We start from the raw sequence: 543,161 nt of genomic DNA, 5'->3' as shown, positions 1-543,161 counted from the left end.
TCCCAAGGAGCTGGGATCACACTTCTGCACTATCACGCCCACGCCCGGCTGTTTGTTTGCTTGTTTGTTTGTTTGTTTGTTTGTTTGTTTTGGTAGAGCCGAAGGGATGGGAGGGGGTGGGGAGGGGCGGGGGAGCTGATAATGGTCTCTCTATGTCGCCCAGGGTGATCTGGAACTCCTGGGCGCCCAGCCTCATGCCACTTTTTGACCCTGCCCTCCTTTTTATATCTTCCTCCCTCCTCATTCAAAATCCTCTTTCGGGCACTCCCATAACATCTTCCATTTCACTTTGATGACTCCTCCAGACCAGTCCCCTTCCTTTTCACACACCTATCACCAAGAAATATCTTGGGCCCCCAAGATCTTCACAAAAGAAGCCTTTTGTTTTGTTTCTCTCAGAAATCGAGAGACAAGGCATGTTTTGCTCCCAGTGCCTAGTCGGGGGAAAATATCTCTATATCTGTGGATAAATTGGACCTTCCTGGCACTTTTATAAAATTCCCTGTTTGCATAATTTCCATATCATTGTTCTTCCTTTTTCCACAAGGCAATTGTTCTGTCTTCCAATTCTGTTTTATGAAAATAAATCAAATTTAAAAGTTGTTGGAGCCCCCACCCACCGCCACAATGCTCTAAGCCTTCAGAGAGATGTGACTGCGGTCTGAGTCACATATGGTTACAACTTCTGTTCTCAGATTATAGATTAATGTACTCTTATTTTTCTTGTTCTGTGTGTACCAGAGAGAATTAAACGACATCAAGAACAAAAACCTACAGTCTTCTTAATTAATGACCCTCGTTATACATGAATTTCCCTTGTCTTGTCCTGCTTTGTTTGCTTAGACCAGATAACAGAAAACCCATGATTATTATGCCCTCTGCAAAAAATGTTAAATGCGCCCTTGCAAAAAAGAAACACTGCCTGTAACCAATCAAATGGCTGTAACTATGTGCCAACCTTGTATGAACAGTGTATAAATAATGAATAATGTTGTAATCCTGCTAAAAACTCCTCTGTCTCTGCCTATACGAATGAAACCTCAACTTTCCTACTTCGGAATGCTGACCCTATTCCTTTGGAGTTGGTTTTTCCATGTGGCTCATCCTCACAGTTTTGGCTTGAGTAAACTCTCTTTAAATTAGAGTCTTACCCTTTTGATTATTTCAGGCTGACGGTTTGTTTTCCCTTCTTCCTGAAACGTAATTCTGTGCATTATCTTGAGACTGGGTTAATTTTTGTTTTTCTGTTCATCTCCCTCTAGTGACTCCCAGAAACCTGATCTACCTAGCTCGATGTTTTCAGCTGCATAGAGGCCATCACTTCCATTGAAACAAAGTGAACTGAAACTTCCTCCATTCCTTCTCCCACTCCTCCTCCCCAGTCAGGCCAGCATTTTCCACATTCCAGCATTCTCTACATCCACCAAGGACACTAGCATTCCCCAGACTCTCAAGAGCACCACCTCGGAACGTTTTTGTTTATATTGTTTTGCTCTTTTCACTGTCCCTTAGTTTCAGTTAATTCCCTCTCCTGTTGATGGAAGGATGCCGACTTGTTTCTATCTCCCCTCACTCATGCCACTCACCATCCCTGCCTTTTTTCTGCCTGCATCACTTCTGCACCACCAAAATGATCCTGAACTCCTATCCTTCCTTCTGTGCCCTCCTCTTGTTCCTCTTGACAGTACCAGCCGCTTCTCCAGCTCTACTCTACCACCCCTGCCACATCACCTACCCCTACTCCTCTCCGGCACTCTGACTGGCATTTCCCCCAACACATCTGTCTCCGCACACACATATCGGAAAGCTCCCTTAACTCGCTTAAGCATGCGTCAATATTTCTGTCAAATTCTAGCTCAAAATTCAACTTCAGGAAGCTCTCTTCAGTTAGTTTCTCCTCATCATTCTGATCACTCCTTTTCGTTGTCTTAAATGTGGTCCTATATCGTTTTGTAAACGTTTATGGCAGTATCAATATATCAACACAGCATTATCTATACTGTTACTTCAACTAAACTGTGAATTACTTAAGTCACCAAGTTTTTAAAAAGTTAATAGATTTTACATCCAAGAGCAGTTTTAAGTTTACAGCAAAATTGGGTGGAAAGTACAGAGAGTTCCTACATTCTGCTCTCTGTCCCCACAGCCTCCCTCATCAAGGACATCCTGCACCAGTATGGTACATTTGTTACAACATTGATACACCATTATTAAACAAAGTCTGTAGTTTAAATCAAGATTCACTCTTGGTACTGTACATTCTATGAGTTTGAACAAATGCATCATAATCATGACATATATACACTATTGTAACACCATACAAAGTAGTTTCACTGCCCTAAAAGTCTTCTGTGGTCCACATGTTCATCCCTCTCACCTAACTCCTGGAAACCGCTGATGCTTTTACTGTCTACATTGTTTTGCCTTTTCCAGAATGTCATATAGTTGAAATCATACAGTATATGGGCATTTCAGATTGGCTTCTTTTACTTAGTAATATGCCTTTAAATTTAATTCCATGTCTTTTTATGTCTTGATAACATATCTTCTAAGGGCTGCTTAATATTCCATTGTCTGGATATAGCACAGTTTATCTATTCCCCTGTTAAAGGATATCTTTGTTGCTTCCAAGTTTTGGCAGTTATACATAAAGCTGCTATAAACATTAATGTGAAGGGTACTGTGTGGACATATGTTCAACTCATTTGGGTAAGTACCTAAGAGTGTGATTGCTTATTGTATGAGAAACATGTATTTGGTTTTGTAAGAAACCGCAAAAATTGTCTACCATAATGGCACTGGGTATTTTTAACTTTATTTTATAAAGTAAAAAACTGTTTTTTTTATGTAATGTATACAAGTGGCACATTTTGAAAAATACATAAAAGTATAAAGAATATCAGTCACCCACAGATAAACAGATTTTGGCATATATCCTTTTTCATTTTCGAATAATAAATTTCTAAAAGTAGAAATAGAATGCTTGATAAAATACAATGTCTTTTTAGAGTTCTTGATTTATAATGCCCAACTGTCCTCCAGAAAGCCATGACATTCTACAAGAATGTTCTTATCAGTATTAGATATTAATAAATAGTTTCCAATTTGATTTCTTATTAAGGAAGGAACATTTTCCATATGCATACTTGACCTTTTGCTTATTCTCGGTATCGTTTGTTTAGATCATTTTGAGGGGCAGGCCTTTCTAAAGTATTTCTCCTTAAACCCTGAATTGTCCAGTATGAATTATTCACGGAAATGAAAAAGTGTAGGGTTTGGGGGTGAGGTTGAGGGATGTTACCCATTATCCACTCAACGTTAACTAGTCTTACAGATTAGGAGATGGATTCAAATCTAAAAAGAACGTCATTAATTCACACCTTGTGAGTAAACAGAATCACATCTACTGCAGAATCACACCTGCTGCAGAATCACAGAGGACGCATAAAATGTTCTTTTGTTGCCTGAAAATATAATTCAAATTACTGCTTCACAGTCTTTGGATTAGGAGGATACATTAATAAAACCTTTTGTTGGCTGAGTAGACTGAAGTATGAAAACATACACAGAACCGAACCAGCGACCTTAAGGATGGCCGTAGTTGGAAATTCTTAGAGTCCTCCGCTCTACCAAGTGAGCTATCGGAAAGCGTCTGTGACATCCGTTAGCGTAGATTTTTGTGCATTGAGTAGCGGCTGGTAAGACTCCTGACTTCTTTGCATTTGGGCTCAGATTACTGTTCAAGAAGTTCCAGAGAGCCAGGTCTATAGTTAACCGAGTCCCGGGAGCAGCCTTGAGACAGTAGGAAGTGAGATCTGAGTCGGAGGTAGAGAGAATGGAAACAGAGCAGAAGCCACCGGCTTGGGGTGAATCTGCATAGCTTCTGAACTAGGCTGCCCTCAGAGTAATCTGCGAGCCAGTTTTCGCCCCAGGAGCGCAGGAAGGGACCACCAAGCAGGCTACAAGTGGAGAAGTGCGCAGGATTCCGGGGGTCATGGCTATCAGCAGATTAGATTAGATCTGTTCCCCACAAACACAGAGGTATGGACCAAGTGTAACATTTTTCTCCCAGAGACGTGAACAGTCTAGTTTCTTCCTGGCTTACTGCAGCGTACAAACACCTATTTTCCCAGTATCGTTCATAGGATCCCGACGCTGTACTTTTTCGTCTCAAATCCAGGATCTGGCTTTCATGGAAAGATCATAAAATGCTTCCTTTCTTCACTAGTTTGTTTCAGCGTTGAAAAGGCTAAAAAGCTCCTGCTCTTTTGCTTGGGAAAAGGGGGAAAAACATTCCTGCAGCCCAGGCCCCAGCGAGATTTGAACTCGCGACCCCTGGTTTACAAGACCAGTGCTCTAACCCCTGAGCTATGGAGCCGCCACGGAAAGCGCGCCCTTAACAATCAATCTATTATGCAGCTGAAATCCGAGGTAACTAGTGTTTAAGTCTAAATAAAGTTTAAGAAATAAATTAAAAGGAATTTTTGAAGGACGTGCCTCTTACGTATAAGAAAGAAACATTTTCTTGACCAGGCCCGGACTGGAATGCAAGTCACTGTAAGGGTAAAATGGGGAATAACAAAATTATTTAATAAAAAGTGATGATTATTTATTCCAACTTTTAAATTCTGGATTATTTGCTTCTTTGCAGACAGTTGAATTATTATCTTTTGAAAGTGGCTCTGTTTTTATTACAAAAATTAAAAGTATGTGTTTCGATAGACAAATGACTTACGTTCTTTAAAAGAGATGAGTTTTCAGCTTGCTTGCTCATCAAAAACGAACAAACAAACCATAAAAGACATTTAATATGTATCGTTATCTTAAAAACGCATGCTCCACGATACATGCTCCCCAGCTTCAGGCTTGACAAGTCCCAAGAGTCGAGCAACATCAGGGTCAGGGTGCGTTTCATTACAGAAGAGAATGCAGTAGTGATCAGAGACGTTCCCCCCAGCCCGCTTGGATTCTTAGTCCAACTCTTTTAGTCTGAGATTGGGGTTGTTTTTAAAAGGGAGGCGGCTGTCTTCAAGCACAGGACGTACCCCTCGGACTTTCAGAGTTTGGGGGTGGACACAGTGAGGGCGCGAAGGCTTCCAGATCTCCCCCAGCCTTTCAGCGGAGTCAGGCTTGGTCACAGATTCCTCTAAGTTACCTGAAGCAGAGGTGGCTAGAAGGGGTCCAGCCCTTTTCTTGGTCCTTTAACACTCCTCTTCCTAGCATCTCGGAGTCGGAAGGCAGCTCCTTCTCTTTGGGCCTCTAGGCTTTTCTAAGCGCCAACTTGAAGTCCAGAAAGAATAAAAGTGGCGTCGTCGCATGGGAAGGTTGGGGAGGAAGAGTTTCTCTTCTTTTCTCTCCTTTGGTGTCAGCCTGACCAGGAGGCTCAGTCATTCACTGGACAGCTCCCACTGGCCGGGAGCCAGCTTGGCGCAGGGCAAGCAATGTGATCAAGGTAGACACTGATGCGCCCTGGAGAGGTTAGAGCAAGAGCCCGGGAGCTTCGGTTCCCAAGCAGAAGAGGCTACAGAGTAAGGACAACCATCCCCCCCCCCCTCCACCACCACCTTTTGAGTGGTAGAGAAGTGGGCTTCTATAGAACAGAGTGTGGGCAGAGAGCAAATTTTCCCCGACGGTACCTCCTGGGCGCCCTTGAAAAACGCCTTAAATCTAAACCTATAATACATAGGTAATCAACTAAAGCTGAAAGGGAATGGCCAAAGCACCCACGTGGAGTGCTGGGTGCTGTAGGCGAGAGGTCTGAGGTAGTGGCTTTTAGAGCTCAACATCTTGGTAATGTTGGTTCGACCTTTTCCCCTGCCAGTCCCGCGGTGACCTTTATCTTTCGGTGAGTGAAATCGGTCGTTCGTGTTTTTCGTGGGTCTTCCAACCACAGGCCACCTGAGATGGTTCTAGTCCCTTTGAGTACTCAGACCCTTCCTGTGCATTGACCGACACAGCTCGGCCCGGATCCTGAAATGAACGTTTCTACCTTCGGAACGCTGAGGCTCGGATCCTTCTGAACCCGCACGTTGACTTTCCTGGAGTCTGGAGAAAATCACTAGATTCTAAAGGAATCAAAACTGTTCCAAGTGTTGTGCTACAACTAAAAGAATAAATGAACACTCTTAGAGAAAAAAATTTTTTCAGTTCTGGCTCGTTGGTCTAGTGGTATGATTCTCGCTTTGGGTGCGAGAGGTCCCGGGTTCAAATCCCGGACGAGCCCGTTTCCTTTCCATTTCATCTTTCTCTCTTTAAAGTCAGTAGTTAACAAATACTGCAATCGGCGCTACGGCTAGGTCACCTAGTCCTCTTCAACCTCGACCTGTGGGGGATGAGATTGTTGAGCAAATTGGGCGGCTACTTTTGCTGAAAGAATCAAAGACAACGAAGACGCTGCGAAGGGCCAAGGGCTTCATCACAGATCGGGGCTCCCTGACGGGCTCTGACAGGATCTTTTGTCAGGAGCAGAGTGTTCGGGCAGTTCTTACCCAGTATTTTGTGTGGAACAAACTAGTGCACTTTTCACTAGGTCACTTCGTATGGAAAAGATTGCTACCTGAAGGCGTGTTAGGGTCACAATGTCCCAATAGAACCCGCTTTCTGAGACCCTGACTGCGCGGTGATCCAGCCGCGGGATGGAGTCTAGCCCCTGCCCTGGCCTTGGCGCCTGCTCCGCAGCGCAGTGTTGCACTCTTGGTTGTTCTAGTGAGACTGCCTTTCCGACAGTTGCAAGCGCTGTTGCATCGTTCGAATGCGAAGTCGCAGCCCTGGGAACTTGAGGGCTTACAGGACACAGACATTCATTTTGATCAAGGAAGCGCAATTCGATTATTTCCAGGTGTTATTTTCGAAAACATAGTATAACATAGGAATAGTTGTTTTTTTCACTTCTGACAAGAATCCACCAGACCGATTAGTGCTCTTTGATGGCTCACCTGAAAAATCAACAGGTTCTACTGTTGGGTGTCTACCTATAATCCTTGAGTGTGGTTCGATTCCGGAGTGAAGAAGCTGTCCTCGAAATGAACTGCTGGGATGACCGGCGCTTCAAAGTTGCTTGTCTTTCTAAACTGCTTGTTTAGAAAGGACTCTTTAGGCCGGGAGCGGTGGCTCATGCCTGTAATCCCAGCACTTTGGGGAGGCCCAGGTGGGTGGATCACCTGAGGTCAGGAGTTCGAGACCAGCCTGACCAACTTGGTGAAACCCCATCTCTACTAAAAATACAAAATAGCCAAACGTGGTGGCGCACGCCTGTAATCCCAGTTACTCGGGAGGCTGAGGCAGAGATTGCAGTAAGCCAAGACTGTGCTATTGCGCTCCGGCCTGGGCAACAAGAGCAAAACTCCGTCTCGAAAAAGAAAGGAATCTTTAACAGGATTTCTGTCTAGCCCAATTATATTTGTCCTTTCTTAGGTTTCCCTTCGAAGAGTTATGTGTCCAGAGGAAAATAAAGGGTTTTGTGATGATTACAGGAAGGGAGGAGAGAAGGAAGAATCTGTCAACATGCCCTGACTTCCAGGTTGGTTGGCGGGTGGGAAAGGTGAGATGTCTAGCCTGGTACTTTGTCTTTGCTGAACGACTACCAGTGGATAGGCCCAACAGGAAGTTGGATATAGTGTCTGTGATACATCACATAAACAGAATTGAAAATAAAAATCATATGATTATCTCAATAGATGCAGAAGAAAGCATTTGACAAAATCCAGCATCTCTTTATGATCAAAACCATCAGCAAAATCAGCATAGAAGGGACATATCTCAAGGTAACAAAAGCCATCTATGACAAACCCGCAGCCAACAACATACTGAACAGGGAAAAGTTAAAAGCATTCCTCCTGGAACAAGGCAAGGATGCCATGCCCACTTTCACCATTTCTATTCAGCATAGTACTGGAAGTTCTAGCCAGAGCAATCAGACAAGAGAAAAAAATAAAGAGCATCCAAATTGGAAAAGAGGAAGTCAAACTGTCACTGTTCGCTGATGATATGATCGAATACCTAGAAAACCCTAAAGACTCATCCAAAAAGCTCCTGGATGTCATCAATTGAATTCAGGAAAGTTTCAGGATACAATACAACGTACACAGTCAGTAGCACTGCTATACAGCAACAACGACCAAGCTGAGAATCAAATGAAGAACTCAATCCCTTTTACAACAGCTTCAAAAATAAAAAATAAAATAGTTAGCAATATACTTAACCAAGGAAGTGAAAGATCTCTACAAGGAAAATTACAAAACACTGCTGAAAAAAATCATAGATGACAAAAACTAATGAAAACACATCCCATGCTCATGGATGGATAGAATCAATATTGTGAAAATGACCATACTGCCAAAAGCAATCTACAGATTCAATACAATTCCCATAAAAATACCATCGTCATTCTTCACAGAACTAGAAAAAAAAATCCTAAAATTCACATGAATCCAAAAAAAGAGCCTGCATAGCCCCCAAGCAAAGTTAAGTGTAAAGAACAAATCTGGAGGCATCACATTACCTGTCTTCAAACTATACTGCAAGGCTACAGTTACCAAAACAGCGTGGTACCAGTAAAACAAAACAAAACAAAACAAAACATGTAGACCAATGTAACAGAATAGAGAACCCAGAAAAAAAACCAACTACTTACAGTCAACTAATCTTTGACAAAGCATACAAAAACATAAAGTGGGGAAAGGACGCCCTATTCAACAAATGATGCTGGGATAATTGGCAAGCCATATGTAAAGGATTGATATTGGATTCTCATCTCTCACCTTATACAAAAATCAACTCAAGATGGATCAAAGACTTAGATCAAAGACCTGAAATCATAAAAATTCTAGAAGATAGCATCAGAAAAACTCTTCTAAACATTGACTTAGGCAAATAATTCATTACCAAGAACCCAAAAGCAAATGCAGCAAAAACAAAAATAAATGAGACCTAATTAAACTAAAAAGCTTCTGCATAGCAAAAGAAATAATCAGCAGAGTAAAAGACAACCCACAGAGTGAGAGAAAATATTCACGAACTATGCATCCAACACAGGATTCAAATATCCAGAATCTACAAGGAAATAAAACAAATCAGCAAGAAAAAAGCAAATAATCCCATGAAAAAGTGGGCAAAGGACATGAATAGACATTTCTCAAAAGGAGATATACAAGTGGCCAATAAACATGAAAAAATACTCAACATCACTAATTATCAGGGAAATGCAAATTAAAACCACAATGAGATACCACCTTGCTCCTGCAAGAATGGCCATAATTAAAAAATCAAAAAATAATAGATGTTGGGGTGGATGTGGTAAAAAAGCAACATTTTGTACACTGCTGGAGGGAATGTAAACTAGTACAACCACTATGGAAAACAATATGGGGATTCCTTAAAGAACTGAAAGTAGAACTACCATTCAATCCACCAATCCCACGACTGAGTATCTACCCAAAGGAATAGAAGGCATTATATGAAAAAGACACTTGCATACACATGTTTATTTACAGCAGCACAATTTGCAATTGCAAAAATATGGAAGCAACATAAATGTCCATCAACAAATGAGTGGATAAAGAAAATGTGCTATATTGGCCGGGCATGGTGACTCACGCCTGTAATTCCAGCACTTTGGGAGATGGAGGTGGGTGGATCACTTGAGGCCAGGAGTTTGAGACCAGCCTGGCCAACATGGTGAAACCCTGTCTCTACTAACCGGCTATGGTGGTGCATGCCTGTAATCCCAGCTACTCGGGAGGCTGAGGCAGGAGAATCATTTGAATCCAGGAGGCAGAGGTTACAGTGAGCCAAGAACGTGCCACTGCACTCCTGCCTGGGTGTCAGAGTGAGACTCCGGCTCAAAAAAACAAAAATAAAGTGGTACATATACACCATGGAATACTACTCAGCCATAAAAAGAAACAAAACAATGGCATTGGATGGAGTTGGAGACCATTACTGTAAGTGAAATAATTCAGGAATGGAAAACCAAATATTGTATGTTCTCACTTACAAGTGAGAGCTAAGCTATGAGGATGCAAAGGCATAAGGAGGAAATAATGGACTTTGGGAACTTGGGGAAATGGTGGGAGGGCACTAAAAGATAAAAGACTCCATATTGCCTACAGTATACACTGCTCGGGTGATGGGTGCACCAAAATCTCAGAAATCACCGCTAAAGAACTTCATGTAACCAAAAACCACCTGTTCCCCCAAAACAACTGAAATAAAATAAATAAATAACAAAGAACACATTGACTATTTCTAATAAGAGGACAAGATCAGTTGTGCCAAACTCTGCTGAGGTAAGTATAAAGAGTAACATATGCTTGCTGAATTTAGCATCATTGTCGTTATCAATGATGTCATTAAGAGCTTTATTTATTTATTTAATTTTTGAGACAAGGTCTCACCCTTTGGCCCAGACTGGAGTGCAGTGATGCGATCTTGGCTGACTGCAGCCTCGAAATCCCAGGCTCAAGCAATCCCCCTTGTTGGCTTCCCAGCGTGCTGGGATTGTAGGCATGAGCCACTGCACCTGGCCTTATTAAGAGTTTTATATGTAAAATGATGCAAACAGAAGCATTTTCTTCTTCTTCTAAATTAAGTATATTCTGTCTTAACTGTATGTTTAAAAACAAAATACAAATTTCATGTCAATGAAGGTAAGATCTTAGAAAGGAAAGCTTAGAAATAAATATCAGTAAACAGATTTTTATTTATTCTTTTATTTAATCACAAACTTTCATGGACACACAAGTTTGTATCACTGTTATATGCATGCACACATTCACATGCGCACTCAATCTACACATACCATCACACCAAAATTTCAGGCAAATGTATTTCATATAATAGTTTGAATAAAGACGCTTGTCATGGTACCTTTATAGAAATTCGAAGCTGGGCGCGGTGGCTCACGCTTGTAATCCCAGCACTTTGGGAAGGGTGAGGCGAGCAGATCACCTGAGGTCGGGAGTTCCAGACCAGCCTGACCAACAAGGATAAACCCCGTCTCTGCTAAAAATACAAAATTAGCCGGGTGTGGTGGCACGTGCCTATAATCCCAGCTACTCGGGAGGCTAAGGCAGGAGAATCGCTTGAACCCGGGAGGCAGAGGTTGCAGTGAGCTGAGATCACGCCATTGGTTTCCAGCCCGGGCAACAGAGCAAGACTCCATCTCAAAAACAGAAAAAAATTATATATTTATATATTCATATGTATTATGTCTACCCCAAAAGTCTATGAATTCCTTGATGGCAGGGGCCAATATTTGTACCTCTAACATACCAACTTACTTCCTAGAACACAGTATTCAACAAATTTTATTGAATTAAATTGAGCCCAAAGTTATTTTTCACAATGAAACACGTGTTGAAAATGGATGGTTTAACATGCTTTATTGCCATAATATGTGGCAATTACTTCAAGAAATGCTGTAAATTGTTGCATGAATTCCTTTCCTTGGCCAGTGGCTGGAATAGACTTCAGATTTTTATGTTTCATGAAACTAGGTAATTTTTAAGGCAATATTTCATCTCCTTTCTGGGCAACACTTCTAGATCACTCCAGAAGAGTTATTTTTACCTTCGAATCATTCTTTCCATTCCTTTAGTACTCAGAAATATTTTGGAATAAAATTATCTAGTGTGTTTGCATGCATTATGAATAGAACTAGATAAAAACATTTCTATTTTCCATGCCCACTGAAGCTTATGGCTAACTCTTTTGATGCTAATACATGCTTTGCCAGTTTTGCAGCACTGTTTTGAGTTTAGTATGCTGTCGATACCTTGGTATTTACATGTTTTGTACATTGTTCCTATGTACACAAACACACTCTAATGTAACAAATCCTGTTTAATGAATGATGACCTCTGTGACAATTTCTCTAACAAGAAAATGCACTGGGAAGAGTAAACCAAGTTTTATAAGATCTCCAATGTCCTTTTGTAAATCTCCTTATCATCCACATTCCCTTAAATTATTATCTGTCCCTTAGTTCTAAACTCTAAAGTTCAAGCTGCTTGAGGTTAGAAACAATTTATTCTTGTTCATCTTTGTATATATTCGTATATCACAGTGTTCAACAAAGATTCTTCACAGACCTTTGCTGAAGGAATGAATAAATAAATAAATAAATAAATAAATAAATAAATAAATATTTGTTTCCAAGATTTCCAAAGAGATTTCCATGAATAGGAATCCCTTTTCAAATGTCCAATAAACTAGACAAAATTTACTACAAAGTTTGGTTCTTGGTAGATACAACAATATTTGGCATTTGGCATTCTTTTTTTTTTTTTTTTTTTTAGATGGAGTTTTGCTTTTTCGCCCAGGCTGGAGTGAAGTGGCACGATCTTGGCTCGCTGCAAACCTCTGCCCCCTGGGTTCAGTGATTCTCCTGCCTCCTTATATAATGCCTCCTTATATAATGAAATTATATAAAATTACCCTTTTTGGTAGCTGGGATTATAGGCGCCCGCCACCACGCCCGGCTAATTTTTGTGTTTTTGTAGAGGCGGGGTTTCGCCATGTTGGCCAGACTGGTCTACGAGCTCCTGACCTCAGGTGATCCGCCTGTCTCGGCCTTCCAAAGCGCTAGGATTACAGGCATCAGCCACCGTGTCCACCCTATGTGGCATTCTTAACTCTTTAATACTAAAGCTCCTTATTTTACTAAAAACAAAAGAAGATTTCACACAACAGATACAAGAATGTAAAAAGATGAACAAATGAATGAAACATAATCCAATGACAAAACGAGTGGAGATGTCTTTATCAATGTACTAAAGTGCACACTAGAAGAACACAGTAAATGCTATTACTCATGAAATCCCTCACTGATCTGCTTTCCCAATGGCACCTGGAATTACTACAGAGAAGTAATTAAGTCCCTTTATTAAATTTGCTTCACCTCTTTTTCCTCTAGCAGTAAATGTAAATTTTTCTAACAAGCATGTTCAAAAATATACTGATAATCTATTTTTATTTCATTTTATATCTATAAGGAAGTTTTTCTTAAAATTCTTGACTTGCATAAACAGTTGGAAGGCTCTACTTAGACTCGCAATCAGTTTTTAGCTTTTGAGGAGAGTGCACGAATGGATTCAAATGTTGAATTAAAGCTACAGTCCCTCTTCTCAGACAAATGCATATATATTCAAGCACATAAAATTTAGATACCTATTGGGCATATAAATTTTCTGAAACCCATCCTTAGATTCCCTACATGACCATGGACCCATAGGTTAAGACTCACAGGTTGGAAGGTCTTAGGAAGTGGCGATGATATTGATCACGATATATCAATAATAATAATAAGTATTATTATTATTAGGTATGATCTAGGATCAAGAAATTTTGCCTGAAAGAGAAGAAGGTGGATTGATGACCTGAGAATTCATTAATAGTTCCAGAATTCAGTCTTTTGGTGATATCCATAATGAAGATGGAAAGGAGCATGATAATGAGAATGTTTGGATTTTAAAATATGATTTTTAAAAATGACAACAAGACCAGGTGTGGTGGCTCACACCTGTAATCCCAGCACTTCGGGAGGCTGAGGTGGGTGGATCACTTGAGGCCAGGAGTTTGAGACTAGCCTGGTCATCGAGTGAAACCCCATCTCTACTAAAAACACAAAAATTAGCCAGGTGTGGTGGTGGGCACATGTAATCCCAGCTACTCAGGAGGCTGAGGCAGGAGAATTGCTTGAACCCAGGAAGTGGAGGTTGCAGTGAGCTGAGATCGCGCCACTGCACTCCAGCCTGGGTGACAGAGTGAGACTTTCTCTCTCTCTCTCTCAAAAAAAAAAAAAAAAAGACTAGTTACTAGACTCTTCACTTTTACCTTACTGCTTTCTCACTGAGACATTTATCAAGTAAAAGATTCCCTAAAAAGCCTGCCACTACCTTCCTAAACATGTCCTTCAAAGCTTCCTTGACTTGCTCATTACGTAAGGCATAGATGAATGGATTCAGCAGTGGTGTCACAAATGTCGTTATTACTGTCACTGCCCAGTTAGTGTCCACAGAACCACTCTGCGATGGCCGCACATAGAGAAAAATGGCACTTCCATAGAAGAGGGTTACCACTATCAAGTGGGAGGTACAGGTAGAGAAGGCCTTCTGACGGCCTGAAGCAGAGAGGATGCTCAGGACAGCCAGCATAATGAGGCCGTAGGACACAGCAGTGATCAGCAAGGAAGATACAATGACGAGGGAGGCCAGGACAAAGTCAGTCTCCTCCAGCTTCTTGGTGTTCGTGCATGCCAGGCGGAGCAGTGGGCCACTGTCGCAGAAGAAGTGCTGCACCACAGCACCCTGCTTACAGAAAGGAAGCAAGGCCACAGCCACTGTGGGACCAAGCACAGGGACGAGTCCCCCCACCCAGCAGGCCAAGGCCACACGAAAGCACACAGCCCCACTCATGAGCAAGGGGTAGTGCAGAGGATGACAGATGGCCAGGTAGCGATCCGCAGACATGACAGCCAACAGTAAGAACTCGGAGGCCCCGAGAAAGAAGTAGAAATAGAATTGGGTGATACATGCAGCAAAGGAAATAGTGTGTTGCCTTGAGAGGAAATTGCTCAGCATCTTTGGAATGATGACAGAAGTGAGCAGTATCTCTAGGCAGGACAGGTTACCCAGAAAGAAGTACGTGGGGGTCTGTAGTCGAGTATCAGCCCTTACCACCCCCACAATCAACACATTGCCTGTCAGAATCAGGAGATAGACAAGAAGAAACACAGAAAATAATTCCACTCTTGCGCTGTTGAGATTTGGGAACCCTGCCAGGACGAACTCTGTTGGATCACTACTGTGGTTCCCATCAGGACTCATTGTCTTTTCCACCTGTCCAACAACAAAAACATGATCCTGGTAAGAGCAGGTCCTCTGCTTACAGTCCTGAAACTTACTTCATCATGATATGGGACTCATATCCCCAGTTTATCCAATTGCAGGTCCTGTTAAGATCTGAAGCACTTAAGGTCATCATCTGATTGATTTTAGCACTGGAGAAGATTTTCTCTAAAGGGTAACAAAACTTCGGTATGAAAATGCCAGGAGCCTCCATCTCCTCCATCTTCACATCTCCTGTTCTCAGATCTTAAATAATGACACCTCATTATTGTAATAACAATATCACTGAGCATCTGAGTTGGGCAAAAATATCTGAAAAAGGATTTTGTGAAGAATATGATTACCATTCAACCGGGATCAGAACTTGAGTCAGACTACCTAGTTTTAAATTCCTGCATCTCCACTTACTGGCTGAGTAGCCTTGGCAAGGTTACTTACCCTCTCTGTGCTCCTCAGTTGTGAAATGCTGTAAGGAGCAAATGATATAATAGTGCAAAGTATTTAAGAGTGTCTAGTACTTAACTTAAAAATTATGTGGCAGAGAAAGCCCCTGGCTATAAGTTAGGACACCAGAATCTAGGCTTGGCTTGCCGTTACTCTTGGAAGATTATCAATTTGTACTTTAACTGTCCAACTGTACAATGAGTCACAGGAATCTAGGCCATTAGTATAGCTAATGAAATTATATAAAATTACCCCTTTCCGGCAGGACGCAGTGGCTCATGCCTGTAATCCCAGCTTTTGGGAGACTGAGGCGGGCGGATCACTTGAGGCCAGGAGTTTGAGACAAGCCTGGCCAACATGGTGAAACCCCGTCAGATGTTTGTCAGAGCCAAAATTATGAATTTCTGACCGCAACTATTAATAAAAAATTATGTTCTTATTCTTTGATTCTTATTCTTTGCTTCAAGTCCTCCCAGTTCTGAGGACCACCACCAGTTAGAAAAATCAAGTCCATTATATCCAGAAAGCTTGTTTAAAAATGCCTCAGGTATCAGGAGAATCCTTACTCCCTTCTGACAGAGCAGGAGCACCATCGTCTTGGACAAACACTGCCACTTTGAGTTTCAGCTCCTTTTCCAGCCTCATGCATTTCAAAGAAATCACTTCTCTTCTAACTACAGGCAGCCAGAAAGAGCAGACAGTAAAACACAGATAAGACAGCTTGGGCACAGAGGGAGGTGAGGGGAAATTCTTTTGGGTAACCGCCAAACTTCACCATCATACAATGGGCCCCAGTAAAACGACGGGCCTTAATAAGCACCTTTCTTTCCCTTCAGGTGCACTAAGATAGGGAAGCTGAATGGGAGTATGCCTGCAGCTACAGAAAGATTATGGGAACAGACACAAAACTCTCCCTCCCAGATAAGCACAACAAAGAGACACAGAAGCAGTCCAAGCCTCTGATAAACTCTCCCACCCTGAATCCTTAAAAACTCCTAGTCTGTAAGAGAGTGTGCCTCTGACCTAGCTTGGCCAGAAGTTTCTCTCGGGTTTGTTTTCTCTCTCAAATAAACCTGTCTTGACTGGCAAGCCACCTTTCATGTTTCTTTCCTCTTTCTTTAATTCTTATACCTTTAGCCATGCAAAACATAAGAACTGATATTAAGACCCTTGGTTCTCTGTCAGCCCTATTGTTCTCTTTTGTTGTTGTTGAGATGGAGTCTCACTCTGTTGCCCAGGCTGGAATGCAGTGGCACAATCTTGGCTCACTGCAACCCCACCTCCTGAGTTCAAGCGATTTTCCTGCCTCAGCCTCCTAAGCAGCTGGGAGTACAGGCACATGCCACCACACCCAGGTAATTTTTGTATTTTTAGTAGAGACAGGGTTTTGCCATGGTGGCCTGGCTGGTCTTGAATTCCTGGCCTCAAGTGATCTGCCTCTCCTCGGCCTCCCAAAGTGCTAGGATTACTAGTGTTAGCCACCATCCCCAGCCAACCTTATTGTTCTCTAGCACACCCCGACAGTCTTTATTCTCAGCAAGCATTAGCCTCTTTACTTACAATTTCTCTCCTGTGGGTCCCGCAGGTCCAGACAGGAAAATATCTGGAGCTTTTTTCTAGGATAAAGCAGTTCTGTGATCTTTCTCCCTGAGGATTCATTCAGTCTCCCCTCCCTCCAGCTTCTATAGAAATTGCCTGTTGTCAGTAAAGTCATTCGACTTTTGCTTCATATTTATTATGTACCAGAGCAGTACATAATAAATGTACTGCTGCTGTACTTGGAGATTTAGAGATAGAAGACATTGTCACTACCCTCATGTAGCTCACTGCCCACTAAGAATGACAGAAAAATTAAGATGTGTGACAGGTAGAATGTTGCAGGGAAGTATAGGGTACCAAAGGGAAACAGAAAAGGAACCAAACTGAAACTCAGAGAGACAGGCAGTATTCTGGAGACAGGCAATGCCTGAAATAAGTACTAGAAAATGAGTATGCGTTTGATAGAGAGAAGGAGGCATCTTCAGTGGAAAAGAACAGTGTGTGAACGCAGTACCTTTGGGCTACAGCACAGAACGTAATGGGTGGAATATAAACAGATGAGACTGGTCACCCCAAAGGGGACTCCGTCTGGCACTCTGTTGCTCCCTGTGAAAATCCACCATTGAGCTGAACCTAAACTATATCTTAAGTGACAGGAAGATGAGTTACCAACTCTGAATATGGAAGGGATTCCTCCTACCTCCTCCTGAATGTCCTTGTTTCCACGAGGGTGGGGGCCACCCTGAAAAAAAATTTTTCCCCTTTTTATGATTCAAGGTCCTGTTCCATCTGAGAGTCCTTCCCACACCCTGTACCGTAAGGCTGACAATAGGCTCACATCCTTGGAGTTGGGGAGGATGGGCAAAGCACTTGGGAAAACAAGGAGAAATTGGATAATCTCCTTCTCCTGGGCTTTCCTCTCATGTTGTCATTCTGCCTTGTGAACAAGGGGGCTTTCTAATCCTGAGGAGGATGTGTCATGCTGCCTTTCTTATGGCCATGAGCAAGCCATCAGGACCCACCCTTCCCTCCCTGTAGAAAGAATGCCTTCCGCAATGTGACCACTGTCTTGGATTTCCATAGGCATAATTCAAGTGAAAGACAATTATCTCACAAGAAATGTTACTACAAAAACAACATGGGGCTAGAAGGCAACGGGTACATATGGAGGGGTTACACCATTTACCTCCTATTTTTGAAAAGACTTAGCCCACTTATGTAGTTCGTTTCATCTCTAGTTGTGGAAAAATGTTCCACTTAAAGCCATGTCTTCACTTTTTTTTGCTAATAGAACTTTTGTACAAAGCATCAGTTTTCTTCTTTTAGATCCCTACCTTCTCTGACTCCTGGTATTAGCCTGAGGGCAGGGAGGGAGAAGGCTGAAGTCTCCGGTTTCTAACTAATCTCTCTACTGAAGGGTGGGATCCTTCATGCATAACTTTAGTTTCCAATGGAGATATCTTCAGATGAGAACTAATCTGGGCATCAGAATTAATCTGGACATCAGGAGCCCAGCTAGCAGCAGTGCTTTTTGGAGAGAGGTTAACCACGTGGTGAGAAAGTAAGACCATAGAGAAAGAAAAAAAAAAAAATCCTAAAAGACCCAGGGGAGATTTGCCATTCAATGGAAATTTCCTAGACTCTGTTAAAAAAAAAAAAAAAAAAAAAAAAAAAAGCTTACCCTTTGTTCAAGAAAGGGTGATTGGGAATATTTCTGCATTTGTCTGTCAACTACATCAAACCAGGTCACTGCAAAAATTTAGGAGCGTTAACGATGAGAATGAAGAAGAGGATAGAGCTTGATCAACCATGGAAGGCTATGACCATCATCCACCCTTCTCCTGCATGACACCCAGGGGAGATGTTTACATCCCAAGTAACACAGACACTGTGTTTTCTCCCTGATGACTTAAAATGATATTGGGAATCCCTCCCCTGGCTTTGGGGTTAGGAAATGATGGGAGTCCCATGAGCTTGACAAGATAAGGGAAATTACCCAGTTTCATCTCTAGCTAATTCTACTGTTTCTCCCAGCCTTGCTGCTTATCTCCTAGTGGTAATATATATGTTCCACATACCCAAAGCATTATTCAGAATTCTGAGCCATTGATCACATTTTTTCCATTTGTGTCCATTCTATGGCCCTGACTAAAATCTTGACTGTTCCTACTCATGTCCTAAGACTCAGTTGAGTCTAGTGCACATCTGGTCTTCTGAGACAGCTTCCCCTACCCTCCATCCTTAGTCTTACCACCCTACTCACTCTCCCACCTGAGGTATGGCAGCTTCTGTTGATCTCAATCTTAATATTTAGTCCATTGTATTATAACGTTGCTTTTCTGTCTGTATCCCCTGCTAGACTTTAAATTCCTACGGCAGGAATATTTTCATCTCTGTATTTCTAGCACCAATCACAGTGCCTGGCACATACTAGGTGCTTGACAAATGGCATATGAACTAGACTGCTCTGAACCCCAGACTTGAGGAGCAGCTGCCCTTGTCAGATGAGCACCAATTAAGTTTTGAACTGAGAGGAGGAGTGCACAGGGCTCCTGGGAACTAGTTTAGCTAAATTACATCCTTTCTAGACATACTCCTTTCTAGAAAAAAGAAAATATCTAAAGAGAATGAAGCATGAGAAGTGTCATCACTAGATTCTAAAGGAGTGAGAGCAAAGACTGGGAGAAACTGGCTGAGCTAAGCCAAACAACAACAAACTAAACTAGAAACTGCAACTCCTGTTTGTTAAGCTGAGGGAAGGAGGGGTCTGAAAAAGAGACCCATGAAGTCTAAGAACTAGTAAAGCACATTTAAGCCACACTGTTTTTTTTTTTTTTTTTTTTTTTTGAGACAGAGTCTTGCCCTGTCACCCAGGCTGGAGTGCAGTGGTGCGATCTCAGTCCACCACAACCTTCACCTCCCGGGTTCAAGCAATTCTCCTGCCTCAGCCTCCTGAGAAGCTGGGACTACAGGCGCCTGCCATCACACCCAGCTAATTTTTGTATTTTTAGTAGAGACGGGTTTTCACCATGTTGGCCAGGCTGGTCTTGAACTCCTGATCTCAGGTGATCCACCCGCCTCAGCCTCCCAAAGCGCTGGGATTACAGGCATGAGCCACCACGCCCGGCCAAGCCACACATGTTTTTAAACCTTAATCAAATCTTAAGGACTAAGGAAACTGCAGAAATAGATGAGATCAAAGACAGACAATTTGTTTAAAACAAACACACACACAGGCTGGGCGCAGTGGCTCAGGCCTGTAATCCCAACACTTTGGGAGGCCAAGGCTGGTGGATCACCAGAGGCCAGGAGTTCGAGACCAGCCTGGCCAATATGGCGAAACCTCATCTCTACTAAAAATACAAAAATTAGCTGGGCCTGGTGGTGCCCACCTGTATTCCCAAGTACTAGGGAGACTGAGGTGGGAGGATGGCTTGAGCCTGGAAGGTGGAGGTTGCAGTGAGCCAAGATAACGGCACTACACTCCAGAGCAAGACTCCGTATCAAAAACAAAACAAAACAAAAAACGCTCTTTGCCCAGTTGACATTGGCTTTGGTATTTAGCTTATAATACTTTTTCTTTTTTTTTGATACAGTGTTTTTGCTCTGTTGCCGCCCAGGCTAGAGTCAGTGGAACGTTTTCGGCTCACTGCTACCTCCGTCTTCCGGGTTCAAGTGATTCTCCTGCCTCAACCTCCCGAGTTGCTGGGATTATAGGTGTCTGCCACCACGCCCAGCTAATTTTTGGAGTTTTAGTAGAGACAGGGTTTCACCATGTTGACCAGGCCGGTCTCAACTCCTGGCCTCAAGTGATCCGTCCGCCTCGGCCTCCCAAAGTGCTGGGATTACAGGCATCAACCACCGCAACCGGCCACTTATAATACTTTCAAACTAACTTGATCATAGGAATTTCCTAGTTTTTTTTTAATGAAAGTAAACCATGTTAGAAGAAAAAAATTGTATTTATTTTTAAAGCATACTCACATGGTTCAAAAATAAAAATGTATGAATTGAAAAGTTCTAGTCCCCCACATTCCTATTCACCCCATCCCCCTCGCCTAATTAACCATTTTCATTAGTTCATTGGCCTCCTTCCAGTGTTTTTTGTGTATAAACAAGGAAATAACAAAGTGTTTATTTATTTACTTGACACTTTCTTACACAGTTCTGCACCTTGTTTCTTCTTTTCCCCTGGAAAACTTTCCCTGTCAGAAAATAAAGAACAAAAGAAAAAATGTATAAACCAAGAAGACTACTAGAATGACACATCTATTGAATGAATGAGTTGCAACATTCTTGAATTACATGTCTGCTTTAATCATTGTTTGATATCTCTTTTGCTTCAATTTTCCTTACTAGTAAAAATCCTATTGTAATGGAAATTGTATCAAAAAATCTAATTGACACTTTGTAAATAAAAATGAGCTAAAGTAAAATGAAATGATATCTGGAATTTTCTTCAAAATAAAGTGAGGGCTATAGATAAAACTTTCTTGGCCATGAACTGGTAATTCATGGAGCTGTATGCCAGCTATAACTGTGATTCATTATACTATTCTCTCTATTTTTAATATGTTTGAAATGTTTCATAATAAAAAGCCTCAGAAATATGTAGTGAAAATCAAGCACCTATTTCAAGAAAACTCTAAATCTTTAGAATACGATTTTCCCAGTTAAAAATTAATAAAGGTGTGAAATACTTCCCTGAATATGGAAACTCTAGTTCCACAAAATTAACCAGCCAGCCACTGGAGAATGTCAAATACCATGTGGGCTACTCAGAGCCAGAAAATGTAAAACTATAATGAACTACCAACTCCAAGAGGAACTTAACTTTCTCAGCAACAACCTGCCTTCTGGTTCAAAAGGAGTGGAGGCAATATAGAAACACACATATACACAGAATCACAGTCTAGAATAAGTTTTTGTTTTGTTTTGTTTTGTTTTGTTTTGTTTTGTTTTGTTTTGTTTTTGAGGTTGAGTCTCCCTCTGTCACCCAAGCTGGAGTGCAGTGGCGCTATCTCGGCTCACTTCAGCCTCCGCCTCCCGGGTTCAAGCGATTCTCCTGCCTAAGCCTCGTGAGTAGCTGGGATTACAGGCATGAGCCACCACGACCGGCTAATTTTTGTATTTTTAGTAGAGAGGGGGTTTCGCCATGTTGGCCAGGCTGGTCTCAATCTCCTGACCTCAAGTGATCCACTGCCTCAGCCTCCCAAAATGCTGGTACTACAGACATGAGCTACCGTGCCAGGCCTATGGAGATTTGATTGAGTTAACAGATTTTAGAACCTATCTTTTTCATTATGACAAATTCTTTAATATAAAACTTAACCTTTTTTCCTTTTCCTCCTTTTTCTTTTTATTTTTTAACACATAGGAAAACAAGACAGGGTGCTATTACCAAGTCTCGTAGTAAGAGGATGTCTTTGTTCAGGCTGCTGTAACAAATTACCATAAATAGGTAAACAACAAACATTTGTTTCTCACCATTCTAGAGGCTGGAAATTTGATATCCCAGAGCCAGCATGATGGGGTTCTTGGTGGGGCTCTTTCTGGTTTATAGAGGGCAGTCTTCTTTCTGTGCCCTCACATGGAGGAAGAAGAGCTAGCTAGCTCTGTGGCCTCTTCTTATAAGGAGACTAATTTCGTTCATGAGGGCTCCAGCCTTACATGCTAATGATTTTCCAAAGGTCCCATTTCCAAATACCATCACATTGGGGTTAAATTCATTATATGAATTTAAGGGGACATGGCCATTCAGTCTGTTGCAAAGGAACTATTAGGAGGAAAAAAATAGCAAAGGGAATCGAATTTTTTTTGTTTTTTAGACGGAGTCTCACTCTGTCGCCCAGGCTGGAGTGCAGTGGCGCAATCTCGGCTCACTGCAAGCTCCGCCTCCCGGGTTCACGCCATTCTCCTGCCTCAGCCTCCCAAGTAGCTGGGACCACAGGCGACCGCCACCACACCCAGCTAATTTTTTAATTTTTTGTATTTTTAGTAGAGACGGGGTTTCACCGTGTTAGCCAGGATGGTCTCGATCTGCTGACCTTGTGATCCGCCCGCCTCGGCCTTCCAAAGTGCTGGGATTACAGGCGTGAGCCACCGCGCCCGGCGGGAATCGAGTTTTTAAAAAGAGAGAAACAAACACAAGTCTAAAATACAAACAGGAGAAATCTGCTCCACAGTCCTCAATCCATCTATTTGAATTGACATGCAAATATTACCAGTCCTTGAGTATAACCATAGTGTTAATGAGAAGGATAAAAATGAACAAATAGAATGAGTGACCTTAGAGGAAACAGATACTTAAATGATGGAAACAATCTTTACATTTCCAAATTTATATTAATAAAATAATGTAAATATGAACAAACCAGGAATAGATGTTATGAAAATGGAACTTCTAAGAACCAAAGAGTTCTTTAAATTAATAATGGTATCATCAAAATTAAAGTAATATATACACACATATCAATCATAGTCATGCCCTGCGTAACAATGTTTCCATCAATGACAAACTGCGTTTACATCAGTGGTCCCATAAGATTATAATGGAGTTGAAAAATTCCTATTGCCTAGTATTTACTATACCATATTTTTTGTTTATTTTAGAGTGCACTTTTTCTACTTATATATTTTTAAAATGTTAACTGTAAAATAGTCTCAGGCAGGTCCTTCAGGAGGTATTTCAGAAAGCATTGTTCTCATAGGAGATAACATTTCTATGCGTCTTATTGCCCCCAAAGACCTACCAGTGGTGGCCAGGCACGGTGGCTCACGCCTGTAATCCCAGAACTTTGGGTGGCCAAGGTGGGCAGATCACCTGAGGTCAGGAGTTCGAGACCAGCCTGACCAACATGGAGAAACCCCATCTCTAGTAAAAATACAAAATTAGCCTGGCTTGATGGCGCATGCCTGTAATCCCAGCTACTCGGGAGGCTGAGGCAGGAGAATCGCTTGAACTCGGGAGGCTGAAGCTGCAGTGAGCTGAGATCATGCCATTGCACTCCAGCCTGGGCAACAAGAGCAAAACTCGGTCTCAAAAAAAAAAAAAAAAAACCAAAACAAACAAACAAACAAACAAAAAACCTACCAGTGGGGCAAGATATGGAGGTGAAAGACAGTGATATAGTGATATTGACAATCTTGACCCTGTGAGGGTCTAGGCTAATGTGTGTGTCTTAGTTTTTTAACAAAAAAGCTTAAAAAGTAAAATAAAATTAAAAAATTTTAAATAAAAAAGTTTATAGAATAAGGACATAAAATATTTTTGTATAAATATACAGTGTGTTTTAAGCTAAGTGCTATTACAAAAGAGTAAAAAAACTTTAAAAATTAAAAAGTTTATAGAAAAAGTTATAATAAACTAAGGCTAATTTATTATTGAAGAAAAAAATTAAATAAACTTTTTTTTTTTGAGACGGAGTTTTGCTCGTTGCCCAGGCTGGAGTGCAACGGCATGATCTTGGCTCACCACAACCTCTGCCTCTGGGTTCAAGCGATTCTCCTGCCTCAGCCCCTCGAGTAGCTGGGATTACAGGCATGCACCACCACGCCTGACTAATTTTTGCGTTTTTAGTAGAGACAGGGTTTCTCCATGTTGGTCAGGCTGGTCTCCAACTCCTGACCTCAGCTGATCTGCCTGCCTTGACCTCCCAAAGTGCTGGGATTACAGGTGTAAGCCACTGCACCCGGCCCCATTTTTTATCTGTGGCTTTTCTATGTTTAGATACACACAAATACTTAACACTGTTTTACAATTGCCTATAATACTCAGTATAGTAACATGCTGTATGGGTTTATAGCCTAGAAGTAATAAGCTACACCATATAGACTAGCTGTGTAGTAGACTATACCACCTTAGTTTGTGTAAGTATACTCCACTATGTTTGCACATAATGAAAAAGCCTGATGATGCATTTCTTAAACCATATCCTTGTTGTTAAGTGACACATGACCGTATATAAGAGGCTTGGCTGAAGATAATCTTCTAGAATGTAGAACTAAGAGATGAAATATATGAGAGAAATATTAAGAGACATGGAAGTTAAATCCAGGATGCTCAACATATATCTAATAGGAACTTCAGAAAATAACAAAAATGGAGGAGATAAAATAAATAAAGAATAAATAAGTTGTCTGAACTAAAGAAAGACACTTCTGAAATTTGGGAGACCATGCAGTGAACAGTATTAAACATAAAAATACCCACAACTATATACACCTTGGTGATGTCTCCAAAGTCCAAGAATAAAGACAAAAGCTTAAGCGCTTCCTGAAATGTAAAAGAAAAAAAATTATCCATAAAATAAGAAAAATCAGTTTCATCATCAATGAAAACTCTGTGTAACAAGAACAATGTCAGTTATCTTCAGGAGTAAGAGGGAAAATGATTTTGAGCCTAGTATATTGGTTTTCTAGGGCTAACATCATAAAATACCACAGAAAGAGTAGCTTTAACAACAGGAATTCATTTTCTTACAGTTCTAGAGGTTTGAAGCCCAAGATCAAGCTACTGGTTTCTGAGACCTCTCTTTGGCTTGCAGATGGCTGCCTTCTCTCTCTGTCCTTACACAGTTCACCCTTTATTTGCATACATCTCTGGTGTCTCTCTGTGTCCAGATTTTTTTCTTCTTATAAGGGTATTAGTCGGATTGGATTATGGCACACCCTAACAGCCTCTCACTTAATCACTTTGTTAAAGGTGCTATCCTATAGTCACATTCTGGTGTATGGTGATTGGGGCTTTAGCATATTAAATTTTGTAAAGACACAGTTCAGCCCATAATACCTCCAATTCTGTTTTCAGCATAAATAGCAGTCAAAAGAGAGTTTACATTGAGGGCACTTGTTGGGGGGGTGTTCTAGAACTTATATCTTCATTAAGATCCATGGATGCATTCTAAAGGAATTACTCAAGGTTGAACTCCTGAAAATAAAAAATAAAATCACGAAACAGTGAGATGCAAAAAATTTGTGAGCAAGGAAAGAAATAGAACTTATATGTAAATGTAAATAATTGTTAAGACATTGTTTTAATATACATGAATTCAATTTTCTAACATTTTATTCAAATATTTCATCTAGTTTCATAAGAATATCAGTTATAGTGTCACCTAATGGCCATAAAAATCAATGACTTGGAGATAAAAATCCCAGATTATATAAAAAATTTGAAGATAGTAGAGAAAGCAATGACTTGAAGAATGAGAAGATTCCCAAGGCCACAGCATAGGCTGTGGGAAGCTGGGTAATCCGGAAAGGCCTTGCTAGGTTTCGCCTGGGAGAGTGTGGATGCTGGCTGGCAAAGCCTTTGACCAGGCAGAAATGCAGCCACGTAGTTTTGGTGCGTGCGTATGCAAAAGAATACGCCACCTCCTTCGAGCCGGAATCGAACCAGCGACCTAAGGATATCCACAAATGTTTCTACAGGCTACAGTCCTCCGCTCTACCAGCTGAGCTATCGAAGGGCGCACACTTTTGTGGTTGGGTCATTGATCTTTCAGCAAATGCAAGACTCCTTGCAACTCTAGTAGTCCAATAAGCTTTAAGTTGGTTGGAACTCGCCTTGGAGAGATAACCCTGCGCCGACCGCCACCGCGCTCCTTTTGCGGCGGAACAAAATCCTCTGGGTGTGGTTGACTGGCTTCACCCGGCATCGATAACAACGACCCAAGAGGGGCGAGCCGGGTAGGGGGCGTGGGGGTAGTGGTGGGAGTGTGCTCTCACTTCTATCTTCTTCTTCCTGTGCATCCCCCTTTCTACAGGTGAGGATGACAGACCTCAGTGGCAAAAAAAAAAAAAAAAAAAAAAGTGAGAGGGTGAGAGGCAGAGGGGTTGGCGAGGTGGATGCAGGGTGCGGGGGCCCGGTGAGGGAAGGGTTGCTGGAGGAGAAAGGAGGAGACCTGGAATGGACACTGGTAGAAGGCTTCCAACCCCAGCCGAGCCGCAGGGTCTGGTGGTGGCCGGTAATGAGGCCCTTCCCTAACACTCTGACCTCCCTACACCTTCCACTGCTCTCCCACCCCCTCATCCCCCACCCCCGTTCTTCCTCCCGATGCGCTTTCTGCCTTCTACCCACAGTATCCTAAGTTCACTTATTGGCCCGTTGAGGTGTACTGGGAAGTGAGGGAAAGAACAAATAGAATTAGGTGAGGAGACCCCTCCCAGGGATTGCAGAGGCACATGTGATACCCCTCCTCCCTCGGGGTCACCCTGGTGGTTGGCTTCCCTCCTCTGCAAACCGACCAGAAATATTTTGCCAGTTGCAACTTTTAGAAGTAGGACAAGGCTCTGTGGGCTCTGAAAAAGCAAAGGTGCAAGGACCAGCCTGAGCAACATGGCAAAACCTTATCTTTACAAAAATTACAAAAATTAGCTGGGTGTGGTAGCACAAGCCTGTAGTCCCAGCTACTTGGGAGGTTGAGGTGGGAGGATTGCTTGAGGCCAGGAGTTCAAGGCTACAGTGAGCTATGATTATGCCCCTGAATTCTAGCCTGGGTGACAGAAGAGACCCTGTCTAAAAAAAAAAAAAAAAAAAAAAAAAAAGGGGTGGGTGAAGTAGAAGACAGAAGTGTCAGTGTTGGACTGCTTACCCTGACCCCATGAGTTTGACAATGTTTCAGATCTTATCTGGTGTGTGCCACTATATCGGGGGACCTGCCCCGATAATCACGTAGGTTCTTTTCTATTTTCATAAGCGTCGACTGGCTTGAGAAATAAAAGGACAGAGTACAAAAGAGAGAAATTTTAAAGCTGGGCATCCGGGGGAGACATCACACATTGGTAGGATCCGTGATGCCCCACAAGCCACAAAAACCAGCAAGTTTTTATTAGGGAGTTTCAAAAGGGGAGGGAGATACGAATAGGTGTGGGTGACAGACATCAAGTACTTAACAGGGTAATAGAATATCACAAGGCAAGTGGAGACAGGGCGAGATCACAGGACCACAGGACCGAAGTGAAATTAAAATTGCTAATGAAGTTTTGGCACCATTGTCATTGATAACATCTTATCAGGAGACAGGGTTTTGAGATCAACCAGTCTGACCAAAGTTTATTAGGTGGGAATTTCCTCTTCCTAATAAGCCTGGGAGCGCTATGGGAGACTGCAGTTTATTTCACCTCTGCAATCTCGACCATAAGAGACAGGTATGTCCCGGGGGGGCCAGTTCAGAGACCTACGCCTAGGTGCACATTCTCTTTCTCAGGGACGTTCCATGCTGAGAAAAGGAATTAAACGATAATTCTCCCATTTGCTTTTGAAAGAAGAGAAATATGGCCCTGTTCCACCCGGCTCACTGGCGGTCAGAGTTTAAGGTTCTCTCTCTTATTCCCTGAACATTGCTGTTATCCTGTTCTTTTTTCAGGGTGCCCACATTTCATATTGCTCAAACACACATGCTGTACAATTTGTGCAGTTAATGCAATATTTACAGGGTCCTGAGGTGACATACATCCTCCTCAACTGACAGGATTAAGAGATTAAAGTAAAGAGAGGCATAGGAAAGCATAGGGGTATTGATTGTGGAAGTGATAAGTATCCATGAAATCTTTACAATTTATGTTTAGAGATTGCAGTAAAGACAGGCATAAGAAATTACAAAAGTGTTAATTTGGGGAACTAATAAATGTCCATAAAATCTTCACAATCCACATTCTTCTCTCATGGCTTCAGCTGGTCCCTCCGTTTGGGGTCCCTGACTTCCCACAACACCACTACCCCAAGACCACTGGGACACCCACCCCCCAGCTGAATACCTACTGGAGGTGCAGCAAGCCACATCCAAGGAACCTGGCCACCATTGAGTTTAAGTCCACTCCCTGTCTTATGGCAAGTGGGTCTGGATCTCTGAGGGCAAGGGTCAGATGCTCACAGAACCCAGCTACTCTGTCATGGCTCAGACAGGAAGAGTTGGTACCCAGGTTTCAACCTTGCTTGTGCTGGCCACCAAAGCCCATTCACTGGCTCACCTCTGATTTTCCCACCAAAACACTAAACAGAGGTTCCGAAGAACCTGGGGGTCTCTATATCCCATCATGAACTTATCCAATAAGGGACAAAGGTACTACATTTCGTCTGTGTTCGCTAGTCTCTGCCTTTGGTGTCATTGGAGGCAGGGATCTCTCTGTGGCTCCAAAGCCATAGAATCATCCTGGGCACTGGCAATGTCACAGCTTGGCCTCCTTCTGTTAGCAATGAGAAGCAGGAAAGGCTGACAAAGCCAGGGGAACATTGGGGGAAATAGGGAGGTGGAGGGAGATCAGGAGCTGCTTCCCAGGAGAGAAAGACATGTGTAGTCTTCAGTTTGAGACCTGCAATGAAACAGCTCTTGTGGCCACAGCAGGTAGTGGAGGCAGGTGTCCCAGTCCCCAGAGGGTTTCAGAGGGCCACGTTCCCATGGGTCATTTGGCTTGGAGTGCTCTCTGTGATAGGTTGCATGTGTGCATCAAATGTCTGGAGATTTTTTCTGAGATGGTGAGATGAGACCAAGGAACGCTTGTTGGCTTTCTTCTCTGCCCCATACCCACAGAACCCACTCCATCTCCCTGGAGGTGAAACCCCTGTTCGTTGGAGAAAACCTAAGTCCATTTCCTACTTCATTCTCTCTGATTAGGCCTCAGCACGTTTTCCTTTGGGGTGAGGGTAGAGTCCAACTGTGCCTCTAGTCCCAAAGCTCCAAACTGCTCAGACCCACCAGGCGGTGGCCTAAGGCAGCGAATTCGTGTGCCTCTGTATAATGACAGCTGTCACTGAAGCTTTACTTCTGCTCCCTGCCATGGACCCAACAGCCTCTAACTCTCCAGGATCACTGAAGCTCTTTTCGAGCCTGCACTTTTGTATCCCCTTCCATCTCCCTTACCCTCTCAAGTAGCAGGGCACTCAACACAGGTGTTTTTGCTGGCTTTGAACTGAATATTAGGTCCTTTCTTTTCCAGCAGGAGCCAAACTCGGCTGTAGCAGCATGAGAAGTTGTGAAGGCTCAGAAAAAGTGAGGCTTGAGGGATTTGGGAAAAGCTATGGGGATAGGGGATAGACTCACCTTGTCCTCAACCTAAAGGGCAACCTGACCTTGCTAATGGAAGTTCTTAGGGTTAGGAAATTCTCAGGGTGACAGCTGTCTCCCCACAGTAGACACAGCAAAGTGGGAATGAACATTTTCTTTATGCCTGTATAGGTCTATACATTTCCAGCCAAGGAGAATGAGAGGGGCAGGCTGAGGGCTTAGGGGAGAGAGAGAGGGAGGCAGAGACACAGAGACAAAGAGAAATATACAGAGACAGAGAAACGGTGAAAGAGAAAAAGAGAATGAGACAGAGACAAACATGAGACTGTCAGATCTCAATGCAGTGATAAAGAGCCTGAGATGGATGAGAGTGAGAGGGTGAGTTTTCACAGAAGATACCACGGTTATCGCCACTTTACACCCTTGTCAAGTAAGCTTGACGTTCTCCAGGGAACTTGACCTTCCAGGCTTTGCCCACCTGGTCAGGAGAGCTCTGTCAAAGGTGAGCACAGCGGTTTTGTCACAGCCAGCGGAGATGCTCAAGCTCGAGAGCAGTCTGTGAAGAAAAGCGAAGGAGCACAGGGTGGGGAAGTAGGGGGCAGCATGAATAGAGGGATTAGTGGGGTCACAAAGCAGAAGCAAGGCGTGGGAAGCTACGTGATCAGGAAAGACTTCGTGGGTGTTTTGCCCGGGAGAGTGTGGTTACTACTTGGAAGCTGCAGGGCTTTTAACCAAAAGCATCGGGCACTTCCTTCGAGCCGGAATCGAACCAGCGACCTAAGGATGTCCGCAAATGTCTATACAATCTACAGTCCTCCGCTCTACCAGCTGAGCTATCGAAGGGTGCATGCTATCAAAGCTGGGTCATTGGACTTTCTGCAAACAGAGGGAGCCACATCCCTGGAATGCTTGAGGTCCAATACGCGTTGGGTTGGTTGGGACCCACCTTGGAAGAGAACCCTGCGCCGCTTGACACCACGCCCCTTTCAGGGCGGAGCAAATCCTCTGGGCGAGGGTGCCTGGTGTCTCTCGGGCTCTGATAGCCACCATCCACGAGGAGGAGCTCTCATCTGTGACAGCCTTCCTCTCCCTGAGCATCCACCTTTCTACAGGTGAGGATGACAGCCCCCAGTGGCCTGAGAGAAAATGAGAAGGTGAGTCAGCGAGGGCACAGGGATTGGCGAGGTGGTTGGGTGGGTCTAGTCGGGGAGAGAACGCTGGAGGAGGAAAAGAGGAGAACCCTAATGGGCGCTGGATAGACAGCTGACAACTCCAGCCCAACCTCAGGGTCTGGTGCAGGTCTCTAATGGGCGCTTCCATAATAGTCTGGCCTCTCTACTCCCTCCCCTACCACACACACAGGGCCCTCCTCCCCAGGTGCCCCGCCCTTCTCCTCATAGTTGTCTATGCTCACATTTTGGTGCATTGAGGTGCACTGGGAAGTGAGATGAGGAAATCTCTCCCAGGCTTGCAGAGGCACATGTGAGATACCCTCTTCTGCAAACAGGCCGAGAATTCCAATCAGAAGCTGCCGATTTCTGAAGTAGGGCAAAGTTCTGTGGGTTTCCTTGAAAAACAAGAAGCCAGGTAGAGGACAGAAGTGTGAGCTTTGGACTCCTTATCCTGAACCCACATCTTTGCCAAAAGTTTCAGATCCCATCTGGTGTGTGCCCACCACTCCGAGACCACTGAGGCACCCTCTCTGCAGCAGAACACCTAGAGGAGGACAGGAAGCCACACCCACGGGACCTAGCCTCCATTGAGTTTATGTCCACTTCCTGTCTTATGGCAAGTGGGTGTGGATCTCCGAGAGTGAGGATCAGATCCTCACAGACCTCCTGCTACTCTCTGCCATGGCACAGCTGGGAAGAGTGGGCACCTGGGCTCACCTTCACTTGTGCCAGCCACCAAACCCATTTGTTGGCTCACCTCTGGTTTTTCCCCAAAGCACTGAGCAAAGGTTCCAAGGGCTCTGGTGACTCCACGCCCCATCAGGAATATATCCAATGAAGGCCTGAGGTGCTACCTTTGGTCCCTCTTTGTTAGCTGGTCTTTGCCTTTGGTGTCATTGGAGCTGGGGTCTCTCTGTGCCTCCAGAGCCATAGAAGCATCCCGGAGCACTGGTGGCACCAAAGAAGAAAGGTTGACACAGTCGGGGTGACGTGGGGGAGAATAGGCGGTGGCAGGATACCAGGAGCTGCTTTCCATTTGAAAAAGATATGTGCAGTAATATGTGCAGTATCCAGTTTGAGAGGCACAATTAAACAGTTCATGTGGACCCAGCAGGTAGTAGATGGGGCAAGCCAGTCCTAAGCAGGCTTCAGAAGGCCATGCTTTCCTGGGCCATTCAGTTTGGAGTACTCTCTGATAGGTTGCATCTTTACATCAAACATCTGGAAGCTTTTTCCAAGATTATGTGATGAGACCAAAGGATGCTCATTGGCTTTCTTCTCTGCCACATACCCACCAAACCCACTCCAGCTCCCCAGAGTTGAAGCTTCACTTGATTGATAAAGCCCAGTCCATTTCTGACTGGGCCTCAGCACATTTTTCTTGGGAGTAGGAGAACCCAACTATGCCTCTAGGTCCCAGAGCAAACGCTCCAAACTGCTTAGACCCACGAGGCAGTGGCCAGTCTAAGGAGGCAAATTCATGTGCCTCTGTATAAAGGCAGCTGTCACTCAAGCTTTACCTCTGCTCCCTGCCGTGGACCCAATAGCCCCTAACTCTCCAGGATCACTGAAGCTGTTTTGAAGTCTGCACTTCTTTGGTACTCCCTTTCCCTTTCCCTCACCCTCCCAAGTAGGCAGGGCACTTGGTGCAGGTGTTTTTGCAGACTTTGAACTGAGTATTAGATATCCTTACTTTTCCAGCAGTAGCCAAACTTGGCTGTAGCAACATAAAAACTTGTGAAGGCTCAGGAAAGATGAAGCTTGATGGGTCTGGAACAGGGGGATGGGTGGGCAGTTTGTAAATACAAGTGGAAAGGCGTAGGATGGTGGGGGCACGAATTGGGATTTGGCTGGGTCACAAGGCAAGGGGCACTGTTTTGCGCTGAAGACTACGAGGATTCGGGAAGAATGAATAGGCTCCCAGGCCTGTGATCAGGAAAGGCAGGATTTTGTTGGGTTTTCCTGGGGAAAGTGTAGTTATGACTGCAAGGCTGCAAGGTCTTTGACCAGGAACAGGTGCAGCCAGGCAGCATTGTGCGCAAAAGAGTCAGGCACTTCCTTCGAGCCAGAATCGAACCAGCGACCTAAGGATGTCCACAAACGTTTCCGCAGTCTACAGTCCTCCGCTCTACCAGCTGAGCTATCGAAGGATGCACACTGCTAAGGCTGGGTCACTGGACTTTCTGCAAATGGAGGAAGCCAAGTCCCTGGACCACCGGAGATCCAATACTCGTTGAGTTAATTGGAACCCGACTTGGAAGAGAACTCTGCGCCGGTCTCCACTGCGCCCCTTCCGGACAGAGCAAATCCTCTGGGCTGTTGGGGCGGGGCGGGGGGGGGGGGTGCCTGGCGTCTCTGGGGCGCTGATAGCCGCGATCCACGAGGAGGAGCTCTCACCTGTGGCCTTCCTCTCTCTCTGCATCGCTCTTTCTGCGTGTGAAGATGACAGTCCTTAGTGGCCAGAGGGAAAATGAGGTAAGACGGCGAGGGCAGAGGGGTTGGTGAGACTGATGGGTGGGTCCAGTGGAGGAGAGGACACTGGAGGAGGAAAAGGGGAGAACCAGCATGGGCGTGGTGTAAGCAGCTTCCAACCCCAGCCTAGCGTCAGGGTCTGATGGAAGACCATAAGGGGGCACTGCCCTAACAGCCTGTCCTCTACTTCCCACCACCTCAAACACACTCCTCTCGATGTGCGCGGCCCTTCCACCCACAGTGTCCTATGCTCACTTTTTGGAGTATTGAGGCATAATGGGAAGAGAGGGAGGAAATGCGGGAGGATAGGTGGAGGCCAGGTATGGTGGCTCGCACCGCAATCCCAACAATTTAGCGGGCCGAGGTGAAAGGGGCGTTTGAGCGCAGGAGTTCGAGATCAGCCTGGGCAACATAGGGAGAAGCCATCTCTACAGAAAAACTTTTTAAAAGTATCCGGGTGTGGTGGCCTGCACCTGTGGTCCTGGCCACTCAGCAGGCTGAGGTGGGAGGATCATCTGAGCCCGGGTGTTCGAGGCTACAGTAAGCTGTGATCTTGCCACTGCACTCCAGCCTGGGCGACAGAGACAATTAAAAAAAAAAAAAAAGATATGTGGGGAGAGAGTAGGGCCAGGGGCTCACAGATCACCATGTGATACCCATTACCTCTAACCCCAAAGGCCAGCATAAAAGCTTCGATCCAATCCTCTGCTACTGACAAAGAATCCTTTCCCAGAGGCTGCTGCTTTCTAAAGTAGGGGCCCCTGGAAAGAAAAGGGGGCTGATGGAGGACACCAGGTGAGCTTTGGACCCCTTACCTAGGCCCCAAATTGTTACAAAGGGTTCATATCCCATATGGTGTGTGTCCACTATCCCAAGACCACTCATCACCCACACAAACAGTGAGACAGGTACTGGTGGCACAGCAAGCTGAACCCAAAAGACCCACCCTTTATTGAGTTTATAGGGGAAAAGTCACGGTCAGGGATCACCCACACTTTTGCTGATGACCAAACACCACTCAATGGCCCACCTCTGTTTTTTCCCTCAAAGCACCAAGCCTAGGTTCCAAAAAACCTGGTACCGCCACATCTTATCAAGGACATATCCAGTATAGAACAAAGGTTCTACTTTGGTTTCTGTTTGCTGATCTCTGCAGCAATGTCATTCGAGGCTGGGATCTCTCTGGGGCTGCAGAGCTACAGAATGTTGCTGGGGCACTGGTGAGCCCACAGCTCTGCCCCTTTCCATCAGCAGTGGGAAGCAGGAAAGGCTGATACAACAGAGAAGAGGTAGGGAATAGGCCGTAGGGGGAGAACAGGAGCTGCTTTCTAGGAGGGGAAGACATGTGTAGTCTCTAGTTTGAGACGCAGAGTGAAAAAGTAGTTATGCCCATCGGGTAGGGGAGAGTGGTCACCGGGTTCCCAGAAGGCCTCTGAGAACCAAATTTCCATCACTGTTTTGCTTGCAGTGCTCTCTGTGATAATTTTCATCTGTATATCAAGTGTCTGAAGATTTTTTTTTTTTTCCCCCAGAGCATAGGATGGGACCAGGGGACACTCATTGTGGTTCCTCTCTGGCTCATACTTTGATGAACCCACTTCATCTTCCCAGAGGTGAAGCCCAGTTGGTGAAAGTCAAGCCCATTTCCTGCTTCATGCTCTCAGACTGTGCCAGCCATCTTCCTCTTGTAGAAGGTGCAACCTTCCAGCTGTGCCTGCAGAGCCACCACATAAAAGTGAGCATGCTGCTCAGATGCAACAAGCCAGTGGCCTAAGGAGGTGAACCTGTGTACCTCTGCAAGGTGGCAGCTGCCACCCAAGCTTCAATTCTGCTCCCTGCCATGGACCCAACAGCCCCCAACCCTCCCGGGTCACTGAAGTTCTTTCCAAGTCTGCCCTTTTATACTCTCTTTCCCTCTCTCACACCTTCACAACCAGTAAGACACTTGGTATAGGTGTTTTTGCAGACTTTGAACTGAGTGGAAGGTATCTTTCTTCTTCCAGCAGGAGGCCAAAGTTTACTGTAGCAACATTAAAAGGTGTGAAGGCTCAGGAAATGTGAGGCTTGGTGTATGTGGGAAGGGGGCACATTTTTGTTCTCAACCTGAAGGAAAATGTTATGGAGCCAGTGGAAGCCCTATTTATTAAGAAAATCTCAGGGCGGCAGCTCTCTCCCACAAATAGGCAAAACAAAACAGAAATGAACATTTTCTGTCTGTATACATCTATACATTACAAGCAAAAGATAATGAGAGAAATAGAGTCAGAGAAAAACAGAGAGAGAGAGAGAGAATGCTCAGATAGAAAAGCATTTGCTAGAGACCCGGAGAAGGAGATGAGAGAGAGAGAGCGTAGAGAGCATTTTTTTTTTTTTCCTGAGGATGTCACAGTTGTCTCTGACCATTTTCTCTTCCAGCAGGCTTGATCTTCTAGGAGTTGATGGTGGGCCCACTGGTTTAATAGATCGAGAGATCTATCAATGGTGAGCACACAATGTTGCTAGAGTCGGTGGCCCTCAGCACCCAGAGCAGTCTGTGGATAAAAGTGAAAGAGCTCTGGATGGTGGGGGTGCGAAGGGGGTTGGGGAGAGGGGCTGACTGGGTCACAAAGCAGAAGCAAGGGGCGCTTTGCGTTGAAGAGTACCTGTCCCTGGACTGTGGGAAGAATGAGTGGGCTTACGGGCGTGTTTCCTGGCCACAGCACAGGTGATCAGGAAAGGTTTCTCTGGCTTTTGACTGGGAGGGTGTGGGTGGGTACTAGTTGGAGGCTGCAGGGCGTTTGACCAGGCACCAGGTGGCATTGCATGCAAAAGTATCGGGCACTTCCTTCGAGCCGGAATCGAACCAGCGACCTAAGGATGTCCGCAAATGTCTGTACAATCTACAGTCCTCCGCTCTACCAGCTGAGCTATCGAAGGGTGCACGCTGCAAGAGCTGGGTCACTGGATTTTCCGCAAATGGAAGAAGCCAAGTCCTTGGAAGGCTGGAGTCAACACACTTAGAGTTGATTGGAACCCGCCTTAGAAGAGAACCTTGCGCTGGTTGCCACCGCGCACCTCTCAGGGTGGAGCAAATCCTCCGAGTGTGGTTTCCTCGCGTCCCAGGGCGCTGATAGCCACAATCCAGGACGGGAGGCTCTCGCCTGTGGCCTTCCTCCACCTGTGCATCTCCCTTTTTACAAGTGAGGATGACAGCCCTCAGCGAAAGAAAACAAGAGGGTGAGAGGGCTCGATCAGAGGGATGGGCGAGGTGGATGGGTGGATCCTGTGGGACAGGGGTTGCAGGAGGAGGAAAGAAGAACTCGGAAAGCTTCTGGGTGGGCGGTCGCTATCCGCAGACCAGCTTCAGGGTCTGCTAGAAGTCCTTAAGCAGCCCTTAAGCAGCCCTTTCCTAAAACTCTGGCCTTCCTACTCCCTTCCCGGCCAACACACACATGCCCCTTCTCCCGATGTGCCTCCGCCCTTTTCCCTACAGTGTCCTATGCTTGCTTTTTGGCGCATTCAAGTGTGCTAGAAGTGAGAGAGAGAGAACAAATGGGACTAGGTGAGAAGAACTCGCCCAGGGCTCGCAGATGCACTGTGATACCCTCCTTCCTCCCCAGCGCCCACCTGGGGCTTGGCTTCCCTCCTCTGCAAACTGACCAAGAACTCTTTTTTTTTTCTCCCCCAGAGGCTTCCTCTTTCTGAAGTAGGGCAAGTATATTAGTCCGTTTTCATGCTGCGGATAAAGACATACCCGAGACTGGGATGAAAAAGAGGTTTAATTGGACTCACAGTTCCACATGCCTAGGGGGGCCTCAGAATCATGGCTGGAGGTGAAAGGCACTTCTTCTTCTTCTTCTTCTTCTTCTTCTTCTTCTTCTTCTTCTTCTTCTTCTTCTTCTTCTTCTTCTTCTTCTTCTTCTTCTTCTTCTTCTTCTTCTTCTTCTTTTTTTTTTTTTGAGATGGAGTTTCACTCTTGTTGCCCAGGCTGGAGTGCAATGGCGCGATCTCAGCTCACCGCAACCTCCGCCTCCCAGGTTCAAGCGATTCTGCCGCCTCAGCCTCCGGAGTAGCTAGGATTACAGGTATGCGCCGCCACGCCCGGCTAATTTTGTATTTTTAGTAAAGACTTGGGGTTTCTCCATGTTGGCCAGGCTGATCTTGAACTCCTGACCTTAGGTGATCCACCCTCCTCGGCCTCCCAAAGTGCTTTGATTACAGGCGTGAGCCACCGCTCCTGTCCAAGGCACTTATTACATGGCAGAGGCAGGAGAAAATAAGAGAGAAGCAAAAGCGGAAACCCCTGGTAAACCCATCAGATCTTGTGAGACTTATTCACTATCCTGAGAATAGCACTGGAAAAACTGGCCCCCGTGATTCAATTATCTCCCCCTGGTCCCTCTCACAACACGTGGGAATTTTGGGAGATACAATTCAAGTTGAGATTTGGGTAGGGACACAGCCAAACCATATCATTCCGCCCCTGGCCTCTCTAAATCTCATGTCCTCACATTTGAAAACCAATTATGCCTTCCCAACAGTCCCCCAAAGTCTTAACTCATTTCAGCGTTAACCCAAAAGTCCACAGTCCAAAGTCTTATCTAAGACAAGGAAAGTCCCTTCTGCCTATGAGCCTGTAAAATCAAAAGCAAGCTCGTTACTTCCTAGACACAATGGGGGTACAGGTATTGGATAAATACAGCCATTCCAAATGGGAGAAATTTGCCAAAACGAAGGAGTTACAGAGCCCGTGCAAGTCCGAAATCCAGCGGGGCTGTCAAATTTTAAAGCTTCAAAATGATCTCCTTTGACTTCAGGTCTCACATCCAGGTCACACTGATGCAAGAGGTGGATTCCCATGGTCTTAGGCAGCTCCACCCCTGTGTCTTTGCAGGATACAGCCTCTCTCCGAGCTGCTTTCCTGGGCTGGCCTTGAGGGTCTGCAGCTTTTCCAGGTGCACGGTGCAAGCTGTCAGTGGATCTACCATTCTGGGGTCTGGAGGATAGTGGCCCTCTTCTCACAGCTCCACTAGGCAATGCCGCAGTAGGGACTCTGTGTGGGGGCTCTGACCACACATTTCCCTTTCACATTATCCTAGCAGAGGTTCTCCATGAGGGCCCCACCCCTGCAGCAAGCTTTTGCCTGGGCATCCAAGCGTTTCCATACATCTTCTGAAATCTAGGAGGAGGTTCCCAAACCTCAATTCTTGACTTCTGTGCACCCGCAGGCTCAACACCACGTAGAAGCTGCCAAGGCTTGGGGCTTCCACCCTGTGAAGCTACAGCCCAAGCTGTATGTTAGCCCCTTTCAACCACAGGGGGAGCAGCTGGGACACAGAGCACGGAGTTCCTATGCTGCATACAGCACTAGGACCCTGGGCCCAGCCCACGAAACCACTTTTTCCTCCTGGGCTTCTGGGCCTGTGATGGATGGGAGGGGCTGCCGTGGTGGTCTCTGACATGGCCTGGAGACATTTTCCCCATGGTCTTGGGGATTAACATTAGGCTCCTTGCTACTTGTGCAAATTTCTGCAGCCAGTTTGAATTTCTCACCAGAAAATGGGTTTGGGTTTTTCTTTTCTATCACATAGTCAGGCTGCAAATTTTCCAAACTTTTATGTTCTGCTTCCTATATAAAACTGAACGCCGCCGGGCGTGTTGGCTCACGCCTGTAATCCCAGCACTTTAGGAGGCCGAGGCGGGCGGATCACAAGGTCAGGAGATCAAGGCTAACATGGTGAAACCCTGTCTCTACTAAAAATACCAAAAAAAAATTAGCCGGGCGTGGTGGCGGTCGCCTGTAGTCCCAGCTACTCGGAAGGCTGAGACAGGAGAATGGTGTGAACCCAGGAGGCGGAACTTGCAGTGAGCCGATATCGCGCCACTGCACTCCAGCCTGGGCGACAGAGCAAGACTCCATCTCAAAAAAAAAAAAAAAAACAAAAACAAAACTGAATGCCTTTAACAGTACCCAAGTCACCTCTTGAATGCTTTGCTGCTTAGAAATTTCTTCTGCCAGATACCCTAAATCATCTTACTCAAGTTCAAAGTTCCACAAATCTTTAGGGCAGAGGCAAAATGCTGTTAATTTCTTTGCCAAAACATAACAAGAATAATCTTTGCTCCAGTTCCCAACAAGTTCCTTATCTCCATCTGAGACCACCTCAGCCTGCATTTTATTATCCATATCACTATCAGCATTTTGGGTAAAGTCATTCAACAAGTCTCTAAGAAGTTCCAAACCTTCCCACATTTCCGTGTCTTCTTCTGAACCCTCCAAACTGTTCCAATCTATGCCTGTTACCCAGTTCCAAAGTCACTTCCCCATTTTTGGGTATCTTTTCAGCAATGCCGCACTCTACTGGTACCAATTTACTGTATTAGTCCATTTTCACGCTGCTGATAAAGACATACCCCAGACTGGGATGAAAAAGAGGTTTAATTGGACTTACAATTCCACATGGCTGGGGAGGCCTCAGAATCATGGTGGGAGGCAAAAGGCACGTCTTACATGACAGTGGCAGGAGAAAATGAAAGAGAAGCAGAGCAGAAACCCCTGATAAACCCATCAGATCTCGTGAGACTTATTCACGAGAATAGCACAGGAAAGACTGGCCCCCATGATTCAATTACGTCCGCCTGGGTCCCTCCCACAACACGTTGGAATTTTGGGAGATACAATTCAAGTTGAGATTTGGGTGGGGACACAGCCAAACCATATCAGCAAGGTTCTGTGGGTTTCCTGGAAAAATAAAATAAAATAAAATAAAATAAACAAACAAAAAAATGGTGGTAGAGGACAGAGGTGTGAGTTTCTCCTGACACCACGTCTTTGGCAAAGGTTTCAGATCCCATCTGGTGTATGCCCACCACCCCAAGACCATGGAGACACCCACCCCCCAGCTGAACACCTAGTGGGGGTACAGCAAGCCACCCCAAGGGACCTAGCGTCCATTGAGTTTAAGTCCACTCCCTGTCTTATGCTAAGTGGGTCTGAATGGCCAAAGGTGAGAGTCAGATGCATGAACACCCCTTGCTACTCTGTCATGTCCCAGACTGGAAAAGTGGGCATCTGGGGTTCACCCTCGCTTGTGCTGGTCACCAAAGCCCACTACCTGGCCCCCTTCTGCTTTTGCCCTCAAAACACCAAACTGAGGTTTCAGAGGACCTGTGCCTCCATGTCCCATCAGGAACATATCTAATGAAGACCTAAGGTGCTACCTTTGGTCCCTGTTCACTGGTCTCTGTTTTTGGTGTCATTGGAGACTGGGGTCTCTCTGCAGCTCCACAGCCATACAATCGTCTCAGAGCACTGGTGAATCCACGTCTTGGCTCCTTTCCACTAGCAGTGAGAAGTGGGAAAGATTGACACAGCCGGGGGAACGTGAAGGGAATAGGCAGTGTTGGGGGAGATCATCTGCTGCTTTCCAGGAGAAGAAGACACATACAGTCTCAAGTTTGAGACCCACAGTGAAGCAGTTCTTGTGGCCATAGAGGGAAGGGGAGGGCAGGGACCCAGTCCTCAAAGGGCTTCAGAGGGCCATGCTCCCATGGACCACTGGGCTTAGAGTGCTCTCTGTGATAGGTTGCATCTGTACACCAAGTGTCTGATGCACATTTTTCTGAGATCTTGGGATGAGACCAAGGGACACTCATTGGCTTTCTTCTCTGCCCCATACCCACAAAACCCACTACATCTCCACAGATGTGAAGCTCCACTGGTTGGTGAAAGCCCAGTCCATTTTCTGCTCCATTCTCTCTGACTGGGCTTCAGCATATTTTTCTCAGAGGTAGGAGAGCCCAACTGTGCTGCTAGATCCTAGTGCAAAAGGTCCAAACTGCTCAGACCCACCAGGCAGTGGCCTTTCTAAGGAGGTGAATTTGTGTGCCGCTGTATGATGACAGATGTCACTCAAGTTTCACTTCTGTTTCCTGTCATAGACCAACAATCCCCAACTCTCCCAAGTCACTGAAGCTCTTTTCAAGCCTGCCATTTTGTACTTCCTTCCTGCTCTCGCAGCCTCCTAAGTGGCAGGTGTTTTTGACATCTTTGAACTAAGCTGTGAGTGTTAGGTATCCTTACTCTTCCAGCAGGAGCCAAGCCCAGCTGTAGCAAAATAAAAAGATGTGAAGACTCAGGAAAGGTGAGGCTTGAGGGATTTAGGACAGGGGTGAGTGGGTAGACACACCATGTCCTCATCCCATGGGGCAACCTGACCTTGCCAATGGAGGTTCTTTGCCTTAGAAAATTCTCAGGGTGGCTGCTGTCTCCCCAAGTAGACACAACATAGCAAGGATGAGCATTTTCTGTCTGTATGAGTCTATACATTTCCGGCAAAGGAGAATGAGAGAGACACAGAGTGCTAGGGAGAAGGGGCAGAGACAGACAGAGAGAAATAGATAGAGAGAGAAATTGTGAAAGAGAGAGAGAGAATGAGATAGAGACAGAGGTGAGGTAGTAATAGCCCAAGAAGGAAATGAAGGGGAGAGAGTGAGTTCACGGATGGTATCATGGTTGTCCTCGACCCTACACTGTTGTCCTGAATGCTTGATGGTCTCCTGGGAGCTTGGCCTTCCAGGGTTTGCCAACCTGGTCAGGAGAGCTTGGTCACAGATGAATCCAGCTGTGTTGCCAGATTCCCCAGCAGTGCTTAGGTCCAAAAGCACCCTGTGAATAAAAATGAAGCAGCCCTGAGATGGTAAGGGTTCGGATGGGGGATTGGCTGGGTCACAAATCAGAAGTAAGGGGCACTTTGCACTGAAGTGTACTGGCAACAGCAAAGGCATGGCAAGCTAGGTAATCTGAATAAGGCTTTGCTGGGTTTTGCCTGGGAGAGTGTGGCGACAGCAGGGCGTTTGACCAGGAAGAGGTGCAGCCAGGGAGCATTGGTGTGTGCACAAAAGACTCAGACACTTCCCTCAGGCAGGAATTGAACCAGCAACCTAAGGATGTCCACAGATGTGTACAGTCCTCCACTCTATCAGCTGATCTCTCAAAGAGTACACAAAGTTAGAGCTGGGTCACTGGACTTTCTGCAAATGGAGGACACCAAGTCCCTGGAATGCCAGAGGTCCAATATGTGTTGGGTTGGTTGGAACCTGCCTTGGAAGAGAACCCTGTGCTCTTGTTGCCCAGGCTGGAGTGCAATGGCACAATCTTGGCTCACTGCAACCTCCACCTCCCAGGTTCAAGCAATTCGCCTGCCTCAGCCTCCCGAGTAGCTGGGGTTACAGGCATGTGCCGCCATGCCTGGCTAATTTTGTATTTTTAGTAGAGACTTGGGGTTTCTCCATATTGGTCAGGCTGATCTCGAACTCCTGACCTCAGGTGATCTGCCTGCCTCGGCCTCCCAAAGTGCTGGGATTACAGGCGTGAGCTACTGTGCCCAGCCCGGAATAAAACAGTTTTACTTCTTCATTTAAACATGGATGGCTTCCATTTTTATTTTTTTGCATTACTGTTCAAGAATCTCCATACATTGCTGATGATAGTGATGGAAGCAGATGTCCTTGCTTGTCCTAATCTCACAGGGAAATCATTCAGTCTTTCATCATTAAGTGTATTGTTAGCTGAAAGTTTTTCGTAGGTGCCCTTTATCAGATTGAGAAAAGGCCCTTCTACTTCTAATTCGCTGAGTTTATATGAGAAGCGAATGTGTAGCGGGCATTGGTGGCTTATGTCTATAATCTCAGTGCTTTGGAAAGCCAAGATGAGAGGATCACTTTAGCCCAGGAGTGCAACACCAACGTGGGCAACAAAGTGAGAACCCGTCTTTATGAAAAATTTTAAAACATTGTCAGGGCGACAGGCGCAGTGGCTCACGCCTGTAATCCCAGCACTTTGGGAGGCCGAGGCGGGAGGATCACCTGAGGTCAGGAGTTCCAGACCAGCCTGGCCAACATGGTGAAACCCCATCTCTACTAAAAATACAAAAAAATTAGCCAGATGTGGTGGTGGGCGCCTGTAATCCCAGCTACTCGGGAGGCTGAGGCAGGAGAATCACTTGAATTTGGGAGGCGGAGGTTGCAGTGAGATCGCACCTCTGCACTCCAGCCTGGGCAACAAAGAGCGAAACTCCATCTCAAAAAAAAAAAGAAAAGAAAAGAAAGAAAAAGATATTATCAGGTCATGGTGGCACACACTGGTAGTCCCAGCTACTCAGGAGGCTGAGGCAGGAAGATCACTTGAGCCTAAGAAGTTGAGGCTGTAGTAAGCTATGGTTGTGCCACTGCCCTCCAGCTTGGGGGACAGAGGGAAACCCTCATCTCTAAAAATATAAGTAAGCAATAAATAAACGAATGTGAAATTTTGACAAATGTTTTGTCTACATCTTTTGATATAAACATGTTTTTCTTTTTAATATAATATAGTTTGTTAATATAATAAATTACATTGATTAATTTTGAATATCAAACCAAATTTGCTTTTCTGGGACAAATCCCTCTTGATTCTGATGTATCATTATTTTATATACTGTTGGATTCAACTCGCCGAAGTTATGTTAAACTTTTTGGCTTCCATGTTCTTAAGAGACACTGGCCTGTAGTTTTCTTTCTTTTGAAGTATCTTTGCTTTTAATATCAGAATACACTGTCCTCATGTAAAGAGTTGAGAATTATTATCTCCTCTCCAGTTTTGCTGCAAGAAGTTGTGTAGAATTGTCATTATTCCTGAAACATTTATTAAAATTCACCAGTGAAGTTATCTGAGCTTGGTAAATACATCCCAGAGCATAAAAACTGAAGCAACTGGAGCCCCAGTGAGGCTAGAACTCACACCTTTGTTACAGCCTGGCGCATTAACCCTTGACTTGCTGACCTTACTATTTTACTCTTCTAGGAGACATCTTCATTTTGTTGATCCACAACCAAGAAAACTAACAGAAGGAAAAAGGAATAGATATTTGTCTCTAGGCTCAAGCAATTGCAACCCTCCTCCCAAAGTCATCATGCAAGAAGACAAGGCCCCAGGCCAGACTAGGAATACAATCTGCATAAATGTTGTCTGGACAAAGCCCTTGCCCCCATCCCCCTCCTGATTTTTCCTGCATGGCACTTGTCAGAAAAAGGAAAATCTGAAAGAACAATGTTTAAAAGTGGCCCAAGATGGCTGCAGGTTGAGCATATAGGTAATAGAAACTAGACCTATGAACTAAAGCTGAACTCTAGCCTGAAAGGCTAAAGTTTGTCTTTTTTTGTCTTTTTTTTTTTTTTTTTTTTTTTGAGACAGAGTCTTGCTCTGTTGCCCAGGCTGGAGTGCAGTGGCATGATTTCGGCTCACTGCAACCTGATGCCTCCTAGGTTCAAGTGATCCTCCTGCCTCAGCCTCCCAAGTAGCTGGGACTATAGGCACACACCACCATGTCTGGCTACTTTTTGTATTTTTTTTTTTTTTAGCAGAGTCAGGGTTTTGCCATGTTGGGCAAGCTGGTCTCAAACTCCTGACCTCAGGTAACCACCTACGTCTGCTTCCCAAAGTTCTGGGATTACAGGCGCGAGCCACCACACCCAGCCATGTCAAATGTTTTCGCTGATGTCTACTGATTGTAACCTTGCCTAGCAGATGAAGCACAAAGGCAGTGTCAACTGAAAAGTGACATAACAGGCACTTGAACTTAAAGAAGTCATGGTTAGATTTATTCTCAGCCAAGTTTGAGGAGTTATGCCTGAGAACACAGACTTAGAATAGACCTACAATAGGTCCCAAAGTAGTTTACATGAGGCACAGTATACTTAAATTTTCTAACGGGGATGTGTGTGGCACAGGAGGGAGAAGTGGTTAATGAAACAATGGTTACATTCTTGTGATTCTGATGAGTGCTCAGTGATGCCATACATAAGGTAAATATACAGTTGAGTGAGTAGGGAGAAAGGTTAAGCATCTTAGAGTCTGGTGGAGGAAGGGTGACTAATTCCATTCTGTCTTTGTTCTACATCTGATAAACAGGTTCATGACCAGTCCCTGTCAGTGAAATATTTAACAAACTCCAGTTACACAGGCAAGAGATCAGCTTTAGTTTATAGGCCTGGGTTTTATTACCCATATGCCCAACTGCAGCCATTGTGGGCCCATGTTAACATTTTATTTGAATTTTCCTTTTTCTAACAGCAAGATAACATCAGTCATTCCCCTCCAAACCCTAAGATGCGTACATACTCCTTTACTTGTTACCCTATCCCTATATATGTTAACCACACATTTTGTTTGTCTGTGAATACCATCACTAAACATCAGTCAAAATTGTAAAAATGTCACCTTTGCTTCACTGCCCCCTTCTTTGATTTTTTTATTTAGAAAAAACATGTAAATACCGTGCCTCATGTAACCCACTCTGGGACACATTCTCAGTTTGCACTGTTTGTGTTCCAGACTACGGTTCTCAACTTGGTTTGGGACAAAATTAATTTTGATTTCTTTAAGTCCATAGTGCCTATTATTTTAACCTTTTGGCTTGACACACTGGGGAAACATGGGCCCACTGTGACTACTTTGTCTCTCCTGACCTGGAAAATTAGTATCAGCGCAGACTGCCTGAGACCTTCGCTAGACCCAGATTCCCCACCGCCGGCAATCTCCCCAGTTTCTCAGTAGAAGCTATGGGAAGAGTGCAGCTGGTGAAACCACCTTTACAAAAATTATAACAGTGAAAGAAGTCTGATGTAACCAACTCCATCTTTTTTTTTTTTTTTCCGAGACGGAGTCTTGCTCTGTTGCCCAGGCTGGAGTGCAGTGGCGCAACCTCGGCTCGCTGCAACCTCCGCCTCCCGGGTTCAAGCGATTCTCCTGCCTCAGCCTCCCGAGTATCTAGGATTACAGGCGTGCACCACTACGCCCGGCTAATTTTTGTATTTTTTAGTAGAGATGGGTGTTCACCATGTTGGCCAGGCTGGTCTCCCTATTGACCTCAAGTGATCTGCCCGCCTTGGCCTCCCAAAGTGCTGGGATTACAGGCGTGAGCCACCGCACCCGGCTACCAACTCGATCTTGCTTCTAACCTCCAAGCTTCCTTTGCTCATTTCTGGGCGTATGCCAAGCAAACCACGGGAAGAATTTAGTTTGTAGTTTAACTTTCAGACAAACATGACAACAGCCCCTTCATGAAGCAAACCCCCTCCTTGCTTGGGGGTCAGACCTCCTTTGTAAAAGCACAACTTAGCCCACAGTATTAGAAATTATGGCTCAGAAGTCATATAGCCAGAGGCCACAAGATCCTAATCTCCTCAATTGCTCCTATAGATAACATTATTATTGTAAAAATCTAAGATTGCTGTTCTAGGTATTTTTCAGACTCTGCATTCTGAATGGATCAGCTGGCGTCACCGAGATCGGTAAACTGGCCCCCTCTCGGGAACTGACTCAGTGAAAGAAGGCAAGCTCCGACTCCCTATGATTTTATCTCTGACCTAACTAATCAGCATTCCCCTGCCTGCCCAAATGTTGCGGGACTTTTCTTTAGTTCAGCTCAAGACAGGGTTCTTTGTCCCACGGCCACGAAAATTCAGGCTCGCAGACAATTGGAATGGTGAGTAAGACAGGGTTTTATTGGGTGAAAAAGGAAGAAAAGGGGGACTCTGCTAGGCCAGAGTCCCTGCTAGAGCACTTGCCGCCCAGGCTTTCAAATCCCAGGCTCCTCCCAGGAAGAGATGGGGCCAGGCTCCTCCTCGCTGCGAATGGCACTAACTTCCCGAGGTTCCACCCCAGTGCGCATTCGTCCCAGCGCGCAGGCTGGTCGGGGAGTCTGCGGGGACCCCCTTCCACCTGGCTGTCTCACAACTATCCTTGAAAAACCCTAGCCTCGACCGGGCGCGGTGGCTCACGCCTGCAATCCCAGCACTTTGGGAGGCAGAGGCAGGCGGATCACGAGGTCAGGAGTTCGAGACCATCCTGGCTAAAACAGTGAAACCCCGTCTCTACTAAAAATACAAAAAATGTGCCGGGCGTGGTGGCGGGGGTCTGTAGTCCCAGCTACTCGGGAGGCTGAGGCAGGAGAATGGCATGAGCCCGGGAGGCGGAGCTTGCAGTGAGCCGAGATCGCGCCACTGCACTCCAGCCTGGGTGACAGAGCGAGACTCCGTCTCGAAAAAAGAAAAACCCTAGCCTCTGAATTTTCGGGGAGGCTGATATGAGTAATAACAAAGCTCCAGTCTTCCATTCTTCCATTTAGTTGGCTCTGCATTTACTAAACTCTTCATTGCAATAACACTGTCTCAGTAAATCAGCTTTTCTGGGCAGAGGCAAGATGAACCCATTAGGCAATTATGCTGGTGCTGGGAGCAGCATCTCTCTCCCATCTTTTCTATAAGCTCTGTCACAAAGAAGCTAATACTTTTAGAATATGTACCTCAAGTTAGCCTCTGAGGGTTGAAAATGAATGATTTTTAAGCCAAACTAATTTTAAGCACCCACAACCGACTGAATGGACTCCTGGGATTAAAGGTGTGAGCCACCACGCCCAGCCTCACCTGGATAATTTTTTAAAAACATTTTTTGTAGAAATGGAGCTTTGCTATGTTGGCCAGGCTTGGCATAATTATTTTATAAATTGTATATACGTATGTATAATTGTGTGTACTAGTAATAGTGGAAATTGACATTTTAAAAAGCAATACGATTTACAACAGAGTAATTAAATATAAAATACTTAGGAATAAAATATGTCCAAGACTTGTACACTGAAAAAAAATGCTAAGAGAAATGAAAGGAAACCTAAATACATCAAGAGACATTTCATATTTGTGCATGAACAGACTCAACATTGTTAAGATATTAGTTATCTCTAAATTTATTTATAGATTTAATCTAATTACAATAAAAATCCCAACAGGGTTTTTTTTTTTTAAAGAAATTGACAGGCTAATTCCAAAATTCATATGCAAATTCAAAGACAGCATGCCCAAAACATCTTTGGAAAAAGCAAAGTTGGAAGACTCACTCTGCCCGACTTATTTATATTTTATTGTATTTATTATAAAACTGCTATAATTAAGACAGTGTCATACTGGCATTAAGAAATTTAAAACAATAGATCAATAGAGCAGGAGTACAGAGATAAAACCACATACATATTGTTAATTGACTGTTGCCAAAGCTTCAAGGGCAATTCAGTGGAGAAAGGTAGTTTTCTCAGCAAACTTTAGAAAAATCACAACAACAAATTTTTTTTTTTGAGACGGAGTCTCACTCTGTTGCCCAGGCTGAAGTGCAGTGGTGTAATCTTGGTTCACTGCAACTTCCCCCTCCTGGGTTCAAGCGATTCTCCTGCCTTAGCCTCCCAAGTAGCTGGGACTACAGTTGCGCGCCACCATGCCCGGCTAATTAAGAAAAGATTCTTGATCCTTACATTGCTCTACATATAAAAATGAACCTCAAGTAGATCATAGACCTACCAATAAAACCCACAATTTAAAATTTTTATAATAAAATCTTTGTCGACTTGTGTTGGGGAAAGTTTTCTTAGATACAACACTGAAAGTATGACTCACAAAAGAAAAACACAATTAAATGAACTTCATCAAAATTAAGAAACCTCTGCCTTGGTAAAGACACTGTAAAAGACAAGCTACACACTGGGAGATAGTCATCTCCAGAGATGGCTTGGCCTCCTAGGGGACTTTTGGCAGTGTCTAGAGACATTTTTGATGTCACAGCTGGGTAGCGAGGGCATATTACTACTGACATGTAGTGAGGAAAGCCCAGGGGTTCCGCTAAGCATCCTGCAATACGCAGGACAGCCCTCTACAGCAGGGATGACTACAGTAAAGAGCCACATGGATAAACTTATCACTTGCCTACTTAAGGCACCGGCCAATCAGATTCCATCACCACCTGCTAACATGAGCTGTCGCCTCCTTCCCAAAGCCTTGAGGTAGGGACAATGCCTGGATTCAAACTTGGATGTGATAGACCCCAAATCCTGCCCAGTGCTCCTCCTGGGTACCAAAGGTATCACATGGGGCAGGAAGGGCACTGCACTCAAAGGCTAGAAAGTAAGGTTGCTCCTTAAAGAGCTCAAATTCTGACTTCAAACTCATATTTGGACTCTTTGTGGTCTAGGTGGCAGCGAGGGTGGTCTTCTGTGGTTGGCTCAAGCCTGAGCATTGAATCTTCTGAAATATCACCTCCCTGAGCTGGTGACTAGTTGCCTCCCTTGGTGATTTGTGTCCTGCTTAACCCATCTTTTTTACTGTCCTAGTGACAGACCTAGAGGGACAGACACTGAAAGAAAAATGGTGGGTGAGGGAAGGGGTTGTAGCAGGAGATCACCAGTAGGTAAAGAAACCAGAGACAACATCCTGTAGGAAATGCAGGGTGTTCCCAGAGGCAGTCAGCAGCAGGGACGTAGGGATATTTTACATTCTGTGTGCAACTGCTCAGATTTCTTCTGGTTAACACTTAGGAGCAAATGAAACAAAGGCTCACTTCACTCCCTGCTCCCCTCTATTCTCTACCCTACCTTATCCTTCCCTTTCACAGAACACATACTGCACCTTCAAAATTATTTCAAGATTCCAGCTCAAATGTCATTTATTTGGCAAGGTCTTACCAGCTCCCTTTCAAACAGAAGTTGGGAGTACATCTCTTAGTGGTCTGGGTATTCAATTGAATTAAGAGCTCTCTGCAGGTAGGCTGTGAGTCATTCATTCAGCGGCTCCATTCCCCCAGCCCAGGGCTAGGCAGTGAGAAAAATCACATGTTGGGTTTGACATTAGGTCAATCCCCTAGTGAAGACACACTGAATAATTATTACTGATGTAGGAACAAAAGACCCTTGCAGCAGTGGGATTTAAACCCACGTCCCCAAAGAGACTGGAGCCTAAATTCAGTGCCTTAGACCATTCAACCACACTACCAAACTGCTAAGACTAATTGGCCGCACCACCAAACCATCTTGTCCTTTTCCAGCGATGTCTTCTGGAAAGGATGATATAACTAGAAAGAGCAGGTTCCTATTCCAGCCGTCACCGCTCTTTCATTTTGTGCTTTGGCATTCTCCCCCTTAAGCTTTCTCTGGAGTACTGTTTTCTCTGCTTCTCAGTCCGTGTGGTGGACTATGATTGATGTTATAGCTCCCACAACTGCCATTTCCTTTCTAGTATTGGCAGGCTAATTAATTTAGACCAATCCTTCTTGAAATAAAAATTATTAAAAATATTGCATAAGATTTTTACCAAATCTCAGCTGGGTGCAGTAGCTCACGCCTGTTATCCCAGCACGTCGGGAAGCCGACGCAGGAGGACTACTTGAGTCCATTTAAAGACTAGCCTGGGCGACATGGTGAAATCCCATCTCTAAACAGAAATAAATAAAATAAATAAATAGGTTTTTTTTTTTTTTGAGATGGAGTCTCGCTCTGTCGCCCAGGCTGGAGTGCAGTGGTGCAATCTCGGCTCACTGCAAGCTCCGCCTCCCGAGTTCACGCCATTCTCCTGTCTCAGCCTCCCGAGTAGCTGGGACTACACGCCCCCGCCACCAGGCCTGGCTAATTTTTTCTATTTTTTAGTAGAGACGGGGTTTCACCGTGTTAGCCAGGATCGTCTGGATCTTCGGACCTCGTGATCCGCCCGCCTCGGCCTCCCAAAGTGATAAATAAATACTTTTATCAAATCTCCTTAGAAGCATTAAAGTGCTGATATGGTAGTAAGCAACTAATAGGCCAGAAACTAAGGGAAAGGTGGAATTCAGAGAGTTAAGGTAAGTTATCTCTGCATTGACCTTTGTAGCCCTAAAGGCATTTGTGATAGGCCAGGCGCGGTGGCTCACTCCTGTAATCCCAGAACTTTGGGAGGTCCAGGCGGGTTGGATCACGTGAGGTCAGGAGTTTGAGACCAGCCTGGCCAACATGGTGAAACCCCGTCTCTACTAAAAATACAAAAATCAGCCGGGTGTAGTGGCACGCACTTGTAATCCCAGCTACTCGGGAGGCTGAGGCAGGAGAATTGCTTGAATCTGGGAGGTGGAGGCTGCAGTGAGCTGAGATTGCACCACTGCACTTCAGCCTGGGCAACAGAGCGAGACTGTATCTCAAAAAAAAAAAAAGTCATTTGTTAATTCCTGAAATGCTGGGCTATATAATTTTGGTAGCCTGTTTGGGTGGGAGAAACAAGAGGATGAGACATCAAGACACAGCACCCACCAGAGGTAGGAAGACTAGTAAGACGCCCTCCCAATATTAAGTTGTGACTCCAAAGAGCTATTCCCCTAAGGTAAGGGCAAACAAGAAGTACACCTATGTCTGTTCTCCTACTTCTAGTAATTGTTGTGGAGCTCAGCAGAAAAAAATTGAGCTTAGCAAAGGAAAATAGAAAGTGTGAGGAGTTTTTCTGAGAAGCTGGGACCACAGGTCAGCATTCTGATTTGCACCTTGGGTTTACGTATCTTGGAGATCCAGAGAATGCCTGGCCATTAACTTTGTTTAGGATCTTCTTGGGCTGATAGAGTGCCAAGTGCCTGGGAGAAAAAAAAGTCATATATATATTTTTAAAGGAAGATAACCTTCATCTTGTCCTCAAAAACTCACGGCATGTAATTTTGCAAAGACACTGAGCAGTACACATTCAAAGATGACCAAATTTTACAAGAAAACAAAACAACATGAATTGACAAAACAACGGCATAAAATTCAGATATTAGGATTATCAGTTATATATATTAAAACAACTGTAATTACTGTGCTTAAGGAAATAAGAGACAAGCTGGAAAATATCTGCAAAAAACAGGAAATAAAAAAATTGGGCCTAGTAGTTTTGAGAAACAATCAACTAGAACTTCTAGAATGGGAAATTACATTTTAACCAAAATAAATGACTTAATGGGCATATCTAACAGCTGATTAAACAGAGCTATAGAGAGAATTACTGATTAGTATTAAAGGTAAGAACATGTTATCCAGAAAGCAACATAGAAAAAAAGACCAAATATATATATATGTATATATATGTGTATATATGTATATATGTGTATATATGTGTATATATATGTATATGTATATGGAAGAGAGGTTAAAATAAATGGAAGACAAGGTAGGAAGCTCTAATAGATGTTTAATTTCAGTTCCAAAAAGAGAGAAAAAAATAGAGTAAAAACAATATAGGAGGCTGGCTGGTTTGAGTGCAGTGGTGTTTACAACTAATTGATCACAAGCAGTCACAGGTCTCTTTGTTCCTTCTCCACTCCCACTGCTTCACTTGACTAGCCTAAAAAAAATAAAAAATATATATAAAAGATATCGGAGAAGATAATGGCTACTATTAGTTAAAATGTATCTCCCCCAAATTTATATGTTGAAGCCCTAATCCCTAGTATCCCAGAATGTAACTGTATTTGGAGATAGGGCGTTTGAAGAGATGATTAAGTTAAAATGAGGCCACTAGGGTGGGCCCTAATCCAACCTGGTGTCCCTGTAAGGGGAGTAAATTTAGACACAAAGAGAGGCGCTAAGGGTGTGGACCCACAGAGGGACAGCTATGTGAGGCGGCAGCAAGAGGCCAGCCATCTCTAAGTGAAGGAGAGAGGCCTCAGAAGGAACAAAACCTGCCAACACCTTGGTCTTGGATTTTTGACCTCCAGGACTGTGAGAAAATGAATTTCAGTTGTTTAAGTCACCCAGTCTGTGGTATTTTATTATGGAAGCCCTAGCAAACTAACACAATGACTGAGAGTTTTCCAGAACTAAAGAAAAACAGCAGTATATGGATTTAAGAAAACCCATACCCAAAAACTTGACACTGACACCATATTTGGAAAAACATGGGTTTTCCTTATGGTATCCTGTACTCCTGTTTTATGTTTCTAAATGGAAAGCTTCCTGGGCGATGCATCTGATTGGTGGAGCCCAGGTCACATGCCCATTCTCAGCTGTAAGCTGGAAAAGCAAGTGTTCTAGGACAGACTTACTTATAATATGTGAAATATCCACATGTAAGGAGAATTTTTAAAAGATGTTGGACACACACTAACATAACATATGCCTATAACAGGGCTATTCAAAACTTATGTTCTAGTCTCGGCTGTTTTCTCTGTATTCTTTTCCTTCAAGAGTGCATAACTCATAGAGTCTCTAACTCAATGGATGACTTATGTAATTTGATTAATTCATTTATCAATTCATGAAACTCTAGACACGAGACTATTCTGGCTATCATGCAGTTCCCATGAACTGCTCCACCTTCACTTCATATTCAGCTTACCTAAATCCTAGCATCACCCCTCCGCCCTCTCCAGATACCCTGAAGAAGTAGGCTTCCTTTTTTCTGCAAGTGTTATCTTGCCTCTTCAAGACACCTTTGAGAGTCCCCTCTCTTTCGTCTTGATTTCACTTCATACCTAGGTTCAGCAGAATCGCCCTTCCCTGTAACGCTTTCGCTCATCCCTTCCTTTCCAGTCCCATAACGATTACCTTTTTGCAGCTTTATGTTTGAGCATCTGCACCATGGCCAGTCACTGGTGTTTCTGACTCTGGTTGCTCGTCCCTTCAATTAATTCCTCAAACTCATCAATGTTTGGTGAATTTCTATTTTCTTCTACTAATCTTCTCACCTGCTGCCCCAGCCAGTGTTCCCTTGAATGTCTCAGTCTTTCTCTCGGACTTAGCTCGTAATTTTATTCTACCAGGGACCACCCTGCTCCCATTTTTGTCTAAGTCTTAACCTCCCTTCATAGTGCAGCTCAGGCCAATGCCCTCTTGAAGACACCCCCGGATGGTTCACTTTGTAAATGTGTGGACCTTGGCATGGCCAATGCCCCTTCACACCTGGCACAGCTACTTTTCATTGTTTTCCTTCATGAAAACTAAAGTTCTTTTGTTCCACAAGACTGTGACAGTGACTTCAGGATAAAGATCATATCTGGATCCCTAATTCTTAGTGCAAAGCCTAGTACAGAACTGGAATGCAGTGTTTGTTGAATGAAGGAATGAATTAAACTGCAAATTAACTAATGCCTGCTCTGGCACTGAGACTCGCAGCTGTGAGAAAGGTCTCTGGAGGCAGACATTTGCTGGTACGAAGTCCTGAGTCAAGCAGGAAACAAAATGCGGATGTCAGTAGTTTCAAGTGAGACCTGTGGTGAGCTCCTTCCTCTGCCAGTTTTCCCTTCTTAATTTTCAGTCCGAAGTGAGGGAGTGGAGAATCTTTCTGTGTTAGACTGTGTCGCGTTGGGCAGATTTCTCCAATCTTAGGATAGTAGTGGTCCCTCTCACTGGCCTTCACTTTGTACCATCCCCAGCAAGAACACTGAGTCTGTAAACCGAATTCTAGTAGTTGGGAAATGGATTGAAAGGACATCCAGGTTTTACTTAGTTTCTATGCTCAGATGCTGGCAGAAGCCCTGCAAATCTTTTCCTTTTCTGTGAAAGGAAGACGTGGTTTCTGCGTGAGGCCCTATAGCTCAGGGGTTAGAGCACTGGTCTTGTAAACCAGGGGTCGCGAGTTCAAATCTCGCTGGGGCCTTAGAAACTACTTTCTTGATGCAGGTGTTTTTTGAAAAACTCCCCTCCTAGTCTTTCTGAACTAAGTCTCAGAAAATGTGGCAAATTATAGCTTCTTGCTCCTGTTCAGAGCTTCCAAACACCAGCTCAGCAGAACGTTTCCTTTAGGTTCCAGTAGTAATGCCGCTTTAGCTCCTGGAATGCGGCGGAATCCATTACACAGGCGGTGGAAATCACCGTCAGCCTCTGCCCACGCCCTGGCTTGCGGACTGGCGGCGAGAGCCCTGGTGACTGCCGGGCGGGAAATGCGGACAGCTAGGCGAGACAATAGCCCTTTAAGCTATTCTCAAGCCCCGGGTCTGGGCATATTTGGAGTAGAGATCAAGGTTCCACTTCTGAAACGGGAAGAGCCAGCAATGGCCGCTCCCGCCAGGCGTCCAGAAGAGAGATGCACGTTGTGAGGCAAGGTTTCATGTGCCAGTGGGGTTTTGGGAAATTAAGGGCCCGACTTTAGGGGCGAGACTTGGGTCACTAAATTTGATTTTAACGCAGAGAAATGTGGCCTTCCTTTTGAATGAGCTAAAAATATTATCTCCAAAAGCGAATTCACACAGAAACATTGGGTTTGCCCAAATGTCCTCTATTTCAGGGGTTCCCAACCCTTGGGCCGCGCACCTGTCCATGGCCTGTTAGGAACCCGGCTGTACAGCAGGAGGTGAACTCCGGGCTAGCTACCAGTACCGCCTGAGCTCCGCCTCCTGTGAGATCAGTGGTGGCATTAGAATCTCACAGGAGCGCGAACCCTATTGGGAACTGCGCATGCCAGAGATCTAAACTGCACTCCTTATGAGAATCTAAGTGATGCCTGATGATCTCAGGTGGAACAGTTTCATCCCGAAACCATCCCCCCAACTCTTCCCCCCGCCCCCGCGGTCCGTGGAAAAACTGTCTTCCACGAAACCGGTCCCTAGTGCCAAAAATGTTGGGGACCACTGCTCCATTCTACACCCTCTCCCTCCCGTGTCTGTGGACGTGTAAGCGGAAGAGCCGAGATTGGGAGGGAAGCGCAGGAAGTGAGGACACCAGGGAGCCCGGGCCTAAGCCTGGAGGCCCGCCCTCTCCGGCGTTCACAGTTGCGCAGTCAGAATTGTGTGCGTCCTACCGCCTCAGCCCCCAGTTCTCCGACGCCCAGGTGCAGGTCCCCAACCTACACACGAACACACGCATCCATGCTCGCGAGGCCCCTGGGTCCGCGCCCAGTGAGGCCAACAGCCCTCGGGCGCCCAGAGGATGTGCAGCCTCGGTATGCCCGAGTTTCAGGGGCGCCTGCTCTGCTTGGGAGCCCCTCAGTGAGGCAGGGGAATCCAGATTTAGAAAGGTTGTCCTCAGAACCTCGGACGCAGGACTGTCTTACAAGCTGGCTTTGTGACTCTGCAGTAATCACTTTCCGGATATAAAGAGATTTCTTTCTTTCCCGTCTCTGGTTAAGGATGTCTTGAATAAGGATTTTTAGGAGATTTGTTTCCGCGCTTCCTTCGATAGCTCAGCTGGTAGAGCGGAGGACTGTAGGACTTAATGTGTTGTCATCCTTAGGTCGCTGGTTCGATTGCGGCTCGAAGGAGAAGCTGCTGTTTTGGGGTTTACGGTTGCTCTTCGTTTGTGCAAAAAAATCTCTGTATCTTGACGTAATCAAATCTGTTTCTGTCTCTCACCCTTGTCCGAAGGAAACAGCTTAGCTGCGAGGTGGGCTGCGTTAATCGCGTCTTGAAAAGTTGGTTACCTTTCTGAAAGATAGTAGACCCGAATCGTCCAACCGTTGGGGGAAGGCACTGTTGTCTTACCGAAGTGTGTTATATTTTGGCTTCTACGTTAAGTCCAAAGGCCGGCAGATATATACGTATCGCGCGTCTGTCCTGGGGCTCAGTACCCTACAGCCTTGCAACCGAGCTCAGCTCTGGCCCTCGATTTCTATTTCAGCCCCCTCCAAGTTCCCTCCAGGCCCTAGCGGGCTTAAATCGCTCCCCGGGCTCAGTGAGACACAAGCATGTGACCTATAAAGTCTAAAAAGCTGCCTTCCTTCACCCCATCCTGCATCTGGATCGAGGAGAATAAGCCAGAGAATAAGCCACACTTGAAACTTGGTAAAGATGGAAGGAATAACTACATAAGGCCAAAGTGAAATGTCACAACAGAGGAAAAGAAACAAAACAAAAAACCTTCAGAACAGCAGGCGGAAAAGAGAAATTCAGAGTGATAGGAAGCATTAGTCCGCTACAGTGGCTCGTTGGTCTAGGGGTATGATTCTCGCTTTGGGTGCGAGAGGTCCCGGGTTCAAATCCCGGACGAGCCCACAGGGTTACTGTTTTTCCACCCCCTTTTGGCAACTACTGAAAAAAAGTCTCCGTTAAATTTGAAACACAAGCTGTCTCGCGATGGGCTGTCCTGCCAAAGAAAGCAGCACCGAATAAGTACGTGGCAGATGGTGCTGTCGACCAGTGTCAAGACCAAGCTTCATGGGTTCCTGGACGCTGAGCCAGGGGTAGTCTCTGAAGGGCCGCCTGGCAATTGGGAGCAGAAGCCAGTTTCCCGCCATCTGCTCTCCGTGGAAGCAGTGCTCTCGCGGCTGCTGCCCGTTGGGTTCCAGCTGAGGAAGGAGCGCGCATCCCAGGCTCGTTCTTTGCCTGGGCTGCCCCTGCGGCCCCTGGGGCGGGTGCTGCTGCGGCGCCAGCTCCAAGGGCGGATCCAGGCGGGAGGGGCCTCCTCGGAGAAGCGGGGCGCGGTCCCAACTACGCAGAGGCTCGCACGCCGACCCTCCACACCTCACTACGCCCCCATCTCCGTCCGTGTACACACACTCACACAAGGACGCCAGCCCCACCTAGATGCAAAGCAGGATTCAAAAGAACATCTTTGCGTTTTCTACCGGCTCCCCATCATCGTACTAGGGAGGAAGAAGCGGGTGAGAAACAAAACTTCTTTCCATTGTCCTGCCCGTTTCTGCGGACTTGTTCTGAGGCCGAGGTAGGTTCACACTCCTGCTCCTCCTCCTCCTCTCTGGTAGCTTCATAAGGGGCGTTTAGGCCGGGGAGTCCTTTCCTAGTAGAGGCAGCTTGGGACTCCTTGGGGAGGAGTTTGCGGGACGGGGCTGGAGAGGGAGGAATGGGGAGGGACGTGAAAGTCCAGTATTTGTATGAGTTAACGACTTTACATTCCCACTCAGGTTTTTACTTTGCGCAGCTGGGCAGAGATGCCAGCTTCTATTGATTAGTAGGCTTGGAGGGGGACCACAGAATCGCCGAACCTAAGGGAAGCCCTAGGGGGCCTGCACTTGCCCACAACTAAGAAAGCTTTGCTAGTTATTCAGGCTAATCACCAGATTTTTGAGGCAGGCCTTAGTTTTTTGCAAGCGTAACTAACATTTGGGGATCGGTGTTTTCTGTTTACTCTCCTCTGCCTCCTCACCCTTAACCCACCCTCAGCCAGTGTTGTGCAATTCTTAGAGACACTTGCCAACAGCCTCTTCTCTAAGCCTTCCTACTGGAAGGTTGGGATCCTCCGTTTTCTCGCTCTGAGACAGCACGTCAAATGCTAATAGCAGCACATGAGTAAAGGGCAACATCTTTATTAAAACAATTTCAGCACCACTCAGGGGGCAAGGGAAATCTCAAATGAGCCATAGACCCTCCCTCGTGACAGTAAGAATCTTATAATCAAGTCATAATGTAATCAATAGGAAACCCAAGGGACATAACTATCTGCAGCGCAGGACCACCTTCCCAGAAGCAGCCTCAGGTATTCAAGACTTACTTAACCACAGAGCCACTAACAAGTTTTGCAAGAGGATAGGTTTATTACATACGCTTCAATTCAAGCAATTCTTTTACTGATGACAAGCAGAGTAAAATAATTTTTGAATTTATGGTAATAGTCAATGTAGGTTTCCTTCGAACTGCAACTTTCAGTGGCCCCTTTAAAGTTAGCTCTGATTGTCTAGAAAGTACTAGTATGGAATATAAAAGTTGTGTGGGCCCGGCATGGTGGCTCATGCCTGTAATCCCAGCACTTTGGGAGGCCGAGGTGGGTGCATCACGAGATCAGGAGTTCGAGACCACCCTGGCCAAGATGGTGAAACCTCGTCTCTACTAAAAATACAAAAATTAGCCGGGAACGGTGGTGAGCACCTGTAATCCCAGTTACTCGGGAGGCTGAGACAGGAGAATCGCTTGAACCTGGGAGGCGGACGTTACAGTGAACAGAGATTGCGTCACTGCACTCTAGCCTGGGTGACAGAGCAAGACTCCGTCTCAAAAAAAAAAAAAAATTGTGTGGTGCATTGGAAAGCTTCTAGGCCCGCGAATGCCATGAGTTCCTTGGGCAATACGTGTCTCTTTCTCTGTTCCTCAGTTGCCTCTTCTTTAATATGAGCGGTGGACAGTCTCAGAGGCCCCTCCCACTCTTGTTCTATGACTCCATGGAGTGGTACGATGTTAGTAACAGGACATGAGGCACTCTGGTAATGTGGAGATGAACTATCGTTTGGCAGAGAGGATGGAAAAAATCATTCCAGGAAAAGAGGAATGGCTTTAGCTATTGTTGAAAACAGATAATCAGGTTATAAGCAGGCAAGAGTAAGAGGTTTGTCAAGTTATTGTTGGAAGCATTGGTCACTGTGACTCAAATTAAAGTAGCTGGATAAAAAAGTGGACCAATGAAGGTCAGTGAAACCTTTCTTTAGGAGTTTTTATTGAATCTGTATTTAAGCAGATTCTCTGTAATTCTCTGTAAACAGTTATTCCCGGAAGAATGCCATGAAATACTTGGGAAAGAGGGAACGGGAACAAAGAGTGAGTGGGCACAAAGCCCAGAGTTGGTTGAAAAGCAAATGTTTAATTTTTGTCTTTGTTTGGAAATACAGGCATGTCAGCAGGACTTTGTCCCCACTGTCCTTCAACCAGTAGTGTTGCCTCTTCCTGGAGACGTGGTTCTTCTTGCCACGTGTGCTTTTCGTTCTTTACCTGTTACTTCCGTTATTGAATAAGTTCATGCTTATAGACCTAAAGTGTTAGAATAATAAAGAAATTTAGAAATTATTTAGTCCATTCTTCCCATCATCTAATTTTATAATTAGTCCTAAGACAGAATGACACATATATACTCTGTATGAAGGAGGAAAGTGCTCTAACACTAGGGCCCTTGGAAACAGGACCCGTGCATCCCGTGTCTGTGTGCAGGGACATTATTGGCTTGAGGGAGAGAGAGAAAAAAATCTCCAGGAAAGGGGAATAACTTTCAAGTTAAAGCTGTCTGAACATTTAAAAAATATATGAGGTTTTTTGCAACTGGCAATTCCTTCATTTGTATTAAAATTACTGACAAAGATGTGATGTTCCTTAATCATAGAATATAATTCCTTGTTGTATTTTAAACACAAATGACTAAGTGCTTAGATGCATTCTAATGAAATAGTAATTTTTCCCCCAAACCCTACTTTTCATTTCAACAAAACTTCCTTGTGCCAAGTTTAAAAGAAAAACAAAAAACTGTCTTTTTGCATTGTGGGCAGATTGTGAATCCTCCAAAGGTTGTCCAGTGAAGGCCCAGAGGCAGAGAAGGGACCTAACTATATTCACAGGCTGCTGGTTGCCCCACCCCAGCACTACTGCAGAACTCTAAAATCAGAGGCTGCTCTGTTTGTGTGAGTCGGTGCTTGAATTGGTGCTTCAGGCCATGGGGCTGTGTGTGTGCAGGCGCATATGGGTTGTATGCTGTGGCAGGGTACCGCTTTTCGGGACTCACAGGTGGTGTTGCTTGAGCTAAGCCTGGAAAGACAGGTCAGTTTTCTCCTTGCTTATGGAGGGTTCAAAGTCTGACTCCACCATTCATCCGCTGTTTGTTCTTGGAGTTTCCTCATGAGCAGAGCATATTTACATAATGCCTACCTCACACAGTCCTGGTGTTGGTTCAATGTAGTCATGTATGTGAGAGCTTCACAAAATGAAAGATTGCACTGAATATTATAATTATTGTGATTTCAAGTGCATTTGTTTTACTAGCAGGCAGCCTGTCTTTTCTTGACACCTTCTCAAGTGCAGCCAGACTGAATACTTGGCAGGTAGGTGGGTGACAACAGAGGATTGAGGATTTTTAAAAAGATAACACTGTCCTAGATCCAACACCACTGTGGGCAAATGCTGGGGGTCTGTGAAACAGTTGGTACCCTGCTGCTGTCTGATATTGGAAACTATGAGATCTATAAGGTGATCCTGGTGACCTTTGGCCCACGGTTTTTACGCAAGCAATGGATCTACAGCCCTGCTTTGATGATGGAGATAAGCAATTTTGCAACTACATTACAAGGATCAGAAGATTGAATGTTCAGGGTTAGTCTCTTGTGGACAGGTAAAGATGGAAGAAGGAGAAACCCAGGAAACATGGCAAGCCTGCTTCTGGGGGTTAGAAACGGAGAAGTTGAGTGTAGGGGTAGGGGCAGTGTACTAATAGCTGTCACACAACCTTCTCTGGAAGTGCTTTCCTGGCTGTATGAAATCGATGGAATAACGTGCTTAGCATCCGTTCATGAAACCAAATGTTGTGATACGATAAATAGAATGTGATATGATAAATGATAAATAGTACAGTGGAAAAGCATCCTACTGGAAGACCATATCTTACTCTGTGACATCTTCCAAGGCAGTTCTTGGAGTTGGCCCAGGGAGATCAGAGATGCTATCTTATGGATCCAGACTATTATGTGTGAATAGGGAAACTTCAGTCCTGCCATGGACAAGAGTAAGCACCACAGACAGCAGAAAAAGGCAACTTTTGGACAGAAGGCCATGTTTCTCAAACTTTGTCTTCCAGAACAAATCTCTAATCCATTCAGGTGGGTTAATATCTAACCCAATCATGCCCAGCGAAAAGGTGAATGACCCTCCTCGTTTGTTCAAGAGCAGTGTCCTTGGTTTTCATGTCCCTGCCAGGACTGGGACACTATATATTAGGAACACTATATAATCAGAACCTGGAGAGGCCTCCAGGTTCACAAAACTGGAACCCATCTCCAGGAACAAACAGCTGGAACCCATCTCCCGTTGAAGGGAAACTGCCAGATTTTTGTAAGATTCTTCCTCCTGGGTAATCTATTGTTCAATTTGTTTTATATATTATTTCTAGCCATCCATCCATTTTAATGAAACCATTTTCCTCCCTTTAAAGCCTCCAGGCTCAAGCTCATGAATTAAAAAGAAAATGGATCAGATTCTAAAGTTTAAAATGAAAACAGGTGGCCGGGCGCGGTGGCTCACGCCTATAATCCCAGCACTTTGGGAGGCCGAGGCGGGCGGATCACGAGGTCAGGAGATCGAGACCATCCTGGCTAACACGGTGAAACCCCGTCTCTACTAAAAATGCAAAAAATTAGCCGGGCGTGGTGGCGGGCGCCTGTAGTCCCAGCTACTCGGGAGGCTGAGGCAGGAGAATGGCGTGAACCCGGGAGGTGGAGCTTGCAGTGAGCCGAGATCGCGCCACTGCACTCCAGCCTGGGCGACAAAGCAAGACTCCGTCTCAAAAAAAATAAAATAAAATGAAAACAGGTTTCTTTTGGGATGGCCTATATGTGGATAAAGAGAAATTAGTGAGACTGGGAGCAAGTGGAAGTTTAGGAGGGATTTCTAAATTGTGATAAAATCCCCAAAGGCCTGGGGGAGCCATTTGCTGAAGGCCATCGGGAGTCCTCCCCCGTCATCCACCCCTGTTACAGGCATTACACATGGCTTAACAAGGAAAGAAACAGAAAGTATGTTTTTAGCATTGTTTCCTTCTAACCTTCCCTGCTAATTTCTCTTCTTAGAAAAGTTTTGGATGCTCTTTCAAAACAAAGTGGAACACATCCCAAGATCAAAAGAAGGCTCACTGGCAGGTTGAAGGGAAGAAGGAAGGAAAAGCAATAAAGGGATGAATATGCCTTGGGTGTTAGGCTCTTACTTTGGGGGATTTTGCCCTGGGATATATAAAAGTGTGAAGCCACATTGATGAAAATGATAACTATAGTTACTCATCATAAACTGTCAAGTTAACTCCCTGGTGTGTAAAATTTGATGAATCTTTTGAATACTGAACATTGCCTGTGGGGAGAGGGAGAGAATATTAATTCTTGTGAATACTAACAGATTCATTTGATACAGAAGATAAAGTTACTCTAAAGAACAGTTGGGGCCAGGTGTGGTGGCTCCCACCTGTAATCCTCGCACTTTGGGAAGCCAAGGTAGGCGGATCACCTGAGGTCAAGAGTTCGAGACCAGCCTGGCCGACATGGCGAAACCCCGTCTCTACCAAATACACAAAATTAGCCAAGCGTGGTGGTGGCTGCCTGTAATCCCAGCTACTTGGGAGGCTGAGGCAGGAGAATTGCCTGAACCTGGGAGGTGGAGGTTGCAGTGAGCCAAGATAGCACCACTGCGATCTAGCCTGGGCGATAGAACAAGACTCTGTCTCAAAAAAAAAAAAGAAAAGAAAGAAAAGAAAAGAAAAAAAGGACAGAGAACAGCTGGGACTAATTCCACTGACAAAAAGCTGACAGACAGTTACGTGTTTGGGTACAGAAGGATATATCTATAGGACTTTTGCCACCAGATATAAGGCTTTGCACCCTTGGCTTAGGCGGATTCACTTTTACACTACAAATAATCTGTCTCTTACTGGTTTTCTCCCAATTCCATTTTACCTTGCTTTTTGAGGAATTTAGAGTTGAATATATTGAGAAAGTTTTGAGTGAGGGAGCAGATGTTAGATATTGGTGGGTTTGGTGTACACTTGCTGAGATTTGGTTCCTGGATGTCTTAGGGAATCAAGATTACAGGCCCCCAACTAAACTTATACAAAATTTGTCTCTGTAACTGAGGGTCACTGGACCTTTGCTATTGAAACTAGCAAAGCCTCTACTATGTTTAATGAGAATCATGAAACTTCAGATTTTTAGAGCTAGCAACTCTTTTATTTTCTTGATGAACAAACCTGGGCCTGGAGAGAAAAATGAAGTCAATTACTTAAAAAATATTAAGGGTTATAATAAGGCAAGCATGTTGATTCAAGGTGAATAATATGAGTTCTGTGGAATATACACCAGTAAGAAACACTAACAAGTAAATAGTTCATTGTTCATCCACGATCACGTGGGTAATGGCATGTTTGGAAATGGCACCCGTGAAACCTGACAACAGGTCGGTCTTTATTTTGTGATATCCTTATGGGTAGATTCTGAACTTTGTGGCTTTTACTTTGGCACTTATATCTAGTGAGGTGTCCTTGGTCTTACTATCTAATGCAGAGCGAGTTTGGACAGAGATTCTAAACAGGCTCACCAGCTCATACTCCCTTCTGTGAACAGCAATATCCCCACAAGTTATACAGCATTGGCACCTCCTGCAAGTACGGTATTTCCTAGAGAAGACATTAGTTAACATTCCTATCCACCACTGCCACCTGACGACTCTTTTAGGTACTAGCAGCTCTGGTTCCGTTTCCTGATTTCTGAATTCTGGGATTCTGGCACCAGGCAGAATGGCACCAGGCAGAAGGATGTTAACTATGTAAGGCAGACCTTTGACATTAGAAGTCAGTATTTGTTCATTACAGAGCAAGAGACTTAATTGATTACAAATCAATAAAACTTTAATAAGATTTTCCAAAAAACTAGAAACAGGAAACACACCCAGGAGACTGAAAAGCATGATGTAAATGTGAAGAACGTGGCAAGTGGGTGGCTTGGCAGCCCAGCAGCTATACTGGAGCAGCTGCATGAGTGAATACTTGTTACTCCTTTAGGGCTGGCTCTCCATTGTGCAATCATGTACCTCTTTCTTGATAAACTCCCAAGAACACACTTTCAGCATGGAATTTCAGACTTTTAGAGATAGCAACTCTCTCAAGTATGGACAAATGTCGGTGCGGACAAATTTGATGCACTGCTGAAGAATACCAAATAATATGCTAAGGAATTTTTTCATTCCACAATAATGGAGTAAATAGCAGCTGGAAATGTTTGCATTAAGTTCATAGATTATAATTTGTAATGGAATCAACACCAAATGCAAATTAGAAAGAGAGCCCACTTTGCTCACCCAGTCACGTCTTCCCATGTAACCATAGAACATTGGGGTCCTGTGTCTTTCTAGATCCACAGTCTTGCTCTCAGAACAGGCTAGCCACACCACAGGCCTAGTGCCAGGACCCATGGCCTTTTTTTAAGCTCAGACTCCCTTCTGTGAACAGCAATATCCCCACAACTTGTACAACATTGGTGCTTCCTGCAAGGGCTACAGAACTATTTGATACGAAGATGTTCATTGACTTACACACAAGAGAAGCACAAAATAAAAAATTAATAATTAATTTAATGTCTTTGAAAATGTACCATTTATTTTTACATTTGGGGTCATAAGAATTGTATTACACTTAAGAATGTAATACAATTTGAAGATCAGATTTTTCTCCCTTTGTGAGAATTTCTCAGTATGTGTGATGACTACCAAGAAATCATAGCCAGTCATAAATTCAGTGAGTTACTCATAAACGAACAAGAACCACCTACTTCTTGGGGACGTAGGTCTGCTTCCCTTCAACTCAGGATACAACTGCTTTCAACTGCTTTCTTCACATTAGCTGACTAATTAGCTAGAAGCCTGTCGTAAACAATTTTATGGTTGACTCCTTCCCTGGGCTCAGGGTTCCCTAAAACAGAGGTCCCCAAATCCCGGTCTGTGGCCTGTGCGCCTGAGCTCTGCCTCCTGCCAGATCAGCAGGCAGCATTAGATTCTCATAGGAGCTCGACGCCTATTGTGAACTGCGCATGTGCGGGATCCAGATTGTGCACTCTTTATGAGAATCTAACTAATGCTTGATGATCTATCTGAGCCAGAACAATTTCATCCTGAAACCATCCCCCACCCATCCATGGAAATACTGTCTTCCACAAAAATGATCCCTGGTGCCAAAAATGTTAGAGACCACTCCCCTAAAACTCTCTTCTTAGCTCTCACCTCCTGTATTACTATCTCATCTCAGTACATTGAAGCCCCCATCTTTTCCCCATGGATGCCTCATTTCCTATTAGGGAGGCTTTTTTTTTTTTTTTCCGAGACGGAGTCTCGCTCTGTCGCCTAGGCTGGAGTGCAGTGGCGCAATCTCGGCTCACTGCAAGCTCCGCCTCCCGGGTTCACGCCATTCTCCTGCCTCAGCCTCCCGCGTAGCTGGGACTACAGGCGCCCGCCACCACTCCTGGCTAATTTTTTGTATTTTTGGTAGAGACGGGGTTTCACCGTGTTAGCCAGGATGGTCTTGATCTCCTGACCTCGTGATCCGCCCGCCTTGGCCTCCCAAAGTGCTGGGATTACAGGCGTGAGCCACCGCGCCCGGCCGTCATTTGGTATGTCTTAATGTGCCTCAGGACCTAGCACAGTCCCTGGTACCCAGTAGAGACCTATGTAATGTTCGTTATTCAATTAATAAATATATGAATTAAAGAGTGAGAGTGGATTTTGTAATGTTACGACTGATAGAGAAATACTCAGTGATTCTAAGGGATGGGGAAGAACGGTTGGAGCTAGAGGTTGTGCTCAGGAAACTATTAAATAGACGTTCCGCAGGAAGGGATTGACGAAGTGTGAGGTTAATGAGGAAGGGAAAATAGAATATAAAATTTGGTGGTGGAAAAGATCTGATTCATGATGCCGTGTCAGAGAGCAAAGCTCCTGTCCTTTTAGCCTAATTTGGTGATGCTGTTCTTGCGTCTACCACACCTCCTTTTGCCCTCGGCAGGAGCCTGTGTTGGAAGAGATGGTGACGGGCCTGGGCGTTTTGTTGTTGGTCTTCGTGCTGGGTCTGGGTCTGACCCCACCGACCCTGGCTCAGGATAACTCCAGGTACACACACTTCCTGACCCAGCACTATGATGCCAAACCACAGGGCCGGGATGACAGATACTGTGAAAGCATCATGAGGAGACGGGGCCTGACCTCACCCTGCAAAGACATCAACACATTTATTCATGGCAACAAGCGCAGCATCAAGGCCATCTGTGAAAACAAGAATGGAAACCCTCACAGAGAAAACCTAAGAATAAGCAAGTCTTCTTTCCAGGTCACCACTTGCAAGCTACATGGAGGGTCCCCCTGGCCTCCATGCCAGTACCGAGCCACAGCGGGGTTCAGAAACGTTGTTGTTGCTTGTGAAAATGGCTTACCTGTCCACTTGGATCAGTCAATTTTCCGTCGTCCGTAACCAGCGGGCCACTGGTCAAGTGCTGGCTCTGCTGTCCTTGCCTTCCATTTCCCCTCTGCACCCAGAACAGTGGTGGCAACATTCATTGCCAAGGGCCCAAAGAAAGAGCTACCTGGACCTTTTGTTTTCTGTTTGACAACATGTTTAATAAATAAAAATGTCTTGATATCAGTAAGAATCAGTCTTCTCACTGATTCTGGGCGTATTTATCTTTCCCCCATTTTCTCTACTTGGTTGCTCCCTGAGAGGACTGCATAGGATAGAAATGCCTTTTTCTTTTCTTTTCGTTTTTTTTTTTTTTTTTTTTTTGAGATGGAGTCTCACTCTGTCGCCCAGGCTTAAGTGCAATGGCACAATCTCGGCTCACCGCAACCTCTGCCTCCTGGGTTCAAGTGATTCTCCTGCCTCAGCCTCCCAAATAGCTGAGATTACAGGCATGCACCACCACACCTGGCTAATTTTTGTGTTTTTAGTAGAGACAGGGTTTCACCGTTTTGGCCAGGTTGGTCTTGAACTCCTGACCTCGGGAGATCCGCCCACCTTGGCCTCCCAAAGTGCTGGGATTACAGGCATGAGCACTGAGCCGGGCCACTTTTTCCTTATCAGTCAGTTTTTACAAGTCATTAGGGAGGTAGACTTTACCTCTCTGTGAAGGAAAGTATGGTATGTTGATCTACAGAGAGAGATGGAAAAATTCCAGTGCTCATAGCTACTAAGCAGAATTTCCAAGATAGGCAAATTGTTTTTTCTGTCAAATAATAAGCTAATATTACTTCTACAAATATGAGACCTTGGAGAGAAGTTTCCAAGGACCAAGTACCAACATACCAACAGATTATTATAGTTTCTCTCACTCTTACACACACACACACACACACACATATACACATATGTAATCCAGCATGAATACCAAAATTCATTCAGGGTAGCCACCTTTTGTCTTAAGCGAGAGATAATTTTGATGTTTGAATGGAATGCTCCCAGGATATTCTCTTGTCATGGTTATTTTATATAAAATTCAAAAACCAATTACATTATTTCCTCTGTAATCTTTTACTTTATCAACTAATGTCTGGCAAGTGTGATGTTTTGGGGAAGTTATAGAAGATTCCGGCCAGGCGCTGTGGCTCACGCCTGTAATCCAGCACTTTGGGAAGCTGAGGCGGACAGATCACGAGGTCAAGGGATCAAGACCATCCTGGACAACATGGTGAAACCTTGTCTCTACTAAAAATGTGAAAATTAGCTGGGCGTGGTGGCACACACCCATAGTCCCAGCTACTCGGGAGGCTGAGGCAGGAGAATCGCTTGAACCCGGGAGGCGGAGGTTGCACTGAGCCGAGATCACGCCACTGCACTCCAGCCTGGGCGACAGAGCGAGACTCCATCTCAAAAAAAAAAAAAAAAGAAAGATCCCAGTTTATCCCAGTTTATCCCTTATTCTTCCTCAATTCTCAAGATTTGTTTTTAAGTTAACATAACTTAGGTTAACACACTCTTTGTAAAATACACTGTTCAATCTACAGACTCAGTGGTTAGCTTCCTGTTACCTAATTTCTGTTAACAGGTACTTGGATATTTTATTTAGAAAGTGGTTGCCAATAAATTAGTTATAAATCACCAGTTTCACTGCCTTGTGAACACATAATTATTGTGGTCTCAGTATTCCCTATGGTGGCTTCTCCTGCTCCTGGTATTGCCCTGAAATGGGCCAAAAGCCGTGGCTCCCCAATACTCAGGTTATAGAACATTGTCCAGGTACCACCTAGGAGAGCCCAGCCTCACTGAAAGTATTCACATTTAGGAATGGGTTTGAGAAGTAGGTAGCTGGTATGTGCTTAGCATAAGAATCTCTCTTCCTTGGGTTAGTCTATTTCAAAACTGAAAACACTGTCATTCCTTAAGAAAATAGGAAAAAGTATTCCAAACCTCTGTCACTAGAAAATTTGCCATATTACCAAATCTCAAAAACCTCTCAGGAAATGAGAAAGTCCCAGTTTCTGGTAAACTATTTGGGCCCTTTTCTCAAGTTCTCCAACCAGTGCTATTTCCTTGAGGTGAGGCAAAGTTACTCAAGATCATTGCTGCCACTCAAGGCCTTGATAGGGCAAGTGAAAGGCATGGACCATTATTATATTGATCACATCATAAGCTGTGAAAACCCACATCTTCTCCAAACATCTGCTTGGAGCATTATCATCGCATAGTTTGCTCTGGTGTTCAGGGAAATCGCTGTTTCATAGGAAATCACATGGCAGTGGGATGGGGGTGTTTCCTGACCTGCCGATGGTACTGGCAGCTGAGCAAGCATTCCTAGTCCTTTTTGGTCTGGGCCTCTTGTTCTATCACAACCACAAGCTGTTTAAAATAAAATGTCAAGTCACAGGCAGGTCATTTTATCCTGAGTGAATCAATTGAAGAATTGAAGTCCTGGTCAGCTGTGATTGCTGGCTTTGCAAGGAAAAAGAAGGAACACTCCGAAATGCTAAGTGCTTTGAAGAATAGTGACATGCAAGGAAGAAAATTCCATGCAATTTGGAGAAGAAAAATTTTTCTAGGAATCTAGTAGCTGAGATATTTTATAATTTAAAAACAGACTTCCAATATCTTGAGAATACAGTTAGCTCTACGAAATAAAGAGGAGTCAATAATATATGCAACTCTGTAGTCATTCATTATTTTATCCAGATTGACAGAAGCAGAGGAAACCAATAAAAATGGAAGTGGTAAAAAAAAAATGCAGTAATTGCCAACATTTACTGAGCATTTACCATGTGCTAGGTCTTGTTATAGGCACTTAGATTGATTTTCTTTTCATAACATCCCTAAGAGGTAGGTATTACATGCTCATTTTGCTTATGAGGAAATCTGCTGAGAGAGATTAAGTAATTTTCTCATGGTCACAGCCTCAGTCTTTTAGACCACAGTGTCAAAAGAAGTTCTTACTGTGAGTCAGGGTGGTGCAATGGAGAAAGCGTTTGGGGAAAATCCTGACCCAAAAGTGTGTGTTGGGATGATGTGGAGATCATTCAATTTTCTCTTGTAGCTACAGCTTTGAGATGCACCCATTGGTATCCACACTGGCCTGCTGTCCTCAAATATTTCTCTATGTCTTGTTTACTTGAGTAGTGTAGAAAAGCTGACGTCCTGGGTCTGCTCTCGCATGCATAGGTGAGGTTTTCTCTGTAGCTAGTTATCTTGCTAAACCATATTTTTGGTCACAAAGAATCAGGATGAGAGAAAGTAAATAAAACCATGGAAACTCGAGGTGCCACCGGAAAAGCCAACCAAAGTATATTGATCTGCTGAAGCTATAATCCAAGTACTAAGTATACCTTCAGAAGTTGTATGCATTGTTCTTGGGGCAAAAAGGAAATCAAACATCTGCCCTTCCTCCCACAACCTCTTTACTTCCCTCTCTTCCTAACACTGTATCTCACATCTACAGCTGCAGGCACACAGATATGACATACAGCTTGATATCTTTATGTGCAAAGGCAAAAGATGGCTATGGATATAGGAGGTGGCATTTAAAAGAGCAATATCCATGTTTGATACTGCTTTCATTATCAATAATGAAAAGGTAGCCTTTCAGCAGAACAAAGTAAGGTACAGGTCGTTTGGAAGCCATTTCAGTCATTCACACAGTGTGATCCACCATTACGAAGCAGAATTTGAAATCAAAAGACAATAGTACCCATATACATCAAACTAGGAGTTCAACTGGGGTCAGTCCTTGGACGGCACATACAGAGTTGGGCTGCCTGACTCTCAAAACATTGCCCTTGCTAATTTGCATTGCTCACTTCCTATTGAATCAGGGATGATTTTTCTTTGCTGTAGTGAATCAGCCCTGCTACACTGCAAGAATCAAGCCGATTCACAATTCACATCAATTCCAGGAGTGACGGCCAGATGGCAGCATCTGGCTAGTCAGTTGGTGAGTGAGTCCACCTCCAATCTTGATTAAACTCTGCTGCTGGGAAGTAGCAATTCTGAGCATAAATGTCTTTGATATCCTGAATATTTGGGGCGTGGGATGAGAGAGGCAGTAGAGGATAGTGGAAAGACCACAGGGTGTAGACTAAGATAGGCCTGGATTCCTTTCTTTAATCTGTCAACGAAAGCAATGAATGTTCTGAAACTACATGGCAATGCTTTTTTTGTTGCTGCTCTGGCTTTTTTTTAATGCTATAAAATATATGCTTATTTTTCACTGCCAAGAGGTGACAACACAATGATGCTGCAACCAGAGAAGACAGACAGCTACCAACAACTATTGACAAGACAGGAGGAACATCAAGAATAGATGCAAGACAAAGCAATGTATCTCCATGGCCTAGATTTTTTAAGTTATTCATAGAAACAGCAAGGAGAAGAAGACACAATCCAAGTTTTCTTTTGAGGATATTGTGCTGTTTAAATTTATTTTTTAAACATTTCTTAGCTTCTCTTATTAGTCAATTTCATAAGCCTGGGAAACACCTTTACTCTATCCATTTAATTGCATTTGTTCATTAGCTTACTCATTTCACTTATTAGTTCATTCAAACAGTAGCTATTATCAACTGTCTTCTAAGAACTGTATCTGGGTACTCTGGTTTTGCTTTTTTTAAAAAATAGAAGTAAAAGGATTTCCAAAAGGACCTGATTTTACATTAGAATTAGAATAATACATTTTAAATTAATGTATAACATATATTGTTCTAGAATTAGAATAGATTTTAAATCAAATTAGAATAATAGCCACATGACCAAAAAGAAAAGAAAAATAATAAAATTAATGACAAAGAAAAACAATAGTCATATGAGAGGAAAGGCAAAGCCTAAATATTCCTCTGTCCTCTTCCTCCACCTAGATTCCCAGATGTAAGGTATTAAAAGTAGTTTGTAAACTTTCTGTGACTTATCCTGAGTCTATCCAAACTGTCGGGAATTGGAGCCTCCCGGGAACCAAACACTCCCCAAAGATCATACACCTACGGAATTCCCCCAAGAGACACACAACTGCAGTTTCATGTAGGTTCACCTTTTCTCTCTTTTTATACTCTGTCCACACAAGCCTGGCAGCCATGCAGTCAGTCCCTGCCCTGTGTCATTGTACTGGCTACAGCAACTTCTCTCTGTAAATGAGAAAGGTCTTGCTTTCAGAAAAGATCATGTTTGCAAACTACTCACTCTTGAGGAAGCAAGGGTGGGAAAAGTAGCAGAGATGAGTGGGGAGATGGTGCATATAAGAAGGAGGAAAGAGGAGACTATGGAGTCCGGATGCCAGCTTGCTATTCTCAACACCTTTTTCCAGTGCCCAGTTCTTACCTTATTTCTCCTGCCCCTTGCTTTCTTTTCTAGGCACCTCTAAGATACTGATGGCTCTGCAGAGGACCCGTTCATTGCTTCTGCTTTTGCTGCTGACCTTGCTGGGGCTGGGGCTGGTCCAGCCCTCCTATGGCCAGGATGGCATGTACCAGCGATTCCTGCGGCAACACGTGCACCCTGAGGAGACAGGTGGCAGTGATCGCCACTGCAACTTGATGATGCAAAGACGGAAGATGACTTTGTATCACTGCAAGCGCTTCAACACCTTCATCCATGAAGATATCTGGAACATTCGTAGTATCTGCAGCACCACCAATATCCAATGCAAGAACGGCAAGATGAACTGCCATGAGGGTGTAGTGAAGGTCACAGATTGCAGGGACACAGGAAGTTCCAGGGCACCCAACTGCAGATATCGGGCCATGGCGAGCACTAGACGTGTTGTCATTGCCTGTGAGGGTAACCCACAGGTGCCTGTGCACTTTGACGGTTAGATGCCACCATGTAGGGATTATCGCGAGTGGTTGACCTTACAATTAACTCCTTAAATAGCAGTGAGTAATGCATTTGAGCTGTCCCAGGCTCTGTCTCCTCAGCTCATTTCTTACTCTTTTTCTCTATATTACTCATTCTATTAAATACATTGCACCAAAGAGAAATGGAGACATAAACCTATAATGAATGAGGCTGGGCTTTTCTGTAATAAGCTTCCTTTTATAATACTGGTCAGCTTAGCTCTCTCAGATCCTATCCTGTGGAATTTAGTTATTATGTGTATTTATGTAGTATTTCAAACATTTCAAAATGCTTTCATCTATGTTTATCACATTTTAATACCACAGCACTTATAATGATGTCACTACATATAGAAGCTCAAAGTTAAGGGATTTGCTGAAGACTATAAAGTTAATGGAAGAATTGAGACAAAAATCCAGTGTAGCTGGCCACTTATCCAGGGCTTTTTCTACTTCATCACAAGGAATGTTTTGAAAGTGTCTGCTTTTTTTATCCTTAAAATTCACCTGTCAGGGAGGCATTAAAAATTTGGAAATGTATGCCAGCAAAATGTGAGCTCTGTATTTTTTGGCATTCTTATGTTTGGGTTTAATAAGATTAAGAAAATGATACTGGGAATTTTCTTTTTCCTGAAACTTTGAATCACCCTAGTAAGTCAAAGTACTAAAAAATGTACTAGATCATTAAGACTTATGTGCTCTTACAGATTGAAAGATTTTTTATGTTTTCCTTGTAATAAAGGACTTAAACCGAAGGTACCTGAGAAGACTGTGCTATGGTATTATTTCTTTTTCTCCGATTTTTAAATTCTTCTCTAGTTTATAAACATGCATGCACCTTAATAACCTCATAAACTCTGGTCAAAGACTAATGCCTATCAGATCCATGACCACAACACAGAAGATTTGTCTCATTTACTCCAGAGAGAATGATTCCTCTCAAAGACAATTCTCACAGCTCTTCCTTCTCCCTTAGAATATTTAGAAGCAAATTAGGGAGCTGTCAGGCCTCTGAGCCCAAGCCTGCACGTATACATCCAGATGGCCTGAAGCAACTGAAGAACCACAAAAGAAGTGAAAATAGCCAGTTCCTGCTTTAACTGATGACATTCCACCACTGTGATTTGTTCCTGCCCCACCTTAACTGATCAATTAGCCTTGTGACATTCCTTCTCCTGGACAGTGAGACTCAGGAGCTCCCCACCAGAGCACCCTGTGACTCCCACCCCTGCCCGCAAGAGAATAACCCACTTTCACTGTAATTTTCCACTACCAACCCAAATCCTATAAAACTGCCCCACCCCTATCTCCCTTTGCTGACTCCTTTTTGGACTCAGTCTGCCTGCACCCAGGTGATTAAAAAGCTTTATTGCTCACACAAAGCCTGTTTGGTGGTCTCTTCACATGGACGCATGTGGCATTTAGTGCTGAAGACCCGGGACAGGGGGACTCCTTCAGGAGACTGGTCCCCTGTCCTTGCCCTCACTCCATGAGGAGATCCACCTACAACCTCAGGTCCTCAGACCAACCAGCCCAAGGAACATCTCACCCATTTCAAATTGGGTAAGCGGTCTTTTCACTGTCTTCTGCAGCCTCTCTTGCTACCCTTCAATCTCCCTGTCCTTCCGATTCCAGTTCTCTTTCCTCTCTAGTAGAGACAAAGGAGACACATTTTATCCATGGACCCAAAACTCCAACACCAGTCACAGACTCGGGAAGACAGTCTTCCCTTGGTGTCTGATCATCGTGGGGATGCCTGCCCTGATCATTCACCCACGTTCCATTGGTGTCTGATCACTGTGGGGACACCTGCCTTGGTCATTCACCCACATTCCCTTGATGGCAAGTCAATTGCAGGATGCCTGCTTTGGCTGATTGTCCACGTTATAGCCCAGGGCTGCTCACCACCCCCTTCGCTGGGTCTCTACCTTTCTCTTTAAACTTACTTCTTCACTATGGGCAACCTTCCACCCTGCATTCCCCCTTCTTCTCCCTTAGCCTGTGTTCTCAAGAACTTAAAACCTCTTCAACTCACACCTGACCTAAAACCTAAACACCTTATTTTGTTCTGCAATACCGTTTGGCCCCAATACAAACCCAACAATGGTTCCAAATGGCCAGAAAATGGCACTTTTGATTTCTCCATCTTACAAGATCTAGATGATTTTTGTCGAAAAATGGGGAAATAGTCTGAGGTGCCTGACATCCAGGCATTCTTTTACACATCAGTCCCTCCCTAGTCTCTGCTCCCAGTGTGACTTGTCCCAAATCTTTCTTCTTTCTCTCCTGTCTGTTTCTTCAGTCTCCACCCCAAGCTCTGAGTCCTTTGAATTCTCCTTTTCTACAGACCCATCTGACCTCTTCCCTCCTCCCCAGGCTGCTGCTCACCAGCCAGGCCAAGCCAGGTCCTGATTCTTTCTCAGCCTCCACTCCCCCACCCTATAATCCTTTTATCACCTCTCCTCCTCACACCCGGTCCGGCTTACAGTTTTATTCCATGACTAGCTCTCCCCAACCTGCCCAAAAATTTCCTCTTAAAGAGGTGGCTGGAGCTGAAGGTATAGTCAAGGTTAATGCTCCTTTTTCTTTATCCAACCTCTCTCAAATGAGTTAGCATTTAGGCTTTTTTTTTTTTATCATCAAATATAAAAACCCAGCCCAGTTCATGGCCCATTTGGCAACAACCCTTAGACACTTTACTGTCCTAGACCCAGAGAGGCCAGAAGGCTGTCTTATTCTCAATATGCATTTTATTAGTCAGTCCACTCCTGACATTAAAAAAGCTCCAAAAATTAGATTCTGGCCCTCAAACCCCACAACAGGACTTAATTAACCTCGCCTTCAAGGTGTACAATAATAGAGAAGAGGCAGCCAAGTGGCAACGTATTTCTGAGTTGCAGTTACTTGCCTCCACTGTGAGAGAAGCCCCAGCCACATCTCCAGCACACAAGAACTTCAAAATGCCTGAACTGCAGTGGCCAGGTGTTCCTCCAGGACCTCCTCCCCCAGGATCTTGCTTCAAGTGCTAGAAATCTGGCCACTGGGCCAAGGAATGCCTGCAGCCCGGGATTCCTCCTAAGCCATGTCCCATCTGTGCGGGACCCCACTGGAAACCGGACTTTCCAACTCACCCAGCAGCCACTCCCAGAGCCCCTGGAATTCTGGCCCAAGGCTCTCTGACTGACTCCTTCCCAGATCTTCTTGGCTTAGTGGCTGAAGACTGACGCTACTCAATTATCTCAGAAGCCTCCTGGACCATCACAGATGCTTTCGGTAACTCTTACAGTGGAGGGTAAGTCCATCCCCTTCTTGATCAATATGGAGGCCACCCACTCCACATTACCTTCTTTTCAAGGGCCTGTTTCTCTTGCCTCCATAACTGTTGTGCGTATTGATGGCCAGGCTTTTAAAACTCCCCAACTCTGGTGCCAACTTGGACAACATTTTTTATGCACTCCTTTTTAGTTATCCCCACCTGCCCACCTCCCTTATTAGGTTGAGACATTTTAACTAAATTATCTGCTTCCCTGACTATTCCTGGGCTGCAGTCACACCTCATTGCCACCATTTTCCCCAGTTCACATACTCCTCTTCTGTCTCCCTACCTTAATCCACAAGTATAGGATACCTATGCTCCCTCCTTGGTGACTGATCATGCACCCCTTACCATCCCTTCAAAACCTAATCACCCTTACCCTCTCATTGCCAGTATGCCATCCCACAACAGGCTTTGAGGGGACTAAAGCCTGTTATCACTTGCCTGTTACAGCATGGCCTTTTAAAGCCTACAAGCTCTCCTTACAATTCTCCCATTTTACTTGTCCAAAAACTGGACAAGTCTTACAGGTTAGTTCAGGATCTGTGCCTTATCAACCAAATTGTTTTGCCTATCCACTCTGTGGTGCCCAACTCGCACACCCTTTTGTCCTCAATAAATTCCTCCACAGCTCACTATTCTGTTCTTGATCTTTTTTTTTTAATTTATTTTATTTTTTTTATTTTTTATTGATCATTCTTGGGTGTTTCTCGCAGAGGGGGATTTGGCAGGGTTACAGGACAATAGTGGAGGGAAGGTCAGCAGATAAACAAGTGAACAAAGTTCTCTGGTTTTCCTAGGCAGAGGACCCTGCGGCCTTCCGCAGTGTTTGTGTCCCTGGGTACTTGAGATTAGGGAGTGGTGATGGCTCTTAACGAGCATGCTGCCTTCAAGCATCTGTTTAACAAAGCACATCTTGCACCGCCCTTAATCCATTCAACCCTGAGTGGATATAGCACATGTTTCAGAGAGCACAGGGTTGGGGGTAGGGTCACAGATCAACAGGATCCCAAGGCAGAAGAATTTTTTCTTAGTACAGAACTAAATGAAAAGTCTCCCATGTCTACCTCTTTCCACACAGACACGGCAACCATCCGATTTCTCAATCTTTTCCCCACCTTTCCCCCCTTTCCATTCCACAAAACCGCCATTGTCATCATGGCCCATTCTCAATGAGCTGTTGGGTACACCTCCCAGACGGGGTGGTGGCCGGGCAGAGGGGCTCCTCACTTCCCAGTAGGGGCGGCCGGGCAGAGGCGCCCCTCACCTCCGGGATGGGGCGGCTGGCCAGGTGGGGGGCTGAACCCCCACCTCCCTCCCGGACGGGGCGGCTGGCCGGGCTGAGGGGCTCCTCACTTCCCAGTAGGGGCGGCCGGGCAGAGGCGCCCCTCACCTCCCGGACGGGGTGGCTGGCCAGGCGGGGGGCTAACCCCCGACCTCCCTCCCGGATGGGGCGGCTGGCTGGGCGGGGGGCTGACCCCCCCACCTCCCTCCCGGACGGGGCGGCTGGCAGGGCGGGGGGGCTCCTCACTTCCCAGTAGGGGCGGCCAGGCAGAGGCGCCCCTCACCTCTCGGACCAGGTGGCCGGCCAGGCGGGGGGCTAACCCCCCCACCTCCCTCCTGGACGGGGCGGCTGGCCGGGCGGGGGGCTGACCCCCCCCACCTCCCTCCCGGATGGGGTGGCTGGCCAGGCGGGGGGCTGACCCCCCCACCTCCCTCCCGGATGGGGCGGCTGGCCGGGTGGGGGGCTGACCCCCCCACCTCCCTCCCGGACGAGGTGGCTGCCGGGCGGAGACGCTCATCACTTCCCAGACGGGGTGGCTGCTGGGCGGAGGGGCTCCTCACTTCTCGGGCGGGGTGGCTGCCGGGCGGAGGGGCTCCTCACTTCTCAGATGGGGCGGTTGCCAGACAGAGGGTCTCCTCACTTCTCAGACGGGGCGGCCGGGCAGAGACGCTCCTCACATCCTGGATGGGGCGGCAGGGCAGAGGTGCTCCCCACGTCTCAGACGATGGGCAGCCGGGCAGAGACGCTCCTCACTTCCCAGATGTGATGGCGGCCAGGAAGAGGCGCTCCTTGTTTCCTGAGACATCCATCGGTCATCTCCTTGAATATCTTCTGCTGCATGCAGAATAGCTGCTGGGTTTGAGTCTCCTTGGCTCATTCTACACTGAAGTAGAGGGTCCGTGCGGGCCCCAAGCGGCTGAGGCGTCGGCGGGTGGCGCGTCGGTTGCTCGCTCGGTCCCGTCGGTCCCGCTCCAGCGCGTCCCTCCTCTGGCCCCAGCACCAGCAGCAGCTCCTCTGTTCTTGATCTTAAAGATGCTTTTTTCACTATTCCCCTGCACCTCTCAAGGATATTGTGTATCCCCCTCCAAAGCTCAAATTTCTTCCTCATCTGTTACCTATCTTGGCATAATTCTTCATGAAAACACACATGCTCTCCTTGCTGATTGTGTCCAGCTGATCTCTCAAACCCCATTCCCCACCACCAAACAACAACTCCTTTCTTTCTTAGGCACTGTTGGATATTTCCGACTCTGGATACTAGGCTTTGCTATCCTAAGGAAACCACTTTACAAGCTCACAAAGGGCAACTTAACTGATCCCATAGACCCTAAGTCTTTTCCCCATTCTTCTTTTCACTCTCTCAATAAGGCCCTGGAGACCACTTCCACACTAGCACTCCCTGACTTGTCCCATTTTTTTTTCCTTACACACAGCTGAAATACAAGGCTGTCCTGCTAGAGTCCTCACACAGCGAAAAGAGCCAGGCACATTCCTCAGCCCCAGGCTCAAAACAAACAAGCCCAGTACAAACACATCCCATCCTCCCATCTCACCATGTATCGCCATATATCTCTCAAACTTCCTGAGCCCAGTACAAACACATCCCATCCTCCCATCTCACCACATATCGCCATATATCTCTCAAACTTCCTGAGCCCAGTACAAACACCACCAGGAAAGTCTCCGATAAGGAGACAGCCGTTCAAAGTTTTACCGAAAAAGCAGGAACCAAAAGAATTCCTTTGTTCCCCTGTAACTCTCAGGCTATAAAAAGCAAACACTCGCATTGTTCAAGGCCCTCTTGTATGCTGTAGAATAGAAGGACCAGGTTCGAACTTGTAGTAAAGATCCTTGCCGCTTGGCTTTGACTCTGGACTCTGGTGGTCTTCTTTGAAGAACTAACAGTCTAGGCATAACAACAGGAGCCAGGCCCGTGACCTGCTGCCTTTCTATCAAAACAACTGGACCTCCCAATTCTGGGGTGGCCCTCGTGTGTGCATGCAGCAGCAGCCACAGCTTTAATACTTCTGCAAGCCCTCAAAATTACAAGCTATGCTCCACTTACTCTCTACTGTTCCTGTAACTTTCAAAATCTATTCTCATCCTCACACTTGACATATATATTTTCTGCGCCCCAGCTCCTTCAACTGTACTCACTATTTGTTGAATCTCCCACAATCACCATTGTTCCTGGTCCAGACTTCAATCCAGCCTCTCATCTTATTCCTGATACTGCATCTGAGCCCCATGACTGTATCCCTCTAATCCACGTGGCATTCTCCCCTTTTCCCCATATTTCCCTCTTTCCTGTTCCCCACCCAGACCACACTTGGTTTATTGATGGTAGTTCTTCCAGGCCCAATCTCCAATCACCAGCAAAGGCAGGCTATGCTATAGTGTCTTCCACATCTATCATTGAGGCTACGGGCCTGCCCCCTTCTGCTACCTCTCAACAAGCTGAACTCATTGCCTTAACTCGAGCCCTCATACTTGCAAAGGAACTATGTGTCAATATCTATACCAATTCCAGGTATGCCTTCACATCCTTCACCACCGTGCTGTTATATGGGCAGAAAGAGGTTTCCTCACTACACAAGGGTCCTCCATCATTAATGCCTCCTTAACAAAAACTCTTCTTAAAGCTGCTTTACTTCCAAGAAAACTGAGGCCATTCACTGCAAAGGCCAACAAAGGGCATCAGATCCCATTGCTCAGGGCAATGCTTATGCTAATAAGGTAGCTAAACAAGCAGCTGGCGTTTCAACTTCTGTCCCTCATGGCCAGTTTTTCTCCTTCTCATCTTTTCACTTTACATTTCCAGTTTCTCCTTACACAAGGTCTCTTCTTCCCCTGTGGCTCCTCCACCTGCATGTGTCTACCTGTTAATGAGACAGGCACATGCACACTAGTTTTCCTTACCCCCAAAAATCAATTTGCAAATGGGACCCAATAGCTTCCTGTTCCCCTCATGACACCAATACTTCACTACTATTTTGTTTTGTTTTTCTTATTATTAATATAAGAAAACAGGATCATGCCCTTGACTTACTCACTGCTGAAAAAGGGTGACTCTGTATATTTTTAAATGAAGAGTGCTGTTTCTACCTAAATCACTCTGGCCTAGTATATGACAACATAAAAAAAACTCAAGGATAGAACCCAAAAACTCACCAACCAAGCAAATAATTATGCTGAACCCCCTTAGGCACTCTCTAATTGGATGTCCTGGGCCCTCCCAATTTTTAGTCCCTTAATACATGCTTTTCTCCTTCTCTTATTTAGACCTTGTGTCTTCCGTTCAGTTTCTCAATTCATACAAAACTGCATTCAGGCCATCATCAATCATTCTGTATGACAAATGCTCCTTCTAACAACCCCACAATATCACCCTTGATGCCCAAATCTTTCTCCAGTTTAATCTCTCCCACTATAGGTTCCCACACTGCCCCAATCCCGCTTGAAGCAGCCCTGAGAAACATTGCCCATTATCTCTCCATACCACCCCCCAAAATTTTTGCCGCTCCAACACCTCACCACTATTTTGTTTTGTTTTTCTTATTAATATAAGAAGACAAGAAATGTCAGACCTCTGAGCCCAAGCCTGCAGTATACATCCAGATGGCCTGAAGCAACTGAAGAACCACAAAAGAAGTGAAAATAGCCAGTTCCTGCCTTAACTGATGACATTCCACCATTGTGATTTGTTCCTGCCCCACCTTAACTGATCAATTAACCTTGTGACATTCCTCCTCCTAGACAATGAGTCTCAGAACCTCCTCACTGAGCACCTTGTAACCCCTTCCCCTGCCCGCAAGAGAATAACCCACTTTGACTGTAATTTTCCACTACATACCCAAATCTTATAAAACTGCCCCACCCCATCTCCCTTTGCTGACTCCTTTTTCGGACTCAGTCTGCCTGCACCCAGGTGACTAAAAAGCTTTATTGCTCACACAAAGCCTGTTTGGTGGTCTCTTCACACGGACGCACATGACAGGAGCAGAGATATATGAAGATGCTAGCTGCTTAAGAAGGGAAGTGTGAGTGTGTGTGTGTGTGTGTGTGTGTGTGTGCGCACATGTTTAAGGGCAAAACTGACAAAACTGAAAACATTTGAATTACAGCAGATATAGAAAGAAATCTTACCTGAACTTCTCTCACCTGACTAAAGCAGAGCCTCCCAGAAATGCCCCCACCATTATCTCCCTCCAGAGGGGTCCTCATGTAATGGTAATAGGTCTTTTGCCTGATGTGCACAGCATGTCAATATGCCAAGACACTGGGTTGCAGCAGAGAAAGAGGTTTAATTGCAGGGCTGCTGAACCAAAAGATGGAAGGAAACCTCAAATCCATTTCCTCAAAGAGTTTGAGGCTGGAGTTTTTAAGGATTTGGAGTAGGTGGAAATGAGAGATCACTAACTGGTTGAAGAATGCAGAGTGAAGTCATGGGACAGAGAGATGAAAAAACAGTATTCTCATGCTGATCAGTTCATCTGTTGGGCTCTTTAAAGTTGGTGGTGTCAGCTGTTCTGCCGGAATTCAGGATCTGCATAAACAATTCTTAAACAAAAGCCTTATGATTCTAATGTCAAAGATCTTATCTATGGGAACAATGAGAATGCAAATTGTCAGTAGCTAGTGTTCGTGATTTTTGGTTACAAGGAAGTGGGTCAAAGTGTAGCCTGATTAACACTTACTTATAATTATATTTTTGTCCAGGATTCTTGTTAACCATGTGAGGATGACTTCACCCAGACAGGAGATATTCCAAGAAAATTGTGTAAAACTTTATCCAAAGCTTCTATTTGTCTTTCCCAAAAGTCATTTGTTTTCCTATAGAAGCCATTTCTCCCTCCTTCTTTTCCCCTATGAGTTGATAACTAAACTTCTATCTCTAGCTCTTCATCAAGCCTCTTCATCTGAATGCTTCCACAAGTTATGAATACAACTTGTTTTCTTTCCCCCTGCTAACCTGTCTATAGTTAATTCACAGGCTCCCACCCACTGAACCAAAGTTGGTAGAGGGAAAGTTTTCCCTCCTAATAGCATGTCTGTGTATATTCAGAGTGAGAAAGAAGGATGAAAAGATAATTCGTCTTTGTCACCATCCAGGTAGTCATGGGAGTTGGGACCTGTGGTATAATAAAAAATAAATTTGAACTTAGTTCCTGGTTCCTGCCACAGAGCTTCTAAAATGCTTGGAATTTCCTGAGTGATAGTGTAACCAAACTAAGGGTCAGCTGATCACTGCTCACTGCTCAAAAGCAAGGCTTGCAAGACAAGAGCTGGTGCAGGAAAAGCAGGTTTATTCAAGAGCCAGCAACCTGAGGAGATGGTGGACTAGCGCCTCAAAGACTATTTCAAAATTTTAGGCTAGCTAAAGGGATTTTAAGAAGTAGGAGGCATGGAAACTATGAGCAGGAGTGGTGCAGGGTGCAGGTTTGCATGTCTTACTCTGATGGCTATCTTCAGTAACGGATCACCTGGAGGTCTGGCTGGCATCACCATGACTGCAACTAGCTTATGGATTAACCCCCCTCAGTGATTTTTCTGAGAATGTAGGATTCCACAATCTCAAATTCATGCCCGGTTTATTTCAAGATTAGCCCCTGGGTTTCTTAAGCAAGGATATGGCTAGATACTGAATAAAGCAAAGGATGAGGCTATTCATTTTTGAAGCAGGCTGATTATTCCAGTTACAAACTCCCCACTGCCAATTCCTGTTTCATTTCTATGGGAGATCAGGTGTCAATTTCTTTCTAGCTACTTCCTGCTGAATGGGGGCATCACTAGGGAGCTGAAGAATGGAATTTATTTACCTGGAGTTGGAAGTATTCATGCATTCCTTGACTTATGGAAGTGATTTTTTACAGCATCATTGACCTGGGAGTTAGGAGCCTTTCCAATTAAGGAAAATGCAATCTTGCAATATCACACATATGGTGCAACAAGAGTATAACCCATAGAGAATATACCTATTCCTATAATCATAGCTGGAACTACTAGCAGTTTTTTCCACCAAGTAGGTCCATATCCAAACCATGAAGATAATCACTGGTTTAGGGACATTGTGGGGTCAGACATAGCATTGATTTGTCTGTGCATGTCTTGAAGGGCTAAGGAGATGTTTCACAAATTATCTAGGATATACACAAAACATTTAGTTTCAATTACGGGTCAAGGTCCCTCCCAGCAGCTGTGAGTACATCAAGGGCCATGTGGTTTTGCAAGACTACTTTTCCCATCATAGTCATTTCAGAGGTTACTAATGAGATGCCCTTAAATGTGTCTTTCAGCACTTGCTATAATTTGTAAGTGCCTCAATATGCCAGATGATGCTTTCTAAGCCTGCATGGGGGAAAACAAGGGACAGGAGATGGTCGTATGAAGGGAAAACCGGCCTGGTCCATTGGTGTAACACATCTGGAAAGTGTGCAGGCTGCCTGGTGGTTTTTGTTAATCAGCCCCGGACCTACAGGGGTCCTAACGTGCACTGCCCTATCCATCCATCAGGTAGACATGGCCGAAGATTAGTTTCACATAACTACTGAGTTCCACTGGGGACCAGCTACCAAATTTTGGGTCTGTGTCCAATCAGTGGTAAACAGGTTTGTCTAATATAGCACTAAAGAATGTTCATATTGATGTAGAGGCATCCTATCCACAGTTTTAGTAACATTCGGCCAATGATTCTAAGAGTGATTCCTTTGTTCCCAACATGAAGTGGCAATTTGGGTTAAGTGACTAATAGTGGAGATCATCCAGAGGTAATCGTCCCAAATTTGATAAAAACTCACCTACCGTGTAATGGTTATTAGTAGCCAAAATCTTGGGGGCCATCTAGGAAAACTCCTTTAAGAGAGGGATTGCATACTCAGAGGCCCTTTGGATAGTCCGGTTATAATGAAGAGTTTTCCAGGATCTGGATTCTGAAGCGTTATATTAATGCCAGGCCATTTTTAAAAAATATTACCTTAAGTTACCAAGGTCCTGATTTTCCCATGAACAGTTTTTCATATACGTTTGTAAATGTATCTAATCAGTCCCCTGCAGGGGTGATACTCACTAAAGTAGGCCAGAAGTGCTAGAGATGGGTAGCAATCCACATACCCAGCAAGCATCTTAGTGTAGACTATCTGCATAATGTTATGCCCACTGTAGAAATAGACTAATTTTAGCAGATGTCAAAAAGGTTTACTCATTATGATAAAGAATAACAGAAATTTAATCCTATAGTACAAAAAGATTTTTCTTAAGCAGTAGCTTCAGTTCTCCAGTTGGCTCACAAGTCCAACCAGGTTGATTGTCTGCTGTGTCAGGTTGGGGAGGGGCGATTTTTACCGAAATGTGATGTGTGCATGGTTTGACTCCAGCCAGCTTAACAGATGAATGAGTAGTTAATAAAACATCATAATGACCTGTCCACTTTTTGGTTGGCTGTTGTTGGTCCAGTCCTTGTTTTTACCAAGATTTTAGCAGCACTTTATCCCTGGATGAAAAGGGTGAAGGGGCTTGTTTGTAAGACACAGAACTGGAAAGAACAAAAAGAACAAACTTGTGCAAGTTAGTGATTTATGTCTTAGTTGTTGTACATATTGTTTAATTCTTGATTAATTTATTAAGTCCAAGGGTGGGGTCCCTGGCCAAGAAGTTCAGAAGGGTCTCCCACACACAATTTCAAAAAGGCTTAATTTAAGCCCACTTCAGGGTGCTACCCCAATCCATAGCAGGGCAATAGGTAAAACCCTTTACCATTTTAAATCTGTTTCCCGATAGAGTTTTGCCAGGGTTTTTTTGTTTGTTTGTTTTGTTTTGTTTTTGTTTTTGTTTTTGTTTTTTAGCATGTGGATCATCTTTTCAGTCTTTCCAGTTGATTGTGGCCTCCAACAAGAGTGTCATTTCCATTTGATCTGTAATGCTTGGCTTATCCTTTGTGTGATCTCAGAAATTAAAGAAGGATTATTGTTGCTTGGTATGGAGTAAGGAAGTCCAAATTGAGGAATGATTTCTTTTAGCAGAGCCTTAGCTACTTCTGCAGGTTTCTCAGACTTGTTTGGATAGGCTTCAATCTCTTGCTCGGGTAAGCTTCAACCTTTCCAGAAAATGTGTCTACAAACACTAGTAGGCACTTATAATTCCCAATGTTTTGGGCATCTGGGTGAAATCAACCTGCCAGTCCTCGAATGGTCATATTCCTTTGTATTGTACCCTCCTCTGGGAAGAGTTGCATGCAGTTCTTGGATCATCTGGGGCACATAGATAACATGCTTTTATAATCTTTTGAATGATCTTTTGAAGATGTGGCCCTTTGAGATATGGCTACACCAGGTGAGCCAGTCCATCTCTGCCATAGTGTGTCCCCTCATGCAGGTCTTTCAGGACAGGGTATACCAGGGCCTCAGAGAGTAATATCCCATGAGTGTTAGCTTTCCATGAGGAACGAGGGTCTGTGTTGGTCAATGTCCACTCATGTGTGCATTCTTCATTTCATTCAGTGTAGTGGAGTTTAAATTCTGACAAGTCTAAATGGAGTATTAAGGTCCCAAGTAAATATGTTTCCTGAGTGGCCTGCTTTGCAGCTTTATCAGCCACTTGATTCCCTTTGGTTATTGGGGAGTCATCCTTTTGGTGGCCTTGGCAGTGCATAATAGCAACTTGAGTTGGCAGAACAACTGCCTCTAACAAAGCTAAACTTTCCAGCAGGTGTTTAATGTCTTTATTTCTTGAGGTTAAGAATCCCCTTTGTTTCTGAATGACCCCACGGGCATACACTACCAAGAAGGCATACTTGGAGTAGGTGTAAATGTTTACCCATTTCTCTTGAGACTTTTAAGGCCCTGATGAGAGCAATCCATTCAGCTTTTTGTGCTGAAGTACCAGCAGTGGGGACATAGGCTTCTACTACTTTGTCTAGGGTCACTGGAGCATACCTGGCCTGGCATTGTCCTCCTTCTGCAAAACTGCTTCAGTCAGTGTATAGCTCCCAGTCCGGAGTGGCCATCAGATGATCTGACAGATCTGGTCTGCTGGAATAGACTGCATCAAGAATTTCTAAACAATTACGCTCCAGTTCATAGTTGGACTCAGTGGCTGGGAGCAAGGTGGCAGGATTCAAGACTGTGGTGGTTTGCAGAAAACATTTCTGTTATCTAATAGGCTGGCTTGGTATTTGCCCATATGCCCCACTGTCATCCAGTAACCTCCCTTTTGTTACAATAAGGTTAACACTTGATAAGGCACAAATGCAGTAATGGGCTGTCCTAGGGTGAATTTTTTTGCTTCCTGTAACACGTAGCTGCCACGGCCTGAAGACAAGGTGGCCATCCTCTGGTAATCTGCTCCAGTTGTTTGGGAAAGTAGGCTATGGGTTGTGGGGAATTCCCACGTAGTTGAATTAGTATTTCCTGTCCTGTGCCCTGGTTTTCATGGATATAGAGTCTAAATAGCTTTCAAGAATTGGGCAGTCCTAATGCTGGAGCTGACACTAATTTTTTTTTTTGACGGTATCAAATGCCTGAAGGCATTCAGCCATCCAGTTTAGGGCTCCTGAATCTAATCCCTTTAGAGCCTTGTAGAGAGGTTTGACTATGAGTCCAAAATTAGGGATTCAGATTCAGCAGAAACCTGCCACACCTAAAACCCCCTACAGTGTCTTCCATTCCCAGGGGCCTTTATTGCTGCTATCACCTGTTTCTGGTTGGACATCAAGCTCTGCTTTCCTTGTTTTTAGTCAGAAGCCAAGATAGGTCACTTCTTGTTTACAAATCTGAGTTTTCTGAGGTGATACGCTATGTCCGTATTATATCAAATAATTTAAGATTAAGATAGTGTTACATAGGCACCTCTCATAGTCTTGGCTTGCGATTAACAAGTCATCCAAATATTTTAGCAGAACCCCATCATTTAGTTGAAAATCTCTGAAGCCCTTTGCCAATATTTTGCCAAAGATGGTGGGTGAGTTTTTAAAACCTTAAGAAAATACAGCCTAACAATATTGGAAGGTGTTTTTTGTTTCCAGGTCTTGCCACTCAAAGTTGAACAGCATCTGGTCCCTCTCTTCAATCAGGATGCAAAAAAAAAAAAAAAAAAAAAGTATCTTTTAAGTCTAATACCAAAAACTACCCATACTGCCCTGGTTTATCAGTTAGTAAGGTGTAAAGGATGGGCATAGTTGGGTGAATGTCTTGAACAATGTCATTAATGGTTCCCAAATCTTGTACAAATCAATATTCATTTGAGTGTGGGTTTTTAACAGTCAGGATAGGGGCATTGTATGGAGATCTGTAAGGACATATTTGTCCATTTTTTAGAAACTTCTGTAATATAGGTTGTATCCCCTCTAAAGCCTCTCTTTTTAGAGGGCACTGTGTTTGGGGAATACCTTAGCCCCTTCATTTATTTCTGTGCACACAAGCTGTGTATTTTCAGCACTACCTGTGGTCCCATCTGCTCTTATGACTACTTATTTGCTCACAGATTGCTGGCAGGAGGCATTCTTTTTCTTCCTCGGGGTGTGTGAGCAGCATCTGCAGCTGCAAAGCTTGCTCTGGCAGGACCTGCAGCTGAAGTTGTTGTTTTTCTGGAGAAAAAGTCACATGGCAATTTAGTTTACAAAGCAAATCTCACTCCAGCAAAGGAACTGGGTATTCCAGCATATAGAGGAAACTGTGTCTCAGCTCCAGGTCTCTGTGTCCGGCAGTCTCCAGATTCTCCAGGGTCTGGAGAAAGGCTGTTTGCTGCATCTTGCCAGCGACAACCATCACAGGCCCTGTTTTCCTAGTACTTTCAGTTTCTTTAGTGTTTCTGCCTGAATAAGTCACACCAGTATTGATTAAAAAGTCAATCAATTTGTTCCCCATTGTCAATCGTACCTGATGTTCCTGTGGGGAAATTACAACCTGCTCCAAAAGATTTGGGGGAACCCCTGGGCCTCCTTCACTATCTGAGCTACAGTCCTGCTTTACCATCAGCCGGTATGTTTTTTCTCTGTCACTGTGTCTTCCTTCTTCTGGTTTCCCTGTCTTTTCTTTAATTTGGGGCACTCAGATTTCCAGTGACCTTCCTTGCAGGGGGCAGACTGATCATTATCTAGAGTTTTGTTCTGGCCACCTCCCTGTGCCTGGTTTTTCCTTTTCAGATATACATTCTTTCCACTGATTCCACATATATCACGGCTTGCTTTAGCTTTTTGGCCTTCCTGGCATTATATACTCTGAAGGCAATGTCCGGCAGTTGGGAAAGGTTTATTCCAAATACTCCCTCCAGTTTCTGCAGTTTTCGTTTAGTATTGGACGAAAGTCACGTTTACCATTCTCATATTCTCAGGAGCTTCTGGATCATAGTCCATACACTTGTGGTAAACCTGGTAAATGCACTCCAGAAATTCACAGGCGTTCTCATCTGCCTTTGGGAGAACTGCCCTGGCTTTATTTAAGCTCTTTTACATTCCTCTCTTTAACCCTGCCAACACATGCTTTTTATAATGACTGGACAGGGCCATTCCTCCATTGTCGGGGTCCCAAGTAAAATCTGCAAGTGGAGCAGCCATTTCTATTCCTTCCCCATCCTGGGGAGAGGAGCTGACACCTTGGCCCCTCTGGGTCCTGGGCTACATTTGGTGATCCTGGGAGGGCTGGTGCCCCCAGTACCACATGGGAGGGGAAATTTAAGATATTTATGAGGCCCATATCATCAATATCCTCTTCCTTTTGGGTCTTACTATCTGGAAAGAGAAATCTCTTTTTCCCTTTTCTCTACATCATTCACATAGACCCCTCATGCGCTGAGTCTTTGTTATGTAATAAATGCTTAAACACATGGAATCTCATTTCATTTCCCAGATCTCAGGCAAAATAACGCCAACTGTAATAAGGTGTACTAATGTAAATCACTGTTCAGTAGCCACCATTTTTCAGATTCCAACACATACATAGGCCAAACAGTGTTACAATGAAAAAAAATCATTATCTTTTTTGTTATGAGTTCATAGCTATAAGCTTTCCAATAAGCCAATATACAGCCCAATGGCCACTTAGATGGAATGGAAGTCAAGTTGCCTATTCTCAGGGGAGAGATCAAAAGAACACAAACACACAGATCAACACAGAGTACTCTTGAACCAATTCCTGTAGAAGGAGACTGGGAAGTTAATAAATCTTAGACTAACTGATACTGCAAAAGACCTATGTCAGGTCCAAATGGCATAAAGCCCAAATGGCAGAGACAGAGGATTTCTAGCATGCAAACTGGTTTGATTTACCCAGTCTTGAATCCTGTCAACTTCCTCAACTATCATTTTCCTTATACTAATAAAGCATTGCAGGCAGCTGATGCCACAGAGGGGGAAGGAGGGAAAAGATGTTCTTGGCAGCTGCTGGGACAACCCTAGAATCCCAGCTGGGGGGTCAGCTAGCCACGAGCAGCTAATCCTCATGAGAAGTTGTTGCTCTGCCTGGTAGCATGAATGTGTAAGCCCTGGCATGATGCCACAGCCAATTGCTCCATCCATTGGAAACCAGGCACGCTAGACCAGTAGAGACATATAGCCCCACACTGGGTGATAAAAAATGTAACCAAACTGTTGGGAGTAAGTGCTCGGTACCGCAGAGTGAAAATAGCACTCAGGCAAAAATTTTCTCAGCAAAGCAATTTACTTCTATAGAAGGGTGCGTCTCTCAGATGGAGCAATGGTGAGAGCACACCAGACAAGGGAGGAGAAGGGCGTCTTATTCCTAATGCAGCTAGTCCCTACTGCTGTGTCTTTCCCCTATTGGCTAGGGTTGGATCACACAGTCTAAGCTAATTCCAGTTGGAAATTTTAAAGAGAGCGAGTCTATGAGCTGGAGTGGCGGGGTGAGTAGTTTCAGCAGGAAGGACAGTTACAGAACAGGTGAGTAAGGATGCCTAAGGACAGAACAGGTGATAGAGGCTAGGAGGGGGTTGTTTACTGAAACTAGAGGCAAGGGGGCATAAAGAACAAGGAAGTTAAACTTCAAAATGGAGAACAAAGAACAGGGAAGCTGAACATACTGACATATTGGTTCTTTGAAGAGGAACTCAGAATTCATTGTACTTAATGATTTTTTCTCCCTCTTGAATTTTTTTTTTTTTTTTTTTGAGATGGAGTCTTGCTTTGTCACCCAGGCTGGAGTGCAGTGGTGCAATCTAGGCTCACTGCAAGCTCTGCCTCCCGGGTTCACGCCATTCTCCTGCCTCAGTCTCCTGAGTAGCTGGGATTACAGGCGCCTGCCACCACGCCTGGCTAATTTTTTTGTATTTTTTAGTAGAGACAGGGTTTCACCATGTTAGCCAGGATGGTCTCAATCTCCTGACCTCATATTCTGCCTGCCTCGGCCTCCCAAAGTGCTGGGATTACAGGCATGAGCCACCGCACCCAGCCACCCTCTTGAATTTTAAACGAAGTTAGCAGGCTAAACTCTGAAGAGGAATTTACTGTATCCTACAATCCCCCCCTTTCAATTTTCATAGGCCTTCCTCTTCAAACCTCTTTAACATGTCTTGGCTTTGCGGCTTGACTTGATCCTCTAAAAGAAAAAAGCTTTTCTGAATAAGGTGGAGGAAAGTTAAGGGAGGTTTTAGTAGGTGCTGTTTCTTTGCACTGCCCCACGGATGCATGGTATGACACAATACCCAACAAGAATGAGTACACCTATTACAGCTGCAAGAGAAGTAAGAATTGAGGCTATGATCTTTTCCATCTACTGAACCTCCTTTCTAGCCATCCTGAGAAAGGGTTATTGACTCCAGAATTTTTAACTAATTCATTGGATAAAGCGGTAAGTCCTTGTAAGACCCTTGTTATGCTCCCAGTGGGGGCAGTGTTGTTTGGGATAAAGGTACAGCCCTGAGTTTTAATCATAACACCAACACTGCCTTTTTCAGCTAATATCATATCTGGGGCCATTCTGTTTTCCCAGGCCATCTGGCTAGTGGGCCCCAGTTGTTCTGCTATCCCTTTGACAGCATCCCTGGTGTAATTAATAAACCACTGCTAATTATAATAGATGTAATTTATCCAATCTATGTTTTTATTAATTGTCACCCACAAAATCCTGCAGCTATTTAATCCTGACTCAAATCCTGCAGCTATTTAATCTTGATCTTTAAATTTATCTGGTACTCCTCATGGGACTCCAATTGCATCTAAATAAATGTGGGAGTTGAAAGACCCATAAGGAGCTTCCCTTGTTTTATGATGTTGTATTTTTCCTATCTCTGGTTGATGAAATGCTAGGGTGAAAGGGATAGCCAATTAAACTAGAGCACAAGTGCTGCTCCAGTTACTTGGCAGAGAGTCCAGTAAAGGTCCACCACAATACCACCATACATATGCTCGGGGATGAACAAGGGCTGGCTGACTGGTAAGCTCTTGGAAAGTCTTAAGCTCACTGCATCCTTTTAGGTCTCCAAGGAATGCTAAGTTTCCTCCTTGTAGTGAGAGATACGAAGTGAACTTAGTATCAGGAGACAGAAGCTGGGTGGACCTTGGGGGCTGACTTCAGAATATAGCAGAGAGAGTATTGAACTTCAGGATATAGCAGAACTTCAGGTATTGAACTTCAGGTTATAGGTATTGAACTTCAGGATATAGCAGAGAGAGCTTGACACGACTTTTTACCCCAGGCTGTGTAATCCTGGAAAAAAGTAACCATACAGCCCATGCCTAGTAGACTAAAGGACTATCCTAATGGAAAGGGGACAATCTGGGCCTCTGGTCTGCCATGCGCACAAGCATAACAATTGCTTTTGTTTAAAGTGTGGATGGAATGTTTGATCCATTCCAACCAGGCATTAGCATCTTGATATTCTGTCTCAATTGCCAAAGTTTGTTTTAGGTCTTTAACTTCTATAATAACTAACTACCTTGGTCTTGTCATTAGATGGAGGAGAACAACAGTTTTGTTGTGAGAGCTTTTGAAAGAAGGCTTAAGGGAAGGTGTAGGCGGCAGAGGATCAATGAAGAGTATTTCAAAGGATCTGATAGGGTCTGTTTCTGAAACCTCATCCCCCACACCATAAAACCGGCTTAAAGAAGGGAACCGGCTTAGAGAAGGGGAAGAGCTTTGAGAGTTTGAGATAATAACCTGTACTGGATTGCACGGTTCAGCTGACAGCTAGGTGAAGCTGTTCCTTTAGTAAAATGAATATATGACTTTAGGAAATTACAACCACTGGTTGGGGCAGCTCATCCTTGCTCTCTAGTGGTCCACAGAATGTTGGACCAACTGCGGCATAAAAGCTCTATCTTGCGGGGCAAGACTCCCAGCTGATACTGGGGTCTTCATTGAAATCTCTCCAGACTAAATGATCCCCATTCACTAATGTCCAGTCTGAGGAGAGCCAGGAAGGACAGAGGTACTTTTCTGAAGTGGAGAGCTGTCTTTAACTTGACAAGTCTCCACAAGGTATAACAAGGCAAGCATCAAATGTAATAGTTTGAGGTGAAATTGACTTTGTTACATTAATAATGAGGTGGTCGGCAATAGAGTGAGGAAAGAAGGAGTAATGAGAGAGTTAAATTTTTCTTAGCTTGGCTCACGCCTGTAATCCCAGCACTTTGGGAGGTCGAGGCAGGTGGATCGTTTGAGGTCAGGAGTTCAAGACCAGCCTGGCCAACATGGTGAAACCCCGTCTCTACTAAAAGTACAAAAATTATACAGGTGTAGTGGTACATGCCTGTAATCTCAGCTACTCGAAAGGCTGAGGAGGGAGAATTGCTTGAACCCGGGAGGTGGAGGTTACAGTGAGTGAAGATTGCACCACTGCACTCCAGCCTGGGCAACAGAGCAAGACTCTGTCTCAAAAAAAAAAAAAATTTTCTTAGCTTTAGTTTGGTAGGGTTTTCCCCTGGGACTATGGCCCATGACTCTGGAGGGGGCGGCACTTTCTTGACTTCGGTGTGATAGATCCATCCCTTTTCTGCTGTCTGGACTGTGGTTTCAGCAGTTAGGAGCACTAGATAAGGTCCTTCCCAGGCCAGTTCGAGCTTTTCCTCCTTCTAGTTTTTGATGAGGACATGATCCCCAGGCTGATGTCGATGTACTGGGAACTCCAGGGATGGTGCCTGTGCTAAAAGACCTTTAGTTCTAAGGGAAGAGAAAGTGGAAGATAAACCAAGTATATAATGTCTGAGAAACTGATCTTTTGTTTCGAAGGTGGAAATGTCAGCAGTGGAGTGTAAATAGGGCAACCCATATAGCATCTCATATGGGGATAGGCCAACATCTTTTTGAGGGGTGGTTCAGATTCCTAGCAAGGCAATGGGAAGGCATTTAGTCCATGGCAACTGAGTCTCTAAGACTAATTTGGTTAAGTGACTCTTCAGGGTTTGATTTATTCTTTCTGCTCTTCCCGATGAAGGTGGGTGCCAAGGAGTATGGTATTCCCACATTATGTCTAGTGCTTGGGCTAATTTCTTAATGATATGTGCAGTGAAATGAGTTCCATTATTTGAATTAATATTTTCAATTTATTTGCCCAGATCCATTGGAGGAACCACTATCTATGACAGCTATAGTCTTATGAAATGTATTTCTGAAGTAATAAGACTTGAAAGCCAAAATTACTCCTTGATCCATGGGCTGCAGAACTGCAGAATGGATGTTGTGTGAGCAGGCATGGAAACTATGGAAATTAATATCTTTGAACATCTCCATCAGAGGCCTTAGGTAACCAGGTGCATTGCCAATCAGCAGTAGTATTTTGAAAGGAATCTTTTTTTTCTGAGCAGGTCTCAATAATGAGCTTAAAATATTCAGTAAACCATGATGTAAACAGATGTGCTGTCATTCAGGCTTTGTTGTTCCATTTATAGAGACAGGCAAAGTAGATTCAGCATAATTCCTAGGGGCCCTAGGATTTTCAAATGATACATGAGCACTGGCTTCAACCTGAAGTCTCCAGTGGCAGGTGCCCCCTGACAAGAGAGTTGGCCTGCCCTCTGAAGCTCTGAAGCCAGGCACTGACTCCTCCTCTCTAGCTATGGGAGTCCCAGATGGCACCTTCTTCCACTATAAAGCCGTCTCATCTACACTGAAAATCTGTTGTTTAGTGTGGCTACCTTCATCAATGATCTTATCTAGAGCTTCTGGAGAACTTGCTGCAGCTTCTCCTCAGCACCTGCTGCTTCATCCTGCACTTTTATGTTATGGAGATGGCTTCTTTCCTTAAACCTCGTGAACCAACCTGTGTTGGCTTACAACTTTTCTTCTGTAGCTTCCTCACCTCTCTCAGCTTTCAGAGAATCGAAGGGCCTGATCTGGATTTGACTTTGGCATAAAAGAATGTTGTGGCTGGTTTGGTCTATCCGAACCACTGAAATTTTCCCCATATCAACAACAATAAGGCTGTTCTGCTGTCTTATCACTTGTGTGTTCACTAGAGCAGAACTTTTAATCTCCTTCAAGAACTTTTCCTTTGCATTTGCAACTTGACTAACTGGCTCAACAGCCTTTGGCCTATCCTAGCTTTTGACACGCCTTCCTCACTAAGCTTAATCATTTCTAGATTTTTAAATTAAGAGACATGTGATTCTTCCTTTCACTTGAACACATAGAGGTCATTGTAGGGTTACTAAATGGCTCAGGGAATAGGGAGGCCTAAAGACAGGAAGATGGGGAAGCCGCCAGTCAGTGGAGCAGTCAGAACACACACATTTATCAATCAAGTTTGCCGTCTTCAGTTTGTGGCACCCCAAAATAATTACAATAGTAACATCAAAGATCACTGACCACAAATCACTGTCAGATATAGTCACGGAAAAAGTTTGAAACATTCTAACGATTACCAAAATGTGACACACGGAAGCACTAAATGCTGTTGAAAAAATGGCGCTGACAGATTTGCTCGATGCAGGGTTGCCGTAAGCCTTCAACTTGTAAAAAAACACAGTATCTGAGAAGTGCTATAAAGGGAAACACAACAAAACGAGGTTTGCCTGCACAACCAATGCCCAACTGTGTGTACCGCGTGAAGGAAAATGTTTCAAAGGTATCACAACTTTTTAGCCTGGAAATCTGAACAATATTTTGCTTTTTCACAGTAAGCATGTGGAACTTATATAACTAAAAAGTAAAGTTGTATTTGAATGCATGTGGGCTACAAGTGAAAAGGAACATGAAATAACAGTTTTATAAAGCGGAAAGATTCATGGGTCTAACTCTGTGTCATATTTAGATTTTCTAATAAATGGGTATAGGAACAGAAGGAGAGACAGAGTTAGGTAAAAGGTGTAGACTGTCGGCTTTGCTGCTTCGAGAACTTGGTGCTGATTAGAGGTGTGATTGCGTTCATGGTAGTAGGGATGAGTGTCACGAACTGCTGTGTGTTCTGCTGGTGAGCTTCACTGCAATACTGCACTAACCAGTGAGAGTAAGCCTGCAGCGCAGCCAGGGACTGAACACGTACATCAGTGAGGTCAGGTTTCAATACTGATGGCACATCAGTTTCAATGTTGCACAATTTTTTTTTTTTTTTTTGAGACGGAGTCTTGCTCTCTTGCCCAGGCTGGAGAGCAGTGGCACGTTCTCAGCTCACTGCAACCTCTCCCTCCCTGGTTGAAGTAATTCTCCTGCCTCAGCCTCCCGAATAGCTGGGACTACAGGCACGTGCCACCGCGCCTGGCTAATTTTTTGTATTTTTAGTAGAGACAGGGTTTCACCATGTTAGCCAGGATGGTCTCAGTCTCCTGACCTTGTGATCCACCCACCTCGGCCTCCCAAAGTGCTGGGATTACAGGCGTGAGCCACCACACCCGGCTCAGTGTTGTACAACTTTATCTGAGATCCGTACAGAGTGACTTTGACCAACCTCTCCACGACTGTGAGGGCATCATTGAACCATGCAGCAAACACATCCCTAATAAAGTACCCAGCCAGGTGGCCCATGGCCTGCAGCAGGGAGCTCAAGTCTCTCAGGGAGCAGTGCAGCCACCGGCAGTCATTCTCCGCCATGATGTTCAACCTATGTCCTGACCCTGAAGTAACTATAAATTGCTGTAATCCCAAATAAACTTCTAAATTGCCCTGAAGAACTGGGAACAGTGTGGACAAGGCGTGCGTGGGCAGGAGCTCCATCACTTTGGCCACCACCTCCAAGCTCTGCCATAAGTACCGCTGTCACTCCATCTGCTGATCGTCATCCAGAGTCTCGTCATCCAACTCCTCCGGCTGGCCTGGTTGTATCTGAACTGGATTTGATTCAACACCTCTGTGGGGAGGAGCACCAGGGCATCTTCGTACCTGTTGAGAACTGCTTCCTTGTCTCCAAGATGACTTTTAATTTTATTTGTCAGATAGTCCAAAAAGAGTGTCTAGTTATCCAAACAAGATAATTAACCTTCATGAGTAGGCTGATGAAATGTGTGCTTGAACAAAAGTGTCAAAAACTCCGCCACAGGGAACTGGGAGTAAGACTCGATTCTTCTTAGGTGAACACTCACAAAGAGCCAAAGAAAGTCAGTAAACTTCTCAATAAAGCTCTCATCGAGCTCTTCTAGCCTGCTCTTCACTGTGTGGGCATTGTTATCCTTGGTGATTTTCTGCAGGAGGTAGAAAGTCTGCTGGAACATAAGCAGTAAATACTCCTCGAATTCTATCGGCACACAGCTCTTGGAAATGAGTTCATTGATGCAGGACATGGCCAGGACCCCCAGCTGGCTCCGCTCCTGAACCGAGACACAGTTCTGGCTGCTGCCGTTAACTGACGCCATCTTTCTGGCACGGATGTCACAGCCAAATCATGCAAAGTGGAAGGTGGTGGTAAGGAGGGATGGGGTGATGCCGGCAGACAGAGGAATCCAACTGAACAGATGGGCCAGGCACTCCAAGGCCAGGGAACAGATATACTCACTCACCATATCAAGGATGGGAATTGGCTGATTCAACAGTTTGGCTGAACTAGGACTCTGCAACAGGTTACTCAGTAAGTCACCACTTTCTCCTGAGGTCGGGGAGGGTGGTGGAGTGGCAGCAGTAACACTGTGTTTGTCCCAGACAGTCTCCAAGATACCCGTCAGTAGTCCAAGCACTGTCTGCACCTGGTCCAGTAGCAGCTTCTGCAACTCCTCCTTCCAAGCCACACTGAGGTCCTCATGGGGACAAGCCAGCTCCTCTGAAATTGTCTTCAACATGATCGGCCCAAGGGGGGTTGTCACAGGGGATTGGTTCAACTGCAAAATGTTAGTAAAAAAGTCATGGTAGAACATGGGCCAATCCTGACGTCCAATATCAACAATAACTTTGCAGAGCTTGCTCTGGATAAAGTAAGGAAAGGTTTTATGGTGAGCCAAAAGGAGTTTGGGCAGTCAGCTGTGGATTTCCATCTCATCCTGAGATGGGACCCCAAGCCACATTTTATTGATCAGATTCTCAAAAACTGTTAAACTGTACATCATTACATAGCCATTCCTAGTGCTGGAGAGAAAGTACAGGAAGAATATCCAGGCTCCTATTTGCTGGGCAAAGTTATTAAGAAGCTCCTCTATCTCACGTTTTCTTTCATTGGTCGTACCATCGTGAAAAAGTTCTGTCATCAGCCTTTCCAATGCTCTGAGAGAGGCTTCTTCAGATGCCATGCTGGCCGGGGAGGGGGCGGCTCAGATGAGCTGGTTCTTGGGCTTTGGACACGTCCCACTCGCCCAGTTCAGGTCATGGTTCCGGCAGACTAGGGAAGTCCCCTACCCATGCAAAGATAACCCCTTCCCCCCCGGGCTCTGAGGGGATCCTCTAAAAAGGGCAGGGCTGCCTGGGTCGCCTCATCGGGGGCCCCTGAGACAAGTCATCTAGACCCACCGGCCCCTCCACAAGGAAACTGAAAAAGTAGGAAATGGGGCTCGATTGCTGGCGAGGAGGGCAGCAGCTCGGGACCCCCGCCCGGCCCGATCCCTGCGCGGGGGAGGCTGCGGGCGCAGGCGGGGGCTCCCCGGCCTCCGCGGGCAGAGGTGGCGGCGGGCTCGGCCCGGAGGCTGAAGGGGCGGAGGCTGACGGGGCCTTGGCTGCGCTGCCGGGGCAGCCGGCTCAGGGGAGAGGCCCAGGGGCCCGCGCTGTCCTCGCCGCCTCAGCACACACGGCTGCTGCCGCCGCCGCCCCCTAGAGCATCCCTGAGCGCGCCCGCCCTGGAGCCGCTCGCTCGTACCCCACGGCCGCCCCCGACCACAGCATTTTTAAATCTGCTACTGTAAACCACTGGTGGCTGTATGGGATCCTACTGATAATAGTATTAGGATTGGGAACAACAGAGTGTGTAGTTTGGAGTATCTGATTAATAGCTCTAAGGTCTTGCCCTAACCGGTATGAGCCATCTGCCTTTTTACAGGCAGTACTGGAGTGTTATAGGAAGACATGCAGGGTTCAGAAGCCCATCACAGAGAAGACCTTCAATCAGAGGTTTTAAATTTACCCTGGCTTTTGAAGGAATAGGATATTGCTTTCTCTTTACTACTTCCCCAGGGGTTTTTAATTTAACGTGAACCAGAGGAATCTGTAACTCTCAATTCCCGTCTTTTGACCATACCTCGGGATGAATGTGTTCTTTGTCTGTGGTGGTGAGCAAGTTTAGGGAGGGGAGGAATTTTCCATGATTGATCTGGAGACCTAAGCCTAATTTTAGCGTTAAATCTCTTTCTAATAGATTTGTCCCTGTTTCCAGAATTAACATAAATTTGATACTAGCTGATTGTTTTTTATATTTCACTTCTGTCTCCTCTAAGATTTTTTTTTCTCTCTACCTTTGAGTCTCCTGGCTTTACTCTTTCATACCCTTTATATTGCCTGGAGAGTGGGTTCTTTATAGGTTCTGGCCCCCTGGGTACTTTGTTGTATGGTGGACAGCAGAATTTTCGCCTTCTGCTTTTGTTTTTCTTCATCCCTTCTTACATATACTTTCTGGGTTTCTCTCAGAAGCTCTTCTATAGGTCTATCTTTCCAGTTCTCTGTCTTTTGTAATTTCTTGTTAATATCTGGCCAACTCTTAGTGACGAAATGAAGTTCTAAACATTCCCTGCCCAAGAGCGTCTTCTGATTCTAGGCCAGTGTATTTTCTCATTTGCTCTTTAAGCCTTTCTAAAAATTCTATTGGTCCTCATCTTTTCTCTGTTTTATATTAAAGGCCTTGGTAAGATTTTGGGCACAGGGCACTGATTCTCGAATTCCTTTTATTACCATCTCCCTAAGGTCTTTCATATTTCCTCAATGGGCTGTATTGTTATTATCCCATTAAGGATCCTGGGCTGGGAATTTTGTTCAGTCGCTGGGACATTCTGACCAGGAGGGTGTTCATGTTCCCAAATGGTCATGGCGGCCCTGTGTATCATGCTTATTTTTTCTCCTGAGAATAAGATGCCTAAGATAGACATTAACTCAGCCCAAGTATATAACTGTGGTCCTAAAACTGATCAGTTTGATCTGCCACTCCATAAGGGTCATCTAAGAGTGGTTTAAGCTCCTTTTTTAGGTTTAGGGAAGAGTCTGGGATGGCAGCTAGTTGGGGGACAAGAAGGTACTTTAGTCCAAATAAAACAGCACTATTTTATCATTTTCTTGTGTTGGGTCCTTCCATTACCCTTCCAATATTCTAACATTAGGCTTAGGGGACTACCACAGGGATATTGTCATGATCATGGTCTTTCCTATCTTTTGTCTTACTTGCTACATTTGCCATCCTGGAGAAAGTGTTTTTTCCTGAGTCTGCAGGGCTCAATCTCTCTTACTAGAGATTTCTTGCACCCTAGCGAGTCTGTGGGGCTTAATCTCTCCTACTAGAGCAGGTCGGTATAAACCCCACATGGGCAAGCCACCTTTAAGCTGTATGAGGTCAAGGCAGAACCAGATCTGGACTCTGCACTCGCTCTGCACTCAGCTGTGTATCTCGGCCACACACTTTCAACCTCCAGGATGTCCCCACCGCCAAGGAAATACTTCACCGCCCCTGCAGCATTTCTTACCTTGGTGTGTCCCAACCAAGAAATACTTCACCACCCCCATGGCTTTTTTTATCTTGGTCACCACCACCAAGGAAATACTTCACCACCCCCGCAGCTTTTCTTATCTTGGTCTGTGCACAGAGTTACCTGGTTGCCATGGTATTTATTTGTAGGCCTTTTCTTCCCACTTTGCTGAGGGTCCGAGTTTATTCTTCACGCTGGGTGGGTCTGGATTCCTTACCCCTGAGGCCGCCGCAGTGAGGCAGCGGGATGCCTCTCCTCACGAGAGGTGATCAGAGACTTTTCCCCAGAGGAGAATGGGATCCCGGGCGGGCCCCCAAATTTGTTGGAAGTAAATGCTCGGTGCTGCAGGGTGAAAATAGCACTCAGGCAAAAGTTTTCACAGCAAGCCAATTTACTTCTATAGAAGGGGGCATCTCGCAGATGGAGCAATGGTGAGAGCACACCGGACAAGGGAGGGGAAGAGGAAGGGGAAGGGGAAGGGGAACGGGAAGGGGAAGGGGAAGGGGGTCTTATTCCTAACCCCACACCTAGTCCCTACTGCTGTGTCTTTCCCCTATTGGCTAGGGTTGGACCTCACAGTCTAAGCTAATTCCGATTGGCTATTTTAAAGAGAGCGAGGGTACCAGCCGGAGTGGCGGGGTGATGAGTTTCAGAAGAAGGACAGTTACAGAACAGGTGACTAAGGATGCCTAAGGACAGAACAGGTGATAGAGGCTAGGAGGGGGTTGTTTACTGAAACTAGAGGCAAGGAGGTGTAAAGAACGAGGAAGTTAAACTTTAAGATGGAGAACAAATAACAGGGAAGCTGAACATACTGACATATTAGTTCTTTGAAGAGGAACACAGAGCTCATTGTACTTAACAATTTTTCTCCCTCTTGAATTTTAAAGGAAGTTAACAGGCTAAACTTTGAAAAGGAATTTACTGTATCCTACAAAACTCAGGTTCATCTGCTCACCACTTGAAAGCAAAACTCAAGAGACAAGGGTTGGTGGAAGGAAAAGCAGGTTTATTCAAGAGATGGCAACCTGAGGAGGTGGTGGACTAGTGCCTCAAAGACTATGTCAAATGTTTAGGGTAGCCAAAGGGATTTTAAAGGAAAAGGAGGCATGGAAACTATGAGCAGGAGTGGTGCAGGATGCAGGGCTGTGTGTCTCATTCTGATGACTATCTTCAGTAATGAACTACCTGGAGGTCTGGCTGGCATCACCACGACTGCAACCAGGTTATGGATTAACTACTCAGTGATTTTTCTGAGAAGGAGGACTCTACAATCTCAATTTCATACTTGGTTTATTTCAAGATTGCCCCCTGGATCTCTTAAGCAAGTATATGTTTAAATATTGAACAAAGCAAACGGTAAGGCTATTCATCTTTGAAGCAGGCTATTTTGGCTTAAGTAGGAGTGTCTTGTTTTTCATAATGAGCCCCTTTGATCATGCCTGAGATTATGCTAATGAGGTAACTTAGGCGGGGCCCCTACATGACCTCAGGATGGGGCTGGCAACAGAAAGACCAGGGATTAGAAGGTTGACACTTTCAGCCAACCCACTGACATTTAGAAAGGGGGCAGGGACTGGAGATCAAGCTCCATAAAAACTCTCGGACATACAATCTGAGGAGCTTCCAGATTGCTGAATACAAAGAGGTGTTGGGATGGTGGCGTGCCCGGAAGCCATAGAAGCTCCACACCTTTCCCCTCCTATACCCAGCCCTATGCACCTCTTCCATCTGGCTGTTTGTGAGTTGTGCTCATGATAATAAACTGATAAATGTAAATAAAGTAATTTGCTGAGTTCTATGAGCCATTGTAGCAAATTATCAAATCTAAGGAAGGAGTGGCTGGAACCTCCAATTTATAGCCAGTTGGTCAGAAGTAATGGAGGCCCAGACTTGCCAGTGGCATCTAAAGTAGGAGGCATCTTACAGGACTGAGCTCTTAACTTGTGAGATCTAATACTAGCTCCAAGTGGATAAAGTCAGAATTGGGTTAAATTTTAGGGCACCAAGCTGATGTTTAGAGAGTTGGAGAATTGCTTGGTGTGGAAAAACCGATGCATCTGGTGTCAGAGGCGTTGTGTGAGAATAGAGGAACAGAATGTGTTTTCCTAGAGTAATTAAAAGAAGTAATCCATGCTGGACACATTATTTCACTTGTGGTGGAATTTATTTTCTATTCTTGTCTCTATGCCCTCTGCCCATATTCTATTGACACATTTATCCCCCAATTGTGTCCCAGACACTATCACTTTTCCTTTTCAAAGTCACTCCTTTCACTCTTACTTTTAATTGTAACATAGCCAAGACTTGTACATAGTGTCCTGATTGAATCTGAAAAGGACATTTGAGCATTTTCACTGGGTTCTTCACGTTCTAGTATAAGGTGGCTAACTGATCAGATACATATGTGTTTAATACACCTGACCCAATCAGGTGAGCTTTGTTGTTCCCTATTGTTCTATCATGATCATTCTTGGTATTCTGTCAATATCTAACTTACAGAGAAGGTCTGTGGTCATGTCCTTTCCTTAAGTTCCTTGAAACCGTTTGGCCTCCTGAGAGCAAGGGTGAGAAACAGAGCAAGGGAGAGACATTGAGAATGAGAAGGAAAGAAAGAGAGAGAGAGAGAAAGACAGAGAGACAATATTAGAGCAGGCCTTGGGAGTTAGAGAATTATGAGGGTATAAGTGCATTTCTGCCTGAATGCAGCTTCACTGGTACATTAGAAATTCACCCAAAGCCTAACAAAAACAAACTAGTGTGTTGTCTTTTTTTCTTTGAAATATTTATATTCCATTTCTGGTTAAAATAGTTAAGACAGAGTTGAGTTATAATATCATTAATAGTAAAAGAAAACATTTAACACTGCTATCAAGATAATCACAATGGGGTTACTTAGGATAACGCTGAGCTGCAAAAACAGCTCAGTAGTTTAAAAGCAAAATATTTTATTTTCCTCTCACTTGAGAATTCCTCTCTAAGCAGTGCAAGTTATTTAGGAATTGGACTTCTTTCATTGTGTTACTCTGCCATCCCCTAGGAGAAGGGTGTTCACCTTTTCGGTGTCATGCACCCCTTCAGCATTCTGATGAAGCCAAACAGTTATTGAGAACAATAACAACTGAGAAAAAGAGAACAATAATACTTGTTCTCTGAAAAATATCATTAAATGCAAAAAATAAAATACATGGGATTTCAAAGGAAATCAAATATCAAATATTTAAAGTGTATGAGATAGTATAGTATTGTATGTGTTTATTAATGCATTAAGTACTAAGACCTAAATTTAGGTCTAATTACTACTATAATTTTGAGGCAGTGATCAATGTGAAATAATATTTTGAGATATTGGCAACAAATATAAATGGATATAAAAAGTCTATGATTTCTATTTTTTCTACATTCATTGGTAAAATAATTGCTAAATTTCAATATGGGTGAATGAAAAGATGTAATTTTCTGCCCTGCACCACGGCATGGATCCTATGAATTCTACCCATAGAGGCTTTCAAATCTCATGGATTACAGGTTAAAACACCCATAGACGTGTTCATCCTCTGCATAAAGAAACCTAAGTCACTATTATGGTTTTGTGAAACAGTAGTACACCTAATTTTAAGAATCAAATAGTGGTTAACAAAATAAAATACCGAGGAATTAATAGAAAGCAGTTCAAATCAAAAGCAATGTTTAAAGAACAAATATGATTAACAAGTAATTTGAAATTTATACTCAAAGAGGAATATCTCCTTAATAACTCAAATCGGCTGGGCGCGGTGGCTCACGCCTGTAATCCCAGCACTTTGGGAGGCCAAGGTGGGTGGATCACGAGGTCAGGAGATCGAGACCATCCTGGCTAACACAGTGAAACCCCGTCTCTACTAAAAATACAAAAAATTAGCCGGGCATGGTGGCGGGCACCTGTTGTCCCAGCTACTCCGGAGGCTGAGGCAGGAGAATGGTGTGAACCCGGGAGGCAGAGCTTGCAGTGAGCCGAGATCGCGCCACTGCACTCCAGCCTGGGCGACACAGCGAGACTCGTCTCAAAAATAAAAAATAAAAAATAAAAACCAAATAAAAAATAACTCAAATCAGAAGTCACTACCCAAGGAACTCCTGTTGTAGAAACTGGTAGACAGCTCTAGGAAGTAGACCCATTAAGCAGTTTCCAGAAATACTGGCTAACCTACCTTTCTGGGCTGCATTGGCAGTGGCTAATTTCTGCAAATATAATAGAATACTGTTCCCCTTAGCATAGTTTAGCTTACTTCCTAATTGGTTTTATATCCAAAAGGCTTTAGGACTTTGGGTTTAGCTCATAGGAGAGTTCATGGACGTATCCCCTGGAGTCCACAATAAATTTTTTTCCACATTGAAAGTAGAATATCTGGCCGGGTGCAGTGGCTCACTCCTGTAATCCCAACACTTTGGGAGTCTGAGGTGGGTGGATTGCTTGAGCTCAGGAGTTCGAGACAATACTGGGCAAAACCTCGTCTCTACAAAAAATTAAAAAATTAGCTGGGTATGACCGGTGCATGCTTGTGGTCCCAGCTACTTGGGAGGCTGAGGTGGGAGAATTGCTTGAGCCCAGGAGGTAGAGATTGCAGTGAGCTGAGATCATGCCACTGTACTGCACTCCAGCCTGGATGAGAGAGGGAGACCCTGGACCTTGTCTCAAAAAAAAAATTAAAAAATTAAAAAAAAAGGAAAGTGGGAAAGTGGAATATCACTTATTTGAGAAACACTAGATTAACTAGTTGACATGGCTGAGGTAGTATAACCATATAATGTTATCAGCAGTAGAGATCAGCATAATGCTATATTGCTTAAAACTACTTTCACATAGATCTCTTTCTTAGCTTGCTTCTTCACACATTGGCTCAGGTGGCTTCTGTCTCCTACCTCTCTCTACATTCATTGAGTCATTACTTGAATTTAAGTCTTCAATAAATAGTGCACACTTGTTGAAAAGAGCTCTGGATGTATGCACACATGACAAACAACTGATTTTCCCACAGAATTGCCTCTCAAGTCATCCAAATTCAGATGCCCAGGATTGTTCCCTTTTTGCTCTCCCGTGTGCCCCAAAGACTAGAGAATAGAAAGATGCACAGAACCTGCTCTAATACTATCCTCCTTCCATCCAGTCTATCAGCACATGATTCCCTCTTATTCAAGGATTGCTTGAGAGCTGCACTTTGAAGATAAGTTCTGGTTGTAAACATTCTGATGTTCCAACAAAGACGTGGTCCAGTGAGAAAATCAACCAAGATGGCTTGGCTAGGAGCAGCCCTTGGAGGTGTTAATAGAAAACATATGCAAGTATCTTACTTTATTCATAAATTGCACCTTTGGCTAGTTTTAATGAACCACTATTGGTCACATTTGCCAATTCTAGGGTAGTTGTTACAAAACATATGTTGAAAAATCTGGGCTGTGACGTGGAAAGGTGACCCCTTGGACGCTCACATGGGCAGGTGGTCTTGTCTGGTTTGAGCTCAGTTCAGGACTGAATCTTGAGTTCCTGAGAAACAACTTAGCCAGCACCCTGTGACCCACACTTCACAGTCAGACGTTATATATAGGAACATTGTGGAAACTATGGCTAGGCTACGTGACATTTTAATAGTAAGCACTACAGCATCAGCAAACAGCTAAGGGTCATAGTTATAAGCTGACTAGAAAAACTTCAGATACTGGCTACCTAATCATTCATAGCTATCAGGCTATTGGTTTCATTAGATATTCTTTCACTCTCAATGAAGGCCCTACAGTTCACAATGTTAAATGTGGTTTTCCTCAGTGAAGTTCCCATGTAATGTAGCCTAGTCATCCAGAGACTTCCCAGAAGCTTGTCAGAAATTAAATGCAGGAGCCAGGTCTCTTGTTGTCTCCTGTTAGTGCCAGATAACCCCTTTCCGGGGTCACCTAGGGTCTTTCAGTTCTTTTGTGCCCTGAAGTCAGTCTTTGATGTTTGTGGCCTTTGCTCAAAGCCGCTGTCTGAGTGAACCAAGTGTTCCAGATGACACTATACAAGAACAGGCTCACATAATAAGGCTGTTTCCCATCACCACCTCTGCTACCAATCAACTCAAGCGCTGAATCTCCCCCTGCCATTCCTTTCTCCACTGCTGCCGATTTCCTGGGCTCTGAGAAAAGGAGGAGGATGCAGACTCTGCTCTTCAGATCTACACATTGAACCCCACTATAACCAGTGACCTGAACTCAGAGTCTGAGTAGGGTAAGAACTGCTCTGCAGAGGACCCTCAGGGGATGACTAGGAGCACTGGCAGGAGGCTGATTGAACTTTTATTTTTATTTATTTGTTAGTATTAATTTTTTTCTTTTTTTAGGCAGAGTTTTGCTCTTGTTGCCCAGGCTGGAGTGCGGTGGCACAATCTTGGCTCACTGCAACCGCTGCCTCCCAGGTTCAAGCAATTCTCCTGCCTCACCCTCCCTAGTAGCTGGGATTACAGGCGCATGCCACCACGCCCAGGTAATTTTGTATTTTTAGTAGAGATGGGGTTTCACCATGTTGGTCAGGCTGGTCTCGAACTCTGACCTCAAGTGATCCACCCACCTTGGCCTCCCAAAGTGCTGGGATTACAGGCGTGAGCCACCACGCCCGGCCTAGTATTAATTTTTTGAGATGGAGTCTTGCTTTGTCACCCAGGCTTCAGTGCAGTGGCACTATCTTGGCTCACTACAACCTTCGCCTCCCGAGTTCAAGTGACTCTCCTGCCTCAGCCTCCTGCGTAGCTGGGGTTACAGGCATACGCCACCGTGCCAGGCTAATTTTTTTGTATTTTTAGTAGAGATGGGGTTTCGCTATGTTGGCCAAGCTGGTCTTGAACTCCTGACCTCAAGTGATCCACCTGCCTCGGCCTCCCAAAGTGCAGGGATTACAGGTGTGAGCCACTGCCCCTGGCCTGATTGAGCTTTTAGATAGCAAAGAATGGAGAAGGATCCAAATCATGGAAAACTAAGGCCTGAATTCCAGTCAGCCTCATTCCCACTGATACAAGCTTTTCCCTGCCCCTCCCTTCCTTCACCCCCAGTCACCTCAACCACAATGCATTAAAGCTGCTTGCATCCTACTCTCCTATCCTGTGTAGGTCTTTATCACCAGGACAGGGTTCCACAGATAGGAAGCGCCGACCCTTTTTTCTGTGTCTGAGGTGGGCATTTGACATCGTTAGAAGTGCTCTCGCATACGTGCATCTCATTAGACTCTCACAGGTCTGTAGGGAGCTGTTATTAGGCCCTACATCTGTGAGGACACCGATGCTCAGAGCTGTGAATCAGGTTAGAGGTTCAGTAGGGCCAGGAACACTCCTCATGGCAAATGAGGACAGAGAGCTGGTTTAAAGAGGTAACTTTTTCAAACAACCATACATCCTAGGCTGTGACCACAGTAGCTCCAGTGCGGACTTTTTTAGTCTTTTTGCCTAATTGATTACAGCTATATTTCTAAACTGGTGTCCTTTTACGATGGCATCGTCAATAAGCAGCTCTGACAAATGAAGATCACTTGTAATAGTGATAATTAGGGGAATGGCCCCTGAGAAGGAATATGGGTAGTTAGTAGTAATCATATGTTCCACCCAGGCTTTGGGGGAAGTGTTATAAGGAAGTCAAGATATTGGAGAAGCATCATTTTGCAGAGTCAGTATAATTGTAGCCTGGGCTGTGATTTCAGAGAATCAAAGTCTTCCTGCCTAAGAACCACCTGCCTAGTAGTCACTCATCTTCTACACTCGTCTAAAATGTGACAGCCCTGCTCTTCTTGCCTGCTGTCATCCACATAAGATGTAACTTTCTCCTCTTTGCTATCTGCCATGATTGTGAGACCTCCCCAGCCAGATGGAACCAAAGTGGAGTCTCTGGAGCCGCCCAGCAGCAGCCTCATTACTCAGAAGATGCTGACGAAGACCCAGACAGGAAGAAAGGAAGAAAAAGCATCCTGACTGGTACATTAGCAAAGGCACAGCCCTGGAGAGCAAGGAGAGGGGGAGGGCAGGCAACAGTGCCCATGGCATGCATCTGCAGCTTGTGAGCAATGCATGAAAACAGGAATCAAAAAACAGCATTGCCTCCAGCATCCATGTGTTTATGGCTCTCATGGGGGGCGTGATAGAGGAGGATGGATCAGCACTAGCTCTGCAGGCTGCCTAACCTGGAAGTCAGTCTCTGCCTTTAGATCTGCTCACTTCTTTTGGGAATGGAGATATCCACGTATCCCTTGTCCTACAACCTCAATTAATGTCTTTGCAACAGCCATCTGTTAAATTCAAGAAGGCCCTGGAACAACTTAATTGGAAAAGTTTCCCTCTTATCCCTTGAAAAACCATAGAAAAGTAATGTCACACAAATGTTCAACTTCTGATTTCTACAATTTCAGATACCAGAGTTTATCTGTTGCCATGACAACTAAGAGCTTTATAAATGTTTTCTAGGTTCTGCTTGCTATTTTCTGGAACTTATCTACATTTCAGCATTTGATTAATAATTTTGAGCTGACACTAGCAACATAATTGTGTCTGGATTGTGTATGTGTTGTGTGTTGGCGGGGGTGGGTATAATTGATGTCTTTGTTTTTCAATATGAGCAATTTTTAATAAACTTTAATATTTAATGTGCAAAAAAAGTTACAGCCCTTTCCACTTCGCAGACAAAAAGCTTAAAATGCCATTTTCTATTGCACGCATGACTTCCTGAGAGTTGATCTGATGAAAAGAAGCCAGCTGGAGGGTGATTGGGTGATTCTACCCAGTGCAGGTTGGGTGGATGACAGAGTAGACAGGAGATGTTTGAAATTCTCAAAATGAACTTCATCTATTTTTTTCCAACTTTGTGTTTGGCTCACATAAGATGAAGCATATTTTTAGTTCTTAGAAACTTTATTCTCTTATGAGAATTATCTTCTAATCAGGGAATCAAATAGTAAAATTGTGCTGAGTGCTTGCATTGGCAGGAAACAGAACTTTAAGGTAAAGGTCGGCTCTCTGGACATTGTCTACATGATGCTTTTCTTTCTTTTCCCTGTGGACACGCAGGTGTCCCTGGTGACTGAAATGGCATCCTCTCTGAAGATCTGGGGCAGTCCCTTGGCCCTGCTTTGCATTCTTTGCAGGCTACTTGTACACAGCAAGGACGTTTCCTGGAGAGAATTCATGACCCTGCACTATTTAGATCCAAGCCAAGATTTTGAAGAGTACAAATGTGATGTCCTCATGAGAGAAAAAGAAGCTCTGAAACACAAGAGCTCTCATATGTCCATCTATAGCTTATGGCGCAAAATGGAGTGTATATGCATTATTGAAATGGGAATGACCAATATAGATATGCCTATGTATGGGCCCAGGGTGCCCTCAAAGTACTCGAGTGTCAGTGGGAGAAGTACAACAATAGCTACACAGAGAGCTTCAACTACACTGAATTCCACTGTGGCAAGGATGGGTATGTTGATAGCATAGGAGACCTGAGGATGGTGGAGCCTATCAGCAAATAGAAGGTCTATGCACATCCTCAGGGATTGGTATTCAGTGCTTCCCAAGTGGTGGCCCCTGCCTCCATCAATAGCCCCTGACACTCCCCACTTGCACTTATGCATCCTTGTTTTCCAAAACTTAGAATTATGAAACGCATGATTTCTTGATACCATAACCTTGCCTGTGTTGTTTCTCTGCCTGGAATACACTTTTGTCTTCATTTACCTAATTTACTCCTACATGTTTGTCAAGATTCAGCTCGTAATGCATCCGATCTTTACTAACCAAGATTTTTCCTGATATTCACTCTAAACCTACCCAAGGTGGATGATCTTCCTTTCCCTAAATAAATTGTATTATCCCAATATGTGTGACATTCTACATATGATGTGTGTAAAGTAAATATCATGTAATTGGTATGGGTGTGTGAGATCTAGGATATGTTTGCCTGCGACTTATGCTGTGCAAGGAGTTTAGGGCATATTTTATGTGGCTGTGTCTGTGCATGGGATATGTTTGTGTATATCATGAGGATGTAAATGATTATAGGCTAAGCTGGAGACAAACTGTGATGTAGACACTGATTGTGTTGACAATTTGATATAATCAAAAAGGTCATAATCCAGTTTTAATGATTTTATTAAAGTGAAAAGATGGGAATGGCCACTCTGTGACACACAGACTCCAGAGAAAGTTAAGTTTTCGCTAATGTAGGAAAAAGACAAAGAAATTAAAAAGGATTACAATATTTTCTATGCCAGGCTGGTTCAAGAGTTACAACAAATTAATTAGTTACAGATTTGTCCCCAACCTCATGACTTGTTTTCATTTATTCATAGCTGTGCTTCATTTCTGTTCCAATTTTAAAAGAGTGTATTTAACATTCCATCTCAAGACAACGTGATAGCAATGAAGTCTTTACATCAAAAACAGAAGAGGGGAGTTCATCCATAATGAAGATCAGCCGTGGAGTGGAATGAGTCTTTCCTGGCCCACTTCAGTCATTTTACATTTCACACAACAATGCAGGGAAGAAAGTGTCTTAATCTCTAATCAGAGAAACCAAGGTACACCTACCTGCCTTGGTTACAGCTGCCTAGTATGTGACTCAGGCCCCATCATCACTTTTTTTTTTTTTTTTCTTTGAGACAGAGTCTCACTCTGTCACCCAGGCTGGAGTGCAGTGGCCAGATCTTGGCTACTGCATCCTCCACCTCCAGGTTTCAAGCGATTATCCTGCCACAGCTTCCCAAGTAGCTGGAATTACAGGAGCGTGTCACCATGCCCGGCTAATTTTTGTATTTTTAGTGAAGACTGGGTTTCACCATGTTGGCCAGGCTGGTCTCAGACTCCCGACCTCGGGTGATTTTCCCACCTCGGCCTCCCAAAGTGCTGGGATTACAGGCATGAGCCACCACGCTCCGCCCATCATCACATTTTAAGGTTCAAAATAATACAGAGTTCCAACAGCTTATATTTTGAATGAATTACTTTCACGGTGGTAACATGCTTAGTTCCACTCAGTTTCTTGGGTAAAGGCAGAGCTGACTGGGTATAAAACACGTGGCATGGTTCCTGGCTTATGGTAGTTGCTCAGTAAAAATTCTTTCCTTTCTCATATTACTCTTTGGTTTTCTACTTTAATTTTGACTTTGATAAACAAACATAACAAGTGCCCATCAACCATTTCTGTCCCTGACTCTGGAGATGGGGATTTCTTTTATTTTTTATTTATTTTTTTAAGACAGAGTCTCACTCTGTCACCCAGGCTGGAGTGCAGTGGCATGATTTCAGCTCACTGTAATCTCCTCCAGCTGGGTTCAAGTGATTCTCCTGCTTCAGCCTCTCTAGTAGCTGGGATTATAGGCGTGAGCACCATGCCTGGCTAATTTTTTGTATTTTTTAGTAGAGACAGGGTTTTGCCATGTTGCCGAGGCTGATCTCAAACTCCTGAGCTCAGGGAATCTGCTTGCCTTGGACTCCCAAAGTGCTAGGATTATAGGCGTGAGCCACCAGGCCTGGCCTAGAGATGCGGATTTCTTTCTTTTCTTTTCTTTTTTTTTTCCTTTTTTCTTTTTTTTTTTTTTTTTTTTGAGACAGAGTTTAGCCCTTGTTGCCCAGGCTGGAGTGCAATGGTGCAATCTCGGCTCACTGCAACCTCTGCCTCCTGGGTTCAAGCAATTCTCCTACCTTAGCCTCCGAGTAACTCAGGATTACAGGTGCACACCACCACGTCCCACTAATTTTTTTGTATTTTTAGTAGAGATGGGGTTTCGCCATGTTGGCCAGGCTGGTCTCAAACTCCTGACCTCAAGTGATAGTGATCTGCCCGCCTCGGCTTCCCAAAGTCCTGGGGTTACAGGTATGAGCCACCACACCCAGCCCAAAACTGGTAGAGGTGCCGGAGAGTGAACTGGGGACCTCGTACATGCCAAGGATTTCTAATGCAAAACTACAGTAGGCTGCCATCTGTTTGTAAGCTATACACACGCGGGATGAGAAAGAACACCTCCTCTATCAACCACACACTCACAGATATCTCTACTAGACTCAGTTCCTTAAGAAGGTTTCTAAGAAGTTCAATGCATGTTTGACGGGCTAAGGTATTACATTTCCTAAGGATGACACATCAAGTAGAAGATATTAGCACAAATGATTTTATCTGATAATAATCATGTTCGCTTGGCAGAAACATAGGGTGAAGGTTGGAGGACTTTAAAATACAATGGTCCTCAACAATGGACTTAAGACCTAAATTTTGTTCATGGAATGAATGAGAAAGGAAATAGGAGAAAGACACGTTGGGTTCACAGGCAAGTAGGAACTATGTGAAATTCTGCTTGCTAACTGTAGGAGAGAGATACAAAGTAAGAAATGCTTGCTTCATATAATTTTGCCCAGGTCCGTTATGGGGTGGAGAAGTGCTAAACATTAAAGTACCTTGTGTTCTTCAGCCTCCTGCAATGTTGAATGGCTCTGGCCTTGAAACAATTAGAGAAAAGACCAAAGTATCAACATTATTTATGAGGTGACTGCGCACTTTTTTAGAACTCTGGTCTCAATGAGGAGGAGTCAGTGTATCTACATTGTTCATCATGTTCCAAATGCAGTTCCTCAACTTTGCAATTTTTGAGTGCACGTGGGGAGGAACAGACACCTGGGGATGACAATCTCTACTAACCAAAGTCAGAAGAGATTATTATCAAACCAGTAGCAAGGCCAGGCGTGGTGGCTCACGCCTGTAATCCTAGCACTTTGGGAGGCCGAAGCAGGCGGATCACAAGGTCAAGAGATTGAGACCATGCTGGCCAACGTGGTGAAACCTCATCTCTACAAAAATACAAAAATTAGCCGGGCGTGGCGACATGTGTCTGTAGTCCCAGCTACTCGGGAAGCTGAGGCAGAATAATCGCTTGAACTTGGGAGGCAGAGACTGCAGTGAGCCGAGATTGCGCCATTGCACTCCAGCCTGGTGACAAAGTGAGACTCTATCTCAAAAAAACATAAAAAATAAATTAAAAAAAAAAAACAGTAGCTCCTCCTCAATGGTCAATTTACATATGGGGAAAAATACTAATTATTTTTCTCATTTGATAAATGCTTTTCAAAATATAGTGTAAGAGAGGAAAAAATGTTCCTTCTACCCTTTTAGGATCTTAGCTGGGGCCCCTATAAGAAAAGCCAGATTAACAAAAGAAAAACAAACAGAATGTGGTAACATGTGTATCTCATGTATACATGGGAGAAACTCAGAGAGTATCTCACAGAGGTGGCTGGAGTGCCATTTTCAGCTAAAGCAAAGGAAAATGCACGTGGGGTGCAAGTCATAGGGAGATGACCAGGAAATGTATAGTAAATGAGGGAAAGTTTGGTCATACAGATTTAAGTCAGTATCTTCTCCACTGAGAAGGGTCTCTTGTGATTTAGAGTCACCTTTCTCTATCCGGCACAGAGAAGGAGACATCCATAAGAATGGAGGTTTCCCTTATGAATGCACGTTACCCTTACAAAAGGCCAATGCATACTCTATTTTCAGAGCTTGTCTTGTGTATACTGTTTCTCAAAATAAGCAGTCCAAAATAATCTTTACGTTACAGAGCATACCTTGTGGTGGCATATTCTGATCTCCTATAGTAGATTCTCACAAATTTCTCATGTAAGTAGCTCTTTAAAAGTTGCTTTTACTAAAGGGTAAGCAGATGGTAATTCAAAACAGTATAGGAGGAAAGTGCATTTAAGGGCAATTAGTATATTAGGTTTGTATATCAGTGGAATGTGAAGCTGATACAGAAATGAATGAATATGCAGCTACCCAAATCAGGGATAAATATCAGAGCTTTATAAGCTCTAGGTTTCCTGATATACATCCCTTATTTGGATAGCTGCATATTAATTTCCTTAGGGACCTGTCTTCCTCTTTTGTGGACCTTATAGGTAAGGCTGTCCACTAAGGCTTGCAGTCCCTTCTACTAAGCCAAGCAATTGTCATGAGATCCCAGCTAGGCTAACTGAACCTTCTTTTGTAGGACATAAATATATGGCACCCTAAAATATGCCCCAGATACAAAGTCCTGTCAATTAGTATTTGTGTTGCTCTGCATCCTCACCAGCTTTGGTGATGTCAGTTTGTATTGCATTTCAGCCATTCTAATAGATGTGTAGTATTATCACATCTATTGTGTAATTTGCAGTTCTCTAATGATAATAATACACTGAAAGGATTAACAGCTCATCAAAGTAGGAAAAATTATAGTTACACATTAATCATTGCATGCTGGTCCACTTGGAGCAGCTTCCCTGCAGCTGTTAACTAACCAAGAGTCACATAGCATGCTGACCACCTGCTCCCCCATTGTTCCTATAGGTAGAAACTCACAAACAAGAATCGTGGGTCTTTTTTGCTCAAGAATTGCTTCAGGCATTTCAGATTCTGAACTCTAGTGGAAAGACTGACACCAACCAGTCTGAAGACCCCCACCATGCAACTGGCTCAGAAGAATGCACCTTTGGCATCTCCCTGTCCCAAGACTGCACTCCTCACTTCTCAAGAATCAAAAATCCCTACACTTCAGCCGCTGTCCAGACCCCTCACAAACCCTACCCTAAACCTCTTGGAGAGGTGGATTTGACTTTTCCTCCCATCTCCTTGTCTGACTGTCATAAAAATATTACACTATTTCTCTGCTGCTATCACCATTATCTCAGTATGTTGACTTGCTGGGCATAAGGCAAGGAATCTATTATGGTTAAAGTTTAGTGGATGGCTAGCCTGGAGGCTCCTCATGGGCATTTGTGCATGGTTCGATGCTCTCTTGCTGCTGTAGCAAACCTGGAGATTCACCAAAGTATCTGGAGTTTTTGCCAGCATGGCACTGCCAACTTTCAGCTCAGGATCACTTGCAGGGGAGAAATGGTTTCCAGAATGGGAAAACATCTCTGGTAAGTGTTCCAACATCCTCTTTTCCTTCTCCTGATCTGCTGGCCTTCTTAGAGGTCCTGTCACCTCTTTGGAGGTCCTGTTGTCCCTCCTTCACAAAGGGCCCTGCTCAAGGACATTTTTACCAATTGGAAGGAGCACATAGGGACGTACAGTGGAACTATTCCTGGGCTCTTTGGGTTTCAGTTCTGAAATCTGTTTTTTTGTTTTGTTTTGTTTGTTTGTTTGTTTTTAAACAGAGTCTCGCTCTGTCACTGAGGCTGGAATGAAGTGGTGCAATCTCGGCTCACTGCTGTTGGCTCTCCCTCCTTCACCTAGTGAAGGAGCTATGGCCAGGCCACCGGCACTTGACTAAGAGGCCAGGAATGACGAGATGTTTAAAGAAAGTGGAAAGAAATCCCTTACGGACAGTGTTTTGTGTTGCTTTGGCAATATAAGCTGATACAGAAAAATGTAAAGTTATAGTACAGGAGAATGTTACTAAGCCTCTACCTTTGGAATCATAGGAAAGGGACCTATCAAGGAATTAACAGAAAATAATTAAAATCAAAGGGATGATGGTACTTTGCTAGTTCAATTAAATGAGCTGTTGGCTCTCCCTCCTTCACCTGATGAAGGAGCTATGGCCAGGCCACCAGCACTTGACCAGGAGGCCAGGAATGACGAGATGCAGGAATGGCCTCCTCTTCTCACACCTGTCAGAGGACCTAATTTGGCCAGGGAACCACTTTAGCTCTAGCAGGACGATTTTCCCTTCAATAATTACCTACAGGAGGTGTTGACGCTGACATAGGGCAACCCATGGGGCTTATTTGGGTACACTCTCCATTCTCTATTTCTGATTTATTAAATTTGAGAAATAGTATTGCTACCTATCGAGATGATCCAAAGCCAATGGAAAATTTGTTCTCTTCTATATGATTTTCTTCTATATCCTATATCCCATAATCCTACCTGGACCAATGTTCAAACCTGAACTCTGAAAGGGCATGCCAAAGCAGATGAGCCTTAAGAAAGTTCAGGAAGTAAGGCATAAGCCCAATGAAAGCCCTTCAGGTTTTCTGGACTGCATTTTGAAGTGTTCAAGGAATACACTGATATTGGTCCGAAGGCCTCAGAAAATTTAAAGATGATAAACATGACATTTATTAGCCAGAGTGTCCCTGACATCCAGTGAAATTTGCAACAGGTTGAAGGGGCACTGGACATATCTTTGTCTCAAATGGTAGAAACAAGGGTGTTCACCGGCAGAGACCTGGTCTGAACCAAAGAGAACTATAAAACTTGTAGCAGCAGGCTACCTTGCTAGCAGCTGCTTAAGGAACCCACGGACCATGGCACAGACCCACCACAGGAGCCCCACGTAAGTTAGGACCCCCTGGGACCCAGGCTCCCTATAAGTAGGAACACTCTACTTACTGAACTCCATGTGCCAACTACAGACAGGAAGGCCATTGGAAAAAAGACTGACCAAACCACAAAGCGGCCAATAATGGGAAAATCAATTTCCAATTCACCAAATGCCTGAAATATCTCAGGGATCTGGGGCTGAGAACTTCTGTAATAAGGATCAAAAATGATGGGGCCTGAGGGCAGCCTCTGACCCAGCTAGTACCCTCCATATTTCCCACGTGGAGCCCTGGGTCATTATGATGCTGAGAAATCAACTTTTAGCCTTTCTAGTAGATACCAGTGCCACCTACTCAGTATGAAACACGCACTTGTTCAAATTGTCTTCTGAAACTATGAAAGTGAAGGCAGTTTTAGAGGAGACCCTAAAAGAACCATTCCTGCAACCCCTAGATTTCCAACTGTGACAGACCTGCCTAAAGCATCACTTCCTACGTATGCCTGAATACCTTATCGATTTCTTGGGACATCATCTCTTGACTGAACTGAATGCAAATATTACCTTTTCCCCAGGATGGGTGAATATTACAGTGTCCCCAGATCAAGCCTGTACCTTGCAAGCTGCATTGTTGCAGCAACTGGCTCAGAATTTCTCTCTCATCCCTGAAGAATTCCTACAAGAGGTGGGTACTGATTCCCATCCTGGGCAGATGGGAAACCAGAGAGTGCGAAGTCTGCAGTCCCAGGACCAGTCAAAGTATATGAGGGAACCACACTACTGAGTCTTAAACAATACCACCTGAGAGAAGAGGTATGAGGAAGTATTCAGTTTTTGTTGTCTGATTTCCTCCAGTCTTTGTACTCAACAGACCTTGCTGGTCCTCGTGTAAGAAATCTTATCTGGACTTCTCTTAACTGACTAAAGCAGAACATTGTGAAAATACAGCCACCTTTATCTCTCTCCAAGGGAATCCTCGTGTAACCACGATAGGTGTGTGGCCTGATGCCTACATTCGTCTTCTCATCTGTGTCTCAAGGAGTATGGGGCTAGGGTTTTGGGGTTTTTTTTAGTTTTTGTTATGTTTGTTTTGTTTTGTTTTGTTTTTGAGAGACAGGGTCTCACTCAGTCACCCAGGCTGGTGCTATCATAGCTCAGTCCAACCTTAAACTTCTAAGCTCAAGCAATCTTCCTGCCTCCGTTTCCCAAGTAGCTGAGGTTACAGGCACGTGCTACCACTACTGGCCTTAAAAATTTTTCTTTTTTTTTTTTTTTTGGTAGAGTCAGGTTATCACTATGTTGACCAGGCTGGTTTTCAACTCCTGGCCTCAAGTGATCCTCCCACCTCAGCCTCCTAAGTAGCTGGGACTACAGGCATGTGCCACCACACCCAACTAATTGTTTTAATTTTCTGTAGAGATAGAGTTTCTCCCTGTGTTGCCCAGGCTGGTCTCAAACTCGTGAGCTCCAGTGATCCTCCCACTTTGACCTTCTCAAGTGTCGGGATTACAGGTGTGAGCCACTATGCCCAGCCCCTACATTTCAATATGGGTGAGTGAAAATAGAGATGTAATTTTCTGCACTGCACTGCTGCATTGATCCTATGAATTCCATCCATGGAGCCCTTGGAAGTCCGTGGATCACAGATTAAGACACCTATAGACGTTGTCATCCCCTGAATGAGGAACCTAAGTCACTTTTATGGTTTTGTGAAACAGTAGTTCACAAACATTTAAGAATTGAATAGTGGCTAACAAAAGAAATATTGGCTTGGTGCGGTGGCTCGTGCCTTTAATCCCAGCACTTTGAGAGGCCAAGGCGGGTGGATCACCTGAGGTCAGGAGTTTGAGATCAGTCTGGCCAACATGGCAAAACCCTGTTTCTACTAGAAATACAAAAATTACCCGGATGTGTTGGTGCGCACCTGTACTCCCAGCTACGCAGAAGGCTGAGGCAAGAGAATCACTTGAACCCAGGAGGCAGAGGTTCCAGTGAGCTGAGATCATGCCTGGACGACAAGAGTGAAACTCCATTCCAAAAATAATAATAATAATAATAAAAGGACATATCAAGGAATTAACAGAAAATAATTAAAATCAAAGACAATAAAGGATGAACATAATTTTCAAGTGATTTAAAATTTATATTTAAAGGGTAATACCTCCTTAAAAACCGAAATCAAAAGTCACTGCCCAAGGAGCTTCTGTTGCACAAGCTGGTAGACAAACCTAGGAAGCAGACCCATTACGTGGTTTCCAGAAATACTGGTTGGGTTACCTTCCTGGGTTGCATTCATAGTGGCTAATTTCTGTAAACATAACAATATGCTTTTCCCCAGTTTAGATGGCCTCCTAATTGGGTTTATATCCAAAAAGCTTTAGGACTTTGGGCTTAGCTCATAGGAGAGTTCATGGATGTATGCTTGGAGTCCATGATATTTTTTTCCATATTAAAAGTGGAATATCAAGTATTTGAGAAACACTGGCTCATACATTGGCTCAGGTGGCTTCTCTCTCCCACCTCTCTACATTCATTGAGTCACTACTTGAATTTAAGTCTTCAATAGACAATGCACATTTGTTGGAAAGAGCTCTGGATGTGTGGGCACATGACAAAAAACTGATTTTCCCTCAGAATCGCCTCTCAAATCATCCAAATTCAGAGGCCCAGAATTGTTCCTGTTTTGCTCTCCCCTGTCCCCCGAAGACCTAGAGAGTAGAAGGATGCACAGAACCTGCTCTAAGACTATCTCCCGTCCATCCAGTCTATCAGCACATGATTTTCTATTACTCAAGGACTGCTTCACAGGAGTGGGGGTTCGAAGATAAGTTCTGGATATAAACTGAACCTTCTGTCATTCCAACAATAAGGTGGCCCAGTGAGAAAATCAACTAAGGTGGTTTGGCTAGGAGCAGCCTTTGGAAGTGTTGTTAGAAAAGATTTGCAAGAGTCTTACTTTATTCATAAATCGTAACTTTGACTAGTATTGATGAACCGGTATTGGTCACATTTGCCAATTTGTGGGGAGTTGGCATGGAAAATATGGTGGAAAATTCCGGCTGTGATGTTAAAAGTAACCATTGAACACTTGCACAAACTCAGTTGAAGAAGTTGTGGTCTTGTCAGTTTGAGCTGAGTTCAGGACTGAATCTTGAGGTCCTGAAAAACAACTTAGCCAGCACCTTGTGACCTATACTTCACAGTCAGATGTTACGTATAGTGGCATTGTAGAAACTATGGCTAGGCTATGTGACATTTTAATAGTAAGCAGTACAGTGTCACCAAACAGCTAAAGGTTATAATTAAAAAACTGAGTAGAGAAATTTCAGATACTGGCTACCTAATCACTCATAGCTATTTGGCCACTGTTTTCACTAGATATTCTTTCACCTCTCAATGAAGGTCTCACAATTCACAACATTAAAAGTGATTTTCTGGCCTGACCAAGTGGCTCATGCCTGTAATCCCAGCACTTTTAGAGGCTGATGTGTTGAGGCTTAGCTAGGCTCAGGAGTTCAAGACCAACCTGGCCAACATGGTGAAACCCTGTCTCTACAAAAATTAATACAAAAAACTAGCCAGGCATGGTGTTGCATGCCTATAGTCCCAGCTACTCAAGAGGCTGAGGTGGGAAGATTGCTTGAGCCTGGCAGGTTGAGATTGCAGGGAGCAGTGTTTGTGCAACTGCACTCCAGCTTGGGCGACAGAGCAAGACCCTGTCAAAAAAAAAAAAAAAAAAGGCAAAAGACCGGGCACGGTGACTCACACCTGTAATCCCAGCACTTTGGGAGGCTGAGGCAGGCAGACCATGAGGTCAGGAGATCAAGACCATCCTGGCTAACACGGTGAAACCCCGTCTCTACTAAAAATACAAAAAATTAGCTGGGCGTGGTGACAGGTGCCTATAGTCCCAGCTACTCAGGAGGCTGAGGCAAGAGAATGGGGTGAACCCGGGAGGCGGAGCTTGCAGTGAGCCGAGATTGTGCCACTGCACTCCAGCCTGGGCGACAGAGCGAGACTCCGTCTCAAAAAAAAAAGGTGGCTTTCCTCAGTGAAGTTCCCATGTAACATAGCATAACCCTCCAGGGACTTCCCCAGAAGTTTGTTAGAATTGAGAGCAGAGCTAAGTCTCTGGTTGTCTCCTGATAGCACCAGATAACCCCTTTCTGGGGTCACCTAGGGTCTTGCAATCATTTTGTGCCCAGGGCTCAGCCTTTGATGTCTGTAGCCTTTGCTCGAGGCTACTGTTTGAGTGAACCCAAGTGTTCCAGATGAAACGATACAGGAACAAGTTCACATAATAAGGCCATTCCCCATCACCACCTCCGCTACCAATCAGCTGGAGCCCTGCAGCTCCCCCTGCTATTCCTTTCTCCACTGCTGTAGATTTCCAGGGCTCTGAGAAAAGGAGGAGGACGCAGACTCTGCTCTTCAGATCCACACGCTGATCCCCACTACAATCAGTGACCTGAACTCAGAGTCCAAGTAGGGTAAGAAAGGCTCTGCTGAGGTTGCTCGGGGGACAGCCAGGAGCACTGGAAGGAGGCTGATTGAACTTTTAGATAGCAAACAATGGAGAAGGATCCAAATCATGGAAAACAAAGGCCTGAATTCTGGTCAGCCTCAGTCCCACTGATACAGGCTTTTCCCTGCCCCTCCCTTCCTTCACTGCCAGTCCTCCTAAGCACAATGCATTAAAGCTGCTTGCGTCCTACTCTTCTATCCTGTGTAGGCCTTTATCACCAGGACAGGGTTCCACAGATGAGGAACCCTGTGTCTGATGTGGGCATTTGACATCATTAGAAGTGCTCTCACATGCTTGCATCTCATTAGACTCTTGCAGGTCTGTAGGGAGCTGTGATTAGGCCTATCTGAGGAAACCGATACTCAGAGCTATGAATCACGCTAGAGGTTCAGTAGGGCCAGGAATACTCCTCATGGCAAATGAGGACAGATAGCTGGTAAAGAATAACTTTTTCAAACGACCATACATCTTATGCTGTGACCACAGTAGCTCTGCAGGGGACTGTTTTAGTTTTGGTGCCTGATTGATTACAGCAACAGTTCTAAACTGATGTCCTTTTATGATGGCATTGTCAATAAGCTCTTAAAAATGAAGATCATTTGTAATAGCAGTAATTAGGGAAATGGCCTCTGAGAATGGATGCCGACAGTTAATAATGATCACATGTTTCACCCAGACTTTGGGGAAAGTGTTATAAGGAAGTCAAGGTTGGAAAAACATCATTTTTCAGAGAAGTGCAATTGCAGCCTGGGCTGTGGTTTCCAGAATCAATGCCTTCTGCCTAGGAACCACCTCCCAAGTAGTTACTCATCTTCTACATGCCCTTAAAATGCAACAATCTTTTCCACTTTGCAGACAATATGCTTAAAATGTCATTTTTCTATTGGACACATGATCTCCTGAGAGCTTATTTGGTAAAAGAGAGCTCGATAGTGATTGGCTCCTCAAATTGGGTAGAAGACAGGGTAGACAGGAGATATTTGAAATTCTCAAAAGGTACTTTATCTATATTTTCCAAATTTGTGTTTGGCTCTCACAGGCTAAAGCATATTTTTAGTTCTTAGAAACTGTATTCTTTTTTTTTTTTTTTTTTTTTGAGACGGAGTTTTGCTTTTGTCACCCAGACTGGAGTGCAGAGGTGTGATGTCGGCTCACCGCAACCTCCGCCTCCCAGGTTCAAGCGATTCTCCTGCCTCAGCCTCTCGAGTAGCTGGGTCTACAGCCGCCACGTCCAGCTACTTTTTGTATTTTAGTAGAGATGGGGTTTCACCATGTTGGCCACGGTGTTTCTCGAACTCCTGACCTCAGGTGATACACCCACCTTGGCCTCCCAAACTGCTGGGATTACGGGTATAAGCCACTGTGCCCAGCCCAGAAACTGTATTCTTTAATGAGAATCATCATCTTCTAATATGGAACCAAATAGCAATATAGTGCCCAAGTACCTGCTTGGCAGGGAAAGGAATTTTAAGGTGGAGCTCAGCTCTCTGAGTATAGTCTGGATAATGCTTTTCTTTCTCTTCCCCATAGACACGCAGGTGGCCCTGGTGACTGAGATGACATCCTCTCTAAAGATTTGGGGCATACTCTTGGCCCTGCTTTGCATCCTTTGCAGGCTGTGTGTATACAGTAACAACATTTACTGGAGAGAATTCATAAAACTTCATTACTTAAGTCCAAGTCGAGAATTCAAAGAGTACAAATGTGATGTCCTCATGAGAGAAAAAGAGGCTCTGAAAGGCAAGAGCTTTCATATGTTCATCTATAGCTTATGGTTCAAAATTCAGCGTGCATGCATCAATGAGAAGGGGAGCGACTGATATAGAAATGCATATGTATGGGCCCCAGGTGCCCTCAAAGTACTCGAGTGTCACTGGGAGAAGTACAACAAAAGGTACACAGAGAGCAGAAGCTTCAGCTACATTGAATTCCATTGTGGCATAGATGGATATGTTGATAACATAGAAGACCTGAGGATTATAGAACCTATCAGCAACTAGAAAGTCTATGCACATCCTCAGATATTGGTAGAGTATTCAGTGCTTCCAAAGTGGTGGGCCCTGCCTCCATCAATAGCCCCTGCCACTCCCTGCTTACATTTATGTGTCAGTGTTTTCCAACTACTTAGAGTTTATGTACCTTGTGATTTCTTGATACCAAATCTTTGTGTGGTTTCTGTATCTGTAATACAATTTTGTCCTAATTTGCCTAATTTACACCCACATTTTTTCCAAGATTCAGCTCATATGGCATCTGTCCTCGACTAACCTAAGACTTTTCCTGATATTGACTCTTTTATACCTACCCAAGCTGAACGACTCTCCTTTTCTTAAATAAAATATATTATTCTAACGTATGTGATGCTTATATATGTTATGTGTGCAGAGTATGTATCGTGTGATTGGTATGGGTATCGGTGATCTAGGCTATTTTTGCCTATGGCTGTGCAAGGGGTTTAATGTGCACTTTATGTGTCTGTGTCTATGTATGTGATATGTTTATGTATATCATGTGGATATAAATGATTGTGTGCTAAACTGGAGACAAGTAGTGATGTAAGCACTCATCATGGTAGCAATTTGAAATAATCAAAAGGGTCAAAATCCAGTTTTAAAGAGTGGGCTGGGCACTGTGACTCATGCCCATAATTTCAGCACTTTGGGAGGCTGAAACAGATGGATCACCTGAGGTCAGGAGTTTGAGACCAGCCTGGCCAACATGGTAAGGCCCTGTCTGTACTAAAAGTACAAAAATTTGCCAGGCTTGGTGGCACATACCTGTAGTTCTAGCTATGGGAGGCTGAGGCAGGAGAATCTCCTGAACCTGGGAGGCAGAGGTTGCAGTGAGCCGAGATCACGCCACTGCACTCCAGCCTGGACGACAGAGCAAGACTCCGTCTCCATCTCAAAAAAAAAAAAAATAGTTTACTAAAGTGAAAGGCTGGGAATGGACATTCTGTGGCACACAGATTCCAGAGAAATGGGGTCAGTACTCCAAAGTTAAAAGTTAAGTTCTTCTTTATGTAGGAAAAAGAGAAAGAAGTGAGAAAGGATTACATTTTCTATACCAGACTGGTTCAAGAGTTACAACAAATTAATTGGTTACACTTTTGTCCCCTCACCATATGACTTGTTCTATTTATAGTTGTTTTTCAATTCTCTCCAACTCTAAAGAGTGTATTTAACTTTCCATCTTAAGACAGTGTGAAAGCCCGGAGGCCGAGATGGTTGGATCGCTTGAGCTCAGGAGTTTGAGACCAGCCTGGGCAACATGGCGAAACCCTGTCTCTACAAAAGAAAAACAAAAATTAGCCAGGCATGGTGGCATGTGCCTATAGTCCCAGCTACTGAGGAGGCTGAGGTGGGAGGATGGCTTGAGCCCAGAAGGCAGAGGTTGCAGTGAGCCGAGATTGTGCCACTGCACTCCAGCCTGGGTGACAAAGCCAGACCCTGTCGTGAAAACAAACAAACAAAAACAAAACAACAACAGCAAAACAAAAAGACAATGTGAAAGCGATGAAGTCTTTGCATGAGAAAGGGAAGAGGGGAGTTAATCCATAATGAACATCAGCAGTTGAGAGGGGATGAGTCTTCCCTGGACCCCTTCACAAATGCAGGTAAGAAACAGGCTTAATCTCTAATCAGAGAAGGCAAGATACACTTGTCTTAGTTACAGCTGCCTGGTACATGACTCAAGCACCGTAATCACTTTCCTTTAAGGTTCCAAATAATTTAGAGTTCCAACAACTTAGATTTGAAATTGTAGATTTTAACAGTGTGACACGCTTAGTTCCACTCAGATTTCTGGGTATAGGCAGAGCTGACTGGGTATAAAACACGTGGCATGGTTTCTCGCTTATAATAGGTACTCAGTGAAAATTGTTTCCTTTCCCATTCACCCACCGGTTTTGTACTTTAATTTTGATTATGATAAACAATCACTATAAGAACCCATCAATTATCTGCTGTCCCTGACTCTAGGGATGGGAATTTCTCATACAAAAATAGAGTAGGCTGTCATCTGTATAAAAGCTATACACATCCAGGATGAAAAAGAACACCTCCTCCATCAACCACACACTTACAGATGTCTCTATTAGACTTAATTCCTTAAGAATGTTTCTAAGAAGGTCAATGCACGTTAAACAGGCTAAGGCATTACATTTCCTAAGGATGACACATCAAGTAGAAGACATTAGCACAAATGATTTTATCTGATAATAAACATGTTTGCTTCATAGAAACATAGGGCTCTGGCCTTGAAACAATCAGGGAAAAGACCAAAGTATCAACATTATTCATGAGGTGACTGCACACTTTCCTAGAACTCTGGCCTCAATGAGTAGTCAGTGTATCTAGATTGGTCATCATGTACCAAAGGCAGTTCCTCAGTTTTGCAATTTTTGAGTGCACCTGGGGAGGAGCAGACACCTGGGGATGACAATCTCCACCAACCAAACTCAGAAGAGACTAGTATTAAACCAGTAGCTCTTCATCAATGATCAACTTACATATGGGGAAAAAATACTGTTTTTCTCATTTGATAAATGCTCTTCAAAATATAGTGTAGGAGAGGAAAAAAAATTTTCCTTCTACCCTTTTAGGATCTTAGCTGGGGCCCCATAAGAAAAGCCAGATTAACAAGAGAAAAACAAACAGAAATGTGGTAACATGTGTATCTCATGTATACATGAGAGAAAGAGAGTAACTCAAAGCGGTGGCTAGAACTTGGGCTTAAATGACATCTTCAGCTAAAGCTAAGGAAAATGCCCGTGGGGAGCAAGTCACGGGGAGATGACCAGGAAAAGTATAGTAAATGAGGGAAAGGTTTGTCATGTAGATTTGAGTCGAGTACCTTCTCCACTGAGAAGGGTCTCTTGTGATTTAGAGTCACCTTTCTCCTTCTGGCACAGAGAAGGAGACATCTGTAAGAATGGAGGTTTCCCTTATGAATGCACATTTTCCTTGCAAAAGGGTAAGTGTACTCTATTTTCAGAGCTTTCCTGTGTATCCTGTTTCTCAAAATAAGCAGTTCAAAATAATCTTTGTGCTACAGAGCATACTTTGTGGTGGCATATTCTGGTCTCCTAAAATAGGTTTTCACAAGTACCTCATGTAAGTAGCTCTTTAAAAGTTGCTTTTACTAAAAGGTTAGCAGATAGTGGTTCAAAACAGTACAAGAGGAAAGTGCATTTAAGGGCAATTAATATATTAGTTTTGTATATCAGCTGAATGTGTTATACAAAGTGATATACATTTAAAGGTAATTTGCATATTGGCTTTGTGTTGTTTCTCTGCCTTTCCCAGTATTTTATTTATTTATTTATTTATTTAGAGATGGAGTCTCCCTCTGTTGCTTAGGCTGGAGTGCAGTAGTGTGATCTCGGCTCACTGCAACCTCCGCCTCCCAGATTCGAGGGATTCTCCTGCCTCAGCCTCCCAAGTAGCTGGAATTACAGGTGTCTGCCACTATGCCTGGCTAATTTTTGTGTTTTTAGTAGAGACGGAGTTTCACCATATTGGTCAAGCTGGTCTCGAACTCCTGATCTCAAGTGATCCACCCGCCTCAGCCTCCCAATGTGCTGGGATTACAGGTGAGAGCCACCATGCCCAGCCAAGAATTTTGTAAGGTGTTTCAGATCTTGAATTTCAGTGTTGCAGCCGATGCCAACCAGTCTAAAGACCCCCACCAAGGAACTGGCTCAGCAAAAGATTACAGTTTCTTCATCCCCCTGTCCCCATGACTGCACCCCTCACTTCTTGATGAATCAAAAATCCCCACACTTCAGCCGGGTCCAAACCCCTTATAAACCCAACCCCTAAACCTCTGAGGGAGGCAAATTTGAGTTTTCTTCCCATCCCCTTGTTTGACTGCCCTAGGAATATTACACTATTTCTCTGCCTCTATTGCCATTATTTGGTATGTTGACTTGCTGGGCACCAGGCAATGAATCTATTGTGGTTACAATTTAGTGGAGAGTGTCAGGGATGATAAATTCCTCTTCAAAAGGTTTTAATTCTCTGTTCTTCTGGTTCTTTGTTTCTCTAGTTTCTATAGTTACCCATGCTGTAAACAACCCTTTCCGCACACTGACATGCCCTGACAAGCCTAGACATGCCTTGTGCCATAAGGGATAGCCTTTCCCTTCCTGCCTAGATAGCTGTGTTCAATTTCAAACATTAGCCAGTGGGGTCAGTTTAGACTGTGCGTTCCAACCCCAGCCAATGGAGAAAGGACACAGCAGTAAGAACCAATTGCATTAGGAATAAAAACCCCTGCCCTACCCTGCTCAGTGTGCTCTTGCAATCATAACTGGCACAAGCTGCATACTTCTGTAGAAGTAAATTTGCCTTGCTGAAAAAATTTCCATTTGAGTGGTATTCCTTTTGCAGCGCCAAATCTTGTTTCTAATTTCTAACAAGAGCTAGCCTGGAGGCTCCTCATGGGCATTTGTCTCTGGTTTAATGCCTTCTTGCCACTGTGGTGAACCTGGAGACCCACCGAAGTCTCTGGAATCTTTCTTGCCAGCATGGCACTGCCAACCTTCAGCTCAGGCTTGCTTGCAGGGGAGGAATGGTTTCTGGAAATGGAAGACATCTTTGCTGTGTGTTCCCAAGCACAAGCAACATCCCCATTTCCTTCTCCTGATCTGCTGGACTTCTTAGAGGTTTTGTCACCTCTTTGGAGGTCCCATTGACCCTCCTCCACATATACAAAGGGCCCTCCCTGCTCAAGGGCATCTTTCCCACTTGGAAGGAGCCCACAGGGCACTGTCCAGGGGAACTACTCCTGGGTCTCTTGGTCTCAGTTCTGAAATCTGATTTCTGACTTGTGAGGTCTCATTATCGTTCTTGTTTGTCCCATTTACCTGTGTGTCAGGGGGCATTCTAAAGGAATCACTAGCTGAAGCTCAGTAGGCCTGACTCAGGGAACCCATCCTCTCTGCCTCGCAGTTGCTTTTGGTGAGTGCTGACGGACCAACCAGCAGCAGTTTGGTGGCCTAGTTCAGGGTGGCCTTCTGCTCCCTCTTCATCACGAGTGACCATTCACTGCATTGCTGGCTAGAGGTCATCCCTCCCCACATGGAGTGGATCAAAGGCACTCAGATATTGAGTGGAGCAACTGGTGTTTGTGTCTTTTTTGTATGTTAATTGTAATTTTACCTTGGTTAATATGAAAAATGCTAATTTTGTTCTCCCAGGCAGCCTGTTATGCTGCATTTCACAAAATTGGGCATCCATTGCCTAAGAATCCATTAAAAGAAAAAAACATTTACTTTTGTAATACAACCTGGCCCCTTCACCCATCAGAATGTGGGGGAAAAGTGGCCAAAAATGGGTTCCTTAGTTATAATATCATCTGGCATCTAGACCTCTTTTGTAACAAGGAAGAAAAGTGGAAAGAAATCCCTTATGGACAGTGTTTTGTGTTGCTTTGGCAATATAAGCTGATACAGAAAAATGTAAAGTTATGGTACAGGAGACTGTTACTAAGCCTGTACTGTTGGAGTCATAGGAAAGGGATGATGATACTTTGCTAGATCAGTTAAATGAGCTGTCGGCGCTCCCTCCTTCACCTGGTGAAGGAGCTATGGCCAGGCCACTGGCACCGGAGTCATAGTCCCCACCAGGGACCAAGAGGCCACGAATGATGAGATACAGGAATGATTTCCCCTTCTCACACCTGTCAGAGGTTCCAATTTGGGCAGGGAGCCACTTCAGCTCCAGCAGGACAATTTTTCCTTCAACAATTTCCTAGAGGAGGCATTGAAGAGGACACAGGGCAACCCATGGGGCTCATTTGGGTACAATCTCTATTCTCTATTTCTGATCTGTTAAATTTGAAAAATAGTATTGTCGGCTGGGCACGGTGGCTCACGCCTTAATCCTAGCACTTTGGGAGGCCAAGGAGGGCGAATTTCCTGAGCTCAGGAATTTGAGACCAGCCTGGGCAACATGGTGAAACCCCATCTCTATTAAAATACAAAAAAAAAAAAAAATTAGCCGGGCATGGCGGCTTGTGCCTGTAGTCCTAGCTACTCAGGAGGCTGAGGCAGGAGAATTACTTGAACCCGGGAGGCAGAGGTTTCAGTGAGCCAAGATCGTGCCACTGCACTCCAGCCTGGCAACAGAGCGAGACTCCATCACAAAAGAAAAAAGAAAAAGAAAAAAAAAAAAAGAAAAATAGTATTGTCACCTGTTGAGATGGTCCAAAACCAATGGAAAATTTGTTCTTTTCTATATTTGTTTTCTTCTATATCCTATATCCCATAATCCTACCTAAGCCAATGTTCAAACCTTGTTAAACACACTTTTACTCTCTGAGGAGTGACAAATGGTCTTCAAAAAGCCAGAGACAAGTGTTTGCATGCTGACTCCCCCAGTAACCGGGTAAGGTCATCTTAGGTTGCAGTGCTCACAGCTGCCCCAGGTAAAATGTTAACACTGGGCATAGGCCCAAGCTCAAGCATTATTGTGATCACATTCTGGCTGGACTCTGTAAAGGAGTGCCAAAGCACAGGAGCCTTAACAAAGTTCAGGGAGTAAGGCATAAGCCCAGTGAAAGTCCCTCAAGTTTTCTGGAATACATTTTTGAAGCGTTCAGGGAATAAAAAGAAAAAAAGTTTATTTTTTCCCTATTTAGTCTTAATATATAGCCTTGAAACATACTTTAAGATTGTTTCCCTCCCTTTCCCACCATACACTCCCTTACACTATACACATTTATCTAATTGTAAGCTGGTATCTAATTATGTGCTTACTTAGAAGTTCCAGGGGCTAATTTTCAGGCAGAACTAGGCATGGAAACCCAGTTGCAAAATTCCAGATGCTACTTTAAGGCAGCTAGTCGACAACCTGGCCATTGTTAAGATGATGCCAGCTCATGCTCCAGGTGGACCACGACTCAATATAGCCACCAGAACAAGACACATAGACCTTGTACCCAGCACCACTCCCTGCATGCCACCCATTACAAGTTCCTTTTAGGGCCCCTCTCCCCAGTCTAAAGTTTGAAATGGTTCCTTTAAGGCATGAGCTTTGGCCATTCGCCAACCACCAGCTATGGAATAAGGTCATTTTCACTGCATCTTATCCTTCTTATCGGCTTTGCAAACAGCAAGCAGCCGAGCCTGAATTTGGTTACAAATTTGGTGGCCCATACGGGAAGCACTGTGTGTTTTGAGTGGTCTGAGCCAGTTGATCTGGTTTCCAACAAGCGAGGCAATTGGCTGCAGAAATGTGCCAGGGCTTAACCGTTCATGCTGTGAGATGGGACAAGAAACACTAACGAATACCAGCTGCTCATGGCTATCTGACTCCATCGCTGGGGCACTAGGAAATTTCCCTGAAGCTGCTGAGATACCTTTGTCTCGAGGAACCTCCCTTCTCTCCCTGTCACAGTGTCTGCTACCTACTAGCCTTCTCTGGTACAAGGAAAGTGACATCTGAAGAAGTCAATGGACTTCAGAACTAGCTAAGTCAACCAGAGTTCACCTGGATCCCCTCTGCCTCTTCTGTGATGCTACTTGGGATCTGTTCTATTTGGACCTAGCTGCTTGTGATGCCATTTGGGCGTGTACATCATCCGTGGCACCATGTGAGCTCTGTTCTGTTTGGACTTGGCTCTTCGTGGGGCCATCTGAGGTTGAGAAAAGTGTTCAGGATTTGTATGTAGCCCCTCTCAGTTGGGATCTATCTGGGAGTGCACTGTCTGAATCTGTGACTGTGTGAGTGTGTAGCATCTACATTGGGCCCATACCTATCTCTCTCTTTCTCTCTCTTTTTTCTTTTTTTTCCCAGAGTCTCACTCTGCTGCTCAGGCTGGAGTGCAGTGGTGTGATCTCGGCTCACTGCAACATCTGCCTCCCAGGTTCAAGCAATTCTTCTGCCTAAGCCTCCCAAGTAGCTGGGACTATAGGTGAGTGCCACCACATCAGGCTAATTTCTGTATTTTTAGTAGAGATGGGGTTTCACTATGTTGGCCAGGCTGGTCTCAAACTCCTGAACTCAGAAGGTCTGCCCACCTCTGCCTCCCAAAGTGCTGGGATTATAGATGTGAGCCCCCAGGCCCAGCCTTCTTTCTCTTTCTTTCTTTTCTCTCCAAGGTGACCTGCATAAGTTCCCGGTCAATCCAGGGACCTAGCCCTGGAGGGGGACAATCTCTACCACTTTGACTAAGTCATCTTTCTAGGACTCCAAAGTATATCTTACTGCTGTGCCAGACCTTGTGGGAGAAAAGAAGTGTGTGGACTCTTCTGCGGGTTATCTAAGTGGGCCTGTCACCTGCTTACAGTGCTCAATGCTGTCTGTGTGAAAACAAGGCTGAAAACACCTGGCGTAAGTCCTTAAGTAATCCCAACTCCAACCCTTGTTCCCCTTTTTGTCTCTGATTTGCCATCCCCCTTTGTTGCCATTCAGTCATCCTTTATCAGAGCACTGAGCACAGCAACAGCTGAACGTGGGACAAGGTTGATGTGGTAGCGGATATTATTGCCAGTCTCCCCCTGCCTGTCCAAGAAGTTCATTCTCTGATCTCTCTGACTGTTTTTGCTGTGTGGCAGGAATTGCACAATCGTGCCTATTGGAACTGTGAGTGGTTTTACTCACATTGGTTGTGTGAGGTCAGAAAGATCCATCCAACTTCTAGAAGTCTAGTTATGGGAGATGATGAGTACAGGAGCAGAAGAAACAAGGCGGCGAAAAGAAGGTGTCACCACTGTTTCAGCAGGGTCAAGTGGTACAGGTACAGGAACCAAGCCAGAATGGGCAACAAGGTCTCAATGCCCTCTAGAAGCCCCTGAGTCACATTCTCGCTAACTGGAGGGCTTATAGCTAGGAACTCATGACCAAGAGTAAGATGATCTATTATTACAATATTGTTTTTTGTTTTTTTGTTTGTTTCTTGAGACAGAGTCTCACTCTGTTGCCCAGGCTGAAGTTCAGTGGCACGATCTTGGCTCACTGCAACCTCTGTCTCCAGGGTTCAAGAGATTCTCCTGCCTCCGCCTCCCGAGTAGCTGGGATTACAGGCACGAGGCACCATGTCTGGCTAATTTTTTAATCTCTTTTAGTAGAGATGGGGGTTTCACCATGTTGGCCAGGCTGGTCTCAAACTCCTCACCTCAGGTGATCTGCCCACCTTGGCTTCCCAAAGTGCTGGGATTACAGGAGTGAGCCACCTCACCAGGCCTACAATACTGTTTAGACTTCTTACAGATTAGGTGATGAATTTGGCCTCTGAACAGGAGTACCCTGTACTGGACTTTAATTCAGTTAGAATTATTTTGTCAGAGATCTGGGAAATGGGAAGAAATGCCTTATTCCAAGTTCTCATATTATTGCAAAATCAGGATTCAGGATGGGGCAGGGGGCTTCTGCTGGCTGTACAAAGAGATGAGAAGAGGGTCTTTCATAAGCCAGATAGCCAGATGCAGGAACAAAGGGATAAAGATTTCTTTTAAATGCTTTAAACCCAGCTGTCCCAGCAGCTCCTGCCGCCATGGCTGCTGCACCACCTTCTCCACAGCTACTTGGCTGCCTCACCATCACCACATGATGCTCCAAATTTGGAGGAAGGGGCTACTGCCCCATCTCAATATGATGAGGGAGTTGGAATGGTCTGTCCCTCCAAGACCCAACAGGGCACTCTGTTTGGACAGGGCAATACTGTGACTGGAGCAGGGCAATTCCCACTTAGGCAGATGCCTATGGGTGGTTCACACATAGAAGTGCCATCTGTCAGACATTACTGGACTTACAGCCTATTTTCAACATCCAACTTGCTAAATTGGAAAAGCTCCAAACCACCTTATAGAGAAGACCCCCAGAAAATGACTAATCTCTTTGAATCCATCTTTGCTACCCACCAGCCCCACTGGGCAGATGTTTGGTCTTTTTTATTATGCTTCTGACCACAGATGAAAGAAGGCTAGTAATAGAGAAGGCAAATGAAGAGGCCCATCACCTCCATGAGACAAACAATATCTCCGATCCTGCAGGGGCAATTCCAGATACAAACCCTAACTGAGACCCCAATTGAGATGGGGACATGACCCATCTGGAACACTACCAAGCATGCATTCAGGTCAGAATCAGGAGGGGGCGCCAAACCAAAAGAGCTTCAATAAAGTTCAGACAGTCATTGAAAGGGCAAATAAGGACCGCTCTGAATTCTTAGAATGCATTTACCAAGCCTTCTGCAGATACACTGATATGAAACCAGAAGACCCTGAGAATTCGAGGTTGGTATATAAGACTTTCATTCAGCAGAGTGCCCCTGCTATAAAGAGAAAGCTAGAAAAGAAAAGAGGCTGCACTGGAATTACCCCTTCTCAGCTAGTTGACATTGCTTTCACAGTGTACAATGGCAAAGAAATACAAGTCAGGCACCATATATGTGGAATGAGCAGAGAAGGCTCCATGCCAGAAAAGTCAGGATAAGCCTTTGGGCCACAACCAATGCACCTATCATAAGGAAGAGGGCCACTGGAAGGTTAACTGCCCCAAAATGAAGGGAGCCAAGGGCCGCAAAAAAGGAGGAAAGCGCGAAGGAAAGGACCCACCAGCAGATGGTGGAACCAGGACTACAGCTCTGATAGAGAATGAGGAATTTCCTCACAGAAGCCCTGGGTGCAATTGACAGTGGGGAACAAACTAATCGATTTATTGGTCAAAAAGGGAGTGACCTACTCAGTTCCTAACACCCCAGAGGCAAAGAACACCAAAATGACTGTGCCTGTGACAGGGGTTGCAGGAGGAAGGCAGCAAAAGGCTTTCTTACAACCTTCAGAATGCAAACTGGAAAACCTGGAACTAAGGCACAGCCTTCTCTATATGCCAGAATGGCTGATTCTCCTGCTAGAACAAGACATACTATGCAAATTAAGTGCTCAAGTAACTTTTTCCCCAGAAAAACAGCAACTATACCTGCAGGTCCCACCAGAACAGACACTGTGACTATAGATGCTACTCACTCACCCTGAGATGAAAAAGGAAAAAGCTTTTTCCCCAGAAGTCTGCAAAAGAGTGAATATTGCATTTGGGCAGACAGGGTCTCAGGAAAAGCAAGAAACATGCAGCCAGTGCACATGGAGATAAAAGAGGGGCCTGGAGTGCCCTGGAAAAAAAAATCACCCATTAAAAAAGGAAGCCTCAGAAGAGATAAAATCTATCCTACAAAAATTTCTGGATAATGGACTGACCTGTCGTTATAAGTTCCTATATAACACTCCCATCCTGCCTGTAAGAAAGCCACATTCCAATGAATATCGATTTAAGACCTGAGCGCTATTAATGAAATAGTCCAGGATATTCATCCAATGGTACCTAACCCATATATTTTACTGCTATATCTGGAAACTACAGATGGTTTTCAGTGTTGGATCTAAAGGATGCATTTTTCTGCAACCCAACAATTGTTTACTTTTGAATGGCATGACCTAAAGACCAAAGTGACCTTCCTTGCTGGCCATAGTGGTTTATGCCTGTAATCCCAGCACTTCAGGAGGCTGAAGCACTAGGATTGCTTGAGCCCAGGAGTTCAAGACCTGTCTGGGCAACATAGTGAGGTCCTGTCTCTACAAATAATTAAAAAATTGGCCTTGGGCCAGGAGCAGTGGCTCATGCCTGTAATCTCAGCACTTTGGGAGGCCAAGGCAGGAAGATCACCTGAGGCTGGGAGTTCGAGACCAGCCTGACCAACATGGAGAAACCCCATCTCTACTAAAAATACAAAATTAGCTGGGCGTGGTGGTGCATGCCTGTAATCCCAGCTACTCGGGAGACTGAGGCAGGAGAATCACTTGAACCTGGGAGGCGGAGGTTGCAGTGAGCTGAGATAGTGCCATTGCATTCCAGCCTGGGCAACAAGAGTGAAACTCTCTCAAAACAACAACAAAAAATTTGCCTGGCATGGTGGAACATGCCTGTAGTCCCAACTACTTGGGAGGTTGAGATGGGAGGGTCATGTGAGCCCAGGAGTTTGAAGCTGCAGTGAGCCATGATCACACCACTGTACTCCAGCCTGGGTGACAGAGCAAGACCTTGTCTCAAAAAGCAAGAAGAACGACCAGGCACGGTGCCTCACACCTGTAATCCCAGCACTTTGGGAGGCCAAGACACGTAGATCAGTCAAGGTCAGGAGTTCAAGACCAGCCTGGCCAACATAGTGAAACCTGTCTCTACTAAAAATACAAAAAATTAGCTGGGAATGGTGGCGTGTGCCTGTAATCCCAGCTACTTGGGAGGCTGAGACAGGAGAATCGCTTGAACCCAGGAGGCGGAGGTTGCAGTGAGCTGAGATTGCGCCACTGCACTCCAGCATGGGTGAAAGAGTGAGACTCCATCTCAAAACAAAACTTGATGGAGTCCTGCTATACTATGTAGATGACTTACTTATAGATAGCCTCAAGCAGGAAAAATGTTTGTCTAACACCATCCTAGTTCTAAACCACCTGGCCCAGGGTGGATACAAAGTGTCTGTTTACAAATCTGTAAACAAAAAGTAAACTTATCTCAGATTCAGGTTAAAGAAAGGCAAGAGGAGCCATCAAAGCTCCTGAAAATAGGAGACAACTGCAAGGATTCTTAGGCATGGCTGGCTTCTGTTGGATTTGGAGTTCTAGTTTTGGACTGATGACTAAGCCCCTTCATGAAACCCTAAAGGGATTAGACTCTGAGCGCCTGCCTTGGACGGCCAAGTGCCAACACAGATTTAATATCATCAAGGAAAAACTAGTATCAGCCCCAGTGTTGGGATTGCCAGAATCCCAAAGGCCATTCAAACTCTACATTTATAAGAAACAAGGCATAGGTCAGTCTAGGTGTGCTAATCCAGAAGCTGAAGACAATACACTATTTTTCTAAACAATTGAATCAAATGACTAAGGGTGGACCCTTGCCTTCAAGCATTGGCAGTCACTTGTGAAGTCCTACAGAAAGCAGAAAAGTTTACCCTGGGACAGCAGGTCACTATCTTTGTGCCCCATCAGGTGTTGACTTTGCTAGAACAAAAGGGAGGTTACTGGCTCACTGTGGGGTGAATGGGGAAATACCAAGCCATCCTCTTGGATGACTCAAATATCACCTTGCAAACCTCCATGGCTCTAAACTCTTCCTCACTGCTCCCAGCTACTGAATCTGATTCCAGGCTAGAGTATGACATTTTAGAAATTGTTCATGCAGTCTATTCCAGCAGGCAGGACCTGTCAGACCAGCCATTGGATGCTCCAGATGGAGAACTGTAACCTAGGGGAGCAGTTTCATGGAAGATGGACAACACAGAGCTGGGTATGTCATGGTGACCACCAACAGGGTAATACAAGCCCATGCCCTTATCTCCACACAAAGGGTTGAGTTAATTGCTCTTACCAGAGCTTTAAACTGTCCCAGGGGAAGCAAGAAAACATTTACACTGATTCCATCTACGCTTTCATGAAAGGACATGCTCATGGAGCCATCTGGGAAGAAAGAGGCCTCTTGACATCAGGAGACAAGGACATTAAGCACCCAGTGGAAATTCTGGCCGTATTAGAAGCAGTTGCCTTGCCTGCCCACACCTCCGTTGTGCACTGCCCCGGACACAAGAAAGATAATTTGCAAACAACCGGTCAGGCGCAGGTGGCTCATGCCTGTAATCCCAGTATTTTGGAAGACCGAGGTGGGTGGATCACCTGAGGTCAGGAATTTGAGATGAGCCTGGCTAACATGGTGAAACCCCATCTCTATTAAAAAATACCAAAACAATTATCCAGGCATGGTGGCGGGTGCCTGTAATCCCAACTACTCAGGAGGCTGAGGCAGGAGAATCACTTGAACCTGGGAAGCAGAGGTTGCAGTGAGCCAAGATCGAACCATTGAACTCCAGCCTGGGTGACAAGAGCAAAACTCTATCTAAAAAAAAATTTGCAAACAACCAAAGGCCGTCAGGCAGCCAATAAGACTGCAAAACAGGCTGCTTGGGAAGCAAAAACATTGGAGGCCTTAATATCCCATTTGAACTTATCAGACTTCAAACCTCATTACACTGAACAACATAAAAAATGCACCAGGGCCTGGAGTTTGATAAAACAGATTCTAATTCTCTCTGGGAAACGAATGGTTACAGGATGATCTTACTCCCTGAGGCCTTAGTTTACCCAATTTTAAGCATCTGCACGAAGGGACACGCTATGGGAGAGAGGCTCTCGCTGACCTAGTGCATTACAAACGGTGGCTTCTCTTCAAAATAAAACAGACTGCTGGGTCTGTGGGAACTACTCCTTTCCTGCACTGCATGCTTGCCATGGTGCTTACAAGCCGCCAACCTGAGCAATTGGAGTCATTTATATACCTGGTATAGGAGTTCATACCATTCCCCTTCTATGATCATAGCACCTCCCACAGTGGGTTCCCCTCCTACAAGGAAACTCAGAGACACCTTATTTACCATTCTATTAATAGATTAACGGTACCCCCACCTTGGGATATGCTGTATGTGATGGCATGGGATGTCTGACCGCTGTACAAATACAAGTAATGGGTCAAGCACACCATAGCCCACCATATGGGATGGTTACATCCTCAACAATGTAGCCAATCTCTCCAGATAACTGATGGTATGTGGCTAGGATAGCAGAATAATGCCCATCTTCATACTGGGGCCCATCCCTCCACCTAGGGTTGGCTATGGGCCTGCAGCACTCATGGTTGCGTTACTTACTTTATAATGGAACCAGGGGATGCAACTGGGGGCACCCTTACCGGGACATATCCTATCCCATCTGGATCCTCTCCCTGCCAATTGGGAAAGCATAAAAGCCAGATATTGTCATCAGAAATGGACACCCTTGTGGTTTTACCCCCCAGGAGGCGGCCATAGATGTAAAATTACAAGTAGAGGCCGTAGCTAAGCATATGGCTGCTGCCTTTAATAACACTCACTCTGCCATCACTTTTCTCCCTGAAGAAACCTCACAGATTAGACAGCCTTAAAGAACTGTATGGCCTTAGATATCCTGCCTGCAGCCCAAGGTGGCACATGTGCATTAACTAAGACTGAGTCTTGTGTGTATGTGTGTGTGTGTGTGTGTGTGTGTGTGTGTGTGTGTGTGTATCAGATTATTCCCACAGTGTAACCCTAGCTATGAAGGCTTAAATAACAATATTTCCACCATAGATGCCTCATCCCAAGGCCTTGTGATGGCACGCTTTAGTCAACTCCCTAGTGCATGGAAGACTCATACATAGTTTAATTGGCATTCCACTCAGTGTCTTCTTCAGCTGCTATGGATTTTATTGCTGTTGTGCTGTCTGTATGGGGATGCAAGACAGACTTTCTCAGCAGCTCTTAGTTCCCCATACCAAAATGCTCCAGCAAGTTCCCACTGTCAATCTGGGAATTCAAGAATATTTCCAACTCCAGGTAAGCAGATTCCATCCCATTACCTCCTAATTATGCCTCTTTTCAGCAGGAAGTAGCCAGATCGACTGCATTGACCACTTCCCAGAGAAATGGATGGGATTTGACAGTGGGGAGCTGTAACCAAGTAACTGAACTTCAAAGATGCATTTTAGGCCCGGCACAGTGCTCAGGCCTGTAATCCTTGCACTTTGGGAGGCCTACGCAGGTGCATCACCTGAGGTCAACAGTTCAAGGCCCGCTTGACCAACATGTGAAACCTCATCTCTACTAAAAATACAAAAATTAGCCGGGCATGGTGGCAGGGCACCTGTAATCCCAGCTACTTGGGAGGCTGAGGCAGGAGAATCACTTGAATCCAGGAGGTGGAGGTTGTAGTGACCCAAGATCATGCCACTGCACTCCAACCTGGGCAACAGAGCAAAAACTCGCCCCCCCAAAAAAAAAAAAAAGAAAGAAAGAAAGAAAAAAATGCATTTTGAAACTTTTTTCTCTCTTTTTTTTAGTCTCAAGATATAACCTTGAAGCAAACTGCAGAAATTTTTTCCCCTCCTCAGTCTTAATACATAGCTTTGAAACATACTAAGAGTCTTTGTTCCCCCGCCATTTCCCACTGTACACTCCCTTACATCACATACATTTATCTGACTGTATGCTTGTATCTAAATACGTGCTTACTTAGAAGTTCTAGGGACTAATTTTGAGACAGATTACAGGCATGGAAACCCAGCTGCAAAATTCCAGAGATTACCTCGAAGCAGTTAGTCAACAACCCGGCCATTGTGGGGATGATGCCAGCCCATGCTCCAGGTGGACCAAGACGCAAGATAGCCACCAGAACGAGACGTGCAGACCTGCACCCAGCACCACTCCTTGCATGCCACCCACTGCAAGTTCCCTTTGTAAGCCCCTCTCCTCAGGCTAAAGTTTGAAATGGTTCCTTTAAGGCACAAGCTATGGCCACTTCCCCAGTGCTAGCTCTGGAATAAATCTTCTTTCTTTTCACTGCATCTTGTCCTTGTTATTGGTTTTGCAAGCAGCCAAGCCTGCATTTGGTTCCACTTTATTGTTTTAAAACTACTTTCAAATGCATTACTTCTAAAAATTCTCAAAATTACTCACTGATGTACTAGAATATATCATCAGATATGATGCCTTGAAAAGCTATAGAGCTCTTTCTTAGCTTGCTTCTTCGAACATTGGCTCAGGTAGCTTCTCTCTCCCACCTCTCTCTACATTCCTTGAGTCACTACTTGAATTTAAGTCTTCAATAGATAATGCGCACTTGTTGGAAAGAGCTCTGGATGTGTGGGCACATGACAAACGACTGATTTTCCCTCAGAGTCGCCTCTCAAGTCATCCAAATCCAGATGCCCAGAATTGTTTCCTTTATCTCTTCCCTATCATCAAAAGACCTAGAGAGTAGGAGGATGCATAGAACCTGCTCTGAGGCAATAAGACAGAGCAGGGATCTATCTTAGAGGCGAGCAGGGCACCCTCCCCAATCCAGCATGGAAATAAACGAAAATCTTCAATTTCTTAGCTAGCCTTGAAAAGAAAAAAGAGGAACTAGGTAAGCAAGAAGGTAATGCTAGCTTAAAACAATAGCCAGGGAAGTTAGAATCAGGGGATGTTTGGTTCCCTATAGAAACTAAAAATAGCATCTTAACATACATCCCTGAGTTCTTCAGAAACTCAGACCCCCAACAAACAGATCTGCTGGCACATAGACCTCAGATAAGGGGGAAACTGAGGACTAAACTCTCACCCCCGTTCATCTAAATTATTTCGAGTGGCCCGGAGAAAGTCACACCCATGATCCAAAGCTAACATTCTGTTCTGCTGGCCCCCATTCTTAAACAAACTTTCATCTCCTTAACCAATTGCAAATCAGATGATCTTTGAATCTACCTATGACCTGTGAGCCCCTGCTTCAATACCTCGCCTTATTCAGCCAAACTAATGTGTAATCTCCACATTTTAATTTACTATTTTGCCTGTAACTTTTGCTTTCCTGAAATTTATTCCCGCCTTTATTTAATTATTTATTTATTTTTTTGAGACGGAGTTTCGCTTTGTCGCCCAGGCTGGAGTGCAGTGGCACTATCTCGGCTCACTGGAAGCTCCACCCCCCAGGTTCACGCCATTCTCCTGCCTCAGCCTCCCGAGTAGCTGGGACTGCAGGCGCCTGCCACCATGCTCGGCTAATTTTTTGTATTTTTAGTAGAGACGGGGTTTCACCGTATTAGCTGGGATGGTCTCGATCTCCTGACCTCGTGATCCGCCTGCCTCGGCCTCCCAAAGTGCTGGGATTACAGGCGTCAGCCACCGAACCCGGCCTTTTCCCGCCTTTAAAAACCCTTACCTGAAGTCATCAGAGAGGTCAGGTCTTCAGTGTGAGCCACAAGGTTCTCCTTGCTTGCTGCTTTGCAAATAAACTCCCTCCTTTCTCCTGCCGCAGACCTTGGTGTGGATATTTGATCTTACTGTGCTGGACGATCAGACCCCAGTTCAGTTCCATAGGAACAATCTCTCCCGTGCCCCACAGAGTCTATCAGCACATGATTCCCTATTATTCAATGATTGCTTGACAGGAGCTGAAGTATGAAGAAAAGTTCTGGATATAAACGGAATATTCTGACATTCTAATAGCTAGGTGGTCCAGTGACAAACTCAACCAAGGTGGCTCAGGTAGGAGTGGCCTTGCAGATGTTGATAGAAAATACATTCAAGACCAGGTACAATGGCTCACGTCTGTAATCCCAGCACTTTGTGAGGCCGAAACGGGCGGATCACTTAAGGGCAGGAGTTCGAGACCAGCCTGGCCAACATGACGAAACCTCGCCTCTACCAAAAATACAAAAAACTACCAGGGTGTGGGGGTGCCCGCCTGTAGTCCCAGCTGCTTGGGAGGCTGAGGCAGGAGATTCACTTGAGCCTGGGAAATGGAGGTTGCAGTGAGCCAAGATTGCTCCACTGCACTCCAGCCTGGGTGACAGAGGGAGATTCTGTCTCCAAAGTAAATAAATAAATAGAAAAAGAAAATACATTCAAGTATCTTACATTATCCATAAGTGAAACCTTTGGTTACTGTTACTGAAACAATATTCGTTGCATATACCAATTTAGGGGGAGTTGGTATGAAACGTGGTGGAAATTCCAGATGTGATATGGAAAGGTCACCCATGGGATGCTCACACAAACTCAGTTTAAGGGCTGGTGGTCTTGACCAGCGTGAGCTGAGTTTAGGTCTGTGTCTTGAGTTCCTGTAAAACAACTAGGTCAACACCTTGTGACGCATACTTCAGAGTCAGATGTGATATGTAGGAACATTGTGGAAACTATGGCTAGGCTACCTGACATTTTACTAAGGCAGTAAGCACTACAGTGTTAGCAAAGGTTATTGTTAATGAGGACTAAACTCTGATTTTTTTATCTTGCCCAAATTGCTATCTAAGGGGTCTGGGGAGTCATGCCCTACAAATCATCAATTCTCATCAGATGAGTTTTATTTAACCCTGTATATCATGTTTTACTTTCCAACCTGACTCTGGCATAACATTACCAGACAAAAAAGAAAAGTATTTTGCCCCAAAACATGTTTCTTTGCCACATTTTGAAATTGCCCTGCAAAGCTGTTCTTTGTGGGGGAAAATTTGCATCTGTAAAGAATCTCTATTAACATAGCTAAATATTTTTCTTCCAGACCTTCCAATCCTAAAGATATTAATTAAGATCTGAAAGGGAAGCATTTGTCATCTATTGTCTCTAAGGGCAGCCACTATAAGACTTCAAAAGAATTGGTCTCTACCATCTTTATTTTAACCTGAATATTCCCTTTCTATCAATCCCAGGTCTTTAGACAAAACTAGTTGTCAACCAGAAAATGTTTAAATTCACTTATAGCCTGGAGGCCCCCCACTCCCCATCAGCTTTGAGTTGTCCCGCCTTGCTGGACCAAACCAATGTATTTCTTAAATGTATTTGATTGATGTTTCATGCCTCTCTAAAATGTATAAAACCAGCTGTGCTCCAGCCACCTTGGGCACATGTCCTCAGGACCTCCTGAGAGCTGTGTCATAGGCCATGGTCACTCATATTTGGCTCAGAATAAATCTTTTCAAATATCTTACAGAGTTTGACTCTTTTTTTTGAAATGGTGTTTTGCTCCTGTTGCCCAGGCTGGAGTGCAATGGCGTGATCTCAGCTCACTGCAACCTCTGCCTCCCAGGTTCAAGCGATTCACCTGCCTCGGCCTCCCAAGTAGCTGGGATTACAGGTGCCCACCACCACGCCCAGCTAATTTTTGTATTTTTAGTAGAGATGGGGTTTCACCACCTCGGCCAGGTAGGTCTTGAACTCCTGACCTCCGGTGATCCTCCTGCCTTGGCCTCCCAAAATGCTGGGATTACAGGCGTGAGCCACCACACCCAGCTGACTCTTTTCATCGACAATAACAAACTGCCTAGTAAAACTTCAGATACTGGCTACCTAATCATAACTATCTGGCCACCAGTTTCACTAGATACTCTTTCACCTCTCAATGAAAGTCCCACAGTTCACAACGTTATAAGTGGCTTTCTTCAGAGAAGTTTCTGTGTAACATAGCATAACCCTCCAGGGACTTCCCAGAACTTTGTCAGAAATTGAGTGCAGAAGCCAGGTCTCTCATTGTCTACTGATAGCACCAGATAACCCCTTTCTGGGGTCACCTCACTCTAGGGTCTTGCACTTCTTCTGTGCCCTGGAGTCAGCCTTTGATGTTTGTAGCCTTTGCTTAAGGCCACTGTCTGAATAAACTCAAGTGTTCCAGATGAGAAGATACAGGAACAAGTTCACATAATAAGGCTATTCCCCATCACCACCTCCACCACCAATCAGCTGGAGCCCTGCAGCTCCCCCTGCTATTCCTTTCTCCACTGCTGCAGATTTCCAGGGCTCTGAGGAAAGGAGGACTCAGACTCTGCTCTTCAGATCCACACACTGATCCCCACTACAACCAGTGACCTGAACTTGGAGTCTGAGTAGGGTAAGAAGGGCTCTGCTGAGGATGTTTGGGGGACAGCCAGGAGCACTGAAAGGAGGCTGATTGAACTTTTAGATAGCAAAAAATGGAGAAGGATCCAAATCATGGAAAACAAAGGTGTGAATTCTGGTCAGCCTCAGTCCCACTGATACAAGCTTTCCCTGCCCCTCCCTTCCTTCACCCCCAGTCTTCTCAAACACAATGCATTAAAACTGCTTACGTCCTGCTCTTCTATCCTCTGTAGGTCTTTATCATCAAGACAGGGTTCCACAGATAGGAAGTACTGACCCTTTGTTCTGTGTCTGATGTGGACATTTGACATCATTAGAAGTGCTCTCAAATACAAGCGTCTCATTAGACTCTTGCAGGTCTGTAGGGAGCTATTATTAAGTCCATCTGAGGACACCAGTGCTCAGAGTTGTGAGTCAGGTTAGAGATTCAGTAAGAGCGGGAACACTTCTCATGGTAAATGAGGACAGAGCACTAGTTTAAACGGTAGACTCTTTCAAAAAGATCCCCACACTCCATGCTATCACCACAGAAGCCACTGTGGGGGCTCTTTTAGTCTTGGTACTTGATTGATTACAGGAATATTTCAAATCTGGAATTCTGGTTGGGTGTAGTGGCTCATGCCTGAGAATCCCAGCACTTTGGGAAACCGAGGTGGGTAGATCACTTGAGGCCAGGATTTTGATACTAGCCTGGCCAACATGGCGAAACATTGTCTCTACTAAAAAAAATACAAAAATTAGCTGGGTGTGGTGGCGGGCACCTATAATCTCAGCTACGTGGGAGGCTGAGACAGAGAATCTATTGAACCCTGGAGGCGAAGGTTGCAGTGAGCCAAGACTGTGCCACTGCACTCCAGCCTGGGTGACACAGTGAGACTCTGTCTCAAAAATAAATAAACAAATGAAAACCTCAAAACTGGAGTTCTTTTATGATGACATTTTCAAGGGGCAGCTCTGACAAACGAAGATCATTTGTAATAGTGATAATTAGGGGAATGAACCCTGAGAGGGAATATGGGTAGTTAGTAATGAACATACGTTCCACTCAGGCTTTAGAGAAAGTGTTATAAGGAAGTCAAGATTGGAGAAGCATCATTAAGTAATTGGAGAAGCATGCAAGAAGTAATTGCAGGCTAGGCTGTCATTTCAGCAAATCGAAGCCTTCCTACCTAGGAACCACTTCCCAAGTAGTTACTCATCTTCTACATTTCCCTAAAATCTGACAACCCTTTCCACTTCAAGGACATAAACCTTAAAATATCATTCTCTTTTGGACACATGATCTCCTGAGAGTTGGTCTGGTGAAAAGGAGCCACCTGAAGGGTGATTGGCTCCTCAGGTTGGGTGTAAGACAGGGATGAGAGGAGATGGTTGGAATTCTCAAAATGAACTTCATCTATTTTTTCTAATTATGTGTTTCGCTTACACAGGCTGAAGCGTGTTTTTAGTTCTTAGAAACTCTATTCTCTAATGAGAATTATCATCTTCTCATCGGGGAACCAAATAGTAAAATTGCACCCAAGTGCCTGCCTGGTGGGGAAGGAATTTTAAGGTGGAGTTCAGCTCTCTGGGCATTGTCTGGATAATGCTTTTCTTTCTCTTCTCCGTGGACACGCAGGTGGCCCCGGTGACTGAGATGGCATCGTCTCTAAAGATCTGGGGCACACTCTTGGCCCTGCTTTGCATCCTATGCACACTGTTTGTACAGAGCAAAGAAGTTTCTTGGAGAGAATTCATGAAACAGCACTACTTAAGTCCAAGTCGAGAATTCAAAGAGTACAAATGTGATGTCCTCATGAGAGAAAATGAAGCTCTGAAAGACAAGAGCTCTCACATGTTTATCTATATCTCATGGTACAAAATCGAGCATATATGCTCTAGTGACAACTGGATGGATCGCTTCCGAAATGCATATGTATGGGTCCAGAATCCTCTCAAAGTACTCAAGTGTCACCAGGAGAATTCCAAAAATAGCTACACAGAGAGCAGGAGCTTCAACTACATTGAATTCCATTGTAGCATGGATGGGTATGTTGATAGCATAGAAGACCTAAAGATGGTAGAACCTATCAGCAACTAGAAAGTCTATGCACATCCTCAGGTATTGGTAGAGTATTCAGTGCTTTCTAAGTAGCAGCCCCTGCCTCCATCAATAGTCCTACCACTCCCCTCTTGCATTTATTTGTCAATGTTTTCCAAATACTTAGAGTTATGAATAGCATAATTTCTTGATACCATAACTTTGCCTGTGTTGTTTCTCTGCCTGGAATACACTTTTGTCTTCATTTACCTAATTTACTCTTATACTTTTGTCGACATTCAGCTCATATGGCTTCTGTTCTTGATCAACCCAAGACTCTCTTGATACATACCCAAGCTGAACAATCTTCCCTTCCCTAAATAAATTATATGACTCCAATGTGTGTGACATTCATATATGTTATGTGCACGGAGTGAGTATAGTGTGATTGATATGGGTGTGTGTGATCTAGACTATGCATGTGATTGATGCTGTGCAAGGGATTGAAGGTGTATTTTATGGGTGCATATCTAATGTATGTAATATGTTTGTGTATATGATGAGGGTATTAATGATTGTGTGCTTAGTTCAAGACAAGTTGTGATGTAGGCATTGATTGCAGCATCAATTTGAAATAATCAAAAGGGTCAGAATCCAGTTTTAAAGAGTTGATTCAAGCAAAAGGCAAGGAGTGGCCATTTGGTAACACACAGACTCCACAGAAATGGAGTCAGTGTTCCAAAGCTGAAAATTAAGTTCTTGCTTATGCAGGAAAAAGACAAAAGAATTTAACAGGATTACAACAATTTCTATAACAGCTGGTTTAAGAGTTACAACAAATTAATTAGTTACAGTTTGTCCCCCAAGTCTTCTTTCCTTTTCTTTATAGCTTGTTTTCATTTCCTTTCCAATTTAAAAGAGTGTATTTAACATTCCATCTTAATGTGATAGCGATGAAGTCTTTCTAAGAGGAGAGGGAAGTTACTCTATCATGAAGATCAACAGTGGAGAGGGAAGGAGTCTTCCCCTGTACCCTTCAGTAATTTACAACATTTCATCAAACAATGCAGCTAAGAAAGAAGGTTTAATCTATAAACATAGAAACCACGGTTATAGCTGCCTTGGTTACAGTGGTCTGGCATGTGACTGAGGCCCCCAAATCACATTTCTTTAAGGTTAAAAATAATTTAGAGTTCCAACAAATGGGTTGTTAGATTGCTTATTTTCACAGTGGTGACATGCTTTAGTTCCATTCAGATTTTGGGGCATTGGCAGAACTCACTGGGTGTAAAACATGTAGCATGGTTTCTTGCTCATAGTAGGTGCTCAGTGAAAATTGCTTCTTTTCTCAACTCATTATTTGGCTTAGTACTTTCATTTTGACTTTGATAAACAAACATAACAAGTGCTCATCAATCATTTGATCTCCCTAACTCTAGAGATGGGGATTTATAAAATAAAAATACATGCTGGGTATGTTGGCTCACATTTGTAATCCCAGCACTTTGAGAGGCCGAGGTGGGTGGTTAGGAGTTTGAGGTCAAGAGTTTACCATTTGAGATCAGGAATTTGGGACCAGCCTGACCAACATGGTGAAACCTTGTCTCTACTAAAAATACAAAAAATGAGCCGATTGTGGTGGCACATATCTGTAATCTCAGCTACTTGGGAGGTTGAGGCAAGAGAATCACTTGAACCCAGGAGGTGGAGGCTACAGTAAGTTGAGATCGTGCTGCTGCACTCCAGCCTGGGTGACAGAACCAGAGCATCTCAAAAAACAAAAACAAAAAAAACCAAAAAAAAATTACAGCAGGCTGTCATCTGTGAGGACTGAATTCTGACCTTTTTTTCTCTCTTGCCCAAATTCCTATCTAAGGGGCTTGGAGCATCACACCCTGAAAACCGTAAAATATTATTAGGTGGGTTTTATTTAACTCTGTACAATTCATGTCTTATACCCAGTCAGTTCTGCCAATACCCCAAAATCTGAGTGGAACTAAAGCATGTCACCACTGTGAAAATAAGTAATTTAATGTGGCTTACCTTCCAACCCAACTCTGCCATAACATCAAATGACAGATAAATAAATCAAAATATTTTATCCCAAAAATATTTTTTGCCTTATTTTGAAAAATGGCCCTGCAAAGCCATCTTCTGTGGGGAAGAGTTTCATCCGTAAGGAATCTCTATTAACATAACCAGATCTTTCCCCTTCTAGGCCCTCCCAATCCTGAAGAGATTAACTAAGAGTCTAGCACCTTTTAAAGGTCTGAATAGGGAACGTTTGCCATCTATTGTCCCTAAGGGTAGCCACCTATGAGACTTCATCTACATAATAAGAACCTTGTCTCCACAACCCTTTATTTTAACCCAGACATCCTTTATCTATTGAGTCTAGGTCTTTTCGATAATAACAACTATTTCAAACAATTGCCAATCAGAACATCTTTGAATTCAACTAATTCCTGTAAGCTGTTGCTTCCAGTTGTCCTGCCTTTCTGGACTGAACTAATGTATACATCACATGTATTGACTGATATATCTCCCTAAAAACTATACAACCAAACTGTAAACCAATCACCTTTGGCACATGTTCTCAGGTCCTCCTGAGACTGTGCCTTGGGGCCATGGTCACTCATATTTGGCTCATAGTAAACCTTTTAAAATATTTTATGGAGTTTGACTCTTTTTGTTGACATTTGTATGGAAGCTATACCTGCCTAGGATTAAAAAAAAAAAGGAACTCCTCTTTTATCAACCACAGACCTATAGATGTCCCTACTGGACTCAATTCATTAAGAATGTTTCTGCCAGGTGCGATGGCTCATGCCTGTAATCCCAGCACTTTGGGAGGACAAGGTGGGCAGATCACAAGGTCAGGAGTTCGAGACCATCCTAGCTAACATAGTAAAACCCATCTCTACTAAAAATACAAAAAATTAGCTGGGTGTGGTGGCAGGTGCCTGTAATCCCAGCTACTCAGGAGGCTTAGGCAGGAGACTCGCTTGAACCCGGAAGGCAGAGGTTGCAGTGAGTCGAGATCACGCCATTGCACTCCAGCCTGGGTGACAGTGCGAGACTCCGTCTCAGAAAAAAAAAAAAAAAAAAGAATGTTTCTAAGGGCCAGGTGAGGTGGCTCATGCCTGTAATTCCAGCACTTTGGGAGGTTGAGGCAGGCAGATCACTTGAGGTCAGGAGTTTGAGACCAGCCTGGCCAACATGGTGATACCCTGCCTCTACTAAAAATAAGAAAATTAAACAGGAGTGGTGGCCCATGCTTGTAATTCCAGCTACTTGGGAGGCTGAGGCATGAGAATCACTTGAACCAAGGAGGCAGAGGTTACAGTGAGCTGAGATCATGCCACTGCACTCCAGCCCTGGCAACAAAGTGAGACTCTATCTCAAAAAACAAGAAAAATGTTTCCAAGAAGATCAACGTATATTAGATGGACTAAAGCATTACATTTCCTAAGGACAACACCTCAAGTAGAATATATTAGCACAAATAATTTTATCTGGAAATAACCATTTTTACGTGGTAGAGACAGGACAGGGGTTGGAAGACTTTAAACTGCAATACTGCTCAAGAATGGAGCTTAAGACTTAAATTTTGTTGTAGGAAAGAGGAAATAAATGGGATAGAAAAGTGTTGGGAAGGCCAGGTGCGGTGGCTCATGCCTGTAATTCCAGCACTTTGGTAGGCTGAAGCAGGTGGATCATGAGGTCAGGAGATTGAGACCATCCTGGCCAACATGGTGAAACTCCATCTCTACTAACATACAAAGAAAAACATTAGCCAGGCATGGTGGCACGCACTTGTAGTCCCAGCTATTCAGGAGGCTGAGGCGGGGAATCGCTTGAACCCAGAGGTGGAGGTTGCATTGAGCTGAGATTGCGCCACTGCACTCCAGCCAGCCTCAAAAAAAAAAAAAAAAAAAAAAAAATTGGGTTCACAAGCAGGTTGAGAAATTCTGTTTGCTAATTGCAGGAGTGAGATGCAAAGTAAGAAATGTTTACTTCATACAATTTTCCCTAGAGCAGTACGGGCCAGGGAAAATGCTAAACGATAAAGTACCTTGTGCTCTTCAGACTCCTACAATGTGGAATGACTCTGGCCTTGAAACAATTAAAGAAAAACCAAAGTGTCAACATTATTTATTAAGTGACTGCACACTTTCCTATAACTGGTTATGAGTAGCCAGCGTATAAGGCAGTTCCTCAGCTTTGCAATTTTTGAGTGCACCTGGGGAGGAGCAGACACCTGGGGATGACAATCTCTACCAACCAAACTCAGAAGAGACTAGTATTAAACCAGTAGCTCTGCATGTAGGCTCAATATACGTATGAGAAGAAACAATACTGTTTGTTTTTCTCAGTTGACAAACGCTCTTCAAAACGTATGTAGGGAAGGAAAAAATTTTCCTTCTACCCCTTTGGTTCTTGGCTGGGGCCACCGAAACAAAAGTCAGATTAACAAGAGAAAAATAGAAGTTTAGTAACATGTGCATCTCATGCATACATGAGAGAAATTCAGAAAGCAACTCAAAGAGGTGGCTAGAACTTGGGCTTAAATGCCTTCCGCTAAAGCAAAGGAAGAAGCATGTCGGGGAGCAACTTACAGGGGGATGACCAGGAAAAGTATAGTAAACAAGGGAAAGCTTTCTCATGCAGATTTAAGTCAGTACCTTCTCCGCTGATAAGGGTTTCTTTTGATTTAGAGTCACCTTTCTCTTTCTGGTGAAGAAAGGGAGACATCCTTACAAATGAAGATTTCCCTTATAAACGCAAATGTCCCTTACAAAACAGCAACGTGCACTCTATTTTCAGAGCTTGTCTTGTGTATACTGCTTCTCAAAATAAGCAGTTCAAAATAATATTCATACTAAAGAAGCATATTTTGGGGTGGCATATTCTGGTCTCTTATAGTAGATTCTCACAAATACCTCATTTAAGTAACTCTTTAAAACTTGCTTTTATTAAAGGGTTAGCAGATGGTTGTTCAAAATAGTATAGGAGGAAAGTAGATTTAAGGGCAATTAGTAATAGCTTTGTGTTGTTTCTCTGGCTTTCCCGGTGGTCCACCCCTTATTTGAATAGCTGCATATTGACTCTCCTTAGGTATCTACCCTTCCTCTTTTGTGTGTAGTATTGGTGAGGCTGTCCACTAAGGTCTGCAGTCCCCTCTACTGAACCAAGCGATGGTTATGAGATCCAAGCTAGCCTAACTGAAGTCTCATAGGAAACAAGAATATGTCACCCCAAAATATGCCTCCAGGTTCAAAGTCCTGTCAATTAGCATTTTTGCTGCTCTGCATCCTTACCGGCTTTGATGATGTCAGTTTTCACTGCATTTTAGTCATTCATGTAGGTGTGTAGTATTATCCCATTGTTTTAATTTGCAATTTTCTAATGACAGATTGAAGGGATGCACAGCCCACCAATATGGCAAAACTGCCCTTGCAGAGTTATGGAGTGTTGCAAGCCAGGCTCTAGGTAGAATTGCACATTAATCATAGCATGCTGGTACACTTCAACCCACTTCCCTGTAGCTTCTAATTTCCCAAGTAGCATGCTGACCACCTACTCCCCGATTGTTCCTATAGGTAGAATCTCCGATACTAGAATCATGAAACCTTTTTGCTTAAGAATTGCTTAAGGTGTTTTTCTGATCCTGAATTCCAGTGCAACAGCTAATGCTAACCGGTCTAAAGACCCCTACCAAGGAACTGGCTTGGCACATGAACGCTGAGTTTCTTCATGTCCCTGTCCCATGACTTCACCTCTCACTTCTTGATGAATCGGAAATCCTCACAGTTTGGCCCTTGTCCAGACTCCTTAAAAACCCTATCCCCAAACCCAAAACCAAATTGTAGGTTACCTCCCATCTACTCATTTGGCTGCCCTATGAAAATTAAACTCTCTGTTTTTCAATCCCTGTTGTCTTACTATATCCATTTGTTGTGCATCAGGTAACAAATCTGTTATGATTATAGCGGCATGAAAATTATTTTAAACTGAAAATGTCTGAACAGACAGAAGCTGCAGAAAGAAACACTATTTAAACTTAACTGGAGCCTCTTGAAAATTCAGCTGCCATTGATCCCCTTCAAAGGTATTTTCCTGTTTGAAACGAGACAGCCCCTTAGCACTGGGATGTGTAAATTAGCTGCCATAAACCCCCATACAGGGAAACTTCCAGCCAGGAAGAAATCAATCTACCCATTTCTATTAGCATCAGAAAGCTTACTAGAACCTTCCATATTTTCCTTTTGAAGCCCCAACAAAAATCTTTTATTTTTTATTTTATTTTATTTTTGAGACAGACTTTCACTCTTGTTGCCCAGGCTGGAGTGCAGTGGCGCAACCTTGTCTCACTGCAACCTCCGCCTGCCAGGTTCAAGAGATTCTCCTGCCTCGGCCTCCCGAGTAGCTGGGATTACAGGTGCCCACCACCATGCCTGACTAAATTTTGTATTTTTAGTAGAGACGGGGTTTTACCATGTTGGCCAGGATGGTCTCAAACTCCTGACCTTGGGTGATCTGCCCACATTGGCCTCCCAAAGTGCTGGGATTACAGGCATGAGCCACCATGCCCGGCCAAATCTTTTTTTAAAAAATAGAGATGGGGGTCTTGCTATGCTGTTGGTTTCAAACTCCATGCCTCAAGTGATCCTCCTGCCTCAGTCTCCCAGAATGTTAGGATTACAGGAATGAGCCACTGCACTTGGCCAAAAACACTTTTTTTAAAGTTGGTATTTAACTTTACCTCTGGCTATTCAGCAAGTTACTCATTATGTAATACTCCTGTGTGCATGTGTAAATAAACTTTGAATTTTCTCCTGTTAATCTTTTTCTAATTCACAAGCTCCTTTACCACCACCTTTAAAACCTAAAATGATAGAGGAAAAGTTTTTCTCCAAACAATGTGATGCTGAACATCTTTTCGTTGCTCATCTGCCATCTGTATATCTTGTTTGGTGAAGTGTTGGGGTACAGAGAATCATACTACAAACTATGATGCATGGCATTCTGAGCACTTTTGAATTAAAGAAATTAAATTAAAGAATTAAATTTAACTAGAATTAAAGAATTAAAGAAACCAAAACTTCTTAGAAGCTGCCTCAGGACCAAAGATGTTCTAATCTTCTCTCATTCCTCCCCCAGCTCTCAAATGCAGAGAGGAGCTCTCTCTGGAAGTTCCCTTGTCTGGATAAGGAAAACTTCTTCCAAGAAATGCAATTGTCTTAAGACCCCCCTTTCTAAAAATCTCATCAGATAACCAGGAAATATTAGCCACCTGAAAAAAAGAAGAGACTAGAAGTCTCTTCACACCACACTCAGATAGACCTTTCATCTATTCTTCCAAGAGCAGCTCCAAAAGAGTACCTAAGAGACTTTATCTGTATAATAAGGCAACCTTTGTTCACAGTGCAGTTCCACCCTTCACCTTCCCATAACTCGTCACCCTTCCATTCAGCTTCCAAAGAGACTCATTTACAAACTATTGTCTGCTCTTTGGGGCCGGTTCCCTAAAAAATATTTAAAACTCCTCAAAATTGCCTACATTTTCCCCATGTTCCTCTCCCCTATGAAGAGAATACATGAATTTCAACTATTTAGTCTTTCTTTGAGTCTCATAATTTGTATGGTTCCCATGATTATGCACAGTAATAAATTTGTATGCCTTTTTCTCCTGTTAATCTGTCTATTGTCAGTTCATTTCAGAAGTTTTGAACCTTCAGAGGGAGAGGAAAAATTGTCTTTGCCCCATAACATTCAGATGTTTTGCCCATTTTTCAAGTAGGTTGTTGGTTTTCTTATGGTTGAGGTTTTTTGAGTTCTTTGTATATTTTGGATAATGTTCTTTTATCAGATATATCTTTTGCAAATATCTTCTCTCAGTCTCTGGCTTGTCTTTTTATGCTCTTAATAGTATCTGTTGCAGAGCAGAAGTTTTCAATTTTAATGAAGTTCCACTTATCAATATTTTTCTTTCATGGATTGTGCTTTTGGTATTATATCTAAAAAATCATTGCCAAACTCAAGGTTGCCTAGATTTTCTTCTATGTTATTTTCTAGAATTTTTATAGTTTTGTGTTTTGCATTAGGTCTATGGTCCATTTTGAATTAACATTTGTGCCAGGCGCAGTGGCTCACGCCTGTAATCCCAGCACTTTGGGAGGCCGAGGCGGGCAGATCACAAGGTCAGGGGATCGAGACCATCCTGGCTAACAAGGTGAAACCCAGTCTCTACTAAATGTACAAAAATTAGCCGGGCGTGGTGGCAGGCACCTGTAGTCCCAGCTACTCGGGAGGCTGAGGCAGGAGAATGGCATGAACCCAGGAGGCGGAGCTTGCAGTGAACTGAGATCGCGCCACTGCACTCCAGCCTGGGCGACAGAGCGAGACTCCGTCTCAAAAAAAACCAAAAACCAAAAAACAAACATTTGTGTGGCCAGGCATGATGGCTCACACCTGTAATCCCAGCACTTTGGGAGGCCGAGGTGGGCGGATCACCTGAGGTCAGGAGTTCAAGGCCAGCCTCACCAACATGGTGAAACCCTGTCTCTACTAAAAATACAAAATTAGCTGGGTGTAGTGGTGCGTGCCTGTAATCCCAACTACTCGGGAGGCTGAGGCAGGAGAATCACTTGAACCTGAGCGGCAGAGGTTGTGGTGAGCTAAGATCATGCCATTGCACTCCAGCCTGGGCAACAAAAGCGAAACTCCATCTCAAAAAAAAATTGCGAAAGATATAAAGTACAGGTCTATGAAAATGTATGAAGTCTAACCTATGAAAAGATTTATTTTTTGCATGTGTACATTCAGTTCTACTACCATTTGTTGAAGAGACTAACTTTTCTCAATTGAAAATTGATCCTTTGTCACAGATTAGTTCACTGTATTTGTGTGGGTCTACCTCTGGGCTTTCTACTTGGTTCCATTGACCTATTTGTCTATTTTTCACCAATAACACACTGTCTTAATTGCTGTAGCTTTATAGTAAGTTTTGAAGTTGGGTCACGTCAGTTTTCTGACTTTGTTCTTCTTTTTCTGCATTGTGTTGACTATTCTGAATCTATTTTTTTGTTTTGTTTTGAGACAGAGTCTCGCTCTGTCACCGAGGCTGGAGTGCAGTGGTGCGATCTTGGCTCACTGCAAGCTCCACCTCCCCGGTTCAAGCGATTCTCGTGCCTCAGCCTCCCAAGTAGCTGGTACTGTAGGCGCCCGCCACCAGGCCTGGCTAATTTTTTGTATTTTTAGTAGAAACGGGGTTTCACTGTGTTAGCCAGGATGGTCTTGATCTCTTGACCTCGTGATCAGCCTGCCTCGGCCTCCCAAAGTGCTGGGATTACAGGCGTGAGCCACCGTGCCCAACCTGAATCTTTTACCTTTATATAAACTTCAGAGTCAGTTTGTCACTATCCACAAAATAATGTGCTGGGATATTGATTGAGATTGTGCTGAATCTATAGATCAAGTTGAGAGGAAATGACATCTTAACATATTGAGTCTTCCTACTCATGTACATGGAATATCTGTGCTTCCTCAATTTCTTTCATTAGAGTTTTAAATTTTTCCTCATACCAATTTTTACATAATGTGTTAGATTTACACCTAAGTATTTCACTTTCTTTGGTGCAATAATAAATGGTATTGTGTTTTAAATTTCAAATTGCAATTGTTCATTGCTGGTATATAAGAAAGCAACTGACTTTTGTATGTTAACCTTGTATCCTGCAACCTTGCTATAAACAGACATTATGTTTATTCTGCAGACATTTAGAGCCATAAAAGCATGGGGCAAGAGTGTTGTACTATTATATCTTGTTCAAAAAAAGACTAATCTGGAAGTAATATGTAGAATGGATTGCAAGGAGAAAAAAACAAGACAAGGAGTCCACGTGGGAGGCTTTTATGTGAGCCCTCCATAAGACAATGAGTTTCTGAATAAGGGTGTTGCAGTACCAGTGAAAAGGTAAGAACAGATTCAAGAGGCAAATATCCTAAATTCGGCCTTCTTCTTCAGGCTTACAGGTCTTTTCATACACAGTTCTGTCTTTGGGAGGCGCTTAACACTCTCTTCACCTAACTTCTAATTATTCCTCAAAATTCAGTTCAGGTGTTGTGCCCTCCAACAACCCTTCCCCTCTACTATCTTCCCGTAGCCTCCTGCAGTGTCCTCCATCACACTGTAAGTGCTATTTATATTGATATAATCTACTTGTCTATATACTTACCTGCCTGTCTCTAATCTCTTTCATTAAATCATGAGCTCCTGGCAGATCACGAGGTCAGGAGATCGAGACCATCCTGGCTAACACAGTGAAACCCCGTCTCTACTAAAAATACAAAAAAATTAGCTGGGCGTGATGGCGGGCGCCTGTAGTCCCAGCTACTCGGGAGGCTGAGGCAGGAGAATGGCACGAACCCAGGAGGTGGAGCTTGCAGTGAGCAAAGATCGCACCACCGCACTCCAGCCTGGGCGACAGAGCAAGACTCCGTCTCAAAAAAAAAAAAAAAAAAAAAATTCATGAGCTGCTGAATTTGTGTAGCCCAGTACCTGGCCCAATAAGTATATGCATAAATGAATAATTTATTCACATCTGTCGTAGGAACTTACAACATTACCAAGTATGTGGCAGGCATTATATCATATTTATGTGACATATTTTCTCTTAAGAAACAGGAATCATAAAGCTTCAAAAAAAAAAAAAAAACCCTGAAGCCTCAGATGAGGCAGGAAGCACTCATTCCATATCAGGAAGTGATCAGTTCCTCAAAACTGTGAGTTTTCAGTCATGTTGTTTCTTTAAGTTGGTTTAGCCTTCCTGTATACATGTGATAATGATACTGTTTTAAAGAACAGGTGTGAAAGTCTAAGAGTTTAATCCAGACTCTGCACAAGAAGTTAATCTGCCAAACCCTAGGATTCTCCTTCTGAAAGCTCAGAATATTTCTTCCCCTTCCCTACACACACAGGGCTGGAAAGGTTAGAGAAGAAAGGCAGACAACAGCTTCTGAGCTTTGGACTAATCACAGCCTCTGTTCTCAGCAGGAGCCCCAACACTGAGACCAGGTAAGAAAGAAGGCCACAGGGCTGGAGCGAGTAGAGCAGTAAAGAAGGCTGGGAGGTAGTGGTCAGATAGAGGGTAAATATTTCAGGAGGGAAGAGGGAAGAAACTTTCTGATATGACAGCCATCAAATGCTTGAGTACTGGTGAAAGAAAATGGGATATGCCAATCAAAGGAGAGGTCATATTTCTGTTTCCTGGGCTTCAGGTTCTTTATAGAATTGTGAGACTATGTGAGAAAGAAGATGGTTTTTAAAAGGGAGCTGTAAAATCTTAAAAGGCAAAATAAAAATCTAAATAGTTATGATTAAAAATTTTGCTCTTATTGCTTCTCCTACTATAACTATCTTCTCTCTTTCTACACAGAAAAGATGGTGCTACGCTTTCCTCTTCTTTTACTGCTGCTGGTTCTATGGGGACCAGTGTGTCCACTTCATGCTTGGCCTAAGCGTCTCACCAAGGCTCACTGGTTTGAAATTCAGCATATACAGCCAAGTCCTCTCCAATGCAACAGGGCAATGATTGGCATCAACAATTATACCCAGCACTGTAAGCATCAAAATACCTTTCTGCATGACTCTTTCCAGAATGTGGCTGCTGTCTGTGATTTGCTCAGCATTGTCTGCAAAAATCGTCGGCACAACTGCCACCAGAGCTCAAAGCCTGTCAACATGACTGACTGCAGACTCACTTCAGGAAAGTATCCCCAGTGCCGCTATAGTGCTGCTGCCCAGTACAAATTCTTCATTGTTGCCTGTGACCCCCCTCAGAAGAGCGACCCCCCCTACAAGTTGGTTCCTGTACACTTAGATAGTATTCTCTAAGGCATCCACTGCATTTCCTTTCATTTGACATAGCTTCTGTTACAATTGCATCCACGTTTTCTTTTCTTTTGTTGATTTTCTTGTTCCTGTAGAAGAAAGAAGAAAGGTGTTGGGAGAATTCGAGTGCCTAGGATGCCAGACCAGAGTTGAGACAAAAAGAAATAAGATTATTTTCTGCTGTGTAGTTCTGTACTTTTCGAGAGAAGGGAATAGGGAAGACAGCAAAGAAAGATTCAGATTTCTAACCCTGCAACTTTTGCCAAGCTTTACTGCCCTGTGTTCACAGCAATAAAACCACTTCCTGCTGCATTCTAATGAGTGTGTGTTTGAGATCCGCTTTCAAAGCATTGTTTACCGGTACTCAAAGGAACACTGTTTTGACTTTAGGTCCCTAGAAAACTTTTGAGGCCTCCCTGGGGCCCCACTTCCTTGCCCACAAGAAAGGAGAGCGTTTGGGACTTTGGAGCATTTCTTCAAACTCTGCTCATGACTTTATATATTCCCCTGGAAACCATTGTCTATGCTTAATTGGAGGTAGTACTGATACCTCAAAGACAGTTGATGATAATTCACACATAGATTCTGTCACTGGCAACTGAAGGATCCTATGTCTTTTCTATTTGTTTCCGTTTTTAATCAGATAATGTTTTAAATATAAGGTGATAGTAGCAGTAATAGGGATAATAATCCATTGTAGTAACCTTAGGGTCAATCCTCCATTATTTATTGAAATGGATAAATAGAAAGCATAGATCAAGAAAAAAGCACTAGGCTTGTCGTGGTGGCTCACGCCTGTAATCCCAGCACTTTAGGAGGCTGAGGCAGGTGGATCGTCTGAGGTCAGGAGTTCAAGACCAGCCTGGCCAACATGGTGAAACGCTATCTCTACTAAAGATACAAAAAAAGTAGCTGGGCGTGGTGGCGGTGCCTGTAATCCCAGCTACTCGGGAGGCTGAGGCAGGAGAATCGCTTGAACCCAGGAGGTAGAAGTTGCAGTGAGCAAATATTGCATCACTGCACTCCAGCCTGGGCAACAGAGTGAGACTCCCATCTCAAAAACGAAAAAAGAAAAAGAGAAAAGCACCAGGAGACCGGATGCAGTGGCCCACACCTGTAATCCCAGCACTTTGGGAGGCCGAGGCAGGCAGACAACTTGAGGCCAAGAGTTTGAGACCAGCCTGGCCAATGTGGTGAAACCCCATCTCTACTAAAACTACAAAAAATTAGCCAGACATGATGGCAGGAGCCTGTAATCCCAGCTAATCAGGAGCCTGAGGCAAGAGAATCGCTTGAACCTGGGAGGCAGAGGCTGTAGTGAGCCGAGATTGCACCACTGCACTCCAGCCTGGGTGACAGAGCGAAACTCCCGTCTCAAAAAAAAAAAAAGGAAAGAAAGAAAGAGAAAAAAGCACTAGGAAACTAAAAACATTCTAGTCCTGTGTAAATACTGAAATACCACAGAAGTATTGGGGTTTTGGAACAGAACCTGAACTAAGCCATTTCACAGAAGGAACTTCAGTTTCCTTGTCAACCTCTAGAGTCATTGGGCTAGTGGGCCAGTGTAAATCCCAAGTGCTTTGTACAGTGATGAGTCTTCAAATAGCAGCCAAAGACAATGAAGTTTTTGAAAAGGCTACATATTGTAGTGTATTCATTACCTGTGCTGCAAATGATTCTTTCCAAGCCAGACTATTAGTTTAATAGATATGCTAACTCAGCTCACCTTCCTTTACGCTACACATTTATGTCATATCTTAGGAACAAAGAATGGAATATGAGGTTTCAGGAGCCTGGATTCCAGGCTGATGACTGATCAAGGGCCCTCCCATTGGGAAGAGATTAGCAGGTCAGGGCAATATGGCACCTAAGGTGGGTACCTTATAGAGGGAATCCTACAGTGGGACTTGAGTGCTCTAACTCAAAGCAGCTTTCAGTTGTATTCAGCTTTAAGCTGTGTTGCATTTACATTTTACTGTCTCAGAGTCTTCATGTAAAGTGTGGTGGAATGGCAGGGAGAATCTGTGCTCATGTTTGGTATGAACAAGTATACGAAAGTAGCAGCATCTGAAAGGAAAGGGGTTGAATGGATTTATATGAACATTACCTGGAAATTGCCAGAGATTCTTAAAGGTAATCTAGTAAAACCAAACAACTCAATTGCTCATGCTATTGTTATTTATATAGTAAAGGTATCTCATGGATTGAATACATCTGTGCTGCAAAAATTTTTCAACTGTCAGAAACATTAGGGAACATGAAATGTTACTTAAAATTAGTGAAATAAATTGTGAGGTCTAAAATACTGCAAATATTTTGTAACAAATGGTTAAAAACAAAAATATAATGAGTGCCATCTTTTGAAGAGATTTGCAGCAACAATATCTAATCTTCCCCACCCTCCCATGACAAACCTATCCCCAACAACAGTTAACAGTCACTTTTTGTTGCTGATCAAGGAAAAGGCAACAATGAGGGTAACTTTTCAACAATCTATTATGCCCAAACTTTTAGAAGGTATTATTAGTTCTAAACAAGTGGAATAGACTGGGATGGAATCTCTCATAGATTTATTTTCTTTTCTACATGCAGTTACGTATTGCAGAAGAAGTTCAATACATAATTGCTAAGAAGTTCACTTAGATATATTCCTAGAATATACAGAATGATCCCAAAGCAGGCAAAGCTTAGAAGTGAATTCAGCAGATGTTCCAGCAGCTCTCAACTCTGGCTTCATATTAGATTCACCTGGGAGCTTTTAGAAAAATACGAATGACTGGATCTACTAAATAAATTTTATGAACATTTAATGAATAATTAAATGAATATCTGGGGGTGAGACCTGGGCTCTAATGGATGTTTGTTAAAGATCCCCATGTAATTGTAATGGGCAGCAAATATTGGTAACAACTGTTGATGCAGGGGTAAGCAAACTACATCTGCAGACCTCTGGCCTGCCGCGCCTATTTTATACTGCCTGGAGTAGTGTGGTTTTTATTTATTTATTTTTTTTTGAGATGGAGTTTGGCTCTGCCGCCCAGGCTGGAGTGCAATGGCTGGATCTCGGCTCACTGCAACCTCCACCTCCTGGATTCAAGCGATTCTCCTGCCTCAGCCGCCTGAGTAGCTGGGATTACCCGCCACCACGCCCAGCTAATTTGTTTGTTTGTTTGTTTGTTTTTTGAGACGGAGTCTCGCTCGGTCGCCCAGGCTGGAGTGCAGTGGCGCGATCTCAGCTCACTGCAAGCTCCGCCTCCCGGGTTCACGCCATTCTCCTGCCTCAGACTCCCGAGTAGCCGGGACTACAGGCGCCTGCCACCACCCCCGGCTAATTTTTTGTATTTTTGGTAGAGACGGGGTTTCACCGTGGTCTTGATCTCCTGACCTCGTGATCCACCCGCCTCGGCCTCCCAAAGTGCTGGGATTACAGGTGTGAGCCACCATGCTTGGCCGATTTTTACTTTTTTAGGGGGAGAAGAAAAAGGAGGAGGAAGAGGAAGGGGGGAAGAACAGGAAGAAGGAAAGGGTAGAGACGGTGAGGGAGGGGAAGGAAGGGGAAGAAGAGGAAGAAGAAGGAGAGGAAGTGACACAGACCCTATGTGTTCCACAAAAGTAAAATATTTACTGTCTGGTCCTTTATAGAACAAAGTGTGTTGATTCCTGGTCTTCTAGACTATTCAATGGATCTTGTCCTTTGGCTGTGGCTGAGGCAGGTGGCTGGAATTCACTAGGAAGGACGACACCTGGCAGGCTGAGAATTTTGAACTGGGGCCTCAGGAAAGTAATGAATTTTTTTTTTTTTTTTTTTGAGACAGAGTCTCACTGTGTCGCCCAGGCTGGAGTGCAGTGGCGCGATCTCGGCTCACTGCAAGCTCCGCCTCCCAGGTTCACGCCATTCTCCTGCCTCAGCCTCGCGAGCAGCTGGGACTACAGGCGCCCGCCACCACGCCCGGCTAATTTTTTGTATTTTTAGTAGGGACGGGGTTTCACCATGTTAGCCAGGATGGTCTCTTATCTCCTGACCTCGTGATCCGCCCCCCTCGACCTCCCAAAGTGCTGGGATTACAGGCGTAAGCCACTGCGCCCGACCGTAATGAATTCTTAATATTCCTTTCTGTGCCTTGTTTCAGCCTTTTTCTGCAATGTACTCATTTCCTCTGCTTTTCTTTTTCACACAGTAAGTAGACAGTCATCCCTTTCCATCTTACTTTCTAATTTTCTCTGAAATATTATTTATTTTTGAAGGGATTCTGACTGATCACATAGATCAGACATGACCACTAGGACAGAATCACATTGCAAAAAATAGCTTCCAGGGGCCTTTCTTGTGGACCATGCAGAAGAGAGGGTTAGAGAGAACTGCCCTTAAGGCTGGCCAAATGGGGTCTCCGGCCTCGCCTGTTCCTCAGGCACCCCGTTGCATCTTGGAATACCCTTCTCAACATTTTCTAAGTCTCTCATCGGTGGCTGCAGTCAGCCCAGGCTGGTAGTGCCTGGCCTGAGAGCCGCATGGGATCCTATTCTCTTTCTCTCCTTTGGGGCTTTCTCCCACCCTCAACCCTTCCTTCCAGCACAGGAAGCCCTAAGGAGCTTCAGGACTCATGTCTGTAGTGTTGTCTTGGGGCCAGGACTGGTTCCAGGTGAGTTAGCCCCGGTTAGAGATGTCATAGTTCCCAGAGAAAATGGGCTAGATAGACAATTCAATACTTTAACCACACAGTGTGGAAACAGAAATTGAATAACAATGTACTCTTGAGGAATAGAGGAAAGTTTATTTTAAGACAGGAGGATGTGGGACCAGTAAAAACATTAAAGCACTTTTACAGCTGTACTTAGTGAGTTAGGTGGATATTTTAATTAATTCCATCTGAAAAGAAATTATACAATCTAAAACTGATTTTATTGATTCTTTTGATACTGTGAATATTTCTTCAAGTCATCTTTTTAATTTGTAAAGTTATTTTTTGAAAATGCCATTTTATCTAGACAGTGCTAATAAAAACAAGAAAGTGTTTGTCCACATTTGAGTCAAGATTGCAAAAAACCCCACAAAAACCCAGGTGTAGGGATGGCAATAGCAGAGCCAAAGAGCTTCGCAAGGAGGAGAAGCAGAAGCTCGTGGGGATGGGAAGTCTTTGGGGGCTCTTTATACTTGATGGATTTTGTCAAGTTTTTCCCTTGCTCTCTCTCATGAGTTCACTTCATTTTTAATGGGATTATTTACTTTTCAAAAATTAAACAATCCAGATAAATACAATGTACTAGTGGCATGCAAAAGAAATAAATATTAAGTGTTTCATTTGCTTAATATTTTAAAATAAATAAAATATAAAAACATTGGGGTCCATTTTATTCCTTTCTGATAATTCTTCTTAACTCTTCTCGGCTGGGTGCGGTGGCTCACGCCTGTAATCCCAGCACTTTGGGAGGCCGAGGCGGGCGGATCACGAGGTCAGGAGATAGAGACCATCCTGGCTAACACGGTGAAACCCCGTCTCTACTAAAAATACAAAAAATAAGCCAGGTGTGATGGCAGGCGCCTGTAGTCCCAGCTACTCGGGAGGCTGAGGCAGGAGAATGGCGTGAACCCGGGAGGCGGAGCTTGCAGTGAGCCGAGCTCACACCACTGCACTCCAGCCTGGGCGACAGAGCGAGACTCCGCCTCAAAAAAAAAAAAAAAAACAATAAAACAAAAAAAAAACTCTTCTCAGATGAAATCATACATCTGGGGTATATTCAGTCCTTTTTTTTTATACTCTTCAAGTATAATACATTCATAAGCAAAATATAGTGTTTCAGTGTGCAATTTTAATACATTTGTATAAATGCTATCATAAGGTACATATCATTCTGCAACTAGTTTTTTTCACCCAACAGTGTTTCCAAGACTCATCAATATTAAAATGTGTATTTGTTTTTCCTTTATTTTTATTGATTCATTATTTTCCCCTTTGTATTAGTATACCACCATTTATTTATCTGTCTTCTGGTGGATATTCAGGATGTTTCCAAATTTTCACTCTAACAAGCAATGTTGCAATGAATATCTTTGTACATTTCTCTGTGTGCACATGTGGTAAATTTTCACTAAGATATGCCCAGATGTGGAATTGCTAAGCCATATTCATGTCCAATTTTACCAAATATTGCCATATTTTCTTCAAACTAGTTGTGGCCAATTGTATTTTCCAAAATGTCCACACAGCCAGGCACAGTGGCTCACACCTGTAATTCCAGCACTTTGGGAGGCTGAGGTGGGCGGATCACTTGAGGTCAGGAGTTTGAGACCATGGCTAACATGGTGAAACCCCATCTCTACTAAAAATACAAAAATTTGCCGGGCATGTTGGCACACACCTGTAGTCCCTGCTACTTGGGAGGCTGAGGCAGGAGAATAGCTTGAACCTGGGCGGTGGAGGCTGCAGTGAGCCAAGATTGCACCACTGCACTCCAACCTGGGTGATAGAGCAAGATTCTGTCTCAAAAACAAAAACAAAATGTCCATGCCAACACATCCCATTCTACATGTTCTTTTTACATTGTAACATTGGCTCTCCTCTATCTAAAATAGGCTCTATGTTCCCTTTCCTTGAGTATGAGTTAGTCTTGAGAACTCACTTCTAGTGACTAGAATGCAGTGAAAGTGACACTGCCTGACCTTCAAGACTAGATCATCAAAGGTGCTACAGCTTCTGCTTTGGCTTACCCTCTCTGTCGTGGGACACTCACCCTTGGACCCAATCTCCACACTGTGAGAACATCTATGCTACCTGGATAGGCCTTCTATAGTTATTTCAGTCAACAGGCCTAGTTAAAGTTTCAGCCAGCGTCAACCACCCAACATGTGGGTGAGTGAACCCTCAAATGATTGCAGCTCCCAGCCTTTGAGTCTTCCAGTTGTGGTCCCAGTCATTGAAACAGAGTCAAGCTGCCACCGCTGTGATTTATCTGAATTTCTGACCCACTGGGAGCATAATAAATGATTGTTTTATGTTACCAAGTTTTGGATTAATTTGTTACACCGGTACAGCAACTGAAGCATTGATTGTACAATTTCATATTCAGAAACTATGGTATATGAGATTTTGTTTTTCTATATTCTATCTGTAGCAAAACACTACATGGTTATACTCCTACATTTTTGCCAATCTGATGGCTATGAAATAGCACAGTGTTTTTTTAAAAAGAAAAAAAATAGCCCACCATTATTCCATTATTGTTCTGTGGGAAAAAACAGCAACGACCACAGATGTTATCAGTGTCATTACATCCTCAGTCCCAAAAACAACAGCAACAGCAAATCCTCAGTTTCTAGCACAATGCCTGCCACTAGTAGGTTTTTAAGAAATATTTGCTGAATGTAGGAATTAGTAAGTGCCACTGTTTGCTCAACTCTATTCTAAGTGGTTTATGTAACTTGATTTCCTTAATCTACACATTAACTTTAATGAGCATACTTATCTTCATTTTGTAAATATTGAATAGTCTTCAGGAGATGAAGGCATTTAAATGAGGTCATATTTATAAGTGGCACTTATAATTGGCAGAGCTTGAATTCAGACACAAAGCCCTTTCCCTTTCTCTTTTACATTAAGGCCCAAAGAAGCTTACAAATTATATAACAATACTTTTTTAAAGAATTATATTTTATTCTACTTACTACTTTATTTTTGTCTTTCATCAAATATTTGCCCTTTATGGGTCACTCAGATTGCCACTACATAATTTATATTAGAGTTGTTCCTGAGCTAGTTGACAGCCCTCTCAAGAAACAAGCCATAACATACTTGGTTCTCTTCAATCAGTAGGATGTCTCAAGGCAGCCCAGTGTTTTTAAGACAGCTGTAGATTCTCTATATATCATTTAATCATTATTCATTTATTCAAAAATTTACTATGTGACCAGGCTGCATTGAGAGCTACTGATATAATGATGGACAAAGAGTCATGGTCTTTGTTTTCATGGAATTTGGGGTCTAGTAGGGGAAATAGATATTAACCCAATAATCACTCAATTTGAGTCAATTCTAGAAAGAAAGTGTATACAAAGTTATGAGACCATCAAGAAGGAATATGAGTAAGTTTAGAGGGTCTGGAATGACTTCCCTGAAGAAATAATGCCACTTGACTCTGAAGACAGGAGGGGGTAAGGAAGTGCTGGGTAGAGAAGGGTGGGTCCCTGGCTAGGGCTCCACCTCCGGGCCTGTGCCCACCCACCTAGGTGAGGACAGGCATTTCTGTTTTTGTGCCCAAATGTTGCATTTTCCAAGACCACCCTGGCCCACCATGTCCCCATCCTGTGCCTATAAAAATCTCGAGACCCTAGTGGGCACAGACAGAAGCGGCTGGATGTCGAGAGGATCACACCACTGGAAGAACACACGAGCTGCTAGATGTCGAGAGGAGCATGCTGGCAGGAGAACACACCGGCAGACACCAGCAGATGCTGGCATGCCATCCACCGGTGGAACAACGTGGACGCCGAGGGGAATTTGGTGCTGGGCAGCCTGACTCCACGGGAAAACCACCTTCCCACTCCTTCCCTCTTCTGGCTCCCCATTCATCTGCTGAGAGCTACCACCACTCAACAAAAAACCTTGCATCCATCCTCCAAGCCCACACGTGATCCAATTTTTCCAGTACACTAAGACAAGAACCCCAGGATACTGAAAGCCCTCTGTCCTTGCGATAAGGCAGAGGATCTAATTGAGCTCATTAACACAAGCCACCTGTGGATGGCTAAACTGAAAGAATGCACTGCAACACACGCACACTGGGGCCTCAAGAGCTGTAAACACTGAACCCTAGACACTGCTGTGGGGTCAGAGCCCCACGACCTGCCCGTCTGCATGCTCCTCCTAGGGTATGAGCAGCAGGGTACCAAAGAAGTGAGCCCTGGGAGGGGGATAAGGGAACTTTTCCCATTTCAATTTGATATGTGAAGAATCAATACCATTTCAAGGCAGTTATTATTATCAGTTCATAGGTGAAGAAACTGAGGTTCAGAATCTTCCCCAAATAACAAAATTAGTAAAGGGCCTACCTGAAATCAGATCTAGTTGAATTAAAAACTCAAACTTTTCCTTCATTTATAACAAAAAGTGCCAACAAAGAAAAATCTCTCACACAAATCTTAGAAGGGAAATATTCAGCAACATAACTGCCTATGGTCCCACTTACAGTTTTCACCACAAATGCGGAAATGTTCTTTTTTCTTCTCGTGGTCATGTTTTATAGCACTTAACAACAGTTGCAGTTGATAAGTTAAGCCAAGGTCTCAGGACAGGGTCTTGCTCAAGGTGTCGGAATCCCACTAATGCTGTGTTCCAGCTACTATTTTAATCAAAGGTGCGCTCCCTGAGAAAGTCCTGGAGGGTTTACTACCAAGGACAAAGGGAGGAGGGGGAGGGTTTGGGTGGTTTCTTTAAATTATTGTTATTAACTAGAGTCCTTACTTTATTCAGATTTCCTTAGTTTTTACCTAATGTCTTTTTTGTGTTCCAGAATTCTATTCAGGACACCACATTACATTTAATTGTGATGTTTCCTTAGGCTTCTTTGGCTATGACAGTTCCTCAAACTAAACTTTTTTTGATGACCGTGACAGCTTTGTGGAGAATTGGTGAGGTATTTTGCAAAACGTAACTGATGTATTTTTAACTTGACTTCTCTTTCAAACAGTGTCATTAATTATTAGGCCCAGGCATTCAAAATTTCTCCTGTTGGCAAAAGGAAGCAGTTGACTATTTTGTGGTGAAGATATGTAGTCAAAATAAACAAGAAAATCTCCTTGGAGGTGGGGTTTGAGGATTATTTAGTACAGGCTTTTTCTATGGAAGCGATAGCGCCCCTGAGAGGGCAAAAATTATTTTTTGGCCAGGCACAGTGACTCGTGCCTGTAATCACAACACTTTGGGAGGCCGAGGCGGGCAGATCATCTGAGGTCATGAGTTCAAGACCAGCCTGGCAAACATTGTGAAACCCCGTCTCTACTAAAAATACAAAAATGAGCCAAGTATGCTGGTGGGCACCTGTAATCCCAGCTACTCAGAAGGCTGAGATAGGAGAATTGCCTGAATCCAGGAGACGGAGGTTGCAGTGAGCGGAGATTGCATCACTGCACTCCAAGCTGGGCAACAGAGTGACATCTCTCTTAAAAAAAAAATTATTTCTTGAGGGGTAAAAAAATCATAGATATTACAATGGTTTGTCGTCCTTCAAAATCAACCCTACTCAACAAAACTCACTTCATAGTATTTAATTTCATAGGATGGGTGGAGTGGTTAGGAAGAAAAATATCTAAAAGGTCTCCTCCTATGTATTTGTCCCCTCCCCAGTTCATGTTGAAAGGTAATTGCCAGTGTAAAAGTATTAAGAGGTGGGATCTTTAAGAGGTGATTAGGCCATGAGGGCTCAGCCCTGAATAGATTAATGCTATTATTGCAGGAGTGGGTTCCTTACAAAAGGACAAGTTCAGCCCCCTTTTATCTCTCTCTTGCTCTCCCTTTGCCCTTCCATCATGTGATGATGCAGCAGGAAGGCCCTTGCTAGATGCTGGCACTTTGATATTGGACTTCCCAGCATCCAGAATTGTGAGTCAATAAAGTTCTGTTTATTATTAATTACTCAGTTTGTGGCGTCCTGTTTTTTTGGTTTTTTTTTTTTTTGAGACAGAGTTTCACTCTTGTTACCCAGGCTGGAGTGCAATGGCACAATCTCAGCTCACCGCAACCTCCACTTCCTGGGTTCAAGCGATTCTCCTGTCTCAGCCTCCCCAGTAGCTGGGATCACAGGCATGCACCACCTCGCCTGGCTAATTTTGTTTTTTAGTAGAGACAGGGTTTCTCCATGTTGGTCAGGCTGGTATCAAACTCCCAACCTCAGGTGATCTGCCCGCCTCAGCCTCCCAAAGTGCTGGGATTACAGGTGTGAGCCACTGCACCTGGCCAGCATCCTGTTATAGTAGCATGAACTAGACTAAGACAGCTCCTTAGGGGTCTGATAGGAAAACAAAGATTGAGTATAATGTTAACTGTAGGGTTTCTGTAGATGATGTCTTATTCAATTCAGGCTGCTGTAACAAAAATACCATAGACTGGGTGGTTTAGACAACAAACATTTATTTCTCAAAGTTCTGAAGGCTATGAAGTTCAAGATCAAGACATCAGCCAGTTTGGCTCCTGGTGAAGACCCACTCCCTGGTTTGCAGTGGGACACCTTGCTCTCTCCTCACATTTCAGAGGGGTAATGGTCTTCTCCCTCATGTCTCTTTTTATCAGGGCACTAATCTCATGATGAGAGCTCTATTCTTATGACCTAATTACTGCTCAAAGGCCCCATCTCCAAGTATTAACACATTGGGGGTCAGAGTTTACATATGTAAACTTTGGAATGATATAAACATTTAGCCCATAGCAAATACCCTAAAGGTTGAGAATTTCCCTTCCATTATTAGTGTGCTGACAGCTTTTATCAGAAATGAATGTGGGGTTTTGTCAAATGCTCTTTATGTGTCTGCTGAGAACATCAAATTTTTTTTTTTTAGTTTGTTAGTATGATGAATTATATTGATTGACATGAAAAATTACATCAACATTTGTTCCTGGAACAAACCCCACTTGGTAGTGATATATTATTCTTTTTATACATTGTTAGGTTCAAACTGCTAAAATTTTGTTTAGAGTTACATTTATGAGAACTATTGGTCTGTAGTTTTCTTCTAAATGTCTCTGGATAGTTTGTCTTGAATGACATCAGAGAATTAGTTGGAAAACTTTTTCTTCTGGAGTAGTTTGTATAGAATTAACATGGCTTTCTTAAGTGTTTAATAAACTTCACCAGTCAAGCATAAAGTTTTCTTTGTGGAAAGGTTTTTAACTGCAAATTTAATTGCTTAAATAGATCTATGGCTATTCAGGTTACCTATTTTTTAAGTGAGCTTTGGAAATTTGTGTCTCTTAATTGCTTTTCCATTTTATTGAAGTTTTTAAATTTATTGACATAAAGTTGTTCATCATAGTCTCCTATTATCTTTTTGCTATAATCTCTAAGGAAGTCATCTCTCATTTCTGATATTGGTTGTTTGTGACATCTTTCTTTTCTCCTCCTCAGCTTAATGAGAGTTTTAGCAATGTTGTCGATCTCAAAGAAACAGGATTTAGTTTTATTAAATTCCTCTATCATTTTTCTGTTTTTTATTTCATTGATTTCTGCCCTGACCTTTATTGATTTCTTTCTGCTTCCTTTGGGTTAAATTTTATCTTTTTCTATTTTCTTAAGGAGGATCCTAAGATCATAATTTGAGATTCTTCCACTTTTCTAATATAGGTATTTAGCGATACAACCTTTTAACCTAAGTAACAAACAGAGAGAGGGTCTTTAAAAGAAAAAGATATTTATTTGGGAATAAAGTATTGCAATGGGAATACATGTGCCATAGTAAACTATGTGCATATTCAGGGAGGTAAAGGAGGACAAAGGTTTTCAAAAGAAAAACGAACAGGATTACAAAATTGTTTTGAAATGATTATCCTTGGCTACAAAGATCACTAACAAGGATGACACCAATTTGAGGTTGGATAGGCAGTTGTTGAGTAAATATCCTTGCAGAAATATTTTTAGATGATGTTGCAATGGCCTTTATGCAAGATGGTGGTTTTTGAGGTCTTTTGTGATAGTTATCAGGCATACAAGCATAAGAATTCTCCCTTCTTAGCTTTCTCCAGCTCTATTTGTCAGGATTTTTGTTGTTGTTGCTGTTGTTTGTTTTTCTGAGATAGAGTCTCACTCTGTTACCCCGGCTGGAGTGCAGCTGTGCATTCTTGACTCACTGCAATCTCTGCCTCCTGGGTTTAAGTGATTCTTGTGCCTCAGCTTCCCAAGTGGCTGGGATTACAGCTGTGTGCCACCAAACCCAGCTAATTTTTTTTTTTTTTTTTTTTTAGTAGAGACGGGGTTTCACCATTTTGTCTAGGCTGGTCTGGAACTCCTGGCCTCAAGTGATCCGCCCACCTTGGCCACCCAAAGTGTTTAGATTACAGGCGTGAGCCACTGCACCCAGCCTTGTCAGGGTTTCTTTAACATTAGTGACTCTGTTTTGATTCTGACAACCTTCACAAAACTTTATCTTAATTGTTCTGTCTTCTCATCACCCAATTTTTCATATATTGTATATATTTTAATTTTTTTCTTTTGATTTCTTCTTTGACCCAAATGTTACTTAGAAAATGTTACGTTAGGCTGGGCGCAGTAATTCACACCTATAATCCCAGCATTTTGGGAGGCTAAGGCGAGTGGATCACCTGAGGTCAGGAGTTTGAGACCAGCCTGGCCAACTTGGTGAAACTCTGTCTCTACTAAAACTACAAAAATTACCTGGGCGTAGTGGTTTGTGCCTGTAGTCCCAGCTACTCAGGAGGCTGAGGCAAGAGAATCACTTGAATCCAGGAGGGAGGTTACAGTGAGCCAAGATCATGCCACTGCACCCCAGCCTGGGTGATAGAGCAACTCAAAAAAAAAAAAAAGAAAATATTATGTTACATTTCATGTATATATATGTATGTGTGTGTGTGTGTGTGTGTGTATATGTGTGTATATATATACAGGTATACACACATATACACACATACATATATATATGTAAACTTGACTGTAAAACAACCTCAGGCAGGCCCTTCAGGAGGTATTCCAGAAGAAGGCATTGTTGTAGGGGATGATAGCTCCATGTGTTATTGCCCTTGTAGATCTTCCAGTGGCACAAGATGTGGAGGTGAAAGACAGTGATACTGATGATTCTAACCCCATGTAGCCCTATGCTAATATGTGTGTTTGTGTCTTAGGTTTTTTTGTTGTTGTTGTTGTTGTTTGTTTTTTTGAGATGGAGTTTCACTCTTCTCTCCCAGGCTGGAGTGCAATGGCGTGATCTCAGCTCACTGCAACCTCTGCCTCCTGGGTTCAAGCAATTCTCCTGCCTCAGCTTCCCAAGTAACTGAGATTACAGGCATGCGCCACCACGCCCAGCTAATTTTTGTATTTTTAATAGAGACGGGGTTTCGCCATGTTGGTCAGGCTGGTCTCAAGCTCCTGACCTCAGGTGATCCGCCCGCCTCGGCCTCCCAAAGTGCTGGGATTACAGGTGTGAGCCACTGCACCCAGCCTGTGTCTTAGTTTTAACAAAAAAGTTAAAAATTTTTTTTAAATAGAAAAAAAAACAGATAAGCCTGAGGTGAGACCCTGTCTCTACAAAATATACAAAATTTAGCTGGCATGGTGACACGTGCCTGTAGTTCCAGCTATTCAGGAGGCTGAGGTGGGGAAGCAGAAGTTGCCGTGAGCCAAGATTGTGCCACTGTTCTCCAGCCTGGGCAAGAGAGCGAGACCCTGTCTCAAAAAAAAAAAAGAAGAAGAAAGCTGTAGAATAAGGATATAAAGAAAACATTTTTGTACAGCTGTATAATGTGTTTTAAGCTACGTGTTATTATAAAAGAGTCAAAACTCTTTTTATTTAAAAATGTATAAAGTTTAAAAGTTACAGTAAGCTAAGGTTAATTTATTATTGAAGAAAGAAAATTTTTTCATAAGTTCAGTGTGCCCTAATGATACGGTGTTTATAAAGTCTACAGTAGGGCACAGCAATGTCCTAGACCTGCACAATCACTCACCACTCACCCATTGCCTCACCCAGGGCAACTTCTAATTTTTTTTTTTTTTTTTTTTTTTTTTTGAGACCGAGTCTTGCTCTGTCACCCAGGCTGGAGTACAGTGGCACGATCTCGGCTCACTGCAACCTCTGCCTCCCAGGTTCAAGTGATTCTCCTGCCTCACCCTCCTGAGTAGCTGGGATTACAGGTGTGCACCACCACGCCCGACTAATTTTTGTATTTTTAGTAGAGACAGGGTTTCACCATGTTGGTCAGGCTGGTCTCTAACTCCTGACCTCATGATCTGCCCGCCTTGGCCTCCCAAAGTGCTGGGATTACAGGCGTGAGCCACTGCACCTGGCCGCAGCTTCTAATTCTATAAGCTCCACACATAAGTGTCTTACAGAGGTGTACCATTTTTTACCTTTTGTACCATATTTTCACTGTAACTTATCTATGTTTACATACACAAATATTTACCATTGTGTTACAATTGCCTGTAGTATTCAGTACAGTAAACTGCTGAACAGGTTTGTAACCTAGGAGCAATAGGTTATACCATATAGCCTAGATGTAGAGCAAGCTATACTGCCTAGTTTTAGGTAATATAGTCTGTAAGGTTCCCAACAATGATGAAGTCACTCAATGACACATTGTATCCCCATCATTCAGCAACACATGACTGTACTTGGTGTATACACTGGTTTTATACTCACTCTTTTGAGAGTCGGTTCTTGAAATCAAGTTTAGGCCTTTCTACCGTCTCTGCCTGATCTTCTGTGCTTTCTAGATCTCTGGTTATCCCCTCGCTTGGGATGATAGAATTCATACTCCTGTGAGTTCCAGTACTAATGTTCCTGGCCCCTCTTTCATCTGAGGCCCTCAAACAAACAAAGATCATATGTTGGCACCTTGAATTATAAATACAGAAAACTGTAGTGAGACATTGTCAATTCTGTCCCCAGTCTTGATTGGTTGCATGCAAGTGATAGAATAGGATGTATGATTCTTGATTCTAAGAGTAATAGCTTTTATTATGGACAGACATTGTCCTAAATATTTTTTATATGTGACCTCAACTAATGCTCAACAAATCTCTGAAGTTGATACCATGATTATCATGATTTTTTACATAGGGAACCTGATGTTAAAAAAGTTACGTTCCCTGCCTGCGGCCACACTACTCCCAAAAGGCACAGTGGAGTGTGAAACAGGTCTGTTTCACTCCAGAGCCAAGGCTCTGAAACACCATACCACGTGCCTCGGTGATAGTGGCTAACTTTCTGAGTGTCCACAGAATGCTGAACACTACGCTTTCTCTGAATGTCATCTTTACCACAGTACTTCTAATTAAGTGCTATGAATATTTCCATTTTACAGAAGTCCCACAGGCACTTGGAGTTGTTATCCTGTCTCAGGTTTTTAAAATCCAGGCTAGACCCATAAAAAATAAGACAATCTTTGTAACTACTGCACTCCCTCCAACCTCCATTCATTCACTCCTTCTTTCACAAATGCTAGAAAAATGTTCCTTTGACTTAAGAATGTGCATGTCTAGACATTCCCTGGATTTTAAAAGGGCAGATTTTTTTTGGTAGAATAGTATATCCGTCTCTCTATGTTCATTAATAGTGCATTGGGAATTTCTGAATTGAATCGTATTCCAAGAGTAACTGAGAACATGAACACTCATGAACCGAGAACATGAACTGAGAACATGAAAGCTCAGCTGATGGCAGGGGAGAAGTTGCAGAGGAAGCGTGAGGGCTGTTGCACACTCACTAGCTGGAGGTACACAACTGACCAAGCATGCACGAAGGCTGCCTCACTTCACATCTTGCCAAGGGCTTGCATGCCCCTACTTTTTCTTTTCCCCTTACAGCAGCCTCAGAAGGGAGGCAGGGCCAGTTCCCTAAGACCTGTTAACGGTTTCTAAAGTCCCTCCACTCCATCCAGCTGTCCCAGGAAGAAGTAGATGTTCATTTGTCCCCACAGACACTTCTGTTCACCCCACAGCCACCCCATCCCCACCACTGTGGCATCTAATTTAGACCAGCCCGCCATAAGGATGTGTCAGGGCAGCTACGGATGCAATCCAAGAGAAGTGGAAGAATTGGTTAGAGGGTGTATTCATTTCCTAGGGCTGCCATAACAAAATGGGCGGCTCAAACGATAGAAATGCATTTATTTATTTATTTTTTAAAATTTTGAGACCGGGTCTCATTGTTGCCCAGGCTGGAGTGCAGCCCCGACCCCCCAGGCTCAAGTGATCCTCCATCTCAGCCTCCCGAGTAGCTGGGACTATAGGTGTTTGCAACCTTGCCTGGCTAATTTTTTAATATTTTTTGTAGAGACGGGGGTCTCACTATGCTGCCCAGGCTGCTCTTGAACTCCTGAGCTCAAGCAATCCTCCTGCCTCAGCCTCCCAAAGTGCTGGGGTTACAGGCATGAGGCAGCATGCCCAGCCAGAAATTCATTTTCTCACTGGAGGCCAGAAGTTCAAGAACAAGGTATGGCAGGTTTGGTTTCTCCTGCTTCCTCCTTCCTTGTTCTGCAGTGAGCAGGTCTATGCCAATGTACCCCCAAGGGCTGAGGGAGATGAGAGGCCAAAGAAAGGGCTTGACTGAAGTAGGAAACTAAGAAAATAACAGAATAATAGCATACATAATAACAGTAAGAGAAATAACAATAGCTCATTTAATGAATTGCTGTATTAACCAAGGCTGAAAAGAATTTAAGTAGCCCCCCCTGAAGTTAGAGTTAGAAGAGAATATTAACTGTCTGTCCCAAGAAACGTTAACCATATCTATCCTCCACATATTTTGTAGGCTCTGTAAACTCCTGTTTCTTTCTTCCCTGCACAGCTGCAAGGTCACAAGACATAAGCATAAGCTGCAAACCAAGTTCTCACAGAGATATAAGACATGTTCCAAAAGTGTCACAGCAGCCTTTTGTTCTCGCTTCTGTAAGCCTGCTTCACTTAGTTCCTGCCTCAAAATGCTTAAAAGGGACTCATTTTCTTTGTTTTGGGCTCAGCCTTTTAGGACACAAGTCCACTGGGCCAGTGTACACCTTAAAATAAACACACCCTCCTGCACGCCATCTGGTCTCTCTGGTTCCTTAAATCCCACTTCATGACAAGTTCAGTTTCTCAGAAAGAAACATTTAATAGGGACTTACAAATAGAAGCCATGTCTCAGGCAGCCACAAGACAGTGGATCTCCGCACAGGCCCTGCAGAAAGTATTCTTTATATGGCAAGCTTCCCCACCCCCCACCCTGCGAGATGGAATCTTGCTCTGTCACTCAGGCTGGAATGCAGTGGCGCGATGTCGGCTCACTGCAACCTCTGCCTCCCAGGTTAAGTGTTGACAGATGCCAAAGGTAGTCTTTCAGTGGCTGTCAGGAAGAGTTGCCAAGAATGGAGTGGACTCACAGGCTAAGAACACTGGGAGCCTGTGAGAGCCCACCAGCAAGCTCTGGGAGAGAGCTACCTCTCCACAGCACTTAGTGAGGAGGGGAGCTTTCTTCCTGAGTTAGAGCAATGGCTTCCTGAGTTAGAACAATGGCTTGGAAGTCAGGAAACCTAGGGTGTAGTCCCGGCTGTGCCACTAACTAGCAACAAGCCATGTGCAAGTCACCGGAAAGGCAGGGGTCACATTTGGTCAGGGATGGCAAATGTGTGGCGCACACACCCTTCCCCCTCTCGTGCCTTCGATAGAGGCTGTTGTTCAACCACACCACTGTCCAGAATTTTTTTCTACAGCATTTTGGATAGGCACTTCCTTTTTTTTTTTTTTGAAACAGAGTTTCACTCTTATTGCCCAGGCTGGAGTGAAGTGGCACCATCTCAGCTCGCTGCAACCTCTGCCTCCCAGGTTCAAGTGATTCTCCTGCCTCAGCCTCCCTAGTAGCTGGATTACAGGCACCCGCCAACACACCCCACTACTTTTTGTATTTTTAGTAGAGAGGGGGTTTCACCATGCTGGCCAGGCTGGTCTTGAACTCCTGACCTCAGGTGATCCACCTGCCTCAACCTCCCAAAGTGCTGGAATTATAGGTGTGAGCCACCACGCCCGACCGGCACTTCCAATTAGAGTTGGTACACAAACTGAAATCTACTTGCTATCCCTCAATTCCGTGCTCTCCAAAGTCACTTCTAGCTCTAAAATGTAAGGTTCTGGCTTTCCAACTAAGAGGTGCCCATTTTTCTGATTTAGTAATAGCTCACTCAAAAAAAAAAAAGGAAAATGGAAATTTAGGATCATAATTTCATTGAGTCCTCTTCCCCACCCTGAGGCTAAGCAGGATCTTCCTGAGGTCACACTCGCCTTCCTTCTGTGCCAGAGAATGATTGTATTTGAGCTTCACCCCTCTGTCAGTTCACCCTGCATGGCAGTGTCCCAGGCTGTAGCTCCCTTTTGTCTAAAACAGCCCACACTTAACAGTTTTATGTTTGGCATCAAGGAATCTACAAGGAAAGGAATTTTCTCAAGCCACTAAAATCCAAGTCAGAAGGGAAGGCATTTAATTACTCCACTCACCGTTCTCCAAAGTGAATCAGATTTACAGTTCTTACCCCTTGCTGGAAGGCAATGTCAGAAACAGTACCTAGACAGAACCGCTTCAGAAATCAGGTGTTTGCAACTGCGTTTTATTGAAAGAAAGAGTGGAGGGGTTAACATGGGGCCCACCTCACAACCCACTCTTCACCCCCAAAATCACGCAGGGAAGGGACTCAGGAAAGGGAAGCATGTGTGTGTTGAATAGGAGCCCTAACTGCAGTTACTTCTTTCACAGCAGGGAAGGAAGAGGGAAGAGGCAGCTGTGGAGAGGATGAGGTTGAGGGAGGTGGGGTATCTCGCTGCTCTGACCTTAGGTGGAGTCCTCCACAGAAGCATCGAAGTGGACTGGCACATATGGGTTCCCTTCACAGGCCACAATGATGTGTCTCTCCTTCGGGCTGGTCCGGTATGCACAGTTGGGGTACCTGGAGCCGTTTGTCAGGCGGCAGTCTGTGATGTGCATGCTGGAGTTGCTCTTGTAGCAGTTGCCCTGCCCGTTCTTGCAGGTGACCTTTTCCTGGAAACAGACATTCTGGACATCTACCAGGGGCTCGTGCACAAAGGTGTTCACTGGTTTGCATCGCCCCTGTGTCATATTCCGGCGCCTCATCATTTGGTTACAGTAGGTGGAGTTGCTGCTGGGGGAACTGTCTGAGTCCATATGCTGCCGCTGGAATTTCTTGGCCCGGGATTCCTTGCCCAGGGAAGGCTGGACCCAGCCCAGCACCAGCAGTATCAGGACAAGCAGAGGGAGCAGGACAAGAGACTTCTCCAGAGCCATGGTGGCCTCACTTTCTCAGAAAAGCCTAACTGAGAAAAGGAGAGAGAAGGAAAAGAGCCCTCTTAGAAAAAGAACTCCAGCTCCCACCTGTGGCTTGCCTGGTTTACAGTTTCTGTTTCAGGTCAGCCAGAAAGACGTCCATCCCACTTCCTGAGGTTTTTCGTGTAATGAGACACTCACGTGTACCCTTTTCCACGAGCGTTTTATTCCCACTCTCCAAAGCGAGGTCTTCCTCCCCTCTAGGTGGTGACCTACAAAGTGACCTAAAATCCTGTCAGTTCCTATCTTTGAATACTGGAGTTTCTTTGATCCAAAATACGTTTGTACCCAGTGCTCAAATGGCTCATCGAAACATCAGTTTGAATAAATCATGAACCAAATTGTATCCCCGACATCCAGGACCATGGGTGACAGAGCCTTGTTGTCTTAGAGCATAAGGGAACTCAGGCCAGTGCCTGACACTGGCATCATAAAAGATTCTATTGTATTCCAAAGAGAAACGCTGGCCTCCCCCAACTTGGAGGCTCCTTCTTCTGCAGTCCCATGGATGCTCTGCAGCCTGCACGTTCCACCCTGACCCCTCTGCCCCCAGCTGATGTTTGCCTGGGCCACATTTTTTCTGCGCTAGCATCATCCAATCTTTCTCAGTGCTGTGGACTGGCCCTAGCTCCCTCCTCTCCAACCCTGAAGCAGAAGCAGCACCTGAGAACACCTCTTGGGCTGCTTACCTGGATCTGCAGCTTGGTGTCTGAGAGAGATGGAAGGCCAGTTTCTGCAATCACTCAGCTCCTGGGGTGTGGACCTTATACAGATTACAAAGGGGTTTGGCTTCCAAGAGGAAAAGGGTGGGAGGAGCATCTCGAGCTCAGTTCAAATAAAATCAAGGACGTGAGGAAGGAGTGGTGAATCACCCAGGCCGCCGTCTTTCCAGGGCTGCTGAAGAAAGAGCCAATCTTTGCCTACGTTAGTCTTTCTTCCTATGTGAACCACATCTGTCTGCTGATGCACAAGGAGCAGCAGAGAAAGCCACTACAGCACTGGTGCCCAAACCTGGCACACTAGGAACAAAGTCCTTGTTACTTCTTCGTGGGCGTTTTCACCAAGTCGACTTGGAGGTTAACAAAGGACGCAAAGGAGAGGTTCTAATGGGAGATATGGAATTCTGGCCAAAGCTATTCCAGGGCTCCTAGGGAGCAAAACCCAAGTCTCTTTCTAGGAGGGCATTCTCCCAACACTACCTCTCCCGGGGATGGGAGGCGGGGTCGGGGGGAATGGAGGCTGTCCTGCTGCCCCCAGCCGGAAGGCTTCCCAGATCTGGAGAACGGGGAGTAACTGAATAGGGAGGAGGAGGAGGCCTCTAGGGTGCGCTCACCCAGTTCTGGCCACTTCCCACCCACCCTCCACCCCTGCTCTGGGGGCATCGAGAGGATGGGGCTGTTCTTATCTACAGTAACCACTGACCCTGTAGGTCAAAATCGCATAGAGGAACTAAACTTAAATCCCAAATCTCAAATTCTTTTTGGGGAAAAAATACAAAGAATATCATATTTGTTAGCAGCAGAATGCCCTCCTAGAAAGAGACCTGTTTTTTTTTGCTGAGTAACAATTTGGATACCTCTAAGAATTATCAAAATATCCCTTCGTGCTCTGTATTCAGATTGTTTCAGCCTTTCTGTGTAAAAAGTGGCCATAGTGAAATTATCTGACCTACCTTGTGTGATTATAGGTCGTAAGATCCTCATTCCAGAGAGGGTCCTGCCCCCCACACCCAGAAAAAAGGACGAATGCTCAGAGAGGCCAGGAAGAATCTCGACAGGGAGGCCTTGCTGGGTTTCCACACTCAGTCTATTCTCATTAGATCACCCTGTTGTCCAGTCATATTTCTACACAGCTGTTCATACTTTGTTGATACCCAAGTGTAAGAATGCCCACTTTCCCCTGTATCTTTGGGTCCTCTGAAGGCTCCCGTGTCATGTAAAACTATGATCAAATCAATTTGTATGCGTTTTTTCCTATTAATCTGTCTTTTGTCAGTTGATTTCCAGCGAACCTTTGGAGGGTGAAAGGGGAATTTTTCCTTGGCCCCTGCAGTTTCCTTACTCCCCCAGCCCCCACCTATATTTTATTTTTCTGAGTCTTTAATAATAGTTTTATTCTCTTGAATAGTCAAGTTAGAATGTGTTCATTCATTCATTAAACTGTGGGATACAGACATAAATAAGGCACAGGACTCACCTGAAAGGCGCCTGGTGGGATGGTTTGGTTAGTCAGGTGGACCCCTCTAAGGCACTGGGCATGGCTGCACAAAAGTGGCCTCTACCCAGCAAGATGATTTGAGAACCACAGTTCAGATGTGAACAGATCTTCTGTAACTATAATAAGGCTCTTCAACAGCCCCTGGCCCTAGGAATCCTGAAACTACAGGAAGCCGTTTTGTCTATTTATGCATAGCAATCTAGACAAGCCCTTGGAGCTTTAATTGCACTTCATGGGGAACCATCAGAAGCCCTTACTGCAGCCTTATCCTTGACCCAGTTGCAAAGGCATAGCCCCACTTGTCTTAGGGCAGTAGATGCCATGGCAACATTTGCTGTTGCTTCTGCAGAACTTGTTCTAGGCTCCCTGCTTGACCTCCTGGTTTCTCACGCAGCACAGGCGTTACACCTGACTGAGAACTCACTGCACATTTCAGGCAGCCGATTAACCTCTTATAAGATTCTATCCCTCTCTCCCTCTCATAAATTACTACTCATCTCTGCAACACACTGAATTCTGCCACCCTCTGTCCCTACCAGAAGGGGAGCCTCTTGATTGTCTTACCTCAGTAGGAAACATTCTGCATGTCAGTCAGATTTATTAGCAACTCCTATTGAGAACCCGGACCTAATATGATTTATTGATGGATCATACCCCAGAATTGAAACTTGAAGTTAGTACACTGAGGAAAGAAAAATCAATTCTTCCTTTACCCTCCTAGAGGGCTGGGGGCCCTCTAAATTAAAATGACAAAAGACAGATTTAACAGGAGAAAAGGCATAAAAATGTAATTTAATATTAATATTCTACACGAATATGGAAGTCTTCATAAAAAAAGAAGTGAAGACTCAAAGAAGCAATTAAACCTGGGAGTTTATAGGCCATTTTGACAAAGAAAATTGTGCAGAAGTGACAAGACAGTGTTCCATGAAAGGGCCACATATGTGAAGTGGCCCCAAATGCTGAAGGAGCCTAGAAACTAAAGAAAGGCAGACAAATTCAGTTTGTCAGTAAAGGTTGTTTTATTCTACTGGGGAACTTATAGCCGGAAGTGTCGTCTTGGGCAGCAGCAAGACAGGTGAATCTCAGCACTGTTATTCCCCAGACCCAGAGCTTATATACCATAGGGAAAAGGGGTACGTGCTGTATAGAGACAATGAAAGGCAACTCTTCAGAACAGGCAAGAATGCTGTGTTTGTCATAGCCCATAATTTGCATGATAACGTTAAGGTTGTTTTGATCTAAAGGCAGGATTTCTAGTGAATACATGTTCCTACACTAGAGACAGTAAATAAAGTAGAAATCAGGAGGCATTCCCGGGACATGGTTAATCAGACATCAACATGGTAGACTAGCATTCAAGATAGAGTCACTTTTGTCTCTGCACATAGGAAAGGGATTTTGAGCTTCTGGGGAGGTTGCGACAAGCGGACTAGGAAATGTATAGTATATAAGGGTTGTTTAGTAAAGTTTGTTAAGCAAATTCAAGTTGGTTGTCTTCTCCATTGATAAGTCCTCCGTGATTAAGTCCTCCTCTTCCTGGCACAGGAAAGGGAGACATCCATACAAATGGGAATATAAATGGAAATTTCTCTTACAAAAGGGAAACTTGGCTAGGCATAGTGGCTCACTCCTGTAATCCCAGCCCTGTGGGAGGCCAAGGCAGGCAGATTGCTTGAGTTTAGGAGTTTGAGACCAGCCTGGGCAAAAAAACCCTTTTTCTACAAAGTATACAAAACTAGCCATGCATGGTGGCATGCTCCTGTAGTCTCAGCTACTCAGGGGGATGAGGTGGGAGAACACTGGAGATGGAGGTTGCAGTGAGTCGTGATTGTACCACTGTACTCCAGCCTGGGTGACAGAGAGAGACACTGTTTAAAAAAAAAAAAAAAAAGGACATTTATAGTTCTTTCACAGCAGGGAAGGAAGAGGGGAGAGGCAGCTGTGGAAATGATGAGCCCTGTTTTTTGAGTTTTTCCTGCATTTACTGTTTTTCAAAATAATCAACTCAAAATTATTGAGCTGGCATATTCTGGTTCCCTACATTATTAATAGGCTATGCTACCCCTATTTTAAACTCTTCTTAAGAAAAAGTCTACTACCTGCAGTAAAATCAGCCCAGATAGCAAAATGTATTGCATTTACTAGAATTTGTCACCTAAACAAAGACCACAGAGCAAACATATATACAGACTGCAGGTATGCTTTTGAAATAGCATATGATTTTGAGATGCTTTGAAAATAGGCATTAGAAGACCGGGCACGGTGGCTCGTACCTGTAATCCCAGCACTTTGGGAGGCTGAGGCGGGTGGATCACCTGAGGTTGGGAGTTCGAGACCAACCTGACGAGCATGGATAAACCCTGTCTCTATTAAACATACAAAATTAGCCGGGCATGGTGGCGCATGCCTGTAATCCCAGCCACTCAGGAAGGCTGAGGCAGGAGAATCGCTTGAACCCAGGAGGCAGAGGTTGCGGTGAGCCGAGATCGTGCCATTGTACTCCAGCCTGGGCAACAAGAGCAAAAACTCCATCTCAAAAAGAAAAGAAAAGAAAATAGGCATTAGAAATGGACAGCAAGTTAAGGAACTTTCAGATGCACCCCCACTTCCTAGAGAGGTGGCTATTATATAGGTAGAGGTCCACATAAAAAGAGACAATATGGAAACTAAAGGAAATTATCTAGCAGATCATTATGCCAAAGAAGCTACTTTAACCAAGCTTATGACTCTATACCTTTAAAGGATAAATCTCTGGGGGATTCAAAGAGGCCATTATAAAATATTGACATTTAGCCCCTGATTTTGAAAAAGAATGGAAAACATCTAGTTGTACTCTTCACTCAGATAATTCCTGGTGCTGCTTGGTGACACCAGATGATTTCAAGCAGATATTACTAAAGGAGTTCAAAACATACCACCCCAAAATATGCCATTCTGGCATATGGATTATTTTGAATTTTAAAAGCTCTTGAAAAACAGCAGATGCAAGAAGGGCACTCTGATCTTTCTAAAAGCAGGATATAATGCTTCCATGTAAAAGGGACCCTCCCTGGAGGAAGGAAGACATTCTTATTACCAGAGATGGGGGCAGCTGAGGTTGAGAGAAAACTACAAATAAACCTTGTTAAACTAGCCCTTATCTCCCTAGCCACTTCTCCACGATTAACAGCCCTAGCCCATATCCCTTTGACTTGTTTTCACAATTTACTGCTCTTTGTCTAACTTAGTATATAAGCATCCACTCAGACTGGTTCATTTCCAGAAGGCTTCCATGCCATGTAAAACTTACATTAAATAAATGTGTACGCTTTTCATTTTTTAATCTGCCTTCTGTTACAGAGCCCCGCCTTAGAACTTAAGACAAATAAGAAAGATATTTCCTCCCCTACATTATCTGGATTTCTCCATGAAACATCCATTATGGCATAGACAAATTGGTTACTATCTTAAGTAAACACTGGTAGGAAAACTTTGAAAAGACAACTGAGCTTACTTTTGGGTCATGTGTCACCTGTCAAAAATATAACTCTGGAAAAACTGTAAAGTTGGGACATGGCCAGAAACCAAAGCCTCTTTGGACACCTTTGGACTGTTACATGGAATAAAACCTTAGACAAGTGTACATTTTAGCTGAGTTTATTTGAGCAAAGAAAATCAGAACAAAACAGAGCAAACAAAGCAAAAACAAAACAAAAAAAAACAGTTCAAAAATCAGGCACGATTTGGAACTAGAGGAAATTCAGAGAACTCCAACCAATGACATAATCTGATAGCATTTATAGGAGACAAAAGAAGCATGGTACAGAGGCAGCTTCATTGGTTACAGCTTAATTGGTTAACTGGTTACAGAGTCTCCTGCAATTAGTTAAAGCTCAGCTGCAACATATTGTAAGCCTGTAAACAACTAAGCCTAACAGATCAAACAACACACCGTATCTGTTTGATCTGTTAGACTTAGTGCAGGAGCCCAGTCCAAATCAATGGCCTTGCTTAAATTTTATTTCACAAGACACTTCACCGGCTTTCACTCTCCCTGGGATTTGAATATGTTTTAGATATTGTATGTCTGTTTTCAGGATGAGTTGAAGAATTTCTTTGCCAAAAAGCTACAGCCCTTACAGCCGTGAACAAGCTGCTTGATTTTGTGTTTTCAATCTGGGGCATCCCACCTTTTATATCAAGTGACTGAGGAACACACTTTAAGGCGACCTTTATAAAAGAACTCTTACTCAAAAACTATACCATCCTTACCACCCACAAAAACGACCCATGGCATCCTTAAATTAAAATAAGCAACAATTTCAGAAACCCTTGAGCTCCCTTGACCAAGAGTATATCCACTATCCTTTACGGATATACAGGCCACTCTCTTGGAGACACATAGGTTATCCCCCTATGAGTTGATACCAGGAAGGTCCATGCATTTAGAGATTTCACCTCCAATACTAGAGTCTGTCCTACTCCATGCAGACATGACAAGATACTGCAAGGGACTCATGTATTGTACCTGGTCCTATCACCGACAGGTTAAGGTCCCCTTCCTACAAAATCTTCCTAAACAACCTCTCCATGATCCTCAACTAGTGGATTTGTCTACTGGAAGAAAAATCAGAGAATAACTGCTTTTGAACTTCATTCAAAAGGAAGAGACCTTATCAGATACTGTTAACAATAGATACAGCAGTGAAACTCCAAGGAGCCAACCTTTGGGTTCATGTTTCACAACTGAAGAAGAGATTCAAAATTCCACACAGTTGGAAGGCCACTTCGATTTTGTCTGCACCAGTGCCAACGCTTCTTGTGATACTTAGGTCAAGGACACAGGCAAGGTTAAAAAAAAAAGACTATATTGCTTCAAAAAAAAACCTATTAATATTTGGATCTCTAAGGTCCTCATGGCCTATGGGATTTGTTTTCTTGGCCTAGGTTAAGCAATTGGAGTTCCTGGTTCTAAAGCATCTCAGAGGGACTATCAATTGTTCTTATTTTTCTGATAGTGGTCATGATGCTAGTCTGTTCCGTTTTATCCAGAGTTTTAAATGCTTCTAGCAGCCACTCTGTCATCAGATGATTGCCATAATGATACAATAGAAAGATCAAGAAGATCTTACAATCCAGGTCACTATGAAGGTGACTGAACAATTTATGATTGGTGAAGATGTGAAATTCTAACTTTCTCTGAGTTGGTCAACTTCTCAGAAGTCAGAGAATGACCAAAAGGAGGGACTGAAAGACTGACCATACAAATGAACAATGGCCAGACCATATATAAAGATGGAACTCTGACCTGTAGTCTCCAGCAATAAGTATGAGAAGCCAACCCACTATATACAGCAAACAATCCAGGAAGCCAAACAACTCCTACAGCAATTAGCCCCAAACAGCTAGGACTTGATTACTCCTATTTTATTTTTTAATGTTTTCCTTGCTTGAAAGTCTCTCTTTATGGACTTGATTAATAACTGAAAAGTTCCCTAATATTTATTTCCGCTTCCCCAAATTAGGACCAATCAGAGAAAGCCAATATGCATCCCTAATCCAACACATAGGATGCCCTGCTTCCAGTAGCCCACTCACAGCTTCTGCATGCCGCAACCTGCAACCAGAGCATCCCTGAAGCCTTTCCTGTTTTCCATTGTGAAGATTCCCACTCTCCTGCCTGCTGTGAGTGTCTGCCAAATGCAAGTGATGGTGGTTACCTTCCATCTGTGGCCAACTCTGAATAAACAGCCTTTGCTTATTCTCATTTGGGTGGCTGTGTTCATTTCCACAAGCTCTTTAGAAGAATAAGGAAGTGGGTATGTACAGGGTAAGGACGTTTTTACAAGAAAAGCTCAGATAATCTGAAGGATGTCCTATCATTAGGCTGGCTCCCAAAGCTCAGCACAGCCCCCCAAATACACAGGTACGAGCACACACACACCCTGCATGCACATACATACAATATGCACACACACATACAATAGATGGTATTCCGGGATTCCTTTTGAACCCCAGAAAGTGAGAAGGCAAAGGAAAATTAGAACAGGAAAAGACGGAACAGTGGGGGCAGACAAAGGGAGCGGAGTGGTGTTTGAAAGTTGAAGGAAGTGAGGGGAAAGAATGGAAGAACCAGCTAAAGGAGACCCGAAGCCCGTGCTGTCCCACGCCTCTCACCCATTGCCTACAACCCAGATGCCCATGAAGATAAAGTAGGATAACAGCCAAGATGACATCCCTCAACTCATTCTCTTTATTTTTTATTTTTTTATTTTTTATTTTTGAGACAGCTGTTGCCCATCTCAGCTCACTGAAACTTCTGCCTCCCGGGTTCAAGCAATTCTCCTGCCTCAGCCTCCTGAGTAGCTGAGATTACAGGCACCTGCCACCATGCCTGGCTAATTTTTGTGGGGTTTTCTTTTTAGTAGAGATGGGGTTTCGCCATGTTGGCCAAGCTCGTCTTGAAGTCCCGACCTCAAGCGATCCGCCCGCCTCGGCCTCCCAAAGTGCTGGGATCACAGGTGTGAGCCATCACACCCAACCAACTCTTCCTCTTTTGTAGGAAGCTCATTTCTGGCCTGCAGAGTCCTCTTCCCTGAATCGTGTGCGCTTAGGCCACTTACTGGCTAATGCTGACCTATGATGGATCAAGGAGCAGAACTGGGCAAGAGGCTACAGTGGAAGTGGCAGAGTCAGAGACCTCCATCTTAAGTTCCCTCCGTCTGGGGACTCTTTCTCTCTTCTGTCTCTCAGTGGCCTCAGACATTAAAGAATTTGGGACAGATACATTTAAGAGTTCATTCTCAGCCATGTCTGAGGAAGTATGTCTGAGTCTGAGGGCGTTTGAAGGCATGTGAGGGGCAGGAATGCAGCTTCAGAAAAGCTGTGCTTCGTCTTCAGGTCTCAGCCTCTCCTTCCTGAGCTCCTTCCCTGTCTGGCTTCTTCCACACTTCTATAAAGAAACTGTCTGTCTGTCTTTTATTCTTAAGAATCCAGAATCATTTAGAACCCAGTCAGGGCCAGGCACGGTGGCTCACGCCTGTAATCCCAGCACTTTGGGAGGCTGAGGTGGGCAGATCATGAGGTCAGGAGTTCAAGACCAGCCTGGCCAACATGGTGAAACCCCCGTCTCTACCAAAAATACAAAAATTAGCCAGGCATAGTGGTGCATGCCTGTAATCCCAGCAACTCAGGAGGCTGAGGCAGGAGAATCCCTTGAACTGGGGAGGCAGAAGTTGCAGTGAGCCGAAATCACACCACTACACTCCAGCCTGGGCGACAGAGTGACACTGTCTCAAAAAAAAAAAAAAATGTAGCTCCTATTTAAAAGGACTTCACTCAGTGAGGGTGGATATAGCTGAATCATTTTCTTGGGGAGAGCATCTGCTGGCTCCCCAAAATCTCTTTGCAGAAACTTGTGATAAGCCTGAGTGTGAAGGAATGGTGTGAGGGGGAAACATCCAATTGCAGGAAGGTGAGAAACAAGGAGCTGGAGTCTGGTGGGCTCCAGAAGGTATGAGTGCAACTGGCCTACCTCATGTTCTTGGGAGCCTGAGTCTCCTCCTTAGAAAGTGACTCTGCAGTGAAGACATCAGATTTCTTAGTACTTTTCCCAAAATGCCAACTTCTCTGTCACTGAGCATGGCTGGGCTATCCAGGTCCCAAGTTTGAATTTTTGAAGGGAGGACAAACTTGAGAGTTCAAGGTGGTCTCCCCAGACCACAGTCATGTCAGGAAACCGCACCAGTGACTGCCTGCTGCCAGGCTTCGGTGAGGATATGAAGGGAAGTACATTTTTGCCCTTTTCACAGAGTGCCTGGAAATGAATCTCTGAAATCCTCCTAAAGCCAAAGGCAGCCCTAGATGGTTAGAGCTACACCACACCCAAGGGCTCAGGGCCCCAAGGAACCTCCTTAGAGACAGGCTGTGGGAAGGCCCACCCCTCCCATGTTCTCTCAGGAAACACATCTGCCCCCGTCCCAATCTGCACAGTTTTCCTGACTGGAGCAAAGGCCAATTTGAACTGCAGGAGCTTGGGAGATTTTATGATCCTATGGGCTAAAGAGTCTCTTAGGAGACAGTATAGCCCCTCAAGCCCCATCCAAAACTAAGCATTTACGGGCCTCAACTGAGAAACCCCCTCCCCAGTGAAACATTATGCAAGTTTTTCCTAATTTCTGTCTCCTGTCCACATTGCAACGTTTTGCCTCATGTGACAAACCAACTACTGAAGGGGAAAATGCAACCATGGCTGTGCTGGCTATCATTCGTGTGTTTATTCCCCTTTTATAAGACTCTCCACCTCTCTGTCCATTAGGCTCCCACCCCCACCCCCAATCCCACCCCCACCCCCACCCCACAGTATGAACTGGGAGAGAAAGAGGTTCTGACGCCTGAGCCCCTGGCCGAGGCCCAGCAGGCACAGGTTCTACTTCCCCAGACAGTGGCTCTGACTGGCCTGTGAGCACACCAGGTGCAGTCAACAGTCTGGTCTCCAGAACACACAGGGGGCCTCCACCTCCTCTGGTGCCACCATCCCAGCCTCCTGACACTATCAGTTTTCCTCACTCTCCATATGTCCCTTCCCATCCCACAGACCAGCCCTGGTCTTTTAAAATGGAAATCAAATGTTGCCAGGGTGTCTATAGAAAGATAGAGACTTCGTTATCTCTGGTTCCTGATTACAGAAGACCTGATTCCCTTTCAGCCTGGGTTGTTCAGTGGTCTCTTGACTTCATCCATTTTCTGAGAACTTTTCCTATCCCTGACTCAACCCAACACCACCATTCACCTCTAGAGCAGGCACCAGTGCCTCTCATCCGTTCCCGAAGGGACAGCCCACCTGCCCCAGCCCCTCTAAGAGCTTATTGCTGAGGTCGTCAAAGTATGAACTTTTGACCAGGACTCCCACGTGAAAGAAAATATGGACATTTACCTTTGAACTCAAGGAACAAAAAGACCCAAGCAATGGAAAGTAACTTCCACCCATTGGAGGAGACTGAGGGCCGGGGCAGACCAAGGTCAGACAGCACCTTGGCAGCAGAGGTGGAAAGCATCCTCGGTCCCTGGCTTCCCCACTCTGTGGCAGCATTCTCACTATACCATGCTGGCAAGTATGCTTCAGGTGGGGAGACTGCCTCCAGGATGTGCACTCAAAGGGCTGAACTTATGGTGAAACTGATCTCTTCTTTTAGGTCTGGATTTCCCCTAGAGTCCCCCCACATCTCTTCCTGCTGGGAATTGTGGTGGGAGAAAACAGATGGCTTTGCTGCTGACCCCTTCCGAGGAGTTGCAGGATTGGGGACTCCTACTGAGGTCTCATTAGGGGCCCTTCACTGGCGCAGCTGGAGTGTGGGTGAGCAGGTCAGGCCTCCCGCTCTTCAGTCCATGGGGGCATTTGTTGATTCCAATGCGACACTGGAGGAAGGGAAGCCTTCTTAGGGGGACGAGGCCTCTAGGAGGACACCTGCTCCAAGCAGTAGCCTCCCTGTCTTTGAAGAGGTCTCACACGCTGGCTTCATCAAGGAAGCAAGGTCTGGAGGAAAATCATTGCTTAGAAATGTTTCTGGCTGGGCGCAGTGGTGCATGCCTGTAATCCTAGCACTTTGGGAGGCCCAGGTGGGCAGATCACTTGAGGTCAGGAGTTAGAGACCAGCCTGGCCAACATGGCGAAACCCTGTCTCTACTAAAAATACCAAAATAAGCCGGGCGTGGGAGCACATGTCTGTAATCCCAGCCTCTAGGGAGGCCGAGGCAGGAGAATTGCTTGAACCCAGGGGGTGGAGGTTGCAGTGAGCTGAGATCATGCCACTGCACTCCAGCCTAGGTGACAGAGTGAGACTCTATCTCAAAAAAAAAAAAAAAAAAAAAAGAAAGCAATGTTTCCTATCACATCTTCCATCTCCTGCCTCCTCCTTCTGTTAATCTTGAGGACTGTCACAATGGCATGACAGCACCTCTTTTCCCATAGGAGGACATATTGCCAAGGGACAAAGCACATGGATGGGGGAGGCTATCAGGTCTATCAAGGTGAAGAGAGGCCAGTGTTATCTCATTTAGAGAACAAGACTCACATTTGCTTAAATGGAGCCTGTTATCTGTCACTAAATCAGTCTTCTGACCCATTGTCTGACCTGCTTCCCTCACTCCAATCCAATCTGGCTGAATTCCTGCCCACTGAACATGGTTCGTGTCACACAAGTCTGTGTGAAGGGAGTCCACCAACAGGCTTTATGTGAGCAACAAGGCTGTTTATTTCACCTGGGCGCAGGTGGGCTGGGTCTGAAAAAGGAGTAAGCAAAGGGTGATGGGATTATCATCAGTTCTTATAGGTTTTGGGATAGGCGGTAGAGTTAGGAGCGATGTTTTGCAGGCAGGGAGTGGATCTCACAAAGTACATTCTCAAGGATGGGGAGAATTACAAAGAAACTTCTTAAGGGTGGGGGAGATTACAAAGAACCTTCTTAAGGGTGGGGAGGTTACAAAGTACATTGATCAGTTAGGGTGGGGCAGAGACAAATCACAATGGTGGAATGTCATCAGTTAAGGCTATTTTCACTTCTTTTGTGGATCTTCAGTTGCTTCAGGCCACCTGGATGTATACCTGTAGGTCACGGGGGTATGATGGCTTAGCTTGGGCTCAGAGGCCTGACATTCCTGTCTTCTTCTATTAATAAGAAAAACAAAACAAAATAGTGCTGAAGTGTTGGGGCGGCAAAAATTTTGGGGGGTGGTATGGAGAGATAATGGGCGATGTTTCTCAGGGCTGTTTCGAGCGGAATTACGGGTGGTGTGGGAACCTACAGCGGGACAGATTTAACTGAAGAAAGATTTTGGGGTAAGGGGTGATATTGTGGGGTTGTTAGAAGGAGCATTTGTTGTATAGAATTATTGGTGATGGCCTGGATGTGGTTTTGTATGAATTGAGAAACCAAACAAAAGACACAAGGTCTGAATAAGAGAAGGAGAAAAACAGGTATTAAAGGACTAAGAATTGGGAGGACCCAGGACATCCAATTAGAGAGTGTCCAAGGAGATTCAGTGTAATTACTTGTTTGGTTGGTGAGTTTTTGGGCTCTATTTTTGACAGAGTCCTTTTTGCTAAGTTGGAGGCTGAGCTTGGCGAGGTGTGTTTTGAAAAGACCATTAGTCCGTTCTACGTTTCCTGAAGATTGAGGATGGTAAGAGTTATGAAGTTTCCACTGAATACCAAGAACCTGAGAAACTGCTTGGGTGATTTGACTAATAAAGGCTGGTCTGTTATCGGACTGTATAGAGGTGGGAAGGCCAAACTGAGGAATTATGTCTGACAGAAGGGAAGAAATGACTGCTGTGGCCTTCTCAGACCCTGTGGGAAAGGTCTCTACCCATCCAGTGAAAGTGTCTACCCAGACCAAGAGGTTTTCTAGTTTCCTGACTCGGGGCATGTGAGTAAAGTCAATTTGCCAGTCCTGGGCAGGGGCAAATCCCCGAGCTTGATGTGTAGGGAAGGGAGGGGGCCTGAACAATCCCTGAGGAGTAGTAGAATAGCAGATGGAACACTGAGAAGTTATTTCCTTGAGGATAGATTTCCACAATGGAAAGGAAATGAGAGGTTCTAAGAGGCGGGCTAGTGGCTTGTAACATACATGGTAGAGGTTATGAAACAACGATAGAATAGAATGGGCCTGTGAGGCTGGGAGGTATTGAGGGTAGGAGAGTATATGGGTTTGGCACCACGGGGTGGATAGGCAAGACAATTTGGTTGATAAGGTGCAAATCCTGAACTAACCTGTATAAAAGGCCATGCTGTAACAAGCAACTGATAACAGGCTTTAATCCTTTTAAAGCCTGCTGTGGGATGGGATACTGGTGTTGAGCAGGGTAAGGGTGATTAGGTTTTAATGGGATGACAAGGGGTGCATGATCAGTTGCCAAGGAGGGAGTAGAGGTATCCCATACTTGTGGATTAAGGTGGAGAGATACAAGGGGAAGGATGCGAAGGAGGCTTTGAACTGGGGAAAAGGGTGGCAGTGAGGTGTGGCTGTAGCCCAGGAATAGTCAGGGAAGCAGATAATTTAGTTAAAATGTCTCGACATAATAAGGGAGGTGGGCAGGTGGGGATAACTTAAAAGGAGTGCATAAAAGAATGTTGTCCAAGTTGGCACCAGAGTTGGGGAGTTTTAAGAGATTTAGCAGCCTGGCCATCAATACCCACAATGGCTATGGAGGCAAGTGAAACAGGACCTTGAAAAGAATACCTTCTTAAGGGTGGGGGAAATTACAAAGTACATCTATCAGTTAGGGTGGGGAAGAAACAAATCACAATGGTGGAATGTCATCAGTTAAGGCTATTTTCACTTCTTTTGTGGATCTTCAGTTGCTTCAGGCCATCTGGATGTATACGTGCAGGTCATGGGGCATATGATGGTTTAGCTTGGGCTTAGAGGCCTGACAGTTTTCACTTCTCCAGAACAGCTAATCTTTTTTTTTTTTTTTTTTTTTTTGAGAGAGAGAGAGAGAGAGCGAGACACAGAGAGATAGAGACAGAAAGACAGACAGATGCACACACACAGAGAAAGAGGTCCAAACAGAAGAAAGGACAGAGGAGAGCAGCTTCTTGCAAGAGAGAGAGAGAGAGACAGAGAAAGAGAGAGACAGAGAGAGAGATTGAGAGAGAGAGACAGAAACACACACACACACTCACAGAGGTCCAAACAGAAGAAAGGAGAGGAGAGCAGCTCCTTGCAGGAGAGAGAGAGAGAGAGAGAGAGAAAGAGACAGAGAGAGACAGACAGAGACAGGCAGAGAGATAGCCAGAAAGAGAGACAGAGAGAGACACACAGAGAGACAGAGAGAGAGAGAGAGAAGGAGAGAGAGACGAGAGAGAAAGATCCCCAAAAATGGAGAAAGGCCAATCTTTAATCTTTCTCTGCCATTCTGGTTCTGCCCCAAACTCAACTCTACTTCCTCTTCTTTCTTTTCCTTTTACCTATTTATATCTCTCATACAGAAGCTAAAAAGCAGACCTCAGCAGAGCTATGGTTGCTTTATGTGAGCAGAAGCGGTTATCCTACTTAGCACATACACATGTGAGGTAAAGTGTGGGTATCTGTGTTTCTGCACTAATGTGTGGGATTTGTTTTCTACAAGCCCCACACATAACCCAGCCCCCTCCACAAGCTGGGTCTTGATGCCTTTGCCAGTAGGTCACTTGGTGATTGAAGTCAAGTCTTGTGACCTCCCTGGCTCTTAGTATTATCCCCTAAAGAGTAAAGAACGACAATTTCTAAGATGGCTCCCAGTTAAAACATTGAGTTTTGTTTGTTTTTTGTTGTTGTTATTGTTTTTCTTTTGAGACAGAGTCTCACTCTGTCACCCAGGCTGAAGTGCAGTGCCACAATCTCAGCTTATTGCAACCTCTGCCTCCCAGGTTCAAGAGATTCTCCTGCCTCAGCCTCCCAAGTAACTGGGATTACAAGTGCCTGCCATCATGCCCGGCTAATTTTTGTATTTTTGGTAGAGACAGGGTTTCACCATGTTGGCCAGGATGGTTTTCAACTCCTGACCTCAGGTGATCTGCCTGTCTTGGCCTCCCAAAGTGCTGGGTGGGATTACAGGAGTAAGCCACCACGCCTGGCCCATCTGTTTTTTAATGTTATCTCCTTCTAAAGATCTTCCCTTCAATATCTCTAAGGAAGAAAGGTTGGATCTTAATAGGAAATCTAGTTTCTTAAGACTTTTACGCTTCTCACAGAGCCAGAGTGACTTTTGTGAGTGTATTCACCAACTGCCTTTGGTCTAACTGAAAAAACAAACCCCACACCTTAGTGCAGAAACACAGATACACAGAAAGAGACAAAGTTCTCACCTATACCCCTTCCCCCATCCTCCTAAATTCCTGTGAAAGACCAGCAAAAAAATGGATTTTTACCCCAACATGGATTTTGTGTATGTTCACACTAAATACAATTCACAAAGTTGTATCTTTCTATGAAGAAACTAAATGCCACAGTGTATTCACACTCATAGGAATTTAAAGCTTTTATTGTAAAGCTAAGGCAGCATGAAGAGTAAGTGCTGTAATTTAATGTATAAATTTATTCTATGTTGATTTCTATAGTAGGAAAAAGCAACTTTGGTCTGTCTGTGGTTCCATCATCAATTCACTGAGTTAAATAGAAAGCTTCAGGAATATAGTATTAACAGAGACCCCAAAATTACAGATAAATCTAGTAATGGAGCTTACAATACAGAATTAGAGGGTGCTAATTAATGAATTTTGGGAACAAGTCAACAGTCAATAAATATTCATTAGGAAGTTGCAGTATATATTTCTCTAAGTTACCAAGTGATCTAGATATGGAATATTGAAAAGGATAATTTTGTATCTTTTGTATCTTTTTTAATTCCTGCTAAATTAATAGAAATATACTACTTGTATTTTCATCACCTACAACAATATTATTAACATTTTAGGGTGTAATTCTCCACACTTTTGTCTACGTGTATGATTTTATAAAATATGAAGTACTGTAACACTGCTTCAGATTCTGCTTTTTCTCTTCAAATGCATCTGGGGTCCTAGTAATATGTAATTTCTTAACCTGGATAGTGGTGAACACAGATCTGTTTGCTTTGAGCTAACTTATTGAGCTATGTAATTATGTTTTTTCTGTGTGTATATTTCAATTTTTTTAAGTTTATTTAAAAACATATCCTAGGCTGGGCTTGGTGGCTCACGCCGGTAATCCCAACATTTTGGGAGACCGAAGCAAGTGGATTGCTGGAGCCCAGGAGTTCGAGACCAGCCTGGCCAATAGAGGGAGACCTCGTCCCTACTAAAAATTTAAAAAATTAGCTGGGCATGGTGGCTCACACCTGCGGTCCCAGCTACTCAAGACCTGCCTGCGCAGTATAGTGAGACCTTGTCTCTACTAAAAAAAAAAAAAAAAAAAAAAAAAAATTAAATTAGTGGTCCCAACTACTCAGGAGGCTGAGGTGGGAGGATGGCTGGAACCCAAAAGGGTGAAGCTGCAGTGAGCCATGATCAAACCACTGCATTCCAGCCTGGGCGAGAGAGTGAGACCTTGTCACACACATACAAAAAAAATTCCGTCCTATATATTCCAAGTCAACATATATCTATATTACTCTAAATGGCTCTATAGTATTTCATGTTATGGATATATCATAATTCATTAAACAAATTCTGTATTTGGGAACATTTATAAGATTTACAACTTGTTGCATGTACACTGCCTTCAATAAAAACTCTTCTACGTCTGCATTTATACTCTTGTGTCATAGGGCAGATTCTCTACAAAAATAAACACTGAGATTAAGATGTGCATTTAAGATGTTTACTGCAGGCCGGGCGCGGTGGCTCATGCCTGTAATCCCAGCACTTTGGGAGGCTGAGGCGGGCGAATCACCAGGTCAGGAGATGGAGACCATCCTGGCTAACACGGCGAAACCCCATCTCTACTAAAAATACAAAAAAATTAGCCAGGTATGGTGGCGGGCGCCTGTAGTCCCAGCTACTCAGGAGGCTGAGACAGGAGGGAGAATGGCGTGAACCCGAGAGGCAGAGCTTGCAGTGAGCCGAGATCGCTCCACTGCACTCCAGCCTGGACGACAGAGCGAGACTCCGTCTCAAAAAAAAAGAAAGTTTACTGCACAGCAATCTTGGGGCAATACCTGCAGAGGGAGTGAAGGAAGCATTATCGGGCAGAAGAGGTAGGATTTTGATGCAGTCACAACAAAGGCCTTGGCCAATCCCATAGGTATTCTAGCTTTCTTTAGAGCTAGATTGACCTTCAGAGTTCTTCTGAATTAAGGTAAAAGGACCAAGCCTTTATATCCCGTTACCATTTATTAGATGTTGACTGCCCTTGGGGAGGAGGCTTCACTTTTAGCAGGATGGTTCTCCGCCACTGTTACACTCTTGCCAATGCACCACAATGTAGTAGTCTCTCGCTGCCCAAGGCATCATCCTAAGTTCTTTGTCTCATGACCAAGAAAATTAAGGATCCTGGACACCAAGGGTGAGGTTGAAGTGAAAGTTTAATAAGCGAAAGAAGAAAGCTCTCCGCTGCAGAGAGAGGACCTGGAAGAGGACTGTTGTTTCTACAGTTGAATGCAAAGGCTTTTATAGGAAACCCATGAGGGCTGGGAGTCTCCTTTGCATAAGCGGTGAATGTATCGTAGCCCCACCGTGTCTTCCTAATGTGCGTGCAGGCCCCTTATTGCACGTGTGTCAGGGGACGGAATTTTCCATTGCAGGCATGTCTAAGCAAGTCAACTGGGTAGCCCTTCTTATGTTTGTGGGCGTGTCTTAGGCAAGCCCCTACGCAAATTCCCGTATCTGTGCCTGCAGGCTGTTGTTTTGTTTGAAAGGATTAAACCAAGGACCCACCCTAATTGCCTGCCTGACTGGGTTTTTTCTTTTCTCCTCTGTCAACACAAAGGGCTATTCCCAGAGAGAAAGAGACTCAGCTGAGAGCTAGCTGTTCATCACCATCACTAGTCAGTGGAGGGAATGAGTGCCGAGTTCCTGAAGTGGGGGAACTGGGGCATGCACCACTGCATCCACTACACCTTGCCCAATTACTGCCTTGGCATATATTCCTAGATGTGTTTAGAGAACATGGACTTTTGATAAGGCTTTAGATATTGTCAATTGCCTTCTATAAAGTGGTATTTCAGCGAGGTGGCTCACGCCTGTAATCCCAGCACTTTGAGAGGCCGAGGCGGGCAGATCACTAGGTCAGGAGTTTGAGACCAGCCTGGCCAATATGGCAAAACCCCGTCTCTACTAAAAATACAAAAATTAGCCAGGCATGGTGGCGGGAGCCTGTAATCCCAGGTACCAGCGAGGCTGAGGCTGGAGAATCGCTTGAAACAGGGAGGTGGAGGTTGCAGTGAGCCGAGATCGTGCTGTTGCACTCCAGCCTGGGCAACAAGAGCAAGACTCTGTCTCAAAAAAAAAAGGTATTTCACTTCTAATAGGAGAGCAAGAGACCATTTTTTCTTCTCTGTCAAACAATAGCATGCCCTTGCCTGCTCTTTTATCTGTGATTCCACGCATTTCACACTTTATTATACCATGTCTCACATTCAGTGGGAATTCTTTCTTCTCAGTCTCCTAAATTACACTGTTTTCAAGAACAGGAAGGGTGTTTTATTCATTCATATCTCCTGATCATGTGCCATGTATACAGTTGGTCTCCAATTAATACATGTTAAGTAAATTAATGTCTCATTGTAGAAGGCTAGGGAGTCACAGAAGATTAACTGACTAGAAACAAAGAAAATACTATACAAAAAATATTAGACATGGCGCAGAATCAAAAGGTGGTTGTGGAAGAAATGGAATGTGTTTTTCATGAAGGAGAAATGTAACTACCCAGTGGCTTCACCTTGCCCACAGCCTGGACAGAGCCAGTTTATCAAGACAGGGGAATTGCAATGGAGGAAAAGTAATTCACACAGAGCCGGCTGTGTGGGAGACCAGAGTTTTATTATTACTCAAATCAGTCTCCCCAAGCATTCAGGGAAGCAGAGTTTTTACGGACAACTTGGTGGGTGGGGGGAAGCCGGTGAGCCAGGAGTGCTGACTGGTCAGTTAGGAAACAAGATCATAGGGAACTGAAGCTGTCCTCTTGCACTGAGTCAGTTCCTGGGTGGGGGACACAATATCAGATGAGCCAGCTTATCAGTCTGGGTGGTGCCAGCTGATCCATCAAGTGCAGGGTCAGCAAAATATCTCAAGCACTGATCTTAGGAGGAGTTTAGGGAGGGTCAGAATCTTGTAGCCTCCAGCTGTATGACTCCTAAACCATAATTTCTAATATTGCGGCTAATGTTAGTCCTACAAAGTGAATCTAGTCCCCAGGCAAGAAGGAGGTCTGCTTTGGGTTGTTATTGACTTTGTTTTAAACTACAAACCATAAAGCAAGTTTCTCCCGAAGTTAGTTCAGCCTAACCCAGGAATGAACAAGGACAACTTAAAGCTTAAAAGCAAGATAGAGTTAGTTAGGTTAGATCTGTTTCACTGTCTCAGTCATAATTTTGCAAAGGTGGTTTCAGGAAGGTGTCATGATGTGTACAATATCATCTGAAAAAGAATAAATGAGAAGCCTAGCTCTCCAATAAAAAGGCAACAATTAATGACTGCTACTGTAGAAAGGTGAATTATCAAAAACAGAGAAGTGGTGTAATAAATATAGCTCAGGTAATATAAAGGTCAGGGAAAACAGTGTGTTTTTTCCCCAGCTCTGCTACTTATAACTTGATGAGACTTTTTGATAAATCTTTTTGGAAGCTCTTTAAACTACCAATGCCAGCCAGGTACAGTGGCTTATGTGTGTAATCCCGGCACTTTGGGAGGCCAAGGCGGGCAGAACACTTGAGGTCAGGAGTTTGAGAACAGCCTGGCCAATATGGTGAAAACCCTAGTTATAAATAAAGTTTTGGTGCCACAAAAGAAATAGCACTCGAATATAAAATTTTCTTTTTAATTCTCAGCAAGGCAATGTACTTCTATAGAAGAGTGCACCCTTACAGATGGAGCAATGATGAGCACACACTTGGACAAGGGAGGGAAAGGGGTTCTTATCCCTGACACATGTGGCCCCTGCTGCTGTGTCATTCCTCTACTGGCTAGGGTTAGAACGCACAGGCTAAACTAATTCCGACTGGCTAATTTAAAGAGAGTGACAGGGTGAGTGGTTTGGTGGGGAAAATGGTTATGGCAGAGGAAGTAATCGGAATGAGTCAGGGTGGAGCAGGTAATTGGAATGAGTCAGGGTGGAGCAGGTAATCGAAAAAGGTTGCTTTATGAGGAAGTTAAAAGTAGAAGGCAAAGAATTGAACATACTGACATACTGATTCTTTGAAGAGAAATTTAGAACTCATATCTAACAACCCCTCCTCTTATATTTCCTTACAGTTTTTTCTCTTCAAAGTTCTTTAACGTGTCTCAGCTTAGTTGTTTTGCTTGATTTTCCAAAAGAAGAAGCTTCTCTGGATAAGGTGGAGGATAGTTAAGGAGGTTTTAGTAAGTGCCATTTTTATGAGCCTCTGCACCAACCCATGGATGCATGGTGTGACACAGCACCTGACCAGAATAAGTACACCCATTACGGCTGTGAGGGAAGTAAGAATTGAGGCTATTATTCTTTTCCATTTACTGAACCACTTTTCTAGCCCTCCTATAAAGGGGTCATTTACCCCTGAGTTGTTGGCTAACTCATTGGACACAGCAGTCAGACCTTGCAATGCCTTTGTTGTACTTCCATCAGGGGCGGTGTTGTTTGGGATGAAGGTACAACATTGAGTTTTAATCATGATGCAAATTCCTCTTCTTTCTGCTAATATGTCTAAGGCTATCCTATTTTCCCAAGCCGTCTGGCTAGTAGCCTCTAATTGCTCAGCTATTCCTTTAACAGCAACTCTAGTGTAGTTAATAAATTGCTGTTGGTTGTAGTAGATGTAGTTTATCCAATCTACCTTTTTATTAATTGTCCCCCGCCAAAATATTGACTCAAATCCTGCAGCTCTTTGATTTCAGGTTTTAAATTGATCTGGTATTCCCCATGGGATTCCAATTGCATTTAAATAGATGTGAGTCAAAAGACCCGTAAGTGGCTTCTCTTGCTTTACAATGTCTTATTTTTCCTTGCTCCGATTGATGAAATGCCAGGGTGAAAGGGATAGCCAATTGTACTAAAGCACAAGTGCCACTCCAGTTATTTGGCAGAGCTTCCGGTAAAGGTCCACAATACCACCACACATCCGCTAGGGGATGAACAAAGGCTGACTGATTTGTAAGCTCTTGGAAAGTCTTAAACTCACTGCATCCCTTCAGGTCTCCAGGGAACGCTAAGTTTCCTCCCTGTCATGAGAGACACTAAGTGAACTTAGTGTTGGGAGATGGAACACTCCCAACATCCCCGGGGGGATGGCCCTTGGGGGCTGACCCACAGGGTGCCAGACTTCAGGATATAGCAGAGAGAGAGAGCACGGCATGACTTGTTACTCCAGGCTGTAGAATCCTGGAAAAGAGCTACCATGCAGCCCATGCCTGGTCAACTGGAGGACCACCCTAGTGGAAAGGGGACAATCTGGGCCTCTGGCCTGCCATGCATGCAAGCATAACAATTGCTTTTGTTTAACGTGCAGATGGAATATTTGATCCATTCCAACCAGGCATTTCCATCTTGGTATCCCGTCTTAATTGCCAGTTTGTTTTAAGTCTTTAACTTCTATGAAAGCTATCTTGGTCTTGTCATTAGATGGAGGAGGAGCAATTGTTCCATTGTGAAAGGGTTTGGAAGAAGGCTTAGAAGAAGTTGCAGGTGGTGGGGGATCAAAGAAACACATTGCAAAGAATCCAATAGGGTCTGTCCCTGAAACCTCAGCCCCCATACCATAAAACAGACTTAAAGAAGGGAGCTAGCTTAGAAAAGTGGAAGAACTTTGAGGGTTTGAGATAATAACCTGTATAGGATGGCACTGGTTTACCTGACAGTTGGGTGGCAGGGCTGTCCCTCTAGTAAAACGAATGTATGGTTTTAAGAAATTACAAAAACCGGTTGGGACAGTCTATCCTTGCTCTTTAGTGGTCCACAGAACGTTGGACCAACTACGGCATAAAAGCTCTAAATCAGGGGGCAAGACTCCTGGTTGACATTGGGGTCTTTATCAAAATCTCCCCAGATTAAATGGTCCCAATTCACTAATGCCCAGTCTGAGGAGAGTCAGGAGGGACAGAGGTACTTTTCTGAAGTAGAGAGCTGTCTTTGACTTGGCCAGTCCCCACAGGGTATAACAAGGCAAGCATCTAATGCAATAGCTTGAGGTGAAATTGACTTGGTTATGTTAATAACTAGATGGTCAGCAATAGAGTGAGGAAAGAAGAAAGAGTAATAGAATAGATGAAAGAGAGTTAAATTTTTCTTAGCTTTAGTTTGGTAGGGTTTTCCTCTGGGACTATGGCCCACGACTCTGGAGGGGGTGGTGCTTTCTTGACTCAGGTGTGGTGAGTCCATCCCCTTTCCACTGTATGAACAGCAGTCTCGGTGGTTAGCACAAGGTAGGGTCCTTCCCAGGCTGGCTCAAGTTTTCCTTCTTTCCACCCTTTGATGAGAACATGATCCTCAGGCTGGTGCTGGTTTACCGGAAATTCTAGGGGTGGTACCTGTGCTAAAAGACTTTTAGTTTTGAGGGCAAGGAAAGTGGAAGATAAACCAAGTATAAAATTTCTAAGAAATCGATCTTTTGTTTTAAATGTGGGGACATCAGCAGTGGACTTTAGAGTCCTTGGTGCCTTCTTACTGAGAAATTTCCTTTAGTACCTATTTTTATTAGTTTTTAGACCAAAGAAGCCAAATACCATTTTATATTTGACAATGCTTCCTGTATGATTTTTATACCACGTAAGCTAAATTTCACCTTTATATTAGTGTGTTATTAATGTTAAACTTAATTTTAATAAAATCTTGTAGACATATTTATCTAATTCTTAATGTCTGACCGTAATGTAAGATTTTTATAGACTCTTTTTAACCTTCTATAATTTTGGTTAAAGAGCAGGTTAGTGCTTTAAGAAAAATCTGCTGTGCTTTTATATTAATGTCCAGTTCACAGAAAAACTAGATTATACCCCTTTAATTTTAGCCAATATGCTTACACACAGAATTTCCTTTACAATTAATGTTTCAGAACTTGCTTAAACCTTTATAACCAGATTTTTTTTAACCTTTTAATATAGGTAAAAATCCACATACTTATGCCTCCTTATAATACTTTTACCAAAGGTATATATTACTTTCCTTACACACCTTGCACATAAACTGTTTCTTCAATAGTTTTACATTCAGGAGGCCTAATTACTTTTAAATTATACAACATTTCTTGCATAAATTCCCTTTTACAACATTTTTTTTCATGACTTTCACAGACAATTCTTCAACATGCCTCAACTTTTTGACTTGTTGCAAACATCCCTCTCTTTAAACAATCACTTAATTTATCTTAGGACAAGAATTTACCATATAACATTCCTTTTCATAAATTCTCCCCACCCCCTTTTTTTTTCTCAAAGATGATAACCATTCTTTTCCAAAGCGAACTTCCTTCATGTCTGTGGACTAGACTGTCTAAGGCCACAAGGTTAGAAGTTAGGATAATACATACACTGCTAACTTTTAGCAGACTTTATTTTATTGAAAACCTTCTAAGTTTGGGATTTCAAGTATTCTTTCTATTAATAAGACTTTGTTATGCCCAGACCATTAGTTCCCCAAAGAAGACCACCAGAGTCCAGAGTCAAAGCCAAGCGGCAAGGATCTTTACTACAAGTTCGAACCTGGTCCCTCCATTCCACAGCATACAAGAGGGCCCTGAACAATGCGAGTGTTTGCTTTTTATAGCCTGAGAGTTACAGGGGAACAAAGGAATTCTTTTGGTTCCCGCTTTTTCAGTAAAACTTTGAATGGCTGTCCCCTTATCAGAGACTTTCCTGGTGGTGTTTGTACTGGACTCAGGAAGTTTGAGAGATATATGGCGATATGTGGTGAGATGGGAAGATGGGATGTGTTTGTACTGGGCTTGTTTGTTTTGAGCCCGGGGCTGAGGAATGTGCCCGGCTCCTTTCATTCCCCCCTTTTGTTTTCAGGTATTTTTAGAGCCAATCTTGGGTCTTATAAGTCTGATTCTGCTTCAGCGTTTACAGGTTGGTATTGGGCTCTGAGGACCATGAGTTGTACAGTGTCAAACCTTTCTCTAATGAACCGCAAAATTCTGTTAACAACACAAGGTCCTACGGGAAGCAGAAATAGTAGACTCAGCAGGGGTCCAAGGAAGGGGGCTAACAGAGAAAACATAGATGAGTTCCACCATTGGTCTGCAGCTGAAGCAAACTGCCGTGTTCTTACTTCTGTGCTTAACTTGCGTAACTGTTGGACCCGGTCTTCCACAAGCCCTGATTCATTTATGTAGAAACAACAGTCTTCCTTTAGAAACATACACGTTCCCCCTTTTTCAGCAGTGAGTAGGTCTAAGGCCCTCCAGTTCTGCAAGGTTACCTGTGCTAGGGACGTAAGCTGCCGCTGGAGGGAGGCAAGGGACTCAGCTGACTCCTCCATAGCAACGGCAAATTGTTGGTACAGCTTGTTACTTTCTATGAGGGTGTGACCTAGGGCTCCCCCAGCCAGTCCAGCCGCCATGAAGGATGCAGTGAGGGAGATTCCTGCAATGAGGGGGAGAAATATGGCTCATGCAGGTCTCGGTCTAGGGTCTGGGTGAATAACAGCACTAGTCCAGTTACCGGTATACCCTAGGAACTCGCCGGCAGTAAGTAGAGTTAACCGGGGAACTAATGTGACAGGAAGACACAGTAGGTTGGTAACAGAGGGGCTTGATAGGTTTTTAGATAATGTTCCATTACACCAGAAGAATATACCTGACGGAGCCCTTAAGGTGATGTTAGGGGGTGTTGCAGTGATGTTGCAGAGGCTGGAATTACTCCCTGAGAAACAGTAGGGAAACTTTTCTTGACTGGGGTTTAGGTATAGTGGCACGTTAGGGATAGGGGCATATGAGAGGTTTCAGTGGTTGTTAGCTTGGGCAGAGGTGGAGGATCCCCATGGCAGGGGGACAGTGGTTAGTGGTGGACGCCCTAGAGTGGCACACAGAAAGCAGCCAGACAGGCTGTGAAGTCCTGTAAGGTTGGCAAGTTCTAATCCTTCTTGCAATAATTTTAACCAGGAAAAAGGATGTAAGTCTTGTGTCAGGCGGTTTTCTTGTCGCTGGATATTTCCATGGACCAGGGGCCGTACCTGCACTAGACCCCGCCACAGATAGAGGTGACTGCTAGGCCATGTGGAGGCGGAGGAGTAGTATACAGCCCCGTGTTGAGGCGTGGTCCAGCGGGAGTTCCAGGGGTCTCTAACTATCTATGTATATGAAAGGTCTCTATCTCGTCTGCGATGGAAGGGCCATCTGGGATCTATCTGTTCTTTTCCACCCCACCATTGGTATTTATGGATGTTACAATAGTTATAAGGGCAGCCGGCACTTTGGTGCCACCAATAGTGTTTACAATTGTATTCAGTCTGATCACACTCGAAGCATATTATTGGTGCCACTGGTTTGGCTACTGGGAAATCGGTAAAATTTAGTAAAATTGGGCTATTGCACTCTGAGGAGGGGCAATCTGCACTGGCCACTAATTTCCCGGGCTTATGAGGTTGCCCAGGGTGGGTTTGGTTTTCATAAAGCCAGAATCTCCAGACAAAGGGATTAGGAGCTGGCTTTATGTTTTCCCCAGCGGCCACTAGGGCGACTAATGTTAGAGTTAGACTACCTAACTGCATGTTTGCAGTGAGCTATGCTGCCGGCGCAGGGTGAGTTTTAAGGGGTTGTTCTTAGCTCTGTCCACAGTCCACGTGTCCGGTGCTTCAGCCGCCGCTGTGATTGGCCCCAGAAGGTCGGAGGTTGGGTCCACTGGCTTGACGTGGGTGTAGTGGATCCACGACGCAATGCCTTCTACCTTCAGGGCGGTGGGTGTGGTCAGGAGTACTTGGAGTGGTCCTTTCCACCTGGGCTCTAGGGTCTCTTGTCGGTGTCGCTTAACCAGGACCCAGTCTCCCGGCTGGTACGGATGGGGTGTCGGTGGTAGGGGACTGGTCTCATATAGCTCTTTCAGCTTGGGCCAGATTTCTTGGTGAATTTTCTGTAAGGCTTGTAAGGAAAATAAGAATTCAGAGACATTTTCTGTTTCAGACTTAAGCAGGTCATCTTTTAAGCTAGGAACCAGGGGTGGAGGTCTGCCATACATGATTTCATAAGGGGTAAGGCCCAGTTTGTAAGGGGTATTACGGGCCCGGAACAGAGCATAGGGGAGAAGGACCACCCAATTAGCACCAGTCTCTATAGTCAATTTAGTTAAGGTCTCTTTTAAGGTCCGATTCATCCTTTCTACCTGTCCTGAACTCTGGGGCCTGGAAGCGCAATGTAGTTTCCAATTTGCCCCAAGGATGGAAGCCAAGTCCTGACTTACCTTAGCGATGAAAGCGGGCCCATTATCTGACCCTATCTGGATGGGGAAGCCATACCTGGGAAGGATATCTTCCAGATTTTCTTTGCTACGACCTGAGCAGTTTCTCTTTTGGTTGGGAATGCTTCAGTCCACCCTGAAAAAGTATCTACAAAGACAAGTAAGTACCGGTACCCGTACTTTCCTGGCTGTATTTTGGTAAAATCTACTTCCCAGTAGATACCGGGCCTTGTTCCCCTGAGCCTTGTTCCTGCTGCAGCTTGAGATTGGGGGTATGCATTGTTAAGCTGGCAGACTTTGCAACTTGTCACGATACTGCTGGCCGTCTCAGCTATATGTCTGATTTTGAGCTTGGAGCGTCTGATCAGGTCTATCATCTGCCGGGCCCCCAGGTGGGTGGTTCGGTGGATGTGTTCTAACACCTGTTGTCCTAGTTTTTCTGGTAGGATGGTTTGGTCATTAGTATCAGTCCACCACCCATTCTGGATTTGTTTCAGGGGAAGTTTGTCAATCCACCAGAGATCTTGTTCTGAATATTCAGGGAAATATGGCAAGTCCCAGGGGCCCAGGTCAGGGAGCTGGAGTGCAAGGAGTTGGCTGGGAGCCTTCACCACATTCCTTGCAGTTTGGTCTGCCAGAAAGTTGCCTTGAGCAGTTGGAGTAGTTAGTTTCTGATGCCCTGGGCAATGTACAATGGCTAACTTTTCTGGCCTCCATAGGGCTGTTAGCAGGGCTAGGATCTCTTGAACAGGGTAGGAGAGTTTTTGAATCCCTGCGGCAGCCTGGTCCATGTCAGTTAGCCACTTATGCCCCTATCAGGGTCATTCCACTCGAAGGCGAAGAGCTTTTGGCTCTGAGGGGCTAAAAGCAAACTGAAGAAAGCATCTTTCAAGTCTAAAACAGTGTACCATTGATGTTTACGGTTTAAGGTACTTAGGAGGGTATACGGGTTAGGTACAGTTGGATGTATGTCCACAACCCTCTTGTTGATTTCTCTTAAGTCTTGTACAGGTCTGTATTCTCCACTATTAGGTTTTCGTACCGGCAACAATGGAGTATTCCAGGGTGAGTGACATGGGCGAAGGACCCCTTGGTCAAGGAGCCAGCGGATATGCGGGGCAATCCCTTTCTTGGCCTCTAGGGGCATCGGGTATTGGCGTACCCGCACGGGGTCTGTCCTAGGCTTTAGTTCAATAAATAAGACAGGACGGTGTTTTGCTAGACCTAAGTCCCCCGTCTCTGCCCACGCTTCTGGATATTGCTGGAGCCAGGTTGCTATGTCCTGGTCAGGGGCCGCTTTCTCCTGGTGGAGCCGGTACTCATCTTCTAGGTTTATAGTCAGGACGGACACGGGTCGATTGTGGGAGTTGGTCACTACGGGCCCCTCAGGGAGGAAATGGATCTGTGCTCCCATTTTAGTTAGCAGGTCTCTCCCCAATAGGGGACAGGGGCTCTCAGGGATGACCAGGAAAGAATGGGTTACATTCTTGGCTCCGAGGTATACTGTTCTTTGTGTTGTCTATGGGTATTTCTTAACTCCTGTGGCCCCTTGTACCCACGAGGATTTGGAGGATAATTTCCCATTAGTTTTAACTAAGACCGAGTTCTGTGCTCCCGTATCGACCAAGAACTGGACTGGGGACCCCTCTACTTGCAAAGTTACCCTAGGTTCGGGGAGGGGGTCCGAACCCCGTCTTCCCTAGTCTTCGTCTTGAGTGACTAGCACGGGTGTAGACCCAGGGGGTCCGGGTCCCTGTCCTCGTGGTTTCTTTTTGGGGCAGTCTCTTACCCAGTGGCCAGCCTCCTTACAATTGGCACATTGGTCCTTGCTCAGATTATCATTCCAGGGGGGCCGCCTAGGTTGGGTGTACTCTGGCTGTAGATGCTCTTTCTGTACCACTGCTGCCAGGACCTTGGTCATTTTTTCAGTGGCCTTAAATTGCTTTTCCTCTGGAGTATCTCTGTTATTGTAAACCCGCTGGGCTATCTGAAGGAGGTCCTGAATCCTCTTCCCCTCCAAGTCTTCTAATTTCTGGAGTTTTCTCTTAATATCTGGGGCTGCCTGATTTACGAAAGACATTACAACAGCTGCCTGACTTCCTGGAGCCTCTGGATCTATGGGGGTGTACTGTCTAAAAGCTTCCATTAATCTTTCTAAGTAGGCAGCTGGGCTCTCTGTCTTCCTTTGCAGAATAGAATATACTTTAGCCAAATTAGTGGGCTTGCGAGCAGCTGCCCGGAGACCTGCCATTAGAGTCTGGCGATAAAGGTGTAGCCGTCCCCTACTTTCTGCCGTGTTGTAGTCCTACGCCAGCCTGGTCAGAGGAAAGGTTGCGTTTATGAGGTCGGTGTTGGCAGTCGGTTGACTGTCGTCCCCCAGGACCAGCTTTCTAGCTTCTATCTGTATTCTCTTTCGCTCCTCCGTGGTGAACAAGATTCGGAGGAGCTGCTGACAATCATCCTAAGTGGGCTGGTGGGTGAACATGACACTATCCAGTAAAGCCAGTAAATCTTTGGGGTTGTCTGAAAACCAAGCACTCTGAGTCTTCCAGTTATACAGATCACTCGTGGAGAATGGCCAGTACTGGAGCCTGGGGATTCCTGTGTCATCTGGGGGTCCTATTTCCCGAAGGGGTAAAGCCACCGTGGAGTCAGGCGGCTGAGGGGGGCTAGTCCGCGAAGTGCGCCCTCGAGTCCGCCCTGCCGGCCTTTCAAAGTTACTTTCCTTTTCAGCGGGCCCGTGTGTGCTGGCCGCCTCCTGTCCGCCTGCTCCTTCCCGCAGCTCAGCCAGGGGGGCTGGGGCCTGGGGCCCGGAGGGGTACGGAGGGGGTTCTGTGAACAGTGGGTCCCCGCTGTCAGGTAGAACAGGATGGGGGGGGGCAGTTGGCTGCTTGGATTTTAGTGCTCGAGCAACCAGTGCCTTACAGGGTTCAGAGGCTAATTGGAAAGGGGACAGCCAAGGAGGCGGGTTCTCAACAAGGTCCTGCCATATGAGGATATATGGGATTTGATCTAAGTGGCCTGCACACCTAGGTAGGAAAATCTTGGACTTTACTCTAGTGATGACAGCAAGTCAGAAGGTCCTTTCGGGTGGCCACCTCACATCAAAGGCAGGCTATTCGGAGCGACACAGACTAGTTAGCTTTCCTTTCCTGATTTCTATACTAAGATCATGGCCTCTTGCTCTAACTTCTTTGAAATTACTCATAAGGAGAGATAGGGGAGTGCTCTGGGTATTACCTATCCTGTAATAATTTGTAGTCTCTTCTTATAAAGGAATGTGGGTTTGAATCCTTGTAAAGGAAATCTGATTTGACTTATTAATGATATCTAATCGCAGGGGCACTTTGGCAGCCTTGGTCAGAGTTAGCTGCCTAGATCGTAGTCATGCTGGGGCAGCCCAGATCAGCGACAGCCGCTGCCCGCCAAACTGGGGCAGTTCAGATCGCAAGCGCGCACCGGAAGCCCGGGTCAGAGTTAGCTGCCTGGGTCGCGGTCGCGCTGAGGCAGCCTAGATCACAGACAGCTGCTGCCCGCCAAACCGGGGCAGTTCAGATCGCAAGTGTGCACCGGAAGCCCGGGTCAGAGTTAGCTGCCTGGGTCACGGTCGCGCTGAGGCAGCCCAGATCAGAGACAGCTGCTGCCCGCCTAACCGGGGCAGTTCCGATCGCAAGCGCGCACCGGAAGCCCGGGTCAGAGTTAGCTGCCTGGGTCACGGTCACGCTGAGGAAGCCCAGATTAGAGGCAGCTGCTGCCCGCCTAACCGGGGCAGTTCAGAGCGCAAGCGCGCACCGGAAGCCCGGGTCACAGTTAGCTGCCTGGGTCGCGGTCGTGCTGAGGCAGCCCAGATTAGAGGCAGCTGCTGCCCGCCTAACCAGGGCAGTTCAGATCGCAATATAGATCAGATAAGAGCCAGGGGATGTCTCCCACCGGTCTCCGCTGGCCGTCCTATAGCGCGTCCGCCAGGACTGTGCCAGCTCCAGTTTCAGACCTCACGAGTCGCAGATTCAGATTCAGAACAGACACAGACAGACAAATGGAGACGAGCCAGCTCACCTATCAGTAGATCGATCCTAGCAGATCCATTGACCAGGGGTCTGGTGGGCTTGGGGAATCCCGGACGGGCCCCCAGATGTTATGCCCAGACCATTAGTTCCCCAAAGAAGACCACCAGAGTCCAGAGTCAAAGCCAAGCGGCAAGGATCTTTACTACAAGTTCGAACCTGGTCCCTCCATTCCACAGCATACAAGAGGGCCCTGAACAATGCGAGTGTTTGCTTTTTATAGCCTGAGAGTTACAGGGGAACAAAGGAATTCTTTTGGTTCCCGCTCTTTCAGTAAAACTTTGAACGGCTGTCCCCTTATCGGAGACTTTCCTGGTGGTGTTTGTACTGGGCTCAGGAAGTTTGAGAGATATATGGCGATATGTGGTGAGATGGGAAGATGGGATGTGTTTGTACTGGGCTTGTTTGTTTTGAGCCCGGGGCTGAGGAATGTGCCCGGCTCCTTTCAACTTCATTCAGTCCATATTAACTTTGAATTGTATAGATGGCGTCTTCCTGATTTGTAAGTACTTTAAGGCTTGGCTGAGTGCAAACAGCTTGCATGTTTGAGCAGACCAATTATTAGGCAATTTTCCTAACTCTGCTTCTAGAAGAATTTCCTTGTCACTTACTGAATACCCATTGTGTCTTTTTCCCTCAATCACCCGGGAGCAACCGTCTATGGTCCTGTCCTGAAGGGAGTTCCTCCTAGGTCTGGTCAGACCTTTGTATGGTAATTAAGATTTAGATCCCCTGTTAGGAAACCTGCTGGGTTAAGGGCATATTCAGTGGTTAATGTTAAGTCATCTTTTTCTACAGAATAGCCTCACACTTTAAGGTTCTTGAGTCAGTAAGCTACCTTTTTGCCTTTTTTTTTTTTTTTTTTTTGGACTTAGGATAGTTCTGACCTGATGAGGTTTGCTCACAATGAGGTTTCCTCTAAAAGTAATTTTTCTACTTTCTTCTGTTAGGAAAGCAGTTGCCACTACAGATTGAATGCATTTGGGCCATCCACAGGTTACTGGGTTAAGGATTTTTGATTAGGAAGGCTACGGGTTGTCAGTGGCCTTAGTGCTTTTGGGCTATGCCCTTGTTTACACTGACAACAAGGTGGTATTGGAGCGTTATAGGGTCACGGAGAAGACCTTCAATTATTAATTATAGGTTTTACATTTACCCTGGCTTTTAAAGAAATATAATACACTCTTTTCTCTTTACTACTTCTCTCTCTCTGTCTTTGACTCTGTCTCTTTCTCTTTGACTCCCTCTTTGTCTTTCTCTTTCTCTCTCTCTTTGACTCTCTGTCTCTTTCTCTCTGACCTCCTCTCCCCGTTTCTCTTTCCTCTTTGCTGGTCTTTCCCTGCCTCTGCAGCTGCTTATGCTGCTATTCTCCCCTCTCCTTCCCCTTCCCTTTCCCCTAGGGGAGGGACCAGCGGGAGTGGAACTACTCTTTCTTCCCCCGAGGGGAAAGGAAAGGGGAGTTCTGAATATTTTTCTTACTACCGGAGGTTTGTATGAGGTTCAACCCCCTGAAATTTGCAGAAGGCTCAACCCCTTAAACCAGGGATGTCTTGCCTTGCTGCTCTGGAAGGTGACCTGTTTCCTCCCTTTCCCCCTCTGAAGGTCCCTTGCACACTTCCCACTCATGTTGTCCTCTCTGGCTGCTCCCCAAAGGGAGAATTAGGCCCCTCTTAGTGTTGGCTTACTGGTATAAATCCCACAGCAGGATCTGCCCTAAGCCACAGGAGGCTTACAGAACCGCGGAGAGGACCCACTCACTCCATCCAGCAGTAGGACTTGTCACCATCCACACGAACGACACCGCAAGTAGGGTTGTTTGTGATCATTCATGCACACACACATTTAGCCCTCCAGAATTTGACCACCAAGGAAGTACTTTACTGGCTCCTGCAGCTTCTCCTTCCCTGGTCTACGCACAGTCATCACTGCAGTATGTGAGAATCCTTTAAGTCAGGTTGCTAGCCAGTTTCTTTCTGTGTTGCTGAGTGCGCCGGTTATTCCTCACACTGTGTGGGTCCCACACTGGGTGGGTGTTGATTTCTCACCTCTGAGGCCACCACATGGGAGGCGGGGCATGCCTTCTCATGAGCGAGAACCAGAGCCCGCCCCCCGGAGGGGAATGCAATCACTGGTGAAACCCCAAATTGTTAATAAAGTTTCGGTGCCGCAAAAGAAATAGCATTCGAATGTAAAATTTTCTTTTTAATTCTCAGCAAGGCAATTTCTACTTTCTACAGAAGGGTGCACCCTTACAGATGGAGCAATAGTCAGTGCACATTTGGACAAGGGAGGGGAAGGGGTTCTTGTCCCAGACACACGTGGCGCCTGCAGCTGTGTCATTCCCCTATTGGCTAGGGTTAGACGGCACAGGCTAAACTAATTCTGATTGACTAATTTAAAGAGAGTTGAAAGGAGCCGGGCACATTCCTCAGCCCCGGGCTCAAAACAAACAAGCCCAGTACAAACACATCCCATCCTCCCATCCCACCACATATCGCCATATATCTCTCAAACTTCCTGAGCCCAGTACAAACACCACCAGGAAAGTCTCCGATAAGGGGACAGCCGTTCAAAGTTTTACTGAAAGAGCGGGAGCCAAAAGAATTCCTTTGTTCCCCTGTAACTTTCAGGCTATAAAAAGCAAACACTCGCATTGTTCAGGGCCCTCTTGTATGCTGTGGAATGGAGGGACCAGGTTCGAACTTGTAGTAAAGATCCTTGCCGCTTGGCTTTGACTCTGGACTCTGGTGGTCTTCTTTGGGGAACTAACGGTCTGGGCATAACATCTGGGGGCTCATCCGGGATTCCCCAAGCCCACCAGACCCCTGGTCAATGGATCTGCTAGGATCGATCTACTGATAGGTGAGCTGGCTCGTCTCCGTTTGTCTGTCTGTGTCTGTTCTGAATCTGAATCTGTGACTCACGAGGTCTGAAACTGGAGCTGGCACAGTCCTGGCGGACGCGCTATAGGACGGCCAGCGGAGACCAGTGGGAGATGTCCCCTGGCTCTCATCGGAGCTAAATTGCAATCTGAACTGCCCCGGTTTGGCGGGCAGCAGCTGTCTCTGATCTGGGCTGCCCCAGCGTGATCGTGATCCAAGCAGCTAACTCTGACCCGGGCTGCCAAAGTGCGCCTGCGATTAGATATCATTAATAAGTCAGATCAGATTTCCTTTACAGGGATTCAAACCCACATTCCTTTACAGGAAGAGACTACAAATTATTACAGGATGGGTAATACCCAGAGCACTCCTCTATCTCTCCTTACGAGTACTTTCAAAGAAGTTAAAGCAAGGGGCCATGATCTTGGTATAGAAATCAGGAAAGGAAAGCTAATTACTCTGTGTCGCTCCGAATGGCCTTCCTTTGATGTGGGGTGGCCGCCCGAAAGGGACCTTCCGACTTGCTGTCATCACTAGGGTAAAGTCCAAGATTTTCCTACCTGGGCGTGCAGGCCACTTAGATCAAATCCCATATATCCTCATATGGCAGGACCTTGTTGAGAACCCGCCTCCTTGGCTGTCCCCTTTCCAATTAGCCTCTGAACCCTGTAAGGCACTGGTTGCTCGACCACTAAAATCCAAGCAGCCAACTGCCCCCCCCCCATCCTGTTCTACCTGACAGCGGGGACCCACTGTTCACAGAACCCCCTCCGTACCCCTCCGGGCCCCAGGCCCCAGCCCCCCTGGCTGAGCTGCGGGAGGGAGCAGGTGGACAGGAGGCGGCCGGCACACACGGGCCCGCTGAAAGAGAAAGTAACTTTGAAGGGCCGGCAGGGTGGACGCGAGGGCGCACTTCGCAGACTAGCCCCCCTCAGCCACCTGACTCCACAGTGGCTTTACTCCTTCGGGAAATAGGACCCCCAGATGACACAGGAATCCCCAGGCTCCAGTACTGGCCATTCTCCACCAGTGATCTGTATAACTGGAAGACTCAGAGTGCTCGGTTTTCAGACAACCCCAAAGATTTACTGGCTTTACTGGATAGTGTCATGTTCACCCGCCAGCCCACTTGGGATGATTGTCAGCAGCTCCTCCAAATCTTGTTCACCATGGAAGAGCGAGAGAGAATACAGATAGAAGCTAGAAAGCTGGTCCTGGGGGACGATGGTCAACCGACTGCCAACCCTGACCTCATAAACGCAACCTTTCCTCTGACCAGGCCGGCGTGGGACTACAACACGGCAGAAGGTAGGGGACGGCTACACCTTTATCGCCAGACTCTAATGGCAGGTCTCCGGGCAGCTGCTCGCAAGCCCACTAATTTGGCTAAAGTATATTCTATTCTGCAGGGGAAGACAGAGAGTCCAGCTACCTACTTAGAAAGATTAATGGAAGCTTTTAGACAGTACACCCCCATAGATCCAGAGGCTCCAGGAAGTCAGGCAGCTGTTGTAATGTCTTTCATAAATCAGGCAGCCCCAGATATTAAGAGAAAACTCCAGAAATTAGAAGACTTGGAGGGGAAGAGGATTCAGGACCTCCTTCAGATAGCCCAGCGGGTTTACAATAACAGAGATACTCCAGAGGAAAAGCAATTTAAGGCCACCGAAAAAATGACCAAGGTCCTGGCAGCAGTGGTACAGAAAGAGCATCTACAGCCAGAGTACACCCAACCTAGGCGGCCCCCCTGGAATGATAATCTGAGCAAGGACCAATGTGCCAATTGTAAGGAGGCTGGCCACTGGGTAAGAGACTGCCCCAAAAAGAAACCACGAGGACAGGGACCCGGACCCCCTAGGTCTACACCCGTACTAGTCAGAACTTAGGCCCCTGGCGGAGGCCAGTTGCCTACCTGTCAAAGAAGTTAGACCCAGTGGCTGCCAGGTGGCCCCCTTGTCTCCGAATGATTGCGGCCATGGCTCTGATGGTGCAAGATGCTGATAAACTTGTCATGGGGCAAGAATTGCGGGTCGTTACTCCACATGCCATCAAAGGTGTACTCAAACAGCCACCTAATCGATGGATGAGTAACGCCCGGCTCACCCACTACCAAGGACTACTACTAAATCCTCTCAGGATAATTTTCCTGCCCCCAGTGACCTTAAACCCTGCCTCGCTGCTGCCCAACCCGGACCTGGACGCCCCACTCCATGACTGCACCAAGATACTAGCTCAGGTGCACGGAGTTTGAGAAGACCTGCAGGACCGCCCACTTCTTGACGCCGACCTCATCTGGTTCACTGATGGGAGCAACTTCATGCATCAAGGCCAGAGGTACGCTGGAGCGGCAGTAACTTCAGAGACTGAGGTAATCTGGATGGAACCCCTGCCACCGGGGACATCGGCCCAGAAGGCCGAACTGATAGCGCTCACCCAAGCTCTTACCTTAGGGGCGGGGAAAAAGCTGACAGTATATACAGACAGCCGATATGCTTTTGCAATGGCGCATATACATGGGGCCATTTACAGGGAGCGAGGGTTACTGACGGCTGAAGGAAAAGAGATAAAAACAAGCAAGAGATCCTAGCCCTGCTAACAGCCCTATGGAGGCCAGAAAAATTAGCCATTGTACATTGCCCAGGGCATCAGAAACTAACTACTCCAACTGCTCAAGGCAACTTTCTGGTAGACCAAACTGCAAGGAATGTGGCGAAGGCTCCCAGCCAACTCCTTGCACTCCAGCTCCCTGACCCGGGCCCCCGGGACTTGCCACATTTCCCTGAATATTCAGAACAAGATCTCCAGTGGATTGACAAACTTCCCCTGAAACAAATCCAGAATGGGTGGTGGACTGATACTGATGACCAAACCATCCTACCAGAAAAATTAGGACAACAGGTGTTAGAACACATCCACCGAACCACCCACCTGGGGGCCCGGCGGATGATAGACCTGATCAGACGCTCCAAGCTCAAAATCAGACATATAGCTGAGACAGCCAGCAGTATCGTGACAAGTTGCAAAGTCTGCCAGCTTAACAATGCATACCCCCAATCTCAAGCTGCAACAGGAACAAGGCTCAGGGGAACAAGGCCCGGTATCTACTGGGAAGTAGATTTTACCGAAATAAAGCCAGGAAAGTACGGGTACTGGTACTTAAGAAACTTGTCTTTGTAGATACTTTTTCAGGGTGGACTGAAGCATTCCCAACCAAAAGAGAAACTGCTCAGGTCGTAGCAAAGAAAATCTGGAAGATATCCTTCCCAGGTATGGCTTCCCCATCCAGATAGGGTCAGATAATGGGCCCGCTTTCATCGCTAAGGTAAGTCAGGACTTGGCTTCCATCCTTGGGGCAAATTGGAAACTACATTGCGCTTCCAGGCCCCAGAGTTCAGGACAGGTAGAAAGGATGAATCGGACCTTAAAAGAGACCTTAACTAAATTGACTATAGAGACTGGCGCTAATTGGGTGGTCCTTCTCCCCTATGCTCTGTTCCGGGCCCGTAATACCCCTTACAAACTGGGCCTTACCCCTTATGAAATCATGTATGGCAGACCTCCACCCCTGGTTCCTAGCTTAAAAGATGACCTGCTTAAGTCTGAAACAGAAAATGTCTCTGAATTCTTATTTTCCTTACAAGCCTTACAGAAAATTCACCAAGAAATCTGGCCCAAGCTGAAAGAGCTATATGAGACCAGTCCCCTACCACCGACACCCCATCCGTACCAGCCGGGAGACTGGGTCCTGGTTAAGCGACACCGACAAGAGACCCTAGAGCCCAGGTGGAAAGGACCACTCCAAGTACTCCTGACCACACCCACCGCCCTGAAGGTAGAAGGCATTGCGTCGTGGATCCACTACACCCACGTCAAGCCAGTGGACCCAACCTCCGACCTTCTGGGGCCAATCACAGCGGCGGCTGAAGCACCGGACACGTGGACTGTGGACAGAGCTAAGAACAACCCCTTAAAACTCACCCTGCGCCGGCAGCATAGCTCACTGCAAACATGCAGTTAGGTAGTCTAACTCTAACATTAGTCGCCCTAGTGGCCGCTGGGGAAAACATAAAGCCAGCTCCTAATCCCTTTGTCTGGAGATTCTGGCTTTATGAAAACCAAACCCACCCTGGGCAACTTCATAAGCCCGGGAAATTAGTGGCCAGTGCAGATTGCCCCTCCTCAGAGTGCAATAGCCCAATTTTACTAAATTTTACCGATTTCCCAGTAGCCAAACCAGTGGCACCAATAATATGCTTCGAGTGTGATCAGACTGAATACAATTGTAAACACTATTGGTGGCACCAAAGTGCCGGCTGCCCTTATAACTATTGTAACATCCATAAATACCAATGGTGGGGTGGAAAAGAACAGATAGATCCCAGATGGCCCTTCCATCGCAGACGAGATAGAGACCTTTCATATACATGGATAGTTAGAGACCCCTGGAACTCCCGCTGGACCACGCCTCAACACGGGGCTGTATACTACTCCTCCGCCTCCACATGGCCTAGCAGTCACCTCTATCTGTGGCGGGGTCTAGTGCAGGTACGGCCCCTGGTCCATGGAAATATCCAGCGACAAGAAAACCGCCTGACACAAGACTTACATCCTTTTTCCTGGTTAAAATTATTGCAAGAAGGATTAGAACTTGCCAACCTTACAGGACTTCACAGCCTGTCTGGCTGCTTTCTGTGTGCCACTCTAGGGCATCCACCGCTAACCGCTGTCCCCCTGCCATGGGGATCCTCCACCTCTGCCCAAGCTAGCAACCATTGAAACCTCTCACATGCCCCTATCCCTAACGTGCCACTATACCTAAACCCCAGTCAAGAAAAGTTTCCCTACTGTTTTTCAGGGAGTAATTCCAGCCTCTGCAACATCACTGCAACGCCCCCTAATATCACCTTAAGGGCTCCGTCAGGCATATTCTTCTGGTGTAATGGAACACTATCTAAAAACCTATCAAGCCCCTCTGTTACCAACCTACTGTGTCTTCCTGTCACATTAGTTCCCCGGTTAACTCTACTTACTGCCGGCGAGTTCCTAGGGTATACCGGTAACTGGACTAGTGCTGTTATTCACCCAGACCCTAGACCGAAACCTGCATGAGCCATATTTCTCCCCCTCATTGCAGGAATCTCCCTCACTGCATCCTTCATGGCGGCCGGACTGGCTGGGGGAGCCCTAGGTCACACCCTCATAGAAAGTAACAAGCTGTACCAACAATTTGCCGTTGCTATGGAGGAGTCAGCTGAGTCCCTTGCCTCCCTCCAGCGGCAGCTCACGTCCCTAGCACAGGTAACCTTGCAGAACTGGAGGGCCTTAGACCTACTCACTGCTGAAAAAGGGGGAACGTGTATGTTTCTAAAGGAAGACTGTTGTTTCTACATAAATGAATCAGGGCTCGTGGTAGACTGGGTCCAACAGTTACGCAAGTTAAGCACAGAAGTAAGAACACGGCAGTTTGCTTCAGCTGCAGAACAATGGTGGAACTCATCTATGTTTTCTCTGTTAGCCCCCTTCCTTGGACCCCTGCTGAGTCTACTATTTCTGCTTACCGTAGGACCTTGTGTTGTTAACAGAATTTTGCAGTTCGTTAAAGAAAGGTTTAACACTGTACAACTCATGGTCCTCAGAGCCCAATACCAACCTGTAAACGCTGAAACAGAATCAGACTTATAAGACCCAAGATTGGCTCTAAAAAAATACCTGAAGAGAAAGGGGGGGAATGAAAGGAGCCGGGCACATTCCTCAGCCCCGGGCTCAAAACAAACAAGCCCAGTACAAACACATCCCATCCTCCCATCCCACCACATATTGCCATATATCTCTCAAACTTCCTGAGCCCAGTACAAACACCACCAGGAAAGTCTCTGATAAGGGGACAGCCGTTCAAAGTTGTACTGAAAGAGCGGGAACCAAAAGAATTCCTTTGTTCCCCTGTAACTTTCAGACTATAAAAAGCAAACACTCGCATTGTTCAGGGCCCTCTTGTATGCTGTGGAATGGAGGGACCAGGTTCGAACTTGTAGTAAAGATCCTTGCCGCTTGGCTTTGACTCTGGACTCTGGTGGTCTTCTTTGGGGAACTAACGGTCTGGGCATAACAGAGTGACAGGGTGAGTGGTTTGGTGGGAAAAAATGGTTATGGCAGAGCAGGAAATTGGAATGAGTCAGGGTGGAGAATGAGCAGGTAATCTGAATGAGTCAGGGTGGAGCAGGTAATTGGAATGAGTCAGGGTGGAGCAGTTAATCGAAGAAGGTTGCTTTACGAGGAAGTTAAGTTTAAAAGTAGAAGGCAATTGAACATACTGACATATTGATTTTTTGAAGATAAATTTAGAACTCATATCTAACACCCTCTCTACTAAAAATACAAAACATTAGCCAGGCATGGTGGCGGGTGCCTGTAATCCCAGCTACTCTGGAGGCTGAGGCAGGAGAATCACTTGAACCCAGGAGGCAGAGGTTTCAGTGAGCCAAGATCGCACCATTGCACTCCAGCCTGGGTGACAAGAGCGAGAAAAAAATGAATTCATTAATTAATTAAATTTAAAAAGTCAAATAAACTACTGATGCCTGGATCCCACCACCAGAGTTTCCTGAGATAGTTAGTGCGGGGTAGACCTGCTAATCATGATGTTCAGATCTCTCCTAGTAATCTAGATGTTCAGCCAGTGTTGAAATTTACTTTCATAGGCATGGTGGCTTATGCCTGTAATCCCAGCACTTTGAATCACCTGAGGTTAGGAGTTCGAGACCAGCCTGGCCAACATGGTGAAACCCCGTCTGTACTAAAAACACAAAAATTAGCCAGACATGGTGGTGGGCACCTGTAATCCCAGCTACTCAGGAGGCTGAGACAGGAGAATCTCTTGAACCTGGGAGGCAGAGGTTGCATTGAGCCAAAATCGCACCACTGCACTTCAGCCTGGGCAACAGGGCGAGACTCTGTCTCAAAAAAAAAGAAATTTACTTTCACCAATTTACTTTACCTCATGTGTAAAATAAAAGAGGGAATAAAAAGATTTTAAAATGAGGCTGTTAGTATAGATCTCTAAATTCTCTTAAAATTCATTTGTTCCATAATTCTATGAACTCAAGTGAAAAAGACAAGCAAATCCCCCAAATCCATAGGGCTGCTTGTGTGCTGTGTTTGGGGAAAAAGATCTGACCAAGGTTCTAGCTACCAAAGAGTTCTCTACTGAGAGAAAGGTGAGCTCATTTCTTTCGTGTGTCCTCTCACAGCAGAAGAGGTTCTGAATGTCTTCCCAGAATCATGCAGGACTCTGTGATACTAGAAGTAGAAGCTGCAACGTTTAATGGGAGAAAGACTGAAAATAGGTTTCAGATACACAAAGATCTTACATAATGAATGATTCATGGCCAGTGAGAACAAGACAATATACATGTATTCTAATGCATCTTTCTTATCTTGGTGGAGGGCTCTTACTGGGCATAATCTCTTGAATTGAAAATAAATTTTTACCCTTACTTGACATATAACTAATTGTATTGCAATGAACACAAGAATTGAGTCTTACACTCACCTATGAACACAAGCATTGAGTCTTACACTTACCTATGTACTCCCCCCATGAATCAAATATAGTTCTAGGAACAGAGTGGGTAAACACATTTTCCTTAAATTAATTTGAAGTTTACCTATTAGTACAACAGTATAGATCTGAAGTCCAAGGTAAACGATGAATCAGACAATTAAACATGGCGATAGCTATAGTTAGATCAGCCTAGATTTTCATTGTCTCTCTGTTTGGGGATAATAGCTTAGTAATAGTGTCTGAAATTGTATTCTGGGTCAGACCAGATTGTAGTGATGATACTTCGCGTGAGTTACATTCTCTGGGGTACCTACCTCCTTTGATAAAAATACTACAAGTAACACCAGATTAACAGATTTTATTTACCAATTGCTATTATTTTTTTAAAGAGACAGGGTCTCACTATGTAGCCCCGGCTGGTCTCAAACTCCTGGGCTCAAGCGATACTCCTGCCTCAGCCTCCCAAGTAGCTGGGATTCCAGGCACATGCCACCATGCCCAGTGTATTTTCTAGTTCTTTAAAGTGTTTAGGGAGTCCCAGGAACACATCATCCTCAGAAAAAGGCTAACTCATCTTAAGGTTCTACATTTGTCCTGATTTGTGTAGAAATCCCTCCTCTCAAAGTGTGCAACAGGAGAAAGGTTTTTAACGTGTCCTTTTCTGGGACTTTAACTTACTATTTATCTTTTATTTCATAGCCATTTTTTATGTAAGGTTCTTGTATCAGTTCAAACCCTGAGAACGTGCCAACAGACAACTTGGAGTGGTGTGGAGCAACATGCTGTTTTAATGAGTGCCTGGGTGCAGGCGGGCTGAGGCCTAAAATGGTGTCAGCACCAAACTGAGGAAGAGGCAGGGGTTGTATGGTCTCCTATAAACAGGAAGTGTCCCAGTTTGATGTGACTGCTACATAGTACCCGGATGGCCTCTTTCTCGATCTTCAGGGTACGTGTCTTCCAGCCAGCTCTCTTCCTGCTTCTCCTATCTTGCTGGCACACGCTGCTGAAGCAAGTAGCCTTGCGCTTTGGGACTGGGCCTGAGAAGGGAGAAGTTACTCATCCTTTCAAGCTTTCAGGCCTCAGGGAGAATCTCATATTCCTGTCTATTTGGTTATAGAAAAAAGGGAAAAGGGATTACTTTCTCAATAACTACTTCAGGTGTGACACAGTGGGTGGTGAGAGCACCCTGAGAAAAGAAAACTTTAATTTTCGGGGGTATTCTTGAAAGATGGGTTGGTATCTACTGTGTCATTGTAGCAGGAGCACTGTCTGCATTGTCTGGAGACACATCTGCGCCTGCAAGACAGTTATGTTGAGAGGACAAGGAATTGTTGACAAGGAGAGTCATGGCCTTATTTGCTGCTTTACGAATGAAAGACCGTGTCTGGATTAAGGAAGGGAGGTAATTCTTGAGTGGCTCCGAGTCTGGTAAGGATGGAGGCCTTAAGACAAAATTTCAGCCATACATGATTTTGAAGGGACTATAAAAAGAGGGTGCTTTTGGTGTTGTGTGGAGTCTCATGAGGGTGAAAGGGAGATTTCTTGTCCATGACTGATGGGTTTCAAGAGCTAGCTTGGTGAGTTGAGCTTTAAGGACAGAGTTGACTTTTTAAACTTTGCCTGAAGATTGAGGCCTGTAGGGTGTGTGGAGAACCCATTTTATTCCTAAGGATGTAGAAACACCTTGAGTAATTTGGCTGTAAAGGTGGGCCCATTATCGAACTGGATGGATGTTGGGAATCCAAAATGGGGAATTATATGCATGATGAGAGTTTGTGTGATGACATTTGTACCTTCTGAAGTTGTTGGGAACACTTCTACTTACCCAGAGAAAGTACAGACAAAGACTAGAAGATAGCGGAGCCATTTATCGGGTGGCGATGTGAGTGAAGTCTACTTGCCAATCTTGCCCGAGTACCTGGCCTTGGGCTTGGTGGGTAGGAAAAGGCAGTGGCCAGAGGGAGCCCTGGGGTGACACTGAGTGGCAGATAGAGCAGGACTGGATGATTTTTTTTTAACATGGCTGGAAAGGTGAGGACAAGAGAGAATAGGGTGGAGAAGTTGTAAGAGAAGTTTGTAACTGACATGGAAAGGGTTGTGGAGACTTTGGAGGATAGGGATTATTTGAGAGTGAGGAAGAATGAAGCGCCCTTCCTTGACATACCATAGTCCTTGCTTTTGAAGGTTTTGGGCCTGGAAGTCCTCCTTTTCTTTTGAGGAGTAAAGAGGAGAGAACAAGGACAGGGACAGAGCGTGGCTGGGTTTAGATGGGAGCTGGTTAGTACGGTGATGTGGGGAGTTTCTATGAATAGAGCATGTAGTTGGAGGAGCTGTGAGGCAGAGATGAGACTTAGTACACTGAGCTAGAATATCTTTGATGTTTTGGGTTGAACAAACTGTTAGGTTGGCATGGAGAGATAGTTTTAGGCTTTTAAGGGTGAGGACAGCAGCTGCCACCAATGCTTGGAGACAGGCAGGCCATCCAAGAACTGTGGCTTCAAGCTGTTTAGAGAGATGGCAACAACCTGGAGGGTGGGTCCTTTAGGCTGGGTCAGAACACCCAGTGCAACTCCATGCCGTTCATCAGTGTAGAGGGAAAAAGGTTCGGTGAGGTCTGTGTCTGGGAAAGTGAGGATGGGGGCTGAGGTGAGAGCCTTCTGGAGTAGACAGAAAGGTTGGGTAATAGGCCGTGCAGGGTTTAAAGGCTCATGGAGGGGGCCTTTAGCGGCTTGGTATAACCGTTTGTCAAGTAGAGTGAAGGAGGGAACCTCGAGGCTAAAATATCCTGCTAGTCCTAGAAAAGAGAGAATTTCTTGCTTAGTTTGTGGAGGTGGGAGGGACCGGAGGAGGGATATGCCATTGGCTGTGAGCCTTCGGGTTTGTGGGGCAAGGGCTAAACTTAGGTAGGTGACTGAAGGGGTGCATATCTGTGCTTTCTTAGGGGAGACTTGATACCTTCGTTCTGCCAGGAAGTTTAAAAGAGAGACAGTATGGGTGTTGCAGTTTTTTTGAGAGGGGCTACCCAGGAGCAGATCATTAGCATATTGAAGGACAGTGGACCGTTTTAGGGATAAGGTACAGAGATTGCGAGCAAGGACCAGTCTAAAAAGGTGGGGGCTGTCTCTGAAACCTTGAGGTAGCACGCGCCAGGTGAGCTGACATGAAAGGTGGGTGTCGGGGTTTTCCCACATAAAGGCAAAGAGGTTTTGGGAATCAGGGTGTAAAGGAATTGTGAAAAAAAAGCAACCTTTAGGTTTAGAACAGAAAAATGGGTGGTATTGGAGGGAACTGAGGAAAGTAAAGTGTATGGGTTAGGAACTGCTGGACATACTGGGAGTACAGCTTGGTTAATGAGCCTGAGGTCCTGGACTGAGTGATTAAGTTCCATCTGGCTTTTTAACAGGGGGAATTGGTGTGTTAAAAGGGGGGTTTGTTGGGCGGAGTAGGTGACAGGCAAGGAGGTGAGAAATGATAGGCTTTAGGCCTATGAGAGCTGTTTGGGGGATGGGATACTGCTTCTGTGATAGGAACTGGGTGGGCTCCTTAAGGGTAACGTGGACGGGGGTGTGGTGTTCTGCGACTGAGGGTGTGGAAGTATCCTAAATAGCAGGGTTAACTACGGTTGGGGGATAAGGAAAAGTTGCATGTTTTAATATGGGAGGTTGGAGGAGTAGAAGAAAGTTAGAAGCTCCGGAGGGGTCTGGGTTGATGCGTTGGGTACCATGGGGAACGTGGAGGTGGCGAGTAGTGTGGAGTTTTGAAAGGATGTCTCTGCCTAGGAGTGGAGTTGGGCAAGAGGGCAGGACTAAGAAAGAGTGAGTGAAGGAAAAGGTGTTCAGGGAGCAGAAAAGTGGAGGGGGGCTTGGGGTTTGGAGACTTCTTCATCAATTCCTACAACAGAGACTTGGGAGGACTGGGTGGGTCCTGAAAATTTAGGTAAAGTAGGGTAGGTTGCCCGGTATTAATTAAAAAAAAAAAACATACTGTCCTACCTGCCACCATCAGCGTTACTCTTGGCTCAGATGAAGCGATGGTAGTTGCCAGGGCATCCATTCCAGTGCACCGTCAGTCTTCAGCAGCAAGGCCGATGAGATCCCAGTAGGAGGTTTTGGCCGGCTCAGGAAGGGATGGGGGCAGTCCTTGCGGGGGCTGCTCACAGTCCAACTTCCAGTGGGGTCCTCTGCAGAAGGGGCATAGCCTGGTGGGCTTACCTGGATTTGGGCATTGTCTGGACCAGTGGCTTTCATTGCCACGCTTGAAATAGGCAGCAGGTGGAGGTGGATTGCTAGGAGGCCTCCATGTGGAGCTGCAGCCCCGTGGGCCTGCAGGGCCCCTGATGGCGGAGGCAAGCATTTGAAGCTCTGCCTGTTTTTTGCCTTTTACTTTCCTCATTTATGATTGTTAAAGATTTTGAAGGCTAAATTAAGAAGGTCTTGTGGGGTTTGAGGGCCGTCATCAAGCTTCTGAAGCTTGCACCGAATATCAGGGTGGATTGGGAGATGAAGCGAAGGTTTAATTAAAATAGGGGTTCCTTCTGGGTTGGCTGGATCTAGGTTGGTATACTTTCTCATGGCTTCAGTTAAACGAGAGAGAAAAAGGGCTGGGTTTTCGTCAGAACCTTAGGTGATTTCTGAAAGTTTTTCATAGTTGACTGCGTCTTGAGTCCTGCAAGGAGACACACAATTATACGGTCTTGACAGCAGCGTCCAGGGGCCCCATCTTGGTAATCCTAGTGGGGGTCCTGGCTGAGGACTGCCTTTGTATCAGTGGGCTGGGCAGCCCAGTCATTAAGTGTATCAGCATGTGCCTGAGCTAGGGCCCAGATATGGTCTTGGTTTTCTGGGGTGAGGGTGGAAGAGAGGGTAATGTAGAGGTCGTGCCAAGTTAGTTTATAAGACTGGGTAAGGTACTGAAACTTCCTAATATAAGAGGTAGGGTTTTCTGGAAATGAGTCTTTTGTTAATTTGAGAATGATCAGTGAGGGAGAAGGGAACGTGAATTTTAACAATACCTTTAGCTCCTGCTACTTCCCGAGGGGGACACTCTAGCACTGGCACTGAAGTAAGGGTGGGACATGGGCCAAAGATGATACCCAAGCAAGTATGGGCAGGAGAGAAGGAAGAAGCCAGAAGTGGTTGGTTCCTGCTGAGGGTTTGAAGGGGGAAGGGGGGTTGAGTTGATAGGCAGTGGAGGATAGATAGGGGCTTAAGATGGTGGGATGGGTTTATAGGCCTCAGGAGAGGGCAGTGAGGAAAGAGAATGGGTACAGGCAATGCTAGAGTTGACCTGAGAAGGGGGGCGGGGTGTAGGAAGGGAAGTGGGTACGTTTGGAGGTGATGCCAGCTGGGAAGATGGCGGCTGAGAAGACAAAGAAGAGGCTTGGGAGGTTAAAGAAGACGGTTGAGAGGGAAAGGTAGGGGCTGGGAGGGGTGGACAGCAGTCTGCTGGACCCAACGAGGAAAAAGAGGTAGGGTCAGGAGAAGAAAGGCGATCAGGGCAGCAAGAATGGAGGAGAAGGATTTGAACAGGTAAGCAAGAATTGTAGAGTTCGGGTTGTGATCTGAGTGCAAAAAGGCCTGGACATAAGGAATTTCTCCCCATTTCTCCAGTCGTTGGCAATAATTGCTTAAATCAGTTAAAATGGTGAAGTCGAGTGCTCCATTTGCAGGCCATTTGGACCCATTATCCAATTCATATTGTGGCCAGACTGAATTGCAAAAAAGACAAGGTGCTTAGGGCAGATATCTTGGCTGAGGCCTAAGGTTTGCAGGTTTTTTTATGAGGCAGCCTAGAGGGCTATTTTTTGGAACGGACGACTGGGAGTTTTTTATAAAGGAGGGTAGGCTCGGGAAAACAGGGAAAAGGACACTGTCCTGGATGGCCGGAGGGAGATGATAAAAGGAACGATCGTCACCGCTGCCTTTTTCATTCCTGGAATGGGATCGAATGGCTTAGAGGTGTCCCCCTAAGACCAGATGATCAGCAAGTGCTTGGCACACGCCAGAGCCTTCTTGGACCAATGTTGGATTTTCGGACCAGAGAAACCAAGAGAAACCATGCGGATTTTTCCCTGTTAACCAGGCTCCTGGGGAAACTTACCAGTAGGCGAGATCAGTGACCGGTGTGCATGCACAGAGAGGCGACTGGAGGCTGAGGAGCTTCCTTTGTCCGGCTGCTGTGGCCTGCTCTCCGGGGTGGAGGGGTAGGTCCACGGGGGATGCAGACCTGAGCCTCTCCCGGGTTTTGGCACCAAAAATGTAAGGTTCTTGTATCTGTTTGAACCCCGAGAGGGAGCCAACAGACAACACGATGCGGTGTGGAGCAACATGCTGTTCTAATGAGCGCCTGGGTGCAGGCGGGCTGAGGCCTAAAATGGCGTCAGCACCAAAATGAGGACAAAGCAGGGGTTTTATGGTCTCCTGTAAACAGGAAGTGTCCCAGTTTGACGTGACTGCTATGTACTACATACTACAGTACCCAGACGGCCTCTTTTTCGATCTTCAGGGGTACGTGTCTTCCCACCAGGGTAGGGGTCTTCCAGCTGGCTGTCTTCCTGCTTTGGCTACCTTGCTGGTGCACGCTGCTGACACAAATAGCCTTGTGCCTTGGGACTGGGCCTGAGAAGGGAGGAGTTACTCATCCCTTCAAGCTTTCAGGCCTCAGGGAGAATCTTACAGTTTTTATCATGGACAGGTGGAAATCTAGATGTTTCTAATTCAGACCCCAAGTTTTGGAATGAGTTTGGCATCTCACTTTGAAGACCTGGGGATACTTAACTCCCAAATACCAGGAGGCTCCAAGTTTCCACTAGAGGGCCACACATACTTTGAGACAAGAAAGAGGTTGGCAAATATCACAGGAATTCTAAAGCAATAAGCTGCAAAAAGTAGGAGGAGGAATGTTTTTATGCAGAGCCTTGTGAGAATGAGCCGCTGCTGGGAGGTGGGTGGGAGGGTGCAGGTAGCAGCAGCAGTGACTAAAACCACCACCACCTCCATCTTAGTTGTTTTCCCTTGTTGATGAAAAGAGTCAAACTCTGTAACGTATTTGAACAGGTTTGTTCTGAGCCAAATGTGAGTGACCAATGGCCCATGACACAGCCCTCAAGAGATCCTGAGAACATGTGCCCAAGGTGGTCAGGCTACAATATGGTTTTATATATTTTAGGGAAACATAAGCCATCAGTCAGTACATGTAAGATGTACACTGGTTCAGTTCAGAAAGGCAGGAAAACTGGAAGCGGTCAGCTTCCAGGTCATAGGCAGTTTCAAACATTTTCTGATTGACAATTGGTTGAAAGAGACATTATTGGCTGGGCACGGTGGCTCATGCCTGTAATCCCAGCACTTTGGGAGGCCGAGGCAGGTAGGTCACTTGAGGTCAGGAGTTGGAAACCAGCCTGGGAAACATGGTGAAACCCTGTCTCTACCAAAAAATACAAAAATTAGCCAGGCATGATGAGGTGCACCTGTAATCCCAGCTACTTGGGAGGCTGAGGTGGGAGAATCACTGGAACCCGGGAAGCAGAGGTTGCAGTGAGCCAAGATGACACCACTGCACTCCAGCCTGGGTGACACAGACTGTGTCTCAAAGAAAAAAAAATTATTATCTAAAGACCTTGGCCAGGCATGGTGGCTCATGCCTGTAATCCCAGCACTTTGGGAGGCTGAGTTGGGTGGATTACCTGAGGTCAGGAGTTTGAGACCAGCCTGGCCAATATAGCAAAACCCCCATCTCTACTAAAAATACAAAAATTATCTGGGTGTGGTGGCACACACCTGTAGTCTCATCTACTTGGGAGGCTAAGGCAGGAGGATCGCTTGAACCTGGGAGGTGGAGGTTGCAGTAAGCCAAGATCACACCACTGCACTCCAGCTTGGGCAATGAGCAATGAGCAAGACTCTGTCTCAAAATAAATAAATAAAATAAAGACCTGGAATCAATACAAAGGAATGTCTGGGTTATGATAAGGAGTTGTAGAGACTAAGGTTTTATGATGCAGATAAAGTGTCCGGTAGCAGACTTCAGAGACAATAGATTGTAAATGTTTCTTATCAGACTTAAAGAGTCTGTTGTATTAGTCTTAAAGTCTGTGTTGATGTTAAGGCTGGTCAGCTAAGCCTGAATTCCAAAAGGGAGGAGGGTATAATGAGGTGTGTCCAACTCCCCCTTCCCATGATGGCCTGCACTAGTTTTTCAGGTTAACTTTAGAATGCTTTTGCCTGAGGGGAGGGGTCCATTCAGATTGTTGGGGGGCTTAGAATTTTATTTTTGGTTTATACTTTCTCAAGAAAAGAAACAAAGCAAAACCCAGAAATCCAGACAGTCTTGATAATCAGAAGTACTTGGAAACCACAATCACTTCAAGAGACTTTATTTAAAACAAATGACTTGACAAGATTGAAAAAGTATGTTGTATGTTGATTGTTTTTTTTTTTTTTTTTTTTTTTTTTAGACGGAGTTTTGCTCTTGTTGCCCAGGCTGGAGTACAGTGGCACAATCTCAGCTCACCGCAACCTCCACCTCCTGAGTTCAAGCTATTCTCCTGCCTCGGCCTTCCAAGTAGCTGGGATTACAGGCATGCACCACCACGCCCGGCTAATTTTGTATTTTTTTAGTAGAGATGGGGTTCTTCATGCTGGTCAGGCTGGTCTCGAACTCTCAACCTCAGGTGATCCGCCCGCCTTGGCCTCCCAAAGTGCTGGGATTATAGGAGTGAGCCACCACACCCGGCTATGCACGTTGATCTTTTAAAGGAATAGAAAAAATGTTTCCTTACTATACTAAGGGTATTTAGATCCGCATGACTAGTGGGTTTCATTTGACGAGCCAAATATAGTCAGTCAGGCAGTTACCCTTAGGGTTTTGTAATCAATTAGCCAAGCTGACCACGAAAAAGTCAGAAAGAGTATCTAGGACTTACCAACATTTATCTACCTAGACGTATCCTCCTAAAATTAGAATCAGCAAATGATACCAGTAATATTTATTATTATTTGATATTGTTTCGGAAGTCCTGGCCAAATCAATAAGATATGAGACAAAATGGTGGTTAGGGAATTTGAAAAGAAAGAAACTACTGTAGCATTTTCTGTAAGTAATTAAGTAGGAGAAAAAACATAGATCATTTTTAAGCTTCTAGAGTTATAGCAAGAGTATAGAAATGACCAGATACAGAGGTCCATATATGATTATCTTTTTGAAAATAGTTCTGTATTTGAAGTAGTTATATATCAGTTAGACGATTGTGCTATGAAGAAAAGGAGGATAAAGACACACACACAAAAAAACTAATGTGACCTACGTTATAAAAATAACATTTTATTTGGAAATTGTTAATGTTTGAAAGCAGACAAAATAAGGATAGCAACACAAAATGCCTTCTGACTTAGTGTGATAATATTCACAATATAGCATTTACCTGGTGAATTATTCATCACATATCATGGTGCTTAGGTTTGCTGGCTCAGGTTGTGATGTTGTTTTCAGAAAAAAAAAAGCGGGGGGGCTTAACCAAACTCACAGATTACTCAGATATAACCTAGAATGATATTTTTTAATATGTAAAGGATAACTGTCACACTTCCTGAAATACAGATGTCAGCATGACCAATGCAATCTAAGATTTTAATTAGAAGGTTGCTTGGTAAGTGTAGAATTAAAGGGAAAGGAGATAACTGAATAGTTGAAATGTTTTTTGGCCCCAGGCAATTCAGGTGAAGGTACAGCATTCAACGAACCCACAGCCAATTCTACCTCTTTAGTTCCTTGTTTTCATGTTTTATTTTTTATTTTTATTTTTATTTTTATTTTTTGAGATGGAGTCTCGCTCTGTCGCCCAGGCTGGAGTGCAGTGGCGCGATCTGGGCTCACTGCAAGCTCCGCCTCCCGGGTTCACGCCATTCTCCTGCCTCAGCCTCCGGAGTAGCTGGGACTACAGGCGCCCGCCACTGCGCCTGGCTAATTTTTTGTATTTTTAGTAGAAACGGCATTTCACCGTGTTACCCAGGATGGTCTCGATCTCCTGACCTCGTGATCCGCCCGCCTCAGCCTCCCAAAGTGCTGGGATTACAGGCGTGAGCCACCGCGCCCAGCCTTCATGTTGTACTACTGGCTATCCTTGCCATACCTCATCTGATTCACACACATTTTATTTATGTAACAAAGGTTTTTAAAAATGTATAGGTTAAAATTAGGCAGTGTGGTGAAGGGGAAACTTTTTTTTTTTTTTACTGAAATCTCATGAGTTCTTAGTTGGAGAGGAGCCCTGAAACCAAAGACAGATTAACAAGAGAAAAACAAACTTAAATTTATTTACTTGTTTATTTCCTATATACATGGGAGATACCCAAGGAATGAGTAACTCTTAAGGAGGTGGCTTTGGTTTTTTGTTTGTTTGTTTTGTTGTTGCTGTTTAGACAGTCTTATTCAGTTACCCAGGCTGCAGTGCAGTGGCGCGATCTCGGCTCACTGCAACCTCTGCCTCCCGGGTTCAAGCGATTCTCCTGCCTCAGCTTCCTGAGAAGCTAGGATTATGGGCATGCGCCACCATGCCTGGCTAATTTTGTATTTTTAGTAGAGACAGGGTTTCACCATGTTGGTCAGGCTGGTCTCAAACTCCCGACCTCAGGTGATCCGCCCGCCTTGGCCTCCCAAAGTGCTGGGATTACAGGCGTGAGCCACCTCGCCCGGCCCTAAACCCACTTCTTTTGTCTGAATTCTCAATTTCCTTGATGCCAGACGATGAACCTCGGGTATTTACCCCAGACAAATGACGCCACTTCACAAGTATGTTGCAAAATATTCAAAACCAGAGAATGAGGATGAGCACAAGAATGACTGGGACAAAAGGACACGAATGGGATATTCCTGAGAGATCCCCTAAGATAAAGACAGGATTGGATATGATACCTGGGTGCTCTGGCCTGTTAAAGGGCCAGAGGAAGTAGAAACAAATGAGAAGTAGGTGGAACCAGAAAAAATACACTAATTCCAGGAAACATTCCAGGCAAGTCTATTAAAAATAATGATTTACTGCTTGGATTTGAAGTGAACATGATAATAAATAACAGCACAGATTCACATGGAAATCATGTTAGACTAATCTAATCTCCTGCCTTAGGTAGAATTAGGAAATGTGGAGAATATTTTGCATCATTACTTCTGCAAAGCACTAGATAAAGTCTCTCAATGCAATGACTACCTTCCTAACTGGTTAAACCAGATCATGTGGTGATGTGACACAGACCTGTCTCCACAGGCCTATCTTATTCATCATATTTTCAGGTGACTTGGATGAAGATGTAAAATCTCATCACAATAATAGATGACATGATACTCAGTCAGGGAGAGCAAATAACATGGATGATGGAATCAAGATCCAAAGTTCTTACCAGTCTGAAGCAGTGGATTATATCCAGTAACAAGAAATTTCATAAGTATAAATTTTGTGCCCTTGAAACAGAAAATCAATTGCATAAGTATTGGACAGGACTTGGATGCTAACTAATAGTTTGTCATAAGTACCTTTACTTACCCAACATTAATTGAGGGCTTCCCCAGTGTTGAGGTTGTGTTAGGAACTGGGGATACAAGAGTGAGTGAGACACAGTTCCTACCTTCAGTGATTTTGCAGTCTGTTGAGGAATATAAACAAATAAACAGGAAATTATAATGCTATGTGAAAGACTCCTAGAGCTAGGCCAGGCTCGGTGGCTCACACCTGTAATCCCAGCACTTTGCGGGGCTAAGGCGGGCGGATCACCTGAGGTCGGGAGTTCAAGACCAGCCTGACCAACATGGAAAAACCCTGTCTCTACTAAAAACACAAAATTAGCCGGGTGTGGTGGCACATGCCTGTAATCCCACTTACTCGGGAGGCTGAGGCAGGAGAATTGCTTGAACCCGGGAGGCAGAGGTTGCAGTGAGCCAAGATCATGCCATTGCACTCCAGCCTGGGCAACAAGAGCAAAACTCTGGGGAAAAAAAAAAAAGAAAGAAAGAAAAGGAAAGGAAAGGAAGGAAGGAAGGAAAGGGAGGGGAGAAGAGAAGAGAAGAGAAGACTCCTGGCGCTAAAGAGCCCAAAGGAGCACTTTACCCCACTCTGACAGGTTTAGGAAATTTTTCCTACGGCAAGTCACAGCTGAGTGCATACCCAAAGATGAGTAGGAGTTATGTAATGTTGAGGGAAAGAACTTTCCTGACAAATCCAGTAGCACGTCAATGGCCTGTAAACGAGGAGGACCTGGCTCAGTGGGCCCTGAAAGCCCTGGATTGCTTGTGTGGCTGAAGTAGAAGTCTACAGGGGCTGGAGAAGGGAGCAAGGAAGGACCAGACCAAGGAGAGGGGTGAACTGGAATTTAATCCTGAGGAATAAAGACATTTAAATAGGGTGTCAGATTTATTATTTTAAAAGAGCACTCCAGCAGTAAAGTAGAGAATGGATTAAAGTGGGGACCAGCCTGGGAACAGAGAGATTATCAAAGAGGCAATTACAGTAAACGATCTAGGAGAAATGTGGATGGCCTTAAATAAGCCATGGGAATGAAAAGCAGTGGAAGTTAAAGATATGGAAGAGAGAAAAATCTACAGAACTTCGTGATTGCTTGGTTTAGGGCAATGAGAGAAAGGAGGAAGTCAAATAGAACACAGGATTACATTGTCCTGTGTAGCAATTTAATTTTTTTGAACACTCCCAATAACACTAAGAGAGATGCTAGTATTATGTCTGCTTTACACTTGAGCAAGCTTGGAGAAGTTCACTAACTTGTTTAAGTTCAGGCTAGAAAGGAATATACGTTCGCTATTCAAACCTAGACAAACTAAAATATAGACTGAGCTTTTATTTTCATATATCAAGTACAAGACATAAGAAATAATAATTTTTGAAATATCAATTCCTGTTTAACATCAAAAGTTTTATGACTGTATCCTATTTTCTGAGTTTCAAGTCTTTGTCCATAAATGTTCATGGACACCCAAAAGTGTTGACATTTGAATCCCAGGTTATAGCAAAGAGGACAATAAAGCGACTTGCAGGATCTTCCTTTGTTACTAATGGAATGTCCAACACCAGAAGAAGTGCAGAAGTCCTGAGAAGTGATGACTCTAGGGATTCTTAGGCAACTCATTTATAAAAATGAGGGTCACAACAGGAACATTTACAATAATCAGAAAGATAAACTCCAAGGTTTTTAATATTACTTTCAATTAAGTGACAGACTGATTTCTGACTTCTCAAGAGACCAGGTAAACCAGAAAACAGTAACTGTTATGTTTAAACTACTGGTTGGGTACAGTGGCTCATGTCTGTAATCCCAGCACTTTGGGAGGCCAAGGCAGGTGGATCACTTGGGGTCAGGAGTTTGAGACCAGCCTGGCCAACATGGTGAAACACTGTCTCTACTAAAAATATGAAAATTAGCCAGGTGTGGTGGTGGGCGCCTGTGGTCCCAGCTACTTGGGAGGCTGAGGCAGAAGAATGGCTTGACCCCAGGAGGCGGAGGTTGCAGTGAGCCAAGATCACACCACTGCACTCCCACCTGGGAGACAGAGCGAGACTCTGTCTCAAAAAATAAATAAATAAACGACTGAGAGAAAAGTACAGCCAACTTAAAATTATCTAACCTGCAAAAATGTCACTTTAAAATGAAGGTAAAATAAAACTTTTTCAGACCAAAAAAAACATAATAGAGTTTATAACTAGTGGACCTTCACTAAAGGAAATTTCAAAGGATATATTTCAGGCTGAAGAGAAAAGCTACTCGATGGAAATCTGAAGTTCAGGAAAGAATGAAACACAGAAAGCATGATAGAGCTGGGCGTGGTGGTATGTGTCTGTAATCCCAGCTTCTCAAGAGGCCAAAGTCAGAGGATTACTTGAGCCCAGGAGTTCAAATCCAACCGGGGAAATTAGCAAGATCCTGTCTCCTAAGGAAACAAAAACAAAAACAAAAAAAAAACAAAGCATGAGAAATAAATATGTGAGCAGCTGGGCGCAGTGGCTCACGCCTGTAATCCCAGCACTTTGGGAGGCTGAGGTGGGTGAATCATTTGAGGTCAGGAGTTTGAGACCAGCCTGGCCAACATGGTGAAACCCCATCTTTACTAAAAAATACAAAAAATTGGCCAGGCGTGCTGGTGCACACCTGTAATCTCAGCTACTGGGGAGGCTGAGGCAGGAGAATCACTTGAACCTCGGAGTCAGAGGTTGCAGTGAGCTGAGATTGTGCCACTGCACTCCAGCCTGGGCAACAGAGTGAAACTCCATCTAAAAAAAATAAATAAATAAATAAAAATAAAAAATAAATATGTGAGCAAATATAAATTTTTTGACTCCATAAAGCAATAATGTCTTATAGAATTAAAAACATAAAATTAAAATTAAATATACAGCAGCAGTAACAATTTGAGAATGTTATAAATTGAGTCAAGTGGGCCTGGTGCAGTGGCTCATACTGTAGTCCCAGCACTTTCGGAGGCCAAGGCAGGAGGATCACTTGAGCCCTGGAGTTAGAGGCTGCAGTGAGCCATGATCACTTCATTGTACTCCAGCCTAGGTGACATAGTAAGATCCTGTCTCTAAAAAAAGAAGAAAAAAAATTCAGTCAAGTACAAGAGATGATTTAAAATATTAATTAGATTTTTATTTAAAATTAATATTTAAAATATTAATTAGATTTTTAAAATATAATAGATTTTTATATGTTTAGTATGCATGCTGACATTTCTAGGATAAACAATTAAAGGAATAGAGACACCGTGTATACATTCCAAACTAGCAGAGAGAATAAGTGAAATGTGAATTAGTTAGAATAGGCTTAGTTGTGCTGCAGTAACAAACAACCTCAAAATGTCAGTGGCATAAGATTTATTACTCTTTTCTCCTACACATCCACCATGGTCCAGCAAAGGGGTTCTCCCTACCATAGTCACTTGGGAACACAGGCTGACACAGGCTTCATCCTGACACACAATTCCACAATAACAGAGGCAAAGGGAAGAAAGCATGGTAACCTGCAGGCCAACTCTTGATCCTGCTGCAAGAAGGGACCTGCATGACTTCTACTCACACATAATTGACCACAGAAAGTCACGTAGTCACATCTAAGTACAAGGGACAAAGAAGTGGGATCCTTCTAAGTGCCTGGAACAAGAGAACTAAACACCTGTGATTAGCCTTAATGGCTTTTACGGAGTGATATAGAAATACACAACTAATCCAAAAGAAGGGAAAACAGGAGACAAAAAAGAAATACCAAACAAACGAGACAAATAGAAAAGACTAAATAGATGATAGATTTACACTGAGGAAGATGGAGATGAATAATTGCAATAAATATAAATGGTCCAGTTAAAACACAACACTGATGGAGGAAAATCTAACTCTATGATGTTTACAAGAAATACTTCAAAAATGTAAGAATTCAGAACTCTGGAGAATGAAAAGATAGAAATGATAAAAATTGCAGCATAGCCATGCTTTAGAATCCTTTAGGACAATAAAATTGAACAAAATATATCCACTTGTAGCAACATAAATGGATTGAATAAACATAAGGTAGTTCAGTCACAAAAATATATATACAATGAGATTCTATTTATATAACATTCAAGAACAGGTGAAATTAAACTGTAATGGTTAGAGATGGATACATAAGTGATATAATTATAAAAAGAAGAAAGGAACTTGTTATCTCAAGCATAATTTTTTTTTTCTGGAGGGAAAGAAAGTGCCGTGGTCAGGAAAGAGCACATGGTTGAGAGCTTCAGAAATACTGCCATTGTTCTGTTTCTGACCTTGGCAGAAGCCAAAAGGGTGTCTGCCTCATAGATATTCTTTAAACTTTGCCTACATGTATGATTTTGGCACTCTGATACGTGTGTGTGTGACTGTGTGTGTGTGTTATATAATGTACCTTATAATTTTTTAAAAATGCTTAAGAAGTAAAGATTTTATTAGATGATTAGATGTGAAAATCAGGAGGTCATGGATTCTTTGCTACAGTAGTTTCAGAGCGTCCTTTTTCCAGCTGAAGAGAATATTAGAGCTAAAGGAACAGAGTCAACAAGGAGCTTGGCAATGAAGAGAAGGAGCCAACTGGTAAGTAGTTTCGGAAGGCTGCGTAGAAGGTGACATGAGATTGTCCATATCCTAAGGAGTCAGTACAGAAGACACTGGAAATACAGGGCACAGATACAGCACAGTCTCAGGAACTGGGCAAAGATGAGATCCAGCTCACAGGCAAAGGTACAGGAGAATGTCCTACCTATAAGAATGTTGGAGGCCAGGCACAGTGGCTCACGCCTATAATCCCAGCACTTTGGGAAGCCAAGGTGGACGGATCGCCTGAGGTCAGGAGTTTGAGACCAGCCTGGCCAACACGGTGAAACCTCATCTCTACTAAAAATACAAAAATTAGCCCGGTGTGGTGGCAGGCATCTGTAATCCCAGCTACTCAGGAGGCGAGGCAAGAGAATTGCTTGAACCGGGGAGGTGAAGGTTGCAATGAGCTGAGATCATGCCCCCGCATTTGAGCCTGGGCGACAGAGTGAGACTCTGTCCCTTTAAAAAGAAAGAGAAAAAAAAGAATGGTAGGAAGGGAAGTAGGTACCAAAATGGAAACGGACGCAGCCAAGAAACAAGGAAGTTGACCAAGAATATGAACAGAAGAGGAAGGTCCTTTCAGCAATGGAACCTACTTCTACAACTGGAACTTAAGTCACTATTCCCCTTTGCCTCAAACTTGTTCTGAAACAGGGTTCTAAGAATGTGCGCATCACCTGTGTTGTCTGGATCATGGGGAAAGATAACTGGTATGGAATGACCTGTGACCTGTCACTGAGAGGGCTCACTTCCTGTGCATTAAATCACAGCTACTGTATTCAGATTCATTACACATATTAAAATATGACATTCATCTCTCAGAATATTTCTTTTTTTTTTTTTTTTTTTTGAGACGGAGTCTCCCTCTGTCGCCCAGGCTGGAGTGCAGTGGCGCGATCAGGGCTCACTGCAAGCTGCGCCTCCCGGGTTCACGCCATTATCCTGCCTCAGCCTCCCGAGTAGCTGGGACTACAGGCGCCCGCCACCACGCCCGGCTAATTTTGTTTTTGTATTTTTAGTAGAGACGGGATTTCACCGTGTTTGCCAGGATGGTCTCGATCTCCTGACCTCGTGATACGCCCTCCTTGGCCTCCCGAAGTGCTGGGATTACAGGCGTGAGCCACCGCGCCCGGCCAGAATATTTCTTAAGTAATTCAACGTGTATCACAACTGTAATTTCTTGTTTTTCTTTTTGAGACGGAGTCTCGCTCTGTCGCCCAGGCTTCAGTCCAGTGGCGCGATCTCGGCTCACTGCAACCTCCACCTCCCGGCTTCAAGTAATTCTCCTGCCTCAGCCTCCCGAATAGCTGGGGCTACAGGCATACGTTGCCACGCCCGGCTAATTTTTTTGTATTTTCAGTAGAGACAGGGTTTCACCGTGTCGCCCAAGCTGGTCTCAAACTCCTGAGCTCAGGCAATCCGCCCGCCTCGGCTTCCCAAAGTTCTAGGATTAAAGGCATGAGCCACCGTACCTGGCCCCAGCTCCGTGATCTGTAAAACAGACAAGCTGGATAACTCACAAAACAATAATAAAGAATAACTGAAATGTATATGTATATTGGGGGTGGATTTAAAGAGGGGTGTGGAGTCGGTTCACCTTTTTAATCATTCCTGTAATACTGACTGATATTTTTCTGGATGAGTACAGATTTACAGACAAAAGTCCTGATTTAGTATTTTAAAGATAAGTGATTTTTGATCTTCTGTAATTTGTTTCTTTATCTGTAAATTAAAGCACCTTGCTCAAAGGGTTATTGTGTGAACTAAATAAAATAACCCAGGTAAAGCATCTAGAACAGTTCAGCCAACTCAATGATCAGAGTTGCAGCTTTATTTGCCTGAATAATGAAATCATTATTGATTTAAGTTCCCAGCTATGAAACCATATGTCCCAGTTTGCCCAGGATCTGCTCTGTGTATGCTGCTGTCCTGGCTTAATTACTAGTAGTATTCCTTCTCACTCTCAAAAGTATCACAGTTCAGACAGTAAATTAGATGGGCACCCTATTCAGAGCACATAGTAAGCTCTCCATAGATATCATTATATTGTTATTATTACCAGTTTAATATAGCTTCTGAAAAGGTCACAATTAACAGGTAAGTTTGGCTGGCACAGCGGCTCATGCCTGTAATCCCAGCACTTTGGGAGGCCAAGACAAGTGGATCACCTGAGGTCAGGAGTTCGAGACCAGCCTGGCCAACATGGTGAAACCTTGTCTCTACTAAAAATATGAAAATTAACCGGGTATAGTGGCATGCGCCTGTAATCCCAGCTACTCGGGAGGCTGAGGCAGAAGAATCGCTTGAACCTGGGAGGCAGAGGCTGCGATGAGCCGAGGTTGAGTCACTGCACTCCAGCCTGGGTGACAGAGCAAAACTGTCTCAAAAAAGAAACAGTTAAGTTTACATTCTGAATTAGTAGGAGTGACAATGATTGAAGTTTTTGACTGGGCAGGAAAGATAGACTGACAGTTCCCTCATTCTATCTTTATATAGAACTGGAGAGCAGCACAGAAGGAGGGGGACATGTCAAGGAATACCAGGCGGGCAGAGCCTGCTTTAAGGCATCTGCCAAAGGTTATGAGTCACTGCAGACACACTGAGGGTCACACTGGGGGAAGGTGCAGCAGACAGGGAGAAGTTCAACATGGTGTTTCTGAGAGAGACTTGGGGCACTGTGTACAATTAATCATCTCTCCACATGGGTGACTGTGGGAGCCACAGCAGTGCCTGAGTCTTCCAGGGAAAACACTGAACATGGAAATTTGTGGAAAGGAAACGAAGGAGGTGGATGAAAGCTGGAGGAACAAGTGTTTAAACAATGCAGCTTTTCTTGCCCTGGAAGGTTGTCTTTGTGTACTAACCTTCTGTGTGGTAGACAGAGGGCGGCCGGGGAGAGGAAGGAAACTACCAAGAGAGAGCAGCAGCAGTCTTGCCTGTGCTCCCCTGTGGTGCCCTTTCTTTTGAGCTCTTTCTTGAACCCTTAATCCCTGTCAGGCTCCTGGAGGAGCCTCACTGGGCAGCCTCAAATCTCCCCAGTTTGCCCTGTCCCCAGAAAAGCAGACCATTGAAATTGCTATTTCAGAGCTGGAAGCTGGTCAGCCAGCTCAGATGACTGGAGTTGCAGCTCTTATTTGCCTGAATAATAAAATCATTATTGACTTAAGTTCTCAGCAAACAGTGGGGTATTTGTTTCACATTTCTGAGCTGCTGCTCAAGTTCCAAAAAATGTCCCCTTCCAAAGAAAAGTATTTAAAATTGGATTGAGAGCGAAGAGTAGGTGGAATAGGCTATTGTGGGGGAGGTCCTGGGTTTGCAGTGAACTTTCACTGACCTTTAAGCTCCTTAGGGCATGCTCCTTGTCATCTGTCTGTCATGCCCAATGGCCAGCCTAAGGGGAGAAAATAGAGCACTCTCTCCATGATGGCCAAAACTACCTGCCTGGCTGTCTGTCCGTCCGTTATCATCTCAGTCTCTAAACCACTTCTTGCTGCTCCTGATTCTATGCCCACTTAACTTGTCAATTGTGACTTTGTGGAACATAATATAACGAAAACAGGCATGGGCTTTAGGGAAATTGGCCCCAATTTAGGCATGAATTTGAGCCCCAGTGCCACTGCATAACCTAAAGCTAATAACATCATTTTGGTTATCTGTTATGGCATAACACACTTACTAAACAGTACTTTTTATTTTATTTTATTTTATTTTTTTAGATGGAGTCTCCCTCTGTCGCCCAGGCTAGAGTGCAGTGGCATGATCTCAGCTCACTGCAACCTCTGCCTCCTGGGTTCAAGCTATTCTCCTGCCTCAGCCTCCTGAGTAGCTGGGACTACAGGTGCAAGCCATCACGCCCAGCTAATTTTTGTATTTTTAGTAGAGACAGGGTTTTGCTTTGTTAGCTAGGCTGGTCTTGAACTCCTGACCTCAAGTGATCCAACTGCCCCAGCTTCCCAAAGTGCTGAGACTACAGGCATGAGCCACCTCACCTGGCCTTACTAAGCAATACTTTTATTAGTTCTCCTGATTTTATTATTTAGGTATAAACCTGCAGTCTTAACCAGGGTGAGTGGGGTGGGGGTGGGAAAAAAGTTCATATCCTGAACCTTTTTTAAGCAATCTTGTTTATTATAGTGGTATGAGCAAAGCATTCTTAAACTACTTTTGATTTATTATAAGAGTGAGCAAATAAGTACAAGGGTTAATGTTGTTAATCACGCTGTGGAAGAAAGGACATGCAATTATAGAAGGGAGGAAGGCAAGGAAGAACCCTGTGGGGATGGATTGAATTAAAGGTATCTCTGTAAACTAATAATTTTTTAAATATGTATATGTACATATGCATACACATTTATGTATGTGTACATTCTTTTGTGGATAAATGCAGGCATATATTTCTTAACTCTGTTCACTAAAAAAACCTTGAAACAAAGACAGTCCAGCAGCAAAGAACACACCTACCAAGATCTTGGTCTCTAACACCATCCCCCACTAAAAAATCAGGGCACCTTAGGAAAATGACTGAGGTGGAGCAGGTGCAAGATGAGGCTGGAACATATTGCTATGCCAAAAAAAAAATGAAGTCCTGAGAAAGCAGAAAGGATAGCGTATCACAGAGACACGGAAGGTAGCTTGAAACGGATCTCAGTGGCCAATACTGGGACTATTTGGGCACCAAAATATTAACTACAATAGTGAATTATAAGCCATTGAAAAAATAAAAATTAGTGAGTCCTACTGGCAATAAATATAAACACAAATAAACCAATGTGAAGAACATAGGGTTTGCTTACAGTAGAAAGCTGAAAGCTAGCTGTTAAATGTGGCATGCAGAAACTTAAAAATTATCATTTTGTCACTACCATAGCAAAAAGTGGATTAAGCAAGAATTATCAATGCATGCTAAATCTAGGGGAATTTTTTTTTTTTTGAGATGGAGTCTTGCTCTGTCACCCAGGCTGAAGTGCAGTGGCGCAATCTCGGCTCACTGCAACCTCCACCTCCCAGGTTCAAGAGATTCTCCTGCCTCAAGCTTCCCGAGTAGCTGGGACTACAGACATGCGCCACCACACCTGGGTAATTTTTGCATTTTTTAGTAGAGACGGAGTTTCACTATGTTAGCCAGGCTGGTCTCAAACTCCTGACCTCAAGGGATCTGCCCACCTCGGCCTCCCGAAGTGTGGGGATAACAGGCATGAACCACTGCGCCCAGCCAATCTAGGGGAAATTTTGAAAAGAAACAGGGTGTTTGCAAGACCTTAATGTATCCCCCCCACAAACTGTTTATTAGTAGAAATGCAGAAAAAAACAGCAATTATATAATGAAGATAACTGACAGCATCTTCCCTGGGTGATCACAACTGACATCATCATTGCAGGACACATGGATGTTTCATGCCTCCAGGCTTATTGCCCGGAGGACACAACATCACCTATGCAGTATTCTGAAACGGACTGCATAACCTGAATTTAATCATAAGGAAACATCAGACAAACCCAAAATGAAGAATGTTAAAAAAGGAGATGTCTTATAAAACTAAACACACTCAGGCCAGGTGCGGTGGCTCACACCTGTAATCCCAGTACTTTGGGAGCCTGAGGCAGGTGGATCACCTGAGGTCGGGAGTTCAAGACCAGACCGATCAACATGGTGAAACCCCGTCTCTACTAAATACAAAAAATTATCTGGGTGTGGTGGCACATGCCTATAATCCCAGCTACTTGGGAGGCTGAGGCAGGAGCATCTCTTGAACCCAGGAGGTAGAGGTTACAGTGAGCCGAGATTGTGCCATTACACCCCAGCCTGGGCAACAAGAGCAAAACTCCATCTCAAAAAAAATAAAAAAAAAAATAACTAAACACACTCTTAACACGTAATCCAGCTGTCACTCTCCTTGGTATTTACACAAATGAGTTAAAAACTTATGTCCACACAAAAACCTGCACATGGATGTTCATAACAGCTTTATGCATAACTGTCAAAGTTTAGAAGCAACCAAGGCATCCCTCAGGAGCTGAATAGATAAATTACTGTGGTACATCCAAATAATGGAATATTATTCAGCACTAAAACGAAATGAGCTCCCAAGTCATGACAAGACATAGCGGGACCTTAAATGAATATTATTAAGTGAAAGAAGCTATTCTGAAACGGCTACCACTGTATGTAGCTGCTACTACATACTGTATGTACTGTATGATTCCAACTATATGACATTCTGGAAAAGGCAAAACTATGAAAATGGTAAATAGATCAGTAGTTGCCAGGGGTTAAGGAGGAAGGGAGAGACAAATAGGCAAACACAGAAAATTTTTGAGCAGTGAGACTATTCTGCATGATATTATAATGGTGGATGCGTGTCATTATACATTTGCCAAAACCCACAGAATGTACATGACCAAGAGTGAACCCTAATATAAACTACAGACTTTGGGTGATAACACTGTATCAATGCAGGCTTCTCGATTGTAACAACTGTATCTCTGGTGGGGGGATGTCGATAATGGGGGAGGCTGTGCTTGTTGGGAGGCTGTGAACCTGGAACTACTCTAAAAGATAAAATCTCTCAAAAAGGTGGGATAAAAAGGTCTTCTCTTTCGTGATTTTTAAAAAAATGTTGAAGACCAAAAAGACACTGAAAGTCTGTGGAAATGATTCAGGTTAAAGGTAGCTAAAGAGTTTTGGCAGTTAACTGCATCCTGATGCTAGCCTGGAGCCTGCACTGGGGGGAGAAAGTATACTTCAAAAAAGATTGTGGGTCAACTAACAAATTTGAACACAAACAGTACATTTGATAAAATTATTACATCAATGTTAAATATAATACTGTAGCCAAATTTGTCTATTTACCATTGTCTGAATTTTCATTTTGAATCACATTTGCCATTCCCACTGCCTGGGGTGCCTTTTCCTACCTATGCAAGTCCTACCCACCGCCAAATTTCACCTAACCACTCATGACCACCCAGAAGACTTGCCCAAACATTTCAGTCCTGGGTGATCTAGTCCTTCTCTGAACTCACAGAACCCGTTTCTACACTGCTGACTTTGTGCTTTTACAGCCTTGCACTGTCAGTTGTCTCTCTCTATAAACATATCATATCTCTCCACCTAAACCGAAAGCAAACTGGTAAAGGGAATGTTGCTTTATGCTTCTTTTTACCTTTTAGACCTTCCTACGATAGATGTTCACTGTAATTCATTTATTTGACAATTATTTATTAAGCACCTACAATGCACTGTCAGTATACAAAGATAAATAAGATGTGGTCCCTGTCCTCAAGGGACTTACAGTTCTATGTAAACTATAAATAACAAGTTTTAAATGTGCAAGGAACATAAAAGAAAGAATAGGAATTATTCCAAGGTAGGCTCTGGAGTAGTTGATACTTAAATTCAGGCTTGAAATATGAGTAGGCATTCACCAGGTGACAGAGAACTGTTGGCAAGGTCCTAATATGGTACACGACTGAGAGAATGTAGGTGTCAGAAGAAAGACTTCTGCAGGTCTGTCCTTGTCTGTACCTGTGGGCTTTTTGCATGACAGCCACACGCCTCGCCCTGTCCCATATTTGTGACTGGAATGTACATTAAAGGGAGGTAGTGGTGGGTGACCTCAGGAGATTAAAGCCACTGCTATAGACAAGAGGAGTTAGAGTGGGGTAGGGGCAGTTCCAGGGTTCTCCAAGGGTGGAGAACGGAGAAGGAAGCCTTGCTACTAATTAGGGACATGTGCACAGTCTGTGAGATTGAGAGGGTTCAGTTAACCCATCTGGAGAACAAGCTCTCACATGGTTAGGCAGCCTTCACACGGTGCCCAATGCACCCCAAGAGGACAGACTGTGTGCTCTTGATGTGAACAGACTGCTCAGGTCATGATCGAGGACAGAAAGACTCAATTCAGACTCTTCCCATTGTTCCGAAATCTCTCTCTCGGAAGAAGCATAGAGACCTTTATCAGAAGAAGAGAAGTAATCAGCTTTCATGCTTATCTGAGTGAAAGCGAACTAAAATAATTTTTCATGTTATTTTTGGCCAGGCGCAGTGGCTCACGCTTATAATCCCAGCACTTAGGGAGGCTGAGGTGGGAGGATCACTTGAGTCTAGGAGTTCAAGACCAGCCTGGGCAACATAGGGAAACCCCATCTCCACTAAAAATACAAAAATTAGCAGGTGTGATGGTGCACACCTGTAGTCCCAACTACTTGAGATGCTGAAGTGAAAGGATCCCTAGGGCCCAAGAGGTGGAGGTTGCAGTGAGCCAAGATAATGCCACTGCGTCAGTCTGGATGACAGAGTGAGGCCCTGTCTCAAAAAAAAAAAAAAAAAAAAGAAAAGAAAAGAAATTTTCCTGTTATCTTTGTGGATCTTTGTGCTGTGAAAGTAAATGGCACCAGCTTTCAATTGGCATTTGAAAGCTTTCAGTTTTCATGGCTCTCATGAAATACTGGCATCGTGTGTAATGTTCAGGTTCACTACCTAGTGTGACACCAAGATTACACTGGACTGAACAGCAAACATGAGGAGGGAAAGAATTGCAGCCTCCAAAGGGGATCATGAAATAGTTCAAGAGCATTTCCCAAAGTTTATCAGGAGTTATAGGGAAAGATCTTCCAGGGCCTAAATATTTGTAAATAAATAAAAAAGTTAACATAAATAGAATTTATTACAGAGCTTTTCATGTTCTAAGAGGCACTGTAAATATCTAAGAACCAACTACGGGAAGCAGATTTCCTAAATGTATTTGAATGGGTCCTATGGAAGAATCACTCTTTCTCCTCAACAGAGCATCCAGTAGAATCAGTGTTCCTGTAGTATTGGCCCTCTAGGATACAAGAGGATTAGGGACCCTTAAAAATCACTATCAGGAGAACAAAATGGAAATGAAATGAAGGTCACGGGGGAGACGGCTTTATTTACTTTTACCTCCTCAGAATGGTTTCAGTGACTATTTTGGTTATTCTTTTTAAAGCCTCATAAAGTGGTAACTATTGACTAATGTTAAGCAGTAAATTTACTTGACCCCTTTCTCCCCCTTTACAGCACCTTGCGGGATTAGGGGTCCTACAACTTTGTCTTCTAAAGTAAAGAGGAATGAAAGAACTTTGAAATTCACTATTCAGGAGAGGAAAAGAAGCACAAACCAAGTGAGAGAAATGGCTGCATTTTAACTCTCTTAGAAGGTCCTAGTGACTTTTCAGATTGCCCTTTGTAAAGGCATGGTAACTATCGTAGCCATACATTAGTATGAATTAGAATCAAACATTCCATCACACCACCAATTTCCAGAGGATTCATTAGGATACTGAAGATACAAATGCATCCTCCAACGCTCCCTCTGTCATGCTCCCACATGACTCTTGGTCCCATGGAAACCCTCGAGATAGGTCACTGAGTAAAGGAAGAAGCCAGTTCTTGGTAGGATTGACTGAACTGGCTAAAGAGCTCATTCCCAAGGTGGATGGTCAGCAGTCCAAAGTAAAATGCCCAGTAGATTGAGGCTAATATCAGAATTCTAGAAGAACCAACCCAGTGGGGGAGTAGGTTTCAAGCACTGGCTAACGCTATAAGTCATGTGGGAGCCAGGATAATGTTTCAGTGAGCAGTCCATTGACAGAAGTTCTGAAGGGTGTGGGAAACAGGGCCCAGCCCTCAGCAGGAGAGCGCTGGTGAGAGATTTGAATCGCTAGGGTCTGGTCATGGTGTCAGTCCCAGAGGACATCTAGTGTTCAAAGCGGGAAATTCAGACAGACGATCACTGAGCTATAGAACAGAGGGTAGTATAACATATAATTGGTAGAACATTCTAATTTACACTTTTAATGACTTTTTGCAAACTCAGCATGCTAATGTACTACCTGTCTCTCCATTCATCAATGAAACACTTTCTGAGCATAGACTCTGTGCCAGGCAGACCGCTAGGTACTGGAGATGCAAAACACATAACCTAGTCCCAGGGAGCTTCTAGTCCAGTGGACTCACTAGACAGAGCCTTTCATCTTTCTCCACGCACAGCCAGATTCCAGGCATTAGGGAAGGAAGAGAGTATCTGCCACACTGGAAACTTCATCTTCTCATGGGCTTATTGTTTGTATCCCCTTGTATTCTTCTTTCCTCCTTTCCTTTTCTTGGCTCCTTTTCTTCCTTTCAGATATTTCATATCCCCTAATCTATTTTTTTTTTTTTTGAGATGGAGTCTCGCTCTGTCACCCAGACTAGAGTGCAGTGGCGCGATCTTGGCTCACTGCGACCTTTGCCTCCCAGGTTTAAGCGATTCTCCTGCCTCAGCCTCCTGAGTAGCTGGGATTACAGGTATGTGCCACCACACCTGGCTAATTTTTTGTATTTTTAGTAGAGATGGGGGTTTCGCTATGTTGGCCAGGCTGGCCCCTAATCTATTGTATTACATGGCTCACATTTTATTGTAGCACAAGTGTGTTTCTGTCTTCAACAATGTGTACTGACTTGGACATCCCAGGGTCAATAATCTGGAGATACTCTGACTTGTATTATTAGTAGCAGGCCTCACGTATTTTTGTGTTTTTACCTAACAAACTTCCAGCTTATTAGAGAATGCTAATCCAGGAGATGCTGGTTTATGTTACAGTTTGTAGACCACTACTTCAGAAAAATCAGGAGTGTTTGTGAATTCATGATCACACACAGTAGTGAGAGCAAAAAGACACAGTCTAAGGGCATTTGTTTTTTAAATGATTCTAATAGAAATATTCCACATTTTTATAGAATTATCTTGTTTCCAACTAACAAAAATCTGTACAACAATAACTTCTAACTTTTGGCAATGAGTAGAAAGGGTGGTTCTCACGAATGCTACCACACAGTGGAAACTTCCCCATCCCCATTGAGATTCAGGAAGAGATAATCATCAAAAAAATCAGCCCTTTTCCCAGTTAAGGTTCTCTCTGTCTCTCTCTCTCTCACACACACACACACACACACACACACACACACACACACCACACACTTCAAAGCCCTTCTTTAAGTTAGGCCAGGAAAGAGCAACTGAGGAGCCCAACATACAGACCCCTTTACCTTTTCAGAGATTGTCTTTGTAAGTCAGGATCTAATACTGGGGTTCAAGGTAAATTTGATATTACACCCACATGGATATAATTTCGTATTCTCCCTATTCTGGACCCTGAGATGGAAAGAGCATAGAGACAGGGCCCAGAGATTTTCCAGCAAGAAAATTAAAGAACATATGTGAGGCAGGATAGTTTGCTGAGATACTACTTTTTCTTTCTTCTCTTTGTATTTTCCTCATGCCTCTAGTTCCAAGCAGGGAGCCAGACCCTTTTGCAATTCCTTGGGATATCTGCAGAATGGAAAGGAGGAAGTGTATGAAGCCAAACTTAATCTTACTGTCTTTTGAGAACCCTGAAATTTGGTGAAAATAAATTGCCTCTTGAAAAATGTGGCAAAGTTGAGATTGGAGAGAGACTGAGGGCGAAGTTGGAGGGGAGGAAAAATGCAGAGGAGAGGCAGCATGGTGAACCTAGGCTGACTCCAGGCACAGAAGATCCGGACCGCCATGAAAACCCCCACGCCCTCAAGAATGAAACAGAAGCAGCTCAGTTAAGGTTTCTGTGCACCTTCTAAACCGAGAAAGGGGAGCCAGGTCAATCAGGCTCAGAGGTAGAGATGCCTAGCTCACTGCTTGCCAGCAGGGGGCGCTCTCCTATTATTGTATTTTCTTTTTTGAGGACATCAACGCTCAGTGTGCAAAAATTCTCATCAAAGATACAAATTCAAATGTGGTTGCTTTTGTAAAAATACCCATCTTCACAACCCCAGACTACTCCTCAACTCGTGCTTGCTGGAGGCTCCACCCTCTGCATTCTCTTCATTACTTCGGGTCTCTTTGACTTGTCTCTTGTAAGGACGAAGGCTTCGCCAGCATCGGCACACATCTGCTGCCTGATCTGGCCGTGTGAACCACTGTCCATCCCTCAGAGGCAAATTCCTCCCACAACACCTGACTTACACCAGCCTTTTCTATCCAGAGACCTTGGCACCAGGATTAAAAAGCAAGTATCTCCTTTATTTGCCTCTGTTTGGTGGCCGGATGCTAACACAGTACGATTTTCACCTTTTCTCCCTTCTCTTAACTCTCCCATTTAGCTACACAGGTTTGAGGTTAAGCCTAGGATATAGTTGTACACATTAATTATTATTTTACTTGACTTCAAGTAGACTTCTCAGGATATCATTTTGGACTGCTTTCTTGGGATGTTTACTGTGACTCAGAGATGAAAGGTCTTCAGTGACACAGTCCACCTTCCCCCTCCAAGGGATACAAAGAATCACAAGAGTAAAGAGAGAGGTGTTTTTTGCCCGTTTGTCAAGTCTAGAGACAGCAGATTCCCTGGAAACTTCCTAGGTTTGTCTAAGCCTCCCTAGTTTACATTCATCTCTTCTCCTTTAGTCTATAGTGAAGATGGAGATCTCTTGACCTAAATAACATGTTCAAGCACTATCTGTCCTTGTCTTAAAGATTTATTCTTGTCCATTATATTATATCCTACAATCACCCTTGTAAGCATGGTAATTATGATTTAAAGTCTTCACTTTCTGAGCTTCAGACTAAATATTCTATTTCTTTCCTCATTTTTCCATAAGCACGGACTTACAAATAATTCAATTCACTTTCTCCATTTTCTCCATCATCATGAACTTACTTAAATCCAGGTGTCCAGTGTGCTGGGCAAGGATAACTGACCAATAAGTATCTTTCCTGTGGGCACTCAGTTCATAGTGTGTGTGTGTGTGTGTGTGTGTGTGTGTGTACATGTGGTTTGGGAGTGATAGATCTTGTTTTACACACAGAGGTAAGACCCACTTTCCAGCTGGATAGGAAGATAGGGAATAATAAACACAGAAGTCCACCTCATGTCAAATGCAGATCCAGGTGCTAGGGAGACATGGATGAATACGTGTGTCTTTCTCCTGGTGATCTCTTAATTAAATTAAAGCTAAGACTCTGCACACAGCAAACCTAAAGAGGAAATATTCTCCATAGAATAATGGGCATACTCTGTAGTTACCTCTCTCTATCCCCTAATCCTGTAGAAAAGAAAGTTCATATGCATCAAAAGATGAAAATGCATCAGGTCTGACAATAAGCTTAGCCTTGTTACCTAAAAAAGCTAATGTCATGCTAGCTTTTTCACAGCTATATACACCATGTGATTTTGTATATGTGGCTTCATTTCCCATATAGTCATGGAACTAGTCGGGCAGAGCACCCTGGGTTGGGTTTCTGTTCTGTCATTTGCTTGCAGTGGCAGCTTAACAAATTCCTTTGCCTTTTCTAGTACTGACTGCCTTATTTTTAAGGGCCTTTCTGCAGCTAATACAGGCCATGGTATTGCTTCTTAGTGGCTCAGATGGGACAGGCACTTTGCTTAGGTCCCACGAGACTTTTAATGATATCTGTATCTGTTTTCAGACAACGCCCAAGCTTTCCTCCTAAAACCTAGCTTTGCCTTCTTAAGAATGACAGAAGACAAAGGGAAGAGTCAATAATAATAATTCTTGGAGAAAAATATTGTTTCAAAAGTAGTGGTTTCCTGACTAGTGTGTGTTACCAAGCAGCCTTCTGAAAGACAACAAAGAGGAAATTCTAGTTAACCAGCAGGTGAAGCATTTTTCTTGAGGAGGATGCACTGGGAGAAAGAAGTAGATTCACCCCATAAAAATTAGCCAAGAGTTCTCTGAGCAAATCCTGCAATTCCAAACATTCTTCTATTAGTATCACCTACTACTCAGAAGAGGAGCCCAAAATTCTAGGTGAATGTGCCACCTCCACTGTAGTAAGAAGAGGGGATTTGCAGGGCTGGAGAGGACCTCAGAATGTCTGATTTAAGGAGTCAGTATTTTAAATAACACGTTAAATTTTTTTTTCTGATTAGAGAAGTAACACATTTCAAATACAGAAATGTTAGGAAATTTGGAGGGGAGGTTCCAAGATGGCCGAATAGGAACAGCTCCAGTCTGCAGCTCCCAGTGTGAGCAACGCAGAAGACAGGTGATTTCTGCATTTCCAACTGAGGTACCAGGTTCATCTCACTGGTGCTTGTCAGACAGTGGGAGCAGGACAGTGGGTGCAGCCTACGGACTGTGAGCTGAAGCATGGCCTTGCCTCACCTGGGAAGCATAAAGGGTCAGGGAATTCCCTTTCCTAGCCAAGGGAAGCCTTCAAAGATGGCACCTGGAAAATCGGGACACTCCCACCCTAATACTGTGCTTTTCCAATGGTCTTAGCAAATGGCACACCAGGAGGTTAATATCCTGTGCCTGGTGTGGAGGGTCCCACGCCCACAGAGCCTCGCTCATTGCTAGCACGGCAGTCTGAGATCAAACTGCAAGGCAGCAGCGAGGCTGAGGGAGGGGCACTTGCCATTGCTGACGCTTGAGTAGGTAAACAAAGCCGCTTGGAAGCTTGAACTGGGTGGAGCCCACCGCAGCTCAAGGAGGCCTCCCTGCCTCTGTAGACTCCATCTCTGGGGGCAGAGCATAGCCGAACAAAAGGCAGCAGAAACTTCTGCAGACTTAAACATCTCTGTCTGACAGCTTTGAAGAGAGTAGCAGATCTCCCAGCATGGAGTTTGAGATCTGAGAACGGACAGACTGCCTCTTCAAGTGGGTCCCTGACCCCCGAGTAGCCTAACTGGGAGGCACCTCCCAGTAGGGCCCAACTGACACCTCATACAGCCAGGTGCCCCTCTGAGACGAAGCTTCCAGAGGAATGATCAGGCAGCTACATTTGCCATTCTGCAATATTTGCAGTTCTGCAGTTTCCGCTGGTGATACCCAGGCAAACAGGGTCTGGAGTGGACCTCCAGCAAACTCCAACAGACCTGCAGCTGAGAGTCCTGACTGTTAGAAGGAAAACTAACAAACAGAAAGGACATCCACACCAAGACCCCATCTGTACGTCACCATTATCAAAGACCAAAGGTAGATAAAACCACAAAGATGGGGAGAAACCAGAGCAGAAAAGCTGAAAATTCTAAAAATCAGAGTGCCTCTTCTCCTCCAGAGGAGCACAGCTCCTCGCCAGCAACAGAACAAAGCTGGACGGAGAATCACTTTGACAAGTTGAGAGAAGAAGGCTTCGGACAATCGGTAATAACAAACTTCTCTGAGCCAAAGGAGGATGTTCGAACCCATCGCAAAGAAGCTAAAAACCTTGAAAAAAGATTAGACAAATGGCTAACTAGAATAAACAGCGCGGAGAAGACCTTAAATGACCTGATGGAGCTGAAAACCATGGCACGAGAACTACGTGACACATGCACAAGCTTCATTAGCCAATTCGATCAAGCGGAAGAAAGGGTATCAGTGATGGAAGATCAAATGAATGAAATGAAGTGAGAAGAGAAGTTTAGAGAAAAAAGCATAAAAAGAAATGAACAAAGCTTCCAAGAAATATGGGACTATGTGAAAAGACCAAATCTATGTCTGATTGGTGTACCTGAGAGTGACGGGGAGAATGCAACCAAGTTGGAAAACACTCTGCAGGATATTATCCAGGAGAACTTCCCCAATCTAGCAAGGCAGGCCAACATTCAAATTCAGGAAATACAGAGAACGCCACAAAGATACTCCTTCAGAAGAGCAACCCCAAGACACATAATTGTCGGATTCACCAAAGTTGAAATGAAGGAAAAAATGTTAAGGGCAGTCAGAGAGAAAGGTCGGGTTACCCACAAAGGGAAGCCCATCAGACTAACAGCTGATCTCTTGGCAGAAACTCTACAAGCCAGAAGAGAGTGGGGGCCAATATTCAACATTCTTAAAGAAAAGAATTTTCAACCCAGAATTTCATACCCAGCCAAACCAAGCTTCATAAGTGAAGGAGAAATAAAATCCTTTACAGACAAGCAAATGCTGAGAGATTTTGTCACCACCAGGCCTGCTTTACAAGAGCTCCTGAAGGAAGCACTAAACATGGAAAGGAACAACCGGTACCAGCTACTGCAAAAACATGCCAAATTGTAAAGACCACCAATGCTAGGAATAAACTGCATCAACTAATGAGCAAAATAACCAGCTAACATCATAATGACAGGATCAAATTCACACATAACAATATTAACTTTAAATGTAAATGGGCTAAATGCTCCAATTAAAAGACACAGACTGGCAAATTGGATAAAGAGTCAAGACCCATCAGTGTGCTGTATTCAGGAGACCCATTTCATGTGCAGAGACACAGAGACACAAATAGGCTCAAAATAAAGGGATGGAGGAAGATCTACCAAGCAAATGGAAAACAAAAAAAAAGCAGGGGTTGCAATCCTAGTCTCTGATAAAACAGACTTTAAACCAACAAAGATCAGAAAAGACAAAGAAGGCCATTACATAATGGTAAAGGGATCAATTCAACAAGAAGAGCTAACTATCCTAAATATATATGCACCCAATACAGGAGCACCCAGATTCATAAAGCAAGTCCTTAGAGACCTACAAAGAGACTTAGACTCCCACACAATAATAATGGGAGACTTTAACACCCCACTGTCAACATTAGACAGATCAACGAGACAGAAAGTTAACAACGATATCCAGGAATTGAACTCAGCTCTACACCAAGCAGACCTAATAGACATCTACAGAACTCTCCACCCCAAATCAACAGAATATACATTCTTCTGAGCACCACACCACACCTATTCCAAAATTGACCGCATAGTTGGAAGTAAAGCACTCCTCAGCAAATGTAAAAGAACAGAAATTATAACAAACTCTCTCAGACCACAGTGCAATCAAACTAGAACTCAGGATTAAGAAACTCACTCAAAACCGCTCAACTACATGGAAACTGAACAACCTGCTCCTCAATGACTACTGGGTACATAATGAAATGAAGGCAGAAATAAAGATGTTCTTTAAAACCAACGAGAACAAAGACACAACATACCAGAATCACTAGGGCACATTCAAAGCAGTGTGTAGAGGGAAATTTATAGCACTAAATGCCCACAAGAGAAAGCAGGAAAGATCTAAAATTGACACCCTAACATCACAATTAAAAGAACTAGAGAAGCAAGCGCAAACACATTCAAAAGCTAGCAGAAAGCAAGAAATAACTAAGATCAGAGCAGAACTGAAGGAGATAGAGACATAAAAAACCCTTCAAAAAATCAATGAATCCAGGAGCTGGTTTTTTGAAAGATCAACACAATTGATAGACCACTAGTAAGACTAATAAAGAAGAAAAGAGAGAAGAATCAAATAGAGGCAATAAAAAAGGATAAAGGGGATATCACCTCCAATCCCACAGAGATACAAACTACCATCAGAGAATACTATAAACATCTCTACACAAATAAACTAGAAAATCTAGAAGAAATGGATAAATTCCTCAACACATACACCCTCCCAAGACTAAACCAGGAAAAAGTTGAATCCCTGAATAGACCAATAACAGGCTCTCAAATTGAGGCAATAATTAAGAGCCTACCAACCAAAGAAGTCTAGGACCAGATGGATTCACAGCCAAATTCTACCAGAGGTAAAAAGAGGAGCTGGTACCATTCCTTCTGAAACTATTCCAATCAATAGAAAAAGAGGGAATCCTCCCTAACTCATTTTATGAGGCTAGTATCATCCTGATACCAGAGCCTGGCAGAGACACAACAAAAAAAAGAGAATTTTAGACCAATATCCCTGATGAACATTGATGCAAAAATCCTCAATAAAATACTGGCAAACCAAATCCAGCAGCACATTAAAAAGCTTATCCACCATGATCAAGTGGGCTTCATCCCTGGGATGCAAGGCTGGTTCAATATACACAAATCAATAAACGTAATCCAGCATATAAACAGAACCAAAGACAAAAACCACATGATTATCTCAATAGATGCAGAAAAGGCCTTTGACAAAATTCAACAACCCTTCATGCTAAAAGTTCTCAATAAATTAGGTATTGATGGGACATATCTCAAAATAATAAGAGCTATTTATGACAAACCCACAGCCAATATCATACTGAATGGGCAAAAACTGGAAGCATTCCCTTTGAAAACTGGCACAAGACAGGGATGCCCTCTCTCACCACTCCTATTCAACATAGTGTTGGAAGTTCTGGCCAGGGCAATCAGGCAGGAGAAAGAAATAAAGGGTATTCAATTAGGAAAAGAAGAAGTCAAATTGTCCCTGTTTGCAGATGACATGATTGTATATGTAGAAAACCCCTTCGTCTCAGCCCAAAATCTCCTGAAGCTGATAAGCAACTTCAGCAAAGTCTCAGGATACAAAATCAATGTGCAAAAATCACAAGCATTCCTATACACCAATAACAGACAAACAGAGAGCCAAATCATGAGTGAACTCCCATTCCCAATTGCTTCAAAGAGAATAAAATACCTAGGAATCCAACTTACAAGGGATGTGAAGGACCTCTTCAAGGAGAATTACAAACCACTGCTCAATGAAATAAAAGAGGACACAAACAAATGGAAGAACATTCCATGCTCATGGATAGGAAGAATCAATATCGTGAAAATGGCCATACTGCCCAAGGTAATTTATAGATTCAATGCCATCCCCATCAAGCTGCCAATGACTTTCTTCACAGAATTGGAAAAAACTACTTTAAAGTTCATATGGAACCAAAAAAGAGTCTGCATCACCAAGTCAATCCTAAGCCAAAAGAACAAAGCTGGAGGCATCACGCTACCTGACTTGAAACTATACTACAAGGCTACAGTAACCAAAACAGCATGGTACTGGTACCAAAACAGAGATATAGACCAATGGAACAGAACAGAGCCCTCAGAAATAATACCACACATCTACAGCCATCTGATCTTTGACAAACCTGACAAAAACAAGCAATGGGGAAAGGATTCCCTATTTAATAAATGGTGCTGGGAAAACCGGCTAGCCATATGTAGAAAGCTGAAACTGGATCCCTTCCTTACACCTTATACAAAAATTAATTCAAGATGGATTAAAGACTTAAATGTCAGACCTAAAACCATAAAAACCCTAGAAGAAAACCTAGGCAATACCATTCAGGACACAGGCATGGGCAAGGACTTCATGTCTAAAACACCAAAAGCAATGGCAACAAAAGCCAAAATTCACAAATGGGATCTAATTAAACTAAAGAGCTTCTGCACAGCAAAAGAAACTACCATCAGAGTGAACAGGCAACCTACAGAATGGGAGAAAAGTTTTGCAATCTACTCATCTGACAAAGGGCTAATATCCAGAATCTACAAAGAACTTAAAGAAATTTACAAGAAAAAATCAAACAACCCCATCAACAAGTGGGTGAAGGATATGAACAGACACTTCTCAAAAGAAGACATTTATGCAGCCAACAGACACATGAAAAAATGCTCATCATCACTGGCCATCAGAGAAATGCAAATTAAAACCACAATGAGATACCATCTCACACCAGTTAGAATGGCCATCATTAAAAAGTCAGGAAACAACAGGTGCTGGAAAGGATGCAGAGAAGTAGGAACACTTTTACACTGTTGGTGGGACTGTAAACTAGTTCAGCCATTGTGGAAGACAGTGTGGTGATTCCTCAGGGATCTAGAACTAGAAATACCATTTGACCCAGCCATCCCATTACTGGGTATATACCCAAAGGACTATAAATCATGCTGCTATAAAGACACATGAACATGTATGTTTATTGCAGCACTATTCACATTAGCAAAGACTTGGAACAAACCAAAATGTCCATCAATGATAGACTGGATTAAGAAAATGTGGCATATATATACCATGGACTACTATGCAGCCATAAAAAAGGATGCACTCGTGTCCTTTGTAGGGATATGGATGAAGCTGGAAACCATCATTCTGAGCAAACTGTTGCAAGGACAGAAAACCAAACACCACATGTTCTCACTCATGGGTGGGAATTGAACAATGAGAACACTTGGACACAGGAAGGGGAACATCACACAGTGGGGCCTGTCGTGGGGTGGGGGGAGGGGGGAGGGATAGCATTAGGAGATATACTTAATGTAAATGACGAGTTAATGGCTGCAGCACATCAACATGACACACGTATACATATGTAACAAACCTGCACTTTGTGCACATGTACCCTAGAACTTAAAGTATAATAATAATAAATTAAAAAGGAGAAAGAAAAAAAGTTAGGAAATTTGGAAAAGTCATAAATCTAAAAACAAAATTTGAAAAAAAACTAGTCAGCTATAATCTCACCAACCAAAGATAAACACTCTTCAAATTTACAAGTTTCCAGCCAGGTTTTTTGCTGATTATATTAAAAACTAAAATGTGGGTACTATTTTATGGCTGCTCTCTGTCTCTCTCTTTTTTTTTTTTATTGCTTAACAATATAAAGGGAATGCTTTCCCATTTCCATACATATTCTCCTCGAGTGCATTTATAATGGCAGCATAGTTTTGCATCCTACAGATGTGCCATCACCTGTTTGGCTTTTCTCTTATTGCTGAGTATTTCAATTCTTTTTCCTACTCAAGAAAACAGGCTGGGAGCTGATTAACTGTTTGAAATTTTGCCCTCGGTGGTAGTGGCCTCTTCCAAAGAGCTGTTTTGAGTGCATGTGACTACCAGGGTGGGAACTTGTTCTTGTTGAAGTTCTTGTTCTTTGTTTCAGTTTAGAGTGTTAAAAACATATGTCACTGCTGGCAAAAGGACACTACATGCAATTTGAACCAAAGACCCTTATTTATTAACCCACTAAAAGATATCTACATCAGCCTACAGGGCTATTGACATTCTATAGATGAAGTCAAAGTGCAGGAGGGAGCAAGAACAACCTCAGACCCATGGTGTGCTTGCTTGACTTCAGATACTTATAATTTTGTTCTCCTACAAATCTTCTCCAGGTGAGCCTTAAAAAAGATGGATGTACTCTTCCAGAATTTTCCTTTACCTACTTTATGAAAATAGTCATTTTTCACCTTCCTCCAGATTTCAAAAACGCCAGCAAAGCTTGATTTGGGAAGTGGTGCCCCCTGCTGCAGAGATGTTGTAGGCCCTCTTGGAAGAGAATATTCCTTGTGCTCTTCTGTCAGTGAGGCACTGCTCCAAGTCATTCACACTCCTTCACCTCGGTTTCTAGTAGGCTGATGACAGGGAGTGAGAGATGGAAACTCAGTTCCCTCAAAGGAATCTGGCCAGCTCAGGCTGTGGGCCTCAGTTGTGGGGAAGATTGAGTTATGATGGGAGATTCGTTATAGTTCTAAGACATGTGGAGATGAATTAGAAGGAAGCTAACTAATATTGCACAGATATTGTTCTGTGTATGATTCATTTATGTATTTATAAAGGATGCCTCATTCCCCACTAAAATGCACTTGTTTTGATAGAGGGTTTTCACTCCACTTGGTCAAATTACAAATATGTTGTTATTAAGAAATTTCATAACTATGTTTATGTAAAATGTGGTTTTAAATGTAATTTTTGAGAGAATTTATTTAAAAGTGAAAAACATGCTTATATGTGAAAAGTGGGTAATATAAACATGTTGCTTGTTTTTGAGAGAAAGTCTGTGGAAGAACTAATGAGAATCTAGGCTAAGGCTCCTATGAACTTCAATCTCTAGTGAGAGTTTTATCATAAAGTCCAGGCAGCTGTGCTGTCTTTGAACATTGAGCATCAGTATCCCCATATCTCTAAAGGGGAATGCTAAGCTGAGTTTTCTGCAGACCACGACCACCAGCTTTTGAGGTAACTTTAGCCTCCTTATGCAGAAATGAGGAAGAAAATCTTGTAGGTGAGGATCAATGATGCACTAGCTGGGCATCAGTGGCAGCCTGACAGTAAGACACTGATTGTTCCTCTTAAGTTGGTGTATGTCTGTCACTATTACCCTACACATTAGCTTGCTCCCTGCTAGCTTATTGACAGAAACAAATGTAAGTGTTGCATTAATCAAGTGTATATGTGTCATAAATATTTTCTCTTAGTATGGCCATACTTTGAAATCCTGAACCTAAGGGTTTTGGGTTTAACCTTGGGTTATCACTCAAAATGAAACACATATGTTTTCTTGTAGATCTTGTCCAGAATGGCCTGCTGAATCCTTGAAAGCCATAAGAGAGACGTATAGCAACCTATTCTAAATCAACTTGTTCAATCTAGCAATTCTGTCACTCTAAGAGAATCTTCTCAGCCTCGTACTCCTTTCTTGGACAACCACTACTTTAAAACCAGGATCACGTTCAATGGCATTCTGGCAATACAGATGTCCATTAAGTAGAAATGCAGATTGTCTACTTATTGAATATCTAATTGTTCTCCAAATTTATTAACAGGATCTTCTATCTTGATAGGTAAAAAAATTCATATTTTGAAATCTATCTATCTATCTATATAGATAGATAGATATATTTTCTTTCTGAGAATATATATATTTTTTCTTTTTGAGATGGAGTTTTGCTCTTGTTGCCCAGGCTGGAGTGCAATGGCACAGTCTCAGGTCACTGCAACATCCACCTCCCGGGTTCAAGCGATTCTCCTGCCTCAGCCTCCCGAGTAGCTGGGATTACAGGCACCTGCCACCATGCCTGGCTTATTTTTGTATTTTTAGTACAGACGGGGTTTCACCATGTTGGCCAGGCTGGTCTCAAACCCTTGACCTCAGATGATCCACCCACCTCGGCCTCCCAAAGTGCTGGGATTAGAGGCGTGAGCCACTGCACCTGGCTATATATATATTTTCAGAACTCCTTCTTTCCACAGTGTAGAAAGTACACATTACAAAGCTCAGTCAAATGCCAGGAACTTAAACATCTACACATTAGAATAAATTGTTAATTAATTTCTCAAAAAAAAGAAAAAAATGCATCTCACTTGAATTCCAGGGAATCAACCTAAAATATACTGAGATTCCTAAACTGAACCTTAAAACACAAGACACAGAATCAAAAGTCAAAGAACAAAAGGAACATTCTTCAGCAGGAGATAGGGAGCTGGTTTTAGAAACAGGTGGAGATCACCGAGTCTCAGCATAAGCAAAAGCAACACAAAAACCTAGACTTTTGAAAAATGTCTAAAATACAGCAAAAGAGAAGGCATTCGAATGTTTTTATGTAGTAATAGCAGGCTACTAATACAGGAAAACAGACTATATTAATCCATGACATTTCAGTGAAACAATAAAAACAACTCTTTGGACACCCAGAAACAAAGGATGTTTTATCTAGTTAACTTTTTTTTTTTTTTTGAGACAGGGTCTGGCTCTGTCTCCCAGGCTGGAGTGCAGCAGCCCAAACTCGGCTCACTGCGACCTCCACCTCCTACGCTCAAGCGATCCTCCCACCTCAGCCTCCTGAGTAGTCGGGACTACAGGCATGTGCCACCACACCCGGCTAATTTTTGTATTTTTTGTAGAGATGGGGTTTCACCATGTTGCCCAGACTGGTCCCAAATTCCTGGACTTAAGTGATCCACTCACCTCACCCTCTCAAAGTGCTGGGATTACAGGCATGAACCACTGACCCTGGCCAACTTTTTATTCATATGTGAAGACAATAGAAAGACATTCTTCCATCACTAATATTTATTTAATTAACATTTCTGAGTGCCTTTGATATGACAAGCACTATGCTAAGTGCCATATAGGGAGAGGTGAACTAAACAGACAGGTGCTTGTATCCTAGAAAACTTTGCCTCTGCACATCTTGCTTGTGATAATAATTATAGGGCATATGCCAAACACTGAGCTATAAATCTATGAAGGAAGGATGTTGCTTACTTATCACAAGTGATAACCAGTGATACCAGTATCTATGAGCCATAGAAAAAAAGATTGCCTATTTCCCTGACTAGCTCAGAGGGATACAGCTTAATTCAGAAGATAAAACCTTTTCTTTTTTTTTTTTTCTTTGAGATGGAGTCTTGCTCTGTCGCCAGGCTGGAGTGCAGTGGCGCAGTCTCGGCTCACTGCAACCTCTGCTTCCCGGGTTCAAGCAATTCTCCTGTCTCAGCCTCCCAAGTAGCTGGGACAACAGGTGCACGCCACCACGCCCAGCTAATTTTTATATTTTTAGTAGAGACAGGATTTCACCATGTTGGCCAGGTTGGTCTTGATCTCTTGACCTCGTGATCCGCCTGCCTTGGCCTCCCAAAGTGTTGGGATTACAGGCATGAGCCACTGCACCAAGCCAAGAAAACTCTTTCTTTATTGCAGCATTAGGCACCCCCAATAAGGGCCCACTCACATCACCATGATAGACAGAAACACTGCAGGGGGAAAAATGATCTTGCCTTTGGGCACCAGGACATTGGGACCTCCCAAGTAGTCTGCATCAGTGGATCATGAGGACAAACCATTTATCAAATCTGGGAAAGACAAAAGGCAGGCATAAGATTAAAAAGTAATGCAGGTCTTCACCAGATGGCTCTGCTGCTTAATAAGTAAAATCACAATCACAGAAGGTGATAACCAAGGATAATTAGGTAAACGACCACACTCCATTTAATCACAGTTCAGAAGATCTTCCCTAATTTCTGCTGAAGTCCCTTCAATAATTTCACCTACCTCTGGAAGAAACTAGAGGACTAATGGGAAGAGCCCATTGGTGTTTATGTGGGAAAAGGAAGGTGCAAGCCATTTCAGCTCAAGGAAAGAAACGAAGGGAGGGAGGGAGGAAGAAAGAAAGAGAAATGAGGAAAGGAAGGAACAGAAAAGAGAGAGAAGAAGAAAGGAGGGTAGAAGAAAGAAAGGAGGGAGGGAGGAAAGAAGAGAAACTGACTTTCCAAAGACACAGCTGAAGCAGCAGCTAAGAGGTAACATTATGAAAGTATGGGGTATCATTCTTCAGGATGCAGTGTATTTATTAAATCAGAGGACTGTAAAGGGTACTGTGTTCCCAATAGGAAGAATACACGGATCCAGGAACCAAGAAGTAGAAGCAGGAGTAGCTCCACTTACCATCTCTCTGATTGACCCACTCAGATATGTTGTGCTTTCATTTCTGTAACTCTGGGCTCTGCAGGGTCAAAGGTCCAGGTCCCCAAAGAAGATGCACCCTTGCCAACTTACACAGAAAGGTCTCATTGAACTGCAAGCTACAGCTTTTCCCAGGACACTTTGGATTTCTCGTGTCTAGGGACCAGCAGACGTGAAGAGTAGTTGCCATACTGTCGAGGCTAAGTAACCTTGATTAGCAGGAGGGAGGTAGGGCTGCTTTTACCCAATAGAGGCAGAAAAGAATTTATGTAGAACCCAAGTAATCTACTTGGGTGCTTTCTGGTACTCTCATGCTCCATTTTAACTGTGAATGTAAGTGTGTAGCCACCTCAGCCTGAGAAAAATATGATTACCAAGGGCTTAACCTCTCAGAATTGGTGAGAGGGTAAATAAGAATAAGCAACTAAGACCTAAGGGTAAAGGGAGATTAGAATACATAGTAAAGGAAGGAGTGGATGGGTGCTAGTTACAGCCCCAAGATCTGTGGCATTGACAGTGACTACAGTTTGTTTGTCCACAGTAAACTTCCTCTTAAGTTTCCCTTCAGAACAGAGACTGGTAGGAAGCCTGGAGGAGTTGTCTCTTGAACCTGTCTGGGGAAGCAGATCTGTGTGACTCAAGAAGTGGACCTGGCCAGGCACGGTGGCTCACACCTGTAATCCCAGCACTTTGGGAGGCTGAGGAGGGCAGATCACCTGAGGTAAGGAATTCAAGACCAGCCTGGCCAACATGGTGAAACCCTGTCTCTACTAAAAATACAAAAATTAGCTGGGTGTGGTGGCACATGCCTGTAATCCCAGCTACTCAGGAGGCTGAGGAAGGAGAATTGCTTGAACCCAGGAACCGAAGGTTGCAGCGAGCCGAGATTGTGCCACTGCACTCCAGCCTGGGTGACTGAGCGAGACTCAATCTCAAAAAAAAAAAAAAAAAAAAAAGACGGACCCATTCTAAAAAAGTTTCTACATGAGTTTATAAGTATTGCTTCTGCATGTCTGAAAAAATCTCTGTCTAATAAGAGAGACACACCTCAAAAGTTTTATCAATAAAAAAGGTACAAAAAAGTCAGAATAAAAATAGGACATAAAATCAATGCTATAAATATTAAACAGATTATGAATAACTTTGTGCTAATATATTTGGGAACTTTAGATGAAATGGATAAATTCCTACATGGGAAAAAAACAATCTACCAAAGCTTTCTCAAGAAGAAATGGAAAAGTTAGCATCTCTTTAACCATTAAGGAAATTGAAACAGAATTTTAAAATAGTTTGAGGCTAAGCCTGGTGGTGTGTACCTGTAGACCCAGCTACTCTGGAGGCTGAGGCAGCAGGATTATTCGAGATCAGGAGTTCAAGCCCAGGAGTTTGAGGCACCTGAGACCGAGTGTTCAAGGATCAGTTGAGACCAGTAATTCGAGGTATGCTCTGTGATTGCACCTGTGAATAGCCACTGCACACTAGCCTGGGCAACGTAGGAAGACCCATCTCCAAAAAAAAAAAAAAAAGAAAGGAAAAGAAAAAAGAAAAAGCAGTCTCAAAGAAAATAAGAAAATATCAGGACCAAACAGCCTTACATGTGAGTTCTACCAAGTATTAAAATAACATATAATTCCAGTTACAAAATAAAGAAGGACTACTCCCCAATTCATTTCTGGAGGCTAACATATAACCTAGATACCAAAATTAAACAAGGCAACACAAAAAAATTACAGACCAATCTCATTCGTGAACATAAATGCAAAAAAAATTTAACAAAATATTAGCAAATTAAATTTAGTCATATATAAAAAAGATTATATCACATAACCAAAATGGGTTTATCCCAGGAATACAAGGTTGGTTTAGTATTCTAAAATCAACTAATCTAATTCACCCCATTAACTGATTAAAGAAATATGCTGTATAATCCCATCATTCAATGAAATTCCCAATCCATTCAAGAGACATAACCAGGAGCAGAAGGGAAGAAACTTTTCTAATCTGAAAATGGGCATCTACAAAAGATCCACAGCAACAACCAGACCTACCAAAATGGCCCCTTAAAGATTTCTTGAAGGCACTTTTATAGCGAGCATTAGGCTAAGTGCTGAATGTCAAGAACAAAGGCAAAACAGCTATACCTCCTGGCATCGGGGGAAGGAATGAAAGTAATAGTATCCAGTTTTGTCACTGGATTATTCCAAAAGGGTAAAATCCTCACGCAACTCTGTTCCACAGGCACCGGGCTAGTCAGTTAATGGACGGCTGCCCTAGAGTCAAGTGCCCTCCTTTGCTTCAAAACCTTGTCACCATTTTGGTGGGGTCACAGGGTAGAGAATATGAACACCTTTGGATGCTTCCTCTTGTGGATAAAATAACCTCCTTCAGAAGGGGATCGGTGATGTAATGGATTCCATGAAAGAAATAAACTCTTCTCCAGCGCAGCTGAACTGTAAAGCTCATAACACAAGTAGGTCCTCTGTGCATATTCACTTCCTTTCCTTCTTACCTGAGGTGCTGCAGTGTGAATCTGAAGGTGGCAGGTTCAACGTTTAAGTGCTGCAGTGTATGAAAGTTATGGTAGACTCAGAAATCTGTTCTTCAACAGTTAGACTGTATTTATGCTGGCTGGATTTTGTTTATTCACCTATTATCGTCTACCCGTGTCAGCAACCAAGAAACCTGCAGCCTGTCTCAAAAGAAACCAAGAAAGAAGTTTTGGACTCTTGTGCAGGAAGCTTGTGGCGCGGCGCCCCCTGCCGACCAATACGACGGCCGCAGGAACTGGGAGACCACGAAGGCTCTGGGCCGGCGGAGTTGCCCACGCTCCTCTTTTTCCGGTGACACCCCTGGAGCCACAGTGATTTGTTTCCCTAAAGGAAGCGGTTTCCCGCCAGGGTATCGTCCCTAATACCCTCCGAAGGAGCCCATTGAGGCGAAAGGCATAGAATGTCCCGCAGAAGGCAGAAGGACCCTATGATCCAGGAAACCTAGGGCCAGCCATCAGGAGGTTTTTTGAGAGCAGCTGGTGGGAAGATCAGCCCCAGGAGAAGGGGATTGTCTAGCAGCTTGGTTGGAGCAAGTCTTTTCCCGAGTATTATTTCCGTAATTCAGGCTTCCTCCCACCAACCCACCACTGCCGCCTTATCCTCCACCAAAAGCCCTGACACTGTGGCAGGGATAGGGCACATGGGGTTGATGGGGAACAGGCTGTAAGAAAGACGCAGGAGCCTGCGTGCAAAGGACGAAGCATTTACAAAGAAGACCTTGACAGTGCTGCAAAGATTTGAAGGCGCAGGGTGCAAGTCATTCAGGTGGCGGTGTCAGGGGGAACCTAGCCATCCAGGTGAACAGATGCCCCCTTCTTGCAGCCCACTCGCATGGGCCTGGTGGACTCCTTCTTATTTTTGGTAGTGGCAGTGAAGAGGTCGGGTCCCTGTGCTGGCAAAGCAGTCAGTGACATTGACATCATGAGTACTGTTGTGGCAGCTGCACATGGAGGGGATGTTGGTACAGGGCAGTGGTGGAGTTCTGCAGAAATCTGCTATGGTGGTCAGATTCTATGAATGAATGTGTGGATCGGCTCGCATTTACCCCTATAGATCAGCCAACAGCACCTCATCATCACATCACAGTATCGGTGGTGTCCTCTAGGGACCCACGACCTGGGGTTGTCTATATGTCGTGTTGAGAAGGGTAGGGCTGGAGTGAAGACAGTTACGTCCAAAAGGAGGAAAAGGAGGAGGGTCCACATCAGATTCATGTTTCCTGTGAAAGCATTTCAAAGAAGAGCACAGTCAAAAGAACAAGCCATGGTCTCTTGTCCTGTTCCTAAGAAGTCTTGGCCCTATACTTAATGTTCCCAGTTCTCCCCTCCTGCCTTTTCTACACTTATTCTTTGTGTACTCATGGCAACAAGGGTTCTCACATCCTTTTTCCACCTCCTTGTCAATAACGGAGATGGCTACCGCCTTCTCAACACTTTATGGGATTGTCCTATGTACAAGGTTATTTCCAGACCCGAAAGTGATTCTTGCTCCTTACTTAAGCAGACCAGTCAAACTAAAAACTTTCATCTCTGAGGTGTTTGCATCTATCAGTTCAACTGCCGCTCACCCATAGCCTTGAGATGAGGCAGGCATCATTGCCAACCCCTTTTTAGAGTGACCTAACTCAGAAGGGAATTGACATATCCATATGACCTGCATCTTAGAAAATATTTTCACTTCCTTAAATACAAATGTCTGTTTAAACGCTGTTTTTAAAAATGAGAGCATTTCAATTTTAAGGGAGTAGAGTTTATGTTTCCCCCACATATTTCTCTGCCTCAAAATAAAGATTCCCAACTCTTCCATGTATAGAGCCCATCTTCCAGAAATGTTCTAATTCTTGGTGATCAGGGATTCTGGGTGACTGGGTGTGAGCCTTCTGTCTCTAGGTCTAATATCTGACTCTTTTTTTACATACCTGGGAGTTCCAAGAAAGGGTTTTCTGCAGAGCAGATGACATCCACAGAGATGGATATATCCCTCTCAGAGGTTGATACTCCTAGTAGAAATGGAATCCCCGTTGCCTCTCTTCTTCCTCTAATCTTGTAGAAATTACGTTGTGGATATTTTCTTCCCAGAGGTCAGGGTGCAGGCTGTATGGAAAACTCTCAGGCCTGTCAATGATCTTAAACAGATTGCCAGGTATTACTAATTTTATGCTTACTATTTCACACCTAAAATGTTCACCAGCATCACACAGAGTGCCTATGACATCACTGCAATTATGCAGAAACTTGGGGTTTAGTGTCTATCATAAGCTTGCTACTGGAGCTTGGCAAATCACCTTATCCTTCTACTCCTCACCACTAAAGTGAAGATTATAGACAAAAGATCTCTTTCAGCTCTCACATTCTGTATTTTTTTTATACATTACTGTGTGTTTGGGTTCATGTGTGATTTTGTATATGTGCATATTGGTATACACATGTTCAAGTAAGGAGAAATAATTAGTTTGCAAATTGAGTTTCCATTTGAGAATTGTTAATCTAATTAAGTGCAATTTTTCCAATTTTAAAACTCTATGGTGGCTGGGCACGGTGGCTCACGCCTGTAATCCCTGCACTTTGGGAGGCCGAGGCGGGTGGATTGCCTGAGGTCAGGAGTTTGAGACCAGCCTGGCCAACATGGTGAAATCCTGTCTCTACCAAAAATACAAAAATTAACTGGGCGTGATGGCAGGCACCAGTAATCCCATCTACTCAGGAGGCTGAGACAGGAGAATCACTTGAACCCGGGATGCAGAGGTTACAGTGATCCGAGATTTCATCATTGAACTCCAGCCTAGGGGACAAGAGCGAGACTTCATCTCAAAAACAAAAAAAAAAATTTATGGGTGAGTAGTAGGTGTATATATTTAAGGGGTATATGAGATATTTTGATACAGGCATCCGATGCCTAATAATCACATCAGGGTAAATGGGGTATCCATCCCTTCAAGCATTTTTTCTTTATGTTACAAACAAGCCAATTTAAGTCTTTTAGTTATTTTAAAATGTACAATAAAATTATTATTGATGATAGTCACCCTATATTTGTGCTATCAAAACTAGATCTTATTCATTCTTTTTTCTTTTTGAGACTGAGTCTTGTTCTGTCGCCCAGACTGGAGTGTAGTGGCATGATCTTGGCTCAATACAACTTCTGCCTCCTGGGTTCAAGTGAGTCTCCTGCCTCAGCCTCCCAAGTAGCTGGGATTACAGGCATATGCCACCATGCCCAGCTAATTTTTGTATTTTTAGTAGGAACAGTGTTTAGCCATGTTGGCCAGGCTGGTCTTCAACCCCTGACCTCAGGTGATCTGCCACCTCAACTTCCCAAAGTGCTAGGATTAGAGGTGTGAGGCACTGTGCCCAGCCTATTCATTCTATTTTTTTTTTTTTTTACCCATTAACCATTAACTTCCCCCTCACCCACCCTCCAATGCTAGGCACTTTGAATCAAATAAAATTAAAGGGTGTTAGAATCAGCCTCAGAACCAAGGACTTTCTTAACTTCTCCTGTTTTGCCCCTAAGTGCAGGATGAAACTCTTCCTCTCTGAAGTTACCTTATCCAAAGCTCCTCCAGAAAGAACCCAGTGGACTTTGATCACCTCCCTGAGATTTTCTTAACCAGAGAAGATTAAACTCACAGCAGAAAGTGAGACTGAGGGATGTCACCACACCTAGGCAGACTTTGTCAGAAGCTGTTGTCTATTCTTTGTCATACTCCAAAGAGTTTCCAAAGAGTATAATTTACAAACTATGGTAGGTTCTTTGGGCCCATTCAACTCTCCTAAAAATAATTTCCTATTCCTCAAAATTGCCTACATTCCGCCATCTCTCTCTCTCCTGTGAAGAAGGGCATATAGATTCTGAACCTCACTGGGTTACTGGGAAGTCACTCTCTCATTATTCCCCCATGAATACAATAAACTTGCCTTTTTCTGCAGCTAATCTTCCATCGGTTAATTTCAGCCAACTCAAACCTTAAAGGGAAAGGGAAATTCCCCTTTGCCCCTACATATGCAAATTAATTATTTAGATTAATAATTGCTAGATATGAAATTGGCATATGGTTTATTTATTTTTATATTTCAGCACAGGGGAGGGAAAATGACTTTCTTCCACCCTTTTAGGTTTTTTGTGGCTGGGCTACATGTTAAATTGACATAAAACAGATTAACAGGAGAAAAATTATATTTAATTATGTGTGTATACATAGGAGTCCCACAAAAATATAAGACTCAAAGAAAGGCCAGATGAATAAAGTTTATATAGCGTCTTAAGCTACAGAAAGAAACAGAGGCTTGGGGCTTCTGGAGGGTGGTGGTGCAAGTTATGGGAGCGTGAGAGGAGGAAACATATAGTAAATACATGGTAAATAAAGGTTGCCTTGTTATGCACATAAGAGCCTCTCAGGGCATAAAAATTGCCTTGGAGCAGCTCTCTTCCTGATCAAAAACACCTTTACCAGTGAAAATTTCTTTTATAGATCTAAATTTCTTTTACAAAAAGGGCAGCTTTTCAGAGCTAACTCCTGTGCGGGCAGTTTCTCTAAATAAATAGTTAACAATCAATATGCTAGAGAGGAATATTTCGGAGTGATGTGTTCTGAGCCCTAACCCCAGCAACAGGCAGAAACTGAAATGTTAAAATGATTCAATTTGCAATACTATTAAAAATATTAAGTTCATAAGGAGAAAAACTAGGAAAAGATAAACAAGAACTTTATGGACAAAAGTACAAAACTTTATTGTGAGACATTAAGGAAACCAGAGAGTTAGAGCATGTTTATAGATTGCAAGACTCACTAATTTAGATACATCAATTTTTCTGCAAATTGACCTATAGATTTGTAATTGCCTGATGGGTTCTTCCTGCCTGCTGCACAGACAAAATCAGTTCACTGAGACCATGGCATTGCGGTAAAGAAACGGTTTAATTGACACAAGACTGGCCACGAGGGAGACAGAGTTATTACTCAAATCAGTCTCCCTGCAGGCTTGGAGGTTAGGGGTTTGCGAGGATAGTTTGATGGGCAGGTGGCTAGAGAATGGGTGCTGCTGATTGGCTGGGGATGAAATCATATAGGTGTGAAAAACAATCCTCGTGGGCTGCCTCGTGGGCTGAGTCTGCATCTGGGTGGAACCACATGACTGGTTGAGTTATGAGCCCTGGTTCCATAGGTTGCCAGAATGCAAAATTCTGAAAAAACATCTCAAAAGACAAAACTCAGTTTCCACAGTAGTGATGTTACCTATAGGAGCAATTGGAGAAGTGACAAATCTTGTGACCTCTGCTCACGTGACCCTTGAGCAGTAAGGGATTATAGAAAATACATTTCATCAGAATTCAGGCGCCTCTCATAATCCTTACCTTGCAGCCTTTCACTAGTTTTACAGAGTTTTGGGAAAGGCTACTATCATCCTCACATTACAGTTGAACTATAAACTAAATTCCACCCGATGTAGGTTGGCCTATGCCCAGGAATGACCATGGACAGCTTGGAGGTTAGAAGCAAGATAAAGTCAACTATGTCAGATTTCTCTTACTTCCAAAATCTTTGCAAAGGCAGTTTCAGATTCAGTACAATTCCAATCAAATTCTCAACCCAGTTTTTGTTTGTTTATTTTGGGAACTTACTGATTCTAGAGGATATATAGATGTATAAGAATAGCAAAGACACCTTCAAAAAAACAAACTAAAAAACAAGGTGAGAGAGTTTGTTCTACCAGAGTACATATAAAACAGAAAACAATATCTTGTTACATAAAAGCGTAGTATTGCTCATTGACAGGCAGCCTTGTTCCATGTATCATTCAGAGACACAGATTACTTCCATCTTGTGGTTCTATCATTTCCTCATCCATTTAATGTAGCTGGCAAACAGAATAGAAGGTGGAGAAGCACACTTTCTCAACTGCGTTGGCCATTTTCCACTGGCATCGCCTTCAGGTAGGGAACTATAGTTCCTACCTGAGCTGTCGCTTCTCAGCATCAACCCTACACCATGCAAGAGTGAGCATAAGCCTGAGGGCAGCTAGTTACTACAGCCACAGCAATGTAAATGGTGTTGCCAGTTTCATCTTTGTCACAGATAGGACAAGAATAGATGCAATACAGTTAAATATGAAAGTAGAGAGAAATCTAACACAGAGTTTCCCAAAAATGAGTTAGATGAGACCCAGGAACTTGTGCAAACTCTCATCAGTGATCGACACCGTGTCAACAAACTTGCAAGGAGAAAGAAAGGTCAGTCCCAAAACTGGACCAAAAACACTTTATCTCCTTATTAGAAAACAATGGCAACATTAATAATACTACACTGCAATATCATATTTAGATGTATGGGCCAGAGAAGTGGGATGTGGACATTAAAAATGAGTCCTAGGAGGCCTGTGATAATTGGGTACTGGCTGCTCAAGAGAGGCCAAGTAACCAAAAAAAGAGCTATCATGTAGGACAGCACACATTTAAGGAAGCCTACCCTGTGCCAGAACGGGGCTGGGAGACGGACTCAAAGATAACCAAGACATGGACCCTTCTCTCAGGAACTGTCAGCCCAGTGGTTCTGGTACCAGAGGGGAAGGACCTCCTCTTAGCAGGTGCAAAGGTGAATAAAGTGATGATGGAGCTGTGGCCCACTAGAGGACGATGCAAGTACAGACATCAGGATGGGGAATACTGGTTGTTTGGAGATGAGCTAGTTTTCTTTTTGAAAATCATATTCCTGTTTTATTTGAAAAACCAGTCCTCCACCTTGCTCCAGTCTGTGGCTTGGATGGACTGGCTCCACCCTAGCTCCAGTAATGAGCTACTCAGTGTGTGTGTCTCATTAGATGAGATGGGCACTTGTCCCAGTCAGAGACATTTGCTAGGAATATTGGGAGATGAAGGCAGGACTTCATCTTGAGAGAATGGAAGATGTGGAGTTGCTGCTGTCATCTTACAGATATACAAGGAACATCTGCCTGATAGTGGGACTATGATAGAGGAGAAAGAAACAGGAAAATACAGAGAAACCATGTACTGTTTTCATCATCTAAGTTCTGATAAGCTGTTCATTAAGCCATAACAGTTTGTTATGGCTTAGGATAGTTTAACTGTACATTCAGGTTCTTAGGCCCTCAGAAGAGATCAAGTTCTCGGGGGTAAGGGGTTTCAGTTGTGCTAAGTGGCCGAAAGAAGATTCTAGAGAATTTTGTCTTAGAAATCCATGAGTGTCATTTATTCATTTCCATACTGGTAGCCTTTAATTTAATATAATTTTTATTTATTTATTATTATTATTATTTGTAAAGACAAGGTCTTGCTATATTACCCAGACCGTTCTTGAACTCCTGGGCTCAAGTGATCCTCTCACCTTGGTCTCCCAAAGTGCTGGGTTTACAGCATGAGCCACCATACCTAGCCATGGGTAACATTTTAAAATAAAGTAGTCAAAATAGATCTCCTTGAGAAAATTATTATTATTATTATTATTTGAGATGGAGTCTAGCTCTGATGCCAGGCTGGAGTGCAGTGGCACGATCTCTGCTTACCACAACCTCTGCCTCCCAGGTACAAGTGATTCTCCTGCTTCAGCCTCCGGAGTAGCTGGGATTACAGGCATGCACCACCACACCTGGCTAATTTTGTATTTTTAGTACAACAGGGGTTTCACCATGTTGGCCGGATGATCTCCATCTCCTGACCTCATGATGTGCCCACCTTGGTCTCCCAAAGTGCTAGGATTACAGGCGTGAGCCACCGCGCCCAGCCGAGAAAATTATTTTTAAGCAAAGATTTAGAGAGAGAGAGGAAGTTAGCTATGCACATTGTGGGTGCGGTGTGGTTAGGGTGGCCCTGAGATAGGGATATGCCTGGTGTGTTTACGGAACAGCTAAGAGGCCAGGGAACTAGAGGAAATTGAGTGGGAAGGAGAAGAGTAGGAGATTAGTTTTGAAAAGCAAATGGTTTGGGAATATGGATCATGTAAGAGCACATGAGATTTTATAAGGATTTTATTTTACTCAGGGTGAAATGAAGAAGCACTAAAAGATTTTGAGTAGAGTTTCATGATCTGACTTATGTTTTAAAACGACCCTCTAGCTGCTTGGGCTATCAGTGGCGGAAGCAGGAAGGCCAATGAGAATGCTTTTCCAGTTATTCTAGTGAAAGGTGATGGTGGCTCAGAACGGGGGTAGCAGTGAAGGCCATGAGAAGTGGCCAGATTCTGTGTGTGATTTGAAGGCAGAAAAAGACTTACCTGACAGGCTGGATGTGGGATATAAGAGAAAAGAAGGTTATTCAACAATTAGAGAAAACGGACTTACCTTCTCTTGAGATGAGGAATACTGAGGGAGGAACAACTTCGGGGGAAGAGTAGGAAAGATGATCAGTGTTTCCTGGGGACATGCTAGATTTGATATACTTATTAGACATTTAAGAAGAAATGTCACATAGAAAGTTGCTGTACAAGTATAGGGTTCAGGAGAGAGAGGTGTACTGAAGATTTGGGCATTGTTAGAAAATTAATGATATTAAAAGTGTAGAGGTAGAAGAAGTATGATATCTCTCCTCTCCCCTCATAAGGGTCTGACACTCCTATAGCAAAAGACAGGTTAACAAGAGAAAAGCATAACAAATTTACTTAAAGTTTTACGTGACTCAGAAACCTTCAGAATGAAGACCCAAAGACCCAGGCAAAACTGTCTAGATTTATGCTTAGGTTCAGTGAAGGATGGACAGCCATGTAGCAATGTAATTGGACAAAAAGGGTATGAGTTGATAGTAATAGGCTGAGGGAGGAACCCAGCACGGCCTGTCTGTTTAGATTTTTCTTGGCCTCTCTGTATAGGAATTCTCCCTCCCAGCCATACAGCAAGACCCCCTCTGGAATCAGTCTTATGACCTACTATCAGACAAGGTAGGTCAGGCAATTTCTTTATGGCCAGCTCCTACGCAGAATCGCAGAGGGAAGACTAGAGTAATATTTCTAGATTTTATGGGTGATTTGGGGAGAGGGGAGCAAGAGACTGGAAGGCAGGAGAAGGTCAGAGAGACCTTGGTTCTGGAGGCTACTTCACGGAAAGTTAAGCCTGTCAGGGGAGAAACGTCTTACTCCAAGTGCAAAGCTTCCCTCATGACCACTGTTGATGGGGTGGAAGAGTCTGGGGAATTCAGTGAAGAGATATCCACATTACTGGATCTAGAGAAAGAAAATCTTGTCCTGGAGGTGAACAGGAAGAGGGTCCACATCTGTGTCACGTTTTCATCTCAGTGGAGGGAATAAGGAGAAGGAGAGTAGGGCATTGGTGTCTCAATGCCCGGAGATATTGTTCTCCTCTTAAGCATACCCCAGACCTCAGTACTTCTCGCATTTGTCTCCATCTCTCTTCGCTCCTCTAAGGACCCATCTGAGCTATTCACTTTACCACATCCTCCTTTCCTCTTACACATTCATCTCTGTATCACTCTCTTTTCTTTTCTTTTTTTTTTTTTTTTTTGACACGGAGTCTCGTCTTCTTGCCCAGGCTAGAGTGCACTGGCGTGATCTTGGGTCACTGCAACCTCCACCTTCCGGGTTCAGGCGATTCTCCTGCCTCAGCCTCCCGAGTAGCTGGGATTACAGGCATCTGCCATCATGCTCAGCTAATTTTTGTATTTTTAGTAGAGATGGGATTTCACCATGCTGACCAGGCTAGTATCAAACTCCTGACCTCAACTGATCCACTCACCTTGGCCTCCCAAAGTGCTGGGATTACAGGGGTGAGCCACCATGCCCAGCCCTTCTCTCTTTTCTTCCTTCCCATTTCACTACTCTGGCCCTGCAGGTTTTCTTGGAAGTTTAGAGAGATTACAGACACACTCATCTCATTTTTTACAGCTTTAATTGAGGTATAATTTACAAATAAAACTTGTATATATTTAAGTTTTACAACTTCATGTTTTGATATACAAAAGCACTGTGAGATAATCATCACAATCAAGCTAATTGACATATCTGTCATCTCACATAGTTACCATTTTCTTTTCTTTTTCTTTTTTTTCATGGTGAGAACACTTGTGGTCTATCCTTTTAGTAAATTTCAAATGTGCAATACAAAATTGCTAACTCTATTCATCTTGCTAAACACTGCATCTCCTGACCCATCTCAGTTTTGACTTGTACTAACAGAATACACATAGTACTAATATAATTCTCAAAGCAAAAATATATTTTCTTTTTTTTCTTTTTCTTTTTTTTTTTTTTTTTATGAGACTGAGTCTCTCTTTATCAACCAGGCTGGAGTCCAAGGGCGCGATCTCGGCTCACTGCAACCTCCACCCCCCGAGTTCAAGCAATTCTCATGCCTCAGCCTCTCGAGTAGCTGGGATTACAGGCACCCACCACCATGCCCGGCTAATTTTTGTATTATTAGTAGGGAAGGGTTTCAATATGTTGGCCAGGCTGGTCTCAAACTCTTGACCTCAAGTGAACACCTACCTCGGCCTCTGAAAGTGCTGAGATTACAGGCATGAGCCACTGCGCCCAGCCACAAAAAGATATTTTCTAATACTCAGTTCTATCATTAATTTTTTTAGTGTGTTTGACAGATCACTCTACCATTACTCTTCCTCAGCTGGAAAGTGAGGGGTTGGTATAAATGTCTTTAGGAGTTCCTTCCAGCTCAGACTATCTAGAAATCCGATACTCTGGAGCATAGGTATGCGTGTATGCATGTGTGTGTGTGTGTGTGTGTGTGCATGTGTGTGTGTAGGAAAAAATGTAAAGGAAATTTGGTTGATATTTTTGTATTGTTTGTCTATGTATATCTGATTTTCCTAAATCATTATGAATTTAGGCAGAAAAACGCATAATTATCTGAAATAAAATTATTATATACAGATTACATCATTATTTTTAAACTATGCAAAAAAAACACGCTTGTAATCTATCTTATTGTAGAGAAGATATGAGGTCCTGTCATTTAGAACTGTCATTTAATGGAGCAAGAGAAAACATTAGCGCAAATACTATGGGATGATTTCAAGCCCCTGAGATCTAGATTAGAGGACTGGTTAATAGCCTGGTAGATAACTCTCAGTAAACAAACAATAATGTAGTAGTTCCTCTTCTTGGTTATCTCCCTTCCCTTCACCTACCTCCAGTCTAATAGGTGACCAGGGGGCCCAAAACTCATTACATCCAAAAGGAAGCTTTGTTTGGCAGGTGCTATCTAGCCAAGAAAATCTCAGCATCACTGAACATTTACATACATTGTAATTTTTCACTAAGCATTGGAAAAAAGAAGGAACCCGACACCACATGAGGGTAGCCATTTCATTCAAGGCATTTTTATTAAGGCTCACAACAGGACTGTCTTGTAGGTAACCCTCACTTCTACTATTTTAGAGACACCGTAGACTTTCACCTGTGCTCAGGATGCAGGGTGTCCCACCACCAGACTTACTAGGTTTGTGTATTTGTGATATAAGAAACAAAGAATATTAACATTTCCCTGGTAGAAAAGAGAAGATAAGTGCCTTGTTTGAGGTCCCGTGTTGGTGAATAGCAGAGTTTGTGAAGTGAAACTCTAATCTTTTTTTAAGTCCATTACTTTAGATGGACAACCAAGCTTGTTCCTCTTAAGGGAAGGATGTGAGCCAAATAGGAGATTCAAAGACATGGAGTAAGGGATGATGCTCCATGAAGGAAAATATCCAGGTTTCAAAGGAAGAGCATGTCTTGACAGGGTAAGAGACCAAGAATCCCTTTGAAGAAAAGGTACTATTTACTAAAAAATATCAGTCATAGTGACTATAGGTGAGAAATAAATGAACGCTCACAAATTGAGAAATGTAGGTAAGTAGGCTGTTGACTTCGGCAAGCCCGACTCTCTATCTCAGGGTTTCCCAGACATCAGGCATCCCTGGACCATGCCCCCATTCCATTTGTACTATTGACTAATATTATCTGTTTTATTCACTCTTGCATTTATACAACATGGTCCTAAGCAATAATATAGATAACATTATGGACTAATGTGTTAATTATTCACTCCCATTAAAAGAAACGCATAACAGTGAACAATTTTTACTATTTACGTGTACTTTCTAACATCAGTCGCTTCACTTTCCACCTGTTGTACATATTTCATAATTTTGTGTTCAGTTTCATCTATGGCTGTAAATTAAACAATTCTACCTTGGAAAATATTTTCACAGAAGAATAAAGGATCCAAGGACAGTCGAAAAAAAAATGAAGCTCAAGGTCAATGATTTGGTCAAATTCATCAAATTCTGTACAAAACAGAGACTAAATCATGCAGGTACTATACTTTTATCATGAAAAGGTGCTCTAATTATCTGCTAAGGCAGTTCCTTAAATTTACCACCAAATTGACAGAAGATATAATTTTTATGATGATCTATTTCCCTTTGTTCTGACTTCACAAGTAAATGCAAGATGTTAAAAGGTGATTTATTCTATCTCAGTTTGGGTAAGGGTCCCTGAGAAACAGAGGTCCTATCAAAATGACTTGCTGTCCACCTAAGAAGCACTTGGTCAAAAACAGACAAAACCCTGATTTCTAGTTCTAATGCCTTCACTTTGGGGAGTAAGGAAAGGAAACAAGCATACTCTATTATTGCAAACACCACAGAGGGGATAGTGCAGTAACGGAGACTACACTAACACTTTGATGCTTAAGACTGATCGTCCTTATCAAGATTTCTTTTTCCTTTTGCAATGTTTTATGCTACATGTTTCGTTATTTCGTGCACACACACACAAATTACCACATTAAATTTCCCCTACAAACCAATGTATGTGTTGTTGTATTTTACAGATTATGAAACAGAGGCATAGAGAGAATGAATAACCGTCCAGTTCTTTTTTTTTTTTTTTTTTTTTTTTTTTTTTTTTTTTTTTTTTGAGACGGAGTCTTGCTCTGTATCCCAGGCTGGAGGGCAGTGGTGTGATATCGACTCACTGCAGCCCCTGACTCCCGGGTTCAAGCAACCCTCCTACTTCAGCCTCCTGAATAGCTGGGATTACAGGTGCACACCACAATGCCTGGCTAATTTTTGTGTTTTTGGTAGAGATGGGTTTCTGCCATGTTGGCCAGGCTGGTCTCAAACTCCTCACCTAAAGTGATCCCTCCGCCTCTGCCTCCCAAAGTGCTGGGATTACAGGTATAAGTCACCGTGCCTGGCCCTGGACAACTCTTACAGTAATAATCTCAAATGGAAAAAGTCAAGAGCTGGCCGAGCGCAGTGGCTCACGCCTGTAATCCCAGCACTTTGGGAGGCCGAGGCGGGCAGATCACGAGGTCAGGAGATCGAGACCATCCTGGCTAACACGGTGAAACCACGTCCCTACTAAAAATACAAAAAATTAGCCGGGCGCGGTGGCGGGCGCCTGTAGTCCCAGCTACTCAGGAGACTGAGGCAGGAGAATGGCATGAACCCGGGAGGCGGAGTTTGCAGCTAGCGAGATTGCGCCACTGCACTCCAGCCTGGGCAACGGAGCGAGACTCCGTCTCAAAAAAAAAAAAAGAAAAAAAAAGAAAAAAAAGAAAAGAAAAAGAAAAAGAAAAAGTCAGAGCTGGTATCTGGACAAGACTATACATAATCTATACCTGACATCACTGTGACACAAAACTCATATAACAACTTCATTTACAGAGACACTAACCTATATAATAATTCATTTCCTGTGAGCTCTGAAATCTCAGCAAATGCATCTATGTGCTCAAAATGCAATGGGGATAAAGAGAGGTGGCTTAATGGGTACAAATATAAGAAATGATATAAAAACTAAGACCTGGTGTTTGATAGATCAGGAGGACGATTATAGTTAGTGATAATCTACTGTGCACTTCAAAATAGCTAGAAGAGAATAATTTGAATGTTTCTAACGTAAAGAAGCAGCAAATATTTAAGGTAATGGTTATCCCAATTTCCCTGATGTGATCTTTACATATTATACGAATGTATTAAATTATCACATGTACCCTGAAAATATGTACCCCTATTCTGTATCAATAAACAGAAATAAGGCCAGGCGCAGTGGCTTATGCCTATAATCCTAGTAATTTGGGAGGTCGAGGCGTGCAAATCACCTGAGGTCAGGAGTTCAAGACCAGACTGGCCAACTTGGTGAAACCCTGTCTCTACAAAAATACAAAAATTAGCTGGGTGTGGTGGCTCACACCAGTAATCCCAGCTGCTCGGGAGGCTGAGAAAGGAGAATCCTTTGAACCCAAGAGGCGGAGTTAGAAGTGAGCCGAGATGGCGCCACTGCACTCCAGCCTGGGAGATAGAGTGAGATTTCATCTCAAAAAAAAAAAGAAAAATAAGAAATATTTTTAAAATATGCAATGGTACATGAATGCAATTTTCCAGTTTCTTAGGAAACACCCTTTCTTTCATCCCTCCTAAGACACACCTCTCCATAATTCCATCTGAGCTCTATTTCCATTTCTTCCCTTTCCAGATAGGGAAAGAACTTCTTATAGTTGAGGAAAAAGAAGAAAGGCTTAGTCCTTTCCTCTTTCATGCCAGAAACTTGATCAAAGGTGTCAGATCTACTTATTCAATGGTTTTCAGAGGAGACATTCAGGAGGCCCCACACAAGAAGGAAGGCCTAGGGCCACCTTTCTGAGGTTCAAGAGACCAGGAAGAGCTCAGTACACCAACTATCTTTAGAACTTAGGTAAGTAAAATATTACTCCATTTGCTGCAATTTAATTAACCTGCACCATATTATTATGACAATCTTGTATTACTTTTAATGGCAAAAATCGCAATTACTTTTGCACCAACCTAGTAAATAGTGTGCATTGTCTTTCCCATAGATAGCCACTGCTGCATTAGGGAAATCTGTGTGCAGGAAGGTATCGATGGTTTGGTACCTCCCTGTCAGCAGGTTAAAAGCAAATATTGCAAGGGTACCCTGGGGCTGAAGAAATTGCAAGCATTGAACATTATATTTTTGCACATAAATGCTATGCAAAAAAGACATTGATCAATACAGTGTACTCAACAGTGGTTTTTACCACAAATGCAGAAGTCTTTATCTGGGATAATATTTTACAATGTTCATCGGTTTCCAAAAAATGACTTAATACTAGGGCGTAATTCCAACTATTCCTCTCAGTGGAAGTGTGGATCAGGTCTGAAAATGTGTCGTTAAATTAGGCTGCAAGACAAGTTATGCTAATAAAATAAAGAGCCCAGGTGAAGTGCCTTGTGTCTGTTCAAGACAAAATCATGCTGAAGTTACAGAGAATTTTGTTTCGATTACAGAGATCATAACAGATAATTTTCTTTAATGTTGACTTATACTTTATTCCTGCTTCATATAAAACATCTTCTCTCAAAGGTCATAAATATCAAAGTAGATCATTTGTACTACTTCTGCTGGCAAATGAAGGTAGTTGGAAATGTACGCAGGAAATCTACACAAGGGACAATCAGAAAAACCTTATGAGCATGTTCTGAATGCAATTTTTATGGCTGGGAGTGGTGGCTCATACCTGTAATCCCATCACTTTGGAAGGCCGAGGTGGGCGCATTACCTGAGGTCAGGAGTTTGAGACCAGCCTGGCCAACATGGTGAAACCCCGTCTCTACTAAAAATACAAAAATTAGGCTGGCATTGTGTCGAGCGCCTGTAATCCCAGCTACTCAGGAGGCTGAGGCAGGAGAATCACTTGAACTCGGGAGGCGGAGGTGGAGGTTGCAGTGAGATCGCGCCACTGCAGTCCAGCCTGGGTGACAAGAGCAAGACTCCGTCTCAAAAAAAAAAAACAAAAAACAAAAAACTCCACAATTTTAAAGGATGAATATGGTTGCAAATTGGGCAGGTTATGGTCTGCTTAAGACACTTCAATAAGTCTGATATGTCATAAGCACAGATGTCTTCAGGAGCCAGGCAGGTGTCATCACTGAACAGATAGGATAAAAGTCAGGAGGGAGAGTGGAGTCAGAGAACAGCCCTGAGCTAGAGCCCCTTCCACAGACGCAGCTGTTACTCAGCTCTAATTGATATAACACCAATGGTGCACCAACCACCATCATGTGATTTTTAAAGATAAGACAGTAATGAAAACTTTTAGTGAACTATTCCAATGTCAAACTTTATCTTCCAAACCAAACATTATAAATAGCACTGTGTATGCTGAAAAGAAGCACTGTTTAGCCAAGTACCTGCCCTGGGGCTGCAGTCTATGTCTTTTGCCTCATACTATAGACACTTAAGTGCAAATGTTTCTAGCCAGTGTGGCTGTCAGCATCACAGAGGGGATACTCTACATATCATTCATCTTTACATTCTCATCACCTACAAAAATGATCTCCACACAATATACATGAAAAAATAAACTTGCCTCATGATAAAGCTGCTAGTGAATTTTGGCCCGAAGAGGACTTCAAGGCAGAGCAATATTAGCTGTGCATTGAGTCCTCACCGGGTCACCATTGTGTCCATATTTACCTAAGGACCCCAGTGATAAAATTATTGCATTTCTAAATGACAGGAAAATTGGACGGTAGTAAAAATTAGGCAGATTAACTGTTGGAAGGTATAGTATATCATTTAAGGGTCTACTTTCCATTTTCTAATCTCAAAGCTAGACCAGATTTAACATCTGTTAGTACCCAGGTCTTACCCCTGCAATTCACTTCCCACCTCTGTACAATTTCCCCACATCATCCCCTGTGCCCAGAATGCTCATCTCTTCTCTAAATCCCCTGAAAATCCCCTGCTTATCCTTTAGGACCTGCTGAAATAAACTTTTTTTTGAAGTTTTCCTTATTTCTCAAGCCAAGTGATTTCCTTCACCAGCAGTGTCCCTATGACACCATGTTCACACAAATGCTATTACCTCTATCACACTGTAATACAATTATATGTCTACAATTACTTTCCTGTGTTTCTCTGAGGGCCAAGAATAAATGTATGCTTTGTGTATCAAACTGTACACTTGACCTCTATACTTTCAGGAATACAGTGCTCTGTCCTTAAATGTTCATTTATAAATACAGAACCATTTTCTTGTAAATATCACAAAATGAAACTTACCAGGAAGATGAATGACAACCCCAGAACACACCGTTTTGTAGAAAATACCATAGGCTGAAAAGATCACAGGAATACCGAGTGCTAGGTTGGAATCTTTCATGACACCGAATGTTCATTCATTCTCTGCCAGATTTTACAACTGTCCTCGGTGTGTTTTTAGGTTGTGTAACTTTACACAAAGTGGAAGCAATAATCAGGGCCAGACTTAAGAGAAAGTGGATCCAATGCAAGAGGAGTAAAGAAAAAAATCCCTCAAGTATGTGGAGCAGATTGTTTTAATTATCTACAGAATCTTGTGCCCCAAGAAATTAATAGCTCAAGTTTCCAGCAAGAGTGGTGGATGAGATGGAGAGCATTCATGTGAGAGAGAACCAAGGATATTACTAAAAATGGAAGGGAAGCTGGGTTTCTCCTGGGCAAACAGCCCTCTGTGGCTCTATTTCTCCTAACTACTATGCCTGCCTTCATGTCATTTAGTCATTTAGGGGCCTGCTAGAGGACAGTTATAAAATCTGTGGTCATTCTGCAGGCTGTGTATAGTTTTCACCCAGAGTCCAGATCCCACCGGCAAAACTCTGTCTAACACCGGATGACTTGGAATTAGAGTCCGTATAGCAGAAAGAGCAGCAGGGCTGTCCTTGGGTATCCGTTGCTCAGCCAAGTCATCAAATAAAAAGGCTGATTGCACAAGTGGACCATGTGTCAATCTGTGGGTTTCTGCATGGCCAGACCCACCAAGGGAAGCTTTATTTAAACAGTTCCAAGTAGGGGAGACCAGCTGCCCCTGAACCCCAGAACAACCAGCTGGATCAGTTCTCACAGGAGCCACAGCACGGAGACTGGGTAAGTCAACAATCCCCAGAGGTGGGACAGGAGGGGCAGCGACAGGGCAGCACCTGAGGGAGAAGGGAGCTGAAGTTAGTGCTTAGGAGATGTGGCACACTTTGGGGACAGGAAGAAAAGGAAATGCGACCCCAGAGTGGCAGCAGAGGGGCCTGTGGGTTGAGACACTACAGAGTGTGTCATAACCGAGACAGGATCGGGGAGTAGTTACTTCTCTTCTTTTCTTACAGGAAACATGGTTCCAAAACTGTTCACTTCCCAAATTTGTCTGCTTCTTCTGTTGGGGCTTATGGGTGTGGAGGGCTCACTCCATGCCAGACCCCCACAGTTTACGAGGGCTCAGTGGTTTGCCATCCAGCACATCAGTCTGAACCCCCCTCGATGCACCATTGCAATGCGGGTAATTAACAATTATCGATGGCGTTGCAAAAACCAAAATACTTTTCTTCGTACAACTTTTGCTAATGTAGTTAATGTTTGTGGTAACCAAAGTATACGCTGCCTTCATAACAGAACTCTCAACAATTGTCATCGGAGTAGATTCCGGGTGCCTTTACTCCACTGTGACCTCATAAATCCAGGTGCACAGAATATTTCAAACTGCAGGTATGCAGACAGACCAGGAAGGAGGTTCTATGTAGTTGCATGTGACAACAGAGATCCACAGGATTCTCCACGGTATCCTGTGGTTCCTGTTCACCTGGATACCACCATCTAAGCTCCTGTATCAGCAGTCCTCATCATCACTCATCTGCCAAGCTCCTCAGTCATAGCCAAGATCCCATCCCTCCATGTACTCTGGGTATCAGCATCTGTCCTCATCAGTCTCCATACCCCTTCAGCTTTCCTGAGCTGAAGTCCCTTGTGAAGCCTGCAATAAACTGCTTTGCAAATTCATCTGGAAGTGTCTGTGTGTCTTCCTCGGCTGCTCTGCTGTCATTTAGTGACAATCTGCTCTAGAGACTTGGGTTTATCATGAATCTCTCCCCCTCAATATCTGACCAAATTCCTTAATTCCCCCATCATCCTTCATGTGATACCTGATTCCAGGCCTGCCTTAAAAAAAAAATCCAATTGAGTCAACTTAGCATTGGTCTCCCTAGCCTTAATATCTCCTCTAAGCAATTTTCCATCCACTGACTCCTCCCCCAACACCAACCTATAACTTGTGTATAGATCTCCACTTGTTTTAGTTGTATTCCAGAATTGAGCCCAATTTGATATTGAGGTCCCATTTGATGCTTTATGGTCCAACTATGGTTTTTATTGACATGATTTCTATCCCAAGAAAAAAAGAGCTGCGGTGAATAAGCTGAAAATGCACGTGCTTCATTATGATTTATGAATGATAAATTTTGATAGAATTGAACGTTATGATAGAAAATAGAAAAGAAGAAAGTAGAAAAAGTCAGGAATGCTATAAATAAGGTGAAACCAAGATAAAGAAAAGTTTAGCCTCAGGGATATTTCTTTTAAATGGGCACATCAAATCTCCAGCTATTAGCAATTATAATAGAGGTGGAACCAGGGTTTGAGTCAAATGTGTAATAAGATAAATTGTTCCGACAGCAGTAAGGACAGATTGTAATGCTGACTGGAGGAGAGGTGGACATCTTTCCCAAAAGTTCCATGTCCTGGAGATGGGGAGCCGCTGGTCACGTGGGAAGGAGAAGGGGGAGGAGGAGGAGGAGGAGGAAGTGGGAGCACTCATGAAGGTGAGTTGGCTCCTGCCCATCCTGCCCTCCATAGATGCTCCCAATGGCGAGTCAAAGGTTCATTCAACACCTTTCAGGAAGGGCACAGCCTCGAGAATTCAGGATTTGTAGACCCAGAGAGAGAAGAAATGGATGATGAGAGCCGCTGCCCTGGACTCCAACACAGGGCTTCACTCAGGAATCCATGAGAAACAGGGGAGAAAAAGGGGAAGCCCCTTCTTGCAAGTTGTGGACAGGTGCAGCATTCAAGTGATTGTTCCAGGAACAGAGTGGGTCTTTTTGAATGGCCCGACTCAGAATGCAACAGAGGTACGATGCCATCAGATCTGCACCTTGGTCCTTCAGTCTGAGATTTCTGACTTCTATATTTCTCCTCCTCTTCCAGACCCTGAGAAACAGCAATTTCCATTCCTCAGATGACTCCATGTCAGTAATGGTGCTTTAATTGGCACCAGACAGCAGCTGTATTGAAGTCTCTCCTCTGGAGAAGCTATTGAGATCTTGCTTCTCCAAGGTGGGGCTGTGAACTTAAAAGTTTGCACAGAGACACTGAGTCTGGGAAATCTCAGTGCTCAACAGAATCCACTGACTCCAGGTAAAATAGGGTATGTCAGGAAGTGAGTGCAGTCTTCCCATAACCTCAGAGTAGCAGAAGGAGAAGGTGGGACTCTGAAAGCTGGAGCCACGTTTCCTGTGAAGAAAGATGGAGTGGACCTTCCTTGCTTCAGGTACCAGATCACAGGTCTCTTCTCAGTCGGGGATGCCTCATCTCTAAAACCATAGGACAGAGGGATCAGTCCCCACCTGCCCCCACACCCTCTCCACCTTGTGACTTCATCCTCTCTCGTCATTCATTCCTTCGTTCATTCATTCATCCAGCAGTCATCTACTGAGCAGATACCTTGCTCCAGGCACAGTTTGAGGGACTGATGATGCAACACAAACCAAGACAGGTCCCTGCTCTTTTGAGGCCACATTATACAAGGATAAAAATAAACATACAAAATTGTTCTAAGCATATAAAATTTTGCTAAGTGTCAGGAGGAAAAATACACAGCATAGTACACAGAAAATTACACAGAGCAGCACAATATAGAGGTTCTGTATGTGCCACAAAAGTGACAGGGCAGAGTGTCACCAGGAAAGACCTATCTCAGAGAATGAAATCTGAACAGGAGGAAAAGCAGCCAGTCATGCAGACACCAGATGGAGAATCATCCCAGCAAAGAGAAAGAGAGTTCAAAAGTCCTGACAAATACCAAGGCTGTAAGAAGACTTTTCGTTCTGTGTTTATGATAAGTTGATTAAAACATCTGAAGGAGAATGACTACCATTATTCGCATCTTTGTATGTATTTATTCCTTAATGTAATAAAACATTTTCAGTTTTAAAAAATGGTCCTGAATGGATAGAGGTTTGGCGTGTTAGAAGCACAAAAGTTGTTTGGTCAGGACAAGATCATCATAGCCATGAGTGTTAATGATAGGAGTTAATGAGGTTCAGACCCTTCATGCTTGTGAAGATGGAAGAATAAAGTAAGTTCCTCATGGGGCACAAATCGAGCATGTTACATGCAAGAATAACATTGCCTAAAGATCTGTCCAGCTGCTGTGCAAAACACAACTATTTGGGAGACAAGAGTGGAAGCAAGGCCCCAATGAAGGACCACAAGTTGAGGGAGAGGGAAACAAGAGTCTTCCAATCTCAGTGAATCTCACCATCATCCTCTCATGGTGCAGCCCCATGCTATTCCCCTCCCTGTTGCCATGGCCTCTCTCCAGCCCCTCCATGCCTTCCACATCATCTTCCTGCCATCCCCATGCTGATGACTGGGCTGAGATCAGAGGCAACTCCCCTCTCCCAGGGCGTGAGACGATTCAAACAAGACCAAGGAGGATTCTGTGCTTGACCATCAGGAAACCCTGGCTGGACTCACTGCCCCTTCTGCAGTAGACATCCAAGATTTTCTGATTGCCCTGGACCCAAGGCCAGCACCACAGAGACTACCATTAGAGAAGTTAAGTGGTCACATCAGCATGTTCCAAAGACGTGATCCTTGGAGTCCACTTCTTTTCCTTGAACCTCCCATGTCTGATTTTATAAAATTCTCTTAATATCAAATCTCCAGGAAGTCTTGCAGGAGTAAATGCCATTAATTGTTCTGTAAGCCAGCAGGGAGGGTCTCCAGGAATTGTAAGAATTTAATCAACTTGAGCAATCAGCCTGTTATACAAGCTTGCTGGTGGGAACCAGCTCCTGGCATAACCCAGCAACTTACAGACAAACTGGCATGAACATTCCTCATTACCATGCTAAAGTCTCCACCCAAGGAGGAGGCTCATTACCATAACATGTGAACTATGTGCTGGCAGAATCACTCACTGTGTCTGGGGAACTGGGACTCCTCCTCTACAAGTGATGATACACCCTCTGCCCTCTCCATCACCACATAGAATGTTCTTGTCACTTTCCATCAGGAAGACACTGCTTTGGAGAATACTCCCAGTGGCCTTCTTACTTGAACCAAGTAACAAAACTTTTATTTATCAAAATGTACGTTCTCATAGAGAGTCTTTGTTACTCACCAGGGAAACAAGCCCTAGTTTTTTCAGCTACCAGCTCTAACACATTCTGTAAAGTCCAGCACAGAAGGAAGGTTAATTCACAATGCTATTGCTTTCATTTTATTTCACTTTTTAATAATTGGGTACATATCACAGCAAATGTCTTTAGGTGGGGGTTGAATGGAAGGTCAAGGAGACAAATCATCAACCTTGGAAAGATATTCTTGCAGAGATTATGACTACACTTGGGATTCATGAATATGAGACCCCACCAGCAAAGTAGCCTGCAATGTTCAAGGATATCCAAGTAGATCAAGCATTTTAATGAGAAAACAACAGGCTTTGTCTTTCAAGATGTCCATGAATTGACTTTCCAAAAGGGAAAGAAGGACCCATTTTCAGGGCAGAAGAGAGAAGAGGAGAGGGGTTTAGGCTAAACATTGTAATCAGTTTTGCCTGATAATGACTTTTTGTTTCTTGGTTCATTTTTATTTATTTATTTATTTATTTATTTTCCCAGGCTGGAGTGCAGAGGTGCAATTTCGGCTCACTGCAGCCTCCATCTCCCAGGTTCAAGCAATTCTCCTGCCTCAGCCTCCCAAGTAGCTGGGACTACAGGCATGCACTGCCATGCCCAGCTAATTTTTGTATTATTAGTAGAGACGGGGTTTCACCATGTTGGCCAGGCTGGTCTCAAACTCCTGACCTCAGGTGATCTGCCCTACTCGGCCTCCCAAATTGCTAGGATTACAGACCTGAGCTGTCGCACCCAGCCTCTTAGTTCATTTTTAGAGATGAGGTCTCCCTATGTGGCCCAGGATGGATTTGAAGTTGTGGACTCAAGCAATGTTTTTGCCTTAGCCAGCCCAGTAGTTGGGTCTATAAATACACACCACTGAGCCCAGATGATACTCTCATTTTATGGGCTGTGTTTCCACTCTGATTACATAAGGAAGTGAGGCAATTAGTAGGGATAGAAGCATAGAAATTCTGTCTACATTCCTATTTCAAATTACCTATGAAAAACAGACTTGTTTCTAAACTAAAACTTGATTTTGGTTAATAAATATTTTTCTTTATTAAAATGCATGTAGACTTATGAAAGAGTTGTCACTTTTGTCTCACGTCTGATCTACAATGATTTCAAAAGAAGATCAATTAACTACTTCAAAATTCTCATTGTTTCAAAGATATTGTGGATGTAAAACTGGGTGATCTGAGATAATTTAGCATATAGGGCCAGCCAGGTTACCCAAATGAATATCTGGGAAACTGAGTACATTACATGCTTATCACACATCTCCACTGATTTAGAAAATATGACTGTATTAGTCAGAGTCATCAAGAGAAACATCGCAGATGTAGGTAGAAAGAGACAAACAGAAATATAGATACAGAAGGATTTATCGTGAGAAATTGGCTCAGGCAATTATGCAGTCGGTGAAGTCCCACAGTCTGCTTTCTGCAAGCTGGCCGACCCAGAAAAGCCAGTGGTATAATTCGGTTCAAGTCCTAATGCCTGAAAAACATGGGAGCCGATGACATAGATGTCAACCCAAGTGTGGGAACGATGACACAAGATGTCCTAGCTTAGGAAGTGAGGCAAGAAAAATGATGAATTCTTCCTTTCTCCACTTTTCATTCTATTCTGGCCCCTTAACAGATTGGATGATCCCCATCCAGACTAGCAATGCAACCTACTTTACTTAATCAACCAATTCAACTGCTAGTCATATAGAAACACCCTCTCAGACACACCCAGAAATCATTAATTATTAAATTAATTATTAATCTGGGCACCCACAGGCCCAGGCAACTTGAAATATAAAATTCACCATCATGATGACCTATGGTTTCCCAGGTGCACCAGTAGATGTTACCAAAATGGCACCACCAGCCAGAACCCACATACATTCACCAGGTCAGTGCACTTCTCAATTCGCCGGAGATTCATTTTCTTCTGTGACATCACGTTCACCTGGAGTGGAGCCAAGAACCAGGCCACAGCTAATAATGAGAAAGAAATGATTCTTTATTTGCTTTTTTACAAATGAGAGAAAAATTTGCCAAAATCCTTTGGTAATAAGTAGTTATCTCAAAGACAAAGAGACTCAAAATGAAAATGAAAAAAGTCAGTTACCCTTCCCACTGCCCATGTTCTTCCTCCACATATAAAAATAGGTATTAAGTTCACCCTTTCTGGTATTAACGATTAGAGTCTAACCCAATAACTCTGAATCTGAGTGCGCAGATGTTACCAGATTTTTCATTACAGAAAATGGCAGAGACATTCTCCCACTACAGTAGCTATTTTGTGGTGACAACTTTTACTTTCCCAGGATTCCTCGGTTAAGTGACACACACGGGCAACTGGAAGGATTTACTGTTTTCGCCCACAGCTCCCACACTTCACAGCTATGCAGGAGCTTCAGTACAGCAGATCCTAGGAACATGAATAGGACATGCGTGACTTGTTAACCGCAATGCAATAGCAAATATATGGGGTTCGGTGTCGGTCTTTCATTCGGAATACACAGTTCAGAATTGTTTAAAATAGTACATTTAGAAACAAATAATATATCCTGCTGAACTGGTTAAATTGGATTGTATATCTTTACAATGGAATTTTATGCAGCATTCTTTTAAAATTATACTTTAATTTCTAGGGTACATGTGCACAACGTGCAGGTTTGTTACATATGCATACATGTGCTATATTGGTGTGCTGCACTCATTAACTCGACATTTACATTAGGTATATCTCCTAATGCTATCCCTCCCCTCTCCCGCCAGCCCACGACAGGCCCCCAGTGGTGATGTTCCCCTTCCTGTGTTCAAGTGTTCTTATTGTTCAATTCCCACCTATGAGTGAGAACACGCGGTGTTTGGTTTTTTGTCCTTGGGATAGTTTGCTGAGAATGATGGTTTCCAGTTTCATCCATGTCCCTACAAAGGACATGAACTCATCCTTTTTTATGGCTGTTATACAGCATTTTTTTAATGCAAAAAAGTACGATTGATCTCTTGCTACTGGCATGGAATGTTACCAAAATATATTGTTAATGAGAAAGAGGAATGCTGTAGGCCACTGCAGTAATCTGCTCAGGCTGCTATAACAAAATACCACAAATGAGTAGCCAAAACAACAGAAATTTCTTTCTCCCAGTCGAGGAAACATCAGCTCTTCTCCTCCATACTCACACTCACACTTCCGGCCACCAAATATGGGAGGGTGCTTTCTTACAGCAACCGATTCCAGCTGCGTATCCTACAATTCAATTCGATTGTGACACTAACTGGAGTGAATGCAGACCCCACAGGTTAAGGGCTCCGTCCCACAAGACTGTCAGTCTCAAGAAGCAGATCATTATCTGTGCTTTTGACCAATGAACTATAGTTTGGAGGATCCCGTGACTTCCTCCTCAGTTTGATCATTTGCTAGAATGGCTCACAGAGCCCAGGGAAACACTTTACTTAGGTTTACACATCTATCATAAAGGTATACTAAAGGTACACACAGGGAGATAATGGGGCAAGGCTTGGAAGGGTCCTAAGTGCAGAATCTTCTGTCCCTGTGGAGTTGGGGTGTGCCACCCTCCCAGCACAGGGATATGTTCTTGTGTACTGTATTGATCTGTTGTCACACTGCTATAAAGAACTACCTGGGGCTGGGCATGGTGGCTCATGCCTGTAATCCCAGCACTATGGGAAGCTGAGGTGGGCAATTCATAAGGTTAGAAGTTCAAGCCCAGCCTTGCCAACATGGTGAAACCCTGTCTCTATTAAAAATACAAAATTAGCTGGGAGTGGTGGCACACACCTGTAATCCCAGTTACTTGGGGGCGCTGAGGCAGGAGAATCACTTGAACCCAGGAGGCAGAGGTTGCGGTGAGCTAAGATTGTGTCATTGCACCCCAGCCTGGGCAAAAAGAGCATAACTCCATCTCAAAGAAAAAAAAGAAAACTACCTGAGACGAAATAATTTATGAAGAAAAGTTTAATTGACTCGCAGTTCTGCAGGCTGCACAGGAAGCATGGCTGGGGGGCCTCAGGAAACTTATAATCATGGCAGAAGGGTGATGGGAAAGCAAGCACGCCTTCACATAGCAGCAGGAGAGAGTGAAGGGGGAAGAGCTATACACTTTTAAACAATGAGATCTCATGAGAACTCGCTCAATATAACAAGAAATTGTATAGCAGGGGGAAATCTGCCCCCATGATGCAATTACCTCCCACCAGTTCCCTCCCCCAACATTAGTAATTACAATTTGACATGAGATTTGGGTGGGGACACAGAGCCAAACCATATCATTCACCAAATCCAGAAACTTACCAAAGTCTCTCTCTCTCCTTTTGGGGTTTATGGAGGTGTCATTACGTTGGCATGACTGATGAAATTATTCGCCACTGCTGATCAATTTAACCTTCAATCCCCTTTCCAGGGGGTTAGCAAGGGTGGGAATGGATGTTCTAACCCTCTAATCACTTGCTCGGGTCTGCTGGCAACCAGCCCCCATCCTAATGCTACGCAGGTGCCACTCATCTCATTAACGTACTTCATGAGGCACTTATTCAGAAATTAGACACTTATTCAGAAATTTTAAGAGTTTTAGGGGCTCTGAGTCAGGAAACAGGCAGGAACATTAAATATATGCTTTACATTTTTTTAGAGATGGGATTTCACTCGGTCACCCAGGCCAGAGTGCAGTGGCGCCATCATAGGTCACTTTAGCCCCCACCTCCTGGGTTCAAGCCATCCTTCTGCCTCAATCTTCCAAGTAGCTGGGATTATAGGCTGCAGCCACCATGCCCAGCAGTTGCATTTCTCATTATAAATCACAATATCACAATCACAGCTCCAGACACTGGGAAGTTCAAGATGAAGGTTCTGGCAGGTTCAATTTGCAGTGAGGTCTCCCTTCCTGGCTTGCTGACAGTTGTTCCCCCACCACTGTGTCCTCACATAGGCGAGGAAGGAGTAAGCTCTCTGGTGTGTCTCTTGCTTTTTTGTTTGTTTGTTTTTTGTGTTTTGTTTTGTTTTGTAGAGACGGGATCTTGCTATATTGCTGTATTAGGATGTTCTTTCATTGCAATGAAAAAATTCCTGAGATTGGGTAACTTATAAAGAAAAGAAGTTTAATTGGCTCATGGTTCTGTACGATGCTCAGGAAGTATAGCTTCTAGGAAGGCCTCAGGAAGCTTACAATCGTGGCAGAAGATGAAGCAGCAACAGGCACTTCACATGAGGAAAGCAAGAGCAAGAGAGAGAGTTGGAAGTCGTAGGGGGAAGTGCCACAACTTTTAAATGACCAGTCTCAGAAGAACTCACTCATTATCTCCAGGACAGCACCAAGGATTTGGTGCTAAACCATTCATGAGAAGTTTGCCCCTGTATTAGTTCTTTCTCACATTGCTACCAAGAAACACCTGAAACTGGGTAATTTATAAAGAAAAGAGGTTAATCTAGCTCTCAGTTCTGCAGGCTTTACAGAAAGCATAGCAGTTTCTGCTTCTGGGGAGGCTTCAGGAAGCTTCCAATCATGGTGGAAGGCACAGGGGGAACAGGGGTCTGACATGGCAGGAGCAGGAGCAAGAGAGCAAGGCAGTTGTACCACAATTTGAACAACCAGATCTCACGAGAACTCACTCACTATCAGGAGAACAGTACCAAGGGAATGGCGCTGATTCACGAGAAATCCAGTACCAGGATCCAATCACTTCCCACCAAGCCTGCCTCCAACACTGGGGATTATCTTCCAATATCACATGTGGATGGGGCAAATATCCAAACTGTCCCAGTCGCCCACAATGATCTTGAACTCCTGGCCTCAAGTGGTCTTCCTGCCTCAGGTGCCCAAAATGCTGGGATAACAAGTGAGAGTCACCAACCCAGCTGGTGGTGTCTCTTTTTATAAGGATACTAATCCTCTTGAATCAAGGCTCCACCTTTATGATGTCATTTAACATTAAGTTTATCCTTATAGGCCCTCCCTCCAAATACAGTGACACTGGGGGTTAGGACTACAATATACGAATTTTTAAGGGACATAATTAAGTCCACAGTAACCACTATATACAGCATATTACTGTCTGACAGGGAAAAAAGAGGAATTAACACAGAAATCTATGAAAATGAGAAAAAGCCTTATACGTATTATTCATATATGCTTAGACTCAGCATATGCATTATAGAAAGGGTACTAAAAAACTGAATAATTATTCTTCCTAGAATACAAATCTAGCTTCGATAAAGAAAGGTAAATGAAGACATCCTTTTCACTAGATACCATTTTTAATTATTGAATCTACATTTTCACCATATGAATGTATATGCATTCTATATATGCACTTACATACGTATGCATGTACTTACGTGCATATATCTATATATGTAGAGATGTATACATTTGTTAACCACAGACTCCCTACTACTACAACATTCAAACAAAGGAGAAGTAATCAAGTAAAACTAAAAGAACCATAACAAGGCAGCACTGGATCACCTGGAAGGCTGAGGGTCCCTGAGCCCAACACCCCTCATCCCCCAGCTGGGAATCAGACAGTGATGGAGCTATCCCTCACTCCACCTCCTGCTCTCTTCCTTCTCCAGTCCAGCCACCTGGTCACAGAGTGAGGCTCTAAACTGGCCCTTATGACATGTGTCTGTCCCTCCCCTTCTCACCTCGGAGGAAGAGTGTGACTATCCCAAGTCAGCACGTACAGTGAGACAGAGCGTGAGACCTGTTAGCTGAGGAGCTGTAAGAACCTTGTGCTTTGAAAGCTGATCTGCTTTGTGATATTGAAATCCTCTGAGTTCATTACCTCATTGTTACAGGAAAGGTGTGTGAAAGACCCAGGACATGTCACTACAGGACAAAAGCTCTGGATGTTCAGCTACAATCAAAGCTCTTGAGATCCAGCAATTTCCTTGAACTATTTTTCTACCATGCACACTTCTCAAAATATAGTGCATACCCGTATTTAGGATTGTGGTAGAGGGCCATTACATGATCTTGACTGTATCAATAAAAGTCTCAGGGCAAAACTCTGGGGGATTCATGCAGATGGCCTACCAGTTGGATGTGGAATCTGAACAAATCATCCTAACATTCTGCTACCATCACCAAAAATGGGCTTCGATAAAATGGCTATCTCAGACACTTTGCAATCTATGAGTCTGCAATGAAGAATGAATGTGTGTGTGTGTGTGTGTGTGTGTTTTAAAGAGGCAAATATGTGGTTTACTTTGTTTATGTATATGAGTTACTTGATTACTTATATGGGAGTATTCTGAATAATGGATTAATTGAATAAATGAAATATAATTACACCATGTACAAAACTTTACATAGTTTTTTCTGCTTGATCATTATTCCTGTAAGTCTCCATAGTAATATCTAATTGCATTTTTAGTGAAGAAGCTATTTTGGTCTGACCTTCAAAACAGTCTTTGCATTTGGGTAGGACAAAAGACTAGCAAAAAAAAAGCCTGAGGGATTATTTTAAGTATTCTTAGGATTTAGTGTTCTTCAGACTATCTGGGTTAGCTGATTTGTGAAAAAACTAATAGTTCACTCCTCAGTATTTCTGGAACAGGAACGATTTTTCCTCAAGCCCCCAACTGCCTCTAGCCAAATAGAAAAGCAAGAGGACAAAATTCTTTAAATCTTAAAAGGAAGCTATGGATAAGCAGTGACATATAGAGACTAGCACGTAGTTCATCAATTTTGTCTCCCTGGGATATTCATAATCAATCCCTAATGACTAATAGCCAATCTTCTATAATAATAAACTATATAATCAAATATTATACACAAATTCATTCATAGTATTCTCTGCCAGCATGTAAGTGGCACACCTAAAAAACTTCAAACATTAAGTATTTTCCATTTGGATCACCTGGGGGAAGTTTTGCTCTATGGATTCGTGAGCTCCATTCCACATATACTCACACAGAATGTCTGCACATGGAGTTCAGGATTCTGCATTTCCAATCACATCCTCAAGTAGTTTTCCAACAATCTATCTCCAGCCCAACTTTGAGATCCATTTGTTACCAAACATTGACTTCAGAAGCCTTCATGTGCATCGGAAGTAATCTTGGTGTAGGGAAATTCCAAAGCACAGGAGGCAGTGATACCATTTGCATTATTCCTGAGATGATTCTAGCTACATACACCACTTATCCAGCATTTATGTCTTGATTTGAGGTTTCTATTCAGTTGACCCTATTGATATCCAAGTGTACACAACTGACCTGTCAGGCTATAGCAACACTCTTCACTTATATGTGGGGAGAATTTGTACAGGGCTTAGCTGAAGCTCATCATGGGGTATGAATTGACTTGGTCTCATTGCTGTAACCCTTGGGTTCAGAAGACACTGAGCAAATGCTTAAAAAACTCTTTTGGGTTAATACATGAAGAGATATTTAACTCATCAGATAGCCAAAGAATCAAGGGGAAGGGGTAAAAGAGGATGGCCAGATAGAAGTGTCCATTGATTGCACCCCCACACATACCAGCAGAAACACCACATTTAACAACTATCTACATACAAAAAAGCACCTACATAGGAAATAAAAATCAGGTCAACCATCATCGTACCTGATTTTAACTTCGTATCACTGAAAAAGGCACTGAAGAGGTGAGGAAAGACAATTTTCAATCACTGAGGCCACCACTCCCCCATGTCCCAGTAGCTGCCACTGGAGCTGAGACAGAAACTGAGTGCATGGGGGAGGGAGAGTGCAGCAATTGTGAAAATCTGCATTGAACTCAGTGCTGCCCTGTCACAGCCCACCCACAGAGGGAGCACTTAGACCAACCTTAGCCAGAGAGGAATCAATCGCCTATCCGAGCAGTCAGTATGTGAGTTTGGGAAAGCCTTGCCAAAGCAGGCTAAAGTGCTCTGGGGTCCTAAATACGTTTGAAACTCAATCTAGGCCACAAGAACTACAACTACAAGGCAAGTCCCAGTGCTGTGCTGGGCTCAGAGCCAGTGGACTTGGACACCACTAGTGTGACACTTGTCAGGGCAGCTAAGGGAGTGCTTGCACAACCACTCCTCCAACCCCAGGCAGCACAGCTCACAGCAGTGAAAGTGACTCCTTCCTTCTGCTTGAGGAGAGGAGAGGAAAGAGTAACTAGGACTTTGTCTTACATCATAAACGTCAGTTCAGCCACAATAGGATAGGGCAACTGTCAGAGTCATGAAGCCGCCATTCCAGGCACTCACTCCTGAAGGACATTTCTAGACACACCCTGCACCAGAAGAAAACCCACTGCCTAGAAGGAAAGGACCCAGTCCTGCCAGGATTCATCACCTGCTGACTGAAGAACCCTCAGGCCCCAAATAACCAGCAGCAATACCCAGTAGTACACTCCATGGGCCTTGGGTGAGACTCTGAGATATGCTGACTTCAGATGAGACCCACCATATTCACAGCTGGGGCAGTCATGAAGGGACAATTCTTCCGCTCGAGAAAAGCAGAGGGAAAAGTAAAGGGGACTCTGTCTTGCAGCTTAGGTAGCAGCTCAGCTACAGCAGGGTAGAGCACCAAGCAGGCTCTTGGAGTCCCCAATTCCAGATCTTGGCTCGTGGTTGGCATTTCTGGACCTGCCGTGGGTCAGAGGGGAACCCACTGTCCTGAAGCGTGAGTCCCAGGCCAGGCAGCATTCACCACAAGTGACTGCAGAGCTCTCGGGCCTTAACGGAACATTGGCGGTAGCCTGGCAATACTCCCCTTGAGCCTGTGGTGGAGGTAGCCACAGGGAGAGGCTCCTCTGCCCGTGGAAAGGTAAGGGAAGAGTGGAAGGACTCCAGCTCAGCCACAGTAAAGCAGAACACCATGTAAACTTCCCAGGTTGTTTACTTCAGTCCCTGGCTCTCAGACGGTACCTCTGGACATGCCTGGGCCTAGAGGAACTCATCACCCTGAAGGGAAGGACACAAGCCTGGCTGGTATTGCCACCTGCTCTAGGGCCTTGTAGAGCTCTAGGGCCTTGAGTGAGGCCCTCACTTCCAAGAAAGAAATAAACTCTTTTCCACTGCAGCTAAACTGTAAAGCTCATAACACAAGTAGATCCTCTGTGCATATTCACTTCCTTTCCTTCTTACGCAAGGTGCTACAGTGTGAATCTGAATGTGGCAAGTTCAACACTAAAGTACTGGAGTGCAGGAAAGTTATGGTAGACTCAGAAATCTGTTCTTCAACACTTAGACTGTATTTATGATGGCTGAATTTTCTGTCTAGTCACCTATGATCCTCTACCTGGGCGACAGAGTGAGACTCCATCTCAAAAAAAAAAAGTAGTTTAGCATGCCAAAGTACCATCCTTTGGAGTATAGTGTGCTGAGCCCCAACAAAAGCAATGAGATTAGATATGATCATGAAGAGAGTACATGAGTCCATAGAAAAGAAAGAATAGCTAACCCCTAGGAAACTCCACCATCAAGATGCTGGAGAGAAAGGGGAAGAATTAATGAAGAAGACTGAGAATATGAGTCCAGGGACTTAGAAGAAACGATCAGGAAAGGGTGGGGTGTTGTAACTCAGCACACATCCTTGACAAGACTGTCTGCCTTGAGGGCACCAGGCCTGATCTCACCAGACTTTTCATTCTGTTTCTGTCGCAAGATCATTCTCAGGTCAGCTTCATCAAGGAGCAGGGAGCAATCAACTCTGTCAAATGCTGCTGAGCATGGAAAGTTAACCCTGTCAGGGGAGAGATGTCTTACTCCAAGTGCAAAGGCTTCCCTCATGACCACTGTTGACAGGGTGGAAGAGTCTGGGCAATTCATTGAAGAGATATCCAAATTTCTGGGTCTAGAGAAAAACAGTCTTGTCCAGGAGGTGAACAGGAAGAGGGTCCACATGTGAGTCACGTTTTCATCTCAGTGGAGGGAATAAGGCAAAGGAGAGTAGAGTTTCTGTGTCTCAATGCCTGGAGATATTGTTCTCCTTTTAACCATATCCCAGACCTCAGTACTTCTCACATTTGTCTCCATATCTCTTTGCTCCTGTAAGGACCCATCTGAGCAACTCACCTCACCACATCATCCTTCATTCATCTCCATATCACTCTCTTTTCTTTTCTTTTCTTTTTTTTTTTTTTTTTTTTTGAGACTGAGTCTCGTCCTCTCGCCCAGGCTGGAGTGCACTGACATGATATCGGCTCCCTGCAACCTCCACTTCCCAGATTCAAGCGATTCTCATGTCTCAGTCTCCTGAGTAGCTGGGATTATAGTTGCCCCACATCATGCCCAGCTAATTTTTGTAGAGACAGGGTTTCAATATGTTGGCCAGGGTGGTCTCGAACTCTTGACCTCAAGTGATCCACCTATCTCGGCCTCCCAAAGTGCTGAGATTACAGGCGTGAGCCACCATGCCTGGCCGCAAAAAGATATTTTCTAACATTCAGTTCTATCAATTTGTTTAGTGTGCTTAACAGATGACTCTACCATTACTCTTCCTCAGCTGGAAAGTGAGGGGTGTGGTATAAATGTCTTTAGGAGTTCCTTACAGCTCAGACTATTTAGAAATCTGATACTCTGGAGCATAGGTATGGGTGTATGCCTGTGTGTGTGTTTGTGTGTGTGAGTGTGTGTGTGTGTAGGAAAAGATGTAAAGGAAATTTGGTTGACATCTGTGCATCATCTATCTATGTAAATCTGATTTTCCTAAATCATTATTAATTTAGGCAGAAAAAAGCATAATTCTCTGAAATAAAATTATTATATACAATTACATAATTATTTTTAAACTATGCAAAAAAACATGCCTATAATCGATTTTATTGTAGAGAAGATGTGAGGTCTTTATTTAGAACTGTTATTTAATGGAGCAAGATAAAACACTAGCACAAAGACTATGTGATAATTTCAAGCCCCTGAGAGCTAGATTAGAGGACTAATTTTGTGTTCAGTTTCATGTAGAGCTGTAAATTAAACAATTCTACCTTGAAAAATATTTTCACAGAAGAATAAAGGATCCAAGGACAGTAGGAAAAAAATGAAGCTCAAGGTGAATGATTTGGCTAAATTCATCAAATTCTGTACAAAAAAGAGACTAAATCATGCAGGTACTGTATTTTTATCATGAAAATGCTCTAATTATTTGCTAAGACAGTTCCTCAAATTTAGCACGAAATTGATGGAAAATATAATTTTTATGATAATCTATTTCCCTTTGTTCTGACTTCACAAGTAAATGCAAGAGGTTAAAAGGTGATTTATTCTATCTCAGTTTGGGAAGAGTCCCTGAGAAACATCGGTCCTATCAAAATGACTTGTCCACCTAAGCAGCACTTGGTCAAAAAGAGATAAAACCCTGAGTTCTATTTCTTATGCCTTCACTTTGAGGAGTAAGGAAAAGAAACAAGCATACTGTCTTATTGTAAATACCACAGAGAGGATAGTGCAGTAACGGATACTACATTAACACCTTGATGCATAAGACTGATCATCCTTAACAAGATTTCTTTTTCTTTTTGCAATGTTTTATGCTACATATTTTGTTATTTCATACACACACACACACACACACACAAATTACCACATTAAATTTCCCCTACAAACCAATGTATGTGTTGTTGTTTTTTACAGATTATAAAACAGAGGCATAGAGAGGATGAATAACCGAGCAACTTTTTTTTATTTGTTTATTTGTTTTTTTTAAGAGACAGAGTGTTGCTCTGTCTCCCACGCTGGAGGGCAGGGGAATGATATCAGCTCACTGCAGCCTCTGACTCCTGGGTTCAAGAGATCCTCCTACCTCAGCCTCCTGAGTAGCTGGGATTACAGGTGCAAGTCACCATGCCTGACTAATTTTTGTGTTTTTGGTAGAGATGGGGTTTCATCATGTTGGGCAGGCTGGTTTCGAGCTACTCGCCTGAAGTGATCCCTCTGTCTAGGCCTCCCAAAGTGCTGGGATTACAGGCTTGAGCCACCACGCTTGGCCCTGGACTACTGTTATAGTAAGAGTGTCAAATAGAAAAAGTCAGAGCTGGTATCTGGACAAGACTATACAAAATCTACACCTGACATCACTGTGACACAAAACTTATATAATAACTGCATTTACAGAGACACTAACCTATATAATAATTCGTTTCCTATAAGCCCTGAAATCTCAGCAAATGCATCTATGTGCTCAAAATGCAATGAGGATGAAGAGAGGTTGATTAATGAGTATAAATATAAGAAGTGATATAAGAAATAAGACCTGGGGTTTGATAGATCAGGAGGATGGCTATAGTTAATGATAATCTACTGTACACTTCAAAATAGCTTGAAGACCAAAATTCGAATGTTTCTAACGTAAAGAAAAGTCAAATATTTAAGGTAATGGATATCCCAATTTCCCTGATATAATCTTTACACATTATATGACTGTATTAAATTATCACATGTACCCTGAAAATATGTACCTCTCTTATGTATCAATAAAAAGAAATAAGGCCAGGGGCAGTGGCTCATGCCTGGCTGAGGTGTCATCAGAGGTCAGGAGTTCGAGACCAGCCTGGTCAACATGGTGAAACCCTGTCTTTACTAAAAATACAAAAATTAGCTGGGCATGGTGACGTGCACCTGTAATCCCAGCTACTCGGGAGGCTGAGGAAGGAGAATTGCTTGAGCCTGGGAGGTGGAGGTTGCAGTGAGCCGAGATCTCACCACTGCACTCCAGCCTGGGTGAGACTCCATCTCAAAGAAAGAAAGAAGGAAAGAAAGAAAGAAAGAAAGAAAGAAAGAAAGAAAGAAAGAAAGAAAGAAAGAAAGAAAGAAGGGAGGGAGGGGTGGAGGGAGGGAGGGGAGGGGAGGGGAGGGGTGCGGAGAGGAGAGGAGAAGAGAAGAGAAATATTCTAAAAATATGCAGTGGTACATGAACGCAACTTTCCAATTTATTAGGAAACACACTTTATTTCATCTCTTCTAAGACACACCTCTCCATAATTCCATCTGAGCTCTATTTCCATTTCTTCCCTTTCCAGAGAGGGAGAGGACTTTATAGTTGAGGAGAAAGAAGAAAGCCTTAGTTCTTTCCTCTTTCATGCCAGAAACTTGATCAAAGGTGTCAGATCTACTTATTCAATGGCTTCCAGAGGAGACATGCAGGAGGCCCCACGCAAAAAGGAAGGCCTAGGGCCACCTTTCTGAGGTTCAAGAGACCAGGAAGAGCTCAGTACACCAAATATCTTTAGAACTTAGGTAAGTTAAATATTACTTCATTTGCTGCAATTTAATTAACCTGCACCATATTATTATGGAAATCTTGTGTTACTTTTAAAGGCAAAAATCTCAATTACTTTTGCACCAACCTAATAAATAGTGTGCATTGTCTTTCCCATAGATAACCACTGCTGCATTAGGGAAATCTGTGTGCAGGAAGGTATTGATGGTTTGGTACCTCCCTGTCAGCAGGTTAAGAGCAAATATTGCAAGGGTACCCTGGGGCTGAAGAAATTGCAAGCATTGAACACTATATTTTTGCACATAAATGCTATGCAAAAAAGACATTGATCAATGCAGTGTAGTCAACAGTGGTTTTTACCATAAATGCAGAATTCTTTGTCTGGGACAATATTTTAAAATGTTCATCAGTTTCCCAAAAAATGACTTAATACTGGGACATAATTCCAACTATTCCTCTCAGTGGAAGTGTGGATCAGGTCTGAAAATGTGTCATTAAATTAGGCTGCAGGACAACTTATACTAATAAAATAAAGAGCCCAGGTGTGTTAAAGACAAAATCGTGGGGGCAGAATAGGAAGAGCTCCGGTCTACAGCTCCCAGTGTAAGCGACACAGAAGACGGGCGATTTCTGCATTTCCATCTGAGGTACCGGGTTCATCTCACTAGGGAGTGCCAGACAGTGGGGACAGGACAGTGGGTGCAGCGCCCAGTGCCCAAGCCGAAGCAGGGTGATGCATTGCCTCACTCGGGAAGTGCAAGGGGTCAGGGAGTTCCCTTTCCTGGTCAAGGAAAGGGGTGACAGACGGCACCTGGAAAATCGGGTCACTCCCACCCGAATACTGTGCTTTTCCGAAGGGCTTAGGAAATGGCGCACCAGGAGATTATATCCCGCACATGGCTCGGAGGGTCCTACATGCCCACAGAGTCTCGATGATTGCCAGCACAGCAGTCTGAGATCAAACTGCAAGGTGGCAGCGAGGCTGGGGGACTGGCGCCCGCCATTGCCCAGGCTTGCTTAGGTAAACAAAGCAGCCAGGAAGCTCGAACTGGGTGGAGCCCACCACAGCTCAAGGAGGCCTGCCTGCCTCTGTAGGCTCCACCTCTGGGGGCAAGGCACAAACAAAAGGACAGCAGTAACCTCTGCAGACTTAAATGTCCCTGTCTGACAGCTTTGAAGAGAGCAGTGGTTCTCACAGCACACAGCTGGAGATCTGAGAACGGGCAGACTGCCTCCTCAAGTGGGTCCCTGACCCCTGACCCCCGAGCAGCCTAACTGGGAGGCACCCCCCAGTAGAGGCAGACTGACACCTCACATGGCCGGGTACTCCTCTGAGACAAAACTTCCAGAGGAATGATCATACAGCAGCATTCATGGTTCACGAAAATCTGCTGTTCTGCAGACACCACTGCTGATACCCAGGCAAACAGGGTCTGGAGGGGACCTCTAGCAAACTCCAACAGACCTGCAGCTGAGGGTCCTGTCTGTTAGAAGGAAAACTAACAAACAGAAAGGACATCCACACCAAAAACCCATCTGTACGTCACCATCATCAAAGACCAAAAGTAGATAAAACAAAAAAGATGGGGAAAAAACAGAGCAGAAAAACCGGAAACTCTAAAAAGCAGAGCACCTCTCCTCCTCCAAAGGAATGCAGTTCCTCACCAGAAACAGAACAAAGCTGGACGGAGAATGACTTTGACGAGTTGAGAGAAGAAGTCTTCAGACGATCAAACTACTCTGAGCTACAAGGAGGAAATCCAAACCAAAGGCAAAGAAGTTGAAAACTTTGAAAAAAAATTAGATGAATGTATAGCTAGAATAACCAATACAGAGAAGTGCTTAAAGGAGCTGATGGAGCTGAAAGCCAAGGCTCGAGAACTACGTGAAGAATGCAGAAGCCTCAGGAGCTGAAGCAATCAACTGGAAGAAAGGGTATCAGTGATGGAAGATCAAATGAATGAAATGAAGTGAGAAGGGAAGTTTAGAGAAAAAAGAATAAAAAGAAATGAACAAAGCCTCCAAGAAATATGGGACTATGTGAAAAGACCAAATCTACGTTTGATTGGTGTATCTGAAAGTGACGGGGAGAATGCAACCAAGTTGGAAAACACTCTGCAGGATATTATCCAGGAGAACTTCCCCAATCTAGCAAGGCAGGCCAACATTCAGATTCAGGAAATACAGAGAACACCACAAAGATACTCCTCGAGAAGAGCAACTCCAAGACACGTAATTGTCAGATTCACCAAAGTTGAAATGAAGGAAAAAATGTTAAGGGCAGCCAGAGAGAAAGGTCGGGTTACCCACAAAGGGAAGCCCGTCAGACTAACAGCTGATCTCTCAGCAGAAACTCTACAAGCCAGAAGAGAGTGGGGGCCAATATTCAACATTCTTAAAGAAAACAATTTTCAACCCAGAATTTCATATCCAGCCAAACTAAGCTTCATAAGTGAAGGAGAAATAAAATACTTTACAGACAAGCAAATGCTGAGAGATTTTGTCACCACCAGACCTGCCCTAAAAGAGCTCCTGAAGGAAGCACTAATCATGGAAAGGCACAACCGGTACCAGCCACTGCAAAATCATGCCAAAATGTAAAGACCATCGAGACTAGGAAGAAACTGCATCAACTAATGAGCAAAATTACCAGCTAACATCATAATGACAGGATCAAATTCACACATAACAATATTAACTTTAAATGTAAACGGACTAAATGCTCCAATTAAGAGACGCAGACTGGCAAATTGGATAAAGAGTCAAGACCCATCAGTGTGCTGTATTCAGGAAACCCATCTCATGTGCACACACACATATAAGCTCAAAATAAAAGGATGGAGGAAGATCTACCAAGCAAATGGAAAACAAAAAAAGGCAGGGGTTGCAATCCTAGTCTCTGATAAAACAGACTTAAAACCAACAAAGATCAAAAGAGACAAAGAAGGCCATTACATAATGGGAAAAGGATCAATTCAACAAGAAGAGCTAACTGTCCTAAATATATATGCACCCAATACAGGAGCACCCAGATTCATAAAGCAAGTCCTGAGTGACCTACAAAGATACTTAGACTCCCACACAATAATAATGGGAGACTTTAACACACCACTGTCAACACTAGACAGATCAACGAGACAGAAAGTTAACAATGATACCCAGGAATTGAACTCAGCTCTGCACCAAGTGGACCTAATAGACATCTAGAGAACTCTCCACCCCAAATCAACAGAACATACATTTTTTTCAGCACCACACCACACCTATTCCAAAATTGACCACATAGTTGGAAGTAAAGCTCTCCTCAGAGAATGTAAAAGAACAGAAATTATAACAAACTGTCTCTCAGACCACAGTGCAATCAAACTAGAACTCAGGATTAAGAAATTCACTCAAAACTGCTCAACTACATGGAAACTGAACAACCTGCTCCTGAATGACTACTGGGTACATAACGAAATGAAGGCAGAAATAAAGATGTTCTTTGAAACCAATGAGAACAAAGACACAACATACCAGAATCTCTGGGACACATTCAAAGCAGTGTGTAGAGGGAAATTTATAGCACTAAATGCCCACAAGAAAAAGCAGGAAAGATCCAAAATTGACACCCTAACGTCACAATTAAAAGAACTAGAAAAGCAAGAGCAAACACATTCAAAAGCTAGCAGAAGGCAAGAAATAACTAAAATCAGAGCAGAACTGAAGGAAATAGAGACACAAAAAACCTTTCAAAAAATTAATGAATCCAGGAGCTGGTTTCTTGAAAGGATCAACAAAATAGATAGACCACTAGCAAGACTAATAAAGAAAAAAAGAGAGAATCAAATAGACACAATAAAAAATGATAAAGGGGATATCACCACCAATCCCACAGAAATACAAACTACCATCAGAGAATACTACAAACACCTCTACGCAAATAAACTAGAAAATCTAGAAGAAATGGATAAATTCCTCGACACATACACTCTCCCTAGACTAAACCAGGAAAAAGTTGAATCTCTGAATAGACCAATAACAGGTTCTGAAATTGTGGCAATAATCAATAGCTTACCAACCAAAAAGAGTCCAGGACCAGATGGCTTCACAGCCGAATTCTACCAGAGGTACAAGGAGGAACTGGTACAATTCCTTCTGAAACTATTCCAATCAACAGAAAAAGAGGGAATCCTCCCTAACTCATTTTATGAGGCCAGCATCATCCTGATACCAAAGCCAGGCAGAGACACAACCAAAAAAGAGAATTTTAAACCAATATCCTTGATGAACATTGATGCAAAAATCCTCAATAAAATACTGGCAAACCAAATCCAGCAGCACATCAAAAAGCTTATCCACCATGATCAAGTGGGCTTCATCTCTGGGATGCAAGGCTGGTTCAATATACACAAATCAATAAATGTAATCCAGCATATAAACAGAACCAAAGACAAAAACCACATGATTATCTCAATAGATGCAGAAAAGGCCTTTGACAAAATTCAACAACACTTCATGCTAAAAATTCTCAATAAATTAGGTATTGATGGGACATATCTCAAAATAATAAGAGCTATCTATGACAAACCCACAGCCAATATCATACTGAATGGGCAAAGACTGGAAGCATTCCCTTTGAAAACTGGCACAAGACATGGATGCCCTCTCTCACCACTCCTATTCAACATATTGTTGCAAGTTCTGGCCAGGGCAATTAGGCAGGAGAAGGAAATAAAGGGTATTCAATTAGGAAAAGAGGAAGTCAAATTGTCCCTGTTTGCAGACGACATGATTGTATATCTAGAAAACCCCATTGTCTCAGCCCAAAATCTCCTTAAGCTGATAAGCAACTTCAGCAAAGTCTCAGGATACAAAATCAATGTACAAAAATCACAAGCATTCTTATACACCAATAACAGACAAACAGAGAGCCAAATCATGAGTGAACTCCCATTCACAATTGCTTCAAAGAGAATAAAATACTTAGGAATCCAACTTACAAGGGATGTGAAGGACCTCTTCAAGGAGAACTACAAACCGCTGCTCAATGAAATAAAAGAGGATACAAAGAAATGGAAGAACATTCCATGCTCATGGATAGGAAGAATCAATATCGTGAAAATGGCCATACTGCCCAAGGTAATTTATAGATTCAATGCCATCCTCATCAAGCTGCCAATGACTTTCTTCACAGAATTGGAAAAAAATACTTTAAAGTTCATATGGAACCAAAAGAGAGCCCGCATCGCCAAGTCAATCCTAAGCCAAAAGAACAAAGCTGGAGGCATCATGCTACCTGACTTCAAACTATACTACAAGCCTACAGTAACCAAAACAGCATGGTACTGGTACCAAAACAGAGATATAGATCAATGGAACAGAACAGAGCCCTCAGAAATAACGCCGCATATCTACAACTATCTGATCTTTGACAAACCTGAGAAAAACAAGCAATGGGGAAAGGATACCCTATTTAATAAATGGTGCTGGGAAAACTGGCTAGCCATAGGTAGAAGGCTGAAACTGGATCCCTTCCTTACACCTTATACAAAAATTAATTCAAGATGGGTTAAAGACTTAAACGTTAGACCTAAAACCATAAAAACCCTAGAAGAAAACCTAGGCATTACCATTCAGGACATAGGCATGGGCAAGGTCTTCATGTCTAAAACACCAAAAGCAATGGCAACAAAAGCCAAAATTGACAAATGGGATCTAATTAAACTAAAGAGCTTCCACACATCAAAAGAAACTACCATCAGAGTCAACAGGCAACCTACAAAATGGGAGAAAATTTTCGCAACCTACTCATCTGACAAAGGGCTAATATCCAGAATCTACAATGAACTCAAACAAATTTACAAGAGAGAAACAAACAACCCCATCAAAAAGTGGGCAAAGGATATGAACAGACACTTCTCAAAATAAGACATTTATGCAGCCAACAGACACATGAAAAAATGCTCATCATCACTGGCCATCAGAGAAATGCAAATCAAAACCACAATGAGATACCATCTCACACCAGTTAGAATGGCAATCATTAAAAAGTCAGGAAACAACAGGTGCTGGAGAGGATGTGGAGAAATAGGAACAGTTTTACACTGTTGGTGGGACTGTAAACTAGTTCAACCATTGTGGAAGTCAGTGTGGCCATTCCTCAGGGATCTAGAACTAGAAATACCATTTGACCCAGCCATCCCATTACTGGGTATATACCCAAAGGACTATAAATCATGCTGCTATAAAGACACATGCACACTTATGTTTATTGTGGCATTATTCACAATAACAAAGACTTGGAACCAACCCAAATATCCAACAATGATAGACTGGATTAAGAAAATGTGGCACATATACACCATGGAATACTATGCAGCCATAAAAAATGATGAGTTCATGTCCTTTGTAGGAACATGGATGAAATTGGAAATCATCATTCTCAGTAAACTATTGCAAGGACAAAAAACCAAACACCGCATGTTCTCACTCATAGATGGGAACTGAACAATGAGAACACATGGACACAGGAAGGGGAACATCACACTCTGGGGACTGTTGTGGGGTGGGGGGGTGGGGGAGGGATAGCATTAGGAGATATACCTAATGCTAAATGACGAGTTAATGGGTGCAGCACACCAGCATGGCACATGTATACATATGTAACTAACCTGCACATTGTGCACATGCACCCTAAAACTTAAAGTATAATAATAATTTTTTAAAAAAAGACAAAAGATCATGCTGAAGTTACAGAGAATTTTGTTTAATGTTGGCTTATACTTTATTTCTGCTTCATATAAAACATCTTCTCCCAAAGGTCATAAATATCAAAGTAGATCATGTGTACTAGTTCTGCAGATAAATGAAGGTAGTTAGAAATGTACACAGGAAATCTATACAAGGGAGAATCAGAAAAATCTTACGAGCATGTTCTGAATACAATTTTAGTGATCAAGAGCAGTGTCTCACACCTGTAATCCCATCACTTTGGGAGGCCAAGTGGGGCAGATCACCTGAGGTCAGGAGTTTGAGACCAGCCTCGCCAACATGGTGAAACCACATCTCTACTAACGATCTGAAAATTAGCCGGATGTTGTGGCAGATGCCTGTAATCCCAGCTACTCAGGATGCTGAGGCAGGAGAATCACTTGAACTCGGGAGGCAGAGGTTGCAGTGAGCCGAGATCGTGCCACTGTACTCCAGCCTGGGCCACAAGAGCAAGACTCCATATCAAAGACAAACAAACAAATAAAAAAAACTCCCACAATTTTAAAGGATGAATATGGTTGCAAATTGGGCAGGTTATGGCCTGAGTTATTTCTTAAGACACTGCAACAAGTCTGATGCGTCATAATCACAGATGTCTCCAGAAGCCAGGCAGGTGTCATTACTGAACAGACAGGATGTAAGTCAGGAGGCAGAGATGGAGTCAGAGAACAGCCCTGAGCTAGAGCCCCTTCCACAGAGGCAGCTTTACTCAGCTCTAATTGATACCACACAGCAATGGAGACACAGTGCACCAACCAACATCATGTGATTTTTAAAGATAAGACAGTAATGAAAAATTTTAGTGAACTATTCCAATGTCAAACTTTATCTTCCAAACCAAACATTATAAATAACACTGTATATGCTGAAAAGAGGCACTGTTTAGCCAAGTACCTGCCCTGGGGCTGCAGTCTATGTCTTTTGCCTCATACTATAGACACTTGAGTGCAAGTCTTTCTACCCAGTGTGCCTGTCAGCATCACAGAGGGGATACTCTACGTATCATGCACGTAGAATTCTCATCACCTGCAAAAATGATCTCCACACAATATACATGAAAAAAGAATTTGCTTCATGATAAAGCTGCTAATGAATATTGGCCAGAAGAGGACTTCAAGGCAGAGTACTATTAGCTGCGCATTGAATCCTCACCGGATGGCCATTGTGTCCACATTTACCTAAGGACTCCAGTGATAAAATTATTGCATTTCTAAATGACAGGAAAATTGGATGGTATATGATATCATTTAAAGGTCTGATTTCCATTTTCTAATCTAGAAGCTAGACCAGAGATTTAACATCTCTTTGTACCTAGGTCTTACCCCTGCAATTCACTTCCCACCTCTGTACAATTTCCCCACATCATCCCCTGTGCCCAGAATGCTCATCTCTTCCCTAAAGTCCCTGAAAACACCCTACTTTTCCTTTAGGACCCTGCTAAAATGAAACTTTTTTTTTTGAAGTCTTCCTTGTCCCTCAAGTGAAGTGATTTCCTTCACCCTCGGCGTCCCCATGAAACCAAGTTCACACAAATGCTATTATCTCTATCATACTGTAATACAATTATGCGTCTACAATTACTTTCCTGTATGTCTCTGAGGGCCAAGAATAAATGTATGCTTTGTGTATCAAACTGTACACTTGACCTCTATACTTTCAGGAATACAGTGCTCTGTCCTTAAATGTTCATTTGTAAATACAGAACCATTTTCTTGTTAATATCACAAAATGAAACCTACCAGGAAGATGAATGACAACCCCAGAACACACTGTTTTGTAGAAAATACCATAGGCTGAAAAGATCACAGGAATACCGAGTGCTAGGTTGGAATCTTTCATGACACCAAATGTTCATTCATTCTCTGCCAGATTTTACAACTGTCCTCGGTGTGTTTTTAGGTTGTGTAACTTTACACAAAGTGGAAGCAATAATCAGGGCCAGACTTAAGAGAAAGTGGATCCAATGCAAGAGGAGTAAAGGGAAAAAATCCCTCAAGTATGTGGAGCAGATTGTTTTAATTATCTACAGAATCTCATGCCCCAAGAAATTAATAGCTCAAGTTTCCAGCAAGAGTGGTGGATGAGATGGAGAGCATTTGTGTGAGAGAGAACCAAAGATATTACTAAAAATGAAAGGGAAGCTAGGTTCCTCCTGGGCAAACAGATCTCTGTGGCTCTATTTGTTCTAACTACTATGCCTGCCTTCATGTTCTTTGGTCATTTAGGGGCCTGCCAGAGGACAGTTATAAAATCTGTGGCCATTCTGCAGGCAGCATATAGTTTTCATCCAGAGTCCAGATCCCACCGGCAAAACTCTGTCTAACACCGGATGACTTGGAATTAGAGTCCGTATAGCAGAAAGAGCAGCAGGGCTGTCCTTGGGTATCCGTTGCTCAGCCAAGTCATCAAATAAAAAGGCTGATTGCACAAGTGGACCATGTGTCAATCTGTGGGTTTCTGCATGGCCAAGAGCCAGACCCTCCCTCTGCGCTCTGCTGGCCCAACCCACCAAGAGATGCTTTATTTAAACAGTTCCAAGTAGGGGAGACCAGCTGCCCCTGAACCCCAGAACAACCAGCTGGATCAGTTCTCACAGGAGCCACAGCGCAGTGACTGGGTAAGTCAGCAATCCCCAGAGCTGGGACAGAAGGGGCAGCGACAGGGCAGCAACTGAGGGAGAAGGGAGCTGACGTTAGTGCTTAGGAGACGTTGCACACTTTGGGGACAGGAAGGAACAGGAAATGGGACCCAAGAGTGGCAGCAGATCGGCCTGTGGGGTGAGACACTATGGTGTGTGTCACAACAGAGACAGAATTGGGGAGTAGTTACTTCTCTTCTTTTCTCACAGGAAACATGGTTCCAAAACTGTTCACTTCCCAAATTTGTCTGCTTCTTCTGTTGGGGCTTCTGGCTGTGGAGGGCTCACTCCATGTCAAACCTCCACAGTTTACCTGGGCTCAGGGGTTTGACGTCCATCAGTAGGAACCAGCTCTAATGCACCAATGCAATGTGGGTAATTAACAATTATCAACGGCGATGCAAAAACCAAAATACTTTTCTTCTTGCAACTTTTGCTAATGTAGTTAATGTTTGTGGTAACCCAACTATAACCTGCCCTCATAACAGAACTCTCAACAATTGTCATCATAGTGGAGTCCAGGTGCCTTTAATATACTGTAGCCTCACAACTCCAAGTCCACAGAGTATTTGAAACTGCAGGTATGCGCAGACACCAGCAAACATGTTCTATATAGTTGCATGTGACAACAGGGATCAACGACGGGACCCTCCACAGTATCCAGTGGTTCCAGTTCACCTGGATACCATCACCTAAGCTCCTGTACTGGCACTCCTCGTCATCACTCATCTGCCAAGCTCCTCAATCATAGCCAAGATCCCATCCCTCCATGTACTCTGGGTGTCTGCATCTGTCCTCATCAGTCTCTATACCCCTTCCGCTTTCCTGAGCTGAAGTGCCTTGTGAAGCCTGCAATAAACTGCTTTGCAAATTCATCTGGAAGTGTCTGTGTGTCTTCATCGGCCACTCTGCTGTCATTTAGTGACAATCTACTCTAGATATTTTTCCTTCCTCCAACCCGAGACTTGTGGGAAATGGAGAGATTTGAGGATAAGAGACTCTTTCTGTCATGAAGCAGCACAGACTTATCCCTCTCCCTGCTTTAGGCTGAGAAGCCGAGGTCTCAACTGATACCCACCAACTGTTGAAGACTCTTCCCTTGACCAAATTTAGTCATCTCCCCTGGCCTCTTCACAAGTAGGTCATTCTGTTGGGTTTCCTAGTCCTTCCTTGTAGAGTCAGGTTTGTATTTATATTTACATTTATATTTATATTTATTCATTTTTTGAGAGAGAGTCTCGCTCTATCACCCAGGCTGGAGTGCAGTGGCACAATCTCGGCTCATTGCAAACTCTGCCTCCCGGGTTCAAGCGATTCTCCTGCCTCAGCTTCCTGAGTAGCTGGGGTTACAGTCATGCACCACCATGCCTGGCCAATTTTTGCAATGTTAGTAGAGATGGGGTTTCACCATGTTGGCCAGGCTAGTCTTGAACTCCTGACCTCAGGCAATCCGCCTGCCTCAGCCTCCCAAAGTGCTAGGATTATAGGCATGAGCCACCAGTGCCCAACCTAGGGTCAGGTTTAACAGAAGTCTTCCTAACCTGGTTTATCATTAATATTCACCCTCAATATCTGGCCAAATTCCTTAATTCCCCCATCATCCTCCTTGTGATACCTGATTCCTGGCCTGCCTTCAAAAAAAAAGAAAATCCAATTGAGTCGACTTAGCATTGGTCTCCCTAGCCTTGATAGCTCTTCTAGGTAATTTTGCATCCAGTGACCCCTCCCCCCACACCAACCTATAACTTCAGTATACCTCTCCACTTGTTTTAGCTGTATTCCAGAATTTAGCTCAATTTGGTGCTGAGGTCCCATTTGACACTTTATGGTCTAAGTCTGGTTTTTATTGACATGATTTCTATCCTAAGAGATATAGGGGCTGCAGGGAATAAGCTGAAAATGTACATGTTTGATTATGATTTATGAATGATAAATTTTGATAGAATTGAACACTGAGATAGAAAACAAAAAAAAAGAAAGTAGAAAAAGTCAAGAACGCTGTAAATATGGTGAAACCAAGATAAAAAGTTTAGCCTCAGAGCTATTTCCTTTAAATGGGCACATCAAATCTCCAGCTATTAGCAATCGTACTAGAGGTGGATCCATGGTTTGAGTCAAATATGGAATGAGATAAATTGTTCAGACAGCAATATGGACAGATTGTAATAAATACTGCCTGAAGGAGAGGTGCGCATCATTCCCAAAACTTCCATGTCCTGGAGATAGGGAGTAGCTGGTCACCTGGGAAGGGGAAGGGGAACGAGGGAGACTGGGGAGTGGGATCACTCATGAAGGTGAATTGGCTCCTGCCCGTTCTGCCCTCCACAGTTGTCTCCAAAGGTGAGTCAAAGGGTTCATTCAACACCTGTCAGGTGGGGCACAGCCTCAAGAATTAGGGATTTGTAGACGCAGAGAGAGAAGAAATGGGTAATGAGAGCCCTTGCCCTGGACTCCATTACAGAGCTTCACTCAGGAATCCATGAGAAACAGGAAGCGGAAGCCCTTTCTTGCAAGCTGTGGACAGGTGCAGCATTCAAGCGATTGTGCCGGGGACAGAGTGGGTCTTTTTGAATGGCCTGACTCTTGGCCATACAACAGAGATACAATGCCATCAGATCTGCACCTTGGTCCTTCAGTCTGAGAGTTCTGACTTCTATATTTCTGCTCCTCTTCCAGAACCTCAGAAATAGCAATTTCCATTCCTCAGATGACTCCATGTCAGTAATAGTAGCTCTCATTGGCATCAGACAGCAGCTGTATTGAAGTCTCTCCTCTGGAGAAGCTATTGAGATCTTGCTTCTCCAAGGGTGGGGCAGGGCTGTGAACTTAAAAGTTTGCACAGGGACACGGATTTCACGGAATCCTGGTGCTCAACAGAATCCACTGACTCTAGGTAAAATAGGGCATATTAGGAAGTGAGTGCACTCTTCCCACAACCTCCAAGTAGCAGAAGGAGAAGGTGGGACTCTGAAAGCTGGAGCCACGTTTCCTGTGAAGAGAGATGGAGTGGACCTTCCTCGCTTCAGGTACCAGATCACAGGTGTCTTCTCAGTCAGGGATGCCTCGTCTCTAAAACCGTAGGATAGAGGGATCAGTCCCCACCTGCCCCCACGCCCTCTCCACCTTGTTACTTCATCTCCTCTCTTGTCATTCATCCTTTGCTCATTCATTCATCCAGCAGACATCTACTGAGTAGATACCTTGCTCCAGGCACAGTTTGAGGGAGTGATGATGCAACGCAAACCAAGACAGGTCACTGCTCTTTTGGGGCCACATTATACAAGGATAAAAATAAACATACAAAATTGTTCTAAGCATACAAAATTTTGCTAAGTGTCAGGAGGAAAAATACACAGCATAGTAAGCAGAAAACTACACAGAGCGACACAATATAGAAGCTCTGTATGTGCCACAGAAGTGACAGAGCAGAGTGTGACCAGGAAAGACCCACTTCAGAGAATGAAATCTAAACAGGAGGAAAAGCAGCCAGTCATACAGACACCAGGTGGAGAATCATCCCAGCAAAGAGGAGACTTCAAAATTCCTCACAAATATCAAGGCTATAAGTAGACTTCAGTTCAGTGTTTACAATAAGTTGATTAAAACATCTGCAAGAAAATGAGTACAACTATTTGCATCTTTGTATGTATTTATTTCTTAATGTAATAAAACATTTTCATTTTTAAAAAATGGTCCTGAATGAATAGAGGTTTGGCATGTTAGAAGCACAAAAGTTGTTTGGTCAGGACAAGATCATCATAGCCATGAGTGTTAATGATAGGAGTTAATGAGGTTCAGACCCTTCATGCTTGTGAAGATGGAAGAATAAAGTAAGTTCCTCATGGGGCACAAATCGAGCATGTTACATGCAAGAATAACGTTGCCTAAAGGTCTGTCCAGCTGCTGTGCAGAACACAACTATTTAGGAGACAAGAGTGGAAGCAAGGTCCCAGTGAAGGACCACAGGTTGAGGCAGAGGGAAACAAGAGTCTTCCAATCTCAGTGAATCTCACCATCATCCTCTCATGGTGCAGCCCCATGCTATTCCCCTCCCTGTTGCCATGGCCTCTCACCAGCCCCTCCATGCCTTCCACATCATCTTCCTGCCATCCCCATGCTGATGACTGGGCTGAGGTCAGAGGCAGCTCCCCTCTCCCAGGGCGTGAGACGATTCAAACAAGACTGAGGAGGATTCTGTGCTTGACCATCAGGAAACCCTGGCTGGACTCACTGCCCTTCTGCAGTAGACATCCAAGATTTTCTGATTGCCCTGGACCCAAGGCCAGCACCACAGAGACTACCATTAGAGAAGTTAAGTAGTCACGTCAGCATGTTCCAAAGACGTGATCCTTGGAGTCCACTTCTCTTCCTTGAACCTCCCATGTCTGATTTTATAAAATTCTCTTAATATCAAATCTCCAGGAAGTCTTGCAGGAGTAAATGCAGTTAATTGTTCTGTAAGCCAGCAGGGAGGGTCTCCAGGGATTGTAAGAATTTAACCAACTTGAGCAATCAGCCTGTTTTACAAGCTTGCTGGTGGGAACCAGCTCCTGGCATAACCCAGCAACTTACAGACAAATTAGGATGAACATTCCTCATTACCATGCTAAAGTCTCCACCCAAGGAGGAGCTATAGCCTCATTAGCCAACATGTGAACTATGTGCTGGCAGAATCACTCACTGTGTCTGGGCAACTGGGACTCCTCCTCTACAAGTGATGATACACCCTCTGCCCTCTCCATCACCACATAGAACGTTCTTCTCACTTTCCCTCAGAAAGACACTGCTTTGGAGAATACTCCCAGTGGCCTTCTTACTTGAACCAAGTAACAAAACTTTTATTTATCAAAATGTACGTTTTCATAGAGAGTCTTTGTTACTCACCAGGGAAACAAGCCCTAGTTTTTTCAGCTACCAGCTCTAACACATTCTGTAAAGTCCAGCACAGAAGGAAGGTTAATTCACAATGCTATTGCTTTCACTTTTTAATAATTGGGAACATATCAGGGCAGATGTCCTTAGGTAGGGTTAAATGGAAGGTCAAGGAGGCAAATCATCAACCTTGGGGAGACACACTTGCAGAGATTATGACTACACTTGGGATTCAAGAATATGAGACCCCACCAGCAGAGTAGCCTGCAATGTTCAAGGATATCCAAGTAGATCAAGTATTTTAATGAAAAAACAACAGGCTTTGTCTTTCAAGATGTCCGTGAATTGACTTTCCAGAAGAGAAGGAAGAAGACCTCATTGTCAGGGCAGAAGAGAGAAGAGGAGAGGGATCTAGGCTAAATATTGTAATCAATTTTGCCTGATATTGACTTTTTGTTTGTTTCTTAGTTCATTTTATTTTATTTTATTTTATTTTTTTGCCAGGACTGGAGTGCAGTGGTGCAATTTTGGCTCACTGCAGCCTCTGCCTCCCAGGTTCAAGCAATTCTCCTGCCTCAACCTCTGGAGCTAATTTTTGTATTACTAGTAGATACAGGGTTTCGCCATGTTGGCCAGGTTGGTCTACAAACTCCTGACCTCAGGTGATCCGCCCACCTCAGCCTCCCAAAGGGCTAGTATTATAGACATGAGCCATCACGCCCAGCCTCTTGGTTCATTTTTAGAGATGAAGTCTCCCTATGTTGCTCAGGCTGGACTTGAAGTTCTAGACTAAAGCAATGCTCTCGCCTTAGCCATGCCAGTTGTTGAGAATATAAATACACACCACTGAGCACAGCTGATACTCACATTTTATGAGCTGTTTCCACTCCAATTACATAAGGGAGTGAGGCAATTAGTAAGGATAGGAGCATAGAAACTCTGTCTACATCTCTATTTCAAATTACCTCTGAAAAACAGCCTTGTTTTTAAACTAAAACTTGATTTTGGTTAATAAATGTTTGTCTTAAAATGCACGTAGAATTATGACAGAGTTGTCACTTTTGTCTCAGTTCTGACCTATAGTGATTTCAAAAGATCAGTTGACTACTTCAAAATTCTCATTATTCAAAGTTATTTTGGATGTAAAATTGGCTGATGTGAGATAATGTAGAATATAGGGCCAGCCAGGTTACCCAAATGAATATCTGGGAAACTGAGCACAATACATGCTTATCACACATCCCCACTGAGTTAGAAAATATGACTGTATTAGTCAGGATCATCAAGAGAAACATAAAAGACTTAGGTAGACACAGATAGATAGAAATATAGATACAGAAGGATTTATCATGAGAAACTTGCTCACGCAATTATGGAGTCTGTGAAGTTCCACAATCTGCCCTCTGCAAGCTGGCAGACCCAGGAAAGCTGGTGGGATAATTCGGTTCGAGTCCCGATGCCAAAAAACCATGGAAGCTGATGATGTAAATGTCAACCCAACTACAGGAAGATGACATAAGATGTCCTAGCTTAAGAAGTGAGGCAAGAAAAAGTTATGAATTCCGCCTTTCTCTACTTTTCAATCTATTCTGGCCGTCAATAGATTGGATGAGCCCCATCCACACTGGAAATGCAACCTACTTTACTTAATCAACCAATTCAACTGCTAGTCTTATGGAAATACCCTCAGAGACACAGCCAGAAATAATGTTAATCTGGGCACCCACAGGCTCAGGCAACTTGAAATATAAAACTCAACATCATGATGACCTATGGTTTCCCAGGTGCACCAGAAGATGTTACCAAAATGGCACCACCAGCCAGAACCCACATACATTCATCAGGTCAGTGCACCTCTCAATTCACCAGAGATTCATTTTCTTTGTGACATCACGTTCACCTGGAGTGGAGCCAAGAATCAGGCCACAGCTAAGAATGAGAAAGGAAGGATTCTTCATTTACTTTTTTACAAATGAGAGAAAAATTTGCCAAAATCCTTTGGTAATAAGTAGTTATCTCAAAGACAAAGAGACTAAAAATGAAAATGAAAAAAAGTCAGTTACCCTTCCCACTGCCCATGTTCTTCCTCCACATATAAAAATAGGTATTAAGTTCACCCTTTCTGGTGTTAAAGATTTTAGTCTAACCCAATAACTGTGAATCTCAGTGCACAGATATTACCAGATGTTTCATTACACAGAAAATGACAGAGACATTCTCCCACTACAGTAGCTATTTTGTGGTGACAACTTTTACTTTCCCACAATTCTTTGGTTAAGTGACACACACGGGCAACTGGAAGGATTTACTGTTTTCACCCACAGCTCCCACACTTCACAGATGTGCAGGAGCTTCAGTACAGCAGATCCTAGGAACATGGATAGGACATGCGTGACTTGTTAACCACAATGCAATAGCAAATATATGGGGTTCAGTGTCGGTCTTTCATTCAGAATATACTGTTCAGAATTGTTTAAAATAGTAAATTTAGAAACAAATAATATATCCTGCAGAACTGGTAAAATAGGATTGTATATCTTTACAAGGGAATTTTATGCAGTATTTTTAATGCAAAAAAAAGTACGGTTAATCTCTTGCTGCTGGCATGGAATATTACCAAAATATTGTTAATGAGAAAGAAGAATGGTGTAGGCCACTGTAAGAATCTACCCAGGCTGCTATAACAAAATACCACAAATGAGTATTCCAAAACAACAGAAATTTCTTTCTCCCAGTTGAAGAAACATCAGCTCTTCTCCTCCATACTCACACTCACACTTCTGGCCACCAAATGTGGGAGGGTGCTTTCTTGCAGCAACCGATTCCAGCTGGGTATCCTACAATTCAATTCGATTGTGACACTAACTGGAGTGAATGCAGACCCCACAGGTTAAGGGCTTGGTCCCACAAGACTGTCAGTCTCAAGTAGTAGATCATTATCTGTGCTTTTGACCAATGAACTATAGTTTGAAGGATCCAATGACTTCCTCCTCCATTTGATCATTTGCTAGAATGGCTCACAGAGCCCAGGGAAACACTTTACTTAGGTTTACACATCTATCATAAAGGATATACTAAAGGTACAGACAGGGAGATAATGGGGCAAGGCTTGGAAGGGTCCTAAGTGCAGGATCTTCTATCCCTGTGGAATTGGGGTGTGCCACCCTCCCAGCACAGGGATATGTTCTTGTGTACTGTATTCATTTGTTCTCACACTGCTATAAAGAACTACCTGGGGCTGGGTATGGTGGCTCATGCCTGTAATCCCAGCACTTCGGGAGACCAACGCGGGCAGATCCTAAGGTCAGGAGTTTGAGCCCAGCCTTGCCAACATGGTGAAACCCTGACTCTACTAAAAATACAAAATTAGCTGGGTATGGTGGCACAGGCCTGTAATCCCAGTTACTTAGGAGGCTGAGGGAGGAGAATCACTTGAACCCGGGAGGCGGAGTTTGCAGTGAGCCAATAACATGCCATTTCTCTCCAGCCTGGGCAAAAAGAGTGAAACTCCATCTCAAAAAAAACAAAACAAAACAAAACAAAAAAAACTACCTGAGACTGGATAATTGATGAAGAAAGAAGTTTAATTGACTCGCAGTTCTGCAGTCTGCACAGGAAGCATGGCTGAGGGGAGCTCAGGAAACTTATAATCATAGCAGAGGGTGAAGGGAAAGCAAGCACATCTTCACATAGCAGCAGGAAAGAGTGAAGGGGGAAGTGCTCTACACTTTTAAACAACCGGATCTCGTGAGAACTTACTCACTATCACGAGAACAGCAAGGGGGAAATCCGCCCCCATGATCCAATTACCTCCCACCAGGTACCTCCCCCAACATTAGTAATTACAATTTGACATGAGATTTGGGTGGGGACACAGAGCCAAACCATATCATTCACCAAATCCAGAAACTTACCAAAGTCTCTCTCTCTCTCCTCTTGGGGTTTATGGAGGTGTCACTACGTTGGCGTGACTGATGAAATTATTCACCACTGCTGATCATCTCAACCTTCAATCCCCCTTCCAGGGGGTTAACTGGGGTAGGAATGGATGTTCTAACCCTCTAATCACTTGCTCAGGTCTGCTAGCAACCAGCTCCCTCCTGAGACTACACAGGTGCCACTTGTCTCATTAATGTACTTCATTAGACACTTATTCAGAAATTCTAAGAGTTTTAGGGGCTCTGAGTAAGGAAACAGGCAGGAACATTAAATATATGCTATATATTTTTTTAGAGATGGGATTTCACTCGGTCACCCGGGCCGGAGTGCAGTTGCGTCATCATAGCTCACTGTACCCCCACCTCCTGGGTTCAAGGCATCCTTCTGCCTCAGTCTTCCAAGTAGCTGGGAATATAGGCTGCAGCCACCATGCCCAGAAGTTGCATTTCTCATTATAAATCACAATATCACAATCACAGCTCTGGACACTGGGAAGTTCAAGATGAAGGTTCTGGCAGGTTCAGTTTGCAGTGAGGTCTCCCTTCCTGGCTTGCTGACAGTTGTTCCCCCACCACTGTGTCCTCACATAGGCGAGGAAGGAGTAAGCTCTCTGGTGTGTCTCTTGTTTTTTTGTTTGTTTGTTTTTTGTTTTTTGTTTTGTTTTGTTTTGTAGAGATGGGATCTTGCTATATTGCTATATTAGGCTGTTCTTTCATTGCTATGAAATAATTCCTGAGATTGGGTAATTTATAAAGAAAAGAAGTTTAATTGGCTCATGGTTCTGTACGATGCTCAGGAAGTATAGCCCTGGTATCAGCTTCTAGGAAGGCCTCAGGAAGCTTACAATCGTGGTGGAAGATGAAGCGGGAACAGGCACTTCACATGGGGAAAGCAAGAGCAAGAGAGAGAGTTGGAAGTCGTAGGGGGAAGTGCCACAACTTTTAAATGACCAGTCTCAGAAGAACTCATTCATTATCTCCAGGACAGCACCAAGGATTTGGTGCTAAACCATTCATGAGAAGTTTGCCCCTGTATTAGTTCTTTCTCACATTGCTACCAAGAAACACGTGAAACTGGGTAATTTATAAAGAAAGGAGGTTAATCTAGCTCTCAGTTCTGCAGGCTTTACAGAAAGCATAGCAGTTCCTGCTTCTGGGGAGGCCTCAGGAAGCTTCCAATCATGGTGGAAGGCACAGGGGGAACAGGGGTCTGACATGGCAGGTGCAGGGGCAAGAGAGCAAGGGGGAATGTACCACAATTTGAACAACCAGATCTCACAAGAACTCACTCACTATCAGGAGAACAGCACCAAGGTAATGGCGCTAAACCATTCACAAGAAATCTAGCCCCACAATCCACTCACTTCCCACCAAGCCTGCCTCCAACACTGGGGATTATATTCCAATATCACATATGGATGGGGCAAATATGCAAACTGTCCCAGTTGCCCACAATGATCTTGAGCTCTTGGCCTCAAGTGATCTTCCTGCCTCAGGTGCCCAAAATGCTGGGATAACAAGTGAGAGTCACCAACCCAGCTGGTGGTGTCTCTTTTTATAAGGATACTAATCCTCTTGAATCAAGGCTCCACCTTTATGATGTCATTTAACATTAAGTTTATCCTTATAGGCCCTCCCTCCAAATACAGTGACACTGGGGGTTAGGACTACAATATATGAATTTTTAAGGGACATAATTCAGTCCACAGCAAACACTATTATTTTAGTTTTTAAATAGAGCATATTAGTGAGGGGGGACATAGAGAAATTATACGAAGAAATCTATACAAATGAGGAAAAGTGAGTATGCTTGTATGTACTACTGCATATATGCTTAGATTCAGTATATATATTATAGAAAGAGTACTAAAAAACTGAATAATTATTCTTCCTGGAATACAAACCTAGCCTCGATAAACAAAGGTAAATGAAGACATCTTTTTCACTAGATACCCTTTTTTAATGACTGAATTTACATTTTCACCATATGAATGTATATGCATTCTACATATGCATATGCACTTATGTGCATATATCTATATTCGTAAAGATGCATATATTTGTTAACCACAGACTCCCTACTACTACAACATTCAAACAAAGGAGAAGTAATCAAGTAAAACTAAAAGAACCATAACAAGGCAGCACTGGATGACCTGGAAGGCTGAGGGTCCCTGAGCCCAACACCCGTCACCCCCCAGCTGGGAATCAGAGAGTGATGGAGCTATCCCTCACTCCACCTCCTGCTCTCTTCCTTCTCCAGTCCAGCCACCTGGTCACAGAGTGAGGCTCTAAACTGGCCTGTATTACATGTGTCTGTCCCTCCCCTTCTCACCTCGGAGGAAGAGTGTGACTATCCCAAGTCAGCAGGTAGAGTGAGACAGAGCGTGAGACCTGCTAGCTGAGGAGCTCTAAGAACCTTGTGCTTTGAAAGCTGATCTGCTTGGAGATATTGAAATCCTCCGAGTCCATTCCCTCATTATTACAGGAAAGGTGTGTGAAAGATCCAGGACATGTCACTACAGGACAAAAGCTCTGGATGTTCAGCCACAATCAAAGCTCTTGAGATCCAGCAATTTCCTTGAGCGATTTCTCTACCACACACACTTCTCAAAATATAGTGCATACCCATATTTAGGTTTGTGGTAGAGGGCCATTACATTATCTTGACTGTATCAATAAAAGTCTCAGGGCAAATCTCTGGGGGATTCAGTGCAGATGGCCTACAAGTTGGATGTGGAATCTGAGCAAATTATCCTTATATTCTGCTACTCATCTCCAAATAACAGGCTTGCATCAAACGGCTATCTATCTCAGACACTTTGCAATCTATGAGTCTGCAATGAGGAATGAATGTGTGTGTGTGTGTGTGTGTGTGTGTGTGTGTGTTTTAAAGAGGCATATATGTGATTTACTTGGTTTATGTATGTGAGTTACTTGATTGCTTATATGGGAATATTCTGAATACTTGATTAATTGAATAAACAAAATATAATTACATCATGTACAAAACTTTACATAGTTTCATCTGCTTGATCATTATTCCTGTAAGTCTCCATAGCAATATCTAATTGTATTTTTAGTGAGGAAGCTATTTTGGCCTGACCTTCAAAACTGTCTTTGCATTTGGTAGGACAAAAGACTAGCAAAAAAAAAGCCTGAGGGGTTATTTTAAGTATTCTTATGAATTAGTGTTCCTCAGACTGTCTGGGTTAGCTGACTTGTGAAAAAACTAAAGGGACAGGATACTCAGTAAGTATGAATGTAACAGTTCACTCCTCAGTATTTCTGGAACAGGAAGGAGTTTTCCTCATGCCCCCAACTGCCTCTAGCCAAACAGAAAAGCAAGAGGACAAAATTCTTTAAATCTTAAAAGGAAGCTATGGGTAAGCAGTGACATGTAGAAACTAGCACATAGTTCATCGATTTTGTATCACTGGGGTATTCATAATCAATCCCTAATGACTAATGACCAATTTTTGATAATAATAAACTACATAATCAAATATTATACACAAATTCATGGATAGTGTTTTCTGCCAGCATGTAAGTGCCACACCTGAAAAAACTTCAAACTTTAGTGTAGTTTCCATTGGGATCACCTGGGGGAAGTTTTGCACTATGGATTCGTGGGCTCCATTCTGGATATACTCACACAGAACGTCTGCACATGGAGCTCAGGATTCTGCATTTTCAAGCATTTCCTCAAGTGGTTCTGAAACAATCTGTCTCCAGCCCAACTTTGAGATCCATTTTTTACCAAACTCTGGCTTCAGAAGCCTTCATATACATCGGAAGTAATCTCGGTGTGGGGAAATTCCAAAGCACAGGAAGCGATGATACCATTTGCATTATTCCTGAGATGAGTCTAGCTACATACACCTATTATCCAGCATTTATGTCTTGATATGAGGCTTCTATTCAGTTGACCCTATTGATATCCAAGTGTACACAACTGACCTGTCAGGCTATAGCAACACTCTTCACTTATATGTAGGAAGAATTTGTGCAGGGCTTAGCTGAAGCTCATCATGGGGTATGAATTGACTTGGTCTCATTGCTGTAACCCTTGGGTTCAGAAGACACTGAACAAACGCTTAAGAAACTGTTTTAGGTTAATGAATTTGGATATATTTAACTCCTCAGATAGCCAAAGAATCAAGGAGAAGGGGTTGAGCTGGATGGCCCAATAGAAGTGACCATTGATTGCACCCCCACACATACCAGCAGAAACACCACATTTAACAACTATCTACACACAAAAAAGCACCTACATAGGAAATGAAAATGAAGCCAACAATCATAGTACCTATTTTAACTTCATATCACTGAAAGAGGCACTGAAAAGTTTAGGAAAGACAATTTTGAATCACTGAGGCCACCACTCCCCCATCTCCCACCAGCCGCCACATGGAGCTGAGACAGAATCTGAGTGCATGGGGGAGGGAGAGTGTAGCAATTGTGGAAATCTGCATTGAACTCAGTGCTGCCCTGTCACAGCCCACCCACAGAAGGAGCATTCAGACCACCTTAGCCAAAGGGGAATCGCCTATCCCAGCAGTCAGACCCTGAGTTTGGGAAAGCCTTGCCACAGTAGGCTAAAGTGCTCTGGGGTCCTAAATATATTTGAAACTCAATCTAGGCCACAAGAGCTGCAATTACAAGGCAAGTCCCAGTGCTGTGCTGGGCTCAGAGCCAGTGGACTTGGACACCACTAGTGTGACACTTGTCAGGGCAGCTAAGGGAGTGCTTGCACAACCGCTCCCCCAACCCCAGGCAGCACAGCTCACAGCAATGAAAGTAACTCCTTCCTTCTGCTTGAGGAAAGGAGAGGACAGAGTAACTAGGACTTTGTCTTACATCGTAAAGATCAGCACAGCCACAGTAGGATGGGGCACCAGTCAGAGTCATGAAGCCGCCATTCCAGGCACTCACTCCTGAAGGACATTTCTAGACACACACTGCACCAGAAGAAAACCCACTGCCTAGAAGGAAAGGACCCAGTTCTGCCAGGATTCATCACCTGCTGACTGAAGAACCCTCAGGCCCTAAATAACCAGGAGCAATACCCAGTAGTACACTCCATGGGCCTTGGGTGAGACTCTGAGATATGCTGGCTTCAGGTGAGACCCACCATATTCACAGCTGAGGCAGTCATGAAGGGGCAATTCTTCTGCCTGAGAAAAGCAGAGGGAAAAGTAAAGGGGACTCTGTCTTACAGCTTAGATAGCAGCTCAGCTACAGCGGGGTAGAGCACCAAGCCGGCTCTTGGATCCCCAATTCCAGATCTTGGCTCTTGGCTGGCATTTCTGGACCTGCCCTGGGTCAGAGGGGAATCCACTTCCCTGAAGGGTGAGTCCCAGGCCAGGCAGCATTCACCACAAGCTGACTGAAGAGCTCCGGGGCCTTAAGGGAACATTGGCAGTAGCCTGGCAGTATTCCTCTTGAGCCTGTGTTGGAGGTAGCAGCGGGGAGAGGCTCCTCTGCCCATGGAAAGGTGAAGGAAGACTGGAAGGACTCCATCTCATGGCTTGAGTGCAAGCTCAGCCACAGTAAAACAGAACACCACGTAAACTTCCCAGGTTTTTTACTTTGGTCCCTGGCTCTCAGACAGAACCTCTGGACATGCCTGGGCCTAGAGGACCTCATGACCCTGAAGGGAAGGACACAGCCTGGCTGGTATTGCCACCTGCTCTAGGACCTTGTAGAGCTTTAGGGCCTGAGGCCCTTACTTCCAAGAAAGGAATAACTCTTTTCTAGTGAGCTAAACTGTAAAGCTCATAACACAAGTAGGTCCTCTGTGCATATTCACTTCCTTTCCTTCTTACCGGAGGTGCTGCAGTGTGAATCTGAAGGTGGCAGGTTCAACACTAAAGTGACGGACTGCATGAAAGTTATGGTAGACTCAGAAATCTGTTCTTCAACATTTAGACTGTATTTATGCTGGCTGGATTTTCTGTTTATTCACCTGTTATTCTCTACCCCTGTCAGCAACCAAGAAACTCGCAGCCCATCTCACGCTGTCTTAAAGGGAACCAAGAAGTTTTGGACTCTTGGCCTGCAAGAAGCATGCAGCGCGGCGCCCCCTGTCGGCCAATACAACGGCCACGGGAACTGGGAGACCACTGAGGCTCTGGGCGGGGCGGAGTTGCCCATTCTCCTCCCACTTCTCTAGCAGCGGCTTCTTCTGGTGACACCGCGGGAGCCACAGGGATTTGGTTCCCTAAAGGAAGCGGTTTCCCACCAGGGTATCGTCCCTAATACCCTCCGAAGGAGCCCATTGAGGAGAAAGGAACAGAACGTCTGGCAGAATGCAGAAGGACCCTATGATCCAGGACACGTAGCGCCAGCCATCAGGAGGTTTTATGATATCAGCTGGTGGGAAGATCAGCCCCAGGAGAAGGGGATTGTCTAGCAGCTTGGTTGGAGCAAGTCTTTTCCAGAGAATTATTTCCGTAATTCAGGCTCCCTCCCACCAACCCACCACTGCCGCCTTATCCTCCACCAAAAGCCCTGACACTGTGGCAGGGATAGGGGACGTGGGGTTGGTGGGGAACAGGCTGTAAGAAAGACGCGGGAGCCTATATGTGTCTGGGAAAAATGAGGGGTCCACGTGCAAGGGAAGAAGCATTTACAAAGAAGACCTTGACAGTGCTGCAAAGATTTGAAGGCGCAGGGTGCAAGTCATTCAGGTGGCAGTGTCAGGGGGAACCTAGCCATCCAGGTGAACAGATGCCCCCTTCTTGCAGCCCACTCGCATGGGCCTGGTGGACTCCTTCTTATTTTTGGTAGTGGCAGTGAAGAGGTCGGGTCCCTGTGCTGGCAAAGCAGTCAGTGACATTGACATCATGAGTACTGTTGTGGCAGCTGCACATGAAGGGGCTGTTGGTACAGGGCAGTGGTGGAGTTCTGCAGAAATCTGCTATGGTGGTCAGATTCTATGAATGAATGTGTGGATCGGCTCGCATTTACTCCTATAGATCAGCCAACAGCACCTCATCATCACATCACAGTATCGGTGGTGTCCTCTAGGGACCCACGACCTGGGGTTGTCTATATGTCGTGTTGAGAAGGGCAGGGCTGGAGTGAAGACAGTTACGTCCAAAAGGAGGAAGAGGAGGAGGGTCCATATCAGATTCATGTTTCTTGTGAAAGGATTTCAAAGAAGAGCAGAGTCAAAAGAGCAAGCCATGGTCCCTTGTCCTGTTCCTAAGAAGTCTTGACCCAACACTTAATGTTCCCAGTTCTCCCCTCCTGCCTTTTCTACACTTATTCTTCATGTACTCATGGCAACAAGCGTTCTCACATCCTTCTTCCACCTCCTTGTCAATAACGGAGATGGCTACCGCCCTCTCAACCCTTTATGGGATTGTCCTATGTACAAGGTTATTTCCAGACCCGAAAGTGATTCTTGCTCCTTACCTAAGCAGACCAGTCAAACTAAAAACTTTCATCTCTGAGGTGTTTGCATCTATCAGTTCAACTGCCGCTCACCCATAGCCTTGAGATGAGGCAGGCATCATTGCCAACCCCTTTTTAGAGTGACCTAACTCAGAAGGGAATTGACAGATTCATATGACCTGCATCTTAGAAAATATTTTCACTTCCTTAAATACAAATGTCTGGTTAAACGCTGTTTTTAAAAATGAGAGCATTTCAATTTTAAGGGAGTAGAGTTTATGTTTTCCCCACGTATTTCTCTGCCTCAAAATAAAGATTCCCAACTCTTCCATGTATAGAGCCCATCTTCCAGAAATGTTCTAATTCTTGGTGATCAGGGATTCTGGGTGACTGGGTGTGAGCCTTCTGTCTCTAGCTCTAATATCTGACTCTTTTTTTAAATACCTGGGAGTTCCAGGAAAGGGTTTTCTGCAGAGCAGATGACATCCACAGAGATGGATATTTTCCTCTCAGAGGTGGATACTCCTGGTAGAAATGGAATCCCCGTTGCCTCTCTCTTTCCTCTAATCTTGTAGAAATTTCATTGTGGATATTTTCTTCCCAGAGGTTAGGGTGCAGGCTGTATGGAAAACTCTCAGGCCTGTCAATGATTTTAAACAGATTCCCAGGTAATGCTAATTTTATGCTTACTATTTCACACCTAAAATGTTCACCAGCATCACACAGAGTGCCTATGACATCACTGCAAATATGCAGAAACTTGGGGTTTAGTGTCTATCATAAGCTTGCTACTGGAGCTTGGCAAATCGCCTTATCCTTCTACTCCTCATCACTAAAGTGAAGATTATAGACAAAAGATCTCTTTCAGCTCTCACATTCTGTATTTTTTTATACATTACTGTGTGTTTGGGTTCATGTGTGATTTTGTATATATGCATATTGGTTTGTACATGTTCAGGTTAGGAGAAATACTTAGTTTGCAAATTGAGTTTCCATTTCAGAATTGTTAATTTAATTAAGCGTAGTTTTTCCTTAAAGCAGTTATTAGCAAGGTCAAAAAAGTTGAATCACTATTATGTAAAGATTAGAGCATAATCTGTTTTTGTCTCCACCATTAAAGTTATACGGGTTTTTTGGTGTTTGTTTGTTTGTTTGTTTTTGAGACTGAGTCTGGCTCTGTCACTCAGGCTGAAATCCAGTGGCACAATCTTGACTCACTGGAACCTCCGCCTCCCAGGTTCAAGCAGTTCTCTGCCTCAGCCTCCCGAGTAGCTGGGATTACAGGCATGGGCCACCATGCCCAGCTAATTTCTGTATTTTTAGTAGAGAAGGGGTTTCACCATCTTTCCCAGGCTGGTCTTGAACTCCTGACCTCATGATCCACCGGCCTCGGCTTCCCAAAGTGCTAGGATTACAAGCATGAGCCACCGTGCCCAGCCATATTCATTTATTTATATTTATTTTTATGTATTTATTTATTTTGAGATGGACTTTCACTCTTGTTGCCCAGGCTGGAGTGCAACCTCGGAGAGCTATCTCGGCTCACCACCACCTCGGCCTCCCGGGTTCAAGCAATTCTCCTGCCGCGCCCTCCCAAATAGCTGGGATTACAGGCGTGTACCACCATGCCCAGCTAATTTTGTATTTTTAGTAGAGACAGGGTTTCTCCATGTTGTTCAGGCTGGTCTCGAACTCCTGACCTCAGGTGATCCGTCCGCCTCAGCCTCCCAAAGTGCTGGGATTACAGGCGTGAGCCACTGAGCCCAGCTGAAATTATATATGTTTTTATTGAAGGAGAAGCTACTTGGAACTCCAGTCTGTATTTCAGTAAGGCAAGGGAAGAAATTAGTACGTACGTTTTTCAGAACTCCAAAATCAGCTAAATTTAGGGACCTGCTAATTAAGGCGATAGGAGGAGTTGCGTATACAGTCTATCAACAAGGTGTGATGTAGTAGATTTCATAGTTTTTTTGTCTTAATAGGTCTCCTGAGCAGATAGGCCTCAAAAGCCTTTTACATAATTAAGCAAAACTGACTAATCCATGGCAAGAAGCTGAGTTGAGATCTAATACCTAGATTTTAACATCCTTGACTTCTATCTGCTTTATAATTGGCCAAGTTGCCAAGAAAAGAGAAATGAATTCTTTTTTTTTTTCTTTTGAGATGGAGTCTTCCTCTGTTGCCCAGGCTGGAGAGCAGTGGCGCGATCTCGGCTCGCTGCAACCTCCGCCTCTTGGGTTCAAGCAATTCTCCTGCTTCAGCCTCCCAAGTAGCTGGGATTACAGGAACCCCCCACCATGCCTGGCTAATTTTTGTATTTTTAGTAGAGACAGGGTTACACTATGTTGGCCAGGATGGTCTCGATCTCTTGACCTCGTGATCTGCCCACCTCAGCCTCTCAAAGTGCTGGCATTACAGGCATGATCCACTGCACCCAGCCAGAAATGAACTCTTTTTGAACTTCATGCTCAGTTATTCTTGTTTAATTCACACAACCATTCTGACAGGTATTTATTATTATGGCCACTTCTACGGATTTCATAATTTCTTGTGTTTATAGCCTCAGGTAACAGGCCATGTGTTTATAATATCCAATCTGCTGGTGATATGGTTTGGATCTGTGTCCCCACAAAATCTCATGTCAAATTATCATCCCCAGTGTTGGAGGTGGTACCTGGTGGGACACGATTGGATCATGGGGGTGGATTTCTCATGAATGGTTTAGCACCATCCTCTTGGTACTGTTCTTGTGATAGTGAGTTAGTTATGAGATTTCATTGTTCAAAAGTGTGCAGCACCTCCTCCCTCTCTGTCTTGCTTCTGCTCCCACCACGTGACACACCTCGCTCCCCCTTTGTCTTCCACTATGATTGGAAGTTTCCTGATGCCTCACTAGAAGCAGAAACCACTATGCTTCCTGTACAGCCTGCAGAACAGTGAGCCAATTAAACCTCTTTTCTTTATAAATTACCCAGTCTCAGATATTTCTTAATAGCAATGCAAGAATGGACTAATACAGCTGTTATGCTCTGTTTGTCCGAATACTATGAAAAAAGTCTTATTACTCATAAGCAGTAGAGCTGTGATGCAAAACAATGTCCTGTATCTTAACTTTTTGAAGAGAATATGTCGCAGACAGCAGGATAAGGCAAGATGCAGAAATTTATTCTGCAAAAAAAAGTGTCCTTATTCTGAAGAGACAGATGCTTTCATAGTGTGAGAGACTAACCTAGTCCTCCAAAGATAACCAAGAAGAAAAAAACCACACTACCTAAAGTAATAAGTAGTTGTGATTAGTGGCAGTTATAGAAGAATGTATAGCTCAGCCAACAAATATTTACCACATGAGGAGATTTAGTTTAAGGCAAATACATTTGCTTAACTGACAGTGTATTCTAATAAATTGAACACAGTAGGATGTTTTTACGGAAAGATGAAAACTTGCCACGAAAACAGAAATGAGACTATATAGAGCAGTTTCACAGGATTTGCCCAACACTATCTGGAGGAGAGAGACCCTGTATCTGACAGCCTTTAGCTTTCTGGTCATTGTGGCATGGGCTAGTTCATAAAGCTCTTCTGGGGCATTGATGAAACATCCCTCAAGACCACGTGCTTCTCTTTACTCTGATTAAATAATCTTCATACAGCATTTTGATAACTGGTCTATCCTCACCAGTACTACTGCGTATTACTAGCACAGAAGACAAAATATCATGGAAATAGACAGTCTTCAGAAGTAAACTATGAACAATGGCGATTTAGTAAATCTCATAATGCTGGCGTTTCTAACTGGTGAGGAAATAATGAATTGTTCAATCAATAGCACTTAGAATATTGGTGATCCATTTAAAAAAATAAGACTATATCCCTCTCTGATAACACAGAGTTTTTTTGTTCCATTTTGTTTTGCTTTGTTTCTTTTTTGAGACTGACTCTCACTCTGTTGCCTAGGCTGGAGTGCAGTGGCTTGATCTTGGCTCATTGTAACCTCTGCCTCCCGGGTTCAAGAGATTCTCATGCCTCAGCCTTCCGAGTAGCTGAGACTACAGGCATGAGCCACCATGACTGGCTAATTTGCATTTTTGGTAAGGATACGTTTTCACCATGTTTGTCAGGCTGGTCTCGAACTCCTTACCCCAGGTGATCCACCCCACTCGGTCTACCAAAGTGCTGGGATTTACAGGCATGAGCCACCGTGCCTGGCCATCATAGAATTTTAAAATTGGAAAAGAGGAAACAAAACTGTCACTATTTACAGATATAATAGTGTACATTGAAAAATCTAAAAGCAATGTGTCGGTACTCAGAAACAATACTTCAAACTGTGGTGCTTTGGAATGAGGAGCACTCTGGGCTTTTTCTGTTGCTTGTTTTTAAATTTTTAAAAAATATTTGTGTGAGTACAAATTTGGTGTATATATTTATGGAGTACATGAGCTATTTTGATACAGGCATCCAGGGCCTAATCACATCAGGGTAAATGGGGTATCCATCCCCTCAAGCATTTATCCTTTATGTTACAAAGAAGCCAGTTATACTCTTTTAGTTATTTTAAAAAGTACAATAAAATTATTATTGATGAATGTCACCCTATATTTGTGCTATCAAATACTAGATCTTATTCATTCTTTTTTTTTCTTTTTTTTTTAATTTTTTTTGAGACAGAGTCTTCCTCTGTCACCCAGGCTGGAGTGTACTGCCGTGATCTCGGCTAACTGCAACCTCTGACTCCTGGGTTCAAGTGATTCTCCTGCCTCAGTCTCTCAAGTAACTGGGATTACAGGCATGCACCACCATGCCCAGCTAATTTTTGTATTTTTAGTAGGAACGATGTTTAGCCATGTTGGCCAGGCTGGTCTCCAACACCTGACCTCAGGTGATCTGCCCGCCTCAACCTCCCAAAGTGCTGGGATTACAGGTGTGAGCCACCACGCCCGGCCTAATCATTCTATTTTTTTACTCATTAACCATTCACTTCCCTCTCACCCTCCAATGCTAAGGTCTTTGAACTAAAGAAAATGAAAGGGTGTTAGAATCAGCCTCAGAACCACGGACTTTCTTAACTTCTCCTGTTTTGCCCCCAAGTGCAGGATGAAACTCTTCCTCTCTGAAGTTACCTTATCCAAAGCTCCTCCAGAAAGAACCCAGTGGTCTTTGGTCACCTCCCTGAGACTTTCTTAACCAGGGAAGATTAAACTCATGGCAGAAGGTAAGACTGAGGGATGTCACCACACCTAGGCAGACTTTGTCAGAAGCTGTTGTCTATTCTTTGTCATACTCCAAAGAGTTTCCAAAGAGAGTAATTCACAAACTATGGTCAATTCTTTGGGCCCATTCAACTCTCCTAAAAACAATTTCCTATTCCTCAAAATTGCCTACATTCCCCCATCTCTCTCTCTCCTGTGAAGAAGGGCATATAGATTCTGAACCTCGCTGGGTTACTGGGTAGTCACTCTCTCGTCATTCCCCCATGAATACAATAAACTTGCCTTTTTCTCCAGTGAATCTACCGTCGGTTAATTTCAGCAAACTCAAACCTTAAAGGGAAAGGGAAATTCCCCTTTGCCCTAACACACAAATTAATTATTTAGATTAATAATTGCTAGATATAAAATTGGCATATGGTTTATTTATTTTTATATTTCAGCACAGGGGAGGGAAAAATGACTTCCTTCCACCTTTTAGGTTTTTTGTGGCTGGGCTACAAGTTAAATTACATAAGACGGATTAACACAAGAAAAAGTGTATTAAATTATGTGTGTATACATAGGAGTCCCACAAAAATATAAGACTCAAAGAAAGGCCAGATGAATAAAGTTTATATAGCATCTTAAGCTACAGAAAGAAACAGAGGCTTGGGGCTTCTGGAGGGTGGTGGTGCAAGTTATGGGAGCGTGAGAGGAGGAAACATATAGTAAATACATGGTAAATAAAGGTTGCCTTGTTATGCACATAAGAGTCTCTCAGGGGATAAAAATTGCCTTGGAGCAGCTCTCTTCCTGATCAAAAACACCTTTACCAGTGAAAATTTATTGTATACATCTGAATTTCTTTTACGAAAGGGCAGCTTTTCAGAGCTAACTCCTGTGCAGGCAGTTTTTCTAAATAAATAGTTAATAATCAATATGCTAGAGAGGAATATTTTGGAGCGGTGCATTCTGAGCCTTAACCCCAGCAACAGGCAGAAACTGAAATGTTAAAATGATACAATTTGCAATACTATTAAAAATATTAAGTTCATAAGGAGAAAAATTGGAAAAAGATAAAGGACTTTATGGACAAAAGTACAAAACTTTATTGTGAGACATTAAGGTAAATAGAAAGGTATAGCATGTTTAGAGATTGTAAGACTCACTAATTTAGATACATCAATGTTTCTGCAAATCAACCTGTAGATTGGTAATTGCCTGATGGGTTGTTCCTGCCTGCTGCACAGACAAAATCAGTTCACTGAGACCACAGAGACAGAGTTTTTACTCAGATCACTCTCCCAGCAGTCTTGGAGACTAGGGGTTTTTTGGTTTTTTCCTTTTTCGTTTTTTTTTTTTTGTTTTTTTTTTTTTTGAGAGAAAGTCTCACTCTCTCGCCAGGCTGGAGTGTAGTGGCATGATCTCGGCTCCCTGCAACCTCCCCTTCCCGGGTTCAAGCGATTCCCCTACCTCAGCCTCTGAAGTAGCTGGGACTACAGGCACGCATCAACACACCCGGCTATTTTTAGGTATTTTAGTAGAGACGGGGTTTCATCATGTTGGCCAGGCTGATCTAAAACTCCTGACTTTGTGATCCACCCGCCTCGGCCTCCCACAGTGCTGGAATTATAGGTGTGAGCCACCATGCCCGGCCAGGAAGTTAGGGTTTTTCAAGGATAGTTTGGTGAGCAGGTGGCTAGAGAATGGGTGCTGCTGACTGGCTGGGGATGAATTCATAGGGGTGTGAAAAACAATCCTCGTGGGCTGAGTCTGCCTCTGGGTGGAACCACAGGACTGGTTGAGTTATGAGCCCTGGTTCCATAGGTTGCCGGAATGCAAAAGTCTGAAAAAAAATCTCAAAAGACCAACCTCAGGTTCCACAGTAGTGATGTTACCTATAGGAGCAATTGGAGAAGTGACAAATCTTGTGACCTCTGGCCATGTGACCCTTGAGCAGTAAGGGATTATAGAAAATACATTTTATCAGAATTCAGGCACATCTCATAATCCTAACTTTGCAGACTTCCATTAGTTTTACAAAGTTTTAGGAAGCGCTACTATCATCCTCACTTTAAATTTGAACTATAATTTCCACCCAAAGTAGGTTGGTCTATGCCCAGGAATGACCAAGGACAGCTTGGAGGTTAGAAGCAAGATGGAGTCAACTGCGTCAGATTTCTCTTACTGTCATAATCTTTGCAAGGGCAGTTTCAGATTTAGAACAATTCCAATCAAATTCTCAACCAAGTCTTTGTTTGCTTATTTTGGGAACTTACTGATTCTAGAGGATATATAGATGTATAAGAATAGCAAAGACACCTTCAAAAAAACAAACTAAAAAACAAGCTGAGAGAGTTTGTTCTACCAGAATATATGTAAAATGGAAAACAATATCTTGTTACATAAAAGCCTAGTATTGCTCATTGACAGGCAGCCTTGTTCCATGTGTTATTCAGAGACACAGATTACTTCCATCTTGTGGTTCTGTCATCTCCTCATCCATTTCATATAGCTGGCAAACAGAATAGAAGGTGGAGAAGCACACTTTCTCAACTGCGTTGGCCATTTTTCACTGGCATCGCCTTCAGGTAGGGAACTATAGTTCCTACCTGAGCTGTCACTTCTCAGCATCAACTCTACACCATGCAAGGGTGAGCAGAAGCCTGAGGGCAGCTAGTTACTACAGCCACAGCAATGTAAATGGTGTTGCCAGTTTCATCTTTGTCACAGATAGGACAAGAACAGATGCAATACAGTTAAATACGAAAGTAGAGAGAAATCTAACACAGAGTTTCCCAAAAATGAGTTAGATGAGACCCAGGAACTTGTGCAAACTCTCATCAGTGATCGACACCAGTGTCAACGAACTTGCAAGGAGAAAAAATGGTCAGTCCCAAAACTGGACCTAAAACACTTTATCTTCTTATTAGAAAACAGCAGCAGCATTAATAACACTATACTGCAATATCATATTTAGACTTATGAGCCAGAGAAGTGGGATGTGGAAATTAGCAATGAGTCCTAGAAGGACTATGATAATTGGATATTGGCTGCTCAAGAGATGCTGAGTAACCAAAACAGGAGCTAACATGCGGGACAGCCTAAAAATATCATGTGAGCACACATTTAAGGAAGCCTACCCTGTGCCAGAACGGGGCTGGGAGATGGACACAAAGATAACCAAGACATAGCCCCTTTCTCTCAGGAACTGTCAGTCCGGTGGTTCTGGTACCAGAGGGGGAGGATCCCCTCTTAGCAGGTGCAAAGGTGGGTAAAGTGATGATGGAGCTGTGGCCCCCTAGAGGACAATGCAAGTACAGACATCAGGATGGGGAATACTGGTTGTGTGGAGATGAGCTAGTCTTTTTGAAAACCATATTCCTGTTTTATTTGAAAAACCAATCCTCCACCTTGCTCCAGTCTGTGGCTTGGATGGACTGGCTCCACCCCAGCTCCAGTAATGAGCTACTCAGTGTGTGTGTCTCATTAGATGAGATGGGCACTTGTCCCAGTCAGAGACATTTGCTAGGAATATTGGGAGATGAAGGCAGGACTTCATCTTGAGAGAATGGAAGATGTGGAGTTGCTGCTGTCATCTTACAGATATACAAGGAACATCTGCCTGATAGTGGGACTATGATAGAGGAGAAAGAAACAGGAAAATACAGAGAAACCATGTACTGTTTTCATCGTCTAAGTTCTGATCAGCTGCTCATTAAGCCATAACAGTTTGTTATGGCTTAGGATAGTTTAACTGTACATTCAGGTTCTTAGGCCATCAGAAAAGATCAAGTACTTCGGAGTAAGGGGTTTCAGTTGTGCTAAGTGGCCAAAAGAAGATTACAGTGAATTTTGGATTAGAAATCCATGAGTGTCATTTATTCATTTTCATATAGGTTGCCTTTAATTTTATTTAATTTTTTAAAATTTATTATTATTTTCTTTTTTTTTTTCTTGGTAGAGACAAGGTCTTGCTATATTGCCCAGGCTGGTCTTGAACTCCCGGGCTCAAGTGATCCTCTCACCTTGGTCTCCCAAAGTGCTGGGGTTCCAGACATGAGCCACCACACCTAGCCATGGGTAGCATTTTAAAATAAAGTAGTCAAAATAGATCTCCTTGAGAAAATTATTATTATTATTATCATTATTATTATTGGAGACAGAGTCTAGCTCTGTCGCCAGGCTGGTGTGTAGTAGCGCAATCTCGGCTCACTGCAACCTCTGCCTCCCAGGTTCAAGTGATTCTCCTGCCTCAGCCTCCTGCGTAGCTAGGATTACAGGCAAGTGCCGCCATGCCCAGCTAATTTTTGTATTTTTAGTAGAGACGAGGTTTCACCATGTTGGCCAGGATGATCTCAATCTCCTGCCCTCATGATCCGCCCACCTCGGTCTACAAAGTACTAGGATTACAGGTGTGAGCCACCACGCCCGGCTGAGAAAACTATTTTTAAGCAAAGACTTAGAGAGAGAGAGGAAGTTAGCTATGCACATTGCGGGCGCGGTGTGGCTAGGGTGGCCCTGAGGCAGGGATATGCTTCGTGTCTTTAAGGTACAGCTAAGAGGCCAGGGAACTAGAGCAAATTGATAGGGAAGGAGAAGAGTAGGAGATTAGTTTTGAAAAGCAAATGGTTTGGGAATATGGATCATGTAAGAGCACATGAGATTTTATAAGGATTTCACTTTTACTCAAGGTGAAATAAAAAAGCACTAAAAGATTTTGAGTAGAGTTTCATGATCTGACTTATGTTTTAAAAGGACCCTCTAGCTGCTTGGGCTATCAGTGGTGGAAGCAGGAAGGCCAGTGAGAATGCTTTTCCAGTCATTCTAGTGAAAGGTGATGGTGGCTCAGAACGGTGGTAGCAGTGAAGGCCATGAGAAGTGGCCAGATTCTGTGTGTGATTTGAAGGCAGAAACAGACTTACCTGACAGGCTGGATGTAGGATATAAGAGAAAAGAAGATTATTCAAGAATTAGAGACAATGGACTTACCTTCTCCTGAGATGAGGAATACCGAGGGAGGAACAATTTCAGGGGAAGAGTAGGAAAGATGATCAGTGTTTCCTGGGGACATACTAGGTTTGATATAGTTATTAGACATTTAAGAATAAATGTCACGTAGGAAGTTGCTGTACAAGTATAAGGTTCAGGAGAGAGAGGTGTACTGAAGATTTGGGCATTGTTAGAAAGTTGATGATGTTAAAAGTGTAGAGGTAGAAGAAGTATGATATCTCTCCTCCCTCTTCATAAGGGTCTGACACTCCTACAGCAAAAGATAGGATAAATAGAGAAAAGCATAACAAATTTACTTAAAGTTTTATGTGACTCAGAAACCTTCAGAAATGAAGACCCAAAGACCCAGGGAATACTGTCCAGATTTATGCTCAGGTTCAGTGAAGGATGGACAGCCATGTAGCAATGTAATTGGACAAAAAGGGTATGATTTGATAGTAATAGGCTGAAGGAGGAACCCAGCATGGCCTGTCTGTTTAGATTTTTCTTGGCCTCTCTGTATAGCAATTCTCTCTCCCAGCTATGCAGTAAGACCCCCTCTGGAATCAGTCTTATGACCTACTATCAGACAAAGTAGGTCAGGTAATTTCTTTATGGCCAGCTCCCACACAGAATGGCAGAGGGAAGACTAGATTTTATGGGTGATTTGGGGAGAGGGGAGCAAGAGACTGGAAGGCAGGAGAAGGTCAGAGAGACCTTGGTTCTGGAGCCTGCTTCTGAGGCCTTCCAATCTCCTTTATTTCAAAGAGTTCAGCATGCGAAAGTGCCATACTTTGGAGTATAGTGTGCTGAGACCCAACAAAAGCCATGAGATTAGATATGATCATGAAGAGAGTGCATGTGTCCATAGAAAAGAAAGAATAGCTAACCCCTAGGAATCTCCACCATCAAGAGGCTGGAGAGAAAGGGGAAGAACTAATGAAGAAGACTGAGAACATGAGTCCAGGGACGTAGGAAAAATAATCAGGAAAGGGTGGGGTGCTGTAACTCAGCACACATCCTTGACAAGACTGTCTGCCTTGAAGGCACCAGGCCTGAGCTAACCAGACTTTTCATCCTGTTTCTGTCACAAGAAGATCATTCTCAGGTCAGCTTTATCAAGGAGCAGGGAGCAATCAACTCTGTCAAATGCTGCTGAGCATGGAAAGTTAACCCTGTCAGGGGAGAAATGTCTTACTCCAAGTGCAAACCTTCCCTCATGACCACTGCTGATAGGGTGGAAGAGTCTGGGCAATTCATTGAAGAGGTATCCAAATTTCTGGGTCTAGAGAAAAACAATCTTGTCCAGGAGGTGAACAGGAAAAGGGTCCACATCCGAGTCATGTTTTCATCTCAGTGGAGGGAATAAAGAGAAAGAGAGTAGGGCATCTGTGTCTCAGTGCCTGGAGATACTGTTCTCTTTTTTTAATTTTAATTATTATTATTATATTTTTATTATACTTTAAGTTCTAGGGTACATGTGCACAATGTGCAGGTTTGTTACATATGTATACATGTGCCGTGTTGGTTTGCTGCACCCATTAACTCATCATTTACATTAGGTATTTCTCCTAATGCTATCCCTCCCCCACACTCCCACCCCACGACATGCCCCGGTGTGTGGTGTTCCCGCCCTGTGTTCAAGTGTTCTCGTTGTTCAATTCCCACCTATGAGTGAGAACATGCAGTGTTTGGTTTTCTGTCCTTGCAATAGTTAGCTCAGAATTATGGTTTCCAGCTTCATCTATGTCCCTACAAAGGACATGAACTCATCCTTTTTTATGGCTGCATAGTAGTCCATGGTGTGTGTGTGCTACATTTTCTTAATCCATCTATCACTGATGGACATTTGGGTTGGTTCCAAGTCTTTGCTATTGTGAATAGTGCTGCAATAAACATACGTGTACATGTGTCTTTATAGCAGCATGATTTATAATCCTTTGGGTATATACCCAGTAATGGGATCGCTGAGTCAAATGGTATTTCTAGTTCTAGATCCTTGAGGAATCGCCACACTGTCTTCCACAATGGTTGAACTAGTTTACACTCCCACCAACAGTGTAAAAGCGTTCCTGTTTCTCCACATCCTCTCCAGCACCTGTTGTTTCCTGACTTTTTAATGATTGCCATTCTAACTGGTGTGAGATGGTATCTCACTGTGGTTTTGATTTGCATTTCTCTGATGGCCGGTGATGATGGTGTTCCCCTCTTAATCATATCCCAGACTTCAGTACTTCTCACATTTGTCTCCATCTCTCTTCGCTCCTCTAAGGACCCATCTGAGCAACTCACTTCATCACATCCTCCTTCCCTCTTATACATTCATCTCCATATCACTCTCTCTTTTATTTTCTTTTTCTTTTTTTGAGACAGAGTCTCGCCCTCTCACCCAGGCTAGAGTGCACTGGCGCAATCTTGGCTCACTGCAACCTCCACCTCCCGGGTTCAAGCGATTCTCCTGCCTCAGTCTCCCGAGTAGCTGGGATTACAGGCACCTGCCACCACTCCCAGATAATTTTTGTATTTTTAGTAGAGATGGAGTTTTAGCATGCTGGCCAGGCAAGTCTCAAACTCCTGACCTGAAGTGATCTGCCCACCTTGGCCTCCCAAAGTGCTGGGATTACAGGGGTGAGCCACCACGCCTGGCCCCTCTCTCTTTTCTTTCTTCCCATTTCACTACTCTGGCCCAGCAGGTTTTCTTGGAAGTTTATACTGATTACAGATACACTCTTCTCATTTTTTACAGCTTTAATTGAGGTATAATAGATAAATAAAATTTGTATATATTTAAGGTGTACAAGTTGATGTTTTGCTATACAAAAGCATTGTGAGATAATCATAACAATGAAGCTAATTGACATATCTCTCATCTCACTTAGTTACCATTTTCTTTTCTTTTTGTGTGTGGAGAACACATGTGGTCTACCCTTTTAGTAAATTTCAAGTATGCAATACAATATTGCTAACTATAGTCATCTTGCTAAACACTACATCTCCACACCCATCTCAGTTTTGAATTGTACTAATAGAATACACGTAATACTAACATAATTCTCAAAGTAAAAAGGTATTTTCTTTTCTTTAATTTTTTTTTTCTTGAGACGGGGTCCCTCTCTCTATCGCCCAGGCTGGAGTGCAGTGGCATGATCTCGGCTCACTGCAACGTCCGCCTCCCGGGTTTAAGCAATTCTCATGCCTCAGTCTCCCAAGTAGCTGGGATTACAGGCACCCATCACCACGCCCAGCTAATTTTTGTATTTTTAGTAGAGACAGGGTTTCACCATTTTGGTCAGGCTGGTCTCGAACTCCTGACCTCAAGTGATCTACCTACCTTGGCCTCCTGAGGTGCTGAGATTACAGGTGTGAGCCACCATCCCTGGCTGCAAAAAGATATTTTCTAATACTCAGTTCTATCATTAATTTTTTTAGTGTGCTTAACAAATCACTCTACCATTACTCTTCCTCAGTTGGAAACTGAGGGGTTTGGTATAAATGTCTTCAGAAGTTCCTTCCAGCTCAGACTATTTAGAAATTCAATACTCTGGAGCATGTGTGTGTGTGTGTGTGTGTGTGTGTGTGTGTGTGTGTGTGTGTGTGTGTGTGTGTCTGTAGGAAAAGATGTAAAGAAAATTTGGTTGACATTTGTGCACTGTTTGTCTGTGTAAATCTGATTTTCCTAAATCATTATGAATTTAGGCAGAAAAAAGCATAATTATCTGAAATAAAATTACTACATTCAGATTACATCATTATTTTTAAACTCTGCAAAAAAAAAACCACACACTTGTAACCAATTTCATTGTAGAGAAGAACTATTATTTAATGGAGCAAGAGAAAACATTAGCGCAAATACTATGGGATGATTTCAAGCCCCTGAGATCTAGATTAGAGGACTGGTTAATAGCCTGGTAGATAACTCTCAGTCAACAAACAATAATGTAGTAGTTCCTCTTCTTGGTTATCTCCCTTCCCTTCACCTACCTCCAGTCTAATAGGTGATCAAGGGGCCCAAAACTCATTACATCCAAGAGGAAGCTTTGTTTGGCAGGTGCTATCTAGCCAAGAAAATCTCAGCATCACTGAACATTTACATACATTGTAATTTTTCACTAAGCATTGGAAAAAAGAAGGAACCCAACACCACATGGGGGTAGCCATTTCATTCAAGGCATTTTTTTAAGACTCACAACAGGACTGTCTTGTAGGTAACCCTCGCTTCTACTATTTTAGAGACACCGTAGACTTTCACCTGTGCTCAGGATGCAGAGTGTCCCACCACCAGACTTACTAGGTTTGTGTATTTGTGATATAAGAAACAAAGAATGTTAACATTTCCCTGGTAGAAAAGAGAAGATAAGTGCCTTGTTTGAGGTCCCGTGTTGGTGAATAGCAGGGTTTGTGAAGTGAAACTCTAATCTTTTTTTAAGTCCATTACTTTAGACGGACAACCAAGCTTGTTCCTCTTAAGGGAAGGATGTGAGCCAAATAAGAGATTCAAAGAGATGGAGTAAGGCATGATGCTCCATGAAGGAGAATATCCGGGTTTCAAAGCAAGAGCATGTCTTGACAGGGTAAGAGACCAAGAATCCCTTTGAAGAAAAGGTACTATTTACTAAAAAATATCAGTCATAGTGACTATAGGTGAGAAATAAAGGAATTATCACAAATTGAGAAATGTAGGCAAGTAGGCTGTTGACTTCGGCAAGCCCGACTCTCTATCTCAGGGTTTCCCAGACATCAGGCATCCCTGGACCATGCCCCCATTCCATTTGTACTATTGACTAATATTATCTGTTTTATTCACTCTTGCATTTATACAACATGGTCCTAAGCAATAATATGCATAACATTATGGACTAATGTGTTAATTATTCACTCCCATTAAAAGAAATGCATAACAGTGAACAATTTTTACTATTTACGTGTACTTTCTAACATCAGTCACTTCACTTTCCACCTGTTGTACATATTTCATAATTTTGTGTTCAGTTTCATCTATGGCTGTAAATTAAACAATTCTACCTTGGAAAATATTTTCACAGAAGAATAAAAGATCCAAGGACAGTAGAAAAAAGTGAAGCTCAAGGTCAATGATTTGGCCAAATTCATCAAATTCTGTATAAAAGAGACTAAATCGTGCAAGTACTGCATTTTTATCATGAAAAGGTGTTCTAACTATTTGCTAAGGCAGTTCCTCAAATTTACCACCAAACTGATGGAAAACCTAGTTTTCATGATGATCTAGTTCCCTTTGTTCTGACTTCACAACTAAATGCAAGATGTTAAAAGGTGATTTCTTCTGTCTCAGATTGGGAAGGGTCCCTGAGAAACAGCGGCCCTGTCAAAATGACTTGCTGTCCACCTAAGCAGCACTTGGTCAAAAAGAGACAAAAACCTGAGCTCTAGTTCTAATGCCTTCGCTATGGGAAATAAGGAAAGGAAACAAGCATACTGTCTCATCGTAAATACCACAGAGAAGACAGCGCAGTAATGGAAACTACGCTAACACCTTGATGTATAAGACTGATCGTCCTCATCAAGACTTTTTTTTCCTTTTGCAATGTTTTACGCTACATATTTCATTATTTCATACATACACACACACACAAATTACCACATTAAACTTCCCCTACAAACCAATGTATGTGTTGTTGTATTTTACAGGTTATAAAACAGAGGCATAGCAAAGATGAATAACCGTCCAACTCTTTTTTTTTTTTTCTTTTTAAAGGGACAGGATCTTGCTCTGTCTCCCAGGCTGGAGGGCAGTGGCGCAGTATCGGCTAACTGCAGCCTCTGACTCCCGGGTTCAAGTGATCCTCCTACCTCAACCTCCTGAGTAGTTGGGATTACAGATGCACTCCACCATGCCTGGTTAATTTGTGTGTGTGTCTGTGTGTGTGTGTGTGTTTTGTTTGTTTGTTTGTTTGTTTTGAGATGGAGTCTCACTCTGTCACCCAGGCTGGAGTGCAGGTGATCTCGGCTCACTGCAACCTTCGCCTCCTGAGTTCAAGCGATTCTCCTGCCTCAGCCACCTGAGTAGCTGGGACTATAGGCCCGTGCCACCATGCCTGGCTAATTTTTTGTATTTTTAGTAGAGACAGGGTTTCAACATGTTAGCCAGGATGGTCTCGATCTCCTGACCTCATGATCCGCCCACCTCAGCCTCCCAAAGTGCTAAGATTACAGGCATGAGCCACCGCGCCTGACCTAATTTTTGTGGTTTTGGTAGAGGCAGGATTTCTCCATGTTGGCCAGGCAGGTCTCAAACTCCTCGCCTGAAGTGACCCCTCTTCCTCGGCCTCCAAAAGTGCTGGGATTACAGGCATGAGTCACAGCACCTGGCCCTGTACAACTCTTATAGTAAGAGTCTCAAATAGAAAATGTCAGACCTGGTATCTGGACAAGACTATACAAAATCTACATCCGACATCGCTGTAACACAAAACTTATATAACAACTTCATTTAAAGAGACACTAACCTATATAATAATTCATTTTGTGTGAGCTCTGAAATCTTAGCAAATGCATCTGTGTGCTCAAAATGCAATGGGGATGAACAGAGGATGTTTAATGGGTACAAATATAAGAAATGATATAAGAAATAAGGCCTAGTGTTTGATAGATCAGGAGGATGACTATAGTTAATGATAATCTACTGTATGCTTCAAAATAGCTAGAAGAGAATAATTTGAATGTTTCCAACATAAAGAAGAGGCAAATATTTAAGGTATTCGATATCCCAATTTCCCTGATGTGATCTTTACACATTATGTGAATATATTAAATTATCACATGTACCCTGAAAGTATGTACCTCTATTATGTATCAATAGAAAGAAATAAGGCCAGGCGCCATGGCTCATGCCTGTAATCCTAGCACTTTGGGAGGCTGAGGTGTGCGAATCACCTGAGTTCAGGAGTTCAAGACCAGCTTGGCCAACATGGTGAAACCCTATCTCTACAAACATACAAAAATTAGCTGGACGTGGTGGTGCACGCCTGTAATCCCAGCTACTCGGGAGGCTGAGGAAGGAGAATCATTTGAACCCGGTAGACAGAGGTTGCAGTGAGCTGAGGTCTTGCCACTGCACTACAGCGTGGGTGACAGAGTGAGACTCCATCTGAAAGAGAAAGAAAGAAAGAAAGAAAGAAAGAAAGAAAGAAAGAAAGAAAGAAAGAAAGAAAGAAAGAAAGAAAGAAAAGGAGGGAAGAAAGAAAAGGAGGTAAGAAAGAAAGAAGAGGAAAGAAAGAAAGAAAGAAAGAAAGAAAGAAAGAAAGAAAGAAAGAAAAAGAAAGAAAGAAAGAAAGATTTTAAAAATATGCAATGGGACACGAATGCAATTTTCCAGTTTCTTAGAAAACACACTTTATTTCATCCCTCCTAAGACACAACTCTCCATAATTCCATCTGAGCTCTATTGCCATTTCTTCCCTTTCCAGAGAAGTAAAGGACTTGTTATAGTTGAGGAAAAAGGAGAAGGCTTAGTTCTTTCCTCTTTCATGCCAGAAACTTAATCGAAGGGGTCAGACCTACTTATTCAATGGTTTTCAGAGGAGACATGCAGGAGGCCCCACACAAGAGGGAAGGCCTAGGGACACCTTTCTGAGGTTCAAGAGACCAGGAAGAGCTCAGTACACCAACTATCTTTAGAACTTAGGTAAAATATTACTCAATTTGGTGCAATTTAACCTGCACCATATTATTATGATAATCTTGTATTACTTTTAATGGCAAAAATCGCAGTTACTTTTGCACCAACCTAGTAAATAGTGTGCATTGTCTTTCCCATAGATAGCCACTGCTGCATTAGGGAAATCTGTGTGCAGGAAGTTATCGATGGTTTGGTACCTCCCTGTCAGCAGGTTAAGAGCAAATATTGCAAGGGTACCCTGGGGCTGAAGAAATTGCAAGCATTGAACATTATATTTTTGCACATAAATGCTATGCAAAAAGTCATTGATCAATACAGTGTACTCAACAGTGGTTTTTACCATAAATGCAGAAGTCTTTGTCTAGGACAATATTTTACGATGTTCATCGGTTTCCAAAAAAAGGACTTAATACTGGGGCATAATTCTGACTATTCCTCTGAGTGGAAGTGTGGATTGGGTCTGAAAATGTGTCATTAAATTAGGCTGCAAGACAAGTTATGCTAATAAAGAACCCGGGAGAAGTGGCTTGTGTCTGTTCAAGACAAAATCATGCTGAAGTCACAGAGAATTTTGTTCACCGTTGGCTTATACTTTATTATTCCTGCTTCATATAAAACAGTCTTCTCCCAAATCTCATAAATATCAAAGTAGATCTTTTCTAAAGTTCTGCAGGCAAATGAAAGTAGTTGGAAATGTACACAGGAAATCTACACAAGGGAGAATCAGAAAAATCTTATGAGCATGTTCTGAATACAATTTTAGTGATCAGGAGTGGTGGCTCATGCCTATAATCCCAGCACTTTGGGAAGTCCAGGGGGGCGGATCACTTGAGGTCAGGAGTCTGAGACCACCCTGGCCAACATGGTGAAACCCTGTCTCTACCAAAAATACAAAATTTAGCCGGGCATTGTGAAGAGTGCCTGTAATCCCAGCTACTCGAGATGCTGAGGCAGGAGAATCACTTGAACTCGGGAGGCAGAGGTTGCAATGACCCAAGATCGCGCCACTGCACTCCAGCCTGGGCGACAACAGCAAGACTCCATCTCAAAAAAAAAAAAAAAAAAAAAAAACACAATTTTAAAGGATGAATATGGTTGCAAATTGGGCAGGTTATGGCCTGAGTTATTTCTTAAGACACTGCAACAAGTCTGATGCGTCATAAGCACAGATGTCTCCAGAAGCCAGGCAGGTGTCATTACTGAACAGACAGGATGAAAGTCAGGAGGCAGAGATGGAGTCAGAGAACAGCCTCGAGCTAGAGCCCCTTCCACAGAGGCAGCTTTACTCAGCTCTAATTGATACAACACAGTAACGGGGACACGGTGCACCAACCAACATCATGTGATTTTTAAAGATAAGACAGTAATGAAAACTTTTAGTGAACTATTCCAATGTCAAACTTTACCTTCCAAACCAAACATTATAAATAGCACTGTATATGCTGAAAAGAGGCACTGTTTAGCCAAGTACATGCCTGGGGCTGCAGTCTATGTCTTTTGCCTCATACTATCGACACTTGAGTGCAAGTCTTTCTACCCAGTGTGCCTGTCAGCATCACAGAGGGGATACTCTACGTATCATTCACCTTTACATTCTCATCACCTGCAAAAATGATCTCCACACAGTATACATGAAAAAAGAATTTGCTTCATGATGAAGCTGCTAATGAATATCGGCCAGAACAGGACTTCAAGGCAGAGCACTATTAGCTGTGCATTGAGTCCTCACCGGGTCACCATTGTGTCCACATTTACCTAAGGACTCCAGTGATAAAATTATTGCATTTCTAAATGACAGGAAAATTGGATGGTCGTAAAAATTATGTAGATTAACTGTTGGAAAGTATATTATATCATTTAAGGGTCTAATATCAATTTTCTAATCTCAAAGCTAGACCAGATTTAACATCTCTTAGTACCCAGGTCTTACCCCTGCAATTCACTTCCCACCTCTGTACAATTTCCCCACATCATCCCCTGTGCCCAGAATGCTCATCTCTTCCCTAAAGTCCCTGAAAACTCCCTGCTTATCTTTTAGGGCGCTGCTGAAATGAAACTTTTTTTTTTTGAAGTCTTCCTTGTCCCTCAAGCCAAGTGATTTCCTTCACCCTCAGCGTCCCCATGAAACCATGTTCACACAAGTGTAATACAATTATGTGTCTACAATTACTTTCCTGTATGTCTCTGAGGGCCAAGAATAAATGTATGCTTTGTGTATCAAACTGTACACTTGACCCCTATACTTTCAGGAATACAGTGCTCTGTCCTTAAATGTTCATTTGTAAATACAGAACCATTTTCTTGTTAATATCACAAAATGAAACTTACCAGGAAGATGAATGACAACCCCAGAACACACTGTTTTGTAGAAAATACCATAGGCTGAAAAGATCACAGGAATACCAAGTGCTAGGTTGGAATCTTTCATGACACCGAATGTTCATTCATTCTCTGCCAGATTTTACAACTGTCCTCGGTGTGTTTTTAGGTTGTGTAACTTTACACAAAGTGGAAGCAATAATCAGGGCCAGACTTAAGAGAAAGTGGATCCAATGCAAGAGGAGTAAAGAAAAAAATCCCTCAAGTATGTGGAGCAGATTGTTTTAATTATCTACAGAATCTTGTGCCCCAAGAAATTAATAGCTCAAGTTTCCAGCAAGAGTGGTGGATGAGATGGAGAGCATTTATGTGAGAGAGAACCAAGGATATTACTAAAAATGAAAGGGAAGCTGGGTTTCTCCTGGGCAAACAGCCCTCGGTGGCTCTATTTGTTCTAACTACTATGCCTGCCTTCACGTACTTTGGTCATTTAGTGGCCTGCCAGAGGACAGTTATAAAATCTGTGGTCATTCTGCAGGCAGCATATAGTTTTCATCCAGAGTTTGGATCTAACCAGCAAAACTCTGTCTTACACAGGATGACTTGGAATTAGAGTCCTTATAGCAGAAAGAGCAGCAGGGCTGTCCTTGGGTATCCGTTGCTCAGCCAAGTCATCAAATAAAAAGGCTGATTGCACAAGTGGACCATGTGTCAATCTGTGGGTTTCTGCATGGCCAAGAGCCAGACCCTCCCTCTGGGCTCTGCTGGCCCAACCCACCAAGAGATGCTTTATTTAAACAGTTCCAAGTAGGGGAGACCAGCTGCCCCTGTACCCCAGAACAACCAACTGGATCAATTCTCACAGGAGCCACAGTGCGGAGACTGGGTAAGTCAACAATCCCCAGAGCTGGGACAGAAGGGGCAGGAATGGGGCAGCAACTGAGGGAGAAGGGAGCTGACGTTGGTGCTTAGGAGATGTGGCACACTTTGGGGACAGGAAGTAAAGGAAATGGGACCCCAGAGTGGCCACAGAGGGGCCTGTGGGGTAAGACACTACAGTGTGTGTCATAACCAAGACCGGATCGGGGAGTAGTTACTTCTCTTCTTTTCTTACAGGAAACATGGTTCCAAAACTGTTCACTTCCCAAATTTGTCTGCTTCTTCTGTTGGGGCTTCTGGCAGTGGAGGGCTCACTCCATGTCAAACCTCCACAGTTTACCTGGGCTCAATGGTTTGAAACCCAGCACATCAATATGACCTCCCAGCAATGCACCAATGCAATGCGGGTCATTAACAATTATCAACGGCGATGCAAAAACCAAAATACTTTCCTTCTTACAACTTTTGCTAACGTAGTTAATGTTTGTGGTAACCCAAATATGACCTGTCCTAGTAACAAAACTCGCAAAAATTGTCATCACAGTGGAAGCCAGGTGCCTTTAATCCACTGTAACCTCACAACTCCAAGTCCACAGAATATTTCAAACTGCAGGTATGCGCAGACACCAGCAAACATGTTCTATATAGTTGCATGTGACAACAGAGATCAACGACGGGACCCTCCACAGTATCCAGTGGTTCCAGTTCACCTGGATAGAATCATCTAAGCTCCTGTATCAGCACTCCTCATCATCACTCATCTGCCAAGCTCCTCAGTCATAGCCAAGATCCCATCTCTCCATATACTTTGGGTATCAGCATCTGTCCTCATCAGTCTCCATAGCCGTTCAGCTTTCCTGAGCTGAAGTGCCTTGTGAACCCTGCAATAAACTGCTTTGCAAATTCATCTGAAAGTGTCTGTGTGTCTTCGTTAGCCGCTCTGCTGTCATTTAGTGACAATCTACTCTAGAGATTTTTCTTCCTCTAACCTGAGACTTCCGGGAAACAGAGAGATTTGAAGATAAGAGACGCTTTCTGTCATGAAGCAGCACAGTCTTATCCCTCTCCCTGCTTTAGGCTGAGAAGCTGAGGTCTCAACCGATATCTAGCAACTGTCGAAGACTCTTGCTTTGATCAAGCTTTAGTCATCTCCTCTAAACCCTCTTCACAACTAGGTCATCCTGTTGGGCTTCCTAGTCCTTCCTTGTAGAGTCATTTATATTTATTTTTTATTTTATTTTATTTTATTTTATTTATTTTATTTTTTGAGACAGAGTCCCGCTCTGTCGCCCAGACTGGAGTGTGTGGCGAGATCTCAGCTCACTGCAAACTCCATCTCCCAGGTTCAAGCTATTCTCCTTCCTCCGCCTCCTGAGTAGCTGGGATTACAGTTATGCACCATCACACCCAGCCAATTTTTGTAATTTTTAGAGAGGGGGTTTCAAGATGTTGGCCAGGCTGGTCTCCAACTCCTGACCTCAGGCAATCCGCCCTCCTCAGCCTCCCAAAGTGCTGGGATTAGAGGCATGAGCCACCAGTGCCAGACCTAAAGTCAGGTTTAACAGAAGTCCTCCTAACTTGGTTTATCATGAGTCTCTCACCCTCAATATTTGACCAAATTCCTTAATTCCCCCATCATTCTCCATGTGATAACTGATTCCTGACCTACCTTCAAAAAACAAAAATCCAGTTACATCAACTTAGCATTGGTCTCCCTAGCCTTGATATCTCCTCTAGGTAATTTTCCATCCACTGACCCCTCCCCCACACCAACCTATAACTTGAGTATAGATCTCCACTTGTTTCAGTTGTATTTCACAATTGAGCCCAATTTGATACTGAGGTCCTATTTGATGCTCTATGGTCGAAGTCTGGTTTTTATTGACATGATTTCTATCCCAAGAGATATAGGGGCTGCAGTGAAAAAGCTGAAAATGCACATGTTTCATTATGATTTATGAATGATAAATTTTGATAGGATTGAATGTTATGATAGAAAACACAAAAACAGAAAGTAGAAAAAGTGAAGAATGCTATAAACATGGTGAAACCAAGATAAAAATAAGTTTAGCCTCAGAGATATTCCTTTTAAATGAGCACATCAAATCTCCAGCTATTAGCAATTGTACTAGAGGTGCAACCAAGGTTTGAGTCAAATGTGCAATTAGATAAATTGTTCAGACAGCAATATGGACAGATTGTAATGCTGCCTGGAGGAGAGGTGGACATCTTTCCCAAAACTTCCATATCCTGGAGATGGGGAGCCGCTGGTCACCTGGGAAGGGGAAATGGAAGGAGGAGGATGGGGAAGTGGTAGCACTCATGAAGGTGAGTTGGCTCCTGCCCATTCTGCTCTCCATAGATGTTCCCAATGGTGAGTCAAAGGTTCATTCAACACCTGGCAGGAAGGGCACAGCCTCGAAAATTAGGGATTTGTAGACCCAGAGAGAGAAGAAATGGATAATGAGAGCCCTTGCCCTGGACTCCATTACAGGGCTTCACTCAGGAATCCATGAGAAACAGGAAGGGGAAGTCCTTTCTTGCAAGCTGTGGACAGGTGCTGCATTCAAGTGATTGTTCCGGGAACAGAGTGGGTCTTTTTGAACGGCCCGACTCAGAATACAACAGAGATATGATGCCATCAGATCTGCACCTTGGTCCTTCAGTCTGAGATTTCTGATTTCCATACTTCTGCTCCTCTTCCAGACCCTCAGAAATAGCAATTTCCATTCCTCTGATGACTCCATGTCAGTAATGGTGGTTCCATTGGCATCAGACAGCAGATGTATTGAAGTCTCTCCTCTGGAGAAGCTATTGAGATCTTGCTTCTCCAAGGCGGGGCTGTGAACTTAAAAGTTTGCACAGAGACACCGAGTCTGGGAAATCTCAGTGCTCAACAGAATCCACCGACTCCAGGTAAAATAGGGCATATCAGGAAATGAGTGCAGTCTTCCCATAACCTCAAAGTAGCAGAAGGAGAGGGTGGGACACTTAAAGCTGGAGCCACATTTCCTGTGAAGAAAGATGGAGTGGACCTTCTCACTTCGGGTACCAGATCACAGGTGTCTTCCCAGTCAGGGATGCCTCATCTCTAAAACCATAGGATAGAGGGATCAGTCCCCGCTGGACCCACGCCCTCTCCATCATGTGTCTTCATCCCCTCTCCTGTCATTCATTCCTTCACTCATTCATTCATACAGCAGACATCTACTGAGTAGACACCTTGCTCCAGGCACAGTTTGAGGGAGTGTTGATGCAACACAGGCCAAGACAGGTCACTGCTCTTTTGGGGCCACGTTATACTAGGATAAAAATAAACATATAAAATTGTTCTAAGCATACAAAATTTCCAAAGTGTCAGAAGGAAAAATACATAGCATAGTACACAGACAATTACACAGAGCAGCACATATGTGTATGTGTATGTGCCACAGAAGTGACAGAGCAGAGTGTCACCTGGAAAGACCCATCTCAGAGAATGAAATCTGAACAGGAGGAAAAGCAGCCAGTCATGCAGACACCAGGTGGAGAATCATCCCAGCAAAGAGAAAGAGTTCAAAAGTCCTGACCAATACTAAAGCTGTAAGTAGACTTCAGTTCTGTGTTTACAATAAGTTGATTAAAACATCTGAAAGAAAATGACTACAACTATTTGCATTTTTGTATGTGTTTATTCCTTGATGTATTCAAACATTTTCATTTTTTAAAAATGGTCCTGAATAGATAGAGGTTTGGCATGTTAGAACCACAGAAGTTGGTTGGTCAGGACAAGATCATCATAGCTATGAGTACTAATGATAGGAGTTAATGAGGTTCAGACCCTTCATGCCTGTGAAGATGGAAGAATAAAATAAGTTCCTCATGGGGCACAAATCGAGCATGTTACATGCAAGAATAATGCTGCCTAAAGATCAGTCCAGCTGCTGTGCAGAACTCAACTTTTTGGGAGACAAGAGTGGAAGCAAGGCCCCAGTGAAGGACCACAGGTTGAGGGAGAGGGAAACAAGAGTCTTCCAATCTCAGTGAATTGCACCATCATCCTCTCAGGCTGCAGCCCCATGCTATTCCCCTCCCTGTTACCATGGCCTCTCTCCAGCCCCTCCATGCCTTCCACATCATCTTCCTGCCATCCCCACGATGAGGATTGGGCTGAGGTCAGAGGCAGCTCCCCTCTCCCAGAGGGTGAGACGATTCAAACAAGACCAAGGAGGATTCTGTGATTGACCATCAGGAAACCCTGGCTGGACTCACTGCCCCTTCTGCAGTAGACATCCAAGATTTTCTGATTGCCCTGGACCCAAGGCCAGCACAGAGACTACCGTTAGAGAAGTTAAGTGGTCACATCAGCATGTTCCAAAGACGTGATCCTTGGAGTCCACTTCTCTTCCTTGAACCTCCCAGGTCTGATTTTATAAAATTCCCTTAATATTAAATCTTCAGGAAGTCTCGCAGGAGTGAATGCAGTTAATTGTTCTATAAGCAGGCAGGGAAAGTCTCCAGGGATTATAAGAATTTAATCAACTTGAGCAATCAGCCTGTTTTACAAGCTTGCAGGTCGGAACCAGCTCCTGGCATAACCAAGCAACTTACAGACAAACTGGCATGAACGTTCCTCCTTACCATGCTAAAGTCTCCACTCTAGCAGGAGCCTCATTACCATAACAGATGAACTATGTGCTGACAGAATCACTCACTGTGTCTGGGCAACTGGGACTCCTCTTCTACAAGTGATGATACACCCTCTGCCCTCTCTATCACCCCATAGATCATTCTTGTCACTTTCCCTCAGAAAGACGCTGCTTTGGAGAATACTCCCAGTGGCCTTCTTAATTGAACCAAGTAACAAAACTTTTATTTATCAAAACGTACATTCTTATAGAGAGTCTTTGTTACTTGCCAGAGAAACAAACCGTAGTTTTTTCAACTACCAGCTCTAACACATTCTGTAAAGTCCAGCACAGAAGGAAGGTTAATTCACAATGCTACTGTTTTCACTTTGTTTTACTTTTTAATAATTGGGAACATATCAGAGCAGATGTCTTTATGTAGGGTTTAATGGAAGGTCAAGGAGGCAAATCTTCAACCTCGGGGAGATACACTTGCAGAGATTATGACTACACTTTGGACTCATGAATATGAGATCCCACCAGCAGAGTAGCCTGCAATGTTCAAGGATATCCAAGTAGATCAAGCATTTTAATGAAAAAACAACAGGCTTTGTCTTTCAAGATGTACGTGAATTGATTTTCCAAAAGGAAAGGAAGACCCCATTTTCAGGGCAGAAGAGAGAGTGGAGAGGGATCTAGGCTAAACATTGTAATCAATTTTGCCTGATATTGACTTTTTGTTTGTTTCTTAGTTCATTTTTATTTTATTTTATTTTATTTTTTGGCCCAGGATGGAGGGCAGTGGCGCAATTTTGGCTCACTGCAGCCTCCACCTCCCAGGTTCAAGCAATTCCCCCACCTCAGCCTCCTGAGTTGCACAGGCTACAGGTGCTTACCACCATGCCCAGCTAATTTTTGTATTATTAGTAGAGACGGGATTTCACCATATTGTCTAGGCTGGTCTCAAACTCCTGACCTCAGGTGATCCGCCTCCCTTGGCCTCCCAAAGTGCTGGGATTACAGACCTAAGCCATCACACCCAGCCTCTTAGTTCATTTTTAGAGAGGAGATCTCCCTATGTGGCCCAGGATGGACTTGAAGTTCTGGGTTTAAGTGATATTCTCGTCCTAACCATCCCAGTAGTTGGGACTACAAATACACACCACTGAGCCCAGCTGATACTCACATTTCATAAGCTGTGTTTCCACTCTAATTACATAAGGAAGTGAGGGAATTAGTAGGGATAGAAGCATAGAAATTCTGTCTACATCCCTATTTTAAATTACCTATGAAAAACAGCCTTGTTTCTAAACTAAATCTTGATTTTGGTTAATAAATGTTTTTCTTAAAATGCATGTAGAATTATGACAGAGTTGTCACTTTTGTCTCATGTCTTATCTACAGTGTTTTCAAAAAAAATCAATTGACTACTTCAAAATTCTCATTATTTCAAAGCTGTTTTGGATGTAAAATTGGGTGATGTTAGAGAATTTAGAATATAGGGTCAGCCAGGTTACCCAAATGAATACCTGGGAAACTGAGCACATTATGTGCTTATCACACATCCCCACTGATTTAGAAAATATGACTGTATTAGTCAGGATTATCAAGAGAAACATAACACATCTAGGTAGACAGAGATAAATAAAAATATAGATAAGATGGATTTATCATGAGAAATTGGCTCAGGCAGTTATGGAGTCTGTGAAGTCCCACAATCTGCCCTCTGCAAGCTGGCAGACCTAGGAAAGCTGGTGGTATAATTCAGTTTGAGTCCTAATGCCTGAAAACCATGGAAGCCGATGATGTAAATGTCAACCCAAGTGCGGGAACGATGACACAAGATATCCTAGCTTAAGAAGTGAGGCAAGAAAAAAGTGGTGAATTTCTCCTTTCTCCACTTTTCATGCTATTCTGGCCCTCAACAGATTGGATGAGCCCCATCCACACTGGAAATGCAACCTACTTTACTTAATCAACCAATTCAACTGCTAGTCTTATGGAAATACCCTCAGAGACACAGCCAGAAATAATGTTAATCTGGGCACCCACAGGCCCAGGCAACTTGAAATACAAAATTCACCATCATGATGACCTATGGTTTCCCAGGTGCACCAGAAGATGTTACCACAATGGCACCATCAGCCAGAACCCACATACATTCACCAGGTCAGTGCACTTCTCAATTCACCAGAGATTCATTTTCTTCCAGGGCATCACGTTCACCTGGAGTGGAGCCAAGAACCAGGCGACAGCTAATGATGAGAAAGAAAGGATTCTTCATTTGTTTTACAAATGAGAGAAAAATTTGCCAAAATCCTTTGGTAATAAGTAGTTATCTCAAAGACAAAGAGACTCAAAATGAAAATGAAAAAAGTCAGTTACCCGTCGCACTGTCCATGTTTTTCCTCCACATATAAAAATAGGTATTAAGTTCGCCCTTTCTGGTATTAACGATTAGAGTCTAACCAATACCTGTGAATCTGAGTGCGCAGATGTTACCAGATTTTTCATTACACAGAAAATGACAGAGACATTCTCCCACTACAGTTGCTATTTTGTGGTGACAACTTTTACTTTCCCAGGATTCCTCGGTTAAGTGACACACACGGGCAACTGGAAGGATTTACTGTTTTCACCCACAGCTCCCACACTTCACAGCTATGCAGGAGCTTCAGTACAGCAGATCCTAGGAACATGGATAGGACATGCGTGACTTGTTAACCGCAATGCAATAGCAAATATATGGGGTTCGGTGTTGGTCTTTCATTCAGAATATACAGTTCAGAATTGTTTAAAATAGTACATTTAGAAACAAATAATATATCCTGCTGAACTGGTTAAAATAGGATTGTATATCTTTGCAATGGAATTTTATGCGGCATTTTTTAATGCAAAAAAATACAGTTAATCTCTTTCTACTGGCATGGAATGTTACCAAAATATATTGTTAATGAGAAAGAAGAATGGTGTAGGCCACTGTAAGAATCTACTCAGGCTCCTATAACAAAATACCACAAATGAGTAGCTGAAGAAACAGAAATTTCTTTCTTCCAGTAGAGGAAACATCAGCTCTTCTCCTCCATACTCACACTCACACTCCTGGCCACCAAATGTGGGAGGGTGCTTTCTCACAGCAACCAATTCCAGCTGCGTATCCTACAATTCAATTCAATTGTGACACTAACTGGAGTGAATGCAGACCCCACAGGTTTAGGGCTCAGTCCCACAAGACTGTCAGTCTCAAGAAGCAGATCATTATCTGTGCTTTTGACCAATAAGCTATACTTTGGAGGACCCCATGACTTCCTCTTCAGTTTGATCATTTGCTACTGTGGCTCACAGACCCCAGGGAAACACTTCAGTTTATACATCAATCTTAAAGGATATATTAAAGGTACAGATAAGGAGTTAGTGGGGCAAGGCTTGGAAGGGTCCTAAGTGGAAAATCTTCTGTCCCTGTGGAGTTGGGGTGTGCCACCCTCCCAGCACAGGGATGTGTTCTTGTGTACTGTATTAATCTGTTCTTACGCTGCTATAAGGAACTACCTGAGGCTGAGCATGGTGCTCATGCCTGTAATCCCAGCACATTGGGAGGCCGGCACTGCCATATCATAAGGTCAGGAGTTCAAGCCCATCCTTGCCAACATGGTGAAACCCTGTTACTACTAAAAATACAAAATTAGCTGGGTGTGGTGGCACACACCTGTAATGCCAGTTACTTGGGAGGCTGAGGCAGGATAATCACTTGAACCCAGGAGGTGGAGGTTGCAGTGAGCCAAGATCGTCTCATTGCACTCCAGCCTGGGCAAAAAGAGCATAACTCCATCTCAAAAAAAAAAAAAGAAAGAAAGAAAGAAAGAACTACCTGAGACTGGATAATTTATGAAGAAAAGAAGTTTAACTGACTTGCAGTTCTGCAGGCTGCACAGGAAGCATGGCTGGGTTGGGGGGCCTCAGGAAACTTACAATCATGGCAGAGGGTGAAGGGAAAGCAAGCACATCTTCACACAGCAGCAGGAGAGAGTGAAGGGGGAAGTGCTATACACTTTTAGACAACCGGATCTCATGAGAACTCACTCACTATCACAAGAACAGCAAGGGAGAAATCCGCCCCCATGATCCAATTACTTCCCACCAGGTCCCTCCACCGACATTAGTAATTACAATTTGACATAAGATTTGCATGGGGACACAGAGCCAAACCATATCATTCACCAAATCCAGAAACTTACCAAAGTCTCTCTCTCTCCTTTTGGGATTTATGGAGGTGTCGTTACATTGGCATGACTGATGAAATTATTGGCCACTGCTGATTAACTCAACTTTAAATCCGCCTCCCAGGGGGTTAGCTGGGATGGGAATGGATGTTCTAACCCTCTAATCACTTCCTTGGTTCTGCTGGCAACCGGCCCCCATCCTGAGTCTACACAGGTGCCACTCATCTCATTAACATAGTTCATTAGACACTTATTCAGAAATTAGACACTTATTCAGAAATTTTAAGAGTTTTAGGAGCTCTGAGTCAGGAAACAGGGAGGAAGACTAAATATATGCTATATGTTTTTTTAGAGATGGGATTTCACTCGGTCACCCAGGCTGGCGTGCAGTGGCACCATCATAGCTCACTGCAGTCCCCACCTCCTGGGTTCAAGCCATCCTTCTGCCTCAGTCTCCCAAGTAGCTGAGATTATAGGCTGCAGCCACCATGCCCAGCAGTTGCATTTCTCATTATAAATCACAATATCACAATCGCAGCTCTGGACACTGGGAAGTTCAAGATGAAGGTTCTGGCAGGTTCCGTTTTGCAGTGAGGTCTCCCTTCCTGGCTTGCTGACAGTTGCCTGCCCCCCCCCAACACTGTGTCCTCAGATAGTGGAGGAAGAAGTAAGCTCTCTGATGTCTCTCTCTCTCTTTTTTTTTTTTTTTTTTGAGATGGGATCTTGCTATATTGGTGTATTAGGCTGTTCTTTCATTGCTATGAAAAATTCCTGAGATTGGGTAATTTATAAAGAAAAGAAATTTAATTGGCTCATGGTTCTGTACGATGCTCAGGAAGTATAGCCCTGGTATCAGCTTCTAGGAAGGCCTCAGGAAGCTTACAATCATGGCGGAAGATGAAGTGGGAACAGGCACTTCACATGGGGAAAGCAAGAGCAAGAGAGAGAGCTGGGGGGCATGGAGGGAAGTGCCACAACTTTTAAATGACCAGTCTCAGAAGAACTCACTCATTATCTCCAGGACAGCACCAAGGATATGGTGCTAAACCATTCATGAGAAGTTTGCCCCTGTATTAGTTCTTTCTCACATTGCTACCAAGAAACACCCGAAACTGGGTAATTTATAAAGAAAAGAGGTTAACTTGGCTCTCAGTTCTTCAGGCTTTACAAAAAGCCTAGCAGTTTCTGTGTCTCGGGGAGGCCTCAGGAAGCTTCCAATGATGGTGGAAGGCACAGGGGGAACAGGGGTCTGACATGACAGGAACAGGAGCAAGAGAGCAAAGGGGGATGTACCGCAATGTTTTGTTTGTTTGTTTTGTTTCGTTTTGTTCGAGATGGAGTTTCGCTCTTGTTGCCCAGGCTGGAGTGCAATCGCACGAACTCGGCTCACCGCACCCTCCACCTCGCAGGTTCAAGCGATTCTCCTGCTTCAGCCTCCCGCGTAGCTGGGATTACAGGCATGCGCCACCACACCCGGCTAATTTTGTATTTTTAGTAGAGATGGAGTTTCTCCATGGGGTCAGACTGGTCTCAAACTCTCGACCTTAGGTGATCCGCCCGCCTCAGCCTCCCAAAGTGCTGGGATTACAGGTGTGAGCCACCGTGCCAGCCAACAACTTTTAAACAAGCAGATCTCACGAGAACTCAGTCACTATCAGGAGAACAGCACCAAGGGAATGGCGCTAAACCATTCATGAGAAATCCAGCCCCACGATCCACTCACTTCCCACCAAGCCTGCCTCCAACACTGGGGATTATATTCCAATATCACATATGGATGGGGCAAATATCCAAACTGTCTCAGTTGCCCACAATGATCTTGAACTCCTGGTCTCAAGCGATTTCCTGCCTCAGCTGCCTAAAGCGCTGGGATAACAAGTGAGAGTCACCAACCCAGCTGGTGGTGTCTCTTTTTATAAGGATACTAATCCTCTTGAATCAAGGCTCCACCTTTATGATGTCATTTAACATTAAGTTTATCCTTATAGGCCCTCCCTCCAAATACAGTGACACTGGGGGTTAGGACTTCAACATATGAATTTTTAAGGGACATAATTTAGTCCACAGCAAACACTATATACAGCATATTACTGTCTGAGGGTGGGGGAAAGGAGGAATTACATGCAGAAATCTATGAAAATGAGAAAAAGCCAGTATGCTTATATGTACTACTGCATATATGCTTAGATTCAGTATATATATTATAGAAAGGGTACTAAAAAACTGAATAATTATTCTTCCTGAATACAAACCTAGCTGCAATAAAGAAAGGCAAATGAAGACATCCTTTTCACTAGATACACTTTTTTAATGATTGCATTTATATTTTCACCATATGAATGTATATGCATTCTATATATGCACTTACATGCATATATCTATATATGTAGAGATGCATATGTTTGTTAACCACAGACTCCCTACTACTAGAACATTCAAACAAAGGAGAATTAATCAAGTAAAACTAAAAGAACCATAGTAAGGTAGCACTGGGATGATCTGGAAGGTTGAGGGTCGGTGAGCCTGCCACCCCTCAACCCCCAGCTGGGAATCAGAGAGTGATGGAGCTATCCCTCACTCCACCTCCTGCTCTCTTCCTTCTCCAGTCCAGCCACCTGGTCACAGAGTGAGGCTCTAAACTGGCACTTATGACATGTGTCTGTCCCTCCTCTTCTCACTTTGGAGGAAGAGTGTGAATATCCCAAGTCAGCAGGTAGAGTGAGACCCAGCTTGGAACCTGTTAGCTGAGGAGCTCTAAGAACCTTGTGCTTTGAAAGCCGATCTGCTTTGTGATATTGAAATCCTCTGAGTCCATTCCCTCATTATTACAGGAAAGGTGTGTGAAAGATCCAGGTCATGTCACTACAGGACAAAAGCTCTGGATGTTCAGCCACAATCAAAGCTCTTGAGATCCAGCAATTTCCTTGAACAATTTTTCTACCACACACACTTCTCAAAATATAGTGCATACCCATATTTAGGATTGTGGTAGAGGGCCATTACATGATCTTGACTGTATCAATAAAAGTCTCAGGGCAAAACTCTGGGGGATTCAGTGCAGATGGCCTACCAGTTGGATGTGGAATCTGAGCAAATCATCCTAACATTCTGCTACCCATCTCCAAATAACAGGCTTGCATCAAACGGCTATCTATCTCAGACACTTTGCAATCTATGAGTCTGCAATGAGGAATGAATGTGTGTGTGTGTGTTTGTGTGCATGTGTGTGTTTTAAAGAGGCATATATGTGTTTTACTTGGTTTATGTATATGAGTTACTTGATTGCTTCTATGTGAATATTCTGAATAATGGGCAAATTAAATAAATAAAATATAATTACATCATGTACAAAACTTTACATAGTTTCATCTGCTTGATCATTATTCTTGTAAGTCTCCATAGCAATATCTAATCGTATTTTTAGTGAGGAAGCTATTTTGGCCTGACCTTCAAAACTGTCTTTGCATTTGGGTAGGACAAAAGACTAGCAAAAAAAGCCTGAGGGGTTATTTTAAGTATTCTTAGGATTTAGTGTTCCTCAGACTGTCTGGGTTAGCTGACTTGTGAAAAAACTAAAGGGACAGGATACTCAGTAAGTATGAATGTAACAGTTCACTCTTCAGTATTTCTGAAATGGGAAGGATTTTTCCTCATGCCCCCAACTGCCTCTAGCCAAATAGAAAAGCAAGAGGACAAAATTCTTTAAATCTTAAAAGGAAGCTATGGGTAAGCAGTGACATATAGAAACTAGCACATAGGTCATCAATTTTGTATCACTGGCATATTCATAATCAATCCGTGATGACTAATAACCAATTTTTGATAATAATAAACTATATAATCAAATATTATACACAAATCCATTGATAGTGTTTTCTGCCAGCATGTAAGTGCCACACCTAAAAAACTTCAAACTTTAGTGTAGTTCCCATTCGGATCACCTGGGGGAAGTTTTGCACTATGGATTCGTGGGCTCCATTCCGGATATACTCACACAGAATGTCTGCACATGGAGCTCAGGATTCTGCATTTTCAAGCATTTCCTCAAGTGGTTCTGAAACAACCTGTCTCCAGCCCAACTTTGAGATCCATTTTTTACCAAACTCTGGCTTCAGAAGTCTTCAAGTACATCAGAAGTAATCTCGGTGTGGGGAAATTCCAAAGCACAGGAAGCGATGATACCATTTGCATTATTACCCAGACAATTTTAGCCACATACACCTATTATCCAGCATTTATGTCTTGATTTGAGGCTTCTATTCAGTTGACCCTATTGATATCCAAGTGTACACAACTGACCTATCAGGCTATAGCAACACTCTTCACTTATATGTAGGGAGAATTTGTGCAGGGCTTAGCCGAAGTTCATCATGGGGTATGAATTGACTTGGTCTCATTGCTGTAACCCTTGGGTTCAGAAGACACTGAACAAACACTTAAGAAACTGTTTTAGGTTAATGCATGAGGAGATATTTAAATCCTCAGATAGCCAAAGAATCAAGGAGAAGGGGTTGAGGTGGATGGCCCAATAGAAGTGTCCATTGATTGCACCCCCACACATACCAGCAGAAACACCACATTTAACAACTATCTACACACAAAAAAGCACCTACATAGGAAATGAAAATCAAGTCAACAATCATAGTACCTATTTTAACTTCATATCACTGAAAGAGGCACTGAAGAGGTTAGGAAAGACAATTTTGAATCACTGAGGCCACCACTCCCCCATCTCCCACCAGCCGCCACATGGAGCTGAGACAGAATCTGAGTGCATGGGGGAGGGAGAGTGCAGCAATTGTGGAAATCTGCATTGAACTCAGTGCTGCCCTGTCACAGCCCACCCACAGAAGGAGCATTTAGACCACCTTAGCCGAAGGGGAATCGCCTATCCCAGCGGTCAGACCCTGAGTTTGGGAAAGCCTTGCCACAGTAGGCTAAAGTGCTCTGGGGTCCTAAATATATTTGAAACTCAATCTAGGCCACAAGAACTACAACTACAAGGCAAGTCCCAGTGCTGTGCTGGGCTCAGAGCCAGTGGACCTAGACACCACTAGTGTGACACTTGTCAGGGCAGCTAAGGGAGTGCTTGCACAACTGCTCCCCCAACCCCAGGCAGCACAGCTCACAGCAATGAAAGTGACTCCTTCCTTCTGCTTGAGGAAAGGAGAGGAAAGAGTAACTAGGACTTTGTCTTACATCATAAAGATCAGCTCAGCCACAGTCAGATACAGCACCAGTCAGAGTCATGAAGCCGCCATTCCAGGCACTAGACACACCCTGCACCAGAAGAAAACCCACTGCCTAGAAGGAAAGGACCCAGTCCTGCCAGGATTCATCACCTGCTGACTGAAGAACCCTCAGGCCCCAAATAACCAGCAGCAATACCCAGTAGTACACTCCATGGGCCTTGGGTGAGACTCTGAGATATGCTGACTTCAGATGAGACCCACCATATTCACAGCTGGGGCAGTCATGAAGGGACAATTCTTCCGCTCGAGAAAAGCAGAGGGAAAAGTAAAGGGGACTCTGTCTTGCAGCTTAGGTAGCAGCTCAGCTACAGCAGGGTAGAGCACCAAGCAGGCTCTTGGAGTCCCCAATTCCAGATCTTGGCTCGTGGTTGGCATTTCTGGACCTGCCGTGGGTCAGAGGGGAACCCACTGTCCTGAAGCGTGAGTCCCAGGCCAGGCAGCATTCACCACAAGTGACTGCAGAGCTCTCGGGCCTTAACGGAACATTGGCGGTAGTTTGGCAATACTCCCCTTGAGCCTGTGGTGGAGGTAGCCACAGGGAGAGGCTCCTCTGCCCGTGGAAAGGTAAGGGAAGAGTGAAAGGACTCCATCTCATGGCTTGAGTGACAGAACTGCACGTAAACTTCTCAGGTTTTTTACTTTGGTCCCTGGCTCTCAGACAGTACCTCTGGACATGCCTAGGCCTAGGGGAACTCATCATCCTGAAGGGAAGGACACAAGCCCGACTGGTATTGTCACCTGCTAATTGTAGACCTCTAGGGCCTTCAGTGACCATAGGCAATAGCCAGGTAGTAGTTACAGAGGGCCTTGGGTGAGCCAGAGCTATGCTGGATTCAGGTCTGACCCAGCACAGTCCCAGTGGTGGTGACCACAGGGGTGTTTGTGTCACCCCACCACCAGCTCCAGGCAGCTCAACACACAGAGAGAAACATCATTTGTTTGAGAGAAACATCATTTGTTTGAGCAAAAGTAAGGAAAGAAAACAAGAGTCTCTGCTTTGTAATGCAGAGAATTCTGAAAAAATTCTGGAGTTTAAAATGCAATCGACACACTGAAGAATTTCATGAGAATATCTTAATAGTAGAATTGATCAAGCAGAAGAAAAACTTCGTGAGCTTGAAGATAGATGCGTTGAAAAATACATTATCAAAGGACACAAAAGAAAAAATAATGAAGCACAGCTACAAGATCTGGAACATAGCCTTCAAAAGGGCAAATTTAAGAATTATTTATCTTAAAGAGGCGGTAGAGAAAGAGATAGGGGTAGAAAGTTTATTCAAAGGGAAAATAACAGTGAACTTCCCAAAGCTACCAATATTTCAGAAAGATACCAATGTTTGAGTGCAAAAAGATTAGAGAACACCAAGCAGATTTAACCCAAAGAAGACTACATCAATGCATTTAATAATCAAATTCAAGAAGTCAAGGATAAAGAAAAGATCCTAAAAGCAGCAAGAGAAAAGAAACAAATAATACATAATGGAGCTCCAATATGTCTGGCGGCAGACTTTTCAGCGGAAGCCCTACAGGCCAGGAGAGAGTAGCATGACATATTTAAAGTGCTGAGAAAAAAAAATTACCCTAGAATAAAATATCCAGTGAAAATATCCTTCAAACATGAAGGAAAAGTAAAGGCTTTCCCAGACAAACAAAAGCTGAGAAATTTTATCAACATTAAACCTTTCCTATAAGAAATGATAAAGGGAATACTTCAATCAGAAAGAAAAAGACATTAATGAGCAATAAATAATCACCTGAAGGTATAAAACTCACTGGTAACAGTAAGTACATAGAAAACACAGACTATTATAACACTGTAATTGTGATGTATAAATCACTATTATCTTAAGTGGAAAGAAAAACACGAACTGATCAAAAGTAACTACAACAACTTTTCAAGACATAGTACAATAAGACATAAATAGAAAAACAAAATGGTAAAAAGTGAGGGGATGAAGTATAGGGCTTTTTTTTTTTTTTTTTCTGAGACGGAGTCTCGCTCTGTCCCCCGGGCTGGAGTGCAGTGGCGCGATCTCGGCTCACTGCAAGCTCCGCCTCCCGGGTTCGCGCCATTCTCCTGCCTCAGCCTCCCGAGTAGCTGAGATTACAGGCGCCCGCCACCACGCCCGGCTAATTTTTTGTATTTTCAGGAGAGACACGGTTTCACCGTGTTAACCAGGATGGTTTCGATCTCCTGACCTCGTGATCCGCCCGCCTCGCCCTCCCAGAAGTATAGGGTTTTTATTAATTTTCTTTTTGCTTGTTTATTGATCTGTTTGTTTAAGCAATCAGTGCTAAATTGTCATCAGTTTAAAATAATGGGTTATAAGATATTGTTTGGGGGCCTCATAATAACCTCAAATCAAAAAACATAAAACAGATACTAAAAAATTAAAAGCAAGAAATTAAATCATACACCAGAGAAACTCACTTTCACGAAAAGAAAGACAGGAATCAAAGAAAGGAGAAGACCACAAAACAACCATAAAACAAATAACAAAATGGGAGGAGTTAGTCCTTACCTATTAATAACAACATTGAATGCTAATGGACTATCCTCTCCAATCAAAAGATATAGGATGGCTGAATGGTTTAAAAAAAAGACTCAATGATCTATTGCCTACAAGAAACACACTTCACCTATAAAGACACACAGAGACTGAAAATAAAGGGATGGAAAAAGATATTCCATGCCAATGGAAACCAAAAAAGAGCAGGAGTAGTTATATCAGACAAAATAGATTTCAAGACAAAACCTATTAGAATAGACAAAGAAGGTCATTATATAATGATAAAGGTGTCATTCAGCAAGACGATATAACAATTGCAAATATATATGCATCCAACTCTGGAACACCCAGATACATAAAGCAAATATTATTAGAGCTAAAAAGGGAGATTGGCCCCAAATACTCGATAGCTGCAACACCCCAATTTCACCATTGGACAGATCTTCCAGACAGAAAATCAACAAAGAAACATTGGGCTAAATCTTCACTATAGACCAACTGAACCTAGTAGATATTTATAGAACATTTCATTCAATGGCTGCAGAATACACATTCTTCTCAGCCACATGGATCATTGTCAAGGACAGACCATATGTTCGGTCACAAACAAAATCTTAAAACTTTCTCTTTTTTTTTTTTTTTTTTTTTTGAGACGGAGTCTGGCTCTGTCGCCCAGGCTGGAGTGCAGTGGCGCAATCTCAGCTCACTGCAAGCTCCGCCTCCCGGGTTCACGCCATTCTCCTGCCTCAGCCTCCGGAGTAGCTGGGACTACACGCGCCTGCCACTACGCCGGGCTAATTTTTTGTATTTTTAGTAGAGACGGGGTTCCACTGTGTTAGCCAGGGTGGTCTTGATCTCCGGACCTCGTGATCCACCCGCCTCGGCCTCCCAAAGTGCTGGGATTACAGGCGTGAGCCACCGCGCCCGGCCAAAATCTTAAAACTTTCGAAAGCATTCAAATAATAACAAACATCTTCTCTGACCACAATGGAATAAAACTGGAAATCAATAACAAGAGGAGTTTTAGAAACTATACAACTATACAAACACATGGAAATTAAACAATATGCTCCTGAGGCTGAGGCTGCATTGAACTGTGATCACGCCACTGCACTCCAGCCTGGGTAACAGAGTGAGACTCTGTCTCCCCAGAAAATAAACTAATAATAAAATAAATAAACAAATAATGGGCAAAATATCTGAATAGACATTTCTCAAAATAAGACATATAAGTGGCAAACAGCCATATGAAAAGGTGCTCAACATCACTGATCATCAGAGAAACACAAACCAATACTACAATGAGATATCATCTCACCTCAGTTAAAACAGCTTTTATCCAAAAGACATGCAAAAAAGAACGCTGGCCAGGATGTGGAGAAAAGGGAACTCTCGTACACTGTTGGTAGAAATGTAAATTACTACAACCACTATGGAGAACAGTTTCGAAGTTCCCCAAAAAACTAAAAATAGAGCTACCACAAAATCCAGCAATCCGACTGCTAGGTACATACCCAGAAGAAAGAAAATCAGTAGATCACACTATTCAGCCACAAAAAAAGAATGAGATCCTGTCATTTGCAACAATGTGGATAGAACGGGAGGCCATTATGTTAAGTGAAATAAGTCAGGCACAGGAAGACAAACTTTGCATGTTCTTACTTCTTTGTGGGAGCTAAAAATGAAAACAACTGAATTCATGGAGACAGAGTAGAAGAATTGTTACCAGAGGCTGGGAAGGGTAGTGGGGTGATGCGGAGGAAGCGAGGATGGTTAATGGGTACAAAAAAAAATAGAAAAAAAGAATAAGACCTAGTATTTGTTAGCGCAACAGAGTGAGTATATTCAATAATAATTTTATTGTACATTTAAAATAAGAGTATAGTTGGATTGTTTGTAACACAAAGGATAAATGCTTGAAGGGGTGAGTACCCCATTTAACCTGATATGATTATTACACATTGCATGCCTGTATCAAAATATCTAATGTACTCCATAAGCACATATTCTTACTAGGTACACACAAAACTTAAATTTTTTTTAAAAAGAATCAAAGGAACTGGTTCGAACAGTCAAAAGACAGTTGTTGCTGGCTTCTGTAGTCTAAGCTACTGAGGAGGCAGAGGCAGGATGATCACTTGAGCCCAGGAGATGTGGGCTATAAGTGCGCTTAAGCTGATGGGGGTGTTCATATTAAGTTAAGCATCAATATGGTGACCTCCTAGCAGGAAGGGACCACCAGGTGGCCTAAGAAGAGTTGAACCAGCCCAAATCAGAAACAGAGCAGGTCAAATCTTCTGTGCTAATCAGTAGTGGGATCATGCCTATGAATAGCCACTGCACTCCAGCCTGGACAAGATAGTGAGACTCCGTCTCTAAAGATCAAAACAAAACAAAAAATACAGCTACTGCCAAACAATTTATAAAAGATACACTGAAGGAGTAACCAAGATCCCAAAAGTTAATGGTGTTTTATAAGCGGCAGGAAAATGCCATTAGTAGACCGAATCTATCATATAATTTCTCACTATTCTCTGGGATTGCTCACTCAACTTGTTTTGGCTCCACGTAGTATCAGCTGCACTGGCTACAGCAAGTGTAATCTAGGCTAGAGATTTCAAGAGAACCTCATTCTATGTCTAGTTGATCTGCTGAGATGACCAGAACACTGGGGCCTCCATCTACTCTATCTTCACCATCCAGAGCCTGTGCTTAGACTCTTCTGCAGCTATAACAGAATACTTGAAACTTGGTGATTTAAAAAGAAAAGAGGTTTATTTGACTCAGGTTGCTGGAGGCTTGTAAGTTCAAGCAGCATAGCACCAGCATTTGCTTGGCTTCTGGTGAGGACCTCCTGTTGCGTTACAACATGGCAAAGAAGTGGAAGGGGTAGCAAACAAGCTGGAAAAGGGATGAAACAAAAGACATAACCTGGCTTTATAACAACTCTTTCTCAGCCCGGGTGCAGAGGCTCATGCGTGTAATCCCAGCACTTTGGAAGCCCAGGAGTTCCAGATCAGCCTGGTAACATGGTGAAACCCCACCTCTGCCCCCAGAAAAACAAAAATTAGCCAAGCATGGTGGCACATGCCTATAGTCCCAGCTACTTGAGAGGCTGAGGTGGGAAGATCATTTGAGTCCAAGAGGCGGAGGTTGTAGTGCGGAGGGATCGTGCCACTGCACTCCAGCATGGAGACAGAGTGAGACCCTGTCTCAAAACAAACAAACAAACAAACAAAAACTCTTTCTCATAGTAACTAATCCAGTACTAGGAAAACTAACCCAGTCTTCCAAAAATGCATTAATTCGTTTATGAGAGTGGGGCTCCCATGACCCAAATATTTCTTAAAAGATCCACTACCTCTCTATACTGTTAAAATTGTAATTAAATTTCAACATGAGTTTTAGCAGGAATAAACCACATCCAAACCATACCAACCTCTCCCTCTATGTGGTCTCTCCAGTAACAGAGCCCAATCTTCCTTTACATGCTGCTCAAGGCTCCAAGGCAGCTTGGAATAGTCCAAGCAGCAGCAAGGACTATACTTAGGGGTGTACATGGTCACCCTTTACTGAAGTCAAAGTAACTCCAAAGTCTTTGGGTCCGAGTAAGTCACAAAGTCAAGCCAGGGTCACTGTAACAAGGGAATTACAGAAAGGGATGGATGATAGGAGGCATTAATGATTGGGGCCGTTCTGTAATAATTTGCAACAAACTAAGTCAACTTCATGGATGTGTGAACAGTGAAGTCACACGGGGCTCCAGACTTAGAAGGCGCCCATGCTTGATTTAATGTTTCAATGTCATCATTTGAAATTTCTAAACACTTTTTGAAGAAGAGAACCCACATTTTCATTCTGCACTAGGTCCAACCAATTGTTTAGCATGTCTGACCACGGATATGTTATTATGCATTACCCTAGGTGCACCCCACCCCTACGTTATGGATCCTTCTCACACAGGTTCTATTCATGGTTCTCTTGTCAATGAAGGATGGATGTAGCATAGGGCAAGAATTCTGATTCTGGCTGCAGGAACCTGGAGGCCAGCCTGCTTGAGTTCAACTCTTGTCACTGAAGACTCCACCCTCACTTTTTCGATCCCAGTCAAGCAGGAGATTCCTATTGACAGATGCTCTGAACCACCTGATGTTACAAGTTATAACAGGGCTGACTCATCGTATAGAAAATATATTAAAATCAAAGCCATGATTGAAAAAGGGAGCATAGGCTGGGCACAGTGGCTCACGCCTATAATCTCAGCACTTTGGGAGGCTGGGGGGGTGGTGGATCACGAGGTCAGGAGTTCGAGACCAGCCTTACCAACATGATGAAACCCCATCTTTACTAAAAATACAAAAATTAGCCGGGCGTAGTGGTGGGCATCTTTAATCCCAGCTACTCAGGAGGCTGAGGCAGGAGAATCAGTTGAACCCGGGAGGCAGAGGTTGCAGTGAGCTGAGATTGTGCCATTGCATTCCAGCCTGGGCAACAGTGCCAGACTCTGTCCCAAAAAAAAAAAAAGAAAAAGAAAGAAAGAAAAGAAAAAGAAAACAGAAAAAAAAGAAAAAGGGGGCATCATAAATGAGGTGTCTCTCATACTTAGAGATGGCAGGGCAATAACAGAAAATACTTCTATGGATCTCAAATCTGCAGTTTGCTAAAGGCAAATGCATAGGCAAGATTCACTGAGTTGAATACAAGAATGAGGCATCAGTGATCACCACATAGGCTTAGTTTCTTCTAAGGCATCTTAATAGACAACACAGGAAATCCTCACTCAATATGACCTTGTGGGACTGCTCAGTACAAGAGCCCCATTCTGAGATTCTGAGGAATCATTCTGGGTCATTGATTGAGGAACCAAATGTAGATGTTTTGACATGACAAATCAGCTCCAACCAACATCCCCTTCCCACTGCCTAGGATATTAGCCTGATACTGGGACAATCCGTCACAAAGGCAAAGCACAGCAGTAGCTGCAGGGTGAGTAAGAACTCTGTTTCAGCGGGAGACAAACCCCATCTCATCCACACACGCTGACCCTCCACCCAGTGTTCTTTAGGATCAGGTGAGTAAGAACTCTGTTTCAGCGGGGGACAAACCCCATCTCATCCACACACCCCCACCCTCCACCCAGTGTTCTTTAGGATCACTTTACCACCTGAAAGTTTCTAAGAACCATAAAAAACCTTTGTTTATGTTGATTATTCATATTTATTTATCTCATTAGAAATTAGAACTAAAATATTTTTTAAATAACTATTAATCATAAACCGGTTAATACAATCATTACGTGTAAATATAAAGATCATACTTTTTGAAAAGTAACTCTGTTTTTTAAAACAAAAAAAATTAAAAGGAATGGCATTGTTTTACATTTTCAAAATTTCTTTAATGTCTGAGTCTATATAGACATCTGGACACTCATGTCTGCCTGGCGTTCAGTCTGTTACACTATGTTGTTTTGCTGAATTGTATAAAGAGAATCTAGCCTCACACAAATGGGTGGTTAGGAAGGAAACACCCCATGGATACCCCAAAAAGGGTTTGAAGACCACCAGCATTCTTGGGCCACACTTGACCTAATCAGAGCATTCATCCCATTTCAGAGGTCCTGGTGGGTTATGAGATGGGCCCTCGAAATAATCAGACATTGGCTGGGAATGTTGGGGGAAGAAGGCAGGAGACTTTTTCTCCTCTGCTTATTTCTGAGATAATATAAGGTTTTGGGGCTGTTGCAACCATCTTGCCAATATGTAAAGGACGTATGCCTGAAAAGTGAACTAAGATAGAGCATAGAGGGGTATGGAGAAAGAGTGGTTTCTCTTTTCATCATCTGAGTTCTGATAAGCTGCTCATTAAGCCATAACTGTCCCGTATTGTTTATAACAGTTTAACTATACTTTCAGATTCTTAGGTCATGAGAAAGACCAAGTACTTGGAGGGAAGGTGTTTCAGGGTACTAACAAGCAGCAAAGAAATCATAAAGAATTTAAGATAGAAATCCATGCTCTGTTATTTGTTCATTTTAATATGACAATCATTTTATATAGGTATCCTTGAGAAAATTACTTTTGAGCAAAGACAGGGGATGAAGAACTTAGCCCGGCACATGCAGGTGGGGTGGGACTAAAGTAGCCATGAAGCAGGCACATGCCAGGTGTCCTCAAGGAACAGTAAAAGGTCAGGAAACTAGAGAGGAGTGACTGAGAGGCAAAAGAGTAGAAGGTGTGTCCTGAAAAGTGCGTAGGAGGACACATTACATTAGGGCACAGGAGATTGTAGGGATCCCAGCTTTTACTTAGAGAAATGTGGAAGCTCTATGGGGTTCTGAGCAGAGCAGCAGGACCTGAGCTATGGTGTAAAAGGATCACTGTGGCCGCTGTGGTTGATGAAGGTGGAAGAAGGGCACAGTGACGGGGTTTTGCAGTTCTGCCAGTGGGAGGTGTTGGTGTCTCAGACTTGGCGGTTGTAGGGGAACCAGGAATCAGTAATCAGATCCAGGCATGTTTTGAAGGTAGAAACAACAGTATTTTCCCATAGATTAGTTGGAGTATGTTAGAGAATGAAAGCATAAAGAATTATTTCAAACCACTTTGATTTTCACCGAAAACGATGGTGTTATCTTCAACTGAGATAGGAATTCCGAGGAAGGAACTAGTAGATGAGGGGATCTGGGGAGATGATCAGTGTTTCCATTTGGGATGTAAAAAGTCTGCAACATACATGATACATCCATGTGGTGTTATCAAATAACAAATTGGATGCAAGAGTCTACAGTTCAACCAAGAGAGCTGGGCTGAAGATTGGTTTGGGAGTTGATGGCATTTCATCCATTGATCCCACTGATGAAAACCAAGAGATGTCATGTGGATCAAGAAGAAGCCCACCACTGACCCTTAGGGAGCTCCAACAACAAAATTCCAGGGGGAAGAGGAGGGACTCGCATAGGAGACTGAGAATGAAAGCCCTGTAGGGTAGGGGACAGGCCAGGAGACAGCAGTGTCCTACACACTGAGAGGCAGCCTGATTATCTGCCTTGAGGGCACCACGACTGAACTTGATGCTTTTCATCCCTGTTTCTATCACAGGAAGCTCATTCCCAGATCATCCCAGGTGGAGGCAGTGATACTATGTTAAATGCTTCTGATAGATCAGTAAAGTAAGAATGGAAAATTGACCCAGACAGAGGCTGGGGCTGTGGGGAATTGTCTCATTCCAAATGTCAGGGATCCCCATGACCCAAACTGTTGAGGACAGGAGTCTGGGCAGTGGATTGAGGAGATTTTTCCAAGTTCTTGACCTAGAGAAGACAGTCTCCTCCAGGAGGTGAGAAGAAAGAGCATCCACACTGGAGTCATATTTTCCTCCCAGAGGAGGGAATGAAAAGGAGGAGAGTAGAGCACGTATGTCTCCCTTCCCCTGAGATGCTGGTCCTCCTTTTCCATTACCCCGGCCCTCCATACTTCACATGAACTGTTTTTGTCTCCATCTCTCCTCACTCTTCTACAGACTCATCAGATCAACTCACTTGACAATTCCTCCCTCCCTCTGAAGCACCCATCTCCTGTACCTTCCTTCTCTCTAAGCCCCCTCTTCTGCCCTGCCCTTTCTTGTGGAGACCTCTACAGATTACCCATTCTATTTCCTTCCTGGGGCTGCTAGAATGAAATACCACAGACTAGGTGGCTTATACAAGAGAAACTTATTTTTTCACAGTTCTAGAAACCAGAAATCCAAGGTGTATTAGACAGGGTTCTCTGGAGGGACAGAATATTAAGGATATATATATATTTATGTATATATCTGACCCACCCCACCTTCCATGTCCATGCTAATGGCAGGGTGACCTGCTCAGAGCAGCCTTCAGTAAGTGACTACTTGAAATGCCTTACTGCAGTTCTCCTCAGTGACCTGTAAGAGGGATTAAGGGACTCCCCTGTGGCTGCATCCACAGCCATCAAACCTACCTTCACTGGGCCACACCAGTCTCCACTTGGCCTTTCCAGATGGTCATGGCCCCAGGCTTGTGAATCATGTCTGAGTTCCTCTGTTGTTTTTCCAGGAAGCTGGCATCCTAAGGCTAGTCCCTGTCTGACAAACTAACCCCTCCAGTCACCTCCCTGGATATGCCTTTCCATCCCTGCACTGACATCCCAGGCCCAGACCAGAGCTTCACCCTCAGTCCGTTGCACCCTACCTGCTTATAAAGGTTGACTAACTGACTTGTATCATACACTTAGAGTTAGGACTGGCACCCTCAAAATGCTGTCCGCAGTCTAAGCACTGTGCCAAGGAACTTTTGTTTACAGAAATGCAAACGTACAGATGTACGAACTCTATTTCCCGTGAGCTCTCAGGTCTCAATGGCCACCTTCGATATAACTGTTACATGCACTGGGAAACAAAAAAATGTGTGTTTTAAAAAATAAAAATTGTGGCCGGGCGCGGTGGCTCACGCCTGTAATCCCAGCACTTTGGCAGGCCGAGGCGGGCAGATCACGAGGTCAGGAGATCGAGCCCATCCTGGCTAACACGGTGAAACCCTGTCTCTACTAAAAATACAAAAAATTAGCTGGGCGTGGTGGCGGGCGCCTATAGTCTCAGCTACTCAGGAGGCTGAGGCAGGAGAATGGCGGGAACCCGGGAGGCGGAGCTTGCAGTGAGCAGAGATCGCGCCACTGCACTCCAGCCTGGGCGACAGAGCGAGACTCCGTCTCAAAATAAATAAATAAAAATAAAAATTGCAGTGGTCTAGTACCAAACCCACAACATCTCTGAGGTATGCCTGTAGTATGCAGACATCAAAATAGAATGAGGTATACTCTTGCTACTAGCGTGAAATATGTCTAAAATACATTGTTAGTGGAAAAGAGGTAATGGTGTAGAACGTCGTGTATAGAATGTTACTATTTGTGTGGGGGGCAATAGGAAATAAACACTCATCTATATACATGTCAATGAGCTTATGAATATAACATGTAGATATGCATAGACAGTAAAAGGATATAAAAAAACTGCAAATTGTTGCATCTGGAAAAGAAAAGTAGGATGTCTTCATCCTTTTCGCTACATTTGCCCTCCTAATATTTGAACTTACCTCTGCCATTTGCATGTAAAACGTATCTGTATATGTAAAAGAAAAATCAAACAGCCTACCTCATTGTAGCCCTTTCTGAGCCTACTAAGGAATGGTCCCTGGTAATAGAAAGGTTTAAGAACGAAGCTGTGAATTTCAATTTACAGTTGAATTTCACAACTGTAAACTACTCTAGCGATGCAGCATAGACTTGACCTCCAAACCCCAAGCCTGCAGCCCGCGGCAGACAGGCCGAGAGTGGGGCAGCCGTCTCTCCTTCCTCGCCCTGCCCTCCTTCTGCACATCCAGCCACCTCCGCAATGGAAAGCTCGTGGCATAGAGCAGGCGCTCATTATTTGAAGACTGTTCATTCTCCTGCTTCCTCGGTGGTTAAGGAGGCTTTTGGAAGTTCAAGTCCGTCTCAGCTAAGAACCAGGAGACAGGGCTTTGGTGCCTCTCGGCCCGCTGGGTCTCGGCGGCGCAGCGTCCCCTGCCGGCCACTGTGGCGGCGGCTGGAATCAGCCTTAGCACTTAAGGGGCCGCGCGGGAGGAGTTGCCCCACCTCGGCGTCCTCCCTCCAGGCATCTCTTTCCAGCGCAGTGAGGGCAAGTCTGGGGATTATCTCCATAAAGGAAGCGAGGTGGCTCGGTGAAGGGGCTTCAGATCCCCTTCCCAGGAGCCTGTGACCCGCCATCGGAAGAGAGTGGACATCATTCTGTTTCAGTGTCTGCATAGTACAGACATTTGCTGTGGGCAAATCGGACCCATGAGCCCAGAGAGCATCATCCCGGGAAAGCTTTCCCGAAGCACAGGCTTCCCTGCACCACCATACACGCGCACACCCGCACGCGCTCACTCCCCCAGCCCTCCTCCCCTCCCTCACTCCCGCCCTGGAAGAAGCGGGGAGCTGAGGGGAGAGGTGGAACCAGCAGAGAAACGGGCCGGGCAGGAGCCCGCACGAGCCCGGCTTGGGACACCGCAGCCGCTCCTGCCCTCTGCTGGCTGGAAGGCGCACTTACACATTGCGGTCATCGCGGATCGCCCAGGGCCGCTGGTGCCGCTCTGCCGCCAAGGACGCTCAGCCATTGGGGCAGCCGTGAGAGAGGCCGCCGGCTGAGTAGAGAGGGGTGAGGGTTCCGGAAAGGAAGCATCGTCAGGAAGGGCTGAAGTTCCCACTGATAAAGAGGGGTTGGGCCACCAGCAACTTGTCACATGAGGAGTGGGGGTGTCTGCACACCTTAGTGAACCTATCAGCCTAGGACTCGTGGATGGAGACTCGGCCACACCAGCAGCTGGTAAAGGCTGTCCTGGGGCCCAAATCCGTCAGTGACTCTGACATCTCAGGGACAGTGTGTGGTGGCTATAGTGCTTTGCGAAGTTGCTGCCGGGAGTTAGGCAGAAACCTCTTAGGCTGTTCAGATCCCTCTTAACTAAGGGGTTTTAGTGCTGTGAGTATTCCCACAAATGGGTCCCTGTAGTACAATTATTTTGCAGCATTCATACGGCCTACTGGGGCTCTTGATTTGAGGAGCCTTATTCAGCGAACATTTCTTGAGTACCTATGTGCCAGGCACGGTTAGAGGTATGTGGGAGTCATCAGAGAACGCAGGACATACGTACAAAAAAAAAAAAATCTCCGCTTTCACGGAGGTCACATTCTAGTGACCTAGACACATAATGTATACTCACAGACAATAAACATATATGCAAATTACACAGACTGTTAAGGTGATAAGCTCTATGGAAAAAATAAAGCAGGAAGGAGAATGGGGGAAGCAATGGGTAGCTTTTTTTTTTTTTCTTTTTGAGACAGTCTGGCTCTGTCACCCAGGCTGGAGTGCAGTGCAATCTCGGCTCACTGCAACCTCCACCTCCCGGGTTCAAGCGATTGTTGTGCCTCAGCCTCCCAAGAAGCTGGTGTTACAGGCGTGTGCCACCACACCCAGCTAATGTGGGACATGTTAAGTCTGAAGGGTCTATTAGACCTCCAAGTGAAGATGTCAAATAGACAGTCCGATGTACTAGTCCAAAGCAAGACAGCTGGGCTGGAAGTATGTATTTGGGAGTTGTTAGAGAATCAACAGCATTTAAAACCTTGAGACTGGATAAGATCACCAAGGGATAGTGTGCAGATAGAGAAGAAGACCTATGACTGACTCCTGGGGACCTCTAACATCAAGTTACCAGAGGCAAGAGGAAAAACGTGTGAGGAGCCTAAGAATGAAAGGCCTGGATGGTAAGGAAAGAGCCAGGAGACAGGGGCATCCCGAGACCATCACGCAGCCTCGACATGACTGCCTGCGTTGAGGGACCAGGACTGATCTCACAACGCTTTTCACCCCTATTTCTGTCACAAGAAGCCCCATTCTCAGGTCATCCTCATCAAAAAGGAGGGAATTATCCACTGTGCCTAATACTGCTGAGTGGAAAATTAATCTGTTGGGGTGGGAGGTGTTACTTCCAATGCAAGGAGTGCCCCTATAACCCTCATAACTCCTACTGATGGAGCTGAGGAGGCTGAGGAGTCCATTGAGAAGATTTTTTTTTTTCCGAGATGGAGTCTCGCTTTGTCGCCCAGGCTGGAGTGCAATGGTGCAATCTCAGCTCACTGCAACCTCCGCCTCCCAGGTTCAAGTGATTCTCCTGCCTCAGCCTCCCCAGTATCTGGGATTACAGGTGTGTGCCACCATGCCTGGCTAATTTTTGTACTTTTAGTAGAGATGGGGTTTCACCATGTTGGCCAGGCTGATCTCCAACTCCTGACCTCAAGTGATCCACCCACCTCGGCCTCCCAAAGTGCTGGGATTATAGGCATGAACCAACATGCCCAGCCTGAGAAGGTTTTCTAAGTGCTGGGCCTTAGAAGAAGAGAATCTTGTCCAGGAGATGATTAGAAAGAGGGTCCACATATGAGCTGTGTTATTTGTTCTAGAGGAGGGAGTGAAGCGATGGAGAGGAGAGCATCTACATCCTTCAGATGAAAGGAAGCTCCCTTCCCCTGATCCCAGACCCCAGATCCTCAGGATTTCACATTCTCCCCATCTCTCTTCACTCCTCCAAGTACTCACCTGAGGAACTCACTCTGTCACATCCTTCTTCCTCTGACGCACCCAACACCATTGCCTCCCCGCTCTACCCTGAGTCTGCACATTCTCCTGAAGAGCTCCACAACTTACACACAGACCCACCTCATTTTTTTAACTGCCACATAGTACTAAGGGAATCCCAATAGTAAGGAATTATATGTTGAATTCCCAGTTCTAGCACTAATTTTCTATGAGGACTACCATTCTGGTCCTCAGCTATGAAATGTAGCTTGAAATAAAGGACCTCACAAATTCCTTCTAGCTCGGACTCTTGTAGTTCTTCGAAGCCCTCATAAGGAGTGTGTGTGTGTGTGTGTGTGTGTGTGTGTGTGTGTGTGTGTAGAGGAATGTCTACGGAAAATGCAATCTACATTTCTGAAATTTTTTACTATGTAGATCTGTTTTTCTTAAAATACTATACCTAAATCCAGAAAAAAATCACCTGATTAAAATAAAATTATTGTTCTATATATACATGTATGTATGTATGTTATTACTGCTGTTGTTGCTACCTTAAGACTATCAAGAAAAACATTTAACTATTACATTGCAGTCAACACAGAAATCCCTATTTCTTTTCCCTTCTTCAATAGAGCAAGAGAAAATGTTAGCACAGAAGACAGTAAGATGATCTTACACCTCTGAGATTATTTAGGTTTGAGGTTAGTACACTGGAGGATATCAATCGGCAAACAGTAATGTAGTCATTCCCATCCTTAGCTGTCTCTATCACCTTCACCTACCTCATCTAATAGGAAAACAGGAGACCTAAAAGTCATTAAACCTAAGAGGAAACTTTGCTGAGTGCTTTACTGCCTAAAATATCTCAGCATCATTCAAAATGTTTATCCCTCATGGTTTTGCAAGGAGTGTTGGAAATAAGGAAGCCACTCCCTCTTTGGCACACCTATTTCACATAAGGTAATTGGGATTAAGCCTCACAACATGGTCCAGCAGGTAACACTCTACATACTTTTCTAGAGCTGATACAGGCTTTCGTCTGTGCTCACGATCTAAGGTCACCCACCATCGGGCTTATGTTTGCATATCATGAAGGGTTTTAATGTTTCCCTTGCAGAAAAGAGAAAACGCCAGGCATGGTGGCTCATGCCTGTAATCCCAGTACTTTGGGAGAACGAGGCGGGTGGATCACTTGAGGTCAGGAATTTGAAACCAGCCTGGCCAACTGGTGAAACCCCGTCTCTACTAAAAATACAAAAATTAGCTGGGTGTGTGGTGGAGGGTGCCTGTAATCCCAGCTACTCAGGAGGCTGAGGCAGGAGAATCATTTGAACCCAGGAGGCAGAGGTTGCAGTGAGCAGAGATCGCCCCATTGCACTCCAGCCTGGGTGACAGAGTGAGACTCCATCTCAAAAAAAAAAAAAAAGAAAGAAAAGAAAAAACAAAGAAAAGAGAAAACAAGGGCTGAGTCTGAGGTCACAAGGTTGGTGAATAGCAGAGCTATGAGTCAGACTCTGATATGTATTTTTTTTTTTTTTTTGAAACGAGGTCGTGCTCTGTCACCCAGGCTGGAGTGCAGTAGTGGGATCATAGCTCACTGCAGCCTCAACCTCCCGGGCTCAAACAATTCTTCATTTAACCATAGATTTGATGTATTGATTATTCATTTACATTAAAATAAATATATAACAATGAACACTTTAAATGTGTATCTGCATACCCTAACATCAGTTATCTCACTTACCATCAGCTGTACACGTTTCATTCTTTCACATACAGCTTTATCTTGAACTTTAACTTAAAAAATTCCACCTGGAAAATGCTTTCACAGTAAAAGACCCAAGGACAGTATAAAAAAATGAATCCCAAGGCCAAAGATTTGGTCGTATTTATCCAATTCTGTTCAAAAGAGAGGCCGAACAGGCAGGCTCTATATACTCATCACTGTGAAAATGACAAAATTGTTTACTAGGACAGTTCCTCATATTTTTCATGGAGTTAACAAAAAAAGTAATTCTTGTTTTTTCTCTTCACTCTGATTCCTTGAATAAAGTAGCATGTTAAAATGTGATTTTCGGCAGGGCATGGTGGCTTGTGCCTGTAATCCTAGCACCCTGGGAGGCTGAGGCAGGAGGATCACCTGAGGTCAGGAGTTTGAGACCACCCTGGCCAACATAGTAAAACCCCATCTTTACTAAAAATACAAAAACTAGCCGGGTGTGGTGGTGGGCGCCTGTAGTCCCAGCTACCTGGGAGCCTGAGGCATGAAGATCACTTGAACCTGGTAGGCGGAGGTTGCAGTGAGCCAAGATCATGCCACTGCACTCCAGCCTGGGTGACAGAGCAAGACTCTTTCTCAAAAAAAAAACAAAAACAAAACAGGAGGTGATTCTCTGGGAGTCTCTCTGCGCCCACTCTGGTTCAGGAGGCTGCCCAGTTCAAAAACAAACAAAAAAAGGTGGTTTTCTTTGTCTCAGATTTAGTAAGTGTTCCCAATAAATAGGGGCCAATGGCCGGGTGCGGTGGCTCACACCTGTAATCCCACCACTTTGGGAGGCCGAGACAGGTGGATCACGGGTTCAAGAGATCAAGACCATCTTGGCCAGCAGGGTGAAAGCCCGTCTCTACTAAAAATACAAAAATTAACTGGGCGTGGTGGTGTGCGCCTTTAATCCCAGCTACTCAGGAGGCTGAGGCAGGAGAACCACTTGATCCTGGGAGGTGGAGGTTGCAATAAGCCGAGATGGCACCACTGCACTCCAGCCTGGCAACAGAATAAGACTCCATCTCTAAATAAATAAATAAATAAATAAATAAATAAATAAATAAATGCCAATGACTAACCTATCTCAAGTCAACCAAAGCAGGACTTGGTAAAAAGGAAGGAGATGAAATCTGTTTTGTGACCTTTGCTTGCTAGCCACCCCCAGTCTATAAAAGAGCTTGCAAAGGCCTAGACAGAGGTATGATTTTCCTCAATTTACATGATAGTTACATTCCCAGCAAACTCTTTGCATTTTAAAACCATGCAAAATAAAAGGAGTTAGGGTAGAAGCTCAGATAATTCTAAGCTGTTTTCTTACCTACATCAGCAGCCAAGAAAACAGTGATAAATTGTGTAGGCCATGCACTAATTCTTTATTTTACTTTGCTATATTCTGAGCACACTTGTTCCCTATCCATTAAATACTAGCACTGATCTCCTCTCCACTTATTATAGTTATCAAAAGTATCTCTAGAAATTTCAAAACCACAAAATCACTAAAAAAAAAAAAAACTGGTCTAAAAGTAAGATGAAAATCTATGTAAAATTACATTTCCATTACTGTGTCGTTATGTGATGAAATAGGAATAGTTCAAATTGTATGTTAGCCATATCCTCACATCCCAACAGTATATATTTGATATCCTAAGGCTTCCTCTTTTTTTTTTTTAAGAGATCAGGTTTGGCTATGTTGCCCAAGCTGGTCTCAAACTCCTGGCCCCAAGCCACCCCTAACCCTGCCCCACCTTGGCCTCCCAAAGTGCTGTGATTACTTGAGCCACTGTGCCTGGCCAATCTTCGTTTACTTTTAAGGGATTCTAACAATGTTCAACTATTTATTTATACAACATACATATTCCAAGTTTAACAATATGCCTGGCTTTCCTCTAGGCACTGGGGATACAAATCTGAATAGGGACAATTTGTGCCCTTGAGCCCTCTCTAATTAGAGGACTGGAAGCTTACAGGCAAATATGATACACAGAGATAAGTGAGCATTCACAGAGTTTTTTGAAACCTAAATGGCATAACACACACAAAATGTTCCTGTAACACAGCAAAGTGAGTTCCTTTCCATTACCTTTTGAATTACATAAAACTGGCAAAGAGATCCCCAGGACATCTCTAACAAGGCCTCCTATGCAACAGCCTTCCTCAATGAGGCCCAGCCACCGACCCACCCCACCTGCCCTGTGCTCAGGGCAGGGGTGACCTGCTCAGTAAGTGATAACCTCAAATACCTTCCTGTAGTCTTTCCTCAGAAGCATCTAAGATGAGGAGGAAAGGACCGCTTTGTGGCCCAGATAGAATCAGACTATCTGTGTTCTTTGGTAGAAGGTGGTGTTGAAGACATTAATGCCTTATTTCCAGAAGAGAGTCCATGTCAGCATTGTTTGAGAGTTGAATTGACACTAGATTGAGGTAGAGCCTCATTTGGCAGGAGTGGAGTCAGGTCATTTGCCTGTTAGTGGGCAACAGAAAGACAACTAACACTGATTGGAAGGGAAAAGCAGGGAGAACCAGGACTCTCCTTTCCCCTCTGCCCATTATCCTGATCCTGCTGCCCCAAAGGAATGTCTGATAAGTCGTCTTCACAGCAGCCAGACTCAGGGCAGTGAGAGTCCATGAGGGATTCTAAGCTCCTTGTCTTTGAAGGGAGTGTGGGTAATCAAAGGAGAGTAAAAGTCCCTCCTGGAACATATTCTTTCTTGTCAATAACCAAACAGAGGATGCTTCCCCTTTATCACCCCGGCCCAGCTGCTGCTACTCTGAAAAGACCTAGGCGCATCCAGAAAGAAGTCTTTCAATAAACACGGTTTAAATAAATCTCTGATGTTATAATAAGCAGCCTGATGCAGATATCCCCAGTTCTGACTTGTGGTGCTTACTACAATATTATGAAAAGTCTGTAGCTTTGGAAAGGTGATGTGATCCCATTAAGATGTCATGAACTACGGAATTCTTTCCCCTATCTCTTCAGACATCCAGTTCTACAATTTTCCCTTGTTTTTTTGTCTAATGTCCCTCACATCCAACCTGGCCCCCCACAAGGTACTTCTTTCCACTCAGATCACACCAATTAGCCACTGAACTCTACATCTAACTATTCACACTGAGATGTAATCAAAGGTTAACTTTTACATGCTTGATTTTACAAGGTCAAGAGGAATTCTTAACCTAGTGATGGCTCGAGTACCTGAAGTATTTTTGAAAAAGTAGGAGGGAACTTACAAACTCTTCCATTGTCTGCCATATCCATTCACTCACTTAAATTGTTTACAAGACAATAAAACATATAAAAGCAACATTTTCACCAGGCCAATCACCTCTCTCCAGCCCCATAATGATTAGCCTACATCCCTGTATCCAGATTTCCCTATAATTAATAATGTTGCATTTTTACATTCACCTCTTGATTTTACTCAGCTCCATCCTGGAATATTAAATCTGCCTTGGCTTAGCTATGCTAGTTTGCACTTGGCCCTTCCTGATAGTCATGGTCCAGGCCTGTAAATTATGTCCAAGTTCCTCAGTTGCTGTTCCCGGGCCTGGCTGGCATGGAAGGTCCTGATATCTGCATCAGCCTTAGCTCATGCTGCTCCACATTGCCTGACTCTTTATCTTCAGACCCATCCCTTACTGTCAACTTTCCTATTTAATTCCTGAAACATCATCAAAAAAAAAACAGGCCAAGATATGCTTTCATTTGATACCTTCAGGGAAGATATGCAAAAGGCCCCATACAATAAGGAAGGTCCAGGATCACCTTGCTGAACCCAAGAGACTAGGGAGAAGTCAGTACACCAGGTGTCTTTTTTTTTTTTAAAGACATGGGGTCTCATTATGTTGCCCAGCTTGGACTCAAACTCCTGAGCTCAATTGATTTTCCCGTGTCAGCCTCTTGCGTAGCTGGGACTAAAGGTGTGTACCACCATGCCTAGCTTCCAAATGTCTTTTGAGCTAAGGTTAGTTAGCTCCCTCCATTCATTGCAATTACATTAACCTGTACCATGTTTTATGAAAAGCCTTCATATGGTACCCGCAAGTAGTATGTATTTGTCATTCCCATAGATAGCCACTGCATTAGGGAAAGCTGTGTGAAAGAAGGTATTGACCGCTGGTACCTGCAGGTTAAGGGCAGATACTGCAAGGGTACTTCACAACTGAAGAAATTTCAAGTGGCAGACATCAAGGTGGCTTTGAGCAACCCTGTGGCCAATGTCCTCAACAGTTGTTTTTACCATAATGCAGAAGATCTTTTCCTGGGACTATATCTTACCATGTCCCTTGATTATAAATAATGGTGTAATGACATTATCTAATAATTTAGTGGCTGCTGTGACACTGATTTGGTGCTTAAGCTAATGAAATAATAGAACAAGCCCACATTTAGCAGCCTTTTGATATTAAAGACAAACTCATGCTGAAAACCCAGGGTACTCTCCTGGGTTTTCAGCATGAGTTTATATTGATTCCTGTGTTTATATTGATTCCTGATTTAAACAAACAGGTCCTTAGCCCAAGATCTTTCCTACCATTTGGATTTAATTTTGAGGCAGTGGAGGGCAGTTAAATATATGCAGAGGGACCTATAAAAGAAACAATCAGCCAGGCAAAGTGGCTCACACCTGTAATCCCAACACTTTGGGAGGCCACGGTGGGAGGATCACTTGAGCCCAGAAGTTCAAGATGAGCCTGGGCAATATAGCAAGATCCTGTCTCTACAAAAATAAAAACTGTAAATTAGCCATGCATGGTGGCATGCACCTATAGTCCCAGCTACTCAGGAGGCTGAGAGGAGAGGATTGCTTGAGCCCAGGAGGTTGAGTCTACAGTGAACCATAATCATGCCACTGCATTCCAGCCTGGGTGACACAGCAAGACCCTGTCTCAAAAAAAAAAAAAAAGGAACAATCAAAAAATCTGTTTGGAGGTGTGCTTTGAACACAATTCAAAGAAGAATGGTCAAGGATCAGGGAGAGTATTATCTGAGTCATTTCTCAGGATGCTACGATAAAAATCTAATGCATCTGGCCGGGTGCGGTGGCTCACGCCTATAATCCCAGCACTTTGTGAGGCCGAGGTCAGGAGATAGAGACCATCCTGGCTAACATGGTGATACCCCGTCTCTACTAAAAAAACAAAAAAATTAGCTAGGCATGGTAGCGGGCACCTGTAGTCCCAGCTACTCAGGAGGCTGAGGCAGGAGACTGGCGTGAACCTGGGAGGCAGAGCTTGCAGTGAGCCAAGATCGCGCCACTGCACTCCAGCCTGGGTGACAGAGCAAGACTCCGTCTCAAAACAACAACAACAACAACAAAAAATCTGACGCGTCATAAACAGAAATGTCTCCAGGAGCCAGGTAGGTGTTGTCACTGACTGAACGGACAGAAGAGAGGAGTGGAGTCAGTGGAGACCCCTGAGCTTTTGTCTTAAAAGCAGCAGTGGCTGCTACTTAAGAAGACATGACTGGCCAGGTGTCGTTGCTCACACCTGTAATCCCAGCACTTTGGGAGGCCAAGGTGGGCAGATTGCTTGAGCCCAGGGGTTTGAGACCAGCTGTGCAATATGGCAAAACCCCATATCTACAAAAAAATTACTAGTCGGGTGCCACCACACTACATGCCTGTAGTCCCAGCTACTAGGGAGGCTGAGCTGGGAAGATCACTTGAGCCTGGGAGGTGGAGGTTGCAGTAAGCTGAGATTGCACCACTACACTCTAGCCTGGGCAGCAGAGTGGAACTCTGTCTCAAAAGAAAAAAAAAAGAAGAAGAAGAAGAAGAAGACACAACTTAAGAAGTAACTGCTATTCAGCTTTAGTTGATCATCACATTGAGCTAATGGTGGCCCAGTATGGCCACATTTTTAGCTATTTTAAGGCAAGTCAGGAATCCAAATTTTTTGGTTTTTTGGTTTTTCGGTTTTTTTCTTTGAGATAGAGTCTCGCTCTGTCCCCCAGGCTGGAGTGCAGTGGCACAATCTCGGCTCACTGCAAGCTCCGCCTCCCAGGTTCACGCCATTCTCCTGCCTCAGCGTCCCGACTAGTTGGGACTACGTGCGCCCACCACCACACCCGGCTAATTTTTTGTATTTTTAGTAGAGATGGGGTTTCACCTGTTAGCCAGGATGTTCTCAATCTCCTGACCTTGTGATCTGCCCGCCTCGGCCTCCCAAAGTGCTGGGATTACAGGCGTGAGCCACCACACCCGGCCAGGAATCCAAATTCTTTATGTGAAAATCTCCATTTGGAAAGGTTGCCACCACATCCAAAAATTATTTAAAAAATAAATAAATAAAAGCAAACAAACAAAAAACACTGCATAGGCCAATCAGAATAGGTCTTGAGCCAGATATATCTGCTGTGACTGTAATATGTGAGTTTAGCCTCATGTTATAAACACTTGAGTACAGCTCGTTCTACCCATTGAGACTATATGCATCACAGAGGGACTACACTACACCTCAGTCCTGTTTACATCCTCATCACCTATAAAACTGCATCCCACACAACATATATTTTCAAACTTGCAGCCAGGCATGGTGGCTCACGCCTGTAATCCCAGCACTTTGAGAGACTAAGGCAGGAGGATAACTCAAGGCCAGGAGTTTGAGACACACCTGGCAACAAAGCAAGACCCCATTTTTACAAAAAATTAAAAAATTATCCTGGCATGGAGGCATGTTCCTATAGTCCCAGCTACTTGGGAGGCTGAGGCAGGAGGATCACTTGTGCCCAGGAGGTTAAGGCTGCAGTGAACTATGCTTGTGCCACTGTACTCCAGCCCGGGCAACAGGCTGATACCCTGTCTCTAATAAATAAATGAACGAATGAATAAACTAATTAATTAATTAATTAAAACTTGCTTAATAATTTAAGGAATTCCACAGAATGAGATGGCTAAGTCCTATTAGCTCTAACTTCAGTCCTGTTCAGGTCAATATTTGTGTCCATATTCATATAAGGGCATTAACAACAACATTGCATTTTCAGATGACAAGAATGTAAAAATACAGTGAAAAATATGTGAATTAATTTTATTGGAAGATTACATACAGTTCAAGGGTCTAATTCCAATGTTTCTCACCTAGAACTTGACCCAGTGATTTAACACCTCTAACCACCCACGCCTTCCCTACCTTCGATACACTTCCCCATCTCTGTACATTTTCCCATACCAATCTTTTTGCATGCACTGTCCATCCCTTCCCGAATGCCCCAGCAAACCCTTGCTCACCCTCATGACCCTGCTCAGGTGGAGCCTCCTTGTAGAAACCTTCCCAGACCCAATGGGCAAAGTAACTTCCTCCATCTCTGTGCTCCCAAAAAGCAATGTTCATATAAGTGTTATTGCTTCTATCACATATTTAGTTGCTCTGCTTCTCCATAAGCTACTTAAGGACCAAGACTACGTTTCATGTATCTTAATATGTCCTGTGACTAACACAGTTTCAGGAATAGAGTGCGCAGTACATAAATGCCTCATTTATAAAGATTAAATTCCCATTTTACATAGTGAAATACAAGCCTAGGAATGTAAATGACAGCTGTGTAGAAAGAAGCACAAATGTGAATGAATGCAAGATTTTGGAAATCTAAGTTGGAGTTGTTTATACATTAGATATTCATTCTTTTTTTTAAATCAAGAACAAACTTTGTTGAACTTTGTACCCTATTAACAGAAGTTAAAAAAAAAAAAAAAAGAACAGACTCTGTTTTACTAAACCCTCAGTTGTTGTCCCTCCTTCCCAGCTGGGGCTGTGACTGGAGCCCTTTTCCACAGCCTTGCTGCATCTTCTCCTTAGCACCTGTTCCACCTGCCAGGAAGTAGCTAGTTTCCATGTCTCTGTGCTCCAGTTTATGGGCTCCTCCCAGGTCTGACCATCAGCAGCCTCCTCCTCATCTTTCTTTATACATAAGTCCTCAGGAAAAGGTATGCTGGCCTCTGGTTCTGAAGCCACCATACCCTTATCTGGCTTGCTATCTTGTAGCAGCTTCACGGTTTGTAGCTGCATGTTCAGAAGCTCTTACGGGGCTCCAGCCAGAGTAGTCACACACTCAAAAAGGGGGTCCAGTTGGGCCACCAGATTGTCCAGGTGCTGCTCTGCCTGGATCAGCTGTTGCTCCAACTGCAATGGGTGCTTCTTGTCTGACTCCTCTTGGAGAACTGCAGCTTCATCTTTCCCCTGTTGTGGAAGAAAAAAAGGGCAATACTGCAGCAAAATTGTTCTGCCCCATCACCTCAGTCTCCAAAGCCAGTAAAGAGAGGGGTGTCATTTAAGGTAGAGAATGCTATTGGGAGTTTACCTCAGAGAATCACAATTACTTCTAGTCTAGTTCCTCACCCAGCACATGAAGCAACATGTCATCGTGTCCCACACATGGTCATTCGGTCTACTGAAACACCTCCAGGAATGAGCAGCTCTCTCGCGTTTGATTGAGCTCTGGTTGTTAGACAGTTCATATACAAAGCCAGAATTTGTCCTTCATGTATCTTCTTTCCATAGCGCTGATTAGAGCCTTCCAAAATAATGGCTCTTCAATGTGATAGTTCCTCAGGAATTTGAAGACAATGGGCATACCCTTGCTCCCTTTCCTGCGTTTTTTCTGGTTTAATATCTTCGATCTTTTCAGTCAGGGCTCATTCTGCATAGTTTTCTCTGGTTGCTTTACTGAACATATAGTGCTCTTAAGGCAGTTATGGGAGACGAAAATTCTCCAGGAATGTTCTGGTCAGTAGATAAAGCACAACACCTTGTTCCTACCATTGATTTGGGAAGTAGGTTGTCACATCACACCATAAACTTATTAGTCAACGGGTAGGCCTAAGTCTCTCTCATAAGTGCTGCTGCTAAGAAATATCTTCTTCCAGACTGTATTCACGCCAAAGGATAGAATTTACTAAACTATCCTTGTTAAATTTCATTATTAAATCCAGTCACTCATCCTAGCCTGTCATGTCTACCTGGGATCATTATTAGCTATCTCTTCTAGTTTCATACATCAAAATTGGTTCAATCGGTTCTATTTTCTAATGCAAATAAATAATAGGGTCAGGGCTGAAGATACTGTCCTGGAAAGTTTACTTTCCAAAATGTACCGTCAACTCATATTTAAGGGCCTCTCTCCCTAGGAGAACATGAGACCACTTGATGTCTTGAACTCTAGAAACACTATGGTTGCAGCAATCAACCCCTTGTGCCACAGTTGGCCCCACTTTAGTAGTATGAACACTAGCTGAGTGTCCAGCTCCACCAGTTGCTGCTCTGGGTGACCTCAAGCAAGTGGCTACTCTTTATTAGATTGTAGGAAAATTAAATGTGATGGTCATTATTCATTTACAGTTTACCACGTGCCTTTCACATTCAGCCTTACCTCGCTGAATCCTTAAAATTACTCTATAATGTTGGAGGCCAATCAACTATTATCTTCATTTTACAGACAGTGGAAACTGTATCTTGCTCTCAGTACTATGGTGCCCCCATGAGAGATGCAGACTCAGGGCACCCCCACCCCCAGCCATCTCTGCATCTGCAACACTTATACAACACAAAAGCCACAAGGGCTGAAGTGTACAGCATTCCCAAAAGCAGCACCCTGGCCCTGGCCCCCTCATGCTGGTCCTTGAACAGCAGTTGCCAGCATTCTGTGGCCCCAGGGCCCACGTGGGCCGGGTTCCCTGTGGAAGGAGGGCAAAGTAGATATTCATTCTTTTACAGATTTTACATAAAGATCTGTGTGTTTTTTTTAGGTTTATGTTAGTTGACATGGAATGGAGGCATTAATCAGGTCAAGATTAAAATCTAGAGAAGATAAATCCAATGCACATGGAGCAGTGGAATCACTTCAGGAGGAACTGAACAGACTGCTTTAATTCACTGCAGAATTTTGAACAGCAAGAAATCCAAAGACTCAAGTTTCCAGCATAGAGGTGTGATGAGATGTAGAATGTTTGTATGAAGAGAGAAACAGGGGTGTTGCTAAAAACAAAAAAGAAGCTGGATTCCTCCTTGAAATGGCCCTCCCTTGCTCTACTTGTTATGGGTTTTAGGCCCCCCTTTATACAACATGGCTCTTTGGCGTGCTGGAGTACGATTAAAAAGAAGAAAGAGGCCAGGCATGGTGGCTCACACCTGTAATCCTAGCACTTTAAGAAGCCGAGGCAGGTGGATCGCCTGAGGTCAGGAGTTCGAGACCAGCCTGGCCAACATAGAAAAACCACATCTCTACTAAAAATACAAAAAAAAAATTAGCTGGGTATAGTGGCGCACGCCTGTAAACCCAGCTACTCAGGAGGCTGAGGCAGGAGAATCGCTTGAACCCAGAAGGCAGAGGTTGCAGTGAGCCAAGATCATGCCATTGCACTACAGCCTGGGCAACAAGAGTGAAACTCTGTCTTAAAAAAAAAGAAGAAGAAGAAGAGGAAGAGGAAGAAGAAAGAGGAGGAGGAGAAGGAGGAGGGAGAGGAAGCTGAACTGGCTTGTAGAAGATTTCATAGATGTCTGATGCCCACAGTACTATCAGAGCTTGAACAAAAACAACTCCACCAAATTCAAAGTAGAAATTTGGAAAAAGATTTGAACAAGAAAAAAAATACCACTTCCCATAACACAGTCTCCTCGTCTCCTAGCTTTAGCCCTTAACACAAAGTGTGGCACATCTAACATGGTCAGTAAAGAATTCCACCAACTCAAGAACGAAAAATAAACTCCCTATCATGGATAAATGTCTTTTCCCATTATATATCTTTCTTTCCTCTTTATCTTCTCTTTCTTCATCCCTTTCTTCTCACATTTTTTCTTCATTTTCTGTATAATAGCAAGTCTCCTAGGCCAGGTGGCTGTGCTGGCCATTCCCAGTGGTTCTCAAAAACACAAACAGATCCTTCTGGAAAGTTCTGTCTTGAATTGGTCCCTGTTGCAGGACAGTACATTAGAAATGGTATTTCTAGAAGGCTTGGAGAAGTAGATGATAAGCCAGAGTTTCCTTCTTGGGATTCCTCTCCCGAGTCTGAACTGGAAACCATTGACCTAGTTGTTAGACAATGGAGGCCCCCAACCCAGAACATTTTAATGGGAAAATTTTAGATTTTCTTGAGAAACATGAACTGAGAATAGAAAGACTTCTACATTCTCTCACTGCCCTGGCCATTCCGGTCCCTATTTCAGGGTCTCAGTCCCTCAGGAGAGATATACGAGACCCCCAATGGGTGTCCAATCCTTGGATTTTCCTCTAAGACTTTATCCATGTGTTAAGAGTCCACAATGCACCTCCAAAGAAGCTCCTGTGTGACCGCAATTCATCTTCTGAGGATATCAGCGATCCTTTCATGCCATCCCATGCCAAGACTAACACTGCTCTGTGGTGATCCCCCATCCTATATCTGTAGGAAGCCATGCTGGGTCTGCCCGAGCCAGAGTTTTCAAAATCTATAATCCCTCCAGAACCTCCTTGCTTTCCTCAACATAGATTTTTGCCAAAGGAGATCAGATCCAATTGGAAGATCCCTCCCCCGCAGCAGAATACTTTGTAATTGGATTAGTCTCAACAGCAACAGTAGTTCTGGCCTTGAATATGAGTTAATCAGCCAAGTCACAACACAAGGAAGCTGACTGCACCAGAAAACCCTGTACAATCCGTGAGTTTCTTCATGGTTGAGACTCAGATGAATCATCATGTTGATCTGACTCATGCCTCTCCCTGCCTTAGGCCAAGAGACTGAGGCTTCACCTGGGATCTGCCTCTTTCCCATTCAAGAGTCAAATGAGCCCCCAAGGAGTAGAAAAAAATGTGATTGATTCTGATTTGCACCCCAGTCTTTTTTTAATTAATCATAAAGAATCAAATATTTACATTAGAAGATATCTTGTGCTGTGAAAAAAAGGAAGGAATAAAAGAAGGGAGGAAGAAAAGAAGTGGGAGGGTGGGAGAGAAAGGAAACAATAGAATAAGGCAGGCGCGGTGGCTTACGCCTGTAATCCCAACACTTTGGGAGGCCAAGGCCAGAGGATCGCTTGAGCTCAGGAGGTCAAGACCAGCCTGGGCAACATGGAAAGACCCCATCTCTCGAAAAAAATAAAAAATTAGCCAGACACAGTAGCATACACCTGTCATCCCCACTATTCAGGAGGCTGACGTAGGAGATCGCTTGAACCTAGGATGTGTGGCTGCAGTGAGCCATGTTCTCACCACTGCACTCCAGCCTGGGTGACAGAATGTCACCTGTCTTAAAAAGAAAACAATAGGCTAGAAAAAAAAGAAAAGAAAGCAGTAAGTGACATAAGACCAAGAGGAAAAAGGGAAACTTGAGCATCATCTGTCCTCCCAGTGGCCTACGGAGGGAAAAGAGTAGACACTTAGCTTCACAGCCCACAGCAAATCAGGCAGGGTCACTTCTGCAAACACTGATAACCTACTAAAACCCAAGCACAGAGTAAGACAGACACTGAGATTCAGAGATAAAGTCAAGATGGCTCCTACTGTTGCAGGGGAACTAGAATGACTCAGAATCCCAGACAAGTCATGTTTGAAGAGGCCATTCATTCACTCCCAGTGAGGTGAAAGTTGCATCCCTTTCTCCCTTCTCTCCTTCTCTTATCCTGGAGCGCAAACATTGTGTGGAGTGCAAACATTGTGTGGAGCACAAACATTGTGTGAAGCCCCTACATAGGCGTGGTGCCTTATGCGTTGGAGTTGAACTACTATGAAGGTACGTGAGATCTGGTGATTCCTTTGGATAAATTTCCTACAAGGAATCATTTCACAAAGCTTTATGGGCAGCAAATGCCCATAATTTGGATGGTGGCTTTTGGAGCCATGACATGATCTCAGCTATATGAATAGAATTCTAAGGACAAGATGCTGAGGGATTTACTCAAGAGCTCTGACTAGCTGACAGTAGAATCTTGGCAGATCTTCCAACACACACATCTAGTATGGCCCAATCTTCAGAATTATCTTTGCATTTGGGCAAGAATAGGCCCCATCGCCAGCACCCTGGCATTTGGGCAAGACTAGCACAAAAAATGAGGGATGACTTCAGGAGTAAGAACCTTTGAGACGGCCTGGGTTGTGGACTTAATAGTCTGGAGAGATATCAACAGGTATCAATTTAATGGTTCCACTCCTCAGATATCTCTAGGGCAGAGTCCTCAGCCCAGGGCACACACAGAATCACGACTCTGAATGTGAGCATTCTCACTGGAGGGGTAGAGGTCACTGTGGTGACCCTTTTGAGCACCCAGGAAAGATTCCCAGGTAAAAGGAGGACTGAGGAAAAGCTGGAAAAGAGGCAAGTGTCAGCCTAGGATGTGTCAGTGGTCCATGCATTCATCTACAGGAAGGGCGGTTCCGCATGGAAGAGGCAGAGCGGCCCTTCTCCCCTTGTCCACCCATGTCTCCTCACCCCACCTCACCCCGAGATGAGGAGCCCTGAGAGAGCTGGCAGGCTGCAGTCGGTGAGGTCTGCAGATTTGGGGAAGAAGTCGAATAAGGTAGAGAACCACAGAAGGGAAGTCCAATTAGGGCGCTGGGGCCTGAGATGCCTGGACCACCTGTGGTAGGGCCTGATGACCCAGGAGTCTAGCCCTCCAGATGAACTGGCTGGTTCCACACACAGGTCAAGTGGATGTGCTGGGAGAACATCCTAAACCTGTAACGGAAATTAGGGGGCCAGGAGCCCACAGAAATCACACACTGGGTGAGCTCAAGTGTTCGGAGACTGAGGTAGCTGTTGCCCACTGTCAGGTCCCGAAAGTAGATATCGCCTTGCATATGCCATTTATCCTTCTGATGCTCCAGTGAATGAAGGTGTTGATGAGCTTGCAGACTCTGGAGACCATTCCCCTATGCTATATTATCACGTCACAATAGTGGCTGGACCCACCTGAGATTCTGCACCTCAGGTAATCAGACGGCTACTATCTAAGTCCTGGGCCTGGGGGAAACAGTCTGACGTAGCAGCAGACACAGGAGGGTCCCCGTCAGAACCATGTTTTCTGTGAAGTGGGGATCAGTCCTTTTCCCTGAAGTACCTAGCACATAGGTGTTCTCAGTAAGTGTTATGTTAGCTTACTAAGAAGACTGGTCTCATTTGAAGAGAAATTAACAAATGTAAAAAAATAAATAAATAAACCTATTAACTAGGTTTAATATTTATCAAACTATTAACTATTCAATAATCATTTAACTATTCATTTCTGTTATCTTCAGTCGCTTAAATCTGATTTTTCTCTTCTTTCCGTTACTGCAGTCTCCCTTTTTCACACAGGGAAACAACCCAAGACTCAGAGTTCTCCGCGGAGGAATGCAAAGAACACAGGAAGTCATACTCCCAGAAACAGTCTTTGCTGGCGCGCTCACACCCAACTCCATCCCGCCCCCGTCCCGTCCCGTCCCGTCCCGCCCCGCCCCACCCTGCCCCGCCCTGTTGATGTCTGGGGCCGGTGACCAGGCCCAACGCAGCCTTCAAGTCGGCCCAAACACGGTTTCTGCCTCAAGGATTATTTGTATAACCATTGCTTATTGGCTGCTGGCAAACACTCGCTCTTCTCGTTGGCTGAAACTGTCGGGAGAAGTTCTGCGAAGGCTGCTCCTTGCGGCGTTGGGACTGAGGGTCACAGGCACCTATATTTCCGTTTCCGGTTCGCCTCCGGAGCCATGGCGGCGGCACTGAAGTGTCTGCTGACATTAGGAAGATGGTGCCCTGGCCTTGGAGTAGCTCCCCAGGCCCGGGTGAGTGCCTACATTCCCTGCTGTCGGAGAGACTCTGGATCTGCAGAGACATCTCCGCGCAGAGGAGGAGCGCTCCTGGCAGCCCCCGCCCTAGCGAGCGCCAGCAACTTTCCTTTCTGCCAGGAAATCAACCTACCTTTCTCTGCCTGCAGGCGCTCGCCGCCTTAGTACCCGGAGTGACCCAGGTAGATAACAAGTCCGGTTTCCTGCAAAAGAGGCCTCATCGCCAGCACCCTGGCATCCTAAAGCTGCCGCACGTGCGGCTGCCACAGGCACTGGCTAACGGTGCCCAGTTATTGCTACTTGGTGAGTAACGGCGGGAAAGCGAGAAGAAACGGGACTGCACCTACATGCAAGTGATTCCGCTTTTCATCTTTGGCCCATAGAGAGCGCTGGGCCCACTATGGAGAATCAGGTGCAAACACTGACCAGTTATCTCTGGAGCAGACATTTGCCTGTAGAGCCAGAGGAGTTGCAAAGACGGGCTAGGCATCTTGAGAAAAAATTCCTGGAAAACCCAGGTAGGACTTAAGAATAATTAAAAAGTGGGCGAGATTGAAATATCGGTTAGAAATGAAAAGTAAGAAATAATTCTACAATCTCTCAAACAGATACTGAAGTCTCTTATTTGACTTTCTAACCAGAGCAGCAGTTGTTACAATGATGCCTTACTAAAAGAAGGTAGATTATTTTAGAGATTGCTTAGGTAAAGGTCAGAATGTCCCAGTATACTGTTTTTTGTTTGTTTGTTTGTTTTGTTGTTTTGTTTTTGCTTTGAGACAGAGTCTTGCTCTGTCACCCAGGCTGAAGTGTAATGCTCGATCTCGGCTCACTGCAACCTCCGCCTCCCGGGTTTAAGTGATCTTCCTGCCTCAGCCTCTTCAGTAGCTGGGATTACAGGCGTGCACCACCACACCCGGCTACTTGTATTTTTAGTAGAGATGGGGTTTCATCATGGTGGCCAGGCTAGTCTCGAACTTCTGACCTCAGGTGATCCGCCCACCTTGGCCTCCCAAAGTGCTAGGATTACAGGCATGAACCACCGCGCCTGGCTACCAATATACTGTTAAAATCTAGATATTTATTTTTTTCTGCAAGTCCACTGGATTAGGACCTTCTAAGTTTTTATTCAGGTAAAATAAAGTCCCTGGATGGTCCCTGCCCAGTACTGAAACCCTCTTCTGGGATAAGAGGGTAAATATAATTCATCAAGTTAGTTTCATGATGGTGAGCTCCTTGACACTACCATTTATTCATCTTGCATTCCCTGCACACCTCACAGTACCTGGCTCACAGTAGGTGATCAGTAGATACTTGCTAAATAGTACTGAACTGAACAGTCATGAGACGTAGATTTTCAGATTTCTTTCCTCTCCATAGGAATAGTGGAGATCATCAAAACCTTAAATTTTGGAGAAGTGAAGAAATCCAAAAAATAATGTCCTTGGCCTACCATTTAAAAAAAAATTTTTTTTTTTTGAGACAGAGTCTTGCTCTGTTGCCCAGGCTATAGTTCAGTGGTGCGATCTCAGCTCACCACAACCTCTGCCTCCCAGTTTCAAGTGATTCTCCTGCCTCAGCTTCCCAAGTAGCTGGGAATACAGGTGCACGCCACCACGCCCGGCTAATTTTTGTATTTTTCGTAGAGAAAGGTTTTTACCATGTTGGTCAGGCTGTTCTCGAACTCCTGACCTCGTGATCCGCCTGCCTCAGCCTCCCAAAGTGCTGAGCTTATAGGCGTGAGCCACTGCACCCAGCTTACGCTTTAAATTTTTATCACACTTTCCTTTAATGTAAAACAAACCTGTGGGACAGGATTGGTTAAGCTGAATAAACCATTCTTATAAGCAAAATGCTATCTGATACAATCTGTTAGTGGTAGTTGTTACTGTTAATTCTTGCCTGAAACTTTCTCTAGGTTTGTCGTCTCTCTTGAGCTTTAAGGCTTTTCTTAGGTGGAGTCGGGGAGGACTGGGTGGGCAGTATATTCAGATATTGGATCTGAGCCCTGTTCTCCCTAGGTCCTGACTTCCAGTCCTTGTTCTCACCACAGACTTGTCTCAGACAGAGGAGAAACTTCGTGGAGCAGTGCTACATGCACTACGTAAAACTACCTACCATTGGCAAGAACTGAGGTAAGGGGGCCTAGAAGAGGTGCCCAAGAAAGAAAAGGTAGACTTTAGAAAGAGAGTTGGGGGAGTACAATTACACAATCAATTTAGTATTTTCTTTTACATCACCTGACCTTAAAAGGATCAATTTAGTATTTGAAAAAGCTAAAGTACAAAGTTTCGAACACTGAAGTTTGAAAATTTAGTGTTTGTAAGTCTCCCCAGGACCCTTTTGTATTGGGGAGTGAAAGGCCTGAGCTGGAAGAGCCCTTTCCAAGATGTCATTTTCTAAATCTAGAAGGTAATTATGGGATTAAGGTTATTTACTAGTATGTACGACTCTGTGATTTTAATGGCAGCTACACTGAGGGACTGAGCCTGGTGTATATGGCAGCAAGACTGGATGGTGGCTTTGCAGCAGTCTCCAGAGCATTCCATGAGGTGAAAGCCCCTTAACTTCCAACCTGAACTTTCTGACCATCAGTTCCCTATTCATAAAGTAGTTTTCTAGGATGGGGATTCTTGGGACATTGCATATGCATTTTTTTTTTAAAGAGGATCTCCGCTGGACATAGTGGGCTCCTGCCTGCAGTCCCAACTGTTTGGGAGGCTGAGGCAGGAGGATTGCTTGAGCCAGTTTGAGGCTGCAGTGAGCTGTGATCTCCACTGTACTCCAGCCTGGTGACAGAGTGAGACCTCATCTCTTAAAAAAAACACAAAATAAAGACGTTCTCTTTATCTTGTGAAAGCTTTCTGTGACCCAAGAAAGGTTTAGAATCACTATTTTAGGAGATTCTTATCCCATAAGGTATTTGTATTGAATCTCAAAAGGCATTCACATCTCACATCCTCTGTGATAGCCTCCTAATTCACATTTATCAAGGTCCTAAATAAGTATCTAATTACCCTACTGTGGGATGTTGTATATTTCTTCAGATCCGGGCTCGAAATCCAGCATTTCAGCCACAAACTTTGATGGACTTTGGCTCAGGTACTGGTTCTGTCACCTGGTGAGTAACTTTCTTCAGCCCTATCTTGGTCAATTTTAGCTCTAGAAAGCCATACTTACACCACTCCAAAATTAACAGACTGGAAAACCAGAGGGAGAATAGGCAAGTTGGGAATCTATAATGTTTCTTCCATCAGATTAGGCAAGGCAGAAGTAGGTATATGGATTGGGGCCAGAACTTAAAGAAATGTCAAGTAAAAAAAGGCACATGTTTAGAAAAATTAAAAAGAAAAGGAATTATCAATCAAAGTTTTTTTGCCTACAAATAGTATTTTGAGTCTACCTTTTTTTTTTATTTTTTGAGACGGTGTCTCACTCTGTCGCCCAGGCTGGAGTGCAGTGGCACAATCTCGGCTCACTGCAGCCTCCACTCCTGGGTTCAAGCGATTCTCCTGCCTCACCCTCCCGAGTAGCTGGGACTACAGGTGCACGCCACCACACCCAGCTAATTTTTGTATTTTTAGTAGAGATGGGGTTTTACCATATTGGTCAGGTTGGTCTCTAACTCCTGACCTTGTGATCCGCCCACCTTGGCCTCCCAAAGTGCTGGGATTACAAGCATGAGCCACTGTGCCCAGCTGAGTCTACCTTTTTTTTTTTAGGAGTTGTAAATAAAACAAGAAAATAACACTATTAGTTATTTTATTACTAACTATACAACTATTTTAACATAACACTCTCTTTTCGCAGGGGTGGGGTTGGGTGTAAATGGGCCTCTTGTAGAGATGACTCTTGGTCATGGGAATTGGTGATTTATAATAATTTTGCCATCTTAGGGCTGCTCACAGTATTTGGGGCCAGAGCCTACGTGAATATATGTGTGTGGACAGATCAGCTGCCATGTTGGTTTTGGCAGAAAAACTACTGAAAGGTGAGTGCAAGAGCACTTCCAAAGTTGAGGGAGTTAAGAAAGCAAAGGGGTACTAGTAAAAGTGTTTTACTGGGAAGTAGAGAAGAGGGTAAAAATTAAGATGAATCTGGTTTACTTTTAAAGTTATAGTCAAGCAAAGGGTGGTATTAGAGGTTTCTGCTGGACTGAGGATGGGTTGGGTAAGAATCAAAGGACAGGAGGCCTAATATTCTCCCTGCCCTTTTTTTTTTTTTTTTCACTTTTTTTTTTTTTTTAATTAGAGGTAGGGTCTCCATATGTTACCCAGGCTGGTCTCAAACTCCTGGCCTCAAGCCATCCTCCCACTTCAGCCTCTAGGGTAGCTGGGATTACAGGCACGCACCGCCATACCTGGCTCATCCCTGCCCTTTTTGATATACACTTTACCTATTCTTGGGGCCATGTTTCTTATCTGGATATCTCTTCAGTTTATACCTAACTTCCTACACACTCACAGTTGCCTCTTCTTTTGTCCACAGGTGGTTCAGAATCTGGGGAGCCTTATATTCCAGGCGTCTTTTTCAGACAGTTTCTACCTGTATCACCCAAGGCAAGTGGCAGTGTTTAGAATATTCTAAATGTGGAATGTGGCAGATGGAAAACTATGGCTTGAGCTTTGCAGCCCAGCACTGAGTGTTAGAAGATAAAAGAAATTTAGTGGCTAGGACTTTGTTGTATTCTTGGGATATAGAGATGTTGAGTCTGTCATGTTCCTTGTCTTGGTCCTCAGGTGCAGTTTGATGTAGTAGTGTCAGCTTTTTCCTTAAGTGAACTGCCCAGCAAGGCTGACCGCAATGAGGTAGTTCAAACCTTATGGCGTAAGACAGGTCGTTTCCTGGTGAGTTAAAATTCCTTGTTCTCCTTAAGTCTTGAAGCAGCTTCATGGATTTCATGCCTTTGCTCCTCTCATTGTCTTTATTCTTTACCATTTTTCTCCTTCATGGGTTTCTTTATCCCTCTTTGAGGGTCTCCATCCTGATTATGTAATGCCTATTTCTTTTTAGGACTTCTTCTCCCTCTATGATTGCTCTTACACAGCTACTGACATTTATACTTTCATGTAATTCAAGTCTTCTGCATATTTTCCCCTTTTGTGAACAGGTACTGGTGGAGAATGGAACAAAAGCTGGGCACAGCCTTCTCATGGATGCCAGGGATCTGGTCCTTAAGGTAAGGCTTCTTCTTCCCTCACTCCCCCACCCATATGTCACCAATTACTGTTACTCTCTTGAAAACGAAAGAGACTGTCATATATTGACAAGGGTGACTCTGAGGAAACTGGGCATATAAAGTCATTATGATACAGAGCAGTGGTTGGCAAATGAGAGCCTGTGGATCAAATCCGACCTGCCACCTGTTTTTATATAAGCCATGCTTATTTGTGCTTGTGTTGTCTGTGACTGCTTTCACTCTACAAACAGCAGAATTGAGTAGTTGGGACAGAGATAGATTTTGCGTACTCTCTGGCCCTTTAAAAGAAACTTTGCGGACTCCTAATCTAGGGCATTGCTGAGCTAAGAACCTTGTCACTGGGGGAGAGTATGAGCCAGTGTATAATCATAAATTTAATTGTCCTGGAGTGGGATTTTTTTGAGAGTGGAGGTTGCTGACAAGGGAGAGCACCGTACTATGTGCCAAGTTCTTGCCTTTCTCCTGCAACAAAGAGAAAGTTCTTTGTTTGGAGTATTAAAGATGCAGCCAGCTTAACTCAAAGGACATAGTCAATCGTTATTAGAATTGAGTGTTAAAGGAGTCCTCAGTTTACTGAGTGCAGAGATTGAATTATGAAAATAGACCCTTGGCCCAGCTTTATTTCTTTTATTTCCTTTGATTTCAGGGAAAAGAGAAGTCACCTTTGGACCCTCGACCTGGTTTTGTCTTTGCCCCGGTGAGTATTACTTCTGCCTGTCCCACCACGCGGATCTGAACTTAGGCGTGGCCGGGAAATGTAAGATGGTAAAGCTAAGCCACTCTCCACTACTTTGTGTTCCTATCCAGTTCCTACCTAATGATTCCCCTGGCTCTTCCTACCCACTGCTCCTGTCCTCCCTTCTCCCTGGCCCCTTTTGACTCTATTATTCTCAGTTTTTAAGTTTTGTGATTGATGGCTCTTTTGTCTTACCTCATTTTTTTATGTGTTCACAGTGTCCCCATGAACTCCCTTGTCCCCAGTTGACCAACCTGGCCTGTAGCTTCTCACAGGCGTACCATCCCATCCCCTTCAGCTGGGTAGGTACCTGGGGATATTGCAGCAGGAAGCAAACATCCTGGAAAAACAGGAAGAAAAAGAATCAGAGTTAGGAGGAGTTGGATAATTCGTAGAATAGCCTGGAGACTTTAGGGCCTACATGTATATGATTTATACATTGTAAAAAAGGACTGCAGGAATGGGGAAGAAGGGACTTTACAAACTTTTTTTCCCATATCTTTTTCTTCTAAACAGTCTCTATGTTCCTTATCTTAGAACAAGAAACCAAAGGAAGAAAAGTTCTCTATGGTGATCCTTGCTCGGGGGTCTCCAGAGGAGGCTAATCGCTGGCCCCGTATCACTCAGCCTGTCCTTAAACGGCCTCGTCATGTGCATTGTCACTTGTGCTGTCCAGATGGGCACATGCAGCATGCTGTGATCACAGCCCGCCGGCACGGCAGGTATGGGGGGTGTGACCAAAATTAGTGGGATGTGGCAGGAAGCTGCAGCCCACACTAGCATCTCGTTTCCACAGGGATTTGTATCGTTGTGCCCGTGTCAGCTCCTGGGGAGATCTTTTACCTGTGCTTACTCCGTCTGCGTTTCCTCCATCTACTGCTCAGGATCCCTCTGAGAGTTGACGAGGATGTGTAACAAGTATTTTCTTCTATCGTGCCTGCCAGGGCTGAAGCTGCCTGGTATCCAGGAGGGGAATGCTGGTATCCCCATATGTCTGTGTTTGTTTGAGATTTTTAATAATAAATAATAAATTTTTAAAGAATGGAAGTGGATTTTGTGATTCTTAAAAAGTGTAGAAGCTGGGCATGGTGGCATGTGTCTGCGTTTCCAGCCACTCAGGAAGCTGAGGCAAGAGGATCACTTGAGCCCAGGTGTTAAGGCTGCAGTGAACTTTGATTGTAACACTGCACTTCAGCATAGGTAACAGAGCAAGACGCCCTCTCTTAAAAAAAAAAAAAAAAAAAAAAAACATGTAAAAGGTATAGTTAATTATCCTGGCCTATCCTGTAATGAAGAGCTTCCTCAGATTTTTGGTGCCAGGCTTCCCACACAAATCTCAAGCTCGCCCTCTCCTATTGTGGCAGTTCAGAGCTCCATAAGCTCTTCGCTGTAATGATGAATGTGTAAGCTGATCATTAAAGCAGAAGTAGAAAAACCAGATTTCCATAAGCCCTTTGCTATAATGATGAATGTACAAGTTAAACATTAAAGCAGAAGCAAGAAAAATGGATAAGGAATTGGGGGAAGCTGGTGCCTGAGTACGAAAGCCAGAATACAAAAAAAGCAAGCCCTTTAAAGCCCCACCTATACTTCTCTACCTCAGATCTAGCTGAGTGATAAAAGCATTCCTGCACATACAACCCATACCAGGACCAACTTAAGATTGAGAAACTTCTATCTGCAAGTACTCACTCACTATGGTGGGATCAGCTGCAAAGCGAAGTGAACTGTCCCATGCTCATGTTGATGGTTTTCTAGATATTGCCAACATGTTAGCTCTTTCTGGTGCCGATGAATTTCAAACGCGAACAGACACCCTTGATGTGGGTTTGCTAAGAACATAGAAGAACAGGAAGAAAAGTTGCCAGGTTCAGACATCCCAGGGAAAAAGAAGCATAAACAGCATTAGCAATCAGTGACTGATGATAATGCTGCAATAATGGGAATGGTTTTATTTCTAAATCAAATCATTTATTGCTTTGTTTCTAAAAAACAAAAAAAACTATCTGCAGACCCCTAGTTTAAATTAATTAGGAAACATTCCCGCAGGTAGTCATAGAGCTTGAATTGTATATAAAAGCTAAAGAAAAGCTTGTAACTTTGAGTTGGTCTGGTGTGCTACTCCGACCTCCCTGTAATCAGTTGCAGAAATAAACTCCCGTCTTTCCCAGTCTGTCTGTCTGCATCTCATTACTGGACCACAAGAACAAGCAGCAGGACCAGTAACACTGTAAGAATCATCCAGTAACACTGTAAGGAATCATCCAGTAACACTGTAAGAATACTGCTTCTACCAGAGGCCAGGACTTCCCTAGGAAGATAATCTGGAGTAGCAAGGAAAGCTACCTCCAGAGCTCTGAGAACTGGCTCAACAGGTCTCAGGGTTGTTATGTGGGCCACCTGAATAGGGAAATCAGCAGCTGCCTGGCCTTTTTCACTAACGCCTTCCCTTCTGTCTTTCCCAGAGTCCCTCAGCTACCCTAGAGTATGTATGGGAAATGCCCCATACATTTCCATCAAGAGTGATTCTCATCAGAACTGAATCTTCTACCCCCACCTCTCTATATCCAGGTAGAATCCTCCCATTTACTCAGTTCATTTCTGTTTTCCCCTAAGCCTTGCTGTTTCAGGGCTAGAGCAGCTTCCTTTGTCTTAAACCTTAAATGTCTTTTTTTCCACAGTTCTTACCAGGAAACAGGCACAGTCAGAAGTTGTAACAGTATAAATGTTGTAATACCAGAAATCTCAACTCATTCCTCTCAAAACTGATCCCAATCAAAAGAGAAAGAAAAAAAACAAATCAACTTACCGCTAGACATTTCCATGCCTGGAGCTATTTTTCTGGGGTTACAGGAAAGGGTAGTTCCCTCATGCACTAGTTCCCACAGAGTAGCACCAGCACCACCTCTCAGCCCCACCTCTTTACCTCCAGGTGGCCCCAAATCTCCTCTGAAAGCGGGTGGTTCAAGTATCAGCATTGCAACCTGTAAGACTTGGGATGAGGTGGAGAGGGTATGGAAGGCTTAGATCAAATGTCCTGAGTGAGACAGGACCAGATTGTCCCCAGTACAAAATAGCTGGGAAGCCTCTACCATAGACTTTCCTATTTTGGATTAGACCAACCCCAAGCACATGAGCTAAGACTATCCGTAGCTCTTGGATTAGTCATGCCATTGAAGAGGAGGAGAAGATGCCACTGGGCTGTGCCTGGCAGGGAGTCTGGAGTTTCTGGTTTCCAAGCTCAGGAAGGCGTGAACCAGAGGAGGGGCCTCCATGCAGGGGGAGGGCTAGAAGCTGGGGCAGGATCTGTCAGCTCTGCAATGCTGCAGAAGCAGAAGCAACACAGAAAGAAGATACCAACAGCCTCCTGAAACTCATGAGAGTGGACACTCCAGTGTTGACCACCTAAGATACCACTCCTGCTCCAAAGATTACAGCTCCCTTGTCATTCTGACTCCTGGGCTTACCCTACACCCCAGAGATGGAGCAACTACTAGGAATAAAACTTGGCTGCCTGTTTGCCCTGTTGGCTCTCACTCTGGGCTGTGGCCTCACTCCCATCTGCTTCAAATGGTTCCAGATTGATGCAGCCAGAGGTATAGCCCTACCCCATCTTTGTTCCATAGCCTGAGTCTCACCTCAACCCTGTCCTGATACCTTGCTCTGATTCTCTCACCATCCCCACCCTTGGGATATTGAGTGCTGCCTGCTGCTCTTTACTCACCATTGTCTGTCTCCTCAGTGTCAAGTGGGTTGTAACTTCTGCTTTTTATTAGGTCATCACCGGCGAGTCCTCAGACTCCTGGGCTGTATTTCTGCTGGTGTTTTCCTGGGAGCAGGGTTCATGCATATGACTGCTGAAGCCCTGGAGGAAATTGAATCACAGATTCAGAAGTTCATGGTGCAGGTGAGAGCAGAGACTTCAAGCCACAGGTCTATGAGGCCAAAACGATAAACAGGACAAAGGGAAGAGAGCGGGAAAGTGATGGAGCCAAGGACATGGGTGGAACGACAAGGAAAATGACAGCTCTTGTGTGGGATGGTGAAAGCAAGTCAGATTAGGCTTTAAGGAAAACAGAATTGCTGAAGGGACAGCACAGGAAGCTGTGCTGCTCCATCCCACATCTAATTTCTGCTGCTTTCTTCTTAGAACAGATCAGCAAGTGAGAGAAATTCTTCTGGTGATGCTGATTCAGCTCATGTAAGTACCTCCCACCATCCCCTATCTGGAGAGTGAGGAGAACCAGAGAGGCCTTTCATATCCAGACCCTTTTGAGAGGAATACATGAGGAGTACCAAGAATCCCTTCTGCTCCCTAGCTCAGACATCGTAGAGGAAAAGAGGAGCAAATACAATCCTTTTGAGTTTATAGAACCCCAGGGAAAGCTCTTGTTTTACTCTTTCATTCTTTCCCTGGATCCTGTGATAATACCTCACTTCATTTGCCCGTGTTTTTAACTCTATTGAGATTCTGTCCCTTAGCCCCTCTGGCAGTCTTTTGTTGTTGTTGTTTTTCGTTTGTTTGTTGAGATGAAATCTCTCTGTCGCCCAGACTGGAGTACAGTGGCACAATCTCAGCTCACTGCAACCTCTGCCTTCCAAGTTCTAGTGATTCTCCTGCCTCAGCCTCCTGAGTAGCTGGGATTACAGGCACGTGCCACCATGCCTGGCTAGTTTTTGTATTTTTAGTAGAGACGGGGTTTCATCATGTTGGCCAAGCTGGTCTCAATCTCCTGACCTCAAGTGATCTGCCCACCTCAGTCTCCCAAAGTGCTAGGATTACAGGCATGAGCCACTGTGTCCAGCCTACTCTGGCATTCTTGTTGTTGCACGGCCATGTGTACTCTTGGCTTCATTTCCCATACCCTTTTTTGTGTTCTGTTACCACATTTTCTCATTCTCTTCAATCTCCCAATTCCATGTCCGTCCAATGTATTGCCTACCCTTCCTTTTCATCTCACAGCCCTTCTTTTTGTTTCTAGATGGAGTATCCCTATGGAGAGCTCATCATCTCCCTGGGCTTCTTTTTTGTCTTCTTTTTGGAGTCGCTGGCATTGCAGTGCTGTCCTGGGTCTGCTGGAGGATCGACAGTGCAGGACGAAGAATGGGGTGGGGCTCATATCTTCGAACTCCACAGCCATGGACATTTACCCTCACCCTCAAAGAGTCCCCTCCGAGCCCTTGTCCTCTTGCTGTCACTCTCCTTTCACTCAGTGTTTGAAGGGCTAGCTGTGGGGCTGCAACCGACAGTAGCAGCTACCGTGCAGCTCTGCCTTGCTGTCCTGGCTCATAAAGGGCTTGTGGTGTTTGGTGTAGGAATGCGGCTAGTGCATTTAGGTACCAGCTCACGATGGGCAGTGTTCTCCATACTATTATTAGCTCTCATGTCCCCCCTGGGCCTAGCCGTAGGGCTGGCTGTGACTGGAGGGGACTCTGAAGGAGGGCGGGGCTTAGCCCAGGCTGTGTTAGAGGGTGTGGCAGCTGGTACCTTCCTGTATGTCACCTTCCTAGAAATTCTTCCACGGGAGCTAGCTAGTCCTGAGGCCCCTCTAGCTAAGTGTAGCTGTGTAGCCGCTGGTTTTGCCTTCATGGCCTTTATTGCCTTGTGGGCCTGAGAGATTCCTGGCTTTTCTGATGGACCTATTTAGGACGACCTCTCTATCCCCAGGGAGACCTCCCAAATGGCTTTGACCCTCAGACATTTCTTTACTCAGACTAAATAGCATTCAATAGGACTGGACTGGACCCCAGGTTTCCTTTACATGAGATCCCATTTCTCACCCTGGACTAAGAAAAAGATATTTAGGTTGAGCAGCTATTAATGGGAGAATTGGTACAGAGACGCTCCAGATTTTATTCTTGTCCCATTTATGCTACTGTGTGTAATAAAATGCCCATTTTACCCTCCTTCAGCCATTCTGGATTTCATTTCTCCTGGTTGCCTAGATGCTACCTGGCACAGGAAGTGGTGGAATGGGGAATGGGAAGGATGAGTGTTGAATGCAGTATTTTATTCTGGAATTAGGGCTCCTAGCCATCCTGTCAGTTGCAGCCACACCCCTAGACATGGCACCTTGCTAAAATTCCCCTCCCACCTTACCCACTGTAGTTGAGAAAATGAGCCAGTTCCCAGCATTTAAAAGGAAAGAAAGTTAAAAACCGAAATGACGTGGATCAATTATGTTCCTACACTTACCATAACCACCCCATTCCCAGTACCCATTATCAGCCACCCATGACATGTCCAGGCTAAATGAAGATCAGGCAGAATGGAACCTATCTCCATTAGGTTCCTGTTTTTTCACACTGAGCCCTGTGTGGCCTCAGGGACACTATTGCTCTTCTTTGAGCTTCTATCTCCTTCCAGCTGCCTTGTGTTGAGGGATTAAAAAGCAGTGTGCTTGGAGAGGGAGAAAGGTGCTAGATATTAAAATAAATGCCAGGGGTGATTACTTGGCTCTTGCAGGACTCACTGGCTTTCCTCCTGCCTGTCTTACCAATTGTCTTTCCATCTAAGTAACCCCTACAATGTGTTGTTTCTCTTAAAAACTGCTGAGGACAAATACGAAAGCAGGTTAGCTGGAATTGGTAGGCACAGGATGGCTATTGCATAGCCCCTAACTCATGAGGTGGAGGAATATCTCAAACTTAGTGGAGAAATGGGGAAAGAGAAAGCATGCCCTGAGAGTTCAATTAACCTCACAAGTTGGCCCTTTCTGGTATTTTCAGCATGGAAGCCCAAGTAGCCTTAACATGGACATTCATTCTTCTTCTCAGTCTCTGTCTCCTTTCGATCCTGTTCCCCTTCCTACAAAGTAAGAAATACAAGCCTCCTCATAAGCCCAGTTTACACACCCAGAGATCAGTGAGAAGGCAAGCTTCAGGCAAAAATGATAAAGAGAGAGGGAGAGATGATAGATATGTCTAACGCAGGAAATCATTTCCCTAAAGCACCATAGTATTGTGTTTTCTTTCCATTTAGTGTTAAATGCAGTAACATGTAATACACTCAGAACAGTTGTCCAGTGTGTAGTAGTTTCTACTGTAATAGTTTCTACACTGAACAACGGCTATGTGCCAGGTACTATTGTGGCAGGCCAGGTTTCACTAACGCAGGCCTCCATCACATTTTCGTCTCACAGCCCTTCTTTTTGTTTCTAGATGGAGTATCCCTGTCACGGGCTTATTTTGTTTCCAGCCAAGCAAAACAAGGGGCTTATCTCCCTCACAGATCAGCATATGAGATATGCTTCAGATATGTTTGCCTGTCAGACCCATAAACACAACAAGATATGCCAGCTGCAATGGAAGAGAAGCCCTGTTTCAGTTCGTGGATTACAGACTGCAACTGGTTAGGTTAAATATTAAAAGCTAAAAAAAAGCCAGTGCCTATACAAAGGCCGTCATGTAACAAAAGCCCATCAAGAGTTTTGATTAGACCTTTCCTGGCAAAACTTAAAGCATGACAAAATAACGAAGGAATTCTTAACAGGACCCATTTAGAATTAAACAAGTTTTATTGGGGGTCTGAAGAAACTCCCCAGGCCTCCACAAACAAGTTTACTGGGCATCTGAAGGAACTCCCCAAACCTCTGTGATTTAGCAGGAGACAAGATAAGGGTAACCACCCCAGCGTCTAGACCCATTTAGATTAAGCTTACTGAGGCTCCAGGAGTAGGTCTTCCGGACTCAGACCTTAGTTATAGATTAAAAGAAGTTAATCACTTATGTCTTTAGATGAATGCACGCTTACACGTAGACATATAGCTTAGAAGTTATATAAGCTCTGAAAAACTTTGTAATTTTGAGTTGGTCTGGTGATAATTTCCAGGCCTTCTCCCTGTAACCAACCGATTACAGAAATAAAAACTCTCTTTCTGCCCAGTTCATCAGCATCTCATTATTGGGCCACGAGAAATAGCAGCGTGACCCTCTGTTTGGTCTGGGAACAAAATTTGGAGAGCCAGCCAGGAGATAAGGATAGTGCTGCATTCAATGGCCGGCAGCTTGCGACGAGACAGTCTTTAGGAGGATCCCAGCAGCTGTGGGGTGAGGTTTCCCCCGGGGACCCTCCGGAGGGCTGTTCCATGTGCAAATCTGCACATCCCTTTCACTACTGGCGAAGAACAGAGGTCAGGAGTGGAGAGGCTCAAAGGGTGAGTTAACTGGATCATATGCCAGGAGCCTATTGTTTTCCTATCTGGGCTTGTGAAGCCATTTGTCCGGTACCACCAAGGGAAGCAATAGGGCTCGTTCATACACCTGCTTTGCATTTTGGTCGAGATCAGGTTTTGAGTTAGTTTTGAGTCTCTTTTGCCTGACTGCACTCCCCCTTGAAATCTGTCTCCACTTGTTTGTGTGTCTGTCTTGTTCCTTTTGATACCATGTAAACTTGAAAACGGGAAGTACTGGGTCCATTCCTGCTGGGAGGCCTCTGGGAAGAAGAAAGTTTTTTTTAGAAGCTCAACAGTTGAGAGTCAGCTTAATTAAAAGCTACCATCCAAAATGTGTATGCGTATATGTGTGTGTGTGCATGTTTGTATTTAAAAGGCCTTCATGTTTTTGTTTATTTCTCACCTAGGACCTTGTTTTTTTGAGCAAAAGTTTTTTCTTCACAGTTGACTGAATCCTGTTTTCTTCATTAATGGCTATTACAACAGAACCTACTCTGGGGTTTTTAAGAAAAAGTGTAATTTAGATGCTTAGAAATGTCTTTGTTTGGAAAAAAAAAATTAAGTGCACTGTAAAAGCATCAAATGGTCTAGCCTCATAATAATTCTCCCCTTTTGAAAACCCAGGATTCAGTATGGGGTCTGCCCAGAGCTCAAAGGTCCAGTTAAAAAATAGGAAAAGGAAGGCTTATGAATTTATAAAATATACTTCTATTGGCATGCCTAATACGTCTAGGTATTTATGTCTTGTGTACACCATGTTTCACTACTGAAAAATATAAAAGAGTTCTAATTTACTGACTCAAAGAAAAAATAAAAGCACTTACAAACTTTAACAGAAAAAAGGAAAGACTAGTCAAGTGCTTTTTCAAGTTTATGTGACTTAAGTAAAATCCTTAATAAATAAGCTAGCTTTAAAAATTATTGGTAAAGTAATATTAGAAATGTCTTAAGAGTTGCCAGCATACATTTTTGTTTGCATTTATTGATCAAGCAATTTCATACTTATCTCTGCCAAATACTATAAAGTGTCAAAATTTGGCATGGAGGCTACAAAACTATAACCCAGCCCAAAACAGAATGATCTTTGCTTGTGTAGTTTTTAAGAATAAAACATTAATATTGGTTTAATGAAGATAGCTACATCTTGAATTATTTAGTTAAATACTCTAACTTCTGATCTTGTGGCCTTAGGTAGTCTAGTCCACAGACATGAAGAAAGTTTGTTCTGGGAAAGGACTGTTATCGTCTTTGTTTCAAAGCTAAACTATAAACTAAGTTAATAAACAAGAATAGCTTGTAGATTAGACGCAAAATGGAGTCAGGTCAGATCATTTTCACTGTCTCAGTTATAATTTTGCAATGGCGGCTTCAAAACTTTAAATGATGACTATTGTAGTTTTCATAAATAATCCAGGTAAATGATTAAAATAATTGGATAAATGCAATTGGATAAATACTTGTAAATAACTTGTCAAAATTTAGAATCTAAAATTATATTAAACAACAGATATCTCATTATTTGGGTATTTTCCAATAACAATATATTGTAGGAAAACATTCTTTCTAAAGATTGTGTCTTTTTTTAAAGGGTAACTAATTTTTGTCTAATTCAAAGCTTATTTAAAGATTATATACAAAACAAGGTAAAAGAAACCAGGGAATAAAAGAGATATAAAGAAAGCTATAAAAATAAATAGAGTTTTAAAGATTATTGGTAAAATAAAAATATCTTCAAAAATGTAAGCCTTTGGTCTAAATTATGCAGGTCAAATATTAGGTTTGCGAAATGCTTTAGTCCATAAACTGCTTCTTTGACTTAAAAATTGTTCAATTTATTTTGGCGGGTTAAATTCTAGATAAGGCCTGGGGACATGTAAAATTAGCCATGCCCCCTAGCTGTGCAAAAAGGTATTAAAGAAAAGAGAATTTATATAAGAAACGATCTTGTTCGCACCACTGCACTCCAGCCTGGACAACAGAGCAAGACTCCGTCTCAAAAAAAAAAAAAAAAGGGATCTTGTATGGTACATTCTTGTCCTAAAGTAAAATAACTGCTTGTTTAAAGAGAGGGATGTTTAGGACAAGTCAGAAAGTCAAGACATGTCAGAGATTGTCTGTGTAAGTAATGAAAGTTTTTTTTTTTTTTTTTGAGATGGAGTCTTGCTCTGTCACTCAGGCTGGAGTGCAATGGCACTATCTCGGCTCACTGCAACATCAGCCTCCCGGGTTCAAGTGATTCCCCTGCCCCAGCCTCCCGAGTAGCTGGGATTACAGGCACCCGCCATCATGCCCAGATAATGTTTGTATTTTTGTAGAGATGAGGTTTGACCATGTTGGCCAAGCTGGTCTTGAACTCCTGACCTCAGGTGATCTGGCCACCTCAGCCTCCCAAAGTGCTGGGATTATAGGCATGAGCCGCTGCACCTGGCCTGTGAAAGAATTTATGAAAGGGAATTTATGCAAGAAATGTTGTACAATTTAAAGGTGATTAGGCCTCCTAAATGCTTTATAAAATGCTACTATGACTCTTAGCTGTACAACTTGCCTGCTTTACAGCTAGGTAAGGCCTGGGACACATGTAGTTAGATGCTGGAATAAGTCAGACCTTATCTGCATTTCTGTCTAGGTCCTAGGCTCCACACCTAGTACACAGTTAAAATCCCAAACTTACCAAGGTTTTCACCAAAAGTAAAGGTTGCTAAGAGTTAACGGTGTAACATGTATTTTAAGACTACTGAAGAAAGAGTTTACATGCCAGGTGTGTAAGGAAAGTAAAATATACTTTTGGTAAAAGATTATAAGGATGCATGAGATTGTGGATTTTTGCCTAGATTAAAGGGTTAAAGGATTGTTTTAAATTGGATACAATAAAGATAAAGGTTTAAGCAAGTTGTGGAAGGTTAATTGTAGAGGAAATTCTGTGTGTAAAATATTGGCTAAAGTTAAAAGGGAATCATCCAGTTTTTTCTGTAAATCGAGCATTGAAATAAAAGCACAATGGGTTTCTCTTAGAGCACTAACTTGCTCTTTAACAAAAATTGTAAAGGGTTATAAAAAGTCTATAAAAATCTTACCTTGCGGTGAAACATTAAAATTGGGTAAACATGTCTATAAGGATTTATTAAGAATTGGGTTTAACATCCATAGTACACTAATGTAAAGGTAAAGTTTGACTTATTTGGTATGAAAATTATACAGGAAGCATTGTCAAATATGAAATGGTGTTTGGCTTTCTTTGGGTTATATTTGTGTAAATATGTTATTGGTATGTGTTCCAAAGTTATGGGAGACTCCTATAATTCTGATATATCTTAGTGTATGTTATCAGTAATAATTATAATTGTTATGTTAAATTATTGTGTGTCACAGAGGTAACATATTTTCTTGTCAGTTGTGTCTCTTTTTTTTTTTTTTTTTTTTTTTTTGAGGCAGAGTCTCACTCTGTCACCCAGGCTGTAGTGCAGTGGTGAGATCTCGGCTCACTGAAACTTCTGCCGCCAGGTTGAAGCAATTCTCCTGCTTCAGCCTCCTGAGTAGCTGGGACTACAGGCACGTGCCACCACGCCCAGCTAATTTTTGTATTTTTAGTAGAGACAGGGTTTCACCATGTTGGCCAGGCTGGTCTTGAACTCCTGACCTCATGATCCACCCACCTCAGCCTCCCAAAGTGCTGGGATTACAGGCGTGAGCCACCGCAGCTGGCCGTCAACTGTGTCTTTAACTATGGCTACCCTAAAAATTTTTGTTATCTGTAAGCAATTGTTGTGTTGTTTTCATCCTCTTTTGAAGGTGGTTTTATAATCAGCTATAAAGCTCTAACAAGGCTGGGCACGGTAGCTCACGCCTGTAATCCCAGCACTTTGGGAGGCCAAGGAGGGTGGATCACCTGAGGTCAGAGTTCAAGACCAGCCTGGCCAACATGTTGAAACTCCGTCTCTACTAAAAATAACAAAAATTAGCCAGGCATGGTGGTACATGCCTGTAGTCCCAGCTACTCAGGAGGCTGAGGCAGGAGAATAGCTCAAACTCAGGAGGCAGAGGTTGCAGTGAGCTGAGATCACACCACTGCACTCCAGCCTGGGTGACAGAGTAAGACTCCATCTCAAAAAAAAAAAAAAAAAAAAAAAAAAAAAAAAGCTGTACTAGGTGCTCTTGATTGCAGATTTCTGATAACTTTTGAGACTGTGACATCAGAATAGAGGAAAAACATTCAGGACTCTTGAAGAGCTAAAATTTTCATTAATATCAAGCAGGATAGGAATTAACTGCATGAACTGAACTAACAGGAGACTGGAGTGATCTTGTTGACATTTTGCTTAGAATATTGCTAATCTTTTGTTTTGCTTTTCAAAGTCGAAGAAACTTTTCTTTTGAGCTATTGACAGCTTTTAACAATTTAGTATACTCCCATGAACAAAATTTAGAGCATACTTTTTTCTCTCTACCTGATTTTCTCCAGCATTTGGAAACTGTCTGTGAGTATTCTTAAGTTATGGCAATAGAGTTATTTGCATAAGTGCAGTAAGAATCTGTTTTCTTTTGTAACAGGCCACAATTGGAAAAACGTTATTTTTACCAAGGCTTTGACTGGAATGATGCGCTTTCCTTTAAGGAATCAAACCTGACTTATGAACCCAATAAAGCCCTTGGAAAACTGGCCTCATATTTTGTGTACGCAGTCCCTGTACAGGGTTTCTGACCTGTAGTAAGTAAAAAATGTCACTTTCTGACAGGGCAGGAACCCTAAGGTATCTTGGAACCTCAAGAGGAGAGGAATTCACCCAACTCATAGGTATTTGATGGTACAAATCCATGGCTGGGCTTGGCTTTAAAAAGGTCTTATGTCAGATTCCTTCTACGGAACAAAGTTCCATGAAAGCCAGTTCAAAAGTCCTATGTGAAAAATAATTATTCTTGCTGCACTTTATGCAAATAATCTGGCCAAGTATAATAAAGCTAACCAGTCCTATCATGATTTGTCTTTTAATAAAAATGGGAAACTGGAGAAAGAAAAATTGTTTCAAAACTATAGTACACCTGTTGTTAAATTCTAGTGTTGCCTGATGTTTTCCAGTTTTCATTATTTTCTACAGTTTGGATTAAATTCTAATTTTTCTGACTACAAGTCTGCAAATAATGTTTTCAATTTTTTCCTTTTGCTTTTCCTTTTTCCCCATTTTTCCTAACTGAAAATCATTGAAACCTAAGCTGTGCTTTCTTAAAGCCCTGTGAACGGAAGACTAGACAACTTACATTTCAGAAGAAAACAGCAGCAACCTATTTATATGTATTGCTGTTGCATACTATTATGTTTCATCGGGCACTGCCTCTAATCCCCCCAAACAGAGAGTGCTACTGGGAACAAATCGACCTCTTCCACCCCAGTGCTGCGTTCAGTGCCCCATAACGATGACCCTCTCTCAGCAGGAAGTAGCCAGAAAGATTACAATGCCCCATCTCCCTACGATTCTCATGATAAATAAATATACAAGCATGATAGAAATCATGCACAAATTGACAGTGGGGATTGTAGCAGGCCAGGCTTCACTGATGCAGGCCTCCATCACAACTGTTTCAGTACTGACTGGGTAGTTAAGTTAAATATTAAAAGCTAGTGCCCTTATACAAAGGCTGTAATGTAACAAAAGCCCATCAAGAGTTTTGTTTAGGCCTTTCTTGGGCCTTAAAGCATGACAAAATAACGAAGGAATTCTTAACAGGACCCATTTAGGATTAAACAGGTTTTATTGGATGGCTGAAGAAATTTCCCAGGCCTCCACAAACAAGTTTATTGGAGGTCTGAAGGAACTCCCCAAACCTCTGTGATTCAGCAGGAGACAAGATAAGGGTAATCATCCCAGCATCTAGACCCATTTAGATTAAGTAAACTTACTGAAGCTCCAGAGGTAGGTCTTCCGGACTCAGACCTTAGTTATAGATTAAAAGAAGTTAATCACTTACGTCTTTAGAGGAATGCACGCTTACACGTAGACATATAGCTTAGAAGGTATATAAGCTCTGAAAAACTTTGTAATTTTGAGTTGGTCTGGCGATAATTTCCAGGCCGTCTCCCTGTAACCGATTACAGAGATGAAACTCTCTTTCTCCCCAGTTCATCTGCATCTCGTTATTGGGCCACAAGAAATAGCAGGCCGACCCTCAGTTTGGTCCAGGAACACTATAGTATTGCTTTCACATACATTATCATTGAGAATGACACCAAACCAGGTGCTTATTTAAAGAAAGGAGGAGGCTGGGCATGGTGGCTCACGCCTGTAATCCCAGCACTTTGGGAGGCTGAGTCGGGCGGATCACTTGAGGTCAGGAGTTCAGCCCCAGCCTGGCCAACATGGTGAAACCCTGTCTCCACTAAAAATACAAAAAGTAGCCAGGCGTGGTGGCGTGTGCCTGTAGTCCCAGCTACTCGGGAGGCTGAGGCAGGAGAATCGCTTGGACCTGGGAGGTGGAGGTCACAGTGAGCCGAGATCACACCACTGCACTCCATACTGGGCAACAGACAGAGTGAGACTCTGTCTCAAAAAAAATCGAATAAAAATAAAATAACGAAAGGAGGGGATGACCCCCTGTGTATAGAATGCTAAATACCACACAGCTACACACTCCCATTTGTTGCTTCTAGTTCTAGTCAAAGACTACTTGAAACTCCTAGAAAGCAATAATTTCCTTAGGCCATCCACAGTCCGTGGGGGCTTGGAATGTAAATGGATGAACAAATGCCTGAAGGTGCCTGATTAACTCAATATTTCATAACCTCAACAGGTAGACATTATCTCCACAGTAAGTCCAGGGAAACTGGCATTCAGAAAAGTTAGATAATTTGATCACAGAGCTAGCTGGGCTTCAAGCCCATGTTTCCGTGATTCTAAGAAAACTTCAATGTATAGATTCTCTTCTCCCTCATTACCTTTTCCTTACCACATCCGCCCGTCTCCCCAGCCTATGTGTTAGGATCCCAGAAGAAAGCAGATAGTACATTAGGTGATTGAGGTGATATTAATAAAGGGAGTATTTAGGAAGGTGTGGGTTTGAACAAAGCAACAAATCATGGGGCAACACCCTGGGACTGAATAAAAACAATGCTATTACCTAGGCTGAAGAGAAGGGAGCAGTTGTCAGAAACTGGACAGGGCCGTCCAACACGAGCTGTGGCCTTTGGTGGAGGGATACAGCCAACTTGCAGGGACCCAACAAGGAGGAACCAGGGGAAAAAATTTACTCTCCTACTCTTTGATCTCCTGCCAAACCCAAACAGAAGCCAGAGGACAAAAATCTCTGTTGGTGCATTGCAGCCAGGTAAGCCTCATGGGGCACAGAGCATAATACCCAGATGTAAAGGGGCAAGCAGGTGTTCCACATACCATCCATTCTCTGCTACTTTCAACTTGAGTGATCTTGCTAGGACTTTGGGAGGGGTGAATTGAAAGGTACAAATTTATGTGAAAGCTAGAGAGCTATTTCTAGTACAGAGGATTTGTATGGCTACAGAAAGAAGACTGAAGGAGAAGTACATTAGACTGTTGGAGCTCCTCCCCATGTTCTGGGTCACTACCGGCATTTGAGGTAAATGAGGTAGAGCTTGGGAGATGTCAGGCATAGGTGGATGAGTCCTGAACTTTCTGCCTCCTTCTATCCCAGGAGCCCTTGGATTCCTGCTTTAGTCTCCTCTGTCCTCAGCCATCAATGCTTTCTTTCCTTTCCATGGCTATTTCCTTTCCTTTTCCCAAAATTCTTACCAACCAGGAACAGAACCGTCTTTAGTTTGAACCATATTGTTTCAAGAGCTAGAATAAAACTAGAGAATGGCTCATGTAGAGAATATCAGGGAGAACATCAGGACTAGGAAACTGAAATAACCTTTTGATTGTTTTCAGAAGATATGAATTCCCAGCAAGGAGCCAGAGAGGGCTATACAGAAGCAGAAGATGAATGTGATTTCTGAATGAGATTAAAACAAGAAAGGCTGGAATAAGAACAGGCATAAGAACCCTAGGACAGGAAGGAGAGCCGAGATGCCCGGGGCATGGTGACTACAAACCTGATTCAGGAGTAAGCCTTGATTCACTCAGCCCTAAGAGATAGCTTATAACAAATGGTAACTAGAATGGTGAGGGCTGAAAAAATAAGAAAAGAAGGAAAAGGCAAGGCACAGTGGCACAAGCCTGTAATCCCAGCACTTTGGGAGGCCAAGGCAGGTGTGTCGCTTGAGCTCAGGAGTTCAACACCAGCCCAGGCAATATGGCAAAACCCCATCTCTACCAAAAAAAAAAAATATATATGTATATATATATATATTCACACAAAAAAAAAATACAAAAAAACTAGCTGGGTATGGTGGTGTGCACCTGCAGTCCCAGCTACTTGGAAGGCTGAGGTGAGAGGATTGTTTGAGCCTGGGAGACGGAGGTTGCAATGAGCTGAGATTGCACCACTGCACTCCACTCTGGGCAACAGAGTGAGGCTCTGCCTCCAAAAAAAAAAAAAAATCAGAGGAAGGACATGCAGGATGGGAAAAGGGATGAGGGAAAACTAGTTGGAATAGTCAGGAGAGGATTTATGTAGAGCATTCTCAAGTCTCCCCAATCCCTGTCCTCTGTCCCTACCCCTCATTCTCCACTCCACACATGTACTTTGTATATACTTAAAGAGGAAGAATATAGAACAACAATACCTCCAACTGCCCTGCTAGAGCCAGCATTCCATTTCTGCCACCAGTACATTTTTCTCTAAAGTAACCCTTTGGAACTCACCTTTCCTTTGCTTTCAAGCTGAGGGTTTGATTTGAATATTGCAGTTGTAGGATGACAATGTGTAAAGAAAGAGAGATGGGGAATAGCATCAGAGGGAAACCAGAGTTTTGGGAGTAGTGTGGGAGGTCAGTCAGAGATCAACATAAAAGGACAAGACACATCCAGGGACAAAAACCAAAGAGCTCCAGACAAACTCTTACAAGAGTTTGTGCCACTTCACCTCACCCTGAAGGACAATTTTAGAATGTCTTGCCACCCTCACTGCAAGAAACAGTCCCTTGCTCCTGCCTCTGGTCTGATAAGGTACAAGGAACAGCTGCCAGAGTGTGAGTGGGTTTGTATGTGTGAGTGTGACAACCAGCCAGACACCCTCACATTCACCCTGACTGACCTGAGCGAGAAGCCCATTGCCACTAGCAAGGGGGAAGCAAAAGAGGTGCAGAGAGGAATGACACCTGAAACCCCAGGCACCAGTGTGGGAATGCTTATAAAATGCTGGTTGTTGATTTTTAAAAATTTTAAATTGTGTTCTTTGTTACTGTCTTCAGAGTTGTTGAATGTCAAATACACAGGACATTCTACTTTTACTATGTATTTATCCAATTAGTGGGAAATTCTGATATTAGTGAGGAGAGAGGGTACAAACAAATGACATTGCTCTAGGCACTATTTGCCCTCACCATACCCTGGCCTCTAGTCAGAACTGACTCTCACTTTCTAGTTAGTCTTAAAATTGCTCTAGAAAGGTGGTGTCTCCCAGCCAGGCACAGTGGCTCATGCCTGTAATCCCAGCACTTTGAGAGGCTGAGGCAGGCGGATCACTTGAACTCAGGAGTTTGAGACTAGCTTGGACAACATGGGGAAAACCTGTCTCTACCAAAAAAATAAATACACACACACACACACACATATATATACACATATATTTACACTATATATACATATATACACATATATATACATAAATACACATCTATATATACACACACAAAAATATATATATTTATATATACACAAAGAGCTAGCTGGGCATGGTGGCGCGCACCTGTGGTCCCAGCTACTCAGGAGGCTGAGATTGGAGAATTGCTTGAGCCCAGGAGGCAGAGGTTGCACTGAGCAGAGATTGCACCACTGCACTCTAGCCTGGGTGACAGAGTGAGACCCTATCTGAAAAAAAGAAAGAGAAGAAAGAAGAAAAAGAAAAGAAAGAGATAAAGAGAGAAAGAAAGGAAGGAAGAAAGAGAGAGAAAGAGAGAGAAGGAAAGAAAGAAGAAAAAGAAGGAAAGAAGAAAGAGAAAGAAAGTAAGAAAGAAAGAAAGAAAGAAAGAAAGAAAGAAAGAAAGAAGAAAGAGAAGGAAAAAGAGGAAGGAAGGTGGTGTCTCCCACTCCAGTATTTTTCCTTACCATTCATATACTCTCTTATGGCTAACATCCATCCCTCCTACTGCAGGTTCAGTGTACCATCAGAGACTCACCCTTTAAAATCTCTTCGTGAAATCCAGAATTTTCAAGCTGAAACCATAAGGCTCTTTTCACTCTGTTCTGGTTTTACTCTCTTTCCCATGGAATCTTCTCTTAGCTATCTTGGGATTTTGTCCCTAAAGTCTGGGAAATACTCACGTTCCTTGACAATAAGGGGAAGAGAGAAACAGGGGTCCTAAACCTGAAGCAGAGACAAAAAGTAGGGAGTCTGTGGTTCTGCTTCTGTAAAATCACCTCTCCTCTCCTCTGAGAGGAGACCAGCTCTGATCTTGAAAATCTTGAAAATGGTCAAGATCAATGGCCAACCATGATATTAGGACCTCCTTCCTATAGAGCTACTACACAGAACCACAAAGCACAACGGAGCTGTAAGACCGAGGAAACACCAAGGGACCTGGGAACTGGGGAAAGTTATTAAGAACCATGTCAACCACAAGGGGGCACTGTGACCCCCATGGGCTAAACTGGAATGTTTAGCTGATTGACATGGAAATGGGACATGGAATATGCTCTTGATTCTTGAGCTTTTCGTCGCTCTCCAACAGAGTAGGGAGGTCAGTCAAGGACAAAACCCCCACCCCACGGCTAGCTCCCAGCAGAGGGCATCTTTCTCTCTACCAAACTCAGATTTCTTATGCAGAGACATCTATGGGAAAGACACACAGTCATCACCCATTTGACACACCCACCTACATGATAGATGTGTATGCACACACTCACCTATCTACGCATACATGTAATGTGCTCCCATTTCTAGAGATTGCCCTGCTGACAGTGTTATCTATGTAGGCAGATATGCAGAAAAGACTTGCCTTCCCATCCATAATACACAACAGCAGCTATTGCCAGTAAAGATTGATGCTGGTTATAGTTTTTTGCCTTTTCCTTGTGTTTTTCCGAGAAGCTAGTTGGTCCCCAATGATTCCAATTATGCCGCTTCTTTTCTTCAGTGTGGTGCTTCGCACTCTGCTGCCTGCCCTGCGTGTGGTCACCCAATACCCTCACCATCCAATAGCAAGCTCCATAACCCTGTTTGTTACCCAATACCTCTGCTTCCCCTTCTGACCCTGGCCTACCACATTTAAAATAGACCCAGTTCTATGAAGGAGAGTGATGAAATGCTCAAGAATCAAGGGCATATTCCATATCCTATTTCCACGTCAATCAGTGTGTCAGCACCAGACATCAAGTGCATTAGTCCTCAGCTCAGTTTCATTGAGGAAAGGGTATAATTGCCTGTGGAGTTTCTGTAAAGCAATCTAGCAAAAGACCTTGCAATATTCCATCACAGTAGTGTTGCCAATAATGCTACAAGGTGCCTCATTTTTACTTCTTGGGCCTCAAGACCCTAAGAATCAGCCTGCAACAGCTGCAAAATAAGAATTCCTCTTGATTGTTCATAGTTGTTAAAAACTTCTTAATAAACCACAAACAGACTTAATAAGCTCCCAGATCCCTTGGATTCCATGAGGGAAGAGGAATTCCCAAGAGAAATCCTCCTTTTTGCTGCACCCCTCCTGAAAGTCTTCAGATCAGAATGAACTATGAGCAGCCCACCCCTTACAGTTAAGTTCATGCACCCTGGTCTACTGATTGCACTAAAACATCCAAAATGGAATCTAGGTGACCCCCTAGGGAGGATCCTACAGGAAGGTGGGTCTCAAGATATCCTTGGGCACTTCTGTCATCAGCCTTCTTCAATTTTTTTTTTTTTTTTTTTTTTTTTTTTTTGAGATGGAGTCTCACTCTGTTGCCCGGGCTGGAGTGCAGTGGTGTGACCGTGGCTCACTGCAACCTCCACCTCCTGGGCTCAGGTGATCCTCCCACCTCAGCCTCCCGAGTAGCTGGGACTGCAGGTGTGCACCATCAAGCCCAGCTAATTTTTGTATTTTTTGCAGAGACGGGGTTTCACCATGTTCCCCAGGCTGGTCACAAACTTCTGAGCTCAAGTGGTCTGCCCACCTCAGCCTCCCAAGTGTGTTGGGATCACAGATGCGAGCCACCTTGCCCAGCCTCTTCAATTCTTCCTTAAAGGTGGTGATGTTGGTGGTATCTCTGAAATCCTGTGGCCTTTCTCAGTTACCCATAGTTGATAAGGAAGTCTCCTAAGATCTAAACGGTTCCTCTCTCCCAGGCTTAAAAATACTATCAATATCAAGGCGACACCACTGTATTGGAAAAGAGCCAGTTTCTATGTGGTCATATTTTGTGAAGTGCCTATGCCACAAAGGCCCTCTCCCAGGGTTTATATCACTTTGAGAAGAGAATATGAGGCGTGGACAGGGAGAAGATAGGAAGAGGAGCATGACGCAGGCACACCTAGACAAAGAATAATAACGGTACTCAGATTCCTCTACAGTTTATTGTTATAGCAGAAGTTGTGGGAGACAGGAGGGCACCCTCCACACATACTACAGTGTGGTCAGAGCCCCAGGGTAGCCCTTTCCACCCTATGCCACGCCCCAAGCAGCCCAGCCCAAGCTTAGCTCCCTCCCCAGTCCCACTCTACATGCACACTGAGAGCTACCAAAGTTAGTGCGGCCAAACGGCCCCAGGCCCCTTCCTGTTGCCCCAGCACCAGTCCTTCCCCACACTCGTTCACTGCCCGCCAACTCCCATTCCAACTTCCTTTTTACACTGGATGTTTCTATCACATCCTGAGGACCACTAACCCACCAGCAAGTCTCCCCCTGACACACATTCACGTAGGTCCATACCCTTCAGAGTCCTAAAGGGTTAATGAGAAGCCATATCAGCTTTGGTGAATGGAGCCCCAGCCCCAAATCCCCTCCCCTTGCAAATATGGGATAAGTAGGGAGAGTCTGATGGAGGCACCAGGACAACTACAACAACCTCTTACCCCTCAGCTATAGACACCTAGATCAGGACAGAGGATGCATATGCCCTCTCCACCTTAACACCAAAATGGGGGAGGAGGAGAATTTAAGGGTCTGGGTCCCTAAGAGATATTAGGACATCTCTTCCAGGAGCTGGGGGGAATCACGGGTTAAAGGTCAAGGTTAGGGTAGCAATCAAAGATCAAGGTCATCTCCCCACATGATCTGCCCTTTTTCCCTTGCTTACTGTGGCCCAGTGCCCCTTCAGCACCTCCCAGGTTAGTTCTGGGGGAGGTGAGGGCTGGGTCCCACACTAGGGCAACAAGGGTCATTCAACAGGAGACCTCCATGGTGTGCCCCGGGGGCCCCGAAGAAAGAGTTCCAGACTCGCTGCTCTGGGACAGGGTGCGAGAGCGGGACCGGTTGCCATCAACAGATGCTGCACTGGTCAGAGAGGCTGTACGAGACCGGGACAGGCGAGTCATGCAGGATGAGGCCACTGTGGAGACAGCACAATGCACAAGCAGTCAGAGAGAAAGTGGGGAAGGGGGGCTGGCGACTCAGGGTGTGGTCCTTGGATTATGACTAGTTATAACTAAGCCAGGGGATCAATGAGCTCGATTGGGCAGATAGTGGTGAGTCCAGGCATTCACCTAAAATGGTCCCACCCCGTCAGTGCCTATATCTCCTCTAGTGCAGCAAGCTCTTGTCCCCATACTCACTGTAACCCATGCCTTGCAGGAAGTACTTGAAGGCCTCGGTCAGCTTGCCTGGCTGCGGAAGTAAGAAGAGGCGAGGGAGACGGTGAGCTGAGGTTAGAGGAAGAGCTGGAACCTGAGGCTGCGGCATCGTGGGGACGGGGTGTGTGGCAAAAGGCAGAGCCCAGTGCCACCGGTATCCTATGCCACTTCCCCATCCCATGGACGGCAGGGGCACTCACCTGAGTCAGCTGGGGCTGACCTCCGGAGTCAGCCATCTGTTCAGGAGAGCGCCACCCAGAAAAAGTGAAACACACATAAATGAGCCATGCAGAGAGGTGGAAAGGGTCTCTCTTCCCTAGCTTCTTCACTCTAGCCCCTTTGTTTTGTTCTTCGTTCACCCCATTTGCTCCCATGCAGGGCCCTGGAGGCTTAGCAGCTGCATGTAGAGAGGATATATGGCTGTGGACAGGGGCCCAGGAACAGGTTACTGACCTTGAGGAACGAGGTCTGGGTGGGATCCAGTTTTGAGTTACATTCCACCTGGAGTAAGCAGGAGGCTGAATGAATGAGGTCACGCCCACTGTGGCGCCTCCCCCGTAAGGGACCCAGGAACCCAGACCCCAGTCCCTTTTCTATCAGCTCCCTACCCAGTTCCTCCTTACCAGGAATCAAATTCTTAGTGCCCCAAAGTTGATCTCCCTGTGCCAAACAGGACATCCCCTTGGCAAGATACTCTTCTGACCACCACTTTAGGACCCCAACCCTCCTCCCTCACTCACCCCAAAATTCCCTACTAACCACTGCATCTTCATGAGGTGCTTGGTCTCCTACCACCAGCATCACAGGACACCTAAAGACACAGTGTTGGGGAGAAGGCAGTGAGCCCCTGGCACTCCCTCACTGGCCTCTGCCTAGGAGTGCAGCTGGAAAAATGTCTGGCTCCAAAGAGGAAAGACGCTTCTGTGTCTCCCTGCTGATGCCACCAAGAGGATTCAAAGGGGGAAGACCTAGAGGGAAGTGATTTACCAAATAGGATGGGGTGGGACATGACAAGGAAGTTCCCTGGCAAAAGATTCTCCTTCTTCTAAGGGACACAAGCTCCTAGGGAAGATCCAGGGAGACAGGCAATGCATTATCTCTTAAAGTCTTACTTGAGGGTGATATCACCTCCACGCTCAAAGTTCAGGTCTCGGCGGCTAGAAAGGGGTTAAAAGAGTGGGAATTTTAGGTGGGCAATGCTGTCTAACCAGATATAAGCTATCTCTCCCATGATGGAACTATCTTTGTCTAAAAATTACGGTCAAATCTTGGTTATTAAAGGTGGAAACCAAAGGAGAAAGGGGCAGGCAGGCCCCAAGCACAGCCCCTATAGTCACTTGTGCCCTAGATCCCTGGTCAGAGGGCAACAAAAGGGGAGGAAGGACACAGGACACAAGATCATCTTACTTCTGGGAGTCCAATAATCCAAAGGAGGTAAACAAGAGAAGGGGGACAGCCCCTTGCAATCCTTCCCACTGACTCTGTCCTGAAGCTGCCCCCACTGCACACTAAATGCTGCATTCCTTACACATTGCACACTACCCGGACTTCCCTCTCCTCCTCTGTGCCTCCCCCATGATGCCCAATTACTGCTTCTGCATTTCTCTCACATGCATACACACACAGCCCACCCACTTGTTGTAGCTGTTCCAGTACAATTCAATGTTATCCAGGTTGGGTGCATGTGTAATGATATTTCTGTACTTTTGTATCAACTCAGAATTTCCAGAGAGCTCTTCCTGAAGGAGAGAACAAGGAGAAAAATTAGGGACGGAAAGAGAAAACAACAATTACTGGAGGAAAAGAGGTAAGCCTTCTTCCTTCCCCAAATCCTGTCCCAGCTAAGGAAGTTAGCCCAAGCATTCAAGTTCCCTGCTGCTCCCCTCGACTCTTCTACATCTCCTACACCCACTTACCTGGCTGAAAAGATGTCCAAGGATCATCTCCGGAATGGAAGAGGTGAGGCCTGTTAGCTATGAGGAGAAGGCAGGTGAGAAAGTTCAGGATATTGGCCAGGCACAGTGGCTCACGTCTGTAATCCCAGCACTTTGGGAGGCCGAGGCGGGTGGATCACGAGGTCAGGAGTTCAAGACCACCCTGGCCAAGATGGTGAAACCCCCATCTCTACTAACAATACAAATATTAGCCGGGCGTGGTGGCGGGTGCCTGTAATCCCAGCTACTTGGGAGGCTGAGGCAGGAGAATCACTTGAACCCGGGAGGCAGAGGTTGCAGTGAGCCAAGATCAAGCCACTGCACTCCAGCCTTGGCAACAGAGTGAGACACCATCTCAAAAAAAAAAAAAAAGAAAAAAGAAAAAAACAAAGTTCAGGATATTATAAGAGACTCAGGCAAAGTGACAGCTTCACTTTCCTGCCCCTTTACTCCCTCCTTGAAGTTCAGAGTCCATCCAGTTAGGCTATCTACCAGAGCCTAACTGGATCCATACGAGGGGATCCCCAACCCTAGGTCTCAGCACACAGGCCCCTCCAAACCTTGTGGGCTGCCCAATCCATCCAACCCTTGGCATTGGGATCAATGTTGATGAGGACAAGACCTTCAACAGTGTCCGGGTGGTTAAGCTGAGGGACAGCAGAAGGAAGGAAATGAGAAACAGGGCATGGCCTTATCCCCTCCCCGCTAAGCTCTACCCACTCCTGGACTCCCACAGGGCCTGACTCCCCACCTACTGCCCACTTCCTCCCCCAAACAGCACTAATAAACAGTATTCTCCTAATCAGTCTGGACCCTCCTTTCCCTCCTCTGGGCTTTTTATTTCTTACAGCATATCTCGCCAGGATGTAGGCCCCAGCTCCAACACCAACTCCAATGATTGTAGAGAAACTGTGAAAGGGAAAGAAATATATGCCTCACGGGATCTGCTGTCCAAAACCTGCCACAGCCCATCTCTTCAAACTCTTCACCCTCCCTCCTGAGTCCACAGGCACAAAGAAAGGCAGACACGGACCTTTCTTTGGAGGATGTGAAAAAGAAGGGCCCAAGAAGCCAAAGGTTGGCACGGGTAGTCAGGGTAGATACCTGAAGTCTATCCCCAGCTTTCTGCTGGAGAGCTAGTGTCTTAAAAACAAACACCCATCCACCAGCCAACCAACACACTGTTTTCCTATATAGATAGCTCTTTGTCCATTCTCAATTTTCAAGAGCCAGTTCAACTTGTTCTGCTTTAGTTCCTGGTTCCTTTAGAGGAACAGGAAGAATGGAACTTAAAGCAAATGTGAAAACAGACACAACTTTAGTGAACAATGGAGAGAATGAGGAAAAGAGTGGCAAAGTGGTGAACCAGAGCTGCTGAGCCCTGGTGCCTAGGAGAAGCCTAGCTAAGAACAGCACCCAGGGGCCAGCACCTCCCTCTGAATACCAAAGACACTTGGTCTGGCGTTCTCTTCCTTCCCCAACTCTCTCTCACCCGCAGAGCTCCCCATCCACCAGGTGTGGGCATGAAGGAGAGGGGAGTGGGAGAGAAAGAGACAGGTCTATCTGGTTCCTCAGGGATTATGTCACCCCCTTTCGTTCCTCCCTGACTTTCTGATCAGAGAAGGCCCTCCTTAGCCTGAGGCAGGGCCAAGCATAGACCCTTTTCCTTCCCTCCACCCATTAGGGCTATTCTGTTGACTCTGGCCAATTTTCCAAACCCACCACCTTTTCTCAATTGTCAAGGCGGGAGCATGAAGGAAGAAGATATATTGAGTTCAGAAGCTGAAACTGGCTCAGGAACCATGGTGAACCTGGAAGTTCTAAGGGTCTCCTTGTGCTGGAAAGAGAACTCTGGTTTGGAGGGGTTCCCAGGCCTCTCACTTTAGGTACTGCAGGACGCAAGGGATCATGTCTGCAAGCTGGTCCAGAGATGGGTACTGATATCTGGAAAAGAGAGGCATGTTAAGGAAGATACCAACCTGCCCTCACACCCCCCACCTCAGGATGTCCTACTCATTCTCTCCCAGAATCACCACTGCCCTCCCTTTCCTCCTCCCCAGTCGAACCTTTCCCGCACCTGTCCTGTTCCTCACAGTCTGGTGAAGCAGTAACGACCTAACTCTTACCCCAAAGGGAACACAGGGGCTCCCTCTTCCATTCCAGGGGCATCCACATGAACCCGCACAAAGTTCTGAATGATTTCCTGCATGTCCTCGAACTGAAACAGTGGCTGGAAGCAAGATTTATCTAAAGAGAACCCACATCACCTCAACAATAGAATCAGACAGCGACACGTGTCCCCCAGTCAGAACTCACCCTTCCTTTCATGCCACAGTCAGACCAGGAGAGAACTTCTCCTTCCCACACTGACCCCTCCCCTCCCTCTGGGTTTCATTTCTACCCTTCCCCCACAGCCTCTTCCCAGACAGGAGTGGGAGATGAATGAAGGTCCTTACAGTTGAGTCCCACATCGTGGTAGGTAAGGATCGCTGGGCGTTTGGGTTTGGGGGTGCCATAGACAGTGAAAGTGACAGAGCCGTATGGTGTCTCCACAGAGTGAGTCTGCAGGAAAACAGGGCACCAAGAGCTAGGCTCAGAGGAGACGAGGCCAGAAAAGAAGCAACACCAAGGTCAGGGAGCTGGGAGTGGGTGGGCAAGGGGGAAAAGGGAACAAAGAATTAAAAACAGGATCAGCAAGAATTGAGGAAAACATGATACTGGAAGATGAGTTTGAGGATAAGAAAGAATAATGAAGATTAGAGAGAGAAGAGGAGGGGAAGGAAGGAGAGGGGAGAGAGAGGGAAGGGAAAGGACTAGAAAAGAAGGAAAGAAAGCAAAGAGAGAAGAGAGGGCCAAGCAGAGGCCATCCTTCTACTGGGGAAGAGGACAGCCCCTCCTCCCACCTTGGGACTGCCCCCACACTGTTACCTGTCCCTGGTCCAGGAGGATTCGGGCAGCTAACTCAGCCTCCTGAAGAGACACACACGGATTCACACAGAAACACATGACCGTGTGGCGTCCCAGATGGAGAGACAAACAGACAAAGAGAGGCAAGTAAAGACAGACCAACAAATGACCAAAGACAGAAAGAGATTGACAAAGAGAGACACGGAAAGGATGAAGGTTAGTGTAGTGACGAGACAAGGGCCTGACTCCCAATTATAGTGTATGGGGAGAGAGACTAGGGTAGTGGTGAAGCAGTGGTGTGAGTTAGAATAAGATCAGTAGGCTTGGGAAGTTAGAAGGCAAGGGGGATGCTTAGAGGTCTGGAATTTGGGCATGGGAGTCAAACGGTCTCTAATAACCTTGGCCGCCTCAGGCGTCTGTCCTGGCAACAGTGGCTTCTCCTCTGTGATCTGCACCTCCTGCAGCTCTGCCATGGTGGCCTGGCAGGATGAGGAAATGAGACTGGGAAGTTGTCTCTACATCCCCACATCTCCTCAAACACCAGGCTTCCTCTCTCAGCACAGGAAGATTCAGGGAACAGAGGGACCCAGGGGTTGAAGACTACTCTACAACACACAGAGGGCCTTTCCTGCCCCCAGCTCCGTTTCCAGGCTGATCGGTGGAAGCTTTGGAAGAGGAATCAGGACAGCCCTTCTCTTGATACTCACCATCCCCACTGCCACCCTCAACAACACCTCCAGACCCCCTCCCTCCTCTGCCCTGGACCAAAATACCAGGGTGGGGCAGAAGTGTAGCTCAGATTTCCCAGGCTATATTTAGGGGCCACCCCACACTCTCAGGTAGGGAGTGAAACTTGTAGCTCAGTGACTGAGTATTCTAAAGGACAGGGTACCAAAAGACAGGACTGTGAGAGTTCACAATTGACCATGACCTTCAATTAAAGCCCCAAAGTCGGCAGCTCAAAGGGGGCTAAAAATGACCAAAGCAACATGACCAATGGGGGAGGTGGGGAAAACAACATAAAAGGGACATCTGTCCAACCAACCCAATGCCTCCCTTCCTCCCAAGACTCTTCCGCCCAACTCTGAATAAACTCCCCAAGTTCAACATTAGTGGGTGAGGAGCAGAGCACCTGGACAGACCTGCACAGGAAGGAGCCTGCAGCCTGCGGGGTGGGGTCACTTACTGGGCTCCTATTGGCTGGATGCAGTGGGATTAGGGGTCAGGGTTCTCACTCCTTCTGACTCTGGGGTCTGAGAAAACACAGCAACGAGGTGAATGACATGGGAGACAGACCTGGGGTCTTTTAGGGACGGAAAGCCTCAGCCAAGACCCAGACTCCCAGGGTCATCAACCTCCTCGGGTCACTAACCCTCCCCAGTGTCTGTCTACCCCTAAGTCCAGAGAACACGTCCTCTCTAGGCTCGAGCCGGAATCAATATAGGCTACAAGGGCATCAGTTCAGGCTGCGCGGAGAAGAGAAGGAAGTGCTGATGTGGAGGTAAGAGGGTGGCCCTGTCAGAACCTCCGGATTCGAATCCCGGCTCTGCCACTCCCAGTGTGACCTTGCCCCAGTTAGTTACTACATTTGGCCTCAATTTTCTATCTGCAGGGGGACTAAACGCGGGGGAATAGGGGATCCCCAAAATTTTTGACATCTCTCCAGTAAGAGGAGGGTAGCAGAGCATGGCTGTTTCCCTCCACAATTTAAAAACAAACACAAAGATTGGTGCCGTCGCTTCTCTCCTCTACTCAGTCTCCGTGTAGGTCCCACGAGTGGAGAAAGGGAGAGGAGAGCGGTCCCACAATCTTCTCCCGTTCTCCCCCGACGGCCCGCGAAGGCAAGCGCCATCGGGAAGGGATGGGTAGGACAGAGGAGACCGGCCGGGCCCAGCACCCGGAACCCGTCCCTACGAGTCCCTACGCAGCCCGTCCGCGTGGAGACTGACACCCTTGCGTGGCCGGTGCCAAGCGCCCCGGACCTTGCACACAACCTCGCGCGCACCCCAAACACGCCCCGCTGCTCTTGGAGCCTCAGCCTTTGTGCGCAGCAACCGCGAGCGCCCCCTCCGTGCTGGCCCTTTCCCCCGAGCCTCCAGCTCCAGGGGACGGGGATCAATCACACCGCCCACCGGCCCGGCTGGCGCCTTCCAGGCCCTACGGCCCCTCGCCTGCCCCTCCCCCTACCTGCTGCCGCCGCCGCCGCTTCCACCTTCACTTGCCTTTGACTCGGGCCCGCCCCGGCTCGGGCTTCCCGCAGACCCGCCCCCGGCCCGCCCCAGCCCGCCCACGGGCGCTAGGCTCCCCGCAGACCCGCCCCAGACCCCCAGTAAACACGCCCCCCCTTTCACCCCGCCCAGACTGCCGCCCAGGAAAGGGTTGTGCTGGGGCCGGGGGGCGAGGGGCGGGCGGCTGGACGCTTCCAGGCTCTGCTCGGCTCACCAAAACATTCCACCGCCCCCTCCCCGCATTGGGGCGGTGTGGGGAGTGCGGGGATCCCTCAGCCCTGCGAGGGATCCCTCGGCTGCCCTCAGCACCGCCCCCATCCACGACCTGGATCTGCAATTCGCACCCTGGCTCCTTCCTTCGCCCCCAGACTCAGTGGTGGGAACCGGTAGTGGGGAGACGAACCCGGGATACTGACACCCCACGAGTTCGACTCCCCCCGCCCGAACACAGAGAACTAGATTAAGAAAGGAGGAGGTGGGCGGGACCGCCGCTGAGGAGGCGGGGGTCTCGCCGGCTGGCAAGGGCAGGTGTGCTGGCGCCGAAAGGGGGCACGGGGGAACGTCGAGGGCGCAGGAGTTCCGACTCCCTCGTGCCCAGAGTCCTGGTACCTCTCCTCTCTTTGCTGCGTCCCGACGCCTGCTCTCCGGCTGCTCCGGGAGAAGTTGGACAACAAGGCGGGGAGGTGGGGGCGGGGAATGCGGGGGGCCGCTATAAATAGAGGGCGATCGCGGGCGGGCGGGGGGTGGGGAGAGGATGGCCAACAGGGACTCTGGGGTCAATGCCTCAAGGGGCGCGGGGGAGGGGCCGGGGACCCCCAGAGGCTCTGACTCCTGGGTAAACAGGCGCAGGGGCGGAGTTAACCCTGCGGGGGTGGGGTAGGGGCTTGGGGAGGACGCAGTGTCCCGGGCTGGGACCCAAGAGACCCTGTGGCTTCGCCGCTAACCCCTCCCAGTCCGGCCCAGAAAAGGAGACCAGCTCAGGCCCGCTGAATCGCAATGCCCAGGGGATGGTCTCAGGGTCTGCCGCGTCCCTCTCGGTGCCCGAGTGGGTTTGCCACTGTAGACTTTACACACACACACACGCACACACACACAGACACACCCTGGAATGAGCGCTCCTTGTGCCCCTCAGAGGAAGGCTCCCTGGAATGAGTTAGTTGATTAGATAATGTGGCTTAAGGGAATTCGAAGTTGTTTAGGCAAAAGGAAACCTGACTGAATTTCTCCCCATCTGCCCCCCTTGTAGCTCCCCCAATCCCAGGATCATATCCACCCCAACCCCCTTCAGACTGGTTCCTGAGTTGCCATTTCGGGGGCTGGGCGCCAGGCCAGTCAGGAACAATGGCCAATGGAACTTGAGCTGCCAACTGCAACACCAGCACCGACTGCCCCCCCAAGACCCCCAAGTTTCCCTGCCCCCTCCTGCCTGGGAACCACCCTCCCACCACCACCCTCACCACCCGCAATACCCCTCCCATCCAAGGAACATCAATGCCCCTTTCATCCCCACTTGGCAGGGTCTACTGGAAAGAAGGAGAGGCCAAGAGGGAGGAGGTGACCCACGGTAGGAAAACTGGTCGGGCTAAAACCCAGCCTTCAACAACCCCAAATCTAAGGCGCTCCCCCTACATCCCCCAATTTGGAGCACCCAACTTTTCTTCTGTTCCGTTCTCCCACTCCCTTTATAACTTTTCCCCCAGAAACTGGCACGGAAGCTGGGCACCCTGGCCCCTCTCCTAGTCCCCTCTTCTCTCTGGATGCCAGTTTAACACTCTCCTGGACAAGGAAAAGCCTGCTGGAATAAGGGTCACAGCCAAAGGTGCGCAAGACAGGAGAGATCTCATCAGCACCAGAGGAACCTGGGGAGAGGGAGAGCCTCGAGTGAGAACTTTTGCCTGCAGGCTTTTCTTTGTCAAAAGTCATCTTACTTGGAGTGGGGGAGGGAAGGACCTGAAGGTTCCAGCATCTAAATTCGTCTCTGGGTCAGGATGACTCAGGGGGAACCTGATAAGGGGCCTACGCAGGGGCGCAGGGCAGGCAGGAGATGGGAAATTTCCACTGACATCCATTGGCTTCCTAGACCTTGGGGTCCCACCCAGCCTGCTGCAGGCAGAAGTAAGGCTGGTTCTACCCTAAGATACGGTTCTTCCATGTCAGGGCAGCTCCCAGCCCAACCAGGGTGTAAGTGTTGCAAGGACAATCTCTCTCTAAACTCTTTCCCTTTGGCCAGAGCAGCTTCACACTATACCTTCAAGTAAGCAACAGTTTTAAGTATCTGTTATGTGCAAGCCACTGTGTAGATGAAATTCAAAGTGTGCATCTGGTCACACCCTCTCTAGACATTTGTGATGAGAAATGACATTTTGACATTTGTCAAGAGAAGGTACAAACACATGACAAGTTATATATAAGATCAATCATTTGGACAGTAAGTCCTGTAGCAGTAGTTTCCCACCCTTCTCAAGTGGGAGATTAGAGATTTCCAACCCCACATAATAGTTTTAGTATCCCCTGATGGAGAAAATACAAACTACGAATTCATCAATACTTTGAAGTAAGTTTCTGTCACAACATCTGTAAATGCAGTAATACCTACACATGCAAGCCATATTATTTACTCAGTTCACACTCACTCTTTATACATACAGATTCTAGGGCCCTTTGCAAGATTTCAGAAATCCTCACGCCAGGAGGCTGTGGCCCACAGTCTAGAAATCATTATCTTACTATAATTCAGAGAAGGAAAAGGGCTTTGTTCCTAGGATGAACCACCAAAATGAGAAGTGCAACCATGGAATACTTGAGTGGGAGTGAGGGGCATTCTATCCAGGCAGAGAGAGAGCATGAAGGACAGTTTGGAGGCAGAAACATTCAGGTTACTTTGGAGAACTGAATAGTAGCTTCCCATATATTATCCCCTAATACCGTAAGGTTAGTGTTATCGTCCTCACTGTACAGATGAGAAAATTGAAACTCAGAAATGTTTAGTGAGTTGCCCAAGTCCACTCAGCTAGTAAACGACATATCTAGGATTCATTTCCCCACCCAGATCCATTCCACTCCAGGGACTATGCTCCTTCCACTACCAAGTAGCCTGTCAAGTGTATAGCAATTAGGCCATATGACCCCAGCTGAAGAATAATCTGGTTCTTAGGTTTTTTGTTTCTTGGGGTTTTTTTGTTTTGTTTTGTTTTGTTTTTGAGATGGGGTCTCACTCTGTCAGCCAGGTGGGAGTGCGCTGACATAATCCTAGTTCACTGCAGCCCCAAACTCCCAGGCTCAAGCAATCCTCCCACTTCAGCCTCCTGAGTAGCTGGGACTACAGGTGCATGCCACCACTCCCAACTAATTTTTTTATTATTATTTATTTATCTAGAGACAAGGTCTCACTTTGTTGGCCTCCCAAAGTGCTGGAATTATAGGCATGAGCCACTGTGCCCTGCCCAAGAATAATGTTGATGAGAGGTGGGTGATGTTTGGTAGGGTAGATTGGGGCCTAGTTGGTTGTATAGGTCCTTGAATGCTAAGCAAAAAGATTTAGCAATGAGAAGCTATAGTATATCTTGAGCCATACAATATTCTTGAGCAGGAGTAATAAAAAATACTGTTTTGTGAAAATTAATCTGATGGGGAGGAGGTAATAGAGATGGATTATGGGTGGGTGGGAGTGAAGAATTAGATTTAGGAAAGAGATCATTTAGCAACCAGAGTAGTCATCCAACTATGAGATGATAAGAACTTGAATAAGGGTGGAAGCAATAGGAATGGAAAGAAAGGCATAGATTTGTAAGACAAAGAAAAAAAATAGAAAGTGGTGGCATTATTAGATGGGAAAAGGAGGAAAGTCACCAGTCTCGTTGCTCTGTTTTAGGATCCGTGAGGTTCATCTATCTGTAGTGCTTCTGGCCAGAGAAAAGGCCGAAGAGAGAAGACCCTGAGGAACATCTTTGACCTGCATAGAAACTTATCTGAAGATTTTCAGAATCTGACCCTCACCCTCAGTCTATCCCAGTTTTATCCTGACCTGTCCACATCTGTTATACTCCAAGGCTTGCTGGGCCCAACACTGGAAGCTATTTAATGTTTCTGTTGCGACTGGCCTTTTAAAGCCAGTGGGATTCTCCATGCTACACTTGAGCCTGGAGACTAGAAAACATGACAGCCTGTTTTCATTAATCTGTTTTCATTAACTGCTGTGGTATGAATGTTTATGTTGTCCACAGATTCATATATTAAAATCCTAACTCCCGGCTGGACGCAGTGGGTCACACCTGTAATCCCAGCACTTTGGGAGGCTGAGGCAGGTGGATCACTTGAGGTCAGGAGTTTGAAACCAGCCTGGCCAACATGGCAAAACCCCGTCTCTACTAAAAATGCAAAAATTAGCCGGGCATAGTGGCTGGGCTAATCCCAGCTACTGGGGAGGCTGAGGCATGAGAGTCACTTGAATCCTGGGACTGGAGGTTGCAGTGCCCCAGGATCATGCCACTGCATTCCAGCCTGGGCAACAGACAGCGAGACTCCGTCTCAAAATAAATACACAAATAAATAAAATAAAAGCCTAACTCCCAAAGTCATGGTATTAGGAGATGGGGCATTTTGTGGGGTGATTAAGTTTTCTGAGGGCAGAGCCTTTCTGAATGGGATTCATACCCTTATAAATAGGCCCAAGGGAAATCATTCACCCCTTCTACCATGTGAGGACACAGCAAGAAGGTGCCATCTATAGACCAGAAAGCAGCCCTCACCAAACACTGAATCTGCCAGCACCTTGATCTTAGACTTCTCAGCCTTCAGAGCTCTGAGAAATAAATGTCTGTTGTTTATAAGCCACCCAGTTTGATATTTTGTTCTAGCAGCCCAAACAGACTACAACACCTTCCCTGGGCTCGCCTCAGCTTCTGTTGTGGGGCAGAGCATAAGGCAATTTGACTAGGACCCAGAGGATGGGTAAGCTTGGCTGAAATGATGGAAATGTGATCATCTGAAAAGGTCAGAAAGTTGGCAGTTTGCTCAATTCGGCATGCAAGATAGGGAGACCAAAAGCCCCCTCCTTTGAAGGCAAGGGCTATGGCTGGGGCCAGAAGTGATGTCACATAACCACTGCTGAGGTCATAGAATCTTCCCTCTCCTCCCTCTGTCTTCTCATTGCCACAGCCAACCGGCTCCCACATATCTGCACACACTTAAATACAAAGGCCGGGAAGGGTCAGACCACCATCCGGGTACTCTAAGGTACATAAAAGAGGTGGGGGAAAGAGAGGATCATTCAGTAGGTAGGATCCACACTGGTATCTCCAATGCTGGGAATGGGAGACTCATGCTGTAGTTGCGTAGGTGCAATGGGAGCTGGGAGGGAGAAAGGAGAGAGTAACAGGGAAGAGGGGAGCTGTTCCTGTTGCTGACTGATTTTACCATAACACTCATCCTCATTACTCCACAGTCCTCCCTCCCCCTCCTCCTTCACCCCCAAGTGTCTCCCATGACTGCCCTCCCCCACCTCTAGCTGACCATGGCATCAGAGGCAGAGAAAACATTCCATCGGTTTGCTGCATTTGGAGAATCATCAAGCAGTGGCACTGAAATGAACAACAAGAACTTCTCCAAGCTGTGCAAAGACTGTGGCATCATGGATGGCAAGACAGTCACCTCCACGGACGTGGACATCGTGTTCAGCAAAGTCAAGTGAGGAGCCAAAAATATGGAGGTGGGGGTGAGAAGAACCTGCGAGGTAGTTGGCCACGGAAGGGTTCACGTGGTGGAACATTTGCAGTGGGCCTACCAAGCACCACAGGGTACCTGGCGCTGTGCTATTCTTTGTCTTCAAGACACTCACTGATTGATTGGACAAAAGAGGCCAAATCTGAGTGAGGCAAGAGTTGGACCTTGGAAGGTAATGCATTCATGCCCCAAAGTTTCTGGATTTCTGTCTAACTGACCAGGGCCAAGAACGCCCGAACCATCACGTTTCAACAGTTCAAAGAGGCAGTGAAGGAACTGGGCCAGAAGCGCTTCAAAGGGAAGAGTCCAGATGAAGTCCTGGAGAACATTTATGGACTCATGGAGGGCAAGGACCCAGCCACCACTGGCGCTACTGTGAGTGACAGCCTTCATCCCCTTGACCCTACTTCCCTAAATCCCCATAGTCCCAGTCTACCCTCCCTAACCCTGCCACCTGTGTGACTGTAGAGACAGGGCAGAAACAGACTTTAGAGATCATCTAGACATTCCAGAAGTCAGGAAAATGTGGCCCAGAGAAGGGAAGTGACTTGCCCGAGGTCCATGGCTATTTTAATAGTAGATTTAGACTAATTTCCAAGTGTCCAGTATCTGAGCCAGGCAATTAGGGCTTGGTAGCTTTTGGAGGACATTAGTGTAGAGAATTTGGTACCTGATGCCCACTCCTCTTCCAATTCTTATTTAGGGTTTAATCTCAGGCCTCCTGCCTCTCACCTACTCCCTTTTTTAATTGTCCCGTCTGAACTAAAAGCTCTTTCTACAATGGATATTGAGTCGGGGAGTGGGAGTGAAGTCCTCTGGCAGCAGCCTAGTCAGAATAACTCCTCTGGAAACAAAAAACCCACCCTCCCTCTGCACACGCCACACTCATTCCCACACCACACTCCTGCTCCCCCACGAGTGAATGGCTCTTACCAGAGTACCTGCCCACAGCTGTATCTGGGCCCTAAGAAAGCAGCACCCCATGCCAGTGGCAGAGCAAGAGCTCCAAGCACTTCTTCTAAGTATCTCGGGCCATCTTTGGGGAAGGGATATGACAGTGTAAGGAAAGGAAGAGAGCTCAAATCCATCCTCTGGCTTGCAGAAAGCAACAACAGTGGGTGCAGTGGACCGTTTGACAGACACCAGCAAGTACACCAGCACCCACAAGGAGCGCTTTGATGAGAGTGGCAAGGGCAAGGGCATTGCAGGACGGGAAGAGATGACTGACAACACAGGCTATGTGAGTGGTTACAAGGGTTCTGGCACCTATGATAAGAAGACCAAGTAGAGAGGAGCTTCATCTTAGCCTGCCAGCCCCCTGACCCTGCATGTTTAACACCAGGGAGCTTGGAAAACAATAAACATCTGTGTGTGCAGCAGCCAAAATCTCTGTCTATGAGGGACAGATGGGCCTACTAGTGTAGAGAGAGGGAGAAGAGGCAGCACGGGAGTGTGGGTTCTCAACCACACACCCTTCACTCTGCTTAGCCTTATGCCTACCAGCCATCAGTTAGCATTCCTCCTCAACAGCTGCTTCCAAGAACAGGATGGAAGAATATATTTGGAGTAAAGAGATGAACCAGATGTGGAGGTAAAAGTATCTACTACTTGTGTTCACACATTACTGATATCCACCTCTCCACCCCCACCCCTCAAAAGGGTGTAGCAATTCCTCATGTGATGGACTATGACTATATCACATATTAGATCCTTCCCTGTCCCTCCACCTTCCTCATCTGTTGCAATTCAGGTTTTTTGGGTGGAGGAGTAGAAGCCAGCTAAGGTGGCCTGACTTCTATTACAAATTTGTTCCAGAGCTGGGGTAAGGGGAGAGTCTATTTTCAACACCCAGCCCAGAACTAAGTTTTACCCCACGTCACCTCCATCATGGGGCACATGGGACAGAAGAGCTTACTGACTGCTAAGGGTAGCTCAGGAAGATGGCCAGATGAGGCAGGCTGCCAGGATTCCAAGAGCAGGAGTTCTGGTGCACTGAAGAAAAAGCAATTAAATCACAACAGAGTCAGATGTGTGTTATTAACTTTTTATTTTGAATTGATTATGGATTGACAGGAAGTTACAAAAAATAGTACAGAGGGGTCTCTTGTGCCCTTCACCCAGTTTCCCCCAATGGTTACATCTTACATATTCAGATGTGGTTTTAGAAATTTATGTTCGATTAGAGCCGGGCCTGCCTCGTTCCCTGCCTGATCAGGGGCAGACTCTGGAGTCTGCGGGATTTGGGAGGAGCTTCTGGAAGAGAAGGGAAGCAGGAACCTCTGGGGAATGGGTGAGAGAAGATACCTTGAAATGCCAGTGAGCCAAGGTAAGAAGACTGGAAGAAAAAGAGGTTGGAAAAAGGAAGGCAGGGTGACTAAGGTTGTTGGGAGTGTGGGGGAGACAGTCCTAGGCTCCATGGTAAGAGGAAGCAGGAGAGGACAGTTATATGAAGGGAGAAACCATGATTTCACAGAGAGAAGCAGGCTGGAAACTGGGGGTTGTGGGGAAGTGAGGCTAACATGAGTCTGAGGGCCTCAGGGAGGTTCCTATAGCTAGCCATATCCCCTGAGTAGGTGGGTGAGTGGAGGGAATTATAAGGGAACTGGGGGAGGCTGAGATGAGAAGGGCGGTGGGGATGGGGAGGTGAGACTCGGAGCTGGTGCCTGTTGCCATGGTGTGAGCTGAGGCCCTGGGCCTCCATCCAGGACTTAGGATCTGGCCCAGTGGGTGGACAGTCACTGCCAACTGGACACAGTCAACTTCTTGGGTGGGTTTTACTGTCTCTGGGAGAGGGAGGATGCGGAGGAGGTGGGGGTGAAGAGTGGGTAAACAAGCTGGAAAGAACCTAGAAGATAGCACCACTTTGCATGGTGATCAAAGCCCTGGACATTTTCGCACCCACCTGGTCTCTTGGGAGGGGACCCTGCCTGCCTCATAAGTCAGGAAGGAAGTCTTGTTACAGGGATCAGAGTGTTGGAAATGGAGACAGCTGGCCTGTGGTGGTAGAGGTTGGGGAGTGGCTCAGGAATTAAATTCCGGAATAGAGACCAGCGATACCTATTGGATCAGCTTCATACTTGCGGGAGCAGAGTAGGTAGAGCTTCTGGTTGGTTAGGGTGCTATTGTAGTAGCAGCTAGTGGGTGGCTGTTGGTGGCTCAGGGAGCAGACCGTGATGGGGAAGGAATCCTGGGTGAGTATGCAGTATTCATTGTAATTCTCACAGAAGCTGTCACTATACTTGCAGAACTTCTGGATGGCCTTCCAAGGGGCATGTATCACGTAATGGATCTTTGGGCAATCTGAATTTTGCATCTTGCCCCGCATATAGGACATCAGACCATTACAATAGCCCCGGAAACCCTTTGGGTAGTTAACCCTGGGATAGTCAATGCTTAAGGTATAGAAGTTCCTGCTGCCAATCTGCATCTTGATGTCCATGACCAGAGTTGGCCCTAGAACAAGCTGGAGGAAAAGGAGCCGGGTCACAGCTGGTGCCATTCCTCCTGCTGGTAGAGTTAAGGTGGTTGGGGGCAGCAGTGGGCCTGAAGTGGCTGTCTGCCACATCCCAGAGCCTCCAGCATTCCCAACCCAACAGTACTTTAGAGATCATCTCACCCATAACCAAGTTCTCATGACCCAGAAAGAGGAGATGCTTGCCCAAGGCCACCCAGACAACCAGCCACCTTCAGCCACCCCTGCTCCCCTGGTCCACCACAGAATCTCAGCCTCTGCAGAGTCTGTGAGCTACATTTGCAGAATAAGAGCTCTAACTGGTCCTTGGGTGAGAGACTCTTCCCAATTGTCCTTGGGCCCCTGGCACTCCTGCTAGTAAAAATGCAGAGAAGAAAGAAGGAGCAGGCTGACCTGACAATTCTCTGGCAGCTGGGAGGAAGGACAGGAGCTGAAGATAGCTGGGTAGGGACGTGTATTCTTCTTGCCAAGGCCAAGACAGTCAAGAGATGAGGAGAGGCTAGAAAGGTTTCTAGGTAAAAATCAGTCTGGGAGGAGGGAATGTCCCCGAGTTTGATGAGCCCCTGTGCTAAGAGGGTTGGATGGGTGGGAGGAAAGAGGCATTACTATCTGGTCTCCTCCTCTACAGTGTCATTGGAACACTTACTTCCAATCTCCTTGCCAAAAGTTCCTAAGTGCCTGGGCTTTCTTTGATGTTTTCTCTGTTCCATAGCCTGTGCTCTCGTGGCAAGGTGAGTAGGAAAGCACTGTTATGATTCTGAGGAACAAAGTGCTTCTTATTCCTGACCCTCAGAGAACAGAGCGTTCGCCACTTTGTCATCCCACTCACGGGAGCCCAGGAGGGCATGTACTCAGGGGCCTCCCACCAAAGTGCTGGGCTGAGAATCAAAGACCTCCATGTGGACTCCCCACAGTCCCTATCAGCCTTACTCCTGTCACACCCACAGCCCTCACCTGTGACCTCAGGCCCTGTCAGAGTTTGAGCACTACTGGAAATCTCTGCATGCTGACTCTGAAGCCTCAAACTTGGCAGTTTGGATTTGAAAGCATAACCTGAACATGAAAAGCTGTGGATGCCAGAGCCTGGCATGATCCATTTCGTACTGTTGGTTGATCTCTGAGTGGTTTGCCATGCTGGGGAAAGGGCCACACTCCTATCTTTTTCATCAACATCTTCACTTTCATCAGAATCAAAGAGCTAGCTCCCTGGAAACTGCTAGCCCTCGCCCTTGACTTCCACAGGTCACTCAGCCTTGTTAGTCTGCAAGGTGTCTTCCAGATTTGGGGCCTCCTCTTAGGAGAGCCTTTTTACCTTTGCTGGACAGCAGAAAAGGGGAGTCAGAACACAGAAAGCTGAGTGCTCCAACGCCCTCAGTATAGCTCAGGAGGAGGGAGTAAGGCCGCAGAGAGACAGATTGGTGTTCCTCATGTAGAGCCCCCTAAACTGGCACTTTCTGACAGCACAAACTACAGTCCAAAATGGAATCCATCCTCCCCACAACTTGTTTCTCTTCCTGTGTTGTCTACCTCAGTTTCCCCGGTTACCTATGCAAGAAACCTGAAAGTGATCCTAGACCCCTCCACCTCCCCAATCCCAGCTACGGGGAGGCGGTCCTGCATGGTGGTTAAGATCAAGGCTTTTGAGTGAAACAGACCAGGAATTGAATCCTGCCTCTGCAGCTTACAAACTGCACACCATCTATCTGTTTACGAAACCACCGAAAGCTTCTTTGTTTCATCTGTTCATGAGGATAGTATTTTTTACCTCATGGCAGTATGAGGATCCATTAAGACGTATATCAAGAGTTTTTAGACCAGTGCCCGGCACATGGTGAGTCCTCAATATGACCCTGAGTCCGTCAGTCACACAGCCCTGACAATCTTAAACTTTTCCCAAGCCCATCTCTTCCATTCTTATTTCTTCCTCAGTGGATGCTCTCGTCTCTCCTGGACAGCACACACACTCCAACTCCAGTAAGACTCAACTCAAATATATCTCTTATACAACTTCAAGAGAAAAAGTGTGGTCCCTTCTTTCGTCTAAAACTCTGCAATAGCTTGTTTCTCATAGGGTAGGGGTGCCCAGTCTTTTGGCTTCCCTGGGCCACATTGGAAGAAGAATTGTCTTGGGCCACACGTAAAATACACTATCACTAACGATAGCTGATGAGCTTAAAACGTGCAAAAAAATTCATAATGTTTTAAGAAAGTTTACGAATTTGTGTTGGGCTGCATTCAAAGCCATCCTGGGCCACATGTGACCCGCGGGCCATGGGTTGAACAAGCTTGTCGTAGGGTATAGTCCAAACTACATCTCACAGGACATAAGACTTCCATGATCTTGCACCTGCCCATGTGTACAACTGCATCTGCATCCCTGCCTGCTTCCCACCTTGTCCCCCACCTCCTCTATGCCCTATCTGCTGCTGTCTCCTCTATCTGGAACCCTGCTGCTGCACCGTTCCTCGCCCCCATCTATTCCATGGTGCTAGCTCATAGAAAGACTCAACCCAGAGGTCCCACTTAGAAAGCCTCTGCTGGGAAGACCTCGCCAAGGAAGTGGGCACCGTCAAGCAAGTGAGGATAGAGCCCACATGGGCAGGTGGCTCATCTGTATTCTTCAGGCTGCTCAACAAGACAACACTGAGTGGGTGTCAATGCAGGGTGTTGCCTGAGCCTGGCTGACTCAAGCCTTTGCTTTGAGGAAGCCAACCACATTGTGGTCCCTGCCTTGAATCATGCCACCTCTTCCCTGGTCCCTCAAGGCTGCAGCTTCCCTGAGAATAGAAAGGGACTTTTTATACCTTTTGTTCTTCCTCTTCCTTCATTCCCCACCCACCCATCACCGCTCTTCGCTCCCCCCACCCAACACCACTCACTTCTGCTGCACAATTACAGAAACTGAACAGCACATTATAGAGGAAAGCATTCAGGACTTAAATGATTTAATGATGATGAGCCTTCGGCTTCCCAACTGCAATCCTGGTGATCTGTTCCCTAAAATCCTGTCCTAGAGGTGCTGATGCATAAGATTACTTCACCCATTCTGACAACCTCATCATGGTGTCAGGTGCTCCGTAAGCCTGAGATTAGTGGGATTGTTACCCCATTACACCGGGTTTTACATACACAAGCATTACCCTAGGGATGAAAAACTAAGTTCTAGAGTGACAGTGGCTTGCTCAAGGTCATATGTCTAATTCAGTAGTTCCAGGGACAATTGGATAATGTCTGGAGACATTTTTGGTTGTCACAACCAGGAGTTGCTACTGGCCTGTGGCCAGGGATATTGCTGAACATCCCACATTTCACAGGACAGCTCCCATAACAAAGAATTATCCAGACCAAGATGTAAATAACGCTGAGGTTGTGAAGCCCTGGTCTAAATAATTAGCTAATCAAATTTCTTAACCAAAGCAGACTTACTTGTATCTTATGTATTAAAAAAATGATAAACATCTGGGACTTCAAAATATTTTTGTTGAACAAATGTCGATTGTAATGGTGCTGATTCTACCAGAAAAATGTGTATTGATAGTTCACCATTGAAATAATAACTGAGTTGTTTTTCCTGTAAAGATGACCCTCTGCATGTAATCATTTACACATTCTCTCCCTTCCCTCCCCAATGGTAAGCATTTATAGAACAACTGGCTAGGGTGGCAGGTGCAAGGGTGACTCCCTATGACTGAGGAGAACCCCAAAATTTTGCTCTGAGTGGGCTCACCATGATCTCATTGGCATTATCTTTTTCCCTGTCCAATTCAAGTTGCTCAAACAATATACTGTGTCATGGACAGTTCCTGGGCTGTCCTTGAACCTGAAGGATTGCCTCAGCCATCTCACCCTTCTTCTCACAGCATCACCTCAAACCCAGGGCTGAAGTCTAGAAGCCGCATTGTCAGTTCCTCATCTGCTACCCATCTCTGTGGGCTGGAGGCAATCCCACCTCAGACTGGGATCATTCAGGAGCAGACGGAATGCCTTCTAAAAGTTGAATCAGTTAGGGTCACTTATATGCAAGGCATTATGCTATATACTGTGAAATGTGCAAAAGAAATGTAACGGATGGTCCTCATCTTGTGGGAATTGACAGTCTAAGAGAAAAATAATACATACACATGAAGAAATAACCAGCGATTCAAGGCAGAAAAGTATACATTCTGAAGACAGTAAATGCTGTAGGAATTTAGAGGTGAGAAAGATGTCTCTGAATTGGGAGGGTCAGAGAAAGTTTTCCTGAAGGATCACGCTGGCTTGGAAATGGATCTCATGGTGAAGTTAGAAGTTCAGTGGAGATAAAGAGGATTAGGAAAGACATGCTTGAAAAATGGGGGGAAACCAGTCTGGCTGGGGTTGAGGCACTCAGTGGGAGAAAAGTCAGAGATAAAGTTAGAAAGACAGGTTTGCCCGATTGTGGCAGACCCTGATTACCAGGCTAAGAAAATGATACTTTGCTCTGTAGATAAATGGGGAGCTGGGAGGGCTTGTGAGACAAGGCCCCAGTGAACCCCCAAATCAGTTTCCTCTTTCCTCCATCCTGGCTTGTCTAAACGCATTGGTCTGGGAGCCAAGGATTCCAAACTTCTGTCAGTGCTGCCTCCTCCTGACCCACAGCTGTTCCAGGAAAGGTCATGGGAATTCAAGGACCTGAAGAAAGTCCCACATCTGACCTCAACTTGCTGTATGTTTCACTTTCTCAGTCTACAAAAATGAGCCCATTACCTTTATTTATCAAAGGACCAACAAAATTAGGATAACAGAACTTGGATCTGCTTTTGCTTGGAAGGAAACTCTCACGGGCTTTCCATTGGTATCCAGAGGCTGTGTGGAACTCCGGAAGGCAGAGAGGCTTGGCTCTGAAGGGTAGGCACCAATCCAGGCCCGGCCCTCCTCTCTCCCTTCCCCCTTCACTCCCTCCCAGCACAGGCGAGAGGAAGCAGCAGCTGTTGTCCTGTGGGGAAGACAGGCAGAGGTCCACCTGGCACTGTTGGGATTTTCACAACACCCGCCCCAACTTAAACACACACACAACAACAGCCTAAGGAGAAGCTGGGCCAACAGCAGTGACTTCGACGATAGAATGAGAAGGAAGCAGGGGTAGAGATTGCTGGTGTAAGGGAGTTTTTCTTTCCTTCTGTCTTCTCTCCCACTGTTTTGTCTTCTGCTCTTGCTCTCTCTCTCAAAGTCTTTCTTCTCCTCCTGTGAAACTCCTGAACCAGTCCCTGGCCTGATGCCTGAATCCTTTTGTTCTTCCTAAACTTGTCCCCCTTCCTCCATCTTTTTCTGTTGCCCCATGAATGCAGTGAAGCCAAAATAGCAAAATCAGCCTACCGAGTACAAGGTGAAGCAGATCTTGGAAGCTGGATAATTTGGGCACACAAACAAAATCACCTCCCTTATCCAAATAATTGAGGCAAAACAAAGATTTCAGTTGAATTGTACATATGGTAGGTTCGACTCAATTTCGATTTTCATGTGCAAACTTAAAACTTTACTCTCTTTTCCCTTTGGACTGAGGCAGTAGGGCCATGTTTATTTCACTTTCACACAGTCCTAAGGCAGCCTTCTACGCAGCCCAGCATACTCGAGTTGAAAAGCAAACTAGGATAATTATAATGTCAGGAAAACACAAGTGCAGAGGGAAATTTAAATCATGGCTTGAAAACATCCCACTCTAGGATAATGAGAAGTAGAAAGGAGACCAAGCTAGGCATTCAAATGAGCTTGCAGCCTTCCACCCAGCCTCCACTCCAAGGGCTAGACTGGCCTGTGCTGATACACATTTGATACACAGCCTGGTTTAAACCGTGGATTTTATCTCCTAACATTCATGTTTCTACAGCAGCAGGGGCATAATTCTCTATCCAGAACTTCTATCCAGAAGTTCAGCCTGCAAAGTTTGGGATACCTTAACAAAGAAGTGAACAGCTGCTCCCCCAACCAAGGCCTCGCTGAGGACAAACCAGAAGAGCCAGAGGCCTGTGTGAACTTGTTCTTGATTCTCTTTTGCCATCTAGTGGCATTTCTCATCTCCAGCACCACTTTTGCTTCTAAAGATCCTTCATCCTGACCCCCAACCCACAGCTGTGCTGTCCAGCTACTAAAATAATGTCCTCCTGGCCTCAAAACAAACTGCCCATCCTCCTGACTTAGAACCATAAATTCTGGACAGGAACACAAACTTTATGATCAGGATGGGTTGTGCGACTTCTCCACAGTTATAATCCACACAACAGCCAGGTAATCCTTAAAGCAGACACGTTCTTTATTCATCTACTTAGAACCCTTCCAGGGTTCCCTACTGTGCTTGGAGTAAAAGTCACAGCCTTCAAATGGTCTGTAAGTCTTCCCAGTGACCTGGTCTCTGGTTCCTCTCTGAACTCTCAGTTACCTGCTCCAGCCACACTGGACGCACTGCTGTTCCTCCAACACCTTAGGCATCTGTCTGCTCTGGGGCTTTTGCAGTGCTAGTCTCTTCACTTGGAACATTCTTCCTCCAGATAATCACAAGTTCACTCTTATCTTCAAGTCTCTGCCCCAGAGTCAGCGATTTCAACGACGTTACATAAAATTACTGACCACCAACCCCTATACTGTTCTACTTTTTTCCCTAGCAATTATCACTTTGAGCAAAGTATACGTATTTTTTTTTTACTGTCTTTCTCCAGTGGAATGTAAGCTCCACAAAGGCAGGGACTTTTGTCTTTGTTTTTTGTTGTTGTTTGCTTGTTTGTTTGTTTTTTGAGACAGGGTCTCACTCCGTGACCCAGGCTGGAGTGCAGTGGTGCAATCATGATTTTCACTGCAGATTTTATCTCTCAAGCTCAAGCAATCCTCCCTCCTCAGCCTCTGGAGTAGCTGGGACCACAGGCATGCACCACCATGCCTGACTAATTTTTCAAATTTTTTGTAGAGACAGGGTTTCGCCACATTGCCCAGGCTGGTCTTGAATTCGTGGCCTTAGGCAATCCTCCTGCCGTGGCCTCCCAAAGTGCTAGGATTACAGGTGTGGGCCACCGTACCTGGCCATTTTTGCCTTTTTTTTCAGTGATATATCCCAAGTATCTTGACACTTAATAGATGCTCGATAAATGTTTGTTGACCACATGAATGAAGCATGCCCAAGATTCTGAGATTACCTACTACTTACAGGTAAATTCTGAAAACAAAAATATTCCTCATCTCAGTTTTACAGGCCTTCTCACCCACAGAGGGTGATGCTTCTCTGTCTTGGTGTCTCGGTTCTCCTGACTGTCATATTCCAAGCTCACAAGGGCTTGGAGTAGCACTGACCCAGATGCTCCACACAGCTGTAACCACCACAGGGAACAGGACATACAAGGTGAAGGAAGCACTAAGGCAGGATGTCGAGAGCAGCAACACCAACAGCATTTTAAACACAAACATTTGGGCAGTATTAAAGTTTTGCAATTTTCAATAAAGAAGGGAGGGAACAAGTGAAATTGAGAGGTGTTGGCTGCCTTCTCCAGCTAAAGCCATGGGCCTTGGTTGGTACCTGGAACTGGAGAGGCCCATGAATCATTGTGGAATGGCTTCGCTATTGGGGATGGTGCCAGGCCTCGTGACAGTGATGATTCATTCACCCACTTCCCTCGTGTCTGTTCCATCTCCTCCGAAAGATAACCAGTATCTCCAGATGACAAGGAACCAGACAAAGCATCTTTCTAGGCTGTCCTATCTGTGCCTCAGGTCAGAGAAGAAGCAACCCTTAACACCACAGTGATTGACTCTTCCCAGGATCATGGGCCAGAAGTGTATATGAGAGGATATGAATGACAACTCTTCCTGAAATTGATTTCAGTTGACACCTGGGTCAGGTGCTCTATTAAAGAGTCATTAAAACCATGTGGCCAGGGAACAAATACAGTCTTCGAATGTGACGATTCAAGCTTCCTCATTGCTGAACATGTTTAGGCAGGTACAGGCATCCTTAGGTGTCCACGTATTTGGGACATGTAAGTGGAGAGGCATGAACCTGATTCATTTCCTGATCCAGTGATGCTCCCAGCCCACCCCCAAACAGACACAGCGTAGCCCGGGCCAGCTCTTAAGGAGTTCAGGAGTGAGAAGAGGCCCTCAGAGATCTGACAGCCTAGGAGTGCGTGGACACCACCTCAGCCCACTGAGCAGGAGTCACAGCACGAAGACCAAGCGCAAAGGTGAGGCTGTGGCAGGATCTGGGGAGGAGCGAGGACAGAGAAGGAGGGATGGGTTCTGATCCTGAGAGTACACTCAGGTGAGTGATAAAATGGATAAAGGAGGGACTGGATTTAGGGGAGATGAGGACACGCATTGGGGAAAGGGGGAGTGATGTTGGGGATGGAGGCGAAAAATGAAAACGAATGGGAACACAGACGAGATGGGAATCGGGAGAGGATGAGGCACAGACATAGGAACATGGAGACACAAAAGGGATGAGACTTAAGGGAAAGGGGAGAGGACAAAGAGTGACAGGCAACAGGGACAGAATGAAGGGAACAGAAATACAAGATGAGAGATGGGGCCACAGGGTTGTTGTTGGGGTTGCAGTGGATGTGGACACACAGAAGAAGAGGCAGAGATGAGACACAAAGTGAGGAAAGGAGACAACCGAGTAGGGAGATGGGTGACTAGCTCATATGAGCAGGTATAAGAGGACTAATTTCTCAACTGAACACCTCTGTCCCAGCGACCCCTGCCCTCCATTCTGACTGCTCCTCCTAAGAGAGATGGCACCGGCCAGAGCAGGATTCTGCCCCCTTCTGCTGCTTCTGCTGCTGGGGCTGTGGGTGGCAGAGATCCCAGTCAGTGCCAAGCCCAAGGGCATGACCTCATCTCAGTGGTTTAAAATTCAGCACGTGCAGCCCAGCCCTCAAGCATGCAACTCAGCCATGAAAAACATCAACAAGCACACAAAACGGTGCAAAGACCTCAACACCTTCCTGCACGAGCCTTTCTCCAGTGTGGCCGCCACCTGCCAGACCCCCAAAATAGCCTGCAAGAATGGCGATAAAAACTGCCACCAGAGCCACGGGCCCGTGTCCCTGACCATGTGTAAACTCACCTCAGGGAAGTATCCGAACTGCAGGTACAAAGAGAAGCGACAGAACAAGTCTTACGTAGTGGCCTGTAAGCCTCCCCAGAAAAAGGACTCTCAGCAATTCCACCTGGTTCCTGTACACTTGGACAGAGTCCTTTAGGTTTCCAGACTGGCTTGCTCTTTGGCTGAGCTTCAATTCCCTCTCCAGGCCTCCGCACCACTCCCCCTACACCCAGAGCATTCTCTTCCCCTCATCTCTTGGGGCTGTTCCTGGTTCAGCCTCTGTTGGGAGGCTGAAGCTGACACTCTGGTGAGCTGAGCTCTAGAGGGATGGCTTTTCATCTTTTTGTTGCTGTTTTCCCAGATGCTTATCCCCAAGAAACAGCAAGCTCAGGTCTGTGGGTTCCCTGGTCTATGCCATTGCACATGTCTCCCCTGCCCCCTGGCATTAGGGCAGCATGACAAGGAGAGGAAATAAATGGAAAGGGGGCATATGGGATTTGTGGACACAGCTGTTTCTGTTCCTGAACTAGAAGTCTTCCCCAGCTCTGACGTGGCAGTGAGGTGACCTGAAGCAAAGAAAAATATAAATAAATACCACTTCATATTTGTATAGAGCTTCCACGTGAATCCTCTAATCCCTTGTGACATAGACTTGACAGGGATTGTATGCCTTCTTTATGGATGAGGAAATTAAGGTTTTAGAAAGCTTAATGAATTAAAGAGCTTGTCTAATTAGTTAGTAGCAGAACCTGGACTTGAACCTAGGTCTCCTTACTCTAAATACAGTGTACCTTCTACTCTACCAGTTGCGCAAGAAAGAAGTCACTGTTACAGAGGCAAGCGGTGAACTAGGTAAGAGTTCACCCATGAAGAAACGAGTGCTCTGAAGAGCCAGTTACCCTGTGTTGGCTGCAATAAAGGTCATTACCTCTCTAGCCAAGAGATTGTTTATGAGGTGCTCTGGCATTTTATTCCTTCTCTCTCTTCCTCTCTAACTGCCCCTCCCGTTTCTCTAGACCACTGCTCTTCCAACCTAGGCCCTGGACCTGGCTCTGGCCAGATCCCCTTGGCCTGAAGACATAAGGTAAAGGGAGTGTCTGAGCTTCACCCCCAGATCCAGGATCACATTTCCTTTGACCTTAAGGGACTTCCGTGGCCCTGAGCCTGCTTGTCACAAACAGGCTGGTGGGAGCTGCCAGAGCTTCCTTCCTCCTGATAATGATCTCTCCTGCCTCATTGCTACCCTGGCTCTCCACTCTGGCAGTCTGCCCAGGCCTGAGGGGTTGAGATGCGAAAATGCCATTTCCCTGTTCCCCTGGGCTACAGATACCATTTCTCTCGTTCTGGGGTGTGGAGCTGGAGAAGGTATGGCTTGGTATTGGCCAGTCCTGATGGTCTCTCCAGCATTGCCTGACCAGCACCATCCCCTTCTTTCTTCCTTTATCTCAGTCCCAAACAAGCTGCATTGTGTCCCATGCCTGTTCTATTTCAAACCCAAATTCATTATAAGACATTCCCAACCCTGCTGAGGATTCCACTCTACCTATCCCTTCCCATCAACTCCTGTGCTTTTTTACTACTGACCAGAGTCAGAGTAAGCTTTGGAGCCAGACAGAATCAGGTGCAAATCCTGACTCCCGTCTACATGACCTCGAGCAATTGGCTTGTCTGTTTCTCTACAGCAAAATGTGAGGAATCCTACCTGCCAAATAGGATTCCAGGTAAAGATGTGGAAATGATATCTATGAAATGCTTGTCAGCCCCAAGTACTGACAGGTGTTAGATCATAACTAGTAGTAGCAATATCCATCTTTGGAAAACATGCAGACCAAGGCAAATACCCCCACTAAGGTCTCCCGAGAGACTTCCTTCTGCCAGAGTGATGATCATGAGTGGGTTAGAGGATAAGCCCGCAGGCAGAGTCCTGGGAGGGCAGCCAGGTTGTCTGAGATGATGAGGAGAGAAAGTAAGGAAAGGATGATTAAAGGAAAGGAGAGCAGGTCATTAAACAGTTCTAACAGAATGAGGACCAATAAGTGGACGAGTTGGTCACCACAGCCAAACGACTGAGTGTAAAAACAACTGTTACCTGAAAACAGAACATTGCCATCATTGAATGGACTTCTGGGATTCTTGAATAAATCTGAAGTTTATCCAAAATCTGAATTTGTTTTGAACTCTTGTGGTCAGTATACTACATTTACCATCCTAAAGAGATGATTTTCACTTGTGGTGCACAGAAAAGCAAGATACTTGGGGCAGCCAATTTTTCTCTTCATTTTATTCTTTTTTCACAACTCTATCTTCTTTATTGATGATCTTTCTTATGGATAATATGGTTTTAGAGACATTCTCCTCACAAAATTTAAAGTGGCTAAAATTATGCCTTCAATGCATCCTCCCAAAATAAGAAGAATTTCCAACTAAAACTTTTTCTTGAAACTTGACCTAATATAGCATTAAAAGTTGACCTAAATAGCATTAAATAACTAGAAAGTTCTGAAGTAACCTGTGGTGATAGAGGTCAGAATAGTTGTAGCCTTGGGGAAGTACTAACTGTGAAGGGGCATGGGGGAGCCTTCTGAGGACCTGGAAATATTCTATTCTTGGTCTGGATATGTTTCCTATGTGAAAGCTCATTGAACTGTGCACTTAAGATTTGTTTCAAGAGGCAGCAGGTGGTCATAAAAATAAATAAGAAAAAAAGATTTGTGTATTTTGTGTAAGTTATATCTCATTTTCAAAAAAGTCTTTCAAATATGTATACTTCTTAAGGGATTATTTTATTTACATAATAAATCATAATACACCAATCAATTCTAAAAAGAGTAATTAAATCATAGATAGAATTATGATATAATCTAATTTCTATTGTTCTGTTCTGTACTATTTGTTAAATTAAATACTACTTGTGGTGTTTATTAAATTGTTGTAAATACATTGGGCTCAGCCGGGCACAGTGGCTCTCACTTGTAATCCCAGCACTTTGGGAGGCCTAACCAGAGCAGCTTACTTGAGCCCAGGAGTTTGAGACCAGTCTGGGCAACATAGTGAAACCCCATCTCTACAAAAAATACAATTAGCTGGGTATGATGACACATGCCTGTAGTCCCTGCTACTCCAGGGCTGAGGTGGTGGATCTCTTGAGCCCAGAAGGTTGAGGCTGCAGTGAGCCATGATCTGCACTCCAGCCTGGGTAACACTCCAGCCTGGGCACCGCTGCACTCCAGCCTGGGTAACAGAATGAGAGCCTGTCTCAAAACAAATACACACACACACACATACATACATACATACATACATACATACGTACATACCTTGGTCTCAGAAGGTACAGTTGGCTTTTGAACAACATGGAGGTTAAGAGTGCCTACTGTACAGTCGAAAATCCAAGTATAACCTTTGAATCCCCCAAAACTTAACTACTAATAGCCTATTGATCACCTGAAGCCTTACCAATAACATAAACATTCAGTTAACATATATTTTGTATGCTATATGTATTATGTACCATATTCCTACAATAAAGTAAGCTAGAGAAAAAAGTTGTCATTAAGAAAACCATAAGGAAGAAAAAAATATTTACTATTCGTTTAGTGGAAGTGGCTCATCATAAGTCTTCATCCTTATTGTCTTCACGTTAAGGAGGCTGAGGAGGAGAAGGAAGAGGAGGGGTTGGTCTTGCTGTCTCAGGGATGGCAGAAGCAGATGAAAATTTGAATGTAAGTGGACTTGCACAGTTCAGATCATTGTTGGTCAAGGGACATAAGGTTCTCCCTAAAGTTATCTAGCTAACACACTCTCTCCTATTATTTATATTATCTGTCAACTAATTTCCTATTTTTTAACCATGTGGAAATTTTAAATAATTGTTTCATATATAAGCTTTCACAACAATTAATAATAGCATCTTTCTTAAAAATAATAAATAATAATAAATACCCATTTATACTTCCACTGGCTGGTAGAATTTCAATATAAGAATTTTTTTTTAAGCTCACAAGGAAAATTTCACTCCAGGTTACATCTAGAGTACTCACCAATATTTGGAAGTAACTATTCAGTTATTAACAATAAATCCAAATGGCCTGGCCTATTCTTATTAGTGGTGCCCTGCCTGAATAGATTTGACAGTCACTCAATCCTTCGTGTGACCTTGATCACAGCCAAGTTAAAGGATGCCAGGAATAGTGATGAAATAGGAATTTGACTATTCAGCCTTCCAAAAGCCAAAGCTGAGATACAAGAAGATAATAATTTGGGCCAAATACCAAGGCTGGCTGAACTGTGATGCATTCCTACTTGAAAGCTGAAGAATGGGAAAAGGAGAACGCTTAATTATGAGATATTTATGTTTCTAGGGCTGGGAGCTTGGAGAGAGGAGGATGGTGTCCAGGGGAGCTTTGCCCAGTCTTGTGCAGATGGACTTAAATTGTTTCAACATGGAGTAAAGGAGCGGAAATGGAGTTCAGTAAAGAAAGTAACCCAAGAACTGGAGCTAGATGAGCTGGCTCTCCTAGAAGGGAGACTATCTGAGGTAGACTGGAGAGGAGACTTTTCTACGTGACTCTGGTTCCCAGAAGTCTCCACACACTGAAGTAAATGAGCCCTAGACACCATGAAGAGGGCCAACAGAATCACTGTGAAGAGAAGGATCCTCAGCTCCAGGGATTTCCTCTGCCTACACCCTGCCCTTAAGATCAGGACCCTTTGGCCCTCTTCATAGTGTCTGGGGCTCTGGGGGATAACCCTTGAGCTATGGCACCAAAAAACATACCAGTAGCAACAACATCCAGGGGGCCTTCTCTTCTCCTTGGGAGAGCTTCAACTCATTTCATCACATTTCTTCCATGCACCTGCACAATTGGGCTTCCAAAAGTGCTTCAAAGACTTCAGAGCTTCATTCTAATGTCCTCCCCCTACCCCCACCCCACCATGAAAGGGCAAAAAGAAGAGCAGTTATAGCTCTTATCAGGATGCTTACCTGTGCAAGACTCCAAAACCAGTAAGCTTGGGAACATCCATGGAGCCACAGGGACATGAGAAAGCCCACATTGCTAAAGAGACCTTGTAAGAAGTCCACAGTTCATAAGAGGAAAGGTAAATAAAAATGCGTGCTCGTGATGAAAATACACACTGTGATAGAACGCCTCTTAGCTTAGGGAGGTGGGAGTTTCCCCATCTATATAAGCTGATCTCAAACTCCTGAGCTCAGGGGATCTACTCTCCTCAGCCTCCCAAAGTGCTGAGATTACAGGTGTGAGCCAATGAGCCTGGCAATAACGTTACCAACAGATGGTTTTTGGGCTTGAATACCTTCAGGGACATGGATCTTCACTACCACTTCACAAGAGTATAATGTGGATTAAAAGTAACAATACATATAAAGGGCTTAGTACAGTGACTAGCATGTAGGGAAAGTTTGAATAGTGTTAGCATTTCTGTTTATCATTGTGGTGTCAAATGTTGAGTGGCCAAACCTGTGATGAATGGAGCAGGCCTGACTTCCGTGACAGAAGAACAAAGGATTTAAACAAGGGAGGCCAAACTCCTCCTCATCCGCCTCTTGCCAAAAAGCTCCTAGCCAAGAGTAGATAAGGTAAGGTTCAAGGTCAGACAAAAAGGACAATATGTATTAGTTTCTGTAGATAAGGTTATTTGGGAGGAATGGATGGGTACTTTGAGTTGAAGGAGAAGTAAAAGGGGGCTTTGGAGAATTTCTGTTAAGATTACTTAAGGGAAGTTTTTCTCCTCTGCAACCTCTGTGAATTTATGAATCCAAAGATATGAAAATAAGTTGGAGGACTTAGGACCACTAACTTTTGAGGGTGCCCTCTGTATTCCCTCCCATCCAAAGGATTTGATTATTGCAGCAATTGATGGAGACAGGGCTCTAGTGACATTTCCAACTTCCCCTCCTGAGATATTTAAATTAGTCCTTAGGAAGGCTTACTATCCCCTCACTTCCATCGTGGAAACCTCTTATATTTTTCCCACCCTCTGATTCAGCTCCATTTTCTGGTTCATTTTTCATCACTCAAAACCTCCACCAATGCCTGTGACTCATGTCCAGTGGATTGGTTATAGCAGAAAAACATTGTGGTCATTACTTTCTATGGTTTTTTCATAGAAACTTAGTTGAACTTACACATTTAAAACATAAACTAACTGTGGTGTGAATTAGTACAAATTCCTGCTTGGGTCGTGGCATTTAGCACAAGATGAAATTTCCTATCTCCGTGGCTTTAGGGCTCTCCCAGTAGTAATCATAACATTATAATGCTGCAAGACATCTTGTCCAGTGTTCTCAGAGATCATCTAGTCATGCCTTCCTCATGTTGCAAATGAGCAAAATAACCCTGAGGACTTAAACACCTTACCCAAGATTACATGAATAATTTAGGCAAGAACTTGGGCTTTTTTGAACAAGCCCTGTGATATTTACAAAGTGGCATTCAATATCAAATGGATCTCAGACATCTTTCTTCTTTTTTTTTTTTTTTTTTTTGAGATAGAGTCTTGCTAGAGTGCAGTGGCACGATCTCGACTCAATGCAACCTTGTTGAGCTTTTTGGCCTCCCAGGTTCAAGCGATTCACCTACCTCAGCCTCCTGAGTAGCTGAGATTACAGGTATACACCACCATGCCCGGCTAATTTTTGTATTTTTAGTAAAGACTGGGTTTCACCATGTTGGTCAGGCTGCTCTTGAACTCCTGACCTCATGATCTGCCTGCCTTGGCCTCCCAAAGTGTTGGGATTACAGGTGAGCCACCACGCCCGGCCCAGATATCTTTCAAGATCAAATCATACATGGACTGGCAAATCAATCTGCAAATGGGCAGACCCCCGGATCTGAGACAAAAGCATGTTCGTCCAAAAGAGTATTAAGTGCCCGTAATCCTGACACGTTGCATTTCTGACCTTCACCTGAATGCTCATATTGTATCATTGAGATGGAAAAAAAAACAGTACATGAGGAATTGATGGCAAACTAGTCAAGCATGTCCCTGGCCGTGCCATTGGCTGCTGGAAACATAAATAAGGAAATGCAACAAGAAAAAGGGCCTGGACCTCCCATCTGCTATTCGGGACCAGGGTGAAAACATTACAGAGATCTTGTTTGGTGGAGCTCCGGGTGGGCCTGAGATATCCCAAGCATTTATCTTTGGTAAGGGTTACCACTTTTTACCCTTGAAGTTGGCATATCCAGAACAGGATCTTCATGGTCAACTAGAACCTGCAGAGCAATGCTTCCCAGAATTTCCCCTGAAGTGCTAGTAACCACAGAGGAAGATGAACTAAAACACCCAAAGTAGTGCCCAATGAGCTTGGGCTTTCTCTGAAGCTTCTTTCACTTAACTAATATTTATAAAATAGCCGTGCATATGAGTGTTTTATATGCTATCTTAAAATTTCGCTTGTGGTAATAGTAATAACGGATCAATGTCAATTTCCTCTTTTTGGTGGCTGTACTGTGGTTATGCACACAAGAGTACTTGTAATTAGGAAATAGTCACTGAAGTATTAAGGGGTAATGAGCATCATGTCTGTAACTTGTTCTCAAATAGCTCAGAAATGTTAATAATTGGGGAACTGGGTGAAGCATATAGGGGAGCTCTGTGTACGCTTTCTGAAACTTTTATGTACATTTTAAATTATTTCAAAGTGAAAATGCTAAAAAAATTTAATGTAACTCATTTGATTTTTTCTATCATACAAAGTTATTTTCTGTAAAAATAATGCCTTAAATTACTCCCCATCCCCTAAAAAGATGGTTTTAGTAAAATTGTAAAGAAGACATTTATCTTGTGACTTTGTGTACCCTCTGCACACATCTGTGTTCCACCTGGGGTAGCAGTACACTGGCTCTAATGTTTTCCCTTAACTTGCTCTTTGTGGATTTCTGTCTCTGACCAGTGTTTCTTTTCAAGAACTGGTTGAGGAAGATAGGACAGTCATGGGGCTAGGGCATTGGAAAGGTCCTTTTCATGCTGAAAAATGAGAAAATAGACATAGAGCACTTGGAACAGTGACTGGAACATAGAAAAGCCTCAGTAAATGTTAACTATGATTGTTTTTATCATTATGACCCTTATCATTCCTAGCAGGGCTGAAGGCTGCATGCAGCCTTGTTGTGGTAAGTCAGAGGTCTTAGGAGGGCAGCCGGCCTATGAGGGGAACTGGCATATCCAGGGAGCCATATGCCTCAGCTCTGGTTGGGTTGAAGACTACATCCTCTCCCTCATGAAGATGAATCCAGGAGTGAGGAACAAAGGGAGACAGTCCTCCCACAGAGACAAGCTCATAGTGCAAATGGGCACCCTAGGAAGGCCTCAAAGAACTACATAGAAAAGAAAAATGGACCTGGCAGGAGACAGGGTTAGCCACTGGAAACAGAGGAGGGCTTCCCAAAAGGAGTGTGGCCACTGGATTCCATGTGATGGAGCTCTGCTTCTCAGAGCCATAAACCAGGGCCCAGACCACAGGTCTCTCACCACCAGGAGGCTGTTTGAAGGTTGAAGCTTGAAAAACCCTATGGGGGTGGCACTTGTAGTTCAAAGACAACCCTCGTGGTACTCCTGTCCTTCAGGCCAGCAAACCAGGCAAACTTCTCTGGCACCCTCGCTCAACCCTCCTGGGGTATCCTGAAAGAATGGGTCTTTGGGAGATAGTTGTTTATTCTCTGCTCCCCTTCTTTCAAGGCACCTTCAGAGTCTACTATTAGGCCTCTCCTTACATACTAGTAAGGTGCTGGCTACTTACTAGCACTTTGATGTTTTTTCTTGTGTCACACAAGTGTCAGAACCAGGGGGCATTTTAGACATTATTCAACTGAAACTCCTTGTGTTATAAATAGTAAGGAGACTGAGAGGATCAGAGTGATGACTGAGTTCAACACACAGTTACTGAGTGCTCCTGTGAGCTAGCCATGTGCCTGGCACTATGAAGACAGAGAAGCACGGAAGGACCTGATTCCTGTCCCATGAGTTTACCATCTAGTTGGGAAGACTGGATGCTCTTACTGGATGAAAGAGTTAAATAGCAAAACAAGGTAGTACATGATTTAGAACCCAAACGAGTGATATTATGAAACAGTTAATGCTAAAGGAGGTTAGGGGTTGTATGGCAAGGTTCGTAAATGTGATCCTGAGCAAACTCATATGGTCAAGATGAGTTCTAAAGGATGGATAATATTTGAGGGAGGACTCGCAGGGAAGAGGGAAACAGAAGCAAAGTTGAAGAGAGCAAAACATGTGCTGGAGACAAAAGGAAAATCAGGCTATTAGGATAGAATTTGGTTAGAATAGTTTGTGTTCAGAGGGAAGATAGGGAGGCCACTCATACGGAATGGGTAGACTAGACGCAAGGTGAGTAGGAGAAGGCTTTGATTCCAAGCTGGGAAGGCTGGATGTTACCTTGCAAGCAAGAGAACCACTGGAGATAAACAGATCATCTTTAGAGAAATGATGCAGGAAAAGGAATATTTTAACAAGATCCATCCAACATCATTATACATGCTCAATTAAACTCAGGAGAAAGGGTAGGCAAGGAGGCAGTTAGAAGGTGGTGAGAGTCATCCAGACAGGCAGTGGAAAGGGAGAGAAATATGTACAAGAGAACCAATAAGACTAAGTGACTCAAGTGCCCCCCCATGCTTTGATCATGCTAAGTATTCAGTCTGTTAGCCTACTAATCGATATGGGGATGAAAGATTAGAAAAAGTCAAAGGAGACCAGTATTTTCAACTGGAAGCGCCAAAAACAGAAACAGGGGCCTTACAACGGGATAATCAGGTTTTGAGAAAAGTTGAATTCTCAGACAACAGAACTGGGTGCCTGATATAACTGGTAGGTAGTGAAGATTCATGTCACTGAAGGTATTCAAGCCCAAAAACCATCTGTTGGTAACGTTATTGCCAGGTGCATTGGCTCACACCTGTAATATCAGCACTTTGGGAGGCTGAGGCGAGTGGATCACTTGAGTCCAGGAGTTTGAGACCAGTACTGGCAACGTGGCAAAACCCATCTCTACAAAAAATAGAAAAATTAGCTGCACTTTGGCCGGGCGCAGTGGCTCACACCTGTCATCCCAGCACTTGGGGAGGCCGAGGCAGGTGGCTCATGAGGTCAGGAGTTCGAGACCAGCCTGGCCAAGATGGTGAAACCCCAGCTCTACTAAAAAATACAAAAATTAGCCGGGCGCGGCAGTGGGCGTCTGTAATCCCAGCTACTCGAGAGGCTGAGGCAGGAGAATCGCTTGAACCCAGGAGGCGGAGTTTGCAGTGAGCCGAGATCTCGCCACTGCACTCTAGCCTGGGCGGCAGAGCAAGACCGTCTCAGGAAAAAAAAGAAAAGAAAAAGAAAAATTAGCCACACGTGGTGGTGCAGGCCTGTAGTCCCAGCTACTCAGGAGGCTGACGTAGGAGGATCACCTGATCCCAGGATGTAGAAACTACAGGGAGCCATGATCGTGCCACTGCACTCCAGCCTGGGTGACAGAGCAAGACCCTGCCTTAAAAAAGAAAAAAAAAATACACTTCTGATCAGAGCAACAGCTAAGATTCAATGAACTCGGAAGTGCCTTCCTGCTTTGATATTCTATGAAACTGGGTCCATGTAAGCTAGTGAAGAGCCTTGCCCAAGGTCATGCAGCTAGTTAGTGAAAGAGGTGGGACCAGAATTCAGGGCTATTCATGTCTGGTTCAGTATTCTTACCACTAGACTATTTTAACTTTGATTGTAGTCTGAGTTGTACTCTCAGGGGTGACCAGAAACCCCATATAAAAACAAGATCAGTAAAAATTGGCTCTGAAATGAAACAAAGCTGCAGCACGGCCTGACACAGTGTACAGAGTGTAAATTTGAGGATCAGATCAAAGTGGCTCTGTCACTCACTCCTGTATGGCTGTGGGCAAGTTACTCAACTCCTACACACACAGACATTGTTTCCTTACCTACAAAATAAGCATAAATATTTCTATCTCATGGGGATGCTGCAAGATAAGTAAGGAGATGTTTTTAGATAGATTGATCACAAAAGAGATAATACACACACACACACACACACACACACACACTGCTGAGTTCAGTGTCAAGAACACAGTAGACATTAGAGATGGCATTCAGTCTTCTTCTCTTGTGATCTGGTGGGAACAGGCATTGACCAATCAGAGCCAAGACTGGCTCATCTCCATACCAGTGCACACAAGGTGACTCTTAGCCCACAAGAGGAGGAAACGTTTAGGCCAGCCCTGGGCTCCTGCTGCCATCCCCACTCTGTCACTTCAAAGGCTGGCAGCTTGGGTCTGTAACTGTTAATGAATTATCAATAAACAGGAAAGCAGTGTGGCAAGGAAAGATAACATGAACTTTGGAGCCAAACAGAACCGAATTTCAAATCCTGGCCCTCCCACTTACTAAATCTGTGGATCTTAACCTGCCAGAACCTTAGTTTCCTTTTCTGTAAAATTGGGATAATATTGTGGAACACACGATACAGTTTATATAAAAAGTTGTACACAAAGCACAATGCCTTGGCTCGTGAAGCACCTTTTAAAATGAGGTTCTTTACTTTCCACCAAGAACCTAGAACTGTACCGAGCACATTTTAGATGCTAATTAAATGATGGTTGGTAGCATCTCTTTCCTCCTGCTGCTGCTGTACCGCCCTGTGCTGACCTGAACCATAAGCAATGTGGTGTATGTTATCCTGGCTGCCTTTAGTAGGTAGTAAATAGTATACTCTATCCTACCATACTCCTAAGCATTTTACCACTTGCCACACTACTTTGAATATGTAAGATATATATTCCTCATTCAATATTGTTTCTGCAGAAATGTATCTGAAAAGATTTTTAAAGTTTTACTTTTGAAATTATTTGACTGCAAGTAAGTTGTGATTGGCACTGTTCCTTCTGCATTCAAGGTTTCCAGGTACTTGGGAATTCCTACAAAATGAGAAAACTAACCAAAGATTGTTTTCCAATGTAGTGAGCTTTTTATGTGTCCCAAATTTCAAAATAAGTGAAATCAACTTCATGCTACTTTAGTAGCAGGTAAGTAAATATTTTTTATTTGATTCTATATTTGACTTTTCCTGTATTGGAGCCGATATATTTTTCCCAGTCTCAAATGTTGTAGGCCCTTAGAAACCTCCCAGATTCTAAGCACTGAGCCTCTAGTGCTTAATGGATAAAACAGCCCTGAGGCTGTGGCAGTGGGGAAAACTCATGATGAATGACTAGGATCAAAATACACAATCAAAGGAACCCCATTCCCAGGCCTTCCTGAGTGAGGCTGGCCAGCTGCATGGGCCAGCATCTACTTCAGGGAAAGCATGTTTGCAACTTATTTGGAATCAGAGCTTGCAAAGTCTCTGGTCAGTCATCTTGGTTGGCAGTAAACGTTTAGGCCAGCCCTGGGCTCCTGCTACCATCCCCACCCTCTCACTTCAAAGCCTGGCAGCTTGGGTCTGTAACCGTTAATGAATAATCACTTGGTAACCCTTCCATCCCAATGGGAGAAGCTCAGCTGAGGGCCTGCAAGAGAGAAATGACTTCCTGGGACAGGGTGGTGGGAGGGAGTAGTGCAGAGGGAGGGAAAGATTTGTTCCCTGCTGCCCAAGTCAACTGCTTTCTGGGTAATGTTTTTCTGGGTTCAAAAATCAATGTTTTGTTTGCTTTATGGGGAGGAGTGCACGAAGGGATCCCTGCTGTGGAAAAGGTGAGTTCTACTGGCAAACAAGGCTCCTCCACCATGTTTGCCTGAGATGACAAACATCTCAGAATTTTTACATTCAGAAATGCAGATACTAGGAGCCTCAGCGAATTTTGCCACTTTGGAGAGCACTTTATCCCAAAGGCAGAGAAGTTACACAAATCCCAGAGGTTGAGAGACTGAGTGGAGTCCAACACACTATCGCCGACCTGAGAAACTGCAGTGCAGAGCCAGTTCCCCAACTGCAGTCATTTGCTTTAACCCTTGACAATTTTCACAATATCTGCTTACCACCCCTATTATTTTAATAATACGCTAAATATATATTTACTCATTTATTTTAAATAATTCTTTTAAAATGAAACTGAGTAATGCCATCTTTCAAAGAATACTAGTGTTACTTTGTAAACAGAAATAAAAATAAATATAATGAATATCATCTAACTTTTAAAAATTCTATCCAGATATTGTTTTCAGCTGAAAACTCAGCCTGAGGCCTGTTGTCGTTATTGAAAAGGAGGAGAAACAAACATGGGAAAGTGTAAAAGAATTCACCTTCTTGCTCTAAGAGGAGACTTTCTCTTAAATGTTTTTAGAAGGGTCTGAAGAAATTAAGGCAATGAGCACACACCACCTAAAACCACAAACAGAGACACACTCACTCTGCTCTGCTCCTATGGGAAACTCTTTCCTCTTTCCTTTTTAGCTTGGCGCCAGCCCAAAGGGATGGGTTGAACATCAGGAAGCTCTTAGCCCCAGCTCTGCCACTCACTCGGCGGCCTCGGAAAGAGTACTTGCCCTTTCAGGAACTCAAGCTGCCTCGTCTTTAAAATGAGGGAGTCAACTGAGATGAACTCTAAGGTCCCTTCCAGCCCTGACCCTCTATCCTTCCAAGACATTCTCCAGCAGGGCAAAATGTCAGGCATGGAAAGAACCCAACTCACCATGCTGCTTTGCCAGCTGGAGCTGCGATCCCTTCACTAGGAGCGACCATTTTTTCTAACTTCAGTGAGAAACTGGGCCACAGAATGGGGAGGAATGCATCTGACTCCACGACCTTAATAACAACTCTTTCAGGGACACCTAAGCTAGCCCAGCAGAGTGGGGTATTGACCTTCACATGTTTTTCTTCAAGATTTAGTTTGTCTTAACCGGGCGCGGTGGCTTACGCCTGTAATCCCAGCACTTTGGGAGGCTGAGGCAGGTGGATCACCTGACGTCAGGAGTTCGAGACCAGCCTGACAAACATGGAGAAACCCAGTCTCTACTAAAAATAGAAAAAATTAGCTAGGCGTGGTGGTGCATGCCTGTAATCCCAGCTACTTGGGAGGCTGAGGCAGGAGAATTGCTTGAACCTGGGAGGCAGAGGTTGCAGTGAGCCGAGATCGCGCCATTGCACTCCAGCATGGGCGACAAGAGCGAAACTCCATCTCAAAAAAAAAAAAAGATTTAGTTTCTCTTTGTGATTTCTCACAGTCTCAGAAAAGATACCTGGGAGTGTGGGAAGAATAGGAGTTAGGGAACCAGAGAGGTGCTGGTTAAAATCTTGTATACGACACGCTCTAGCTGTGGGATAATAGGAATTTTCTTAACTTTTCTGAGCCTCATTTTATTCATATATATATATGAGAAGGTAATCATACCCATAAAACTGTTGTGAGAGGTAAAGAAGGTAAGTGTTTATTAGAGGCACAAAAAGGCACATTATCTGCTGGTACTAAACAATAGAATGCCAGGGGTGTTCAATATCTTAGGCTGCACATTGCCCTGCAATAACTGGCTTAGGGTATGAAATTCTTAGAAGGACTAACAAGACTCCCCCATGATGACCTATTCATCCACCTACCTCCCCACTCTGTTCCACAGTCTCCCTTAAGAGAGATGGCACCGGCCAGAGGAGGACGCTGCCCCCTGCTGCTGCTGCTTCTGGGGCTGTGGGTGGCAGAGGTCCTAGTCAGAGCCAAGCCCAAGGACATGACATCATCTCAGTGGTTTAAAACTCAGCATGTGCAGCCCAGCCCTCAAGCATGCAACTCAGCCATGAGCAACATCAATAAGTACACAGAACGGTGCAAAGACCTCAACACCTTCCTGCACGAGCCCTTCTCCAGTGTGGCCATCACCTGCCAGACCCCCAACATAGCCTGCAAGAATAGCTGCAAAAACTGCCCTGACCATGAGTGAGCTCACCTCAGGGAAGTACCCAAACTGCAGGTACAAAGAGAAGCACCTGAACGCGCCTTACATAGTGGCCTGTGGCCCTCCACAACAGGGTGACCCAGGGTACCCACTTGTTCCTGTGCACTTGGATAAAGTTGTCTAAGGCCTGGTGCCCACGTTCCACCTCACACTCTGCAGACTGTATGCTGCTGCTTTTCCTCCCTCCAGTTCGTTATTAATCCTTGCTCCCCACTGCAAATGCCATTTCCCTCCCACACACCCAACCTCACATACTCTTGGTTTCTTAGGGAGTTTTACAGACGCTCCAAATGATGAGAGAAGAGGGCAGATTCTCTTCAGCCTTTCATTGTAGCTTACTTTGCAGCCCTTCCAGAGTCAAGCACTCAGGATCCCCACAAGGATGGATCTGGGTTTGGTGAGGCCTGTGGCTCACCAAAGACCCTCTTAAAGAAAAAGAATATAAAATTACAAATGTAAATAAGTCAGGTCCTTGGAAGGGCTGTGGCTGGACAGTTCAGGGAGATCCCAGACAGGGGTAATTATCTAAGGAAGGAAGGAAGGGGAATCTCTGCTGTGTTCCCTGTGTTGGGCAAAGAAATGCATCTGATCTTGCTGTAATAAAGACTCTGCTGTTGCTGATGGAGTGTGTGTTACTGTCTTGGGGTAAGTGGAGAGGTTTGGAGCTCCAATTCCGAGGCCCTGAAAAGGCCCTGAAACACTTACTTCTGTGAGGCATCAGCTCCACCTGCCTTGCAGGCCGGAGGGAGAGCAGCACCCTGAGCAGGCACAGTCTGGGAAGCTGGCTTGATTCTGTCCTCCAGCCCCTTGAGGGCTCTCTGGTGGCCCCCTCTCATGTGAAGGGGTAGAGTGACAGGAAGGACAGGCTGAGCCCTGGGATGCCAGTCAGGTCTGAGGCCTGACCCCCTTGTGTGTGCACAAGACCAGAGTTCATGCTTCATCGATGTGACCCAGAGCAGGACCCTCAGCATTCTGGAGTGAACTTCCCTCCTTGGGGAATTTCAGAATCAGGACCTACTAGGAATCCTGATCTGGTATTAATCATTGCTGAAGACTAACTGTGGTAAAGGAGCAGTTTTATATGCAATCGGCCATAGACCAATACTTTCGTAAAATACAATACAATGAATTACTGGAAAATGAAATAGAACATATAATTATAGAAAATACAAGCTCAATTGTTTTATTACTAGATTCAATTTATATAAAATACTCTGTCAAATTGCCATAAAAGTTACTGGTTTTTTTTGGGTTTTTTTTTTTGCTTTTGCTTTTTGTTTTGAGACAGGGTCTCACTCTGTCACCCATGCTGCAGTGCAGTGGCCCAGTCTCTGCTCATTGCAGCCTCGACATCCTGGGCTCACGTGATCCTCCCGTCTCAGCCTCCTGAGTATCTGGGACTACACGGGCAAGCATGGCACCGCACCTGGCTAATTTTTGCATTTTTTTGTAGAGACAGGGTTTCACCATGTTCCCCGGGCTGGTCTCAAACTCCTGGGCTCAAGCGATCCCTCAACTCCTGGGCTCAAGTGATCCACCCACCTGGACCTCCCAAAGTGCTGGGATTATAGGCGTCAGCCATGGCGCTCAGCCCATAAAAGTTTCTTAATGTTTCCCCTCAATTTCTGTACTTGTATTGATAGATATTCACAGAGAGAAAAACATACACATATTATACACATATACGCACATACATACCTACATACCAACATAAGGCACACACATACACACCCCCATATGCATATACATACAGAGGAACACATAGTCACAACGCGCACCTGTGTGCACGACACCCACACATACTCATATACTCACACTCAGCAAGACACCCCCTCTTCTTCCCCATGCTATCTCTGCTTCCTTATTACACCTCCTTTCCCATATTTGGAAAGAGAGTTTCCTACACAGGCTATGATTCAGAGTAAGGAAAGGATGTTTGGTGAAACGTGAAGTGGCAGAGAAAGCATAGAATCCAGAAATTCAAAATCCCAGCCCCCTTCTATGCTTTCTAGAACTAGAACTCAATGCAGCCTCTCACACCAACACCATCTCACCCCAAGCGTAGTTTCCCCCACAGCCTCCAGCCCCCTCCACACTGCCCTGCCCATCACTACCACTCTGCTGCCCACCCTCTTGCTTATAACCAGGGAAGACATCTGGAAGTGAGAGAGAAGCAGCATTCTTCCATCCCCTGGCTTCTTCCCAGTGTTGAGGGCAGGCTCCACTTCCTGCGGCTGCGCCTTAAATGACGGTGTTTCCCAGGGTCCTGTTCTGAGCTCTCTTTTCTTCCCACACTGTACTCTACCTGAGTGACTTGATTTACTTCCATGGCTCCAACCACCATTAACCTACTCCCAAAGACAGGTATATCTCCAGCCCAGAGCTCCCAAAGTCCAGACATACATGTCCATCTTCATACTGTTACTAGCCCAGTCAGTGTCCCACAAGCATCTCAACCCAAAACACTCAGAACTAAGTTCATAATCTGCCTGGCTTCCAAACCTGCCCCTCCCTTCTCCTGCAGCCTCTCGGTGTTCGTTAGTGGAAACATCATACTTGATCATTCAAAGTCCTAATCTAAGACACATCTGTGTCAACTCGTGCTTGTTTGTCTGTTTCTCCAGTAATTGCCCACCTTATCCCAGGAACTACCTCAAGAGGACATATAAGTTATTGAGTTTTATTTTCTTTTGTCCAAATAGCACTGGGTTCCTAACATGTGCTCAATACACATTATGGCCTTGGAGGGGGCAGTGATTTGGAGCTAGGCAAATATACCTAGGTTGGTACAACCGCAGATTCACTATCTTGTTTAGAGGGCAAGATTAAAGAGTACATGTGAAACTATCAAGTAATAAGATAGAAAAGAAGAAGAAACCAAATGGATTCTGTAACATTTTTCTCCCATCTCCCCTAGGGTTTCATTCATCCTAAAGTTCATTTATCCTAACCTGAAGTTCATTCTCCGTTGAATGTTAATTTTCCCGTTGCATATTTCCGGCATAGCATTAGGTCTGTAGCCAGGGTTAGGCAACACCAGGAGAAGTTCAACCATTCAATATCTGTAAGAGTTGTGGCCCCGGAAGCTGGGAAGAGTGTGAAAAGCATTCAGAGTAGAATGAATCGTTAAGTAGACTAATTATATCCAAACAAGTGGGGGTAGCAACCTGGGTAGGAGTTTCTGACTTCCTTGTGTAGGCTGAAGAATTAGATGGCCTGTAACTTGAATCTAGGGGTCATGGGCTGTAAAACTGGCCCACTCTGAGGGTAATGACACAGCACCCATAAAACAGGGCTCGGTGAGGCAGCTGGGGCCACAGAAGAGCTGCCCAATAGCCTTGGGACAGAATCTCTACTGGGTATGTTCTCTGGGCCCCTGAGAACGTGTTTCCAAAAAATCACTTGAGAAGGGGCTCCTCAGCCCCTTTGGGAGGACATAAGTATTTTCCAATGGGTAAGTATGTTCTAACATCCAGAAAATTTAGAATTAAGTATAGAAATGTTTAAAAGAATCAACACATTGCATTAACATGTTTGTATTAAGGAATTTGTATTAGGCTTGTCATTCTAATTTAAAATGCACATGATTTGAAATGAGACTTTCCTTTAAAATTAGTTTTGGATCATTTAAGAAAACATAGAAATTGAATCATCATATTTATAAATTGTTAGATTTATAAAGGTTTTTAGGTATTCAGGAATGTTTTGCTGGTTAGCTCAAATGCCCAAATTACTTTATAAGGACATAGAATATATATTGAATTTATAAAATATCTCTTTTAATGTTTAAAGAGTTTCATTAACTACTTACAAATAAGATCAAATAGTCGGTGAATACAATTCTTTAAAGTGATTATTAGAATTTATTTCTATGTAAGTTAAACATAAAAGCTTATAGAAGCTGATTTATAACTTTAACATAGGAAACATAAGTGTTAAAAAGCCAAGTGGCCTCTAAATACTCTTTGTTGGACACAAAAGAAACATTTTAAAAACTCACATTGACGCTACAAGACCGATTCATGTTCTATGATATTTTCATCTATACTGCACAGTGGGCTTTGGTGATTATATTTTCCGGTGTTAATACGTTTGTTGATTTTGATGGGGCGTTTAGCAGAGAGGGAAGCTCAAGGCTCAGGCTCAAGGGCATGCGACTGGCAGTGGAGCCCTCAGAGTGGAACCTGGACCTCTGTCTCTCCTCAGCATCCTCCTCCCTCTGCACTGTGCTGCCTTCAGTTGCGTTATTTTTCTGACTTGGGAATGGGAGTATTATATCCTAGAAAAACTGAGAAAGGGGAGCAGGGTTTGCCTGAGGCCAGTGTAGGGGTGGCAGAGGATTTCAGCAAAATATACTCCAAGAAAAAGTAAAACTCAAAGGCTGTGGTCAGGTCTCTACCCTTTATAGGGACTTTTCCTCCTTGGCCAAACTTAGAGTTTGAGACTACTTTTACTAAGTAAAGTAGCTTTTAAAATGTAAACAAAATAGGCTGGGCACAGTGTGTGTGTGTGTGTGTGTTTGTGTTTTGTTATTTGAGATGGAGCCTCACTCTGTTGTCCAGGCTGGAGTAGTGCAGTGGTGCGATCTCAGCTCACTGCAAACTCCACCTCCCAGGTTCCAGTGGCTCATGCGTATAATTCCAACATTCTGGGAGGCTGAGGCAGGAGGATCAATAGAGCCCGGGTGTTCAAGACCAGCCTGGGCAGTATAGTGAGACCTTGTCTCTAAAAAAAAAAAAAAAAATTGTTTTAATTAGCCAGGTGTAGGGGTGCACACCTGCCTGTAGTTCCAGCTACTGGGGATGCTGAAGTGGGAGGATTGCTTGAGCCCAGGAGGTGGTGGTTGCAGTCAGCTGAGATTTCACCACTGTACTCCAGGCTGGGCAACAGAGCGAGACCCTGTCTCAAAAAGGAAAGAAAAGCAAAAACAAAAAACGCATTTTAAGCAACCAGTTTCTTCAGTAAATTAGAGTGCCTGCCTAAAAGTGGTGTGTACGTGTGTGTGTATATGTGTGTGTGTGTATATAAACACACACGTGTTCAGGGTGAGGAAGTAAAGTTCTGTTAATGGAATTAGGAGTGCTATATTCCGCCAATTACAGATCTTTTGGGATTCCAAACTCCTCATCTGAAGTGCAAATATCTATTGGCACAAATAAAACAAGATAATGTAACGATTACTTGGAATCAATCACTTAGGTGTTGGATTTGGCTTGGGGTTATTTGGAGGCAAGGCAAGGATATAGGTTTTGTAATTGGGGGGTCTTATGAGTATGTTCAACATGGGCAGAGACCTGGAGGTAGACACTAAGTACGAAAAAAGGAAATGTCAAGGAACTGGAGACAAAGTTTTACCTGCTGCTTGGCAGTTCTGAAGTCTGGAGGATGGGAATGACTTCATGCTGTTGGAATTCCCAGATTGTCTGCTCCAGGAGACTGACTCTGCTGGGGTTCTGCCAATGAGAGCTGGGGCCACTGCTAGCTATAACAGGCACAGGTTATGTCTTAATAAATGTTCATTTAACAAAATGTGGTTTTGGAGCAAAGGGCTGGGGGTAGGAAAATGTACAGATCACAAATCTGGAAAGCTTATAAACAATTTCTTTAAAAGCTCTCTCATTATGCTTAAAATTTTTCAGTGAGAGGGAATTTACCTATAGAGACAGCTTGTCCCATTTTCAGGCAACTCTAAGTATTCAAAACTCCCTTACATAGAACCTAATCTGCTTCTTTATAACTGCAACAATTCACTGATGCCCTACCGCTTTGAGCCATTCAGAATAAGCCCAATTCCCCTTCACAATCAACCTTTTTAATATTTTAAGAGTGTTTCATGACCCCTGCCCTCCACATATTGCCACATCTGGCAATAACAAATGTTATAAAATGGCTCCTACCATTTGACCCAATAATTCCATTTTGTAAAATATGTCAAATGGGAATAATTCAAAGTGGGGAGGAGTACATTTCTACAAATCTTTTTATACCTTTTCTTTGTACAGTGGAGAAAAGTTAAACATAATATAAATTCCCTAAAATTGAGAGTGACTAAATGAATAGTGAACAACCACTTTAGGCTTTTTTTTTTTTTTTTTTTGAGACAGAGTCTCTCTCTATTGCCCAGGCTGCAGTGTAGTGGCATGATCTTGGCTCACTGCAACCTCTGCCCCTTGGGTTCAAGTGATTCTCCTGTCTCAGCCTCCCAAGTAGCTGGGATTACAGGTGCACGCTGCCACACCCAGCTAATTTTTGTATTTTTAGTAGAGACTGGGTTTCGCCATGTTGGCCAGGCTGGTCTTGAACTCCTCACCTCAGGTGATCCGCCCACCTCGGCCTCCCAAAGTCCTGGGATTACAGGTGTGAGCCACCGCACCCAGCCTACTTGATGCTTTAACTAAAGACAATGTAGGCAAAAATTATACTTATGCATGGAAATATATAAGGACAATGCTACATGAAGAAAGCAGAACACAAAACTGTTATTTTCAAATGGGTTACAACTACATGAAAGAGTTTCTGGGTTTGTACATCAACAAAGTCCATAAGCGACTTTGGAACCTTTCCAGAAGTCCCCCTCCAAACCATGCTTCCTCCAGACTCTTCTACTACAATAAGCCTACATCTGAGCCAGATGATGGTCCACATCTGTCTTAAATTCTGTCCCATGGCTGGACATGGTGGCTCATGCCTGTAATCCCAGCACTTTGGGAGGCAGAGGCAGGCAGATCACCTGAGATCAGGAGTTCGAGACCAGCCTGAGCAACATGCTGAAACCACATTTCTACTAAAAATACAAAAATTAGCCAGGCCTGGTGGCGGGTGCCTGTAATCCCAGCTACTTGGGAGGCTGAAGCAGGAGAATTGCTTGAACCCAGGAGGCAGAGGTTGCAGTGAGTCGAGATTGCACCACTGCACTCCAGCCTGGGCGATGAGCAAAACTCCATCTCAAAAAAAAACAAAAAACAACAACAAAAAAATTCTGTCCTGCATGCCTTCCACTTTCAAATATCCTCCAACAGACAAACAAACAAACAAAAAAAAAACCTCATGAGGACTGATTCCAGGAAGACAGGAAAGCAGCTGACCCCAAGCCTCTGCCTTGCCATTCCCACCTCTCACTTGTTCCCAAAACCATTCCTGTTCTCTGGAGCTTTCTGCCCTCCTTTCAGTCTTCACTTGGATTTATGATCTCTTTTGGGAACTGGTCAGACACTAGCTGAAAAAGCAGTGACAAAATAGACAAGGTCCCTCATTTCATAAAGTTTATTTTTAAATTATATGTGGTAGAAAGGTGAGTCTATTATGATAGACAGAAAATAAATATATAATCAGTAGAGAAAAATGCTATGAAGAAAATACAACAGAATAACATTATTCAGAAAGACAATGGGTGAGAGACCACTTTAGACCAGGTGGCCAGGGAATAAGACCTTTGAGACTGTAACACTTTAGTTAAGACCTGAAGGATGACAGCCAGCCACTAGAATCGTGAATGAAAAGAAAGCTCCAGACAGAAGGAAAGAAGAGCAAAAAGGTGCCAAATTAAGCATCTTTAGGAATAAGTAAGGCATGTTTAAAGAACTGAAAGAAGGGGCCAAATGCAGTGGCTCATGCCTGTAATTCCAACACTTAGGGAGGCCAAGGTGGGCGGATCACCTGAGGTCAGGAGTTTGAGACCAGCCTGGCCAACATGGTGAAACCCTGTCTTTACTAAAAATACAAAAATTAGCTGGGTGTGGTGGTGCAAGCCTGTAAACCCAACTACTTGGGAAGCTGAGGCACCAGAATCACTTGCACCTGGGAGGTACAGCCTGCAGTGAGTCCAGATTGCAACACTGCACTCCAGCCTGGGCGACAGAGCAAGACTTTTTTTCAACAATAACAACAACAACAACAAAAACCTGAAAAGCTGAAAGAAGTCCACTGTGGCTGCAGGGTCACTAGTGGCTTAGCATAATGTCACCACAGGGCTATGGTAAAAGATGAGGCAGAAAAGAAAAGGAGAGATAGGCAGAAAAGGAATCATGATGCAAATGGAAAGCCATTAGACGGGGTTGATGAGATTTATTTGGATTTTTTTTTTGGTTGTGATTTTTTTGTGTTTTTTTTTTGGAGACAGAGTCTCACTTTGTCGCCAGGCTGGAGTGCAGTGGTACAATCTTGGCTCACTGCAACCTCCGCCTCCCAGGTTCAAGCGATTCTCCTGCCTCAGCCTCCCAAGTAGCTGGGATTACAGGCATGTGCCACCACGCCCAGCTAATTTTTGTATTTTTTAGTAGAGACAAGGTTTCACCATGTTGGGGTTTCCCCATGTTGGCCAGGATGGTGTTGATCTCTTGACCTCGTGATCCACCTGCCTCGGCCTCCCAAAGTGCTGGGATTACAGACATGAGCCACTGCGCCCAGCCTGATTTATTTGGATTTTGAAGATTACTCTGGCTATGGTGCAGAGAATGGCTTATCAGAAGGTAAGAGTGGAACAGGCAGACAAGTGGGGAAACTAATGTGCTAGCACAGGCAAGATGCTGGTGGTATGGACCTTGATGACACTTAGTTCGGAGAAGACAAGTTGTTAATTTTTGAAAAAATATTACCAATCAAATAAAACCAAAACCAATGAAAAATTAAACCATAAATAGAACTGATATATATTTACATATCACACAGATTTTTTACCCTAAAATAACTAGGATATTGATCCCCAGATTCCTTGGAAGGCAGAGCTAACAAGAACATGTGCTCTCAAGTCCATCCCTAAAATTCCCTTTGTGGTCCTTCATTAATTCCCCCTAACTTGAGGCATGGGGCTGAGGCACAGCCCTAGTCACTGCTACTCTCCAAGGGAGAAATAGTGAGCAGCCTAAAACCCCAACCCTCCATAAGATGGCAGTCATGGCTCTTGGTGCACATAAACCAGGCAATAAGCAGTACAGACACAGGTGTTTCTTCCACCTTCCCCCGTATTAGGATAGCACTAGTTTTCCATAAGAACCATACTGGAAATGTCTTCGGAATTATTTTAACTATTACTCTATAACAAGTCTAGAAAAAGGTAGGGTTTTTTTTTCTCTGACCCACGGGGACATATCTATCACTTTTAGAACCTCAGTGCTGGCTTCTACAAAAACAAATTTAACTTTTTTAGCGTGATGGTTTGGTGGCAGAAATGGTGATGTGGTGTTTAAAACTCTTCTTTTATGAACTTTGACAGCTTAGATGAGACCCTATAACTTACTGGTTGCGACTGAAGCCTCTAGCATCAGACAGCCTGGGTTCACATCCTGGTTTCTCATTTACTGTGTAGCTTAGAGAGAGTTTATTAACTTCAATAAGCTGCAATTTCATCTGTAAAACAGGAGTTTGAGAAGCCCCAAAGAGTCTTAAATGGGTGAAATATGGTAAGAACTGTTTGTGAATGAGAAGGCTTCTAAGTCTGGTCTATTCCCAGCCTCTAATTTCTCCCTTATAACTTTACCCTTTCACATTCCCCCACTAAAAACACACGTATCAACACATACTCTGTTGTGTACACACGTACACACACAGACACACACTTTTAGGTAAGAGCCTGCATTCTTTGGAGAAAGTGGTATTTAACTGCTGCAACCACATGTCACTTACTTACTTAAAATAAACCATTGTAATTTAGCACAGATTTTAAAACTCCTGGAAAGAAGGGGTAACTGCATCCCTGATTCTCTATCCAAACTCCCTTACCCCACCAGCTCAAAAACTTTCAGTAGCTCCCCTTTTTCTCCATGAAAAGAAAATGATCCACTCCCTTTTTCCAGGAGTTTGTGGACCCCCATAGCCAGATTAATTTATATTCCACTACCTAAGAGTAGTGAGCCTTGGAGTCCAATGGACAACCTTGGACCCTACCAAGTGTTCCCTAAACAATTTGCTGCAGTATAAGGAATGGAAGGCCTGGTGAGGAAAGGTTCAGACACTCTCAACACCGAGAATAGATGAGCTAGGTTTGAGACAGGTGAATAAGGTTTTTTAAACACTGGCCCCTGTAACCCGCCCCTGGGCAGTATTTACGGAATGGACACCAGGGGGTAGCAAAATCTCACTCTCCTAGCTCGCGGGCCCTCGTAATAGAGAACCTGGAGAGTGTCGGTGACTCGAGTGTCCCCTAGCCGGGTGTTAGAAAGAGCTCCAACTCCACGGCTCTAACTGTGCGGGGAAGATGGTTACCGGGGCTTGTTGCCATAGGTTCTTTTTTGACGCATGGAGCAGAGGCCTCTTCTTGCCTCTAAGAAGGATGAACACTTGCTCTGTCCTTTTCCAGGCTCAGCGGAGCGGAGAAAAAAGTGGAGGTTAGCGTCCAGAGGAGGTGAGAGAAGAGCAAGTCACCTTGGCGGCGCCCCCGCCTCCCCTCCCGCTGTTCCAACAACTGCCCAGAGGCTCCGGCCTCCGAGGAACTGCAGGCGAGGCCAGACGTTTTCTCATCATCGCCCTCCAGCTGCAGGGGCACACGCGTTCACGCCCCTCCGGGGACTATTCGGCTTTCCGATCTCCTCTCCTCTCCCTTCCGTCCACCCTTTAGAAGAGCTCACGGAGCTGCGGGGCTTCCCGGTGCCTGCTCAGAGGCCAGGCAGGGCATCTCCCCGCCGTGCCCGTGCCTCCCCCCGGGCTCCTGGGAGACCCCCCATCTGGCCTTCCTTTCCCATTCAGACACTGTCGGGGGACGCTCGGGGTTTGATGAGGGAGTGAGGCTAGAACTTTCGTAACTAGCCCACCCTGCTTTGTCTCCTGAGCCAGATACCCACCCATTCCCATGGCCACGAGCCCTAGCGGCCCTGTGGGACTCTATAGCCACCCCAACAGAAGGAAGGGGCTGGCATCCAGTACCGAATCCTCGAACTGGAGGCCTGGTGCCTTCCCTCTTCTAGCCGAATAGAGAGATAGGGATGCGGAAGGGAAGGGCCACGGAGGAGAGAACTCAGAAAATGTCCGGCGAAATGCACGCCCCTACATAAGCATCCCGATCCGGGAACCCTGCCCCCTTGGCCAGGATGTCCGCCCCCTATCCCAAGCCTTCGCTGCTCCCTAACTCCCGCACACTCCCGCCTTCCCCAGACAACACAGAGGAGCCCATTGTGAGCCCAGAGATTCCAGGCCCGGGGAGATGGAGGGAAAGGAGGGCGGGCAAGCCCCCGGGGGGTTGGGGAATCCCCTGATTTCCAGGCCCTCCGCTCTCTGCTAGGCAGGCAGGGGCCTGAAGGTCTCATTTGAGCCCTGGGTCCTGCCAAAGTCTAGAAACCGATGAGAGAAGAGGATCCCGGGCGAGTTAGAGCGGGGAGGCTTTCCAGCCGCAGGAAGACCCCAGTTCTGGGAAGGGGCGGCCCAGGGGAATTCACGCACGCCCCAGCCTTTGGAGCATCCCTTGCCGAGGCTAAACTGATCCCGAGGGGAGCGAGGCCGTGGCGGGAAAAGAGGGGCATCCTCGGCTGGGCGGGCCTCCGAGGGTCAGGGTCGAGGTTACCCGCTGGAGGGCGGGGCGGAGAAGAAAGAAGGTTGCCGGTGAACCGGACGGATAGGCTGGGGACGCCCGGGGAACAGCAGAGATCTCGGCGCGGGAGACAGAGTCCCGGCAAGGGGTCCCGCGCGGAGGCGGGGGCGGGCGCTGAAGGGCGGGGCGGGGAGGGGCGGCCGTCTCGGCCCTCCCTGGCGGGGCCCCGCGGCCTGGAAGCCGGAGCGGGCCGAGCCGCCACCGCGGCCGGAGCTGTCGCTTAGCCAGACCCGGCGAGACACGAGCGGCGGGAGGGAGGCGGTGGCGCGCCCGGCCCCGCCCGCCCGACCAAGCGTCGGACGCGGCCCGGCGCCGAGCCATGGTGAGTCCAGCGTCGCAGCCCCCTGGGTCCCCTCGGCCTTCGCGCAGCCCGCTCCGGGCCCCCAAGTCCTCAGCCTGGTGCCTCCCGAGCCTGCCTCGGACTGTTCGGCCCCTCTGGGACTCTCCTCCCTCCCATCCCCCCTTTTTGGATTTGTCTGTCTGTCTGTCTGCCCGACTGTTTAGCACTGTCCCCACCGGGTATTGCCCTCACCCTTTCTTCCTCGTCTCCTCCGCCTCCTCCCCCATCCTCCCCTGGGTCTCTCCCCTAATCCACACACCTCCCCGCTCCCCGCCCTCCTCTGTCCTGACCTGTGCCTTCCTTTCCTGGAGCTTCCCTCCCCCTCCTGGTCCGAGCTCCTTACCCGCGGGAGACCCCTGCGGGTTGGTCCTGCAGCGACCCTGGAAGAGGCCCGGCCCCTCGGGTCATGAGAACTGACCTGCATGGAACCACCATTTTCCATCCCTGTCCCCAACCCGGTGAGGCAGGCCCACCCATCCGGCCCTAGGGGACTGGCCACAGCTGTGGCTGGGCCGGGTCCCGGGGCATGGCCAAAGAGGGAAATTCCCGCAGAGAAAAAGAGCTGCCTCAGGGTAGTTGGGGGTGCTTGGGGGGGAGCTCACAGTACCAGGGGGCGTGACACTGCCAGAGCCGACCAGAGCTCTTGCTGCAGGGAACTGAAGGCTGCCTCAGGGCACTCCTGCTACAGAGGGGAGGGAACACGAGCCGGAGCTCCCTGCAGGGACTAGGGGACCCTGGCAGCAGCAACTTGGGGCGCTGGAAGCTGGAGGGTACGCTAAGGAGAAGCCCACACCAACAGGAGTGAACACTGCCCTGGGAACTTTCACTGCAGAGTACTCTGAAGCACCGCTGCGAGAGTGGGCACTGCCAGAGAGAGCGCCCACTGCAAAGAGGGCGGGGGCATGGCCAAGGGGGCGCTCGCTGCAGAGTGGAGGAGGGGGAGAGGCCTTGCCAGGGGGAGCTCACCGCAGGGAGTGGAGGAGGGGCAGGGGCACTACTGGGGCCGCCCCTCTACGGAGGGAAGGGCACCCTCTGGCAGGGAGGCTGGAGGAAGAAGAAAGAGGAACTGGGCCAGGGAGAGCTGACTCAGTCTCTCTGGTCTCCTCTCTGGTCCCCGCCGGCAGGAGGCTGGGTCTCCGTGTTCCCGCCCGCCGCCTCCCTCCCCAGACCCCTCCTCCCCTCCTGCCGCGGCCGTTTCCTGTGGCTGAGACTCTCGCTCAGCCATGAGCTCACCGCCCCTAATGGGTTGCAGCTGCCTCGCTGCTCAAGCCCTAGCTCCGCACTCCCTGCCTTCGAGCAGACGGCCCCACTCTGCCTCACCCCCGCCCATCTCTACCTTCCCCCCACCCACGCGCACTGCGTCCGCCTGGTCCCGGGAACACTGGGGGTCTGTCTGCTCGCCCACACACCTTGGGGCCGGGTCTGCGCGCTGACGCACTGAATGTCCCGTCTCTGGAGTGGTTGCCCTAACTTCCCAGACGGTCAAGACAAACGGGCAACTCTGGATGGAGCTCAGAGAAAAATAAGCTATTTTGTTTTATGGCAAAGGCAAGACATGGGGGTAGGGCAGGTAGAGACCAAGGTAAAGGCTGCATTGAGTATCCCCTTCCCCATTTACAGCAAAAAAGAAAAAAAAAATCCAGTAAAAGGGACTTCAAAGACTGTCTTGAAAAAGAAGTTTGCAAAGGAATAGCCCAAGGGGCGGTTGTTTAGGTTACAAGTTGGAGAAAGATGTCTCATTGACTCACTTAGGGAGGGGAGTCTGGATGAAGCAGTGCTGAGTCTTTTTGAGACTCCTAGTGGAGGTTGGCAGAGAGAGGTCCCACTGGAATCAGAAAAGATCAGCTCGAATGCGCACCATCAAGGCCTCCTCCTCCCTTCCCACAAGTTCCTCTTGTGACTTTTTTCTCTTTCAACTGCCCCCACCCGATTCTTTGTAATCCAATCCCACATGCTCTAAGATTGGGTGATTGCTTCAGAGCCACTGTGGGAGAAGGAAGAGGGATGCTAGAAAGACCCAAGACAGTCACAGACGGTCTTTCCATCCTCCTCTTTCCACCAAATGACCATCTCTAGCATATAAATGAGCATCTCTCTTTCACCAAATGATCATCTCTGGGACATAATTGTGGGTGATGGCACCTCCAGTTAAGATGGGGAGCTCTGGATGGTGGGTCTTATCAGAAGGGATTTGCAGGTTGGCTGTGTGGAAGTCTCCCTCATCCCCTCGAGTTCTCAGCCATAAGCTCCGTCCCCTGATAGCCCAGAAGCCTGTCTTTTCTCCCCTGGGAAAGATCTATGCAATCACCCCAACTCACGAGCACCCGGAACAGCCCTGATCAGGGGCATTCACAACAAATTCTCCCTGGATCTCCAAAGCCAAGGTCTCAGAGCTTGAGTGTTGAGCGCCCTGCCAGGTTTATGCACTCTGGCCCAGCCCCACTCCTGTTCTGGGCTCATCAGCCAGCGTTTCCTGAGTGCTCATTTTTTGCCCACATTGTACAATCGGGGCTTTGGAGAACACAGCCAACCCCAGACCAGTGCAGCTCCCAAGGAGCCATGATTGGGTGATCTCTAGGGATCTGTAGCCTGGTCCTATCTCTACAGGAGCCTGAGCCAGTGGAGGACTGTGTGCAGAGCACTCTCGCCGCCCTGTATCCACCCTTTGAGGCAACAGCCCCCACCCTGTTGGGCCAGGTGTTCCAGGTGGTGGAGAGGACTTATCGGGAGGACGCACTGAGGTACACGCTGGACTTCCTGGTACCAGCCAAGCACCTGCTTGCCAAGGTCCAGCAGGAAGCCTGTGTGAGTGGCCGTGCATCACTATTCTGCCTTCCCCAAGATCCACTGCCACACTCTACAGACTAGCCAGGCTTACTAATGCCCCCACTAACCTAGAGATACAGCCTCCCTTGATACCGATCTCTCCAGAATCACTTAAGCTTCATTCTCTGACCTCTCACAAACTTTGACCTTCACAGGCACTGACCATTCAGATGCTAACACACACACACACACACACACACATTCATCTTCCCCAAATTCATCTTGACCCTTAATACTGACCCCCAAAGACCCTAACTCTCCAGACCTAATTCCAGACATCTTCTCTCCCTCATATGAATTTCTCAAGATACTAACTCCCCCGTACATTAGTCAACAGAGATCCTTCATTTCTACAGATATAAAGACTCCTAAGAGTCTTTAACTTCTCCAAGACAATGGCATCTGCTGACCATGTCTTGGTAACGATTCAGTTCTTACCCTCCCACACATGGAACTAGCTTCCTGAAGAATCTTCCTACTACTGGGAGACCGATCAGTCCCAATCCCTTCCTCTCTGCCACCTGAATACCCCAAATCTCCCCTCCTGCTCTCCTGAGAGTATAACCTTCCAGGCATAAGGCTGGTCCTGCCTAGGGTGGGCCCATTCTAACTGCCCTCTTCTGCTGGTTTCTTCAGCAGAGGCCTGAGTGCAGCCTCCCACCTCTCTCCCCAGGCCCAATACAGTGGATTCCTCTTCTTCCATGAGGGGTGGCCGCTCTGCCTGCATGAACAGGTGGTGGTGCAGCTAGCAGCCCTACCCTGGCAACTGCTGCGCCCAGGAGACTTCTATCTGCAGGTGGTGCCCTCAGCTGCCCAAGCACCACGACTAGCACTCAAGTGTCTGGCCCCTGGGGGTGGGCGGGTGCAGGAGATTCCTGTGCCCAATGAGGCTTGTGCCTACCTATTCACACCTGAGTGGCTGCAAGGCATCAACAAGGACCGGCCAACAGGTCGCCTCAGTACCTGCCTACTGTCTGCGCCCTCTGGGATTCAGCGGCTGCCCTGGGCTGAGCTCATCTGTCCACGATTTGTGCACAAAGAGGGCCTCATGGTTGGACATCAGCCAAGTACACTGCCCCCAGAACTGCCCTCTGGACCTCCAGGGCTTCCCAGCCCTCCACTTCCTGAGGAGGCGCTGGGTACCCGGAGTCCTGGGGATGGGCACAATGCCCCTGTGGAAGGACCTGAGGGTGAGTATGTGGAGCTGTTAGAGGTGACGCTGCCCGTGAGGGGGAGCCCAACAGATGCTGAAGGCTCCCCGGGCCTCTCCAGAGTCCGGACGGTACCCACCCGCAAGGGCGCTGGAGGGAAGGGCCGCCACCGGAGACACCGGGCGTGGATGCACCAGAAGGGCCTGGGGCCTCGGGACCAGGATGGAGCACGCCCACCTGGCGAGGGGAGCAGCACCGGAGCCTCCCCTGAGTCTCCCCCAGGAGCTGAGGCTGTCCCAGAGGCAGCAGTCTTGGAGGTGTCTGAGCCCCCAGCAGAGGCTGTGGGAGAAGCCTCCGAATCTTGCCCCCTGAGGCCAGGGGAGCTTAGAGGAGGAGGAGGAGGCCAGGGGGCTGAAGGACCACCTGGTACCCCTCGGAGAACAGGCAAAGGAAACAGAAGAAAGAAGCGAGCTGCAGGTCGAGGGGCTCTTAGCCGAGGAGGGGACAGTGCCCCACTGAGCCCTGGGGACAAGGAAGATGCCAGCCACCAAGAAGCCCTTGGCAATCTGCCCTCACCAAGTGAGCACAAGCTTCCAGAATGCCGCCTGGTTAAGGAGGAATATGAAGGCTCAGGGAAGCCAGAACCTGAGCCAAAAGAGCTCAAAACAGCAGGCGAGAAAGAGCCTCAGCCCTCTGAAGCCTGTGGGCCTACAGAAGAGGGGGCCAGAGAGAGAGAGCTGGAGGGGCCAGGCCTGGTGTGTATGGCAGGTGAGATGACATGGAGTGAGGCTCATGGGGCAAGGGCCAAAGCAGGTCGGCCTATGGGAGGGGGCAGGAGGAGGAGCAGGGTTAGGCTGGGAGCAGAACAACCAGAACCATCTTAACTTCAGTCCCGTTTTTCTCTGTGTGTCTGTGCAGGACACACAGGCCCAGAAGGCCTCCTGTCTGACACTCCAACACCTCCGCTGGAGACTGTGCAGGAAGGAAAAGGGGACAACATTCCAGAAGAGGCCCTTGCAGTCTCCGTCTCTGATCACCCTGATGTAGCTTGGGACTTGATGGCATCTGGATTCCTCATCCTGACGGGTCAGTGGGCATCAGTGGGTGAAGGGAAAAAGGACTGGGAAAGAGAAGCAATTGGGTGGGCTTGGGGACTCGGGGAGGCAGGGTGGAAAGGAGGTAGGCATGGACTGCTCCCAGCCAGGACAGCCTGGCCATTTTGTGTCTTCAGGAGGGGTGGACCAGAGTGGGCGAGCTCTGCTGACCATTACCCCACCGTGCCCTCCTGAGGAGCCCCCACCCTCCCGAGACACGCTGAACACAACTCTTCATTACCTCCACTCACTGCTCAGGTAACCGAGGCCCAGTCCTGGCACCCTGGACACTAACCTCCTGATTCATGAGGACCCTCACCTCCTTCTTCTCAGGACACTGACCTTCTGACCTCTAAGGACACCTACTTCTTCAACCTTCAGATTTCAAGTCATTGACCTTTGGCCTTACTGACCCTGACTTCCAGCTTCATATCTTCACTGATCTTCAAAAGCAACACTGTTGACTTTCACTCTCTTCCAACCCTACCAAGATCATCAGGACATTGGTTCACTGATTCAACAGACATTTATTGAGCACTGAGTACCTATTAGGCACCATACTACAGGCTGATATTGAATGCATGCCATTTCAGAACAGAATTCTTAACTTTCCAGACCTTAATCCCTTGACCTAGTAGCCATATGAATATAGACCCCTGACTGCTAGGTGACTTCCTCTTGTACACACATCCCAGAATTTGGCCCTTTGCCCATTTCTTCCCAAATGTACCGGCAACTAATTTCTCCTCAGGACTATTAACTAAAAACAAACCCTGTATGTCTGCCTTGCCTTATCTGCTATCCCCCAAAACACACACACAGCAGCCTCCTTGGCTCTTCCTGCTCCCGCAGGCCTGATCTACAGACACTGGGGCTGTCCGTCCTGCTGGACCTTCGCCAGGCACCTCCACTGCCTCCAGCACTCGTTCCTGTCTTGAGCCAACTTCAGGTAACCACCCCTTGAACAAGCAGTTCCCCTGGATCCTAACTCTTCACTAGTGGCCAGTCCAGGACACCCGATTGCCCAGTTTAGGGTTATTCTTTTCTGCCCTTAGGACTCAGGAGATCCTCCCCTTGTTCAGCGGCTGCTGATTCTCATTCATGATGACCTTCCAGCTGAACTCTGTGGATTTCAGGTTTGAGCCCTTCATTCCCACCTAGTTTCCCATCAGTAGTGGGGAGAGGAGAAGAGGCTGGCTGGAGCCCCAGGCTGGTTTCTGAGTCCTTGGGTGCCCAGGAAGAAACCCCCTGCCTTACCCTCTACAGGGTGCTGAGGTGCTGTCAGAGAATGATCTGAAAAGAGTGGCCAAGCCAGAGGAGCTGCAGTGGGAGTTAGGAGGTCACAGGGACCCCTCTCCCAGTCACTGGGTAGAGATACACCAGGTAAGCTTCCCCTCTACCACCTACCAAGCTGGGAGCCAGGAATAACCCAGCTGAAGACATTCTAGGAGAGAGGCCAGGTCCAGGACACACCATGGGGTTGCAAAACAGTGGTTTCCATTCCATTAAATTCAACAAGTATTTATGGCTCCCAAATCATGAGGAAAACATGTGCACTGTGCCATGGTCTACTGGGGAGATAGGAGGAGTATGATAAATTATTATAATTATTATTTTTAGACAGTCTCACTCTGTCGCCCAGGCTGGAGTGCAATGCTTCGATCACAGCTTACTGCAGCCTCGACCCTCTGGACTCAAGCGATCCTCCCATGTCAACCTCTTGAGTAGCTGTGGCTACAGGCATGTGCCACCACACCCAGCTAGTTTTTGTATTTTTTTTTTTTTTTTTTTTTTGTAGAGACGGGGTTTTGCCATGTTGCCCAGGCTGGTCTCAAACTCCTGGACTCCAGTGATCCGCCCATCTCAGCCTCCCGAAGTGCTAAGATTACAGGCATGAGCGACTATGCCCAGCCAAATAAATTCTTAATATGACATTAAGTAGTATATGATTTTTGGTGGGAGATAAATCATGAAACAAGTAGAGAAGAGTGCAAGATAGTGTCATTGGGTTTCTGGAAAGCACTGAGAGTCAAAAGGCTGGTTCTTGTTCCAAATTACTTTACCTCACTTGCAGAAATAGTGCCCTTTCTGTATCCGCTCCTTGCACCAACATCCAGGCCTCAAGATCCTCATCAGCGAAGTGTAACAATCACAATATAATTGCTAAAGGTCCTTCCAGCACTTATCTCATGTAATTCTATGAATATAAGTGTTGTGAGTACTCAAGAGAGAAATAAATATGATCTGAGCTGAGTATGAAAGAGGGGTCTGTAGATGGTCTCTAAGCTTCGCCTTTAGTGTCAAAGGGGAAATTGACATGAATAGGCAGAGAGAGGGGGTGTGACAGGGTGAAGCCCCACTGAAGACAGAGAGAAAGGAAAGTCACAGTTACCAAGCTGTACAATGTGCCAGGCCCACGTTAGTGGCTAAACTGGCATCATATCCTTAAAAATCACAGAAGCCTTTCTTATCCTGACTTTACAGTTGAGGAACTGAAGTTCAGGAAGGTTTCTGAACCTGCCCAACATCATACAATTAGTTAGCAACAAAGTCAGGAACTGAATTCAGCATTGCCTCCATAAAAGTCTCTGGGGCTACTGCACCCCAACCCTAGGGCTTAATTAAGTTCCTTCTTAAACTCTGATCCTCAACTCCATCCCTGCGTGTGGGTTTCAGGAAGTGGTAAGGCTATGTCGCCTGTGCCAAGGTGTGCTGGGCTCGGTACGGCAGGCCATTGAGGAGCTGGAGGGAGCAGCAGAGCCAGAGGAAGAGGTATGAAATGAGATGGGACAGTGGGGGGATGGGATTGGGATGGGGCTGGGGTGGAGACTCTCTGGTGGTACCCTAACTGGCAACTCCTCCCTATCCCCAGGAGGCAGTGGGAATGCCCAAGCCACTGCAGAAGGTGCTGGCAGATCCCCGGCTGACGGCACTGCAGAGGGATGGGGGGGCCATCCTGATGAGGCTGCGCTCCACTCCCAGCAGCAAGTACGAAGTATGGGTGTGCGGAGGCAGGTGGAAGTGGGAGGTGGAGACACAGCTGAAGGCTGCCAACAAACCTTAGCTGCCAGACCATTCTTACTGTGCATGTATCTGGGCAAGATACTATGCTTTTACACTTACTGTCTCATAACCCTCACAACATCCTTATGTGCCATTTACTATTACAAATGAGGATTTGGAGGATCAGAAATGTTAACTGTCTTGGCCAACATCGGTCAGTAAAGAGTCAGGATTCAAACCAAAGCAGTCAGGGTTCAGCCCATGCTTTTGATCCATGCTGCTATGCAACCTCTCATGTTTGCATCCCTCAGAGGCACGGAAGGACAGAATTGAGGGGCTCAACAAGGGAAATGATTCATTCTTCTCTGCTCCTTCCCAAGGCTGGAGGGCCAAGGCCCAGCTGCACTGTATCAGGAAGTGGACGAGGCCATTCACCAGCTTGTGCGCCTCTCCAACCTGCACGTGCAGCAGCAAGAGCAGCGGCAGTGCCTGCGGCGACTCCAGCAGGTGAGCCAGGATCCCCACGTCCCTCTTACTCAGCCTGGGAGTGTGGCCTCCAGCACCTTTCCCGTTGGTACTTATAGTTGATGGTGTTCTTCTAGCCTGGCTTGGTTGAACGCCCCTCCCTCCTCCTCACATTTGTTGGTCAGTGTGAGATTCAACAAGAGGGTGGGAGCATCATAGCACCAGTAAAGAAAAGCCAGATCTCCCCCTCCCCACTGTTTATACTTGATCGAAAATGCTGAGAGATTGTGAGAGATGCTCAGCTGCCCTAGGGGATTCTGAAGAGCTGATCAACTCTGGAGTGCCTACCACCTTAGCTGAAAAATAATAAAAGTCTATGGATACCAGCTCATTAGTTACACTGCCACACACACACCCTTAACTCCTTATGCGATGTCATCCCTCAGACCTGAGGCCGGAAAGGTCCCACCTCCCTCCACCTTGGAAGGAGAGAGCATTGAAAGCACCTAAGAGGAACTACAGGCTTCTTTGTGGGGAAGATTCAGGAATAAGGCTGGCTTCTCTGAACCTTGATTCTTCTCTCCTGGGGTTAAGAGCCCCATAGGGATTTGCTCTCCGCCCTACCATGTGGGGTAGAGGGGGCTTTGAAATCTGATTGTTCCTCCTTAGCCCCTAGCATGGTGAATGGACACTTCATGGACCTGTACGTGGGCATCAGGGGAAAGGTCACCTCAGGGCCGGTGCTAAAGCGGGGGCCAAGACTTTCTGTTTCCTAGGATTTCTTCATATTGGCTTCCTCTAAGCCAATATCCTAGAGATGGGTTGCATCTCCTCCTGTTTGCTTACCTGCTTGTTAGCTGTTTCCCCAACTGTTTAAAAACAAGATTTGGAGTCTAACATGCTCAGCTTGAGTTCTAGTTCTGCCATGTGTAAGATGTTGGACAAGTCATGAAGCTTCTCTGAGTTCCCAAGTCCTCATCTATAGAATGTGGATGGTAACAATTAACTCACAACGCGGTCAGAAAGATCAAATGAATTCAGCAAAGGACTATAAAAGTGGTTATTGTTGGCACTGGCTATTAGGAACAGTCTCAGACTTCTCATCCTCAGGCTGTCCCACCCCCAGCTTCCAGCCTTTCTTCAGAGGAAAATATTACCATCCCTTTTTGGTCAAACATCTCAGAACCAGCATGAGAGTTCATATAGCCCCATATTAGGAAATTAAAGCCGGACACACACACACAAACACACACACACACACACACACACACCCCTTCTGTGCTGTTTCTCCAGGCTTGGTCCCTGGGACCCTTTCCCACCAGTTGCCAAGGCTTGGTGAAGGCCCTCAGTCATCCCTATGACCCTCATCCTGCTTTTGGTTCACCCCAGTTTGATGTACTTCACCCTCGGCATAGCCCTGGAACTTTGACCCACTCCCTCAGTGCTTCACATCAGCCCAGCTTCCCTCTCATCTGCCTTACCAAAGATTTCTTACTCAGTTTCTCATTTGACCCTTGTGGAAGCTATTACCATTCACTGTTGTCATTCCCACATTGCAGATGGGATGCAATAGTTCACTCAAAGTTCTATAGATTGGGGTGGTGGAGCTGATGCTGGATCTCAGCCCTTCCTTGCCTTTCCACTCCATGACCCCCTGCCCTCCCACCCCATCTGCCTCAGGTGTTGCAGTGGCTCTCGGGCCCAGGGGAGGAGCAGCTGGCAAGCTTTGCTATGCCTGGGGACACCTTGTCTGCCCTGCAGGAGACAGAGCTGCGATTCCGGGCTTTCAGTGCTGAGGTCCAGGTGAGAAGGGGCTGGAGGGCAGGTGAGAGGAGGCAGGAGGAGACTACCTAGGAGTGAGGACCAGGTCTGAGCGCAGCCTCCCTTCTCCAGGAGCGCCTGGCCCAGGCACGGGAGGCCCTGGCTCTGGAGGAGAATGCCACCTCCCAGAAGGTGCTGGATATCTTTGAACAGCGGCTGGAGCAGGTTGAGAGTGGCCTCCATCGGGCCCTGCGGCTACAGCGCTTCTTCCAGCAGGTGCATGCAGAGCCTTTTCCTTCTGTGCCCCCCATTTCCATTTATTCACTTCCTTTCTGCCTGGAGAGGCTAATCAAGTTGTTAAAAGTGGAGGCTGAGGAGCCCATCTCCTAGGTTTTTGCTCTTAGCTCTGCCACCTCCTTGCTGAATGGCATGGGACAAGATACTAAACCTGACTGTGCCTCCATAGATCTACCTCACAGGGCTGCTGTGGGGATTACACGAGGCAATACATAAAAGCCCTTAGCACAGAGCCTGCCACTCATAAATGTCATATGAGTACTGGTTATTCTTTTATATAGGCTCTTCCATCTCCATACCAACTCCGAGTGACATGGTTAGGCAGTGATGCTGGAACAGTGAGAAAACGGGAGAGTGATGGGCATTGGGAGGCCACAGGCAAGAGGACAAGGGCTGACATTGGGCATCCTTCGTGAGCAACACAGGCCCTTACCCTTTCTCTCCCATCCCCAACCCCTTTGACTTCGTAGGCACACGAATGGGTGGATGAGGGCTTTGCTCGGCTGGCAGGAGCTGGGCCAGGTCGGGAGGCTGTGCTGGCTGCACTGGCCCTGCGGCGGGCCCCAGAGCCCAGTGCCGGCACCTTCCAGGAGATGCGGGCCCTGGCCCTGGACCTGGGCAGCCCAGCAGCCCTGCGAGAATGGGGCCGCTGCCGGGCCCGCTGCCAAGAGCTGGAGAGGAGGATTCAGCAACATCTGGGAGAGGAGGCGAGCCCACGGGGCTACCGACGACGGCGGGCCGACAGTGCCAGCAGTGGAGGGGCCCAGTGGGGGCCCCACAGCCCCTCGCCCAGCCTCAGCTCCTTGCTGCTCCCCAGCAGCCCTGGGCCACGGCCAGCCCCATCCCATTGCTCCCTGGCCCCATGTGGAGAGGACTATGAGGAAGAGGGCCCTGAGCTGGCTCCAGAAGCAGAGGGAAGGCCCCCAAGAGCTGTGCTGATCCGAGGCCTGGAGGTCACCAGCACTGAGGTGGTAGACAGGACATGCTCACCACGGGAACACGTGCTGCTGGGCCGGGCTGGGGGGCCAGACGGACCCTGGGGAGTAGGCACCCCCCGGATGGAGCGCAAGCGAAGCATCAGGTGAGATCCCAGTCCAACCGGTGCTAAGAGGCGGAGCCAACTGCCCAGTAGGAAAAGAAGATGACATTGTTGGGGGTACTGGCTCCCTCCCACACCTCCTCTGCCACTCCTATTGTGCCTGCAGTGCCCAGCAGCGGCTGGTGTCTGAGCTGATTGCCTGTGAACAAGATTACGTGGCCACCTTGAGTGAGCCAGTGCCACCCCCTGCGCCTGAGCTGACTCCTGAACTTCGGGGCACCTGGGCTGCTGCCCTGAGTGCCCGGGAAAGGCTTCGCAGCTTCCACCGGACACACTTTCTGCGGGAGCTTCAGGGCTGCGCCACCCACCCCCTACGCATTGGGGCCTGCTTCCTTCGCCACGTGAGTGATCCCCTCAACTTCTTCCAGGTGCTCTCCCTTCTCTGTTCCAGCCTCATCTGTCCCTCTTTCTCAGTACCCACAGCCCTCTCCTCCCATGTGTGGTCCATGACCTTGGGGCCCAGCCCTGTTCTGTGGGCACTTCTGCCTCTACTCAGCCTCTGCGCCCTGCTCTCAAGAGCTGCCTGGACTATGCTCTCTCCACAGGGAGCCCTTCCCTCCCTGGTAGGCTGAGTGCTCCCTGGTGACCCATCCCTCATTTGGGCTACAGAGAGGATAGAGAGGGGGAAGAGAGAGGCTTGTCTGCAGCGGCCTCACCGGGGACTCCTTATCTGTTCTTTACTGGCACAGGGGGACCAGTTCAGCCTTTATGCACAGTACGTGAAGCACCGACACAAACTGGAGAATGGTCTGGCTGCGCTCAGTCCCTCAAGCAAGGTAACTTTTTCTCCAACCTTCAGAAGAAAAGTAGAGAGGCCAGAAAGACCTAAAAACCCACCCAACAAATCCCTCAGGGAAAAAAAGCTTTCCTGGATGTGCCCGGGAACATCACCTACCAATCATCTCCTAGAATTGCCGAGGGTGGGACAAGCACCGGACTGGTGAGGCCAGGTTCTTATCCAGTCCACCTGAGGGACCGGGCAGGACTCCTGATTCCTCTGGGCCTCTATTTCCACATCTGGTAAATGGGGGCAATAGTCACTATAGCCAGCTCACAGGGAAGATCTGAGCATCAGAAGAGCTCACATCAAAAGACGTACAAGTGACTAAAAGTTCAAAGGCAGTGGCCGGGCGTGGTGGCTCACACCTGTAATCCCAGCACTTTGGGAGGCCGAGGCGGGTGGATCACGAGGTCAGGAGATCAAGACTATCTGGCCAATATAGTGAAACCCCATCTCTACTAGAAATACAAAAAAAAAAATTAGCCAGGCGTGGTGGCGGGCACCTGTAGTCCCAGCTACTCGGGAGGCTGAGGCAGAAGAATGGCGTGAACCTGGGAGGCAGAGCTTGCAGTGAGCCGAGATTGTGCCACTGCACTCCAGCCTGGGCAACAGAGCAAGACTCCATCTCAGGGGAAAAAAAGAAAAGAAAAGAAAAGTTCAAAGCCAGAAAGTAAAGGGGATTACTATTTTGATTCTTCTTCCATCTCCCTTCAAGATATAGACAGTGATTGCTGGCCTGCAGGCCCCCACCTGCTTTCTTTCCAGGGAGAATGGTTTTGCCTTACTTTAGGGAGCATCTGGGCTTCATCTATACCCAAAAGCCTAGGGTATCACCCACCTACCCCCCAACCCCTGAGCTTGGCCCCCAGAGGCTCCAGCCCTCCCCTCATCTCTGTCTCTGTCCTCAACCTAGGGCTCCATGGAGGCTGGCCCTTACCTGCCCCGAGCCCTGCAGCAGCCTCTGGAACAGCTGACTCGGTATGGGCGGCTCCTGGAGGAGCTCCTGAGGGAAGCTGGGCCTGAGCTCAGTTCTGAGCGCCAGGCCCTTGGGGCTGCTGTACAGCTGCTCCAGGAACAAGAGGCCCGTGGCAGAGACCTGCTGGCCGTGGAGGCGGTGCGTGGCTGTGAGGTGAGGCCCTAGCTCCAGTCACTGCTGCTCAAACTGCCCAGCCCTGGCCTCAGAAGCCGTGTAGGTTGGTGACAGGAGAACCAGGCTCCAGGTCAGAGGGCTCCAGGCTCTAATTTCTAACCAGCTGGGTGGCCTTGATTGAGTCACTGAACTTCACTGGACTTCACTTTCCTCATTTGTAAATAAAGAAGCTATGTCCTCCCAACTTCCCATGTTCGGACATCCGCCTTGTACTCTCCTGTTCCTTTCCTAATTGTTATCTTTCCCCATCTACCCCATACTTCCTCCTGCACCTCAACACCCAACACATACCTTGTCTCGTCTACCTAGTCTTTTTCCAGCCCTGAGGTTCCAGAACATGTTGGAATCCTGTATCCTCCTCTGGAATAGACCTATTTCCCTTTCAGTTCTTTGCTGATTCTCTTCCTGGATCCCCAGCATGCAAAGGCTTCCCCACAGGTGGCTATAAACCCTACTATGCAGTGCACCTTGCCATCTTCAGAGGCAGGGCTGTGCTGCTCAGCTGAGTGCGCTGTGCATGGTGACCAGTTGATGGACCCTAGGCTGAGGGCTTCCCTGACTTCCTGACTCTACCTGAGAACCAGTGCATTTGGCCGCTTGCCCTATAAACCTATTTTTGCTCCCTGTAAAATACAAACAAAGGGCCCCTGGGCCAACCACTTTTCCTTTTCCTTTCTCCAGATAGATCTGAAGGAGCAGGGACAGCTCTTGCATCGAGACCCCTTCACTGTCATCTGTGGCCGAAAGAAGTGCCTTCGCCATGTCTTTCTCTTTGAGCATCTCCTCCTGTTCAGCAAGCTCAAGGGCCCTGAAGGGGGGTCAGAGACGTTTGTTTACAAGCAGGCCTTTAAGGTACGATTCCTGGAGTGAGTGGTGGAGGTGACAGGAAGTCATTCTCTTCCTGAGAACTCAGGATGTTCTGGAAATTCAACCCCAACAGAGGTTCAGAATCTGCATCATCTAGAATAGGCTTTGGCTTGTAATTGACTATCGAGTTAGGGTATCAGGGGATGTTAGAAGTCCCTGTCATTGGTCTACCTCATGAGGTTTTCCTTATCATTCATGCAGAACACTTAGGAGGCATTCCAAACTAGACTAGAAGAGGGACTTTCCCACTAAGGACACACACGCCTTTGGAATTAGGGGTGGTTCCTAGGGCATGAGGAGAAAGCACACTATACTTTGACTAAAGAATCCAAGAAGAGGGAGGCCTTGCTTTAGGGAAACAGCCTTGATATCCAGATAAGCATTTATAGCAACCTATGGTCCTGGATCAGGCAGTATGGAATGGATTCTAAGGGTTTCTAGACTTTGTACCCCCTGCACAGAGGGTAAGCATAGAGTATAGCATAGAGGAAAAGGCCTGGGTCCAATTCCGGCTCTAATAAGCTGTGAGAAGCCTTTGTGGAAGTTGCTTCATGTTTCTGGCCTCATTTCCCCTTCTGTAAATTATGGTTGTTACGAAGACTAAATGTAGAGCACTTGGCACATGATAGGTGTTGAGCAAACGTTTACTGAACATCTATCAGATGCCAGGCGAAGCCCAGTGCTTGCCATGTGGCGCCACCCAGCCAGGACTCACTCTGTCTTCACCCGCTGCCCTCTGCTCTTCCTCAGACTGCTGACATGGGGCTGACAGAAAACATCGGGGACAGCGGACTCTGCTTTGAGTTGTGGTTTCGGCGGCGGCGTGCACGAGAGGCATACACTCTGCAGGCAACCTCACCAGAGATCAAACTCAAGTGGACAAGTTCTATTGCCCAGCTGCTGTGGAGACAGGCAGCCCACAACAAGGGTACTGGGCAGAGCTGAGGAAGGGGGTGTTTGCAGTCAGGGTTATAGCAGGAAGTTTTCTGGAGAGTGTGCGAACTGCTTGGGAAAACAGTTTATAGGATGAAGAAAGAATGGCTTATAATAAGATTCAAGATTTGGCTTGAGAGATTACTGAAGTAGAAATGAGCCTAAGATATACCAAAAAGAAAGAGAAAGGTGGCAAATTTCAGGGAAGCAAGAGCAAGTAGGGGCCAGGTGCAGTGGCTCATGCCTGTAATCCCAGCGCATTTTGGGAGGCCAAAGTGGGAGGATTGTTTGAGGCCAGGTGTTCAAGACCAGCCTGGGCACATAGTGAGACCCCGTTTCCACAAAAAATTTTAAAATTAACTGGGCATGGTAGTACGCACCTATAGTCCTAGCTATTTGAGGGGTGAGGTAGGAGGATCGCTTGAGCCCAAATGTTCAAGGCTACAGTGAGCTATGGTGGTGCCACTGCACTTGAGCCTGAGTGACAGAGCAAGACTCTGTCTTTAAAGGATTTTTTTTTCAAATTTTTTAATAAAGCAAATGGCTGGGAAAAAAGGTGAGAAACTGCTCGCTTGGATTTAAGAACTGCTGCTACTTGCTGTGTGACCTGGACTAGTTTTTTGTTTGTTAGTTTTATTTTTATTTTTGGTTTTTTTGCTGGGCTTTACCTTGGTTTTAATTTTCTGAACTTCATTCTGCTCATCTGAAAAATGAAATACTAATGTCTTCATCTCAGTGTAATAGGGATGATTAGGTAAGGTCAAATATATGGAAGCACCTTGTAAACTGTAAAGGTATGTAAAAATGTGAGGGTTTTTTTGTTTTTTTTTGTGTGTGTGTGTGCTCTTAATGCCCAAGATGCAGAGCAGAAATTAGGCAGCTGGGATGCCGAACAGGCAGGATGCAACATATTGGAGAGAAGAGCCAGATATCTGAGGAGGAAGTCACACCATCATTGCCATCCATGTTGTGATAGTCAACAGAAGGAGTAAAAAGAGACCTCAGAGGAATGAAAGGGAGGAATGAGGATTGGGAAGGAACAAAAAAAAAAAAAAAAGAAAAAAATCAACCATGACATGCTAGGGCTAGAGAGAAGGGCAGGAAGAAGTTGGTAACAAGTGTCCCTATTCCCCAGAGCTCCGAGTGCAGCAGATGGTGTCCATGGGCATTGGGAATAAACCCTTCCTGGACATCAAAGCCCTTGGGGAGCGGACGCTGAGTGCCCTGCTCATTGGAAGAGGTGAGGGCCAGGGTGCTGGGGGGTGGCCCCCAGGAGTGAAGACCTTGACAATGAGGATACAAAGGGGAGGTGCGGTGGAAAGTCAGGAAAGGCATCTCGTCCCCAAATCAGTGGGACTGGCTGGGAGGCCCTCTGTGAGACTGAGGGTCATTCCAGGGAGCCAAGAGGGCTTTCCCACACCAGCACCCCACCCCCCACTCCCCACTCTCTGCAGCCGCCCGCACCCGGGCCTCCGTGGCCGTGTCATCCTTTGAGCATGCCGGCCCCTCCCTTCCCGGCCTTTCGCCGGGAGCCTGCTCCCTGCCTGCCCGCGTCGAGGAGGAGGCCTGGGATCTGGACGTCAAGCAAATTTCCCTGGGTGAGGCACCTCTCAAGGGGTGGCTCCCAACAGCTCGGTCATGGTGGTGATGTTCAGGCTGCTTGCTGCTGAGCAATTCCTTTTTCTAGCCAAGAAGCCCAGTTGCCATGACAACTATGTACAGCTTCCCCACCGCTAAAAGAGCCTTCCATCTGGTTGCTAGGGTGATGCTTACAACAGCCTGTTGCTAAGAAGCACTTCCTCTGTACCTCTCTCTCTAGCTCTTCTTGGGTTTCTATGGAAACTGCCTCAGCTTCCTGTTGTACCCTCCTGGTTCACCATGGCAATCCTTATAGTTTCCTGTCGCTTCTTCCCTGGTTGCTCTAATGATGCTGCTGACAATTTCCTGCCTCTTGGTAGGGGGTTCCCTTGCAACTGGATCGCTATGGTGACTCACAGCTTCCTGTTGCTATGGAGCTTTTTCTTCCCTGATGGAGCAGCTTGGTCGCTTAAGGTAATCTGGAGGGATTCTATACTCTGCTCTCACCCTAGCTTCCCCTTCAGCCCCAGAAACACTTGACTCTTCTGGAGATGTGTCCCCAGGACCAAGAAACAGCCCCAGCCTGCAACCCCCCCACCCTGGGAGCAGCACTCCCACCCTGGCCAGTCGAGGGATCTTAGGGCTATCCCGACAGGTAAGTTCCTACAACGAGGCTGGGAACAAGGTGATCTCTTTGGCTGCTTTCTGGATGGGCTTTTCTGATCATTCAACCCCAGGGGGGTTGGGGGAAAACTGTGAACTTGTGCTCCCAGCTGAGGCTACAGTCTGGATTTATTATCTTGTCTACCTTTCTCCTCTCCCCGGGACCTGGCTAAGAGGCATCGAGGTCATAGGTTAAAAGGAATCTTAAATAAGGAGTATAGTGCTGGGGTGGATGGAAAGGGGAGAATGCCAATGGCCTGGCTTGGACTTGGGTTAAAATGGCAAAACTCAGGCCAGGTAAGGTGGCTCATACCTGTAATCCCAGACTTTCAGAGGCTGAGGTGGGAGGATTACTTGAGCCCAGGAGTTCAAGACCAGCCTGGGCAACATAGTGAGACTCCATCTCTACAAAAAAAAAAAAATTAAATTAGCCGGACTTTTGAGGGGTGCACACCTATGGTCCCAGCTACTCGAGAGGCTGAAGCAGGAGGATCTCTTGAGCCCAGGAGGTTGAGACTTCAGTGAGCCATGTTTGTGCCACTGCACTCCAACCTGGGCGACAGTGAGCAGCTGTCTCTAAAAAAATAAAAGTAAATAGCAAAATTCAAGGACTTTGGGCAGGAAAGAGAGGTGAATTGACAGGCTTGTGGGGAGGAATGGAGGAAAAGAGAGAGAAAGACAAGAAATACGTCCCTAAATTCACTGTAGCTTCTCTCCCACCAGAGTCATGCTCGAGCCCTGAGTGACCCCACCACGCCTCTGTGACCTGGGTGAGTCAGCATCCCCAATTTCTACCACATCCAACACTCCTTCCATCTTGCATGTACCTTCCTTCCTGTCCCCGGCTACTTGGGAGTCAGCTTCTTCCCTCTCCCAACTCATCTCCCTCTTCTCTCCTGGCTTCTAGAGAAGATCCAGAACTTGCGTGCAGCTTCTCCTCTCAGCACACTTTGGGCTGGGATGGCAGTGGGGCATAATGGAGCACTGGGCGATCACTGAATTTCTTCCCTCTGCTTCCTGGACACAGAGGAGGTCTAACGACCAGAGTATTGCCCTGCCACCACTATCTCTAGTCTCCCTAGCTTGGTGCCTTCTCCTGCAGGAGTCAGAGCAGCCACATTGCTTGCCTTCATACCCTGGAGGTGGGGAAGTTATCCCTCTTCCGGTGCTTTCCCATCCTGGGCCACTGTATCCAGGACATCACTCCCATGCCAGCCCTCCCTGGCAGCCCATGTTCTCCTCTTTTCTCACCCCCTGACTTTCCCTGAGAAGAATCATCTCTGCCAGGTCAACTGGAGTTCCTGGTGACTCCATTCTGAGGTGTCACAAGAAATGAAGCTATGCAAACAATACGAGGGTGCGACAGGGGAACCGTAGACTTTATATATGTAATTACTGTTATTATACTATTGTTATATTAAATGTATTTACTCACACTTTGCCTCTAAGGAGCTAGAGTAGTCCTCTGGATTAAGGTGATAAATAACTTGAGCACTTTCCCTCAACCAGCCCTTAACTAGAACACAGAAAATAAAACCAAGACTGGAAGGTCCCCTCTACCCCTCCCAGGCCCAGAGCTAGCTGACTGTGTATGAGCCTGGGAGAATGTGTCTCCTCCACAGTGGCTCCCAGAGGTTCCACACACTCTCTGAAGCTCCTTCTCCCACACTGCACCTACTCCTTGAGGCTGAACTGGTCACAGACAAACTGGGATCCAGCACAGTCCAGCAGTTCTCAAAATGAGGTCCTCAGGCCACAGTGCGTGAGAACTTGCTTGGCTATTTGTTAAATGCTAATTCTTGGGCCCCATCAGAGCTGCTGCATCGAAACCTGGGGGTAAAACCCAATATTCTGCATTTCTTATCAAACTCTTTGGGTGCTAACTAAGTGTCTGAAGAGGTGACTATTTCCTGACAGAAGGACCCAAAGAGGGAAGCAGGACATAGGTAGGCAGACAGACACAGGGCCCTGTGCCTCAAGACACCTGTTTATTGGGGACACGACTCTGCAATAGGGATGACAGGAATCGTACCAAAAATAGCGACGTCTACAGGGCCCCTGATGGGGCTACAAGGGTACAGTGCCCCCCACCCTCACCCCTTGTACAAAAATAAACTCTCACGCCTATGGACCAGCAAAGACTGGCAGAGTGGCTCCTCAACAGGGACACAAACCTTCTCTGCCAGCCCAGGGACCCCGTTCTTTGACCCTCACCTCTGCCACTTCTAAGGCACTGTGACTCCCTTGGGCTGGGTGGGTACCGCCAGCCCACCCTCCTACGCCCGCCGCCCCTTCCACCTCTGGTCCGCCTGGGGCTGGGATATGGGTCCCACGCTGCCCCCTGCTGGCTTCTCTACCCAACTACCTCTAGCGCTCCCCCGCTCCGGCGGGGTAAGCTCACTAAGCTAATCGCCCCTGAGGGCCCACTACCGTTCTTGCCCCCCCAGCCCTGCCTCTCCGGGTCTGGACAGCCCGGAGCCCTCCTCCCCTTCCTGCGAAGGACTGGGAGGGGTCTCTCCTGATGGTACTCGGGCATAGGGCGGGGACGCGTCAGCCTGGGGTGGCCGGCGGCCCCTAGCCCGGCGGCTGTGGTGCACTTGAAGGTGCAAGGCCATGAGCTCTGGGGCTCCAGTGGCGAAAGGGCAGAAGAGGCAGCGGTGGAGGGCACCCCCAGGCCCGGCCTCGCCTCCCGGCCCTGCCCGCAAGGACAGGTCCAGGGGTTCGGCCTCACCACCTCGCCCGTTGCGCAGGGTCCTCCCAGGGCTGGCGGGCTTCCGACGGGACCCCGGCCCAGCACCGCTAGAAGGAGGCCGGGGACTTGAGGCGCCCTCCACCCAGGTCGCAGGCTGCGGCTTGGCTCCAGATTGCGGGGCCGAACCCCGCTGGGAAGGAGGCGGTGGCTCCGGGGGTGGCCCGGGGCCGGCCCCGCTCCTCTGCTCCCGGTGGTGGCGCTGTAGGTGATACTTGAGCGAGCCGGACTGGGTGCCCGCGTAGTCGCAGTGCGGACACTTGTAGGGCCGCTCGCCTGGGGAGAGTGGGTGCGATAGGGTCACGGGGTCACGATGACTGCACGCACCCACCCGAATTTCGCCCAATTTACAGACCTCATTCTCAGAACCAAGAAAGGGCACTGCGTCTCCCACCCACTTTGATTTAATAAAGGAGCGTTTCCCAAGTGATCTCATCCAGCCAAACTGAAGGCTTCGGAACAAACTTCACCTCCTAGTGTTTCGGTAGCCCTCACCTTTCTGCCCGCCCCCAGTCCCCTCTCCACGCCGGAGGCTGCCTCCCTCACCTGTGTGCACTCGCAGATGCACTTTGAGGTGATGTGCTGAGCGGAAAGATTTTCCGCAGAAAGGACAATCCTTGCCGGTGGCGCCCCGGCCCCCTTCAGGCCGGGTCCCTCCAACCAACAGCCCATTCTCTTCTGCAACACATACATTAAGAGGAAGTCAGGGGGGTCCACACCCTGTCCAGGTGCCGCGCACCCACCCCACACCCACCCCATAGGGCTGCTTCCCTTCGGGGTCCAGGAGGAAACAGAAAGTCTGAGGGGTTAGATTTGTTGTGACTAAAGAGTTAAGTGTTCTCAAATGATGGCAAAGCCTCCAGGAAAACAAAACAAAACAAAACAAAAAAACTCAGGAGAAATTAAACGTAAGTTCTTTTAACAAGGAAGCTACGAGGGAGTGGCGGCGTAAGAGTCAGAGGAGGACGCGGCGTACCCGGAGAGCGGAGGGTACCTACATACCCTGCGTGGCGGTCGATCTTGCCTGAGCCCCAGCAGCAGAGGCAGAGTGCCCCGGTCCCTCACCCGGGCGCGGGTGCAGGGAAGCCAGAGAGCCCAGCGACCTGCCCCGGGCCCAGGTTTCCTCCTCGGCCTCCACCACCTCCTCTTCTTCCTCAGGCTCCTCCGCACGGTGCCGGCGAGCCCGGGCCGGGAGAGCAGAGGACAGCGGGCGGAAGCCTCCGAAGCTGCGGCCGGGCCCGGGCTCAGCACCCTCGCCGTTGGGCCGGCCCTCGCCAGCTCGCAGGCTCAGGTAGCCCAAGAGGCTCGGGGGCTCACGGCGCTCGGCCGGGGTGGGCGCCGGGGCCAAGAGGAGCGCTGGGCCCAACGGCTCATAGGCCAGCAGGCCGAGGTCAGGAGGCTGGGGGGCGCGGGCAGGCCCGGAGGCAGGCCCCGGGGCACGCAGCGGGCCCAGCTTGCTGGCGTGCACCTTCATGTGGTTCTTAAGGAACCAGGGCTCCTTGAAGCAGCGGCCGCACACCGGACACGCATGATCGAAGGAGGCCTTGTGCTTACGCATGTGGCCCTTAAGAAACCAAGACTGTGTAAAGCTCTGGCCGCACACTTGGCAGCGGAACTCCGGAGGCGCTGGGGGCTCCTCGGGAGCGGCAGGAGCTGGGGTCGGGGTTGCCTCACGTTCGGGCTCCGGCTCCGGCTCCGGCTGGGGGACTGATCTGGGTTCGGGCTGGGGTGGAGGCTGAGGCTGAGGCGGAGGCGCAGCGGAGGTGGCCGCCAGGGGACGCTCGGGAGCCCCGTGGGCCGTCAGGCTGTGGTGCAGCAGCTCCTCCTCCTGGCTGGAGCCGAAACTGCACAGGCCGCACTTCCAGGGCCTATGCAGGATGTGCAGGTGGCGTTCGCGCTCCGCCGAGGTGCGAAACTTGCCTTTGCAGTAGGGGCAACGGAAGGCGGACGATGAAGGAGCCTGGGGCCGCGCCAGACCCTCAGTGGCAGGGGTGGCCTGCATGCCCCCTGAGCTTCGGGCTCTCCCCAGTCGGGCCTCGCGTAGTAGCGCGCGCTCTTCCAACTCCAGCAACAGGCGTGCAGCAGGACTACGTGGGCGCTCGGGCTGGTGTGTGCGCAGGTGCGAGCGCAGCAGAGCCCGCTGCGCCGCGCGGTGGCCGCAGTGAGGGCACTGGAAGGCCTGGGCGCCTGGGTGCGCCCGCAGGTGCAAAGCAAGGATAGAGTTGAAGCGGAAGCGCTTCCCGCATACAGGGCAGGGGAAGCGCCGTTCGCCTGCACGACTCTCAGACCAGCTCACCGCTCCCATCCCGAGCGACCCTGCGCTCACGGCTGGCCCGTTGGAATATCGCTGCAGATCCAGCTCGCCGTCGAAAGCCGGCGGCGACGGCGCTAAGTGGCCGCTCGGGGCGCGGGGACGTGAGCCCTGTGGAGAAAGATCTGCGTAGAGCAAAGGGTGAAGGTAGAGCTGTAAAGGAAGCAAGGGCGTCGCCTCGAGGGCCAGAAGGACAACACGAGGGAAGGTGGGCTGGGGCCTGAACTAGGAACACAGGGTGCTACTCACCTCGGGAAGATGGGGTGGGGGAAGGTGTATGGGAATCGAGATGTCAGGGCCAAGGAGTTAACTTCTAATAATGGGAGGTCAAAGAGAGAGAGAGGTAGGCAGGAGAGGGAGTTGTAGGTACTTGTAGGTTGAAGCCACAGCTTCACTCACCTCCATGGACCCCCTTCACATTCTTTGGTTCTAGGAAGTGCAGGGAAGAAGAGGAAAAGCTGCTAATGAAGGCAACAGGTGCTGTGGAGCTAAAGCAAGAGACAGATTTGGAGGAAAAGATGAGCCCTAGTTTTCAGCAGTAAAGTCACTCCCTACCCCCAGACTCTCAGCATTCTGTATTCCCAAAACCAATCCATTCTCCCTACTTGCTTCTTGAGGCACGAAGGAGCTGCTATACTCAAAAACTGTACCTCTTGATTTGCCAAGCCTACAAGCCTCCCAGATAATCCAGATTTCTTCCCCAAATTCTGTATTTTAAATGCATGGTCCAGAACAACCACAGCTACCACCCCACCCCCTGGCGGTGGGGAAGACCATCACAATATGCCCCTCTCCCATGTAGGTTGGGCTATGCAGTGTGGTGAGCAAATGAGGTGGGCTTGCCATGCTCCCCATTTATCCAAGTGGGACCAGTTGCTCTGAGATCCCTAACTGAGCAGCCAGCCAAACATCCTTCCAGGTTCCACAGTGCTTCCTTCTGCCCTTACCCTGTCTTTCTGTCTTTCCCCCCTCATTCTCCCTCCCTCCGCCTGGATTCCTGATCCATTCATTTCCATTCATTACAGAGACTCATTCATGCATGGGAGAGAAACACCTCCCAGCAGCAGAGTCTGAAGACAGACAGAGGGGGAGGGGCATGAAGGGGGAGGGAGCCAGAGGGAGAGGGAATGAAGAGAGAGTTGGGGGAGGAGTGGAAGTTAAGGGGCACAGCTAGCCTGGGGAAGGGGCTAAAAACTGCAAATACCGTATAGGATTCATCCCCTTGTTTCAAACCTTGGAGCCTGCAGTATGATGGGGCATCTGAGCCCCTTTGTCCAGGGCTGTTCCGAGGCAGGCTTTCCTCCTCTCTGCAGGGGAGAGGCTCCCTCACACAAGAGGAGGATTACACTGGCTCTGAGCTCAAGAGGCTGGAGTGAGGGACGGGGGGCGGGGCTGGGCCATCTGCACAGATAGGGACTCAGCACATGCTCTGAGCAGGAAAGGGTTAAAATTCTCCAGGCTAAAATTCCCTAGGCCTGGGACTTGCAGAGCTCCAGTGCTGGGGAAGGAGAAGATCCTTGAGAGGAAGAGGATAGGGGTTGGGGGGGTGGGGGGCGGTGCTGATCCTAAGCTGCAGAGGAGTTTAGCATGAGGACTTAGAAGAAACCCCAGAATCAAGATTCATGGAAACAGACCTGTGAGGATGACCAGAAGTCATCTAGTCTACCTTTCTGCCTCATATAGAATAGTATCTGGTCAAGGCTAAATGAATGTGGGTCTAACCTTTTTTTTTTTTTTTTTTTTTCTTTTTGCCTAAGAAAGGATATTTGAGATATAAAGAACTTCCTTACAATAGGCATCACAAAACTGAAATGGGTTACTGAGAAAGAAAAAGATGCAAGCATTACTTTGCCTAAGGATCTTTAATAGAAAAGAACTGGGCCAGGAGTCAACCTGCCTGTCAGCAGAGAGAAAAGGCTCTGGAGGTCCAAGGCTTCTTTAATTTTTGACATTTAGTGGATGTGGTAAAACTCCATGAAGGGGCAGGTACCTGTTACATGTGGAATCTGGGCTACAGGATTATTATTAGCAGATGATTAATTAACAAAGTATCCTTGTCCAAGGGTCACTAGACGACCTCCACTACCACTTAATATGTGTATTTCTGTAGCTTCAAATTAGGGCACCCACTCTCATCCTCTGGATCCTTTCCTGGGACTAAGAGCCTAGCCAGGCTTACTGAATAGTGTCACAAAAGGTGAATTAGAATAGGACTGAAGGGTACAAGGCTATTGTAGGCCTAGTCTGAACATTGATAACCCTACAACCTTTACTAAATCACTTAACCTCCCAGTTTACTCATCAGTAAAATAAGGGGATTGGACTAATTTATATTGTTAGTCCCTTCCTGCTCAAAAAAAGTTTGTGATTCTAAGTCACAGGACTCTTTTGGACCCCAGAGAGATGTTAAAACAAATGGTCATCCCTTCAGTACCATGGAGAGTGCAGTGGGCTACCACAGAAGCCACTTGGGCCACCTCAGTACCATAGATAGAGCTATGAGGTGCTAGAGGGGCTGTTTGCCATTTTAGCATCGCAGATACAACACAGAAAAGCTAGAGCATTTTTTTTTCGTTCCTATCTGAAAACCATAGAAAAAAACCCAGTGGTACCAGAGGGATTATTTTGGCCTTTTAGATGTCACTGAAAATAGAAAGAGCTAATAGAAAATAGATGTAACTAGAAGAATTTTAATTAGCTGTAAGGAGCATCCTGACAGTTACAGTTTGTACATCCTGGAATGAGTTACTGAGGCATCATATTTGGGTCCATCACATTCTGTTGCTCTCCTGGGGATTCCCGGAACATCCTGGTGTACAGCCAATCTGGTATATTCAGAGGAAGCAGATGGTGGAGGCGTGGGGCGGGGGGGGGGGGGGGGGGTGCTGGGAATACTGCATGGTCATAGCTGACTAACCTATGGGCACATACTCTCATTCTGAGAAGATTCTAGGGCCCCTAAAACTGTCTGTAGGATAGCAAGCAAAATCTCTTAGGAAGCTGGCCTCATAACTGAGGCAAGAAGAGTCAGAAAAGGGTAAAGCTTCCTATCCCAAAACAACAATAAACCACTTTGCACATAGCAGTTTCCAGAACAGAAATAGAGTGATATACAAGAAGGCCCAAACTGAAGCTGAATTCCCCAGCACGGAAAGTTTCCCCAGACGGTGGCCTAAAATCAACAAAACTCACTGAGATACCTTCTTAGGCCCAATGAAGATCTCCTGAATCATCTCCATATCAAACCAGGTTCCAGACACCTGATCCCATGATTTTTTTCTCAGTAGGGGAAAGAACTGACAGGGACTGGGATACTATGAACTGCCTTGGAACCGAGGTCATGTATATATTGCCCCTGGACAATAATCACAGAGTTTTCTATAGTCAGGCCTTAAACACCATCCTCGAGACTTGGCCAGACAGCAGCACTGACCTACTTTCCACCCCCACTGGGAATCAGGGGTTATCTTGCCCTTATTTGGATTCTATAAGGATGCGGGGCCAGGGATAGATATCAGAAACCTTTCAAAAGCAATAGGCCAATTATCCTTACATGCTGGGGCAGCTGGTAGGGAAGTGGGTGTGGACCACTAAACCTTACTCAGTAGAGAAGGATGGAATGGTTGGTGAAAAGACTTAGAAACAACAAGGACAGGTACATAGAAGTATTTGCTAAATGGACCACAAAGACTGTCCCTCAAGTCTTGTGATTCAAAAGTTTTTAGGGTCAAAGTGTAAGGAGCAAGGGTTCAGGACTTCTGGGGTCCAGTTGTAACTGCCTCTGGTCACCTCTAACACGACGGTTTTCCCTCTTGAGAATCCTACACCTCCCAAATCTGCTAACAATTATGATTACCACTGCACTAGATGGGGTTAAAAGGAAAGGGAGCTTCTAGGGCGGTCTACATTCAAAAGACTACCTTGATCACACAGACACACCAGTAGTTCACTTTTATGGTCTCCTCTCCATGGCCCTCTGAACCTCACTGCTCAGATAGCTCCTCCTAACCCGCTCCACTCTGCAGCTCACCAGCCTTTTTAGACTGAGATCTTGGTAAAGCCTCCTTCCCTCTGTCCTCACTCTCCTGAGTTAGGGACATGGAACCTCAGCCATGGACTTCAAAGGTACAGCAGGAGGCGAGAGGAAGGCACACCTGCTCACCTGCTGCCATCCCACCATGGGGAATCTTATCCCAGAGGCATGTCCTAACGCAACCCCGATTTTGATTTTGAAAGTTCTGGAAGACCTGGGTTTGGGAAAGAGGGGCATGTAGCCAGCCCTAAGTCCCTTTAAGTGGAGCTGACCCTAGAAAAGTCAGTCTTAGCACCCACGTGAGCCTCAGTCCTCAGACTGGGAGGTAGGGGCGATCAAGGGAGCCTCTGGGAAAATCCCCCTCCCAGAAATAGATTGCTAAGTAGGGTAGGACCTGCTATCCTGCCGGAGAGGTTTTTCCAGCAGCACCCCAGACCCCTCCCCAGGAAGATAAGCCAGAAGGATGATGGGGGGCAGGGTTGGGAGATAGGGAGGCCAAGGCTCAGCTACCCCCGGCCAGGAGAACAAAAGCTGAGTTACAGCCGCCTCTGCTGCTGCCGCGGGCCGAGCTCTTTGTGACACTTTGTTTGGGACGCAAAGAGGGAAGCACCCCCCATCCTTTCCCCTCCCCCGCCACCCCGTGCTCCCAGAGAGTTTGGGCTCCTTCCCCCTCCCCCACCAGCCCTACCTGGGCCGGGGGTTGGGGGGTGCACATCCACTCAGGCTCGCGGCTCTGCCGCCCCTCACCCCCAGGTCCCTCGCGCCCTGCCTTCGGGCCCCTACAAAGACACCCGCCACCTCCCCCGCCACATCCCCCCCGTTGGCCCTTCCCTTTGGTGTCTGCTCCCCCAGCTCTTCCACCTGGCCCCCCCTCCCTTGGGGCCCCCCAGCTCTCCAGGCTTCCGAGGCCGCCACCCCCACCCCGCCCCCCCAGGAGCTCTGGGCGAAGTTTGCTTGGGGCCGAGCCGGCGCCCCTCCCCCGCCCCCGCCCCCTGCACCTGCTCCGAGCCGGGCGCGCTGAGCGGGCCCCCCCTCCGGGAGGGGGGAGGGGGCCGGGGGCGGGGGCCGGGTGGCGGACGGGGGGGCCCGGGAGTGGGGGGAGCGGCTACTCACGAGCCCCGGGCGGGCGGCGGCGGAGCGGGCGGCGGCGGCGGCGGCGGCGGCGGGCGGCGGGCCGGCGGCGCGGGCGTCAGCGTTACGTGGGGCCGGGGGAGATGCGCCGGGCCCCGGCCCCCCCGCCCCCGGCCCGGCCCCCGCCCCCTCCCCGGTCCCCCGCCCCCGGCCCTGGCCCGCATTGTGTGCGGCGGGAGGCGGCCCGGCCATTAGCATGCGGGGGGCGGCGCGGCGGGGCTGGGAGCCGCGCGGGAGCCGGGCTCTGGCTCCGGGGACAGGGAGCTGGGGACCCCGGGAGCCGCGAGAGGCGGCCGCCAGGGGCGGGGTGCGGGCGGTTTGGAGACGGGGGGCGCTGTCAGAGGGAGGGAGGAAGGGAGGGAGCGGGGGTGGGGCGCACAGAGGATTCCAACAGGAGACTGGAAGAGATTTTGAAAGGTCATCTCGTCCTTCCCCCAGCCTCCAAGCAGCACTGCCCCTCCCTCCCTAAACCCGGACATACCAGGGAAGGAGTTGGCTCTGCCGCTCTTTCTGCCCCAACATGCACAGACTCGGGAAGTTCTTCCTGGGGTTTTATCTCAAAGCCTCTCCCTTACAATTTCTGTCTCTCTTTTGGGGGAGGAGGAGGGGCGATTATAGAGATAGTTAATGTCGGCCGTATAAGAAACATTATTAAAGTTACTCTTCGGTCCTTTCCGTTCTTGATAAACAATTCCTGCGCCTTCCTCTCGAATTCTATTTTCCATTCCTCAAGTCACTTTAATGGCTCTTCAATACAACAAATATTTACTGAGTGCTTACTAAGTGCCAGGCACTGGGCTCAGCGCTGTGAGGGATGAGAAAGAAGTGGTACCTTCCTTCCAGGCGATTGTAGTCTAGACTACAAACTGGTAAGTAGTATACTCAGATTTAGTCAATATTTACTGAATGCCTGTTCACCTATCTAATAGTATATAATCTTTCCAATAACCCTCTATAATTAAATTAGCCCCCATTTACAAGTAACAAAAATGAGGCTTCAGGAAGTCTGTTTCCCCAGTGGCCTGCAGGCTCGGGGATCCTCAGTGCAAGCCCAACATCTCACATCGCCACCAAATAAAATCAATGCACGTGGGAATTGAGGAGGAGTAAACACACAGCAGTTTTCTGGATCTCTTTAAAACGTGACTCCCACTCCCCGGGAAAGAAAAGAGTAGATACAATGACCCGCCGATGTTGGCACAGCACTGATGGGGCAGGAGTGGCTTACAAAAGATCACTTGCCTCCCAGGACCCTGCCTCCCTCCTCGTACTAACTTCTAGAGTCTTCTGGCGCAGTCTCCTCTTATCGTCAACAACAAGAAATAATAATAGTGATGATGATCATAGCCACTAACATTGAGCACTTGTGTACCAGGTGCTGGGCTAAGCTCTCTTCCATGCTGAAAGCAACCCCTTGAGACTGGTATTATTAACTTCCTTTTATAGATAAGGGAACAGAGAGATTAAGCAACTTGCCAAGGGCACCTAGGTAGATCTGGGATTTGTTTTGATCTATAGAGTATATTTGGGCCCAGCTGGTTCTGCTTCCGACTGTAGAAATGTGTCCCCAGCTTCCTTCTGAATAACACTTTTAGTGTATGGGCATCAGACTTATCAGTATGACCTCATCAGCACCACTAATAGTTATTAAACACCCACCCTGAATCAACAACTCTTCACAGTCATATTGTTAGCCCCCTTTTATCAGTGAATAAACTGAGGTGCGAATAGGTAGAAAAACATATCTATCAGGACACACACAGTGGCCTACACCTGTAATCCCAGCAGTTTGGGAGGCCAAGCAGGGAGGATGGCTTGAGCCCAGGAGTTTGAGACCAGCTTAGGCAACATTGTGAGACGATCCTGTCTCTACAAAAAATTTAAAAATTAGCCAGGCATGGTGGCATGTGCCTGTGATCCCAGCTACTTGGGAGACTGAGGCAGGATGATTATTTGTGCCCAGAAGGTGTTGGCTACAGTGAGCCATGATCATGCCACTGCACTCCAGCCTGGGTGACAGTGAGCCCCTGTCTCAATAATATAATAATAATAATAATAATAATTTATCCAAGATCACACAGATGGAGAAGCAGCAGAGCTAAGATTCCAGCTCAGGTCTGTCTGGCTATGAGGCACCTTCTCTCTCAAAAATATTAATTGTTGCAATAGCATCCTTCCCAAGACTCACTATTTGAGGACCATGAGATAGATAGATAGATAGATAGATAGATAGATAGATAGATAGATAATGTCCAGTTGCAGGTTATCATTGAATCAAAAACAATCCCCACCATAAACAGGGTCCCCCCCATCCATTGAGTCAGTGTTCAGTTCAGAGTAAAACCTTCAAGAAAGAAGGAAGGGAGACTGTCCAGAAAGTGAGAGGCAAGAAAGCCACTGGAATTCAACCTTACCTGGTCTGGGGGCAAAGCTGCAAGTAGTAATGACAGGGGACCAATCCAGACAGAAAGTAGGATCTCTAGGGAAGGACAAATAATTTGAGGAGGAAGCCAAAGAAAGGAGTAAGATCATATGGAAATGAGGGGGAATTGAGGTCCAGAGTGATAGTGTCCATGGGGATGAGGTAAGTGAAACCAGAAAAGGAACCCAGGATGGGCAGAAATGAGGGTAATGAGAAATGGGAACAGAGTGAGGTCCGGCTAGACATCTTGTGGAGTGAACTGAGGCCGGTATCTACCCAGGGCCACTCCCTAGATCCTTAGGCCTTCATAGAAACCTTTGCCCCACCACACCCCATCCCTGACAGCCTTTCTCTGCCAGGACAAGTTTGTCGTCTGCTCTGAGCTATCAAGCCCCTTAGGAGACCTAGGACCCAGCTGGGTCCCATCCCTTTGGAGTAGCTGCTTCAGACTAGGTAGGTGTGAGGACCTGGACCTCAAATCCCTGGATATTGGGAGTGGGCAGAGGTGTAGCTGAAAGACACGTTGTTGCATGTCCTGTCTCCTAATAGACAGAACTTATAACGCATTTTTCCCAGCCTAGGAAGCACCTAATTCTTGTGGGCAAAGGAGCCATGGAAGACAGAGCTGGTGAGCAAGAGCAGGAGAGACACAGCCTTCGTCTGGAAAAGCTACAACACTGGGCAAGGCACAGGCAGAGTGGGCACCTCTTGGTGCTAGCGGTGAGGCCAGGCTACCCCATCCCAGGTCTCAGCATGTCCACTTCTACCCAATTCAATTCCATCCATCCATCCATCCATGTTAAGTGAGCACCTACCATGTGCCAGAAACTGAGCTAGGTTCTGAATGGGAGGAGGGTAGAGGAAAACATAGAAATAAACAAGGCAAGACCCTTAATCTCCCAAGTAGCTTCCATCTTGTGGGGGAAAACATACAGGTAAGTAACTAAACTACAATATGAGGCAGAAAAAATTAAATGATACTTAATTTTTAATGATCATGTCCTTGCTCTGGGTTGACTGCTTTCCTCCACCCTGCATTCAATCCCATTTCCTGATCTCTAAAGAGGTAGGAGTTATGAGAAGGGAGGGAATCCCTGACAGTTCCTCCCCAGTTACCCTACCCTTACCCCCAGGTGAGCCAGCTATGGCTGGCAGTGGTTGTGGTGCCCCTTGCTGTCTCAATCGCCTGCCTGAACTCTGATTGTCACATGGCCACAGCGCTGCCTCTTGGGCCTGGAGCCTCAGTAAGACCCACCACAAGGGAGGGTGGAAGATCCCAGGGCCCCTTCCTAATGGGACCAGAGCTCAACACTTGCCCTTCTCACCATTCAGGGTCTCCTCACTGGGACTGTCACTCTGGAGCTTCGCAGAGCACCCCGCCTCTGGAAGGTGAGAGGGAAGAAAACGCAGCACTGTCCTCCCACTCCCTAAAACAGACACCTACAACCCTCAGCCTAGGAAGTAAGTGGCTAAGTGTTGACTCATTCTCTCAGCTGTCACCACTGACTGGCCTCAGTGACTGAGGAGGAAAGCAAAAAAGTTAGAGGGCTTATGGCCCTGTTTGGAGGCTGAGAAGCAGAAGCTGAGTTTTGTCTTCAGCTAGGCTGCAAGTGGGGATTGAGGTTGGAATGACTCCCCTAGGCTGGGCAGGGCTGAGCTGGCTCACTGGCAGGTGCGGGCCATGATGATATTCAACACCTTCAACTTGATCTTGGGTTTCATCGTGGTGGTGGTCGAGGTGATGAAGACAGCCTTGGGGCCTGCCCCAACTGCCTCCTCCCAGGTACTGGTCAATGAAGGAGAAGGTGGGAGGATAAGGAGGCAAGAGGAGGTGGGAAGGGAAAAGGGCAGGGGCAAACAGGTGCGGGGTCCCTGCATTCTCAGCCCTGTCTACCTGCAGCATGCTGGCTTGCTGGTGCTGGAACTCAGTGCTGAGGCCTTCACCCTAGGGGGAGTGCTGGTCTCAGTGCACGCCCTATTCTTGCTGAGCCAGAGGAAACCAGGATGCTGCAGGAGCCAGAGTCTGCACTATCAAGAGCTGCAGGAGGTATGGGGGCAGGGAAGAAAGCACGAATAGCTAGCTGCCAACTAATTTTTCCACTGGCTCTCCTGGTCAGTGGCACTTAAGGGAAAACAATGGGGCAGGAGAGAAAAGAAGAGGTCCTAGAATGAAACTGATTGGCTTTCTCTGGCTTTGAACATTTCTCCCCTAATGGTGGGTAAGAGGGAATTGGGAATCCAAATGATTGAGGTTAAAAGAGTGGGAAAGCATTAGGAAGCTGCCTAAATATTGGCAGGACTATGGGAAACAGGATAAAAAATTGGGCAGGAGGAAGCAGTTGTTTCTGTCTGGGGTTTCTCCTTTCTCACCTCTACAATTTGCTCACACCTGTCTCTGGTTTTCAGGGCTTCTCTGAGTTGGAAGAGGTCCCTGGTTTGGAGAATGGTCCCACGGTGGCCAGCACAGGAGCAAATGAGAGGGCGGGACAGCGGGAACAGACACGTGCTGCTCTCCTTCCACCCTGAGAGAATGCTCTCCAGACATTCCTGCATCCCACCCCACCAAACTCAGAAGCTTGCTGGGATCCTTCGAGTCCAATAGGAAGTCCGGGAGTGCCTTCAGTTTTCACTCAGAGCAGGCCCTTTTTTCGTTCCTTCCCTGTTAGGGGAAGATACACCTGGACGAGAATATATCCTCACCTCACCACCCTGAAAAGCTGCTTTCTCCCTTCCATCCATATCCTCTCTTCCTGTCACCTCCCCATACAGCTTCACATTTGCCTCATCGCACTTTTCTTTTCTGTCCACCTTTCATAATCCCATCCACTCCAAATCCCGGACCCTGCACACGCCAACTCCCTGAATCCAATTCAGGAGTGCCCCAGTTCCCCTTTCGATCCATCTCCTTTCTACTGTAGCGGAGACTACAAGTCCCAGGATGCCCCGCTAGCCCGTGACCGGCTAAGAAATAAAGAGCCTTCTCTCCGCGGTAGGGGCGCTGTTGGATGTGCTGAGTGACGCGAGGCGGGGAAGTCGGGGCCTAGCCTGGCGCTTTCTCGGACGCGACCACTGGCCCCGCGTTCGGGGAGGAGCCGGGCGGGCGGTCCTGGACTGGCGTGCCGCTCCCCCAGCCACTGCAATACAGAGCTGGATCTGGGTCCCCAGCCCTGCGCTGGCAGCTTCAGAGACTGGCGAGGGCTCGGAGCTGACGCTTGGCAGAGCTGGGGCTTCCCAGATGCTGTCGCCGCACCCCCTCGCAGGAGGGCCCAGGTCCGAAGTCCTGAGACTTGGAGCGCGCGCGAGAAAGGGGTTGGAGATGATGAGTCAGAAGCGCGGGGCCTTTCTCGTCCCCTCCCCTAGGGCCTGGGCGCTGAAGATGGACAGGCTCGCTGGGCAGGCGGGTAGATAGGGCAGGCAGAGGGAGGGACGCTGCGACCCGCGTCTCTCCCTAACGCTTTCCCGCCTCTTGCGAGCACGCCGGTGTAACGAGCCCGCGCTGCCGCCACCCTTTATCTCCAACGCGGGAGCGGGACTGCGCAGGCTTGGCCTCAGGGCTGACCCGCCGACCTTTGATCTCGGCTGCGGTCGGGTTGCTGAAGTTCTGGCTGCGTTCACCCCCACCGTTTACGACCTTTGCAAGTGTGCAAAGATGACAGGCTCGCTTGGGCTTGGGAAAAGCCCGGGAGAACTGGGAGCCCCACTAGCAGCAGCAGCTGGGCAGCTTGCTGGCCGCTAGAAACTAGAAATTGGCCACAGCTGGAGTACCAAGAGAACTCACCCCAAATTCACATAGTGGCCGGGATGGCTGTTCGCCTCACACTCATTTTTATTCCCACTTGAGAAGGCTTCTTTCCCTAGAGAATGCTGCTTCTCCCGGCCTAGCCAGGGCCAGGCACCAGTGAGGATAGAGCGCAGCCTGGCTGCCTTGCCTTGACATTGCAGTGGCGTCCGCTGCAGCTCTTTTCTGTTTGTGACACCTTGGAAGAGTGGTAATAATCTTCCTATGACAAGGTTAAGTGTGAGTACTAGTGGGTGGGGACAGTTCTGGGATCAGGCTCTGGAATGGAGAAAAGATCTAGGCCTTCTGCATTTCTTCCTCTCCCCCAGTCTAATTGCCAGAATAATGGAGAGCTCATGTGTGCAGGGCCGAGGAAACAATATTTTTCTTGAAAGTCAGAAGGTGGTGGTAGATGAGGAAGCTGAGGGAAGAAAATTAACGATTTGTTCTGTTTTCCAGGTTTTAGTGATGTGATCAGATTAGATATTGCATTCTAGTTCCAGAGAAGCTTGATGACCATGGAAATTAACCTCTATCAGTCAGATTAAGCTAGGCTCTGCTGTGGTAAATGCCAAAACCACAGTGGCTTAAAACCACAAAGGTTTATTTCTCATACTACATGTCCAAAGTAGGCTGAGAGGGGGTTCTGTTCATTGCAAATGTTTCCTCCCAAGCTCATGGAGCGCCACCATTTTGAGATCCTACCCTGTCCCTATGAAGGTTAAGGTTACCCGCCCCGCCCCCCCACCTCAGAATGTGAAGTAAGCATGAAGAATTGTTCATGGACTCTTAAATACTGCCCTGAAGTGATACATTCATGTTACTTCCACCCATTCAATGGCCAAAGCAAGTCATATAGCCACACCCAACTTAAGGAAGGCCAGAAGGGCAATGCCTGCAAGGAGAGGGGAAGCAGAAATACTTCATTAAAAGAAACATAGTTGGGCGGGCTCGGTGGTTCAGGCCTGTAATCCCAGCACTTTAGGAGACCAAGACGGGTGGATCACCTGAGGTCAGGAGTTCGAGACCAACTTGACCAACATGGTGGCCGTGTCTATTAAAAATACAAAAATTAGGCCGGCATGGTGGTGGGTGCCCGTAATCCCAGCTACTCGGGAGTTTGAGGCAGGAGAATTGCTTGAACCCAGGAGGCAGAGGTTGCAGTGAGCCAAGATCGCACCACTGCATTCCAGCCTGGGAGACAAAGCGAGACTCTGTCTCAAAAAGAAAAAAAGAAATGGAATTAATAATTTGTGGTGATTTTTGAACAGCTTAGCAGTTGAAATTTATCTGTTCCAGCAGTTATGCCCATACCTACTTCTTTGGTTTGGTTTCATGAACCCCTAAGTTCTTACTAGAAATTTTTCCTCAAAAAAATAATAGGACTGGGACTCAGGAAACCTAGATTCTAATTTTGTTGCTTGGGCAAGTCAAACCTCTCTGAACTACATTTTGTGCACTTGGAGGTTATGGTAATAATATTTATTCTGTCTACCTTACTGGAGTATCAAGGCTAAAATAAAATCACACAAGGAAAAGTACTTTAAAACTATAAACCACTTCAGGGGTTGAAAATAAATTGCCTGTAGAGGTAAGAAGTAGTTTAAATGATAATTTCTTAAAACTCAAGAGCCAGTTCAGCTATAGTTCTTCAATCATCAGTCTGCATTAGATAAACATAGTAGGAATTCAGGTTTTGGATATATGTTACAGTTCATGTAGACCTTGCAAAGTCCAAGAGTCTTAGATTAAATATTAAATTCTTAAAACCTTTCTGATAAAACCTTTTTCATCATATCCCTCTAGGGCATTGGTTCTCAGAGAAAGGTCATTTTGTTCCCCAGAGGATATTTTGCAAGGTCTGGAGACATATTTGTTAGTCACAACTGAGGAGTGGGGGAGGAGGGAATATGTAACAATGGAAGGCGCAGTAGATGAGAAGTCAGATTTGGGATTTAGTTCCAGTGCTGCTAATGCCGCTTTCCTGTGCATTATCCTCTGCCAGCTGCAAGCAAAGACTATTTGAGACTTGTCCTGTGTTCCTCATTATTCCCCCTCCACACTGCCTATTGCCACAGTCCCGGGCTGCTCCATGACAGTGTTCTGCTTTGCTGCAGTGATTCCCAGCAACCACTGTATCTGCCTCTTTCTTCATCAGTTTGGCAGCCTCTGTGGAGGTCACTCATTTTACTTGAATGGGAACTTCACTGAAAGAAGAAACTGACAAGGTTTCTGCTGACGTCAGTTTTTAAAGGCCGTGACCCCTGTCTATTCTTTTAAACATTAAAGAAATCCAGTTCATGATATGTGGCTTCATATGCAGCTGTGGCACATTGGTGGTCGGGAAATTCTCCATGTGAATACATTTTACCCTCATTTCTTTGAAATTCTGTCATTTATTCTGGCTTTTAATACGTGATTATAGACAACTGACAGTATTTCACAAATGAACTCTTTTCCGTTTCTGAATCTGCCTTTTGGCAAGATGGCTCAGGTTTTGTGTCCAGGGCTGTGTCCTCTGCTGCCATCTCGTGGCCTCTTGGCTGCCCAGGTTGAGGTCTCACAAAGTGCCTTTCCTAAGGTAATGGCATTTGGCAGTGGCTTAGTTGGGGAAAGACTCTCCTCTCCATGGTGTGGGGCGCTCCCCAAGTTCCTCCTCTGCAATGGGCCCCTGAGGGCAGCAGCACACTCGGCCTGGCTGGAAACCTGGGCCTCACAATGAGGCAGGAGGCGGAGGGCCCCTCCTGGTCTTCTGCAAACCCTTGGGCCTCTGTGTCTGTTATGCAGTCCTGGCCAGGAGCCACCAAATTCAGTGAACCCAACTACCCAGGGGTAATTGAAGCTGACCGCGCCTGCTTGGCCTGAAGAATGCAGTCTCTTGCCCCTTGCCACCTGGGACTGGGATGCTCTTAATTTCAGTAAGAAATGAAGAGTCTCCCATCAGGTTTCTGGATTCTAGGCCCACACAAAATGGGTCTAGACAAGAAAACAGAAGGGTGTGTTGCTCTGCGTCCACACCCTTCGTCCTGGCGGGCCCAGCCAGTGCTGCCTCAAATTTGACATTTGATTAATGGACTGGCGGGACAGTGGCAGTGGTGTTCTCGCTGAGTCACTGTGTTTCCTACAAATATGACAGGATCTATGTACTACAGTGATCAGAGGTCCATCTCCAGGGAACTGGGAATGTGAGATACTACTGCCCTGACCTGGGCTGCTGCTGCTGGTGACTAAGCAGTGAGCACAGGAGGGAAGGCAGGAAAATGTTTTTAGTTGCTATTTTTTTCATTGTGATAACATGTATGTATATATATATATACACACACACACACATATGTATATATATAACTATATATATACCTATATAGTTAAAATCTTCCCATTGCTAACAAATTCTTACAACTTTCCCCTAGTTGTTAGCCCCCTCTCCTGACTCCACCCAGCTCCCATAACCCCTAATCCCAGCCTTCTCAAAAAAAAAGGAGGAGGAAGAGAGGAGGAGGGGAAGGAGAAAGGAAAGGAGGAGGAGGTGGAAGAAGAAGAAGACTGCTTTTGGTGTTTGCTTTAACCTGATGTCCGCATTGTAATAATTCAGAAGGAAAGGCCTGCTCATATAATTTCCTAGGGCCTCAGGCCAGAGACAGCCATACTTACAGGTAAATTGCTACTAGGCTGGCTTGTCCTTAAAATTCAGATGCCATTTACTATCATCTTCTGTTTCTTTTATGTTTTTCCTTGTTTGCGTATTTTTTTTTTCTGACATTTCATTTATATTTTGTGTTGCCTATTTTTCTTGGTTCCACTTAGCATCTGAATCTTTGGTTTATTTTTCTTATCAGAAGCTTTTCCTAATTTCTGTCCAGAGTTAATGAATTTTCTTTGTTGATTCATGACAGTTTTCCCTTGCCATCCATAAAGTTTTCTTGTTTTTACCCAAGTCCAAACTACTAAAATATAATTTTATTTGCTTTGCCTCGTTATATGCTCTCTTTATATATAAAGAAAATGCTATGTGCTCGCTCTTATTCCTTTTTGGAGAGAGGGTCTGGCTCTGTTGCCCCAGGCTGGAGTGCAGTAGCGCGACCTTGGCTCACAACCTCCGCGTCCTGGGCTCAAGCCATCTTCCCACTTCAGCCTCCCAAGTAGCTGGGACTACAGATGTATGCCACTACATCTGGTTAATTTTTGTATTTTTTGTAGAGAAGAGGTTTCACCATGTTGCCCAGGCTGGTCTCCAACTCCTGAGCTCAAGCAATCCACCCAACCAAGCCTCCCAAAGTGCTGGAATTATAGGCATGAACCACCGCGCCCGGCCCACTCTTATTCTTTATGTAAAGCTAAAGTCATAGCACAGGAGAAAGAGAATTTATGCTTTTATAAGCCTCAAAGATAATTATGATGAAAAGAAATTGTTCTTTGCGTAACTCAGAAGTGAAACTGGGTCCAGTGGTTACTTGTTATAGAGAGGCCAATTTTAGACTGAAAAATAGAAACTGAACACCTTTCAAAAGATGAAATGCTTTCAAGTTGGGCTCTCAGCCTGTGGATATGTTAGAGCTGTTTTGTGCAATAAGCTTTCTCATGCAATGACAGGTTATTGAAGCAAATATTCAAATATCAGCTGAGTGGTTGAATTAGATAACTTTTAATTTCTCTGCCAACACTCAGATTACATTGGCTTTTCAGCCGTGATGATGTTTTTTAATTGACCTATCCATACTCTCCAATGTCTGGCCCTGGACAAAATTGTAAAATAAGATGCTGGTATTCCTCTAGTCCCTAGAACTGAATGTATCCATCTTGGCACCATTGATATTTGGGCCAGGTAATTCTTTTTTATGGAAGACTGGTGCATTGTAGAATGCTAAGCAGCAACCTTGGGCCCTACCTACTTGATGTCAGTAGCACCCCTCCCTCCAGTTGTGACAACCAAAAATATCTCTACACATTGCCAGATGTCTCCTGGGAAGCAAAATTACTTCTTTCTCTGAAAAACAGTGCCTTAGAAGGATATGATAAGAAAGGTTTTAAGAACTTAATGTCTAATTTCTCAAGATCGTTGTATTTAAAAAGACCTGCGAAGATCTACCATAACCAAACAGCACATCCAAAATCTGAATTCCTGCCCTAGCTTTTGCCCCCTACCCCATTTTTCTGAATTTTCTGTGTTGTATTATTGTAACCACATCAGGCCAATCTGGTTCAACTTTTATGTAGCAAAGTTGTAAGTTATTTCTCGGTTGCCATGGACCCCAGGTTGAAAGTCATGTAACCTGAGCATACCCAGATGAACACATGTTCTACCACAGGGGAAACCTGAGTACTCAGACCAAGAAGGGTGGGGAGGAGTGAATTGAGAAGCAGACACAGCATAGCAGGATCTAGAATCCAATCAGATGAGCTCTGGCATCACCCCATGGCAGGATCCAGTCATATCATGCCTCCTGGCATCATGTCATTGCAAAATGCAATCAGATCACACCTCATTACCCTATGCTTATAAAATCCAACCCAACCCCCAGCTCAGAGAGACAGGTTTGAGCATTTCTTCCTATCTCCTTGGCAGTTAAATCATGTTGCTTCTCTGCTTAAATGCTTTTCGGTCCTTCCCATTGCCCACAAGCTTAAGTCCAAGCATTTTAAAATGGTGCATGGACCTCTGTGATTTGGCTCCTGCCCACTCTTCGGCGTCATCTCCCTTGTCCCCTCTCTTGCACTTCATGATTTGGTGATAGCAGTTTGAGGGAGGTAGCATTGATATTTTTTTTTCCTTACCAGAGCTTTCTATTTCATCTGTTATTTCAGTCTCAGAGTACATTCAGCATAGTGTTGCATTAGGACAGCATACAAAGGGATCAGTATCACTTCCCAACTCTGTTAACTCTTCCAATGAAGACACGCAGGGATAATGGTCTTTTAACATACCTGGCAATTTTAAAGTTTTACGTTGACATTGAGAACATCTCACTGGTATTTAAAACTTGAGCTCTTTAAATGTATAATTTGTTTAATCAAATTGCACCTTCTTTTTTACACTTTGCAAGTATGTCATAGTAAATACATTATATTTAATTAAGCAACTTGCCCTAGTTTCTGTATTGGGGATTTTAACATCATTGGTTGGATCTTTTGTCATCTTGCTATTTTTCAGAATCTTGAAATAGCACGTTTCCATGATGTCTGTTCTCTTCAGTGCCTGTGGAAGCATACAAAAAATATGATGTCTATTCCCCATTTCTGGTTTTCCTGACTCTGAATTAACAGTTGTATCTTCAGTGTTGACTTCTTGGACTTGTTCCTTGGTTGCACAAGCCTCCTCAATATTTTCTCCAAAACTAACATTTTCTTAACTCTTTATTGGTAGAATATCTACAATTGTGTGTCGCATCTCTTCAATAGGTTGAGCCCCTGCCAGAATGGCCTTCTCATAGATTGCGAGAATACTTTCAATAGGACTTGGGGTTGGTTCAGTATGTGCAAGACATATTCAATATTTTACAAGATTTTTGGCATCTGGAATATTTTTAATCAGATCGTTCAGTGTGACCAGTATTTCTTCTTCTGGGCATCCTTCATTAATTAGGTTTAGGCATTCAGAAAATGTGTTGCTTACCTTTTCCGTAAATAATTTTTGTTCATCTTCTGCCATGGTAGTCCAAAAGGACCCAACTGGTTTTTCATTTTGTTCTTAAGGTTCATACTAGGTAACTATTCAGTTAGGAGGCCTTTTCAGCACTCTTTCTTTGCCAGCTTTCCACTCATTCAGATGAGCTTTTCTCTCTTCTGAGTTTTCTTTGGATTGAGTTGATCTACTATCAGCAGTTGGTTTTGCTATAGTATATCTTCACTGGTCAATAGGTTTTGATTTTTCTATCAGTTTGGCATTAGAAGATGAAGCACAAGTGGGAGCGGTGGCTCACACCTGTAATCCCAGGACTTTGGGAGGCTGAGTTAGGAGGATCCCTTGAGACCAGGAGTTCAAGACCAGCCTGGCCAATATAATGAGACCCTGTCTGTAAAAAATAGTTTTTTTGTTTTTTTTTTTTTTTTTTTTTGAGATGGAGTTTCACTCTTGTTGCCCAGTCTGGAGTGCAATGGCGCAATCTCAGCTCACGGCAACTTCCGCCTCCCAGGTTCAAGCAATTCTCCTGCCTCAGCTTCCCAAGTAGCTGGGATTTCAGGCTCCTGACACCATGCCCGGCTAATTTTTGTATTTTTAGTAGAGATGGGGTTTCGTCATGTTGGCCAAGCTGGTCCCGAACTCCTGACCTCAGATGATCCGCCCACCTCGGCCTCCCAAAGTGCTTGGATTATAGGTGTGAACCACCGTGCCTGGCTTAAAAAATAATTTTTTAAAACAGTAAGATGAAGCAGGCCTGGCTACGATTTCACATGCTATGCTCCTTTTTCTTTTTTCCTTTTTAAAACTTTCTTTATTTTGGCAACCACTTGTCCAAAAGATCAGATGCACAATCTTCTTGATTGTGCCTTATCTCTTTTCTATGTCCTTAGAGGAACTGGTTTTGGCCCTAGATAAAACTGTTTTTGATTGTAATAATTCTTTTCTATGAGACCTTTTCCTGATTGTAAACAAGGCTGAGATTCTACCGATGCCTTCTTTCGCAGTGTCCTGGGTATTATTGGATGACTTCTAATAAGAGATCACACAAACTTAGCACTACATTTGGTGTACCCCAAGTTACATTTAGTGTAACCCAGGGTCCTTGCACACACTGTGGACAAGTACACACTGTTGCACCTTGAGTTTTTGTTGTTTCAAAAAGTTCCAGGAAGAAGCAAAACAAAACCCATTCGATCCAGAGATGCCCTCTGAATTGGAGATGAATTTGGCAAACTCCCCACATTACCATACAAAAAGTCCCACCCAAGGAGGAGTTTTTTTGCCACTTTCTATACATGTGATATATGAAGAAGCATGATTGATGACTGTACTCCACCTCTGCATACGGTGACTCAGCTAAGCAGCCCAATACAAGCCCTGTTTTTAGCTCTGTTCCGAGAGGAACTGCTTTGGGAATTATCCCCAGTATTCTCCTTCTTTGTTGCAAGTAATGAAATCCCCTTGTTCAATTTTCCTTGGTTGTGGTCATTGGACTGTCACTGGCCAAGCGACCAGCTCACCTATTGTGTGGTAACAGTAGCAGTTATATTTGAGACTCTATTACTCTTCACTGTTACGCTGCTGGTGTTTATAAGCTGAGGCTCTGTTGCTTTAGGAATAGTAATTGAAAATTTCTTTCTTGCCGCAGAACTCTCATCTTTGACTTGTAGAGGTTTTCTAAATGAATTAAACTTAGACTGAACAATTTGGCCTCAATAAGATTCTATCACAGACTTCTTGGGTGTGTCAGCTTCTTGCTTTTGTTTTTCTGCAACCATTTGTTTCTGTTTACTATTATTGTTAGGGTGAAATGTCTTACATTAATGTCATATGTTGACATTGGGGGTCATCTTCAGTTGGTAACAACTTCAGGGTTTGATTATTATCCTCAAATTTATGTGTGACAATTACTATAGTTGAATTGGTCAGTTCATTAGAAGGTTTTAAAGGAATACAATTTTTACCACCATTGTATTATTTTTGCTTCTCATGAGTCTGTTGACATTTTCTTTACGAGCCATTTCTCACTGAAGTTTCAAAATATTTGTCTCTTCTTGGAACTGGTCCTCAAATGTCACCACTCTCTGGCCTCTATTGAGGTTACATAGCTATGGTAGCCAACTTACAGATTCCAGCCCAGGTCCTTATCATTCTCAGATGCAAAAAGCCTGGACACTATCCGATTTTCCTGTTTGTATCAAAAATGTTTTTCTTCTTAACAGATGTTTCTTGAGTCTTTGTCTTATTCGTTCTTTGAACATGAATTGGGCCTTGGAGGCCACTGCAGGTCTTGGGACATGGCTTGGGTATTTGTCACAGCCTAAGGTGAGGGGATGCATCTCCAGCTTTGACTGCAGATGTAGGACTCCTTCAGGCCACAACCAGTGAACACCGCCTAATTTTTTTTCTTGTGTAGTGAAAATCACAATTCAATATTGGGTTCCACCCATTTTGCTTTGACTCACACTGTTTCCTTAGTGCTACTCAGCAATTACTGAAATGGTCTCTGGTACTGCACAAAATATGAAATGCTTCAAGAATTTGCATGTCATCCTTGCTCACAGGCCCTGCTAATCTTCTCTGTATTGTTTCAATGTTAGTATATGTGCTACTGAAGCAAGCACTAAATTATTAATTAATATGTATGACAGACTCCTCCATCTCATCCTTGTAATTCATTCTCTCCCTCTCCCTCCTTTTTTTTTTTTTTTTTTTAGTTCGTTTTGATTATCCCAAGGATGATGATGATGACAACACTGACTCAGTGATGGGCTGGGTGAGGGTCAGGGCTGTTTGTTGCACACATTAGTGAGATGTCAATAAAAAAACTGTTCCCGGACCAAACTGAGGGTCGGGCTGCTATTTCTCCGGGACTGATAATGAGATGCAGAAGAACTGAGGAGGAAGAGAGTTGTTTGTTTGTTTGTTTGTTTGTTTGTTTTTTGAGACAGAGTCTCAGTCTGTCACCCAGGCTGGAGTGCACTGGCATGATCTTGGCTCATTGCAACCTCCGCCTCCCAGGTTCAAGCAATTCTCCCACCTCACCCTCTCGAGTAGCTAGGATTACAGGTGCCCACCACACCCAGCCAATTTTTTTTTGTATTTTTAATAGAGACAGGGTTTCACCATGTTGGCCAGGCTGGTCTTGAACTCCTGACCTCAGGTGATCCACCCACTTAGGCCCCCCAAAGTGCTGGGATTACAGGCGTGAGCCACCCTGCCCGGCCAGTGGAAGAGAGTTTTATTTCTGTAACCAGTTACAGGGAGAAGGCCTGGAAATTATTGCCAGACCAACTCAAAATTATAGAGTTTTCCAGAGCTTATATACCTTCTAAGCTATATGTCTATGTGTAAGTGTGCATTTGTCTAAAGACATAAGTGATTTACTTCTTTTAATCTATAACTAAAGTCTGAGTCCTGAAGACTTTTCCTCTGAAGCCTCAGTAAATTAGATTACTTAATCTAAATGGGTCCAGGTCTTGGGGTGATTACCCTTATCTTGTCTCCTGCTAAATCATGGAGGTTTGGGGAGTTCTTTCAGACCTCCAAAAAACTTGTTTGTAGAGGCCTGGGGAGTTTCTTCAGACCCCCAGTGAAACTTCTTTAATCCTAAATGGGTCCTGTTAAGAATTCCTTCATTATTTTGTCATGCTTTAAGGCCCAGGAAAGGCCTAGGCAAAACTCTTGATGGGCTTTTGTTACATTCCAGCCTTTGTATAAGGGCACTGGCTTTTTTTAGTTTATAATATTTAACTAAACCAATCAGTCAGTACTGAAACAGTTGTGATGGAGGCCTGCATTAGTGAGACCTGGCCTGCCACAAACAAAACCACTAGCGGGAAGTCAAAGTCATATGATATCAAAATAACTGAGTCAAAAATTCTTACTTTAGCATATGTATTTCTTACTTCCATGCCTTATTTAGGCTGTTGTATCCAGTCCTAGCCCCACACCTGTCCTTCAGGACTCCCTCTGCTCAGTACTCACCCACTTTGGGAAGCTTCCCTTGGCCTCTGCGGCCATCATCATGATTATGGTCTTCAATGCTCTCTTAGTACTCTATACACAGGCTATACTTAAAAAAAAAAATTATTTTTCTGTTGCCCAGGCTGGAGTGCAGTGGCATGATCTCAGCTCACTGCGACCTCTGCCTCCCAGGTTCAAGCAATTCTCTTGTCTCAGCCTTCCAAGTAGCTGGGATTATGGGTGCATGCCACCACGCTTGGCTAATTTTTGTATTTTTAGTAGAGACAAGGTTTCACCATGTTGGCCAGGCTGGCCTCGAACTCCTGACCTCAGGTGATCCTCGGCCTCCCAAAGTGCTGGGATTACAGGTGGGAGCCACCACGCCCAGCAAAAATTTTAAACTTTTTATGCAAAAAAAAAGAAATCACAATAATGGTAAAGTTCAAATGAAAAGTTGAGGAAGGAGGGATGACAGAGAATAACATATAGCTAAAAGATTGTTAGTGTTAATATTGAAAAGAATAAAACATTGATAAAGACAAAATAGCCAATTTACCAAAAAGAAAGAAATTTAAATGGCCAATAAATCTGTGAAGGATTATTTGTATTCATAGTAGTTAAATAAATGCAATTTAAAGCAATAAGATGCTGACCAGGTGCAGGTGTCATGCACATATAGTCCCAGCTACTCAGGATTCTGAGGAGGCAGAATGGCTTGAGCCCAGGAGTTTGAGGCCAGCCTGGGCAACATGGTGAGACTCTGTCTCTAAAAAATAAAAATAGGCTGGCAAGGAGATTCATGCCTATAATCCCAGCAATTTGGGAGGCCAAGGCGGGAGGACTGCTCGAGGCCAGGAGTTCTAGACCAACCTAGGCAACACAGTGAGACCCCATCTCTACAGATAAAAAATTAGATGAGATAGTGGCACACACCTGTAGTCCCAGCTACTCAGGAGGCAGAGGATTCCCTGAGTCCTTGAGCTGCAGTGAGCCATGATCTTGCCACTATACTCCATGGCTTGGTGGATAGAGTGAAACTCCATCTCCAAAAAAATAAAAAGAAAAAGAATTCAATCAATAAGGTGCCATTTTATGCCAATCATCAGATAATTAACATTTTCAAATGCATAAAAACCCATTGTTGATGATTATGCAAGGAAATAGGCACTTTCTTATATTTCTGGTAGGACTATAAATTGGTCTAACTTTAATGGAAAGCACTTTAATGACTTGTATCTACAAATTAAGAATTGCCTACTTTGGCCCAGCCATTCTGCTTCTAAGAATTTTCTCAGGAATAGAGTGCAGGGAGTACTTAATCCGGCGCCTGACAGGCAGGTTTGTTTCCTCCTTTAGGACTGGAGGCTGTCACCACTGACATGTTCCACCAGATCCTTATTGGGGTCAAGAAGCATTCAAGCTTCATCCCCCTTCGTATTTATGAAATCCGGAGGTACTGGAGCAGTGCTGTATGTCCAGCATCTGGCATTGTTCAATCAAGATGTTAGCTGGGACAGAAGACATAAGTCAGAACGCTGGAAGAAACTGGGTCCCAATATTATAATAATCAATAAAGACAAAATATATTTATAGTTTATTTTATTTGTATTTTATCAATAAAGACAAAATTATATTGCATTATAATAATCTATATACATCACTTTGATGTATTGTGTTGGGGATGACACTGATTATATCTGAAACTTGGGAGAAAAAAAAAAAACTTTTCCCAGGAATAACCTTGGACATGTGCAAAGAGTTACTTACTGAAATGTACATTACAGGATTAATTTTAAAAGCTTAAAAGGCAAACAGTCTAGATATCCAACAGTAAAGTAACTGACTTTTTTGTTTGTTTGTTTTGTTTTGCTTTTTTGAGAAAGTGTCTCACTCTGTCACTCAGGCTGGAGTGCAGTGGCACCATCCTGGCTCACTGACCTCAAGCGATCCACCTGCCTTGGCCTCCCAAAGTGCTGGGATTACAGGCAAGAGCCACCACACCCAGCCTGTAGTATATTTTTAAGTGAAAAGCATACTGCATTCAATTTTTAAATTGGCAAATGACTTGAATAGACATTTCTCCAAAGAAGATATACAAATTGCCAACAAGGACATGATAATGATGTTGAGTAGGGAATGCAATTCAAAACTACAATGAGATACCACTTTACCACTTCACATCCACTAGAAGAGCTATTAAAAAATGGAAAATAGGCCAGCATGGTGGCTCACGCATTTAATACCAACACTTTGGGAGGCCAAGGTGAGAGGACTGCTTGAGCCTAGGAGTTCAAAACCAGCCTGGGTAACACGGTGAGACCTCCATCTCTATAAAAATGTATTTAAAATTAGCTGGGCATGGTGGCATGTGCCTGTAGTCCCAGCTACTCAGGAGGCTGAGGTTGGAGGAGCCCTTGAGCCTGGGAGGTCAAGGCTGCAATGAACCATGATCACACCACTGCACTCCAGCCTGGGCAACAGAGATCCCGTCTCAATAAAAAAGGAAAATAACAAGTGTTGACAAGGATGTGGAGAAATTGGCACTCTCATATATTGCTGGTAGAAACGTAGAATGCTGCAATCACTGTGGAAAATAGTTTGGTGGTTCTTCAATAGGTTAAGCACAGAATTACCGTATGACCAGCAATTCCATTGCATATGAATGTTCATAGCAGCACTATTCACAATAGCAAAGAGTGGAAACGACTCAAATATCCATCAACTGATGAATGGATCAGCAAAATGTGATATATATCCATATGATGAAATAGCATATTTATTATTTAACCATGCTACAGCCTATATGAACCTATATAATATTATGCTCAGTGAAAAAAGCAGACACAAAAAGCCACATATTGTATGATTTCATTTATATGAAATATCCAAAACAGACAAATCCATGGAAATGGAAGAGCCTATTAGGGTTAGCAGGAGCTGGGGAAAGGAGAGAGTGGGGAATGAATGCTTGTAATGGTTATGGAATTTTAAAATGATGAAAATTTTATTGAACTACTGTAGATGATGGTGATGTTGTACAACACCGTGAATGTACTAAATGCCACACTGAATAGTGCACTTTAAAATGATAAAATGGTGAATTTTATATTATGTGAATTTTATCATAGGAAAAAAAAAGCATCTTACAAAACAGTAGAGGGCCAGGCATGGTGGCTCACGCCTGCAATCCCAGTGCTTTGGGAGGCCAACGTGGGCAGATCACTTGAGGCCAGGAGTTCGAAACCAGCCTGGCCAACCTGGTGAAACCCCGTCTCTACCCAAAATACAAAAATTAGCCGGGCATGGTGGCGTGCACCTGTAATCCCAGATACTTGGGAGGCTAAGGCAGGAGACTCGCTTGAATCTGGGTGGCAGAGATTGGAGTGAGCCGAGATTGTGCCACTGCACTCCAGCCTGGGCAACAGAGTGAGACCCTGTCTCAAAACAAAAACAAAACAAAACAAACAAAAAACCCACAGTAGAAATGGTTGGTCTTGTTTTTCTAGAAGTATATGCACAGAAAAAAAAGGTGTGGAAAGATAAATATCAAATTCCTCTAGTTGTCCATGAGTGGTCATTTAGGACTAATGTTCTAATTTTTCTACAGCAATCCTAGATTACTCGAGTCCTTCTAAAACATGCTGTAGAATAATATCTAATGAAACAGGGGAAGTGGCCATCATCTATTTGTATATTATTAAACCAAAACACTATATTTGAGTGATCTCAATTTTATTGCAAAAATACACATATTGCATAGAAAAAAAACTACTGAAAGAATATATGCCAATATGTTATTAGTGGTTATGTTTCAATGGAGTGATCATAAGTGAATTTTATTTACTTTTTAAAAAATATATTTTCAAAATTTCTCCAGTGAATATATGTTACTTTCTTTTTTTGTTTCATTTTAATTTTTATATTTTCTTTTATTTGTGTGTATGTAACAAGGGATCACTCTGTCACCCAGGCTCTGGAGTACAGTGGCGCAGTCACAGCTCACTGCAGCCTTGACCTCTGGGCTCAGGTGATTCTCCCACCTCAGTCTCTTGGGTAGCTGGGACAACATGCACAGCCCACCATGCCCAGTAATTTTTTGTATTTTTAGTAGAGATGGGATTTCACCATGTTGCTCAGTCTGGTCTCGAACTCCTGGACTCAAGCAAGCCACCCACCTTGGCCTCCCTAAGTGCTGGGATTATAGGCATGAGCCACTGCACCCGGCCATATATTGCTTTCATAATCTGAGTTTTAAATATTTTTAAAAAGATTCTCTTACATATATTGAGCTCAATATTATCAATATATTGAGTCAAAAATTCTTTTTTTTCCTTTTGTTTTTTTGAGACGGAGTCTCACTCTGTCACCCAGGCTGGAGTGCAGTGGCATGATCTCGGCTCACTGCAACCTCCACCTCCCAGGTTCATGCAAACCTCCTGCCTCAGCCTCCCAAGTAACTGAGATTACAGGTGTGCACCACTGCACCTGGCTAATTTTTGTATTTTTAGTAGAGACGGGTTTTCAACATGTTGGCCAGGCTGGTATTGAACTCCTGACCTCAAGTGATCCATCTCTCTCTGCCTCCCAAAGTGTTGGGATTACAGGCATGAGCCATGGTGCCTAGCCTCCAAAATTCTTCTTACTGGTTAAATGAAACCTTTAGTTGGGGGAAAATTGAAAGAGTTTTAAAGATAAATAACATCAAACAATTTAGAAACTATCAAAACGAAGGAGGAGGAGTGAGGAGGAGGATGTTCAGAGAGACCACTAAACATGTGCTTAGACATTTTTTAAAAATCTGAGCTGGGAATATGGCTCACACCTGTAATCTCAGCTACTTGGGAGGCTGAGGCAGGAGGATCCCTTGAGGCGAGCAGTTCAAGACCAGCCTGGGCAACATAGTAAGAACTCCTCCCCCTGCGAACATCTCTAAAAAATAAAGAAAACAAATGCTGACCAGGTGCGGTGTCATCCATATTTAGTCCCAGCTACACAGGAGTCTGAGGAGAGAGGATCACTTGAGCCCAGGAGTTTGAGGCCAGCCTGGGCAACATGGTGAGACTCTGCCTCTAAAAAATAAAAATAGGGCCGGGCATGGTGGCTCACGGCTGTAATCCTAGCACTTTGTGAGGCCGAGGCAGGCAGATCACCTGAGGTCGGGAGTTCGAGACCAGCCTGACCAACATGGAGAAACCCCGTCTCTACTAAAAATACAAAATTAGCCAGGCATGATGGCACATGCCTGTAATCCCAGCTACTCGAGAGGCTGAAGCAGGAGAATCGCTTGAACCTGGGAGGTGGAGGTTGCGGTGAGCCGAGATTGTGCCATTGCACTGCAGCCTGGGCAATAAGAGCAAAACTCCGTCTCAAAAAATTAATTAATTAATTAAATAAAAATAAAAATAGGCCAGGCATGGTGGTTTAAAGGGCAGGGGAAAAAAGAAATTTTTAAAAAACCTCTTGCATAGTTGTCTAGCAGAGTCACATATGTGATTATTGTAGGAGAGAAGTTCCTTTTGCTTTAAAGACAGGGTCACCCTTTGTCACCCAGGCTGGAGTCCGGTGGTACAATCGTAGTTCACTGCAGCCTTGAACTCCTGGCCTCAAGAGTTCCTCTTGCCTCGATCCTCCCACTTAAACCTCCCAAGTAGCTGATTCTACAGGTACCAGCCACCACGCCTAGCTGAGGAGTATCTTTCAAAAATGGAAGAGAATGAGGACACCACAAAATTATATTAGAAGATACAGACTAAAAGTTGCTTTTGCAATAAAGTTGCTTTTGCAACACACAGAGCCAGGGAGTTTAAAAATAACTCAGAAAAGGAGTAAGAGAACTGTTGTCCAAATTTGTGGCCTCTGATTCTGGCTGGCCACTGGGTTGCAGGACTAATGGGCTGCAAGTGTGGTTTGTGTTCACAAAAAGGCCTTCGGAAAGGGCCTGGGGTAATAATAGTTATGCACAATCATGTAGTATCTATAATGATAATAATAAAGATACTCATATTGTTAATAACAATACTTACATAGACCTTTGTCATGCTTAGTATTAACATATATTTGGCGCTGTCCTAAGCATTTTAGTGTTTTAACTCATTTAGTCCTCACAGTACCCCTAAGAAGCAAGCACTGTTATGATCTCTGTTTTACACATAAGAAAAATGAAGCACAGGAAGGCTGAGTAATGTCTCAGATTACTAATGTCACATAACTAGTAAGCAACAGAGCCAATTTGTAACCAGGTGATTTTACTCTGGAATTCATGCTCTTAACCACTATATTTTATACTGCCTCTGCAGCCAAAAATATCCCCTCAGGCAGTAGTTCACAAAGTGTAGTATAGTCCTTTCAAGAAGTCTAGGAGGTCAAAACTATTTTCATAATAATACCAAGATTTTTTTTTCTTTTTTTCTTTTTTCTTTCTTTCTTTCTTTCTTTCTTTTTTTTTTTTTTTTTTGACACAATCTCGCTCTGTTGCTCAGGCTGGAGTGCAGTGGTGCGATCTCGGCTCAGTGCCATCTCCACCTCCTGGATTCAAGCGATTCTCATGGCTCAGCCTCCTGAGCAGCTGGGACTACAGGCATGCACCACCACGCCCAGCTAATTTTTGTATTTTTTTGGTAAAGATGGGATTTTGCCATGTTGGCCAGGTTGGTCTCGAGCTCCTGGCCTCAAGTGATCTGCCTGCCTCGGTCTCCCGAAGTGCTGGGATTACAAGTGTGAGCCATCGTGCCCCACCTAATACCACATTTTTTTGTTTGTTTTGTTTCGTTTTGTTTTGCCTATTTTACTTTCATTCTGAGTATGCAGAGGAGTTTTCCAGAGGCTACAAGACATGTGATAACATCATCACTCTAATGGCTAACAGAAAATGTGCTTGTATAGTCTTGTATTTTCTAGAAGTTTCTATGGTAAACTCTTTGGGGTCCTGAAACCACAAAGTTTGAGAACCATTGCCCTAAGGTAAAGGCAATATGGTTTCTCAAGAGATAATCTATACCAATTGCCAGAATTCATCCATTCATTCAGTCAGTCAGTCAATATATAACTATCAAGCACTATATTCTAGGCACTGTGCTAAGTGTGGGGATTACAGTGGTGAGAAAGAGTGGTATGGTCCCTAGACTTATATAGTTTAGTGCAATGGTCCTAAAACATTAGAGTGCAGAGGAATCACTTGGTAAGTTAATTAGAAATGCAAATTCTGGAGCTCCAGCACAGAGATGTTGAGATCTTTAGTTGATCCTGAAGCAAAAGAACCTACATTGAAAAACATTGTTCCAGTGGTTGTTTAGCCTGAAGAGAAAACCTGGTGAAATGAAAATGATCACCATATATAAAGACCTATGTGACTCCAGAGAGCAGAATAGCTACCAACAGGTAGAACCTAACCTGAAGACAGGTTTCTGTCCAATATTAGGAATGGTCACTCAGCTGAGGCAGTGGGCTCCCAACCAACTGCAAATTTTGAGTCCACTAGAGAGCCATCCCAAAGACATTGTCATAAGGATTCCCACATTGGAAGTGACATTTTTCCGTATGACCTCTAAGCATAAGGGAATTATAACAAGAATCAAGAGGGATTGATGAATACTGTGACTTAAGAAATAAACCCTCAGAATCTCCAAAGTGATAAGTGTCTTTTGTGTTCTTAGGAGATAACTGGTGGCTGGGAGCTGAACAGCCTTAGGATAGGGGCTGGATACCGGGGAACCAACCATGTAATTAGAGGGTTGGAACTTTCAGTCAGTGCTTCTGCCACTACCATGAGGAGAGAAGAGCTGAAGTTTGTGTTCATCACCAATGGCCAATGAATCAATCATGCCTATATAATAAAGCCTTCATAAAATCCCAAAAGAATGGTGTTTGGAGTGCTTCACGGTTGCTGAACACCGAAGGGTGGGGTGCCCCCAGGGGACAAGGAGCTTCCATGCCTCTTTCCCCATACCTTGCCCTATGTACTTCTTCATCTGGCTGTTCATCTGTATACTTTGTAATACTCTTGCCAATAAATCAGTAAACATTAAGTAAGTGTTTCCCCGATTCTGGGAGCTGCTCTAACAAATTATCAAACCGGAGATGGGGTCAAGGGAACCTCCAATTTATAGCTAGTTGGTCAGAAATTCCAAAGATCCAGACTTGCCACTGGCATCTGTAGTCTGTGGGACTGAGCCCTTAATTTGTGAGATCTGACCCTAACCCCAGGTAGATAGTGTCAGGACGGAATTAAATTGTAAGACACCCAGTTGATGTCAAAGAATTGGTTGGTATGAGACAGAAGCTCACATATCTTGTTCCACAAGTGTTATGTTGACAGCATAGTAGGAAAAAACAATTTGTCTTTTTCCTATTACACAAAAGATGTAACTGATTCAATGCACTGTTTTAACCATTCCTTTTCCCCAACAAACTGTGTCAAATCAAATGATAACACAAATTCTAAAGTGAACACATAGGCTAGAACAGGCTATAAGAGCTGGCCAAAGTTCAAGGACTTTGAGGGTGAGGGAATGAGGACTTTGAAAATGAGAAAAAAGCGGAACAGCTTCCCAGACTTTCCCATGTTACTCATGGAATGGCACCTAATGTTCAGTGACTTCATTAGTAAGGGCAGAGAACAGCAGACCTTTCTTCTTTTGGGAACGTCGGGAGAGAGTGTTTATCAGACTTAGTCACTACAACTAACAACACCTGCATTCTAGGTTCATATATTGTTTCTGTGCCATAGAAATTCAACATAGTTATGAAACACATACGAAGCATCTTATATAACTTGGCTAGCTCTCAGTTTTGTTTCTTGCTGAGCTATTCGGCCTAGTCAAGATTTCAGTACAGCAAATTTAGCCATGGCCTACATACTTTAGGGGGTCTACACGCATGAACATTAACCCTTGGAAGCAAACACTATTATCTCCATTTTAGGAATGACTATAATTAATTTTATAAGTCACTTTATATTTCACTGGGAAAATAGAAGAATCCAACTGAAAACTGATTCATCTTCCCTTACCAAAGCTATCAAAGTACTTGGATTTGTAGCCTGCCTACCTTCTCACCTATTACAGTAGATAAATTTTTCTCACTACTATCAAAGACCAATCCCCCCATTTGTATACTAAACTCCAATCTCTCTTCTTTACTCACAGATTTTGCTCCTCTGATTATGCCCTCTCTGTTCTGCATCATCAAGCTCTTCCTCTGTAGGATTATTCCTATTATTCTAAAAATATGTTATAGTATCTCCCATCTTTATAAAAAGGTTGTTTTAGCTGAAGGATTTCATCACCACCAGATGTGTCTTACAACAAATGCTAAAAAGAGTTATTTAAGCTGAAAGAAAAGGATGCAAATTAGTAACACAAAAACATATTAAAGTATAAAACTCACTGATAAAAGTAAGTACAGAGTCAAATTCATAATACTCTAATACTGTAATTTTGGTATATAAGTCACTTATATCTTTAGTATGAAGGCTAAAACACAAAACTATTAAAAACAATAATAGCTGATTAATTCATTAAGGGATATTCAATATAAAAAGATGTAAATTGTGGCTGGGCGTGGTGGCTCACGCCTGTAATCCCAGCACTTTGGGAGGCCAAGGAGGGTGGATCACGAGGTCAGGAGATTGAGACCATCCTGGCTAACATGGTGAAACCCCGTCTCTACTAAAAATACAAAAAATTAGCCAGGTGTGGTGGCAGGCGCCTGTGGTTCCAGCTACTTGGGAAGCTGAGGCAGGAGAATGGCGTGAACCCAGGAGGCAGAGCTTGCAGTGAGCAGAGATCGTGCCACTGCACTCCAGCCTGGGTGACAGAGGGAGACTCCATCTCAAAAAAAAAAAAAAAGAAAAAAGATGTAAATTGTGTCATCAAAAATTCAAAATGAGAAAGTGGAGTAAAAGTGTAGAGTTTTTTTTGTAATCAAAGTTAAGTTATTATCAGCTTAAAATAGCCTGTTATAACTATTAGATATTTTTATAAGCCTCATGGAAACCACAAGGCAAAAACCTATAGTAGATACACACAAAAAATAAAGAGTAAAAAATCAAAACATACCACTACATAAATTTCTTAAACACAGAGGAAAATAGCAAAAGTGGAAGAAAGGAACAAACAATCTACAAACAACCAGAAAACAATTAGCAAAATGGCAGTTAAGTCCTAGTCTATCAATTATTACCCTGAATGTAAATGTAGTAAATTATCCAATCAAAAGACATACAGTGGCTGAATGGATTTTTTTTTAAAAAGACCCAATTATATGCTGCCTACAAGAGACTCACTTCACCTGTAAGAAGACATATAAACTGAAAGTGAAGGGATGGAAAAAGACATTTTACGCAAGTGGAAACAAAAGAGAGCAGGAGTAGCTGTGATTATATCAGATAAAACAGACTTTAAATCAAAACTATAAAAAGAAGGCCAGGCACAGTGGCAACCCCTGTAATACCAGCATTTTGGGAGACCAAGGCAGGTGGGTCACCTGAGGTCAGGGATTCAAGACCAGCCTGGCCAACACGGTGAAACCCCATCTCTACTAAAAATACAAAAATTAGCTGGGCATAGTGATGGGCACCTGTAATCCCAGCTACTCAGGAGGCTGAGGCATAAGAATCATTTGAACTCAGGAGGTGGAGAGTGCAGTGAGCTGAGATCATGCCACTGCACTCCAGCCTGGGTGGCAAGAGGGAAACTCCATCTAAAAAAAAAAAAACTATAAAAAGAGACAAAGAAGGTCATTCTGTAGTGAAACAAGTCAATTCAGTATTCAGTAAGAGGGTACAACAATTGTAAATGTATATTCACCCAACATCAAAGCTCCTAAACAGGGGTCCTCAACCCCTGGGCCACAGACCAGTACCAGTCAGTGGCCTGTTAGGAACTTGGCCACACAACAGGAGATAAGCAGCAGGTGAGCAAGCATTACTGCCTGAGCTCCACCCCCTGTCAGATCAGCAGTGGCATTAGGTTCTCATAGGAGTGCAAACCCTATTGTGAACCGTGCACGTGAGGCATCTAGGTTGTGCACTCCTTATGAGAGTCGAATGCCTGAAGATGATCTGAGATGGAACACTTTTATCCCAAAACCATCTGTCCTCCCGCTACCCACCCATGGAAAAATTGTCCTCCACGAAATCAGTCCCTGGTGCCAAGAAGGTTGAGACTGCTGCTCCTAAATATATAAAGCAAATATGGATAGATCTGAAGGGAAAAATAGACTATGATATAATAGTAATAGAAGACTTCAATATCCCACTTGAAGCAATGGAGAGATCATTCAGACAGAAAATCAATAAGGAAACATTGGACTTAAACTACACTCTGGACCAAATAAACTTAACAGATGTATACAGATTTGACATACATTCAACAATAGCAGAATACACATTCTTCTCAAGTGCACGTAGAACATTCTTCAGGATAAATCAAATGTTAAACCACAAACACTAAGTCTTAACAAATTTATGAAGATCGAAATTATCTCGTGTCTTTTCTGCCTACAATGGTATAAAACTAGAAATCAGTAACAAGAGAAACTTCAGAAAATTCATAAATACATGGAAATTAAATATTATGTTCCTAGAAAACTAATGGGTCAATGAGGAAATTAAAAGGGAATTTCAGAGGCCAGGCACAGTGGCTCACACTGGTAATCCCAGCACCTTGGAAAGCCAAGGCAGGAGGATTGCTTGAGCATAAGAGTTTGAGACCAGCTTGGGCAACACAGCAAGACCCCAATCTCTAAAAAGCCAGGGGCGGGGTGGATTAAAAACATCTTGAGACAAATGAAAATGGAAACATAACATATCAAAATTTATGAGATGCATTAGCTGTTTGTGGTGGTGCACACCTGTAGTCTCAGCTACACAGGAGGCTGAGGCAGGAGGATAACTTGAACCCAGGAGTTGGAGCCTGCAGTGAGCTATGATCACACCACTGGACTCCATCCTAGGTGAAAGAGTGCGATCCTGTCTCTCTAAAAAACAAAAACAAAAATTTACAAGATGAGCAGCAGAGGTCAATAGCAATAAATGCCTAAAAAGAAGAAAGATCTCAAATAAACAATTTAATATCTCACTGCATTTCAAGAGACTAGAAGAACAAGAACAAACTAAGCTCAAATTTAGTAGAAGAAAGAAAATAATAAAAATATGAGTGGAAATAAATGAAACAGAGACTATACAAACAAAAAATATTAACAAAACATATTAGCCCATTTTCACACTGCTGATAAGATACCCAAAAATGGGCAATTTACAAAAGAGAGGTTTAATGGACTTACAGTTCCACATGGCTGGGGAAGTCTCACAATCACGGTGGAAGGCAAGGAGGAGCAAGTCACGTCTTACATAGATGAAAGCAGGCAAACAGAGAGCTTGTGCAGGGAAACTCTGCCTTATAGAGCCATCAGATCTTGTGAGGCTTATTCACTATTACAAGAACAGCACAGGAAAGACCTGCCCCCATGATTCAATTACTTCCCACCAGGTCCCTCCTACAACATGTAGGAATTCAAGATGAGATTTGGGTGGGGACACAGCCAAACCATATCGCAAAATGAAGAGTTTGTTTTTTAAAAAGATTTCAAAATCAGTAAACCTTCAGCTAGATTAAGAAAAAAAAGAGAAGATTCAAATAAATAAAATCAGGCCTGTCACAGTGGTTCACATCTGTAATCCCAGAACTTTGGGAAGCTGAGGTGGGAGGATCACTTGAGGCCAGGAGTTCAAGACCAGCCTGGGGAACAAAGCAAGACCCTGTTTCTACAGAAAATAAATAAAATTTAGCTGGGCATGGTGACTTGTGCCTGTAGTCCCAGCTACTTGGAAAGCTGAGGCAGGGGAATTCTTTGAGCCCAGGAGTTCAAGGCTGCAGTGAACTATGATCACACCATTGCACTCCAGCCAGGGTGATGGAGTGAGACCCTGTCTCAAATAAATAAATAAAATCAGAAATGAAAAAGGAGATATTACAACTGATACAGTAGAAATAAAAAGGATCATAGGAGACTATTACAAGCAATTATATGTAAAACAATTGGATAACCTAGAAGAAATGGATAATTCATAGACACATATAATCTACCAAGATTGAAGCTTGAAGAAACAGAAAATCTGAAGAGACAAATAACAAGTAAGAAGATTAATAATAATAATAATAAATCTTCCATCGAAAAGCCCAGGACCTGATGGTTCACTGCTGAATTCTACCAATAATTTAAAGAACTAATACCAATCTTTCTCAAACTCTTTCAAAAAAATTGAAGAGGAAGGAATACTTTCAAACTCATTTTATGAGGCCAGCATTACCCTGATACCAAAGTCAGATAAGGACATTACAAAAAAAGAAAACTACAGGCTGATATTCCTGATAAACATAGATGCAAAAATCCTCAGTAAAAGTTCTCACTTATCTGTGGAAGCTAAGAGTTAAAACAATTGAACTCATGGACATGGAGACAGAGAGTAGAAGAATGGTTACCAGAGGCTGAGAAGGGTAGTCAGGGTGAGGGGAGGGGGATGGTTAATGGGTACAAAAAATAGTTAGAAAGAATAAATAAGACCTAGTATTTGCTAGGTAAATAAGACCTAGTATTTGCTAGGTAAAAACAGAGTAAAAGATAATCTAATCGTACATTTAAAAATAACTAAAAGAATGTAATTGGATTGTTTGAAACACAAAGGATAAATGCTTGATGTGACGGATACCCTATTTACCTTGATGTGGATATTATGCATTACATGCCTATATCAAAATATCTCCTGTAACCCATAAATATATATACCTACTATGTACCCACAAAAAATTTAAATTAAAAAAACCCTCAACAAAATACTAGCAAACAAAATTCAACAGCCCGGAAGAAAAGATGATTCACCATGATCTAGTGGGACTTATCCCTGAGATGCAAGAAAGGTTCAAAATACGCAAATTAATAAATGTGATACAACGCATTAACAGACTGAAGGAGAAAAACCATATAATTATTGCAATAGATCCAGAAAAAGTATTTTACAAAATCAACGTCCTTTCATAATAAAAACTCAACAAATTAGGTATACAAGGAATGTACCTCAACACAATAAAGACCATATACAACTAACCCACGACTAACATCATACTCAATAACATCATACTCAATAAGGAGAAGTTGAAAGTTTTTCTTCTAAGATCAGGAACAAGACAAGGAGTCCCCCTCTGGCCAGTTCTATTCAACATAGTACTAGATGTCCTAGCTAGAGCAATAAGCCAAGAGGAAAAAAACAATAAAATGCATCCAGATTGGAAAGAAAGAGGTCAAATTGTCTCTGTTTGCAGATAGCACAATCTTATATATAGAAAATTCTAAAGATTTCACAGAAAAACTGCTGGCACTAATAGATTAATTCAGTAAAGTTGAAGTATACAAAATCAATCACAAAAATCAATAGTGTTTCTATACACTAACAGTGAACTATCTGAAAAAGAAATCAAGAAACCAATCCCATCTGCAATAGCTACAAAAAAATAGGCCAGGTGCAGTGGCTCATGTGTGTAATTACAGCACTTTGGGAGGCTAAAGAAGGAGGATCACTTGAGCCCAGGAGTTCAAAATCAGCCTGGGTAATACGGCGAAACCCCGCCTCTACAAAAAAAAAATCAAAACATTAGCTGGGCATAGTGGCACACGGCTGTGGTTCCAGCTACTCAGGAGGCTGAGGCAAGAGGATTGCTTCAATCCAGGAGGCTGCAGCTGCAGTGAGCCATGTTCATTCTACTGCATTCCAGCCTGGGTGACAGAGTGAGACCCTGTCTCAGAAAATAAAATAAAACATGCTGGGCACAGTGGCTCTCGCCTGTAATCCCAGCACTTTGGGAGGCTGAGGTGGGCAAGGTCAGAAGTTCGAGACCAGCCTGGCCAACATGGTGAAACCCCATCTCTACTAAAAATACAAAAATTAGCCGGGTGTGGTAGTGCACATCTGCAGTCCCAGCTACTCGGGAGGTTGAGGCAGGAGAATCGCTTAAACCTGGGAGGCAGAGGTTGCAGTGAGCTGAGATCGTGCCATTGCGCCCCAGCCTGGGTGACAAGAGCAAAGCTCTGTGTCAAAAATAAATACAATACAATACAATACAATACTTAGGAATAAATTTAACAAAGGAGGTGAAAGATATAGATGTTGAAAACTATAAAACCTTGAGGTGGTTCACGCCTGTAATCCCAGCACTTTGGGAGGTCGAGGCAGGTGGATCACCTGAGGTCAGGAGTTCAAGACCAGCCTGGCCAACATGGAGAAACCCTGTCTCTACCAAAAATACAAAAAATTAGCCGGGCATGGTGGTGGATGCCTGTAATCCCAACTGCTTGGGAGGCTGAGGCAGGAGAACCGCTTGAACCCAGAAGTCGGAGGTTACAGTGAGCTGAGATCTCACCATTGCAGTCCAGCCTGGGCAACAAGAGTGAAACTCCATCTCAAAAAAAAGAAAGAAAGAAAGAGAGAGAGAGAGGAAGGAAGGAAGGAAGGAAGGAAGAAAGAAAGAAAAGAAAGAAAGAAAGAAAGAAAGAAAGAAAGAAAGAAAGAAAGAAAGAAAGAAAGAAAAGAAAGAAAGAGAAAGAAAGAAAGAGAAGGAAGGAAGGAAGGAAGGAAAGAGAGAGAGAAAGAAAGAAGGAGAAAGAAAGAAAGAAAGAAAGAAAGAAAGAAAGAAAGAAAGAAAGAAAGAAAAGAAAGAGAAAGAAAGAGAAGGAAGGAAGGAAGGAAAGAGAGAGAGAAAGAAAGAAAGAAAGAAAGAAAGAAAGAAAGAAAGAAAGAAAGAAAGAAAGAAAGAAATTGAAGAAGACAAATAAATGGGAAGATATTCATGTTCATGGAGTAGAAGAATTAATATTGTCAAAATGTCCATACTAGGCCGGGCGCGGTGGCTCATGCCTGTAATCCCAGCACTTTGGGAGGCCGAGGCGGGCGGATCACGAGGTCAGGAGATCGAGACCATCCTGGCTAACACGGTGAAACCCTGTCTCTACTAAAAATACAAAAAATTAGCCGGGCGTGGTAGTGGGCGCCTGTAGTCCCAGCTACTCGGGAGGCTGAGGCAGGAGAATGGCGTGGTAGTGGGCGCCTGTAGTCCCAGCTACTCGGGAGGCTGAGGCAGGAGAATGGCGTGAACCCGGGAGGTGGAGCTTGCAGTGAGCCGAGATCGCGCCACTGCACTCCAGCCTGGGCGACAAAGCAAGACTCCGTCTCAAAAAAAAAAAAAATGTCCATACTACCCAAAGAGAGCTACAGACTCAATGAAATCTCTACCAAATATCAATAACATTCTTCACAGAAACAGAAAAAAAAATCTTGAAATTTATAGGGAGCCACAAAAAAACCCCTAATAGCCAAAGCAATCTTGAGCCAAAAGAACAAAGCTGGTGGCATCACACTGCCTGACTTCAAAATATACTACAAAGTTATAGTAATCAAAACAGCATGATAGTGGCATAAAAACAGATACATTGACCAATGGAATAAAATAGACAGCCCAGAAATAAATCCACATATTTACAGCCAACCAATTTTCACAAAAGATGTCAAGAACACACATGGGAGGAGGACACTGTCTTCAATAAACAGTAGTGGGATAACTAGATGTCCACATGGAGAAAAGTAAAAGTAGACCCTTACCTCACACTATATACAAAAATCAACTCAAAATAAAGACTTAGGCTGGGCGTGGTGGCTCATGCCTGTAATCCCAACACTTTGGAAGGCCAAGGCGGGCAGATCACGAGGTCAGAAGATCAAGACAATCCTGGCTAACACGGCGAAACCCTGTCTCTACTAAAAATACAAAAACAAAATTAGCCAGGCGTGGTGGCGGGTGCCTGTAGTCCCCGCTACTCAGGAGGCTGAGGCAGGAGAATGGCGTGAATCCAGGAGGCAGAGCTTGCAGTGAGCCGAGATCGCGCCACTGCACTCCAGCCTGTGTGACAGAGTGAGACTCTGTCAAAAAAAAAACAAAAAAAAAACAGAAAAAACACCTTAAACATAAGACCTAAAACTGTGAAACTACTGGAAGAAAACATACAGGAAAAGCTCTATGACATTGCTCTGGGCAATGATTTTTTCAATATGACCCAAAAAGCACAGGCAACAAAAGCAAAAATAGATAAATGGGATTACATCAAACTAAAAAGCTTCTGCATAGCAAAGAAAACAGTAAACAGAGTGAAGAGACAACCTACAGAATGGGAGAAAGTATTTGCAAATCACGTATCTGATAAGGGATTAATATTTAAAATATTTAGGGAACTCAAATCAACAGCAAGAAAACAAATGACCCAATTTAAAAATAGGGCCAGGTGCAATGGCTCACGCCAGTAATCCCAACATTTTGGGAGGCCGAGGGGGGTGGATCACTTGAGGTCAGGAGTTCAAGACCAGCCTGGCCAACATGACAAAACTCCGTATCTACTAAAAATGCAAAAATTAGCCAGGCGTGATAGCACACGCCCATGGTCCCAGCTACTCAGGAGGCTGAGGCAAGAGAATCGCTTGAACCCAGGAGGCAGAAGTTGCAGTGAGCTGAGATTGCACCATTGCACTCCAGCCTGGGCAACAGGAAAAATATAGGCAGAGGACCTGAATAGACATTTCTCAAAAGAAGACATACAAATGGTCAGCAGGTATATGAAAAAATACTCAACATCATTAATCAGTGGGGAAATGCAAATTAAAACTACAGATAGCTATCACCTCACAACTGTTAAAGTGGCTGTTATCAAAAAGACAAAAGATAAGTGTTGGTGACAATGTGGAGAGAAGAGAACCATTGCACACTGTTGGTAGAAATGTAAATTAGTACAGCCATTATGGAGAACAGTATGGAAGTCTGTATTAGTCCTTTCTCGCGCTGCTATAAAGAACTACCTGAGACTGGGTAATTTATAAAGAAAACAGGTTTAGTTGACTCACAGTTCTGCAGGCTATACAGGAAGCATGGCTGGGGAGGCCTCAGGAAACTTACAATCATGGTGGAAGGCAAAGGGGAAGCAGGCACGCTGGAGAAGAAGGAAGAGTGAAGGAGGAGGTGCTACACACTTTTAAACAACCAGATCTCATGATAACTCACTAACTATCACAAGAACTTCGAGGGGGAAATCCACCCCCATGATCAATCACTTCCCACCAGGCCCCTCCTCCAACACTGGGGTCTACAATTCCATATGAGATTTAGGTGGGGACACAGACCCAAACCATATCAAGGTCCCTCAAAAAAATAAAAATATAATTACTGTATGATCCAACAATTCCACTTCTCGGTATAAATCCAAAAGAATTGAAATCAGGATATCAAAGAGATATTTGTGTGCACCTGTGTTCATAGTAGTACCACTCACATGGAAGCAAACCAAGTGCTATCCATGGATTAATGGATAAACAAAATGTGGCATATATATGCAATTGAATACTACCGAGCCATTAAAAAGAAGGAAATCCTGTCATTTGAGACAACATGGATGAACCCGGAGGATATGATGTTAAGTGAAATAAGCCAGGCACAGAAAGACAAATCCCACATGATCTCACTCATGTGTGGAATCTAAAAACGTTAAACTCGTAGAAGTAGAAAGTAGAATGTGGGATACCAAGGGCTAGTGTTGTGGTAGGGAGGGAGTTGGGGAGGTGTTGGTCAAAGGATACAAAATTTCAGTTAGATAGGAGGAATAAGTTAAAGATATCTGTTGTACAACATGGTGACTATAGTTAATAACAATACATTGTATCCTTGAAACATTCTAAGAGAGCTGATTTCAAGTGTTCTCACCACAAAATGACAACTGTGAGGAATTCCATCTTAATTAGCTTGATTTAGCCATTCCACTATATTTATAGGTTTTAAAACATCATGTTGTGTATATACAATGTTATCTGTCAATTTAAAAAAAGAAGCTTTTCTTTTTCTATCACGACACTGCCTCTTTTCTTTGCTCTCCTTCTATGTCAGTGGGAATTAGGTCTAGTCACATATAACAGAAAACCCAAATTAAAGTAGCATATATAAGATAGGGTTTGTTTTCCTCTATATGAAAGAAGTCCAGAAGTAGATATTATAGTTCCATATAGTCACTAGGGACCCAGGCTCCTTCTGTCTTCGTGCTGTGTCATCTTTAGTGCAAAACTTCCATCCTCAAGGTCACCTCATGACCCAGTATGGCAATTCTAACTTCAGTCTTCATTTTATCTTAGTTCCAGGCAGGAAAAAGGAGAAAGTTGGGGGCAGGGAGTGACAAAGGAAATAAATCCCTGGCTTTTTTCCACACCACTGTCCTAAAAATATTTTTATTAATTACCTCCATTTCCCTATATTTTGTATTAAATTTTCTGTTCTCATCTGATAGAACTTTCAGTGACATGTGATATACTTGACCTCACCATACTTTTTGAAAGAATGCTTTCATCTGTTATCAGAGACTCCACATTCTTCTGGTTTCTTCTTACTTCATTGGCTGCTGCTTCTTAGTCTTCTTTGTTGGATCCTCCTTGTCTTCCCAATTTAAATATCAATTGCCTCTGGCTTCATTTCTTGGTCCTCTTTTTTACATACACTATTTCCCTAATGATCTCATCCAGGCCCATGATGTTAAATACTCCCTTATGCTGCTGATTTTATAAGTTTGCAGGTCCAGACTTCTGTACTGAACCCCAGACACATATGTCATCTCCACTTGGGTGTCTTATAGGGGTCTCCAGAAACATAGCATGACCAAAAGAGAATTTTTTTTTTTTTTTGAGACGGAGTCTCACTCTGTCGCCCAGGCTGGAATGCAGTGGTGTGATCTCGGCTCACTGCAACCTCTGCCTCCCGGATTCAAGTGATTCTCCGGCCTCAGCTTCCCAAGTAGCTGGCATTACAGGCGTGCACCACCACACCCAGCTAATTTTTGTATTTTTAGTGGAGATGGGGTTTCACCATGTTGGCCAGGCTGGTCTCGAGCTCCTGACCTCAGGTGATCCACCCACCTTGGCCTCCCAAAGTACTAGGATTACAAGCATGAGCCACCACACCCGCCTCCAAAACAGAACTTTACATTCCCATCCTAAAATAAATAAAAAAGTAAAAATAATAATTCTACTTTATTATTTCCCATCTCAATAAATGACACCACCATTCATTACAGTTGCTGTGGCCAAAACCTAGGACTCATGCTTGGTTACTTTATTTTCCTTCCTTTCCTGTCCTCTTTATGTCCAAAATATATCCCTAGCCCAACAACTCTTATACCTCAAATGTTCTTGCCCGCATCATCACTGTGTCTTGTCTGGTTTATTTTAATAACCTCCTAATATTTTTCTTTCTTCCAGTTTTGTTTCCACTAAAGGTCAGGGTTAATAGTTACAAAAAACAGACATTAACTGACTAATTTAAGCAGAAAAAGAAATAAGGCTGGGTGTCGTGGCTCACACCTGTAATCCCAACACTTAGGGAGGCCAGTGCAGGAGGATCACTTGAGTCTAGGAGTAGTTCAAGACCAGCCTAGGCAATATAGTGAGACCCCCATCTCTACAAAATTTTTTAAAAACTTAGGCATGGTGACGTGTGCCTGTAGTCCCAGCTACTTGGAAGGCTGAGGTGGGAGGATCTTTTGAGCCCAGGGGGGTGAAGCTACAGGTGAGTCATAATCGTGCCACTGCACTCCAGCCTGGGCAACAGAGCGAGACCCTGTCTCAAAAAAAAAAAAACAGAAAAGAAAAACTTTGGAGGAATACTGCCAAGGAATTTGGAGACAAACTGTGTACAAGCATTGGTAAAGTATATAGTAGGATGCAGCAGATAAATAATTGAGTATTATGCAGTTGTTAGAAGCAACATATTGGAGCTCCTTAACACAGCCTCAGCGGTCTAGGATGTTGCCACGAGTTTTACTGTGAAGCCAAAGGCAACAACTGTTCCAAAGCAGAAAGGGGGAAGCAGAATTTTAAGAAGCCTTTCTTCACTCTCACTGCTACCCTCTGCCCAGACCACAGTCTCCCCTACCTTCCCCTGCTCTTCCCACTCCCATCTTCTCCCACTCCTTCTCACACACTTTAGTGCAAGAGAGTCTCTAGTTTTCCCTGGGGTTTCTTACAGAGGTAGTGGTAATGATGGTTAATTCCTGGAGTCTATGCTTACCTCTTACTTTATATTTTCTGCAGGACTGATTTCAGAAGAAGCAGCCAGCAACCTGAGTTCACTTGCCATCTTAGCAGTCGCAGGTGTGTTCTGACTCTTCACAAGTTCCTGCAGTTATTGGAGGATGCATTGTCACTGAAAGGAGGGGTCGGCCTAGAGATATTTTTAAACCCCAAATTGCACAACTTATAGAAAGCTGATTTACTGCCACCAGTGCAATAATTACAACCCTGGGAAGGGATCTAGAATGCATCATGGATTAAGAGTCATCTTAATTAACTCAACAAATACAGTAACTTGGCTAGTTATTGTAAGTCCCCCATGCCACTAGAAATAAAAATGGGGGGGAAAGCTGTCTCTGCCCTCTAGTGGAGAAAGAGAGGAATTATCTTATACTTATAATATTGGAAACTTAGATAATTCCTTTAATAGAAGTATGCACAAAGTTATTAGGAGTATGGATGCTTAGCAAAAGGATGTCTTCACAGGAAGGTAGCGTTTCAGCAGAAAACTTGAAGAATGTGTAGAAATTTTCAAAGGAAAATGTTACAGGCAAAGAGTACAATATGATCCAAAGAAAAAAGGCTTGAGGAAATACAGTGTATTTTGGGTAATACAAATAGATCAGCGTTTCTGGAGCACAAACTCTGAGAAAGATACCAAGAGATGAGATGAATGAGAAGGCAGCCCTAAGGAATTTAGGCTTTATCGTATAAGTCAATGTTATCAACTTTAGAGAAAATTTTAAGAACAGATTAATTTTAATTGTAAAAATTAATAATAAGGGTAAACCACAATTAAAAATAAAAGCTCCCTGTGATCCCAGCACTTTGGGAGGCCAAGGCGGGTGGACCACGAGGTCAGGAGATGGAGACCATCCTGGCTAACACAGTGAAACCCCATCTCTACTAAAAATGCAGAAAAATTAGCCGGGCATGTGGCGGGCGCCTGTAGTCCCAGCTACTCGGGAGGCTGAGGCAGGAGAATGGCGTGAACCCGGGAGGCGGAGCTTGCAGTGAGCCGAGATCGCACCACTGCACTCCAGCCTGGGCAACAGAGCGAGACTCCATCTCAATAAATAAATAAATAAATAAATGCTAAAACACATTCCTTTCATATCTGTGGAAGGGCTAATATTGTTTGTACCTATTACTAGGGTATAATGATTAATTATATGTGTCAACTTGACTGGGCCTGGGGGTGCCCAGATTAAACATTATTTGTGGGTGTGTCTGTGAGAGTGTTTCAAGATTATCCTTTGAATCAGCAGACCAGTAAAGTAGATTGCTCTCCTCAATGTGAGTGGGCACCATCCAATTTGTTGAGGGCCTAAATAGAACAAAAGGCAAAGGAAGGAGGAATTCACCCCTTTTGCTACCTGCTTGCCTGAGTTAGTTGGGACATCTCATCTCATCTTCTGCTCTCTGACTGGGATTTACACGTCTAGCCCTCCTGGTTTTCAAGCCTTCAGATTCAGACTGAATTATACTGCCAGCTTTACTGAGTCTCTAGCTTCCAGATAGCAGATTGTGAGATTTCATAATCGTGATTCAATTCCTAATAATAAATCTCTCTCTCTCTTCTGCCCCCACTAAGTCCCCCCGCTCTCTCTCTGTATACATATAGTCATAACCCAAATAATGGTGTTTTGCTCAGTGACAGACCTCATATACGATGCTTGATCCATAAAATTATAATGAAGCTGAAAATTTCTATCGCCTAGTGAAGTCATAGCCATCATAACATCATAGCACAACCCGTTTCCTTTTCTATGTTTAGACGTGTTTAGATACACAAATATTTATCATTGTGTTACAGTTGTCTACAGTATTTGGCACAGTGACATGCTGTACAGGTTTGTAGCCTAGGAGCAACAGGCTATACCATATAGCCTAGGTACGTAGCAGGCTATAGCATGTAGGTTTGTGTAAGTACACTGTATGGTGTTCGCACAATGATGAAATCACCTAACAGGACCAGGCACAGTGGCTCACGCCTGTAATAGCACTTTGGGAGGCTGAAGTAGGCAGATCACCTGAGGTCAGGAGTTCGAGACCAGCCTGAACAACATGGCAAAACCGTGTCTCTACTAAAAATACAAAAATTAGCCAGGCATGGTGGTGCACGCCTGTAATCCCAGCTACTCAGGAGGCTGAGGCAGGAGAATCGCTTGAACCCAGGAAGCAGAGGTTGCAGTGAGCAGAGATCACGCCACTCCAGCCTGGGAGCCTGGGTGACAGAATGAGACTCCATCTCAAAAAAAAAAAAAAAAAGATATCACCCAACGATGTTTTTATTAGAATATATCTCTGTTGTTAAGCAATGCGTGACTATATATGTGTATATATATATGTGTGTGTGTGTGTGTATATATATATGGATATATAGATATAAATGGTTATATATGTATGTGTATACTGGTTCTGTTTCTCTGGAGAACTCTAATACACAAGAGTGTCTTTATACAGCTCAGTGACATATAGAGAGCCACATTCATTTCTTACTCTAGGTAACATTTGTATGTTTTTTCTCTCAAAGAGTTCTAGATATTAGTAAGAAATAGACCCAGAATTTATGCTTTATCAGATACTTAGCATTTCACAAGAATCTCAATTCATAAACTAAAGTTTGCAAGAAGTATTTTTAAATTTCTTCATTGCCAAATAAAGCACCCATTTAGAAAAAAATGCATAAAACATAAATGTTTACCTTAGTGAACACCCTTGCATGCAATGAGTACCCAGTTCCAGAAGTGGAACATTCTCAGCAACCCAGTAGCTCCCCTTGTGCCCTTTACCAGTTGGAGTCACCTGCCTCTCCCCAAAAGTAGTCATTTTCTTGAGTTTTATGGTAATCAGTTCTTTACTATTTGAATCCTTTTTCCACCTAATCTGAGAACTTTGTATAAATGGAAATATGTATATCTTTTAGCGTCTGGCTTTGTTCACATAAGACACTTAAAGTTGTGGTTAGCTATAGTTTGTTCACTTTCATTGCTGTGTGGTATTCTAATGTACAAATGTATCATAATTAATTATCCATCCTGTTGTAAATAGACATTTAGTCTGTTTCCATTGTTTGGTTATAATAAATAGGCTTGGCTGGGTGCGGTGGCTCACACCTGTAATCCCAGCACTTTGGGAGGCCGAGGCGGGCGGATCTCGAGGTCAAGAGATCGAGACCATCTTGGCCAACATGGTGAAACCCCCGTCCCTAGTAAAAAAAAAATACAAAACTTAGCTGGGCGTGGTGGCACGTGCCTGTAGTCCCAGCTATTCGGGAGGCTGAGGCAGGAGAATCACTTGAATCTGGGAGGCAGAGGTTGCAGTGAGCTGAGATCGTGCCACTGCACTCCAGCCTGGGCAACAAGAGCAAAACTCTGTCTCAAAAAATAAAAAATAAAATGAAATAAAATAAAATGGCTTATCTGAACATTCTTCTACATGTCCCCTTATGTACATGGTCACATATAGCTGTTGGGTGAATATCACAAGGAAAGCTGTTAGATCATAATATATGCCTATTTTCCTTCTTTTTTTTTTTTTTTTTTTTTTGAGACAGAGTCTCGCTGTGTCACCCAGGCTGGAGTGCAGTGGCACGATCTTGGCTCACTGCAAGCTCTGCCTCCCGGGTTCACGCCATTCACCTGCCTCAGCCTCCCAAGTAGCTGGGACTACAGGTGCCCGCCACCATGCCCGGCTAATTTTTTTGTATTTTTAGTAGAGATGGGGTTTCACTGTGTTAGCCAGGATGGTCTTGATCTCCTAACCTTGTGATCTGCCTGCCTCGGCCTCCCGAAGTGCTGAGATTACAGGCGTGAGCCACCGTGCCTGGCCAATATATGCCTATTTTCAACTAAAACAGCTAATGCCAAGCTGCTCCAAATTGCTTATACAAACTTACACGATACAGGTTTGAAACTTCCAGTTGATTCAAATCCTTGCTTTTGCTACTCAGGTGAATATATAGTTGGATCCTATTGGTGAGTGGGTAGTATGATTCAGTCTGAGTCTGAATATATAGTTGGATCCTATTGGTGGGTGTGTGAGTTATGAGTGTTTTCTTGATTACTAATAAATGAGATATCTTTTTTTGGATTTAATGACAATTTGAATTGTTCTGTGAAGCGCCTGTTCCTCTAGTATTTTTTTACTAGGCTATTTATTTATCTTTTTCTGTTTGGTTCATATATTCTGGATGCTCATCATTTGTTGGTTATATGTGTGCAAATGTTTTCTTCCATCCTTTGGCTTGTCTTTCTTTGCTTTTAAAATGTCTTTTAATAAATCGAGATTTAAATGTTGATACAGTCAAATTTAGTCTCTGCCTTATGATTTGTAATATTTATGAACTGTTTTAGAAAGGTTTTCCTGTCTCAGAGACATGAAGTTATTTTTGTATATTATTTTCTGATAGTTCTATTGTTTGCCATTCTCACTTAGATCTACTGTGAACCTATATTTAAATTTTGTATACGTTTTGACGAGATTTTTGTGTTGGGTGTGTTGTGTGAATTTCCGGTTTTATTGGTCTCCTTATCCATCCTTGCACCAAAACCACATTGTTCTAATTACTGCAGCTTTATCATAAATCCAAGCTAGTAGACTATGTTCTCCCACCTTCTTTTTCAAAGCATTTAGGTTATTGTTTGCCATTTGCACTTCTATATGAATTGTAAACTCAGATTGTAAGGTTCCACAAAAAACTATTGTGATTTTAATTGGGATTGCACTAAATCTGTATATACTTTATCAGTTTAGAGAGAATTGATATCTTTTTATAAGAATTTAGTTTTCCAATTCTTGAACATTGTATATTTCTCTACATATAAGATCTTCTTGCCAGGCGCGGTGGCTCACGCCTGTACTCCCAGCACTTTGGGAGGCTGAGGCAGGGGGATCACGAGGTCAGGAGATCGAGACCATTCTGGCTAACACGGTGAAACCCCCTCTCTACTAAAAACACAAAAAATTAGCAGGGCGCGGTGGCGGGCGCCTGTGGTCCCAGCTACTCGGGAGGCTGAGGCGAGAGAATGGTGTGAACCCGGGAGGCGGAGCTTGCAGTGAGCCGAAATCGCGCCACTGCACCACAGCCTGGGCGACGGAGCTAGACTCCGTCTCAAAAAAAAAAAAAAAGAGATCTTCTTTACTTTCTCTCAATAATGTTTTATATTTTAAAAATAAGAGGTCTCACCCATATTTTATAATTTATCAGTATTTGATACATGTATTCTATCGTAATATCTTTTTTAGATATTTTGTAACTGTTTATTGCTGCTATATAGAGGTACAACTGATTTTTGCATATTGACCATGGGTCCAGAAACCCTGCTTAACTCTTAAATTTATTTAGTCTAAATCTAAGCCAGGCACAATGGCTCATGGCTATAATACCAGCACTTTGGGAGACCGAGGAATGTGGATCACTTGAGCCCAGGAATTTGAGACCAGCCTGGGCAACATAGCAAGACCCTGTCTCTACAAAAAATTTTAAAAAAAAATTAGCCTGTAGTCCCAGCTACACGAGAGGCTGAGGTGGGAGGATTGCTTGAGCCTGGGAGGCAGAGATTGTAGTGAGCTAAGGTTGTGCCACTGCACTCCAGCCTGGGCAACAGAACCACACCCTGTCTCAAAAAAAATAAAGTAAAATAAGACAAAAAAAATTCTGTATATTTTCAATTGGCCCATTTATTTATTTTTAATTTGTTGATGTATCAAACAAATTTATGGTTGGTGCAAAAGTACTAGCGGTTTTTGCCATTAAAAGTAACAACAAAAACCGCAGTGGCTTTTGCACCAGCCTAATAAACTCTGCTGTGCAAAAAGAACAGAAGATAATATGCATTGCAACGAACTTTATAGTTCAATTGCATGAAGGCAACATGCCATATATGAAAAAATTAATTGAACTACAATTATTAAATATTTTAAAAAGCTTACTAAGATGTATTTTATTTAACAATGTAGAAAGCTTACAACCGTCAGGCCGGGAGCGGTGGCTCATGCCTGTAATCGCAGGACTTTGGGAGGCTGAGGCGGGTGGATCACGAGGTCAGGAGA

At 44.7% G+C, this 543,161-nt stretch overlaps 19 protein-coding genes, 3 long non-coding RNA genes, 10 other non-coding genes and 5 pseudogenes across 75 annotated transcripts; 22 read left to right on the top strand and 15 right to left on the bottom strand.

Annotated features, from left to right (window-relative positions):
• Positions 1-4,305: 4,305 nt before the first annotated feature.
• On the bottom strand, positions 4,306-4,378 carry TRNAT-UGU (transfer RNA threonine (anticodon UGU)). Its single transcript has one exon. It is a non-coding gene; the product is annotated as a tRNA-Thr (tRNA).
• A 1,773-nt stretch (positions 4,379-6,151) lies between these two features.
• Positions 6,152-6,223, top strand: TRNAP-UGG (transfer RNA proline (anticodon UGG)). The gene has a single exon. It is a non-coding gene; the product is annotated as a tRNA-Pro (tRNA).
• Positions 6,224-13,829: 7,606 nt separating this feature from the next.
• On the bottom strand, positions 13,830-14,825 carry OR6S1 (olfactory receptor family 6 subfamily S member 1). Its single transcript, XM_004054841.3, has one exon. The coding sequence runs from the start codon at positions 14,823-14,825 to the stop codon at positions 13,830-13,832; it is 996 nt and encodes a 331-aa protein (XP_004054889.3).
• An 11,380-nt stretch (positions 14,826-26,205) lies between these two features.
• Positions 26,206-26,299, bottom strand: TRNAY-GUA (transfer RNA tyrosine (anticodon GUA)). The gene is made up of 2 exons: positions 26,263-26,299; positions 26,206-26,241 (listed from the first exon to the last, which is right to left on the bottom strand). It is a non-coding gene; the product is annotated as a tRNA-Tyr (tRNA).
• Positions 26,300-30,585: 4,286 nt separating this feature from the next.
• On the bottom strand, positions 30,586-30,679 carry TRNAY-GUA (transfer RNA tyrosine (anticodon GUA)). Its single transcript has 2 exons — positions 30,643-30,679; positions 30,586-30,621 (listed from the first exon to the last, which is right to left on the bottom strand). It is a non-coding gene; the product is annotated as a tRNA-Tyr (tRNA).
• Positions 30,680-33,064: 2,385 nt separating this feature from the next.
• Positions 33,065-33,158, bottom strand: TRNAY-GUA (transfer RNA tyrosine (anticodon GUA)). The gene is made up of 2 exons: positions 33,122-33,158; positions 33,065-33,100 (listed from the first exon to the last, which is right to left on the bottom strand). It is a non-coding gene; the product is annotated as a tRNA-Tyr (tRNA).
• Positions 33,159-33,369: 211 nt separating this feature from the next.
• On the top strand, positions 33,370-35,536 carry LOC129526586 (uncharacterized). Its single transcript, XR_008671254.2, has 2 exons — positions 33,370-33,483; positions 35,013-35,536. It is a non-coding gene; the product is annotated as an uncharacterized lncRNA (long non-coding RNA).
• Positions 35,537-36,302: 766 nt separating this feature from the next.
• On the bottom strand, positions 36,303-36,396 carry TRNAY-GUA (transfer RNA tyrosine (anticodon GUA)). The gene is made up of 2 exons: positions 36,360-36,396; positions 36,303-36,338 (listed from the first exon to the last, which is right to left on the bottom strand). It is a non-coding gene; the product is annotated as a tRNA-Tyr (tRNA).
• An 18,437-nt stretch (positions 36,397-54,833) lies between these two features.
• Positions 54,834-54,906, top strand: TRNAT-UGU (transfer RNA threonine (anticodon UGU)). Its single transcript has one exon. It is a non-coding gene; the product is annotated as a tRNA-Thr (tRNA).
• A 1,510-nt stretch (positions 54,907-56,416) lies between these two features.
• On the top strand, positions 56,417-56,505 carry TRNAY-GUA (transfer RNA tyrosine (anticodon GUA)). The gene is given in 2 exon segments: positions 56,417-56,453; positions 56,470-56,505. It is a non-coding gene; the product is annotated as a tRNA-Tyr (tRNA).
• Positions 56,506-57,162: 657 nt separating this feature from the next.
• TRNAP-UGG (transfer RNA proline (anticodon UGG)) lies at positions 57,163-57,234 on the top strand. The gene has a single exon. It is a non-coding gene; the product is annotated as a tRNA-Pro (tRNA).
• Positions 57,235-57,712: 478 nt separating this feature from the next.
• Positions 57,713-67,331, top strand: ANG (angiogenin). 4 transcript variants are annotated; one of them, XM_004054844.4, is made up of 2 exons: positions 57,713-57,905; positions 66,699-67,331. In XM_004054844.4, the coding sequence occupies exon 2, from the start codon at positions 66,717-66,719 to the stop codon at positions 67,158-67,160; it is 444 nt and encodes a 147-aa protein (XP_004054892.2). In that variant the 5' UTR covers positions 57,713-57,905; positions 66,699-66,716; the 3' UTR covers positions 67,161-67,331. The 4 variants fall into 4 exon arrangements, with proteins under 4 accessions (XP_004054892.2, XP_004054893.2, XP_018865696.2 ...); XM_004054845.5 differs by lacking the exon at positions 57,713-57,905 and adding an exon at positions 61,889-61,999; XM_019010151.4 differs by lacking the exon at positions 57,713-57,905 and adding an exon at positions 61,889-62,018.
• Positions 57,758-73,746, top strand: RNASE4 (ribonuclease A family member 4). The gene is made up of 2 exons (XM_019010150.4): positions 57,758-57,905; positions 72,510-73,746. The coding sequence occupies exon 2, from the start codon at positions 72,527-72,529 to the stop codon at positions 72,968-72,970; it is 444 nt and encodes a 147-aa protein (XP_018865695.3). The 5' UTR covers positions 57,758-57,905; positions 72,510-72,526; the 3' UTR covers positions 72,971-73,746.
• A 22,083-nt stretch (positions 73,747-95,829) lies between these two features.
• Positions 95,830-98,311, bottom strand: LOC101130588 (exportin-6-like; annotated as a pseudogene).
• An 11,246-nt stretch (positions 98,312-109,557) lies between these two features.
• LOC101130946 (epididymal secretory protein E3-alpha-like) lies at positions 109,558-110,068 on the top strand (annotated as a pseudogene).
• A 12,831-nt stretch (positions 110,069-122,899) lies between these two features.
• Positions 122,900-123,418, top strand: LOC101144420 (epididymal secretory protein E3-alpha). The gene is given in 1 exon segment (XM_004054849.5): positions 122,900-123,418. A coding segment is annotated over 1 exon segment (444 nt). The 5' UTR covers positions 122,900-122,912; the 3' UTR covers positions 123,357-123,418.
• A 20,261-nt stretch (positions 123,419-143,679) lies between these two features.
• On the top strand, positions 143,680-146,268 carry EDDM3B (epididymal protein 3B). 2 transcript variants are annotated; one of them, XM_063698342.1, is made up of 2 exons: positions 143,680-143,782; positions 145,409-146,268. In XM_063698342.1, exon 2 carries the CDS (start codon positions 145,427-145,429, stop codon positions 145,868-145,870), a length of 444 nt encoding a protein of 147 aa, XP_063554412.1. In that variant the 5' UTR covers positions 143,680-143,782; positions 145,409-145,426; the 3' UTR covers positions 145,871-146,268. The 2 variants fall into 2 exon arrangements, with proteins under 2 accessions (XP_063554412.1, XP_004054898.2); XM_004054850.4 differs by lacking the exon at positions 143,680-143,782 and having other exon boundaries at positions 145,313-145,870.
• Positions 146,269-156,604: 10,336 nt separating this feature from the next.
• RNASE6 (ribonuclease A family member 6) lies at positions 156,605-158,018 on the top strand. Its single transcript, XM_055362464.2, has 2 exons — positions 156,605-156,890; positions 157,252-158,018. The coding sequence occupies exon 2, from the start codon at positions 157,257-157,259 to the stop codon at positions 157,707-157,709; it is 453 nt and encodes a 150-aa protein (XP_055218439.1). The 5' UTR covers positions 156,605-156,890; positions 157,252-157,256; the 3' UTR covers positions 157,710-158,018.
• Positions 158,019-176,977: 18,959 nt separating this feature from the next.
• On the bottom strand, positions 176,978-426,611 carry RNASE1 (ribonuclease A family member 1, pancreatic). 7 transcript variants are annotated; one of them, XM_055362463.2, is made up of 3 exons: positions 426,601-426,611; positions 177,871-177,941; positions 176,978-177,719 (listed from the first exon to the last, which is right to left on the bottom strand). In XM_055362463.2, exon 3 carries the CDS (start codon positions 177,688-177,690, stop codon positions 177,220-177,222), a length of 471 nt encoding a protein of 156 aa, XP_055218438.1. In that variant the 5' UTR covers positions 177,691-177,719; positions 177,871-177,941; positions 426,601-426,611; the 3' UTR covers positions 176,978-177,219. The 7 variants fall into 7 exon arrangements, with proteins under 7 accessions (XP_055218438.1, XP_018865702.1, XP_018865704.1 ...); XM_019010157.3 differs by lacking the exon at positions 426,601-426,611 and adding an exon at positions 178,419-179,006 and having other exon boundaries at positions 177,871-177,953; XM_019010159.4 differs by lacking the exon at positions 426,601-426,611 and adding an exon at positions 178,419-179,006 and having other exon boundaries at positions 176,978-177,715.
• LOC134757178 (uncharacterized) lies at positions 259,845-325,678 on the bottom strand. Of its 3 annotated transcripts, none has more exons than XR_010130875.1 (3): positions 264,997-265,210; positions 263,039-264,297; positions 259,845-259,919 (listed from the first exon to the last, which is right to left on the bottom strand). It is a non-coding gene; the product is annotated as an uncharacterized lncRNA (long non-coding RNA). The 3 variants fall into 3 exon arrangements; XR_010130874.1 differs by lacking the exon at positions 259,845-259,919 and adding an exon at positions 325,467-325,678 and having other exon boundaries at positions 262,590-264,297; positions 264,997-265,203; XR_010130873.1 differs by lacking the exon at positions 259,845-259,919 and having other exon boundaries at positions 262,590-264,297.
• RNASE3 (ribonuclease A family member 3) lies at positions 281,163-281,847 on the top strand. Its single transcript, XM_004054858.4, has one exon. The coding sequence runs from the start codon at positions 281,186-281,188 to the stop codon at positions 281,666-281,668; it is 483 nt and encodes a 160-aa protein (XP_004054906.3). The 5' UTR covers positions 281,163-281,185; the 3' UTR covers positions 281,669-281,847.
• On the top strand, positions 308,680-309,654 carry LOC109023170 (non-secretory ribonuclease-like; annotated as a pseudogene).
• Positions 346,283-346,934, top strand: RNASE2 (ribonuclease A family member 2). Its single transcript, XM_004054860.4, has one exon. It carries the CDS (start codon positions 346,298-346,300, stop codon positions 346,781-346,783), a length of 486 nt encoding a protein of 161 aa, XP_004054908.3. The 5' UTR covers positions 346,283-346,297; the 3' UTR covers positions 346,784-346,934.
• Positions 383,682-384,773, bottom strand: LOC101131304 (coiled-coil domain-containing protein 107-like; annotated as a pseudogene).
• On the top strand, positions 390,954-398,247 carry METTL17 (methyltransferase like 17). 2 transcript variants are annotated; one of them, XM_004054861.5, is made up of 14 exons: positions 390,954-391,269; positions 391,422-391,575; positions 391,656-391,790; positions 393,323-393,404; positions 393,740-393,821; positions 394,317-394,390; positions 395,166-395,260; positions 395,758-395,828; positions 396,009-396,116; positions 396,380-396,448; positions 397,116-397,166; positions 397,424-397,507; positions 397,743-397,927; positions 398,002-398,247. In XM_004054861.5, exons 1-14 carry the CDS (start codon positions 391,195-391,197, stop codon positions 398,105-398,107), a joined length of 1,371 nt encoding a protein of 456 aa, XP_004054909.3. In that variant the 5' UTR covers positions 390,954-391,194; the 3' UTR covers positions 398,108-398,247. The 2 variants fall into 2 exon arrangements, with proteins under 2 accessions (XP_004054909.3, XP_018865624.4); XM_019010079.4 differs by having other exon boundaries at positions 391,155-391,575.
• On the top strand, positions 398,311-403,117 carry SLC39A2 (solute carrier family 39 member 2). 2 transcript variants are annotated; one of them, XM_055362459.2, is made up of 5 exons: positions 398,311-399,776; positions 399,887-400,801; positions 400,982-401,112; positions 401,356-401,406; positions 402,188-403,117. In XM_055362459.2, exons 2-5 carry the CDS (start codon positions 400,687-400,689, stop codon positions 402,818-402,820), a joined length of 930 nt encoding a protein of 309 aa, XP_055218434.2. In that variant the 5' UTR covers positions 398,311-399,776; positions 399,887-400,686; the 3' UTR covers positions 402,821-403,117. The 2 variants fall into 2 exon arrangements, with proteins under 2 accessions (XP_055218434.2, XP_063553891.1); XM_063697821.1 differs by having other exon boundaries at positions 399,386-399,776; positions 401,361-401,406; positions 402,188-402,240.
• Positions 417,973-426,987, bottom strand: NDRG2 (NDRG family member 2). 11 transcript variants are annotated; one of them, XM_004054870.4, is made up of 17 exons: positions 426,885-426,969; positions 425,234-425,300; positions 424,446-424,526; positions 424,069-424,110; positions 423,597-423,702; positions 423,267-423,387; positions 423,022-423,084; positions 421,989-422,049; positions 421,701-421,787; positions 421,123-421,179; positions 420,842-420,945; positions 420,319-420,363; positions 419,966-420,017; positions 419,660-419,707; positions 419,407-419,442; positions 419,189-419,240; positions 417,973-418,965 (listed from the first exon to the last, which is right to left on the bottom strand). In XM_004054870.4, exons 3-17 carry the CDS (start codon positions 424,518-424,520, stop codon positions 418,799-418,801), a joined length of 1,116 nt encoding a protein of 371 aa, XP_004054918.1. In that variant the 5' UTR covers positions 424,521-424,526; positions 425,234-425,300; positions 426,885-426,969; the 3' UTR covers positions 417,973-418,798. The 11 variants fall into 11 exon arrangements, with proteins under 11 accessions (XP_004054918.1, XP_030857502.1, XP_004054914.1 ...); XM_031001642.3 differs by lacking the exon at positions 426,885-426,969 and adding an exon at positions 426,235-426,333 and having other exon boundaries at positions 425,190-425,300; XM_004054866.5 differs by lacking the exon at positions 426,885-426,969 and adding an exon at positions 426,235-426,332.
• On the top strand, positions 425,307-431,103 carry LOC129526835 (uncharacterized). The gene is made up of 3 exons (XR_010130743.1): positions 425,307-425,548; positions 429,652-429,740; positions 430,147-431,103. It is a non-coding gene; the product is annotated as an uncharacterized lncRNA (long non-coding RNA).
• A 271-nt stretch (positions 431,104-431,374) lies between these two features.
• TPPP2 (tubulin polymerization promoting protein family member 2) lies at positions 431,375-434,022 on the top strand. 2 transcript variants are annotated; one of them, XM_004054876.5, is made up of 4 exons: positions 431,375-431,510; positions 431,719-431,960; positions 432,218-432,371; positions 433,099-434,022. In XM_004054876.5, the coding sequence occupies exons 2-4, from the start codon at positions 431,788-431,790 to the stop codon at positions 433,282-433,284; spliced, it is 513 nt and encodes a 170-aa protein (XP_004054924.4). In that variant the 5' UTR covers positions 431,375-431,510; positions 431,719-431,787; the 3' UTR covers positions 433,285-434,022. The 2 variants fall into 2 exon arrangements, with proteins under 2 accessions (XP_004054924.4, XP_018865071.3); XM_019009526.4 differs by having other exon boundaries at positions 431,440-431,510; positions 431,782-431,960.
• Positions 434,023-434,024: 2 nt separating this feature from the next.
• On the bottom strand, positions 434,025-435,503 carry RNASE13 (ribonuclease A family member 13 (inactive)). Its single transcript, XM_055362461.2, has one exon. The coding sequence runs from the start codon at positions 435,493-435,495 to the stop codon at positions 435,025-435,027; it is 471 nt and encodes a 156-aa protein (XP_055218436.2). The 5' UTR covers positions 435,496-435,503; the 3' UTR covers positions 434,025-435,024.
• Positions 435,504-444,193: 8,690 nt separating this feature from the next.
• On the top strand, positions 444,194-445,135 carry RNASE7 (ribonuclease A family member 7). The gene has a single exon (XM_004054877.4). The coding sequence runs from the start codon at positions 444,201-444,203 to the stop codon at positions 444,669-444,671; it is 471 nt and encodes a 156-aa protein (XP_004054925.1). The 5' UTR covers positions 444,194-444,200; the 3' UTR covers positions 444,672-445,135.
• Positions 445,136-459,089: 13,954 nt separating this feature from the next.
• Positions 459,090-459,655, top strand: RNASE8 (ribonuclease A family member 8). The gene is given in 2 exon segments (XM_031001639.3): positions 459,090-459,399; positions 459,401-459,655. Coding segments are annotated over 2 exon segments (441 nt in total). The 5' UTR covers positions 459,090-459,112; the 3' UTR covers positions 459,555-459,655.
• Positions 459,656-470,539: 10,884 nt separating this feature from the next.
• On the top strand, positions 470,540-490,392 carry ARHGEF40 (Rho guanine nucleotide exchange factor 40). Of its 10 annotated transcripts, none has more exons than XM_063697824.1 (24): positions 470,541-471,270; positions 473,896-474,093; positions 474,788-476,033; positions 476,184-476,351; positions 476,497-476,617; positions 477,212-477,308; positions 477,415-477,495; positions 477,626-477,742; positions 479,036-479,131; positions 479,232-479,347; positions 479,743-479,869; positions 481,508-481,630; positions 481,721-481,864; positions 482,356-482,966; positions 483,091-483,325; positions 483,674-483,760; positions 484,679-484,894; positions 485,597-485,767; positions 486,533-486,710; positions 487,851-487,955; positions 488,170-488,313; positions 488,818-488,948; positions 489,680-489,726; positions 490,244-490,392. In XM_063697824.1, the coding sequence occupies exons 1-23, from the start codon at positions 471,268-471,270 to the stop codon at positions 489,719-489,721; spliced, it is 4,557 nt and encodes a 1,518-aa protein (XP_063553894.1). In that variant the 5' UTR covers positions 470,541-471,267; the 3' UTR covers positions 489,722-489,726; positions 490,244-490,392. The 10 variants fall into 10 exon arrangements, 9 of the variants coding, with proteins under 9 accessions (XP_063553894.1, XP_063553892.1, XP_055218421.1 ...); XM_063697822.1 differs by having other exon boundaries at positions 488,806-488,948; XM_055362446.2 differs by having other exon boundaries at positions 488,806-488,948; positions 489,864-490,392.
• A 531-nt stretch (positions 490,393-490,923) lies between these two features.
• On the bottom strand, positions 490,924-503,991 carry ZNF219 (zinc finger protein 219). Of its 8 annotated transcripts, none has more exons than XM_055362450.2 (5): positions 503,973-503,991; positions 494,416-494,504; positions 492,708-494,127; positions 492,252-492,383; positions 490,924-491,981 (listed from the first exon to the last, which is right to left on the bottom strand). In XM_055362450.2, exons 2-5 carry the CDS (start codon positions 494,419-494,421, stop codon positions 491,383-491,385), a joined length of 2,157 nt encoding a protein of 718 aa, XP_055218425.1. In that variant the 5' UTR covers positions 494,422-494,504; positions 503,973-503,991; the 3' UTR covers positions 490,924-491,382. The 8 variants fall into 8 exon arrangements, with proteins under 8 accessions (XP_055218425.1, XP_018865478.1, XP_063553900.1 ...); XM_019009933.3 differs by lacking the exon at positions 503,973-503,991 and adding an exon at positions 499,662-499,747 and having other exon boundaries at positions 492,708-494,141; XM_063697830.1 differs by lacking the exon at positions 503,973-503,991 and adding an exon at positions 499,662-499,680.
• Positions 499,917-504,590, top strand: TMEM253 (transmembrane protein 253). Of its 3 annotated transcripts, none has more exons than XM_063697831.1 (8): positions 499,917-500,049; positions 501,962-502,055; positions 502,184-502,322; positions 502,736-502,846; positions 502,935-502,991; positions 503,275-503,385; positions 503,503-503,649; positions 504,009-504,590. In XM_063697831.1, exons 3-8 carry the CDS (start codon positions 502,215-502,217, stop codon positions 504,126-504,128), a joined length of 654 nt encoding a protein of 217 aa, XP_063553901.1. In that variant the 5' UTR covers positions 499,917-500,049; positions 501,962-502,055; positions 502,184-502,214; the 3' UTR covers positions 504,129-504,590. The 3 variants fall into 3 exon arrangements, with proteins under 3 accessions (XP_063553901.1, XP_055218429.1, XP_063553902.1); XM_055362454.2 differs by having other exon boundaries at positions 502,179-502,322; XM_063697832.1 differs by lacking the exon at positions 502,736-502,846 and having other exon boundaries at positions 502,179-502,322.
• Positions 504,591-505,050: 460 nt separating this feature from the next.
• Positions 505,051-516,028, bottom strand: LOC109023136 (cytoskeleton-associated protein 2-like; annotated as a pseudogene).
• On the bottom strand, positions 514,517-514,623 carry LOC115930755 (U6 spliceosomal RNA). The gene has a single exon (XR_004067354.1). It is a non-coding gene; the product is annotated as a U6 spliceosomal RNA (small nuclear RNA).
• Positions 516,029-543,161: the final 27,133 nt, after the last annotated feature.

The sequence above is a fragment of the Gorilla gorilla genome, chromosome 15, assembly GCF_029281585.2.
Source record: "Gorilla gorilla gorilla isolate KB3781 chromosome 15, NHGRI_mGorGor1-v2.1_pri, whole genome shotgun sequence".
Taxonomy (NCBI): domain Eukaryota; kingdom Metazoa; phylum Chordata; class Mammalia; order Primates; family Hominidae; genus Gorilla; species Gorilla gorilla.
This window is presented reverse-complemented; position numbering and strand designations above follow the sequence as displayed.

Excerpts from the sequence above, each read along its gene's own strand:
- RNASE13 (XM_055362461.2), bottom strand. The coding sequence starts at position 435,495 with ATGGCACCAGCTGTGACCCGGCTCCTTTTCCTCCAGCTTGTTCTAGGG.
- OR6S1 (XM_004054841.3), bottom strand. The coding sequence starts at position 14,825 with ATGAGTCCTGATGGGAACCACAGTAGTGATCCAACAGAGTTCGTCCTG.
- NDRG2 (XM_004054868.5), bottom strand. The coding sequence starts at position 424,520 with ATGGCAGAGCTGCAGGAGGTGCAGATCACAGAGGAGAAGCCACTGTTG. Across the intron at positions 423,388-423,596 it reads CCACGATGTGGGACTCAACT|ATAAATCTTGCTTCCAGCCA; the intron begins GTAAGGACCTTC and ends GGTTCTCTTTAG. Across the intron at positions 420,018-420,318 it reads GGAGGTGATATCACCCTCAA|GTGTCCTGTGATGCTGGTGG; the intron begins GTAAGACTTTAA and ends CTGTGTCTTTAG.
- RNASE3 (XM_004054858.4), top strand. The coding sequence starts at position 281,186 with ATGGTTCCAAAACTGTTCACTTCCCAAATTTGTCTGCTTCTTCTGTTG.
- SLC39A2 (XM_055362459.2), top strand. The coding sequence starts at position 400,687 with ATGGAGCAACTACTAGGAATAAAACTTGGCTGCCTGTTTGCCCTGTTG. Across the intron at positions 400,802-400,981 it reads CCAGATTGATGCAGCCAGAG|GTCATCACCGGCGAGTCCTC; the intron begins GTATAGCCCTAC and ends GCTTTTTATTAG. Across the intron at positions 401,113-401,355 it reads TTCAGAAGTTCATGGTGCAG|AACAGATCAGCAAGTGAGAG; the intron begins GTGAGAGCAGAG and ends CTTTCTTCTTAG.
- EDDM3B (XM_004054850.4), top strand. The coding sequence starts at position 145,376 with ATGCTTTTCTTTCTCTTCTCCGTGGACACGCAGGTGGCCCCGGTGACT.
- RNASE1 (XM_055362463.2), bottom strand. The coding sequence starts at position 177,690 with ATGGCTCTGGAGAAGTCTCTTGTCCTGCTCCCTCTGCTTGTCCTGATA.
- RNASE4 (XM_019010150.4), top strand. The coding sequence starts at position 72,527 with ATGGCTCTGCAGAGGACCCGTTCATTGCTTCTGCTTTTGCTGCTGACC.
- ARHGEF40 (XM_063697822.1), top strand. Across the intron at positions 474,094-474,787 it reads AGGTCCAGCAGGAAGCCTGT|GCCCAATACAGTGGATTCCT; the intron begins GTGAGTGGCCGT and ends CTCTCTCCCCAG. Across the intron at positions 487,956-488,169 it reads TGCCCTGCTCATTGGAAGAG|CCGCCCGCACCCGGGCCTCC; the intron begins GTGAGGGCCAGG and ends CACTCTCTGCAG.
- RNASE2 (XM_004054860.4), top strand. The coding sequence starts at position 346,298 with ATGGTTCCAAAACTGTTCACTTCCCAAATTTGTCTGCTTCTTCTGTTG.
- RNASE7 (XM_004054877.4), top strand. The coding sequence starts at position 444,201 with ATGGCACCGGCCAGAGCAGGATTCTGCCCCCTTCTGCTGCTTCTGCTG.
- TMEM253 (XM_063697831.1), top strand. The coding sequence starts at position 502,215 with ATGGAAGACAGAGCTGGTGAGCAAGAGCAGGAGAGACACAGCCTTCGT. Across the intron at positions 502,323-502,735 it reads GGCACCTCTTGGTGCTAGCG|GTGAGCCAGCTATGGCTGGC; the intron begins GTGAGGCCAGGC and ends CCTTACCCCCAG. Across the intron at positions 503,650-504,008 it reads ACTATCAAGAGCTGCAGGAG|GGCTTCTCTGAGTTGGAAGA; the intron begins GTATGGGGGCAG and ends TCTGGTTTTCAG.
- TPPP2 (XM_004054876.5), top strand. The coding sequence starts at position 431,788 with ATGGCATCAGAGGCAGAGAAAACATTCCATCGGTTTGCTGCATTTGGA. Across the intron at positions 431,961-432,217 it reads ATCGTGTTCAGCAAAGTCAA|GGCCAAGAACGCCCGAACCA; the intron begins GTGAGGAGCCAA and ends CTAACTGACCAG. Across the intron at positions 432,372-433,098 it reads CAGCCACCACTGGCGCTACT|AAAGCAACAACAGTGGGTGC; the intron begins GTGAGTGACAGC and ends TCTGGCTTGCAG.
- METTL17 (XM_019010079.4), top strand. The coding sequence starts at position 391,233 with ATGGTGCCCTGGCCTTGGAGTAGCTCCCCAGGCCCGGGTGAGTGCCTA. Across the intron at positions 391,576-391,655 it reads TGCCCAGTTATTGCTACTTG|AGAGCGCTGGGCCCACTATG; the intron begins GTGAGTAACGGC and ends TTTGGCCCATAG. Across the intron at positions 393,405-393,739 it reads TACCATTGGCAAGAACTGAG|CTACACTGAGGGACTGAGCC; the intron begins GTAAGGGGGCCT and ends TTTTAATGGCAG.
- RNASE6 (XM_055362464.2), top strand. The coding sequence starts at position 157,257 with ATGGTGCTACGCTTTCCTCTTCTTTTACTGCTGCTGGTTCTATGGGGA.
- ANG (XM_004054844.4), top strand. The coding sequence starts at position 66,717 with ATGGTGACGGGCCTGGGCGTTTTGTTGTTGGTCTTCGTGCTGGGTCTG.
- ZNF219 (XM_055362449.2), bottom strand. The coding sequence starts at position 499,344 with ATGCGGGCCAGGGCCGGGGGCGGGGGACCGGGGAGGGGGCGGGGGCCG. Across the intron at positions 494,142-494,415 it reads TGTGAAGGGGGTCCATGGAG|ATCTTTCTCCACAGGGCTCA; the intron begins GTGAGTGAAGCT and ends TGCTCTACGCAG. Across the intron at positions 492,384-492,707 it reads AAGATCGACCGCCACGCAGG|AAGAGAATGGGCTGTTGGTT; the intron begins GTATGTAGGTAC and ends TATGTGTTGCAG.